This window comes from Anopheles gambiae, chromosome 2, assembly GCF_943734735.2.
Source record: "Anopheles gambiae chromosome 2, idAnoGambNW_F1_1, whole genome shotgun sequence".
Classification (NCBI taxonomy): domain Eukaryota; kingdom Metazoa; phylum Arthropoda; class Insecta; order Diptera; family Culicidae; genus Anopheles; species Anopheles gambiae.
The window spans coordinates 6,321,814-6,883,596 of NC_064601.1; the positions used below are offsets into that span (position 1 = coordinate 6,321,814).

At 48.0% G+C, this 561,783-nt stretch overlaps 39 protein-coding genes, 1 long non-coding RNA gene and 1 other non-coding gene across 119 annotated transcripts in view; 17 read left to right on the top strand and 24 right to left on the bottom strand.

Moving 5' to 3' along the window:
* Positions 1-2,677: 2,677 nt before the first annotated feature.
* Positions 2,678-26,263, top strand: LOC1281591 (uncharacterized). Of its 12 annotated transcripts, XM_061643652.1 has the most exons (9): positions 2,833-2,967; positions 4,547-4,653; positions 14,819-15,292; positions 17,634-17,651; positions 17,898-17,975; positions 18,050-18,231; positions 18,300-18,498; positions 18,569-18,675; positions 18,751-26,263. In XM_061643652.1, exons 3-9 carry the CDS (start codon positions 15,238-15,240, stop codon positions 18,871-18,873), a joined length of 762 nt encoding a protein of 253 aa, XP_061499636.1. In that variant the 5' UTR covers positions 2,833-2,967; positions 4,547-4,653; positions 14,819-15,237; the 3' UTR covers positions 18,874-26,263. The 12 variants fall into 12 exon arrangements, 5 of the variants coding, with proteins under 5 accessions (XP_061499636.1, XP_061499637.1, XP_061499639.1 ...); XM_061643653.1 differs by lacking the exon at positions 14,819-15,292; XM_061643655.1 differs by lacking the exon at positions 14,819-15,292 and having other exon boundaries at positions 2,873-2,888.
* Positions 26,264-31,020: 4,757 nt separating this feature from the next.
* LOC1281589 (mucin-19) lies at positions 31,021-46,257 on the top strand. Its single transcript, XM_061647831.1, has 6 exons — positions 31,021-32,024; positions 36,878-37,158; positions 38,630-38,949; positions 39,051-39,287; positions 39,713-42,414; positions 43,416-46,257. The coding sequence occupies exons 1-6, from the start codon at positions 31,721-31,723 to the stop codon at positions 44,753-44,755; spliced, it is 5,184 nt and encodes a 1,727-aa protein (XP_061503815.1). The 5' UTR covers positions 31,021-31,720; the 3' UTR covers positions 44,756-46,257.
* A 115-nt stretch (positions 46,258-46,372) lies between these two features.
* LOC1281588 (U1 small nuclear ribonucleoprotein C) lies at positions 46,373-47,428 on the bottom strand. The gene is made up of 2 exons (XM_321527.4): positions 47,299-47,428; positions 46,373-47,120 (listed from the first exon to the last, which is right to left on the bottom strand). The coding sequence occupies exon 2, from the start codon at positions 47,074-47,076 to the stop codon at positions 46,525-46,527; it is 552 nt and encodes a 183-aa protein (XP_321527.3). The 5' UTR covers positions 47,077-47,120; positions 47,299-47,428; the 3' UTR covers positions 46,373-46,524.
* Positions 47,382-50,196, top strand: LOC1281587 (deoxynucleoside kinase). Of its 3 annotated transcripts, none has more exons than XM_003435835.2 (5): positions 47,382-47,523; positions 48,808-49,144; positions 49,215-49,333; positions 49,401-49,552; positions 49,654-50,196. In XM_003435835.2, the coding sequence occupies exons 1-5, from the start codon at positions 47,460-47,462 to the stop codon at positions 49,804-49,806; spliced, it is 825 nt and encodes a 274-aa protein (XP_003435883.1). In that variant the 5' UTR covers positions 47,382-47,459; the 3' UTR covers positions 49,807-50,196. The 3 variants fall into 3 exon arrangements, with proteins under 3 accessions (XP_003435883.1, XP_003435885.1, XP_321524.1); XM_003435837.2 differs by lacking the exon at positions 47,382-47,523 and adding an exon at positions 47,662-47,784; XM_321524.5 differs by lacking the exon at positions 47,382-47,523 and adding an exon at positions 48,196-48,675.
* Positions 50,197-50,556: 360 nt separating this feature from the next.
* Positions 50,557-53,151, top strand: LOC1281586 (CUE domain-containing protein 2). Its single transcript, XM_321523.4, has 6 exons — positions 50,557-50,808; positions 50,973-51,155; positions 51,274-51,418; positions 51,504-51,717; positions 51,793-51,965; positions 52,053-53,151. Exons 2-6 carry the CDS (start codon positions 50,990-50,992, stop codon positions 52,249-52,251), a joined length of 897 nt encoding a protein of 298 aa, XP_321523.2. The 5' UTR covers positions 50,557-50,808; positions 50,973-50,989; the 3' UTR covers positions 52,252-53,151.
* A 74-nt stretch (positions 53,152-53,225) lies between these two features.
* Positions 53,226-59,337, bottom strand: LOC3290488 (V-type proton ATPase 116 kDa subunit a 1). Of its 5 annotated transcripts, none has more exons than XM_321521.5 (7): positions 56,801-59,337; positions 56,306-56,467; positions 55,698-56,222; positions 54,146-55,522; positions 53,862-54,069; positions 53,599-53,770; positions 53,226-53,524 (listed from the first exon to the last, which is right to left on the bottom strand). In XM_321521.5, exons 2-7 carry the CDS (start codon positions 56,420-56,422, stop codon positions 53,428-53,430), a joined length of 2,496 nt encoding a protein of 831 aa, XP_321521.3. In that variant the 5' UTR covers positions 56,423-56,467; positions 56,801-59,337; the 3' UTR covers positions 53,226-53,427. The 5 variants fall into 5 exon arrangements, with proteins under 5 accessions (XP_321521.3, XP_061503819.1, XP_061503821.1 ...); XM_061647835.1 differs by having other exon boundaries at positions 57,410-58,098; XM_061647837.1 differs by having other exon boundaries at positions 57,884-57,986.
* Positions 59,338-59,346: 9 nt separating this feature from the next.
* Positions 59,347-62,915, bottom strand: LOC1281585 (V-type proton ATPase 116 kDa subunit a 1). Its single transcript, XM_321519.5, has 7 exons — positions 62,601-62,915; positions 62,223-62,516; positions 61,951-62,157; positions 61,378-61,460; positions 59,846-61,305; positions 59,606-59,777; positions 59,347-59,528 (listed from the first exon to the last, which is right to left on the bottom strand). Exons 1-7 carry the CDS (start codon positions 62,715-62,717, stop codon positions 59,435-59,437), a joined length of 2,427 nt encoding a protein of 808 aa, XP_321519.1. The 5' UTR covers positions 62,718-62,915; the 3' UTR covers positions 59,347-59,434.
* Positions 62,916-64,256: 1,341 nt separating this feature from the next.
* LOC1281584 (methylthioribose-1-phosphate isomerase) lies at positions 64,257-65,770 on the bottom strand. The gene is made up of 5 exons (XM_321518.5): positions 65,511-65,770; positions 65,206-65,441; positions 64,991-65,140; positions 64,880-64,932; positions 64,257-64,813 (listed from the first exon to the last, which is right to left on the bottom strand). The coding sequence occupies exons 1-5, from the start codon at positions 65,640-65,642 to the stop codon at positions 64,329-64,331; spliced, it is 1,056 nt and encodes a 351-aa protein (XP_321518.2). The 5' UTR covers positions 65,643-65,770; the 3' UTR covers positions 64,257-64,328.
* Positions 65,771-66,631: 861 nt separating this feature from the next.
* Positions 66,632-72,377, bottom strand: LOC133391756 (uncharacterized). Of its 2 annotated transcripts, none has more exons than XM_061647841.1 (8): positions 72,123-72,377; positions 71,137-71,524; positions 70,739-71,046; positions 70,379-70,657; positions 67,749-67,824; positions 67,149-67,678; positions 67,002-67,084; positions 66,632-66,931 (listed from the first exon to the last, which is right to left on the bottom strand). In XM_061647841.1, the coding sequence occupies exons 1-6, from the start codon at positions 72,265-72,267 to the stop codon at positions 67,669-67,671; spliced, it is 1,206 nt and encodes a 401-aa protein (XP_061503825.1). In that variant the 5' UTR covers positions 72,268-72,377; the 3' UTR covers positions 66,632-66,931; positions 67,002-67,084; positions 67,149-67,668. The 2 variants fall into 2 exon arrangements, with proteins under 2 accessions (XP_061503825.1, XP_061503824.1); XM_061647840.1 differs by having other exon boundaries at positions 67,749-67,908.
* Positions 72,378-72,655: 278 nt separating this feature from the next.
* Positions 72,656-78,582, bottom strand: LOC133391755 (uncharacterized). 2 transcript variants are annotated; one of them, XM_061647839.1, is made up of 8 exons: positions 78,270-78,582; positions 77,283-77,670; positions 76,885-77,192; positions 76,525-76,803; positions 73,893-73,969; positions 73,173-73,822; positions 73,026-73,108; positions 72,656-72,955 (listed from the first exon to the last, which is right to left on the bottom strand). In XM_061647839.1, the coding sequence occupies exons 1-6, from the start codon at positions 78,412-78,414 to the stop codon at positions 73,736-73,738; spliced, it is 1,284 nt and encodes a 427-aa protein (XP_061503823.1). In that variant the 5' UTR covers positions 78,415-78,582; the 3' UTR covers positions 72,656-72,955; positions 73,026-73,108; positions 73,173-73,735. The 2 variants fall into 2 exon arrangements, with proteins under 2 accessions (XP_061503823.1, XP_061503822.1); XM_061647838.1 differs by having other exon boundaries at positions 73,893-74,053; positions 78,270-78,536.
* Positions 78,583-79,741: 1,159 nt separating this feature from the next.
* On the top strand, positions 79,742-88,163 carry LOC1281583 (uncharacterized). Of its 2 annotated transcripts, XM_061647832.1 has the most exons (9): positions 79,742-80,885; positions 81,071-81,419; positions 81,528-81,687; positions 81,938-81,998; positions 83,304-83,436; positions 84,533-85,188; positions 85,370-85,666; positions 85,740-85,930; positions 86,007-88,163. In XM_061647832.1, exons 1-9 carry the CDS (start codon positions 80,858-80,860, stop codon positions 87,858-87,860), a joined length of 3,729 nt encoding a protein of 1,242 aa, XP_061503816.1. In that variant the 5' UTR covers positions 79,742-80,857; the 3' UTR covers positions 87,861-88,163. The 2 variants fall into 2 exon arrangements, with proteins under 2 accessions (XP_061503816.1, XP_061503817.1); XM_061647833.1 differs by lacking the exons at positions 79,742-80,885; positions 81,071-81,419; positions 81,528-81,687; positions 81,938-81,998 and adding an exon at positions 82,066-83,221.
* Positions 88,164-93,238: 5,075 nt separating this feature from the next.
* LOC1281582 (cadherin-23) lies at positions 93,239-105,556 on the top strand. The gene is made up of 14 exons (XM_061644656.1): positions 93,239-94,851; positions 98,892-99,701; positions 99,778-99,913; positions 99,982-100,181; positions 100,255-101,919; positions 101,989-102,582; positions 102,641-102,798; positions 102,871-103,270; positions 103,337-103,822; positions 103,896-104,132; positions 104,199-104,521; positions 104,589-104,787; positions 104,865-105,060; positions 105,123-105,556. The coding sequence occupies exons 2-14, from the start codon at positions 98,967-98,969 to the stop codon at positions 105,452-105,454; spliced, it is 5,661 nt and encodes a 1,886-aa protein (XP_061500640.1). The 5' UTR covers positions 93,239-94,851; positions 98,892-98,966; the 3' UTR covers positions 105,455-105,556.
* A 10-nt stretch (positions 105,557-105,566) lies between these two features.
* LOC1281581 (tachykinin-like peptides receptor 99D) lies at positions 105,567-125,497 on the bottom strand. Of its 4 annotated transcripts, none has more exons than XM_061644660.1 (10): positions 124,404-125,497; positions 118,977-119,221; positions 114,211-114,371; positions 113,803-113,977; positions 108,648-108,848; positions 108,401-108,551; positions 107,726-107,922; positions 107,500-107,632; positions 107,315-107,380; positions 105,567-107,190 (listed from the first exon to the last, which is right to left on the bottom strand). In XM_061644660.1, exons 2-10 carry the CDS (start codon positions 119,195-119,197, stop codon positions 107,173-107,175), a joined length of 1,323 nt encoding a protein of 440 aa, XP_061500644.1. In that variant the 5' UTR covers positions 119,198-119,221; positions 124,404-125,497; the 3' UTR covers positions 105,567-107,172. The 4 variants fall into 4 exon arrangements, with proteins under 4 accessions (XP_061500644.1, XP_061500643.1, XP_061500641.1 ...); XM_061644659.1 differs by having other exon boundaries at positions 107,547-107,632; positions 124,404-125,496; XM_061644657.1 differs by having other exon boundaries at positions 107,490-107,632; positions 124,404-125,496.
* Positions 125,498-133,685: 8,188 nt separating this feature from the next.
* LOC1281580 (homeobox protein goosecoid) lies at positions 133,686-136,491 on the bottom strand. Of its 2 annotated transcripts, none has more exons than XM_061641165.1 (3): positions 135,747-136,491; positions 135,395-135,672; positions 133,686-135,148 (listed from the first exon to the last, which is right to left on the bottom strand). In XM_061641165.1, exons 1-3 carry the CDS (start codon positions 136,159-136,161, stop codon positions 134,885-134,887), a joined length of 957 nt encoding a protein of 318 aa, XP_061497149.1. In that variant the 5' UTR covers positions 136,162-136,491; the 3' UTR covers positions 133,686-134,884. The 2 variants fall into 2 exon arrangements, with proteins under 2 accessions (XP_061497149.1, XP_321511.3); XM_321511.4 differs by having other exon boundaries at positions 135,395-135,675.
* A 121-nt stretch (positions 136,492-136,612) lies between these two features.
* On the bottom strand, positions 136,613-139,832 carry LOC1281576 (uncharacterized). Its single transcript, XM_321510.3, has 3 exons — positions 138,739-139,832; positions 137,498-138,097; positions 136,613-137,424 (listed from the first exon to the last, which is right to left on the bottom strand). Exons 1-3 carry the CDS (start codon positions 138,820-138,822, stop codon positions 136,693-136,695), a joined length of 1,416 nt encoding a protein of 471 aa, XP_321510.1. The 5' UTR covers positions 138,823-139,832; the 3' UTR covers positions 136,613-136,692.
* A 125-nt stretch (positions 139,833-139,957) lies between these two features.
* LOC1281578 (small ribosomal subunit protein uS14) lies at positions 139,958-140,893 on the bottom strand. The gene is made up of 3 exons (XM_321509.6): positions 140,572-140,893; positions 140,303-140,402; positions 139,958-140,089 (listed from the first exon to the last, which is right to left on the bottom strand). The coding sequence occupies exons 1-3, from the start codon at positions 140,631-140,633 to the stop codon at positions 140,081-140,083; spliced, it is 171 nt and encodes a 56-aa protein (XP_321509.4). The 5' UTR covers positions 140,634-140,893; the 3' UTR covers positions 139,958-140,080.
* Positions 140,894-146,735: 5,842 nt separating this feature from the next.
* Positions 146,736-147,636, bottom strand: LOC1281577 (uncharacterized). Its single transcript, XM_321508.2, has 2 exons — positions 147,532-147,636; positions 146,736-147,462 (listed from the first exon to the last, which is right to left on the bottom strand). Exons 1-2 carry the CDS (start codon positions 147,541-147,543, stop codon positions 146,929-146,931), a joined length of 546 nt encoding a protein of 181 aa, XP_321508.2. The 5' UTR covers positions 147,544-147,636; the 3' UTR covers positions 146,736-146,928.
* A 2,884-nt stretch (positions 147,637-150,520) lies between these two features.
* Positions 150,521-214,964, bottom strand: LOC5667484 (proteoglycan 4). 3 transcript variants are annotated; one of them, XM_061641167.1, is made up of 8 exons: positions 214,746-214,964; positions 186,392-186,915; positions 162,578-162,709; positions 157,260-157,387; positions 154,846-155,103; positions 154,198-154,770; positions 153,968-154,123; positions 150,521-152,955 (listed from the first exon to the last, which is right to left on the bottom strand). In XM_061641167.1, exons 2-8 carry the CDS (start codon positions 186,441-186,443, stop codon positions 152,473-152,475), a joined length of 1,782 nt encoding a protein of 593 aa, XP_061497151.1. In that variant the 5' UTR covers positions 186,444-186,915; positions 214,746-214,964; the 3' UTR covers positions 150,521-152,472. The 3 variants fall into 3 exon arrangements, with proteins under 3 accessions (XP_061497151.1, XP_061497150.1, XP_061497152.1); XM_061641166.1 differs by having other exon boundaries at positions 154,198-155,103; XM_061641168.1 differs by lacking the exon at positions 162,578-162,709 and having other exon boundaries at positions 154,198-155,103.
* A 1,555-nt stretch (positions 214,965-216,519) lies between these two features.
* On the bottom strand, positions 216,520-218,261 carry LOC1281573 (apyrase). The gene has a single exon (XM_321503.4). The coding sequence runs from the start codon at positions 218,259-218,261 to the stop codon at positions 216,555-216,557; it is 1,707 nt and encodes a 568-aa protein (XP_321503.3). The 3' UTR covers positions 216,520-216,554.
* A 976-nt stretch (positions 218,262-219,237) lies between these two features.
* On the top strand, positions 219,238-221,132 carry LOC3290489 (apyrase). Its single transcript, XM_321497.4, has one exon. It carries the CDS (start codon positions 219,297-219,299, stop codon positions 220,995-220,997), a length of 1,701 nt encoding a protein of 566 aa, XP_321497.2. The 5' UTR covers positions 219,238-219,296; the 3' UTR covers positions 220,998-221,132.
* Positions 221,133-221,284: 152 nt separating this feature from the next.
* LOC1281572 (pickpocket protein 28) lies at positions 221,285-229,195 on the top strand. 2 transcript variants are annotated; one of them, XM_061643553.1, is made up of 7 exons: positions 221,285-226,763; positions 226,885-227,014; positions 227,209-227,518; positions 227,592-228,454; positions 228,533-228,624; positions 228,700-228,878; positions 228,935-229,195. In XM_061643553.1, the coding sequence occupies exons 1-7, from the start codon at positions 226,712-226,714 to the stop codon at positions 229,193-229,195; spliced, it is 1,887 nt and encodes a 628-aa protein (XP_061499537.1). In that variant the 5' UTR covers positions 221,285-226,711. The 2 variants fall into 2 exon arrangements, with proteins under 2 accessions (XP_061499537.1, XP_061499536.1); XM_061643552.1 differs by having other exon boundaries at positions 228,533-228,878.
* Positions 229,196-229,211: 16 nt separating this feature from the next.
* LOC1281571 (mitochondrial fission process protein 1) lies at positions 229,212-230,853 on the bottom strand. Its single transcript, XM_321500.5, has 4 exons — positions 230,448-230,853; positions 230,196-230,323; positions 230,009-230,118; positions 229,212-229,932 (listed from the first exon to the last, which is right to left on the bottom strand). The coding sequence occupies exons 1-4, from the start codon at positions 230,497-230,499 to the stop codon at positions 229,764-229,766; spliced, it is 459 nt and encodes a 152-aa protein (XP_321500.2). The 5' UTR covers positions 230,500-230,853; the 3' UTR covers positions 229,212-229,763.
* Positions 230,854-232,219: 1,366 nt separating this feature from the next.
* On the top strand, positions 232,220-266,392 carry LOC1281570 (myotubularin-related protein 3). 16 transcript variants are annotated; one of them, XM_061643537.1, is made up of 14 exons: positions 232,220-232,595; positions 238,602-239,043; positions 254,768-254,891; positions 254,965-255,154; positions 255,248-256,078; positions 256,168-256,549; positions 256,630-257,195; positions 257,267-258,159; positions 259,646-260,187; positions 260,281-260,789; positions 260,869-261,055; positions 261,130-261,246; positions 262,086-263,012; positions 263,605-266,392. In XM_061643537.1, exons 3-14 carry the CDS (start codon positions 254,771-254,773, stop codon positions 264,274-264,276), a joined length of 5,937 nt encoding a protein of 1,978 aa, XP_061499521.1. In that variant the 5' UTR covers positions 232,220-232,595; positions 238,602-239,043; positions 254,768-254,770; the 3' UTR covers positions 264,277-266,392. The 16 variants fall into 16 exon arrangements, with proteins under 16 accessions (XP_061499521.1, XP_061499522.1, XP_061499523.1 ...); XM_061643538.1 differs by having other exon boundaries at positions 232,220-232,586; XM_061643539.1 differs by having other exon boundaries at positions 232,220-232,582.
* On the bottom strand, positions 244,216-244,990 carry LOC133391261 (uncharacterized). Its single transcript, XR_009764734.1, has 2 exons — positions 244,765-244,990; positions 244,216-244,639 (listed from the first exon to the last, which is right to left on the bottom strand). It is a non-coding gene; the product is annotated as an uncharacterized LOC133391261 (long non-coding RNA).
* On the bottom strand, positions 263,267-263,339 carry Trnam-cau (transfer RNA methionine (anticodon CAU)). Its single transcript has one exon. It is a non-coding gene; the product is annotated as a tRNA-Met (tRNA).
* A 924-nt stretch (positions 266,393-267,316) lies between the features above and the next one.
* Positions 267,317-273,196, top strand: LOC1281569 (5-oxoprolinase). Of its 2 annotated transcripts, none has more exons than XM_061643551.1 (4): positions 267,317-267,532; positions 267,613-267,882; positions 267,938-268,426; positions 268,859-273,196. In XM_061643551.1, exons 3-4 carry the CDS (start codon positions 268,070-268,072, stop codon positions 272,534-272,536), a joined length of 4,035 nt encoding a protein of 1,344 aa, XP_061499535.1. In that variant the 5' UTR covers positions 267,317-267,532; positions 267,613-267,882; positions 267,938-268,069; the 3' UTR covers positions 272,537-273,196. The 2 variants fall into 2 exon arrangements, with proteins under 2 accessions (XP_061499535.1, XP_321495.3); XM_321495.5 differs by having other exon boundaries at positions 267,339-267,532; positions 267,951-268,426.
* Positions 273,197-274,580: 1,384 nt separating this feature from the next.
* LOC1281566 (uncharacterized) lies at positions 274,581-361,005 on the bottom strand. Of its 8 annotated transcripts, XM_061643534.1 has the most exons (16): positions 360,662-361,005; positions 356,360-358,211; positions 337,778-339,552; positions 337,614-337,707; positions 319,283-319,502; positions 319,059-319,198; positions 318,859-318,983; positions 317,734-318,142; positions 317,523-317,650; positions 317,229-317,444; positions 317,001-317,151; positions 316,841-316,916; positions 280,329-281,116; positions 280,077-280,242; positions 277,567-280,005; positions 274,581-275,029 (listed from the first exon to the last, which is right to left on the bottom strand). In XM_061643534.1, the coding sequence occupies exons 3-16, from the start codon at positions 339,544-339,546 to the stop codon at positions 274,905-274,907; spliced, it is 6,846 nt and encodes a 2,281-aa protein (XP_061499518.1). In that variant the 5' UTR covers positions 339,547-339,552; positions 356,360-358,211; positions 360,662-361,005; the 3' UTR covers positions 274,581-274,904. The 8 variants fall into 8 exon arrangements, with proteins under 8 accessions (XP_061499518.1, XP_061499513.1, XP_061499511.1 ...); XM_061643529.1 differs by lacking the exon at positions 274,581-275,029 and having other exon boundaries at positions 275,274-280,005; positions 337,778-339,547; XM_061643527.1 differs by lacking the exon at positions 274,581-275,029 and having other exon boundaries at positions 275,274-280,005.
* Positions 361,006-361,424: 419 nt separating this feature from the next.
* Positions 361,425-382,097, bottom strand: LOC1281563 (E3 ubiquitin-protein ligase MYLIP). Its single transcript, XM_551203.5, has 4 exons — positions 381,117-382,097; positions 363,388-364,334; positions 362,738-363,301; positions 361,425-362,644 (listed from the first exon to the last, which is right to left on the bottom strand). The coding sequence occupies exons 1-4, from the start codon at positions 381,201-381,203 to the stop codon at positions 362,431-362,433; spliced, it is 1,812 nt and encodes a 603-aa protein (XP_551203.5). The 5' UTR covers positions 381,204-382,097; the 3' UTR covers positions 361,425-362,430.
* Positions 382,098-389,373: 7,276 nt separating this feature from the next.
* Positions 389,374-394,401, top strand: LOC4577422 (uncharacterized). Its single transcript, XM_001238496.4, has 3 exons — positions 389,374-390,444; positions 393,366-393,620; positions 393,704-394,401. The coding sequence occupies exons 1-3, from the start codon at positions 390,421-390,423 to the stop codon at positions 393,836-393,838; spliced, it is 414 nt and encodes a 137-aa protein (XP_001238497.3). The 5' UTR covers positions 389,374-390,420; the 3' UTR covers positions 393,839-394,401.
* A 1,479-nt stretch (positions 394,402-395,880) lies between these two features.
* Positions 395,881-397,719, top strand: LOC1281561 (diphosphomevalonate decarboxylase). Its single transcript, XM_321487.4, has 6 exons — positions 395,881-396,092; positions 396,178-396,248; positions 396,342-396,456; positions 396,516-396,650; positions 396,723-397,048; positions 397,112-397,719. Exons 1-6 carry the CDS (start codon positions 396,038-396,040, stop codon positions 397,556-397,558), a joined length of 1,149 nt encoding a protein of 382 aa, XP_321487.3. The 5' UTR covers positions 395,881-396,037; the 3' UTR covers positions 397,559-397,719.
* Positions 397,720-397,798: 79 nt separating this feature from the next.
* LOC1281560 (peroxisomal ATPase PEX6) lies at positions 397,799-400,662 on the top strand. Its single transcript, XM_321486.6, has 2 exons — positions 397,799-400,339; positions 400,412-400,662. The coding sequence occupies exons 1-2, from the start codon at positions 397,975-397,977 to the stop codon at positions 400,552-400,554; spliced, it is 2,508 nt and encodes an 835-aa protein (XP_321486.5). The 5' UTR covers positions 397,799-397,974; the 3' UTR covers positions 400,555-400,662.
* Positions 400,663-400,772: 110 nt separating this feature from the next.
* Positions 400,773-403,602, bottom strand: LOC1281559 (thioredoxin-related transmembrane protein 1). Of its 2 annotated transcripts, none has more exons than XM_321485.6 (3): positions 402,992-403,602; positions 402,445-402,781; positions 400,773-402,278 (listed from the first exon to the last, which is right to left on the bottom strand). In XM_321485.6, the coding sequence occupies exons 1-3, from the start codon at positions 403,138-403,140 to the stop codon at positions 401,733-401,735; spliced, it is 1,032 nt and encodes a 343-aa protein (XP_321485.5). In that variant the 5' UTR covers positions 403,141-403,602; the 3' UTR covers positions 400,773-401,732. The 2 variants fall into 2 exon arrangements, with proteins under 2 accessions (XP_321485.5, XP_061503429.1); XM_061647445.1 differs by having other exon boundaries at positions 402,424-402,781; positions 402,992-403,377.
* Positions 403,603-403,785: 183 nt separating this feature from the next.
* Positions 403,786-405,983, top strand: LOC5667482 (uncharacterized protein C2orf42). Its single transcript, XM_001689284.3, has one exon. It carries the CDS (start codon positions 403,786-403,788, stop codon positions 405,643-405,645), a length of 1,860 nt encoding a protein of 619 aa, XP_001689336.3. The 3' UTR covers positions 405,646-405,983.
* A 21-nt stretch (positions 405,984-406,004) lies between these two features.
* On the bottom strand, positions 406,005-410,046 carry LOC1281558 (uncharacterized). The gene is made up of 3 exons (XM_321483.6): positions 409,654-410,046; positions 408,652-409,504; positions 406,005-408,576 (listed from the first exon to the last, which is right to left on the bottom strand). The coding sequence occupies exons 1-3, from the start codon at positions 409,900-409,902 to the stop codon at positions 406,316-406,318; spliced, it is 3,363 nt and encodes a 1,120-aa protein (XP_321483.6). The 5' UTR covers positions 409,903-410,046; the 3' UTR covers positions 406,005-406,315.
* Positions 410,047-410,412: 366 nt separating this feature from the next.
* On the bottom strand, positions 410,413-416,962 carry LOC1281557 (ras-related protein Rab-7a). 25 transcript variants are annotated; one of them, XM_061647447.1, is made up of 6 exons: positions 416,562-416,723; positions 416,006-416,250; positions 413,687-413,941; positions 413,401-413,619; positions 413,188-413,325; positions 410,413-413,097 (listed from the first exon to the last, which is right to left on the bottom strand). In XM_061647447.1, the coding sequence occupies exons 3-6, from the start codon at positions 413,864-413,866 to the stop codon at positions 413,011-413,013; spliced, it is 624 nt and encodes a 207-aa protein (XP_061503431.1). In that variant the 5' UTR covers positions 413,867-413,941; positions 416,006-416,250; positions 416,562-416,723; the 3' UTR covers positions 410,413-413,010. The 25 variants fall into 25 exon arrangements, with proteins under 25 accessions (XP_061503431.1, XP_061503442.1, XP_061503444.1 ...); XM_061647458.1 differs by having other exon boundaries at positions 416,368-416,566; XM_061647460.1 differs by having other exon boundaries at positions 416,166-416,250; positions 416,368-416,564.
* Positions 416,963-422,630: 5,668 nt separating this feature from the next.
* On the bottom strand, positions 422,631-432,792 carry LOC1281556 (homeotic protein empty spiracles). The gene is made up of 3 exons (XM_061644029.1): positions 431,289-432,792; positions 424,382-424,536; positions 422,631-423,720 (listed from the first exon to the last, which is right to left on the bottom strand). The coding sequence occupies exons 1-3, from the start codon at positions 432,220-432,222 to the stop codon at positions 423,508-423,510; spliced, it is 1,302 nt and encodes a 433-aa protein (XP_061500013.1). The 5' UTR covers positions 432,223-432,792; the 3' UTR covers positions 422,631-423,507.
* An 11,988-nt stretch (positions 432,793-444,780) lies between these two features.
* LOC1281555 (homeotic protein empty spiracles) lies at positions 444,781-461,756 on the top strand. The gene is made up of 3 exons (XM_061644030.1): positions 444,781-446,577; positions 459,246-459,400; positions 460,911-461,756. Exons 1-3 carry the CDS (start codon positions 445,665-445,667, stop codon positions 461,112-461,114), a joined length of 1,272 nt encoding a protein of 423 aa, XP_061500014.1. The 5' UTR covers positions 444,781-445,664; the 3' UTR covers positions 461,115-461,756.
* An 89,542-nt stretch (positions 461,757-551,298) lies between these two features.
* On the bottom strand, positions 551,299-552,335 carry LOC1281554 (protein CIMAP1D). Its single transcript, XM_321479.3, has 2 exons — positions 551,842-552,335; positions 551,299-551,778 (listed from the first exon to the last, which is right to left on the bottom strand). The coding sequence occupies exons 1-2, from the start codon at positions 552,264-552,266 to the stop codon at positions 551,511-551,513; spliced, it is 693 nt and encodes a 230-aa protein (XP_321479.1). The 5' UTR covers positions 552,267-552,335; the 3' UTR covers positions 551,299-551,510.
* Positions 552,336-552,584: 249 nt separating this feature from the next.
* On the top strand, positions 552,585-554,705 carry LOC1281553 (pyridoxal phosphate homeostasis protein). 4 transcript variants are annotated; one of them, XM_321478.6, is made up of 6 exons: positions 552,585-552,677; positions 552,748-552,887; positions 553,369-553,581; positions 553,651-553,807; positions 553,890-554,131; positions 554,258-554,705. In XM_321478.6, exons 2-6 carry the CDS (start codon positions 552,795-552,797, stop codon positions 554,333-554,335), a joined length of 783 nt encoding a protein of 260 aa, XP_321478.6. In that variant the 5' UTR covers positions 552,585-552,677; positions 552,748-552,794; the 3' UTR covers positions 554,336-554,705. The 4 variants fall into 4 exon arrangements, with proteins under 4 accessions (XP_321478.6, XP_061506964.1, XP_003435889.2 ...); XM_061650980.1 differs by having other exon boundaries at positions 552,586-552,677; positions 553,890-554,705; XM_003435841.2 differs by lacking the exon at positions 552,585-552,677 and having other exon boundaries at positions 552,684-552,887.
* A 2,543-nt stretch (positions 554,706-557,248) lies between these two features.
* LOC1281552 (myosin regulatory light chain 2) lies at positions 557,249-559,602 on the top strand. The gene is made up of 3 exons (XM_321477.6): positions 557,249-558,136; positions 558,777-558,998; positions 559,103-559,602. Exons 1-3 carry the CDS (start codon positions 558,134-558,136, stop codon positions 559,514-559,516), a joined length of 639 nt encoding a protein of 212 aa, XP_321477.2. The 5' UTR covers positions 557,249-558,133; the 3' UTR covers positions 559,517-559,602.
* Positions 559,603-559,702: 100 nt separating this feature from the next.
* The window catches only part of LOC1281551 (uncharacterized), a 5,012-nt gene continuing 2,931 nt past the window's right edge, over positions 559,703-561,783 (bottom strand). Inside the window, exons 4-5 of the mRNA XM_061650978.1 lie at positions 561,360-561,783; positions 559,703-561,287 (exon numbers count right to left, since the gene is read on the bottom strand). The exon at positions 561,360-561,783 is cut by the window's right edge and continues 182 nt beyond it. Coding sequence (XP_061506962.1) covers positions 560,622-561,287; positions 561,360-561,783 — 1,090 coding nt within the window. The 3' untranslated portion in view covers positions 559,703-560,621. The remainder of the gene's footprint in view (positions 561,288-561,359) is intronic.

Here is a 561,783-nt window from a genome sequence, read left to right on the forward strand (position 1 = left end):
ACGAACATCCGTAAATGGTAGTCCCAGTTGTGTGATCAAAACTCTCGGGACACTAGTGGTACGGCTTTAGGCTTTAGGGGAGACACAAGTGAAATAAGCGTAACATAATTTCTTGCATAGATAAGGCGAGTGTGTATGGGCGCGTGTCCGTTTGTGTGTGTGTGTGTGTGAGAGAGAGAGAGAGTGTTCTAGAGTTAATAAATCTAAATTCAAATCATACTTAGGCTGAATGGCGGGGGAGGGAGCGTAGAAGATCAACAAAAATCTGCAACATAAATATCTAACACACTGTAATGTAAGAGAAATAATCGCGTGTGTGTCGTTTCACGCGTGTATGTGTATTGAAAGCACACAAAAAATTGCGAGAAAATCCTGTTTGGAAAATTTCAAGAAAACAACACCATTAAGATTCCTTTTGGTTTTGTTTCCTTTGCTCATTCTGATTGGAAAACCGATTTTTGTAAAACACTACCCCCCCTCCCCTCCCCCTCCTTCTCCCCCACAGTATCTATGATAAGTGATTGTGGTGTACGCTTACGAGCTGCAACGAGGAGGAGCAAGCAAGCAAGAAGAAGGTAGTGATGTGTACAGTAATTAGTAATATTTCGTTTGGTAGCTTTAACGCGTGCTGCAGCGTTAAACAAACATTGTTAGAAACAAGAATTAAAGCAGTAAAGTAAAGCAAATTGTGTAAAGAATCGTCAGTTAGTGAGCTAAGAGGCATCTAAAAGAGTAGGACAACACAAGCGCTTATAACGGGAATAAGGAAGCTGTAGGGAGGAACTGGTCGTGAAGGGCGCGCACTCTTATTATCAACATCCGTTAAAACCATCCATGCCACTTTTCTTCAAGCCTTCAAGGGCTATATTTTTGGTTTATTTTCGACTTTTTGTTTAATGCTGCAATTATTACACTGAAATGCAAAAAAGAAAAACAACATCAATGTGCAATTTAGTTAATGTAAACACACGCAAGTGTAAAGAACCGACAGCTAAGTACGCAGAGAAGCAGTAGAGCGTAAGCAACACACAAAGAAGAGAAAAATTACACTAAAAACTAATAAGCAATGCTATGAGTGAATGCAAAAAAAAAAAAAAACAGACAAATGGAAAAGTAAAAAAGGGGAAAAACAAAGCATCGGAGAACGTTGAATAGAAGGATAGAAAAGAAAAAAAGAGCGCTTCATGAAACGAAACATAAAAACCACAAAACAAGCAAGCAAAACAAGATGGAGCTGTGAGCAAATGAATGTCGCAAAGTAGCAAACAAACAAACAAAAAGCCGTATGTGTTCAGGAAAGCTTCCCCCGAGAGAGAGCGAGAGAGACGATACACGGTGGAAAACTAGCACTTTAACTGCTGTTCTGTTCTGGTACTGTTCAGCTATTGGGAGGGGTAGTGAATTGACTTGATGGCAACAGAGACAAAAAAAAAACAGCAACAACTTTGAAACATCAACAATACTAGCTAAGTCCTTTATACTCCTGTTATATTTCAGTTTTGGCTTCTATCGTTCCACATACTCATTTCGGTTCTTTTTTTAAGTGCTGTTTGTACGTGTGTGTGTGGATGTTAATTTTTCATTCATCTTTAATACTTCATTAGCTTAACTTTTTTTTTAGTTTTGCTTCTTTCCTCCCCCTTTTCCCCCATTTCTTTTTGTGTTTAGTTACTTTTTATCGCCATTTTGTACAAATTAAGTTAGGTTTGGAATGTTCGTACATTGCGACACATGCGCTGCAAATTAGTTCGGTAAGGATAATAAACTAGCGCGAATGTTATCGGAAGGGAAGGAAAGGAAGAAAAGCTATCGGAAGCGTTTGTAGCAAATAGGTGTGCGTATTGCTGTAGGGAAAGTGAATTTGGATTGTGCGGCGGATTGTCAGTAGAACAAAACAAGAATGAGTTTGTTGGCGTGTGTGTGTGTGTGTGAGAGAGAGAGAGAGAAAGAGAGAGAGAGAGAGAGAGAGAGAGAGCGAGAAACGAATGTTGAAATAAACTAGAAATACTTATTACTTTAAAAAAGAGGGTTGAGTTTTTTTCAGTTTTCTTTGTAAATCTTAAAATGTTCGAAATTTGTGTGAAAATGTTGTGTAAATTAAAAAAGCACAAATTAAAAATCACATTTACACTAAGCTTGCTTATATTAATGCAGCATCGAATGAACCCGCGGTTTCATTTAAACCCCCAACCGTCAACGTTCAAAATTCAAACATTCTCACATTCGAACATGGTAACTATCACGCAAGCTTGCATGCCAGTTTTCAACCGACCCGTTCAAACTTGGGAGCTTTCATACGTAGCTTTCAAGTTTAACGGAGCTTTAGCATCATCCTTGGCTGTAGCGAAACATGTCCTTTTTACACACAAAATACTACAAGGACACGGTTATCCTTTTATTTTAAACATATTTGAGCTATTTTTGATTTAAATGTTGAGCCTCGCTTACCTTTCTACACTTCAAAAGGGCGGTCTTGCAGCTACCACACAGTACCGGTCTGGCAACACTGCCCTCTCGAAAGCTCGCCGGCTGCTCCATCAAGGATGCTGTGCAAATGAGCCAGCGAGGCGGCGGGAGTACGCGCAAAGTACAATCTCTTCCGCTTTCGCTCCGGGAGCAGAGATTCATCCCGCTCGGTCTGCCGACTACTACTGCTACTCGCGAGAGAATTCGGACCGGTGGAGGCCCGCTCGCCACTGCTGCACGGGCAAAGCGTTTGCTAACCCGGTGGTAACCCGGTGCTCGGTCGACCCCAACCACACACCACTCCAAAGCGTCAGAGGGCGCCCAAGGATCGGCTTTTTCCATCACGCGAGTTCGTACGCTCGCTCGCTTGCTCATCCGTTCGCTCGCTCGCTCGCGATAGTACGGCACGCGCGTGCAAAAACGTGAGCAGATCCCATTTCCAGTTCAGTCAGTCACCACGGTCGACTAACAGGACGTGTGTCGTGTGCTTTTTCTAGCGTCGTATGTGTGCTTTCCCTCGGGGTTTCTTTTCCTCTATATTGCTTGCTATTGCTATTGCACGGTGCGTGAACGTGCGTGTGTGTGTATGTGTGAGTTTGTGTGTGTGTGTACCTGGTATGTGTGATTGTGTGTGCGGGAGTTTGCAAGCAATTTGAAGACATCAGGCTCTGTTCCGTACGTGTGTGTGTATGTGTGCACAATTTAAAACGGATATTTATGCGAGAAAAAAACCCACCCCATTGCTGCAGGAGAGGGCACTACGAGGGCTACCAGCATCCTCCAACAGCTAAAGGACACTTCCATCTTCCCGAAACGGTCGTAATTTGTACCATCCCTCTCCCCACCTTCCCCCCTCCCCCAGCACAGTCCTTTCCGGCAGGCAGCACACAAAAAAAACGCGAGAAGAAAATCCTTTGTGCTGTCAAGGGGGCCGACACGGGCGCGTATCGCAGCAATCGGAGGAAAATTCTATCCCATAGTTGCCATAGCCGCAGACTCCCGTTGTGTTGTAGTAGGCTTGCCTTCCCCCCGAACACCTTCTCAGTAGTACACTAAACGTGTAGTGAACCACACAGACACACACACACACACAGACACAGAAGAGTTTGGGTGGTGGTTCCTTTCTTTGTAGCATCTCTTCACTGCCCCCGTGTGTAGCACACCCTGAACGTGTAAACGTCGCCTCCCCGCCACTCCCTTGAGCATCCTCTCCCCCCTCCCCCACCACCTTTTCAAACAGACTTTGGACTCTTCAACCGCGGCGGTGTAAACGCGAACAGATAAAGAAGTGAACAGAACAGAAGAGACCGAGTGCCGCCGAGGTTAGTTTGCCGTCCGTGCGCTTTTGCAATTGTTTCCGTTGTGTTGAGAGCAGGTGTTGAACTGCTGTGGGCGTGTGAAATTTGTGTGCGATTTGTGAGTGTATGTGTGTGTCTGTGTGTGCGCGGAGTGCGTGTGCGTCTCTGAATGCGTATGCGTGCACCGAAACGTGGTGAAAGATTTGCTAGACTCGCCTCGGCCTTTTACATAACAACCGCACTGGTTGAAGTGACTACCAGCCTACCCCCGCGTGCCTCCCCACTCATTTCCACGATTTCCATCTCGTTCCGCATGTTCGCAGCGAATTTTGACAAATTTTCACCTAACTGCACCTAAACAGAGCTGTCAAGTGCTCAAGTTCAAGATAAACGCGTGCGTGTCTGTGAGTGTGTGTGTGTGTGTGTGCGTTGTGACCGAAAAGTGTGCTCGCGGTTCGTCGAACCAAGATTATCCGGGGAGATTATTTTTTTCTATCACTTTACGGAACATACCATACAAAAAAGATAAACTACAAAGAAAGGTGTAAGTTAGTGTGAGAGGCTGAGCGAAAGAGAGAGAGAGAGAGAGAGTGTGTGTGAGAGAGAAAGAGAGAGTGTGTGTGAGAGAGAAAGATTGTGAGTGTGTGTATGCGTTTTTAAGGTAAAAAAAGGGGAGACTATTTCCACTACTCTATTATTATTACTATTTCTACTATTAATATTACTACTACTACCATTACTACTACTACTACTATTTCAACTACTACAACCATTACTACCAGTACTAGTACTACTACCACGCACGCAACCTTCTTCCGTAGTCGAGCGCGTACCAACACGAGTGGCAGCGTACGAAGACATTTGACAAGCGCCTTCACCATAATGATTAGTAAGTCCTCAGTGGCCCGCGTTGCCGCGCGACGCCGTGCACTGTGTGTACCTCTATGTGTGTGTGTGTGTGTGTCTGTATGTGTGTTGCCCCTTGTGTCACTCCGTCACTCAGTCGGAGGGACCGTGCTGTACACTAAGCGTCCATATAATATCTGTTATGTGTGTGTGTGCGTCTCTCTTGTATCGCTCCGTATGTGTTTTTGGTTGCTTTTCCTTCATTTTCAAGTTCGCCATTTTTTCTCATCCCATCACTACTTTCACATCAACCACACACTCTTTGTAAAGTCGGTTTTAAAGCTGTCTAAAACTAAAACGGGTTGGGGGGGTCTTAATTGATTGTCTCCTGACGCAGTTTGAAATGGAAGTGCGTCCTCCATTCTCGATTTCTCAGCTTTCTGTCTCTGACGCATCGCAGCGAAGTAAGAATAAGGTTTATGGTTTTTATGGTCATCTGGACCCTAGACCGGCCCCGACAGAAAAAAGGGTTACGCGCGATAACTCTCAACACTCATAAGGATGATGCTGATGCCGACCGTGATGATGATGATGATGATGATGATGATTGTACACATGAACTGAAAAGATCTAAAGAGGGACGACGTTTTGCACAAAGGCCATCAAATCCAGACAGAACGGGCCCAAAATCCCGCATCCACCCCAAAAGAACGGTGGCAAGCTTACGCTATCGCCACCCTTATACCCCGGCTGTAGCGAGAGGGGAAAAAGAACCCGAAGCGGGCAAAGAGGCAAACCCCCGGAACGGAGGCAACCTTCTGATCTCTTTATCCTCCCCCCTTTTTTTTTTTGCTTTGGCTGGGTGTGGGCGCACTTTCGCGTGAACCACAGGGCCATGCCATGCTGCTTCATAATGCATGCGTTTTCAGGCCCCGAGCGCCTTGGGCCATTCGTACCCGCCGAATTTAGCGCCACACACGCACAAAAAATGAAAGCGCCGAAGTAGTTTCACGTGAGTTTTACCGGTTGTGTGTGTTTGTGTGTGTGTGTGTGTGTGTGTGTGTGCCGGTTAATACCGACTGGCCCACTCGTTCCACCTACACCGTGGAGCCGTCCGAAAGATAAGCCGGAAGGCAGCAGGCAAGATCCTTGGTGCTTAAGCTTATCTGTAGCAGTTGTGCAAGTGCGTACACTATCCTTGAAGCGGCGTGGTACCGTTGTACCGCGACGATACGCAGATCTCGTGGGTGCAAAATATGAAATAAGAGAGAAGCACACCGAAGGCAGGGAAGAACAACCTCGGTATATGCGGCGGCTGGGGTTTTAAGAGGAAAATCTAGTCCTTTTACGATAGATGTTGAAAAGTCAATATTTGAGTTTATAACTCAGCGGAATCCGTGGTTCACCGCTAATATAAAAGCTCTTCCAAACTATTGGAAGTTGCAGCTTTAAGTATAATCTTGATGTAGACAAAATTATCATCCAAACTGTAGTCGAAAGTAGGCTCTAAATCTCTTGACATTCCAAGATATATCAGGAGTGTATATTATGAGTCATTGGGACTGTTGAAGGATTTGAATTGGTTGTTTTAAATCCACATTACTATCCTTCTACAGTACGTACCTAAAGTGGTGTTACCTTAATGTTGAAAGCCTCAAATTGTCTCAAATTGAACAGCTCCTTACAGTACTTATTGGATTGTTATTGATTGCTTATTGGATACTCGCCAGCTATGCTTCTGCAAACAATCACGTTGATATCTTTAACAATGTAGGAATATCAATAGTGTGAAGTTTGTGAGGTCCACTGACCAAATTGGACATTCTCCACTCGTTTTTAATGTCCTCTTTCTTGATATTGATCTATATGGGGCTGACATTAGATAATTATAGTGACTGGTCATTCGTGATAGCGAATAGGTTGTAGTAGTAGTTCTAGTGCATGTTAAATAACCTTAAATTTCAGGTCTTCAAAATGACTAGAATGGCTACAGTTTGTTTGCCAAGCGTTTCTTTGATACTGGTCTCATTGTTTGCATCAGCATAGTGAAAGAGTCTCTTGTGTGTGGATGTGTGAATCTCAACAACTGTATCGAGATCTAGATGTATCGAGACACAGAATAAATGTCAAGGTCTTTTTCTTTGCTTAACTCATGTGTCCGTTAGTTGTTTCTAGAGATAATGTAGATGTAGTTTTTAATGTTTTGTGTGTGTTTGTAGTATCAGTAATACTTATACATCTTCTAGAATTCAACTCTTGAAGTCTCCGTTAATGTTTCAAATTCCACAGTAGCTCTGTATGCTAGAAGCGATTATAGCGAAAAGAAGTTGTGCACCCCTGGTGCAAAACCCTCAAACCGACAGCAACCCAAACGGCTAGCAACAACAACAAAAAAGTCGAGTCGAGAAATCCCACAAAGACAACCCACGGGTGTACGGGTGTCGAAATTGAATGACGAAAGCCTACCAACCCTAATGGTTCCCCCGGGGAAGCGGCTGTGGCAAGACGGGGAAAAGGTGAACGGGGGAAAAAAGTGAAATAGGCCGAGGCGAAAAATCTCACATCCCCATGGGAACGGCGTGCCAGGGCGGAGTGTAGCGCTTCCACCGCCCATTTCGATGGAAATGAATACATGAATATGCTACCCCGAAAACCCTTTTTGCGAGCGATGGAGCACTTGGAGCAAGGAGTTTCGTTCCCGATTTCGTGTTCGTACCTGGGGGCACCTGGTTGCAATTTGTCTGCCTCCTCCCACACACACGCACGCACGCAATGAAAGAGCTTGCACGAGCTTTCATTCAATTTGCCCAGATCGCTCTCTTGGTTGCTCGCCTCCCCCAGTGTCTGATCAAAATTCATTTCCCAGCCCTGTGTGCTGCGGTTTCCTTTCTTTTACTTGCCTTCGTCTGTGTGCCTGCTCCATCGTCCTAGATTCCCTTGCCCCCAGTTCGTCGCTTCCTTATCTCTCACTGCTCAACCGAAGCCGACTTCATCTGCCAAACCCCATCTGATGATTAGTCCGCTCTGGGTCCGCGCGCGTAAGGTAACGAAGTTATTACACCGAGCCGACTTGATAGTCACCATGGCGACCATCACCACCTCGCCTCGCCATTCCGGTGCTTCCGGCGCTTCCCAAATGGGCGTCGTCTAAAAGTTGGAGCGCACGGACGGACATCGAGATAGCGCAGCGCCCGAGTCCGGGACTGACACTTCCGCAATAAAAGGCAAGCTCCAGCTCCGGTCCATGGTTACACCGCGCGGGAAAAAAGGGTTGCTCCCGAGGCAGGTAGTGGGAACGCCTGGGAACTTGTGCGTTCATTAAACTGTTGCTCCTAGCCAACCTGTCCTGTCCATTAACGGTGTCATCGGCCTTTGGAGTTTGGCGTTCGAAACGCAGGACACTGGACAGTGAGAGCGAGGCTCCCGGGCACAAAATTGCTGTCCCCACTGGTCTGTTCGGTTGGTTGCTGTCGACAACGGTCGGTTACGATCAGAATTTTAAACGAATTTTTCCCCCGTTTCAACCACCTCCTCCCTCCTTTGGCGCAACGGCTCCAACCTACATTGCGCGGTTAATTTTGTTTCGACGCCCATCGGCGGTCACTCTAACTGGTTCCGCTTCAATTCGTTATCGATTCGCAGTGCCCACCTCCCCTCCCTCCCCCCCATCCGCACCAAAAATCCAAAAAGAAGGGGTTGAGCGAGGTAACTCATCCTGTCATCCCATTAGCCTGTCATCAACGTGCTTGACCGGCGCCGGGTGGTTGGACGGGAAATTCGTGTTTATAATTTTCACACCTTGCCAATTTTCATCATCGGCTGCTGCGATTGTCCCTTGTTTTCCCCCTTTCGCTAAACCCCAGCGGAGCAAAATCCACCTGCCATAAAGAGAGTGTGTGTGAGAGAGATACAGAGAGAGAGAGAGAGAGAGAGAGAGAGAGAGAGAGAGAGAGAGTGAGAAAATGCCCAATGGGTGGAAAGTGTTCGTCGTGCGGCCCGCGAATTTTCCGTAATTAGCCCGGAAATGAGTTTATCATAGCTTCTTTTTTTCTTTTCTTTTTTTGACACACACAAACACTCACCGAAAGAAGGCCAAAGACCCCTTGAAGAACTGCACCCAAGGAAGACGAGCTTGGTGCTGGGTGCTTGGTTGATATCGATTTTTTGTTTGCACGTTTTTTTCATCCATTTTCCACAATTGCAAAGCTTTCGGTGGGTGATGGGAGGAGGTATGGTGGGGGAGGGGGGGGGGTACATCCGGTCCCCGATGGTTGCTTCTCATCTCTTCGTTTTATGCGAGCGACAATGAAAAAAAAACAACCCCCCCCCCCCCTCCAGCTCGCCAACCTCAAAATGCACCCCTCCCCCTCCTTCCCAGAGCCAAGTGTCATTTGTCGCGCGCGCCCCGGGAAGCGTGTTTTGCGCGAGAGTAATGAGCCGTAGCTGCTGCCAGGATGGAAAGCATAAATGTAATGGGGGTGGGGTGGGGGGGGGGAGAAGAGGAGGAAACGGCCATATTAAAACGGATCGAATATTACATAACCTCTAAATGGGGGGTTTTGTGTGTGCTTTTTTTTTGGGAGTAGGAGGTCCCTTTATGCCACCATCTTCCCGCCCCGGAAGGCGTCGTTACACTCGGTGGGTCGGGATTTTCTTGAAGGGCCGGGTTGACATTCCATTTTTCTCCACCCCACTCCTGTCCCTTGCCGCACGGTTCCAGTCGATAAAGTTCATTAGTTCCGGCGGCGCAAACAGATGCAGAAAATAGAGCCAGAGAGAGAGAGAGAGAGATTGCGGTGACAGCCTATCCCCACCATGTTTCATGCCACACAGCACACACATGAATGTGGGTGACAAATAGGACCGATCAGCAAAAAAGGGCTGCCGCTGCTGTCCTTGCCAGGGACTGTAAGCTCGCTCGTGATTTGACGACTGACTGACCGGACGGGCAGTAAATCGTCCTACTTGTCCAGTGTGACGGGGCCCAAAGCACCATCATAATCGTACATGCAACGAGGCAGTGCGAGGGAGCTGTTTTTTTTTTTGCTCTCAGGCCACTACCGACCCGGAAGGACATCAATAAAAGTTGATCCGTTCCTTTGCCGCAATGGGCCACAGCCGCCGCTGGCTTTGATCTCGACGAATTGTAATATTTTAATGCCTAGTTCGGGCGCTATTTATATCTCTTCGCTCCCTTTCGCTGGCGCCGCAACGCAACGGATTTATGAGCAAATCCTTGCTTCCCCACACACGAATTGGGAAGCCGAAACCGTGCTATCGACCGCTAATATAAAAACGGAATTATATTTCTATATTTCTTCACGCGAAAGGCTTGTTGGGGCCACACGACGCCGCCCACCAAACGCCGAAACCTTTCGCATGCCACTGGCGGGATCCCTTTTTTTTTGGGCCGGCCTGTCTCTAGGGATGGATAGAGGGTTCATCCGCGTTGGAAAAAGGGACACAAAGCCGCAGCAAACGCACGCAGTCGGGCGGCTGGAAAAGGTGTGAGATTTAATTAATTTAATCCGCTTTCCTCCGCCTCCCCGAGGCCTCCGACCGGTCCTCGGCTGCGTGTTGAATTTGCATCATGACGATACCGAGCACAATCACTGTTGCGAAAAAGCGACGCTGCACAATATGGTTCGCGCGGTTCGTGTGCTGCACCAACCGAAATAATTATAACCAGGCGGAAAGCTGCTGCTGCTGCTGCATTTGCCACTTCCAGGACGGAACACACCCGGTGCTTCTTATCGGCTCTCTTGACGAGGGTGTGGGGCTTTTGTCATTCTCGGCACACGGGGTTTATTATTACGTGCGCCGGCACAGCCACCGTGTGAGTGTCTTTGATAATTCTTTAATCATACACCGCACTCCTCCCCCGTTCTAGCAACACCTCAGCATCCAGGAGCACCGGGGACAGCGCATGTGAGCGCGTGCTGTATCGCTTCCGGTGAAGGAATTTATGAAATATATTGACACCTGCCCGCCCTTCCTGCCAACATGCCACTGCAGCTGATGAAGGATGCAAGGACGAAGAGGGTTGCGGGGTCGTCCTGGACAGGCACACAGCGTTTAATATCCTCGCACACACTTCACTTCGTGTCAGTGTGTAGTAGTAGTGATGTGCTATCTGGAGTACACCCAAGACTCCGGGAACCACTAGTTTCGCCCGGAATCGAAGTCGTCTAGAGTCGTAGCCATTGGGGTCGGAGTCTTCCGGAGTCGTCTGACTCTGGACGACTCCAGACGACTCCGACTCCTAACGACTCGTGACGACTCTGGACGACTCCGGACGACTTCGGGTGACTACAGATAATTCCGGACGATATCGAAAGACTTCAAACGACTCTGGACGACTTCGAAAGACTCCAGACGACTCCGGGCGAATTCGGGCGACTTCAAACGACTCTGGACGACTTCAACTTCGAATGACTCCAGACGACTCCGGACGACTCCGACTCCGAACGTCCCGGACGACTCCAGACGACTCCGACTCCTAATGACGCCGGACGTCTCTGAACGACTCCGGACGACATCGGGTGACTTCAGATGATTCCAGACGACTTCCAATAACTTCAAACGACTCTGGACGACTTCGAATGACTCCAGACGACTCCGGGCGACTTCGGGCGACTTCAAACGACTCTGGACGACATCAACTCCTAATGACTGCCGACGACTCCGGACGACTCCGCACGACTCCGGATGACTCCAACTTCGAACGTCTCCGGACGACTCTGGGCGACTCCAACCCCGAACAGCTCCGGACGACTCTGGACGACTCCGGACGACTTCGGGTGACTTTAACCGATTCTGGACGACTTCGAATTTCTCCAGACGACTCCGGGCGAATTCAGGCGACTTCAAAGGACTCTGGAAGACTTCAACTCCGAATGACTCCAGACGACTCCGGACGCCTCCGACTCCGATCGACTCCGCACGAATCCGGACGACTCAAACTCAGAACGTCTCCGGATGACTCCGAGCGACTCCAACCCCGATAAACTCCGACTCCGAACGACTCCAGACGACTCCAGACGACTCCACACAACTCCGGATAATGGCTGGGCTTCCAGAATTGGTTCCGAAATTATAGACTCGCGATTTTTGCCAACCTTACCCATCACTAGTGTGTACATTGTGTGTCCATTACCAGAAGCATGTCCTCCGTGTTGTCTCCACGTGATGCGATCCGGAAGCGTTTGCTCATTGCGCGACCGGCGCGCAGGACATCGAGGACAGACAAACGAGTTGCCCCCTTTGTTGCTTGCTTTGCCATTTTCCAGGCCGTATTTTTCCCCTCTGCCCCCTATCTTGCTTTCCATGTTCACTTCCATATCGCAGCAGCAGAGTGGACAAAAATGTACATCTGCTTTTCCTAATTGGCGCAGCAAAAGGAACTCTCCACTGCTCTGTTGTGGCCTTGTTCGCTCGCGTGCAATTTGACGAAAGCATGGCAAGCTTTGCTGTGAAGCACATACAGCACAGAAACATAAAGGGAGAGAGAGATAGAGCGAGACACACTCTCGTATAATACAGACAAGGAGCCAGAACACAGAAGGATGAACGTTCGTGTCGACGGACGGACGAACGACTAACGTGTGCACGTTCGAGGACGAAAATCCCAAACAAGAAACGATGCCCTTTCCCACTTGCCTTGCCTCTGTGTGTGTGTGTTCTTTCCCGGCTCTTTCACGAGCTTGGGTGAGTTTTTCCAGGATTTTTTTGCTCATTTTTGCTCCTCACTATCATCGTCGGCGGACGAGCAGCAAATCCAAAGCATCAGACGAGACACGGTCTCTGTTGGTGAGCCAGCGCCTCTGAGAGCTTGAAGAAATGGCTGTCAATGGCATTTGTGTTAGCCGTTTAGTGTGTGTCTGTGTGTGTGTGTGTGTATGTGTGTGTGTGCTGTTGTACCATTGCTTTTGTTTTATCCGTACCGAGAGCTGATATACAGGTCCTATAGACTAAACTCCCATTACTCCCGCGTCTTTTCCAGCGTCCATGGTTCGTCTTTTTCGCGGCTGGCCGTTTTTTCCTCTGTTTTTTTTTCTGTGCACTCACTTCAGTTCGTTTGTGGACCTTCTTTTCCCGGCCTTGTGAGAGGGCGCGGGGAGGTGTACGGCAATCGAATTGTCCTCGCCCTCTCACTTTTCCCAATCAACCCTTGTTCCCTTGCTTTTTCCCGCCCGGCCGGATGAAAGTGCCGGTCGTGCAGTGACGACGAGATGAGAAACGGCCGAACGGCTCCGGGGATGGGAGTGGATGAGTTGTGGCACACGTACACCGCACCGGTTCGCCAAAGCACCATATTGCGCTGTGTGTGTGTGTGTGTGTGTGTGTGTGTGTGTGTCCAGGCTTTCGTTCATTTTGCAGAACGAACGCTTTCCGCAAGGGGTTGACATTCCAGACAGCCCTTTTTGGCCCAATCCGGCAGCTTGCCGACCGGCAGGCCTATGGCATATTGCTTGGAAATGCTTTTTGACAGGTCGGTGAGCGTGTCGGTTGGTGGTGCTGTCCCACCAAAGGGACCCTCTGGAGGATCAGATCGGCTCACAGAGGAAGGGCCACACACAGGCCCGTCAGATAAGTTTGCGGAGCAGTTTGCGGAGCGTAATCGAGCGAGCTGCAGAAAATCGAACCTCGGGACGGAACAAGTCGTGGAACAAACTTGTCCCAGTGCACCCCGAGAGAGGAGAGAGAGAGAGAGAGAGAGAGAGAGAGAGAAGGGAGTGGAGAGGAAAAGCTTGTTACTGCTTTAAATTTCCTGGACCCTTCTCCCCTCCTTTCCAGCAGTACAATGGGAGGGCAAACTTTCAACCAAATGACATCACACCATTAACAACGGCAGAAACGTGGCTTCCCCCTGGCGGCCTACTTTGGTTGTTGCTCTGTGTGTCTGTAGAGGATACAGCATCGTTTTCCTTTGCCTTTGTAGGTCACTTCTTGAACACGACAAAGACCAACTCATCTGGCAAACAGCACCCTCTCTTGCAACTACTATTTATAAATACACACGGCCCGTTGTTGCACACCCATTATGACTTAAGAGTACTTTTACTCTCTCCCCGGCGCAAAGTCCAACAAACGGGGGGGGGGAGGAAAAGTGCAGTGGAGGGGGTAGGGGTGCAAAATTGTTAGCCGTGGTTTTTGTGGCTTTCACCCCTTCCCCCCCCCCCCCCCCCCAATCAGTAACAGGCCTTTGGGTAGGCCACTCAACAAAAGCGAGTTTGCCGCGAGAACGACGTCCTTCGCTGTCAACAACCCTTATATTGATCAGGCACAAGTGGACATCAAATCAAGTGGAAAGGTGGCTCGTGCTTCCATCGGGAGAGAAAGGGATAGAGATAGCAGGAAGGGAGGGAAGAGGAGAGCGGGGCAGGATGTTGGTTATTAGTGTTAGTGTTAATATTATTGTTTGCCTTTGGAACTTCGGTAGGACAACAAGGTGGCCTGTAACGCCCGACGACAAAAAGCTTCCGCAAAAATAGTGTCCCTCAACGTGTGTCTCTCTCTTTCGCTCTCTCTGTCTCTGTGTGTTTGTTCTAGTGTTTTTGTTCTGCCTTGTTTGTGCTTTAAATGTTTGATGAAGCGGCAGTAATAGGAAAAGTTTTCTTTTCTACCCATGCTGGGAGGCGTTTGGATCACACTCTCGAACGCAAATCTTGTGTTGATGGGAAGCCTCACTCATACCAGCATTTGCATGACAGGAAGTTACTAGAGGGAACGAGAGAGAGAGAGAGAGCGAGCGAGTGATAGAGAAGAATGTTGAATTTAGAGCAACTTTAGCAGTAGCAGCAGCATCCTGAAGTACGCAAGATTTCTCGGATAGCAACTTGTTTGCTCCCTTTAGACAACAGCCAACTGGGATGGGAGAATATTGATTTGGTGTGGTAGCCGGTGGTAGAGGTTTAGCAGTAGAAGAAGCGCTCTAGACGCCAGTCGATACCGGTTGGTTGAACGCTCGCGGCGTTACTGTTAGCGTTACTTTCTGCATGCTTTTAGCATCATCTCACACCTTCATCCCATACGTACGCACTTAGCTGTTTAGTTGTTTAGTATCTACTACCTTAACTACGTTTTACCTTCCAGGCTCCCGACCAGGCATGCTAAGTAACCGTATTCTTCCCCTCTTTTTTCACCCCCAACCCCTCGACCCTTCCTATCAACCCTTCCCCCTGCGTTTCTCACCATCCCACCTGCAGGCATCTGGTACAACAATGAGTCTAACCTAGATTGGGTCCGCAAAGCTAACCGATAGTATAGAACCTACCCTAATAAAGGGTTCGGCAGAAAATTACGCTATCCGAGAAAAGTTAGCAAACCGCAACAGCCGCCACACTGTCCACAGCAACAACCAACAGCATCATCCTCCACCAGCAGCAGCAGCAGCAGCAGCAAACCCTCACCGCAACAGCAGCAGCAGCTTCATTCCGCCGACGTACCGCATTCCAGTACATCGCAGTCCTCGCGCCGTCCGCAGCACTCTTCTACGTCCGCTTCCTCGTCGTCGGTACCGACCCTTCCCACCACCTCGGGCGAGCCACGGGCCGCTGGCAGCAGCAGCAGCAGCAACAGTCGACGCAACTCGAAGCAACTGCAACGCGACGAGCTGGCCGCCAAGATGGGCAAGCACGACATGAAGCGCGGCATCTCCCAGCGATCCTCGGATGCCGGCGGTGAGTGATCCTCCATCATCTTCATCGTGTCTTGCGCGTGTGTGTGTCTGTGTGTGTACTAGAAGAGGAGGAGAATGGAAGGAGGATGGCTTTTTACTCTCACATATGTTTTTATTGATTTCATTTCTTCTGTTTTTTTTTCTTCTTTGTTGATCGCGCATAACCTCCAAATATGGCGATTGCGTTCAAGCGCGCGCGCGCGTCTGTGTCTGTTTATTCCCCGTTTCTTGATCACACTTTTCGTTTCTTTTCCTTATCCAATTCACCTACCCCCCAACGGCTGGTTATGGAACATGCTATTACACCTTTTGCGCACCAACAAAACACAACAAAAACACAACAAAACACACACACATACACACATGGTTAGGTGAGCCATCGCGCCGTTGGACTCGTTCTGGAGCAACAGGACGCCGGCAGCCGCATCCATATAGGGCTGGCCGGGTTGGCCAAACATGGCAGCGACTGCTTTCGGTCACCACCTGTGGCCTGCTACTGCTGCTTCTCGGAGCCACCGTTTGTCGTGGCGCGAACGGGGCCACAGCAGCCAGCGACGCCTGCCTGGAGTGCTTTCTGGCGGTGGAGGAGCACGAGCAGCCGTACGAGCTAACGGTAGAAGCGAGCAGCGACCGTGGCCTTTCCGTGCACGGTCCAACCGAGCTGGGCGTGCTGGTGCGCCCGATGCATCCACCGAACGTGACCTGCGCCTGGGACCATGCCGGCGAGCTGGCGAGCGATCTGTACGCACTGTACGACGAGCAGCTGGACCGGCGCTGTATGCGCACCGGCACTACGCACCACGAGGCGGACGCAATCGAGCAAACGTTCTACTGCTTCGATCCGAACGTGCTGCTGGAGCTGTGCAAGCTGCGCAAGGAGACGGAGCTGCGCCGGCTGGAGCGACTCTCCACCCAGCGCACCAAGCGTGACTTTCACCCGACGGGCTGCAGCCTGAACAATCTGCTCTCCACCAACCGGAAGGTGTACGAGTTCGGGCTGGAGCACGAAGGGCTTAAACCACCGTCCCAGATCATTCTCAGCACCATCTTCCTGGTGACGGACGTGCTGTCCGAGTTTTACAACCGTCGTATCGCTGCCAACGCCAATGGGCTGTTCTACGATCGGGCCGGCAGTGTGCCGGGAGGATCCGATTCAGCGCCCCCCAAAAGCAATCCCCCGCTCGAGGTGATTCTGCTGCAAACGATCAAACATCAGATCCTGCACAAGCTGGGGCTGCGAGAGCGGCCGCGCCTTACCAAGCACCTGAACAACGAGCACGTGTTCGAAGCGTTCGATCGGATCTACGGCAACAAGATCAACATTGGGAACACGTACGCGGAGGAGCACTACTACCGGCGCTACCTGACCGCTAACCTGTCGTCCGACCTGTCGGGGGATTTTGTGGATGCGTTCTTCCGCGGCCCAGACTCGGGCACGGATCGGCACAGCGAGAAGCAGCAGCAACAGTCGCAGCACCAGCAGCAACACCAACACCAGCCAGGGGGAGGCCCACTGCCTGCCCAGAGTGCTAAGCAGCGCACGAAAAGCAAACCAGCTGAACATGCCGGTGGCAGCACGACCGGCGACAAGCACAATCTCTTTGCCGGCACGAAAATTCTTTCCTACGCCGAAAAAGGTTCGATATATTAGGTCACACGGCACGAGCTTGCGTCGTGTCGGGGCATCCGATTTCCTTTCCATAAAGATGTGATATGTCGGTCGTTGGTGGCGGTCGTTTTGTTCTGCTGCAATTGAATGCCACACCACCGAAGAAATGCCATTTACATACGTGATCGTTTGACACGATTTTTATACATAATTTTAACCTTAAAATGAAGGAAACATGGGGGAATCTATTTCCGTCTCAAATGAGGGAAGGGACACAAAGGGACGTAACTTTTCTACTTCCAGCAGCTTGTAGTTTCGTTCACAGAGCAAGGTTTCGCTCCGTTCGTCAGGCCGAACCGAAAAACACCCACACTCTCTTATCCACCCAACAAGACACACCACTCACGATCACGACCACCACCACTACTACTACTACTACTACTATTGCTACCTTTACCCATCCACGTCTGTCTGTCTGTGTAATGAGACAACACGATACACACTGTTCCGACCAACCACACAAACCCCAGCCAACACTGTAAGTTGCTCTCCCCGCTGTAGGCATGCGTTTAGTATCATTTCTAGTAGTACTACTGCTGCTGCTTCCATGTAAATGTCATCACAAGAGTGTCAGTAGCTCGCTTAGTAGCGGTTTTACGTCAGACGGCGATCTGACGTACTGCGGTGGCAAAGACTAGTTCATTAATCGATTCTCCGCTTACTATCTTTACAGAATCTCCCAAGCATTATGGTGAGTAATGAGCTTGAACCAGGGTTGGTCTGTTTGAGTTAGGTAGAGGTAGAATAGTAAAATAGTAATCTAAACCTTCTTAGAACAAACAAGAGAGTGATTGTAGTCAGTAGGTTTTAGCAAAAGGCCTGTGTTTTAGAGTAGCAGTAGATGTACTTTTGTAGCAAAATAGGATCCCTATCTGCGTGTGTGTGTGTGTTTAGAATTCCAATTGATAGCGCAATACTATTCATTGATCCTTCGTAGCTTCAACAAATTTAGTTGGCAAATTTACACAAAGCGTCCGACGAATAGTGCAAGACGTTAAGGATGAAGGTTCGCCGAGTGAGTACCGATCGGAAGGAGCGCTGGGTAGCGGATCATTAAGGCTGACTAACTGTGTCCTCCCAAACTTTCAGGTGGTATGAGCCGCGAGGAGCTGCTCGAGACAAACGAACGGCTGCGGGCGGTCCGGCTCCGGTTGGAGGAATCGTACGATACCGCCAAGAAGGCGCTGGTCAACCTGATGAACAAATACGGCGACTCCAAGAGCCAGCGCAACATCTTCAATCGCTACCCGATGCTGAAGCTCATGATCAAGGTAAGTTGTGGCGTGGATAGCATGGCCTTAGTCCACTCATATATATCCTAAACCCGTGTGCTCTTAAGGATGTGATCCGGCTGGAAACGCAGTACTGGACGCTGGTCGAGATCCCGAAGCAGGAGAAGCTAGAAACGGTGCCGGCGTTCGTACTGCGTGCCTGCAGCATTATGGAGAAGTCGCAAAAGTCGGGCGAGGGCGTGAAGACGTCCGCCAAGCTTGCGGAGGAAGCCGCCGAACGGCGCGAACGGATGGAGCGACTGGAAAGTAAGCCACCGTAGAGTGTGGGAGCTGTCAACGATGTCAATAATAACATGGCCATCTCTTTCCATTCCAGCAATGACCACGGCACAGATCGAGCAGGAAAACACGCAGATGATCAACGATCTGTACCGTCTGCTCAAGAAGTACACCGGTCTAAGGAACTTGATTCGAGAGCTGAAGGTAAGGGATCGAGCACATCGAGCATGAGAAAATGGTACTGATAATTCCTCCAACTTCTTCTCCTCCTCCTCCAAGTCCGAGTACGGTAACTCCAAAATCTATCCCATCTTCCCGCGGTACACGATGCTGAAGGACATGATCAAGGACATCATGCACGACCCGGACTACATGGAGGTTTGTCACGAGGTGGACAACTGAAATCACCAGAAATAAAACCCGCTCGTCATCGCATCGAACGTCTAGCAGGGCTGCACCCGACCGGCAGCACGGACCTAGACACTCTGGTATGATGAAGGGCGAGTTTTATATAGTTGCTGGAACTGTGCGACGATCGTGCGCATATGTTTTTTTGTGTTGTTTTCGCTTCGTTTCGCACCATCTTCTGGCGATGATGCGTTGTGGACCCCATTTTTGAGACTGGACTGGACCGGGTGGGACGGACGGTAGGTGGGCGTGTGTAACGCGGCACCTAATATCAGGCTGTTAAACAAACAAAAGAAAAGATCACAGAAGCGGAAGCCACCACGACCTACGCCATATCTTCAACGCGCGCCTACAATACACGCTCGCATATCATATTAGTTCGCTTGTGCTGGATACTGCTGTCCGCGGAAAACCCAGCCAACCCAACAGCCCAACAGCAGGAACACCATCATCATCATCACTCTTCATTGGTGCTGTGGAGAATGAAGCTCTGGAATTGGTGCTCTCCTCTGAGTAGGTAACACGGTGAGGATGGATTTGGTGGGGAGCAAAAACGGAGGACAAAATGTGAATCTACAATCAACAAGGGCCTTATAGTGAAGGGGGGAGGATGAGGGAGAAGGAACAAATTCGCAACACCACGATTAGTATACTACTCCACTCCCTCCTTCCTCCCTTTCCCTCCTGTAGGGATTGTCCTTACGATGCGAGAAAGAGAGTTTTGGATTTATGTCTTTGGCCCCAACACCACCATCATCACCACCATCATCACCATTACCAGTACCAGTACCTGGACAAGGCTGGACGGTTAGTTAAGGGGATTGGGATACACTTACATTCGTTGACCACCGTTCGCCGCTTGTTCGGTCCCCAGGCCGGAGGGGAGAGGAGTCAGGCGTCTACAAGACGATGCTCCTAAGTACCGCGCATTGGTTATTTTAAGAAACGTCACAATGCTTTATCACATCTTTATTCGAAGACAAGTAAGTGCAGCTTCGACACAATCGCTATAAGCATCATAAGCAAAACCGAGGAGCAGTTTGGAGGAGTTTTTGGTTTTGGTTTGTTGTTTTAGTCGCAAATATCTTACCTATCCAAAAAACCAAAAACGTACTTCCCGGGCTGGAACAGAGCATGGAGATGGATGAGCGTGGAGTGAAGCACCGTGAAAGCAGAATCAGAAATGAGAAGTAAAACTTACAAAACACAAAAGTTATTAACAAAAAAAACAAAACGTTGATGAAATGACCCACCTATCTCTACATGAATAATGTATTCAATACAAAATGAAAAAAGCGGGAAAAGCGGAAAGCAAAGGGATGACAGAGGAACACAACTATTTTTGCACAGATAGTATTTACATATTCAATCGAGTTTTGGTTTGTGTTGTACCTTTGGATCAAAAAAGAAACTAGATACACGTACATACATACACACCCACATATGAAAATTTTTTCGCACACGTACACTACCTTCACCCACCAATGGAAAACACACACAATCAACTCAACGTAGGACAAAAACAAACAAACAAAAACACCCGAACACAATCGATACACACACGTAGGACATACGCACGAACCACGCAGGAACCAACAATTGTGGCACAAACAAAACAAGGTAAAAACAAACAAGAAAAAAAAACATAGTGCAAGCGAACTCTACATTAGAAAAAAACACACTAAATGCTAAACATTTAGCAACTAAAAGCCAAAAGACCAATTCAATAAAAGGAAACAAAAGAGAAGAAAAAGGAAGAAACAAAAAACTCATCACTCTATACACGAGAACGTTAGGCGACACGAGAGAAGGCGACAGGCCAAAAAGAACAAACAAACATTTTTAACCTATGCCTTAGGCATCGGACTTGACATATTGCAAGAGCAACATACACACACAAAAACAAGAGTGAACGAAAGAAGCAGAAGAAGCAAAAAAAAACATAGGGAAACAACTACCAGAATAAATTTAACAAATATCATTAACGGAAAACAAAACTATTTGCGAAACAAGAAAATACACACACACGCACAGACAACACTACCAGAATTCAACACAGAGAGGACAGAAAGGTGGCGCACCGGAAGATATCCGTTTGATTTCTGTTCGATTTTAAGTGTAAGTGTGTGTGTGTGTGTGTATGTGGGAGTGCTCTAAGCCCGTTTCCTTCCGGTCGCCCCAAGGACGATGGACGAAGTGGCCTCTCTCTTTAGAAGACGCGTAACAAATTTGATACAAAAAATGACTAAAGTAACCAAAAAAAAACAACTCTAACAAAGTACACGTCGTAACGAAACAAAAAAAGATATTAGAAAGATAAAAAAGGAAGAATAGAAAAGCCACACCAAGACAAAAACATTAAACTACATACAACACAACACAAAAACAAAAAGAAAACAAACAAACACACACACAACCGCTACTCATCCATATTGGAGCTTCTCGCCTTTTTTTACACATGTTTAATGCAGAGAAAAGGAAAGAGAAAGTAAGAGAGAAGGAGAATGAGTAGTTGCAGAACATAACAAATAGCAAGTGAACAAGCGGTAGTGATGAAATTAGAAATAATGGTAATATGTGACAAAAGAAAACAGAAGAAAAAACAAACAAACAAACAAACAAACAAACAAAACTAGCACAACCAAACGAACAAAGACAAACCAAACCAAACTAAACAAACAAACACAAAAAAACAAAGCTGGCAAAAAGGCAGCACAAACTGGAGTAAGAATATATTCAATATTAGCTGTGAAAACAAGCTGAATAAAACAACCACAACAAGAACACAAACAAACGCACACAAAAAGAGGAGGAAGAAAAAAACAACATATTCGTGGATAACAATAACGTAGATAGAAATCAATAATAGTGATGTAAACGTACGGTATGGCAAAGAGGAAAATTGCAGCAACAACAGATGTAAGAACCACCCTTAAAAAGGGAGAAGGGAGGGAAGGATACCAAGTAGGCGACTTAGAAAGAAGCTAGTAGACGCAAAACCGGAACGGTATACAGACAGAACCGAAAAAAACCAAAACCTCACAGCACATTTGGTCCCTCCTACTGAGTTGCCGCTAGTTTCTTATCCGTATATGTAACCAACAGCAGCTCAGCCAACAGTTTAGTAGTTATGCGAAAGACATCGTGCTTATGCCATTTGTCCCAAACCAAGGTGTGTTTGTGTGTGTGTGTATGTGTGTAAGTTGGTGTGTCTGTTTCGTCTTTAACTCACTATAGTATAGTGACTAGTATAGTGAGATTTGCATAAGTGGTCGTTTATCACCACGGTTTGTACTAAATACACTTAATGAAGGCTTGTTTGAAGTTCACCATTTTCTAAATTATATCTTTTACTGACACTTCTTCTTCGTCTACTACCAGTTCCAAGGGTTTAGGATTACCTTCTTTATTATAGTTTTAGTTCTTACTTGCTCATTCTTCATTCTTCCTGTGTACTAATTTCTAGCTGTACTAATTACTAATTCTATGCCTACTTGAAAATTGCATACTTTAAGGCGTTAACATCCAGTACATCGGATCTTGATTTTGAAAGATGTATTTTTCTTCTTTTTCCAACTTTTTTCTTTCCCTTGAGATGACTCATTGTTACCAACCTTTATGTTTTGCCTCGCTACTAAAGGCAACGGTAACATGAGCTGACGGCCTGTTCTGCCGACTAATAGTGGCGACCTATTTGCAGGTTATGCTTTGCCCAGCAGTCGTACGGCATCGCGCATCAAAACAGCCCCTGCATTTATGCAACCATGCGTCGAGGTCAAACGAAACCGTAAGTTCATTTAGTGCAAGGGCATGAAAGTGAAGATACTATGACGAAACAGATACACACATACACACACACACCCACAGCCACACATGTAAACACATACGAGTGCATGTGACGCAGCTCACCCCATGTTAGTAGTCGTTTTAGCTTGCTTGCGCGCTTTACGTTTGTAGACATTTTAAAGGCCCACCCTCACGCTCACGAACGAAAGCGAACGAGTCGGACCGTTGTGGCAGTATTTTAGTATAAAAAATAATATTAACATAGTATTTGTGGTTCCACATTCTGTTCTACCGTTAGAGCCGGGCTTCGTCCTATGACCGCTAAAGGATTCGTTGCAAGTTAAAACAAAAGCAGGCTCCAAAATCCCATCCAATACACGCACACACACAGACGCACACATCCACAAAAGCACACAAACACACGCACAAATTTAACTGATAATCCAATCCTTAATCACTAATACTCTCCCCCATTTGCCCACCATTTAAAAACAATCGGGGCTTTACGCTTCACTTAGGTTTTCTCCTACGGGTGGGAAATATAAAAAAGAGCAAGAAAGCAAGAGAGAGAGAGAGAGAGAAAGAAAGATAGAGGAGCATTAGAGTGTTGCGCATTCAGAACATTGTACATAACGCCGCATTGTTGTATAGTTGTGCTTAAGTTTGGCTTATTGTGAAGAAGCAAGCAAAAGAAGAAAAAAAAACAAAACAAAACAAATAACACACGAGACGATGAATCTACAGCGCGAACAAAAACCAAATGAAATGAGTACAGAAGTAGGTGGTGAAATTAACAAAAAAGAAAGAAGAAAGAAAGCAAGTAAAAACACCGTATTAAAAGGGCACCGGAATGCACTAGAACAGAAGCAGCAGCAGAAAAAAACGAACAAACAGCAAATCAACCAATATTATATTATACATCGCGCGCGCATCGGCATCGGCATGGGCAGACGTGAAAAAGTAGCAGAACAGCAGAAAAAACAGAAAAAGACATACTCACACACACACATATGACGAGTAATGTGACGATTAGTAAACACGCATAGGAAAGCTATTCAAAAAAGAAAACAAGGCAAGTAACCAACAAAGCAAACAAACAGAAGAAAAAAAAAATGGGAGAAAATCAGAAACAGAAGAGAATGATAGGCAAAAAGGAAGATAAAAAAACCGTGTGCTTCATATTATAAAACATTGTCGTAGCAATTGTCAATGCCGCCGAAGAGGCCGGAGGGGCATATTTATATATATACACAATACAATATACATATACATATACATATTCTTAGTTGATATATATATATATATATATTGATTACGATATTGGCACTGGCGCACTACGAGCATCCGGCAGCAAACAACAACAACAACAACAAAACGGCGCACACAATGACGTACATCCGCTTTCGCCTATTTTATGTTTGGTTTTATGTTACCACAGTACAGTGTATTTGGCGTTGTTTTTGCTTTATCCATTTTGTTTAGTTTTTGGTTGCCAAAAAAAAAACGATCACCCCACTTGCGAAAAGAAGGACGAGCACCCCACGCACCGTTCGGCAACGGACTACCCCATATCATGCTCATACCCACCGAAAACAAATTGTGTGCTCGATTGGTGTGGTCGCGTTCGTCGTCTTAGGACGGTGGAGTAAATCTGGTAATACCTAGCTGCAGCCCTGTGTGTCACCTTACGACTCAGCACACCTTGGGAGGGTGGTGGGAAGGAGTGACCGCGAGTGTTTTAGTACAAGAAATCAGTTGAAAACATGCGCAAAATGCGTTTCTTTTCTGCTTACATGCTGTGGTCTTTTTTACTGTTTAAATTCGACAAAACAAAGCGAAAAAAAAGAAATACATATTAAAATGTGATACATTTGCATGAAGCATCAATTGGAACACGCACACGCACTATTGATTGGAACGGTGGAAGGTGGACTAAGACGATCAAATACCGACAAACTGAAACAAAAACAAAAAAAAAACACGAAAATGAGATACACACACACACGGAGCAAAGAAGCTAGAAACGTGAAAATTATGTGACCGTGAAATCAGCTTTACGTCGAAGGATCTTATCGATCGGTGTACGGGTGTTACTGCTACTACTGCTACTGCTTGCACAACATCACTCCGAACTGAAGAAGAGGAAGCAATACAAAAGAAAAGGGAACGACAGTAGAGAAGAGAGTAGAAATGCAGTAGGATGAACACACTTGAACAGGATGACACACGACGGCACAGGGCGAACGTAAAGGGACACACAACGGCACGACTAATCACTTGACACGATGATACGCCCCACGGAAGAGAAGAAAAACACACCGGAAGGAAGCAGTTCAAAAGCAGTGGAACAGAATGAACCTTATTTTTACAGAATGATTCGGATGCTTTTGCTCTTTCGGATGCACGGTCCCCTTGTTTTGATACATTCCAGACACATTCATGTGCACCGTTCACTTTTACGCGCTTTAAATACAATCACAAACTATTTCTTTTTGGATTTGATCCTTACTAGAACTACAAACATTCCTTCCACGAGCGTTCCTTCCGCTATGTTAGCTCACCCTGACCCATCTTTATCATCATTCCCACCTGCAGAACGATTTTCACTTAAAATGGGTGGAAAATAAGACTAAAAAAAGAAGAATGACATACAATCTCAGATCTGCTCAGTACAATCATACCAAGAAATCAGAAACAAACGACAACAGAACAACTTTTAGGAAAACAAAACTTTCCTAACAAAGCAATTACGAAAGGTACGAACACGTACACGTACGATCACGATCATAGAAGGAGAGAAACAAATTTAAAAAAAAGAAAAAAGCAAGAAAAAGCTCAAATTTGCTTGTCTGCTCCTGTTCGTAAAAGCTCAAAACATACACACAAAACAAAAAAGGCGCCAAAATACCTTTCCAACGCCACGAACCCTCCTCCAATTTGAAGGGGGTTGAGAAGAGAACATGAAACAGAGAAGCAGTGTAAACATAAAAATGCCGCCCAATTCACATTCCTATCATCATCAAATACTAATAATATTACACAATTATGATAACAAATAATAATAATAATATTAATAATACTGATCTATCCCGCACAACACACCAAACCGGAAGAAAGGAGAAAGGAAAAAACGCCCAAGAACCCCAGAAACAGACAAGCAAACAAGCAAACAGTTAAGAATACGGAACAGGTAACAACAAACCCATATGGAAAGAGAGAGAGAGAGAGAGAGCACGGAAAGGCACAAACACAAACAAGAGAAGGAAAGTCCAAAAAAGGATAAGATGAGACAAAACAGACAAGGACAAGATAAGCAAAACGGAAAGACCATGCCGTTCAAGGTGTTTCAATCCAAACGCCCCGCGGGTGTGTGTGTGTGTGTGTTTATTACAACAATCGGACTCGTTGCGATCGGTGTTTTACGTTGTGTATGTTTTTAATGCAGTGTTTTCTTCTTTCGTTCATCACTAATACAATCATCACGCAAATTGTATACACACACAAACAGACACACAAACAGACACACAACACGTACATCGTCTTTGTAATGATGCGTATTTACAATATTTAGCTGAATAAACATGTTTGCTTGGTTGAAGCTTTCGGTGGTGTTGGTGTGTATATCCTTTTTTTATTGTTTTTTTCTTTCTTTTTGCTTTTGTTGTTCGTTAAGGATCCCAAACGATGACGGGTGATGACCGATGTACAGGGGTTGCCAGGAGCTCTCATAGCAGTGAGACACTTTATTGACTCTTTCCAACACGAATTGGACTCTTCAGCACCATTGGTGGACAAATCCAATTGGAAGTTCTACGCAGCCGGTCCAAGAAGGCTGCCATAGAGTCTAATTTCCATCGTATGAAGTTCACTTCCTATAGGAAAGAGTCAAGCTAGTGTCCCACTCATAGTTGTGGCCCCTGGAAAACCCTGCTGTAAGGATGACGGTACAAAGCATCCGCCCCGTTGCGCTTAGGTGCACAACACAAAGCGGATATCCGGCAGTGTGAAATATTACAAAATGGTCATAAAACAGTTCCAGACACCTCCAGCTAGCAAAGGTAAAGCTTTTCCCAAGGTCAACACTGGATGCGGGGTTTTCCCCGCGTGTCTCGGCAGGTCGTCCCAAAGCAAAACGGTGGTCCCTTTTATCGGCTTGTGTGAAACCGGACACCTGACAGCAAGGTTAGTGCCCAGACCTAGACAAATCTCTTCCCACAGGGACATTAAAATGCTGATTTTGCTGTGCCTTCTTAGGGCGTCCGAAGGTTAAACGGGTAGAGACTCGACTTCGAAGGGCCAAATCTGCCTCATCTTGTGTGGCTTAGCTTTGAGTTTTTGAATTTGAAGAAGCAAAGCGACGGGCAAGCCTGATTAGGAGGGCCCAACGTCTTATCAGCATCCCAATTTTCCTATCCGTAATATAGCGGGTAAACACACTTTCCCTAAGAGTCTACTGACCCACAAAAAACACACACCAAATCCCGTAATCGGAGTGTTCAGAGTGTTTATGAGTGTGAGGCACCCGAAAACCCCGGCTTATCTTAAAGCGAACCCGACCCGACCAAGTCCACCCCATGCATGATTCCACGATTCCGCTGTGGTGTGTATGTTTAGATTTGGAGGCACAAGGTTCGTGAGCTGCGTGAAAGCATTAGCACAAGTGCCTTCCCTCCGGGTCCGGGTTGTCGGGCTGTGGACATTGGTTGTTTAAGCTGCCGATGGAGACGGAATACTCAGCAGAGTATAATGCTTACGGGGTGTAACTTTACAACGGCGCGACTACTACTACTACTACTGCTGCTGCTGGTGGTGCCTCGTGAAGTCTCTCCGGTGTTTGTCAGCTTCATCATAAGCGGCTCAAATGACGGCTGACTGGGATTGTGTATACATGCGAGCGTGAGAAAATGTCCGTCCGAGTACTTTGAAATGAGTCAACCGTGCAGAGTTGGTTGGCTCTTTTTTGCTGTAAAATTCATAATAAATGAAGCAAGTATCAATATCCATACATATATCACTAACAAGGGCGGGTTTGTCGTCTGCTGTCTTTTGAGCATCTTTTCAACACGTTTGTTTGCGTTTACTGTTTGCGACAAACAAGTGCGTTAACCTTTAAACAAGAGCTGTAAAGCGTCGCCCCAAACGGGCAAGAAGTCACTCTAAAGCAATTACCCCCTATCGAACAACCGAACCATTCCATTTACACTGTCCACCATCCACCGTTCTCCTACCCCATTAACCCCTGCACAGTTCGAGGCCTACTCTAATCTAAAATGCCGACATACATGCCCCGGTGCGCGGGGTCGAGCAGAGCAGACGCGTTGTTTTAAATTACCAGTCCGACCGTTAGAGCATGCATGCATGCGGGTGCATACGGTGTGCCGTTGAGGGCTTTCCTTTTCAATTTGCCTAGCCTCCTCCTCCTACACAGCCTCATCTTGCTTTGTGCCAACTATTTTTTTTGTGGGCGGAAAGGGCCAACCTAGACACTCGGAGCTCGCCTCCCAATCCCTCGCGAGTTAGACTTCCTAGACGACCGCCCGACTCAAAATTGGCGCCGACTGCTCTCTCTCTCGCGTGTGTTTCGATCGTGTTTTGTGGTAATAAAAATTGGAAAACTTTAAAGCAAATTTCTACCTCCCCCAAATGCAAGTAGCCGTTACTTCAGGTGGTTTTGAATGCAGACACCGGCACAAACACACATGCAAACGAGAGGGAGAACAACAAAAAACAGGGAGCGGTTACTCGCAGCTGAGAGCCTACTACGATGGATTGGTAAGGGCCCCAGCAGTCAGCGGGCGTAAAACAAAACAGATGAATTAAATGCGCCCGCCATGCGACCAACCTAACCCCTCCCTTTCCCGCCTCCATGCAACTGCAGTTGCAGCAGTCACTGGGGGGGAGCGATAGTTCGGTAGAAAATGAGGGCGTAGCGGAATCGAAACATGACAACAGAGAGAAAGAAGAAGTAACAAACACTTTGACCTGCCCTTGCGCATGAATGGACACACACACACAGTGTGTCCGGCCGTCCCGTTCGGCGGTCAAGTGGTTTTCGCTGTAGCAAGACGACAAATAAATGGAAGGAAGGAAAAAGGAAACAGAGAAAACAGAACGAACAAGACCCCCTTTCATTCCAGCAGAAGGAGGAAAGCTTGCACCCATACACAGGTACGCCACAAGGTACCGAGTGTGCTCCCTTTCCACCCTACCCAACCCTACCCATGCAGAAGGAGGGGCTCGGCCATCAGTGAGGGGGGGTTTGTTGCGTGGGTAGGTGTGTAGGTTGGTGTGCCTCCAAACACAGCCACAAATCAACCTTCGAGCCCGAACGGGTCGAAGCAGTAAGCCGCACCGAGGGCGCATTATGCTGGCTTCAGCAGTTGGTGACGTCGTGCACCGGTTGTGGGTAGTGTGTGGCTTCAGCAAAAACCCTCCCGAAAACTCGTCGGTGCGCTAGTTTGCCTCCTCTCCGCCTCCCCCTCCCTCGGGTCGGGCTGTGTCGGGAATGGAAGATTGTTGCGACACTGAAGTGTCAACGGCAACACACAGTCAGTTGCAGGCACAAAACCGGCTCTTACCCCTTTGTGCTTTGCCTCTCAGCTCCCAATCCCTTCCGCGTGATCGTTTCGCGGTCGGGGAATCGACCGTATTTATGGCACCGCGAGCACCGCTTCCCTGCGGGTACACCGGGTAAGCCGCCCGGCAAATGTAACGGCACGTACACACGACGGCGACAGCGGCGCCCGCTGTACTCACCAACACACACGCACACGAGCGCATAAGCATAGTTCGGGAGAGTGCCCACAGCATAGCAGGCGGTGCAGCATAAACTTACATCGCCACAGTGGTATGGGTTCAGGCCCCATCCAGCGGGAAGGGAATTCCAACGTTGCAACTTTTGCGGTCACCGGTGGACCAGCGAATGGAAACATCTGCTGCAATTGGTGCGGTTTTCTGTGCCGATAGGGTCGTTTCCGGTGTCCTAGCGACGGTGTGGATGTGGCCCGGTGCGGAAGGACACACCTATTTCGGGTTGCACGATCTTCGGTGCCACTTCCGGCCGTTACAGCGGATGGGCTTGGGAAAAGTGCCGCACGGCGTACATGCACGCCTACGGGGCTGTGCGATCTTCAGCGGCTGAGTGGCTGAGTGGCTGACACTCAGCACGCGCACGATCGCAACGGAATGCGTGCCGGGGTTGATGATGTGTGTGTGTTTGTGTGAGAAAATGCATGTGCGGCTTGGTGGTATAGGTGTGCACGGGTTTAGTTTCAGGTGTCTCTTTCTCTCGCTTTCTCTTCCTGTCCTGCTCATTCGGTTGCGCTTCATCCCTTACGATTTTAAGCGGTAACTCGCACTAGGGTAAATGGGGTGGAAAGAAATTAGCCTTTCACTATGAAATTGTAAAACTAGTCAATTTGACCCGGTACCAGGGCTTTACAAAAAAAGTTGTGGAAAAGTATAATAATACCTAGAAACGGTATTGTTTGTAACAACTGAATGTACTATTTGAAATACAAGAGATACAGCAAGTGCGATTCTGAACTATTTAGGCAACTGAAATTGATCCTAAACTCACACCGGTTCAGTGATAAAAACAACAGTCTAAAACTTTATTGATCCTGTAACCCGTTGGTTGATCCGTTTAACCCATACAATTTCTGGAATTGATCCCCAACCAATACTAATCCCGAAACAGATCCTAAACCCATACCGTTTCAGAAACTGATCCTTAACCCTTAATGGCCCTAGAAGAGATTATCAACATATACAGGTCCTGAATCCTGAACATCTGTTCAGGAAAAGATTCTAAACCCGTACCGAATATGGGACGTATCTTGAGCCTATTGAAACTGATACCATACTAAGACCATTTCTGGAACATGTACAGAACCCATGTTCGTCCTTAAACTGATACATTCAGTTTAAAAACTGTACCTAAATCCCACCCATTCATGGAACGGATCACGAACCTGTTCCAATTTAGAAATCGACACAGTACCTACTCCGATCCAGTAACTGATTCCGATACCATACTGCTACCAATAAACCTTTCCCTACAGCAGATTTTGTTTTTAGCGGAATGATTTGGAAGAAAAAAAGCTAAATTTTTAACACTTAAAAAACGTTTTATGATCCTTTGTTTCTACTCTTTTACATCCAAATGCTAATAAACTTTCAATGTTTTTTTTTTGATAAATTAAGCCATTATATTTATCGTTAAAACACCCATTTTCAAAATCAATTCGCCCATCCTTTAAGCCCTTCAACGCTCCCACTGTGCACGGGGTGTAATTAACAAAAAAAAGAGCACCGCGAGTTCCCAATCGCACGACCGAAGCCACGTGAGTGCTCGCCGTTCGCTCAGTTTCTCCGAAAAGAGCAAGCGTGCAGGATGTGGTCGCCGTGTCGCTCCGTCCGAAAACCGTTCTAAGCTTGCGCGTAGCATGCAATTTCCGGTAAAGTTTGGCCAATGGTTTTTTGGGAGTGATGGTTTCTAGCAACAAATCAACCACCCAGGCATGCCAGTGTTAGTAGTTGCAGCGTAGCAGAGAAAACCAGGAGAGAGGAAAAGCAAATCTTCCCACGCCTGCACGAATGTGTTTCTGAAAGTGTAGCGCGCGTGTGTGTGTGTGTGATGAAAGGTGTCCAGCATCCAGTAAGGCCAGTTTGCCCGTTGCCCATTCTCGTTCGCATTCCAATGTGCTGGGCGCTAAGTGATGCTGTGTGCAAGAAGAAGCCGATGATGATGATGCTGATGATGTTTCGGTGGTGAAGTGGTGTTGGTTTCTCCTTTTGTTTTATGCTGAGAAAAGTGCCTACTGAGAAAAAAGCAAAAGATCGTGTGCAGAAGAAAATTAATTGAAGCAGCACACCCAAACCAAACCTGTGCGCGTACAAAAAGTCATTGACGAGCAGGTCACTGCTCGTGTGTGTGTGTGTCTGTGTTTGATTGGTATTGGTCAGCAAGATACGTGTGCGTGTGTGTGTGTTGATTGTTCCCTCAAACCCCCAAACCCGACCACCCAGGTGTTGCAGCACAACATGAGGCAAAATGCCGTTCGTGAAGCGTGTCGTAACCCCCAAGTACATCGCCCGCTCGTCCAAGTTGGCGCTGCAGCCGTACGCGGCCGCCCCGACCATCCCGGTGGCGGACAATGAGTTCGAGGCGCTGACCAACGTGACGCTCAGCAATGCGCTGCGCCAGCTCGCGTCGCTCGTCTACATCTCGAACCAGATCTTCACCGAGCTGCACCAGGAGCTGTCCAGCGTGAATGAGCGGTCGCTCGGCATCAAGCAGCGGATCGACCGGCTGTCCGCGAAGGTGGACCAGTGCGATCCGAAGCAGGTCACCGTGCGTAAGTATTATTTCGGGGCGGATCGATCGAGCAAACAACAACCGTCGTTTTCTGTAGGGTCATTTTGCTTACAACGCACATTGCCGCCCCTTTCTTGGAACGCCCTTTCCTCCAGCAATCCCCGGGCCACCCACTCTCTCATTTTCGGGGTCGTATGGTTTAAATCAATGGCCCATTAACTCCATCTGTGTGAAGCAATCAACGCAAACCAGATCTCCCCAACAACAGCAGCAGCAGCAGCAGGCGAGCGGTTGTCGGTGCCTACTAAGACCACAATGCTTTTTTCTGCTAGCCCGGCTGTTCTATCAATTCCTCCCATTTGATTCCAAGGAGGGAAATTTACATGGTGGTGAAAGAAAAACTCCAACTCCAACAGCATTAGCCTTACGTGAAGATTACGTGACGTAATGTGTGTTTGTAGGGGCCCGAGATTCCGGGATCTTCCAGCACTCCACATTACCGAGAAAGAGACAGAGAGACAGAGAACAAGATGAAGTTCCATTACCCCGAGCAAATAGCATTAAAAGTGCCGGAAGAGCAGCAGCAGCAGGCCGATCTCCGAATCGAAGTGCGGCTTCCTTCTTCTTCCGCAGCACCGTGCCCAGGGACGAGCCCCTTCTATTCTTCTAGGGCCTACTGTCAAGGGAAGCGTCGTCGTGTGCGCATCGTTGGCATCTTAAAATGCCCTCCCGTCCGTGTGTGTCGGGCACAACGGACGGGCGTAGCAGCTGCTGCCGCTTGTTGGGTGTGTGTGTGTGTGTGTGTGTGTGTGTGTGTGTGTGTGTGTGTGTGTGTGTGTGTGTGTGTGTGTGTGTGTGTGTGTGTGTGTGTGTGTGTGTGTGTGTGTGTGTGTGTGTGTGTGTGTGTGTGTGTGTGTGTGTGTGTGTGTGTGTGTGTGTGTGTGTGTGTGTGTGTGTGTGTGTGTGTGTGTGTGTGTGTGTGTGTGTGTGTGTGTGTGTGTGTGTGTGTGTGTGTGTGTGTGTGTGTGTGTGTGTGTGTGTGTGTGTGTGTGTGTGTGTGTGTGTGTGTGTGTGTGTGTGTTTGCAGCATCTTTACGAGCGCCTGCTGCTGCTGCTGCTGCGCCCCAGAGGGTTGTCACCAGACGACGCTTGCATTCCCATTTGCGCGACCGTACTTCGGCGGCGCCCTTCTCCCTAGGTCCAGCAAATCACTGCCAGCAGCAGCAGCAGCAGCGAATGTTTGTCACAGCGCGTCGCCGTCTTGGCAGACGCCGCATGCCCTTTCGGATGTGTTTTAAGCCCCGAAAAGGGAGGAAACGATCGTGTTTTTCGAGTCATTTTGGAATGCTTTCTCGGGGCTTGCCGTTTGGAGAGAGAGAGAGAGAGAGGGGACCGTGGGCGGTAAGGGACCAGCAGAAGTGCTCCGACCGCCAAGTAATGATGCTTAAGTTGGAGGGGTGAATGGGGTGGGCACAAGCAACATGGATCGGTGCGCGCAACTCGTTCTGCCCTTCTGCGCTCTCGGCTGCGCACAGCACTCACCTGTAGTGGTGGTGTGTATGGATGTTCGGCGTGGCGCAAACACACCTTTACGGCCGCGAGCGACGCTGGATCAGCGGCCGCGCGATCGCATGATTGTGCATGATTGTGTGTGTGTGTGTGTGTGTGTACACCAACACGACGGACGAAGCGAAACCACGCGCGTGTTTGGGTTCGCGCAAAGCAAAGCAAAGCAAAAAAAAACCCGTCCATCACACACAACTCTCCTCGGGCAGCGGCGCTAAATCTTTCGACCAAGCGCAACTGGCGGCCTCTGCAGGGTTGTAGAAACCTGTTTAGTGGACAAACGGTTCAACACAGTTTTTGCGATACTTTTTTGTTGTTGTGCAAACTGGCGTTTTGGTGCATTTTAAGTCAACGTAACGTGGGTTTTTACGCAAGAAATGCATTATCTATTATGAACTCTTGATAGTTTTTGTGAAGGTTTGTCACTGCGAAGCAAAAAGGCGTAAGCTATCAATTAGACAGAACGGACAACTCTGCACATTATGACGAATTCTTCTTTTTCGAAAGCTTATGGCAATCTTTATGTAATCAGTTCCTATTTGAATCCAATGACATGCTTTGCCGCATGAATGAACTGTTCAGATGAGTATAAAACGTTTCCGATTTGACTCTTAATTAAGAAGAACTGAAAGCAGTTCTAAAAGGATAAAATTAACCTTTTTTAGGGCAGCAATATGAAACTATTTCGTTTTGATTATTTGTGATATGATGATCTCAAACAACAATTTGGATTAAGTTGCGGCTTAATGTCAGCAAACTCTCATTAAAGTGTGTCTATTTTCGTTATTATCACTATTATTATTCTTTTTATTTGGCTCTACAACATTAGTAGGTGTAGTCATACCTAATTCTCTAATGAGCTTTGCTTTTTGAGACTTTTTGGTGTACTCATAGCTGAATATTCAGTCCTGCGTATGAAGGTTCGCTTCAAACAATTCTAGAACCCCTGACGGGCATGTTATTAAGTCATATGAGTTGACGATTCTGGACGAAACAGTAACTTCGCCCTTATTACTAGAAAAAGTGAAGCATAAAATGGAAATAAAATAAATATAATATATCTCATTGTAGTATCGCCTTCTTCTTCTTCTTCTTCTATTTAGCGTAACCGTCCTACGCGGACATGCTGCTGGCCTAATATAGGCTTTCGAGGCTCATTCAGATACCACACGCAGGCTTGCTATTGGGGGACGCGGGACGGTTAATATGAGGCTTGAACCCACGACGGGCATATTGTTAAGTCGTACGAGCTGGCGACTGTACCACGGGACCGCCTCAAATCGTCTACATCAGGGGTATTTAATTTGGAGCACCCGATGAAATGATAATATTGCCTATTGTGAGCAATGTTTATATTTTTTTACATTTCAAGACGAAATCTAAGATTCAGTAAGAGACATCTGCAAAAGATTTAATATCTGTAACGTTGTGCAGAACTCTGTTCTAGATCAATATCTATTTATGATTGGTTTATACAAAAAGATAAATGTTTAGCGATGTATTTCATATTCAAAAAGAGCTCTCTCTCTCTCTCTCTCTCTCTCTCTCTCTCTCTCTCTCTCTCTCTCTTGTGAGTTATCTTTTGTATAACTGTGCCTTCGTGTACGTTTAAGAGTATTCAACGCAAAAATGCGAAACACGCTCCCTATAGGACATTGCAGGTGCTACAGCACACAACCGGTGTTCTCTATTTTACCTTAATAAACTAAACGTGAACTGCTTGGAAATGTGTTCAAATTTCGTTTTGTTCAGCACGCAACTGCCCCGCACTCATTAGACGCATTGTGTATGCCCTGGAACACGATTTGATTAATTAACCGTTTTGACATCCCTGTATGTGGTGCCTTCCACATTCACCGTCCCTCCGGTTGCCTTCTCTCGAGGTCGCCCGACACAACACCTAGAGCGCGCTCTACCTGCAATCATCATCATCATCGTGCACGGTTCGTTCTCATGCTTCTCATAAACCTCACCGCACAGCCACAGCCATTTGAACAAAAAAGCCATAGCAACCCCACAAAACCATACCGGCCTACCCTTCCCAACTGCCTCCTGACAGATGGTACGCGCTCGCTTGCTTGCTTGCCGCGCATACAATAGCACTGCGCTAGCGCTCTCTCATGCTTTATGCGCACCGTGTACCGTACCGTTTCCACCGTGCAGCACCCTTCCCTGCCCGCTGGCGCCCTTCCTCCAAAACCCGGTGTTTTTAGGTTGGAAAAGAAATCTTCCGTTTGTTATTTAAATCGAGAGCAGGCAAACATGACCACCGGCGAAACCGGCTGTCAAAAACCCCCCCTTGCCTTCCGTCTGTGGCGGGCAGGACTTCCTGCGCAAGCTACGACGACAACTGAGCGCAAGCGTTTGAGATGCTCCGCATGCGTATGCGTGCGTGTGTTTGTGTGCGCTTCTCATCTCTTTCGTTCTCCTTTTTTCATTCGGTCATTCGTACGCTCGGCATGCTTGCGGGGCGGAAGTGAAATTAAATTTGACATTCCCATTTGCCATTTTGACGAGACAACAATGGATGCCGGGGCTGCCCGTTTGCAACAATGCGTTGCGAAAACACACACACCGGGTTGGTGTAGAGACGCGCACGACACGACACGACACGTTGCCGGTGTGAACCTCTACACCACCAAGGTGTGAGCTAGGTGGCCGAGTGGTGGTGGTGGTGGTGCTTGTTGCACTAATTTTCAATTATGCCGTTCGTATCAGCCCTGTTTTCGGGGACGTCTAAGCTTATCGCCACCAAAAACCGGCAAAAGCGACGCTTGCCGCTTAATTTACACACATTGTTGAAATTTGAATTTCGTTGCCGCCTCTATCTAATCAAGTGCCACCGGTTTCCGTGTCACCGGGCTGTCGGTGAAGCAGGGGGAGAGGTAAAACAAGAGAGGGAAGGGAGCGCCAAAACCAGCATGTAAGCTACATTTAGAGCAGTGTGCGCCGGGGCTCGGGCGCATTAATTATCAGTCCGCCGTAAAACAATTCACGACACCCTCGGACAAAAGTAAAAGCCCGTCCATCCACGTCCCATGGGTGGCAAAGGGGTGGCAGGGGAGCAAGACAAATGTCTCAGTTTCAGCGGTTATGTGAGAAATGCCTTGCCCATCTCGGGTGGAGTACGTTTCGTTCGGGTGTATCATTTGTCCCTCCTGACAACAAAAGAGCCACCTTACACACCGCTAATTTGCTTTCGCTCTCTTGCCGCTTCGATTGTTTTTGCCCTCCCCCCCCCCCCCCCTTCTTCCTCGTCACACGTTCACGCCTTTTAATTATGCACCCTCTCCTTCTTCTTCTTCTTCTTCTTGCTCTTCTCCCCAGCCGAGAGTGACCTCGATACGTTCGTGCAAATTAAGCAGCACTACACGACCAAGTACCATGTCGACACGGGGCTGTTCACCGTGGCCACGCGGTCCGAGACGGTGCAGGAGCTGTACGAGGCGGCGGCCAAAACGCCCGTCGCCACGATCGCCGAGATGGACCGGATCATGGGCAACATTGCCGGCAACAGTACGGAGGCGTTCATCTGCACGCCGGTCCTCAGCCGGCAGCGGCGCAACGCGCGCACCAACAACGTCGACCTGGACATCGAAGTCAGTCTGGTATGTATCACGTTACCGAACGCGCACTCTCAACTATTCTCCCATTACACGGCAGTCTATGTGAGGAACTGCTCCGCTTCCTTCCGAAGGTCTTCATTAGTGTGTGCCCGGGTAATGAGGGCCGGAATCAGGGTCATGTCCGGAGACCCCTTTTCGGTTGACCACAAAGCCCGTATTTACTTACGGCGGTTTCCTTTGGACCATTCTTGCCGCATTTGGGAGGTTTTCTTAGTTCCCGCGCAACCCGATAGTCATCTACCTTTTTTCCCCCCTCCCTTAGCGCGGCACCTGCGAGGAGTCGCTTTTGCGTGCTGGCCCAGCTGCTGGTCCCAGGCCACAATCTAATCAGAGCTGTTGATTGATGTCACTTCGCCTTCGCGCTCCGATTGTGGTGTAGTGGTGCGGTGTGCCCAGGGAGTCGCTATCGATAGACAAACATGCTTGACCAAGTGCTGTGCAAACACAGATCGGATGGTCGATTGGAGGGATGACGTTTTGTTTGATTTGCCATTGACTGTGGCTGTGGTTATCTCTGCGCATCTCTTGAAGTGTGTAAAGCTGTGTGCACCCTTTCGCAGGTCACACTTGATTGGGCACTTTAAACGAAATGACAGGCAGAAAGCTCCATTACTTCGTGTACTACAATGTTTTGGAGAATTACTGTTGACCCAAGCTAATCGGTTTAATACATCTGTTATTGTCTATCTGTCCAGGCTGATGCCTTAATGTCTGAGCATCATCAGGTTGTATTGAATATTGATAGGCCAAATGAATCATCAATGTGTGGACTGTAATGCGCTATTTCTGAGGACTTTTTGAACAAAGAAGTCTAAAGAGCTATTAAACTATTACGATTATTGAGCAATCTCCAGGGATTTTTTGAATGATCTCTAAACTAGAAACAGTGATATTGTCTATAGAGCGCATCTTCAGAATTCAGAATTGTGTTTAGACGCTAAACTTCAAGGTGTGACGTTTCTTCAATCGTCTGAGAGAACTCTTCTTGGGGTTTTGAACAAATGTATCACCGAATGCATCACCCGAAACCTAGAATTGGGGAGAATTGTGGGGTAGTTTGGGCTCTTCAATTTGGGACTTTTCTTAGATTGTCAGAGGGACCATCTGCTTGGGAGTTTTGAACTAAATTATCTCTGAAACATTCTCTGAATTGAACAATCTATATAATCTATAAAACTTCAGTATTATACTTCAACTTCAGAATATTTTGAAGATGTTAGGAGCTTTGGGTGTTGAAACTTTAATTTGCGATATTTCTTAGGTCATCAGAAGGAAGAGGAAGCTCTTGAAAGTTTTGAACAAATTTTAACACTGAACCTGATTCAAAGTTGTTATCTATGTAATACATAACCAGAATTCAGAATTTTGAAGAGTCACGATAGTTTAGTTATGAAATCATCTACATGTCACAATTTCTTCATTCTCAACAATTCCAACACATTCCTATTTCCAGCCAACGGCCGTTCAGGATCTACGCAAATGGACATCCACCGAGGCCATCGGCGACGTTACGACCGGCATCGCGTGCTCCGCCAAGATCGCATCCCACAGTTCCACCAACAATTCCGTCCTACCGTACATTACCGAATCGCCCACCGATCTGACCGACGCACCGACCACCTCCAACATGGCGGCGTCCGGTGACGAAACGGACCTCGATGCAATCACGACCCTAGCGGAATCGGGTATCCCAAGCACCAACACTAGCGGCGATGATCGTGTCGATCATCTGCTGCCCTCCCCGGCCGAGCAATGCCGCATTTTGGCCTCCAAGTGAGTTTGGCTTTTTGTTTACTCTGCACAGACGTCGCACAGAGGGACACCACCGTCTAATTCGCTGTTTACATTACTCCCCCACCAATCCGTGTGTACAGGTTCCCCGCGGAAACGATCAAGATCGACACCTCGGGCCGGGCGTTCGACCGCATGTCGTCGACGCGCAAGTCGCTGGTGTGCTACACGACGACCCGGCAGAAGAAGGAGGGTGACGCGGCCAAACCGGAAGAGGATACGGTCAGGCGGAGGTCCCGGTTGAGGCGCCCGCGAGGCAAGCGGCGCAACACGATCGCCAGCTCGGACCAGCGGGAAATTGCGGAAGTCATCAACAAGGGGTATGTCAATGGGGGCGCGAAGGGGGCAATACCGTACTCAATCATCGCTTTTTGATCGCTGCATCATCATCATCATCGTACACAGTATGGTTCTGCACTGGACCCGGGCTGCGCTCGTGCCGCTGTACAGTTTTTGCGCGCTGTTCGTTTGTGTGTGTGGTGTTTGATAATTTTGATGTTGTTTGTTTCTGTTTTTTTTTTTGTTACGTGTTGCCCATTTTAACTAAACAATGTGCAGTCTAACAGCGCTCTATTAGCTTCTCTTCAGCATTATGGGTTCGGAAATCGGAAGACTAGGAAGAGGATGGTTGTAGATAGAGAGGCTTTTTCTGTTCTGATAGGACACCCGACAACGAACCCGTAATGCTGAAGCATCGCCGCTTGTCTAAACGATTTCGTCTCTGTCTCTCTCACCTCCCCCACAGAGAACCCGAGAGCGGTACGGTGGACGAGCATCCGGTGTGCGATTTCGGCGAGCTAATGCCTGCGATACGCAGCAAGTCGGGCGATCTGCTGCGCAAGGAACCGTCCTTCTCGGCCGAGTGGGCCAAGAGCTTCAACAAGATGTCTCACTTCAACTCGCTCAAGCAGTGGGGCATGAACCGGCTGCGCATGATGAACCGCGACTCATCGTCGGCGAGCCAGCGCGACAAGGATCAGGACATTGACGACTTCAATATCCACGATGCCACGCTCGCGCGGCAGCCCAGCGTTGGGGGGAGCCGGCGCCGGGGCGGCAGCACCACCGACAGGGAGAAGCGCCTTTCGCACGATCGAAAGCCGTCTTACTCGTCGTCGGAGCGCAGCTCGACCGGCATTCTTGGGGGAACGGCGGCGTACCTGCCCGCCTCGATCAATCCGGTGAAGCTGCGGGAAACGTCCACGATACGGCGCCAGCGTCGCACGGCACTGGGCAACAGGGATGAGCCGCACTCGTCCAGCGGCAATTGGAGCGCGAGTTCCGAATCGGGCCGCACGTCGATCGGTAGCGAGATCACGACGACCAACACGCACCCGAAATCGAGCGCATCCAGCACGTCGTTGAACCACAGCAATCCGATCAGTTCGAGCGCTCCGCCGAGTTCGATCGTGAGCCGGCGTCGGTTCTTCAACACGTCCGCGTCGAGCAGTGTGACGAGCGAGGGAACGATCACGCCGGATCTGCAGACGTTTGACTACCACGATGAGGGCGGTGAGACGAGCTCGGTGTATTCGTGCGATACGGAGGGGTACTACACCTCGTTCCACGTGGACTCGGGACTGAAAACGCTGAAGGAGGAAGAACCCATGACGCCGCTACAGTCGACGACGGCTCTATCAAGCATTACATCGTTTTCGAGCTCGGGCAATACGACCGTGGTGTCGGATTACGACGTGTACGGCAAGGGCTCGACGTCCACGACGACCAGCTCGGCTGGCACGATCTGCACGGTGCTGGCGGAGGGTGACAAGAGTGTCAGTGCCAGTGCCTCCAACCTGCCCAAAATCCCCGAGCGCAAGAGCTCGCTGACGAAGCTGAACCGCAGCAACAGCACGGCCAGCAATGGCACGCTGGAGCGCAGCTATTCGAGCAGCACGCTCGGCAGCACGCTGGACAGTACCGGCACGATCAAGCGCAACGGCGTGCTGATCCAGAAGGAGGTGCTGAAGATCCTGCGGCAGGAGAACAACAACCGCCTCGACGTGGCGGACGGCAATGCGCCCAAGGTAGCCGGGACGCCGGGAGCAGTGCAACCGTCCAGCAGTGAGGCGGTCAGCAGCAAGCTTCCGCCCACGGCCGAGCCGGAACACTCCGAATCGTCCGACGTGGAGTGCGTGGAGCGTACCGAAAGACTGAAAGTGAAGACAACGATCAACACGAGCCGCATTCCTTCCATGTGCATCATCACCCCGACGAACAGTGACGATGAGCAGCAACCGGCTGGCACGGCAACGGCGAAGTCGGCCACGCAGAGGGATAATAAATCGACCGACAAGGCAGGTATTGGTGCCGGCAAGCGCCGGCCCTCCCTCGCCGAGTCGACCTCCTTCGAGCTGAAGAAACCGAAAGACTTCCGCAAGCACTCGCTGCTCCCGCTGAATAACGTGTTCGATCGGATCAAGGGCGCGCTGCCACATTTGAAGAAATCGCCCACCAAGGAGGACGCGACGGGTGGCTTTTCCACCACCACCACCAGCCCCAAGGATCCCGAGGAGGCGGCCGTTGGTGGTGGTGAGTATGTGGAGATTTCCAAGGGACGCAAAACACCGAACGAGCTGACCGTGCGGCGCAATCTGGCCACCGTGCTGTCGGGCAATCTGAACGAGGAGACGGAGTACGTCTCGCTGAACGAGCTGCCCTGCAACATCAAGTGTGAGGGCGCCAACTTCCTGGCGCTGGATGAGGGCAAAGGTGTCGGAGTGGAAGGGTCGCCCGCTGCTGCCACCGAACTCAGCGAGGATGCGCTCCAACAATCGGGTCAAGATGGCGGAAGCGATGGGCCGGGCCTGGGCGGCATCGGACGGCAGGCTGCGCTGAAGGGTGCTGCGCGCGTGAAGCTGGATGCGAACGGGCGAGCCATTTTCTCATCTGACAGCTTGAAGCGACGGAAGGGTGCCCACACGACGTTCGCTCCCGGCCCATGCGTAAAGGATGTGTCGTCGCGCGAAGCGCAATGTAAACAACAGCATCCTCCTGGGCAGCAGCAGCAGCAGCAGCAGCAGCAACAGTACGCAGGAAGCAATGCTGGCGGCACAGTGAGTACAACGAACCCAGTCATTGGTGGAGCGCCCGCACTACTGCCCACAACGCGAACACTACTGCTGAAGCGGCCGCTCGTGTCGGCCCGTTACGGTACACCGCGCATCGGACCAGCTCCGGCAGTGGAGCCAGCGAAGAAAACGCTCGTGGCCACGATTCTCCCCAACAGTGCCAAACCCGCACAGCAGCCCCCGCCCCTTCGCAGAGACGCCCGCGAACTAGCCAGCATGCGTTCGTTCTCGCCGTACGGAGCGGACGTGAGCAGGGGCGACCACCGTGGTGCCGCGTTCTACGCTGGTGCTGCACCGATTGCAGGGTATCAGGCGCCCTCGGTCGCGGGAACGGCAGCAGCAGCAGCAGTAGGCCATGCGAAACTGTACCCCGAAGGTAAGCAGAACGAGCGCTTCCGCGTGCACGCACTCTATGCACCCGCCGAGTAGCGTAATTTTAGGTTAGCGAGCACAATCACCCCTCTCGTCGAGCACGACGTAGTAGCAGTAGTGGTAGTCTCTGTTGCCAGGGGAGACGGAGCAGAAGATTACAAAAAGAAGGACGTAGAGTGAGAACGGGGGAAGAGAGTAACACGCGCGCAGAATCGTGTGTGTGTATCGCCATGTTTTGTTTTCGTGTAACATAATTTCATTATTTGCTGTCCTGTATGGCCTTTTACTATTTGCTTGAGTTGTTTTCTGTTTTGTGACAATGTGGCCAACTAACAACAAAAAAGCACCCCCCGCCACACACACACCAATCTCACCGCGGACATGAAAGTGTACATAATCTTCAGCGAGGGGAAAAGTATTAACACGCCGCCACACTGCTTTAAAGACGTTTTTTGGCCGACATTTGCGCGCTTATTTACTTAGAGTATTCTGTTAACTACAAAAGTACAAAACAAAACGATTAGCTACTTATTTATACCCACCCGGGCGACAGATTTTACTTACACCTACACACGTACATTAATATATTGCTTCTTCTTTTTCTTTTTTTTACTTAATAAAACTTTGATGAAAAACTGTTTCCGTCTTTCGTGTGTTGTCTCGACAGCTTCCCTAACACATTGTGCCGTTTAGCGCGTTTGTTGTGCTGTGTGTGTGTGTTCATTGAATGTCTTTTTTTTACTAAAAATGTAATTAAACTTTGTAGTAGAAATAACAAAACTCCGGACACATTTCTACACATGTTAAAAGCCGCTTTGCAATCATCTTTCACGCGCCTTTTGCACCTCTTTTGCACCTTAGAATCTGGGTATAGAGTGTTAGTTCCGCCATCTGCACACTACATTCGCACACATACACACAAACACACACACTCCACAGTAGACACATGTTTCGGATTGGCATCACCATCCCATGGATCTGACCTTTAACGCTGCTTCTTTGCAGGTGCACACTCGCTTGACCGTTCTAGCATACGGAACTGGTATCCGGACAAGCTAACCGTTCAGCGCAATCCCAGCGCCGCCACCACGCTGCCCACGCGACCCGACTACGCGCGAACGTACCGGGCGGCGGCCGGCCAAGACTACGCACCGCCCCGTGCGCTAATGTCGGCCGGCGGGTTTGCCAGTCCGCCGGCCAGCCCGCTCGTACCGGACACCGCCGTGCCCGATCCGCACAGTCTGTACGCGATTCCGAACAAGGTGAAGCCTTCCCCGCTTGCCGCCGCCGCCGTGCCGAAGCCAATGGACCGTAGTCTCCGCTCGATACTGGCCGAGCAGAGCGAGCTGTCGCCGATCAAACCCTGCCAAACGAACCCATTCCGGACGTCCACCCCGTCGAAGGAGGACGAGGCGCTGGGAGCGTTGGGACCGCTGCACCACCGTCTCCTGTCGTCGAACGTGCGGTCGCTGGGCAACTCGCCGGTACATTCGGGCCGGTCGACACCGCGCGAACTGCTCGAACCGTCGCAGCCGGCCGGTGGTGGAACGCCGCGCGGCCGGCACAGCTGGGCCTCGAACAGCGTCGAGGTGCCGAACACGTGCTCGGACCGGCTCGGCACACCCAAGACCAGCCTGATGGACTTCAAGAAGCTGCTGCTAGCGCACGGCACCAAGACGCACGCCAGCCCGGGCTCCAAGATGTCCGCGGTGGAGATGCTGAAGAAGAGCAAGGAGACGGCCGCCACACGGCCGAAGGATCAGCCGGGTGGTGGCTCGCCTGCCTCGTCCAGCGGGATGGCCATACTGGACATGTCCGCTTCGCCGAAGATGTACAGCTTCCGGCGGATAGCGCAGCAGGGCGGATATGGTGGATCGCCCACGAAGGGTGCAGGGGGTGGCGGCGGCAGTGGTGGCAAAGGTGCTGCCGGACGTTCCAACTGGCGCTACAACAATATGCGCACGGGCGTCATCTCCACCGCCATCCCGGAAGCGAACAGTGAGGAAGACATTGTTCCACCGGCGCCGGCGACGGCGACGACAAAGAGCGTCGAGCGGGAGGAAACCGTTCGTGCGTCCGGGAAGGCACCGGAAAGCGAGAGCGGTGGTGGTGGTGGAGTGGTCGAGGAAACGATCAGCAGCTTTAAGGAGAACATTTTCCTCAAAGAGGACGAAAACAATTTCATGCGCGGCGAGGTACCGCGCATGACGAAATCGTTCGCCGGCTTCTCGACCGTGGACGGGCGGAAGGATATGGCGGGCGGAAGGTTGTCGCAGGCCGCACGGGACCAGGAAGCGGCGGATGAGGCCGCTTCCAAGCAGGCAGCACTCGAGACGGCACTATAGAAGGGGGTGTGGGAAATAAGCGGTGGCATTCGAGCCACGACTTTCAAGACTTAAGCTACTTCTATTAAGCCTTCAAACTTAATCCGCCCCAACAAGAGGACTTTACGCGCGTGTGTTTATGTGTGCGTGTGTGTGTGTCTGTGTGCGCATTTGCGTGTCTATCCAGAGCTGAGCGATGGGTGTATTCCCCCGTTTGTGTGGCTCTTGTATTTATCCTTATTTATTCTAATTTATTTCCTGTGGTTTTTTTTTTGTTTTGTTCAACTGTTGTTTAGATATTTATGAAGCAATCACACTCAAGCGGCTTCCCATTCGGGAGCGGTTCCCTTCGCTGGCGCTCCCTTTCTCGCTTTTACTCTTGCCTTTAGTTGCTTTAAGAAAAATTGTTAATTTAAAACAAAAAAAAATCATCCCCTTTCTTTCGCCTTTTAGCTTCCCCCCCTCCCCTTTCCTTCTATTTCCGATACTACCCACCCACCCGCGGCGGTGTGTTGGCAATGCATTAGGCAAAACGGTACAAGTGACTTTGCCGCGTGGCGATGCGCTATACTATTGCGCAAAGCGAATTAAGGAATGGAATGATTTCGTTAGTAATAGAAAAAGGCCAAAATTCTTCCGATCGATTAGACACAGAGAGGCTCTCGCTGAACGTGAAAAGTGTGCTATTTTGGCAAGATTTCAATAGGGAATTCCAGTGCCGAAGGAGATTCGCCAAAAAACGAAAAACGGAGAAAAAAAAAACAATCAATACGCTAGCAATGCAAGCCAATTACAGGGTTTCCCACGATTTATTGGTTGGATCCCATAAATTTTTGGTGTATTCCCATATTTTTTTGGTGCGTTCCCACGATTTTTTGGCCGTTTCCCAGAATTTTTTGGTCCAATTGTATTGATATCCAATCGGAAAATACCAATAAATTATGGAAAAGAACCAAAAATCTATGGGAACCCACCAAAAATTGATGGGAACCAACCAAAAATTCACGGGAACTGACCAATAAATCGTGGGAAACCCTGTAATGGTAATATTTAAAATTTAAGAGGACTCAAAAACGACTCAAAACCCCTTTACTAATTCGATCGCTGTACTAGACAAGAAACACATACAAAGTATTATCATGCAAAAGATGAGGCGGCCCCAATACGCGTGTGGCGCACTACTCTAGGAGCACATATTCGACGTAGTTTCATATCAAGGCTAGTAGCATTTAAGGCTTTATCTTCGTATGCATTTACAGCTAAATTGCCCATGCAGCTGCAGCCGAGCTCGGTTAGCATTTTTTTTATTATTATTTTCCTATTTTGGTTTGATGAACGGTGTTGTGTGAGCCGCCGCTGCGTTTCGGCAGCAGCCAGCTGGTGTGTGGCACAGGCAGCTAATAGGACTAAACGATTGCGAAGAGCGAGGACGTGTTCAGAGCATTATTGTTGCATTATTGAATGGAGACATATTTAATGGAAGCAATTTAAGAGAATAAAGCATTAAAATATTTAGCGGTTAAGCGGCAAGGTTTCTTTTTCGGTGCGTTCGTTGCTCATGGAACTAGGTGGCTGATACTTACATTCGACAAATTACAGCGCAAACAGGTGATATACAGCAAATAAACCTCGACGCCATTTGTTTTTACTTGTAGCTTATCCGATACACTAGGTAGTAGTATATATTTTTCCGTAATTCCGTGATTACCGCCCTATCGTTCCATACTGAGTAGAGGTGAAATGAATGAAGAAAGAAAAACAGACGGACGTACCATGCCTGTCCGGCAGCCTTAGCTTTTCGGGTTGAGCTGTGGCGGTGCCGCACTCATGACCGGTGGCCGCATCCCCAGACCCATCGGTGGCATGCCCATCGTCGGTACCATCATCGGCGGGGGTCGCATGCCCATCATCGGCGGCGGGAGCGGACCGTTCGGGCCCATCAGCAGCGGCGGTGCGCCAGCCGGCATGCCCGGTATCATGCCCGGCCTAGGCGGCATGTTCATCGTCGGCGGTGGGATGGAAATGTTCGGCTTCGGTGGTCCCGCGGTGAACGGATTCGGGGCAATCTTGCCCGCCTTGTACGCTGCGGTCGTCGCGTCGATCAGATGCTGCGCCTGCTCCTCCATCCATTTCTGGTAGTAAAATTTCACATTGTCCTTGTGCTTCCGGCCGGTGCAGTGCGTCTTCCGGACGCTCGGCGAATCGTGCGTCAGGTAGGTGTCACAGTAATCACAGTAATATTTCGGCATCGTGCTAAATTTCGTTTCCCCGCAAACGAAGCTGCAAACAATTGTTGTGGCTTGTTCGGATGGTGGACAACAACAAACTTGCTGCTTGGCCATTGACAGCTGTCAACGAGTTGGTCAAGGTGTGTATGATGTGGATGCTGCAATTGGAAGGAATTATCTGGCTTTTTATGAGAAATGGGAGCAATGTATGTTTCATTTCATTGAAGATTAAAGCATTGAATTTGCTTGATTTTCTGCAAAACAAAAATCAGCATTTTAAACAATTTTACATCATCATTTGAGCAACGTACAAACTGATCTAGATCAATATCTTACCATACATTTGCTAACCTTGGCCGTTGTTAACCAAATGTTGACATTGGAATTGTTTACGATGTGCGCCGTATTGTTTTATCGTGTTCTTTTCGCAAAAACTATCGTACCCGCTTGATAAACGACTGTTTCATGAATCTTCCTGTAATTGACCGCATCCTAAGATGTTGCTTAAAACAGTCCGCCTAATGCTAAGACCGGCTAAATCAATCAGCTGCAGTCAGTTGGGTAAGAGAAGTTGTTGATCTGCATGACCTTCCTCCATGTGCTTCGGATTGTTCTGGACTGCGGGTGTAGCTAAATTCGATGTGTAGAATAACCGCGTGTTGTGTTAATTGGAAATTTGCCTAAATTTATCCCTTGTAGTTACTGTGGCAGGCGCATTGGCGGTTAACCGCGCAATAGTGAGCTGAATAGGGCGAGTTTGGGCCGTCTGTGCACACAGTGTTGTGACGAAACAATTGGCTGCTCATGAGAAAGTTGTACCAGGTGAAACTTATGCTAACATTATTAATATGAATAGTTAATGTTGTATGTTGAGCAGCATTGCTGCCACCTTTGTTAAGCGACTTGTATTGTTGTTCTGTTGTATTTTGCATCCATATCATAATTTCCCTAAAAATTACATCATTTTACAAACATTCAATCGTACAAAGATGAACGATCGAAAGGGTTAATCCTATTGTGGCCCACATATACTCTGCTTGTTTGCTGGTGGGAAAATAAATCACTTTCTATCTAGAAGATACATTTTTCTGAACAATTACAAAGAAAATCGATTTGTTTACATTTCAAGCTAGACAAACCTTGAAATTATCTTCACCTCTTTCTACCTTGGGCAGCTAGCTGCACTGTGGCGAATCGAACCATCCCATGTAAACGTGGTAATATTTGTAAACAACAATTTTTACAAACAAATAGCCCACATTTCGTTACATTCAACAGTTTCTGCAACTCAGCGTTTTTTAATTGAACAAAAATCGTCCCATACCCTCAAATCATCAAAGAAGTGTGCTGTTGGGCAGAATAAAATAGCAGCCCTGCACTGCGCAGCGTAATTAGCTTTCCTCTGGCCGGATTACGCATGTGACATTGCTTTTGGCGCGGTTCTCGCAGCTGCCGCGCGCACACTTTGACACACGCCACCCTGTGGGGTCGGGATTTTCGCGCTCAAAAGTCGATTTTCTTCTCATTTACGGTTTTCTGCTGCCTGCGTGTCGACGCGTTTCGTATCGTTTGTCCGTGGCGTGTGTGTGTCCCCCGTTTTTACCTTTGTTTGACTTAGCCTACTTGTAAAGTGTGGTGCTTGTAAAGAGTGTATTTGTTTCAGTTTCACTTGTACCATTGGTTTGGTACAATTTCATTATATTCACCAAATTTGTAAGTGAAGAAACGAACGTGTAATAGCGCGTGTGTTTGCCCTATTGCGTGGAAAATTCTAACGTGTTTGTGTGTGCGTGTGTGTGTTTTTTTCTCTCTCCTCCCTCTTCCGGTTGCACGATGTTCACGTAGGACGACGCAACATTCACAACATGCCTCCGATAGCGAGCGAAAAGTTAGGCGCCAGCGGCAAGAAGCCGTTCACCGTGTTCGTCGAGGGCAACATCGGCAGTGGCAAGACGACGTTCCTGAACCACTTCCAGAAGTTTAACGACATCTGTCTGCTGACGGAGCCAGTGGAGAAGTGGCGCAACTGTGGCGGCGTCAATCTGCTCGATCTGATGTACAAGGAGTCGCACCGATGGGCGATGCCATTTCAGACCTACGTTACGCTCACGATGCTCGACATGCACACCTGCCAGACGGACAAATCGGTCAAGCTGATGGAACGGTCGCTGTTCAGTGCAAGGTGAGTGCCGGAAGTGGTACGGGTTGATTATGTTCAATTGTGTGTAAATGGCTCAATTTGCTGCCAACAGAAACTGCTTCGTGGAGAGCATGCTGGCCTCCGGGTCGCTGCATCAAGGCATGTACAATGTGCTGCAGGAATGGTACGACTTCATCTGCTGCAACATTCACATACAGGCGGACCTAATCGGTAAGCATTGCGTGGAGGAGGGCGTCGAAAATAGATAAACTGTAAATAACCGGTGTTGCTTCTGCAGTGTACCTTCAAACGAGCCCCGAAGTGGTGTACGAACGGATGAAGCAGCGGGCCCGCTCGGAAGAGAGTTGCGTTCCGCTCGAGTACCTCAAGGAGCTGCATGAGCTGCACGAAAACTGGCTCATCCATGGCGCCTCACCTCGTCCCGCTCCGGTAAGCAAAGCATGTCTATCACTCTATATTCTTTCTTTCTCTATTATCATACTAACCCGCACACACGTGATGCCATCTACCCCTCCTTCTGCACATCCCAGGTGTTGGTGTTGAATGCAGACCTGGACCTGAACACGATCGGGGCGGAGTACGAACGATCGGAGACGAGTATATTAAAGCCGATCCTGATAGAAAACACCAACCAGCATGCGATACTTACGTCCCCAGCGAAGCGAGCCAAGACGGACTTCTGAAACATTTCCGCTCGCGTCAGGGCCATTAGCTTGTACGGTTTTCCCTTTATATATATTATTATTATTATGATTACCATTCGAATTGGATATACATTAACAATAACATAACCGAGGGCCAACACAACACAACTGTGTTTTTTCCTGGCAGCAAGGAGGAGCTGTGTGGGGAAGAAAATCACGTAAATTAAGAGACGACGATCCTAGTGACGAACAAAGCATGCCGTGATTCGATGCAGCAATGTTGGTATGTTGGCCTTCCCGCTAGCTTAGTGTAGTAAAGATTGAACGTTATAATACTGCTACCGTGTTTGTGTTTTTACAACATTATATTTAGTGTACGAATAATGGAAAAGGAATAAATGTTTGTGTCTGAAACTTGTAACCTTTTAACCATTTCTGGAGTGAAAAGTATTAATAATATTATGGAAATCGAACGAATACGGTGAAGAACGCCGCTTAGATGGTAATTTGTTGGTTTTGCTGCATCATTACAATTTGTTATGCTACTTCAAGTCTTCTCAAGATCACGTAACAAGTAATTACTTGGTTCTAAACTGTATAAATCAATTAGAAACCCACTTGCCGCGCACAAAGCATAACAAATGCCACGCTCCAACGGTTCAATGGTACAACAACAAATCTGCTCGAAATCGAGTCGTTTGAAAACGTCTGCTCGACGTCTGACAGCGCCCGGCCCCACACACACACACACACTCACACATGCGCACACAGCCCAGCTGTCAACGGGCGCTTTTCCACCAGCTGGCTGGGAGCACTGGCTTTGTTTGGATGTTTGGGATTAACAAAAAATAACAAATCTGCAGAATCTGCTGTCCACCTCCCCTCTGTTGAAATCTGGTTCTGGAAATATCGGTGAATTCTGGTCCGCATTAGTGTGTAATTAGGCGTGTAATTGTCCGCTTGCGTAGTCAATTTTCCAACCACAGTGTTTGTGCGATCAGTTCGACCAAATCTCAAACAACAAAACATAACCGGGGGACGGTAAGGAATATCGATTTTTTCCTAGCCCCATATGCAGCGGGGCCAGGGTCTCATCGGCGTTTTTTCTTCTTCCATCTCTCTCTCGCTGCCTGGCTGCGCTCGGGTGGGTGTGGGGACGCGTTCGGTGCATTGTTGTGTGGTGTTGTTTGCCGCCGTGAGCACAGGAACTCTTAGCACCCAAATGACCAACATCGAGCAGCACCATGACGTGGTTAAGGAAAGCTTTTTTCACTTCATCCGCAAACATATACCGAAAGCGGACCTGAGCATCGTCGACGAGATCGTGCTGTCGTACGTAATATCCATCCTCGAGGAAGCCTCCCAGGATCCGTGCTTCGATGTGGAAGGTAAGGGCGAGCGAAGGGAAGAAGACCGTCTTCAAACCCCCTTGACGAACAATTTTCCACGATCCAATGGCTATTGATTGTGTGCGTGCGTGTGTTTGTGTGTCCTTTTTCGCTACAGGCTTTATTGAGATGATGTCGGCGTACTTTAACGACTTTGCGAACATCGAACCGGAAACGGTGTGCGCCTGGATATTCGAGCTGGAAAATCAAATCTCCAACAAGAACCCGAACTCGAAGTCGGAATCGAACAATCTGTCGCTCAAGTATGTGTCCCGGGGATGATGGGCTTTTACAAACAAAACTCACTTATTGTTTCCTCTCTCTCTCTTTTCCTCTCTCTACCTCCAGCTCGCTGTCCCTGGTCGATATGATACCGGAGGAGAAGCTGCGGGGACGCCATTCGTCCGAATCGGACCGGGAGGGGATGGGACACGACTCGCACAAACGTACCCATCGCCTTTCGGACAGCGATGGCGGCTCGACCGAGGGCTGCAACTACGACCTTTTTGCGGAGCAGTGCGACATTCTGCAGGAAATGTTTCCCGACAGTTCATTTATCGAGGTATGTATGGGGGTGGAAGGTCGGTTTACGGAACGAGAATGTTAACGTATCTCAACTCAACTCACTCACTCGCAGGTCAAGCATTGCACTCTGATCGCGAATGGAGACGTCGATCGGGCGACACAAATACTGCTCCATCGGCAGGAGGCGGGCCAAAGCCTGAAGGGCCCATCGAACAATATGCTGCAGGCGAACAAACCCCACCAGCAGGTGGACGAACACGAGCTTAAAAATCGCATCATCTCCAAGTACGTATTAAAAGCACCTTTCGAAACACAATTCTATGGTTCTACTCCCGAATCTCTCTCTCTCTCTCTCACACACACCTCCGACAGATATTCGTACGTGGATAAGGACCGGGAGGACAGCCGGGAGTACAAACCGGTCGCCCCGAAGGTGGAGCCGAAGAAGATGATCCGATACCGCGACAACAAGATCGTCTCGTTCAAGGGCGAACGGTACACGGAGGTGTCGCGCCGCGGCGGCGAGGAAGAGACTGAACTCAAAAAACCTAAGAAACCTATCTGTCCGTAACTAATGATACTCATCAGCCCCACACTCACTAGTTCATAGCGAAACGTTAAACGCTTCATCGAAGCTGCTGTAGTGCAACCAATCCCCGCTGGACGTGTAACGTGTTCCACGATCGCCCCCCTCAAAGACCGCCACGATTGGTGGGACTTTGGGTGATCGTAATCATCCCCCCCCCCTTCCCACTGTGCAAAAGGGCATGCTGCTGATTTTAGCTGCCCGTTAATCTCAAGACTTATAGTCATTCTTCTCGCAGTAACACAAAAACAAAACCCATAACCCATCATCACCTGGCAGGGTGCGCCCAATGGTCGCACACGCACAGTTGTGGTTGGTGTAACATCGATCTGACGAACCGAAAGGCGAAGAGTTCAGCAATGAGATAGTAGTAGTTTATCACCCCTCCCCACCCCCCTCACTCCCCCCCAGGAAATGTGGCAATTTTCAGCTACCTAATTTGAACGTATTTTATAGTTGTACAAAATGAGCGGATGTGTTCTCGTAGGCGTAACGGAATAGTCAAGTTGCGGGACGGCATGTGGAGGACGATGATTCGATTTTGTGGTAGGCAAAAACATCTCCTGTGTACTTAATTTATATTATGTGTGTGTGTGTGCAATTACACAGACAGTTTTCCTCATACCGAAAAGGGGTTTGCGAGAAAAGAGAAGAGTTTTTCTTGATGCGCCAACCCTGCTCTAAGTGGATGGAAGAGAGCCGGTGAGCATCGATATTCTAATGGGTTCCGTTACTACTTAGTTCCTTTGCAAGGGAAACCAGTGCCGCTTCCTCCTGCATTCCTTCCCTTTCCTTTGTATTATTAATTAGGTAATCGTAATATATACGTGTATAATAATATTAACAGAAATAAAAAGAAAACAACAACATGACAGTCAACCTTAAGCACGGTGCCCGATTCTGCGGTTGATTTGGTCATCATGGTTTGGGAGAAATTAAACGCGACACGCATGATGCAGTTATGCCGTGCAGATAGTACTTGCATTTACGATTGCACTACTATTACTACTACTACCACCGCTATTTTTGCTTGGGGTATGGATCGACGGAACCGGGCGAGAACCGTACAGAACCGTGCATACCCTCCAATACTACAAGGGTGTATTAATCATCATTTTTTCCATTTAATAAAGTTGTAGGACGGATAGGTCGGACACTCCACTACTCCAAGTCGTCATCGCTGTCGATGATCAGCTTGAACGAGAATGGTTGGAAACCGTAGCCCAAGCCTTCGTAGAACTTGCTCATGAACTCGACCCTGCGAAGGAAGGAAGAAGGAAAGCGATTTGAAATGACGAAACGTTTAAAGGGAGAAATGGGCCCATTGCTTACCAGTGCAAACGAAGCGTATGCAGGAAGGCGGACAGTCCTTCCATCATGACGAGAATGGCGAGCGTAAACAGGGACCAGGCGCCAAAGACAAAGTACAGCATGATGGCACCCTTGTAGGAGGTTTGCTTCAGCCCCATCGACAGCACCATGTTCCACAGCACCTCGGACAGTTCTGGTGAAAAGAAGGAGAGGGATGATAAATGGAAAACGATGCTGAGAGAAGGCGCGTGCCCAGTGTGATGCTACTAGGAAGTGATGCTTACGGGCATGGGCAAGGGACAGAGCCCACAGACGCAGGTAGGACGCAGTGTGCGACACGGTGCTGAGCACGTACTCGATCGTGTGAATGGCCTGATGGATGAAGATTTCCGCCATCGGCTCATCGTCATGCGAATCGTGTGGTTTCGGGCTGGAGGAAGTGTGGTTCGCGTCACCGCCCTGGTGTACGTCGCCATTGTTCGGGATTGGTGTCTGTAAGCAACAAAGAAAGTAATGAATTGTCTTCTTTCAAGGACACAGAAATTGAACCCGAACTCTTCCAACTCACCGGCGAAGCGTTCTTGCGCTTGAACATCAAATAGAACGGCTTGCCGAGCAGCATCCAGGGAATGCAGAGCAGCGCAATGAACACGAACGTGCGCTGCAGCTCGTTCTGGCCCTCGAACATGAACTCGTCGCAGCCGTGGAAGGGTTCGGAGTTTTTAAACAGCATCATGTTGATGAACATAATCAGCACGGACGGGGCGCAGCCGGGCGTGCGGGGCTGGTAGTCGGTTTTGGCCGTGTAAGCGATCCACTTCATGAACATCATGAACACCATGTAGGCGAACAGCAGCACCAGGAAGATGATTTGCGGCAGAAACTCGAGCACGATGCTGATGCGCTTCTTGAAAAAGTTATGGTTGACCACGCTCATGCACACGCCGAAGATCATGTGCACCACGCCGAAGATGATGGACAGCTTCATCTTGTACGAGTTGAGGAAGATGATCTTGTTCGAAGCGAGCTGCCACACCGGATCCAGCCCGATCGGGTAGATCTCGGTGTCGTAATCCGTGGAGCCAGGGTTGAGCGTAAGATCCTTGTTCGTCATCACCGTCGACGTGTTGTAGTTGATGCTCCAGGCCGAACCGAAGATGTTCATCGACTTGGAGAAGATGTCATTGTACACGAACCCGGTATACATGGAGAACAGTCCCATCAGCAGGATGATGTACCGTCCGCCGAAGAAAATGTTCCAAATTTCGTTGGTCGACTTCTTCGCACCGAGCTTCTTCTCACCCGTTACCATCCACAGCCCGAACAGTGCCATGATCATACCGTGCCCCAGATCACCGAACATAATACCGAACAGGAACGGGAAGGTGATGATCGTGTACAGGGCCGGATTTGCCTCCCGGTACGAGGCGATACCGTACGCGTCGATCAGATTCTGGAAGCCGCGCGTAAACTTGTTCGTCCGATTGTACGTCGGCGGTGCCTCGTTCGTGTCGATCACGTTCAGGAAGGACGGGATGGTGCTGCCCACCGCAGCCGACCCATCGGACAGCGCTTTCTGCACCTTGGGCAGGTCCGGCACCGGCACCCAGCACTCCCCGATCAGACACTTCTTCGTGACGTCCATGTTGAACAGGTTCAGCGTGTGGTAGATCGCCTTCATCTTCTTCACCATGATGCGCCAGCTGAACAGCTCCTTCGCCACGCTGGCCAGCACGATCGCCCGGTGGTCCTGCGTTTGGTTCAGCACCATCCGCAGGTCCTCGAGCCGGGTGCAGACGCCCTTGACCATGTCGGTGCGCTCCGAGCCCGAGCTGGGGCACGGGTACAGCGACACGTGGTATCCGGTGCACACCTTCTTGATGCGCGCCTTCAGCTGCTCACCTTGGAAGAACGCCACGAACACGGTTTTGAAGATTTCATTGCCCTGCGCGTTCGGAGAGAAAGAACGGGAGGAAAGCGTATCAACCAGGAGCGCTCTCGCTCTCTCTTTCCTTTGCTATTTTTGTACGCTAGTGGCCCATTGCTATTTTCGGTACCACTATTGTTATAGATAATTTTAGGAAACCCTTTTCCTCCCTTCAACCGCACCGCTATCTTACCGTGGCCGGATCTTCCAACGGTTCCTCCAGCTCGACCTGGCGCAGAAAGATGTTACCGCGCGAGATGCGCCACAGCATCCGCTCGAAACCGGGCATCTTTTCGCGCTGGATGACGCCCGCCACGAAACCCAACCGGCCGCGGCTCTGGGCCGCGGTCGGGTCCTCCGCGATCAGGTTGCTTTTCGCCGCGTCCGTGCTCACGATCACCTCCTGCTCGAAGAAGAACGATTGCGTCCGCTCGAGCACGTGCTTCAGCTCGGTCAGCTCGAGATAGTTCGACTTCAGGTTGACCGCGTTCTGCGACAGCTCCAGTATTTCGTTCTCCGTCTTCTCGAGCCGCGCCTCGAGATCGATAATTTCGCGCGGGTTCGGCGCCCGCGGCCAATCGTCCACCGAGCACTCCGGTATCTGCACGCTGTCCTTCTTCACCTCGCCCTCGACGTAGCGCAGCTTGCGCTCCATCTCGTCGCAGCGGCGCACCTCGCTGACAAACTTGCGCTGGAACGCGTTCACGTCGGCATTCAGCTAGAAGAGATGCGCAGAGGAGGAGAAGTTGTAGTGTTTGTAGGGGAGTTCGAATTCGACAGTTACATGCGCCATCGACTTACGTCACGAAACTGGACGGCGCCCGTTTCACCCAGCTCGGAGACGGACGTGTAGGCCGCTTCCGGTTGAATAAACATCTGGCACAGGGCCATCTCCTCGCTCCGGAACATCATCGCCATGGTGGTGGCGGGGGCTGGGGGGTTCTCCTACAAGCTGAAATCAAGCTGCGGGGAGGGCCAACAAACCAACAAAAACGAGCCAGTGAAAGTAATTGTTCATCAATTAGTTTAACGAGCTAACAAAAAACGAGGCACCGAGAGCTGCTCTAAACGACCCCCGAAAGCGGTGTTCCTCGCCTCGCCGACTGTGTCGAGAGGAGCATGAGATCGAGTAGGCAGAACAACTCGTGATGCCTATCACGTGACTGCCTTGCGCTTGCGATCGTTTGCACACAAAGCCTGTTTGAAAAATCAATCACCTGACAGCGGTGGTCGAGCAGCACGGAATTCGCCAAATCTGCCTGCCTACGGTTCTACTACACGCTTCCACACACTTACTTTCACCCTCCGGTACGCAATGCCTCTCTCTCTCTCTCTCTCTCTCTCTCTCTTCACACAACTCCTCGGTGACCCTGGTGATCCGGTAGTCGCGCTTTAGTTGGTTTTGCGGATACTTTTAAAGTTCAAGGACGGCAACGGCGCCCGATCGAGCGTGGAGCTTGCTGATCGGGTGTAGAGTCTTCCGGTCGAGTGTCACTGAACGACTGAATCGAAGCAGCGCAGCGCGGCGCGGCACCACAACGGCCGGATCGCTTTCGGGCTAACCGAGCAATCGATCGCGATCTTGTGATGCTTTCGGGCACGCGCTCGCTGTCTCTTTCTCTCTCTCTCGTGGTCGCCCCACCAACAGCAAAGCAGTACGCGTCACACGACGCGTTCTAATTGCAACGGCCAACTAGACGAGAGATGGTGGCTGCGGGCAGCTGGTTGTTTTTGTTTGTCCGCCACTGTGCGTGTGCGTGTGTGTTCGAGCGCGCCTAACACTGGGTTTGTTTTATTAGATCTAGCTTGCTGGTTGGTACTGTCCCAGCGCCACACAGCGGTATCAATGTAGCACACTTGTACTGTTTTCACTGTTGGCTGGAAGATCGGAAATGCGATGCTTACGCTTACGCCGATTGCGAGCCCCGTTCCGGATCACGTGGTGTTGCTAACGTTTTTGATGATGACGATCGCACATGGAACTGACCAGTCGTGGCTTTGTAGGATGGGTTGCTCGCCCCTTCTCCCCCAGGGCTGGTGTCACTTATTTGCAGATCCGCACTAATTTGCACCACAAACAGCTAGCACCTCTCCCGAACAAACTCTCTCACACACAAACTCACACACACGGAGCGCGCGATCATGTGATGAAGAATGATGACTCTGTATCCGCTGTATGCACACACGGCGATGCAACCTTTAGCGTGGTGTGCTTATCACTAAACGAAGCACGATCAACCAATACTTCGCAGCAGCAGCAGCATGATGTTCGTGAACGACGCCACGCTATAACCCTCCTCTCCCCTCCGCCCCGGACACACCCAACACAGCGCAAACACGCACTAACTAACTCTCTGAGCGCCTTTTTTTATTTCTTACAATGGGGTTGGAAGGTCACGCGCACTCGAAGGGCGGCACAGCGCGACAACGATGCTCGACACGACGGGGCCTTTGCTGGGCGGATCAGGTGCGCGTTCCATTTCGATTGATCTAGCCATTTTCGATCGTGTATGTCGATCGATCATGGTAGTGGTGGTACGCACGTATCGCGATTGCATCCGGAGTGTGCTAGACGGCCGGACGGAACGGACACAGTGACACAGAGAGGTTGCGGAGAGTGATACGGTAGGTTTGGCTACACATTTTTGGGAATGTAATTGTGTGTGTGTTTGTGCTGGATGCAGCGGCGATGTGTGGCCGGTTGAGTAAACATTTGCTCTTCGGGGAAGACGAGTCGGTTGTGGAGCGAATTTCTCGTTAAAGGGACAGTGCAGTACAGTGCAGTGACTAGACCCGCGACCAGAGCGCCGTACGTTACACACCTCTGTGCCGGAGGGCTTGTGCGAAGCTAAATGTTTGTTGTTACGAACGTTGTAACATTTCGTAGCTAGTATTACGATGATGCAAGATGATTGAGTTACAGAACACCGTTTGTTATCAGATTGAAATCCATTCCGACAAGCGGTCTTGGTTTGATGACTGTATTGCTTCCTTCGTACTTGTTTTTCGCTTTAGCTGTGATCATACCAGATATATCTCATGGGGGAAAAAGACTTCGTACAAAGCGATTGATTGACGACATCATCCCCCAAAGCCGTTGAGTAACGTTTTCCACATGTTTCTCACTCAAACTACGATTGGTTTGACGTGAAAGACGACAATGGTCCCACAAGTCACAGCTTATCATCTACCGGTAGCTATCCAACGGAACACTGCTAGTTACAACACTGTTCAGGTTCCGGTATATTTCTCGGGAAATTCTCCTCCTATCCCTAGATTCTATTGTTTCAAAAGAGCTCCGTAAACCGTTCGTAAGGTCACCTTCCTCCATACAGCCACAATAAGCAAAAGGTGATGGCAATTAAGGTTTATTCTTCCCACGATGTACTGATATCTGATGCAAATATGTCTTCGTTTGGATATGAATGTTGAAATAATTGGAGAAAATTCCTGATCAATTCTTTGAATTTTCTACCTTTGCATAATTTCTTTTTCATAAATAAAGTAATAACTGTAATAAGCCATGTAGAGCTGAGCTATTTTGACTTGCGGAGATAATGGAAGATAACGACATCTTGCTCTGAAAGAAACCGGAGCGTCTAGTGATGATGATGATGATGATGATAATGATACTCATGATAATGATGATAACTCCAACCCAACAGTGGTTTGAGATTAACAGAAGTGTCTTTGCGATACTTATCTAATGGTAAGTACGAGCATCGTCTAGCACAACTCACTGGATACAAACACCCAAAACGTCCAACATAGTTACATCCACGAATAAAGATATTTTGTGATATAAATCAGAGCTAAAAATAAATCCTCTACTCAAGCATAACTTTAAGTTGCATTCTATACCATCGTTTATTTAGTCAGTGGCATCTACAGGTTGGTAGCATACATGCACCTCTCCCTAAACTGATCGGTTTAGTCAGCTTCTTCTTCCTCCAGTATAGCCTTGAACGAGAAAGGCTTGAAGGCGTAGCCCAAACCTTCGTAGAATTTGCTCATGAACTCGACCCTGTTTTAAGAAGGAGAAATAGTAGTAGATAGAATCAATTATTCACTTTTCGATTGCAGTTTCACCCCTTTTCATACCAGTGCAGACGAAGAGTGTGCAGGAAGGCGGAAAGTCCCTCCATGCCCACCAGGATGCCAATGGTCAGCACGGACCACGGCCAGAACACCAGCCAAATCATGATGGCACCAACGTACGAGTCATTTCGCAACCCGATCGTGAACACCATGTTGTACAGCACCTCCGATAGCTCTGAAAACAAACAGAGATTTAAAGAAAGAACCAAAAGGCAGTCCAACGATTCGTCCATCCAAACTTACGGGCGTGAGCCAGCGACAAAGCCCACAGTCGCAGGTAGGACGCAGTGTGCGAGATGGTACTGAGGATGTACTCGATCGTGTGGATCGCCTGATGGATGAAGATTTCGCTCATCGGCTCATCGTCATGATGGTTGGAGGAGGAGGAGGATTGATGTGCCACCTCCGAACCGTGCTCGGTGCTCTTGCCCTTGCGCTTGAACATGATGTAGAACGGCTTGGCCAGCAGCAACCAGGGGATGCAGATCAGCCCCAGCACGATGAAGATCACCTGCAGCGTGTCCTGTCCTTCGAACATAAACTCCTTGCACGTATCGAGCGGCTCCTGGTTCTTGAACAGCATCATGTTGATGAACATGATCAGCACGGACGGTGCGCAGCCCGGCTTCAGGTGATCCTCATCGGTGACCGCGCTGTACATGATCCACTTGAAGAACATCATGAAGCACATGTAGGCGAACAGCAGCACCAGGAACATCATCTGCGGGATAAACTCCAGCAGAATGTTTACCCGTCGGTTGAAGTGATTGTGGTTGACCAGGCTCATGCACACACCGAAGATCATGTGCACCACGCCGAAGATGATCGACAGCTTCATCTTGAAGGAGTTCAGGAAGATGATCTTGTTGGTGGCCAACATCCAGAGCGGATCCAACCCGTACCAGTACACCGTTTCCGAGTAGTCGGTTGTTGGGTTGAGCTGCAGCTCCTTGTTCGTCATCACCGTCGACGTGTTGTAGTTGACGCTCCAGGCCGAACCGAAGATGTTCATGCCCTTCGAGAAGACGTCGTTGTAGACGAAACCGGTGTACATGGAGAAGATACCCATCAGCAGGATGATGTACCGACCGCCGAAGAATAGCTGCCAGATTTCCTCCTTGTTCTTGTCCAGCGTCTTCTCCCACAGCACCATCCACATACCGAGCAGGAACAGGATCAACCCGTGCCCCAGATCACCGAACATGATCGCGAACAGGAACGGGAAAGTGATGATCGTGTACAGAGCCGGGTTAGCCTCACGGTACGTCGCAATACCGTACGATTCGATCAGGTTCTGGAAGCCACGCGTAAACTTGTTCGTCTTGTTGTACGTCGGTGGATCCTCGTCGGTGGCGATGATGTTCAGGAACGACGGCACAGCGCTACCCACCGCAGCCGAACCGTTCACCAGGGCCGTCTTGACGTCCTGCAGACCGGCCGTCGGTACCCAGGCCTCACCGAACAGACACTTCTTGGAGACGTCCACGTTGAACATGTTCAGCGTGTGGTAGATGGCTTTCACCTTCTTCACGATGATCTCCCAGTTCGGCACCTCCTTGGCCACGTTCAGCAGCACACGCTGGCGTTGGTCCTGCGTCTGGCCGAGCACCATCTTCAGATCCTCGATGCGGGTACGCACCCCACGCAGCATCTCCTCCCGCTCGTTGTACTCGTTCGGGCACGGATACAGCGACGCATGGTAACTGTGAAGGAAAGGATTGGAACATATTCACCGTTGGAAGACGAACAGTTTGATGCTGGATGTTGGCACTTACCCAGCGCACACCTTCTTGACGCGAGCCTTCAGCTGTTCGCCTTGGAAGAACGCAACGAACACAATCTTGTGAACCGAATCACCCTGGAGCACGAATGGACAAGATAAAATGAACACGTCAGCAAACAGATGGTAATGCACGGTAAACAGAGATATGGATCTTAAAACAACCCAAAAAATGAGGCCAAATATCTCGCTATCTACAGCAGGAGGTCTAATAATGTTGTTATATCATCATCCGTTTCATAACTTCTGCACGATCACGGAACCACCAGAGAGAGAGCGAGCATTTTTAGCCCAAAATTTCACTAATCTTTCTTAATTGCACGAACAAAACGGTGTTTTTTTCTTCTTTACTCGCTTCCCATCAGTACGCCACTTATACCTCGTGACCTTATCTGCTCAACAAAAAGCTGAACAACTGCCCCATGTGACCAGCTGCGCCAATCGAAGTTGTTACGCTTGTGAAACACGCACCGCAACAACCACTCGATCTCGTCTGACGTCTGATAAAACACACGTACCGCACAATGACCCGCACACGGGAACAGACACACGGGCTCACTAAACTTACCGTTTTCGGATCCACCAGCGACTCCTCCAGCGTGGCCTGGCGCAAGAAAATGTTACCACGTGACACGCGCCACAGCATGCGCTCGAAGCCGATGATGCGTTCGCGCGAAATCACGCCCGCCACAAAGCCGAGCGGTTTGCCATCGTTGGCCGCCTCGCCGCCAGTCGCCTCCAGGTTCTGGACGTTCGATTTGTCCGAGAAGAACACCTGCAGGGGAGAGGGCGTTTGTAAAAGTGACCCCGATCGGGCGAACGAGCGACGATGGCGCTTACTTGAGTCTTCTCCAGCACATGCTTCAGCTCGGTCAGCTCCATAAAGTTCTGCAGCAGCGCATTGTTGTTCTCCGACAGCTCCACGATCTCGTTCTCCGTCTTCTCGAGCTGCGCCTCGAGGTCGATGATTTCGCGCGAGTTCGGCGTGCGCGGAATCACCTCCGGCATGTCCGGGATGGCGACCGAATCCTTCACGATCTCGCGCCGGATGTAGCCGATCTTGCGCTCCATCTCCTCGCAGCGCCGGATCTCGCTCGTGTACTTCCGCTGGAACATGTTGATGTCCGTGTTCAGCTGTGAAGATATGGGAGGGAGAAAAGGTGGTTTTGCAAGGACTTATTGGAGGCAAGGGGCGAGTAACTTGCTGGTGGTTCTTACGTCACGGAACTGCGCAATGCCCAGCTCGCCCAGCTCGGCCACCGATTGGTAGGCAGCTTCCGGTTGGATGAGCAGCTGGACCATGCTCATCTCCTCGCTACGGAACATCGCACCCATGGTTGGTGTCGTTCGGAGGAAGTTACACTTCCTGCACTATTCACTGTATAGACCACTTCAAGTACTGCACCAAGAGCACCGATATGAATGCCTGCCTTTCGTTTTTGGGGCCGCTGTTTCACGACTGTTCCGTTCCACTGCTGAACGGCATCTGCTCTCCACGTCCAGAGAGTGACGCGAGCCAATGCTGGGGTCGGTTTTACCTGTGATAGCGGTATCTTACATTTAGCATGTCGTGTACAGCGCCCCGCGATAAGAACGTCACGTGAGACTTTGAGGTAAGTTGCAGAACTACGGGCCATCATATGATGATTGGGCATTGGGCGGTTTTGTGAGCGACATTCCAGGGTCTTGGCGTCGCCTATTTGCCTATTACAGCTAAGCTTAGGAATCAATATCAATCAGATAAGTAACCATAGGACCAACCAACTGCTTGACTCCAAGACACCTAAAAACTTCTATCGAAACCCTTGAATGCATTCCATACTTCATAGTTATCTCATTTAAATAGAGCACTACAACCCTATTCCCATAACTCCATAAATCTTCGCCGGCGGCACTACGGTTCATCACTAATCCGTTGCCCTCGTTGTCGCCTTCCCTTCCTTTGTAGGCCTGGTGTCGCCGTGCTTAGGCCGGCTTAAAGCAAATAGGGTTGTTGAAGGGCTTTTTCGGAACGCTCCAGGTGACTCCAGCGGGCTGCGATAACGATTGTGCGATAAGAAGGAAACAACCTCCACAACGCGGTACGCCGTCACACGCTGACGCGCACAGACATTGCCAATGCCGTGGTAATTAAACACACAGACAAGTTTATCTGCCCTGCAGCAACTGTCGCTGCACAGAAGCCTTTACCCGGGGGTTGTTATGATAATTGGAAAACAACCGTGTCTAACATCGGGCGAAAGGGCTAAACAGTGTAGTATTTGCAAACGATGGTGCTATCTTGCCACAATTAGCATTATCGGGGTGGGTGGGGTTCGAGAAGGATATTTATAGCAGTGCGTTTGCATGGTCACAAAGTGGAGTTAAGTTATAAGCAATGTAGTGATTTGATTCCAACATCTTTAGTATTTTATCAAACGGATGACGATAAAGGAGTGTCTTTTGAATGTATCGTTGATCAATTATCGTATATTTTGGGAAGATTTTCTAATAACAAACATTACGCAGGTAACACACTATCAGAAAAATTTAACAACACATGCCAAACGAAACAATCTGAGACACTTTTGCGTTAGCTCTATGTACTCTGTACTTTTCAAAAATAACCGTCAGTTTGAATACGCAGCCATTCGAAGCACGCAGCCACTTTTTTAAGCAACGCGTGCTGGCACGTGGTTTGATTTGATTGATTCGCGTATCTACAGAAAAGTTCTGTAAGTTATTTTATTGTTGATGTAAAGAACTTATTTGCATAAAACAGTTCTTCGGTTCCTCTTTCTATCCATAAGCCCTTCGGTTCCCCACTATGCGCTACGTTCGTTCTACACGAATCAATTCTTTCTTTCATCAGATTAGAAGTGACAACACATACCATTTTAAAACATTACACAGTTTCAGCGCATCATACTTTACTCGTTCGCTTCACAATCCATTTCGCCTCCGAATTCACTTCTGTCTGACCTTTTCGGCCAGCTCGCACGGCTTCAGCACACCGCGCTCGGTGATAATGCCCGTTATCAGCTCGGCCGGCGTAACGTCAAAGGCCGGATTCCAGCAGCCAATGCCCGGCGCCGCAATCCTTTGCCCGCCGATGTGCGTCAGCTCGTGTTCGGGCCGTTCCTCGATTTTGATGTGCGAACCATCCTCGATCGCCACGTCGATCGAGGTGAACGGGGCGGCTACGTAAAACGGCACACCGTGATGCTTTGCCACGACAGCCATCTGGTAGGTGCCGATTTTGTTGGCCGTATCACCGTTCGCCGCGACACGGTCCGCTCCCACGATGATGGCATCGATTATGCGGCTGCTTAGGAGGGCCGCTACCATGCTGTCGGTGACCAGCGTGGCCGGCAGCTTGTCGTGCACGAGTTCGTACGCGGTCAGGCGTGCGCCTTGATTGTATGGGCGCGTCTCCGTGCAGTACACGTGATCTGGAATGGTGAGAATGTGAGGGTTACAAATCGAATGGATATTTCTGGCTATTTCTATGTACAAACCTAAGAGATTCCTTTCGTTGACACTGCGTATCACTCCCAGAGCAGTGCCGTACCTACAATATTGAGAATATTAATCGAAATTCTTTGAATTTGAAAGAGCTACCCGCTTACCCCGCTGTGGCAAGGGATCCAGTGTTGCAGTGGGTTAGCAATTTCAACGGTCGATCCACTCCCTTCACCAAAACATTGGCACCATTGTCACCTATGGCACGATTGTCGCTAATATCCTTCTCCAGCATATATTCTATCGCCTTAATCACCCTGAAAGAAATGAATAAATATTGTAAAAGCTGTTGTTTATGTAAATCATTGCCCCTGTAGCTCACTCTTGCTTCATCCCATCGACAGTAACGGTCTCGTTGGCCAAAAGACTCTCCACCTGACCCTTCACGTCATCCGCTGCCAGCTTCAGATTCACGGCCGTCGGTCGGGAGGTGACGAGATACTGCAGATGCTCACCGATTTCGTTCGCCAGGGCCGCTTTCGTCTCGTACTGCTTGTCGTAGATCTCCACCACGAGCGATAAACATCCAACGATGGCAATTGCTGGCGCACCTCTCACCTGAAAAAAGGGATTGTGGAAGTATTTACAGCACAGTCCCACAGTTGGCAGTCCACGTCCACAGCCTACCTGCATCTTGTGTATCGCACTCCAGCCATCCTTAACACCGGCGACGGGAATGTACTTCGATTCTGCCGGCAGCAGCAGCTGGTCCAGTATTTGCAGCTGGCCGGATTTGTACTTGATTGCTTCTAGGGTCATTTTGCTACAAATATTAGCTACAACTGGGGGAAACTTTTCCGTAAATGGAATGCAAGCACGAGTACGAAGCGTACGAAGGCGCTCTTATCACGAGTGTTTGTTTACACCAACGCGCGGCCTTTTTGACGTTCGGCGATTTGACAGCTGATCCAGTGGCTCCCAACCAGTCGCAACGGAGCACTGGCATATATTTTGTAATTACAGTCTTTCCCCGAGTTACGCGACACTCGAGTTACGCGAATTCGAGTTACGCGAATTTTTATTTTTGACAGTTCAGATGTCAAATCAGTACAATTTTCTCCATAAATTGTCAAATGAAAAATAATTACCGATAAATAACCAAATTTTCTACACCAATTGCATCAAATAAGCATTAAATTGCATAGATTAATTAAATTCAATCAAAAATTATGATAAATAAAGTATATTTTTGCTGTAACATGTGATATTCGACTTACGCGAAAATCCGAGTTACGCGAATGTCTCCGGAACGCATTATTCGCGTAACTCGGGGAAAGACTGTATTGTAATAGGGGTGAAAAAATGCTATAAAATGTAAAACAAGTAAAAGGGTGTTCTTATATTTACATTTCACCCATAGTAATCATCCTATATCAAATGAAATTAGCTTCATTCACACTTATCAAATATCTTCTTGCACAAAGTGTTGTATACAACCAACCCATCCACAATACAGCTTGTATGCTAACGCTGCAGCATACCCAATTGACATTTTCGAGCACGAATAATCGGGAATTCGAGCAAATTCCCTTAAACTGGAGCCTTCCCAATTGACATTTTCGAGCACGAATAATCGGGAATTCGAGCAAATTCCCTTAAACTGGAGCCTTAAACTTACCTTAAACTGAACCAGTTTAAGGGAAATTTTAGTACAATTTCATGAAAACCGACCACTGTGCTTTGCTCTCTCCTGTCATTTCCAATTGTCATCATCGAAACGTCAAATGAAAAAACAAAACAAACCCAAATTGTTCGGTGATGCTTCATAAGCTGAAATCTAAAATTTGTTTTATTATTTCTGTCGGATTTTCTGCAAAACATAAAAAGGTACCTATTAATTAGGATAAATTGAAATCAAATGGTTCACTAAATAAACAAAATGTTCATTAATGATACGTTTAGCGAAATGGCTTCAAACAACGTGTATAAAACGATAACGGCACCGATGGCATCATTTCCAGATCTCAGCGTAAAAGCGCAGGCATCGGTAGTACCAGCGACCCTCGTACCATTAAAGACATCCATATCTACATCACCATTATTCCTTCCTGAAAATGTACAACAAACCAATAACCCGGTGATTATCAAAACCGAACAAATGTGCCGGCCAGTACTTACCGTGAATGCCCCTGTGAAGCTCGTGCAATGGTCAAAAAAATCATCCTGCGTCCTTTCGGCATCTCCATTATCGGCTCCTGGCACTGTGAATCAAAACAACAAGCCAGTGGTTATAAAATCGGGACAAATGGGCCGACCACTCCTCACCGTGAATGCCCCTGTGAACCTGGTTCAATCGTCAGCCATCGCATCCTCGCCCCGCGTCCTTTCGGCATCACCGTCATCAGCTCCTTGCACTGCGAAACAGGCAAATAGACCAGTGATTATTAAATCTGAACGAATTTGCCGACCAGTCCTTCACGTGAATGCCCCAGCGAAGCTCGTGCAATCATCAGCATCCTCGCCCCGCGTCCTTTCGGCATCACCGTCATCAGCTCCTGAAAGTGCAAAACAGGCAAATAGACCAGTGATTATTAAATCTGAACGAATTTGCCGACCAGTCCTTCACGTGAATGCCCCAGCGAAGCTCGTGCAATCATCAGCATCCTCGCCCCGCGTCCTTTCGGCATCACCGTCATCAGCTCCTGAAAGTGCAAAACAGGCAAATAGACCAGTAATTATCAAAACTGAACAAATTTGCCGACCAGTCCTCAACGTAAATGCCCCAGCAAAACTGGTACAGTTGTCAACATCAGCATCATCATCTCGCATCCTCTCGGCATCATCATCAATACTTCCTAAAAATATCAAACCAACCAATAAGCCAATGATTATTAAAACCGAACAAATGTGTCGGCCAGTTCTCACCGTGAACACTCCAGTGAAGCTCGTCCGACCACCAACATCCTCATCAGCATCATTTCGGCATCATCCTTATTGCTTCCTGGAACATTAAAGAAAACCAAATCATCAGGACCGCAAAACTCAACTTCGTCCAGTATCCATGTCGCAAGCCTTGCTGCAGATCCTGAAAATGAAAATGCCAAAAAACAACCAGTGATTATCTCAGCAGTACAACAACACCTGGCCCAGTCTTCAACCGGGAAACCAAGATATACGTATAGCCCTCCAATACCATCTGTTGCTTCTGAAGCTCTGCAACAAACACCATTCGGCGAAATTGAAATTTCGGCACGGCATGGATCTTCAGCAATGGAGATAAGTGATGCAGAGTTTAAGAGAACAACCCTTAAAAAATTGTCCAACATTAACACGTCTATAGCAGGTGTTTGGGCCGAAATGGAGTATCGCACAGACCATCGAAGAAAATTCACCGAAGCAATGGATCAGGAAAATATACCAATTCAAATACCTCGCCTTACAACCGCTGCAGAACTGAAATCTTTTAATGATCAGTTGGCTGAAGACACATATTTTCAAAATATTTGTTACCAGTTAACACAAAGAATTCAAACCAAAACAAATGATGCCAAAGGTCGAATGCACAATAGTTTTATATTATTATTTGCTAAAGAATTAGTTGTGCAGTGCAGCTGGCGTGGCGGGGGCAAAAATGGACCAAAGATTCCAATGAATCAAAATGTTAATGTAATTAAATTATTTAAGAGAATAGGAGAGGACGATATTTTTGCTGTTAATATTGACGACGTAGAACGTTTTCTTAAAAAAAAGTTAGATAACGCTCAAAGCAGCTTGCAAAACTGCAAAGGAAAAATCAAGAGCTCTAGTAAAATTTATCATACACGCAATAATAGAATTAATAAATAAGTTATTATTATTATTTATTTAAATCTAAACCCTTCCTTATCTTTTACACTCACTAGCAATATGTAGACTCTACTTTGACGAAATATTTAAGATAATTTTTTTAACAAACTGATCAAATCAGATATAACATAATCAAATTTATCTATAAACAAGCTTATGTAATAAATTAAATGTGAAAATTAGGACTATTTTTATTTCTTGTTGGTTTGATTCACTCAAAAATAAAACGTTTTAATCATATCAAGCAACGGAACTACAAAATGGTTTTGAAATCATAAATAAGTCTAAGATAACATTCCACCCAATACAGACGTATAAACTATGTGAAGTTTATTGAAGAGAAAAATCGCAAAAATAAAATTTCAAAACATGAGACATGCAGTAAATTAATTAAATTAATGAAACAAGCATTACCATGTAGTTTTTTTACAAGTAAGAATTTTAATTGCTACAAACAACATCTACCATGCATCAGGAATAATATGATATTAAATAATTACGATGATAAGACCCACCGCTTTCCCATGCAAAAGCGTTTGAAAATAGTTCATGAAGAATTTCCTAGGCAATACTTAAACAGCATTGCACTAAAAATAACACGTTTTATGAACACAAATGGTTTCAAACGCTTTTGCATACACATTCTATTATTTATCATCATAACTAAAAATACCAACAAAACTACAAACAAACTACAACTACGAGCAAATAAGTGGTTAGCTACAGAATGATTCTTAAAGTATAATGTTAGTGAATACGTGTTAATGAATTTTAATCCAACTGGAGGGTATGCAAAAGAGGGGAAAAAACAACTGTGCCAGGTTTTGATGGAGGATAGACAGCTACAAGTTTACATCTAATATCTAACAGAGAAATGTTTACGTCACACGTCTGAACATTTGCATCAACTTTATGAATAAGAATGTCTAAAGATGAAAATACCGATTCAGGATCATCCGCACGCAAAGCAAATGAAAATAAGCTGGAGCTGCATTCAAATTGTTTTCCAGATACTATAAAACATCCATTACTCTTTTCAACTCCTAAAAATTGAATAATACCATTACCCTTTGTTAGAAGCCATTGGTCTCTTGGCAAAGGGCTTAAAAGAAAGTTTGACTCTAAAAAGATACCTTTACCATTTCTAGTTAAATGGGGAAATTTGCGTTTTTTGCTTGCAGCAGCTACTTCGGTTGCGGAACGTTCTTCATAACGTGCTGCAACTTGGACGCTACATCTAAAGCCTGAACGGGACGAGCGTTTTAAAATTTGCAAATAATTCTCGTAGTCATAAGTAGAATGCTTATGCAACGGTCCGTAATTAAAACAGTCTCGTGCTATATGCTGAATATTATGGACATTGCTTGTCAGCTCGCCACGGCCATAAATCTTTCCGTAATCCTTGACAAAACTGTTAAGGAATTCAGCGGCACGTTCCCAATGACGTCGATGGAATGAGGAGGAAAATATTGTTACTCCGCAGAAATACAGCAGAAAATGGCAATAGGCTTTTTCAGGCAAAACATCTTCCATTAACACGGGACTTACATATAGCAAGTAAGATCTGAATTCCGTACCCTTCCAATATCGAATTACATTCAGCCCTCTGAGTTTGCGATGAATCTCAGAGGGAAGTTGTACGCTGATAAGAAATTCAGATATCGCTTGCTTTTGACCCTTGGACCAGGTAGGAATATTTTCATACTTACCACCTATAAGACCGCACAAGTGTCGGCGAGTCGCACCCTCATCGCATAAGTGCAACCCACAACTAGTCGGTAATTTATCCACCATATCAAAATTATCAAGGTCTTCCAGGGGTGAACGCCATTCCTGGTGATGACCCGGACAATCCCTAGATTTAAATCCATGGTGCGTTCGTAGAGGAGCGCCAACGGAGTCGAAAATAATTTTTTTTCCAGGTTTATAGTATTCCCCAACACAGGTACACCTCATACAACCGTGATATCCATTGAAGTAGGTTGTTGCTGCAAAACACAAACATAATTAGCGTTACACAAGCTCCAGATAATTGTGTACATATAAGCAATAGTTGTATGTTTACCTACCTTTAAGGAAAGCCCGCGCAGGAGAATCTGCAATAATAGCTTGGATCGAGAATTTTATCATTTTATCTCCGATCCGCAATCCCCTTCGATGAATGTCATTTGCCTCCTCTACAAACTGTCTTAAAAATACTTCCAGACTGGTTGGTTTTGCTGGTCCACAAAACACTGCGATCATCATAATTGGGGCTGAGGGCAGTTCTACAATCTTCATAAGGATGGGCCAGAGCTGTGTAGGTCCACCTCTATGAAGAGGGAGTCCGTCGGTGGATACCTGTATCGACAATTCGTCGATTGATGGAACAGTTGACCTAAATGAATGAGAATGAAAAAATCCAAATACAATTAAAATACACACATTTACCAGACACTGTTTAGGCTAAATTATTTTCAAAACTTACTTAAAATAATTGACGAGATTATTTTCTATCCCTTTGTACCAAAATTCGCCGCCTGCTATCGATTGTATCTCTTCCCCGATGGTTTTTGGCGTTTTCAATAGCGTGCGAGAATCCTTGGGAAGAAGTAAATCTGTCCATATTCCCAAAATAGCTAAAATTTCATTTACCGACGAGCGTGGCTGATTACGTACAACTGCCCAAGTTCGCAAACATTCACCAATATCGCTATGGTTGTTGCAGTTGTGAGCAGTTGTGGACCCTTCAGCCACGGCGTCGGTTTCGCTTTCAGAAGAACGATCACTGATGTAATCGGTATCGCTGTTGTGAGACGATGTTCCCATAAGCACTTCTGCATCGTATTCTGGATCATCGTACTGGGATGTTAAACCTGCAAGATAAAATAAAGTATAAATGGCAAATTATTTTCATTGTGTTCATCGTTGTTGCTGCTGGTGAAATGTTTCGTTTTTTTTTCGAATAGAACAATCCGAATGAGTTCGATTGACCAAATGTTATCATAGTATTTTCATAGTCCTGGACCATACTACAGCAAAGAAAATATAAACACTTTATCGTTGTTATTTAAGAACACATCACACACATTGATACGATAAAATCCAAGGCATCGTGTCAATCGTGTAATCAACAATCTACGACACTTTTTGTTTACAAAATAATAATGAAATTGTCGCACACACGAATGGTAAATACACATTTATTCTTTAAAATAACACAGATGGAACATTATCTGTAGAATATTTCTGCAACAAAATACATTGGTACATTCGGTACCGGCCGGTACACTTCGGTCGTCATTTTGCTACCATTATAATAACATTAGGAATCGGAAATATTATTTGTCATTTTAGATAACTAGAACAAAGAAGCACTTGGAAATTTCACTCACTCACTCACTCACTGCTCCTAACAAACAACATACCCAAACGAATACGTAATATATTAATAATTAATGTAGTTAAACTCACCGATATTACGGTGCACCACTCCGCTTGTTCCCGCATCATCATCACCCAACATATTCTGCCGATCATACTCCGTCGACATAGCTGCAAGCTTTTTGTTTCGTCGAGAAATAACTTTTCTGCTCCTCTTCATTGGTTGTGTAGCCATTTTACTGAAAAAATCCAACAAATTTTCACAAAACAATAGAGCACAAAATTTATTTTGTTCTTTCGTCAAACACCAAAGCCAAATAAATGACAGCTGGAAATGATGCCATCGTCGTTCGCTACAAGAAGATCACACGCACACAATCATACTTGCCACTTCCTACACGCGTGATCACACACACATCCATACTTTTGGACGGTTCGAGCACCAATCGAGCAAATTTAGAACAAAATTTTAGTACCAATGTCAATTGGGTACCTTAAACTGAACCAGTTTAAGGGAAATTTTAGTACAATTTCATGAAAACCGACCACTGTGCTTTGCTCTCTCCTGTCATTTCCAATTGTCATCATCGAAACGTCAAATGAAAAAACAAAACAAAACCAAATTGTTCGGTGATGCTTCATAAGCTGAAATCTAAAATTTGTTTTATTATTTCTGTCGGATTTTCTGCAAAACATAAAAAGGTACCTATTAATTAGGATAAATTGAAATCAAATGGTTCACTAAATAAACAAAATGTTCATTTAGGATACGTTTAGCGAAATGGCTTCAAACAACGTGTATAAAACGATAACGGCACCGATGGCATCATTTCCAGATCTCAGCGTAAAAGCGCAGGCATCGGTAGTACCAGCGACCCTCGTACCATTAAAGACATCCATATCTACATCACCATTATTCCTTCCTGAAAATGTACAACAAACCAATAACCCGGTGATTATCAAAACCGAACAAATGTGCCGGCCAGTACTTACCGTGAATGCCCCTGTGAAGCTCGTGCAATGGTCAAAAAAATCATCCTGCGTCCTTTCGGCATCTCCATTATCGGCTCCTGGCACTGTGAATCAAAACAACAAGCCAGTGGTTATAAAATCGGGACAAATGGGCCGACCACTCCTCACCGTGAATGCCCCTGTGAACCTGGTTCAATCGTCAGCCATCGCATCCTCGCCCCGCGTCCTTTCGGCATCACCGTCATCAGCTCCTTGCACTGCGAAACAGGCAAAGAGACCAGTGATTATTAAATCTGAACGAATTTGCCGACCAGTCCTTAACGTGAATGCCCCAGCGAAGCTCGTGCTATCATCAGCATCCTCGCCCCGCGTTCTTTCGGCATCACCGTCATCAGCTCCTGTGATTATTAAATCTGAACGAATTTGCCGACCAGTTCTTCACGTGAATGCCCCAGCGAAGCTCGTGCAATCATCAGCATCCTCGCCCCGCGTCCTTTCGGCATCACCGTCATCAACTCCTGAAAGTGCAAAACAGGCAAATAGACCAGTGATTATTAAATCTGAACGAATTTGCCGACCAGTCCTTCACGTGAATGCCCCAGCGAAGCTCGTGCAATCATCAGCATCCTCGCTCCGCGTCCTTTCGGCATCACCGTCATCAGCTCCTGAAAGTGCAAAACAGGCAAATAGACCAGTGATTATTAAATCTGAACGAATTTGCCGACCAGTCCTCAACGTAAATGCCCCAGCAAAACTGGTACAGTTGTCAACATCAGCATCATCATCTCGCATCCTCTCGGCATCATCATCAATACTTCCTAAAAATATCAAAGCAACCAATAAGCCAATGATTATTAAAACCGAACAAATGTGTCGGCCAGTCCTCACCGTGAACACTCCAGTGAAGCTCGTCCGACCACCAACATCCTCATCCAGCATCATTTCGGCATCATCCTTATTGCTTCCTGGAACATCAAAGAAAACCAAATCATCAGGACCGCAAAACTCAACTTCGTCCAGTATCCATGTCGCAAGCCTTGCTGCAGATCCTGAAAATGAAAATGCCAAAAAACAACCAGTGATTATCTCAGCAGTACAACAACACCTGGCCCAGTCTTCAACCGGGAAACCAAGATATACGTATAGCCCTCCAATACCATCTGTTGCTTCTGAAGCTCTGCAACAAACACCATTCGGCGAAATTGAAATTTCGGCACGGCATGGATCTTCAGCAATGGAGATAAGTGATGCAGAGTTTAAGAGAACAACCCTTAAAAAATTGTCCAACATTAACACGTCTATAGCAGGTGTTTGGGCCGAAATGGAGTATCGCACAGACCATCGAAGAAAATTCACCGAAGCAATGGATCAGGAAAATATACCAATTCAAATACCTCGCCTTACAACCGCTGCAGAACTGAAATCTTTTAATGATCAGTTGGCTGAAGACACATATTTTCAAAATATTTGTTACCAGTTAACACAAAGAATTCAAACCAAAACAAATGATGCCAAAGGTCGAATGCACAATAGTTTTATATTATTATTTGCTAAAGAATTAGTTGTGCAGTGCAGCTGGCGTGGCGGGGGCAAAAATGGACCAAAGATTCCAATGAATCAAAATGTTAATGTAATTAAATTATTTAAGAGAATAGGAGAGGACGATATTTTTGCTGTTAATATTGACGACGTAGAACGTTTTCTTAAAAAAAAGTTAGATAACGCTCAAAGCAGCTTGCAAAACTGCAAAGGAAAAATCAAGAGCTCTAGTAAAATTTATCATACACGCAATAATAGAATTAATAAATAAGTTATTATTATTATTTATTTAAATCTAAACCCTTCCTTATCTTTTACACTCACTAGCAATATGTAGACTCTACTTTGACGAAATATTTAAGATAATTTTTTTTAACAAACTGATCAAATCAGATATAACATAATCAAATTTATCTATAAACAAGCTTATGTAATAAATTAAATGTGAAAATTAGGACTATTTTTATTTCTAGTTGGTTTGATTCACTCAAAAATAAAACGTTTTAATCATATCAAGCAACGGAACTACAAAATGGTTTTGAAATCATAAATAAGTCTAAGATAACATTCCACCCAATACAGACGTATAAACTATGTGAAGTTTATTGAAGAGAAAAATCGCAAAAATAAAATTTCAAAACATGAGACATGCAGTAAATTAATTAAATTAATGAAACAAGCATTACCATGTAGTTTTTTTACAAGTAAGAATTTTAATTGCTACAAACAACATCTACCATGCATCAGGAATAATATGATATTAAATAATTACGATGATAAGACCCACCGCTTTCCCATGCAAAAGCGTTTGAAAATAGTTCATGAAGAATTTCCTAGGCAATACTTAAACAGCATTGCACTAAAAATAACACGTTTTATGAACACAAATGGTTTCAAACGCTTTTGCATACACATTCTATTTTTTATCATCATAACTAAAAATACCAACAAAACTACAAACAAACTACAACTACGAGCAAATAAGTGGTTAGCTACAGAATGGTTCTTAAAGTATAATGTTAGTGAATACGTGTTAATGAATTTTAATCCAACTGGAGGGTATGCAAAAGAGGGGAAAAAACAACTGTGCCAGGTTTTGATGGAGGATAGACAGCTACAAGTTTACATCTAATATCTAACAGAGAAATGTTTACGTCACACGTCTGAACATTTGCATCAACTTTATGAATAAGAATGTCTAAAGATGAAAATACCGATTCAGGATCATCCGCACGCAAAGCAAATGAAAATAAGCTGGAGCTGCATTCAAATTGTTTTCCAGATACTATAAAACATCCATTACTCTTTTCAACTCCTAAAAATTGAATAATACCATTACCCTTTGTTAGAAGCCATTGGTCTCTTGGCAAAGGGCTTAAAAGAAAGTTTGACTCTAAAAAGATACCTTTACCATTTCTAGTTAAATGGGGAAATTTGCGTTTTTTGCTTGCAGCAGCTACTTCGGTTGCGGAACGTTCTTCATAACGTGCTGCAACTTGGACGCTACATCTAAAGCCTGAACGGGACGAGCGTTTTAAAATTTGCAAATAATTCTCGTAGTCATAAGTAGAATGCTTATGCAACGGTCCGTAATTAAAACAGTCTCGTGCTATATGCTGAATATTATGGACATTGCTTGTCAGCTCGCCACGGCCATAAATCTTTCCGTAATCCTTGACAAAACTGTTAAGGAATTCAGCGGCACGTTCCCAATGACGTCGATGGAATGAGGAGGAAAATATTGTTACTCCGCAGAAATACAGCAGAAAATGGCAATAGGCTTTTTCAGGCAAAACATTTTCCATTAACACGGGACTTACATATAGCAAGTAAGATCTGAATTCCGTACCCTTCCAATATCGAATTACATTCAGCCCTCTGAGTTTGCGATGAATCTCAGAGGGAAGTTGTACGCTGATAAGAAATTCAGATATCGCTTGCTTTTGACCCTTGGACCAGGTAGGAATATTTTCATACTTACCACCTATAAGACCGCACAAGTGTCGGCGAGTCGCACCCTCATCGCATAAGTGCAACCCACAACTAGTCGGTAATTTATCCACCATATCAAAATTATCAAGGCCTTCCAGGGGTGAACGCCATTCCTGGTGATGACCCGGACAATCCCTAGATTTAAATCCATGGTGCGTTCGTAGAGGAGCGCCAACGGAGTCGAAAATAATTTTTTTTCCAGGTTTATAGTATTCCCCAACACAGGTACACCTCATACAACCGTGATATCCATTGAAGTAGGTTGTTGCTGCAAAACACAAACATAATTAGCGTTACACAAGCTCCAGATAATTGTGTACATATAAGCAATAGTTGTATGTTTACCTACCTTTAAGGAAAGCCCGCGCAGGAGAATCTGCAATAATAGCTTGGATCGAGAATTTTATCATTTTATCTCCGATCCGCAATCCCCTTCGATGAATGTCATTTGCCTCCTCTACAAACTGTCTTAAAAATACTTCCAGACTGGTTGGTTTTGCTGGTCCACAAAACACTGCGATCATCATAATTGGGGCTGAGGGCAGTTCTACAATCTTCATAAGGATGGGCCAGAGCTGTGTAGGTCCACCTCTATGAAGAGGGAGTCCGTCGGTGGATACCTGTATCGACAATTCGTCGATTGATGGAACAGTTGACCTAAATGAATGAGAATGAAAAAATCCAAATACAATTAAAATACACACATTTACCAGACACTGTTTAGGCTAAATTATTTTCAAAACTTACTTAAAATAATTGACGAGATTATTTTCTATCCCTTTGCACCAAAATTCGCCGCCCGCTATCGATTGTATCTCTTCCCCGATGGTTTTTGGCGTTTTCAATAGCGTGCGAGAATCCTTCGGAAGAAGTAAATCTGTCCATATTCCCAAAATAGCTAAAATTTCATTTACCGACGAGCGTGGCTGATTACGTACAACTGCCCAAGTTCGCAAACATTCACCAATATCGCTATGGTTGTTGCAGTTGTGAGCAGTTGTGGACCCTTCAGCCACGGCGTCGGTTTCGCTTTCAGAAGAACGATCACTGATGTAATCGGTATCGCTGTTGTGAGACGATGTTCCCATAAGCACTTCTGCATCGTATTCTGGATCATCGTACTGGGATGTTAAACCTGCAAGATAAAATAAAGTATAAATGGCAAATTATTTTCATTGTGTTCATCGTTGTTGCTGCTGGTGAAAAGTTTCGTTTTTTTTTTCGAATAGAACAATCCGAATGAGTTCGATTGACCAAATGTTATCATAGTATTTTCATAGTCCTGGACCATACTACAGCAAAGAAAATATAAACACTTTATCGTTGTTATTTAAGAACACATCACACAAATTGATACGATAAAATCCAAGGCATCGTGTCAATCGTGTAATCAACAATCTACGACACTTTTTGTTTACAAAATAATAATGAAATTGTCGCACACACGAATGGTAAATACACATTTATTCTTTAAAATAACACAGATGGAACATTATCTGTAGAATATTTCTGCAACAAAATACATTGGTACATTCGGTACCGGCCGGTACACTTCGGCCGTCATTTTGCTACCATTATAATAACATTAGGAATCGGAAATATTATTTGTCATTTTAGATAACTAGAACAAAGAAGCACTTGGAAATTTCACTCACTCACTCACTCACTGCTCCTAACAAACAACATACCCAAACGAATACGTAATATATTAATAATTAATGTAGTTAAACTCACCGATATTACGGTGCACCACTCCGCTTGTTCCCGCATCATCATCACCCAACATATTCTGCCGATCATACTCCGTCGACATAGCTGCAAGCTTTTTGTTCCGTCGAGAAATAACTTTTCTGCTCCTCTTCATTGGTTGTGTAGCCATTTTACTGAAAAAATCCAACAAATTTTCACAAAACAATAGAGCACAAAATTTATTTTGTTCTTTCGTCAAACACCAAAGCCAAATAAATGACAGCTGGAAATGATGCCATCGTCGTTCGCTACAAGAAGATCACACGCACACAATCATACTTGCCACTTCCTACACGCGTGATCACACACACATCCATACTTTTGGACGGTTCGAGCACCAATCGAGCAAATTTAGAACAAAATTTTAGTACCAATGTCAATTGGGTAACGACTTTGATTCAAACCCTTCCCCAGCTACAGAGCGCCGTTGATCCGTTCAAAAGGAACGACACGCTAAGCAGGGTATCACGTAAACCTTTTAGTTGTCCCTTCCGACCGATCGTTATCTTGCATAAACACAAACAGAAATAAAGAAGGGTGCTACACTTCCGGTCCACAATCTCCACAACAGTGCGTGGTGTGAATATTGAACGATTTAATTCTTCCAACTGCGATAAAACCATCCCTCCGCGCTTAAGCATACTCACGACCGGGGTTCCACCCGCTTCCACCGTCCCAAGCTCAAGAGGCACGGAGCCACAATCATCCATCAGGGATGCGCAACATGTAGAGGATCGACCGTACCGTGCCTTATGTGTCCCTTTTTCCCAGCACTCCTTCCCTTTCGCCTGCAGCGGATAAGCCACATGCGCTCCAGACGCGCAAAGGGCTGTACTGCCTACACTTCCTACGCGTCCTCGGCGCGTCAGGCATCGACGGTTCGACAAACTCTGCGTAGCCTCGGAAGCAGCAGCAGCTAGAGCAGCAAACGGAGCACCAGCCCAAAACGAAAACCAAAAAAACAAAAAAACAAAAACCATACGCTCACAATATGCGTATGCGCATATATGTGGGATGTGCAGCATGAGGGCGATGCGGTGCGCATGTCAATAAAAACACACACACACACGCTTTCGTTCGCAGCACGCAGCGAAGGCGGAAGAGCGGAGAAGCGGCGCAAACCAAAAACCATCCGCAGCGCAACGCGCACGGCGTAGGGATGAGCGAAAGGGAAGACAGAAACGCCGCGCAGCGTGTTTTGCGTTAGGGCGAGCAAAAAGGGAGCGCAAGCCGAAAGCGGGCGCGTGAAAAACATGCTCGAAAATATAACCAAATGCCAAAACCCGCACATGAACGGTATGACGGAAAGAGAACGAAAGAGCTAGAGAACTAGAGTGGGAGAGTGTGCGAGATTGAGAGAGATAGGACAGCAACGATCGGGCGCGCGCGCTCGGGCCCTGCGTGCGAGCGAGACCGAGCGATGTAAACATTACAAGCGCAATGTAAAAACGCATTGCGCGCGCGGTACACGCTGAACGAGGATGATGAACGACGAGAGGGTCCGTGGGCACGTCGTTTGCAAGCGAGATGTCTTCTCTTCGCGGTCGTTCATACGGGATGAGACGGCAACGGTGTCACGGGCCTGCCGTGAGGACGAGTTTAGTTTAGATTAGATAATTCGATCAGATGCTCTTGTGCGTCGTCTCGGACGTTCGGTGCGGACTAGCGTTGGTAGTGCGTAGTGGTGGTGGCGGCGGGGGTTTATGTCCGTCTCTTCTCGCCGCTTCGAACGGGGTGGCACATTAGTCGAGTGCGGCCAGACGATCGAGAACGACACGACCTTTTTGTTTGGGCGGTTGTGTGTGCGCGCGCGCCCTCGCCTGTAGCTCCCCTTGGAAGGGCTGGAGCATCCGGAAATTCTACCGTGCGTGTGTGCGTTCCTGTGAGTGTTGGGGGTGGCTGGAAAACTCCCTTCCCTGTGAAGACAGTGTGTTTCAGTGAATTTGGTGATGAAAATCCATTCCATATGCTCATCCGTGTGAAGAAACCCGGAAAAAGTAAAGTACCAAGAAGAGTGTGTGTTTGTGAGAGAGAGAGAAAGAGATCCCGGTAGCGGAAAGAACGGAAAAGCAAATAAACAAATGGTCTGGGACACAGTCTAAAACCTCGGGGCCTGCTTTGATGCCAACCAGTTAAAGTGCCAGTCGTAGTTTCCCTCCGGCGCGTGAGATCAATAGCAGAGGAGGCCCAGGCATCGTCCGGAACGTTCGCCTTCCTTCCGAGAGTCGCATTCCGGCAGTGAGCGTTTGTGTGTGTGTGTGCCCTTGTCTCTGTGTGTGTGTGTGTGTGCGTGTTTAAATGCAATATGCAAATTGTAGCAATGCATCTTGCCATACCGGGGAAGGCACGGGTGTCTGATCTCAGATAACAACAGCGTGTGTCTAGTGTCTCACTGCTTTCGTTTCGTAGCAACGAACTTTTACGACAAAGGATGCTGCGGAACTGTGTGCCTCTGTGTGATTGTGTGACTGTAGTTTGTATCTTTCTTTAGCTTGTTTCTGTTAAAGAGGTGGTGGGAAGTAGTAGTATACCTACGCACACACACACCCCCACAAGCCGTCTAAAAACAAACCATGGATTCACCACACCCGCTGTGTTCAGGTGAGTCGGTGAGTCGGTCTCACATCCGCCACGGGCGTCGTTCGTCGTCGCCGCCTGGCAGAGAGTTCTTCATCGCGGAACAGCAGATCACATCTTCTCCGCCATGATTGCATGATTATCCTCCGAGTCCGATTTTTCAATTGATTCCCCCCCTCCCATTCCCCCCATTTTCCCAAATGGAACAGATAATCCCAACTACTTTAACGAAGATGCCGCCGCGTCCGGTCCGTCCGGCGAATCGGCCGCGGACGCGGTGGAGCACAAGAAGCCGGCCCGCTTCTACCATTTAAAGCGCCTGGTGACCTACTCGAAGCTGAAGCGAGCCGCCACCACTGCTACGATCGTGGACGGGCGCGGGGGGGACTACGCCGACTCGGCGCCGTCCCCGCCGACGCCGCCCACCCGCAACGGCGCGATCTTTCGCTACCGGAGCAACAGCGCATCGTGCACGGGCGGCGCTGCACCGATCCTGGAGGACGATGGAGCGTCACGGGCGGCCCCGCTGGCGGTTCCGCTGTCACCGCCACCGTTTGCGTAAGTTGTTCGCGCGCGCCCGTTCGCCTGCGTTTTCGTTCCACTTTGCGCTAATCGAAAGCACTTTGTAAACATTCCACAACAACACATCCAACAACACTGGCGCAGTGTCGGACGGTCGGGGACGCTGCCGGAACGGCGCAGACATTCCTTCGGGACGTCGACTCATCGCCATCATCTACCGCAGCAGTACCAGCAGCAGCAGCATCAGTTGGAGCACAATGGCGGCCGTGAGCTGATGATGAAAAATGAAACCTCCATCGATGAGGTAAGCTGGTGTGTGTATGCCCGTGGTGCGTGTGGTGTCTTATTCCTCGCCCTGTGTATTTCCTTCTTCCCTCCCTTAGCTCCTCTTCCCACATCCTCCTCTACCACAAATACGCAAATGGTTTACATCAATTCGTGCTAATGTCCTTCTACGCTTTGTTTCCGCCTTTCCATCAACGCCGTTTGCGCAACAACAACCGCAACAAAAAACCGTTTATAAAACGCTACTTTTGGCTGTGTGTCTGTTGCAGGTGCCGAACGCTCCCGCCCCGAAAGCCCCCTTTCAACCCGCCGGCAGCACATCCGATTCCGGTAAGTGCGATGCTCCCGCGCGCAAGCGAAAGCGGAAACAGAGCCGCTCAAGAACCATACGCAAACACACAAACCCTGGGAGCTGGGAGGGAAAGGGTACAGGGCACGCAAAGAACGCACCAGAGGAAAGAGCAGGCACCGCAAAACGCCAAAGTAGTAGTGCCATTCGCGTCAGTTCCGTTTATGGTTTGTGGGGGTTCTTGTGCTCGCAAGCCCCCGGTTGCTTGCGCCGCCTTTATGGAGGATTGGTTGATGTGTATTTCCGCCTAGGGCCATATTGAACCATTGGAGCCGGGCCGGCAGCTCGACAACAAACCCATTTCCAGCGATAGCGAAGAAGAGAGCGAGAGAGACAGAGAGAAAGCGCGGAAGAGAGTGTCGAAAGGCATTGTGGTGTCACTATCATTTTTTTGAAATTTGCCATCTAAGCTCCAGCAAACGTTCTAATGCTTCCACTTCCATTCTAATTACCCACACCCAACCGCAACTCTCACTCTCTCTCTCTCTTCCCTTTCTGATTCTGTTGCTTATGATGGGGGACACCTTTCCTTCCTGCTCTTGAGAGGCACTCCCTCCCCCCTGTGTGTGTGTGTGACGAGAACATCCACCACAACATCACGCACCATGCATTCAAATTCAGTGGCCGCCCTATCCGCTTGGCCGTCACAGTCACTGCGATGCTGTCCAAATGAGTCGCTGCCTGTTTTTTTTTTGCTTCCTCTTCTACTTTTCATTGCTGTCCCTTCCATTTCTTTCTTCGTTCCTTTATTTTGATCACGTTCCTTTTTCCCCGCCGCACGGATGGCGGAACGGACGCGCTCGTGTTACCGTCCCATCCCCTCCGGGTGACGGGCGTACGCGCGCGCGCGCTCATTGTACACACAAAACGACCGGAAAACAAACACATTAAACAAAACCCATCTGCGCGTCCTCCTCTCTCGCGCGACCATGATGATGGAGCGAAGACGTGATCGTGACTGTTTTTTCGCCGCGAGTTGTCCGCGCTGAGCGATCGCTGCCATGCCCGCGGGCAGCACTCTTTCCGGCGTGCTGCACATTTTGCTGGCGGATCGCGTTGCAGTGACAGTGGGCTTGTTGGCTTTTAGCAGTGCTGTGCGCTTCCGCGGAGGAGGTTATTCTGCTTCCAGATTCCACACTGAAACACAACCGATCTCTCTCTCTCTCATTACATCGTGTGTGGGAGTGGGTGGATGTGTTCTCTGGTGCGATAGTGTTTCCTCTGCGTAAAAAAAAAAATCCTCCAGTAATAGTGTGGCGATCGCGGGGACTCATCTCATTCCGCAGGAACGTTACGGGCGGCTGCAATGGACGTGCTGTTCGTGACGGCACGCCACAGCGAGCACGGCATGCTGTGGGTCAACCATCTGAAGGTGTGCTTCGACAAGATCACCAAGCAACGCGGACGGCTTCCCTTCAAGTGAGTATCAAGTGTTTAGTGTGTGTGTGTGTATGTGTGTGTATGTCAGTCGGCTTCTGTAGTGAAATTGATAGTGATGATGATTAATATGTACGGGATCAGTTTCAGAAGTGTTTTTGTGTGGTAATAGTGTCATAAACAAGACGTCACCGGGAATCAGACAGTCTGTGACCGTAATATACCTGTTCCGCATCACTTCACAGTGACCCAGTCCTTGCTCTTGACCCATATGTCTGGCCACTAATGTACGATGACGAAGTGAAGCGCTAAACCCTTCCAGTTCCTTCCGTTGTGATCGGGATCTGCTCTTACTAACGGTTGACGTTTATGTCGTTTTCAAGGTCCAAAAGTCTGATAAAATTGAAGTACAAAATCGCCAATAGTTTGCTGTGGAAAAGATTTAGGCATATGACGGACATCGAGTCAATCGAGACAATCGGGAAGCTTTTCAGAATCACGTAGGAATGTTGCAGTCCACATCTGCATATAAAAGATTAGATTGTTTCTTAGTCCGGGCAGGTTTTAGCATACGTTGGTTTTAGCATTGCTTGGCGTCTTTCAGCTCGCTGTCTTGGACTCAGCATGTTGAGGCAATTCAATAAAAAGCAACGCGATTTGCTACAAGGTTCATTCTCCATGGAGATTTGGTGACATACGTTCAGATTACGTGAGTCGGTACCTACGGGTTAGGTCTGCAGTCACTCTCTATTAGACAAATGTCTCTTTGTGGCAGGTGTGCTGTAACATTTTCTGTTTCACTTTCAGTCAGATGCATACGATACAGCGTTTTTCATGTTTTGTTTTGTTGCTTCTCAATTTTTGTTTGTATTCCTCCCACGAATTATTTCTCCGATATTTTTGAATCATTTGTATTGATTTTCAATGGAATGATGCCCATAAATCGTTGGGAACGATAAAAAACGAACCAAAACACCTTGGGAAACCCTGCAATAGTGATGGAAGTCGCCTTGGATGGAAGTATACAGTCTGTAAAATTTAGTGTGTCCAGGCCGTGTTCCGTAATTGAAGAACTTCCGAGTCCTGCATTTAGTTCCTCATGACAATAACATCCCTTCCCTTTCGATCTCCTGCTCAGATTCCTCCACATCAAGCTGGACGAGGATGTGGTACAGCAAACCCCGCACATCATACAGCAGTGCGAATCCACCAAACTGCAGATCGTGGTCGTCTGTCCAGCCCTGCTAGGACTTTCGCCCTCCCTGCTTCACACGAAACTCAACGCCCTGCTCACACCGAACCGCGTCCTCGGCATGCTGCTGGACGTGTCCGAGTGTGCGGTGAACGAGTTTGCCAAAACCTCCCTGCCCGGTTACTCCCGCTGGCGAACGTGTTCCGTGCGCGAAAAGGACACCGCCTTCGTAAGCGAGCTGCTCGGCATTGCGACCGACATCCTTGGCAAGGCGCTACGCCAGCAAACCGTCCTGCAGCGCACACCATCCGGCACGGAACCGAAAACACCGACCTCACCAACAGGCCCGTCCGGCACAGGTACAGCGGGCCATCTTCCCGGTGCGGCAGCGAGCGGTACAGGTAGCGGGCACCGTTCCCACGACTCGTTCGTGCTGTTCCCGCGCAAGGTGAAGGTGGGCCAGAGCAAGATCCTGCTGATCCTGCACGAACCGCTCACCAAGGAGGACTGGATAAAGATCAAGGTGGAGAAGGCGGACCAAACGATCGAGATAACGAACATCAAGCGGCGCAATCCCTACACCATACAGTTCAGCGTGCCAGGTAGGTTGATGTGATCGGGGCTTATCCCAATGTTTCTCACCTTCGCGGAACCCCGGGTGGAGGGTGTAACGCGAAACGGAAGTTGCCATATGGTGGGTTTTCGATGAATGGATGGATGGGAAGAACTGACGGTCTCGGGGATTTTTCTTCTTCTGTTTTTTCTTGGGAATCGATCACGCAGAGGTTTGTATGGAGATCTCGATGATGATCAAGATACGGCTGGAGAAGAACAGTATCGATCTCGGCAGTCGGCCGTTAAAGTGTGAGAGCCAGATGCGCGAGCTCGAGCAGATCCTGTCCTCGAAGGATGCACCGATGGAGTTGATCTGTCAGTCGGTCGGTCTGTCGACGAACGATCGGGACAAGCTGGATCTGCTGCTGCTGAAGGCGTTCCTGCGAAACGTTCCACCGAACTACAACCTGCTGAACTACGGCAGCGGTGGTGGTGGTGCTGAGATGGGCTGCCATCGTGACATCTGTACGTATTTCCCACCGATGGAAGAACTGAACGCGCATTTTCTCACGGTGGTTCTTTCTTTTCTCCGGAACAGATCCTGAAGAGTATCCGACACTGCTGCACTTTGCCGCCCGCTGGGGCCTGGAGCGACTCTGCATGCAGCTGATCGAATCACCGGGCGGTGAGATTGCGTGCGAAATGCGCAACATCAACGGTCGAACGCCGTCGGACATTGCGGAGCTGGCGGGACACTACAAGATCGCGAGTGCACTGAAGAACTTCTCGGTAAGTTTCGCGTCAGCAGACGACAAACCGCTGGGTGGAGTTGATTGGAACGCATTTGCATTTTTCTTCTTTGCAGCAAATGAACGAACTCACCACGATGTACCACTACTTCAAGGGCGTGAGTGGCGCCAGCTCGGACCAGGTGATGATACAGCCGAAGCAGCAGCAGCACGGGACCGGTCTGCCCCTTCGTACGCAGAACAAAACCGACGCGGAGAAGATACTGTCGCACGTGCACGCTTTAAAGCAGGCGGAGGGCTACATCGACATGAGCTGTGCGAATGGGTCGGACCAGGTGGACGGAAGCAGTGGAGCGAGCGCCATCAACATGCACTACCTCAACGACCGTCCGGCGGGGAGTGAGTTGACACCGCCCGGACCCCCGGACGAGAAGGACGTCTGCGGGGAGAACGAGGATAACTTTGATGTGGTGCGCGATACCGACCGGCGCTGCAACAACGGGTCGCTGCGTTCGGTGGAATCCGCCGAGCGGGCCGCCAAGTACGACATTTTCAGCAACGAATGCTCCGACCTGCTGGAAAACTGTGAAGCCGGCTCAACCGCATCGGCCGAATGCGTCACGAACGGTGACTACATGCTGCAGCCCTCCAATGCACCCTTCACACCGCCGACCGAGCGCACTCCCACCCCACCCCCACTGCCCGCGACGGCCGAACCGATGGGCGATTACATGATTCAACCGTCCAACATTCCGGTCCACCCGTACTGCAACGTGCCGGAGGTGGTGCCCGAAACCCAGCCGACCACCGAGGCGGCCTCCCACGTGCGGTTAAGCTTCCGCAAGGAGGACCCGGCGAGCGAGGACACGTACGGCACGACCACGGCCGGGCTGCCCCGGTGCCGGCGCAACACCGGCAGCTCCGCCGAGGGCCGCACCGTCGACGACGAGCTGCTCGAGATCATTTCCGACTTCAAGAACAACGTGTTCTCGATCCAGGAGGTGGAGCAGCTCGTGACGCTGTGGAAAAACCGAAACGATGTGCAGAAGAGCTTCCGGGAGAAGCAGGACCAGCTGGCCCGGATGCGCGAACACTACGAGCAGATACAGCGCGAGCTGAAGGACAAGCTGAAGCGGCCGACACCGTTCGAGCGGATGCGGAGCTTCTTCTCGCGCACCAAAGCCTCCCCGGCGGGCGGGAAGGCGGCCGCGGCGAAGCAGCGGGCAGGGAATGGGTCGGCCGGTGGTGCGAGCGACCCGCCCGGTGCGGACGTGTGCGATGAGATTAAGTTCTCGATGGCGGGCGGCGGCGGTTCGAACGGTGGGTACGCCGTGGTACGACCGCAAAGCCTCTCGCTCAGCATGAACAGCATGGGTAGCGATAATTCCGAGCAGAGCAGCGGCGGTCGACTATCATCGGGCGGGGGGCCTCCGGCTAGCACACCCACGGACGGTGCGCCCAGTGAGGGCCGCCGTCTGTCGCACAGCAAATCGTGGCCGAAAGGGACCGAGAACGAGAACTACATGGTGCCGCCATCGCCCCGTCCAATCAGCGAAGAGCTGCACCTGGTGCGGGGCGTGCGGCTGGGCAGTGGGACGCTCGTCGGTGCGCTTAACCGCTGCAGCAACGGTAGCTGCTCCAGCACTGCCAGCAGCCACAGCAACCACAGCAGCCACAGCAGCAGCAGCAGCAGCAACAGTGCCGGCTCGTGGGCCGGCATGGGAAAGCAGGAATCGCACTACGTAATGTATCCCTCGAATGTGCCGGTGTTTGCGGGCGGTGCAGAGTACATGAACGTGCCGGCGGCGGCGGCGGTGACGCACCACACCAAAGAGGATGAGCGGATGACGGCGCGACCGAAGCTGGGCCGTACGCCGAGCGACACCGGCGGCCCGACACCGCACCTTGTCACCTTCCAGTCGATAATGGAGTGCAATGAAAGTGCCGACAGTGTCGACAGTGTCACCTAGGGCTGGTGCGAGGCTCTAATGCCCTTCTTCCGGGAAACGCTCTCGTGCTCTCGGGATGGGGGGGGGGATTTTTTGTGTTGTTTTTTTTTCTCGGGGAGGGTTTAAGAGGCGACGTTCCAGCAACGACCGTTCTCATCGTATTATCCAAAGGTTAATTGAAATGATACCATATCCGCATGTAAGTGTGTGTGCGTGAGCGTGTGTTGGTGTAGTACGCACATCAGTCTATAGGAGGAAGCTGTATACAAAGCGAAAACCAACGAAATAAAGATATGTTTCTGTGTGTGCGTGTGTGTAGCAAAATAGCATTAGTTGGCGTAAGCTTTTCGATTTATCCCCCTCAAAAGACTTACAGTTACAGCGCCCTTCAACCACACAATGTGAAGCGGGTGGGTTGGTACAGTTTAACGACGTTTAAAGACACCGGTGTCGGTGTCGATGTTGTCGTCGTCGTCGTCGTCGTCGCGTGTCACACACGTCTTGTGCGGTGGGTGGCTGCGGGTGCGTGCGTGTGTGTCAGCATGCGTGGGTGGTACATGTGAAAGCTTAGCTAATATCCGTTTGATGGAAGATTGTCATGCATGCCACCAACCGACACCGTCACAAAAAGGGGAAGAGGCGCATTGGAAGTGACACCGGCGCAAAAAGGGAACCATCTGCGGCGCAACGACGCAAAGTGCGAGAAAATCAATTACTTCTACGAAAGTTGTCCCAGGGAACAGCAACATGGGGAAGGTGGTGGAGGAAGTGCGTGCTGGGTGGCATACGGTGGCGCTTGATGTCTTCATTCAATGATGGTGCCGTATTTAGATTACATTTTGCAGCAGTGGAAGTGGATGGTTGTATTTAAATAAACGCACGGCGGCGCATGGAAGCGCTTGGAATGCACATCGGCAGCGGGGTGGGTTTGGTGGGCGCTCCACGTGGGTGGGTGTACCTCGTAATGACACGGCCAAGGCACTAACTATGGAGCAATATTATTGCACTCAAAGCACTGCTTTGGCGAGCGTAATTGAATTAATTACCATCAGGTGCTGGTGGTAGCTAGCATGTCCCATTCATGGAATATTATAGCTCTGTTTTGGAGCGGCTCCAGCTACCGATGAGATTTATTATTAATGTTATTTTCCAGTCCCCTTTTTCCAGTGATTGAACGTTGTTTCGTAGGCTGACATTGGACATTTTTGCATGACAATTTTCGATTATCTGTCAAGCGCATTTTTTTTATTTTGACTGACAGTTTGCCCCCTGATCAAATAGGGGTTTTTGGTGGAGCTATTTTTGAACTCCTTGATGGGCGATTGTCGCTTCGGTACATATTTCCAGCTTTCGCGAGAAAAAGGTTCCAATCGCAAACAAAAAGAAAAGGTCCCCTCGTTCGTTCGCTTGTCTGTGTTGTGTGCGCAGATGGTTGGAATTAATTTCTTGATGATTTTTGCAAATACGATTTTTGAACCGAATCCATCTCTCCCTCGTTTTTTCCAGTTGGATTCGAGACATCTGATTCGATTCCACGAAATTTTAATGCTGAATTGTTAATTAAAATCATTGCTAAATTCATTTCGGAAAGGATGCTTGTTTTTTTTTTGGTGCGATTAGACCCAAACAAAAACTCCCCGACAGGCGGTCTACCAATCTAACCTTGAAACGTCGGCACAGAGCGAAAAAGTTGTACTCGGTGCTCAAAACTGATAACGAAACTTCGCATCGAATGTTCGCTTGGAAGAGTTTTGCGTGAAAGAGAGCGAAAAAAGCAAATAAAAAGAAGGTTAATTACTACTTGCAGCAGATTGCAGAGGCTGGAGTGCAAATTCAGCCAGTATGGTTTATGCCGATCGCTTCATTTGCACCAGCTTTGTGTAGCATTCGCCATGAAAAGGTGGGAAAACTTTTGGAAGATTTTTCGTACACTTTCAATCCTTTTCCGTTTCGATTGTTTCGATCGATTGAGCGGTGGAAATCGCTCGCAGCAGAATGATTGACTGGAGAGAAGTTCGAATGGAGGGGCAAAATTAATTATTTTGTTTCAGACAACTGTGATAAGGATAATTTTGTTTGCGGACCGATCGAGCGAAGTGATCATACAGGGACACGTGTTAATCTGTGTGCGAACCATCAGCCAATCAGTCGTACATTGTAGCACGTTATGGGGAAGAGCTGACCATTAATCTTACCATTAGCGGTGGAACACCGTTCCAGGAAGGCAGGTTCCAACTCTCTCCCTCCTACAAAAAAAAAATGGGAAAACTCATTTCAGCACTCTCCCCCGGAGCACGGTTCACAGGCAAACAGCCTCTCTCCTCGTCGGTAACGGGTTCAGTGATCCGTTTCAGGTCGAAAAAAGACGGGGACCAACGGGTGCAAAACAATCCGCGGCACAATCATAAAACCGGCACAACAGCCTGTCCGCTAACTCTATTAAACTTTTCCAAACACTCACCCCCCCCCCACCATTGGAGGAAGCACACAGCACAATATTGGTGGTGAGCCGGCAGGTGAGCAGTCAACTCGGAACCCACTGGACCATTTCTTCGGCGGGGTCCTGGGGTTCGAACTAGTGATGTGTTCTCTGGAGCAATCGTTCGTTGGAGTCGGACTCGTCCGGAGTCGTTCAGAGTCGTCTGCAGTCATCCGGAGTTGTACGGAGTCGGCAGGTACAATGTGATTGTGATTAGGCATTTCATTTCGTTGTGTGTGTGTTTTTGTTTTGTCTTATGCTTTGCGCGGGTAATTTTTGTACCGGCCTTTGTTTCGAACACAGACACTGGACGACTCCGACTTTGGATGACTTTGGATGACTCCGAACGACTACGGACGGCACCGGACAACTTCGGATGACAACGGACGACTTCGATTTTGGACAACTCTGGACGACTACGGACGACTTTGGATGCACCGGACGACTACGGATGACTCCGGACGACTCTGGACAACTACGGACGACTCCTGACGACTACCGACGACTACAGACGGCTGAGGACGACTACGATCGCCTCCGGATGGATTCGGACGACTACGGACGACTTTGACTTTGGAGAATTCTGGACGACTACGGACGACTCCAGACGACTACGGAAGACTACAGACAACTCTGGACGGCTACGAACGACTTTGGATGACTCCGGACGACTCAAGATGACTCTGGACAACTCCGGATGACTACGGACAACTTCGATTTTGGAAGACTCCGGACAACTCGGGACGACTTTGGATGACTTCGGACGACTACGAACGGCTCCGAACGACTACGAACGACTACGGACAACTCCGAACGACTACAGACAGATCTGGACCACTACGAACGACTTTGGATGACTACGGACGATAGCTCCGGACGACTACGAACGACTACGGACAACTCCGAACGACTACAGACGACTTCGTCTTAGGAAAACTCTTGACGACTACGGACGACTACAGATAACTCTGGACGACTTCGGACGACTTCGACTTTGGACAACTCTGGACGACTACGGACGACTACAGTCGGCTCCAGATGACTACAAAAGACTGCAGACGACCCCGGACGACTCCGGACGACTCCATACGATTCCGGCAGCTCCAGACGATACTGAACGGCTCCGGTACAGGCGAACCTACCTTCTGGAGTCGGATCCGAAATTTTCGGAGTCGCATCGGAACCAACTTTACCCATCACTAGTCCAAAACGTTCCCCCCTCAACCACCCGCAACGGGAACGAGAAGCAACACGAGGACTCAGAAACGCTTGAAGACGCAACCGATTTGTCGTGCGTCCGAAACACACACACACACACACACACACACTGCACAAAAGCACAAACAGCCCCCGTAAGGGAAATTGGGCTCTGGATTGGACCAGACGGAAAAACAATCTGCAACCGGACCGGACAGTGCTCGTGCCATACCACCGGGGACCGTGGGCCGTCCGGGCATCCAGTCAATTAGCAGGCGGAAGCGCACACCAAAAACACAAACAAAGGCGGAAAATCCGGCCACTCGAGGAGGTGGTGGAGAAGGCAAAGTTTTCTCTCCCGCACTACGCGGAAGTCTTTTGGAGTAAGCACAATTAGAACTGGAACGGCCGCGTTGGACCCGCATGACAATGTTTACATGTTTATGTAACGGTGGCAGAGGGGGAAGGAGGTGGGGAGTGTTGGGTGTCGCCCAACAGTGCCAAGAATATCGTAAAACCGGCCTCCGTTAGGTTTACGGTTTACGGCACGGTTATGATACCCACACACACACACACACCTGCCCACTTGGGGTGGCTTTATGGGAGGGGAGATGTTGCAATGCAACTTCGAAAGCGCTGAAAAGGTAAAACAATCCACCCGTCCCACCACCATCAACAAAAAGCCCTTTCACCCTACCCTGGATGTTGGTTGTGGGACGGTACATAATTGTTGTTGGGCTTTGGGGTTTGGGTCATGTTTTCATTTTTGCATTAACTTGTTCGCCGTACGCGCGCGCGTCGTAGCGTCGATAACATGTGTTCTTCTATCTTTTTTTTTGTTGCTTTGCCTGGGAGACGGTTTTTGGAAAGCCCCATAAACCACCAAGGATGGAGTGGAATTATTCCTCCCGCCGGGTAATCCTGTTGCCGACGGGCGGGTGTCACTTTTGTCCAAAATTGCCCTCACGGAACGGTTGGCATTGAATTAATTAGCATCGAAAATGGTGCGCGATGCGCCTCCGGTTCAAGAACATCTGCACTTACACACACACACGCATATACATACACACATGCACATTGGCAGTCTTGTGGTTGATTTGCATTTTTGGCCCACCATACGGCGAGATAATTGCGTTCCTCTCTATGTCTCTCTCTCTCTGCGTGTAAGGTTGGGATGACTCCCGCACCTAACCTGATGGGACGTCCCTTTCCTTGTTCCATATGGTACGCATCGGGTTTTTCGAGGGGTCATGGCACATACATACAGCCATACAGACACCTTATGCTGCTAGAACGGTGTAGAATCGTGTGTGGAAGAGAGGGGGGGGACTTAATTCATGCGGCGTGCCATTTGTGCTCGGATGCCGATGCCGTGGCGCGTTACGCATTGTTGACTCTCGCCTTGCATGCCTGTACGTTTTTCCCACTAGCGATGGGGTGAAGAAGTACGGTGGGGAGGGGGGAGGAGAGAAGGTGCGCACTGAAGCATTCCAACTCTTGGGTGCGCGCACCAATGTGCTGAATCGTGCTGGAAATTAAAGTAAGCAACGGATGGCGCGTTGCCAGGGGCAGCATCAGCTGTACTATTGGAAGTGTTTCCCTCTTTTTGTACCTTCAAGGGTTAACCCGGCAGAGTGGTAGAAAGGGAACCACGCCGATCGGGGGGAGGGGAGCGGTGGAGCGAGAAAAGCGTTTGGAAATGAAGTTGGAAAATAATGGAAACGGTCCCCGGGACCGGACGAGCGTTTCCAACGAGTCGCTGAGCTGACTCAGTCGAATCGGTGGTGTCGAATCTGCCGGATGCTCCAGAAGTCACACTGTCGGGCAGGAGCTACCCCGTGGGCCCCGTGGAGTTTGTGTTACATCGTTCGAAGGGTTCGGCCCTCCCCCTGCGTTGCCGTTGCTGGTGATTACCGGAAGGGGGCTTACCTGTCCAGTTGATGCTGTTATTGCTGTCTGTGACATCTGACTGGTCTGTGTTTAGTCTTCCCTCGTTTTGTTGTTGCTGGAGTGCTTCAATCCTGTCAAAACCATCATCAAGCGGCGTTACCATCGCAACCAGCCAAGTGTGGTCCAGTGGTGTGGTGAACAGTATCTCGCTGTGCAGTGGCGGTGTATGCTGGCTGTTGTGTAGGAAACAAACAAAGAAAAAACCTTCCTTCCTTCCTAACGACCGAATCAGTTACAACCTGGTGGCAAAAAGCCCAAAACCCTGGTGCCGGAACCGAGTGACCTAAACGCGGTGAACCGGAGCGAGTGTTCGCGTGCGTGTGTGTGTGTGCCTTCGTAAAACATCCAAGCTTTCTCGGAGCAGATTCACGGCCACGCTGGTGCGCTCTGGAGCGGTTGCTTTCTTCTTGGTTGCTTGTTTTTTCCCCCTTCAGCGTGTTGCTGTCTGCTACACAGTCAGTCCGCGCGAATCTGTTCCTGTTTGCGCAGTCAGCGTTACAGGTGAAGCAAGTGCCGAAAAAAAAACAACAACTCTTTCTTGTGCCGGTGGCAGAAGACTGCACTGGCCACTGCGGGGTGATGCAGTGCAGTTTGGTGAGTTCTACGCCGACTGCAGACCAGAACGGATCGGAGGCATCTGAAGCAGAACGGAAGCGAGGCGGTGTAACACGCGTCACTGACCCGGTGGTGGTGCGTTCGTGTGCGGGAGCGCGTATTATGTGATCTTCCGTGGGGTTCGTGTCTTGCGTCCAAAAATTGGCGCAAAGTGGTTGAGTAAAAAAAACGAGCCAACGAGAGAAGCAAAAACGTGGAAGTGCATTCCAAACCGGTGCACTAGAAAGGCGGAACGAAAAGGGCTACCTCTCTCTTGTGTGTGTGTGTGGGATGAGTGCACTTTAGTGCTGGCCCGGTGCTGCTACTGCTGCTGCTGCCATCATCTTGCGTTCGTGTGGAAGTGTGGAGGATAGCAAAACAAAAACATCCCGACCGGGGCCGAGTTTCTCACCCTTTTGCAGTGTGAAGGTGGAGGAAAGGTGAATTAAAATTATGTTTTTGATAAGCCATTTTGCGGCCGCACCACTATGTTGTGACTTTCACCACTTCCCATCAGCCGGTCGGTGTGTGGGATGCTCGTTAAAGGGCTCTTGTTGATGTTGTGAGGCGAAGTGGTAAAGAATGAGGTAGTGTAATCGGTTTAAAGTGAAGTGTAAGAAGTGTACACGTGTGTGTGTGTGTGTGTGTTTGTGTTTTATAGCCAAAAACAGAAGCAAAAGCGAATGAAAGCTTGCTGACTGAGGGAGTGATTGCGAGAAAGTTTGTGCTAAACAACAACGTGCTTGTGGAGCTGAAAGCGTCGGACGGGCGTAAAAGGGGAAGCATCTTCAGGTGGGTGAAATGCATTTAGTTGCAATTTTGCAGCTGTCTCACGCAAACGGAGAGCGGGCATGATGAGCATGATTAAATGATATTTTATGTTGAGATGTAACGTGTGGGTGTAGGAAAGCATTCCTCAAGTGTTGAAGTACGACAATTTTCGTGGAATTTTCCGGTTAAAGAGAGAAAGAAAGGTTCCTGCAGGTCAAACTAATTTCGAGCAAATTATGGTTCAAATTAGCATCAATTCGGTACCTTGGACATGTCCTGAAAATAACACCGAACAGCCAAAAAGAAGCATTAACAACTCATTCCAAGAAATTAACGTTTCATTCAAAGGAAGACATTTTTATTGAGTTCTCAACAGCCACTCTATAAAATACCTGGTGAAGCTTCTTGTTTTCCGCCTGTTTTAAAATTAACACAAACCAACGATAAGAGCACTGCAGTTGACGGCTCTGTTTGCATACGCAAACCATGTGGTACCCTTTGCAAGATTGTAGCAGTAAGATATGCGCACCGAACATCCACTTCACCCGGCACACCGTTTGCTGCGACGCAAAGACGTAAAACGCAACCTAGCGCAACATTTTCCCACGTATCCGGCACGCACCCGTCATCCGTCCTCTCCGAAGGCGTGCGGGAAATGAAGTGCGGTTGACCAGTCTTTTAATTTTCCCACGCATTTTCATCACCCTGTGTGGCAGCCCCTGTGTGGCTTGCTGGCGGTGAAGGTGGAGAGTTCATATCGCATAATGTACCTCGACCGGCGGGTGGCTCGAGCAATGCTGTAATGTGCTCATGTAAACACGAGCGCGTTTGTGCGACGTCGACTCGGCGTGGTGTAGCATTTTTCCGCCAAGCGCGTACGACACGGCCGTCGGGCCAACGATTTCGTCACCGACCTTCCACCCGGTGGTGTGCGGTTGCCGTGTGCGGGGAAGCAGGGAGCGGAGCGGAAACGGTTGGGTTGGGAAAGCAGCGACCATTCCTTTCGGGCAAAAATTGGAACGCAGTAGGCGAAGTTACGTGAGCGCTCGTCGGTGGCTCGCTGTCATTTGTGGTGCTGCTGCTGTTGCTGCCGTTGGCGCAGTGTTTATTTTCCGCGGAAAATTAGGAATTAGGGCAGTCGGTGGAATTAGCAATGGCTTGAGTTGGTTTGGTTTGGGGGCGGTGGTTAGGCTTACCGGCTTTGTGGTCCAATTTGGAGGTGGTTACCGTTGATTGATGCGATTAAATGGTTCGTTTGGAGCTCGATTTAGGGGGAGGGAAAAGGCACATACATACACCGTAAAAGGGTTTCGCCCGCGTGAAGAAGAATTGCTACGAGGGATCAATTAAATGGGTAGTGATTTGTCTCTGTTTGGAGAGAATGGAGAGGACGTAAATTATCAGCATCAGGGATGGGATTGGTGTGTTTGTTGTTTCCCCCCTCTGATAGCAGCCGTTCACAAATTGGAACACATTTTTCGTCGCGCTGGTTTCGGTGGGCGACATTTCGGTGTAAAACATTGCCGGGAATGGAGCAGTTAACTTGCAACATCTTTAATTTACAGTGAGAATGGTCAGCAGCAGGTAATTTAATTTATAACGATCTATGTTGCTTTAGAGTTGCTTAAACGCGGTAGGTAAGACATTGAAGTTATGAATCAATCTTGCAGCATCGTTTCTTCAAAACATTGCGACTTAATGGGGGAGGTCTTTTGTCGTTGTTACTGTTTATCATTATCCCCAGTAAACGGTTTAACAAAGATCTTAAGTTTAAGTTGAAGTCTAGATACAAACACATTTCACATCTGCAGACGATGCAGTGATGAATATATGAGGGATTTTTCAAATTACGTTTTTCACAGAGAGTTTTAGAAGATGGGCATGGACATGGTAAAGTCAAACTGACTGGAATGTTGAATAAATCTACATCGAATCATAGCGTTGAGTGATGTCTTACTGCCATACAGAGTGTTGACACGTGCTTCGTTTAAATTTTGAAGATTCTTGGACTACAAAACGTACATTAGCACAGATCATCAATCGTTCCTAACAATAACACTCCTATGAAGCAAACTTGAGCCCTACAATGTCTATTAGTTTCTAAGGATTCTAGGCCCAAAAGTAGACAGCCTAATCTAACCTAATTTTCTGATAGCGAATCATGATCTTGTCTGTTTTATTCAATTTTGGGGCGACAATATGAAACAAGCAAGACTTCTGCTTCGTCTCCAAAATAGACTCCAACAAGCTGCATGGTTTAGCGACGAAAGCAACCTCACGAATTAAAGTCACTTTAATTTTTTATCAAAAAACGGGTTGAATGGCAGTTTCTTCAAACCTGAGAATTTCCTCAATAATCTTATTTGCTGCATATAAGGCTTTCTTTAAATTCGGATCTTTGCGGTAGCTCTGATAGCTCATATTCATAATGAAATCTCTTTAAGCATGATAATGACCGTTTCTAGTTATTGGTAGCCATACACGATAAAACGCTCTTTTATCAGGATAAAATGTACAAAAATAGTTATTTTTAGCGAGATTAATGCCATAACAACATTTGTTGCTGATATATCACCATCACCATGCAAACAGATAGAACTCATGTGACGTTTTTTTCTAGGTTGTAATCATTGATATTTTCTCTATCACATCGTGTAATTATATCCCTCAGGCAGTCCACTAGCCCACACAAGAAGAGGCGTGTATCATTCATTTGAGTTGATTACGAAAGACGGTAAAAGGAACTGCAGTAATTACAGTGTGCGAAAATTAGAAAGATGACGATAACGCTGAAATAGATCGCGCCATGATCCTCTTTCATCTTGCTCGTCCAAAACCGCTGCACAGTATCACCAATTAAAGTACCCTCAAAACAAATATGCAGTTTAATCAACGTTTGCTCCGCTCATCTGTAATGGGCCAAGGTGGGGCCAATGCGGCTTATGCGTCTAAGTCGCCAAAGCGATTGAGTCGAGCATGGGCATCACATGGGGTTTTCCGTGGGAAATGTTAGCCAAATAGCCATTACCTCATTTGATGAAAATACAGTGAAGAATCTTTAAGAATAGTGCTTTTCACATCGACGTAGACAATTGCACGATTCTTATCGTCCACAACTCACTCAGGCCGCTTCTCATCGACGCGCACGTACGTTCACGGTTCACCTCATTGTCTGTGACCGTGAAGTGTATGTGTGGTTGTGTGTGTGCGAATTCCACGGCGAAAAGTAATTACGCGCCGTTGCACCACCCCCTATCCAGGGGGCGCTCTATGCTCACCCGTTGGGAAAGGGAAGAGCGAGAAGATGAAGATTTATTTACACCAAGGCCCGAGCTGGAAGCCTCGAGAAAGATAAGCAAACATGAACTATCGCACCCGATCTTGAACTACATTTCTACTACCGGGCCGATGTGGGAGGGAGTGGAAACCATAGCCCGTAGTTGGTAACAGACCTTTCCTTCCCTGACCAGTTTGGCCAAAGTTTGGCCGGCCAGAGTACCGCAACACACAAAAACCCCGAGCGGCGAAAAGTTTTCGCGTGCTGAGGGGGGGGGGGGGGGTTTGAGTTTTTCTGTAAAGTGTATCATGTTTCATGATGCCTTACATGTAAGAGAGTTTTCAATCGTACCAGTACACAGTTCCGGGAATCAATAAGCAACGGCAAAGAATATTGTTCTTGTGTGCCTGTGTGTGTTTGTTGTGCTGGTCGTGCCGGGTCGAAAGCAATTTCCAGGGAATTGTTTTTACAGCTTCATCCGTAGCACTAACTCCGCACCATCCGAGGCCGTGCTGTGTACTTGTGGGGAGCTGTTGGGGCGGGCTTTCGCCTGGAACTTTTCAGAAGGCGTAATTAAAACTATTCGGTAGCAAAGCACGATTCTTTTGCTCAAACTTTCCCCAAGGATGCAATTAGTTATAGCTCTGCGAATCATTTGCAGAGGTTTGAAGAAATCAATTTAGGTGCATTTAAGAACAGGGCAAAACGGCAGCTCAACATGATGATCACTTTACACGAAAGTAGTTTGAAAGCGTTTGAGCGTTTCTTTTCTTGCTACTTTCAGACACCTGTAAATGCTCATTGATGTGCGGAAAGCCGCTCGAACCTGGAACAGAATCGCTCAACCGATAAGCTACAGATGGAAATACTCAAGCGAACCGTCTGCCGGCTCAAACCGTCGGCCCACCGGTTAGACTCAACTGCCGGATCTCATTCCCTCACGCAGCTAGTGCTCTGCCTCATCCTAAGCGCCACCCTGGTCAGCTGCAACCGTGCGCCAGTGTTTCTGATCGACGATCATGCGGAAATAGTTATACGATTGAGGGAGTTCCCCGAGACGCCCGTGGGGACGCTGATCTACCGGCTGCGTGGGTACGATGCGGATGGCGATCCGCTTACCTTTGGCGTGCAGAAGAGTGCCGACAGCCACATCATAAGACTGAAACAGAACACTTCCAGCGAAGCGTTCGTCTACCTCAACCACGAGCTCGACCGGGAGGCACGCGAAGAGTACACGCTCATCCTCACGCTCACCGATGGGCGGCTCGGTGAGGGTAACTTCGTGACGCAGAGCTTCCTGCTGCTGGTGGAAGATATCAACGATAATGAGCCGATCTTTAAACCGTTCGCCTCTGTGCTGGAGGTGGCGGAGGACAGTCCGCCGGGGATTTTGACCACGCTGGAGGCCGTCGATAAGGACGAGGGTGCGTACGGGCAGGTCGTGTACTACATCCAAGGGTTGAGCGAGGAGAACAACGTGTTTTCGATCTCCACTTCCAATGGGAAGGGTGTGGTACGGCTGGCCCGAGCGCTGGACTACGAGCGGCAACATTTCTATCACATCAATGTGCTGGCAGTTGACCGAGCGATACAGGTATGAGGACATGGGGATTTAGGAGATGAATGTTGAAGACATAGAGGTAATATAATCTGCTTCTATCATACAAAAGGGAAGGATCAACACTGGAACTGCAGCACTGCTCGTGAGAGTGAAGGACGTGGAGGACCAGCCGCCCGAGTTTCTGGTAACGCAACCGGTGGTACGAATATCCGAGGATGCTCCAATTGGAACGGAAGTGATGCGAGGTAATTGGAATGAATTAGGTCATCACAATCCTGATCACACTAAAGCATGATCTATTCTCTTTCAACAGTCAAAGCTGTGGATGGTGATCGAGGAATCAACAATCGAATTATTTACGGGATTTCAAACAACGGCAGTGAGCTGTTTGAGATTGATCGGTTGAAGGGTTCACTGCGAACGAAACAGAAGCTCGACAGAGAGGACTCCAAGAATCCGATCAACGGTGCATTCATACTGGAAGTGGTTGCGATTGAAGAGAGCAAGCTACAGGTAAGCAATTGTGATATCTAATACTATATTCAACCTTAGTAACATTAACGTCTTGCTGCTCTTCTATTGTCAGCCTGCGCCTTCCTCGACGATGGAGATCACCGTGATCGTGACGGATGTGAACGATGAAATTCCACGCTTCCGAAGCGACGGCTATGAGTGTGAGATTGGCGAGAACGCACAGGAGAACACGCTGGCCCGGTTCATCGACGGCAGCATCAACGAGGTGTTTGACTACGATCAGGGTAAAAATGGCACGTTTCGACTGTCGCTCCATCCGCCGAGTGACATCTTCGAGGTGATTCCAAAGCGAGCGATCAACGAGGCCACATTCGGGTTGCGTGTCAAGGATCCGTCCATGCTCGATTACGAGCGGGTTCGGGAGCTTTCCCTCACAGTGGTGGCGAGTGAGGTTGAGTCCGCTGGTCGTACCAGTACCGCCCAGATACGGGTGGTCGTGCTGGATCAGAACGATAACTTTCCCGAGTTTTCACAGCCCGTCTACGAAATTGATGTACCGGAGAATGTGACAGCCGGTACGGTGTTGGTGCAGCTGCAAGCAACGGATAGTGATTCGGGCCTGTTCGGCACGGAGGGTGTACGGTACACGAACCTGACTGGTAGTATCTCGAGCTTTCTCCATTTGGATCCACACGCTGGCACGGTGACGCTTATGGCATCGGAAAGTCCCGTGTTTGATCGTGAAATCATCCAAAAGCACTACCTCTCGGTGGAGGCCCGTGATAATGGCGGTCGGGGCAATCGGAACACAGTGCCACTGATACTGAACGTGCTCGATGTGAACGACAATGCCCCAGTGTTTGTGCAGAAGCGGTACGAGGTGAGACTGAAGGAGAATGCGTTTGAGTTTGAGTCCCCGATCGTGGTGGAAGCGCGCGATAGCGACCTAGAAGGCTCGCCGAACAGTGCGGTAGAGTATCGGTTGATTGGTGCTCACCATTCCGACTACTTCCATGTGGATAGGCGCACGGGAAGACTCTCAGTGCGTGAAGCAGTTGATTTTGAACGGTTGGAAAGCAGTGGCGGTAGTGGTGACACGCGAACCATTGCACTTACCATTGAGGCGGCGGATGGTGGGGAGCCACCGCTGACTGCCCAGGTCGAGGTGACGGTGTACGTGCAGGACGTGAACGATTATGCGCCCGTTTTTCTCGAGTCACAGTACGCGATCGTCATACCAGAGGACACACCGAGCGGGTTGCCCGTGCTGCGCGTGACCGCGATGGATGGAGATGGTTCTTTTCCCAACAACCACGTCACGTACCGGATACAGCAGGGTGGTGATGGTAGGTTCGTAATAGGAGCTAGTACAGGCGAGATATCGATCACGCACGGTGCCTCGCTGGATCCGAATCTGCTCGCGCCCGATGCGCTGGGTTCGGGGTCAACGTACGTGCTGGAGGTGTTCGCTACCGATGGTGGCAATGGAGATCAGCAGCTGCAAGGATCCTGTCTGGTGAACGTAACGATCACTGATGTTAACAATAAGCCACCGTACTTTGTCGGCCCTACGGCGGTGGCTGTGCGCGAGAATACGCCCGTCGGCACCGAGGTGTACCGGCTGATGGCCACCGATCCGGACGAGGGTGCAATGCTGCGGTACTACATCGATCGAAGCCTATCGGAGGGCAAGACTGAGGAGGGTGCACTGGTGAAGCTGGACGATTATGACTTTGCGGCGGCCTTCATACTGAACGAAACGAATGGACTGCTCAAGGTAAGCAAGATTTTTCTCAATATTTCCACATAAAGCTCAACTATTGCTTATTCGCGGCTCATTCAACAGATAGCAAAGCTGCTGGATCGCGAGAAGATTGCCGAAATCAAGCTGGCCTGTGTGGTGGAGGACGTAGCGGCCGAGCGGGGAGACCAGATGGCAAACACTTTCCTCAAGATCACCGTGCTCGACGAGAACGACAACAATCCCAAGTTCCGCAAACCGTTCTACAAGCACTCCATTGCGGAAAACAGTCAGTACGGTGTGGCGGTATGTACGGTGGTGGCTGAAGATGCCGATCAGAACAAAACGGTCAAGTACAGCTTGGAAGGGGAGAAGGGTGTGCTGGAGCTGCTGCACGTTGATGACGAGACGGGGGAGATTGTGGTGCGCAATCGGATCGATCACGAGGAGTACAGTTGGTTGAACTTCTCGGTACGGGCGGCTGATACGGGCACGCCGCCGAGAGCGTCCTTTGTGGAGGTGTTCGTGCAGGTGCTGGATGAGAACGACAACAATCCTTACTTTGTGGACAGCGTGAACGATTACTACGTGTCGGAGAATGCAAGCGTGGGAGCGGAGATAGCGATCATACTGGCGAAGGATCTAGATTATGGGGATTTCGGACGCATCACGTACATACTGGATCGTGTTAGCTCCAAGGTAGGATTGGGAAATTAGGAATCTTGATGTTTGATTAACACATGAACTGTAATTGCAGGAAAAGTTTAGCATTGATCCGGAGAAAGGAATACTACGAGTAGCGGGAGCATTGGATCGGGAAGAGACAGCTGAGTATATGTTGGCAGTAGAGGCATGGGATAACTATCCTTACGGCTATCTCAATGGGGAAAGTCGCAATGCTTTTAAGCACATACTGTAAGTCCAATCAAGGTACAGTGCGTTGGTTCAAGATTTTTAACTAATTTTCTTTCTTTTCCGTCGTACAAGGATACACGTGTTGGACGACAATGACAATGTTCCCGTGATCCAGAAACCTTCCGGGTGTAGTATGATCACCGAGTATCACAACATCAACGATCCGATCGTGAAGCTGCGGGCAACCGATGCGGACGATCCAACCAATGGAAACGGTCAACTGAGCTTCGACATTGTGGACCCCTCGGGGATATTCTACATCCAGCAGGTGTCGGCCCAGTACGCAGAAATATATTCCCGCGGTCCGCTGAAGAATCTGCACGGCAACTACACGCTGGAGCTGATAGTGAGCGATCTGGGAGGCGTACCGAACACGGCCCGAGAGTCGGTGGACATCTGTGTGACAGATTTCAACGACCATGCGCCAGTGTTTGTGGTCCCCAGTGGAAATACAACCGTGAAGGTGTTTGAGGTATGATAGGACATAACGGAATGCCTTCTTTGTATGGTGAGATTAATTGTATTTTTTTTCCTTCAGAACACAACGCTCGGTAAACCATTTTTCCAAGTGCACGCGTACGATGAAGATGTCGGCGAAAATGCGATTGTGCGCTACCGACTGAAGATGGACACGATGGGCAACTTTCGCAAGTTTTCCCTCGACATGGAGACGGGCGAGCTTAGCCTCGCTGCGCCTCTCGATCGCGAGCAGCAGATGATGTACGATTTGCGCATCGAAGCGTACGATCAGGGCATACCGACACCGCTCAGCAGTACGGTCGATCTGATCGTGTACGTGCGGGACGTCAACGACAATCTACCTCAGTTTTTGCTCAAGGAAATCAGTCTTAACTTTACGGAGCACACGACACCGGGCACGGAACGAATACGCCTGCCCGACACGGTCGACCAGGACTATCTGGACCCGCTGGACGGTCCGGCGGCGAGTGTGGTTTGCTACTACATCGTGCACGGCAACGAGGATGGACACTTTGGACTGGATCCAGTGACACACGATCTAACGGTATGTGTGGAAGAGGGATGGGGTTCAAAAAGGAGCGAAGTGTAGTAACCATTCTTTGAAATCATCGTTTTAGGTGGAGAAAGAGCTCGATCGGGAGAAAAAATCTCTGTACAAGCTGCACATTAAGGCGACGGAGGAGTGCACGAACGCGAATCTATCGTTGGACACTACAGGTCACTCGGGTAATATCTTAAAGGCTACTGTGTACATAAACGACATCAACGACAACTCGCCTTTGTTTGAGTCGAAAATATTCACCGGCGGAATCTCAACGTCGTCGCTGTTCGGTGCCACCATTCTGCAACTGCAGGTGAGCCCGAAGAAATGAGACAGATAAAACAGTCCCCAGTATACACTTACGACAATTTCTCAACAGGCCACGGACGAAGACGATGGATTGAACGGATTGGTTCGGTACTATCGGCACGGTGAGGTGCGGAAAACGCTTGCCGAGGGGTTGGACGATTTGCGCAGCGATCCGTTCCTGGTCGAGGCGGACACGGGCAAAGTGTTGCTGAACTTTTTCCCCCAGAAGTCGATGCGTGGCTACTTTGACTTTTCCGTGCTGGCGAACGATTCGTACGGCTGCCACGATCGGGCGCACGTGTTCATCTATCTGATACGGGAGGATCAGCGGGTAAAGTTCATACTGCGCCAACGGCCGTCCGAGATTCGCCACAACATTCAAAGTTTTCGCGAGTAAGTGGGGCTTGGTAGGTAGGGGTGTTTGCAGGGTTAGTACTCACTCTGGATGTGATTGTTGCAGGATCTTGAGCAATGTCAGTGGATGCATCGTGAACATTGACGATATACGGGTGCACGAGAATCCGGACGGTTCGGTTGATAGGACCAAGAGCGACATGTTTATGCATCTGGTTGATCAGAAGAACAACTCCGTGCTGGAGGTACATCAGGTGCTGCAGTTGCTGGATACGCACGTGGAGAAGCTTGATCGACTGTTTAAGGTGAGTTGGAGGTGGCGAGGTAAAATCTACACTGCCTACAATCATTTCGGATTTCGGAACTGATGCTCTCGTTGCAGGAATTCAATGTCCTAGACACTCAAGCGTCGGAGTTGGTCCAAACGGCAGAGATGGACGAACTGTCGGTCAACATAATATGGCTGTTTGTGACCAACATTTTGCTTGGCGCGCTGCTGATCGTTGTAATAGGACTGTCGATCTCACAGCGTTTATCCTACCGCAGACAGCTACGGGCAGCGAAGATAGCTGCCTTTGGTAAGTGCTTCTCATTGAAGTCTTCTCAGAACACCCTCCTAACACTCGATTCCTCGTCACAGGCTCCACGGGCCCTAGTCGCATGTACCAGGAGGTGCTCGGCGCCGTACCGAACACGAACAAACACAGCATGAAGGGTAGCAACCCGATCTGGATCGGCAGCGGCACACCGGAGGGCGAATGGGCGAAGGACGAGTTCGACAAGTGCAAGGATGCGATCGACGCACAGTACGAACGATCGCTCAGCTCGGGCTTCTTCATCGACAACTGTCTGCAGTACGAGGCCCGGAAGGGTCTCGCCGGGGCCGAAGCGAACAACGCCGCCAACTATCAGCTCAAGCGGGACAGCGAGACGACACTGTGCGCCCGGAACTTGGAAACGACCGAACTGTAAATATAGCATTATCTGTGTACATACGTTACCTTTTTCTTCCACTCCATCTCCATCGCAGTATCGCGTATCAATAAAGTAGAACGAAATGAAAAACAAAAGAAACATCACAGGCTAGTTTATCGACATTCACTGTGGAGGGGCCACAAATAAGATTTATTACCACGCTGTATCGCGAATACTTGCTCGCAGGTCTACTCTACCCAGGAATAAGGGGAGCTGGGGGCAAAGGGAGTTATTGTTCACAGTTGATCCAAAAATTAACACACTCCATTCACTGCCTTTGCTTACAGGGCTACCTACTACTCTTTCTATATGAACCTCCTCCATTCGCGCGGATTTTATGCTTTCGTAACGCTTAACGGTTAAATTGGTCCTTTGACTCGTGTGTCTATTGTTTGTGGCTTACACAGCCCCAGGTTTTTCATTGTGCTACCACAAAGGGGGAGGGGGTAAGAGAAAGAGAAAAAACAGCTTTGCTAGCGGGTGGGTCGTTAGCGGACCTCAGCCACACTCCCTGCTTCTTCCCCTACTACAGTAACGGTATTGTACACCGTTTCGCACTTATCGTGATTAATGGAGTCAAATCTAAATCTTCGTCGATTAAATCGCTCTCGATTTACGGTCGTCCATTTAATTTTCTATGGTGGATAGGGAGGGGAGGCTAAACCGCTCGTACTATTATCGCGAGGGGGGGGGGGAGAACGGCGAGACTAATCTTCCCGGGCATCTCCCGAAATACGAACACTCACCGGAGAAAGACCCACTTCAAAGTGGAAGATTGGGAACCATTTCATCTTCTACAAAACAACGTGCGGGCGGAACAAAACGAAGGAAAAGAGTTATAAAACAACAGGATTCCATTTTTGCTTCAGTTCCTCTTCGTCCAGTTCACCAACGTCAGGAGAACCGAGGGAAAAGATAACCCGACCGCGGGTTGCAAGATTTGCTGTGCGGAGAGGGAGGAGCTATAAATAAAGCGCTTGGGCGAAGGTTGTTAATCAGCTTAACACTCTTTGCCGAGGCGCGGTGGCTCCGTGTGGTCGGCCGAATGTAACTTACGTATACTTGTAGGGAGGGGTGGGGCACCACAAAAAACGAGAACATCCATATCTTGCCTCAGTGCCTCTGCCGCTCGGTGAGGGGTTTTTTGTTTGTGGCAGGCCCGCCCGAGATGAAGTCGTGGAATGACACACCTTCGGTCAGCGGTTCAGCTACTGCTGCTGCTACGCACACGGTGCACGGTGGGCAAATTAATTTACGAGATTTGCAATCTCCACTTCATAAAAACACACACACACACACACACACACGCACACTGACAGAGCGATAGAGCGAGTAGACGGTGAAAACACACAGCGTGAGGTTTTTCCAATTTCCCTATCAACCTCGCTGTACCTCGCACTAATCTAGGCTAGGAGCTTAAAAGACTTCATTTCCCATTTCCAGCGTCTTTTCGCTGGAGCACACTTTTGCCCCCCATCGTTCTCGTATGTGTGTTTTTGTGCCTCCTATTTACAGTTCCTCTACCGATTGGCACGATCGGACCGATGGTCGGTGGTGGCGCGACGCACGATTCGATCCACCGAGCCCGCGACCGAGCTCGTGCAGCTGCTGCTAATCCTTCGGCCGACCCGGTCCGCCCGGTGGGTTGCTGTCCGCCGGGGACGCACAGCACAGGCTGGTGGTTTGATTCAGCATCTGGCTCGTCAGCATCGTGTTCACCCGTCGCATGGGACCTGCAACGAAACGAAAGAGCAACCACCGACACAGCGTGGTTGAATGGTTGAAACCCGAGATTACGATCGTTGCCTCTGCCGCATCGAGTGTGGTATGGAAATGAATCGATTAGGCAGTGCTTACCGGTTTGCCATTTCCGCTGTCCGGTGGGCGACTGGGAACCGTTGTACAGAAACGACCGCTCCGTATCTGTCGTGGAAAGCGAACAACAGTAACAACAAAAAAAAAACGCGTGTTAAGAGTGTGATTAGCCCCAAAAGACATTCGCCCCATTTGAAAAAAGCCGCAAAATGCACACCATTTCTTACTATTCGCAGGTGGTCCGGCGAGCCGGAGCACGAGTAGCGGGACGTACCGGTGCGCCGGTGGCTGCTGGCACTGTCCGGGGTGACGCGCACGAACGGGCAGCAGCGGAAAAACTGCTGAAAACCACGCCGGAACCTATGCGGACCGAGACAGACAGACAAACAGACAGACAAGGCGTGTAATTGTAAACCAGAAATCTAGCATCAGGATCCAGGTGCATCCTCTTACCGTAAGTTCATCCAGCAGTAGATGATGGGATTGTACATGGAGTTGCTCATCGCGAGCCAGTAGATCGCCAGGTACACCTCCTGGATGTACGGTTTCTTCGTCAGCTCCGGATAGTAGGACGTGAGGATGAAGTAGATTTGAAACGGTAGCCAGCAGACGGCAAAGATTATCACCACAATCATCATCATCTTAACGACCTGTCGCGGCGTCGCGGTTGCATTCGGTTGCGTGTGGTGGAAGGCCGGATGGGAATGGAAAATGGGAAATAAAATACGACATTAGTTACGTCCTTTAGCTAATGAGTGTGTCTGCCGCGCCCGAGGGAAAGCGAGTCGTGAGAGTCGGTAAGATAAATAGGACAGAGCGGGACCATTGCCCAGGCCCAACCAACATCAAGAATGACGAGATGGGGAGTCAAAACTTCGTTCCCTTCGGTCTTTCGGTTGTAACTGTCCCGTGTTTTGTCGGATGTAATGCTCAAACGTGCTCATTTTGATGATGGAAAGTTCAATCATTAGATGCTGAAGTTTCGTACCGCCCTTCCTTCTCCTCCTCCCCCCTCGCCCCCCCACAAAAAAACCGTTCAAAACTCGGAAAAACTTTGTCCATTTCGAAGCGACCGGGCGAACGGGCCATAGTTCCCGGGGAAATGAAACGGCCGTACTTGCTACGTACCCGCCGTTTGCTTTTGATGTTGTCCAGCTGCCTCTGCGTGCATTCGCCGATGCTCTTCGAGCCCCACAGCTCCAGCCCGACCCGGGCGTACGTGTACGTCATCGAGCCGATCGGTAGGAAGTAGGTGAGCAGCATGAACACGATGTTGTACCTGCCAAAAATGCCGCACAAAACCAAACCAAAGCTCTGTTTAGATGCACTCAACCACACACACACACACACACACACACGCACGAACACTACTTACACATACTCCTGTCGCGAGTGGTTCGAGGGACCGTCGGGCCATTCGGCGTAGCACAGGATGTGGTCCTTCATCGGGTAGGTGGTGAAGAAGAGCAGCGACGGGCAGGAGATGATCGTGCCGACGATCCAGATGCTGGCCGCCACGCACAGCGTTGCCTTCTTGCCCATGCGAGGCTTCAGCGGGTTCATGATGGCAACATACCTTGTTGGTTTTGGAGCGAGGGAGATTGAAGATAGAGAGAGAGAGAGAAAGAGAGAAGGTGTATGCATGTTTGTTGGGTTAGGTTTCTGGTTTTGACTTCAAACAAGAAGCTGAGGCCCAAACTTCTGCAACGGACGGGTTGCAGAAAACCCGCAGTTAAGGGTATTGGGTGCACGGAATACCTCAACAGCTCAATACACTCTTGCACCCTTGCGCAGAAATAAACACAGACACACGAACCATTCCAGCGGGAAAGCTGGAAGTCCAGACCAAGTCCAAGTATTAAATTAGTACAATTGCATTACGGCCCCGGCAGCCCGGCAGGTTTAGCGAATGATTTAATCATCCGCATGGAGTTAGGATTCTCTGCCATGTGGACCTACGTACAACGCTTCCGGGCCATTGGAGAGATTGGTTTCTTGTTGAAATTAGTTTTGGGCCACAGCCCCAAACCCCTAAACCGGCAGCACCAAGCACTGAAACCGAATCTATGAGGCTGCATACCCACTCCTTCCCCCAAACAAAAAACAGGACGATAAGCGAAATGAACATGTTTGGTGAATAGGACAGCAAACACAAAAAAAGGCAGCACAACCCCATGGCAAAGGAACATGGAAAACTAATAATTGTGCATTCTGCTTAAAAGCATCGTTGCACCGGCTGGCTGGGCCGGGCTGGCGATGGGAGATGGTTTCATCTAATTGTCCTAATTAAATATTCATCACTTGAGCTGTGCGAGGCGAAAAGGAGCTAGGGAGAGAGAGAGAGAGAGAGAGAGAGAGAGAGAGCGAGCGCGCACTTCAACATTTCCGCCATTCAAGAGCATTCGACGCAGAAAGGAGTAGAAAGCAGTAGACGACACTCCGCTCTTTTGCAAGGATGAGTTGTCCGTCGGAAATGCGCTGCACTCTCGAGCGCTTTTGAATAATTTATTACTTTGCGCATAGTTTTGCCGGGAAACGGGGCGCATTAAATGGTTTCGGGATGTTGATGATGATGATGATCGTTTGGCCGCCTTGGGGAAGGGCTTGCAGGCTCACCACGCGCGAGTGTTCGTAGAAGAGGCTGGCAAATACTAGCGCCCAAACAAACTAGCGCAACAAAAAGGCAGACAAACCAAAGTAGAGGAGGAAGTCGTGCGCTAGGACATCGAAAATATCCGACATCCTGTGCTGTGGGGAGCCAGTGGTAGGGTGTAAATGGGAGAGGTGCTTGTGATAATTTATTTGAAGTACCCTTCGGTAACCTTTAATTCGGGATGTCAAGGGGGGAGGTGATGATGCTGGAAGGTGTTCTCTCCCACTCTTTGCTTTTTTTCCACCCGAAACCGGTGCGATAAAGATAAGATTTATGAAGCGTAAGGGGATGCCTGTTTCGTCCTCCTCCGTCCCTGTGGGCGCCCGCCTGCCCGTCCGTGGGGAAATGCGTGTTTGCGTCGGCTTAGGTTAATGATCAATTAGTAGATAGTTTGCATATTAGTCTTCGGTGTACGGGCTTTCGTATGCAGACACACACACACACACTTTGAATGGTGCTCGTACGGTGCTTGGCATGATTGAATGGGATTTGAATATGTTACTTTTACTGTTTAATTTGTTTAAAAGCGATGGGGCGGTTGTTTGGGAGTTTAGGCTTCATGCTGGCTTTCCTGGAGACGGTCCTATCTCTCTCTGTCTCTGTGCGGCGAGTTAGCCGTAAAGGGAATGTGGTACTCTCTCCAGTCGTGCTTCTAAAATTGAGCATTGATCAAAAAGGTGCTGAATAGCAGCTCTTCAAGCACTCACAGAAACCCTTTCCAAAGCTTTCCAGCCATTGAGTCAATTACTTTAATGATGCTCAAATAGTTTTGTTAGAAATTGATCGAAACAGTTCATTAATACGAAACTCTTGCCTATCTTGCTCATCCTAACTTTAGTTGCTGCAAACTATTTGGGGCTTATGCTCTTGAACTTTAGACTTCATTAATGATTTGACTTGTTCGTGACACAGTCTTCATATTATCTGCTGCTTGAATAACAACTCGCTAGCGTTGAATGATGTTGGTAGCGTTGGAAACTTCCTTGGAAAACAGTATATAGTACCTAAGGCTGTTGAAGCAGATCGCCAAAACGTCTGCAGTCTATTAAGATGGTAGGTTGGTAGGTTACGCTCTTTACCACTTGGGGTGCAATTTAAAGTTAACTGCCCTTTATGAGTACAATTGAAAGGAGTGTTGATGTAAATAAAATTGTTATGGACTTATTAGAATAATGATAATCTGTTTCTAAGTATTCCTTCAATAAAATGCAATAAAAGCTTCGCGTCTTTTCCAAGCATTCACAACGCTTTTCAAAGAGCTTCATACACACTTACATAAGCCTCTTCAACTAGCATTACAGCCTGAGCGATTTTCTGAAATAAAAGGAAGAAAACAAACTCTAGACTGCTGCCGTTCTACGAAACGTGACTGAGTCTAATATTGAACCGTAGTCATATTGGCATAAAACCGATATTAACCTCAACTGAGACGTAGTAACGCTGAATGAAATTTGTAATAGACAAAGTTGAGCCTCTTAAAAAACTTTTCATAAACTTGCAAACGCTTTTTAGCTATTCATTATCTACTGCCAAGTACTGATACTCATCTTGCGCTATGAAGTTCGTTCAGTCTATGAGGTTCGATACCTATTTTCCTCACAAGGAGTCAGTGTATGAAGTTTCATACCACCGAGTAGTGCTAAAAGTTCGCCCAACTCAAAGACAGCGTAATGATGCATTGGTTTTCGGTAACAAGAAACAGAAAAAAAGCGCAGAGAATGGATTGGAAAGTAACGAAGGTAAAATAAGTAAACTCTTATCTGACGCACATCATTAAAAACCGATGCACTCCACGAGTACGGATAGCATTTGCAATGGTGCGAAACTTGAAATTGGAGAAAGAGTCGTCTTTGTTTTTTGGGCTTGCATTTACTCATCTGGGATATTTTTAAACGTACGTATCATATGAGCAGCTTGAAGACAAAGCAACTTCTGAAGCATCATTAAACTCCTTGTCATTGACTGGGCGGCTCCATGGTGTCGATGAAAAGTTTCGACAGCGTTTAACACACTTCGTCACCCATAAAAGCTTGCGTTTAAAGCTCCCATAAGATGTGTCAAGACAATGTACTGTGCGACATGAAAGACCAATAAAGCAAGCTTTTCTGAGTGTTAATAGAATTCGGCCCACTGTCACAACACTTAACAATAAACCATAATGAATGATAAAAATAGAAAAGAACAAAAACACCAAGATGACAACCACAATTCATTGCCTACGCGGCCCTTGTGCCCTGTACATCACGCTTTTCCGGCTTTTCCAATTACCGGATGTGTCAGAACGGTGTAAAGTTAACAGGGCGGCCCACGCACACCGGCAGGCTGCCATCAAATGCTACTCAAAACGCCAACTCTAATCACCGCGTCACCACCAGCGTGATTTGTGGACCATAAACGAGAAGGAAAGAATCAAATCCCGAAGTGCGTGTTACAAGGAAGCAGAGAAAGAGAGAGAGAGACAAAAAGAAGCAGCAATCGTGTGCAGGACATTCGCATGAAAAATGCGAAACAATAGATCGCTGACAAAAATATACCCAAAAAAAATAAGAAAAAGTGCTAAGCACGCGTCTAACAACCGCTAAGCTAAGCGGCCTTTCCCCAGACACAGATTGCTTTCTTGGCATTGCTTTTGAGTGTGTGTGAGTGCCCCGCGAGTTGGAATGTTTATTGCTGACCCTGAAACAACGAACGCATCGCCCGGGGGGGGCAGGGAGCGAAGTACGAATGGAAGGCAAATCCTTCTTCCACTGTCACCTCGTCGCGTGACAACGTGACATCGTGGCCCGAGAAACGCACGGGGCGAGTGAGCTGACGTGAGCAGCGATGCGAACCATTTTCCCGTCGACGTATGCAAAATCGCTTTTAAAGCTCAACTTTAAGCACTTAACCGAGTGACGGTGGGAAAGGGCAACAAGCAGGCAAAGCGGTCGTCGTCCCGCCAGGTCTCCGCCTCGCTGCTTAAGACACCACTTTAGAAGTAAATTTTTCAGAAACGGATAAATACAGTCGTCATCGTTCGCGTGTTTCGCTGCGCTGGTGCTAGGCGCTTGCTGTGGACGTGTCCTGGATGCCTATTATACTCTGCCGTCTGCCCTTTCCGAATGTCCTTTCGGCCTGCTTTCCCTCTTCCCTCAGCCCCAGCCTACAGACCAATCCGTCATGCCAACTGCGTCCCGGGCTTCACTCCACTCGCTAGAAAACACAGCCGTTTGTTTTCTCGTTCCGCAAACATACGCCACGCGGAGCGAGCGCATTCCTGCATGGATGGGTAGCGTGAGCGCTTTGGCACCCAGCCCCCCCACCGGAGGACATACATACGGAGGTGGAGGGAAGAGGGTGATAGGGTAGAGAAGACGAGCCCGCGCGCGCTCTCTCGTAAGAGTAATGAAGATAAAATGATGAAGTCAAGCGAAACGTTTGCACACACAGCAACAAAACGACAACAAGACAACGCCTGGGCTGGTGGCTCGCACGCATGAGGAGGGAGACGGCACGCACGGCGGGGACGGGCGAGAGTGGCATGATGGAATCGGTTTGTTTTGCAAAAATTAAATAAAATGCGAAAAGGGCCCTTTCCGGGTCCAGCCGGATGTTTTTTCCGTTTCGTCCTGTTTGTTTGAGTTTTGCCATTTTTATTTTCTGCCCGCCCATCCTGGTCGTTCACTCTGGTGGCGTTGCGTTTCGAAGGGAGAGATAACGGTTCGCTGGCTTCCCCTTACTCCATACCGCGTTGCGCTCTTTGCCACCCGATATAGGAACAGCAGCATACAAATATATATTTTTGCTCCAATGCCTTCGCGTTTACGTCACCGTGTCCATCGCATGGTTTTGACCGACCGGCAAACCCTCCCAGCATCACAGCCCCGCATATGCTTACCTATCGATCGCGATGGCCATCAGCGTGAACACGGAAGCGCAGATGCTGAGAATGGCAACGAACTGTGATATTTTGCAGTACATTGTCCCGAACGGCCAGTCCAGGTAGAGCATGTACGTGTAGTTGAAGGTGACGTTCAGCGTCGACACCATCGCGTCCGCTATCGATAAATTAACTGCAGCCGGCAAGTGCACACCGTTTCCCGGAAGTGTGTGAGTAACGAGAGAGAGAGGGAGCATGTGGGAGGGAAATAAAGAGAAGGAAATGCAAATTAAAAGCTTCCACACCGGTTGCGTTTCGGGCGGGCGGCGAGCGCCAAACTGCGCAAGCGGAAAGACTATTTCCACCTGCCCCGATGGTGACCACCACGGGTGGGTTTTGTGTTCCGAAACCGATCGCATTACCTACCGAGAAAGTAGTTGGTGACCGTGCGCATCCGCTTGTGGGAGAGGACGATCCACACCACGATCAGATTACCGACGGTGGCCGTAATGACGATGCCGGCGAACAGCACGTTCCACACGATCAGCCGCCAGAGCGGCAGTATCGAGAAAAAGTCCATCGTTTGTCTGTAAAGAGAGAGAGAGAGAGAGAGAGAGAGATGGAAGAGAAGAAGAGAATAAAACAGGCAAGTCAGCGTACGTAACTGATGGCAGCGAATGGTCAGCGAATGGGGCGCGAGGCTTTACCGGTGCGCTTCAAGTAAATGTTTGCGAATTGAATTCATTAAGCTTGCATTGAGTCGACTGACTTGCGAACGAGTGGCTGGGTGAGTGGTGCGGGAAGATGATACACATGGACACAGTGCAAACAGGTCGCCATTAAATGTTGCAAACATGAGGCCGTATTTGGGGCCGGGATGTTTGGAACGTTTAATGTGTATCGACGTGTTTGGGGCAAAAGGACGTTCACCGGGATATTAATTAGATTAATAAAACTTGGGAAGTGAAGCACGAAGAGAGCTTGTTTTGCATTTTTTGTAAAAATGTAAATTTATTCTGCTTCCCGGGCAAGATCTTATTGGGGATTCACCAGGAGTGGGATGCTTATTGGTAGCTTATTTTATGGTAGTCGTGCGCTGAGCATTAATTTCTAAAAAAGACTCTGATCAATATTTCACATCCTTTTTTTAAACGCTTTGGAGAGTTCTACTAAATTAACAGACATTTATTTATCATAGGAGAGCTATTAGTTTTGTACAATTTATAAAAATAAAATAGAAATATGTGGGTTTGCAATAATCTCCTGTTTTATGAAATTGAACATTAGATACAGGGTTTTCCAGGAGTTCTCATAGCTGTGGGACACTTTACAGGGTTTCCCACGATTTATTGGTCGGTTCACATCAATTTTTGGTGGGTTCCCATATTTTTTTGGTGCGTTCCCACGATTTTTTGGTCTTTTTTTCAGAATGTTTTGGTCCAATTGTATTGATATCCAAAAGGAAAATATCAATAAATTATGAGAACGAACCTAAAATCTATGGGATACGACCAAAAAATCGTGAAAACGTACCAAAAAGTCATGGGAACTGACCAATAAATCGTGGGAAACCCTGTATTGACTTCTTCTTACGTGAAATGAACTTAATGTAATGGGATCTGGACTCTATAGCACACTTGTTGGACAAACAAAAAATAGCACACTTGTTGGACAAAAGGAATTTCCAAGCAGTCTGTCCAAAAAGGATCACATAGAGTCCAATTTCCATCATATGAAGTTCACTTCACATAGGAAAGAGTCAAGGAAGTGTCCTACTCCAGGAAAACCCTCTAATGAGGGCAACATAATTGAAGTGTATGTATTGTTAGCTGTAGCCGCATTTAAAACAATATTTATTTTATATAATTTTTAAATTCTTTTCAAAATGCTTTGAATGCTTCAACAGTTAACATTGCAGCCTAAATCAAGAGGAGGTAACTGTACACTCAACAAGCAAACCGACACTTTTTACCACGCTTCACACCATCGGCTAAAGCACTCGACAAAAGTTTGAAGAGCGGTAAACCCACGAAAAACAAACCTGTCAAAATTCAATCGAAAAAAAACAACACCCAACCAGCGCTTACGTGTGCGTGTGTGTGTGTGACTTTGTGTGTGTATGGTTTTAAACATAATAATCGACGTAACGTGCTATCCTTTCTTCTCCCCAAAAAGAGAATCATTTTCCACGCTTTCCAGTTTGTATGTTTTTGTACGGTTGAAGCCCTGGAAAAAAAAAGCTGGATGGAAAACTTTTCCCTATGATGTGGTGATACACCACCAAGTCCAAGTCAACACTCGCTTTTGTTCAGGCTCAACGCACGAGGTCCTTGAACATGTGCGACGGTTGCTGCTGCCGCCGCCGTGTGAAGTTGATTCCCGCGCCAGCAGCACAAGCACACGCACATTCAGCACATAAAGCACAGCGGTTTGATCGAAACTGGTGCTTTTTATGGCCTCGTGCGCTACACAATGCAAGCTGAGTGTTACTGAGCGTGTGCCGGTGGTAAGAAGCTGCTTGAAGCACGAATCGTGTACACATTTAATCGCAAATCGGCGGCACAGAAAGGGCTTGAGTGAAATCAAAACCAAATCGCACCGCTGCCAAACAACGCGTTGTAAGTTTCCCTATCAACACAGTGAACAAATCGCTGATTGGATTAGTTGCCCATGCCCCTCCCCCCCAATCCAAACCCACCCCATTTTCCTCTGCTAAGTACAATCGCTTTATGGAAAGCACTCGGGGACTGCTCCTGCACGGTGCAAACATTTCAGCAATCGTTTCACTGCCAAACAGTCTGGATGACTACTGGGAAGCAGCCAGCACCGTCCCTCCGCCCAACCCCTTTCAGCACGATAAAACTGGAACCATCTCGATGCGGAAAAACGCACATAAAATGTGGCAGAAGTTGTTGTACGTTGCTGTGCGATTAATTACGCTACATTAATTTGTTCCCCTGGGTTTTTGGGGGGGAGGAGGGTGAGATCGGGCAGAGCGGGTGTGTGTGCATGTGTGCTTAATTGAATAAATTCCAAAATTTCCACTTATGGTTTGCAGCCCCATCCCATCCACCTTGCCGCTACTATTAGCCAACCGCACGTCCGAAAAGTGAAGGTAAAACCGCAACAGTAACAGCGAACCGATTACGATTTCCGTGCGGGATTTTCGAGCACATTCGGGCGTTTGTAGCATGCACACATATGTACGTACACATTTGCGAACCATTTGCTGATAAGCTAGATGCACAACTCAACACACTTCACGCTGACCAATTATTTCAATCTGAACGGTTGCGCAAAGTCTGTTGTTGCAGCTGGGAGGATGATGCCGTTTGCTGCTGTTCGAGCTGTCAGAACCAGACGAAGCAAAGGTAAACTTCTCTCCCCATGTATGGCTCTGTGTGTGTGTGTGTGGGTGTGTGCGTGTGCTCTCGACCCATTTAGTATCGAGTCATTTCGTAAATGGGGTAATCGCAAATGAAATAGTTTGCAGCATCATAAAGACTCGACTAGTGCGACTGTGTAGCAATTCCAACCATTTCGTGTACGTGTGCAGCCGCTTCGTTTCACCAACCACGACACACGAATGCCCTCGAGATACTCCTTCCCCCTTGGGCCTGGATGTTGTATGCATCTTAGAAACAGGTTGTTTCGAATAGTGCTCGAATTGCTGGCACACCAACTCAACCCAACCTCCTGCTCCCGGTGCAATTTCCATTGAAGGGCGACGGGACGCTGCACATACACGGAATTCTCCAGTTGCAGCAATGCATGTGCAGTATGCGCTCGTTCGACTGCATCTTATCCGGTGCTCGGGCTGTGCTGTTTTGATGTTTTTCTTCTTGCTGTCGCCCTGTGACCTCGGCCAACTCCCGGCACAGTATGTGAGCTGGGGATTCCAATCTTTTTTTCTATTTTTTTTGTTGCTTTTCTTCTAATTTGTTTGTTTGCTTCGTTTTGCATGCCGGCTTGGCTGACCTTCTCGGGGCGCTTCCGTTCGTTCACACGCTGGCATTATAACGCTTCCCATCGACGCTTGGCGCTTGACGCAACCCGCGCATCGCGTAGAACAATGTGCACGTGGCCCACAAGAGGGATGGAGCCGCCCGGTAGCTCACCGTTCACAACTGGCTGCGTACTTTCCCACAGCAGCAGCAGCGGGAGCAGCAACTACGGTGCTTCCATTCTTAATGCTTTCACTCTTGTACGGGGAACACCACACCGTTGCTCGGCCCAGCGGACGGGGCGCTTTTGTTTGCGCTGTTGCACCGTGAAGAACGTACTCCAGAGCGGGGATACCCATTCAGCTGCATCCTTCTGGCCTGGAATGTGGACGCTTCTCATAGCGCCCCAACGAAGGATGCTACACCATTTAAGCTGGTGCTGCTGGTGCTGCTGGGAAGTCGTTGTAAAATAATAATACCCGTTGAAATTCAACTCACAAACTGGATGTATGTGTGTCTGTGTGTGTGTGTGTGTGTGTACCTTGTGTGTATTTGTGTGTGGTACCGTTACCGGCAGCAGGATATCCGACCATTTTCGAAACGAAGAATGGCAAGGCTAGCAACAACAAGACGAAAAAATAAGTTGAGCTTCCCGGTTTGCACCATTTCCCTGTGGAATCGGAGCAGGATTTTAGTTATGTGCAGTTTTATTTCGTGCAGACCCGTCCCCATACGGCATTCCGTACAGAAAATGCATCGTTTAGTATCCATTTTTTATCGAAAAACTCTACAACAGACACACACACACACACGCGCATACACGAAACGTTGTACGGATGTACATTAGCCCGGAAGGACGAAAAGAATCCGGGCTAATCTAATCCAGCCTTACACTTGCCTGCACATGCAAACAGGCGACTCAGGCTTGGTGGGTTGGAGTGGGAAATGCGGCTTCGGGCGGCAGCTTTGGTGAAAAGTTGTCCATCGCTTACACGCCTGTAAATCCACACAAAACCACTTAACAACGGATGCTTCCATGGATTAAGGAGGAATGAAATAGGGCGAGTGGATGGGACGCCAACCAGTGAAACCGAATCGCGTGCCACCGTTTACCAGCCAGCCAGCATTTAATTCACCAACTTTGCAGCGAGCAGGGAAAGGGCGGAAATGCAAGTTTTATGCACTGTGTATGTGTGTGGGTGTGTGCTTTTTTTGTTTCCTCACTCAACAAGAAGCGCTTATACGTACATGCTTTCGGCGGTTCCGTTCGGCTCGGGGTACGGTCCGGCGACGAGCGTTGGCGGGGAACTTTCCCTCCAGGCGATCTCCAGCTCGGCGGATGTCGCACTCCAGCCCGGCTCGGCGCCGCTTCCGTTGAGGCCAGTGCCGGCAGGGCAGCAGCTGCTGGTTCCGGCGGTCGATTTATTTCCACCCGTCAGCAGGGTTACCGCAAGCTCCTCCAGGTCCATCGTTCGGTCGGGCACTGTAACTCTCTGCTGGGGAGGGGGCGAGAGAAACAATGGAATAGCGTTTAATAGCGTTGTTGACTCGCTCTTTTTTTACATTTTCAATCTCTTCTTTAGGACCCCGCACTGCGTTGATTAACGAAATGTGGGGAGGGACATTAAATGAGTCGTTTTACTCGAACCCACAGTGTTGATTGTTTGAGTAAAACTATCTCCGATTATGTTGTAATAAACTCCTGCCAAACCCAAATCGTCCCTCCCCAACAAACAAAAAAAGACACGCCAAGGGACAAACAAACACCACGATAAGCGTGGAAAAGTGGAAAAGCAAACAGACGCAGCAGCGGCAATCCGGGGACGACACGATTGTCATTTGCCATTAAAAGTTTAACACTAATTTGGAACGCCCGACGCCCGAGTGCCATGCCACCTCGAGCAAAAGTGGGCGGAAATGGGTTGGCCGGTAGGAGTGCGGGGGAAGGTTTTGCAATTTCCTTCCCAAAAACCCCGTGCAACAAATTGCTTGTAAAACAAGGACCGATTTTTCCGGCTTCCGTTTCGTGCGGCTGCCGTTATTATCATTATTATTATTATTGTTGTTGTTATTATGCTCATGAGGATTGGTGGCCGTTTGCGGCGGCTGCTGCTGCTGCTGCTGACACATTTTCCGAGTCCGAGTTCCGTCACGATAGAGCATCATCATCCCGTGTGCGTCGTCCTCTTGTGGGCAAAGGAGCAAACAGTAAAAAAATAAAAACAAAAACCACAAGCCACGAGCCACGATAAACCAATGGGAAAAGGCGCACACGGAAAACCGTCGTACGCCTGGCGCACGGTGCTTCGGTAATAAACTGGAGTGATAGTGATTCCTAACAACTTTAATCATCGTTCGGTTTGGAGTGGTTTAGGATGGATTGAAACTGCACGCAGGACAGAACGAGGTGGAATACGAGTGGGGCAGGCAACGTCCTGCACCATTATGAGCTGGAATCGCTGGAAATACGTTCGCCGTCGGTCGATTTCATTCAATGAGCTGGATCTTCAAGCAGGCAGGAAATGGTAATTAGCAAACATTTCGTCTCGTATTAGCTGGATGATTGTACTGGTTGTAGCGTTACAGTAACGCAGCAGTTAATTAGGCTGTGGTTGATGGGTGGTTCGAGCAGCTGACCGACTTACATGTATAGAGTGGCTCACAGGATGTACAGAGCAGGCAAGTAAATGATGAATTTGTACAAGCTGTTTGTAAAAAGCGTGTTTGTACAAGTGTGATACAATCTTTCCCCGAGTTAGGCAAGTAATGTGTTGCGTAGTTTGGAGTTGCTAGCGTTTTTTTTAGTTAAAACAGTTGTTGATAAATATAAATTTTTGATTAAATGCATTGTTTTAATGTGTTTAACTACTAATATAATAGTATACTAATTATAATAGTATAATTAGTGTAGGAAATTCGGTAATCCTTTCTTCGGTTCGGTTTTTAGCGATTTTAAACTTTTAGCAAAAATGCAATTTATGTGTTCATTTAACAATGGTTTGAGAAAATGTACCGATTTGAAATAACGAAATAAAACTGAACTGGACTTTTTGAATTGTATGCGCCTAAAAGTATGCAATTGGAATTTCGCTTTTGCAAAGGATAATTATTTAAATTGTTTCGTAGTATGAAAATAGTAGTAACAAAGTTTACAGTCTTTCCCTGAGTTACGCGAAACTGAGCTACGCGAATGTTTAGATTTGACGATTCATACGTCAAATTGGCACAATTATCTTGCAATTTTGCTAAATGTTTAAAATTGTTTAGTAACGTTAAGTATAAAAAAATCTATTATTATCCATATTTTGGCACTTACGACTTACGCAAAAATCCGAGACACGCGAATATCCCAGCAATGCGTAACATTAATATTATCATCGTCGTCATTACATTAATACATTGTACGCGTAACTCGGAGAAAGACTTTATTAATTAAAAGCTCTTAACTGTATAAAAATGATGAAAAAAAAAATTCACAAAAACTCCATCATTTTGCAAATATATTGTACAGAATAGTTAAGGAATTGATGATCCAATTGATTTACTTTTACTGAGTGTAGTGAAAATGTTTGTATGTCACAAGTTTGTCCAAGTGATTGCATACTTTTATCTATTTTTCCTGCAGAGCAACTAAAACTCGCCCACATACATGTCGCCTAGATGTATGCAATTTGTAAAACAATACTTTAGTTTTAGCGTGCTTTAGCAGCGGAAATCAAAGCTTTAATGTGAATCAATAAATCCATATCAATGTGCGCGTATCTACCCCAATCCCATCCCAAACGAGTATAAATCATACAAAAGAGCAACTTTTGTTCCGGCCTGCACGAGCGATCCCGCACAGCTTGTTGCTCCGAACCAGCACCGAATGTCGTCGATAAGATCTACGACTTTACGACGACGTTCGATCTAAAGATCAGCTAACCGTCACCAAAAACAGTAAACTTTTCTTTTTATGATCCAAAGCCGAAGCAAAACATATCAGCAGCAGCAGAAGCAGCAGCAAAAAGGCAAATGCGAAAGATGACGGAAGCACGATACCGACGACCTGCTCGAAATGCCATACCGCCGCGCACATACCCTAATGGACGTCACCGCTCCCCCCCCCTTGCACCCGGCAAAACGTCAAATCAACCGTGGACGATTAATATCGAGATTGAAACGAACGGCACAAAAAGCAGCAAATACGTAAGAGCCCTGCTGGCGACATTGCTAAACGCATATAGATCGAACATATAAGAACTGGAGAGAGCAAAAAACTGTCACACGACATGTGGGAACAAAACCGTCGAGTGGCGAAAAAATGGCCGAAAAACCGTCCGCAAGATCAAATTTGCTGCAACCGACGACCGCCGAGATGAATCAATTCATTAGTTCTGGATGCCCGACACGGCGCTCCCTTCCCCCCCCCCCCTCCCCCCCTCCCTCCCTCGGTCTGACGAGTTCACCGTCATGGAAAAGCAAAACTCCTGTTGCTAGCAATTTGTAAAAGTGTGTCCTTGGCTTCCTGGTTCGTCCGTTCGTCGCTTCCGCTCTCTGTTTGCCGATAGTTTCGGCTGTCAATCTACGGACACATCGCACCATTACCCACGGCTTCGGGGTTCGGTTCCTTCCGGGGAGAGTTTTTTCCTCCCACTTTCTCCCCCCAGCCACCACATCCGGTGCCGGGGTATCACTTTTGCGAAATCGAATTCAATTCCGTTCCGGAGGCAATTTGCTAGACAGGTCATATGTAACACAATTTGTTATTTTTGTTTGGCAAGCGCCCACTTTCGATTTTCGGTTCAATCAACTTGCCTGCACTATTGGCGGCAGCGCGCTGGCATGGTGGTGGTGGTGGTGGTGGGAGGAAGGGGAGGTTTAGGGACAAAAGGGCAAAAGCACGCCCGGTCCCTCCTTCATTGGTTGGAATGCCGGTTTTTGCCTCATAAACCAGGTCAGCGGGAAAAATCGGTCGGCGGGCGAGCAAAAGTTTAAGAAATCTGCCAACAGGGGGAGGGTGGGGAAAGTTGGAAGGCAGTTCAATATCATGGCGAAAAGTCCCACCACCACCACCAGCACGACACACGGCGGTTGTGCTGGAAGGGCTCAGCGTATCGTGAAGTTAGCAGCAATCTAGGCGCCACCGGAGTCGCTTGCCACGGGGGCGCAAAAGGCGAAACCTGAGTATCGCGGTGTGCGGTACGGGCCGTTTGAGGTAAGGGTCCCTCCCACTCGCCACACCGCTCTGAAACCACTTCTCGGCAACACCATATGGCCACGCGGGCCTCCTCAGGATCCGAAGTGATGCACGGTAGCACCACCATAACCAAACACGGGCCCTGCTGTCATTTGGATGAAAATTTATGCGATCTAATGGAATAGAAAAGGAGGTGTTGTTTCAGGAGCAGCCCAAGGGGGCCGCCCAAGGGCCGGGGATGACGTGCAGCAGGCGGCTCAAAGGACACACCGCACAAAACGCTCGAAGACAAATCGCCTCCGCTGACGTCACCGGGCTGGAGTTCCATCTCGCCTCCCTACCGTGTGTGTGTGTGTGCGGGGGGGAGGACTCAAACCCAAACAAAAGCCTCCCGTAAAGCCTCCCAGGATGTGACGATGATTGATGGATATCGATGGGAAAACGTGGCGGACCGACCGATCGGACGGGCTGTCCCACCTTTTGCCTTTGCTTCTTGCGCTCCGTGGCGCGTTTTCGTCTCATTTGTCTTCGACTGGGGTTCGACGGCACGGTTTTGGGGCGGTTGTTGGTTGGTGGCTGGAATTGAAAATGCAAAGCAGCAACAGCATTCCGATCGAACCTCGGTGCCATGCCCCCGAAAACGAAACCCCCCCTCCCCTGGCCCACAGTTTCATTGTCCGGTCGGACGCGCAACCGAAACACCGAGCGCGAGCGCGTGCGTGCTCCCCCTGGTGGTGGTGGGCGGTTTTGAGGAGTTTTACTTTAAGTGAAATGTTGTTTCGCATTTGTTTTCCCGAGCCGTTCTGGGCTGTCCTGGGATTTCGTTTGCCTTGTTGCGCCACAAACCGCTCGCACGGGACATCCCCTTGAGTTGCGCAACTTCATAGTTGAAAGTTTTGCACGACACGACAAACAATTGAGTGGAGGATGTTCGAAAAAGGGACAGAACCATCTGTTGGGATTTGTCGTGCTGTGGGGTTCACCCTTGCTACAACGAGAAGGAAAAGATTCCCGTTCACCTTCTTCTTCTTCTTCTTCTTCTTCTTCCTTCTCAAGCCAACGAGCAACGAGGTTATGAGCTCGAACGAGCGGACAGATCACACATTTGCTTTTGCTGCGGTCTGCCGAACAGTCGTTCTCGATTGGTTCTCGATAATGGGTTTTTCGGGGGGGCCAATTTGTTCGGCAAACTATTTCCACCGAAGGAGGGAAATTTTGAGTAGAGGAACAGCTGGGGTCACCACCATCCTCCCGCAAGCAAACAGCACGGAAAACGCCACTAAAGGGCTGCAAAGGTTAAGGATGATGATGCTGACACCGACCGACCTGGACCGAACCAGAAACCCAACAGGTTGGAGGTTTTGCTCCTGGCATCCTCTCACCCACAACAATATGGTCAGCTTAAACTGTCCCTGTGTGTTTGGGATTCGTTTACGGTTTGGTGGTCTGTAAGTGTGTGCGGCTAGAGAGGCGACAAAACTGGCATTACGACCCACCTTTAAGTCCAGTTTATGTCCGATCGAGGGCAGCGTGGAAAGGATTTGCCCGAGTCCTTTTTTTATGGATATTGTGCACAGTCACAGTCACACGGCCGCCGCTGGAGTGCAATAAATCAACCTGGAAAGATGAAAGCGGCGTCCGACCTCCGTCTCCACCGCGCACTATTTTCCACGATTTGGGTCCAGCTTCTTTTTGCTTTCGCTTGCTTTCTCCTCCCACTTTCACACAACACACTTTCACGATGTAATTATGATAATATCTTAACACATGTTGCATGCGCTTCGTGCACTTTCACTAGCCACACTCACTGGGTCGTTGGGAGGGGAACAATAAAAACATAGAAACACAGAGGAGCGCGCGCGCCTCGAACAACTTCATCAAAGTAAACGGGGTCATGCAGCAGCAAATCATCCGTCGTCGGCATTACTACCACTGCCCTAGCAACGAGCACATCCTTCTAGCGCTTCTTTTATGACGGCAAAGCAGATATGACACGGCTGAGGCTGGCCGATGCTCCCGATGCCCGACGGAGGTGGAATATTCGAAGGTACCACGGAACAGGAGACGATCATTGTTGCCATTTTCTGCTTCCCGAGCCAAGGTGGGTACGCGGTGCTCTTCAAGGGCCACCACCCTCCCCCCTCCACCTACTCGAGTGATGAAAATGGCGATACGGGTTGGAGTGGTCGTGGCGATGCCATCATCGCTCAATGGCACCTTTTCTTTTTTGCTGCTGCTTTCTTGGAGGACACACAGCACACAAGGATCGCCTTTTTGTAATCGTCTCCTTTGTTCGCGGCCCCAACAAGGATGATGCTTGTCTTCTGCTCTGTGTCTGTGTGCAGGACCTTTTTTGTGTTTTCCGTTTTCCGGCTCCCTTTACAGCTTGTTCAACGGAAGTGTTTAACAGAATGGGAGCGAAACCGGCCTTTTTTTCACACGACCCCGCCACTCGACGGGCTGAACAACACTCTTCGCGACGGGCATGCGACGGACTCAACGCTCACACACACACGCGCGCGCACACACGCGACGAGAGCGACTCGCTCGAGCGTCCGATTCGTTCCGTGGCTGAAGCGAAACTGACGCTCGTGACGGTTCGCCGTCTGCTGAGTTCTCCGGCAAAGGGCAAAGTCACTCAGCGGAAAACCCGATCGGTTGAGCGCTCGCTGTGGTGTTGTTGCTAGTGCTTTTCGTTGACTGCTTGTAAACATCGCGATGATCCCGAGAAACAATGCATGGAGCAACCGGCGGGACAAGCGCCATCGTAAGAGCGAAAGAAAAAGAGAGCGCGCTTCTTCTTCGAGACGTCCGGTTGAAAGCAGGAGGGTGATGCTGGCCAAACCATCGGCACGCGTACGACGCTTGGACCGGAAGACGTTAACAGGGGAAAGGGGGGTGATGCTGGTGGTGGTAATTAATCGCTTTGCGCGCGTAATGTGCGCTTTTCTCCGCCTGCTCTTGCTGCTCATCGGGCACATGGGGGGAGGGAAGTGGAAGGTACGAACGAGGTGGCCGTCCTGTAAACACTTACTCATCACATTTATCAATTACGCATAATAGGGGGACCGGTTGTTGCAAACCATGCGCCTCCATCTGTCGTTTGGACGAGTTTTCTTTCGATTTTTTGCGTCTTACCTTTTTGCGCTAAACTTTGCGTCAGTCGCTCCTCTATCTCTCCCACACGATTTCTTGCTCCTTCTTGCACTTGTCTTTCGTTCGAGTTTCCTGGCAAGATAGTGGCAAATAGTTGCAAATTGAATTGCGGCTGGGAATGTCTGGGACGCGAATGCCAGTGTGCGAGATGTAAGGAAAGTTTTGCCAGTGATTTCATGGGACAGATTGACGAAGCGAAAGAGAGAGCGAGAGAAAAAAACAGTAACATAGGGAGCATTAATTGGAGTGGGATGTGTGGGGCTGGAAAAGTTTTGATTTTATTCGCTTGCATTATACATTGAGAGCAGTCTGGTAATGGAATGTGTTGGTAGACATGCAACAGTTAGTTGGATTTATGTTAAACTTTATTCGCACGTACAAGGATGAGAATTAGTTGGTTCGAAGTCTATCAAGAGATGACAAAGCACCAGGAAAATTACTTTTAATATTACCAGGAAAATACCAATTACCTGCGCTAAGGTCAGTAAAAGGATGTTTTCTCATACTTATTGCATACATTTAGGCGTTTGTTTTTTTGCATAGTTTCGGGCGTTGTTATTCGTTTTTTCTTTGTAGTTTTTAAAGGGTCCTGTAACGACATTTTTACGGATATTAAAGCTCCTTCCCGATTTAATTATGTGTCTGTAAAGGTCTTTAAAGATCAACCTCAAATTATCTGCTCCTGTGTTTTTCGGCAACATAATAATCTACCAACAACCAAATACCATCCCACCCTCTAAAAGACTCCAGATGTACACCTAATTAGGTGATTAATTCGTATGCCTTTACAAATTACGAAAAAATGAATTAAAAAGCTCTCACTAAATTAGTCAACTGACCAGAGCAACGCGTCCAGCGTAGAGATAGGCGCACAGCCATCCCTAAAACCCCAACTCCACTCAACGCGAACGGTAACTCACCGACCGAGAAAAGGACACCCAGCACAACCCGCCACATGGCTGTGGATCGTTCTGTGGGAGCCAAAACGAAACGAGCAAAAGAGAGAGATGGAGAGAGCAAAAAAAAGGAAAAAAATAGGAAATGGCAAATCACACAGATGCTTTTTCCGTCAAAGCGACAAAGCGACAAGCAGAGCACAGGAACTGGCCGCCCCAAACACTACACGTCCTCCAAAAACTCGATCTCGGACTAAAGCTTTATGGGCTACAGTTGTTTGTGTGTGTTGCTGTTGTGCATACACGGAAGCTGTATGAATGAGTGTGATGTGGAGGGAGAGAGAGAGAGAGAGGGAGAGGTGAGGGCAAGTGTTGGTCCGTTTGTCTTGTTTCGGTTTGTTCGAATGTGATGCGATGGGGGGAAACAGACATTGGGGAAAGGCCAAAGGGAAGCTCGTTAGCGGATTACGGCCACACCAATAATATGGCTTCCCAGGATGTTTCTTCTTTTTTTGTTACCGGGACCAACACAGCACGTGCCCCGCTCGATGTGTGTGTGTGTGTGTGTGTGTGTGTTTTTGTGTGGCAAAAAGTCGACTCACACACTGTTTGACGGTTTGTCGCCTCCGCAGGGAAGCTTGTTCACGGTTGACGGACGGCGCACAATGCGGACACAGGAAATTGATCACGGCCCAAACAATGAGGAGCGGATGCGTAAAGGGCGCGCAAAAGGATGGCGTAAAGGCGTTGGATGAGAAGCAAAAAAGAAAAAAAGAAATAGAAAAGTGTACGTGCGCTTGTACCGGAAGAACACACGAGCCAGAAGAATGGATGAAAGGGAGTGGAGGCATGCGTTTCCAATAAGTAGAGCGATGGCAAGGGGTAAAGCCATCACTATTATCGTCAAACCCGCGTATTATAATCATTATTATCATCGTCATCATCGTCATCATTTATTTGAGTTGGTGAAAAGCAGTGCTCGTTGCGTTGCCCGCTAAGTATGCGAACGTAAAACCAGGACCAAACGGCCATACCGAGAGAAAGAGAGAGAGAAAGAGAGTGCGGGAAATTTTTCAAATTATAAATGGGCCTTACGGGCCTTACCCCTTCCCCCCCCCCTCCCCCCGATCGTACCGTAGCCATCCCTCTGTACGAGTTATTTCGAGTTTTCTAATTTTCGCACAAAAGCAGCTTCCCCCCTTTTGCCCGAAACTTGCCCGAACCGCCCCTGCAGCGACTTGTGCAGAGAGGGTGGTGGTGGCGGCCTACGTCTTGCTGTTTATTTTCTTTAGTTCTTGCCCCGCCACCCCACAAACCCTTGCTTACCAGCAACCGATCGGTGAACAGGAAAACCTTTATTTGCAAGCAAAGAAGAAAAATCTGTGGAAAGTATGCGCTACTCCATTCCTTACCGTGTGCCTCTTGGTTTTGTTGTCTTTTTTTGCGTTGTTTCTCATCACTTACAGTGGAGCAGAAGCACACACACACACACACACACACACACACACACAAAACTAAGATTAAAGAGGAGGAAAACATTGATGGTTCCTATCCCCTGGCGCCCACCGCCGGCGCTGAGCAGGAGCAGGAGGGTGGAAGGTGCAGGACGAGTGGCGAAATGAAAAGAAAACTTGGACAGAAACCACAACCCTTGTTGAAAAACTTTCTCCCGTAAGAACACTTTCGTTCCCGTTCTACACACACAAACGCGCACGCGGCAGTATGGCGGCACGCCTCGTCATACTGAAATTGGCTCCCTCGGGGCCGGACGAAAGAAAGAAGACAAAAAAAGCGATCAGTACCAATGTCCCCCTCCTTCCCGGAACCTGTGTGCCGAAGCAACACATTCCAGCGACGACGAGACTTTGCGTGCGTGTTCCTATTCCACTTCCCAGTCTCTCTCCCCTCCTTACACCGTGACGTAAAGATCGATGAGTTTTGTTTCCCTGCTGTGTGTACGGCGGCGGTGGCGGTGGCGGCGGCGGCAAGCAGCGACTCCCAGTGTGTGCCCGGCCGCCCAAAGTGTCCAAATATGAGGTAATATTTGACCGAGAACCTAACCCTTCCAGTTGGTGTGGGATGAGGAGTGCGGAGGTGAGCTGGTGGCCTTTCCTCTCTCCCATTTCGGGAGTTTGTTTGTTTGCCGCTGGCAAATAGATCGTTCCATTTATTTTTAGGCCGGTTTTGGGTTTGGCGAAACGAGCCGCTTGGGGAAACACTGGGAAGCGTAACTTACCGGAGTCCGGACCACATCCAGCAAGTGGACATGGACGCTCGCATTATCGAGGGAGGACGGGATGGGTTATGTCAATAGATAGTGTTCGTTTGTCTTCTTCTTCTTCGCAATAGCTTTTAACGGCAATGGCGCACAATAACTACAACAACAGCAACAACAAAAACTGGACAGACAGACAGAGGGAAATACATCAAACGAGTGCAAACTTCCTAACGATCAAGGTTCGGTCCAACGGCAACGGACTTCTTTCGCAGTGGCCGCGTGACGGTGAGTAATGGCACCTGACCGGCGAAGCCACCAACCAATAACCTTTCGCATTTGGAGGGTTACACTTGCGCTCTCTTTAAACCCTTGGGTGTAATTCAAACAAACACACACACGCATATTGCGCCGTGTGTTGCGTTGCGTGTGTCTCAGCTCCATTCTTGGAAACACTGTTTTTCAATTTGTGCGTTTGTGCGTTGCTTGCGCCAGAAGTTGCTGGCGTACACGAGATCAAGCACGGGGGGGCAGCGCATTTCTCTTTGATGCTTTGTTAGTCGGGGCGAGACGGACTGCGACTGGGGCTTGGGACTGGGGGGCATCGCACCAGCATCCCTTCATTATTCGGCCGGTTGCGGTTGGCAGGCACGATCGACTGCCAACTGACCCGAAAAACCGTGCAACGCAACGCAATGGGTGTATGTGATTTTGACAACCCACCCACAGGTTTCGCCCGGTATTGCAGAAACGTATGTTAGAAAACCCTTTTGTTTTTTTTTTTTTGCTTTGTCGGCGTGTTACACGCGTGGATAGTACTTATTTTCGTTTAAAATGATAAAAAATTGTGCTTACAATCGCAAGCAAGGTAGGTTGAACCGATGTTTCTCTTTTTTCTTTAGTATTTTTCTAAAAATAACATTGAAATTACACAAATTACGTGGTTTTGTGATGCAAATTGCATACTTTGCGGGCAGTGGCAGGATTCAACACATTTCGGATGAGGCACCTATGCCTCATACTATGCCATTTTCGTAATGCAATTAACCTAATGGATCGTAACGTGTTCGAACTCCAACACTAAGTTTAATTGCTGTACTATTATATACAATTTGAAAATGTGGGGTTTTGGTTTAAAAAAAAATCAGGACATTTTACTACCCACAACGATTGACGCCTAAAGGTAGGCAAGGTATCAATTAACCGTAGTTACCGTCTGATATGCAGCCTTTCAGCCTGCTGATGTGCAACATGTATGCGTGATCGTTGGCAAAGGAGAAAATGAAAAAAAAAACCTTTAAAAAAGTATAATAATTGATATCAAATTATGCTTTAAAAAATCAATCAATTGGGAGAGAAATGAATAAAAAATCGATAAAGTAAATATATTGTTCAGTTTCTCTTAAAACAATTCAGGACAAATAGGCATTATTTTATCCTAAATTTTGAAATAAAATACAATATCTGTCACTTTTGAAGTCGTCCCAGAATTCACCTATCTGGGATCAAAGGTCAGCAACGACAATAGCATGGAAGCTGAGTTGCGCGCAAGGATGCTGGCTGCCAACCGGTCTTTCTACAGCCTGAAAAAGCAGTTCACCTCAAAGAACCTGTCGCGACGGACGAAGCTGGGACTATATAGTACCTATATAGTACCAGTACTCACATACGCCTCTGAGACATGGACACTGTCCAAATCTGACGAAGCCCTCTTAGCCGCGTTCGAGAGGAAGATGCTCAGAAGGATACTTGGCCCCGTATGTGTGGAAGGACAATGGAGGAGCCGCTATAATGACGAGCTATACGAGATGTACGGCGACCTCACTGTCGTACAGCGTATTAAGCTCGCCAGGCTCCGGTGGGCTGGCCATGTTGTACGCATGGAAACGGACGACCCAGCCCGTAAAGTCTTTTTAGGCCGTCCACAAGGACAGAGGAGGCGTGGTAGGCCCAAATTGAGGTGGCAAGATGGCGTGGAGGCGTCCGCCATTAAGGCCGGGATAACGGACTGGCAGACGAAGGCGCGAGACCGTGAGCGGTTTCGGACACTCCTGAGGCAGGCCAAGACCGCAAAGCGGTTGTAGCGCCGGATAAGTAAGTAAGTAATCTGTCAAGTTTCAGGTTCTAAGACGTACAAGAATCAAGCAATTGTCAGTAAACAGTTGAAATGTAAGATGTTTCTAGAATTAACAGTCCAATCTAGAGCCCTATTATGGTAAATTTGTCACACGAATTGCATACTTTTAGGGGAGTTATTTCATATACAAACAGTTTCTTTTAATGCATTTTTAATTTGCATTTGCATTTGATATGTGTAAAAAAACTCATAATTCCTTTCAAACTGTCTCGCGCTCGCCTTAAGCGTCCAATCAGCCAAAGGTTTACTGCTCAATTTAAATCAACAAACACCGTAAACAACAATGCGGTGTCAAACCGGGCCGGGGTCCCAGTTAGCGTCTCGTTCGGCCCATACTTTGCCTACGTACGTCCGGCTCGCCTGTGTGTCGCGCATTATTGTGCCGAATTACTTCGATACCATCGGGCAGCGGACCCGAGCGGACTGTTTGATCAAAATTTAATGGATGGTAAAGAAAAAACAACAATCTACGTGTTTATTTCCGAGCTCCATGTGCTCTCGGAAAATCGGTGATCGAAGCAAGCGGAGGCAAGAGGGGGGAAGCGGTGGGGAACATATTTATCGACATTCAATCATCGTTCTCGACTCTACTCGATCGACGATAGACGCGAGCTGTCGTCAATCGGTCGGCCCACGGTGGGCCGTGGGGGAGGGGGGGAAGGGGGGGGGGGGGGGGGTTCATGTTTAAGTTTGCCAGATTCGAATCGCCGAAAGCGAACATCGGCACATTTTGATGGATAAATACGATGATGCATGTTAGCGTAGCGTACCGGCGATGATGATGATGATGTGCGCCGCACAAGAAGGATTATGCTCCACACACACACACACACACACACACACACACACACACACACACACACACACCAACCAAATACAACACGATACTGATTTTCCGCGAGCTGATTCGGTCTGTCGGCAAATCGTCTCATCCGGCGATGGTGAACATCTCCACCCTTCCCTCCCATTTGCCATAATTGAATTCCGAAAACGCCCCTTTGGCAATAGACATGGGCTGGAGTGGAAGAGAGAGAGAGAGTGCGGGGGATTGAGATCGAAGAAAAAGAACTTCTCCAAAAAACAGACTTGCGATATTTCATTATCACCCTTTGCGCTCGACCTCGAGCCTCGATGGTCGATGGTGCCCCGCAGGGATATTATTTCACTGCCACGTGGTACGGTGCCCGGTCATTGCGGAGAGCGCGGTTTTATCACAACACGCCGACCGCTGTGTAGCTGTAGTGTTTTTGTCGATCGCGCCCACCCGAACCCAAGGACACACAAAAACGAGCATCGGCGGCGGTGCTAGAGCGAGTGGAAAAATCAAATTAAATACCATCGTAAAGAAAATCGGTCCTTCGGTCGTCAATTTGCTTGCAATATGCTGTTGGGCCCGTGCTGTACCCTTCTTCCGGGGAATCTGAGCCTGAGACCGGGAGGTAGCTCTCAGGAAATCTCAGCAAATCACCAAACGGCCCCACGCCCCCAATGACGGAGCGATGACGGGCCCCCGCTTTCAGAGCCAATTCCCACTGCGACTTACGGGCGCATTAAACATTTAGTAGTTTGGGTAGTAGACAGGCGGTTGAGAACGGTTTCGAAACTGTCATCGTGCTGATACGAGTACGAAAGGGAGAGAATCAAAAAGGGGCCAAGGGACTGTAGGGACCTGGGACTGGTCATCTGTTGCTGATTGTTCTGTTCTGTTTGATGAGTTTGAGGTTTGAGGCCGGGGAGGATGAGGCGCTCGTTAAGGAAGGATGAAGCACAAAACTCCAACACACAAACAAGCAGAGAGTGTTACTATTATATTGTTAGACGGTTTATTAAACTCGGGATTCGCACAGTTAGGGGTTGTTTTGTTTTTTTTGCACAACAGGGAAGATTATTTGCGTTCGGATATTGGTTTTAGTACGTTTGCGTTACTACTACTACTACTACTGCTGCTGCTGTGTTTTAGTGGCCACAAGAGGAACAGCCCACGCACGTACACACGGGCACACACAAACAGACACACTCACACATATACATATACAGATACATGCTAGACATAAGCTGCGCACGGCAGGCAAGGTATTATGTTACAATCCCCAAACACGGAAAAACGAATCATTATCCCGCTCCAGCTAGTGGTGAACGTAAATAAGCTTCATTTGTTGCACCGCATTGCATACATTTGGGCGTTTGTGCTGTGCATCATAGGGCGTCTTAGCGATATGGCGCTGCAACGCTCGCCTAAATGTATGCAATGCGTAGAACATTGCTATCCTATTTCATTCCTTTCACCCGGAACACCTTTCTATAACCGAAATTGTGAGAGGGAGGTGGCGAATTAAGAAGAAGTTTCATTTAAGCCTGCAAACTTTCTGCTTCGTTTGTGTTGATAATTTTATAATTTTATACACTAGCTCCTCTACACACACGCACTTGCACACACAAACACACTGTCGCGATATCTATTAGGTAAGTATTAATTATTGCACGATAGAAGCATTGCCCGCATTCCCCCCATTGCTCGCAGTCTCTCGCGGTAGTATGCATGTGTGCGTGTGTATGTGAGTGTGCGTGAATTATGCAGCTCCTAAACTAAACATTGACGCCCGTAATTTAATCTTTTCCCAATCCGTGGCACGCTGAAAGAAAGATGGCGTTACCGGCGCAGGCCCCATTAGCTAATTGCGATTGGTTTATGATGGTGGTGCGTTGTAGTGTTTCGGTTAAGCGCGGCCACAAAACGTGCCCGAAATGGACTTCCTGTATCGGGCACGTGTGTGTTTGCTACTGTTTTCCCCGCTCGTTTTTGAAGTTTACGGGCTGCACGGGAAGTAGAATTTATGCCTGCCTGGATTTGTGAGGGGGGAGATTTTGATTTAGCTTCGCATGGGTTGAGGTTGAGTAGTACTCGGTGCTAGGTAGGTAGCTCTGAGATGATTCACTCCCTTTGCAAATGTGAGTAAAATGCTTTGATTTCCATTTACAATCTACAACAGCTCTACGGGAGCAACAAATCTACACTAGAGACGGGGAAATGTATTACTTATTGCCTGCTACGACTACTTCAATGTGTGCTTAAGTACTAAGATTAGAAAAAACTGACACTTGCTGTCATTGCTACTGCACTGTCCAATCGTTCTCTCACTCTCTCTTGCTCTCTCTTGCTTCAGACGGACTGACTATTACCATCTGAATTGAATAGAAACAAGCAAAAAAACAACATCAAACACCGATGCGTCCATGTACAGGGGGGGCTTTGCTGTGATTTGCGGTACGATTAAATCCCGGAGCTTTCACAAGCTTCAAATTGCTTTGCCGTGTTGTCGTCTCGTGCACCACAGGTGTGGTTTTGCATTTAATTTAAATTGTTACTCTACCGTATCTAGTCTTAAAATTTAATATTCCCCGTTTTTTGCCACCCTTGCCCCACAATGAAAAGCACCGTTCCTTCCAGGACCTCCCTGTCTCTCTCTTTCTCTCTCTTTCTGTCTTCTCCTTCATCTGTCTCTCTCGATCGTCTTACCAGTTTTTTTGGTTAGTGTTTTGGTTGTTTGTGCCCTCCGCCGCTGTCCCACTTTATCATACCACCTCCACGTCCGACGCGTCGCTGTTGCTGTTGCTGTTGCTCAGCAGCTCGTCACACTTCGGCAGCACCAGCTGCTGCTGCTGCTGCTGTTTGTCCTTGGCAAAGATGCCGGTCTGCAGCTGGCGCAGCTTCTCCTGCGCCGACACCGGGATGTTGATGAGCTTTCGAATTTTGCTATTGATTTCGTAGTTGGAGAACTGTTCCTGCTCCTCCCGCTTCTGCTTGCGCCATTTGGCGCGCCGATTCTTGAACCAAACCTGCGGGGGGAAGAGAGAGAGAGACAGAAAGCATCGTTCAAAGTATAGTCGATTGGTTTTTTAGCTTCCGGCGGCGTATTTTGGCCGGAAATTACAGCGCCGGGGTAACTCAATTTGTCGAATTCATTATCGCTCCGAGCGACACGGGCGACACAAAATCAACAAGTGAGTTCCGGGAAAATTAAAGCACCGTCGCCACGCCGTCTGCTAAATGGCGGGGGTGGCGATGGCAAACCCCTCTCCTACCTCGACGCGCTCCTCCTTCAGGTCCACCTTGATTGCCAGCTTCTCCCGCAGCAGCACGTCCGGGTAGTGCGTCTTGTCGAAGGTGGCCTCCAGCTGCTCCAGCTGCTCCTCGGTGAAGATGGTCCGGTGGCGCCGCTTCCGCTTGATGTGCGAGTCCGCATTCAGAAATGGGTACCGGGGCCGGAAGTTACCGTTGCAGGCGACCAGGCCCACCTGCTGGTGCAGATGGGCGGCGAACAGGTCCGGCTGCAGATAGTTGTGGCAGGACGAGGGGTATGCTACTGGAAAGGGGGACAAAAGAAAAGGTCATTAATCATCTCCATTAAAGTCTGGGCACCATAGAAGTACTCACTGCCAAGTATGTTCGTGGGCAGCATGTTCGCGTCGGACTGGTGGCTGGCGGGAAGGTGCAGCGTACCGGCCCCGGCACAGCGGAAATAGTTGGACAGGCTCTGCTTGGTGTGCTGCTCCAGCTCGTACGCCGCACCGCCGTCCAGCCGCTGCGGCACCGGCGACAGCAGCTTGTCGTGCAGTGGGCCAGCTCCCGCCTTGTGTGCGATCGAGTCCTGATTGAGCCCGAGGATGCTTTCGATCGTAAAGACGGACGCGAACGAAGGTCTCGCATCGGTCGGCAGGGTCGTCCCGGTGGATCCGGCAGAGGAGCAGCCCATGTCCTCGTGCTGCTGCTGCTGCTGCTGGTGGTGGTCGGTGGAGCTTTCCTTCTTGGTGGTAGGGCTGGTGCCGTTCAGCCGTTCGTTGCCAAACATTGTTTGCTGTTGTGCAGGAGCAGGCAACCACACAGCAACGAGCAGTAGGCGTGCAGCAATGTGTTTTATTTATACACTTCGAGCACACCAAACAGTGGCAAAGTTTAATTTAACGTTCGTTTTCGGGACGCGTGGCACAAACGTAGCGCAAAATCACTTGCAAGCGAGGCTTTAAATCTTTCCTTTTCAAGCCGTTTTAAAACCCTCTGCACCAATTGTTCGACGCCACACGGGGTTTTCCTTTTTCTGTTGCGAATGAAAATTTTACCTCAAACGTTTTAATCCAACCGCTTTCTGTGCTTTTTTTTCTTTCTTTCTTCTCATCCCTCGCATCCCTCGTTTCCCCTCGTTTCTGTCTGCAGGCGCACGATTTGAATTGCGTTTGACGTTTTGGGGCGAAACCGGTGAGCGGTTGGATTAAGTATGCGGCGGCGAAAAGATGGCGGGTAGGTTGTGTTTCAGGACGATTCTTTAATAATTCTCCGCATGCAAATACAACAACTCCCAGCGCTTTTAACTAACCCCCCCCCCCTAAATGGCATGCATTTTCAGCAGCAAATCGTACACGATCTCATCGCCCTTGTACGCCGCCTTGTGCTTCCGGAGCGTCACGCTCGTCTGGTTGTACACGATGTTGCGAATGTTCCAGATGAGCTGGTCGACGCACAGCTTCTCCGGTGGCGGTCCGGTCTCCACCTCGAGCGTGCTACCGACCGGATCGCTCGGCACCTCGTCCCCGTACCCCATCGGGTACGGTTCCCAGTCGGACAGCACCTTGCGCATCCAGTGCTTCTTGCTGACCGTGTTGCGCGTCGACCGCGTGCCGAAGATGTTGATCGCCTTGCAGAAGATGTAGCCCAGCTTGGCGTAGAACACCTCCTGCCCGTCCGTCGCGATGTACATGTGGTTGATGTTCATCATCACCTTGCAGTACTTCTCGACCTCCTCCATCAGATGGGTGCCGATGCCCCGTCCCCGATAGCGATAGTCCACCACGACCGATTCCACGTAGGCGGAGGTGTCGTCGGCCGGCACGGGCGACACTTTCGCATGCCCCAGCACGGTCACCGTTTCGTCGATTAGCTGCGTCAGCACGAGCGTGATCGGCAGCATGTCGGTGGATGTTTCGAAGCTCCAGAACCGGGCCATGCGCGACCGGGGCCACTCGGTGTTTATTAGCCGGACGCACTGCTCCTTCAGCTCCGGATGCCGGTGGATCGGTACCACCAGGTACGGTTCATTCGAGGTCGGTGGTGGTGGACCCTTTTCGGGAAAAAGAAAAAGAAAAAAAACGTTAATAATGAACCCGAGACATTACAAACACACATGCACTTACATCGTACGCGATCCGCTTCTTGCAGCTATAGTAATCCTGATACGTGTCGTCGTCTTCCTCCTCGTTGTAGTAGTAGTAGTAGTAGCAGTTTTGTCGCCGCGCGTACAGCTCCTCCTCCGACGATTCGTACCGCTGCACCACGTACCGGTGCGGTTCGCTCGCGAGGATAAATTTGGACACGCCGCGCGGCTCGTTACGCTCCAGTATCGCACCGTACGCCCGGGCGCGCGTAAAGCTGAACCGGAACTTGGCCCGAAACACGTGCTGATCGCGCAGCGCCACAAAGATGTGCTCGATGTTCAGGTAGTACAGGTACTCCTGCGTTGCGATCACCTCGAGCAGGCAGCGCCGGGCGCAGGATGGAATTTTCGAGATGGAACACAGGGCAATGACCTGTACGCGATCGTTCTCGCCGCTGGCAATGATGAGGCTCGGTGGCATTTCCGGCGAGTGTTCGAGCGTCTTCAGCCGCTCGGTTCGGATGCGCTTCCACTGCTGGTTGATCTGCCGGTTGCAGGTGCGGTACCATTTGTCCTTGTTGTTGATCGGAAGCACAAAGTAGTGCTTGTCGTAGTGCTCGAAATCGATGGTGTAAGGAGACTGGCGACCAAGATTGTAAAAGAAGAATTCAAAATTAATGCAATTGTCCAAAATAGATGTCCCCGTAGTACCAGCCAAGAACATCCAGATGAGTTCGATGGACTGATCATTCATCAAAAACGCTCATCGAAAAACGATCGAACGCGGTTCCGTGGTTCAATTACATCGCTCAGAATCGACAGATCAGCAGTTCGATTTCGTAACGTGCTTGGCACTCGTCGCCCTTTTGTAGCACTTTCGATTACGTTACACAAACACGCTAGAACTAGCACCGCAATCTATCATCAGCTGACGCGCGCTGTTGCTTCTCTGCGAGAACCACATTCTTACGATGTAAATATGCTCGCCACTCGCCGTTCTTTGTTCTTTGTCTGCTGCTGTTTATCCGAACCGACATACAATTAAATGTGTGTCTTCAAATCACTTCACAGCGGGAATGCTGCCACCCCCCTGCGAAGCTCTGTAGCTCACAAACGCCCCTTCTTCGTTGCGTGCGTTGTTTATTTATCCACGCCCAGCAGGAGACTGGACATAGACAGCGAGAGCTTTTAAATTTCACCCGGAAAGATTTATGCTTCGGAGCATTTTTCGGAGCGGGTTTAACGGAACTGGCCACACAGACACACAGATCGATTTATTACCTTCCGCTGTTTACACCTTCGACCGGTCGCCGTGCAGTTTACGGCTTGACGCGTACGTTTCCGCTGCCGATGCTCGTGCAGCATGGTGGTGGTGATCGTAAGTCAGACGGGGATCGACTGATCGATCAGCTGGCAGAGATTGAAGCCGCGGGCCTCCCATCGGTATCACCAGGAAGCTAATACGTTTAAAAAGGTTAGCGAGAAGGAGTGAGAGAGAACACAGAATAGCTACGAGCAGGTGCGGCAGCACCCTCCTTGTGAAACCGTTCGCCGTTTGGACCGTGGCCAACAGACACTGAAAGTCATGTGCAGCGGTGGTTTATGAGCACGGTTATTGCATCATACCCGCTGCTCTCGGCGATGGCAACTGTGATGCATCGGACTCATGCTGTGTGCTTTCCACAGTTTTAGACTTGTGGCAGTCGTACACAATTAGGTGTCTGGAATGTTGCAAAAATGTTTACCCTTTGATACAAATCCTTGGAAGGATAAATGTTTCAAGACACCGTCCAACTAAAAAAAGCCCCTACCACCACCACGCAATTAAGGGATTGTTTGCTTTCGCGTGAGAGGACGCATCGGCCAGATGCCATCGGCGATTAAATTACTTTGCCTGCTCGTATTGAACCGTTGCCAGCGAGTGGCGTCTACGCCGAGCGACGACAGTACAAATTAATGGAAGGTCCGACCGACGAGACCCGTTTGTTTTGTTGACACGCTCGCACGTACTAATTATTGACCCGGGCAAAAGCACACGGGGCTCGTGGGTATCGAGCGGCGACGATTTATCGCTTCGAATGTAACTAATGTAAATAAACACGACCTAGAAAATCGTGCAGCGAATGTCGGACAGCCGTTCGCTGTCTCCCCCACACACGCGAGTGCGTAGGATGAACGTGGCCGTCCTCGTCGCTGCGGATCAGCTGTTTAAACATGGGCAGTTAAACAAAACGGTCTAAAATTAAACCTCTCCCCCACTTCCTCCCCTCCAACTAGCAGATTGATTCCACTTGTGTCCAGTGCTCTTGAGAATGCTTTGATTCCATTGAACTCGGAACAGCGCCCGTGCGAGGGTGTTTGGCAAACGATGAGCAAGCAGAGGGATATAGCTCAAGCGGCAAAGGGAAGACGTTTCTCCACACAACAAGGCAGACACACGCACGGTTCACGTTTGTTTCGGCATAAGCGAGAAGAAGAAGGGCAACTCCAACGCCGGATGTTGATTTTTACGTTATTTATTTGCCGATTTCATTCCAACGCACGTTCACTGCCAGCAAGCTGCAAATATCCCGATCTTGATGTCATGTGCGATGAAATGTGGAGAAAATATGTGTTCTCACATTTAATCCAGCTGCAAGAGTAAAAAGAGAGAGAAAAAAACATATTGATATTAGAATTTACAATCAAATGCTGCCGCCGGAAGTTGCGTTCGGGGTTGACGGGCGGGTTGAGAAACACTGACCAACAACAACACAACACACCACTACACCGGCACAGATCGTACGTCGAGCAGAACGCTCCCTATACCGTACGCACGCACACACACGCACTCAGTTGAACTTACCTTCCTGAAGCCAATATCCTTGGCGTACTCGCGGAAGCACTGTCGGCAAATGTTCAGACCGTACTTTCGGATCATTCCGTGGTTGTTGGAGCAGGCACGGCTGAAACGAACGGAAACAGAATTTTGGTTACAATCCTGCTACATCGCGGCCTCGCTCTCCACCGCCTCACTCAACATGGCGAAGCGGCAGTACACGTGCACAGGAATGGGAACCGGTCGGAAACACCCGTTTCGCCGCCGGAACCGGCCCAAAAACGGTTTCCACTCACCAGAAACGCGAGCCCTGTCCGTATTTACGCGGATGCGAGTACCACAAGTTGGCGAAACCCATTTTTTCGATTAAATTCTGTACGCACAAAACGCGAACGTGCTGAACACGGAAAAATGTGGAGGCAAAAGAGTTTGACAGCTATCAGCGGCTTGACAGCTGGCCAACAACGAGCCGACGATCAGAGTGGCCAGATTATTTTTGCGGTTTTCGGTAGGCGCATCAAAATTTTATCGGTAGTTTTCGGTAGGAGTTTCAGATTTTTCGGTAGTTTTCGGTAGGCTTTGAAGTGTTGAGCGGGGTGGGGGGGGGGGGGGGGGTTGGTTGTCGGAGATGGAAGCTAATCTGTCCCATGAAGAGCAGCACGAGAAAATGTTGTATCGTTGTACTTTCACTCTTTATTTTTAACTTATCCGTACAATTACAATTACTATGTCTTCGCAATACCAGCAACGTCCGTACTCCGTCACGGTTCGTAGGAGAGAGCCCCGAACGCTCTCTTCCTTGCACCCACGATGCTATGCCTTCCACCCGAGCGGCACTCATCTCTTCGTTCCCAGGGGCCGGCAACCTATCTTGTACTCTACAACATCTCCCCCTATTTAGTACCGGCGGTATTGCTCAATCCACTGAGGCGGTTTACGAATCCTCGTAGAACGTCGTAGAGGCTGTACCGGCGTTGATGAACCGCTATCTGCTGTAGCGAACCCCGGAGATGTTGCCGATCTTAGCTCTTCTGAGGACGATGACGAGGGACTCTCGGATTGCACCGCTGACGACGACAGTAGCGGTGAAGACGATGAGGATGATGGGGGTGATGACGATATAGCCAACGATGGCGATTCCGTATATTGTGCCCTAGCTATATCCGTGTTCATTTCAGCGTTTCCCTGCCTGCTAGCTCCCGGTTCATTCGAGTTCATACCCCAAGCATCCAACAACACGTCTAACATACGGTACGAACGTGACTCATCAACGTTAAACGGACTTGATTGTTTATCACTCACTCGAGAACGCAACTGATTAATGTGGGATCGTAAATGTCTATTTTCTGTGGTAACAATCTCGTACATAACCGAGCCTAAACGCTTCCTGACTGTTCCGGATACCCATTTCCATTTGTTTCTAATATACTGTTTTGCGTAAACGAGATCATTACATTCATATTTTCTTAATCGCATCCTATGTTTAACGTCTGTGCCATAATCCATAGACGGTCGCAAAAGCTCCATGCATGTACGCATTTTACGCCCTATCATCACTTCTGCTGGCGATTGATTCCGTTCCAAAAGCTTATGCGGTATGCTTCGATACGTCATTAAGAAAATATCTATTGCTTCTTGCACTGTACCACCTTCCCCCTCCATTTTCTTAAGTGCCCGTTTAAATGTATCCACAAATCTTTCCGCTTGCCCGTTGGATTGCGGATGGAAGGGGGCTGTTCGCAAATGCTCAATGCCGTTTAACGTACAAAATAGCTCAAACTCCGTGCTTACAAACTGCGACCCGTTGTCGCTTACTAAAACATTAGGCATTCCAAAACGGCTAAAAATTTCACGTAAAATCCTAATTGTTGCTCTTGCTGAAATCGTTGCTGTTGCCACTATCTCCGGCCATTTAGAATAAGAATCGATGACTAGCAAATAATACATTCCATCGATAGGGCCAGCATAATCAACATGTATTCGCTGCCACGGAGCAGTCGATTCTGGCCACGAGATGGGTGTGCTATGCGCTGGTGACCTTGCAACCGCTGCACACCGGTGGCACCTTCTAACTTTTTCCTCTATCTCTCGATCTATTCCGGGCCAATATACATAGCTCCTTGCCAGCGCTTTCATCTTATCCATACCAGGATGGCCTCTATGTAGTTGTTGTAAACATCTTTCTCTCTGTGGCCCTGGTATTACCAACCGCTCACCAAAAAGTAAACATCCGTTTACGATGGACAGGGATTCACTCCTGCTTTGGAAATTTCGCAACTCTTGGTTCTCTATTTTCTTACTAGGCCATCCTTTGATCACATAATCTCTAACATTTCTTAATACCGGGTCTTTGTTGGTTTCATTCAGCACTTCTTCTAATGTCAATGGCATTATTTGCGTTACGCAGCGAATCATGGCTTGCAAATCCCTCTCTGTTTCGATGCTAGCAATAACATATTCTGCATCCGGTTTCTCATGATTTGCAATCAAGCGCGACAACACGTCAGCATTACCAAATTTCTCCGTAGATACGTATTCAATGCTGAAATCATACAGCAGCAGCGTCAACGCCCAGCGTTGCAATCTATTCGCGGTATACACTGGTATTCCAGTGCGCGAGCCAAAAATACGCAGCAAGGGTGCATGATCCGTTTGGAGCGTGAAACGTCGCCCAAAGATCATTCGATGAAACTTAGTCACCGCATAAATTATTGCTAATCCTTCACGATCTGGCTGACTATAGTTTGTTTCAGTTTTAGTAAGAGCGCGTGATGCATGCTGAACTATTTTTATCGTGCCATCTGGCATTCTGTGGCTAATAGTGGCTCCTACTCCCACTGACGACGCATCAGCTGCCACTATTATCGGTTTCTTTGGGTCATAATAAGTCAGAAGGAGGTCTGAGCTTAACAACCGCTTAAACGTGTCAAATGCAATCTGACATTCTGGACTCCAATACCATTGCCCATCTTTTTTTAATAGCTCATCAAGCGGGTAACGAAGATTTCTCATTTGCGGCACAAACTTCCCATAATAGTTTATCGCTCCTAGGAATGAGCGTACTTCAGCAGGATTCTTCGGGGAAGGCATCTTCACAATCGCTTCAATCTTGGCAGGATCCGGGCGTTGTCCATCACGATCTAAAATATGACCAAGATATTTAATTTGCTTTTGGAAAAAGTTACACTTTTCAGGCTTTATTTTGAACCCATATTCCTGCAACTTCGCGAGCACCGCGCGAAGGTTTCCCATGTGGGTGTGTTCATCCGTTCCGCCAATCACGATGTCATCTAGGTACACCGCCACATCCTTTAACCCAGCTAGCATGGTCTCCATTAACTGCTGAAAGGCTCCTGGTGCGACCTTCACCCCAGGCGGAAGTCGGTTATAAGCATATAACCCTCTGTGTGTGTTAACCGTTAGCAGCTCTCTGCACTCTTGTTCCACTTCAACCTGTAGGAACGCATCGGTGAGGTCTATCTGGCTAAACATGGCCGAATTTGCCAACGTTGAAAAAATATCCTCCGGCAGCGGGATCGGATACTGGTGAGGCTGGAGTGCATCATTCAACCCCGTTGAGTAGTCGCCACATATACGAATGCTTCCACTCGCCTTGCGCACTACCACTATAGGCGCAGCCCAAGCTGAAAAATTAACACGGGTTATTATACCTTCTTTTTCCAGCCGGTCTAGCTCCTCGTCTACAGCGGGGCGCATCGCATATGAAACAGGACGCTTTGGACGAAATACAGGGGCTGCATCCTTTTTCAGCTCCATCCTCACTTTTGCTTTCATGCAGTGCCCCAACTCGTGGGAAAATAATCCTTCAAAATCCCTTTTTACTGCCTCTAGACTAACCGTTGCTACACACACACGATTGCACACCGACGCCAATGGAACATCCCACAATCCAAAAACTTCCATCAAATCAGCACCTAGTAACATCAGCGGCTCCTCAGTGACTCTCATCGTACATCGTTTAACTTGCTGCTTCAAAGCCACATGAGCACAAAATTCTCCTAGGATTTTCAGTTGGCTACCCGAAGCCGTTTTTGCCTTCACGGATGGCGGGCACAATGGAGGCTGTCCTATGGTCCTCCATTGCTCGATTGATATAATCGAAATATCAGCGCCCGTGTCCACCATCATTTTCATTGGCTCACCATTCAATATCACGTTCACGTGACCTTTGCCCTTACTGTTGACCATGTTCACGAGGACTGTTCTCACTTTGCTGTGGGTTTTCGATGCGATAAAACGTGCCGCTGCCCCACAGTGCCCTTCCTTATGACCATATTTTTGACACTGCCTGCACTTGTAATTTCTATACGTGCACTTTTGAGCATAGTGCCCCTCACCACAAAGCCAACATTTTGTAGTGGACTTAGCCGGTTGCATATCACGTTGCGCTCCTCCGTTACCGCGGTTCATTTGCCACTTTGGACCGTTGCGATTATACTTTCCGTCAGTCACGACGTTTATTTGTTTCTCGCTCTCTATCATCACGGTGTCCTTTTTCAATGTCACCATCTTTTGGCACATTTCGACTAACTGCGTTAGTGTGGTAACTTCGTTGTCCTCTATTCTGCTGAGCAACCGCAACCTTACATCGGCGTCTCTGTCGTCCTTCAGCCCGCACACAAATAAAAAACATTTAAACTGCTCCTCTGTCAGCCCCGCAAGCTCTGCTTCAACGACACTCTTATTTACGCGGCAACCGAACGTCAGGTAATCTTCCAAGCCACTTTTCTGCAACTGCAAGCACTTAAACCGCTTGCTGACCTCTGACTCACGAGAACCAAACAGCGATTTCAGCGTACTTACAGTTTCCGCGAATTTGAAGTCTTTCGGCTTACGTGGCAGTACGTAGCTCGTGTACCGCTCATGCTCTGATTGCCCCAGCTTCCTCAGCAGCAGCCGCACCTTCGCGTCATCCTCCAGCTTACTGGCGTCCCTCTCGAACAGATCCTCATAACGCGAGAACCATCCGGCGAACGTCGTGCTCTCCGGATCGAAGTGAAAATCTTTCACCTGGCCCGCCAGCACATCGCTAAGCTGCTCTGACCCATTCACGGTCTGCTTAAGCTGCGCTGTCTGCCAAATCTCGCCTATCAGCTTTTCCTGCTGCTTCATAAATGCTTGTTGCTGCTCCAGCATCATCTTGTGCTGTTGGCGAAACAGCTCGTGAATCCAGCCGGGGCCAGATTCTGTTGGATCGACGCTTTCCGTGTCACCGCGATGGCCGCTGCGCGATGGCCTCTCCCCCTCACCATTGTTCGTATGCTGATTCTCTGCACCACTGGTATTCATTGTGCGTTTTCACTTTCGACGTTTGCACAGGTTCTTCTAACTCTCGTCGCCAATGTTGTATCGTTGTACTTTCACTCTTTATTTTTAACTTATCCGTACAATTACAATTACTATGTCTTCGCAATACCAGCAACGTCCGTACTCCGTCACGGTTCGTAGGAGAGAGCCCCGAACGCTCTCTTCCTTGCACCCACGATGCTATGCCTTCCACCCGAGCGGCACTCATCTCTTCGTTCCCAGGGGCCGGCAACCTATCTTGTACTCTACAACAGAAAATAATAATCTTTCATTTATTTAAAGGAGATAGTTTAGATATGGTTCATAGCGGTCACATGAGGCCTTTCTGAAGTGTCGATCTGAAAATTGTACTAGGGAATTCAAACCAACAAATGATTGGGACGCTCTGGCAGCAATCGAACATGACAAATATATGGGATTTTACATGTTCGCTGTGATAACCCACAAATCGAACATGTGAAGTCCTGTACATTTTTCATGTTCGATGTCGTGTTCTATTGCTGCTAGAGCGCCGGGTTACATTATCTGTCAAATTGCATATAAAATTTTATCAGCGCGTTCGACTTCATGAGGTGCAGACACGGGCCTTAGTTGTCTCTGTTGAACTTCTGGTTCTGGTTGCTAGTGATTTCCATATAGAGTTTTATATATTAAGTGATTTGAGAAATGGTTATATGGCTTTTTGGTTAGTATTACGAAAAAAATCTGTGATTTTCGGTAGGATAAATGAAAAATCGGTAGTTTTAGGGGGCTTATCTGTGAATCGGTAGGCATATCAAAAATCGGTAGGAATACAGATAAATCGGTATTTCTGGTCACTCTGCCGACGATGTTCGAACCCGTCCCGCCGATGCGGGCACGAAGTTTGACGTTTGGAACCAGATGTTCGAACGGTAATGCTTCTTTTATTTGTTTTATGGAATTAAAACCTGCAGTAAACTGATAAAAATAGATATTTTGCATACTGATTTTATTTAAATGTATGTGGAAGTTTTCTAAATGCTTTAAATTGCTTCAAATTTATCATAAAGCATGAAGCGTTTCGATTCGAAGATGTCAAGCGTTTTCGAACCCTTTTCGGAGGTTCAAATTGACGGTTGGCTCACAATTGCCAGTAGGATTCAAACGGCAATTCAACAAAACAACAAACAAAATAACTTTATTCATGCGCTTTCAATGTATAAATACGGGTTGTGCATTAAGCAAATGTTGCTCATACTTGGTTCCCAGGTCCAAATGAATGAACCAACGAGTAGGGTCACCCATCCAGCCGCGCCCAACACACGCGCAATGATCGACCCTCATCGCGATCATCGCGCTCCTGCTCAATAGTGCCAGTTACGGTGCGTTTTCTCGTTCTGCATAATGTGCTTGTAGACGGTGACCGGCACGGGGTACGGTTTCGGGACGGGCACCTCGAACTTCTTCAGCACCTCCACCGGGAACGGTTTCTCCACCTCGATCGGGTACGGCTTTTCCACCGTGTACGGGACGGGCTTTTCGATCACCTTCGGGATCACCTTGTAGATCGGGATCTTGATCGGCTGCTCGACGTTCACCTGCAGCGGGTAGGGCTGGGGAATGTACACCTTGACGTAGTGCGGGACGGCAATCGGTACGGGGTGCGGTACCGGGACACCGACCTTCTGGAACACGGGCACGGGAACGGTTTTCGACTTTTCCGACACGCTCGAGTGAAGGTGGCCGGCTGCCTGGGCTTCCTTTAGGCCTTCGAGCACCTCGAGATACCGTTCATCGAGCAGACCGTCGTCCTGATCGTGGTAGACGTACTTCCCGTTCGCTGGCACGACGTTGGCCTGAAGAAGGAGTAACACCATTGCCAGCGATGAACAAAACATCTACAAAAAAGGGGAAAATTATATTGTTATTAGGACTATTTTGTACGTGTTATGTCTCCGGCAACTCACTAAAGGACTCATGTTTCCGATCTGTTTGATGTACCAAGATGACCTGAACGTTGGGAAGGCAATCGAAGGAATAAACTACCATTCCGTGACGATGTGGCTTTTTATACATCCACCACCATTTCTGTTCATTTCCCAGCTCGAGCACTCCCGGTAATCATCGGTTTGGCTTCGTTCGCTCGATCGAAACACACTCTTCCTTTCAACGGAATCGAACGGGGAGGAGCACGAGTGAGAGAGCGCGACAGAGTGAGTGGGGCGCGATGCATCCGGGTGTGGAAAAGTGCAGCTGGTGCAGTGCACACCTACACCAACGAACGTGTTGCAGCTGGTCGATAGGGGGTATCTGGGTACGCGGGGTTTGCTTTTCCTTTCACCGAGTTTCCCTTTCCTTCTTAGGGCCGGATCGCCCGTACGGAAACGGGCAGTGCAATACCGTCGCGGAAGCAGCCCCATTGGGGAAATGAAATGGAAAACCCGACGAAACGATCGACCGGCAATAACGGCGCCGAAGCGTTTTTGGTTTTGCTCGTCCCGTAAACGTGCCTTTGATGCGTGCGATTTGATATCGTCCGCAACCGAAACTCGATCGCACCGATACTCGACTTCTGGTAGCGCCACGATCGGTCCTGCTTTTGCGCCATTTGCGTTGCGTAAATTTGGGTCAGTTGGAGGGAACGCGCAGCACACGCGTCGGGCAGTGGGTTAGCGGAACTCGTGCGATCGCGCGGGCACAAAGAACATTCCTGCACGGAACATTAGCACGGCCACGCGGGGGGTCATTATTTGATAATGCCTAGATAAGGGGAAATGATCGCTTGAAAGCAATAATTTATCGTTAGTTGGATAAGCTTGGGGCTGCACGAAAGGAAATGGGCCATCGAACTATGCGAATGCATTTTATAAGACGTCAGCCAACTTGAGTATATGTTACGAATCATTAGGCAATTTAAATTCTAAAGTAGTTGAAGTAAATTAGGTCGGGCTTTTAGTTTATAAGATTTTTATCTAATTATAAATTTATAAAATACTGGCGAACAGGTGACAAGAAATAATTAGACTTAGTACATTGTTTCCATCAAGTAAAGACACCAGTATGTCATTTACTCTTCATCACACCGTTACGCACCTTGGTTAATATAAAAAAATAAACAATCCCATTAAGCGTTTGAACTTGAAAACATGAAAATCGAAAGAGCGACAAAAGTGTACTGTAAATGCTTAATAAATTTGCTACGCTACGTTAATTTTTAATCTGTTTTTGGGTGAACGAAACGGCCCAAAATCGATGTCGATGCTCCTGGCAAGCTGTCGAGTGCTTGACTGTTTAATTAAATTGCTTAAGCTCAATTTACTGGCTAATGAGATGAAAGGTGTGTTTCGTGAAGCGTTGGTGATTGATGAAGCCAGTTAGCCAGAGCCAGTCGCCTCAAAGGGGGTAAGCAAACTTTCGACTGGCATAGGAGACGGCAGCCCGTTTTGCCTGGAACACTGCGACACGCCGTCCCGTACCAGTGGGATCGCTCAAGATGGATATGATATGGAGCGAGTTCACTGGAATGTTGCTTGGTAACTTATGGGATATTTTAATTAAATTAAATTCGTGGCTTTGGCCAGCTCTGGGGAGAGTTTCAGACTGTCAGCCTCGGCCTATTACGATTTTGTTTTTTAAGTAGATGAAGCTTTTGCTCGTAAAACAAGAAACATGGAACGACTCATTTGATGAAATACAGGATTTCCCACGATTTATTGGTATCGTCCCATTGGACCAACAAATCTACTGCGAAACAACCAAAAGATAGTGAGAACACGCAACAAAAAATGAAGCAACCAAAAAACCTTGAGGAACCTGGTGATAATCTAGCCTTAACTGCTATGCGCCTAAGGGTATGCAAGAAGCAGCTCTACACGTACAAAATACATTTTGAACCATTATGAAGTCTACATTTAGGCGCTAAATTATTATTGCTCTATCAAAGAATTTGCACTGTACGCCTAAAGTAATGCGATAGCAAAACCCGACAATCAAATACCGTCTTTACTACGAATAACAGTGGCGGATTAAGGGTATCGGGGGCCCTAGGCGGTAAGACGAGTTGAGGCCCCTATAAATGGTAACTGATGACCGGGAGGAGGGGGTACTGGCACACAGCAGTTGGGAGATTGAACTTAAATTGCCGACGGGTGGAGAAGATGGGGAGTGGTGGCCATTGGACCCCAACGATCATTGGTCACAGGCCCTAAAATTGTTGCCGGCAGGGGGGGGGGGGGGGGTGTGGGCAAATGGTTCTCCAGCCAGGGGGCCCCAACGACCATCTTTCTGGGGGCTCTTATCGCTAATACTCTGTCCACTTGTAGACATACGGCATACTACAGACTAGAGACCTTCGGGGCCCGTAAATCGGCGAGTCCTCAGGCGACCGCCTAGTCCGCCTACCGCTAGATCCGCCGTTATATTGCTGTCCTTTTCTTGCAATGTGTGTCGACAAGCTTCATCTCATCATGCCCTATATAGAATTCTAAATTTCTGAGCAAAAATCTATATAAATGGTCGAGTGATCAGATACGTGGGTATCAACACCAACGACCATTACTCAAATCTCATTTGCTTTAATGCTGGTGGTTTCCATTGGAGCTTACTATTTAAACAATCGTATCGCCGTTCTAGCGATGTATAACTTCAATGCGAAACCATACAACAGTACAGAGGGAATGAGAAAGCTCTCCAAGCAATGCAATTTTTTTTGTTGCTATTTTTAGAACGCATGAGTCGTTTGCCGTCTGCTAAACGAAGTCTTTCTATATTCCGTTTAGGTTGAGAGCTCGAGTCGTTTAAAACCCGTTTAGTGGTCGTTTAGTGGATTTGTGCCACTTGGGTAATAGCGTTGACCAATATACCTTAAAAAGAACAGATAACTTACCGTTCAGGATACAAACTTCCAAAAACATTTTTCGGATATTTCACAGACGCAAAAAAAGAACATCAAAAAACTTTAAATTTGAAATTAATGTGTTGTTTTACTTGATCAGTAATAGTTCAACTGGATTGAGTAGAGTGTTTGCCCTGGATCCGGCAACTGTTGGCATAGTTCTGTGCGGTTTGGCGCACCTCATTTCACAACGAGAAGATTACAATTACGGTTTCGTACTCGCGCTAGTTGTGTTTTTTGTTGTTGTTCGGTTTATCTGAATAATTTCGGGCCCCACGCGGTAAACCCGAAGTTTGTAACCCATCTTACCATACCTATAACCATGATTCTAAGTGAGCAATTTGTAGGTGTGTCTAGGAGAGTTTGCGTCTCGTACAAATGGTTGCGCGCGTTCGCAGATGTGCTGCACATCTATGAGCCAAAACGGACTGTGTAATGTGTAATGCTGCACACAGTACTAGTAGTAGTAGTAGCACAACATACATATAACGATACTAGCCAATAGTTTGTGTCCTACGAAACGTGTATATCTGCCTCATCGAAGAGCGTTATTACATCAACCGGAACCGAGCTAACTGGTTGTAAGAAGCACTGTTGCTGCTATTGCTATGTTTTAACTACCGGAACGCTAAGTAAGTAGATACTAGGAGCTCTACACCGCATGCACCTTACGCCGCTATTTAAATAAATATGAGGCTACTCTCGCGTTAAAAACAAACAAAAAAACAATGGAATCTACTGCTAAGCTACCTTACTGCCCGACTCTTGCTGCCGCAAAGAGAGACGGGTTTGCCAATATACCCCGAGAAACAGTCACTAGATGTCAAACTTAATTCCATAAATAATCTAAGAGGTCTCTGCTAGCACAGTAACAGTTAAACGTAAAACCACCCCATCTTCCGCTACCACTTTAAAAAGCATCCGCCAGCCGCCCCTTCGGATGCCACTGTGCCACGCTGTACCACCTTCAATTACCTCTAACACACTAACGTCTAACAAAAGTCTTCTAATACTCCGACACACACCACAAACACTCACGTTCAGACCCAATCTCCGAATCATCCACCGGCACACACTCTCACGTGAATGGCAATCGCTTTGTGAGCGCTTTGTGACGGGACGGGATGGGAGTTAAGTTCGTGCCGCATCCGCCTTGTTTAATAAATACTTATGCTACCTTGTTGCACCGAACTTTTCTCCCCTTCCCTCCATGCGGTTGAACAGTTGAAAATCTATCCGCACAGGACAGCGGGGCCAAGCGGGGTAAGGTGATTAAGCACCCACAAACCCTCAGCACGCCGGGTTTGTGCGTTGCACTGGCTGAAGTGGAATGAGGTTGATGCAATTCCGGCAGCTGCTTGGCTCGCTACCAGGTACCCGACGGAATGCTATTCAAGCGATCGCACACTCTATTCAGGCTCGAGAGTTTCCCGCTTGATTTAATTTGTTGTAAATTGTAAACACTTGCAAACTTCGTATGAAAGCCGGCGTTTTGGAAAGAAAAAAGAGCTGCCAGTATACAGTGGGAACGCAACACGGGGCTTCCGTGCCTTTGCGAAAAGGTAATTACGCTGCACAGATTGCGTACCTTTCAGGGGCAAAAAAGGTTTGCCGAAGCGAGTGCGCCAAAATGTATGCAATCTCGCAGGCGCTATGGAAATAATCATAATGGCCAGTGTAACGCACGCCCGCGTGTGTTACCATCCACCCCCAGCCCCTCCGTCACTAGCACCGTTGAAGGGGGGAAGGGTGAGGGCAGGTTTCTGTTTTCACTTAAATCACTCCCCTCCCATCAAATTGTACATTTAAAAAAAAAACAGAACCGCCACTTACGCTGTGGGTGATGCCCGGAGCCGCTTTGCCGAAGGTGACACAACCATTACGCCTTACTTGCTATAGAGTTCGTTCGCATACACACGCACACACACAAACACGCACACACTTACAGTTTTCACACCATGGGCCACACCATGGGGCAGTGTGGAGGAAATCGGTGAAATCAAATCATTTCCATTTACGTCGATGTCGTTGTTTTGCTGCTGCTGCTCGTGGTGCTACTGCTGCTGCTGCTTGGTGTAGAGACGACCGTTGTGTTGTTGCTTTGGCTCCGTACACTCTCCGACGCGGCCGGTGCCAGGTCCTGGAAGCGTTCGCCGGTCGAGCCGGCGATGGTGTTGCTGCTCAGGCTGTCGAGCGAGCGGGCAGACCCACCGACGGCGACCGCCGTCGCGACGCTGTTCTTGAGCGCCTCCACGTCGACGCCCTCGGACGAGTCACCCGGGTTTTTGTAGTTGGAGGAGAAGAACGATAGCGCCTTCATCAGCTGGTAGCTCTTCGACACCGGCAGGTTCGAGTCGTACAGGTTCTTGCTGCTCTTGCAGTCGACGTAGAACCACCAGTTGCACTTCAGCACCGTCTGGTCGAACAGGGTGCTTTCCGGGCAGAGGAACGATTTCATGATCAGTCCATCGTCCGTCAGGGCACATACGTGGAAGACCTGCGGGTTTTGGAGGGTGGATAAGAGAAGAGGGGTGTAAGGGAGGAGAGAAAAAACAGATTAGTTGAGGAAGGGCAACCATGCAGCAGCGAGTAATAATGCAGCAATTCATAAAACCGTAGCGTTGTAAGGATGCGATAAAAAACAGCAAACATGTTGGTTGATGCACGAACAGAGCTTTTTTTCCGTTGTGTAATTAATACCATCTGCCAGTGTGTTTGTGTTGCCTTTTTATGATGCATTTAATGCGTATCAGTAGTCATGGAAGTAAGCTCCCTTAAACTCAGTCATGAAAGTAATCTCCTTGTTGAACTTTCAGTCAAAAAGTGGACCGAAAATGTTCACATGAAAGTCTGAATGTAGGTCAAACACGCTTATGGCAAATGGCATGCATTTCAATATCCCTTTTTATGCGTTTTATACCAAAAAAGGCAAACACATAGTTAACAATACGCTTATAAGGCAATTCGTTCGGGTGAACTGCGTATTTCTGGGCGTCCTTTCGCTTGGATAATACGCATTGCACACAAAAAACGCCCGAAGCTATGCAACCGTTTTGTTGAAACTTGTTCGCTCACAGTTTTCTTTTTTGCAATTTTACAGCAATCACTATTGTTACCATTGCGCGCATGAAACATGCAGAAACATGTGCCAAATGAACCCTTCTACCTACGCTGCAGTTCATGTAACTGTATCGAGTACGCATTCACATTCCGGCTCATTGTGATTTGCAGAATGTGCAGCATTCATTGCATACCCTGCAGGCGCACAAACTATTGCACCATGTGTGTATCCGATCCGTTTGCAATCGGGCAACGATTGGAGTGGAGCATTTTGGCGCAACGAGCGCCATAAGTGGGCATTCCCCCGTTCAATCGATGCAAATGGGGAACAAAAATGCCCGCAAAACCCAGGGCTACATTCGCTTTACGTCTGCTGTCCCGGTACACTGGTGAAAGCCGAAACGGAAGTGGTTTGTTTGCTCAACCGCTTGCGAAAACCCAGTACGCACCATACAACCAAGGTCCTCGTCGCCGTACAGCCCCGGGAAGTGCTTCTGTTCGCCGCAGTTGAACGTCGTGTACGGCAGGTCCACCTTGGACGTGAAGTTGTCATCGAAGTTCTTGTCGTAGCCGACCGGGTAGTACTCTTTCGGTGCGTTCATGACCTGTAAAAACCCGAGAAAAAGAGCGTGTAATGATGGTTTCTAGACACGACCCTGGAAAAGCACACCCTCCTTACCTTGTGCCCTGCGTTGGTCGGGTAGCGGCGCGGTCGTGGCGTCGTCGTGGTGGTGGTCGTCGTCGCCGGTGTCGTCTGCTGCGCCAGGAACTGGGCCTGTGCGAAGGCGGCCTGCTGCTTCTCGTACTGCTTCTGGGCCCGCAGCTCCTGCTGCCGCACGCGGATGGCCTCCTTGATCACCTCCACGCTGACGTTGGCCGCCGCTGCCAGCTCCTCCACCGTGTGGCCCATCAGGTCGATCTCTTCCGCGGCGTCTCCGGTGCTCGCACCGCCCGTCGCAATCGTTGGCCCCGGCTTCCCGGTCATCTGGCGCCGGGGTGGAATGCTCATGATGGAGTTCTTGATCGCGGACGGCTGCAGCTTGTTGTCGACCTGCACGACCGGGCCGGTCGAGATGCGGGACACCGATTCGGGCATGGCCTGGAAGGCGGGTACCTTCTGCACCTGCAGGTTCGCCGTCTGCTCCTTGTAGATGATCTGCTGATTGGGAGCGGAGGGGAAGGGGGAGGCGGGAGCAGTGCGGATCGCGGCACCGCCCCGATGGAAGGAGGAGGTCTGATTCATCAGCTGGCTCTGGAAGGAGGGATCGGGAGTTTGGGCGGTTTTGAGGGCAAAGTTGCGGCGCAGCACGGACGGGTCGAATCTCACCGGCTCCGCTTCCGGCGTCGGCTTGGGAATGGGACGGAAGGGGGGCACCCCGAGGGGCAGGGAGGTGGCCTTCGTCATCAGGCTGGACGCGGGCGACATGTACACGGGCGAGGCGGACGAGGGAACGCCCTTCGGCGGCAGACCGCCCTTGGGGAGCATCGGGGCGGACGAACGGACCGTTACCGCCTGGGGCCGGCTCTGCTGGATGGGAGCGCCCGGGGATGGGACGATCGGGGCCGGTAAGGATGGGTAGGATGTCTGCGCGGAGGCAGCGGGGGCGAAAGAAAGGCAAGAACGATATGAAAGAATAAAGAGCGAAAGAGTAAGAATAAGCCAATGGGCAAGACACCGGCAACGGCACGAACAGAAGTTCATTATTATTGGAACTGAAGTGGATTAATTTGTCATCGGAAATGGAGTGCCTGGGCGGCACACAGCCTGCGAGTGGTTTCCGGCGACCACAAAGCTTCCGGTGTACGTGTACGGCACGTCCGGCTGTACGACTGACTTGCCGAAAAGAGTGTTGACTCGAAATTACATTTCGTTAGCTCGACCAGTATTAAATTAAGCGAATGAGATTAACCTCGTTCCGACCGGCAATGGGCAATGAATGCGAACAAGAAGGAAGTGTTTCAAGATGAGAGAGTCGCCTCCGGTTCGGTCGTGTGCACATTCTATAAATAGCGAATTACTCCGTAAATATTTTCTTCCCATTCAGCGCAGCTTTTCTTTGCGAACCACTCACACGACGTTCGTGGCTGGCGGCATAATTGGTCTTTTTACCTGGCAGCTTCTAGCTCATTACAGCCGCCCTTATCCACACTGCTGTTCCATCCGCACAAAGTAGCCCTTTTAAGACGCACGCAAAAGGATATAAGCTACCTTGTATGTCTGTGTGTGTTGAGTGCATCCACCTAACGACCTCACCGGAATGGCGATGCCTGGTAGCTTCATTTCACGCCCGACTACTCCCGCCAGCGCCAGTTGGAAGGTAATTTCCATCGTGCGCGCTTCTATGCACACATCCCCTCTGGTTTAATAACTTTGTCACCTACACTCGAGAAGCGTTCAAGAAAGGCACTACAGGAAAAAAGGGAAAACCTGCTGCATACTAGCACAGGAAAGCCTTTGCATACTGATGAAACTGTGTGTAGAGTGTGCGCATCCTGCACGGGTTGGTGGCAGTGCCATGGAAATCTAGCGGAAAAATGGTTAGCTCATCAACGCGATCCGTCATTCCAAGCGGGGACTCGTTCCTCGTGCGGTCGCGTTCGTTTCGAAGCGATATTTTATCATCAAACTGTTTTTTTTTTTCACCTTCACCCCGTTAAAGCCACTCAAAGCTTTAAAGTGGTTTCTGACACACACACACAAAAAAACATGTTCCTCGCTACAGATGCACAGCTCGTCCCGGGCCCAACTGTGGAGCTCGGTAGACTCGGTTCGCATAACTCCCCATTGGATAATTTAACCCTGCGAAGCCTAAACGACCAACTTTTTCGACTGCTTTACGATCGCTAACAGCTATTGGAAACTTTTCCAGCAAATTCTCGGAAGCTGCACCGCGAGTGGTTGGGATGGAGGGGTTTTTTTTGTTGGGAGAACGACTAGCAAACTATTCGCTCTGCTAGCGTACGCAGTGTACTATTTTTGGGGAAAGTTTTGTATTTTTCTCTGCACCGCATAATGCCACTTCAAAGCGAGGCATGATGATCAAAAACAGTGTTTCATGTGGAGTTTTGGGCCTTTTTTTTGCTCCCCGCATTATGCTGAATTTCAAACGATTCGCGTAGGATCAGCCCTTGTGACTGTACGATAAAATTGGTATCATTTTTGGGAGAGGGTTTTTTGGCACTCTTCTGTTGTAAAGAAGTGTAAAAACAAATATTACTATTTAATGAAACTAAAAACAGGCCAATTACTGGCAAAGCTAACTTTATGGACTAATCAAACTGCACTACGACACTTTTAAATGGCTTTGAAATGATGTTGCATACCTTTGGGGCGTTTCTGTGATGTACTTTAAAGGAATTGCATACTTTTAGGCGCATCGATTGCTTTTTGCTTCGATTTTGACTAAAATTTGTCTATGACTGAATGATTTCAATGGCTGAATGCTATTAGAAAATGACTCTTCTTTAACAAAACACAAATAATCAATATTAGATGGATGCACACAAAATTAAGTAACAAATTGATCCCTATTTGCATCTAATTGTTTGGCAAACCTGTTCATCATTTTCTCAAAACCACCGGGCAGCTCAAAGCTCAAACAAATGTCCCCTCATTACATCCTACTGTGTGTGTGGTCTCAGCCCGGAATACCCTTTACCCGGAGCGGTGGCCACACACAGACATTTGAACTTGCCGTCGTCTTATTCGGTGCAAGCCCACCCACCCCCAAAGACACTTACCGGCATTTTGGACGCAGGCAGAACGCCTATATTGTTGGCACCGGTGCGAATGTTGAGGGCACGCCGCTTGTTTGCCTCGACGTTGCCGAGCGATTCGGCCAGTCCCAGCTCATCTCCAACGCTGAAGCCTACAAAATAGAGGGAATCGAATGCATGGGGATGGGGTGGAGGGTAAACAAGCAAAGGTCATTATTGTGTGTGTGTGCTTTTTTGTGTGTGTGCTTTTCGCAGTTTTTCGTTTTGGGCGACTACGGTACAGTGGATATAGGTTAGGATGATATAGGAAGCGATAGAAAGAGACCCGATAAAGTACTGAGCGAATCCAAATGAAACTAAAAAACATCATCGAGCCACCATCGAAGGCAACGAGTAGAAAAAGGGTATTGATATGTGAGCCCAAGATGTTGTTGATATTCCTAGGCGAGTTTTGCTTGAGCTTTGCTGGGTGAATATTTGCGTTCGATGGTACACACGCGACCTATCCGGAAACCTAAACAAACATAGCTCTATCGAGGGCTCAGGTTCGTGTTCTGCACAGAGTTAGTAGCTTACTGCCGAGAGGGCTCAATGCAAGGGATTCATATTTATTTCTAGCACCGCGCAGAAAATACATCAAGAAGCCATAATGTTGTACCAAGGAGCAGCATTGACTTCTATCTTCGCTGGCTGCTCCAAGCAATGTTCCGTCATTGCCACCGATGCGGGCGTTCTGCAAGCGGTAGGATTTCTTCATTGCTATTTACCATTCCGGACTATTAATATACCATAGGAGGAGCGGCCATCTGCCACCGGCACAACCTTTGATTAAATCAACATTGAATAAAACAACATTAGCGCGTCTTCGTTCGAAGTCCCCCAGCGGATGACAGTGATAAACGAGAAGCGATTGCAAATGGCTATCAGTCATCGTAGCCGCGTTGCGTTCAGCCAACCCCTTGGCTGATTAATTTTTCATCACAGACGGATTCCAATTTCGTACATTAATTTTTTACGCGCACACGCACGAACCCGACCGACAGGATTGGAAGGAGTCCTTCCAGCTGCACTCAAGTGATTAAACGCCTTGAGCAATGATTGTGCAGCCAGAAGTGGGTGGCATTTTTGGCTTACAGCGAACCATCACCATTTATCTGCCTTTATCTGGAACTGGCAAACGTTTTGAAAAACGATTTAGTATGTTCAGCAGCTGTTCAAACAAGCCGGATTGGTATCTCTAAGTGTGTGTGTGCGAGAGTGAAGATTGGTTCCCTTTTTTGCGTTACGACACTCGCTACTAAACAGCTAACAAGCGTTGCGCCAACTGTGACACACGGGCTTACACGACGCCGAACGATTCCCACCCTCGACGCGACCACATGCCCACCCTTCCCCGCGAGCATAATTCCACGATTGAGGTACTTAAGAAAGCGCTTAACAGTAAACCACACTCCTTGACGAAAGCTCGCCGGAAAAAGCCGCGCTCGGTTGCGCGTTCTGCTGGCAGCAAGTTTGCAACCAGAGGGGGTTATTCCACCTCAGCAAATACAAATGCGTGTGTGCAGCCTCACACATACACACACACACATGCGGCAAAGCTTTTACAGGCTGACAAACATGGAGAATCTACTTTTGGAATGTTGCGCGCGAGTTGAGAGAGAGCGAGAGAGAGAAACAAAACAAAAAACGCCTCAACAAACATCAACAAGTTTACGATGGTGATGTGGCACACATAAAACATATCCGAAGATAAGCGTACCGCCACAACAAAAAGCTGTGCTACTCGATAGCCACTGTTGCATGGGGTGAAGCTTTAAGAAAATGTCGTAAAATTAGCCCCGATACACAAATAGAACAAAAAAAAGGAAAACAACAACGTGGTAAACAAAAGAATAAACATAGCCAGGACTTTCTTTTTCCCGCACGGACCCCGGGGAGGGGAGGTACGGGAAAGCGTTCCGGTTTCACAGGGGTCATAAAATGCAAACCCATTTCATTTCCGTTAAACGATTACGATTATTGCACGACCGCCATTTGAAAGCGGAACGCGCGGCAGCATGTCCGTTTTGATGAGAATTGCGTTCGGAGCTGGTCTTTTAGCGGCTGTTATGGTTTTATGGGTGTAAAAAGCTTCTGTACCATTCAATTGCTACCATCGACATTGGCTGTCCAAAGGGGTAGATCACTTTTTTTGCCCTATCTGTACAATAAAACCCTGTGCTTGGACTAGAACATCGCGCTGCAGAGTTGGCTTTGGAGCAGTTTGTCATGCAAATTGCATACTTTTCGGCTGTTGGTCAATAAACGTCAGTAACATGGAGCAGAACGAGCAATGAAGCTCCTGAATCTATATAAATACCCTCTAAATAGCTCAAATTCATACCTTTTTCGAAAGCAATCCACAAAAAAACCATATTAAATATTGCAAATCGTTTCATTTCACAACCGCTGATTATGCTGACCCATCTCCGCAACCGACGAGGGTAAACTAATCATGTAAAACGCGGGCGAACGAGAACCCTTTATCTAGCCACAATAAAGGAACCGGCGCGCGGTTCCTGCCCAGAACCGGAGATGAAAATCGCGAAACCGATATGTTGAATTTGCATCGTTCGCAAATGCATGCAAATAAGCGCTACCGAAACGGTGCACGTTTAGTTTGCGAGCGGATCGGCGCTCGGATCGTCATATGTTTGCTAATTAAATTGCTTTGCATTACCCGAGCGGGTCGAGGGGTAATATTACGCACCGCTGCCTTTCGAATACGCATAGCCATACAAACACACACACACATGCGCGCGGTTTAGAGTAAACACGAAACCGTGAAAACGGGCCTTATTTTCCAGCTGGATGGTTTGATGCCAGTTTGAGGTGGTGGTCGCGGGAAGCTGCATCGATGGGAGCAGTGCAGTGCATCAGCATCAGCAGCAGCAGCAATCCTGCACTGCTGCTGTTGTTGGGCCGATGCAATGCGAACAATTGCGCGTGTACGCAAAGCGGCGACCAGCGACACACATCGGAGGCTGCATCGCACAGCTAAATTGGCAGGATCCCGGGGCCCGGATTGTCGTCTTTCGGTTGGCGCTGCAATCGACGTGTGTCGTAAGCTGGGCTTAGCTAGTTATTGTGTCAAGATAAATCCCGCACTGAGGGCACACACACACACAGTCAGTGTTGGTGGAGCGATAATTTATATGCATTAGCTTCGTTGTCGTTTGTGTGTGATGGGCCCGTGGCGCTGCATAAATCATGCTTCGACGGGAGGAAGGTGCAGTGTTTATGTACCATGGGGGTGAGATTTGTTTATAGGAGATTGTGCAACATTGCAGCCAGATTGAACGCCGAGTTTCGAACAATGTAACCGTTGGAATCGATTTACCTAAGCAGTTGTGAAGCTAATGAAATGGGTTTAGCTAAACCGTTTCCCTCAGCCGCATGGGCATGGGCAAACGCCTGAAAGGTAGGCAATACGTATTTCAAAACCTGGGATTTTAGGACAGAACGTTCAGCTTAAAACATCACAAAAATATATTTATTATAATATTGTATGCTTCAGCAAAATTCCCCCTAAAGCCTAATGCCAGTTCAACGACGACCGATTTACGACTCTCTAAAATGGCACTTGCTCTCTCCATAATGATTCCACACCCCGCCAGTGCGATGCTACGGCCCATAGCAAACGCTGTCTTGAAATTACTGTTCATATTGGATTTAAATTGTTGATTGCAATGTATAATAGAGGTTCGCCAGACGGGGTCAGTGGTGATTAGCCATTAGTCATATCGCCGTATCACCGTGGCAAGGGTGAGGACCCCGTCGAGACCCGGCTAACCCGGCACTGCGCAACTCCAGCCGACGTCCAGCCGGGGGAGAAAATAGAGTTGCTTCGCAAGTATCTTTCACCTCGCAACACCCCGGGGGTTGGCGTTAGCTTAGCCCATCTGCGATGGGATGCGTTACAAAATTTGGTGTCCATTTTAAAGCGGGCTGATGATTGTGATACCCTACATGGGGCGAGATGATCCTCGGGCGGCGGTTGATCGAAAGTACACACGGTTCAATGAGCAGGTAAGTACGGTGTATGGCAACAACACAACATTTTCGCTGCACGATGATGCAGTGAAAGCGAAAATCGACGAAAGGAGACAGGTCGGAATGTTGGGCTGGATTGGTCACGACCCACGGGAGATTGAGCTCGTCGATTTTGCCAAAAGGGTAAGTTTCGCTAGCTGTCTAGCACCGTGATAGCTCAAACGGTGATGCCATAGGGCCGGCTGGGATCAGATTTCTATTTTGAATGAGAGTCTTGTTGTTGTTCAGGGACAACAAAGACGAATTGATGGTCAAGTATTACAACTACGTCTTCATCGTCTGAGGAAAGGTCTCAATCGATGCTTTTGCGACGAGATTTGCATACAAGTTATTATTTATTCCAGTATGTTCCCTATTATGTGATCCAATGAATGCAAATTAAACTGAAATGATATGGCACCATCGCATTACAGCATTCACATAAAACACAATGCTTCCAATTGTTCCACCACTAAAATAAATTGGAAATTGTTATCCTCTTTGGTCGCATTTGAAAACGATACCATATTGCATTCTCCATTCCATTGAATGAAAGCGGAGAGTGCAAGTGATTTAATTTACTACTTCTACCTGATCCATTAGGCGCGCTCGACTGTTTTGCAACAGATGCCATTCTAATAGAGCTGTATTCCAATACGAACCCACTTGGAAGGATGTAAAAATAGTTCATCGGTTGGCAGTAATTCCAATAAGGGCCGTACAGGTGATATTGAAAATTGAGACGAAACATTCCGCTGCACTGCTAAACCCTTGCCATTTGAAACACGTGCCTCATGCGTTGGAATTGAGGAATGAAAAACAAACCCGTCCCGAAGCAATATCTATTAGCAACAGGTACTGGCCTTTTGCTCTTAGCTTTTACAACTTTTCCTATCCGCTTATGAGCTTTGATTATATTTCTCAGAACGCTCCGATTGCTTTTAACAGCTAATAGGATAGAATTGCCTGCACCGATTCAAAAGGGGGGAAAAACACCGGAGCCACCCAATTGTAGGTTGTTAGGAAGGAAGAAGTATCAGGAAAAAAGGGAACGAGTTAGAAAAGAACCATTTCCGGGTGAAAGCAAAAGGATCAGAAGATCGGGTTGAGAAGAAAAAATAAACAAACGGAAAAAGAAAATGCACGCTAGCAAAACCCTTCCGAGACGCAGAGTGTAAGGAAACAAATTAAAGAAAGTAGTAGCAAACAGAACAAATAACCAAAATAAACAAAAAAAAACACACACACAACCTGAACGAAACGAAACATACCTAACCCGAAGTGGGCCTTGATGCCGCCCAAATTCCGCACCCGAAACAGGCCGGACTTTTTGAAGGCACAGTTCAGGATGAGACCGAAATCGGAATCAAAAACACAGGTACTCTCTAACTGTTCGATTGTGCCTAGAAAAAGGGGATAAAAAAAGAAGAAAAGAAGAAAAGATAGAAAGCGGAAAGAAAAGAAAAGAAAGAAAGAAGAGAGAAAAGGAAATAAGTCGAGGGAAAATTTACAAAAGCAGCAAAAAAATATCAAAGAATAAAGATAAAGAAAAGGATAGAGATGGAAATGGTTTAGTTTGGTCGGTTTCGGCGTATTATCGGCAAACAGAGGAAACAGGCGAATAAAAAAACAAACAAATCAAACATCCACGAAACAGACGACCGATTGGAATTGCCAGCCTCCTTCTCCCCTCGAAGGAAGGGAAACGCATGAATACATTTTGGAAAATCGGAAGCACATTTTCTACCGCCACCGTCGGGAAAGCCATTTGCTCTGTGGAAGCACAACAATTTCCCTACCCTTGGCGTTATCGCTAGCTGGGTGGAGGAAAAAACAGGCAACTTTGCAAACAAAAAAAAGGGATCAAATGGCTACCGGTTCGGTTTTCCTGTGCCCGAGGAAAAGTTTTTTCCCGGTCCAATTGTGCAGGACACCAGGGTGGTGGGAGGGGTGGTTGGTGTATGTGCTTTTTATGTTCCCGTTACCAGGGTGGTGAGCACAGTGGTGTGTAAAAATGTGCGTTCTGTGCGAGGATCGAAATAAAAGATTTCCGGTTTTTGCTCGAAACTTTATTCCGTTGAATGCATTTCCTTCCATCGCCCTGTCTGATTAACACATTGGGAGGGTGGTGGGAGCGTATGTGTGTAGGTCGGTTGATGCATTTGGATAGTGCTTTTGTGTGTGCGTGTGCGCGTGCTGTAAAGGTGCATGTTTCCACCAGTGTTCCCAAAACACCCACCCACCCGCCCAGCCCGAGCTGCAACCTGAAGTGTGTGCGTATCGATTGTTAAAGGGTCCCTTAATGCTAAACACCACCACATAAATACACACATGTGTGCACACCGACGCAGTAACTAAGGCAATTAGAATCAACCAGCAAACAAACCCAAAACATCATCGTACCACACCGGCTGTAAACCGGCTTGTATGCGTGTGTTTATGTATGTGTGTGTGTGTGTGTGTGTGCGTCTGTGTATCAACAAGTTTAGAAGTAGAAGTTTGCCCGAGCCTTTGTGTCTTCAAAGTGTTACTTGATACTTGTTTCAACCATCGGTTTACAGTCTGGCTCGAATTGTTGCTGATAGTTCTGGGAGTTTGCAGATGTTTGCTGCAAGATAAGGAGTAAATTGGGAGTAAGCAGTCTGGACTGGGAGTACACATTCGGTATCGCAATGCAATCGATTGGAAGGTGTCGGTAAATGTTATATCGATTCAGTAACTGCATGGGACCAAATCGTGCGGTGACAATAATGAGGATAATTATTCTCTAGAACAGACTAACTGTAACTGTGTGGTTAGGTGACTCTATCAACAAACTAAAGGGTTGTGTAGAATACATGAACCATTTTCTTTTTTGAGGAATTATAACGACTAACATGATGTTTTGTGAATTGTTGTTAATTTTGAGATTAAAATGCATTTTTGTCATTCAGATTGCATACATCTAGGCGTTTTTAATCCTAATGGCATTTTAATTAGACATGGAAATTACACAATTTGTAACAAAGCAAATCACAACTGTAGTAACAAGCTTTAAAACATGCAATGGAATTTAGAAATTAAACACAACTGTCAGCCAGCTTAACCTTTACATTAAATCACACACTCGTTCGGTTCATTCCCATGAAAATGCAACTTAATTCGTTACATCTAACATCTGCCCTCCGATTATGTCGGTTGATCGGGTTCGTACGTTGTGCGCATCATTTCAACGAACCCAAAGCATGTAATTTAATATGTTAATCCTCGCACAAACGCCTCCCCACCCCACAAAATCCTGCAAACATTCGCCCGGGGCGGGGCACGAAGGGATTAACGAGTTCGCAGGAAAATGTTGTGCCACTCGTGCCAGCCAGCGGCTCCGTTTTTGCTTGCATCGGGAAGCTGAACCAACAATCGAACAAACGCCCCCTCCGCACCCGAGAAAGGATACACATTCTTACCGTGCACGATAAACGATGTTCGCAGCGCATTGAAAGTGAGAGCCATGCAAATTCTGCGGAAAAGCAAAAGCCCGCAGCAGCCTGGCAACACAAAACGTACCGCGGATTATTCCAATAATATTCCAAAAACTTGCGCATTCAGCTCCGTTATCCAGCAAATCATAAATGGTCTCGGGTGAAATTGAAAGAAAGTGTGCTCTCGTCGTACTTTTAGGTTTTATGCCGAAGCGGCACGAAATGGCAATCCGACGATTGGTTTTGATTGCCGCGCGCGCTGCGCCCAATGCGGATTAAATGGTTTAAAAAGCATAGATTCAATTATTGCTGCTGAACCGCCGCTTCCAATCAGATGTCAGCTCAGCCACGGGGGCATGCGGGAAGGCGATTGCGGATTGCGGATGCTCAATTAAACGGGCTGCAAAATTATTCATCGCAACGGAGACGGATGAAATTAATTACAATCCATCGACAGTCTTCCATCGAGCACTTCCCGTGCTGCCCCTGCGTTCTGGACACGCTTGCAGCAAATTGGAATGATTTAGCAATTGTGTCGCAAAAGAAAAGAAAGAACAACTACCGCCGCATTGCATTCATTTGCATCGAAATCGCCTCCGATCGAAAGGCTTTTGAAAAGCCGAAAGCTAAAAGCACAAAAGCATTCACCGTCCACCAGCAGACCAAAGCGAAAAAAGGAAGGGCGGAAATGTACCATCGAGGAAAGGGGCGATTACGACCGAGAATGTAAAGTTTCCCATGTGCAAATCTGTGTAGATTCGTTCGCTTTTTTTGGGGGAGGATTCTAGGAAACAAAAGCTACAGAGAGAAAAGTTGTCCAGCACAAAAAGAAAAAGCTTTGGCGTAACTTTGTTTTTCCTCCCAATTCTTGTTCCCATTCCCTCTTTCCATGCCTTTTATTTCGCTGATTCGTTCGTAATTGAGTTTGTAATTGAAATTAAACATAATGACCTGTCCGCATTGTCACCATCATCATCATCATCATCGTCATCATCAAACGGTGCCATGTAGCATACCCAAAACGGGAACGTCATCGGCCTGTTCGGTTGCATTTGAAAGCATCATTCTTATCGTCCTCATCGCTCTCTTTGCTCCTCAAACGATTGTTTTCTTCTCATTTCGTTCATTTCACATTGGGTGCCGCACGTTCATCAAAAATCAATCAAATCCCGCTGTACTTACGTGAGCGAAACCGAGAGAAAGAGAGAAAGATTGAGTTCATCAGTAGGCTCAGGGCTTTTTCCCTAACCATTTCCCATCTCTACCTATGTCATGTGCCATGTTCGTTTGTTAAAATAATACGCCTCCAGGTTGGGTTGGGCGTACTGTGGGGCACAACGTGCGTCGCTTCTGATGAAAGCTTCTTCCGACTCGTGTCCGGACTGGTGGACCGTCCAAATGACACGCACCCCAACCAAACACACAGTGGCTTTCCTTTTGTGACGCGCTCTTTGCTCTTCGGTCTCTGATTGTCGGAATCGATGGATAATTGTGTGCGTATGTGTATGTGTATGTGTGTGACAGACCGGTGAGATTGGGAACATGGGGCAAGTTTTTCCGTACCACCTACCCACTCCCGCCGCAAGGGGAATCAACTCTCCCCCAAATGTAAACATTCGTCACGGAGCAAATTAGTTTGGGACAGCGTGTGGGCGCGTACAATCTTACTTTTGGCTGCGAGAAACAGCTAAAAAAAACAACAAAAACCTACTCCCCTCTCGTCCGTAGATCCCCTCAGAAAAGCTACAAACCCGCAAACTTTGGTAACGAAGCTATACCTCCCCCCAAGGGGACGGCCGGCGGCCGGCGCGTGCTCATCAAACGCCACAAACGGTCATTGTCACGAAATGAGCGCGATGAGACTCCGAGTGGAAGCCTCCGGGGCTGAATGTCCGTTTTGATGATTTGCGGTGTAGTGCTGATGATGGGAACGCATGTGACCGGAATCGGTAATGATGGTGTTGTTGTTGTTGGTGCGGTTTCTTTGCGCGCGGTGCTGGACCCAATTCCCGGTTTCCCCCCGGAGCGGCTGGCTGGCGTGCTATGGCCAAATCCGTCGAGATCGTTTTGGAGGTGATTTTCGGGCGAGCAATTTGTTGTGTGTGTGTGTGTGTGTGCCACCCGGGGCCAACAGCACACAAACTGGGCTGACCTTTAACCTCCAAGCCAGTGGATTTAAGATGAAGATAAAGCAGAGCGTTCGTATCCAGCTGGAAGCAAACATTCGCTCAGAATGTTCACCGTTCTGATTGAATTTTATTATTTCGAACGATGCGGATTCGGGATAAGAAACAGTTGTTCATTCTCTTGAGCAAATATCTTGTGTGAATTTTTGCTTGGATTTAAATAAGTGCATAAAGAAGCAATTTTTAACTGAATTTGCATAACTTTAGGCGTTCTCATTGATTCTTTGCCTAAACGTATGCAATAGGCACCACAAAACGCCCAAATTTATGTACAGTATTCAATAAAACTAACGTTTTAAGCTCAAAATCAGGCTTTGTTGGCGCTTCAATGGGGGAATCTCATGATCTTCCAACAGTTGTAGCTCCTTCTATCTCGTATCTCGATAAATATGATTTTGCTTGTCGATTTCGAATGCATACGAGCCGCCATCCACAACACAGATTTGATTAGTTCTTCACTGGCGATTGCCACACAGTATTCCCACTCCTCCCCACGTCACAGCAGCAGCAAAAAAAGAGAAACCCGCTCTCCCTAAACCATTCCATCCTACATCTCCACGGCAATTTAATTAAGGTACGGCGAACATTTTGACCGGATCTAATAACCATTTTCCGACTAAGACAAGACCTGTGAAAAGAGGCAGCCGCTTTCCGGGGGTTTTCCGTCCCATTTGGCGCTAAAGCACAGCATTTTTAGCACCGGCTCTCCCAGCAGTTGCGCCGTCCCCCACTGTCCCACACCATCGGTTGAACGGTTGTGAAGATCGCAATCAGGAATTCGGCACGATTGCTATGGCAATTTTCCGGCGAATCTGCCTTTGCAGCCCGAATCTCGGCATTGCAAAATTGTTTCGCTTCCTGAGCAAAAGTGTGCTTTAATCGGAGACGCTTGCGGGGTGTTTGCTTTCCCCTGGGAAAGCAGAGCGCGCGATAAAAAAAGTACAAAAATGTATTTAAAGCTTTGTTTCGCGACACTTTCTCTCCGCCGGCGATTATGATGATGATGATGATGGCTGACGGCAGATGGACGCAAATCACGGCCCTTTATACGAACGCGAACGAGCGTCGGAAACATCTGTCGAGGTGGCGAAAAGAGTCGGTGGCGTTAAACTCTAATCACAGCGTCTATTTTAATTATCCAATTTTGCAAGTAGTCAACTGTCAAATGCGAAAACCCGACGCCACCACAACAGCGAGCAGGAAGTTTATCCTTTGTGCTAGGGGTGGGGAAGGGTGGGTGTTGAATTTGGCACCGAGAGCTAATTTGCGGTGAAGGAATGAGGTTTTCCTCACCTCACCGCACCTTGCCCAGCGTCATGAATTTCGAAAATGTCCTCCCAATTGTTTCTTCACTCGGCGAATTGTTTCCGACGGAGCAGCGCGCTGCTAAGAGAAAAGCTAAATGGCAGGGCGGACAGGGTTTGCTATTTCCTTTATTTGTTTTGTACCTCAATTCCACCAACCTCTCTCCCTCTTACTCTATCACTCTTTTTCCCTTTCTTTAAGGACCTTCCGAGTGGTTGTGACTTTAGCCCATCGTTTTCGTTTTTTCTCCTCGAAAAAGTTCGTAAAATGATTTTCGGCACGCCCAATCAACTGCTTTTACGCCCCCCTCTGCTCAGACCGCGGAGGCTTCGAACGAGGCACCACAACAGCATCTCGTTATTTTTCCGAAACTGGTCGTTGGAATGTTTTGTGGAAATTTTCATCCCACCTCCACCCTTGGTTCCCTCTTGTCAAGGGTGCTAAGCGATTGGAAACGAAATGCTGTTAATATTGTAGGGATGTGTTTTTTTGTTTTGTTTTCGTTGCGGTGCTATTACTTTGTTCGCTTCCCCCGTTTGGTGGCCTGTGGTGGTGTGATGTTGTTTCCCTTTTTTTCAACCATCCACCCCCGGCCACCTCATCTCACCGAAAAGCATCTCAATTTTCTCCATTTCACTTTCCGATACGTAGTAACACACTGAACGGAATTGACGGGTTCTGGGCGAAGAGGAACGTCGTCGTCGTTGGGAGTGTTTTGGGGGTGGCACGGGTGGCATTCGGTTTTTCGATTGCTAGGCGGCGAAAAGTAAACTCCATCCGTATCCATTACAAGTGGCCTGAAGCAGGGACGGCGCGGTGCTTTTGTTTCTCTTCACGGGTGCTTCCAATGTAATCCTCACGTCTTTGGAATCGCTTTTCTTTACGCTTTCCTTCGCTGCTGAAGCCCCTTTTTTCTAAGGTAAGCAATGGCAGGAACAACCAGCAAATTGAGTTCCATCAACATACAAAAACAACGATCTTTTGTAGCAAGTCTTCCAAATAAGCAGCGAAACTGTCAAAAGAACGGCTGCCGGCATGCTTGCTTTGCGTCATTGGCAGTTGTGTCCGCAAGAACGCGCCCCTACCCCTTCGCTTCCCTCCTAGTACAAGGTAAATAAATGATGGGCCAGTTGCAGGCGCATGCAGACCCCGAACCGAGGATATTCCTTTCACCTTGTGCGCTACACTTCTTGATGCAGCTTACAGCTCGGTTGCATTATGAATGCACTGCTGCTGCTGCTGCATCGTGACAACCACGGCCAACACACACACACACACTGATGCCGCCAATTTGAAACGAGTTTTCTTAAGCAGTTTGCTCGGGTGCCGTTTGTGGCGTACGGTCCTCGAAAAAGTGGCCGAAAGCGCAGACAGAGAACAAAAAAACGACTAAGATATAATAAAACAGCTGCTTCCCGGACAGAAGCGGCCTTGGGGGAAGTTTCATTTGGAAACGTGCGTCCACGAATCACAACCCGTCCCGACAAGGGCATGGGGAGGCAATTGGGGGAAGGGTTAAACAAGCCAAAAACACAACTTTGGCGAGTGCAATTGGACGTCCGCAGCGTTTTGTTTGCCGATCACCGTTTGCCTGAGTGCTGCGACCCGCGGCTGCGAAGTTCTGCTTACCACTGCCGGGGCGAATTTGGGCGAACCGTTTCGGCTGCACTTCCGGCTGCAGCACACTTCACACAACATCCACACACACACACCGAAATTCCTTCGGTCTAAAGGATTTGCAAGGACAATGAAACGCAGGCCCCGAAATTGTACATCCAGGCAGCAAAGCGCCAACGAAACCATGCTGGTACCTCCGAAAACTGAACTTTTCTTTCCTGCTGCACCAAGCGGTGTGGACCAAGCTGCCGCAAACAATCTAACGGGCAAACGTTTCAGAAAGGAAGCAAAAGAACAGTGCAATGAAAAGTTGTGCTTTCTCCAAAAATCCTACCCCCAGCGCAGCACCAGCGAGTGCACCAAAAGTAAGCTGCATGCGCGGGAAAATGGTCGAACAAAGCAAATGGGCGTCCCGGAAAAAGGAACTTTTCGGTGCAGGACCGTTGTTGGCAGCGAGAGGGCGTCTCTGTGTGTGCATTATTTAAAGTTTTAATTATACGTAATTATTTTCCTACTTTGGTTGGTGAGCATTGTGGGGAAGTTGGCTGTGAGAAGGGGGGAAGAAACCGCGGGCACTTATCCTTTCGGTAGCCGCTGGCCGGGGAACCAATGAGCCAGAAAAGGGATGGAGTTTTGTGGCCGGAGGGAGGGATTGGGGATTTCACTGTTTGTTTGCCGATGGCGTAGAACAAAGTTTGCCGTTTTATGGGCGAAAATCGAATCAGAGATTTATTGCTAATAGTGTTGATTATGAAAAGAAAGGGCGAGTAAAACGAGTGTTTCTCTTTCAACAATAGATTTTGATTAGTATTTAACGCCATTAATGTCTAGCTATGTTGTTTATTGCTTTAAGGTTAGACAGAGCAAGTGTAACACAGCTTAAAGTATTTCAGTTCAGCAACCACACAAGCACAAATCTGTTTAACAACCGATACATTCTGCTTAAAGCATCATTAACACAATGTCTGCATTGTATTTCGCAGCCCTTAGCGTGACCTTTAATCCAAGAAAGCATCGTTCATCGCGTCATGTGACAGAAGCCATCATCCATCATCAATAAAATCATCCCCTGGGTTTCGGAAAATGCCATCGGTGGACCTGCAAAAGCACTCTGGTAAGAGCTTTATTTAAATTCATACCCGTTTTCCGGTTGCACTGAAATCGATCAAACGCCCTCAAAGTGTGAACTTTTGTATCGCTCTCTGTGTAACCATTTGCCCACAAAAAAAGGGTAACAACCAAAAGATTCAAACCCTCTTCAAACACTGCACCCTTTTTGGTAGGGTCGTTGGACCACACTGGTGTCCGGAAGTGCCAATCTTTCCGCACCGGGAATCACAGGCGAACAGGCGAACCGTTGAAAAACCGTTGCCACCGAAGATACTAATACTACAAGACGGTGCTCAAAAACTGCCAATCATAATTCCTTTTCCATTCCGTGAGCCGCCGGGCCGGCCTTCTCCCCCGGTACCGATTAAAGCGTCGTGCTCCGTCAAACCCCTTTCCGCACTTTCACTTGTCCAGTGCTCGGTGTCCGCGGGCTGCTTCCGGCCCGGCTAGCGCAACCAGAGCATCCAGCAGTTCCATCCATCATCTGCAGCGTCTTATCGAACGACGCACTCGGGCGTGTGCACTCGGGAAAGAAATGGGGAAAAGCGGGAAAGCACTACCACACACAGCTCTTCTCGCACTTCCCCATTTCCGTTTTCCAATGAACCGGAAGGAAAGCACTGGCGCGCATGTTTTCATTGCACACACACAAAAAGGGCCCGACCATTTGATGATATTTTTGGCCGCTCGTGCACACTCGAACGATATAAACACACTCCGCCCAGTGGGATGATACGCGCTGGTTCATAATGACGTTGTTTGCATATCATATTTCTTGCCGAGCATAATCATTAATAACACGCTTTTTTTCGCATCGCTGCTAAATGCACAAACGGGGGCCAGTGAAACAAAAAACACAAATCAAGCAAATCCCTCCTCATCCGCAGTCGGTCCGCATCATCAGTCAGTGAGCAAATCGAAGTAATTGGATCAACTCCACCCACGGCACGATGCTGCCGTCGGATCAAAGCTGCCAGCCGGGTTCTCTTTCAATAACGCTAAGGATAGCTTTTAATCTTGATCGTCCGGCCCCAAACCTCCGGCCCCGCCCTCCCCACGATGGTTGCGGGTAGTTTATTAACATGATTTGTTTATCTTCGCCTTTTTATGCTTGCCATGTTCGCACACACTTCCCGACGGTTTAGGACGGGCAGAAGAGGGCTCGCGAGTTGCAACAATCTTTTGCCGTTCCTTTCTCTATTCCCTTTGCGCGCGCGAATCCAGTGAAAAGGGAGGTCGGAATGGTCCGAAAAAAAAAGAAAGCAAAACCATCCATCCATCACGGTCATCGAAAATTATTGAGTGGCTCGTGAAGGCCACACTGCCGGCTTCGGGAGACTCGCCGTCACGGTCAACGGTTTTTGCACCATTCAACTCGTGTTTCGCGGCAGTGCCTCTGGCTTCGGTTTCAGTTGGGGATATTGTGGCAAAATGTGAATTCCCTGCGCATGCTGTTGTAATGCGGAGGAGCTTATCACTCGCTATGCAAGCATAATACATAAATAATCGAGCAGGAGTATCGTGCGAATGTTTGACCTCTCGTATCAGGAGTATCAACGATCAAAATTAATGTAACACACCCACTTGCTGGGAGGGGGAGCCATCCCATTTTGCAAGTCAAAACTATAATTTGCCCTTTCACCTCCCCGATGGTTCGTTAATCCTTGACACGTTCACTCCGCTATAAAAACCTTGATCCTTTCATCCTTTCCTTGCGCCGGGCACAAAACGCCGCCACCGGAAACCGTGTTTGCCGTCCGTCCAGTGATTTACTTCCCGATTGCGCACCTTCACCGCGATTGACCGCGAAACTTTCGATCGAAAGGTGGACAAAAAGGGGGTAAGTGTGTCAAAGAAGAACAGCTGCATCGGTGCCCATGGGAAGTGTGCCCAAGTTGCAAGCTCATGGCCAGCTCCTCCCTCCCTCTCTCTTTTCAGCCGGCAGTTTCACTTTTACTGCTTTCATTGCGTTCCTTTCGCTTTTATTGTGTGTCTCTCTATCTCTCCCATGCACTGTGACCGCATGCTGAGCGTGACTGTAATTTCGATTGCATCTCGCCTGGTGGGATGGAATAATGCAATTGACAGTAGCATTGACGCATTGTCACTGGATGCATGGTGGTGTTGCACGAATGCGGTAAACAAGTTGCCACGATACATCATTGCATGTGCATTCGACTGCAAAAGATTTATGACTCGATCTGTTCCGAGCGGAGCGCTGGGTGGGCGCCGTTTTGCACTTTGACACGCGTGTATGAACACATACAAACACACACACGCACATACAGTGCATCTTAAATTACACGCCAAGGGTGTAGGCAATGTTCCGTGTGTGCGCAACTTCTGGCCCGAGCCGACTACTGCAAGATGTACGCAATCTAAGTCTGGCAAAGTGCAACTGTAACCATAACACGAAGGCGAGGTCTCTCGGTGTCACCGAAATTACCCAATTTCTTCCTCTAACCTCCTCCACCCCTCCCCTGTGTATGTGTCTGTAATTGAGTGATTTCACAACCCGTGCCCACAGTGACCCACCCTTGGGAGGTCGGGCTAGACCACAAATGAGACCGTTGCTGATGCTGTGCTGCGATCCCTCGCTCTCTCTCTCTCACTTGATGGGTCATTTCGAACGAAACCCCGGGAGGCGGCCCGGGCACTAAACTCTGACACCGAAAAAGGGTCCTGTGCGAGGCGGATGGTCATAACTCTTTTTTACGCCTCATCAGGACATTACGCACTTACTGGGTTGAAGCAATCGTAATAGATCGTTACGGCACTGGGTGTTTCTTTTATTGCTGTGTTTTTCTTCCCCATCATCTCTAACGCCTTTTGGGGAGCGACAACAACACCGAGATAAACGCACACACTCACACAGACGGCAGGCTTTCTGCTTCAACACAAGGAAGCAGAAGCTTTCGCAACTCAACTCGAGTTGAGGTAATTAATCAAATTAGCGTGATGTCCGGGGACAGGGCAGAGTGAGAAAGGTTTTGCACCGTAAACTTTCGCCTTTTCCCCCCCAAAACATTGGCAACATTCACGGAGCGCTGAGAAGTTCCTGGGTCTGGAAGAAAAGGGACAAGAGCGCTCATAAAACTGCTCGTCTTCGGGATGGGAATGGTAAAGTCCCGCACCGCTTTGCCAATGTCATTAGGGACGGAAATTGCGAACCATTTTTCCATCGCGTTCGTCTTTGGGCGGGAAAACAATTTCATCTTACGATCGAAACCAGTGTGACAGTAATTAAAAAATTACCAGCCACTCACAAACAGCGGGTTGACGAGCCTGACATTTGCAATCCGTTCGGGAGCTGAGGCTTTACTAGAAAGACACTCCTCCAAAGCTGGCCAGCCCGATCGAGCGCAGCCCGCCCGATGTTTTGCTTGCTGGCTAATGAGATAAATGAAACCCCCGGGAACACACCATGCGAAAGGACGTTAAATTTGAAATGCCTGAAGGCGTTGGCCCGAAAATGTTACCTCATGTCATAGACGGTTACAGCTAGCGTTGAGGGAGAAGCACAGAGATAGAGAGAGAGAGCGTAGTGAGTTAATTACGTATCCAAATCATGGTACATGTGTCAAGAAGCGATTTTAAAGGCGTTTTGCAAGCGCTAGAAGGCACCGGGTGGCGTCCGATATGAGTTTATGTCTTCCTAAATCATGCTTAATCTGGTTTGAAATGGTACACGGAGGAGTAAATGGTTCACAAGATAATGAAATCTACGTACTACGGTGCTATAAACGGTGCCTTTTGAAGAAGTGAAAGATGTCAAAGCGGGACAATCACCTCTGTTCTCACATTAGAAGAGGGTTCATTGGGGAGTGTCCTCTTTGGGAAAATGAATGTTGTAATAGATCTTTCCATGGCATTTGAACAACCAAATGGGACAATCATCACTATAGGCTCCTTCAAGTACATGCCATTATCAAACAGTCAAAACTTTCCGGCCCTTTATTGTCACCATCGTAGAACGTAAATCATCCGGTATCCATTTGCCCGCTTAACGGTACCCGTGAGGCATCATGTGTTGCAACAGTTGAGATTCTATCAAAAATTCAAAAGCCGCCCAATTTACGCCACACCGCTACACGCCTATGTACGGACCTTGCCTAATGTGCAGTTCTCGCCAAACTTCAAAGTTACGCCATAAACTGGAACATGAACAGGCAGCCAAGTTCATTAAAAATGGCCTGCCATGGGGAATGTAGTTCACTTTACGAGTAGCAGCAAAATAAAAAAAAATGCTAACGATCCACATCTCTTGGTCCACACGAGATGGCTAACAGTAGCGGCAACGGTCATCATAATTGCAATGTTATCAAAAGCGGTGCACGAATAAGATGCAGGGGAAGGATAGGGGACAGGGAAGGAAGGTGTATGAAGCCATGTCTAATTTGAATACATGGCAGCATACACACGGGCGTGTAAGCCAACGATTCTACGATTACACATGTGTTGCAGACTGTGCTGGAAGACCGTCCGGCCGGCGTACCGTTAGATATGTGGTCTAGTTCGGTTCCGGAGGAGACCAACTACATACAGACACACACGCACACACAAGATGCCCTAACGGTAAACTCGTGCCGAGCAGGCATATGCCTCCTGCTCCTAGAAGCTCTTCGCGATTTCCAGCGCCTAAGGCTTGTAGAACGTATCGGTCAGTTTCCTTGGAAGAATGGAGCTAAACAATGCAGACTATAGTGGTTCGGTGTAAAACTCGGCCTTACAGCCTTTCAGAGAACTCAGTCCATTGGTGTTTTGCCTCCCTTCCGTAGTAGTCCCAGTTGAATATGTTCGCTAATAAATTCAATCAATATTATTACCACACAGGAAGATTGGTTGGTTTCCTGAAGATGGGCTCATGAATACCGACGAACAGGTGGATGCAAAGCGCTAAGCTTCCCTTGGAGTGGTGGAAATGGGGGCGTTGTGAAATATTGCCCCCGGTATTTGTGACTTACTTTGGTAGGTTACACGTTGTTCCACATATATGCAAAGTACGTCTCACCCCAGAACCGTACTAATCCTTGGAACATTGATGAGAAGCATTCGAAAATGAAGCTCTTCGGAGCTGTGGGATAACAGCGGTCTTTTCGTGACCGGACGCTTTATGGAATGTTTTATTTGAGTAGATGCTCCATGCTCTTGTCCCATCAACAAGCATCCCCTGACCTGACCTGACAAATCCTTGAATAGACGGCCCCGGGAGAAATATGACTCCATAGTTCGTCGCAAAGTTACCGTAGTAGCAGAGCTGTACGAGGAGACAGTCTATTATTGAGAGAACGGTGTCTGTTTCCCAATGAGGAGGTTGCGCGTTTCACCTGCTCATCACATTTCACAATAATGAGATTATCTTCCGGCGCAATGCCGGTGGGCTGAGGTGCGAATGCTTGCAACAGGATTATTTGCAGTGTACCGTTTGATAGTGGTGTATCCATATCAACATATTTGCTCAGTGTTGAAGCATTTTCGTCTTAGTAGAACTAATATTTACCAAGCTGTTCAGGAGCGCATACCTGCAAGCGGTACTTTGTAAAGCTACGCTGCTTATTTTGCCAACTCCCGATGAACTCGAGCACTGGAAAACGAGCTCGTAGCTTACCCCGCTTTTCAGCGGTATCGTGCAACCCGCACTCCGCCAAACGTCCAGAATTAAAGTTTGCCGCCGGCAACTGGAGAAAGCAAACATAATCAATGTGCGGACACGGACACAAAACCGCTATGTTGATGAATTGTGAGCGACACACAAACTTATGCTTCACATCCACCGTCGGAGTGGAAGCATGGTGGACAGAGTTAACGCACGTCAAAGACATCGCATCGTCCAACGGGTCGATTGTACAGCGGTTCTAGCGGTTGAGCTTTCCTTCCATTAAGCCATTGACAGTTGTGTTGAGTGGAAAGTAATTATCCAAGATTGAATAGAACTTCTTCTGCCTTTCGCCAGCGAGCCAATCAGTGAATCATTTTTAACCACCATCCTTTTACCGGGCGGTGTTTTTCTTTGGTGTGTAACTTTCCTGATGAAGGTGGTGGTGCTGTACTTTGCTACAACTGTAATTAGTTGCAGAAGTATTAATTGTTTTGAGTAGTTGAGTTTTATTAAGGTGATAATGGTTATGACTTTATGTCAATTTGGCTTTGACACGCCTTGGCTTCGAGAATTGGACAACTTTGTCGAGGCACAGACGCTCAGAACGCTTCTCAGACCAGAATGTGACGTGTTGAAATTAAGCATTACACCTCTAATTAATCAGATTTATCACCCGTCACTCAGCTATCTGTCATCTTCGCATCTCTCCGTCCCAAGAGACTCCTTACGCTGTAACATCCAAACAACAATTGCGCTCTCATAAAGCAATCTACCCTTTAACATACATAGACATACACATACACCAACACTTCTCCGATAGCTATCCATTTTATCGTAGGTGATTTGTTACTGGATAGCTCTTTTTTTCTTTTCGTAGTGTGGCACCTACAAAGAAGCACGTCACCGTGCGGTAGTTGATAGTGGGCAATTAGTTACCATTCAAGGCACCATTACACGTGCGCGCCGTCCCATCGTCCCACACACGTGTCGGCACAATGGTTTTTTTATGTGTGTTTTATTACACAAAACGGATTGCTTCACGTCATTGGCGCTCACCGATCCGATACATCCTTCGCCAAATCCTTCGCCGACGTAGCGGGAGCGAAATAAGGCAGGGAGAATGTATCAAAATGTGTGCTTTGTTGCTGTTGTGGTTGCTATTGCTCGAATTTGCGGCACGCACCAAACTTTGGCGGCACCGTTCGATTGCGATGGCTGTTTTTTTCGCCTTTGTTGTTGTACGGGTGATTGATCGCTTTCTATCCAGCGCGGACGGTGCGTTGTGAGTGGCCCTAATGGAGCACCTGTCAGGGCAACGCACCGTCCGATGAAGCAGAGCAGCAGTAGCCTGACCAGCTCAGGAAGGCTAGAAAGGATTGCTGTGCGGCAGATTATTGGTCCATTGTTCGACCCCGCAGGGAAAGGTTGTAATGAAAATGGGATTTTTTGTGTGTGTGCGTACGTGTGTATGTCACAGCTGCCTACAGCAAATAACAATTTTGTATGACAAACGATGAGCAATTGTATCGGGCCATCGGGGCCATGCGGTGCCTGTCCGAACGATCGCTTTCGGAAGCGTTCGGTAATGATCATGATCAAGCCCACGTAGTACGATCGCACATCACGCCGCACGGAAAGCTTGACCAATTATCCTCGATTCCCGCACGGGTTGCACGGACGTTCACTTTCGGGGATTCATTCGCAGACAATCGCCGTACCGAGTGACCGAGATACGGGTGTGCGAAAATGAGGTTAAAATGCGTACGAAATTATTAAAGCAAATAAAAAAACGCACACACCCAATAAAATCAGCAACGCAATAACTTGCAAACAGTACGGTACAGTTTCTAAGCCCACCGACTGACCAATGCCGCATTTATCACAAGCTCTCATATCTGCAGGTGTGTACAGTAAGTCGATCTTCAAACTTCTGCAATTAGAGCCTGCAAACACACCGAGGTAAAACAGTAAGGGGGCAAACCTGAGTTATGCATTTAATTACACCACGGGCAATGTATCGAGCAAGCCTTCACCCTCCCCTCTCCCCCCTGATACCAGTTCCCGCTGCTCACAGAAGTGATGCGAGATGAGAACGGCACACACTTGTTAAGATAATTGTGGACTCTCGAGCAACCCGGAGAACCAGTTTGCAAACCCCACAGACCCGGCAATCAGCACCATCACCATCGCACCGTTGAGGCGGTGGTAACCTCGCCTGATAAATCATCAGTTTTGTAAAATCTCACCTCACGCGTCTAAATAGCTCTTGATGGTCGGCATTATCCGGCATACTCCCCTAACGCTTACGTGAACGTGGTCTTTTAAATAGAGACATAAATTGGAAATTCGAGCGAACATTATAGATAGGCCATCATCTCCATGGGGAATGCTGTTGCACGTACTGTTTTATAATGGTTGATAATTGCGCTCAATGGCTAAGCAGCGGCAAGGGGCCTAGGAGGCTTCCGTCTCCGTATCGTTCGATAGCAGACGAATCTGCACCACATTCCATCATGCTGCGTTCAATATTCAATGTACCGCTCCAATCAGTTTGGTGTGTGTGTGTGATTGGAGCATCCAAACTGCCGGCGGGTATTCGTATCTCGGTGCTTCTATGATTCCCGGTGCCGTCTGCACACTTAGACCCAGCCACCGGATGCCGATTACTCAAGCCAACCTAAACGAACAGCGCAACGAGCAGGATTACGCCCGAAAGTCTCTACGGGAATCTCCGTTAGAAGATATTTCGAGACGTTCCCATTTCCTCAGCAGCAGACACACGGAGCCCCCCAACTCTCTAGGGTGAAAGCGACAATATGACGTGTTTGAGTTCGATTAACTACCACATCATCTTCCGGCCACGGCTCCGGAGACCGCAACTGCACTGAGATAGGAAGACGTGCTGCTTCCTTCGCCGTTCAAGTGCAATCGCTGATGATTCAAGATCCCGCAGCTCGGGAAGGAACTGGGACTTGAGAGAGGATCGAAAGCTGTTTAAGCAAAGCCGTCGGAGCCCACCGGGGAGGAGAGGTTTTACGACTTTCACATTTTACGTTTCACCCGGCAGTATCCGGCATCTTACCAGGGACCAGTGCTTTTCCAGTGTGAGTGTGTTGTGGTCATCCCATACACCCTCCCCAGACCACGGGACGTGTTGTAATGCTTGCAATGACGCGCACATCGAAAGCATAACAAAAACGAAAACACAAAATCCCACCCCGCATGACTAAACTAATCGCAGAATGCGTGTCTCGGTAGCGGCCTGCACGCTGCTACTGCTGCTGCTACTGCCCTTCGTATGACACCCGAAGGTCTCGTTCGCTCGCGGTGATCTATTGTGTTTGGTAGCGAGCCGTCGTCATCAAGGCTTTCCAGTCCGCTCGACTGTGCTCCAATTAAAATCCTATTAAGATAGCATCGGGTTTTCAAACCGGGAGAAATTCATTGAGGCGCGTTCAAAGCGGCCCAAGCGGAATTGTACTAATGGCTCACGGGTGTACTGCTGCATCGACTCGATTCCTTCGATTTCCGCGGAACGATGGCTCGTGCGTGCATTGGAAACACTTTACCGCCGGCACTTTTAACCTTCCCGGCCGTCGATTTCCATCACCATCATCACCATCGTCATCGTCAGTCAAGTTCACAAGTGAGCTAACCAGCGACACTAGATCAGGTGTCGGTCATGGATGAAATCGAATCGTATTGGAACGATGATTCAGCCCATTTCTGGGGCATCTTTCATCGAAAGTCGAGCGAGGGGGAAGCTCGGCCTACTCAAAATGTTTAGTGAAAATCAATTTTTGGAGTCTCCTCCAACGATCAAATTACCAACCGTTTTGGAATGTTTTTGTTTTGTTTCTCTGGTTTGCCTCTCTACCTCAACCCTGCGCTGATCGGCATCGACACGCTCCAACGCTACTGCGGAGGCATTGGAATGTTTGGCACTTTATGAAAATTATACCCTCCCTCGATTATGAGCCAGATCGATTTGTTTGGTGAGCTTGGCACTGGAACTGGAGCAGCCGAGGAGTCTGGGAAGAACTTCCAATTAGATACAGTTACCCAAAATCAACAAACAATGTTGATCAAGATTCAAACTTTTCCCGGGGAGAGTAGAATGTAGCTGGAATGTGATCATAACGGGAGGGCACGTAAATTGGTTGCTTCACGCTAATCTCAACCCGAAAAGGGCCCTTGTCCATCGATACGCATCTATTTCCTCCTGTGGCTCGCTTTACTGCTTCAGGGTTTTGTTTGGTGGAAAATCAAACTCTTGTCACTATCAACCATTCCCATCGACACAATTTAAACACAGAAACACCGATGGAAGTACGGCTCAATTAAGTAAGTAGCACACAGGCCGCCACTGCGCTGTGAAGGAACAAAAAAGTGAATGTTGTTTTCTCCGCCCAGCTCAGCCAAGTGCAATGCGCGGCAATTGTGCAACGCTTCCAAGTTAGTGTGTCTCTACCCAATGGGGATGACCGGGCTATAAAAACCGTGCCTCAACTGCCAGCGATCAGCTTCCAACTCCTCCCGTCCGGAGGTCGAAGCGACGAACGAATTAAACCACACTCACTGTAACGGGCGCGGAAAATTGAAAGGGAAATGAGTGCACTTACCTTTCCCATCAATCCTGGATAATATGGTTTTTGTTTTTGCTTTTCATAATCAGCGCAGACTCCGCTGCACGATCGCCGTATCAAACGACAGGCGGGGCGACGAGTAGTGAAAGGCCACCAGCGCGAGTACAATCACACCTGACCGTATCTGGGGCATCACTTTCATTGGCGGCCAGGCTCACACGTGCCCGCCACTCAAGTGACTTTCATTTCATCCGGTCGATGTACGGCCACGGAAGACACTGTGCGCGCGTATACAGAGGATCTTGACGCGAAATTCATAACAATCGCATTGCCATACCACACCAAAGCTATGGCCCCAACCGCCCGCCATGCGTGTACAAGCTCAATAGATATGTGTATAATGCCTGCGAGCTTCATCAGCAAACATAGCGAAAAGAAAGAAGAGGGAAAAAAATCCACAAAGCAAAACGAGCTTGCGTTAAATAATTTCGTTTTCCCTTTCGTTACATTGCACGCACGCGGTGATAGAGATCTTCAATAAAAACCCACCCCAACGGGTGGTGAACTTGCAGCATTGCACATACGGCAACAGCATTGTGCGGCGGTGTAGTTACACCAGCAACAGTCAGTTGATCTCTCACCCAGTTCCCAATAGTACGCGAGTTGGTAATGAAAGTAAAACCAGCTGAAGGTCTCGCTCGCGCACAACGCACCACACTCGTGAACGATCGTATGAGGCGCTTAGTATACGCTTAGTATACGTATGGCGTGCGTAGCTATCGCACACACACACATTGTAAGCTGCGAGCGTATACACTGTTGCATTCAAGATGGTGGACTGTATGATAACCTCTGACTCTGGCAGGACCGGACTAACCTCTCGGGTCGGATCGAATGTGTAAGTAGCCTCGTGATGTGCGCACGTAACAAGCTGTCTGTGTGTGATCTACTAAACAGAAAGGAAATACATTATTAGAGTAATGTACATGCTAATTACTTCTAGGTAACCATTTCATTGGCCTTGACACTACACCCGGATTCTAGTACCATCACTAGTGGTACTAGACATTATCCGCCATCGTATCGAATGCATCCCGATTGGAGGAACGTTGGGTCCACCTGGTACGAGAAACTTGTAATGGGATGAAACCGCCAATCTGGTGGCCTGTTGTCACCAAGGCTTTTACCCTTCTCCAATCTACACATCTCCTTCACTTAGCCATCAATGATTGCCGCTTATTGGCACACTTAGAGCTCCCCGTTCTGGCGCCATAGAGAGACTCAACTCGTAGCGCACCGCAAACTCGACTGCGGAGGGATCCACTCGACGGAGCGCTCTCGTATGACACCGGAGCGTTTGATGCAACAGCAACATGAAGCTCGTGTGGTCGTATCGCGGATTGTTCCGTTTTCGGAAGCACCCAACTATAACCTACCCCCGGATCGGGTGGGAAGCAAACGTTTGAGAAACTGTTTCTACTTTCGCAACTCAAGCGCCAACCGAAGCGCTGGTAGCCATGGTGACCTTCAAGCCAGCGAAATAATGCCTGTTTGGATTAGGATCAGTCCCATAAAAGCACCGCCGCAAGGTGTCACAGCCAAAAGGACGCGAAAGTGAATCCCGCGCCCGTTTCTACCGAACGTCAAATGGATGTAAATTTAAGTTTATCGATTTTCAACCCGCCCCTCCCCCCCCCACCGCCACGTTCTCAACTGCCAAGACACGTCGCATTCGCTGCCCAGTGACCACAGCAAAGCAGCAGGACCGATCGTAAATGGTGAGGTAATTTATGCTCGATAGCAAAGCCATGGGAAAATCATTCGTAAAACCAATCAAGCAAGCAATCCTCGGGGCGGGTGGTCCCCCCATCCGCTGGTGGTGGACGGAATGCGCTCCGCATTGTGTTTGTTTTTGTTCCTTTTTTGCTCTCGAACGGATTTCCAGCCATTTGTCTTCATGTGTAGCGCTCCACTGACCGCTCCAATGAAGCACACGAGCTGCAGAAGCAGTAAACGGAAAAATAGAATCAATTCACATCCGCCGGGATGGGTTTCAAAACGAACACACACATACATGCGCTCTATTACTCTTGGTTGCGAGTGAACACGAGCTTCTAGTCGCGAATGTAATGAAAATGTTATTTTATGGAATTGAGCCCACAAAGCAAGGCTATAGAAAAGTCACACCGGGCGAGGGAAGCGGGGAAAAAAGCACCAACACAACCAGAACCGACCGACCGGTGACCACTGTGATGTCGTAACGAGCGTAAGGATGGGGAGCCGTTGGGTTGAGTTGGAGTTTAAAGGGAAGAATGAAAGAAAAACGTTCCTTTCGCGTAACGCTTCCAAGCCAACGGTGCTTAGTCGATCTCGGTTTAATGGCTATGCAAATGGTTATTGCGAATCGCTCTCCCGCTTCTCCCGATCACTATCATACATTGCAATGCGCGCACTGGGTGAAGCTGAAATATGGAACTGCAAAGCAGCGCCGCTTTACGCTCGATAAAGCGCCCAAGTAGCAGGCAGCAGCAACTAAAGCGTGATTTAAGGTTCGGGTGTCGTGCTCCAGCAATACCGTGAGGCACAGGGCTCATTTCAATGGTTCATTCGCTCCGGTTGGATGGAACCGATAAAACCCTCTACATCGCAATAGACAATAAAACAACAAACTTTACCGTCCAATGATTTAATGCACCTTTTGTAAAATGGGTTTTAAATCGTTAAAGTTTCCTCCGGTGCGTTTGCCCGTTCCTTGTCAATGATTGAGATAGTCCAAAGCTACTCGTTTCATCACTCTCCGATTGCTCTCTAATTCCCAATTCCGACTGTATTGCATCCCAGCATCACATGAACAGTTTTGCGTGCTCTTGGTCTCAAAGCCAGCCACAGCCACAGGTCAGCCAGTCTTAATTAATCTTACATTAGGGGAGATGGAAGCGGTACGAATCGCACAAGGCTGCCGAAGGTTAGCGCCGATGCACTTTGCGCGTGACGGTGACCACACATCATGCGGGTGGGAACGGAATTCGACGGAAAACCGCGCAACCGTTTGCCCGACTTTGCGTAGGCTGCCGGGTGCATCGGCAAAGGGCATCGGTATGGTTCATTATTGCCTACGTGTGTGTGTGTTTGAGTGTGCCTTGTTGCAATGTGCCCGGCTGTACTTGAAAACAACACGCAGCACATGAGTGGGAGTGGGTGGTTTGGGTGGTGCCGCTTTCTAGTTAGTGTGTTTGTGTGAGCCTCTCGGTAAGAGAATTTGTTAGACAGCTTGTGAACAATATCATACCGCATTCAAATAGGAAATTTATGTGTGATTATTGTGATTAGAGCAACAATCATTAACAAAAACGGTAGCTAATATCGAGAAGCCAATAAAAGGAATACATGGAGTTCGAAGTGACTGGCAACGGCAGCACATGAATGCTTTCAAACACTTCTAGTAATATATTGTAATCAATTTAATAAAAATATAATAAAAACCTCTGGGTTTAAACACCCAGAATAACAATTTAAACAAAAACGTTCTCTTCTGGAGTAGCATTTTTCATCTAGAAAAAGCTCTATTTTTCATCCCAAGCAAACGTATAACGCTAACAGCAGGCAGCATTCGAGAGCTGGAGGAGTTGCATTACGGGAAATGTCAGAAAGTCTTGCTTTTCCCATTTTTTCCCCTTTCAAGATAAGTCACTGCCAAGACGTAAACGGGCCGGACGAGCACGATGAAAGAATCAACCGAGCGAAACAGAACAAATGGCCAATCTTTATTCCATTCCACGCCAGATGTCACGCCAAACCAAGTGAGTGGAAAACACAAAACAGTGAGAAGACGCCGCACAAAAGGCGTAAGGCTACGGAAAATGCATACACCAAAAGAAGGGGCTTTGCTAGGGAGCCGGCATAAAACGGCAATGACGTCGGTTGGTGCGGAATCCCTGCCTGTTTGATGATGAAATCGGGAAGGGGGAGGGGGGGGGTGAAGAGAAGGGTAACGAATCAGTGCGGGATGCTGCGAAACAACATCACAGAGAAGAAGAAAGAAAAAACACCATGCGCGTCACATTTTGGGCCCTTCTGCAATGTTTTCCTCTTGCAGTGCAGCTGTCTGAAGCTGTGAAACATCGCAAACAATGTGCGGGACGAACACAAAACCTCCCCCCCCCCAAAATGTGAAGTGTAAGCGAACACACACGCGACATTTTGCAAATTCGAAAGGCATGGTAAATCGGCGTAAGTGCAAAGTGCAGCGAAAGTGCAGTTAGTTTCCTGGAGCGGTGTGTGGGAGAAAGAGGTGAGCACACACACGCTGGGCGGTCACGCGTCTCACTGCGGCCGCCAGAGTGCTGTAATGTGTTACAGTGCTATAGAATGTGTGTGTGTGTGTGTGTGTGTGTGGGTGTGTAAGTACACAAAATCAGACAGCAAACGTAAAATGAAAACCGGAAAGCTTACTGGTTAGTGGAACTGAAAGCCCTTTCTCCTTTTGCCAGGCCTCGTAAAGGATTAAGGTTAGAAAAGCACAGACTAAATCAAGTGCACAGGAACACCAGATTCGCTGCGGTGGCAAAAAAGCAAAACCCGTCCCATTGTTAGCGCATAGCCCCTCGGGTCCGTTGGTGCAGGTAGAAGCAGTGTGGAGTGGAATGCAATGGTGGTGCAGGAAGCAATGGTTCAACAGGAAGCAGGAAGACGGTGAGTTTGTATGTGTGTGTGTGAGTGCTGGTGCGGAACGTCACTGCTTCCGAAGACAATACTTCACACGCAACATTCTCGAGCAGCAAGGCAGCAGTGTGCAATCCACCCAGCATTGGGCCCCACACAACCAGTACACACAAAAACCATCACCGACGGCCAAAACTGTCCCAACCGCTCGTGAGGTGGGATGTTGCAAGGGAGGAAAAGGGAAGGATCGCTGCAGCACACTCTACTGTAACCGAGAGGGAAGAAGGAAGGACTCAAATCCGGATCGGATCCAGCGGGAACCAGCGGGCCACAGCTGCAAGCGAGGATGTTCTGTTGGCGAGGATTTGTGCTTCACAAAACCAAGTCAAACCAAGCCTCGCAGGCGGTCTGGAACAGCTCTCTGTGTGGACAACTTTCCAGTGTCCAGGAATTTTGGGGATAGACCTCCCTCCTCGCAGAATTACACAGGAACAGGGGTACCCGTAGGAGAGGGTAAAAGGGGAGGGGAGAAGGAAGAAATAAAATTGGTCCGTTTACTCACAGAGAAAGCAGAACGCGAACAGTGCAAAATTGAGCACTCGGAAACCATTCATCTTGGATGTGCTGGTAGGTTTCTGTCGGGGATGGTTGGTTGGGACGGTTCCCGGCCGGTGCTGATGACAACCGGATGTTGGGTTGTTTCGGCGTACAACTCCTACTCCACCACGCGCTGGGCACTGGAATTTGTTTGATGTCAAATGCCTTTTTTTCCTGCTAGAAGCTTTTATGAATGGGGCCTAGTGCCTCCAACAACAAATTTTCTGCTGTAAGACGAACACCACTCAAAGATTCACACTCGTCAGGTGTCGGAATGTGAAGCGTTTTTTTTGTCGGTTTTATACCACACACTATGACGTTTCACGCACGGAAACACTTATCATATCACTTGCTTGACACTGCTTCTTGGTTGTGGTACTGGCACAGGAACCAATACAATACACTGCACTGAATTACTTGTCGACACCTATTTCATCACTTTCGGGAATAACGCATTAACTATAGATTTTCCTCCAATATTTCTGTAGACTGCAAAATGTAAAGGAAAGGAAACAAAATTTCACCAAACTGTTTTGCTCAAACGTTCACACACACGCTCTTTCTCTTTCAATCTTTTGCAGAAACGTTTGTGCGCGCGTATACAATTTGCATAGATATTCTTCCAGGCCGGAACCCCAAGCACGATGGCGCTGCACAGTGTTTTCACTTTTCACACTTCTCTCTCTCTTTTGTGCCTCAAGACTCAACTCACGGAAGAAACTGAAAGGATACGAAGAAAACATAACAAGATTCATATTAGTTGAAGCGTCAACAATTACAACTCTTCTGTTGAAAAAGCATATCAGTTTCATGAAAGCCGAGGATTTTACAAGCAAAACTAGGTCACAACCTTTACTCGTTGACGTTGGTATTCTATCCCGATTCCCGATTTCGTCACTACGTACACTTGTACATCAGTTGACAGTTGCGACACTGCACGATCAACAGCACACACTAAAAAGCACACTACGATCGATCCGATGCGTACGAGCGCTCACTGACGACTGGCGAGGTCGCCGCCAATGGCGATTACTCAACATGGCGGATAGAGACGCACCGGCACAGCGGCGTTTGCTAACGAATCCGGTCTGCACATCGGGGTTCATCGTCTCGTGGTCTCGTAAAACCGGTGCGGTAGATCCGGCTGTAATATTACCGGACTTTCGTTTAGGATGCAGTAATCCACCGGAACACGGGTAACATATCTCCAAGCTGCATTTTCAGCTGTTTCAAGTGATGCCACACTCCTGTTGAAGCTCAGAGTGCTCGGGTGACTCGGACCCGATAGTTACCTTTTTGTTGGGAGGGAGAGCCTAGTCAAGTGGCAAATTATAGTCACAGAAAATTGCAGCATACAATAATCGTACTTTTGAATGTGTGATTCAACCTGCAGACTCCATCATCTTTCCCGATCATCTAATGGGGCGTCGTGTGCTCGTATGATGACTACGTTTTCGCATCTCCCCGAGCTCGTTTTGTGCCGGGTTGTGAAAGTTCCTGATAGGAGCCCCAGGACAGGAAATGATTGATTAGACCGCCACACAGCCAGAAACTTGTTTGCCTCTTCTTTGTTTTACTTCTTGAGCGGTACTTCAGGCTCACCCTCGGAGAGCTTTCATCGTAGCAGGGAAATATATGCTTGAGCTGAAGTGCTTAATGTACCTCTGCATCAAGTAACCCCTCTCTCTCTCTCTCACTCGAGAGCTTTCTTCAAGTGCATACGAAAATTGTAGGATCGACAAAAAATCGATAGTTTCTGATACTTTGAACCGGCCGGATGTTTCTTTTGCCGGCCTGTCATAGCTCTTGCCGATGATGATTGCTACGCCGGAAGTTTATCATTATTCCCCCGAGTATGTCAAAAAGCAGTCCCCCCCCCCCGTCTCAACACTTAGAAGTAAGCTTAACAGAGTGTTCTCCAAAGAAGTGCTCCCCGAAACAGTCGAGTGGCTAAGGGAAGCAGTAAAAAAACGTGCAAAAACCCATCGATTCTACCCAGACGCGGACAGACCTAACGGTGTGGTGCTTGGACGCGTACGATTACCGTTACAGAAAAGCCTCCCCTGTCCATCTTCCCAAGCCGTTCGAGAGTGGTAAGAATAGTAAGAACTGTCGAGGCTGGCGAAAAAAAAATCAAAAATAATAAATGGCCTATTTCGGCCTGTGTGCTTGTGCCTGGAGGCGCTTCTATTTTCTAACACCGGAAAAAGGCACTTCAAACCGATGACCGGCGGCCCTTGGACACACACACACTGTGTCAAAAACTGTGGCAGGGCAGAAGCGGGAGGCCAAACAACCCAAACTAATAGAAAAAGACCATTTTTTAGGCAATTGATTGCTGAATAATACCAACCAAGCGGAGGCCTCACTCCGAGCAATGGGCGTATGGACCGTTTTTTATCTTTCTTTTCCGATTCGTTGATGTTGTTGTTTGCTAGCCGGAGAGTCGGGGAGCACCGGAAATGGTGACGATGATACTGCCGACACGGAAGCAAAAGAACGTGTGAAAACCACCATCATCATGCGGACTACTCGCTCTCTCTCTCTCTCCATCTCTCTATGGTTTCTCGGTAGAGCGTGAGGTGAAGAAAGCAGATTTGCAGATCGGTTCACAATCCCTAACCTCAAAGCTTTCGAAAGCGCTTTGCCTCCCGGGGTTTCCGGCTCCGGTGTCGAACGGATGACACATTTTTATCGGGCCGCTCTTATCGGACGGGTATGAGAAGAAGCACACACACAACGAAAAAAAAACAACCACCCATTCTAGCTCTAGCAACACTTCATCGTGGAATTGGGGACTTGCTTCAGGGCATTCTTTGGTCAGTTCTTTTTCCACCCATTCAGAGGGCTAGTAAGGAAGGAACGAGCACAATCGGATGGAAACGATGAGCATGAAATGGTCAACTGGAGATGTTAATCGCTCTCGGAATGGAGCGGAAAAATCCAGTGCCGTTTCGAAAGAAAAAAAAACCCTATTTTGTGATGATTATCACAATTCCGCTGCAGTTGGGGTAAAAATACATTTCCAGGATAATCAACGTCAGTCAATTGAAGATGCTGATTCTTGGTACGAATGATAAGAGCAAATTTGTTTCAATTCATTTGAAACATTGCCATTTTATTGTTAGAAGAGCAAGGTCTTTTCCCTTTCGGAGAAACTTTCGTTGGAAGAATAAAGCAAATTTTCCATGAAAATGTCTCGTGCAGCAATCGATAAACATTGTTCAGAATTGTTCGAAGAGATTCACTTGAAATTCTGCTTGAAATTGAATGTTTTAGTTTTAGAATCGTATGTCTACTAACATCATTTTTTATGTTTTAATTCTCCTTATGCAAGTGATTTGCAAAATACCATCATAAAACCGTTCCACAACTCGTAAACCACCAACTGTCGTAGGAATCATAATAAGCTCAATTCATCTTCCACCGGGGTCCATTTTTATCCTTTATTTGACCACATTTTTACTACAATATGATCCCTTACTCCAATCCTCCCTCATGCAGAACCATTCTTCCTTTCTTCCATTACAAAAAACCTTCCACAAGCCGTTACTCTGCTAAAGGGCACCACACCGTTTATTGAATTAGAGATAAAACAGAATGGGTCGGTTCTAATATTTGCTTCCCACTGTTGTAGCCCCCCGTGCGCAAGATCCTTCCCTTCTTTTCTCCACTAAATGAAGTGAATTTGTTTAGCAAAAAAAATAAAAAATAGTTTACACAAAAACAAAACCAACCATCCCAAAAAGGCCAGCCTCGCAGGAAAACGGGGCTTTTTTGGCGGATGTAAATTTATAAAGCCCACCGAATCAACCGGCGTTTGGTCAGGTTCGCTTTTGTTTCTCGTTCGCAGCAAAACAAGACAAAAAAAAAGCCGGCAAAGTTCACGCAGCCGACGGTGCGTGACGGTCAAGTTGAACATTTTCCCATTTCCACACTCTGCGCTCAGCGTTTGCTCTCTTTTTTTCCCCGGAGCGCTGTATCGGCGGTGTGTGGGTGAAGTTGCGCTTTTTTTTGTAATTTGAATGTCTTTTTTTGCCTTTTTCGCTCTTTATCCTTCAGCGCACATTCCGGTCGCAAATTATTTAAATTAGAAGAAAATTTCCTAATCGAAAAAAAATGAAAAAAGACAAAAAACTCCCTTCCACTCCCTTCAACGAAAACCATTTCAAAATTGTGTCAAAAGTCAGGATCGAGAGCGAGAAAATTTTGGACCGCCGGTGGTTGCAGGCAGACAAAATAAAAGTCTCCTTCAACTCAACCTGAAAAAGGTGAAAGGACGCGCCACACCAGTGTCCTAATGATAAAATGGTTAACGCCGTACCGCGTCGCACAGAGTTTTCCATTTGTATTTTCCGCATTTGGCAGACAAAATAAAGGGAAAATAAAAATGGGGAAAAACGTAACAAAAAAAACTCCCCCTTCTCAAAGCCATTTTCGCCCTCGAACCGGTGATCTAGAACGGTCGGGTAGGTTTAATATTAGAAAGCCATTTCCTTGGTTCGATCATCAAAGCAAACGATGTGCTTCCGGATCGATAAATAACTTCTCAGCACCCAAAATTGGGTGCACGAAAATGGATGCTGCCGGGGAAGACGTTCTGGTGGTACATTTCATTTAATGATGTCCATTTCTGGCGCTGGACATTTTGGCCAGGATCTTTTACGATGAATATTTAGATAAAAACGTAACAACAAACAGCTAACTTAAAAAAAACTGATGCATAAAACTGTGCTAGATGTTTTACACCTGCTCATATTGTCATTTTCCCGATCGAATCGCTCCTTGAAGAAGTTGCAAAATTAACTCCCCTGAGATGAAATATTTATTACAATTACGCGTCCTTCCTTCCCCAGGAAGCTTCGAAAGCATTTTTTTTTTTTTGATAGAATTAAATTTTCCCTTACACCGCTAAATTCACAATACGCGATCGTGGTGCGCGCCTTCCGTGGGCGATAATGCTACACAGTGGGGAGGGAAGACACACTGCTGACACGGCGCAGCATTATTCAAATGGATCAACCTACGGTCCAGGCCTCAATATGCAAAATGTTATCAAAATAAAAAGGGAAATGGAACAGCGCCAAGAATGCTGTTGCGAGCGATTGCCATAGTTGCTGGTAGCTGATTCCTCTCGGAGGGTGGTTTTAAAAATTGGCTTCTGGTGTGATTTTTGCGTGTTTTTTGCATTTTTATTTTTCCGTAGCAAAATGAAATAATGAAAAAAAGCCTACCAGTTATATCGCTTCAGCACCTGGGCAATAAGAATGCTCCGAACAAACGGGAGCTAAATATAGACGCTTCTCCCCTTGCAAATGCAATATCGTACCAGGGGGGAGCGTCTGACAAAAGGCTCTGGCCCTAGGTTCCTTTTTTTCATCTTGAAGTAATTTTTTATTCAAAAGCGAACTGGAATAAGCACAACCGCTCAAAGCTGCTTTCTTCAATTCCTATCATCGCCGAGACTACGTCAATTTTGAGTCCACGTGCGTGTGTATGTATGCGTGTGTGTGCACACAAAAAGTACAAATTTAAACCAGGATTATGATGAAACAGCACTCTGCTGTGGCGGTACTAAAGACTGCCGGTTTCTCCAAGGCATTAGGCATCCTACATCTTCCTGCACACGTGCACACGCAGGAAGAAAAGGGCTTCAACCCCCGGCGCTGAATACTATTATGATAACATTCCAGGCTCTCACTGCTCCTTGCTCCGGCTTCTAAGCAGAAATATCTTTTCTAACCCCCATCTCCCTGCAAGACGACAAACTTTCTTCCCATGGACCATCCAACCTTGAACGGAGCAGCTGCCCTGCAGGCAGCGAGATTCTTTGCCCACAAAAACATAACCGCACAACAGGGAAAAAATAGAAGCACCGATCACACCGCTGTCGCCCTTTACAGAAAGAAGACCGGTAACACACAAAATGTACACACATACATACACCACTCCCTGAACCCCATCCTCATTCCCGAATGGGGTAAACTTTCGCGTGTAGTATGTATATTTTACTTCAAATGCATGAACCAACAAAAAAAAAACAGCTCCCTCTTCACTTTCTCTCCTTCTCTCTCGCGACCTTCTTTTTGCTGTATTTGCATTTGCGTTGTCGCGTTTCGGACGTGAGCTTTTTCGCTGCCGGCGCTCTCTCGCAGTTGCTCGAATGATAATCACATGCAAATTAGTTTAAGACCCAGGGCCCCAGCTTTTGGGGAGCCGTAGCAGTTTGTCCGCCGCAGTCACCGACGCCAGCGGGAAACGGGATGGGCTTGGGAAGCGATGATGCAGTGGACTTTTTCTATTGCTGTCTTACACGTTACGCCGTGAGGTATAGTAAAGCAGGATCAGTGCGCAAAGAGAGCGATGAGAGGGCAAAAAGTCCTGCCAGCTTTATCATTCTTAGCATTATTCATCGCAGCAACGTTACGAGGACGCCAAATGGGGCGCATTTTTGACTTTTGGGAACTGTTGTGGATGTGTCGAACATCGAACGCTGACCAGCGGAGTAGATAAGTGGAGCAAACGGAGGAAGGATGCTTTAGGGTCGTTGCGATACCGAGTGGATACCAATTAGTATGGTGGGTCTGTTTTGGGTCATGATAAAGTGTTTTTCGGTTTTGGGTTGTGGAGGTTCGGTCTACTTAGCATTGTCACGGGATGATAGATACGAACCGGGTACAGTCGGAGTATGCAGATAAAGCTATTTCACTGAACACTGAGCTCGGAATAGGCCGCATTTCTTTAACATATAAAACAGTTCAGCTGGAAACTAATACTTCAAGCACAAAATTGAGCATAAATTTTCGAACAGCTTCAACCGCACGAAATGCCACACGCTCGCTATTATTTAAAATGCGTTTCAAATACCGTGACAAATGCTAACAATATCCCCGTCTGCATCGGTTCACAAACAGTGCAGAATTCACCGCCAGCCATTCCAGCAGTCTATCAATTATACATTACCACACCGCTACACTTCACGATGCTACACTTCAACTCCAACCACTCCAAACATCGCAATTCCAAACAGGAACATACCCCGAAACCGATTCGATCCCTTTTGCCATTGTTCGCAATGCAATTGTATTCTGACTTCTGGTCTCGCCATCGCCGAAATGTGTCGATCCGAGCACGAGCGCCACAGCGTCCGGGTACATTAATATGCCCCGTGCGCAAAACGGGAAACTCCAGCGCGCGGAGTGCATCGGGACACCCGGAACGCTGCGTGGTCCCGCAGCAAGAAGAGAGAAATAAATAAACTATTTCCCGTTGAAATGCTACTTACGGTGGAGAGGGCACTCAAGCGATCCCGTGATACCGTGCACCCAGCCGGTACGCTAAGCCTTCTTCTTCGCCCGGAAGTGCAGCATAAACTGACGACGTGTATGTGTGCCATGTGAACATTGCAAAACGATTGCAGCATCGCGTGCCGCGCTACCAGGATAGCAAGCCAGGGGGAAACTCTCCCGTGAGGACCTCTTCACAGCACCGAACCGTCAAAGATTGGTGAACTCCACCTTCACCGGAGCCGGAAACGGACGGAAACGGTTTCGTTCGCCGGCAGAATACGGAACAGCTTCATGCAGCCCCATTGAGCTTCCGGGCGCTGTATAGCTGTGTATGGGTCCTTGTTCTTTTTTGTTTCCATTTTCCGCTCTTCTTGTCTAACTCGATACCTCGCGGGATGGGATGCATTGAATTGAGATTGACAGCCAAACTCAATTACATCCCACTCACGACCCGGACGGCGTACCGGACGGGGCGAATGCGTTTTAAAAATAACGATCCCGATAACACGCTCCATCACGAGTCAGCGGAGCGAGCACAGCCCGGACAGCGGCGTCAAGTATAATCCAATTCTGGAGCGAAAAGAATTCATCATTAGAATGTGCCTGCCACCCACGGTGCGAACACCACTTCCCGGTGCTGCCGTCATGATTCATTAAAATGTCGCCCTGTGACAAGCGTCAGCGCGGAGCAGGGCGGACTTCAACACAAGAGCGCCATCTTGTCCTGAAACGATAGAAGTGAAAGCTCATTTCCAATCAAACACCTTCAAACACTGCCTCCGTACCGTACGTGCTGTCGTGCGTGTGTGTATGCGTTTGGTATCGAGCTCGTCACGATCCAGGACCCCGAATTTGTTGTCCCGAATTTGTTAACGCCTGTTGAGCGCACGGTGCACACAACAGCGGCGAAATTATCATCGGACGTGACATTTCGCTTATTTTTGGGAAGCGATTGCCTCGCCCGAATAGCCGCACGCCACGCCACGCCACTCAGGACGCGTCTAATGACACTGACAAGTGATATGCAAACGTCAGTGCATCACTGACCGGGCTACTCACATACGCAAACAAAGTGCGGCGACCCAGGCGAAGCTTTCGAGACACACAAATTGATAGTGAAACGCCACACCGATCGGATCGGATCTCGCATTAACCTGCTGTGTGCGGTCTCACTCGCACACCTACTCTCTGAGCAGACAGGAGAGGCAGATGACCGCGGCTCATCCGCCACTCAGCGACCAGCGAGCGCGCGCGTGTGTGCTCTTGACAATGAACTCCAAGGTGGCTTCGTACCACAAGCTGACCGACCGCCATCGAGTGATCGAAATACAGTGTGAGATGCCTCGAACACACGCAGCCAGGTCGAACACACAGCGTTCCGCGCCGTCCATGACCGGTTCGGTTTCGGTCCGTTTGCTCGGTCCGGTGCTGTACGAGCAGTAGTAGCAGTTCCTCGCCCCATCCAACCCCCGGCGTTTGCTGACGTTGCTTTGCGGACCCATTCGCTCCCTGCGGCCGCTGTGTGGCACACAGCGCGCACACAAGGGAAGAAGCGGTGAAAGTGTCGATCGGTTTCACTCGATACCGGTGGAATTTTTGGGGATTTTTCGAATATTTGTCATCGTACTCCGGGCGGAGCATGGGAAAAATGGTCCGAACGAGGTGCGTCAGAAGAAAGTGGCCGGCTTTTTACACACACACACACACACTTTAGATTTGCCTATTAGCACGTCGATGGCTGATAATGTTTATGTTAAATACGGTAGACTCTCGATCAATCTTTGCACTGGACTTTGATTTGTCGGCGAAAGTTGCAGGGCCTTTGTGAGATACTTTCTCGATGTGGTAGATACTATCTGGAGATAACTGACTCGGGGTAAACCTACATTACTCCAGACACCTGCCAGGTCAGTAACTTCTCAAGCTATTGCGCGATGAAGCAGTATCGGATGTTACATAAATTGGTGCATCCTTCAACTCGCACTCGAAACATTGTTTCAAAATAGTTACATTACCAAGTCTTGGTACTTCTTGGGACGCAATAGTCAATGCGTATCCATCCAATCGCATATCCATTGTACCGTAACGGTTGCACCAGTGGACGACGGGTGCAATCCGAATGCAGTTGTCCGGAAATGCGTAAGGAAGCGGTGTGCAAATCCCGTGCAAGGTTAACACAGTCACCTTCCACCTCATTAAAGCCGTGTTTTGCCCAATGTTTTAGCGCGATTAGCAACGCCAAATCGTTACCAATCTTTAACCTGACCCTGAAGACAGGCGCACAAACGAGGCACAAAAGCCGAAGGTACGAAACTATACGGTCATGCATCATCGCCGCACAGAATGGTGGAGAAACAATCTGGCCTTTATTTCAGAACCAGGATCCCCGCTTACCACCACCGACACCGTCATCCCAAAATCCACCAAAATCCTGGAATTGCCCTCGCGCTACTAGGCGACGCGTAAATCCTATCCATATACCAAGGATATCTTAATTTATTGCAGCAATTTAATGAAAACGAATAGGCACCCCGAACACCCGAGCACGGCAATCCTTCGCCACTGGCTCGTTTGGGCGACGGGCGACGCCATCTCTATTGATTAGGACAAATGGTCGGCGATGGCAGCACCGTGAGGGAACGAAATCGGGACAAGATCGACGACCGCTGGGAGTGTAATAAAACGTCAGAAGCAGTCAGCAGCAGTAGGGATGAAGTGCTTCTGGCGAACGAACGATTGCCCGTTTTATTACCTCAACAAACAAGGGCTTTGCTATGGTTCTGGAATTTGGGGAATGATCTACGGCCAACGCTCGAGGACATCCCGCTTCCTCGCACTTCTAGCGGTGAGTGTTTGGGTATTGTGTGTTGTGTGCTGAGCATAGTTTCGTTCAATGTTCCTACTTGAGCGGGTGGTCTCATTCAGACAGGCTAACAGCAAACTTTGTCAGGTGTACGGTCGCCCAAGAAGTTGCCCATCGCCTTCCCTCCTCCCCAAGAAGCCAATCTTGTCGAATGGAACGGATATAACGAGATCCACGCAAGAATGCAAACCTGAACTGCTGCACAAAGAAAACTATCCCGTTCAATTTGCGATACCATCCGGTAGCAGTTCATACACACACACACATAAAAAAACCAGAAAAGCTCCGGGCCAAGCGACCAGCAACTTTGCCGTATGCATCGCATCCGTGGAAAGTTGTCTGGAAGTTGTCCGGAAGTGCTTTCAATGACAATTCTATACCGGGTTCTTTTTGTTGTTGGAGCTTCCTTTTCTCATTCCATCGGCGGATCGTTAGTCGTGTACGTGGACGGAGCAACTTTTTGTCGCCCTCCCCCCTTCCCAACACTAAAGGAACAGAAACTCCCATTATTCCCGGGGAGTGCAATTCCAGCACCTCCGGCAAGGCTGTCCTTCGCGGGTGAAAATTCAATTAAACCCAACCAACCCCCGGTCGGTCAATCACCATTACCCGGTCGGAAAGTGGAGCAGACGGACGCGCAACGGACGGACCGCCGGTACGTGTGATGACGCCACAAATGAACTATTTCCTGGTCGTCCCCATCGACACACACACACGCTGCCAACTTCCGAAGATCCAGCGAAAGAACGGCATCATCTCCGTCTAGACGTAAAGCGACAGATTGAATTTAAACTTGTGCGACAACTTGTCCACGCTCTGCCTCGCCTGACACCGCGGTAGCACCCCGACGACCCCGAGCAAAAAAGCTCAATGCAAACGATTGTCGAGGATTTTCTCACTAGCTCGCACCGAAGACACCACCCACAGACCGGGATCCGAACAAAAGCAGGGGAAAAACAACGTGACTCAATACCGAGCTTCTCCGGAAGGGATGATCAAACGCCCAGTGCCGGAGAGGCAGCTCGGGACCAACGGGAGCTCGGGAGCAGATCTGAAGACACGCACGTACACCTTTTCGGAAAAGCTGGATCGCCGGTTCACATGTGTCAAAGCTTCTCTGGATCGATGTAAACAGAATGGCTTCACGAACTCGCTCGCCCTTCCATCGAAACGGTGTCATCACTGCCGGAAATGAAGCTGCCCGATCCGACGGCGCGGCAGGTCGGGCTGCGAGGAGCCGTTCCATGCAAATCGCTTCCCTCCTACTGCTTTCCTGCTAACTGGTGCCGGTGGTGTGGATTGGAACTTTGCTTCGAGCTGAAATGCAAATAGAAATTTCCAGCGCACACGCTTTCCCTCGCTCGCATCAAGAAGATTGACGGAAGGAAGAAAGCTTCTCCTTTTTGCCGATGCTATTCTTTGTTCCACTTTTGTATCAATCTCGCATCCTCTTCCCCGTGCATTGGCTTGACTCGCTTGCGGTTCTTATCAAACGATTTTTGCCACCATTATTTCTTCTTCCTCTGTGATGTCACCTTCTCGCTTATCACCTCACGTGCCGTGGCTTTTGCTGCTGGGAAGGGTGAGGGGACAGCAGGAAAATGATTGAAAATATCAAAAAGTTGATAATGCGAAAACGGCAAATCAAGAGACACGGGGGCCTGCTCTGCAAGACATCGAAACATCTTCAAGTACGGAAGTCATCTTATCGCAAGAAACGAAACCGCCCGGGAATGCTGAACAGATGAAATCAGGCTCGAATCAGTACCGAAGGAGCTGTAGCTGTGCCTGCGCTATTGATGGAATCGATGTTCTATACGGAAGATCGAATTTTAAATAGCAATTTTCTTCCCACTCCCCAACATTAGTGACAAACGCTTCAATGCACGCTCAGTACTGAGGCGGTGGAAAACTTTTACCCGCTTACAGTGCGCTGCCGAGTGTCCACAATTCGAGAGCGCGAGTGTCCGAAATTCAGTGCAAAAAAACGGGAACAAAAAGGGAAATAGTTCAAGTTAGTCAACCGGAAGGGCGCACAAGATTCCAATAACTTGTCGGTCGGTGGGTCTCGGATCAGAAATTTTCCAACCCAGTGCAAAACTTTACACGAATGATTCGCTGATAAAAACCGTGCTATAAATCCCACGGCTAGCTCGGTGAAAGGCTCTCTTCCGAGCGAAGAAAAGGGCGGAAAACACTTTTTCCGTTAGAAGATCTGCTCTGCCCACTGGATGGAAAATGGTGCCGAAAGCAAAAGATGTGGCGAACAGTTTTCCACACAATAAACGCTTATTAAGTGTAGATGGGAAGCCGGCGGCAGCTGCCGGCTTATGGTTGGTGTCCGGCCGGACCGGAGATGATGTAATGTTGGTTGACATTTTCCGGCCAGACCAGAGTGCTCGAAAGGAGACGCGCATAAAGGCATCAATTAAAGTATCGTTTAAAGTGTCACTTCCCTCGGTGAGATGACAGGAAAGAGACAGTTGTGCCTGAGTGCATTGGAGCGTACACTTCTCTACATTTGAGTGCAATCAGGTCGAGCTGTTTGCTTCACAACTTCATTATAAATACATAATTTGCAATAGAAAAAAAAATGCCACAGCAAAAATGCAAACAAATTCAATTTCACAGTTGCAACGAACGCAAACTCGCATCTCGCTGTTGGAAACATTCACTTTACCCCGTACATTTGACCTTCAGCACAAACCTTAAATTTCATCCCTCGTTCCCACCACCTAGCACAAAAGCGACGCTGGCAGTCCCACCTGTCACGGGGGTGTGAAAGTATTTTCACCTCTTCGTGCATATCGCATAAATAAATAAGTCATAAATTTTTATGCACCAACAGCACTCAAACTCGCTGCTACGAACGCCACGCCATTTCCAGTACGTAGTTGTTGTTATTTTTTGTATATGCTACACATTTTCCCCGGGGAAAAAAAAAACATTCAATTCGAGAGCTTTTGAGGTGATGCGCGAAACGGAACTCGCTCTTAACCCGGGTACGCCGGGCGAGCCAGTCCTAGGAGTTAAGGCCCGAGCCCGATCCCGAGAATTCAATTCATGGGTTTTCACGTTCAGCGAACACAATAAGCGCCCAAAAGTGAACAAACGTACAGCAGCAGCAGCAGAATCATGCACGAGAGCATAATTCACGGTGGAGGGAAAAACCAAACCAATTTTTAAGGGCGGGTTGCTGCTGCTCATCTCGGTACACTAAATAACGGGTGCACAGGAGGGGGTGAGTGAGGTTTTTTTCCTCTCTCTCTCCCTCTTAAACTCAGCACTTTCCGATGAAAAGCTCCCGCTGGGTGGGATAAGCTACCGAAGGGAAGGGTGTGCTTTATTTTATTTCCCAAGTACTTTATCATCGCAAAACCACAGCTTCCCCCGCTTTCCTCTGGCTTCACCTTCCTTCACCTTCCCGCTACCGATCAGCAACAGTGGCTGCTGCAAGTGTTCATTTGTTTATTTTATTTTACGTTTTATTTATCTATATTCGGTTTGACGTGCTTTTCGCTCCATTGCTGGGCATTGCTGTGCACGTGGCCACACTGCTCGAGAAGACTTTTCCCCGGGACTTAAGCACATTGGGGTGAGGAAGAGGGGTTTGAGGCAGTGGATGGCTTGTTTTTCCGCTCGTGTGGAAAACCGTAAGAATAACAGCAGCTCCAGTAGATGAACACACATGAAAGAAGATCGACAATCTCGCTCTCTTTTTTTAACACTCCGCTTTTTTGTATCGTTCGAAGGCAGTCGAAGGCGGTGCTGTAGCCGTGCGACTGTTCTTTTTTGTTTCTCAACACCACATCCTTCTCCTTCCCTTTCACCAACACCAAATATAAAGCTTCATTCAAGTGGAAGTGGTTGTTTGTTTGTGCATTATTTTACTCACACCCTCTCTCGCGTTAGCAGTTAGCCCTGCACAGCCGAATATGTGAATATGTGTCTTCCCGCTCAAAAAAAAAGGAAAACATGCGAATTATTAATTATGGCTCGTTGTTGAAAACGAACCAGGACGGGACAGAAATAAACGACAACAACTTCTCCCCATCATCCCAACACGTAAGAGAAAGTGTGCACACACATCCCATCGCGAGTGTTTGTGTGTGGCCCATAGGTTTTATTTTAGCACCAAAGCCTTAACCCTTCGCACGCTGGTTTAGATTCGCGCTACGGCGGTGCTGTATTGCTGTGGTGTCATTAAATTAATGGACAAATTTTGCACCTAGAAAGGCCAACCCAAAAAATAAAAGGGGCACAGAAAGGAACGGCATGTGTTTGTCCCCCCCAGCTTCCCCCCGGGTGCGTGGATTCAGAATTCATTTGTTTTATTTTGTTCCCTTTTCGATGCTTGTCGAGGCGGTTCGTTTGCCACTTTACAGTACGCGGAAGCAGGATAAGGGCACCAATGTGGTTTTTTTTCACAATCATTTTTATCCTTTCATGCAGCACGCCCCAATGAAAAAACAAAAACAAAAATAAAATATCTCACACACTTCCGCCGAGATTTACAGTGAACGCTTTTTCCCCGCGCTAACCGAGTTTGTTTTGCTGTTGGTAATATTTTTCTAAATTAGTAAGCTCAGCAATTTTTTTTTCGACTCCCAACGAACGTTGGAGCATGTGTGTGTCCACACACACACACACGAACGGTGCTGCGAGTACGATAAAGCAGAAATAAATGATCGTCCTTCGGTGCGAAGGATGAATGATGAAAAATGGGATACACTTTTCCATGCGTGCTCGGTTTTACACGTGACCGAGCGCATTTGCGCTTTTATTTTATTAGCCCCAGCAACATACGGCAGCATGTTCCGTCTCATAAAATAGTCCATTAGTTTTAGGGTGGGTTTAGGAAGTACGGCAAGCAAGGAAAAAACAATACTGGCTGCCAATAAGCTTCAATAAAGCTTCAGATAAATGAGCAACAGTCCACATTTTCCAACGATCGTTAAGCTGGTAACTGGTACGATTTTTCACCGAACCTTTCAACAGCGAGCAATGAGTCGTTGAGAAATGGTGGAAAAAATAGTGTAGTAAAAAGCAAATCCTTCACAAATCCCTTCCATAGTGGAAGGGAATTAGGAGAACAAAAAAACCGAGGAAAACTAAATTCCACATCCACATGCTTCCCCCTTGCTCCAGAAGCTTAAACTCGAACAAGAATGTAATCACGGCTGGGCAGCCACATGAAGTAGTAAACTTACTCCTTTTTTTGTAGCTTACGCTATCTACCTGGAACCCTCTTTTCACTGCAATTTATGTTGCATTTTTCTCGCGGCTATTTACTCATTACGAGACTTTATGCAATTTTGAAACTTGATTATCCTTCGCCCCCCCCCCCCCCCCCCCCCCCGAGTCGGTTGCATTAGACTCCTTGAAGCAGTTGCATGAAAGCAACTGCATTTTTGTGTTAAACCCTTGCAGTGTGCGTGTCCTCTCGGGTGTACAAATTAAACGTCCTACAAGCTCCACAACGAATGGCCCGCGTCGCCTCGAGCGCTGTGTAGTGTAAACAGCTCGAAAAAGCTCATTAGCTCTCGGTAGCCATCTGTTTGGTTTGTAGCTGTTGTGCTTTTATACACTCTCGTTTCACTAACACTGTTCCATTCCAGGTCCGAAATAGAGGCAAGTAAAACAAGTTTTTAAAGTCGATTTAAACTTTAGCAAACAGTGCAAGCGACCAAGATTGAAAAGTACTGAACGGCAAGGAGAAAGCGAAGAGAGAAAGAAGTTTTGTCCCTTCAAAGCGGGAGCTTTTTTCCCGCTCCTTTTAGTTCACGCACTGAACTAAACCATCTTGCAGCAGAGCTCACTGTTCCAGACGTAATGGGATTTTATGTCGCTCCTTCCCTCCCGTCGGGTTGTTTCAACTTCCAACTCTACTACTGAGAATGGTAGTTTATTAGCGAAAAAAAAAACCTTTGATGCAACCGAAGATGTGTAACGCTGCACTGCAGTTTGGTCCTGTGATGCAACTGAAAAATAACTGTCCCGTTCTAAGCATTCCGGCTGCTTGTAAAGAATGCGACTAGACTGCTGGAGCACAGAGAACACAGAGTTTTTTGGGATCTCTTTCCTTTCTCTCTCTCTCTCGTCTGCAAGAGTACGTGCCGTCGTGTCGACCAAATTCGCCTACTAGCTTACGCTGATCTCATGACAGCATCGTGTGTCTGGCACGGCGAGAAGACATCCACTCCCCCTCGGGGGGGTGGTTAGAGCGGATTGTTGGCTTGTAGCCGGGACACGCTTGTCGCTTGTTTCGTGCCAAATATTAGCCGTGTAAGCGAAAGATGCCGACCAGGAGCAAGGAGTGTATCCTCTGTCAGTAGCAGCGCCTGTTTGAGCTGTCTTTGTTTTAGCTGTTTTTGGACGATTTTTTGTTGTACATTTCCATCCATTCTATCACACACCCTGAAAGGTTAAAAATAGTAAAAAGGCAAACGAGTGAACGGCAGACGGCGGGCGGCTCAAACCGCAAAACGCGAACGTGTCGGGCTGTGTGACGTAGACTAGAAATTATTCATAAATAATTTATGCCAACTTCACGCGATACTTTCCCGCCAGTTAAACGAGTCGGCCAGGCTTCGCAGCGAGCTTTAAAGCGTCATGCAGGAAGAGAGCCTGACAGCTTGCTGCAGTCTGCATGCCAGAAGAGCTCATTCCGCACACGGATGGGGAATTGGGAATAGGCAGACGAGGCGAATGCTGGGAGCATAGCCTGGTACCTGATGCCGTCATGTTCACATCCCGCTGTCAAAAGTTTCCCGCTATCACTGTTCACTGCCAGACGTCACCCCGACGCATAACGCACACACACACACACACACGCGCGCAGACTTTTCCGGGCCACCCCGTTTTTATGCTACGGTTTGGCATTTCGTATTCACACGTTTTTGCCGTTCGGTTGCATGTGATAGGTGCAGCAAAAAGCAAACAAAACCACGAGCTAACCAGGGCCGGTAGTGTTTTTCGCGTGCGGGGAGGGAGTAGAATGGGATGAACCATCTTTTTCCCTCCATTCAGTTCGTCCCTGTGCACATGGAACGGGGGAGTTCTGGGTGAAGTGTAAGCCACCGGATTGCGGTTTTCGGGCGACAGATGCAGTTAGTTGGCACGATGTGTCGTCTGCATAATTTCCGGCGCATTGTAATGAATTTGCACATCGTACACGCAATAAAAGGAAATGCTTTTATGACGCACACACGGGGTTAGCACTGTTTGTTTTCATTAGTAGTTTTTTTCGTGCTTTAGAGGGGCAAAACGATTGCAAACTTCCACTTCCAGACACATAAAATGCTTCATTGGCGAATTCTTATCCCTTCATGATAGCTCATTGCCTCCACGAAAGCGGGAATAACTTCGGGCGGCAAGTCGTGGAAAGTTTAATTAAAGTCCCCCAAGCAGTAAAGCACCCGTCAAACTCAGCTTAAAACGTCAATACTCTGGGAGTGGGAGTCCCCAAAAGCACCCCAACTACGCCAACATTTTACCACACACACACACACACAGCGTTACGAAGATGAAACATCGACGCACATTCACATGTACCCTGTGGACCCCATTCGGTTGGCGCTAGCATTCGTTGTCAAACATTCTTTGCATCCGCGCGACAGAATAGAAAGCGTGTGGGAGGGTACAAGTGGTAATGCTCCTGGTATGCGGTAAACAGTCGCTGCATACCTACATGTTGCCGTACACCACCCTTTTTCGGTGGGAGGATTTGTACGCCTCACCCCAGTGTAAGCATCGCCGACTCCCGGTGTGTGCCGGCGGCTACGTTTGACACGACGATGGGGTCTGTTTTTAGTCGACCTCCAGCGCAACTCCCGAGCGGTGAGTGCTTTCCGCGGGGGAGGATCCACCCGTCAGCGCAACATCCCTGCAATGGCATCATGGAGCTCGTTCGTTTTATATCCATACTGTTGGGTTCTGCCCTGCCACCGGGACCTATTGGGCTCCCGGGTTTCCCAGCAGGATCAAACCCCCCGTACTGTCGCTTTTGATCCTCGCTTACGCTTCCCAGCGTTGGGAAGGTTGAAAAAGGCAGGAACTCGCGCTCCAGGATGGACGCTTTTTTCCCCTCCCCACTAGTGAATTCCACAAAAAAACATTCCAAGGACCACAGTTCCACAGGCACCGGAATTATGAGCCAAATGTTGTTGCAAACTGCGCCCTACAGCCCATGTGTGCATGTGTAGTCGCCCGAAAGTGTGATGAAAATTGGATTCCACCCCGTTGCGCTTCCGTTGTACGCTTTTTTTTTGCTCTCCCGGGACATTGAAAGTGTGTCGTTGTCCTGCTGATGTGGTGTTTGGGCAGTTTCTTTTTCCGTTGCTTTCGTCTAGCCATCCAATTGGTAGGATAGACCCCAAAACCCGGCACACGCACACGCTCGCTCGCTTCCTTTAAGGACGGTTTTATGTGCGTTTTTGCTTATGTCTTGTTGTGGGTGGCTTTTTTATTACTTTTCCCCCTTTTTTCCGTAACATATCGGAAGGGAGCGAGGAAGAGCATCTATTTATCCAGTTCCAGGCATTGTGTGTGTGTGTGTGCTTTCAACAACATAGACACATAGATACACTTTCTCGCGAAGTACACGGGCGCGCCGGCTGCACAAATAATCACGCTCATGAGAATCATAAATTATGCAACCACAACACCCTGCTGAAACACCTCCCAAAATATTACCATTTTCTATGGCCTATGGTGGTAGTCTTTCATGTCTTTCCGGGCCAGGCGCACCGAACCGGAGCGTGGTACCAACCAATGGGGTAAGATATAAATAAGTGGATAAATATGACACTCTTGGGGGAAGGATGGAGAAAATCAGAAGTTCTGTTGAAAATATTGCTCCGAAAAAATGCATTTCCAAATAAAAAAAAACCCTTACTATAATCCCTCAAAACTCGTATTTTTCCCACCCCAAAAAGCTCACCGTGCTACTGCATACTAGTCCGCCAATTTATGACCCCTTTTTTTACAGGCGCTGCAAAGCAAACGACGATTTGATAATCCAACCCAGTCAGAAATCTTCACACCCGACCAGTGAACCACTGGTCCACCCATCCGAGACTATCCTATTCCGTTTGACTTATCCATTTGCTGAAGATGATAAATACCACAGCCTGAACCGGCCCCGGGAGGAGGAGGGCAAATTTCGGCCAACTGTGCAGTGGCACGTACCGGATGCCATCGTCATCATCCTTTCTACCGAAAACTCCCTGCCCGCTTCTTCGTTTATCGCCAACGCACATTCGGAAGTGGATTAGAGCTAATTTATTACATTCGCTTCTCGGGGAGTGGGTCCTTTCGGTGCTTGCTGGCGTTCGTGGAAATTCGTGGAAAATAAAAAGCTGGACAGATGCGATCATCACCACCCCCGTCGACGCGCGCTCCACTTCTGTGGCTGATGATGTACATTGGCGGATCCGGGAACGTAAATCCAGAGCAGCAAAAAAACCCCTCCGAAGATAAGCGGATGGATTTGGGTGGTATCCGCTTTAGACAGGCCACACCGGCGGTCGGTTATATCGGATTTGCGCTTGAAAGTTGTCAGAAAAAAACGTGGCTCACTAGCTGATTAGATGTCACTTTTCACGGCTGTCAGCAAAAGCAGGCGTGTTTCGAATGGATCGCAGGCGTAATGAGGATAACGATCAAACAATCGTAATGGGAAGGATTATCCCACTGTAAGCCGACGAGTTAAAAAGTCGAAACCTTCGGCTTTGGTTTTCATTCCCCAACTCACCAAATGCGATTGTAATGGGAAAAATGCGAACTAACCCTAAATCGTGCCACTTCAACCGTGGGTTGCTGTAAATTTCTACCCATAACTCACAATGTCCTCCCCAAACGACTACTAAGCGCTCATCAACCTCGAGTCTTGGACTGTGTATGACAATTCGTTACAACTCGCACTCCAGAGAGAAAGAGAGAGAGAGAAAAATCACAGCAACAAGCGCAACTCACTTAATTAGATCGGAGTTTTGTGGTAGATTTTTTAGGAGCTGCTTTTTTCAGCTGCTTTCCATCAACTTCCACCAGCAAACGATCATCATCGGCAACGCCATCAAGCGTCTGCAAGGGGGCACTGCTAATTTGTGCTGACCTACAGAAGACAGACGCCTAATGTGCGTGCAACTCGACTACTTCAACCATTTACTACACCGGATGGATGTCCTTCCCGTTCCGGTGAGGGTCAGAGTGGCCCTGCAGCAGGTTCCTTTTTTACGTCACCCAAAGACTTCTTACAGACGCAATAGAAAAAGGTTGATTCCTCTTCCGACACCCGGCAAGTACCAGTGTAATAAAACATTAATTCTTCAAATTTTGAATTGCTCAACTGCTATCACCCTGGTTCTACAAACAGAGCGAAGGTTTACGGTGGTAATTGGTTATGAAAAACTGGAACAATTTAACACATGGCTATCGTGGCTAATATGTGTGTAGTACAACTCACATCATTACACCGCCACTGTGTACGCCTGTTGGTGCAAAAGTCATAAAGCGTGTCATCAGAGTAATCGCACACGTGGTCTCTACGGCACGAACCGGGGTCAGCCAGCACATCTTAACCTCACAATTCGCTAGGTAAACAAACGACGGGCCGAAACGGATTGACAGATGTCGTCAGAGCTCCCGGTTGTACTACACAGGCTGAGCACCGAGAGCACCTGCACGAGAGTGGCTTCGTTCGTCGCCAAGGTTCTCATGCCAAGTCTTCTGTACACAAACTTTGCCACGCGAAAAACACGACACGACCGCGTACCCGGTGGTACGGTACACATCACAAGCAATTACACAATTGGATCCACCGCACCGGACTCTCGCGTGAAACTGGACCCACTGGACTGTCACGGAGGCTCCTTCACGCCATCCTACCGTGCCTAAAGGTATCGCTGGTTACTGGCTAGGAAACGATTCTGAAGTGGTGTTGCTTTCGCGAATCACAGGGCCCACGATCTCTCCTTCACTCTCGCCGACTATCTGTCTCGCTTTTGTATTCACGATCGTGCCTTAGCTACACCACCACCACCACCATAGCGCAACTAAACCAATCGACCTTGCACAGCCTTAGTTATTCCATTAATAAACAACACGAAACGCTGCTGCAGCAGCAGCAGCAAAAACGCAGACCACGCTCTTAAAAAACGACCACATATAATCCAACAGCAAAGCGAAACCGCTCTAAACAACGTACGTACGGGTTTAAGTTTTAAGCGCTCGAATCGCTACGACACTCTCCCCACAACACCTGAGACCTAAGGACCTAGCGCTGCTGGCAAGGCAAGGTTGTGTCTCTTTTTACCGGTCTCCGGCCTCATGGCAGTGGTTCCCCGTCCCCTTCAAAGTGGTTTGAAAAACTCGTTTTACGCCCTCCCTCCAGGGGCAGGCGCTGAAACATTCTAGTAAAGCGCTCCTAGCAGCAGTGCCTTACGTGAGGGAACGTTCAACTCCAAAACAAAAACATTGGCACCCGGAGTTTGCATAATCCTTCGATAGTGTGGATCTTCCTATCGACCCTATCCTTCATAAATATAGGACAACTTGCATCAACACAGCAATAACACCCTTATTTCTAATTGCTTCACACTCTCTTTAATGCACTTTATCGATCGGCGATACATCCGGCAAGGAGATGCAACCTTGGGGCATACGACCAGCACAAAGCAAGTGGACAGAGCCCAGAGTGTTCTGAGTGTTTGCAACACAGCATTTGCCTGGACATCGTTAAAGTCAGCCAACGTTCACTGACCAATGGGTCACATTTCATCAGCTGCAAGGGCTGGGCGCTGCATGGCTGGGTACTGCGAGATACCAGAATTGCTGGATAGGATTTCTCCAACACAAAGCCGTTGCCTCCGTGATGTCTTATCTCTATCGCTTCCCCAGTCCAACTCAATTGTTTCTCTCTATGAGTACGTGTGTGTGTGTGTGTGCATGTATCTCAAAAACATCTCTGCAGCGTATATCGTACAGGAACACTAAAAGCCAACCGCTTGGATTACTGCATGGTAGTGCTGCCCGACTTCGGTCGGTCGCCCCAATATCCCATCCCACCGGCTAGGTGGTCTAGCTCGGTCGGTCAACAAAGAAGGAAGTAATCCCCTGTTTGGTGCCATGTGAAACCATATTACCACGAGGGGCGAAACAGGGGGCTTCGGGGAACGTTTGAAGTGGTCCTTTTTGGCCGAAGTCCCTTTGAATGGACTTCGATATCACTCCTTTCGCAGGAATATCTTGTGTATGTTTATCCTAATGGCACCTTGTGCTTGCCATTTCACGTAATGCTCGTTTCGTTTATCTGCCGGTTGTCGTCGCTAGTGAAGTGCACCGAATTATATCCCTCACACACACACACATATACACACTCACACTTGGATCTTGCTGCTCTCCCTCTCTCTCTCACTCTTAGTACACGAGATTGCCCCAATCGACACACAAAGACGGACAGTCTGTTTATGGGGGAGAGGAAAAGGTCAAATGCATGAAAGGGGCGGGAAAAAAGGACCGAAAACCACCTCACCCAGAGCCCCAGATGGAAGCAATTTGCTTTCCATGTTAGCAGTTTGTTTGTCCTTAGGTATATCCCTGCTTTCTTTGCCGCCCACCCAACGGATCGGACCGGCTGCCCGACCGATCCGGATGGCTGGAGGCTTGATTATCGGGTAAGGATTTTCCCCGTCCCACTGCTGTGGAACGGTTCATCGAGCTGTCGAGCGAACAAGCTCACAGAATCGGGCCCAACCAAAATACCGAGAAGCCGATCGAATTCTAATGCGCGAAATGACAAACGGCTCCCACGGGGGAGTGTCAGGGTGGTGGCCAATCGAAATGGCTTTTTTGTGGGAGAGCATTCGTTAAAATTCATGAGCAAGTAAATCAAACTCAATGTGTTTGTCAGTATCATCCTCTTGATGGGCCTTTTTTTGCTGATGCACTTTATTGGTTGCTGATGTTGGGGAATGGGGAGAGTTCAATCCGATTCCCTCAAACACAACGAACCGTGCAGCGGCAGCAGCAGCAGCAGCGTCGAGATACTGCTGGAAGCTGTGTGATTAATTAAGCGGCAGTAAGTGATTACGCCTGCTCGAATCGGACCAGCGGTATGATTAATTGATAAATAATGAGCCGTTGGCGATGATTGCCAATGCCATCGAGCATTTAGGGTGATGAGCCTGTGATTGCAGCCCTCGGCAAATGGAGATGGAGGAACGCTTAGCTGGCCAGGCTTTAATCAGTCCCGAGCACACTTCAGTTTTATTAATCATTTTATGATGTTTCTCCTGGGATGGGACGAGTGCCACCCGTGCTGATGGGGTGATATAAAATCACCCGGAAATGCACCCGTGCTCCGAAAGCTCCACACTGGCCAGCTAGGGCCCAAACGCGTTTGAAATGCTCTACCCGGGAGCTATTCATTTTAATTTAATTTATTCAATTAATTCTACCCATTTTCCACCCAAAACCAAAGGTAACCAGGGCCTGATGCTATCCGCGATGCGTCGCGTGATTTATGACGTGAATTATTCAGGCCTTATTTGATTTTTTTAAAGCTTTCCGAGCGCGTGAACTAAATTGATTGCATATCGGTGTGTTTATATAGCCTTAAACAGTCCCGATTAAGCTGACCGAGGGCTTGATTTTGTCGGAGATTTATGGTTCAGCGGCTGGTGGTGCAATGGATACCTGCAAACAGGTTAGCCGCATAATGACCCAGCAGATGAAGCGGCAATCAAGATCGTCTGCACCAATATGATTTGAATGTAGTCCACTTTTGGCATGTAATCCATGTCATTGTAACAAAAAAAAGAATAACAAGGCCTGTTAGCCATTTCGGTTCACTTTAAATTGCTCGGCATCGGAAAACGGTCCACCGTGCTGGAATTGAATGTCAAACAGTGTCGTTTCCTTTGATCGATCGTTTCTCCCGAGGCGGCGTTCAACTGGACCGAACAACCAACGTCCATGTATTTTTACGAGTTTAATTAACTGAAACCATTTACGTTCTATCCGACACAAAACCTCCACCGGCTGTCCAAATTGTTCAAATGTCCAGGCTCTGTAATGTGCGACCTTCAAACAATCGTCCAACGGTGGGCACGGTGATTAATCAAGACCGGTGTGGTTAAATAAAATTAGTTTCTTGACAAAACGTTCCGCATTCTAGAGCGCGGATGAATACGCATTGTGTTCCGAAAATAAAGCAACAGAAACCTTGCCCGGAATCTGCCTGAAGTCTTGTGGAACTTGAGCGACAGTTAACCAGGCGGGGAGCGTGACTGCAGGCTGCGTATGAAGCATTTCTTGGATAACATTCATCCAACACCCCCAAACCATGCTTGTCACGTACGTAATTGATGCATTACTATATGTCGCGATCTTACTGCATAGTTTGGGGTAGGAGAAGTTTAGACATATTATAAACCAGCTTGTCCATGCTTACGGCAAAACCTTCGGTTCACTTGTGGAACATTCACGCTGCGGGTCATGTTCGTGTGTTCACCGCTAACCACTCTAGCTCTGCTTTGGACGAAACAGACATTCCAATACAAACGTCCAAGTCTCTCCAGTTACAACCACCGACCACTTGGAGCAGTCTCACTGAGTAGTAGCTCTAGATCTTACGTGGAATTTCCGGAACCGGCACACTAGGCCGTTCATTGGCCCAATCGCTCCGGGTCGAAGGACCACGCTTAGCTTGGGTTATAGTTTGTGACCTAGCGCCCAGTGTGTCAAATGCCCCCGACGGGCATTTCGAAGGTACGTCGTACCCTACATTGTGGTCCAGTTTTTTTATTTTGTTTCTTCTTTCCTTTGTTATGACGATGGACACCTCCTAAAACGATATTCCCCGTCACTCGTTTTCACCGAACCGTTTTCGATAGCCTTCGATGTGGTTGTGTTTGAATTTCGCGGTTTCAAATTTGTGGATTGACCAGCGGCAATAAACGCACCTGCCTTTTACGGGTGCGAGAACCGCGACGCTTGTCGGAAGGTCGGAGACGGTTTCCATTGCTTTTGCCGGCCCCAGTTTGGCACACAAAAACACACACACACAACGCATCACACGCCGCCGGGCTCTACATTAGCTTGTTGATCGTTAATGGTGCTAATGTGTCCGAACGGTTAAATCTACTCCACCAGTCCACACTAGTTTGAATTTCTCTCTTTCCCTATCGCTAGCTTAAAACACACACACACACGCGAAACTGCACCGCATAGCGGAATGCGAATTTCGCAAACAACTTCCGTCGATCGATTGCGTTCAATTGGGTGTGCATCGCGAAATCTTGTCACTTTCACTTGCCGGCCCACTGTAGAGGATCGTGATCGTCGCTCGATTAGCCATCGGAAGCGGCAAGGGAAAGGCTAGCACAAACAAACAACAAAGCCATTGAATCATAAGAAGCCCAAGATGCGCCTCGAAGCGGGGTCTTTTTTTTTTGGGAAAGTGATTTATTGGCACTGCGCGGTTCGCAATTCCATCGCAACCGGTGTGTTCGAATGATCTTACCGAGTGGTAAGTGCGAAAAAGGGGGAATTGAAGAAAGCTTCAAGTCCGATCGTTATTGCAGTTCTTTCAATGCAAGCCAATTCTCGTGAAAATACGTTCGTTACTCCACTCCCGAACGACGCTTTCTACACATTAGCAAAGAGTAGCTCAGCACACCGATGCTTGCGATCTACAGTGAGGATCATAATTTAAGCTACAGTGGTTTCGGTGTGAGAAAAACTTTACTTTCAAATTAATCTGAAACCAGTCCCAGCATGTACAAAAGCTGCTTCCATAAACTCTACGACACGATATGAAAAAAGTTTCCATCCAAACAAATTGTTTGCGGAAGTGTAGCAAACAAACGACCTTCTTTTCTAAATTGCAAGCTCTCACTCCCCGTGTTGCTAACTCGATCCCGTGCTTCTACTACTGCTACGGCTGTTGCTGCTGCTGATACTACTACTATTACTGCCGACTATTTATGAGGATTTGAAATTGTATCTTTTCCGACGCCGAGTCGCCCCGAACATGGGCCGGGCGCTCGATTAAGGGATGGGAAAACTTTTTCCATCGCTACCGTCACAGGGATACACATGTGGCGAGGCCGAGAAGCCAGCGCTGATGAAGCAGCAGCAAAGCAAACCATCCCACACGGGTTTGCGGTTTTAACTTTACACCAAACCCCGTCGGGAGTAACTTAAGTCTTTTGCTTTGGTCCCTTTTTCCACGGGGTGCGACTTGGAGACCAGGAGGTACGATCAAACATCCTCCTGCCGAGGAAGTCGTCCCACAGAGAAGTGCGTTGTTATAATTTGTACCTTGCTAACTTTTTCGCTCAGCTATCGTTAATTCGACCCCGTAGGAGGTTCAGGATGTCGTGATAAAGTTGGCGCTGCTTTGGCTTTGCTTAGACTACTCTTAGAATTGAAGATGACAAGCTGTATCATTACTGGTACTACCAGAGTATCAGCACTCCTACCCAAATAAGTAGTCAACAATCTTCTCCGATATGAGCAGTGCGTTTGAAAACTTTCCGTCGAAGAATTCATCAGCAGCGCTTCCAACAAGGCCTCATTATAGCATTCGCGTACTTGGCAGTACTTACCGCGTGATCTAGATCTAGGCTCTCCGTTGTAAGCACCATTGCGTTCTGCCGACTTCCGGGTTACGCTGGGCTGTTCTAACATAACGGGCCGTCGGGTTTGCTGCGAGACAATCTCTGCTACGATACACGTTGGCCAATCTCAGTAACGGAGCAACGGCGAAGACGTCCGCAGGTCGAACGGACGAATGAACGGTGTTTCATTTCTTTGTTGTTATGTTTTTTTTTTCTCTCTGTGTCGTAAATTCCTGCCCCTTTTCACACTGCAAGCAGCTCCGAGCAACGTATCGCAGACCTATCGCCGGTTGTGTTGTGTGTTATCCATTTCGTTTTCTTCCATCTGATTTTCCATGCTACGGATAAGCTTTTTTTTGCGCGCTCTTGCGTCTTTGCGGCATACGGCGTTGACTTTCTTCTGGCAATCGGTGCACTGGTACGTACCAGCCCGTACGTAAACAGACACTGCATGGGTATGCAGGGCCACGCAGGGCCGCCGGATACGTTGGCGAACACGTAAATCACTGCATTTTCTGCACTCGTCGGAATGCCCTCCAAAGGGGGGTGCAAGCGCCCAGTTTCGCTGAGCCGATCGACGACCCACCCAAAGCTGAGACTTCCCTCGTTCCCCCACTTTGGAAAGCTTGGTTGGTTCGAAACTAATTTGCATCAGAACGTTCGAGCATTCCGTGGAAACTAATTTCGAACCAAATCCCTTTACTGTACGAGCAGCCGATTCGTGGACGCCCATGCAGGAAGGAGACCAGCTTTGCCAACAAAAATAAATCACATACACACATACACGCAGGCACGCACACAAAACATATACACAATGGGAAAGAGAAAGAGAGAGTGGTGGCAAGGGCACGCACAACCATAAACGACCACGCGGAGGGAAAAGTTCAATATCCGGTTTGGCTCCGGTCGGTACTAGGTTAGTGACACGCGCGAAGTTGGAAGTTTTGGCGCGCGCGAAACATCATTCACAAGCGAATTGGAAACACGTGCACCGCTTCGTTAAGGATGGGGGAGCCATTCAATGGGGAAAGCTATTATCGTACGCTCGAATAAAGCGTATATCGTGTTTTGGAATGTTTCGCAAATGCACGAAAAGCAATTTCGAAACAATTCCATCAGTGACACTAACTAACGCACCCGCCCCAAAACACTCAAATCGTTTGCAGTGGGATCCATATCCCGTTAGCATGTCAGCGTTTATTGACGTTCCCATCGGCCGTTCTTGAGTCCAGGGTTCCAGCATCACCACCACCACCACCAGCACATGTCACTCGCACTTGCTTCCTTCCCTCGCTATAACCGGATTGTCGATCGGCAGCAGCAACAGTAGGTTGGTTTTCGTACAGAAAAAGGGCGAAGCCTGTCACTACCAAAACACACACCCGAAATCGCACAATCGGTCCACCTTTTTTGTTTCGCTTCTACCATCATCTCAGCTTCCTTCGACAGTTTGGTCCACAGTTCACGGGCACAAATCGACCACAAAACTGGTTCTACAGCCGCAACAACAACAACAACAACAACAACGAGCACCACAACACTTACAACGCTCGGCTTTCTAAACTAATGCAGGAGAAAACTCGAAACGCACCTCCCGAACGCGGCCACCGTTGCGGTCGTACTGAAAGCGACAATGCGAAGACGAGACGACGCACCAGACACAACACCAGAACCAAGAAAGCTGCTGAAGCCTGCTGAACGAACCACCGTGTAGCGCTTTTCAAACCTGCCACCGATGACGGTTGGCTAAAGACGAACTGCTTTCGCGCCGCGTGTAGCCATCGGGCCCTGGTCGCGGTCGAGTTTGGAGTTGGAAATCGAATCGAGAGAGCGAATGGAGAGAACCGATTACCGCGTGAGCATTTTGTTGGTGTGATGTTTCTCTCGCGCGTACTGCACATTTGATTGCAACGGATGAAATAGATACCTTTCTGCGACGAAGATATTTGGAAACATATAAAGTGATTTAAGGATATTAATTTTGGGTTTGGAAGACTGTTCTGATGCCTTCTTTTCATAATAATAATGGGGTTTAATTAAATTATAAATAAGCAAAACGATATTCAAAATTTACGAGGAATAAAGTATGTACAGCACTGTATTGCTCCATCGAGAGCGATTTACTTTGCTGAGAGATACACAAACAGAGAGAGAGTAAAGGGAGAGCTGAATAGATTCGTGGCAGGGTTGTCAAACTACGCAACGTTGCATTACTCGTTTCGATTTGTTTGCTAGTTTGTCAAAAAACAAATTAATTTATTTATTATTTTTGTTGCAACTTTTCAAATATTTGTACTATTTACGATGTCTAAAAGGTGATATTGCCACATCAATATTTTGTGATTAGCCATTACCACAGTGTAAATCCTACACACAGCACTCTCAACAAAGCCTTAAAACATTCCTCAAGCTATTTCTGCCCCTGTTCCAAACCATGCCTCGAACAACTTCGAAACAAATTTGAAAGCTAAAACAAAAGTAACCCAGCGGGACGTCGTGGCGCGACAAAACGGCTCCGAAACACGTACAATCCGTTGCAAAAATTGAAACCAAACGAGTGGAAATTTTTAATACCCAGCAAGGAACTTTATCATCAACCAACGGTGAAGCTGTTAGCAGCTCCCAAACTCTATATCTCGCTCTCCCTCCCCCCCTTCATCTTCACATTGTTCCTTGTCAGCGCGAAGCGACTGAAACTTATGTTTATGTTTCATAACCAAGAAAACATCCCAATGGCTTGAGCCGGCTGGCTGTTGATCTAGTGGGGGAACTTTTCCCCAAAAGCTGTCGAACACAACGAACCGCCTGTCTGGACTGGGTGAAGCGGAAGGACGTATGATGCCGACGTCGAACCGAACCGTTAGGGCACGAAATCACTGTTCAATTCAATAAAGTTATCGGGTGCGGTACGAGACCCAAATCCCCCGAGCACATTTCCAGCTACAGCATCAAGAGATTCTTCCCAAAGAATGGTTCCGCTCCGGTCCGTAATGAGATGGTTGGGAAAAGTTTGGCGAAGAAAGTTCACGCCATGGCATGAATGTGTAGTTGGCAGCGGTGTGACGTGTTGATTGACGCACATGCTATTCGTTCGGATTTAACAGCCGCTGGGAACGCTTCATGGTCAAGGCTGTTGGATAGTAGGCTGCCACAAAATTAATTACCGGTTGCATTAAAATGTAATGTCCCTTTTTTTACATACCACAACCATCGTCGTGACATTGTAAATTTCCTTCCACGTTTCAAGCCAACATTCACTATCCAATCGAACGCGACCTAAAAGTTACAGTATACAGCTAAATAAAAGTTCTCATAACAATGCGCTTTTGAACCCACAATCGAGTTGCGTTTTATTCACTCTGCAATAACGGTAATGCGTCCCTCAGTTCCGCTTACGATGGGAGTCATCTTTCGTACGTAATGCTCCAGCACGGCAATATCCACCGGACCGATCAACAGATTTGTAGCCCTCGCAGGAATCATCGTGTACCCGCTGCCACCCTTCCGTATGTACGCACCGGTCGCTACCCGATACACATGCTCCGGATCTAGTGGTTCGTAGTGAGGCACCGAACAGTAGCGACACCGTAAGCTCACCGACACTACCCGGCTCCCGGCAGGGCGGCGCAAATCGTACGTCACCTTCATGCCAGACATCTGCATCGTGTCCGATGTGCCGTACCGGCTTGCACTATGCTCCAGCACATCGAGCAGATCCCGACCGAGCAGATCAAAGCTATCGATCGTATCCTCAAACGGTACCGCCGTCACAAGATCATCGAACGTGAGATTCCCAGCAAACAGTGACGTTCGCATGCCACCACCGGTATTGAACGCGATCGCCACCTCCGTCCACTGGTCGGGCTTCGGAGCCTTCTGGCCCTCCGTTGCGAAGTAGTCGATGTACCCGTCCGTAATGAAGTTACCAAAGTTACACTCTCCCCGAGCGCAGTCGGGTTTTGCGAGCATTACCGCCGAATAACCGATCTGCCGGTTGGCCTGCACGTTGACCTGCTCCCGCCATGGAGCTAGCTGTGCGAGAACTTCTTCATCCTGCGGTACCGAGCTGTCCAGGAATTCTGGATTTCCTTCCCATTCACGGATGTTACCTTCCTCATCGAAGTAGAGCGTGATGCGTCCAACGTACTTCGCGTACGACGCCGCCTGCACAATCAGTGTCGTGCGCCCCTCGGGATGCTCTACCACGATCGGGTACGTATCTTCTGGGTCATCCGGAAACCCATCGGCAGTACCGTTGTATAGGAAGGTGTGTGAATGTCCTCCGACGACCACATCAACATCGGGAAGTTCACGAGCAATGATACGATCGATCTCCAAACCACAGTGTGAAAGCACCACAATGTGTTGAATTCCTTCCTCCTTCAGCCGACCGATCTCCATCCGTAGCTGCTCTACTTCGCCCAGAAACCGGAGTCGCTCCGTCATGCCCATCGTGTTTGTGAGATGATGGATAACACCAACCACACCGATTTTACGCCCACCACGCTCCAGCACTACGCTTTTCGTGTACTTCCCCTGTAGAGTCGGTTCTTCCCGATCGTCGATATTAGTCACTACCACCGGGCTATCGATCACGTCCAGGAAGGGCACCAGCCCACCAATACCATGTTCAAACTCGTGGTTCCCGAGTGTCATCACGTCCGCCGGGAGAAGATTCAGAAAGTGTGCGGTCACATTCCAGCGCAGCAGCGAGTACCACAGTGTGCCTTGGAAATTATCACCAGCGTTCAGGTATATCGGATTGCGATCGGCGTACTCGCGCTGTAGGGATTTGACGCGGGAGACAACCCGAGCGTATCCTCCGATACATCGTTCACCCTCATCCGGTTTGCAGCGCGTCGAAACTGTGTTCGTTTCTTCGAACCGAGCATGAAAGTCGTTCAGATGGATGATCGTCAGAGGAAACAGCTGCTCACTCACTGAGGGCTGCTTCGCTATAAGCACACCGGAAGCAGAATCTACCGATTGATGCAACACTGTACACCTGCCAACTACGGCCAGAGCGCAGCAGACAGTCAACAACCACGGCAACGAGATCATCGCTCGCACGATTCTCCCGTCCACAACTGACACAACTCGACGATTCCACACAAACAAGTGGACGCGCAGCGTTCGGCAATGTGGTAGGTGATAAGCTCCAATCCCTAGCAATCGCCGCGGGGGAGAAGCAACAAAAAATGAGACTCTCATCAACACGCAGATAACCCGTTTGGGCATACATACTTACACACGAGCGAGCGCACGGGACGCGTCGCGATGCGTCGTTGTTAAGGGGAAGCAGCAAAGACGCGTGTAAACTGTGCGCGGTGTACAGCTCAACTGAGGCCCACTTAGTGCGGAAGAGAAGATTAACTAACGAGTCGCGCTTGGAAGATACAGCTCTTTATTACCTATCTTCCGTGCGAGAGAATTGCCCTGGAGAAGCTTCCCTGCTGGTCGTTGAGTTGAAGAGGAGCACTGAATACGATTCGGCGACTGGTAGAATAATTTATACGCAGGCCCAAACCCATTTTAAGGATAGTTTCGGAGTAATCGATTCATATTTTGTCCATCAATTATAGGTTTGATAACATCCAAGGCGAAATGAATGCAAATTTCCTAACTGAATGTATGTGGACTTTAATCACCTTCTCTAGACATGGGACAAGTTAGGCTCATCCATCTCCAAAGCGATTCCGACCCCGTTCAACCGTTCCACCACCGGTGTTGCATCAATCTGCATTGAAATCGACGTTCACAGCTTATCAGCAACCACATGCAGCCAAAGCGTCTGATACTGAAGAGTTATTAACGTCAGTCACGCTGCTATCACACCTTCTTTTTTGTTCACCAAACCCCCACTATTTAGGTCGTGAGAATGGGGAAACAAACCCCCATTCCTTGAAGTCCCGACGGCATCCAACGTCGGAGAGTGCTGGATGGTTACATTTCATCGTCTCTAATACCTCCACAGGCCCCTTTCTCGACGGTCAATGTTTTTGATTTGCTCTTATCAACACAATTGCCCGCACCAGCTCAACCAACACAGACAGAACGAGTCCAGCAGAGTGTCAGTAGTCGTTCGACGCTGGCAAGATGTGGACCGTCCCAGCTCTGTTACGCTTTGGGATCTGTTTGACAGTTACGGCCGTGTGTGGTGTGTGTTGTGCGGCCGCCTCCGAGCAAGGTGTTCTGATTAGCAAAACGTGGAGGGCGGAGAAAAGTGACGATCCGCTCTACCCACTGACCATCATCCATCTGAACGACTTTCATGCCCGGTTCGAGGAGACGAACACAGTTTCGACGCGCTGCAAACCGGACGAGGGTGAACGATGTATCGGAGGATACGCTCGGGTTGTCTCCCGTGTCAAATCGCTGCAGCAGGAGTACGCCGATCGGAACCCAATCTACCTGAACGCGGGCGATAGCTTCCAGGGCACGATCTGGTACACGCTGCTGCGGTGGAATGTGACTGCCTACTTTCTGAACCTGCTGCCCGCCGACGCAATGACACTCGGCAACCACGAGTTCGATCACGGTGTGGAGGGACTGGTACCGTTTCTGGGAGCTATCGACAGCCCCATGCTGGTTGCCAACATCGACGATCGTGAGGAGCCGACGCTACAGGGGAAGTACCAGCGAAGTGTCGTGCTGGAGCGTGGTGGTCGCAAGATCGGAATCATTGGTGTGATACACCACGCGACCGATACGCTCAGCATGACGGACCGGGTCCGCTTCCTGGATGAGGTGCAGTGCATCAATCAGGAGGCGACGGCCCTGAAGCAGCTCGGCGTGGACATTATCGTAGTGCTGTCGCACTGTGGCTTTACCATCGATCAGCAGATTGCGCGGGAGTGCCCGGATGTGGACGTCGTTGTCGGAGGTCATTCGCACACCCTGCTGCACACGGGCACTGTGGCCGATTGGCCGGACGTACCGGCGGGCAGCTATCCGTTCGTGGTGGAGCAAGCTGCCGGCCGCCGGGTGTTGATCGTACAGGCCGGCTCGTTCACCAAGTACCTGGGCCATCTGGTGGTGTACTTTGACGAGCGTGGCGAAGCGGTCCGCTGGGAAGGTAACACCGAGTATCTGGACGAATCATTCCCCAAGGATGAACAGATCGAGCGAGAGCTGGTGCCGTGGCGCACTCAGGTCGATGCGCTCGCCGTACGCCCGGTAGGAGTGTCCAGGGTGTTCCTGTCCAAGCCGGCCTGCCGGACGGGGGAGTGTAACTTCGGCAGCTTCGTTGCGGACGCGTTCGTCGACTACTACGTCGGCCGGGGAGAGGCCGAGCACGAGTGGACGTACGCGGCTATCGGCATCACCAACGACGGTGGCCTCCGGACCTCGCTCGCACCCGGAACACTGACGTACGAGGATCTGGTGACGGCCATCCCGTACGAAAACACGGTCGATACGTTCGAGCTGCGCGGCCAGTATCTGCTCGACGCGCTCGAGTACAGTGCCAGCCGGTACGATACGGCCGACGTGCTGCAGTTCGCGGGGCTGCGTGTCGTCTTCAACCTGACGCGCCCTGCCCTGCAGCGCGTCCAGCGTGTGGATGTGCGGTGCCGGGTGTGCCGGATTCCGCGCTACGAGCCGCTGGACGTGAACGCTACCTATCGGATTGCGATTGCGGCGTGGATTGGCAGCGGTGGCAACGGGTACACTATGTTCGGCCAGCATCGCACCAACGTGCGCGTTGGCCCACTGGACATTGACGTGTTCGAGCGGTACGTGGCCAAGATGTCGCCCATTATGCAGGGAACGGATGGGCGAATGGTTTTTGTCCGGTGAGTGGCTAAAGACTCTGCTCTAAACGGGGTTAAGCGCTAAGCGACGAACTCGGTTAAACGATTTGTTTTCACTTTTAGCAAGAAAATATGAAGGAGATTAATTTAAATAAACTACACGATGCGTCATAACAATAAACCATCTACCCGGCATAATGGCAGGTTTCAGTTCTGGGAAATTTTCTCTCACCAGGCAAACGGGCACTATGCTGCTGTACGCAAATTTGTTTCGCAATTTTCTTCCCTCACCTTTTGTCAGCGGACAGTTCTTTCATTAATTTCACACCCAGCCCACAACAAGTAGTTTGCACTTTCCCCACCATCATCTCTAGCACACGATGTGGCTTATGCACATCGCATCACCGACACCGCGCTCCGGATCACACCGTGACAAACCCCGGCGGCGGCGTTAGTGCAAGCAACACCACGCTTAACTGATTAGTGCTCGTTAATTTGTGCCGCTTTTCCCTCCGGGTGCTACGCCACTTACTCCACACACACACACACACACCGCCAGCAAATTACGATGCAAATACTAGACAGCGGGTAGCATCCGTACACAATGCGCCCCTTCTTGCTTGCTCCTCCAAAGTCCAATGTGTCAATATTTACAACAGTGAATAGAAGAGCGCGCTGAGGCTACAGAAAGAAGGAATAGAAGAAAAAAAACCCTACTGAAAATCTGTTCCTAGCACATGGCACTAAAAACCTGCCTGCGCCACCGTTGACCTAAAACGGCGTAGGGAGGCGTTTAATGACGAAAGTAAACGACGGGATCCGGGCAGGGCGGCGGCACTTCAAGCACCTGCTTCAAGAACCTGCGCCCAACGGAATGAAACGGTCACGCGGAACGACGCCTGTGCTGTGTTGGCGCGGCCCATGTGGTTGCGCTAAATGCGGGAAAGCGTGTCGCGGAATTTTCACTCCCATCCCGGACCGGCCGACCGAACAGGAGCAGTGCATACACATGCATTTCCATATTTACATACGCGGTGGTGGTGACGGTTTAGAAACTGCTGGAACCAACATTCTCGGTCACACTGTCCCATCGTCACACCGGTGGTGCTTTGTCACAGTAACCAACACTGGGTGTGTGTGTTCTGGTATGTCCGGACAGGACGACCACTTTTGCCTGTTGAACAAGCTGCCATGCTTACTTGTGGTACGGGCAGGTCTCTTGTTGGAAATTAGGCTAAAATGGGCAACACGGCATAAAAGCATTCCCACAGAGACAGACGTCCTTCTCATCTCATCCAGTCCAGTGACCATGTGGTAGAGTTTCTCGCAATGCATTTCCCCACGCTTGGATGCTCCAAATGAAATGAAAATCCAGTGCACACATTTCCAAACAACCATCCGAACGATCCTCTGATGTCCAATCCAGCAATGGGAGGTTCAAAAATCGCAAACAAACGTCACGCCACGATGATATTGATAAATATCGGGCAAACCGGGTCCTTACAGCAAAGTCCTGTTACATCGTTCGCTCCACAAATGAAGTAGAAGCATTAAATGTCCGGTTCGCCCATTGCGAACGGAGCCGCAGGTGGCGAAACTGTCTCTGCCCAACACTTTGGCGGGCTTGCGGAAAAGTGCATATCCGCATCGTTATGACTACATGGGGTCGCATCAATTCGTTCCCGATAGATGGACAGATGGATAGGGTTGACCCCCCCTTCAGTGCCGTGTTTATGCAAACATAAGCAAAGATAAACTTTGTGTCACACGCCATCCGGACGGACACTGTTGGGAAATGGGCATCGAAAAACGGACAAGTTTGGAATGGAGGTAGAATTTTAGGATTTTCAAAAAAGCTCGATTGATGTGTCCTTGAAGAATGTAAAAGAGAAATATATAGAAGAGTTCGTGTAGTTGTTTTGTCTTACAGTTTTAAATATAATTTCATTATTTGACCACCAACAGGAACTGCTGTGAGTTTCTCCCCCGTTGGTTCAAATCGGTTTGATTTGTTTTTCCACCCTTCCCCCCTTCAGTGCGGATTGTTCCTCTCCACTGTCCGTGTCCACTATTTGCAACAAAACCAGTCAAAGGGCACGCGATCAGCCTCAGTAGCTGACCGGTTCCGGTTCCGGTTAGAAGGCTCGAATTGAAAGAAAACGCGAAGCTCTTTAGCTTTTAGTTGGTTTATTCGCGGATCTAGTGCTTAAAATTCCGTTTATCAGCTTACTACCAGCCAAAAAGGTGCTTGAAAAACGGATTTTATCCCATTTTCCGTGGTTCACCGTTTCATCGTTTTCTGCTTTCTTTTTGAATTGTTCGTTTATTCTATCCTCCCCCGGCGCACGTTTCCAGAATCGCAATTCAAGAGGCTTAACCGCAGGCTGGAATGTTTATATTCGACCAGTAAAGTACGAAAGCAGTGGAACTCTCCCGTGTTGTTTCATTAATTCCATGTGCAAGAGGAGACACAGATGACTCCCGTCGTTTTTAATCCCGCTACATTGTTCCAAGTAGCTGCCCAAATTATAACAGTGCAAAAGCTCTCTTATGTGTGAGGATGTGTGCTGGACAGTTGCGTTTCGCCGCATAATTGAATCATAATTCCATGTCCTGCTGTTTCCAGGATGGCAGCAGCGTTCGACACGTTTTGCAGCGGATTGTTAGGTTTATTTTAATTATTTTTTAAGTCTTTTCCATTGCTTCGTTGGACATGAAAGCGAGCAAATTTCCCCCCTTTTTTGTTGCTTTATTCCTCGACTTTTACACGCCTCCAACCAGTACGCAATGTGAGCTGGAGTGTAAATCTTCTGCATTCTTGTTCAATTAACGCAACTCTTCCACTCCTGTTAAGCTGTTAAACTTGTGCTGCATACGAAGCGTTCATTATTGGCAGGATTGGATGCTGTTTTTTTGTTTGCATTCGGCTCGTTTTAATATTAAATTTTAATAACGAGTCAGAATCGTGTGTGCGCGAGTGAGCGTCTAGCGTTTCTGCGAAGGCGAGAGACCCTTTTGATGCATTTTCCCAGGCGGCACATGTCGTTATTTGCCATTACTGACCGCCCCCGTTGAAAGGGGGTAATTGGAAGTCGGAATCACCACCGAAGGGATATCGATATCCTCCTCCCCAAGCACGTGGCGCGTGAGAGTAAATTCGATCCAAAACAGCTTCAAAGGGATAAGAGTTCAAACGCTGCCTCGGTTCGTTACACGGTTGATGGGTGAACAAAAAAGGTGCACAGACACAAACACACGCGCTCTAAATGGTTTAAAGCTACTTAACCTGGGCACTGGAATTTGGAATTCTCGGTTAAAGCCCAAGAGCATGCAAAACTTCCAACCCATACCGTAAACTTTAATTATCCAAATGTCCCACACAGCAGCAGAAGCATGCGAACCAGGTGGAAAATACATGTTTGTGGATAAGCACAAATAGAGCACCCTTCGTCTCTCCACCTTTCCCCCAGATTACACATACCTTGTACCAACGGAAAGGACCAGCAAAACGGGTGTTCTCAATGTTCCAAAAAACCGTCCAAACCCTATCATAACCCAACGCCCAGGCACACACACGCACCGGACCAGATGGTGCCATACCGATATTTTCGATAAAATTTGCCAAAAAATTGGCTCGGCCCGCCACTAAGCACACATGCCGGGGCCGAGGTTTTCATGCTAAGGAGATGCAAAAAAAAGAAGGACAGTATCATCCCATTACCTTCCGACCCGGGTGTCCGCACATGGATTATGGCACGGGCAACCCAGTGAGCTGAAAAATTGGAAAATGATGACTTTAAAGCCCGATTCTTTGGGGATTGGGGAAAGATTCCATTGCCAGAGCTGGGCCAAGTGACAAAATTGTAAATTAAACTTTAATGAAAGGTCGTTCGGGAAACTGGGGTTCGATCGATTAAACTGCGGCATTTTGTGGCGTACCAGCAGTGCCCTGGCGCTCGAAGAGGGTATAAAGTATTTGCTGCTGTAAAAGCAACCACATGTGGATAGTACAACTGAACCAAAGTTGCGTTTACTGGCAAACAGTTGCTTAGAAATTAGGAAGGTTTTTTTACGATTTTCTTCCAACCGTCAGTCACACGTTCACAACTCCAATCTATGCGGAAAACCCCACTAAAACTCGATTCCACGTACATCCACAGCGTGGAGCTTCTTAGACATTCTCCCTCGTCCCTCGAATCACACCAAAGGATTAATGGTACCTTCGTGGTCTACACTAGTGATGTGCTGTATGGAGCGCACCCACGACTCCGATCCGACTGCGGCTATTGTTAGTCCGATTCTGACTCCGGCAAAATGGAACCACTAGATCCAACCGGAGTAGGAGTCGTCCGGAGTCGTTCGGAGTCGTCTGAAGTCGCTCAGGGTCGTTAGGAGTCGGAGTCATCCGGAGTCGTCCAGAGTCGTCTGGAGTCGTTCGGAGTCGTTTGGAGTCGCCCGGAGTCGTTTGGAGTCGTTTGGAGTTGTCCGGAGTTGGAGTCGTTCGGAGTCGTCGGAGTCGTCCAGAGTCGTCCGGAGTCGTTCGAGATCGAAGTTGGTCGGGATCGGAGTTGGTCGGATGACTCCGGATGACTACGACTCCGGACAACTCCGATGACTCCGAACGACTCCAAATCCGGGTGATTCCGAACGACTCCGACTCCGACCAACTCCGGGCGACTCCAGACGACTTCGGACGACTCCGGACGACTCCTGACGACTCCGGGCGACTCCGGATGACTCCGAATCCGGGCGACTCCGGACGACTCTGGACGACTCTGGGCCTTTTCGGACGATTACGAACGACTCCGGATATTGCAGCGCGGACCTACTTTCCGGAGTCGGATCGGAGTCGACTCCGGATTTTTGCCAACTTTACCCATCACTAGTCTACACATCTCGCCAGCACCCGGAGCACACAAAAGCGTCCTTCATGGCTGGGCAGGATATATCGGAAGGACGCCGGCGGAGTGGTTGATTGATTGTCGATACATGCAAATAATTTCCTTCCGTTGTTACCGGGCTGGCAATTGATGGGGGGAGGCCGCCGTCAACATCATAGGTTAGAGCGCGCGCGCGTATGTGGTCTCAGCAGGGGGGAAGCCAAGACAAATTTGGAAACTTTGGTGGCAGGAGCAATGCCGCATTCTTCTTGAACAAAAGACACACACATACCACACACTCATAATGTTACACTCACTACGTGCTCCATAAACTCGCTGCAAGTAGGACGGTTATTGCACTGAGGCGGAAGCCACCAATTTCACACGCCTTACATTGGGAGGGACTTCCCTTCGAAGGAGCATTGTTCGGCGCCAAAATCGATGTTCAAGGTGTTTTCCCCGCACAGCAGAACAACCTTTGGTAGGGGGAAAATTACCCTCCAATGTCTGTATGTGTGCCCGTACGTGAGAAATGTGATGCTGCGATATTGATCGAAAGGGCTTCAACGGCAATGCCCTTACAAGAGAAATTGCCCTCACAGTAGCTGCCAAACACGTTTTCCAATATTATGTTGATGGTAGCATCAAATTAATCGATAGTGTCCGCGCGTATGTGTGTGTGTATGTGGTCTCCCCACTCCCCAAAAAGCTATTTCAAGCCACAATCCATTTCCATTACGGTTCGCGGTGGGTTCTGCATAAAAGATCAAAGCATGCTTTACAAACCCACTCGGTGAATGGTTTTGTTGTGGTTTGCAGTGGTAAAGTGGTCACGGCAGAGAGGAAAAAATCAACCGACGCATCATCAGTTTACACCATCATGGCTCCCGTTTTCCCATTGCACCGCCTGCCGCACGTGGCGTTCGATAAGGGTAAGTGCGATTGAAATCCGTGCTTTAATCCGTTACTTTAAACGATGTTAAAGTAACGCCCCTCCTCATTACCTGAGCTGCTATGAACTTTGCTTCCAAATATGCATCCTCCGCTCCGCAGAGCAACGCATCAAAGCGGCAATCAACAGGGAGCGTGTCTCGTTTACGGAGAATCTTCGCGAGTACTGCCTCAACACCACCATCCACGGGCTGAAGTACATCGGGACGGTATCGCTGACGCTCTGCGAAAGGTAGATTAGTGATTTATTAATTAAAAACAAACACACACACAGACACTTAGGACGATCGATCAATTAAGGACGGACACTTGATTTTGTCCACCATCAAAATCCTAACCTCACCACAAACGTTTAATGCCCACTCGAGCACTCCGAAGCTCCACACTGCCGCACACTAATAGGACGCCATTTTGTTGCTGCTTCAGGGCCTACTTTTTCCTGACCTTTCTCGTCGTCACCGCCTGCTCGATCTACTTCATCTCGAATGTGTACATCAAGTGGCAATCGTCGCCGATCATCATCGGCCTCAACCCGATCGCGACCCACATTCGGAACATTCCGTTTCCGGCCGTGACGATCTGTAACATGAACCAGCTGCGGCGCGAGGCCGCCGAGCGCATCGAGCAGAACACGCTCGAGCAGACGGTGCTGCAAAGCATCTGCTCGATCGATGGCGACTTCAACGACACACAGTACGAGGGGAAGTGGTCCGCGGTGAAGCGGATGCTGCTGAGTGTACGTTTGCCCCCGGAGGATGGTGCTGAGTGTGTAAGTTAAGCTTCCTCTATTCCTTCCAACCACAACGCAGGCAACGCAACCCTGCTCGGCGCTACTGAAAGCCTGCCGGTACGCGAAGCAGCCGGAACGCTGCTCGGAAATATTCCAGTCCATCTTCACCGACGAGGGCCTCTGCTGCACGTTCAACACGCTCGACACGGTGTACATGTTTCGGAATGCGACCGCACCGAGCATCTTTCCCACTGAGGTGGGCAGCAGCAGTGGCCGGTTCCGCCCGATCCTGTGGACGCCGGAAAACGGGTACGCCGAGGAGCCGTCCAATGCGTCCTATCCGCGCTTCATTGCCGGGCCGGGCGTAGCTATGGGCCTGGCGATGGTGCTGGATGCGAATGCGAGCGATTACTTCTGCTCCTCCACGTCGTCGGTTGGGTTTAAGATCATCTTTCACAGCCCGTCGGAAACGCCCAAGATTACGGACTACGCGCAGTACATCCCGGTCGGTACGGAGAATCGGATCATCATCACGCCGAAGATTAACGACGCAGCCGACCAGATACGGAAGGTGGCCCAGGCGCAGCGGCAGTGCGTGTTTGCGAGCGAAGCCAACCTGTCCTACTACAGCGTGTACTCGCGCAACAACTGCGAGCTGGAGTGCGAGGCGAAGCTGATACTGGAGAACTGTGGCTGCGTGCTGTACTATCTGCCGAAGCTGTACGAGGACACGAAGATCTGCAGCCGGGCGAATGCGCGCTGTTACGAGCAGATCCGCAGCTCGATTGCGTTCACTGCCAACACGAGCATTTCCTGCTCCTGTTTGCCCGGGTGCTTCGAGATTAGCTATGTGCCGGATTTGACCACGGCCGAGCTGCAGGTTGGTCGATTCGGCATACGCGAGACGCTGCTGGACAACGTGAAGGACGAGGTGTATGCAAAGTGAGAGTGGGGAAAGAGGGAATGCTTCGAAAATGAGGAATCTCGGATGTGTCTTTTCCATTTAATGTGTGCTTGCAGGGAGAACTTGGCGCTGGTCTACATCTTTGTGAAGGATACGTACTATCGCAGCTTTACCAAGGGCGAGCTGGTGGGCTTTACCGACTTTCTATGTAACTTCTATTCCTCGCTGGTATCACTTTTAGCGCTTTTAATCTGTTTTCTCTCACTCTTACCGCTCTTTCAAGCGAACGTTGGTGGCTTACTCGGCCTCTTCTTGGGCTTTTCCATCATCTCACTCATCGAGGTAATCTACTTCGTCACACTGCGCCCATACTGTGCAAAGCGAAAGCAGCAATGCATCAATCGAAAGGAGCAAAACGTGGAAGCGAACCATTTGACCGCTGCTCGAAACGAACTACTTTGGGTATGGTAACGCTCTTTACATTCTCATTTTCAATTCTAACCAATTGCTTCCAACAGTTTGGCTCCAAACCATCCACCACAACAGCGATACAGTTTCTTGGCCGCCCAACGTACGCCGATCGCTATGATGCAAACGACTATCACCTACATGCCGGACGCAATGCAATGGTAAAAGAATTTGCCGCTAAGCTTAAGCATCTTGTACATTCTCGACTGCAACAGGCAAACGGTTGGGTGCGGAACACGTTCCGTTCGCGACGGACTCAGCTCGGCTTCGGCCAGGAGCGCACTGGAACGTCCTATCCTTTCTACGACTGAAAACGGGCTGCACAGCTTCTGAGGCAAGACGTTGGCATTTTATTTACTGTTGTGACATTCAAATAGCACCATTTTGTGAGGAGGGGGAGAGGGGGACCATCCCAACCACCCTACATGTAAGCTTATCTGTCCTGTCCCCTGTGCCTAAACGAACGAAAACTCAGCTGCTACTGTTCCTTGCTGTTCCTATCACAGTTAAGTGTAACAAACATTGGTGTGTGTGTCTGGTAGTAGCGCCTTATATCGTGTAGTAGTAGTACAATAGTATGAGCAAAATACTGGCTTAGGTGTAGTTCACTCCTTCCTATAATTAACTCGTTGCTTGGCAAAGCAGAAAATAGTAACCCGCACCACGTGTTGCAACGTCTGGCACTGTCGTAATTTAAAATTATTGTGCGAAATTCCCTTTCTCCCTTCCCTTCCCGTCTGTGCTGTGTTGTTCCGCTTTGTTCTGTGTCTATCGGTAGTTTGGCTATTGTCCATATCGATCCGTTTTTTTTGTGGATCGCATCGTGTTCGAAAGAACCGTTCGAGCGTCATCGTTTGGCATTTGCGCTACAAGGCGATATTATTTAACATACTTTCGGTAGGTGTTATCCATCGCATAATCAACCGCACTATCGATCGGATGGATGATGAACGGAATGGCCAGCAGCCCGAGCAGCGTCGGTCCCCACTTGCCGACCGGTCCCTTGACCTTGTTCGCTTTCAAGGCCGCTTTCGACAGCCAGCAGATCCTGCGGCGAGGGCAAAGACGAAAAAAAGTGTGTTAAATGTCAAAATAAATATGCTTTTGCTTGTTCCTATGCTAACCGATTGATGGTAAATCCGGGTATGATGACGGAGGCAAACATTTGCCACAACAGCGTGTCGCCGGATGCAACGGCCGCTCCACGGAATCCTCCACCCAGTATTTCCGGTTTCTGTGAAGCAGGAAGAGATGGAGAAGCATTAAGGATTAATTTCGCCCCAATAAAGGCACAAGGTTTAGACGGCGTACATCGTACTGCTTCTTGGACTTGTCGGCCGTATCCGCTAGCACGTAGCTGATCGCCACCGCGTAGCTCGCATGCACAAAGATCTTCTTGATGACCGGTCGGAAGGCTTCTCCAATCTCGTTCGCGTATCCTTCAATGCACCAAAAGCAGAAAAACGGGGTCAAGGAAAACGGCTCTCCGATTGGCTCCGATCATGATGTAACAAAGCAAACCCGTCGCGTGTGCCCCTCCCCCCCCCCCCCCTCGTATCATACCTAGATAACGCACCGGAGTGTCCCGGTACAGATCCTTCTCGGTAATTGACATCGTGCCGATTGAGGTTGACCTATCTTTCCTAACCGTTTCAGCACACCCCTATTAGTCAGCGGATCAGTGACGTGAGAGGCGGCAAAGGCAAAAGAAAACACGTTAATTAACCACTCGACAAAACCTCTTATCACCTGCCCGCGATAATCAGCTGCACCACAAGCACACAGAACTGCAGCACCCGTCACTCGACACTTTGTTTACATAACATTGGACCCGCCGTTCGGATCTGCACGTGACAAAAGTGCCGCGCTAGATTTTCCTGCGAGCGTTTCTTGCGGGCAGCTTCGGTTTTCCCTTGCCAAACGGTTTTCTGTTTGTTTGTGTCAGCTGTGCCATGTCGGACGACACAGTGTGTCAAAAAGGCAGTTTCCCACAGGGCAGCAGCCCGCAGGCCGGTTTTCGTAAGCTCGCCAACGCACCATATCGGTGCGATTTTCGATCGCTGGCGAGCCTTTTTGTAAGTCATTGTGAGGGTTTTTGAGGGTCCATTCAAAGAAGAAAGAGACAGAACATTTAGTATGCAGCCTTAACTGTTGCTATAGGAAACTGCGAACAGGATTGCCAATTTGAGCATACATCATTCAATAACCATGGCAACACCATAAACAAATAAGAGGGACACAGATTTCAGAGGTTTTCCAAATTAGAGGAACAAAAATGTTCTGGAAATCAAGGGACTGTGCAAAATGTTCAAATAAGAGAGGTTTTTCAAATTGGAGAGGTGTCAAATAAGAGAGGGTTCACTGTAGTAGGTTCCGGATTTCTTTCCGTACCAAGGTTCCGGAAGATTTTCCCATTTCAGCCTGTTATTATTTTTGCTCTTCCAAGACAACAGGCAACACTGTCATGACATCCACGTCCGATGGCATCACTGTTTTCTGAGCCGTATAGCTATCAGACAAAAACTGCCTAATTTCATCAAGTTCATTTTAATTTTCTCAAATCTATCAATTTCTGTAAGTGACACAGACTTTAAGAAAGTTTTTAATTTTATTTAATTTTTTATTTTATAATATTCTTTTTAAAATACAAGCACAATAACAGAGGAAAGGATCAAGAGTAAAGAGCATAGACAAATTTTCTACTTTTTTCTATTCTTTGGCAAACTTAGCAAACTTACCTGTCGCCAGATGTTTTGCCTGATCATTTCTCGCTCAGCAGCGGGCGTACGAGCACTTTGAACGGCGATCCTATCCGTTGCTCATAAATCTTAAACCTTGCAGCTATTGAAAAAATAACACGTCTACCCATATTTTGTCGATTTTCATAAAAAATAATCAACCAACTTGAGCACTTCTAATTCACTTCAGTTACACGGTTTGTTTACGTTTTTCATTTGCCGATGTGTGCGAAAGAGATGGCATGATACAACGAGCGAGAACATACACATCTTGGTATATGATGCGCGTAAATTGCCACCAACACAACGAAACCCAAATGGCACAGGTTGAAGAAGTGATCAGAGTGAAGTGGGGGATGGGAGCACAGAAGCTCACCTCGAAACAAGCACTGTAGGCAAGAAAAGGAAGGGTAGAGAAAATGAGCGTGATGCAGCGAAAAATATTCGAACGTCAAAAAGCCTCGCCCTGTTGTACGGGATCGCCGTGTGTATGTGTGCGTTTGCTCTCGAGTTGTTTTGCACTGCACATCGCACCACTACCACTACCACGGTATAGTGCTGATTTGCAGCAGTAGGGGAAAGAAAGAAGAAGAAAAAAAATCAACAATACACTCTCGCCACACAGCGCTCTGGGCACTGAAATGACGCGTTTGTTCGACAAAACGGATCGAAGTGGGCTGTCAAGGCTGTGGCTCTGTAGCGCGTCGCGTGAAAATCGGTCGAAAGCAAAGTGTCTCTCGCGTGCGTGAAAAGCGTTTTCGTCGTGATTGTCGCACATTTGAGTTTGTTTTCCGTGCCGTGGTTCGTGCATTCACATTTCCACAGTGGCACATACGGCAAAGGTGTGGGCCATCGTTTCTGTGCAGCGCTCCAAAGTGCAGCGCGCGCGCGTGTGTGTGTGTGCGTTTTTCCCACCCTTGCGCTCGTTCGTGTTCCTCGCGCTGATTGCGTAAAGCCAGTGTGTGTAAGCCAAGTGTGTTCTTCTTCCATCTTTTCTTTTGCAGCTGGTAAACGGGAAGGGCGAGCGAAACAAGAAGAAAAACGGCAAAACACACATTCATGTGCAGTGGTCCGTCCGGAAGGCCAACGGCGGGTGTAGTGAAATCTCTCGTTGCTTTGACTCGCTCGTCGGCGGCAGTGTGCTGTCCGTAGGAACACAAGGAAGTGGGTGCGGGTGGATGGGAGTGTATGTGTTTGTGACGGAGAGGGGGGGTTGTGCTCATCCAAACGTCTGGTGTTTTTTTTTGCTTCACACAATTCGGAAGAGGTTGCACTCGAAAGTCAGTTCGATTCGTTTCTATGAAACGCTCAGTGCGTGCTGCGTTTTTCCTTTCTGGTGGTGGTGTTAGTGGTACATAGTATGTGTAGTAGTAAACAGTTCTTCACGGCTTCCTTGCACAAAGGGACGGAAAATGTGTGACGTTACGGCTTCGGTTAATTGTATTATAATTTTCAACAATTTTATTAGTCGCTCGTACGAAATTCACAAGCGTTTGTAAATATGTGTGTTTGTGTGTGTGTGTGTGTGGGTTAACGAACTGTGTTTTGTGTGTGCACTGTAGTAAGACGTGCGACGAAATAGTGCGCAGTGCGTTTGTTTATGTGTGTGTGTGTGCATTGTGATGTTGAAAAAAAGTGACTAAAATTACGTCTTCCTAGTGTTCTTCGTGATTTTACTAGCGCGCCGTGTGTTATTGCTGCTCACTTGCACTGACGAATGTGTTTATTGCTGTATTTTGATTTGCACAATGTTTATAATTTCCATGACGCATAAATCAATCTGTAAAAAGCATAACAAAGCAGGGATCGATAACACCCCGTTACAGTTTGGTTTATCATTTTCCCAAGCATTGTTCATTTTTTGCAATGCTTTTTCCGCTCCATCACAGTAGGCGATTTCTCACCCCCCAATAATGTACATACCTGGCATGGTCGTCCGTGGCCTGCTGGTGTGGTGTGTTCCTTTGTTTTCAATTTTTGATTGGTCACCCTCGGGGCGAAGAAGACGTACCCCGCACCAATACACCAACCAGCAGCTCTAGGCGAAACAAAACCAACACACAACACACCTCGCTATTATTAGGTGCGATGGAGGTTAATGTATGTGTGTGTGCAGCAGTGTGAAGGTAAAAAAAAAACAATCGAACCTGGCAAAAAGAAAACTGCAACGCGCACTGTTTTAGTACCTTTTTCCGTTCGTGTCGTGCAAAATTTCCCCCAGGAAAAGCAGCCGCAACCCCCCCCCCCCCCCCATTGCCTGTGTGGGAAAGTTAAAACAAAGCCCAATACGGAGAAAATTCATTCGGTGTTCTTTTGTAAGCCATCGGAAGGTGATTTTTGGCCTCCTTTTTTCAGTGTGACGTGTGTGTTCAGGGGCTCAGAAAGGGCATATGGTAATGACGTTTAAGTTCACTACCAAACGAAGCAGAAAAAGAGGAAGAAAAACCCCTAGCAGCGAGCAATGTACCGAATGGCGAAAAGAAGGGAATACGTTTGTTTATTTTTCCCCGTCTCAAATGCTGACGTTTCGCCGTTTTCAAACGGTGCAAACCCCTCCATTTGACGTGTAAGTGAGCGATGATCAATTTACATTTCGCTACCATACCATTTGATTAGAAAACGCTTGATTGTGTGAGTGTGTTTGAGTGTTTGAAATGTTGCAAATTTATCATCTGTGATGAAGCTTGCCGAGGGAAAACTATTATCATCACCTGACTGACCGCACACACACACACAGCTCTACAAATGCACATCAAAATCCCCGTCATGCACACAAGCCAGCTGCACAGCGGTACAAAGTGTATTGGCGAGATCATTTACGCCGTCTCCTTTGATATAAGGGATAGTGTGGTTGGGGGAATGGGGGTTGGGGGTTGTTGAATAGTGACGCGCGGGTGTGCGCGTCTGCGTGTGTGTATTGGTGGAACATCGGGGCCGTTGAATGTTTATTTTCTTGGGCCGTTTCTGAGTGTGTGTGTGTGTGTGAGAGTGTGGGGCTGGGAGGGTAGAGCTTGACGATGGCGCCCATAATAAGAAAGGTGAACAAAGTAAGATAACCTTTTGGCGCACCAACTACTAGCCTAGCCCCAGCCAGTGGCGGGTGAATGTGAAAAATAGTTCGAGGGAAAAGTTCCAGCAGGAGGGAATTACCCTTCTTCACTTTGCTCCAACTTTGTTGTTAAAAAAGTGCGTTGCTGTGCTGTGTTTGTTATCGTTATCCAGTCCCGACCCGTCGGCCGACTTTTCGAGGTCAATGTTTCAATAAGCCTTAAGTAATATGTTTACACCTTTCCGTTTGTTAGCAGCGTTTGCAGAGCGTTGCAGCTTAAATGTGTGTGTGTTGTTGTTGTTGTTGTGTGTATTGTGTCGCTCTGTGTGTTCGTACACGCTCTGGTGCTCACAGCAGAGAGAGAAGAAGAAGAAAAAAAGGAGAAATAGCCGTCTTATCTTATGTGTACGCACACTGCAAGCGGTTTGATGCCCCAGAGCAGCAGCAACAACGACCTTGGCTTGCAATGAAAACAACGCAAATCAACTGTCTGAATGTGTCTTGTCTTGTGGGGTGGGGGAGGGGGGGGGGTGTTGTAGGGCAAGGAAGGAGGAACCTTTTAAGGGGTGATGGAGAGCACGATACACTTGCTAGCCGCACTCTCCTTGAGCCCACTGCGATGTTGTGTCTGTGTATCCTAGATACCAACACACACAGTCACTACCACACGCACACAGCCATTAGTGCGAACAAGGCTGTGTGTGATACGGGGATGCCCTTAGCAGACGGAGCGGTCAGCGTGTAATCGAACTTGTGTGTTTTTCTCCAAACTTGTTCCTTGTGCTGTTATGGTGCTGGAGGTGGGATTCGAGTGAACACCGAAAAAATCAACACAAAATAACACACAAAGCCCTATTTCATACTTACCCACGCACACACGCTACCAGTACAAAGAAAATTGAGGAGAAATTCCTTTGCCGTTTCTTTCCTTATCGTTTTGTGCTTTTGATAATTGCATTGTGGTTAAAATTATCGGTGCATGAAGAAAATGATGCATTCCTTGCTGATATTGTTACCGCAGCTATACATCCCCCCCAGATGGACCCACTTTAGTTTGTAGATTGTTTTCATTCCTTTTTTTTCTTCTTTTATGGCGTTTCTCTTCGAAGGCGTGTGGTTAATCAAACGCTCTATCAAAAGTAGAATTTTTACGCCAACCATTTACCCCGTTATCGCCGGTCCATTCTTACCCCTTTCAGTACCGCAAACTTGTGTGTGAGGGAGAGCGCGCGTGTGTGTAAGAAAGCAAGAGAAAAGAAAATTAACATTCCACAAAAGCAGAAACACACCACCAGCAAGCATTCCTCCGTTGGCAAGTGTGTGTGTACATTTAGGCGTAAGTGTCGCTGCAGGGCACAAAGCAAATGCCTTGCCTCCTCTGCTCCCCATCATCATCCTCTCCGTAAAAGCGTAATAAGCTTGTTTTGTAAAGAAAAATAAGGAAATTGTCTTTATATGGTTTTTTTGTTCCTCTTTTTGGGGGGTGATACTGTCTCTCGTTGAACTTGCTTCATCTTGCCTTTTTTACGAACGCCTTTTGCAACGGATAGTGTTCTTTGCGCCTCTCGAACCGTTTCCTTTGCACATCAGCTCGTTCAACCTTTTTTTTTAGTAATTTGTTGTTTGTGGGTTTTGTTTTACTTTTAATTTTACACTTTTCTTCGCACGTGTATGTGTGTGTATGTTGCTTTGGTTTACGTGTGCGTGTGTGTGTTACTTGACGATGCAAAAAAGAAGGAAAAGCAGCACCTGTCTGACTGAAGCAAATCGCTTGCAATTTATCGCAAACACACCAACAACATTCTGTTCGCTTTTCACCCCTCGCCTCGTTCTACATTCGCTCTGTTTTGCACTTTTTGCGTGTGCGTGTGTGTGTGGTGCTGTGTTGTTTAGCGCCTCATTTTGGTGCTGCTTCGTTTTTCGCGGATGGATTGCTTCAGAGCGCGTAGTGCGTTCAAAGTCCAGCCAAGGTGGTGGGTTGGTGTTCGACGGTCGAGCGTAACAACAAAAGTCCATCTAGAATTGCGCGTTGTTGTTTGGGTTTGTTAAAGTTTTATAGATTCAGCAGGCCATGGACAAAACAAACAACCAAGAACCGATGCGTTGGTTGGGGCGCGCTTGGGTGATAATTTATACGGAATAATTAAACGCATTCTTATCACGTGTCGTTATGTAACAGCAAGAGGGGCAAAAGGAGGTGGTGGTGGTGGTGGTATGAAATCGGCAAGTAGTAGACTAGTCTAGGTTACTAACGGTGTGCCGGCCAAGGATGTTCGTATGATACGATAGTAGTGATATTGTACCACTAGAGCACACGGGGTCGGTGTCTACCGTATCCGAGTGTGGAGAAAGGGCCCATGACGATCTGTCACGATGGAGGTGTTTTGGAGGACATTGTTTTTCCAAGATGCCGGGCTGCCCTCACCCATCCCCACCCGCTCGAGTTCTTCAGCTAGTTCAAGTGGCTTTTCCCTGTGAGTAACTGTGTCTTGCCGTTCTTGCAGAATGTGTGTGTCAAGGTAAAACGACACAGTTCACAGTTTGGAGAAGAAAACGCTCTCAGATGCTTCTACTTTGTGCTGCTGATGCAAATAAGCATTCAAATCGATTCTCCTGTCTCCTTTGTCTTTGATTCGTCATTGAAGGAGCAGCACACCACAGGGCAGAAGATATGGATGGTTCTTATGTGCGTGTGTGTATGTGTATTCTTTGTGTTTTTACCACGGCTGGGTAAATGGGAAACCGTTGATGGCGCTTGTTCTCGCGAGTTTTCAGCGCCGTTGGTAGGGCGCTTTGCTGCTTTATGTGTGGTGGCGTTTCCTTTTTGTTTCCTCCGCCGTGCGTAGGTGTGTACTACGCTTTGGCTGCATTTTTCTCATACTCCCACACACACACACACACGCGCGCGGCGCCCACGCACAGACCACTGTGGTAGTGTTGTGTGAGTGCTCGAATTTTCCCCGTATTTTTCCATTACACGCCTTCTCTATCGCCGCTGCCGCCGCCGCTATGGCATCGAGTGCGTCCAGCTGATGCACACGCTATACCACCAACACATGTACACGCACACACCAAGTAGGAGGAGAGTGTTGGTTTTTATCTGTTGCAATTTTGAGAGCCATTTTTCTAGAATTCTTTTTTACAAAACATATTTGTATACAGCGAAATGAGGGAAAATGTAAAAATATAATAATAATGTGTGTTTGAGGGTTATTTTCTACCAAACGCTCATAATTTAAGCCAGTCATGCTCTATTACGTCACCTGTGTACTGGTGGCGCCATCGAAAAATGTCACCAAACGTGTATGGCGAGTGAAGAGGTGTGGGTTGATGTGGAAATTGTTTTTTTTTTTATACGCTTTCCCTTCGATTTTCCATGGTGTATGGTGTATTGTGTGCAGGAAATGAAAATGGAGTCAAGGGAAAGCCCTTATACCATTTCCATCTCACTTGTTTATTCGTTTCAAATAACTCTTTTCTATGTCACAAATTGCTTATGTTCACTCTTAATTTTCCGGTGGAAAAATCGGACAAGCGAACACTCACACCAGTGTGTGTGTGAATATGTCCTTTCGGTGCTGTCACGTTTAAGAATGACAAATGTCAGATGTCTGTAGTACAAACACACACACACACACACCAACAAACGCACCTCGAGAGCTGTCAGACAGCAGCCGAAGAACACCATGTGTTGGAAGGATTCTGCAGCATTGCAGCAGTGTGTGAGTGTGTGTCTGTGCTTGCGTGTCCTTTTACGATAGTTTGGTCGCTTTTTCCGTGTGCAGTCTGTGCGGTGTGATGCAAGTGATTAAATAGATTTCCCAACGCCATAGAGCTAGTTATACTTGATAAAGCAATGCGTAACTGCAGCGTTAATTTACGTGACGCAATCGTTATAATGAAAATGTGAAATTTCCATCCATTTTGCAGTTCGTCGAGCGTGAAGCGTCGAATCTTTACCCTGTGTGTGCTTTGATGAATTGGTGGTAGTATCTCGATGGATCTGTAAATCAGTGCAAACCGCTCCAGCGTCTTGTGGTGAAGAGCGTCTGTGTACACGTGTGTTAAGTGAAAAGTGGAAAAACAGTGAAAAAAAAAACAGTGAAAAAAGGAATAAACCAACGTTGTCTTTGTTGAGGGCAAAGACACAGTCGTGTGTGGAATTTGGTGTGGTTCAGCGAGTAATTATCTGGCGACTACTGTTCTATAGCCGATGGCAATGCCTTCGTTCGGCAACCGTTAGAGTTTCGTCAACAAAGACAACAAGGCAGAAAATATGCGAAGAAATGCTCAAAGGATTATTGTTGGTGAATTTTAGCTGCTCTTATACGTTGAAGCTTTGCCACCGGAGAATCTACAGCTATTGACGAAGGTAAGTGAAAAGAATGTCAGAATGGGAGGAAACACTCACTATAAACTACTAAATTGTAGCAAACATCAAATACAAGTGCAACTCCAAAACACATTTCCTCTATGATGTTGCAATAATAGTTTCGGGAAAATTATTCCATCATCGATCGTGTAGCAAAAAAAGTAGCACCGAGCGGAGAGGAAAAGCCTAATGTGCGTTGTGTGTATGTTCTACGCCCGCCCGGGAGAGCTAGGTTTTAATTATCCCGGAACACGCTCGACCACGGGGCAGGTGGAGGGACGACCGGGAGGAGAGGACCGATTAAAATCGAATCAACCAATTAACGAAGCATTCTTTACGCGCGCTCTAGAGGCTGCGATTCTCGTCGACGCCACGCCGGCAGCGCTAATTTAGCTGAAATTCAATCAAACTCCCAAGCGAAACGAAACTTCACATTTTCGAGCCTTTTTCGCTGCTCTCCATCGTAGCTAGACGAAAAAAGGGGTATAAAGGCACAGAAATTTGCAAAATCGAAAGAAGAAAACATTACACGCCTTCTGGTGGTAGTGTTTTTTTTTTGGTGCGCGCTACTGCCTGCCACAATTTGAAATGAGTTCCGGGAACGAACTCTAATGCTGATGCGATTTCCCGTTCTCGTACGATCGACCCTCCGGAAGCGGTACGCCAAAACTGGCATCCGATCTGTGGATACGTTTTGGCAAATAATGCGAAATAGACAAACTGAGGCAACAGCGAAAATAAAAAAATTGCACATCCTCACCTCACCCTCTCTTCCTTCTAAAAAAAAAACCCTCAACGATCAGTCCCATTTCGTCACGCAATGTGGTTCAATGGTGCATACGTTTTTTTTCGTTTTCTCCCCTTGTATCTGTGTGAGTTTGTATGTTCAATCACACCACTCCAAGGCCATCCATCTATCGCGTTGCTGCGGCTTGCGGACACTTCAAAAAGAGGTTCATCGTTCGGTATGAACGATTTAATAGAAGGAACGAGGGAGGGAAGGAAGAAATCGGTAAACGTTTGAATGTCTCCATCCTAACGTGGTTCGATTTTTTAGGCGTCGTTTTGCATGATCGATTATGTGAAAATGACTGTTCTTTGATGATGATATATTCGATGAGAAGTACAAATAAGATGATTCTGATTAATATTCTAATAGAAGCGGCTAAGTTAAACAAGTCCTATTGTTCTTTTGAAACTCTGCTCTGGGCTCATAGTTTTGGGACAGTTTTGATAATCAAGTTGGCAAAAGCATGTGTTCAATAACATAACGGAACTTAGGCCTTCAAACTTTCATTAGATTCTCCAGCACGCCAAAATGAACTAGCCTCTGCTTAATGTGTCAATCAAAACCATGAAGAATTAAGGCTTAAAAACGACAAATACTTTGTACAAAACAACGTCTTACGCAGCACAAGCTTCCTGTGACAAATAATACGTTGGAGCCATAGAAAATGGAAATGAACAAACAAATCTAACATCGTTTTTCGCAAGGCCTTACAGAGATACAGGCCATCGCCACTATCGTCAGGTAATTAAGCCATATCTTTTTGCGCTTTATCGGTTTGCCATCAGTACCGCACTGACGACTACTCGGCTGTCGGTTGCTCTACCAGATGCCACGATCTGTCTCGTCTTTCGTCTCCAAAAAGCCTCTCGCCTCTTTGGTGACGCGAGTGATTGATTGATGTGTTTCATTGATCGTATCAGGTCGCGTACACATCAACACAGGGTGACTCGTTCCAAGGTCCACAGACTAGCATGCTGCTGTGGAGGAGGGAGTGTTGGGGCTAACAACTGTTTCTACCTGCAATGGGGCTACATTTCCCAAGACACGACGCGCTCTCTGTGTGCCGTGTTTGTCGCCGTCTTCATAATGATATCCTTTTTGGTGGCGTTCCACAAGAGAGATCTTTCCGATCAAGTCGTCGAGCAGGTGGGTTGGTGGAGAGGAAAGCATTGGAGCGAGTGCACATAAATGGATTTTCTCCTAATGACGGTCTGCCCTTGTTTGGTTACCTCATTGGAATTAGAGTTCATGTTACCTCTGAAACGACGCTGCACGAGGCAATGAGTTCTACCATCGTTTTCTGTTTTATGCCCGTGTCGATTAAGGATTTTGGGCAGTTAGTGTCTAGGTCCATCATCGAGCCCCAGTGAGAGCAAGTGAGGACGGCCGGACGATGTCGCATTGCAGCGGCAACGTGAGAAGGAAAAACACTAACCGACAGAGACTGTTTGTTTTTAGGTTTTGAAGGCAGTTTCAATGATGTTATTATGTACTGAGGACTTCACACAAAAACTGGGTCATCCGGTAAAAGCCACCGAAAAAAAGGGCCATCTATTTTGGTTGGAATTGAATTTTCTCCAAACTCGGTTGCGTTGTTTCTCTCCACCGTGTCTTGCAGGAGCTTTGGACTGTCTTGGTGTGGAGCCTTATTTTTTTTTTCCTGATTTCCCTTTTTTCAGTCTACTGACCTCAATTCGACCGCTAGAGCAAAAAAAGGGAAGGCAGCAGTTGCTTTGGCCTTGTGCCGACGTTGAAATCAGAACATTGCACCGCCGTGTGCCCTCGAGTCTGTGGACATACTGGCCCCGCCATTAGTAGCTGCAAGTCAGGAAGTCAGTCGGACCTAACGTGTAACTCTCAAGCACCTGTGTTCCTGCTTCTAGTGGCGCGGGGGTACTTCTCGGCACGTGTGGAAGTGCTCCAACTTCTTGGAAGTACTTGGAGAGACATTTCGTAGTTCGTGTTGGTTGTGCTGTATGCCCGATGGTGCGCCCCGAGAGCACGACTGTGTCACGACTATCGGAACAGTTTATCAAATGAAGGTATTGCGTGATGAATAGTTAATGTATGTAATGTTGGTCGTTTTATGATCGGTCAAACCTTCCTTACACTGCTGCCGGCGGGGGTTTGCTTGGGGGCGTAATGCTGGAGCCGTTTACAAGCCACCGTCTCCTTGTAGGGGAAATTCTTGGTTCTTTTGAGATCGCTCTTGCTGAATTGCTTCATACTAAACCTGCTTTTACCGCGGTTTGGAGGTCGACATTTTGAGTTAATCTTTTGGTAATGTTTTATTAAAAGTCATTTAGAAATAAAGTGTTGTTAACGATGTTAGCTCCTTCCTTTTATTGCTTCCTTGGTGGTTTGGTATTCTGGAGGTAATGTCGTAACAATATTCATTAAAAGCTGCAACCGCCTACAACACTTGCTGATATATTGTTGCTTCTGTAATAACGTCTAGTATAGTGTTTTGTCGTTTGTTATATGTCATGTATTACATGTCATAAAGAATAAAAGATTCTGAGTAGTAAAATGTATTTGTTGATCAACTTCGTAATTGCTTTTCAGAATTTCGCAACAATCCATCCTCCTTCCAGAAACTGATTCGTAACGAATTCAAAAGCACATCCCTCCGTTCGTGTACACAGTTGAAATCTGTACTTAGTATTGCAAAGTGTACACTATTTAGATTGCGTTGCATTTCAGGTACACGTCACGTGTATAGTTTGTGCACCACTCGAGGGCGGCCCCTTCCTGCCCCTGTAGTTCGCGTTAGCGCGGCAAGACACTTACTGCTCGCTTGCTGGACTGGATTGCACCGGTTCGGCGGGACGTGAGATGATCGATCGAAAGACGCTCAGCTTGCTTATCGGGTGGTGCTAAATAGGGGAGTTCATCGACACGGCTAAAGTGTTTGATGGGCTGATGAGCATGTGTGGTGCAGCTGATAAGTGCAAAAACTATTGCATCTTGTGTGCACAGCAGCAGTAGCGAGATGATGACCATGGCAGTGCTTGTGTAATCGATAAACAGAGTTGAAGCAATTATTGAGGATGTAATGGAAGGTGCTGGGCAACAAAAAATCGTAGTGTTTTTATCAACATTCGTTTTTTCCACATTACACGTTTGAACTATTTTTTGACTTACGAAATTGAAGACATTTGCACGACGAGTCGCAATTCATTCTGCCTCGTGTGCTCTCGATTAGGTTCGAACTCATTATCGTTGGTGTACCATACCGAGCGCTTACCCAAAGCTCCATTGTGCTGTCTCTCGAACGATGAATCAATTAGCGATTACTATTCGTAACACAGCTTGGCGTGTACTTATTTTGACCAACAGTCTAGCTGCAAAATCTTAAACTGCTGCTTGCTCAACTGCAAACAACAATGTTTGACGTGATTTGTTACGAGTTTCCATTGCTTTCAACGATTTATTTTCGTGTTCGCGATAACATTAGCGCTGCTGTAGCGTATACACGAAAAGAGCAAGATCAACACAAACATTTTACCATTCTCTGAGCTGGGCGATTGATGTATTGCCGTGCTACCCGCGAGGATAAGCAAATAATTAGGTCATGGGAAGCAGACACACATTGCATCGCGCAGCGTTCGTTCTTGGGCTGCAGCAGCTGACTTTCGCTCTCGATCCACCCACCCACAGGGCAACATCTGCCCGAGAAGGTAATCGGAAAAGACTACCAAGATGGGGACGACCACTCCGCTGTACCGTTCTCTCGGGACCGGAAGCGTGGGAAGCCGGATGCCCGTGGATGAATTACTGTGAACCATTACCCATTCCACGAACAAGACATGCCACTGTGTCAGCGCATTGGTTTGCGGAGGAACCGTTGGTACAGCCGCGGGAAAGCGTTTGTTTGCTCAAGTGTTTGTCTGGAAAGCTTTATTTATTTACTACAGTTTTAAACTCCGTCCTGGAAATTCCAGCAAGGGTGTTTTATTTTCCTCAAACCGAACTAAGACAGAATGAAAAAGTGAAATCAGAGCTATATTTGTCGGAGTGACTAACATCTTTGTTCTAAAAAGTATGCTTAAAAAGAATCTCATTCTTCAATGTTGTAACTTTATAAACTTATTGAAAAAAAAAACAAAACAACTGTAAAGTAAATCATTTCCGAACCTATTTAGTTAGCAATTGGACTGGCTCAAGGTCTAGCACAATTCGCAACAGAACCCCCCAGAAGCACAAACACGGCGTACGGTGGCCATCAAAGAGGTCAAAATAAATAAATAATTTTACCGTCGATTAAAGTGTGCTGCTTGCAAATCAAATTGTACCGCAGCTTGCCTGCCGATCAGGAGGGCGGTTTTAATTCCTAGCAAATTTTCAAGGTTCTCCTACCGACTTTGATTTACTCGATCGCGTGTTGATGGATTATTTTTTTTTTATTTTTCTCAAGGAAACAGTTTTCGTTAAGTTGTTCACACAATTGTCTTTCGATCGCCATGGTACAGTGATACAGATTTTACTACACAATGGTTGTTTGATCGTACTAAATTAAACTACTTCGCAATTGGAGGTACATTGCTTGTGCACGAAATAGCCGTCGATCGATTATTCATGAGCCTGGGCAATGGCAATTGCTGCAGCAGCAGCGGTGAGTTGAACTTACTTTCTCCAGCTTTCCGGGCTGTTCGGTTCTGCTTCCAAGTGGTAGCTTTTGTTGCCTGGTCCATTTTGTTGCGTGGGATGTGCTGAGCTTGTTTTGATTTTCTCCCGGAGTTAAAGTGCTTGTTTTTTTTTAAATAAACTGTGCTTGTTTGTTGAAGAAGAGTGTTCGTGGAATGCCTGTAGGTTCGAATTTCATGCAAATAGAAATAATTTATAAATATAAATTGAACAAATGGCCTTTCTTGCGATACTCCATTTATAAGCAATAGATTCTACTTCTTTCAATAGATACATCTCCTTACAATGTTGCTCGGCTGGCGCTTAACTATTCCTCAGTGCGGCAGTGTTTAGCAAGCTTATAGCAAGCTTCACCACTTGGGCTGGACCGTGATAAGCAAACGGTGCACACTGCACAAACGTTTTGCCCCTGGGAGCCCCGGGTTGGTTTGTTATTTCCGAGCGGATTTGACCATCAGCAGGGCGCAGCTCGGTGTTTTGCTGGTTCTGTCTGTACGGGAGAAAGAACACGATTAGATTCATAGCAGTCATCGGTGACCGTATCTGGTTAGATCTGGATGCTGAAGCGATAGTGATTGCAGTTGTGCTTGAAATGACGTAGTTTTGTTGTTTGAATAAGATTAAGCAACACTCCAAAGGAGTGATTACTAAACAGCAAAAGTGTTTGTAAATATGGAAAATGGTGTTACCTTCATGAAATAATTTTCCTAGTACTATTAAAAGAGCGCCAATAAATAATATAAAGGTTCAAAACTTCAGCTTCCGTCACGGTTTAAAAGAGCTGCATTCTGTTAGTTGCCCGTGCACCAGGTTGCGCACCAGGAATTCATTGAAGGTGGTGGCAAGCAGCTAGTTTTCCTTTCACCCAAGCGCACTTCACATTCCCACATTCCGTGGAGACCGGCAATTCAACTTTTATGAATGAAAGTCTCTGTGTACTGCCTCCACCTGGGTGGAGATGACGAGCAAAATAGAAGAAAAAAATGCACCAAGTTCCGATTTCCGCTTCGCTTCTCAATCTCAAGAAGCAAACATTCGAAGCGAAAGTCCATCGAAGAGAGTCTCCTTCCCCGTACGTGAGCACCACCACCATCAGCCCCCCGTTTCGCCCTGCTTTCGCTGACGGTATCTGCAGTGCGTCCACGAGAAAGAGAGGCCGTCATCACACTGCTGCAACACCCCGGCGATGCAGTCACTCTGCGCACTTCGTGTCATGCCTGAGACATTCGAACTTTTTTAAGCGTCGAGCAGGATTGATGTTGTTTGATGCCCATCCCCTATCGAAAGCACACGCGCGCGCCCTCCTTTTTAGCTCTTCATTAATAGACCTCTATAAACAAAAAACGTCTGCTGCTGCTGCTCTTCAACTCAATCACGTACGTACATGGTTTGGAAATTGTGCAGTTGTGCCGTCGATTGATATGGATTGATATTAGGGCCATGTTTCTTGTAGCTCCTCACGCCACTGTTTCCTTTTGGGCTTTTATTTTGCTCCCTCTTGATGCGCTATCGACCATCTTTCTTCGTTTTGAAATGTAGATGGCATATTTGTGCAAAAACTGTCTGAATACAAAACGCTTCCCAATGCACTCGGATTGTGCGTGTGTATGATCACTTTCACGATTGCTGTGGTAGTTGGCATTCTTTTCTAGCACGGCATTGGATAACAAGGTCCTCATACGCCAATTGAAAGGGGTACTACTGTTTTGCGTGTGTGTGTACAGAAGCTTTATTTCTTGCTTTATTTCCCATTGCGAGGGTTAATTGGTGCAACGAACACCATTTGCACTCTCCCTCGGGGCACACCTTAACCCCCGCCGCATGTGATTAATTAGTATTAATGGCCGGTGGGTGTTTGATGGATTGGGAATTCCTTTACAGCGTTCCACACACGCTATTAGCTTGAAAAGTAACAAAATGTACATAGTAAGCCGCTAATCATGAGGGGGAAGGGTCTTCGACGCAGTAAGCACAAAGTGCATGTGCTTTCAGACATTGATTGACAGTAATTGGTGGTAAGTTATTATCAACAGTAACAAGGGATAATTTTGGAGAAAGAGCTTATGAATATCAACATGTTTTACGCTAAATTTGAGTAGAAGAAAAGCATGTGTTTTTACCTCAAAGATCACCGGGAATTTGATGTAATCCAGCACGGGAGTAGATATGTGGTTGGCTCTGTTGCAGCCTGCATGTCCTATCGATTAGACCACCGCGGCACGTTTCATAATTCGAGTGCTTTCTCCATAAAACATGGCACCTCATGCGGACTGTGAACGATTCAAAGATTCTAGTTGCATGTTTTCAACAAGTCAGATTATTAGATAAGCCTGCAAACGAACACGACTTCTGCCTAACGTGGTACAAACTTTCCCAAGGAAATGGAACTTGCACATACACACACACACACACCTCTCATCTTCTCCTTCACGACCTACGCGTGTCGTCATGAATGATTAATGGAATCGCGACAGAAACTGGAATGCTGTACCTTCGGCTGAACGGGACACCACCGATCGAGAAAGCTCGATCATCTCAGGGTGATCTTGTCTCTTTTGCTCGAGCCTGCAGAGGACGGTACCATGAGGATAGTAAGCCTTTCGCCAATCTTTTCTCCGGGTTTGCTCTTGGCTGGGCGGAAGAGCTGCCGGCCAGGCAGGTATCGACCGACGATGGCGACCCCTTCTCTAGCCAAATCGTTGGAATGTCTGAAAACGGAACAGATCATCGACCCGCCGCAATAATGCCCCGAACCAATTTCTGCCCGTTGCGCGTTTTTCCATCCATCCGCGGGCGGCCGTTTGTGCAAACTTTTCTCTCTCCACGGCGTGTTTTTTTTTCGCACACCACCCATACATTCATCGGCGTAACCAATGTTGTGTGGGGTGGGGTGTTTGCTCCACCATTGCTTTCGTATTGGTGTCGCGGAACTCCGCACACACACACAGACTCAGATTTCAGAAAGGGTTGACTGTGGGTGGGGACGCCCGGTAGGAGGAACGTTCGGCCGTGACCAAACATGGCCAGCACGCACCTCTTCTTCCCATGCGCGTCCAGCGAGCGAGCGAGCGAGCGAGCGGGGTCCCCATGCGGATTGCAGTGTGTGCAGTCTGGGTTCCCACCTCGATCACGCATTCGCTTCCTCCTCCTTCTCCAATCTCCCACTCAGGTGCGAGATCTTTGGGGACGGAGGTTCGGTTTGTGCGCGCCGACAGCCGGTCAAGACCGGTGTGTGTGTCGCAAGGCCGCGGACGACGCTATTCGTGGCGTGTCGTCGTCGTCGTCATCCCTTGCTGCTGTACATGCTTCGCTCACTGCGTTCGTGTGTACGTGCGGTTTTTGGTGCGGTCGGTACCCCTCCGCATGTCACCGTACCCTGGGACGGTTGTTGGTCTGGTCGGTTGTTGGCATTGGTTTGGGTACCGTCCGTCCGTCCGTCGACTTTTCGCCGGCGAACGGCACGAAAGAGATCGTGCATCTTGTGCGCGGCGCTGGTCGTCATCGTCGTCGTCGTGGTGGTGAACGGACCCGTTTCGGGTACCGGATATTGTGGTGTGTGCCGGTCGATCTGTAGCAGTGCTTCGCGCAGCGCAGTGTTTGTCCACGTGTGCTCAATTCGCTGTGCTTTTTTAAGACTCGCCCTGGTCTGTCGTGTGCATCTTGTGAAGTATTTGGGGACATTCTTGCTCCTCGGAGATATTTTGTGTCTTGGCGTTTTCTATATCCGGCCTTGTAGAAAGAAGATTCAAGGATTCAAATAATGTGATGTCGAAAATGCCCAATTTCGTGAAATATAGTATGTTGGATAGTTAAAGAAATTCGCTGTGAGTGATCTTAAAACCGTGCCTTAAATTGTGTCTTGTCCATGATGGTGTGGTGTCTAATGTTCGGCCATTCCCTTTTAACCAATGTGGTGTGGTGAAAGGAATTCGCAAGAAAAGTGCCTAGTAGTAGTGGCTTTGAAAGGTCACCGGACGACACATCAACCAGAGCCATTATTTATCCGTACTTCCAGGACCGACCACATTTTTGTAACAGAATCAGTTATTGTCCTGAAGAGCTTTACTTGTGCTTAAGATGTCGCTGTGTAACCTTGTTGAACGTTGGTAACTTTGCATAACCATTTATGTCGTGGCGCTCCGGCGACGAAGAGATGATCGTTCGAACGGATTCGTCCTCCAGCTGTAGGTTGGAGCAGGAGTTTGAAGAAGACTGGGATCTGATGCAGTTTTACCTTTCATCCGATCAAACCTTGGATCAGACAACGCCCTACGTAGAAACCAATGAGGTAATGTGTGTTTACTGCTAAATGTGCATTCTCAGAAATCTTGTTGAAAATCCTTCCAAAAATTCCTGTCTGATTTCGGAGACTTAATTTTTATAATCCTTTTTCTTCGGAACTCAAATGACTCTTGCCGAAAGTGCATAGGAACAGGTAAGAGATAACGTAATTGCAAGAACTGCAACTGCAATCCATCTTTTTTTCCATATCTCACCGTATCTATGCACGATGCAAGCAATTTTGAGCCGTATCTAAGTGGCGGGTTCCACCCCAAAGTCTGGCAGGATTTGCAGAAAAGGGGACAAGCTTTAAAAAAACGAGGTATTTCTTTGTGATAAGACTGTGTGCTGATAGAGAGGTGTACACTACTGGGGCAGGTCGATTTTGGTTGAACTAATCTTTGCCCTCCAGTTTGTTGTAACGCTTGTCTGACATTCACCATTTACACAGTTCACGATTGGGAGTTGAGCGTGCTGAATCGCTTGCGCTTGCTTTAGTGTGTCCGCTTTGTGGAAGGAATGTGAATAGTTACAGGCAAAATGTGGAATGTGAGCATTTTAACCAAATGGATAACGTCGGTATGTTGGGGGACGGAGGAGGGAGGGAGGGGTTTTAGTTTAATTTGCAGATTCCGATTTGCAGTGGTTGTTGTGTGCGAGGAATGGTAATATAGTAGAGCAATCATGTGTGAAATTAAAATCGCTCTCTGTGACTATTACGGAGTTTTCCACGTGTACCAAAGCCACACTTCTAACCACCGGAAGAGCTGTCCGGAGCAAATTACATTATTGTTTTCAAAACCGAACAAATACTAACAGAAGCACGCGAAACACAACACCAACACAAACAGAAGCAATTATTGTGATTGTCCGGGGCAGATTATGTGTCTAATTCTGGCGCCAGACGACTTTTTCGGGTCTCGTGACAAACGGTTAGCCGAATGCAGTTTTAAACCCCTTGCTCCGATTGCCTTATCGGCTGCATGACGTGCGTGATTGTACCCAAATAAAAAGGCTTCACACATACTAACAGAGTGCGCATCAAGTGTCATAAAAATCCCCCTTTTTCGCTTCAAAAAGTGTTGATGCTTCAAACCAAAACAAATGCTAATTGACCACAATACAAGCTGTTATCACTGTTTCGCTTACCAAAATACACACGCACACACTGGCGTGTGCCGTCTTATCGTTCAGGTTTATATTTGTCCCTATTTGACCGCCACCAAACTGCTGATAACGACACATCTGAGTCTGCTCGCAACGGTTTGGGGTGGTACAATTTGGTGACAGAAAACGGCAAAAAAAACCAAAACACTAACGTTCGCCAAAGAAATTGCGCATCTTCTTGTCCTACCAAACAACGAGAGGACGTCCTTGATCTTGGCTTGGCGACTGGAGCCAAACAATCAGCGTGCAGGGGAAATTCTCTGCCCGTGCAGAGAAAGTTGGCGTCTTGTTGGTATGGTCCACTGGAGCTGAATCTTCCAAGCGATGTGATACTGGTTGAAGAGGAGCTACAGAACGTGTCAAAGCTCCTAATGGGAGATAGTTGATAAGTAATTGGGGCTGTATTACGCATTGGAAGCAAAAATCTGCTATTAACCGGATAAGGTATTAAGACGGCCTTCTAAGCGAGATTTGATGCCAGGTTATGGTTCTTGTCTGTTTGAATTCATTTCAATATGTCTCAGGATTGCAGGTTAGTAAACGAGTCTGTTTTGGTTAAAGGTTTGAGGGGACATTATGCAGCATTGTCTGATAATTGTTGTTCAAGATATTAAAGTCTTAACTGAAGTATCGTATATCCTGGATATTGAAAAAATGGAACAGCTTATCATGTGGAGTAAAAGTGAGTGGTTAAAGTGCTACGAACAAAAGAGCACATATGCACTATAACCCTCCCCATCCCATCCACTCAAGGAAAATATCTTAAAATCCAGTCGGACCCCATTCCAAGCCGTTTAGATAAATTCCTAGGCCCCATAGCACTTATATGCACCCTCTATTGCGTCCGGTTTTCTTTCCTTCTGGGAAAATTCCATTCGCTGCTACACTATTCCCCAATTTCACCACGACGTTGGGCACCCCCAAGCAGTAACTCTCGGACTGGGAATGTGACCCAAGTCACGCACTCCTCGCAAACGCCTCGAAAAGGGAGTATGCATGCAGCGGGAGCGAAAGAGAACGCTACTTTCTCCCTAAACAATGTCAATTTTCGGCATCTCGTTTTGTTTGCTTTGAAGGTTGCTGCACACGCCGAAGTCTGCTGCCGCCGTGGAATTTGTCACGTAATCACACGATATGATGCATAAGTAAGTCTCTTGTCGTCGTCTCTTAAAGAAAGTGGAAACACAGCTTCACGCTGCTTCCGCCCCGTGCGGATTCTTGTTTGCCTAGAATTGTATGTACGGTTTTTTCATAAACGATAAGCAACAATCATTATTTTACCCATGATTGATTGTACCGAGAATTGATTTCTTCACTGCATCGGACAGCTGGGGTTGCAATTGATTAACACACTCTCCTTTTTCCCCCCACTGCGGTTGGTGGCGGCCTGTGATTTATCTCTCACTTGTACATTGTTTTGACATGTAGTAGAGAGGCGATCACAGTCGTATTTGCATGGGGCAAACTGCAGTGGCAGCACTGCATCTTGCACGATTTACGAAGTGCTGCACAATCGCACGATGAGATAAGAAGGGGATGCTAATAAACTCTAACTAAACAACAACAACCACAACTACTCCCCCTTTTAAACCAAGTCAGAATCTAACGAGCATGGTTGTGTGAGCCCACCACATTTACGACGCTTTTCTTTCCCCTCGTGCCACCCATGCACGATCTCCATCTTCTACGTTTACACCTTCAGGTGTGATTAAGTGCAGTCAGCAAGCAAGTGCTTATTTGCGAAACGCAACCGGTCACACCTCCAGCGGTCGGGAGAAAAGATACAAGATAAGCAGTCCGGCAGCCCATAGGGAGGACCCTAGCTATCGTTTCAGGGAAGATGTTTTCCGTTTATGACGCCGTACGATTTTCTCCGCCGGGTTATAGGCACACCGGTTCTGACTGGTTCGTAATGGGACTTACGCGGAACTTCGGTAGCTAACCGGAATTGCATTTCTCTGGGTGATTGTGTTTACTCACTACACTACTTCCTGACGGTGAAGGTCCACGATAAGCTGTGGATGTGTTTTACTATGCTGAGTGAAATTCTCAGGAACTGCTAGGTATAAATGCGTAAGCAAACGATGCACCGGCTGTGCTTCCATTGTGCGTATTCCAATGGTCGAGAGAATAAGAGAGACACTTGGTTTGGTACACAAATCATGATTCCTTCACTGCCTTCACGTGACCTAATCTCTGCTACTAATCTAAGGCGATCCCGTTTGCGATCCCGAACAACAAACGAAAGGATACGTCTGACTAACGCCACCGCACGTTTCTGGTCATTATTAAAAACTGATAAGACAGCTTCGTTCAGCACGTGTGTTCTGATGTACAAGTCACACAGGGTTGAAGATTGATCACGTTTCCCAAGCACACTCATTGTGTACCTATTTGGCTGTCCTGTGGTTCTAATCATACCGTCGAATCTTATGACTGGTTTGGATTAAATGAGATGTACACCTTTAGAGGTGCCCACTCTGCATGATGCTGGTCGTAAACGTGGTCGTTTCATTAAGCTCTAAACTCTGTACGAAGGGCGGACAACACAACGTTTCTGCGTGCTGCAGCTCCTAACGGTCTAGACTTTGATGTGAGGTACGTGGATGCACCTCTATCTCTTCTGTTCTTCGACCGGCTCAAGACGTGTACGTGTGTGTTTACCCGTAACCAACACACACTCTACGGCAAGATGACGCACTTTCTGCTGTCTATTGTTGATTTTGCTTGATCCAGAACGAACAAGCTTCTAAGGTATCAACTTTTTCATTGATGCAATGTAGGCATTGAGGGAAAATTCCAATCGATGGCATTTAAGATTGGATGGAAGTTTCCACTATCTACTAAAATAAGAGCTCAAACTCATGCTAGTTGTTTAGGTTTTTGGGAAGACCCATGGGAAGAGTCTCCACTTGTTCTACCCACGATAAACGACTACTACCTCTGGGTGCGTTGGGGACGATGTGAGAATAGTCACGTTTACCATTCTCGTCCACTGCTTTCCACACGCCCTTCGCAGAACTGTTTTGTTCTCAATTGACAGCTTAGACGCGGCTGGTGTCCACCTCTCTGTCCGCCTCTGTTTCATCCGCCATCATCCTTTCGGGGACGAGCGGGACAGCCTGCGAGAAGAGAATCGCCCATATTCTAATCAGCAACCCTCGGGCTTTATTGTTGTGTGTATACCCAATGATTGTGACTGTGCGGGGTGTGTGCGTGTGTAAATAATACACGGGGTACCTCCCTATCATGCTCTCTCACTCTCCTGTCCTGTGTCTCTGTTTCGCTTCATCTCTTCCTTGCGACTGCGGGTCATATTTTACCGCGAGCAGCACGGTCCCGGGAACTCAAACGTAAGTCAGCCTCCGAAGCGAGCGTACCTCGCTCTCCCGTCTGTGAAGATCAAGCCGAGTCGTATTCATTCATAAGTTATAAAGACGACCGGGAAGATTGCTGCGCTGCTACTGGAAGTACAAGAACGCCGCGGCCTATCAAAAAGCGATCAGAAGAAGGCAAAAAACAGACGCAGAATTATCTCGCCCCCGGAACGTTCTGGTCTGGTGGGAAGCATTGGAGCGCAGCCAGTGCCAAAAATATAGAGGGTCTATTTGGTCGTGAAAAAGCCTACCGGCAGAGCGATAAGAAGAGGAGCAGAGGAGTTTTTCCCCACTGCTGGAGGACAAGCAAAATACGTCAGCAGGAACAATCTAGAGCACACCAGGAGTCAACGATGGGTCTGAAGTTCCTGCTATTTAATAGTCAACAGAGTCAAAATCTCCATGGACGTGGTAGAAAAGTAATTATCAGCCATCTTCTCAATCATTGAATCTTTCAGAAAGGGTCATACCTTAGGGCTTGGTATAAACAAATGCTGGAAACATGCATCGTCATGTTTTGTTGCATCTGTCCCAATTCGGTCTGAATTCCTTAGTTGGGGTAGTTAACTTCCTCTGGGCCATTGGCACTATCTCGCCCAAACAAGGATGATCGTGCGATCGTATCAAGTAGCCACGGAGGAGAGGAACGTCATGAGTACTAGCACCAACTCTCTGTAGTGCCTCGCGGTACAGTCTCCGTGCCAGATGTCCTATCAAGTGCGTGCGACCAGTGCAAAACCCTATCTACAATCCGCCGAGGGCCTGTTTCGGGGCAGCTGGTGCGATCGTAGGTCAGTGAGAACCTTCGCACTACCGCGCCGGGTGCAGGATTATTATCTGTTTGCGCCAACCTCTGGCCACCTTCAGACGCATTAATTGCAGATGGCAAAGAACAGCGCATCGTGCTAATCGCAAACAAACCCTGGGATAGAAACTTTCCACACTATAGCGCGCTACTACTACTGCTACGACGGTGTCGATGCACGGAGTGCGTTCCACATCTGGAGCACATTGTTTGCGTATGTTTACCTAACAGCTGATCGGTTGATAGGCGCTGAGATAAGGGCAGCTGGTCCACTTCCTAACACATCCGCCCTCTGCAACTGCGCGCTGTTGTTGGTGGGGGGTTTCGTGGCCTGTGCTGGCAATAGTTGCAGCTGCTGCTGTTGCCGTACGCACGCGATGTTCATGGTCCATTTGGTCCACGGCCCGCCTGTTATCGAGTCGGGGCGGTTGCATCGACCTTTTCCTTTAACGGGGAGGGGTACTAGCCTCCGGGGTGCATTACACACAGTGCATTATGCGTATGCGTATGCTAGAAGATGAGGTTTGAATGGGCGTTAGCAACAGTACGCAAGTGAAGATAAGCATTTCGTTGTGGACATTATATGATCCTCCTCATAGAAGATAGCACGTTAATTACACGACTAACTAAAGCATCTCTACCTTCTCTCGTCTACAGATCATGGAGGGTTCGGGCGACGGTTCCCCGCAATCGTCGATGTGCATGGTGAAGGCGGCTGAGCTCTTCCCGAAGCCGATCCTCGAGAAGGAGGAAGAAAAGCTCACCGTACGATTTACCGAGCGTAAGTGTAGTCCGGTCGGTGTGACACGCAACCGGTGTGACACATTGTAACTAATCTTGTATCTTGTTTGCAGTTGCCGGTGAATCCGTACGTTATCTCGGTCAGACAGATGAAGGCATACTGGCACTGTCCAACTATCGGCTGTTCCTGCAGAAGAACACCACCGGTGCCGAAGTGTCCGTCCCGCTTGGCCTGATCGAATCGACGCAAGTGCGTGACCTGTTCCATCTGATCGTGAACTGCAAAGATGCCAGCACCGTACGGTAAATATCGCTCGGAGTTACGGCTACAGAGTGTGTGTGAAATAGCACACAATATGTAATTTCTTCCCCCCAATTCCCCCAATTCGTTCGCAGATGTTCGTTTGCCACGTCGGAGCAGTGCAGCGAATGGCACCGGCGGATAACGCTATCGATCGGTGTGCCCGAAACGCTGGAGGCCCTGTTTGCGTTTCCGTTTCACGCGTGGGCCTCCGAGTCGCCCACGCTCAACCAGGACAACGAATGGGCCGGCCGTCTGCAGCGCGTCGGCTCGTTCGACGACGAGTTCCGGCGGGAGGCCGAACGGTTACAGTTCGATCTGCAGGGTGCGTGGCGCATCAGCCAGGCGAATGCGGAGTTTAAGCTGTGCCCATCGTACCCGCGGCTGCTGCTGGTGCCGGCCTGCATCTCGGACGATACGCTGCAGAATGTGGCCAGCTTTCGCAGCTCGCGGCGCATACCGGCGGTCGTGTGGCGCCATCAGCGTACCGGCGCGGTCATCGCGCGCTGCAGTCAGCCCGAGGTCGGGTGGCTCGGGTGGCGCAACTCGAAGGATGAGCAGCTGCTGAAGGCGCTGTCCGATGCGTGCTCGTTCGATCGGGGCACGCAGGATAAGGCCGGCGATGGTACGAGACGGACGCGCACGCAAACCGACTGCTCGGAAGCGTCCAGCGACGGCAGCCCACCGCGCAGCCCCGAGGGCAGCCACGAGGAGGTGGAAATGGACGAGCCGAAGAAGATACTGATCGTGGACGCACGGTCGTACACGTCCGCGGTCACGAATCGGGCCCGGGGCGGTGGCTGCGAATGCGCCGAGTACTACCCGAGTGCGGAGATACAGTTCATGAGCCTCGGCAACATACACGTAATCAGGAAAAGCTTTCATGCGCTGCGGCAGCTCTGCGCCTCGCAAGCGGACATTCCAAAGTAAGTGGCGTGGACCGGCGCAGGTTGCCGGTTGTTTTGCTCTGTCAGTGTATTAACAGCGAGATTGTTCTTTCTTTTCCCCCCGTCAGTTGGCTTGGATTGCTGGAGCGAACGCTTTGGTTGCAGCATCTGTCCGGCTTGCTGGCGGCCTCGATGGTGGTGTGCCACGCGATCGAGCGCAACGGTCGGCCGGTGCTGGTACACTGTTCCGATGGGTGGGACCGCACGCCGCAGATCGTGGCCACGGCGCAGCTCTGCCTCGATCCGTACTACCGCACGATCGAGGGCTTCCGCGTGCTGGTCGAGCGGGAGTGGCTGAGCTTCGGGCATAAGTTTGCCGACCGGTGCGGCCACGGTCCGGGATCGGACGAGACGAACGAGCGCTGTCCCGTGTTTCTGCAGTGGCTCGACTGCGTCCATCAGATTCATCGCCAGTTTCCCTGCAGCTTTGAGTTTGATATGGGCTATCTGGTAAGTGGTGTGGCGTCCGAGGTCACCGAATGGACGCCGCTTTTAACACACTTTTTGCTTGCTTTTCGCCCCTTTCTTAGATCAAACTAGCGCAACATTCGCACTCGTGCCTGTTTGGAACGTTCCTGTGCAACACGGTGAAGGAGCGGCAGGAAAACAGCGTCCCCGATCGTACGTTCTCCGTGTGGCCTTTCCTATCCGGTCCGATCTACAAGAACCACCTGTACATGCCGAACCGCGAACGCGTCCTGTGGCCGGCGCACAACGTGCGCGATCTGCGCCTCTGGACGGAAGTGTACCTGGGCAGCTGGGGAGGCCACAATCAACCGTCGGCCTCCGAGGTGGCCGACTATCCAACGGCAAGCGTGCCGACCGGCGGTGCGGATGTCGTCGTACCCGGTGCGGTCGGTGTGAGAAGTATCGGGCCCGGTGTGGTGGAATCGACTGCTAGTATCGCCGTCGGCATTGGATCGACCTCTGTGGATGCTGTAGGCGATGCGATGGCCAGCTCATCGCCGGCCAGCTGCAGCCCGGAGCAGAACGGATCGATGACGAAGACGCGCTCGTACAGCGATATCAAGGAGGCGACCTCAGGTGGCGTCATGGCGCGTCGCTCAAGCGATCCAAGCATGACCCTAGATCCAAGGTAAGTCGCGCGCAGCATTGGCGCCGGTGGAAAAGATTTGACTGCAGCAGCATTGATTTTCCCCTTTGCAGCATTATCAATAGAACGGGCGGTCCAGCGACGCTCAACCTCTCGCAGGAGGAAAGTTCAATCGACTCCAACCTCTCGTCCGACCGCGAGACCTCGCCCGATCTGCCCTCCATCGACGATCGCCTGTTGCATCGTGGCGTAACGGCCAGTTCCTTTATACAGCACGCCACCGAAAAGCTGCAAAGCCTCACGCAGGAGCTGAACCAATCGGACGAGGAGCTGGAGCAAGCCATCAAGAACCAGCGCAACCTACTAGCAGCTGGGCGCAGTCCTGCGCGCTGCCCTGCCGATACGAACGGCGACGCCGGGACTCCGGGCAACCCTCTCTCTTCCTCAACCTCCTCTAGTCTCTACCCTAACGGAAGCATTGGTGGCGTCAACAGTTTAGCGGCCGCCGCAGCAGCCACACTAATTCCAACCGCCACCACCAATGTTCGACCCTCCTTTACGACCACCAGCATCAGCAATGGTGCGACGACGCTGCAGCAGCAGCACGCTGGTAGCGAAGCAGGACACCCTTACCGCTTTCAACCCATCGTTCCGGAACTGCCAACGACGACGACGACGATGGATGTGTCGCGATGCTCGCCCAAGCTCGAGTGCCGGGAGTCGAGCAGCAGTCCAACGGCCAGGCAGCAGCAAAACGTTGTACTATGGCCGGACACGATCGACGAAAATACGGCTCGCATTATCAAAATCGAGTCGTACCACTCGTCCACGGTCGGTGGAAATAAGGACGTGCTGGACGGTGGTGGTGGTGGCGGTGGCGGTGGCGGTTTCCTGCACGGCTCAAATCGTACCGTCATCGGGCGGCCCGTCATGGCCGGCGACGACATGATGATGGAAAGCGTCGATCTGACCATCGGTGGATCCGACGACGGCAGCTTCGCTGGTGGTAAATACGATAAACTGTTCAAACTGATCAAACACTTTCTGCGGCGACACATATGAGATGAGCCGGCTGCTTTCGATTGCTGGAGAAATACAGACAGTGGCAGACAGCGTTGCTTCTGCCACGGAACATGCAGGGGTGCAATCGGCTGGTAAACTGACGCATGCGTTGGTTGTGTTTGATTGCACTTCAAAACAGTTTCCAATTTAAAGAGAACGAGCCCCTGAACTCCGGACGTTACGTTACCTTGCCATAAAGGGATAACTGAATCTCCGATTTTTCGTATCGTACGTCTGATATTTATGACAAAATCTTCAGGCACGATGGTGCGGACTCTTTCTTCGATTCGAGGTTTCGCTCTCGTTTTCTGCTCTCTTGCTCGAACGTGTGTTCATGACGAAGGATACATAGCAAACGGACCAAACGGTTTCAATGTGCGCAAAAATGTGTATATAAAAAAGAATTAGTCTTGCCTCGTAGTTGCGCACTGAAACATTAACAATTCGGTCGGGCGGTATAGTTAAGCAAAAATAAAACGAAAATCACTACACTCTTATCATAGGGAAAAATGTTAATCATGGGGAGAGAATGAAAGAAGGCAAATGGTCAAAGTTTGCAAACAAATGATCGCATCCCAATGCCAGACACTGGCGGTACTGACCAGGGGGACTATCTACTAATATTTGACCGCGTTTTTATTACCTTACCCTTATCACCGTGGGATGCCATCAATCCAGTAGTTAGTAGTACAAAAAAGAGGAGGGTACCGACACACGAATTGTATACATGCGAAATAAAACACAAAAAGAAAAACCAACAGCGACGAGCACAAAATTACACATACACGGATTAATCAAAGGCAAACATACAGTCCAAAGCATTTGGTGCGATTCCATGTTACCGATCTGGGTTTTTTTTTTAATTAGCATTCTTGGACAAGAGAACGTATTATACGTACAGAAGCAGCATTTTTTTTCTGCTCACTGATAATACATAAAAGAACGTGATTATGCGGAATGGGGGAAAAAATACAAGAGCTTTATTGATAAGTCAAATGGTTTTTTGTTTCAATTTCGCACATTACAATGAATTTCTAAATATTGATTGTAGCGGGATTGCTATAAAAAAGATTTGCTCAAATTGTGTAATTGTGGATTTACGACTACAATTATTGCACCACTTTCTTTTTCATACAAAAAGTGTATTGTGAGTAAATCTGCGCTGAGTTTTCGTTAGTGTCTGTTATGTTTCCTTAAAGGAATAGGATTTTTTTTATATTGACCAGTTATCTAGCATATAGTTTAAAATATGTGATTTATTAGACTGAATGAAAACATCAAAGGCCAGAATAATTATTTAAGATTTTGATCAACAATATCTGTACAGCAATCGAAAGCACAACTCGTTTTTTGTAAATGTTTATATAAGAAATTTGAAAAATCACATCGAAATGTATGTAACACATTCGTTTTTTTTTCTATCTTTTTAGACAAAACACACTCCGCCTCGCCAAACCGCCTAGAATCGCCCGGTCTGAACGAGAGCTCGCTTAGTCCCAATCTGTGGCACGGATCGATAGAAACCAGTACGGACACACTGGTGCCAGTCGATCAATATCCTCCACCGTTGGGACCGATCGATACAAGCGCTCTAAGCACGCACCACGAGCAAAATCTGCTGCCTACCTCTCATTCGTTAGCGGGAGGCAAGGCAACGCAAGGCACCGGTACGGCAGATGGCGGTGACGCGGCCCGGGACGTACGTGAGCGACGGAAGTCATCACTACTATCAACGCAAGAGCGGGAGGGAAGTCACTGCGGTGTCAGCGGTGGCGGTAGTATTAGTTTAGCCGTAGGAAACAGTGATAGCAGTCAGCTGAGTCTTGTTAATGGTAAAGGATCGGAAGCGACGACGGCGCCAAGCGACAACGCAGGCGGGGCCGAGGTCACGGGCGATAGCTGTGCCGCCAAAGCTCAGACTGGTGATAGTAATGGATGTGATTTTACTAGTGATAGTCATGATTACGATAGGGTAAGTGGACGATTTCGCACCGTGCATGGTGTGTGGTGTGGTGCTTAGAGAAGATGCCTTTTATTAATAGACCACGATTAACTTGGCTTGCAGAAATTATCAAATCAATCAACGCTGGCGTTGACCGGCGATACGCTACCAAAAGATCAACCTGATTATGGCAACCAGCAGCAGCAGCCTCAGGACTCTACATTGGGAAATGATCGTGGGGGAGGAGAAGGTGGAGGAAGTCGATCAGTTCCGCCATCAACCTTCGCCCAGAACAGCAATTCCAGCAACTGCAGTAGCGTTAACTACAATAAACTAAAAGCAAACAATGGCTTGTCGACGACGACGGTACCCCCGCCGCTGTCCGGGACGGGACAAACCACCACTAACAGCAACCTGCTCACCTCGATGATGCTGATGGACGAAAGCATCATCATCCAGCCACAGTTCCAGCAGCTTGAAATCAATGGCAAACAGCCGCCGAACGACGGTGGCGGTGCTGCTGCTGCTGCTGCAGGCGGCGGATACCCTCCATTAATGCCACAGCGACGAAGAAGAAACTCGTCCAACTCGAAGCACGACCTGATGAGTCCCTGCAAACCAACCAATGGAAGGTAAAAGGAGGGGAAATAACTAAAAGAGAAAGTCCATCGGAGTAAGGATGTTAATCGACGCTCTCTTCCATTCTTCCAGTTTATCCCCAAGTGCCACACATTCCCGGTTCTCGACGCCGGGCGCCCGGTCACTGCCACTAACACCACCGAGTGTACCGTACGCGTCGGATAGGCCACCGGTAGCGACCTTCTCCTGTCCGGACGGGTTGGCCCACGCCCTCTCCGAGCAGAACCTACGCCTCCAGCAGATCGTTTACGAACATCGGGTAAGCGAGGGTGTAGCAGAAGAATAGTTGTGTGAATCAAGCTAATAACAACAACTCCTTCACGTGTCTTCCAGCTGCGCGAGGAAGCGTTACAGCGCGAGCTGTACGCGACGCGGTTAGCATTGCTGAAGAAAACCTGCCAGAACTGTTGTAGCAGCAGCGCCCAGCCACAGTACGGCAATGACGATCCGGTGAGTAACATTATCCGGGGGAATGTGGGCCACGAGGACCCACGCAATCAACCATTTACTGGCAATCTCCTCGTAAAATTGGGAAACAATATAAAAATGGGTCATTTCTTTCGGTGTCCTGCGTTTGGAACTGTGCTTTTGGACGACAGCTGCTGCGTGCAAACGAGAAGAGAGAGAGAGAGGCATGACGCTTTTGTTTTTTTTAGTTGCTTTAACAGCTTACCAAAATTACCATCTGAACGAAAAGAACCATTCTTTTGGGACGAAGCCTTCCGCACATAAGGCTTAATAAGTCCGTTCATGCGCGCTATCGCCACAGCTTGCTTGCTTCTGTGAACCATCATCCCTGCTGGACTGCTTCTTTTGGAATGCTCTGTTAATGAACACACGAGGGACGACCATAAAAGGAGGGACGCGGCCTGATCCCGTCGAGGAGTGAAATTTTAACACCCGCTTTCGTTTCCCATCTCTTTTCATGGATCTCTGTTGTTCCACGAAAAACAAGCCACCTTCACCCTGCTGCTGTTGGCTTTGCGAGCGACAAAATTTACGCTAAATGACTACTACTACTACTACTACTACTACCACCACAAGCGTGTAAACTTGTCATGGTCCTGGCTGCGCTACTACCACTACTTACCTTGCCACCTTCTCCACCTACCACTTTCTTCTCTCCTGTTGCCGACTGTGCCTAACTGTTGTTGCAAGTCCATATTCACCATTAACTGGCATGAGTCAGCCAGCCGCCCTCGTGCCCTCTGTTTGTACTACAAACCGTTTCTCACAGTGTACCAAATCCTATTCAATACCCACAAACCCCCCCCACCCCTCACATCTAGGTGCCGGTGAGCATTTCCATTACCAGTGTTGCTGCTTTCACTACTACCGCAACTGCCACGTCCGCGATAGAAGACCGCGTCGCCATGGTCGACGGCACACGCAGCAGCAACCACAGTATCGACAACAGCCAACGCGCCGGAAGTGATTGTATGGGCACTATCACCTCCATTAGTACCACTGCCACCACGACCGTCACGGCCACCACTGCTGAAGGTGTCGTCACTGGCATGTCCGCAGCCGGCAGTGCCTGGTTGGGAGCTTCCGTCTACGGTCTGCTGTCCGAGGCGGCCCCAGAACCAGACAGCGGTAACCATATTTTGCTATTTTCCGATGAGGAGAACGAAGTAGAAAAGGACAAGGAGAAAGAGAGCATGGCTGGTAGTAGCGTAACGGCCGCGAAGGAACGTTGCCTGTATGAAGCCGTACTGAAGCACAATCATCGCTTGGCGCACAACGTGCGAATGTGGCGTACCGTGCGCCAGTTCCTGGAGCGTACAAGACAGAAGCGAATGGCTGTCTGTCCTCCGTCGGTGGTTCTAGCAAGGGAAGCGTTCAAGCATCCGTCCGAGTCCTTCTCCCTGGAGGATCCTATCAGCGAGTACTACGCCGATAGTAGTGATGTTGAGGGCGAAAGCGAGTGTAGTAGCAGTCGTAGTAGTATCATAGAGGAAACTGCTAGCCAAGTTGACATGAGAGGCCGGAAAGGCACAAACAGCAGCCCGTATGATGGGACTACTACTATCATCATCCATGACTCCGAAGATGAAAAAGATGTTGACATTATAGTTAGTGGCAGTGGTGGTGGTGGTGGTGGTGGTGGTGGTGGCGGCGAAGAAGATGGCAGTGATAAAGAGGAAGACGATGATGATGATGATGGTGAAGAGGATGATGTTGAGAATGATGATCCGGAACTATCCTCCCAACTGGTCAGTGATGGATTTTGCATAGACTTTTTATACTGTTTTTACTGCCTGCTTCGTTGCATGTTGACTAACATCTTTCACTCCGCCATCAACTAATACGGGTCTTCTAACCCCGTCCTTTGAATTGGTCCAAAAATGCTCTCTCATCCCTTCAAAAACCTAACCCTTGTTGAAATCAAAATTATTGTTTCGATTGAAGGGAGGTGTGTGTGCAAAATTGTGGGAGAAAATTGATGGGAATGAGAAAAAAAGTTTGCTGCCCCGAGTGAGGATCGAACTCACGACCTTAAGATTATGAGACTTACGCGCTACCGACTGCGCTATCGAGGCTGTGTGTGAGAGGAGGGGATAGAACGTAAACAGGTTCTCCAGAACATACGCATTCGGCGCTGAACTTCAGAATGAATCGAAATGAACCTAAATTCGGATGAACGTTGGTCATGTTCATTTGTTGTGAATTTGTGCTATTTAGAACGTTCGCGCATTTATACTAATACATTTTGATATCTCTGTCTCTGTTTAGTGGGATTTCGATACGTTTTCGCACCAAATACTAATCATGTTTCGTCGCTTCGCCTTCCCTATTTCTTTCAAGATGGTAGATTCGATGAACGAAAACGCGTCCAACTGCTCGTGGGAAGCGGTCGACGACCGTAGCGCACCGTCGTCGGGCGCCAACTCCTCGCAGCAGATGCAGTACAGCAGCAGCGGTGTCGGGGGCAGCACCAGCGTGCTGTGGGTGCCGGACCACGCGGTCACCCGGTGCACCACGTGCCAGACGGTGTTTTGGATCGGGCTGCGCAAGCATCACTGCCGCTCGTGCGGCCAGATCTTTTGTGCGGAGTGTTCCGACTATACGGCCCACCTGCCCGAGGAGCGGCTGTACCAACCGGTTCGACTGTGTGGCCCCTGCTACCAGCGGATCTCATCCATGACGGTTCCTGCTACCAGTTCCGTTTCCACCACCGGTGGCAGCAGTAGTACGATGGTGTCCTCCGCCGTGAGCAACAGTGTCGTAGCAACCGGCCAGGCAGTGAACAACGGCACAAGCAACAATAACAACGCACTGGGCGAAGATGGCGGCAATGCGTCGTTTCTGCAGCACCGAACGAACGTGACGGCGGCCGCGGCAGCCAGCATGATGATGCGCGATCGGATCACTAGCATGAGCCAGATCCAGTCGTTGCTGGCGACCGAATGCAGCTCGGAAGCATCGCGCGCTAGTGAGAGCTGCTGCAAGCAGAATGTTACCGCCGCGACGAACTAATTTGCATTCTTCCCGTGTCGAATCTGACCTGCGTGTCTGCCTCCCCACCCAGAAGGGGAGTGTACGTGTGTGTGTGTTTTTATTAGGAGCAGGGGATGGATTAAAGAAGAAGTAGGAAGCGTTTTAAAAAAAAGGTTACGAGTGCCAACACGCAACAGCTGACTCACACACACATACATTAATTGTTACTTTTTGTATAATCACAACAATTACCGCCACCTCGTTTGTTTTATCATTTATGCTTTCCATGTTTTGTACACATCATCACACACGTAGACAGACACACTTATCTTACCTCTAATAACTTATCATACGTTTTACCTGTTTGTTTGACTTGTTTTACAGATTCTTTACACGGTCGTCGGATAAGTGTTAGTCACTTTATTTCCTTAAGTAAATAATTGTTCCCCTTATTTAAACGTTGAACAACAAGCTTTCTTGCTGCATCCGTTTGTTAAGCTATTTCAAAGAATATGTTTACCAAGCAGCGTGCGTGGAGTTTTTTGTTTCGAAAAGCGGGATTAATGCTTTGTGATTGATTTGTGACCTTTCTATTGCTCTAAACAAAACAAAAACGCGAAGACGCAAGGGGATAAGGGAGAGAAGAGAGAGAAAGAGAGGGAAAAAACATATAAATAATCAAACGGAAGAATTAGGTTTGGTAGGATGTAACAGGGGGAAAAGGGGCGTGAAGCAAAACGGTGTAAGGAAAATCAATGCTATATATCTTATTGTAAAATATACATATAATGAACATTTCTATCTGCGATAGAGGTGTGGGTGGGAAAAAAACAATTGGACTGGAGGAGGAGGAGGGAGTGGTAGTGTAGTAGCGGACTGAGACACGAGCGAAGGTGGAATGAGAAATCGGATCCATCACACACCGTTTAGGGACTTGTGTTGATTCGGAAGCAACCAATATAAAATAGAGATGAAAAATGTAGTTTCACTGAAATCAATGCCCAAGCATGAGACTCTAAGCCGCCCCCTCCCAAGCCAAGCCAAGCAAAGCCTCTAGGAAAAGAAAAGTTAGGCAGTTAGAGAAGCAATTAATACGGACATTGATGAAACATTGCCTCCTTATGCTCCGAGATACGGTAGAAAAGTTTATCAGCAACACAAGCATACATACATATTATCCATAAACGCCCTCAACAATAATGAAAATCCGCATGGCAAAAGCAACACAAAGTGTATGGAAAATACGATTCGATCGAGCAGGAACATATATATAAAGAGAGAAAAAGAGAGAGCAGAAGAACAATATACACAAATAATTAATTAAGCATTAAGCAATGCAAACCATTTAAGAAAGATTATATGTATACATGTATATGAAGACAAGCATAGCTAACAAAACAAAGGGTAGATGTAAACATTTGCAACCACAATAACAAAAAAAAGCAAAACGGCATACGAAAGGGAAAAATGCAACACAGGACATCGGAAGAGAGTAGAGATTTTAAAAACAATAACAATGCAAACTCTGCAGCTGCACGTGGGGACACGCGCGCCCCCGCATCCTTGCAGCATAAGAGGAGGAAGAGAGCAGAACGAATGCATACGTAGTTAAAGCGTGGTGTAGTGTGTAGCTGACTAAAATCTAACCTCAAACGAAAGTGGACTAGCAAGTAGCAGCAACGATGAGGCGCGATGCCCGTCCTCCCCCACACTCACACTCTATTGCGCACGAAATGCGGAGGCTACGCAAACGCAAACACACATCACTTTGCTTCCCTTGTCGGAGAGTGAGAATTGTTCAGTCGGTTTGGTTTTGTTTCAGTTTCCGGTTTGTTTAATTTTACCCACCAACCAACCAGCAACCAGCAAATGTGTAATCTCGCGACATTGATGTATCCGTATCATTTTAGTATACACTACTACCCACCAGCCAAACTAACCAACTCATGCAATTGTTCAGACAGCAAAATACTAAAATTCACCAAACCATCACAATATAATTCCCCACACAAGCAACGGCATCACTGAAGAGAGAGAGAGAGAGAGAGAGTCTACCTTAAAACCTAGCGGCGCAGCGTAAATTGTAGTACCTATCGTATGTGCAAACAAAAACAGAATATTGAAATACAAACTGCAAACGAATAATTATATGCGATGCCGCTGGATTTGTTTTTTTTTTTAGCTTTTACAGCGCTAATTTTTGGTCTAAATTCATGATGACAAAGCTGTAGTGGAATTGTGCAGGTTTACTTATCAGATGCAGATCAGAAAAAGCAGTTCACCTCAAAGAACCTGTCGCGACGGACGAAGCTGGGACTATATAGTACCTATATAGTACCAGTGCTCACATACGCCTCTGAGACATGGACACTGTCCAAATCTGACGAAACCCTCTTAGCCGCGTTCGAGAGGAAGATGCTCAGAAGGATACTTGGCCCCGTATGTGTGGAAGGACAATGGATGAGCCGCTATAATGACGAGCTATACGAGATGTACGGCGACCTCACTGTCGTACAGCGTATAAAGCTCGCCAGGCTCCGGTGGGCTGGCCATGTTATACGCATGGAAACGGACGACCCAGCCCGTAAAGTCTTTTTAGGCCGTCCACAAGGACAGAGGAGGCGTGGTAGGCCCAAATTGAGGTGGCAAGATGGCGTGGAGGCGTCCGCCATTAAGGCCGGGATAACGGACTGGCAGACGAAGGCGCGAGACCGTGAGCGGTTTCGGACACTCCTGAGGCAGGCCAAGACCGCAAAGCGGTTGTAGCGCCGGATAAGTAGGTAAGTAAGTACTTATCAGATGCACATAATAATGTAGCTTCATTCTAGTAGGTTTCATTAGTATTTATTGTATTATTTGGTTCAATATAAAATTTAATTCAATTTGCTCGAAATTATTATTTTTTTTTATAATTACAACACCCTAATTCATGATCTAATACAATATAATGAGTATTAGTGTAGACATTTTCATTTTTAAAGCAATAAGGATGAAGGACAAAAATACTTTCCCGCACATGGCGCTGCCGAATGTTTGTCGCGTACTGTACAAACCCAAACAAAAACATCTTTGACAGAACGATAGATAACACACACACACAGACACACACTCGCACACACAAGCTTCTTCGCATCAAAATAGACAGCAACAGAGAGAGAGTGCAGAAACACTGTTGCTTGGAAGGAGATCAAACCCGGTCAAAGGGTGACGAAAAAGGGTAGACGCGAAAACGCTCACTCTTCCATCAAGTGTGTCCCTGTGCAAACAACTGTATCGAAGCCGCAGCTACGCAAAGGTAAGAAATTGTGTGAAGAAAAAACAGTGTGCAACAGTAAAGTGATGTGTTTTCTTCTCTCTTTGCATACTCCTCCACAGGGACTATTGATTGTGTAGGCAAGAGCTGTAGCGCTACAGACGAAGAAGGTCCAGTGTCCGCCGTGATGATGATTCCCTTTGCATAATAATCATCCACACACACACACACACACTATCAAAAGGGGAGGGAACTGTGCTGATACTGGCGTTGGTGTGTATTCCGACATTCCCGGACGTGTCGTTTTTTCATTCCAATCCCAGCGCATCCTCTCGTCTGCCTCCGTGGTTGCTTCGTCTTGCTTGGGAGCCGCCTGAAGTACATATATCGAGGTAGGCTTTGTTTTGCTTGTCTTATCTCGTTTGACACACCGTCTAATGTGTGTAGTGCTCTGTTTCAGATTGTGTGTCCCGGCTGGTCGCTTTGTGCCTGCGCGTCTAATCAGTCCTCTTAGTGCGCTCTGCCGGGGCTGAACAGAACGTGCGAAGAAAACAACACTAGTGCCAAAAACACAGCGAAATGGAGGCTGGAAAGTACAACTTTGCCATCGACCGTGGCGGCACCTTCACGGATGTGCTGTGCATTACGCCCGACCGTACGGTGCGCACGCTGAAGCTGCTGTCCGTCGATCCGGCCAACTATCCGGACGCACCGACCGAGGGCATCCGGCGCATACTGCAGCAGGAGACGGGTCGTGCGCTGACGGTGGACGGGCTGATCGACACCGGGCTGATCGGGTGGGTGCGGATGGGCACTACCGTGGCCACGAACGCGCTGCTCGAGCGGGCCGGCGATCCGGTGGCACTGATCGTGAACCGGGGCTTCCGGGATTTGCTGCAGATTGGCAATCAGGCGAGACCGAACATTTTCCAGCTGGTGAGTATGGGGAGGGGGGCCGTTTCAGTCCGCATAGTCATACATATATTTGTATGCATTATTATGCATTTTTCTTGGACCGCATCCATGGCCCGAATTGAAAGCATTTAGCGTTTAGAGCTGGGGGAGAGAAGAGGCGTGACTCTTCTGACACCTTCTTGTCAGCTCGCCAAAAGTCGTTGATGAGAAGCGGCTGCTTATCTGCCTGTGTCTCTGTTTGACAAAGTGTTTGCTTCTGCTGCTGTCGGAAGCCAAGATGATATCGCAATCCGGCCCGTTGCTATAAATTAAATCTATCAGTCTGTTCTGTCTGCCATTGGCTCTAATCTTGGATCTTCCATCCTCCTACAACGTGCTTTGTTTCCACAAGAGTGCACGACAACGGCAGTTCCTGTTTCACTTACCACCACCGTTCTTTCCCTTCCATTTCAGAACATCCAAAAACCGGCCAACCTGTATCGGGAGGTGATTGAGATTGATGCCCGCCTTGTGCCGGCCCAGGAAGCATCCTGTCAGCTCGGGGAAGCCTCCGCCGGCTGGCGGCGGCTCACAGGTGCGGCCGATTCCACCTACCTGGAAATGGTGCCGCTGGACGAGCAGGATCTGCGGTCCAAGCTGGAGGAGGTACGGGCCGCCGGCATCAACTCGCTCGCCATCGTGCTCGCGCACAGCTACGCCTGCCCCGAGCACGAGCTGTGCGTCGGCCGGATCGCCCAAGAGCTCGGCTTCCAGCACGTCACGCTGTCGCATCAGGCGATGCCCATGTGCCGGCTCGTTGCCCGCGGGTTCACTGCCTGCGCGGAAGCGTACCTAACGCCCCACGTCGAGCGCTATCTGGACGGATTCCGGAGCGGGTTTCGGGATCAGCTGCGCGGCGCCGACGTGCTGTTTATGCAGAGCGACGGTGGCCTCACGAGGATGGAACACTTCCGTGGCGCTCGTGCCATTCTAAGCGGTCCGGCCGGTGGTGTCGTGGGGTACGCAGTGACCGGGATGCGCGATGCCGGGGACGATGACCCAGCAGCCGGTCCGCCACCACCGCTGATCGGGTTCGATATGGGCGGCACGTCGACGGACGTGTCGCGGTACGCGGGAACGTACGAGCACGTGATCGAGAGTACGACGGCAGGCGTTACGATACAGGCGCCCCAGCTCGACATCAACACGGTGGCGGCGGGCGGCGGCTCGAGACTGTTCTTCCGCTCCGGGCTGTTTGTCGTTGGGCCAGAGTCGGCCGGCGCCCACCCGGGACCCACCTGCTATCGCAAGGGTGGCCCGCTGACCGTGACCGATGCGAACCTCATCCTCGGTCGGCTGCTGCCCGAGTACTTCCCGGCCATTTTCGGCCCGAACGAGAACGAACCGCTCGATTACGAGGCGACGCGGGCCGCGTTCGAGGAGCTGCGCATGGAAATCAACGAACATTTGGCGTCGGCCGGGGAGGAGGCCGGCGGTGGTCCACTGTCGCTCGAGCAAGTGGCGATGGGTTTCGTGCGCGTCGCCAACGAAGCCATGTGCCGGCCGATCCGGGCGCTGACGCAGGCCCGCGGGTACGACACGTCGCGCCACGTGCTGGCCTGCTTCGGTGGGGCGGGCGGTCAGCACGCGTGCAGCATTGCCCGCCAGCTCGGCATGGCGCGTGTGGTGATGCACAAGTACGCCGGCATACTGTCCGCGTACGGGATGGCGCTGGCGGACGTGGTGTACGAGACGCAGGAGCCCTGCGGGCTGGAACTCTGCCCCGACAATCGAGCGGCGCTGAAGGAGCGGCTCCACGCGCTGTCGGCGCGCTGCGTGGAGCAGCTGGAAGCGCAAGGGTTCGCGCTGGCGGACGAAGGATCGATCAGCCTCGAGCCGTACCTGCACCTGCGCTACGAGGGCACGGACTGTGCGCTGATGTGCGCTCCGGACCGGGTCGTCGAGAATGCGGACCACACCGTGTACGGGTTCGGCGACTTTGGGCGCACGTTCCGCGACCGCTACCGGAGCGAGTTTGGCTTCGTGCTGGAGGGCCGACGCATCCTGGTGGACGATATTCGCGTGCGCGGCTGTGGCCGGGCGTCCCTCTTCACCGAGCCGGACATCGCGGAGGCGACGGGACCGATCTATCCGGAGAAGACGACCGTGGCGTACTTCGAGGAGGGCAGTGGACAGGCGCCGCCCGGTCGACTCGTCACGCCCGTGTACGACTGTGCCAAGCTGCGGTACGGCCATCGGGTGGATGGGCCGGCCATCCTCATCGACCGCCTATCCACGATCGTGATCGAGCCGGGATCGCGGGCGCTCGTTACCCGGCGCGGCGATTTGACGATCGAAATCGGCACCGGCGCTGCAGCACGGCCGCGGGTCGACGAACGGCTGGACGCGGTGCAGCTGAGCATCTTCAACCATCGGTTCATGAGCATTGCCGAGCAGATGGGGCGCGTGCTGCAGCGCACCTCCATCTCGACCAACATCAAGGAGCGGCTCGACTTCTCCTGCGCCCTGTTCGGCCCGGACGGTGGGCTCGTCTCGAACGCTCCGCACATCCCGGTCCATCTCGGCGCGATGCAGGAAACGGTCCAGTATCAGTTGCGCCGGCGCGGTGGCACCCTGAAGCCGGGCGACGTGCTGCTTTCGAACCATCCGCAGGCCGGCGGGTCCCATCTGCCCGACCTGACCGTCATTACGCCCGTGTTTGCGCCCGGTGAAGCGCTGCCGGTGTTTTTCGTCGCGTCGCGTGGCCACCATGCCGACATTGGCGGGATAACGCCCGGCTCGATGCCGCCGCACTCGACGTCACTCGCCCAGGAGGGAGCCGCCTTCAAGTCGTTCCTGCTCGTGGACGGCGGCGTGTTCCAGGAGGAAGCGATCGTGGCCCGGCTGACGCGCCCCGCGCCCGGTGTCCCCGGGGCGGCCGGCACGCGCAACCTCTCCGACAATCTGTCCGACCTGCGCGCCCAGATTGCGGCCAACCAGAAGGGCATCCAGCTCGTGTCGGAGCTGATCGACGCGTACGGGCTGTCGGTGGTGCAGGCGTACATGGGCCACATGCAGCAGAACGCCGAGCTGGCGGTGCGCGACATGCTGCGCACGATCGCGCAGGAAGCGCGCGAACGCACCGGGTCGGCCGTGCTCGAGGCGGAGCAGCAGATGGACGACGGGACGCCGATCCGGCTGGTGGTGCGCATCGACGAGCGGCACGGTTCGGCGGTGTGCGATTTCACCGGCACCGGGCCGGAGGTGAGCGGCAACTGTAACGCCCCGCGCGCCATCACCCTCTCCGCGCTGATCTACTGTCTGCGGTGCATGGTCGGGCACGATGTGCCGCTCAACCAGGGCTGTCTGGCGCCGATCGAGGTGATCATACCGCCCGGCTCCATCCTCGACCCGTCGGACGGGGCCGCCGTCGTCGGGGGCAATGTGCTGACGTCGCAGCGCGTCGTCGACACGGTGCTGGCCGCGTTCGGCACGTGCGCCGCGTCGCAGGGCTGCATGAACAACGTCACGATCGGGGACGAGGGCTGGGGCTACTACGAGACGGTCGCGGGTGGCAGTGGCGCCGGCCCGGGCTGGCACGGCACGGGCGGTGTGCACACGCACATGACCAACACGCGCATCACCGATCCGGAGATACTGGAGCTGCGCTATCCGATCGTGCTGCGCCGGTTTACGCTGCGCGAGGATGGTAGTGGTGGGGCGGGCCAGTTCCGCGGCGGGGAAGGCGTCCACCGGGAGCTGCTCTTCCGCAAACCGATGACGCTGTCTGTGCTGACCGAGCGGCGCACGCTGCGCCCGTACGGCATGGCGGGCGGCATGCCCGGCAAGCCGGGGCTGAATTTGCTGATCCGGGCCGGGCCGCGCGGGCAGCCGGGCCATCGGGCGGTCAACATCGGCGGCAAGACGGCGGTACAGGTCGGGCCGGGCGACATCTTCTCGATGAAGACGCCGGGCGGCGGCGGGTACGGCGTGCCGCTGGACGACGACGACGGACCGCGGCCGACGCTGAGCGACCAGCAGCAGCAGCGGCAGCTGGCGGCGGCGGCCGCCATCGTGTCGGTCGGCTCGTCCAAGGCGTTCATGGAGCGCGGCAGCGTGTATGAGTACCGGATGGCGCAGGAGTCGGTGTGATGGCACGAGATCGGCTTCAACTTTAACTTCTATCTCGTGCTGATCGTCGTGCTGCTGGTGATTGTGATCGTGATGTTTAAATAGCCTCCGGATACTGGTGGTGGTGGTGGTGGTGATGGATTGTTCGGACGACGTTCGGGCTTTCTACTGTCGTTCGACGCAGCCGACGGTGGTGTGTGGATGGAGCCAAGCCAAGGACAGCAGCAGCAGCAGGACGAGCAGCAAGAGGACGCCATTTAGCTGCGGCTGTAGTGTATGTGTTCGTAGAAGGAGAAGGCGCATCACATATTAACCCTTCTTTCCCTTCTCTCACTCTCTCGTTCTCTTACAATCTACCTATCTCTTTCACTCTTTCTCACATATACACACTTCGTCTCTTTCGTGTCAATTCCGTGTTCTTCCATAGTAGGCAGGCGTTGGTTGGGCCCAAAAGCGTGAGCCAAAGTAGTAGTAGTAGTAGTAGTGATAGAGAGAGAACGATTGGTGCAACTGCAATTATACTATTTACATACAAGCAAGCAGGGCGCGCGCGCGCGTGTGTGTGTTGTGTTTAGATAGAACTTTGTCCATTTTTCTGAAAAAAAAAACAAGCAAAAAAACAGAAAACAGACCAAACAGTGGTTGGGGTAGCTTTATTAGGGTTAGAATTTAGACGATTTTTCAACACAGACACAGACACATTTTCGCTCACGTCGTCACCTAGGATAACACAAGGTTTTCTTAGAAAACTCGGTAGCCAAATTTTATATACCTTCGCGTCCGTCGTGGTGTGTGTGTGTGTGCGTCAGTGTAGGTGCAACACCACACGCCTAATGCCTTTGTGAAAGTTAAACCCGAAACCGAAATATACGCACACAAAAAAACGTTTTTCTCATGTAGCTCAAATTCGATAACCAAAACCGACTACAACAAAAAACCAGTGCCATTGTGTGTGTGTGTTTTTTTAAATCCGATTTTTTTTTCGTTTCGTGTTTGTGTGTTAGTAGAACTTCTTTTACTTCACCGTTGAGTTTATTTGCCGATTTTAAACATTACCCTTTCTCTTATCCTGTAAACAAAGGTTTTTCTTGCGCGTGAAAATATAAAACTAAACACTGTTGAATAGACGAAAAAAAAAACAAATTAGTGAACTTCTCTGGGGAGAGATTGTAATTTACTAACGTTTGTTGAGCAACGACGCAGGAGGCCATTTTCATTCCGAGTGCTTCCCCGTTTTTGCCCGGCCTTGCCTGCTGCGATCGAAAACGTAAACTCACTCCTGGTAAATGTCCTGAAAAAACCCATTTTTTTCCTTCTTTCTTTTGCTCCTTCCTATCAATCTTTCATTCTCTCCCCGTTTTCCCCGCAACGTTTTAAGCCTTTCTCCTGTCACTCGCTCTTACTGTCAGTCTCTCTTCTTGTCTGTATTTCTAGCTATCTTTTTCGATCTATGTTTCTTTCACTTCCCTGTCCTCCTTGTTGTTTTGTTTTCTCGTTTTATTACAGCACAAATCATTGTTTCGCTTTGTTTCACTCGCATCTACTACTACTTTTATCTGCTCTGTTTATCTCACTCGCGCGTTTCGAGTTCTGGCTAGCTAATCTCTCTTCTCGACTTAAATTGCTTCCTGCTATGGGTTTTTTTTCCTTTCTTCCCTTTTTTCACTTTGTTTACACTTTTATTTGTTTGCGTTGACTTGTTTTGTAGACTTAGCTAGTTAGTTTTGTGCAATAATTCGATAATGATTCTACGTTCCCCCTTTCCCCCGACACACACTTGACAAATTACGTGTTTTAGTTAATTTTTGTTTTCTTTCTGCTGTTTTTGTGCTCTCTCTCTCTTTTAATGGTCTACTTTTCTCAACCGTACCTCACCACCACCCAGTTGGTGGCTGGCATGTGAACAAACAGAACAGAAACCCAAGACGCAAGCATGTGTACAAAGCCTCAGTGTCTTTGTGCCTGTAACTACTTGAAACACAAATCGTTTCTTCGGCATGGCGCCCAAGCACGTGCCGCCCCACGCCCCATGTGTGTGTGTGTGTGCATTTGTTTGTTACTCACATTGTTATTGTATCACAATTTTATTTGCCCTTTTATTTATTTTTTACACGCACCGACATCAAATGGGTTCGTTTCCCCCGTGTATGTGTGTCTGTGGGTCTGTGTTACACAAATGATAATGCTTTTGCTTTTTCTCCATTGCCCCCCTTCCTTTACACGCTGTTTACTAGCCTAGAGCGGTCCAACGCGCATTTGTCCAGCGCGATCCACCTTTTTATACAGTACAGTGTAGTTTTCCAGTAGTAAATCGAGTTAATCCTATTAGACACTGAACCTTCGAACCTTCGCCATCCTCTGTTGGCCTCCGTTTGCTGGCCATACCGAATTACTGCAATGCTAGCGGGGTTGCGGGTGCGGCACTGGCGCCTCCACCACCACCACTTCCGTTACTGTTTCCGTTCATCGTTTCCACTCCAGCCGGTGGTGAGGATTTGCTTGCTATCGTGTCGTCTGGAAGATGAAGAAGATGAAATGGAAATTTTAGCAACAAAAACACTAAAACACGAGACAAAAAAAACCCCAAACGAGAATGAGAGGAGCAGCACAGCAGTAGAGAGAAGGAAGAAAAAAGCAAACAAAAAAATTCAAAACAAATAACATCAATCAACAAAATGGAGAAAAAAACGACCCTAACACTTTCCGAACAGTTTCTCAAAAAAAAAAGAACAAAAAAAAAACAAAAAACAAAACAATATCTGCTGGTATGCTTTTTTGATTATTGTGTGTGTGTTCTTTCGTAACTGTCTGTCTGTCTGTCCCTTTGTTGTTTCCTCCTATCATTTACTTTTTATCCTTTTCTTTTTATCTTTCTTTCTTTCTCCCTACTCCTGTTGCTCTCTTTTTCTTGCTTTCATAATGCAATTTATTAGTTTTAATTAATTCATTGCTCTATCTACTACTTCTTGACGCTTCATTGCCCTTCTTTCTTTACTAAATTTGACCTTATCTTTTCCATTTCTTATTACACAGTCTACTGCGTGGTCCTTAACTACATACATTTTGCTGCTCTTTTGCTTCTCTTTTCCTTTCTCACTGGTCCTATCTATGCATGTATGCCTCTCTCTCTCTCTCTCTCTCTCTCTCTCTCTCTCTCTCTCTCTCTTCATTTTCCGCATTACTTCCCAATGTGCGCAGACAACCGTGTACTAATTGTAATTTATATATTTTAGAACTGACTTAATTTAACCAAAAAGAAAGGAAAAAAAGCAACAAAACAAAACGAAAAAAAACCTCTGTAAGGAAATGTGTTTGCGCTGTACTGTTTATTTTTGCTTTCCCTTTGTTTCCTGCCTGTTTCGCCTGTCTCTCTCTCTTTAATTTATTTTTTTTTAGAAAAGAATTAAAGCAACATTTCTTATCCTAACATGCCCTAGGTGTCCTCCCTTAGGTCAAGTGAATGTACATATCCTGATGCTTAAATTGTATTCGCATGTGCTTGTAGTTTCCTTTCATATTTCTCCCTTTTCTCTCAGCACATACAAACATGTGTAGATCTTTTTACAAGCATTAGCGATTAGCGATAGAGTAAACCATATAGAAGAAATAAAATAATATTATAATAGCGCTCATAATAAATGTAATGGAGGTGGTAGTGATAATAATCGTACAAGTTGCTCCCTAAACACACACTGTTTACATTCATCTCTAACAGTAGCCTTCCTCTCACTCTCGCTCTCTTCATCTTCTGAGAGGTTGAAAGAGAGGCAAAGTAAGAGAAGAAGCGAAAAAGTACGAATCGATCTAGTAGGATAGGGATATATTTGTGGTTCGGTTAACAGAGACACGCATAGCGTCGTATATTATATTGTCAGGTTCGTCCTTTCGTCGAGATGAAGCAACAAAGAGAGAGAGAGAGAAAGATTGAGTGAGTGAGTGAGCAATCGAGCAGTGTAAACACAGATAGAGAAAGGGTATCATTGTACTACTGTTTTCTCTCACTTCGTTTTCCCTTTCTTTCGCTCTTCTCTTCTTTGCATGGTTGCGTGTTTTCTTATTCTTTCTCTCTTTCCTAATTGCGCTTTACTTTCCTAGCCTACTTTTATCAACCTTATTTCTAAACCTCCAACTACTACTTTACCTAAATGTTGCCTTTCTTGTGTTGCCGTCCCTACCACGTTCTACTACCACGTGGTGTAGATGGATGGGAGAGATGGTGTGTTTGTGTGTATGTATGTGTGACACAGTTTTAAGAACACATCCTAAGATACACACGTTCACCACACAGGATGATGAATCGTTTGTCGTTGCATTAAACAAAAAAAGCGGACGAAGACAATCCAACAACGAAAGCGAGAAAGGATTCTACTCGTTATTGGGAGGGTATGTACAAACATATCTATTTTGCCGCTAAAAGTTTGTGCTCACAACTACTGCAAGGAAGCGCGTCTGATCGTTTTCCTTTTCTTTCCATCATATCATATCTCGCTCTACTCGTGTTAAGTCGTGTATGCCCCCTTTCTGTGAAGGTGTTTTGCTTGTCTCCTTCGTTCTCGCAAGAACTGCATGCAATTTAGTACAATTTCTGTTTTAAAAAGGACCTTTCCCTGTGCCTTTTTCTCTGTTTTTGCGTCAAAAGTTACAGATCCACCACTAAATGCAAGAGAGAGGGAGTTAGAGATAAAACCTCTTTTTTTGTTAGTAGACGCCGTCGGCCGTCCTTGTCCTGTCCTTCGTTTCGGGACCCCTACACTACACTATACTACACTATCTACTATCGCCTCCGGCTGCTCCCCGGGCACCATTGTTTAGTACGCTTTCGGCTTCCCCCTTCCGCTCGCTGGCACCGTGCAGCAGCGTGCCTTTCTTCCCATTTTCGGCACCAGCAGCAGCACCACCAGCACCTTCCGTCGCTGCGTCCGACACTGCGGGTCCGGACGTTCGTCTGTCGCGCTTGGACGTGGGTGGTGCTGGTGGTGCTGGGAGTGCCACTTCATCCAGTGCTGTTGCTGTGTCACCCTGTACTACACCGCCTCCACCCTTGCTATTACCTGTCGTCGGCGCCAGCGGGGCTGCGGTGGTGGCTGTTGGTGTGACCGCTCCGGCGTTGCTGTTCGGGATGGACGGTGATCGTCGCTCACGATTCCCGCTCAGTTCTGCCGGGCTGCCCGCACCACCGTCCGATCCGGCAGCCGCTTGATTGGCCTGTCCACCTCCACTGCCCGCATTGCCATTGCTGTTGACTGTCGAAGCCTTCTCGTGGTGCTGCTTGTCGAGCGTTCCGTTGTTCTCGCTCGGTCCATTATCGTTGGAAATAACGGACGCCGGTTCCTTGCCGTCGTCCTTCACCACATCAGACCGTTCCTCTTTCGACGTCACCATACCATCCTTGGAGGCTTCATCGCTGGCACTGCGTGAGACGGGGCGCGAGTCTGACAGTGGTGCCGTCGTGCTGCCTCCACCGCCGTTTGTTGTTTCGTGTGCTTCGGCACCTCCGGCTACCACGACCGGTGTTGCTACGCGCATCGCAGGACTGCCGCCGGTGCCCCCGGGTGAAGAGGATCCGGATCGCTTAATCACACCACCCGTCTCGTCCGCGCTGCTGGTCGACTTGATGACGTTCGTGCTGTTGTGCCCGTCGGCGACGACGGGTGAGCGCGATTTTGTGTCACCGTTCCGGTCCGCGGTGCTGCTGCTGTTGCTGCTGTTAATACTAGTGACGTTTGTACTATTTACACTGTGTTCCGTGGGTTGCACCCCGGCAGATGAGGCCGCCGCGGGCGCCGGTGGCAATGGTTGCTGCTGGGTGGGAGCAGCAGCCACCACTTGTGGCGGTTGCTCTAGACGATGCGTTGGTGGTGGTGGTCCCGTCGCCGCCGATGCCGCCCCCGGTCCTCGATGTTGCTGGGAGGAGGAGGACCGCTGCTGCTGCTCCTGGGATGCAGCGGCGGCCGCCGCCGCCGCCACCATCGCCGCATGATGCTGCAGATGGTGATGGTGGGCTGCGACCGCGGCCGCCTGATGGTGCGTGCTGGGCGGCGTTATGACCGCACTGCTACGCCCGCTCGCGCCGGGCGGATGCTGCGAGAGCTGGGGTTGCGTTTGGGCGCCCGGATGCGACCCGGGCGGCGGCTGTTGCGCCGCATGATGGTGCAGATGGTGCAGATGGTGACTGCCCGCACCGACGGGCGAGTGCGAGGACAGGGCCGAATGGGGATGGGGCGGCGCTTTGCTGCTGAGCGACAGTGGCGAAGCGGCGGCCATCGCGGCGGCAGTGTAGTACGGGTGCGGGGCGGCCGCACTGTTCGGGGTGTTGCTGCCGCCGCCGCCGCCGCCACTGCTGCTCGTGGCAACGATGGGCGAGGACGGGGAAGCACGGGTGGCCGGGTGCGGCGACGGATGGGTGGACGCGGATTTGCTCGACGTGAGGGCGAGCGGGGCGCCGTGCGGTGAGGTAAGATGATGGTGGGGCGAGGGCGACGCCAGATGGTGGCCGCCCGTCGGGGAGGACGACACGACCGCCACCGGCGACCCGCCCGCGGACAGATTGAGCGAACCGTGGGCGGGCGGTGGAATGTGACCGGCCAGGCTGAGGTTCTGCGCGTTGGCCAGCGCTGCCGTGTGGGACAGATTGAGCCCGCCGATGTGCGCCATCGACGAGTGGTACGAGCTCATCGTGGAGGCGATGCTGTGGCTGTAGGCGGCGGCCGCCGCCGCCAGGCTGGTCGGTATCGACGGGTGGCCCAGCGCACTGCCGGGCGGGGGCGGCTGCGGCACCATGCCCGCCGACGGGTGCGACAGATTGAGCGACGAGCCGGCCGGTGGCTGCGGCACCTGTGGCAGCCCCAGTCCCATGCTCAGCCCGAGCGACGGATGCAGGGGGTGGTGCGAGGGCAGCCCGAGCGGACCGCCCTGGGGCCGCATGCCCAGCCCGAGCGGTGCGGACAGACCGGGCGGCAGGCCGGGAATGGAGAAGAACGGCCGGGGCAGCGAGTGCGGCATCATGTGCATCATGCGCTCTCGCTCGCGCTCCCGCTCCCGCTCCCGTTCGCGCTCGCGGGCCGCTTCCCGTTCGCGTTCCTTCTCGCGCTGCTCGCGCTCCCGCTGCTCCTTCTCCCGCTGCTGCCGCTCGCGCTCCTCCTTCTCCCGCTGCTCCTTTTCGCGCTGCTCCTTCTCGCGCTGCTCCCGCTCGCGCTGCTCGCGCAGCTCGCGCTCCTTCTCGCGCTCGATCGCCGCCTCGCGCGCTTCCCGGGCCCGCTCCTCCTCGCGCAACCGAGCGGCCCGGTGCTCCTCCTCCAGCTTCATGCGCTCGTGTATGCTCTGCATGCCCATGCCGGGCAGCATGCCGTACAGGTTGGGCGGGTAGGGTAGCGACGGGTAGAGCGGGTGCCCTGCGGCCGAATGGTGGCTGGCCCGCAGCATCTGGTAGCGCGGATCGAGATAGATGGCCGGATCGTGGTACGCCAGTGCGGCCGGGTTGAAGAGATTTGCTGCAAATTGGAGGTAAAGATAAGGTTAAGTTTACGCTCTGTATCTGTGTGTGTGATTTAGGGCCACTTACCTGGTGGCATGCCGGGAATGGAGCCGAACGCCGAGTACGCATCGATCGGAAACGCACCGGCCGGATGGGCTAGCCGTTCGTCAACCGGTCTGTACGGTTGAAATCCGCTTCGTGCCAGCAGTTCCGACTGGATCGTATTCGAGCTGGGCGGATTGAGGCGCGGCATCTGCAAAAAGGAAAACAATCGGAAACATTTCGATTAGCAACTCTCCCCCTCTCTCTCTCTTTCTCTTTCCCACTCTCTACACAAACCTTCTCCGGTGGTTGGGGCGAGGAGCGTTGCTGCTGCTGATGCTGCTTCTTGGCCGCATCGACGCCGCCACCCCGACTGTCCCGCCCCCCGTCGCCGCTTCGTATCCTGCCGCCGTCGCTAATAATGTTCCCCCGCGCGTCCTCCCCGCGCCTGTCCACCACCATCGATGGTATCGCGTTGCCCCGACCGTCCAGCTGCATTCCTCCTCCTCCTCCTCCTCCGTTGCCACCTCCTTCTCGTTCCCGGTCTCGATCACGATGATCTCTGTCTCGACCGCCTCCTCCTCCACCACCGCCCGGTCCGGGACCTCCACTCGATCCGCCTCCTCCCCCTGGTGCACCACTGCCGCCTCCACCACCACCACCACCTGCACCCGGTTCGTCTTCCTTGACGTCCGCCTGCTTGGCGAGATTACGCAGCGCGGCAGCAAACGATCCTGCTCCACCACCTCCGCCTCCTCCACCTCCCCCACCACCCCCACTACTGCTACGTCCACCGGACGAAGGGTTTTGGGCGTTGGGTGACGCGTGGATGGCGCCCGATCCGCCCCCGTGCGCCACCGACGGCACACCGAGCGGGGCCTGCTGCTGCTGCGGGGGCGGCACCAAACCGGGCGAGGCGCCCGGCGGCAGATGGTGGTTCGGGCCGCCAAGCAGATGGTTCGAGTGTGGCGAGGAAGACGGATGGTGCAGCAGCTGCTGCTGCTGCTGCTGCTGCTGGGCGGAGGAGGACAGGACGGGCGGTGCTGGGCTAGTGACGGGACGCTTCTGTGCTAGTTTCGATTGTACTGTAAACAAAAAAAGAGGAAAAGCATGATGGTTTTGATTAGTTAAAGTGCGTAAGAAACAGGTTAAAGAGCAGGAAAGATGTTCTAATATGTAAATAACAGAAGTTTCCATTTATCCCAAGAGACGCCTTAGAGTTCGACGAGCTTTTGCGTAACATTTACGCTACATTGCAAGAGCAATTGCGCAACCAGTCGTAAACGCACACACACACACACACACACCAAAGTGAGAGGCAGCACCAAATTCAACAAGTATTGATTTTGGGCTCTTGCTTGCTGTGCAGCTGAATTGCATCCTGGGCAATATGCATGCACATACACAAAGGGAATTCTCCGTTTGTTCGCTAGAATTTCATCAGCCGCCGGCGATTCCACACAGGAGCATCGTAAAATGAATTGAAATTTGCATCGATCCCATCTCGCCCCATGGTTCGGTCGGTGTCGTGACCAAGCAACCAACTGTGCTGGGATTTCCCTTACTCCTTTCGCTTCCTGCTGCTTCTAACCACCGTCCTCAGGAACAGTGTAATGGTATGTGCCAAGAAGTGCTTGGCCTCCATATTCCTCTCAGTGCGATCATGGCGCAAAACTGAAACCAATCTAACGTGGTTCACAATTTCCCTTCGATGCTTTGGGTGGGTTGTGGGTTTTGCTCTTCCAACAGACCGGGATTGGGAATCATACAGAAAAGGCTGCCTCTACTGTGGGAGCGTACACAGCTGGTAGGTAGGGTGGTACACTACGCCCAATTTGCAACCAATACAACGGCAACTACTACCACGAATTCATCGGCAAAAGTCATCCAAAGAGACCCTCGTCGGTTCGGTTCCAAAAATCCATTTCCAAGCACTCCCGCGGTGCTACCGTGCAGCTGCCGAGTTGTACGATCGATGTAATTTGATTTAGCGGAACTCTGAGCACACGGATAATTAAACGTTTCGGGGTGTCCAGAGTGTTTCTGACTTTTCCGGCTAAAAGTGGTTGGTGTGTTGGAGCCTGAACCTCAATAATTGGATAGCGAGTAGTCGATTTCGGGAACAGTATATTGGAGCTAGAGTAGGTGGTCTTTTACTTCCCTATAAGGTGCTTTCGGGGCAATTTAGGGAGACACATAGATGATTCTTTTAATTTAAACAATTTTATAAAATATGCCACATTGTTGTGCTCTTTGCTTTCAGCATCAAAATTACACAAACTGGCAAAAGTAAATCGCACAGTTCGCACAGTTGGTTTGAGAAGCTTTTAGAATAATCCTGAGCTACACTTCGAAGGCTTCTCTCTCTCTCACCGAGGTCATTGACGAAATCATTCAGTACACAAACAAAGGCTTTTGCCGTGTCCAAGATTACGTGCAGACAGCCAACCCAATCCAAAAAGAAACACAAACAGCAAGCTCGATAATACCCTCCCGAGCCGAGCGTTGTAAGCGAAACGGTGTAATAACATTTAAGCGAAATTTCACGCCCCATTAAAGAAGCTTTTGTCGGGCAGCAACTGCTGGCGGTACAACACCAAAGCAGTCAGTGTGTGTATCAGTCTGTGTGTAAGCGGCTTAAAAATTGGACCAAAACTATTGGCTGTTTGCCTGGGTTCGATTCCTTTCCCTTCCATTTTAACCTCCAAATAAAGCACACCAAGAACCAAGGCCTGCTGCTCCGTGGATACGCGCTAAACCACGAACACCGCCACCGGGGTGAACACGTGTCTCGTCGTTTGGCAAGCGGCGATATGACGGCGATGTACCAGTTCCCTCGGAGTCCTCTTTTTCCCCTTCTCTACACTGTGCTTTGAGGACACCCATGGAGGCACACAAAAACGCACATCTTTGCGCGTATCGAATGAATTCAAGATGCGGGTTCGAAACACATGCGGCGAGAACCGGGTTGTTGATCCGGTAAACCGGGTGAAACCGGCACTTTCGTTGAAGGGTAGGTGCTACAAACCCCGCTCGTTTGAGGTCGAAGGTGTTTTTGAGCTAGCTACCCAAGAAGGGGAGTTGTCCCGAACCTAAACTGGCCCTCAACCAACCAACCAAAGCACATGTACCCAATCTGTCAATGATCCTTTTAAATACGCAATTTTAGCCCGGCTTCTTTTGGCGTCCTTTGTCTGGCCCCTTGGGACTGGTTGAGAAACCACTTCTCAACAGTTGCTTCTTCCTTGTGGCAACTTTGGGTGCAAAGGACACACGCTGCTGCTGCTGCTGCTGCTGGGTGCGAAGGATTAATAGAATTATACCCTTGGGCGGTGTGTGTGTGTCTGTAAGGACCTCTGCCTGCTGCTGGCGCTGTTTTCTCGGGAAAGCATATTACGGTGCGAACAAGGACACGGACAGAGGGGACAACAGCCGTTTACAGAGTGTGGAAAAATCACTTAAGGATAATTGTTCTCGGATACACACAGCGAGCCCAAAACCGGATGCAAACTTTAGCCCTGCGCGCTCGGTCCCTTTATTTGGGTCATGTGTCTGGTTCTGGCCGAGGTTTTCGGGAACCCAAAAGGAACGATATGTGTGACAGAAACCATAATTTCCATACTGTGTTGTGCCAGACATCAAAATCGGCGGGAAGGGGACGCAGAGCAATTTCTAAAGAAAACTTATTACGCATTCAATGCGACCGGAACACCCGGTGTGGCAAAATAGAGGGAGATCAGGGTTGTGTGTAACAACACAGTCTCTTGCCGACTCTTACGACCCTCCCTAGTTCCCACTATTGCATCAAAGTTCTCACAGTAATCGATCCGTAGCACTTCTCTCTCACTCTTTCACTCACTCACTCTTCCAAAAGATCCTGCTTTATTGATGTGTTCATTTTCCGGCGAGATCAATGCACCCGTTTGGCTTACTTTTAGTTCTCTTTGGACCCCCCTTCAATTACAACTCAATCAAACCCGTTTTTTTTTTTGGAAATGGGGGAAAGATTCCAGAACCAGCAGTCTGTCGGAACTGTGTGAGAGTGTAACAGTTGCTTTTAAAAAGTAAGACGAGGCTTCACTATCGATTTTGCGCTCAAAACACACCCTCCTTGAGTCCCTGCCTTCCTTTCAGCCGCTACGTTCTGCTCGTATAATTTAAACTCGACCATCACCATACCATGCACAACCCCCAATGGTTAACAATTAAACCAATTGTCAATTGAGTTCGATTATCGTAATCAATTTCACCGGCATGATGATGATGATGCTGATGTGAAGGAGGAGAAAGTGTTCGTTAAGTGTGCCCCCATCCCGTGTGTCTGTCTGGTTGAACTTGGCATGCCGCTGATCCAATAAATTGATTACGCGACTCTTCTTCCTGGGTTGACACCACCGTTGTTTATTATTGTTTCTCTGTCCCTTAATCATTTAAACCAGCAAACATAAAGATTGTCTGTGTTTGCTTTTGCTTTCTTTACGGAGGAGCATTCTGCTCGATTGGAACATGTAGCCACTTTTTACATCCATTCACTGGAGTGGCACGGTGGTCGAATGGATAAACGCACGCCCTTTTGTGTATGGTTTGTTACTGTTATCGATTCCCGTCCAAACGGGGACCTGTAATAGGACTACTTGAGACGACGACGATATTAAACACTTCAAAATCTACATCATCTCGATCATTCAACAACAATTCAACTTAGGCTACTAATATTATGTACTACTTAAACACCCTCTCTCTCTCTCGTCCTCTCGCTCTCGCCTTCACAACCAAGCCACATTGGCTTTTTCCTAGTCGGCGCAGCAATTTGGGAAGAATTTTTATTTGAAATGCTCATGCAATATTGCTGAATCCTACACCGTTATGAGCCTCAACCCCTGGGGCGCAACAAAAAAAAGAACAGACACAAAGATATACACATGCTGAACACATCCTCTTCTAAAACAAAACAAAAAACTGCCCGATCAAAACCCGTCTTTTAAACACACAAATAATAATAAAGCATCTGTTGTAGGGAGCTGGGCGCGCGTGTGGAGAGGGATGCAGGGTAAGAAAACGATATATATCCCATTCAACAAGATAAATATAGGCACTTAAGTGAGTGGCGTGTGTGTGCGTGTTTACAAAACTCGGCGAAGATGGTAATAAAAATAAAAACGCACATTCTACAACCCACACACTACACTCTCGGCGGGTTTATCGATTCTCTTCGGTCATGTGTCTAGAGCGGTTCTAAGCTGAAGGCCGCGAGCAGGGGTGCGAGAATCCTCTGCCCAGAGCACGTCGCATGTCGTCGCTGTTCCATCATAACATCGGCCCCTCATCTCTAGCCCCCTTTCCAATGTGTTTAGCGCACGCAAAGCCCGCATCTTCTGGTCTGCTCCCTTAGGGACAGACACTAACACCGAACTAACCAGTCCCAGGGCGGACAAGAGGAGGCTGAGCAGAAACCTCACCCCATATCTCTGGCCTCTTGGTGGAAGAAAACTCAACTCAAATTTAAAGCGAGAGAGAGAGGGTGAAACGAGCGGGAAAGGAAGAATAAAATTCTCGTTTCCCAACTTAACATTATTGACCGAGAATCGAGCATTGTGTGTGTGTGTGTTTTGTATTGGGAGAAGCAGTAGTAGTAGCAGTAGCAAATAGTCCCCCTCTGTCCCTGTCTGTCCCTATAGCCATCTTCAGTTGAGATGTATCCGATTACATCAACAACAAAGCGTGTTGCCATTTGCAGGAATGGGATAAAGCGATAAAGTTGATTGGCTTACAGACAACCCGAGAGAGAGGGAGAGAGAGCTAAGGAACGGGGGAAGAGTTTTGCCTATTTAAGTAAAGTTGATCATCTGTGATTTTGTGGAAATGATTTGCCAATTTCACGCCCGGCTAGAGTTTTGAGGACGGTAACAAATTGTTTCTGATGTGCTCGGGCAAATCTCCGCCCTTTTGTTGGTACATTTTTTTTTCTTCAAATGCGATAAGCACTCTTCACTAGTCCCCTCTCGAGGAGGACTTGTGCAAGAACTACTTCATAAGTCAATGGAAGAAACACATTTCCACGCGCGCGCACATACACAGTGGCGTGCAACACGTATCGCCGCTGTTCGTTTGGTGAACCTACTGGTGAAAACTACACCACGAAACACAGTCGTTTATTTAAACCCGTTAAATAGCGGTGGCTGTTGGAAAACTAGCTTTTCGTGGTGACTCGTTTACGACAGCCACAAAACACCCCTTTTAACACGCAACCGAGCCGGTAGTGTTTGAATGCCATTTTGGTCGAACAAATCCAATCACAAAAATATGCTCTGCAGTTCCCTCCATTAGCCAACCAATTCCATTTCGGCTGGTGGTGGTGTACGCGTGTGTACGTCGTTGAAATGGCTGAAAGTCAATAATAATGGTGTGGAATGTTTGATGAGGTTAGTTCCTAAATTCCAATGTGCCTCCAAATGAATGCGTTGGCATGCAGAATCGTCATGGCGTGCCAGGGAGTTCACACGCTTATACCAAACACCATGTTGTACACACACATAGTCACTTTTTCCTCATAGCAGAGCTGAGTTTGTCCATCATCACCCACACACATTCTTCCTCTGTTGTACGGGGAGGCAAACACCCACAAGAATACACGCCACGAAGCGAACTGTCAACTTGAAAATGTCAAAATAATTGCTACCCTCACTCGAACATCAGTCATCGCGCCATTTAAATACTCAAGGAAAGAGGACTTTTTACAGAATTTGTGTAAAATTTGTGCAGAATACGTATCGAGGAGAAGTCGTTGCTCGAGAAGTATCCGCTATTAAAGGAACAACATTAAGTATTGAAAACATTCCAAAACTGGATTCGAACACTGGAGCGATCTAAGTCTCTGTAATATCTCCACGATCATGACTTACGGCTATGGAGACTGTCACGCTGATGGTCAGTAGCAAGCACGTTTTATTGCTTCATTAACAAGCACAATCAATTTTGCTATGCAAAATGACATAACAAACGTTACGCTACCATTTGTATTGTGTAAGGCAGATGGTATCCATCATATTTCATTTTCAGCAAAACATTTCAAGCGAAATAACGCATTTAGCTTCTTTCACTGTGATTCTTGACTGTAATTAATCACTCCACTATAACACGATAATGCACCATTTCCGCGACTGCAGCAGATTTTCATAATGAGCAGCGAAAAACGTCGTGTGAGACCATTGTAAAAGACCACACACACCAAACCCCATCCATGTAACGAAAGAGGAACTTCATAAAATTTCGTACTATTTTTCGCAACAGCCCACACAAGCAAGGTTTCACACCCGGTTCCTTCCTCCCGATTCCGTGTACCTAGCACCCGGTGGGTGAAAAATTATCTTCCCTGCGTCAAACATGTGTAAATTTGAATCGACCACAAACGAGCGCCGCCTGTACAGCAAACGAACGAAGGGGAGAGTGTGGTGATCGGAAAAATGTGAAACACGCAACACACAGGAGGGTGCACACACACGAATGACTAAAATACCATGAAAATTGAGAACGGCAATAAACAAACAATCATTTAACGCGCCCCGGCCGCCTGGGGTGAAATGGTTTTAACTTTGTCCTCCCCCCCCCCTCTCCTCCCCCCTCTGCCCGTCGGTGTCGGCGTCGTGTTCCCAAAGCGCGCCATGCCGTTCTATCTATTTTATGACAGATGAGTGGTGTGATCAAAGCTGTCACGGAGTTAATGAAGGCTGTGAAAAACGTCCGACAAACGATGTGACACCAAGCAGCGCTGGGGGAGCGCTACGGAACCACACCAACCACCTTTCCACTCCGGCTGCAAACCACAGCACGCGCGCTTGTGATGTGTCACGACACGAACCGAGGATTGGGGTGTGAATGCGCTGCTTGGACATGATGAATGCGCCATTTCGCTTCGCTTCTTTTACTCGAAATGGCCGCCGTTCGTGACACTATATATGGGCGACCGGCAACCACAATTTGTCGTCGGCTGGTACTACAACCTTTCTCCTCATTTAGCTTGTGACCAGCTGTGACTAGTGGTAAAAGCTGGATTCGCGCCAAGGGGCCGAAGACGACGAAGAAACACCACCAACGGACGTTTTTGCATCGCATGGCTGGCCCATCCGTTTTCCTTTCTGCGAGCTGGGCGGTGATCTTTTGACGATGAAAAGTGCAATAAAATTTGCAAACCCAACCAACCGCACACAACGAAACGAATTCCCAACAACTGTGTCCGACAAGGAAGTGTAGAAGGTAGCATCATCGCCAGCAGTGGCAGGCGGAGAACAGGAATCCATGCCATGTCAACCGGAAACCGACGACTATATCCGACCGTAATGTGCCCCCGCTTAGCGATACACAGACACACACACACACATGATTCCGAAATGTTACCAAGAAAACGTTACCCAACAACAACATTCCCGCTGGGTGTAGGTAAGTAAGCGGTTAATCTCTCTCTTTCACTTTCTCTCTCTCCGGGTGATTCCGGGTGGTACAACACAGCTTCGTTCTGATCCGATACCCGTCACTGCCCGTCATGAACTTTGTTGATTTGTTTGTGTTTTCCCGTATCCTTTGAAATGCAGAACTCCGCGGCGAAGGAAGGCAAAAGCGAGTGGGTGGTGCACGACCGTAAAGGTAATTTTAGACTACGATTTCAATCGATTGATCTTCTTTTTCGTTCCACTGTGAGCGTGATTTTCCTACACGGTGCGAAAGATTGTGTGGGAATGTTGCGTAGAAGTAAAAGAATTTAAGGAACGAATTGGGTTAAAAAACTGCTGTTGTATTATTTGGGTGTAATTATTCAACTAATCAATACCTAATGGAAGACTACAAAGCAGTCAAAGCAAAAGCGATATCTTTCCTCTCTACAAGAGCTACAAACGGAGTTGGGTTGACCAATTGACGGATGTTCCAATTTAATACTCGATCGAAGTTTACCATTCCGCATCGCAATAAGTCAAATCAAATTCTTCCACAAAACGTGCTCAGCAAACTAAAACAAACAACAACAAAAGGTCCTCCTCCCCCAACGATGGCTATTACCGTGAGCAGAGGAAGAATAAAACGTCTGTGTTTGGTTGGTTGGTGTTTGTGTTTAGTATGTAGAAACAGTGAGGCGTTGTTGTTGGCTGGATGCTCAAACTTTGTCCACCTCTCTCTCTTTCTCGGTGACACGGACAGTGTCAAAAACATGGAAAAAGAAAAACTCAACCCCAACCGACGCTGGAAAATGAGCAACAGCAGGGGCGGATCAGTTTCCTTCCCACGCGGCATAGCATCATGGCATGACGTGGCATGGGTGTGTAGGAGTGGCGGGCTGTGATTTCTAAGAAGTTTCGTTTGGACTATTGAGAAGAAAACAAACCAAAACACACACACAAATCGGTAGCGATCGGGAAAACATCACACCCTTGCGAGGGTGAGAACGATAAAAGAGAGCAAACGGAAATAAAACGAAAAAAACATACACACACCGAAAAGGAAAATCGGTAGGTAAACATAATAAAGCAAATAAAAAAAGCCCTCCGTGAACAGGGGGCAACGGGAAAAGGGGAAATTACTTCCCAGCTTGTAATAAAAATGAAATAAAATGTTAACACCACGATGAACCGGAGGAGCGAACGAGAGAAAAAAAAAATCGAAATGAAGGGACAAAAACAAAAACACACATCGACACATAAAACAAAAACATGACGACAAATGACGATTACAAATCGTAGCACAAAAAAAGAACAAAGAACGAACAAAACAACGCACCGCCCGAAATGGTCCCTGACGACGTCGTCGTCGTCGTGTCAATCCGGGCTGAAATATGGTCGCAAATAAAAACCACACCCACCCACCAGTCCCGTCGGCACAAACCCTACACACATCTTGATCCGGTCGTATTTCTTTCTATTCACCCACACACACCCACCCACACCCGACCGCACGACACGCCCGAGAAGGTGGCGATGGAATGCGGCAACAAGGGGAGAAGGTTTTTTGGCCGACCAGCGTGAAACATTCTGTTCGGGGGCACGCAAAGTGCAAAACCAAAACATGGCTGAAAGTTGAAGGGAGCATGACACCCGACCTGCCAACCACCATCCACCCAACCACCCCCACGGTTTGGGAAGTATTTTATCAGCCCACTAATTAGATAAATCCGTATCATCTCGCCGTATCCACCCGTGTCTCGCTATCATCCCCGTGCTCGGAACGATTATTTGCTGGTTCGAGGTTAAACTGTATGTACAGAGCCGGTGGTGGCGTGGTGGTGGCGTGGGAGGCGGCAAAAAGAGACATGAAACGATCCGCCTTTCCCGACCGGATGCGAAGATGAAAAAGAAGCACCCCCTTCCTCTTCCCCTCCCTCCCCCCCTTGTGGCTTTCTTCCTCAACAGTTTGCGCCACACCAAGCATTTTCATTTTTCATCAAACATCCTTCCCCCATTTCCACACTCAGTCTCATCGTCCACACAAAAACGCCCATCCGGTTTCCGCAGCGTAAATCAATTTCTCGTACCATCTCGCTCGTGCCCCCGCCCCGGTGAGCACGCGAGCACGAAAAGCACCATGCGCATCCATCGACCCCCAGCCACGCCACCACACCGAGAGAAAGGAGCGCCGTGTACCGGGCGTCTCCATCGAATAGCGCACGCGGCGAGGCGATACACGGCAGAGCACAACCAGAAAGCGGGCAAATTTTCCCCAACTCACCCAAAAACGGGAGGGAGGAAACAGAAGGGGACAGCGGGGGGTGGCAGCGCGTATTTACCACCCACTTAGTGAACCGAAGTGACTCGCTCGCTTTAATGGTGATGGTGTCGATGTCAAATTAAATATGAACTCAAGTGGATAATAAACAGCAGGCGGGGGACGACGACGACACACACAACGGCGAACTTCGTACGTACCCGGAGCAACCGGGTTTGCAGCTAGAGTGTCGAGTTTTCTCTCCTCCCTGCAACCCCAGCCCATAAGTCCTTCGGCCGTATACCGCGTTACTGCTTCGCCGTCTGAGAGTGTGTGTTGGGTGAGGAAGAAGTTTTTAATGGGAAGAAAACGGAAAGCGACCGAGCGTTCGAGAGGGATGAACATTTGCTTGAAACAAGGAAGCGAGAGAGAGAGAGCGTATTTACTCAAGCAACGAGAGAATGTAGATAAACGAAAAGGAGCCACAGCGTTTTTCCCCTACAAAATCCACTTCTCTCCCTAACCCAACCAGTCAGTGTGTGAGTGAGTATGTCTCACAGAACAAGGACTACTCTCTCTCGCTCTCTCTCTTTCTCTCTCTCTAGCTCGTTTCCCCTTTGGTAAAGCCCTGTTTTTGCAGTACTTAGCTACAGTTTTTCCACTTACAAAACCTCCGTTTGCCCACTTGACAGCCCTCTAATCATTATTGTCTCACCTATACATAAATACACTCCCACACAAACACACACACGAATACACCACTCGCACGCAATTTACCAATCGTTCAACAACAACAACAACAACAGCAGAACAAAAAGTGAACACATACCGGAACGTGCTGATTTGCTGCTCACAGTGTTTCCTCACAGCAATTTTCCGGACGCGTAACAAGGAAATAGGCTACACGAGTGGAGCAGCGGCGGGGCAATGGTGTGATGTGATTTGTGTGTATGTGTGTGTGTGTGTGTGTGTGGTGAGGATTTTGTAACCATAATTCAGCGCCACACTGCTCTGCGCACAGCACTACACTACACCTTCGTGCCGTCTGCCGTTCGGAATGCGGTCAATCTTTTGGCTTATTAGCACAGAGTATTAAGGCGTACAATTATGGTGGCTTAGAAATGGAGCTTTATGTGTATGTGTGTGTGTGTGTGGAACAAAGGCACGTGCGTGACGTGTTTCGAAGGGTAGATTGCTCATTTAATTGAAATGAATATTCGGGACCAATAACCTGACGAGGAACCATTTTTGTTGGGATTTTTTTTCCTTCAAAATATTTCTCATTTTTGCTGAATCGAAATTTGAATGCAAAAATAGTCAAGCAAACAAAGCATTGCTTAGAGCTTCTGAGTCGTTCAAACATCCCCTCAAATGCCATATTACACACTTTCTTCGCAATTTCTATCATTTTGATTGCAAACATTGTACAAAAGGAGTATGAAATATGGCGAAGAAAGTCAAACTTTTTTTGCCCCCACGTGGAAGGAATTTTCTAGGATTTACCCATTTTCTTTCCACTCTCTCCACGCGCAGCCATCATAATAATAGGGAAAAAAAAAACGCTCGTCGGAAAAGTTGAACGTTTTGCCACAGAAATTCAGACTCCCTCTCTCTCTCTCTCTCTCTCTCTGTATTTCCTTCTTCCCGACCAACAGTAGTGGGTTGACATTAAGACCGATAGAAAAAAGAAGCCCAGAGTCAGTGCGAAAAGGGCACCACCAGCAAACGGGTCCCGACATCTTATTTTGCCAACATTTTTGCCCTCTCCAAAGCCCCCGGCGGTTCAACCTTCACTTGAGGAGCTTTACCTTTGCTCGCGCAAAAGAATGGAATGGAAGGAAGAATAAAAGAAAACCATCCCTAGCAAACTTCACAACAGTCGCGGGCGTCTACTATTGCGCTTCACAGTGTAACTTTCTTTTTCTGGTTTCTGGTTGATACTCTCTTTCTCTCTCCCCCTCCGGGAGTGAAGTGGAAAATGCTTTGAAAAACATAAAATGGAACGCGACAAAGTGAACAAATCTCTAACCGTCTTCAAGTGTCGGATGCTTTTCTCTCCCCCTCCCCCCCTGGAAAGGCGTTTTTTGCCGTTTCCTTCAAACACACACACACACAAAAAGATACACTGTTTTCTTCACTTCCCACCGACAAAAAAACGAGCAAGTTTGCACTTGAGCACTGCTGCTGATGCTGCTGCTCCTTGGGCAAACATTTTGTCGAGTGTAATGGGAGAAAAAAGCACGCGCGCGCACACACACACAAGAGCTCATGATTTGCATAATAACACGGAGCAGCAGAAGGTAGGATAGAGACTTCCTCCACTTGGCAGCGATTGACTTTTGGGTCAAAAATCGGGCGCTTCGTTTCTTTTCCTTTGCCAACGCACGCAGCAACAAACCCTTCCCAAGAACGTTCAGCAAAAGCAGCTTAGAGAGCCGTACAATGTAGATATTTTACATTCCAAGCTTTTCCAGGGAATTTATTCCCTTTCATACGTTGGCTGTACACGGACGAGCAAGTCGTCTTTATCCCTTTTCGGATGCAATGTTTTTTTTGTTTTTTTGCTCGTAAAAGCTTTGAAAAGCATCGATGTAAGTAGCAAATCTGTTACTCTTCACCATTACACGCGAACACACACACACCCACAACTCTAACCGACGGTTGTTAATCCGCTTTAGAGCTGATGACTGTCATGTTGCGCCATTCGTCAGCCATACCTCGTCGTACTGTATTCAAAACCTGTTGTAGCTGCTGCTACTGCTGCTGGTGGCGGTGTCTCTTACCGGGTAGTGGTATTGGAGCATGAATGTTTGCCAATCCTCGTGGTATCCATTCCATGTTGATTGGATTCGGTTAAGCGGGTGGCTGGCGATAACAAGCAGCAGGAACAGCAGCAGGAACGACCGACACAAATAATTGCCGCAGACGATGGGACGATGATAATGATGTGTGCCCCTCCCCCGTCGGCTCTGCCGCCCACTCTTCTGTCTACTGGGCCAGACGGGCGAGCCTGTTTTTTTTTGTTTTATTTCAGGCAAAATTGATCCGGTGTCGTCGGTGGACCGCGATATCACAACACCACCATCATCGTGTGTTTTAAGCGAAGGAGAGCGAGAGTCCGTTAAAATGCCGACGGTAAAACACAGTTAGGCAGCAGGTTCAATCGTGTATTGTTTTGTATGCACACACACTAACAGAATGCGAAGAAGATTTAATATTGTGTTTTAAAACCGGCTAAAGGTTGTTGACTATTTCACAAACATTATTATGCACAGATATTCACACTTCACACACTGGAAAGGGAAATTGATTACAATCACGGACACTCTTTTAGAACAGATCAAACTCTACAGCATTATTGTGCATTATTGAGTACAAAACAGTTTACAAAGACTAAATAAGATATTACACATCACATGTTTGCCCTTCATCAAGACAATACATTTAATATTTCGTTATCAAGTATCAAATCGCAATAGAATCATTAAACGTTCAATCGTAACCCTCCACAAAGCGGTTCTAAAAATTAGAAAAAATACTCTAATCTCTTTTCAAAAGTTGACACCCAATCAAATCAATTTTTAAGACAGTTTATGTACATAAGTATATCATTTCATTGGAAAACTTGTCATTGCGTACAGCACGCGCAATCCATTCCACCCCATCCCAGCCTAACTGCATCCATCGTGCGAACCCCACCCACAGTGTGTGCCATTCAAAGTTTTTGCATACGATAGGAGGTGGCAAAATCAACATGGCCACTACCACTACCCCCCCAAGCATCGGTAGTAGCGGTTCCGTGTGCTCCGTGTGCAGACACGACCACCGTCAGCGAGTTGCAGCACCCGTGTGCGCGCTATGTGTAGTGCAATCTAGTTACTGGCAACACTGTAGGGGCCGGCCATGATGCCACACGGGGGATGAATGCTGGGTTTTTTTTGTGCGGTGGTGGTGGCTAGTGGCAAAGGTTCCATTTTTCTCTGCGCTTGACTTGACGGGTTTTTCACCGCGCTGAATAATTTAGCAGCACGGATTTACATGATTTGTTTTTCCCTGCTGCCGCTGCTGCTGCTTTTGTTGCCTTTGATTACTCAACTGGTGTATATTATCCGTTTCATCTACGTGTTTTTTTTTTTTGTTTGCTTCTTCTGTTGCTTCTCCCAAACACACTCTCTCAAACGCACGTCGTGGCATCACACGGTTCACTCCTTCTCACTCACTCACGGGTGGGCTTCTCTCGTTCTCTCCCTCTCTCTCTCTCTTTTTACCCACTTCTGTACACAGGAACGAAACCAAAACTCCAGTGTCGGACGACGCGACGAGGCACACACACACCAATCGAGGTGGCATTGAGAAAGAGAGAAAGAGATGCCGATAGCGAGCCTGCTGTTATTTTGCCGCCTCTGCGTGCCACTATTTGTTTACAGCAGTTGTGCATACACACTCTCTCAAAAACTGGCCGCCTCCCCTTTTCAGCAAACACATACAAACAAACACACACAGACAGAAAGACACTTATGCACACAGAAACACCACCCTGTGCCTCGAGAGTGTTTAGGACACGCAGGCGCATTACAGCACGCAGCGATACAACTTCTTGGCCTTCGTTCTTGGAAATTTTGGGGAAATTTGGAGAAAAAAGACAACGTTGCCAGAGAGTTACAGTGGGAAAAATACTGTACAGAAATCGCTTTTTGGGGAGAGTTTAGTAGACTTCTTGTGTATGTTAAAATCAGTATAGTTGAGTCGATACGACTTCATTCACGTCACTGTGGGCGAATCTGTTTCACATGTTGCATATACCGTCGTGTGTGTCTTCATTGATGCCAAGATGCGCACACAGCAAGCATAAGGATGCATCTGGCTCACGCCCCCACACACACAGGCCTATCCTTCTTCCCAGAGAGCACCAGCACCACACAAACGCACATTCCGCCACACCAGGCATGAGCGCGATAAGGAAGGGACGAATGCATCAGGTTTGCTTGTGCTCACTGCATTTCGAAACTGCATTTCGACGCAGGTGTACACGCCGCCGCTGCAACGATGCTGTTGGTGTGCATCTGCCGATATCCTTTTGCTCTCTCTCTCTCTTTTCAATACCCACACACACACACCCCTTAAACCGAAACACCAACACAACCGACCATTATTGTACACGCACTCACACAAAATCATTCTATTTCTTTCACTTTGTTTTCTCCTTTCTTCGCGTGGAGAGGTTTTACACAGCAGAACCTTTCTCTCTTGAACGGATTTGGCCGTTTTTTCTACCCAAATCCCATTGTGGCCCCTTTTTTCCCCTTTTCCGAAAGGATCATCATCATCGCCCAACCTTCACTATCTTCCCCCGCTTTACCATCATCTTCCACACGCGGTAAAGGGGACAAGCGAGTAGCCAAACGCAAACACAGCAAAAAAGCGCGACGCGCCACGGCACCGGGACAGAGAATCCGCACAGCACTACACCCGCGTACACGGCACACACAGCGACGGACTGCTGCTACTCTCGGTCGTTGCTGTTGCGACAGCTGCTGCTGAGAAACTGCCGGCCAACTTGAGGGACCGGACGACTTGAAGTTCCATTTTCCCCGTGCCAAAAGGAAACGCGCAACCGAACACCGCCGTCGAAGGGTCGCGCTATTGCAACCGGAGAGAGAGAGAGAATGAACTGAGTGTAAGACAGAGAAACAGAGTGTGCGAGCGGAGACCGAGACCTAAGAAGACGCGGAGGGCGCGTTCGTATGTGTGAGAGAGCTGTGAGCTGTGCACACCGCCGAGGGAGGTGGTGGCTGTGGTTGCTGGGTTTTCCCGGCTTACGGGTACATTACTTTTCCTTTGCAGAATACGGAATATACACTCATCGACGGCAGTGTGCGTGATTCATTTCATAGAGAGAATGAGAGTGAGAGCGAAAAGGTGAAAGATTTGTACGGGAGCCGAAGCCGCGCCGTATGTGTGTGCGGCCGTCTTCTATATACGCCGCGGGAAAGAAGAGGACAGACACGGAAGGAGAAGATGCAGACGGAGCTACCACACTTGGAAGGTGGTACGTGGTGATGCTGCTGCCTGCTGACGACGACCATGTGGCGCGCAGATCTGAGAGCAGCAGAGTGCATGTGCCGGGTTCGGGGCCGTCGGGTGCGAGCCCGAAAACCATATGCTACACGTCGACCGGTCCCATATACCCCGGCGGTGCCTCACCAGAGGGGAAGAGAGGGCTAAAGTCCTTGCACACAGCGCGCATTGTGGAGGTAGCAAAAGGATCTGCTGCTGCTGCTTGGTGCAGCAGTTGAGAAAATAGAGAGACCAGCACACCAATACACCCTCCGGTCATACAACATGGCCGCATATTACTGACGTACGATAATGCAGCAACAGTGACCACATAACCCCGGCTCGCGCCCACACACATGTGCATCGGTGCGTTTTGGGGTGTCGGAGGTGTTGCCAAGTGTGTGTGTTTGTGTGCGCTCGCTTGCAGAAAAGTGCACGAAAACGGGATGAGATGCTGGAACAGCGCCATCTGGTGGTAGAGTTATTTTTTGGAAGAGAAGAAAGAGGGATGCAGCTTCAGTTCACGGTGCAGGCCGCGCTCCTGCAGCACTGGCTCGTGGTCGTTTTCTTGCAGCCGAAGCGAAGAAGACGTTGACGGGAAGAGCGTGAGATAGTGATCACTTTTCAATGTTTCTCTTCCGTAATAGGGAAGCGTTTGTAAGCAGGAGATAAGGATGCTGCTGCAGTGCACTGTAATTCAGTTCGTAATCGCTTTAGCTTTCTCAAAACTTTTGTGATGGTTTTTTTTGTTGTTGCGTCTTTCACCAGCAACGACTACTTGCGTTCGCTACTTTTGTTGCCAGCCAAACGTAAAAGAGGAACGAATGAAGAATGTTTGATTGCATCACTTTTGTAAAAAGTTCAGGAAAGTAAAAGTTCTCCATTCTGCATGTTTGCACTTGAAATGGCATTTATTGCAAATACTTAATTAATTGTCCTCAGTATAGGGCAAATGTATGTAAGAACAAGAAATAGAGCACAAGGTTACATGAACATATGACAGAATAGGGTATTTCCGAAGATCCATCTCCTTAAATACTGCCTCTTCATGCCATATCAGCTGAATGAAGTGTTTCTCCAAGCAAGACACTAACCATTGAAGTATTCAACAACAAAATAAATACTTCGCAACAGATCCATCTTGTTAAACTGACACGTTGAATGACATCTTTGCTCCCCCAACAGGTCTCTATAAGCGCTCTAAAGCGATAACTTTACTGGGGGAAGAAAAAAACCTAATATAGTGCACAAAGTCCCTTGCGAGTGCACACCGAGAGCTCGTTAGTGAATGTGGTCCTCGGCGAAGAGAGCAGGACACTCGTACCATTGAGACTTACGTACAAAAAGACGACACACGGACGAACCAGACATAACACGACCAGTTCGGAGTGTCGCCTTCGTACTTCAGAAATATCCACTCCAGAACCTAACACCAAACGATGACGGCCAACTGATTCTGGCTGGAAATTGGAAAGACAAACAAGCTGCACACAACACCACGGAGAGCTGCTGCACTTCCATTTTTCTGGCACGTCAGAGCGGGCGAATGATGGAAGGAAACAATTTAATAAACTCTTGCTTGAGGTTCGTTCCTTACCGGTCCTTCCTTTAAAATGTACCACAGGGAGCAGCAGCAGCAAAGGCACATGAAACACAAAACGCAGTAGCGTAGTAGCGACACGGGCCAAGAGCTACCCCATATCCGGTGTAGCTCTCATGATCATATTGGTAGGAAGGAAAAGTATCCCATCCTCCATTCTGACGCGCGGAAAAACACAACACCGAATCATTGGGCGATACAAGTTCAAGTTGTTGTGAGTATGCGTTTTTTCTTCGTACTCCCCATTATTTCTCCATAGCACAACGACCGTCAGGAATCTCCAATTGGAAAGCTAACCGGGGGTTGAAAAAGAATGCCACTCCATTTCCGGTGAAAATGTACGCTTCCGAACGGAAAACGGGGCAGACACACTCCTTCTTTTGCCTGGTTACCCGTCGCCCAATTCATTGGAAAATGTGGGCAAAAGGGCACACGAACACATACACAAACGCACAAGAACTCCTCTGTTCGCATGTGCCTTCATCTCGTTGTGTGGTATTTTCCCTCACTTGCTCGTTAGCTGGCACACAATAGAGAAGATGCATCGCGAAAAATGAAAGAACCCGAGAAGTGTGCACAGCGTATGCTCTACTCCCAGTTCAGAAGAAGAGGTGATGCTGGCACAAAAAAACAATCTACTACTAGCTTACAGAACCATCCAGCCATGCACTGACTCCCGCGTACGCCAAGACTGACACCATCCAGGTTGCTCAATCGATCCAGCGCACAGCATAGACAGCACACAATCAAACGAACGAAAAAAATCGCATCGTTCACCCCATCATACCATCATCTGGCTCCCGTTGGAAAAAGGAAGTGCACAGCAACGGACATAACAATAAGCGGATACACACGGCGAAAGCAACGGCAGCAGTCTATTCGAGACATTCAGCTGCCTCACAATGATGTGCTTTGTGTGTGCGCATATCACAGTTTCCGACAGGGATCTCTAGCAGAACCGTATTCCGACACACACACACACACACACACACACACATGTTGCTGTCGAACAAGTTGATTCGCAAAAACGGGTTGCCAACGACCCAAAACCACAGGACCGCCGCTTGGGATGTTGGGAGCCATCACCCTACGTTCTATAGATAAAAGCGCGTAGAATGCGAGCGAAGGTTAACTAACGAACTTGTTCAGGTTTTTTTGTTTGGGAGATCACTCCTCGTCTCCTAGACTACGCAGCAACAGCGAGGCTGAAAAGGCGGCTCTGGATCAAGCAAGAGCTCATGTGCTCATCATGTGCTTGGTGTAGCCGCAACCGAAGGCACTAATATCTGTGATCAAACTTCAAGCATGATGCAATAGCAGGTCCGTTATAACAAAAAGAGCATCGAGATTTCTGATCCATCCATTCCACATTGAGAAGTTCGAACAATGAAAAAACAACGTGGTAACTGTTAAGTTTAAAGCAATGTTACGGAAATTAATATAGAAAGAGAAAATCGAAGTGCAAAATCTTAAATTAGTAAACAAAAGAAGCAAAAGAAAGAAAGCGAATCAAACAAGAAACTATTAAACTAACAACAAAAGAGTACTTAAAAACAATGCAAAAGATAACAGGAAAAACAGGAAACGCTACATGCAACAAGCACACTAACGCAACGACAAAAGAGAAGAACAAAAACAAACAAAACAGCAAAGTCTGGCAACACTGTGTATGCCCCCCCCCCCCCCTCAATCAACGTCATATCTCGCACCGACAGAAAACGGTGGCCAGTGTTCACGCCGATTTTCCCACCCACACAAAACTCGGAAGGAAACTGACAAAAACAACAAAACTCTTCCGGAACAAGGTGAGCGCGGCAAAGGCCAGGAGAAGAAGCGCGACCAGCAAATCGACTTACAACTGTTGGCACCATGTTCACGGCGTATTTATTCTACTTTTCACCACCGATAGCGTTTCGTTTACCGTGCTAAACTTACAACCCTTCTTCCGGTGCCCTAGGCCCTCCCCCAACCGGTCTTCTTCTTGAACGTCCCTCTCTCTCTCTCTCTCTGGTGGACAATTCATTCCACAAGCTCAAGCGCACGAGCGCTCAACACCACGAGTTCTTTGTTGCGTCAAGCGTCATCACCAAAGCATCGTCATCGTCGTCGTGACTACTAGGCTATAGGTAAGTGTCACATAGAGACACATGCTCACACACGGACACCGAGCTGACAAGGTGGAGTAATACTCTCCCCCTCCGCAGGCTCTTGGCCCCCCTATAAACGCGGAGAAGGAAGCACTGTCACGGTGAGTGTGTCCCTTAAACCGTTGCGCATTTGTTGCAGCACAACCGTCCGTTCGGAACCATTGCCATCGCCCACATCCCAAGAATCGCGGGATCGAGCAGTGCACCAGCAGCGGTATCGCCGGTTTGTGTGTTGAAATATGTACACATAAACACACACACACACTACCCACAGACGAGACGAGTCCGCGGTTTTTCTCCTAAGCCCGGGGAGAGTCAACCCGCAGAAAATGGCCAGCTTAACGGTGTATTAGTAGTTGGATCTCCTTCTCTCTCCCACTCACTCTCTTTCCAACTGCACTACTATATGTACTGGCGGGGGAGTTGCTTATTGCTCCAACAGTGCGCGACTCACGGATTATCGGGCGTAAGCTACCAAAGCACGAGGCAACATATTCGGGCAATCATCATTCGTAGCTCGTTCCAACGGGGCGTACATCACCGCCATCCGACCGAAGCTCCGGCGATTTTCCACTTGAAAAGGATACACCACACACAACGTCGGGCTCGGTTGGTTTGGGCCACCGCTCCTGCCACACAGGCCAGCCAGGCAGCGATGTCTCACACCTGCGATGAGGCCCCACACCGAGAGTACACACCGCCGCCAAGCAAGAACAAAAAATCCTTTAGCAACTCTGCACTGTACATTGGAACGAGTCCCTATGTGTGTATGCACACAGCAAATATGCACACCCAGAGAAGTGGAAAATCTACTCACCATGCTCTGGCTTGCATGTCGGTAGTGTGTGTGTGTCCGTGTGTTTTCCCTCCGGAACAGCGAAAGGAAACAAACATGACAGCAGCAATCTTGTCTTCTTTTTTTGTGTGGGCCCTCCACATGTACCACCGCTCATGGTATTGCTTCAGCATTTCAATTACGTTTTTGCTCCCCTTTCCCTGGTGGTTCCACTACCGAAACCCTCCATAAACCCCCTCCCCACCTTCCCCACCCCTCCAGTGACAAAGCATGATGTTCGTGCTGCGGAAATGATTTGAAAACGATCTTGCCTGCGGTTGACTTTTATGGGACCCCCCTCGCACAATGTGACCCTTTTGTGATGCCACCTTGCCAATTGCGCGCACCTCCTTTGTTGCACCCTTTTCCCAAGCCCCCCTTGCACTCTGAGTCTCTCTCTCTCTCTCTGTCTCTCGTCAAACAACAAGCAGGCAGTTTTCCTGTTCGCTATCGCACAGAACACACTCCAGTACTGCTCTGACTCTGACGAGGGGGAAAAGCCATTCCCGACAGTGCGGAACTCCCCCCCCCCCCTTTCCATCAGCAGCAAGTACTACTTCAACAAGCGGAAAAAGGATAATATACGAACACTCAACAGCAAAAGGGGTAGTAGCGAGTCCGTGTGTCTGTGTGTCGTTCAAAAAAGCAACCACGACGAGATTGGGAAACTGCTCATTGTATTTGGGAAAGCAAGAGCATATGTGTGTGCGTGTGTGTGTGTGCAATGAGCGAGAAAGAATGTGTCTGAAAAAGCTATGGCGCTATCTCTGTTTTCGCGTCGCTCCCCCCCCCCCCCCACCACACGCTCTCTTGTTTTTGTACATAAGAACCAAGACGGAAAACACGACTTCGCTATACCGCCCGGCGGGGAAAATTTGACCGTGTCTGGAGTGCAGAATAAATAAAACAAAACCCCACCGATGGAACGAGAGAGAACGGGAGAGAAAGAAAGACAAAGAGAGCAAGTGTGTGTGTGTGTGTGAATGTATGGATAGTGGAGTAGGAGTCGTAAAACCATACATGGCGGACACGGCGGCCGTGACGATGGGAGATGTTGCGGTACCGTTGATTGAGTTGAAAGGTGTCAAGTACCTCACGGTCACCTCTTCCTCTACCTTCCTACACGGTGCTCTTCCTTACCGCACCACTATACACCATTTTTCTTCGGGCATTACAGGTTGGAAAATCGAAGCAACACATACACACACACAAAAAACGGCTCGCTTTTGCTGCAAACGAACCGAAACGAACCGAAAACTAACCTGTCGCAGGGCGCGCGGTCGTTACACACCTCTTTCTTGCTCCTTGTTTTTGGTGGGTCCACACCTTCCTCCTCTCCCTCCCACACTGGTACACCAGGGGTACCAGGGGCGGCGATGGGGACCGGAAGTCGAGCCGTACGGGAAGCGGATGCGGGTCGTGAAAATGTGGCAACACAAATTCTCGGATGGAAGATTTATTTAATGGTCTTTTAAGTTACTGGCACACAGAAAGACACTGACACCCAGTCGGAAGTAGCATGGCAATGGGAATCAGAATGGGGAGGGTGGTATTGTGAGGGGTATGTTTTACCAGCACCGAAAACGAACCCAGGGGGAGAAAACTAATCTACCACAATGCCAACCAAGTGTGCAATAAGTGACAAAGCGACAAGTTGTTGACCGTACGTACTCACACATACGTACTCCATATCCCATACACCCATACATCACACTGTGTGCAAATTATGTTTCGCCACCTTTGCTGTGGGGGGCCATTTGGCCAATTTTCACACTCCCTGACCGAACGAACACCAACCTTCCTTTGCCCACGAAAAACCACTAACTGGACGCACTGCTGGTGGGTTTTGTTGGGTTAGTTTCGCTTACACTACACACTTGTGGGGGACGGCACCATTGCTAGCCGAAGGGGATGGTAGTGGTTTTCCATCCCCATATCTGTGTGTGTGTGTGTGTGTGTGTGTGTGTGTGTGTGTGTGTGTGTGTGTGTGTGTGTGTGTGTGTGTGTGTGAGTGTGTATGTACAACCGAGTTTCTCTTTCACTATTGCCAGGACCTTCATTAGCAGTGTCAATGGTGAAAACACGACATATTCATGTTGGCACATGAAAGTGAGGGAAGCGACAAGCGAAGGAAATGACGCCGTGCAGTAGCATAATTCTTTTCCCTTTCGGTCAGTACATTACAGTGTCCATACTAGTGATGGGTAAAGTTGGCAAAACCTGGAGTCCACTCCAGATTCGACTCCGATAATTTCTTAACCAACTCCGCAAGGGAGTTCCACCCAGCATTATTCGGAGTCGTTCGGGATCGCTCGGAGTCGAAGTCGTCCGGAGTCGTCCGGAGTCGTCCGAAGTCGTCCGGAGTCTTCCGGAGTCGTCCGGAGTCGTCCGGAGTCGGCTATCGAAACAGAAGCCTGTATAGAAAATGCTCAGGCAAAGTGAAAGACAAAAAAACATAACGAAAAGAAATGCTTGATCACAAGAACATTGCACTGAACGGGGCTCCAGGTGATTCTGATCGACGCTGGACGACTCCGAATGATTCCGGACAACTTCGGACGCCTCCAGATGACTTCGGACGCTTACCGACTACTCCAGACAACTCCGAACGAATCTGAACGACTCCGAACGACTCCGGATGACTCCAGACGACTCTGGACGATTTCGAACGACTTCGAACGATTCCGGACGACTGCGGGCGACTTCTATCAGAACTAGTGGTTCCAATTTTGTAGGAGTTGGAATCGGACTAACAACAGCCGGAGTCGGATCGGAATCGTGGGTATACTAAAGACAGCACATCACTAGTCCATACTGCTCAAGCAGGAGGTACGCACGATGGTAGAACGAACTGTTTGAGAAGCAATTACTGCGGGTTTCTGTTAGGTTCGCCCACAGACGAAAGTTTAATAGTGTGTTTTCAATTTCACTAACAAATTTAACAACGTTTTACTGATGTTGTTTCTTTGCGTTAGAGTTAATTTATAGACAGAATTATGTTGAGTTACATAATTTTCCTCCCAACTATCAAGAGTCTAATTATTATATGTAAATATATCAATTATAATTCGCAACAGTATTAGCTAAAATGTATTTGCTGAGTGTACGGTTCGCTGGGAGTATTGATTCAAATTAGTATCATCACAGCACGTTAACAAGCTTCTCCACTTCTCACAACCACTCTCCCAACCAACCAGCAACAGCAACACCGTGAACTTCAACGACCTTTTTACCGGATTATATTGCCACCTTCCAACCACTTGCTGTTTGCCATTTGAACCCTATTTATGCACCCGAAAGTTGCTCACCATTTAACCCAATCGACGAAACAGCGCAGTCAACCCTCACTCCCTCCCCCAACAGACCCGAAGCCCTGGGAGTTATTGACTCGTTTTTACTGCCCTGTCTCCTACAGCTTTGCACGAACGACCTGACCAATTTCATCGCCAAAAACACACCTTCACCCTCTGCTTCCTCACGCACCGAACACATTCCTGGAGTAATAATAATGACATTCCAGTTAAAAGTGCAACCCGATCCCCCCATGAGCGGTTTTGCTGCTGCTGCTGCTGGGCAAAGTGTTGTGACATTCGGGCGACGACAGGAAAGGCGACAGGCAGGTGCGCAATATGAGCATTTTCTCACCCCCATCCCATCGCCAGGCAGCATAAATGCAGACTAATTGGAATATTCATCCATACACCAAATGATGTAGGGAGCAGGGGCGGAGCGGCTACGTACTACGATTATTTTATGACCACAACGACACAGTCAACACAGGCAACGGAGGAGACTTACCCCACCCTACACCATTCATTTCGGGAGTCAGGATATTAATACTTCAACATATATGTGTGTAAGTGGACAATAAGTTAGCCGAAGGACACCACAACGCCGTACGGGGTTTCGGGAAATCTGTTGCTGCATTTCGCACCAAAAATGGGCTTTTTTCCCTTGCAGGAGAAAGCCCACACTGGCTTATTATTATTGCTGAGAGCCAATTAAGTAGTTGGAGGAGATTATGCATACATTTGCACACAGCGGAGGGCTGTGCGTCGATGCATTGATTTGAGTGTCGCTTCGGGGTGTGGAGTGCGGTCAGAATCGCAACAATTGTGAAGCGTTCCTCGCTTTCATATGACACGGTAATTACTATGCGTGATTGTGCTGCTGTAAACGAGAGCAGCCATCGGCATACTAAGAGAATTGAGTATCGATTGATAGTATGAATGTTTTAAAATTGTTTTCATAATACTTATCACAATATATTAACAACAATGCTTCATTTTCATGATGAGTGAAAGAGGCGATAATCCTCATTTGTTTCGATTTTGCCATACGATCACCACCCGGATCATCAATCGAAGACAACAATCCGCAACTCAACCACAATTCAATCAGTATGATAAATAGTACCCTTTTCTCATTATTAATGCGATACATCGTACACATTACTACATTCAATAAACAGCTGAAAATTCAATTCTGTCGAACGAAGCATTTCACAAATTACCGGTATTATCGCTTAATGGACTCTGATCTGCTTATCCTTTTGTCTACTTTCAACTACACGCGGCATTTGGGCAAGTGAAATGTAAACCGACAGTATTATCATTCGCCTCCGCTCTGTTAGATACGTCTTACAACAAGCCACCATCCATATCAACATGCTTCCCCCAACGACACTCTGGGGGATAATTTTTACCTCCTGCCAGTCCAGCCGGCACTCAAGCGGAGACACAACAGTAAGGCAAACTTTGTCCCGGAGTGTCTCTCTTAAACACTGCTTCGTCGTAATGGGGCGTAGCGCAACTATACTCGGTAATCTCGATGTAAACAGTACCCCCTGCGGGAAGAACCGGAAGCACGGCGGCAAATGCAAACTTCTAACAACAATGCAGCACAACACAACTCCCCCGGTCTCACACTTTTTTGTTTCTATGGAAAGACGTATGGACAACACAGGCTCCAGCAGACGAGGTAGCAACTTTGCCGGACAATGTTTCAATTTAGTCAGCAGCCGCATTACACACTGTCACATATTTTTCCACCTTCCGGCTTCGTACCAGCACACACACACACCCACCCATAGAGACGTTGCTTCTCGTTGAATCCCTCCCTGCCAATAAGTGGACAAATGGAGTTTGTTCGTGTTGGCAAAATTACTTCCTTCAACAACAGGGATAAAGAAAGCGTGCAGAACGATAAAGAAGGATAAGGTGGCGCAATCATAGCTCGTAAAGTGAATAAAATAGGGTAAGAATAATAGATAGCGACAAAATGGAAATGTTGAACGCTTCTTCACGGCACGCCAACTAGCGATGTGGGCAATGCGATGAATGTGAGAAACGAAGTAGATATGGCTCTACTTAAATAAAATCATTAAAATATGTCGGTATTATTATGTCTTCCTCTCTCAATGAAGAGTATGTATTTGTCCCTGAGCATATGTTCTATACATCTATACAATAATGAGTCTGTGATACTCATTATAAGATATATTGAATCTGTAATAAGAGGAGATGTTCTACAGCAATTAAAAGATATCCTCTCAATCAAGAATCAAACTCACGCCGTGCTGATTACAAACCGGAGACGCTGGCCAGGAACCAAAATAACCACTGGAAAACAATACGCTAACAGTCAATAAGAAACAAAAGCGTGCCAGGTAATCTAATCCATGTGTCCGAAAGAATATCATATGAATTGAAACGATTGCAGTAATATAAATAATACCATCTCAATATTGTAAAACAAATCCGATCCAATTCTATATTGATTCATTCAATGTAATCAACACTTCAGCATTATAGCCGCTCCCCTGCGTTCTGCTATGGTAGCTATTGATCATTTTGCTGCCTCGTCAGCCCGTCGTTTGCGTCGGGATATAAAGAGACCACAAGGACACAAAGTCTTCACACGCAAAACGAGCGTCGGTCAAAAGCTCGTTTCCCTTCTTTGCACCAGCAGCTAGCTTTCGAGTGTTACTGCTGTGTTCGCTTATCGATTCTCTCGCATTAGAGCTCGTTCGGTCAAATGGTCCCCCCATCTCTTGCTCTGCTCCACCGTATGTATGGATACGTTTTTCTCTTTGTTGAACTTTTGCCCCAAAGGACCTGCCTCTCTGTTCACCGAACCAAACTCTTCCCTTGCCCACACTCTCTTATAGCACCGTGTACGTGTATGGTTGTGTCTCTTTGCTATTGCGTCGCCTAATTGAATCGCCGACGATTGTTTCCTCCCTGCCTCCAGTACCCGGACGTGTACCGGTCACACGTTACCACCAGAGCTTGCATGTTCAGTTCGGGTTCTCCCCTCGCGCTCTGTTGGTCTTTGAGCTTATCACCTTAAGCTCCCCTCGGCAGTACGCCAAAGCGCAAATCACTTCCTTCTCCACCTACGTGTTGTGCTCGTCGAACAGAAATGGCTCATTGGCAAGATTGAGGTTACTGGTTACGTGTACCGTTTCCCAGCACACACACACACACACACATGCTATCACTTCGGTGTATGGCTGCTACAAAACACTTGCCCAGAATGTTTGCCCAAGGATAAAGTGGCGTACGAAACATGAACGATAACGACATCGTCTGCTCGTTGCGGTGTAGAGCACAGTGTGCACGAGAACCTTTCGCTGGACGAGCGATTGAGCCCCATCGGAAGAAGCCCGTGTGAAAGTCCCCAAGCATCGGGGTTGTCTATAAGAGCTCCTGCCACTCACTCCTCCATCGGAAAACAGCAGCAATGCACATACATGGATCGAAAGCCGGTGATCCGAGACGGAAAAACGGTCGAGCGCAGCACAGTGGACACAATGGTGCTATTGGACGCCGGACGCCAGGGACGAAGCGGTACCAGCGAATGGTGCTGCGAGGGGACCGAAAGAGAGTATTGTCGTTCTCGATAGCATCTTTGGTCGCTGATCCTGGTCAACACTTGGCCAAAAGGACACACGCTCTTATCGCACGTTTAGCCTTTCACTTGATTGGAACACGTCCGGTTTTGCTGTTCGGGTGGTGCTGGGGGAGGGCGCTTCTCTTCCTCGCTGCTCTCGCCCTTGAGCGCACCCGGTGTGGTCAAATTGAGTTAAATGTTTCAGTTCATAAGCCAGTCGCATTATGTCGGATCAAATCAAGCGCAAATGACTCCCGCAACCTACCCCGTAGCACTTGGGTCGATATTGATGTTGCCCGGCCAAGGATGGATCAATACCTCTTTTGGAACGATCATACGCCACTAGGGGTGAGGGATAGAGAGCCTCTTCCTGGCGGATGAATGTTACAGGATTGGGTACATCAATTTATATCGATTTTGGAACGATAAGCATCATTAGAATGTGCATGCATGCCCATCTGGAGAGGGCATGCATCATAACAAAGCATGTCGAACATAAACCTTAAGAAAGCATGTTGCCACCAGGCATCGATAGTACATTGAGCGCTAAATTATTCCGTAAACAATACTATCAAAATAGTTGCAAATGTAAATTGAACCCGATGAGTATTGCTTTAGAAAAGGCACTTCTCGTGTAGCCTGATGCGTAGGCATCGTTGTCTCGTACACACTAGAGCACGTTTTGACTACCACACTAACACACCAACTATTCCCCATAAATCATCCGTAACCATAACAGCAAGAACCGTATATCCTAAAATTTGCAAAATATTTCCCCTTGCATGAGGTAATCAAGATCAATCCCACAGAATGCTTGCGTAACATCGGCCTAACTCCAAAAATTTACATGAATGGTCCAAAAAAAGAAAACAGGTTGATAAAAAATGCACGCACTTTGTCCGCATCCTATTTCAGGGGCACACCACTTCTCGGCAATCGATACGCATCGAGAGAGCGGGCACAACAGCAGAACAAACTTCCCATTTGTGTTGAAGAAGCATTCAGTCTACCGACACACTGTTTCTGCTAGCTGTGCAGTGATGTGCGCTGCTCTACTCTGCACACTTTCATGCTGCCTCTCTTCTTTTTTACGCTTCCCAACTTTTAACAATCCAAAGGTCGCGTTACCAAGTGGAGACGCATTTTTTCCCTGTTTGATAGGATTTTTGGATATCGAATGACTTTCTCTCGCACTGCGCTACTCGACGCACAGCTTTCCCAGCGTCGTCTGTATAGTGTAACCCATCGTCATCAGCAGAACGCGCAGTGTAGCTCTGAGTTATCATTAACCAACGTACAGATTCTCGGTACATACACCATGCGCGTACGCCATGGCAACCGAATTCTGCGTACTGCTGTGAACTGCAATGGTGTTGCACTGGATTGTACCAAGTATGTCCCGGAATTCCAGGGGCAACTGCAACCACCGATGCGATGACGACTTCCGGAAAATGGTCAAATTGGTTACGGGTATAGAGGCGTGTGGATACAGGCCTCCATTCCAGCGCAGTACGCTGGTGAACAGGTCTGACACCAGCGTGATTGACAAGTTTTGAGAATTATTCGTCTAGTGAAATCACTGTTTACATGTATTTTGTTTTGCATGCATTTCATTTGCGAAGAAATACTAATTACTTTCTCCAAAAATCCTTATTTAATGTTTTATCAATTATTTTAGATATAATGTTCATGTGTGCAATGTTCGTCCTCTGCCAAAACTAATGCCATGTTTTCCGTGTTCTGAAGATGAGATGATCTGCTAGGGACGAACGCTAAACCCGCCAGTTCTCAGCACTGAACGCGCGGGCAATGTGTGTTGTCTTTCATCTTTTTTGTGCATCGACACCCGGGATGCTGCTGCCAACGTGTGTCGTTCGAAACAGTTTTCCTAGGCAAGCTTAAGCACTTGGACAGCTCTCTAGGCGCGTACACGACCGACGATGGATGGATGAGATATGTCAACCATCCACCATTGTTGTCCGCTCGCACCGGGTCGGGGTCTCTTTTTTGTCCTGCTCTGGTTTAGAAACGGGTTTGCAAAAGCATTGATATTGGCTTTTAAAATGGTGAAATAACATTGCACCGAAAACATTAAACATATTTTTCGGAAGAAAACACTACAACGTATAGCAATGTTTAGCATGTTAATCAATTCAATTGCAAATTTAAGCAATACAGTCACCACAAGCATTGATGGACCACATGTAGGCGAGTGATATACAACCGTCACCCCAAGCCGAATCGGTTGAGTTGGAAACCGGGCCAGAGCTACACACTGAATACTTTCATTCATACAGAAAGATTTATCTAGCTTTCATGCAACTATGGTAACAATTTTTACCACATTCATATCCTTCCCATGACTGAGACCAATATCGACCGTTTCATTCGGTCGAACCGGTCCTCCTACAGCACATATTTCGCATATTCCTGTATACATGTACATCAGAAGCCTTTTTCACTTGTGCGCGTGCTGCTGCAAGCAAATGAAAACTAATTAAATCCCTTGATTTGATTAGCTATTGTTACGATTGTGATGCTATGCCTCTACGCTGCTTGCTGTCTTGTTGCGCCCAACGAAGTTTGCTACGGGAAGAAGCGCACTGCCGCACTCGGTGTGCCAGATGTTTGGGTTTTATTGGAATTATTTCTTACCCGGAACTATCCGCCAACTATGGTTGGGTAATTGATGTTTTGTGTCTAGTTTCACAGTAAAACATAATTGAATGGAATTTATAAAATTGGTTTGCTGAGTAAGTAGACTACTATTATAATTTCCACAAATTGAACAGCATTCCATCTGCAACAGCAAAAGGTACACAACTGTACAGCAGTACAGTTTTATAGCACCTTCGCTTCGTGAAATTACGACGCCCGCACGGAAACCGCTGGCAGAGAGTGCCAACATTTTTGAAGTTTCTCAAAAACATTCTGTTGCCATCCCATCAGCCCACAAGCCTTGCCATTCTCAATGAGAGGGGAAAAGGAATTTCCAGCAAACGCCTTGCAATACACCTCGACGTCGGGCGGGCGTAGCAGTAGTATGTAGTATCTGCCAACCTACGACCCCTGCTTTACCTCCGGCAGGTTCGGGAAGTCCGGTGGTCGAAGAAGAATTCCGGCCTATGTTTCAAAGGTTTTCACACCTAGCCCCGGACACGCCCGTGTGCTACACCAACACGGAAAGCGTGGTGGCGGAAAATATTTCTTACCAGCGTCTCAAGCATCCAAACACACACACAGTCTATACGCCCACAAAAGGGGGAAAAGAGCGGTGATGAGGTACGGTGGTGGTCGTTTACACATTCTTAGCGAAAATGAGATTGTTTGTCGGAGGCAGATTCTAACGCTCTGCCACTTGCCGCAAATGTTTTAAACCCCGTTCTCAGCCTTTACCCCTTACGAGGGAAGAGACAGCGGGGAGAAAAACGGAATTCCTGCCATGTTTGAGGCGCCAAAGCTTGGATAGTGTAGTCTATCCGGAGGGATCCCGAGGGTGAGACCGAGACACGGGGAGATAATCATCGGCAATTAAATGCCCAGCTGTGTCGGGGATGAAGACACTACCGGTTAAAATTGCTGAAACCATTGTCGGTTGATGAACTTTCCCTAAGATTTGTCTTATCTAGGGTTAGGAGCTGTTAAGATGATATGACACGATATGGACACTACGAGACCAGATGCGGCCACAAATCCTTCAGATGATATGAGCATGCTGCTAAAACTCCACAAATCCACAATCCAGCCAGATTAAACAATAAACCCGTCGGTAATAAATGCGCATAACATTGCTCATATTGCACTTAATCAAACCAATGTAAACATGCATTATCGGACTGTCTTGCAGTGTTGCGTTGATCCTTTTCGTTTGATCATCATTATCTGACGCTTCCTAATATCCAACATTGGCACCACATAAAGGTGCCACCAGGTGCCTCTGCTTGCCAGGCGAATGTAGCAGCACCGTCAGCACAAAACGTCTGAATCGCGTGTACGGGGAACCTTCTGAAAATCCCCCAAGAGAGAGCGAGAGAGTGACGGAGAGCCCATGGTAAGCCCGGTTGGATCAGCATGCCTAATGCCTGCCCTGCTTCCCGGTACGCTAAAGTGATTACTGCCGCGTGAACGGTAATCAAAGCCAATAAAATACACCAAAGCGCAGATAATCACAAACACGACGAAAGCGCTAACAACAGGCTCTGGTGGTACGCGGCGTACGACTGCCGCCTCCTCGCGTATCCTTACCCCATGAGGAAGGGGGGGAAATTGATCCCGTAAAAAGCGGGAAATCACTTTCCAGGGACAAAGAACGGAAACCCTCAAATATCATACACTGACGGTGCCGGCGGTGAGCGCAGTTCATTCCACCGCAAGGTAGGGCGCGCTGAAAGCTGGGTAGAGCCGGGTTTATCGGTAAGACCACCTACCGGTTGGGGCACTTGGGTACGATTTTCAGCCCGCACACGAACGCGGAATGATTTTTGGACGAACAACATTTGTGCGTTTGAAGAGGCACAAATCCGAGAGTGGCAAGCGAACCGTACCTAACTCATCAAGTGTACGAGAGCGCGCGTGTGTGTGTGTGCGTTTTGAGGGTTGACGTGAGCAGCGTGTATAATGGGACGGCTCTAATAAGGATACTCTCGGGTGGGTTTGATTTCATTAGCCACGGTGCAGCCAATTCGAGCAAAAATCAATGTTAATTTCATTCCGATGATGCTCTGTGTGGCATCCATTTTTAGTGCCTTTTGCTACCGCAATCGTATAGGCTGGGTATAGGTTGATTGAAGAACTTTGAAGGATAATAAGGACATACGAATAAGGTGTTCCTTATATTACGGTTGACACAAACTCTTGAGGAAGAAAGCTCTGACGCGTCGAAAAATGAAGACGTTAATTCTAAATCACTCCGGTAGAATATCTAAAGTGACTCAGCGCACTGACAAACCACATGTGGTCACATTAGGTTTTATGCTTTTATGTCAACCCCCACCAGCAAAACTCGTGCACATTGAGAGGGTGTATGAAATCTTCCCGCTACTACATTTTCGATTACATACCCACTCGTCCCTTAAATTATAACACACACACACAGACATACGCACACACACACACACACCCACTCCATCCAAAAATTTTCACCCTCCAACAGCAGCTGCTCGGATTTTTCGAGTTGCTACACCACGCGAAATGGCCAAGTTGTTTGCCTTTTTTCATGCAATCCCCTTTTTACCAGCCCCAAATGGGTCGTGCAGTTAGGCGGAAACACCATGCAATACTACACACAACACACACACACACAGTGACACGAAAGACGCCTACCCTACGGACAAAAGAGAGAACAAAGTGAAAATAAACGCACGCCTAATAACCACCACCGGGGGCCTTTCGGTACACGCGGCTACTACAAAACCATCCGACTTTTCACGCCCGTATCTTCGCCTGCGTTTCTAGTTTCCCTTCGGCAGCAACATCTCACGCAAAGATGGATTGGGTGGTAAGTGACTCAAACGACCACAAACGGTTGGAAACGGCTTCGGGCACCACAGAGGGAGGCGGCGGCGGCGACGCATCCATCTTAAATGGTCAACTCAGAAAGTGGAGTCTTCTGCCAGCAGTTCCAGTCCCTGGCAGCGAATCAACCCAGGCAAACCCACCTCTACACACATACAAAGCGTAACAAATTATTCACTAAACATCGCTACCCTCGTTCCCTAAACATTACCTTTTTAACACATTTACAGCATCACCTCACCACCACCACCGCCGCCGAAGGGAGATAGGAGGCAAAGTTTTCTGCAACAATCTCCGTAGTCGTACCTCGCCCTTGCGCGCTTCCCAGCGGGCATACTTTTAGAAGGAAGGGGAGACAATTCCGGTGAAATATTTATCCCAAACACACTAAACTTCTTCCTGCCTGCTGCTGCCGCCGCCGCCTTTTTCCGGAACTCTCTTTCGGCACTGTTTGGCCCTGCATGGTTCTGTGTCTTCTTGCGGTGATGCCTGCCAAAAGACTACATTTTATGGCTTCGCTTTGCGAGAAGATTTGTGAACCCATACGTTCAGCCCACATCGCTCCTTTTGGCTACGGAGCGTGGCAAAACATGTCGTCGGAGATGTTGTGTGTTTTGCCCCGTTCTTGATGCAGAGGCTGGTGGTTGGTGTAGCTGTGAAGGCGAAGAATGCTGCCGTTTGCCGAATAGCGCTGAGAGCAGTTGTAACGTGTCCGCCGCCACTATATCTACCCCTAATCCTTTCTGATCGCAATTCAGGAAGTGTCCGGCTTCGGAAATAGCTTGTCATAATCCGATAAGATGATTGCTGCGATGATTGCATAATTCCGGATGGTGGAGGAACAGCTCCACACTGCCCCAACGGGGCTGGTGGTTCTCATTTTAACCACATTTATCAAACGAGACTATTATCATAAGCTGCAATTCATTCACATCACGGTACATTCCACAGAACAGTATCTCTGATTCTGCTGATTTATGGAACGATTTTTCAAAGCACTGTAAGGACATGTAGAAAATGATTATCTTGTTTTGAGTCTGCTTTTGACTACCCACAGTGCAGCCACACGGAATTGACTGTATTGGTCGCAAATTAATACGCAGCTATTTCATCCACCCCACGTAACACAAGGACGGCGGAAATTTTAATTCCCATTTGTCGAATCAACACCCTTCTTCGCATATCGCCCCTGTTGAGGTGTGGCAGTGTTTCCCATGAATTATAAACTTCACCCACCCGAGCGAGCAATGGCGCAGGGGGCGATTGTGCGCGCACAATCTGCACAAATTAGTTCATGTTTTTCCTTCCAGTCTAAACCATGTCGGTAATCGATCTTTCTTTTCCAAGGCGAAAAAAAGGTGAATACGAAATAAACGCGCACCAAACACTCCGCTCCCTGTGTACTGCGTGGAAAGCCACAACCATCCTCATTCAGTTCATCCCCCTGCTTCCTCCACGAGCTTATGGGCTGGCAGAAGGTTGAAAATCCGAAAAGTTATACAGCGTTTTTGCTATTGCCATTTGTGGGTTGTTGTTGTAGCAAACCAACAAAGACAACCTTAGCCTTCTGCTCGTTCCTTTTCTTTCTCTTTCTCTCTCCGCTTCTCTTTGTTCCCTCTCAACGCGTTTGGTGGGTTCATTTCCACTTGCATCTTTTCCTCCATTGATTGTGTACATGGCGCTTTGTATATGTGTGTGTGTGTGCTTCTGACCACGAGCACCAAAGCGCTATGTTTATGCTTTGTTTGTTTAGCTCCAAGAAACCATCAAACGGATACGGTGTCGACGATATGGCTACTCTCGCCTTCCCTCTACTCTCTCTCTCTCTCTCTTTCTATTTATTGCTCCCTCTCTCATCCGATACGGGTATCACGGGTATAACCAAGCAAGCGACACCTCACACACCGTCCCACACACACACACACACACACACCAAATGCGCTAAAGCGTCCCCCCGTTTATCCGATTTCGTGTTGTGGTTTTTCTTACCAATTTATGGTAATTTGTACACTCTTTTCGGAGTAATTTGCGCAGACTCTTGTCTTTCCCCTAAATGTTGCACGGACGCGGGCGACAAGGGAGGGCGTAGAAGAAAAGGGCAGAGAAAATTGATGGAGATGACGACACATAAACACATCGACACGCACACAGCGCTAGATGATGGCACGTGTGCACACAACGTTTTCCAATTTGCCATCACTGCTCGTCGCACCACAAGAGAAAGCGAGAGAGAGAGAGAGAGAGGGAGAGCATCGAGAACAAGTATCCTTACGAAAGGATAAATGAATACCATAACAGGGCGGGGTGTTGGCAGAAGAAGACGGTGGGAAGAAGGTGTAATAAACCGTCGTGCGGACACATGCGCATTTCAAAGGTGAGCCAACGGCAACGGCACCGCGTTCGAGAAAGGATACTTGGCCGACTGGCAGCGGATATCACCCCATCGAGTGCAGTGCAAACGGGATTGGAACAAAAACAAACAATGCTGCTACCGTCGCTCCGTTCGCAGGGCCACTGCGAACGGATGCCACTAACGCGCACGCTTGCACTTGCGTGTAGTTTCCTTTCCTCCCTCTCTATGCTTCCGCTATCGCTTGCCACCGGCAGGATGGGTACTGCTCGTACCGCTGCACAACACAAAGGATTTCGCTTGCCTCGCACAGCGCTAAACGGAGTCCCGTTTGACGTGGTGAAAGGGCGGCAAGAACAAGATGCGTTCTCGTTGGTTGCAGCGAACCATCGAACCTGTAAGCAACACTGTAAGGATAAAACCGGTGGCGCCCTCACGTGTGGCAGCGGGTTTTGCGTTCATGCCGCTTATTTCGGACACGATCCATATCCGCCCTGCGAGCTTTCCGGAGTGTGTATTGCACACAAATTAGTATACAACTGTCAGGGAAAAGCTTTCGGGATCGTTTCCAAAGCTGAAAGTTCAAATCAGCGCCACCAAATTTCAGTCGAAATAAAATTGGAAAATATTGACAAAAATTGATAAGGCCCCACAATCCATACAAATTCTTTTTAATTTTTAGCGAATACTAAAACGACCCTACAATGCAATACAAAATCTACTCACGTGCATCTCGTTTGTCGTTCGTGACCTTCGGCGAACAGTTCTTCTTATTTGGTGCCGAGCGAAGTCCACCCTGAGACTGAAAGATGCCCATAAAAAGAAACGAATTGCTCCGTTAGATTTCAACCGTCCACCAACCAACGTTACCGACTCGTTGTCTTACATTTTTGATCGCCTTGTCGGACCGTTCGCCGCTCGGTAGGCGTGCTACCGACACCTCCGGACTGTCCTCTGGCGGTGGCGGCTGAGCAACCCAGTTGTACTCTCGCTTTTCAATCGCCACACCAAACCGATCGTACTCGGCCGATTGTTGCCTGTGGGGTTGAAACAAACAACATCATTCCTGCCATTCTATTCGCCGCACGAATGTTTCATTTCGCGTTAAACGTACCTTAAACTTTCGTAACAATCCAGGCATACCACTGCATAGTCACCGTTTTCCAGCAGTATGCCATCACACTTTCGATTGGCGACGAACGGATACTCCCGTATTGGAAGTGCCCGTACGCGCTTCCGGTACGTCGTAATGCCGCAAAGATGGCAGCAGTAATCGTGAAAGTTGTACTCCCGCTCGCTCGGTGGAGGGTTGCTACTTTGTGCCTCGTATCTAAAAAGAAGAAAGGGAATGTTGAAGTGAATTTTCGACACAATCCCACTCAATAGAAACAGTAAAATGAATACTTACTTTCGCCATTGGTTCAGCAGCGAGTGGTAACAGAAGGTACACACCAGCGCCGAACTGTCACCGCGCAATTGCTCCGCATTCGGTGGCGATTTGTGCTTCAACAGGAACGGGAAGTAAGGCCGAGATCCCTATAGACAATGCGAAATGTAATGCAAAAATCACAAAACAATGTTACAATAATCTCCACGTAAATCTCCACGCGAATCATTACCTCCTTGTTAGCATACAGCAAACGGGCGAAGCTCAGCTCCGAATGCAACCCGCAGATGAAACAGTACACCGAGGTGCTCGGCACGGTGGATGCCGGTGTGGACGGGGGCGTACCGCCGACACTAGACTGCGGCCGAACTAGGCTGCCGCCGCCCGGCGATATCGAGGCAGAGTTGGGAGTTGGCGAAGGGATGATGTACTTCCTGTGCTCGAGCGGTACGCGCTGAGCGTCCATCGTTTCCCACTGGACCGTGAGCTTCTCGACACAGTTCTTGCACGCCAGCACCCGGCTCTGGTCGTTGCTCCCTTTCAGACAGGGAAAATGCATCGCGTGCGAGTTCATGTGCTCGGCACTGGTGGACAGATACTCCATCGATGTGGCAGGAAACGTATTCTTACAAATGGTACATCTAAAAAAAAGGTACGCGAAGAGGTAGGTTACATTAATTGTCTTTCATATTATTGATACGTTGCAATGCAACAATATACCAAACGGATATACTACGATATCTCTGTATCTGCACTATCACCCTGTACTCTTAAGCAATGTCACGCAAAGGGACACGACAATGTCGCTATTTTGTAAAACATTCTTGCCATTCCCTAATGACGTTCATCTTTTTGTCTCGATTGCTAACCTTGGAAACATACAAAAAAATCTAAAGCTGCTTGGCGCGACTTGTACCACAAAGCATCTGTTGAAACTAACTTCTTGTTTTCGCTACATAAGCATCTTTACACAGATGCTGTTTTCAGACAAGACTGTGTTTCGCATCTGTCCAAATGTTTTAGCACGCCAATCTGTGAGAATTCTACGGCAACGGCCATGAGAAAATGAAGTATCGAACACGTGGGTACAAGTTGCAAAAAAGGAAGCGAATAGAACTCGCAAATACGCTCAATCTAACACTAAATTGGCTTTTATTTGCCTACTGTGCCTAACAATGCCATTTTGAACTTTTTTGGAACATGAAGCTTAACATTTTTTATCTACAGTGCGACTCAATTTCCTAACATATCAATATTATTCCATTATTCACTATACTATTCATCTTTCTCCTTCTATCTCCTACTGCCACTACATCTTCACTTTCTGGGGCGCAGATTGCTTAACGTCACTACTTACTGATGACCGTGGCCATTTTCCACTGGCCCTTGCAGGTGAGGTGGTGTATTTGGTCTTGAATCCCTTCGATTACCCTTCTGGTCCCGCAGCGGTCCACCGGGCAGTGCGGAGGCAAATTCATAAGGCTGAAATAAACAAAACCACAATCCACATTAGTAACAACATTTCGCCCAAGTTTGCTCCGGCAGCGTGGCACATACCTTATATCGTACAACCTCATTTATCACACTAGACGTCATTTTCGTCGGCGACGGATAACGTTCGTCCACATTGCTAACCGTGCCCCCCTCAGCTCGGTGGGCATTCTTCTTATTGCACGTGGAACATATTTGCACCATCCCTGAAACACAGATGAAAGACACCAGCGTTAGTCGAACGGTCGGAGCAAGCAGGCAGGTAGTTGCTGCCTCTTTGTTACGCTTACCTTGTGGACTTATTGGACTAGCATTGGTCGGTGCTTTCAGGGATTTGATAAACGGGTAGTACGGTTCCCGCTCCGCGTTCGGGCAGCAGTACACTAAGCGTAGTTGCGAGGACGGCGTATCGGCCCCGCACGTGTAGCACACGAACGTGGCCGACCGTTCCTGAGTGTTTTGGCGTTTCCGGATTTGATATTTCCGCTGAGCCTCGGGTATTGAACGAATCTGTGGGGGGATGGGAAAAAAAGAAAGAAAAAGACATGTGTTAAACATGCGTTTCAAATGCTTTAGCGAGACAAAACGGTTGGAGTGCAAATATCATTTCATTACTACAATTGGCACGCGATGATGACCCATTGCTCATAATTAAAATTTCTTAGGCACACGATTTTATCAACCCTGTATTGATTGGATCAAAATTACAGCGAATCAAAATTGAACCAAACGTAAACCTCGTGCGTCTCTCGCGATGTGACGAAGTGAACACGTTGGTTCACCATCTACCGCTGTTAGCGAGAGAGTACGTCATCCGATACAGGAGAACTGGAAACCAAATTCCCGCTGTAAAGCGGTGGAATTTCCTCTCCCACTCCCCATATCGACCATAAATTCGAGATAATGTAACTTGATTTACAATTTAATTACATGCAATCAGGCATGTAAGTGCTCCCACTGTTATCGCGATCACTGGGCAAGTGGCAGACACAAACACATCAAACTAAAAACAAATCGACCAGATATGATACACAGCACACGTCACACCCCGCGACATCGACCCAGGGAGGTCTATGAATTATGGAAGGGAAAGCCACGAAATAACTGTTAAATAACTCTTTTAACAACGCTTTGGCAGCATATTAATGCATTCAATTCAACCTATGGTCGTTGTCTACTAAAAACGAATTGCATGGCGAAAATAAAAATAAAAAAAACTCTTCACACATCACGGAACAATTCGCAATCGAAGCGAATCAGCTTCCTACACAGTTGACTGGACCCGACCGACCCGCTTCCTACAACTTATCGTGGATTATAAAAAAAACGATTATAAATTAATTATATTGCCTCTGCTCGTTATTCGTCATGATAACGGTGCTTTCGTATGGGCAGGAAGAAGCGAAGAAAACGTAAAAAACGCTCTGACATTGGAATGAGATACACCTGTTACTGGGGGGTTCGAGGTTTTTTGCACCTTTTTTGTGATCAATCAACCGATATGTGTACCTTTCGCAAATGTGTCATCATCATCACCGTCACCCGTCGGCGTGACACCACCCAAGAGCCAACTTAACTACACCGCGTCATTTAGATGGACAAATATAGAAAAATCCACCCAGCGCGCTAGAGTGCAATAAAAATACAAAGGTAAACCAATGCGTTTTTTTTGTTATCAGCTTCAACCGACCACCAAACGCGAATCCGGTGGCAAATGTGTAAACTCATCGGGTGGTGCTGCCCGGCACGATGGTTGGGCAATCTCAAATACTGTCTCTCCTCCCAGTTGCGCGCAGCTGTGGTTAGATTTTGCCAATTTAAACCGGCTCAGTAAAGCCCTTACCCCCACAACCGTTGCAGAAGAGTGAGTGGTGGATCCTGGATTTATGGAAGGTTTGGGAGGGGGGGGGGCGCAGAGTAGGACAGAGAAGAAGAGAAAGAGAGAAAATCAAACAAACCACCTAGTTTGATTAAGGCAAGCTGGCGAGCGATATCACGCTGATAAGAACGGAACACCTCAAGCAAATCACGAAATCAAACCGGACGTAGCCGGACACACGGAATGTGTTTATCAGCGGTGTTAACGGGGTGGTCGTCGGTTTTGGAGAATAAGGGTTTAACCCTTCGATACACCGACCAACTGCTTATGGCAGCAATGATAAAGAGGAACGGATACCGCCGCACGAGTTGGGAAATAACCTCGCCAATGATGTCACAACGACGATGCAATCGATCAATTGGATGCGATGTTTATGAGTAATGCCAGGTAGCACAAAATGAAAAAAATATAATATTATTTAATTTTTTTTAAATGTTTAATTAAATAAAATAAAAATAATATTACAATTTTTAACAAAATGAAGTAACAAACGTTTTCTTAGCTCTTGACCACTTGAGGGTTAGGCAATTCCCACCGTAAATAAGCGACATCACGCGACAAATATTATACGCGCATACGCCAGAAATACGCCAAACGAATAAACGGTTTCGGGTGAAGGGGGGGTCCAAGGGAGGTTTCGTGAGTGGAATCAGTTTGCGACGGTTTTGCGAGCGGCATCATTCGTCGTGTGGTGCCGCCGCCGCCGCGGCGTTTGAGACTTTATCACTTCGCCACCATCGCCACACTCGACACATTTATTACGCCCATCTTGGGCCCACCACCACCACCACCACCACCCCTTTGGATCATTTCAGTGGACCTCCCCGAAAGCCAGCACACCCACACACGACCCGACAACCCTCGCAACAGTATGATATGCGATCTTTGTGTTTTTATGGCGTGCAGTTAGAACAACACAACACCCTTGGGGTGTGTGTATCTGGATTTATGCTGTGTCTCACTTCCTCCTATAACCTGTGACGTCCCATTTCGTTTGGACGACAAGAGGGGTGGAAGCATGTGGAGTAGCATGGGGTGTACAACGTCCGTCTTGTAGCGCAGTTTTTTTTATAGCAACAAACACAATCGCCAAGCCGCGGTAGCGCGGCACCATCATGGCAGCAGCAGCACTCATTCATTTAATAAGCTTGTCCATGAAAGCAATTCCGCTTCTCCCGTCGCGTCCCGCGGAAGATGTCGAGGGTGAGCCGCGCGCCCCTCGAACAGGCCAGAACCAGTTCCATTTCACACCCTCGAGCGGGGAGGGGGGGGGGACAGACGGCTGTGGGAGGCCATTTTCTTGACCACTTTGGTTAATGGCGTTTTGCTTCGGTCAGCGTTTTCGTGAAGCGGGGCCAGAGCGCTCCGGCGCAAACCGTTTTAAAACCTTTGATTAATTGCTAATTGTGCTGATTGACGGGCAGGAAGACGTGCGATGACTCGAAACAGACACACGGAAGGATCGGCACACAACACCTCTCGCTCGCTAGATCGGCCGTCTAAGATCTTGCATGCTTGACGGCACTCCTCGTAGCGCCGTGTGGTTTGGGAAGTGTGTGGAGTGCCAGCCAAGACGAGGTTTAGTTCTGTGATTTTAACCCAAAACGGTCTAAACGAACATGATTTATATCTCACACATGTGCTGCTGCTGCTGGGCGATAGAGTGTGTGATATTTTCACACACAAACGCTTATTTTATGAATCATGAACACGAAACGAATCATTTCCTTGAATGGTGGGCGCCATTACGTGCGCGAAACGTGATATTTTGTCTTCAGTGAGAGTTACGATTTAAATTACAGCATTGAAAACTACAAAGAGTGTGATTGGGCAGGTTTTAACGTACAGCAACTCTATTCTCTGAATCTTTGGGTAATAATATTCATTGGCACAAAAGCAACTAGTCGACTTCAAACACCACAAATATAGCACGGCTTGATGGTGCCATGTCAAGCAATCGGTTATGCGTACATCAGGATCAGAGTTCAAATCTATTCGACACCGACCACACACATATGATTGATTAAAAAAGACAAATAATCATTTTTATAAGGTAAATTAAATTACTTGTACCAGCTCAAAATCCAGTTTTGATTATTAAACTCTAATTTAACCACCCACATCGATGGACACCACCAACACCACACATACTACGTCAAACAACTGATCCCTCCCTAGTGGCTAAACCGCGTCTATCCCGCGCTTCCATGCCTGTGTGGTGTCGGTGATGCCCTCCAAAATGGTCGACATTTTAGGTATTAAATCAACCATATTAATAATGCATCTGAATCTTTAATCAACAACACACAAAACGATTGCGTGTTTACCACAATCCATTCTCCGCTCCTCTCTCTTCTCTACCTTCCGCCACCAAACCAGAGCTGTCAGAGCAACGTAGTCTCAGCGACGACCACGCCGAGCACAGAAGACGACGCACACGCTTGTTTTCCAATTAAAATCGGTAGCATTTCATCTCTGTGTCTCTCGCCCTGTCATGCTGGACGGGAAGAAGCATAGGCGCGGGTGGGAGGAGGAGGGGACTTAATATGCATGAACAAACGTTGCCGTCTTTGGTGTTGTTGTCTTTAGCCCCCCAGTACAACCATCGCCGCAGCCGCCATGGTGACCATCACCTTGCCGAACCCGGTGGGGAAACACGACCAGCCGTTGGGTGTGTGTGTGTGTGCGCGAGAGAAGGTGGTCCAGAGCGTTTAGTGTCTTAATCCGACCCCAAACAATATCTCCCTCTTCATTCGAGCTGGCCGCGCTCCGCGCGCCCCAAAATCCAAACCACCTTCACCTTCGACTGCACCCGCAAGGCCTCCCCACTCATACTCCCGCACTCCCACCCCTTCCTCAAACGAGCTTCATCGGGCTCATAAATAATGTAAACTCTTCGGCGCTTAATCAATTCCCATCGCGCCGCCCCCACCCCCCATGGTTGTCTTGTTCTGCGACCCTCACCCACCCAATCCTCCCCAACTGCCTCGCCTCAGCCACCTAAAATGGTTAGCGCGCGGCTGGACCCAATCAGTTCACAAGCCAGTCGGCAAGAGACCCTTAATGGGTGGTTGTGCGCGAGTTTCTGACCCGCGGAAGGAGAGAGAGGCTAGAGGCAAGCGGACAGCAAACGTCTTGCACGAGCGCCGCATTCCCGTCGTTTGCTTTAAAACACTCAACCATTCGCCTTCTCCTGCACCACTCCCCGCCAACCCCTTACTTCCATTTAAAGATGTCGCGGAAAAACGCATGTCGACGAAGCCAAACGGGATTGTTGGTTGGACGGTGGTGGAGGATGCAAGGAGGTGGCGATGATGATGATGGCGTTGCGGTAGTAGTTCGCTGACAAGCAAGAGCATGACACCCAGACGTGAAGGCTGGGAGTGAAAGAGTGAGAGAGAGAGAGAGAGAGAGAGAGAGAGAGAGAGAGAGAGAGCTGTGCCACCGCCACGCTGTCTAAAAATAGATACTTGCTGGTCCGCCCACCCTCACCAGCCGCTTCCCGTGCATCAAATAATGTTTGACTATCCGCGCACACGCCCCGGTCGCTCTAATGACACATCGTTTGATGAACCACCACGGTTGCAATATTGCAGAAACGGAAGGAAAGGGCACCGACGATGGGAAGGGGGGACCCATCATCATCACCGCTGCGCAAACGAAGTGGTTTTGGAAGTGGGAATGTTGGCCATAGAGAGAAAAGGCAAGTTAGTGAGCAGGAAGGAAGTTGCGGAATTGTTGCTAGTTCACCTTCTGCCAAATCCCATTTCCCTTCTCTGCCCGGGTGCACTATTGGAGCTACTAGCTGCGCCTCGATGTCAGTGGGTTTGCACTTTAAAGCGCGCAAAACCGATTCTCGCTTTAGTTCCCTCGGGCAGCGATGGAATGGAGGAGCAGCAAAAACCATAAAGCAAGGGGGAGTAAATGTCCCCCTCTCTCCCACCGGCTGTTGCCGATGTTGCACATGATCAAACACACCCAACCGACAAAGCCGGCTGGGGGAGACGAGATGTTAAGGACTGTCTACACAGTGCGGTGCAGCCTTTTTGACAGCAGGCTCCTCTCTGTCTTACTCAAAGTGTATGTAAACCAGGTGGTATTCATAGTCTCTTTTTAATAGCCAAATTTAAAATTCACTTTTTTGACAGGACGAGGAAAAGTTTTGCCCGAACAGGCTTTCTGGGAACTTGACGAGTACATAAAACACTCTTAAAATCTTCATTCTATTCTATAAAAGTTTTTCAAAACACATGAAATTGTAAGCAAAATCAAATCTGAACAAATTAAGATACATTTTTGAATCGATACAATATCTTCGATGAGGAGACTATTGTCTACTTCGTAGCATAGCATCACTATGAAATACGACCCATTCCTATCGATACTCATTGCACCCGTTCTGTCAAATGAAGTTTTTGTTTAATTCAGAAATTAGTTGTAAAATTATATGGGACGAGACCACCTAGTCTACATACACTTTGATCTACACCAAGATGTATTTATTTACAAGGTCTAATCGCATACAATGTTCTATACTCCTTTCCAGCCCTCCCCGATTTGAATACCAGAACCCCCAGTATTGTTATGTCAAGTCGTGAAATGTCAATTTGCTCTGAAGCACTTCACCTACTACTATACATACCTACTACTATATATACAGTTGGCGCCCGGAAAACGCGCTAACAATTCACCTCCTTAATAAACACACCTTGCTCTCTGTCTTACTAAACAGTTTGACAGTAGCCACACAGTTGACACAGCTGTCAAAATACAAGTAAACATGCTACATTGTTCGTCACCGTACAAAGAGTGCTTTAATATCCTACTTGCTTGCTTGAAACCTAAAATAAGAATGTAAAATGCTTTAAAATAATAATTAATCAAGCACCTGTCAAACCCGCTGACGTTAGCACACTCCGCATGATGCAGCCGCGCCACAAACATACCCGACACAGGCATTTGCGCGGTTTTGGGCAACGCAAATGATCTTTCCCAGAGTACTGTGTGAGTGTGTGTGTGTGTGTGTGTGTGTGTGTGTGTGTGTGTGTGTGTGTGTGTGTGTGTGTGTGTGTGTGTGTGTGTGTGTGTGTGTGTGTGTGTGTGTGTGTGTGTGTTGACGATGCTGCTTTGGGTGAGTGGGTGGTGGGCAGCTGTGTGCTCGGCGGCAATGCAGCACCACACAGCACACGATACAACATTCCGGATTCATTTAAATTGGTTCCACTTCAAACCGGCTCAAACGCGCGAGGACCACCCGACCGACCCTGTGGCGCTTGATGCGGGTGTGTCTCGGCGGATGCGAGAGCAGGGGCAGGGGATGGGAAAGGGGACAGCAGCGCACTCAGAGCGACTGTAAAACAACGCACAGCCCGAAACGATACGCCCCAGGGGACAGGGGATGGGATCGGTAGTGGAGGAATGAGGAAGGACGGGTGGAAGATACGAAACATCGAGGCGAACGCTTTGCCAAGCGCTGCTTCAGGGCAGAGAGAGAGAGAGAGGGCACAACCGCTGCCGCCGTCGCCATGTTGGACGGGGAGGGGGCAAACAAGTGTTGCAAAAGGGGAGGAGATGAAGAAGGGGTTGTGTTGTTGGACGATATTTGCGGTCTGCCATCGTTTGTGTGTGCACTTGCCGCGTCAGTTGTCTAACTACTGAAGGACGTGTAGAGAAAGTTTTAGAAGGCGGCGGCGGTAGTCGTCGAGGATATTGGAGCTGCTGTTGCTGGTGGTGGTGGTAGTGAAACACTCAGTGAGTAAGTCGAGTCAGCGGGCGGGGTAAAGATACGGCCCCACGGTCCCAACCGTCCAATTACATCACCTCCCGCGCGTACACAGCAGCAAAAGGCTTGTGTGTTTGCAGCGGCAATAGTAGTAGCAGAAGGGTGTCTCGTTGTATAATGTAAATGAAAGGACTACGGATATTGGTGCTCAAGACACCCGCGGGCAGGGGGGGAGGGGGATTTTGCACGGACAACATCTACCAGGACATACCTTCAACATTTTCACCCATCCGTTCAGTTTGATTCAAGCGACTCTTCAACATCTACTTCAAGGATTGGGTTGAGGTTTGGTGGTGTAAAAATGTAATAAAACTATCTCGACACACAGGAAGATACACGCACGCACTGTCGGGGAGATATGCATTACGTACAATCTCCCCCCGGTACAAATCTCTCACCAACATCACACCGGAGCCACATCATTAGCCCGCTGCACAATGGAACATCAGCAAAGATAACGTGAGGGAAGACGTTTGATGAAACTTCCACTGGGGGGACGATACGATGTAACTGGTTCATCTGGTTCAGCAGCCTTCCTTATCCTCGTCTTTAAGCACCACGAAACGCGATGCGGATGGGAGAGGCGCGTTTGGCGCATAAAACGTGATAGATAAGATACAACGAGGTTACGTCGGGTCGCCTGTTTTACACTTACATTATGAAAGATGCACACAAAATATCTACAAACATGCAAATCTTCATTTAATCAAAAATGGTAACAAAAGGTTGGGGACACAAAGAATCAATTCTTCTGAAAAAGGAAGACCTTCAATACGACATCTGATGAATTTAAGTAAATGATAACGTTACCAAAAACATTGAAATAAGTTGAAGATATTGTAACGCATCATAGCCATGACGTCGCATAACCCGCTTTTGGGATTTTCCCATCACATGTTTTGTTTCCGTGTAATGCCCATTATCCCTTCCCAATCCGTAATCACGCTGATAAGCCGTCGCATGTGGCACCAAAACCTCAAACACATTGACATGGAGGAATGGTTGCTCTCCTCCGCTTATCTTTGCATCAATAATAATGAAAACTTAAATCCCCAACGGATCGTCACAATCGTTGCTAACAATTGTCCGCCCAGATTAGTCCCCGTACCCCACAAAGGCAGTGCATCTAGTGACGTAACATCTTCTTCCCGGTCCAACTTGCGGTGTGCGGTCGTGTACGCAAATAGAGGGTGTCCCTTTCATCAACTGAACGAACGTGTTGGAGACACACTTCTAATTTTAACAGACACAGTCCTCCTACTCCAATGCCTGAAGCTCCCCAATGCCACGAGGTTTCTATCGTTCTTTAACACACATTTTATTATTTCCGCAAAACATAAATAAAACCCAGAAAAATAAAACTAAGCACAAAGCACCCAATGCCTTTCTGTTGCACTGCTCTGCTCTCGGGCACAACATGCCTCTCTACGAGTGTCATCACTTAAATACCCATAAATAACTGCAAATTTGCCACCGGGAATAAGCGCCTGAGCGCAAGACCTCCGTGACCTCAGCTAGATGGCGCGGCAGGCAGGCAGTAAAACAATACAAACGAAACAAATGAAGCGCTCTCCCCACCTAATATTGTTTGTGTGTGTGTGTTCGAAAAAGATATATGCTAAATTAGTCATCCGTCCAAATAATCGTGAGGAAAGGCGAACAAAGTTGGTTGAACCTAAGACCCACACGCGTGCGTTTGGCGATAAATTTGGCCACCACCAACCATAGCTACTGCAAACGTAGTGGTGGAGAGTGGGTGAACTCTTAGAAAGTTGAAACACGACAAGCGGGAAGGGCACAAGAAGATTGCACCCCACCACACCCACTCCGGGTGTCATTTAGGTTGCTGGCTGTCAGTTTAAATAACCCAAAAAATTAAGCAAAGGTGCGTTACAGTGCTCTTTCTCTCTCTCTCTCTCTTTTACTCTCCTACTAACAACACCCACCTTACACCGAAATGTGTTAAATAATGAGCAACGAAATTCCCGGCGAACAATGGCATTGACCGAGCGGTCCCGAGCGGCCGCCGTGTGAAGCTAGGGGGGGGAAGCTATTTCAGGGATGACAAAAACTTGCGTACAACATTTATTTCCTGCCGTCGGCACCAGCGAAACATTCGGAAGCAACCAGACCAGAAGGGGAGCAAAAGCGGAGCGACTAAAACAAATAGCACACGGCTGGCCGCGGCTCGCAACGCAACACAATCCGTGTGTCGTGGGTTGTTGCGCTGGGCGAAAACACTACGCCACACCGCCAACATGACAATGAAAAGTCGTAACGAAAGCAACAATAAAAAAAAGGAAAGCAAACAATACACACAGCAAACAAATACGAAAAAACCCGGTTCAATGCAGACCGAAGGCGTCCATGGTACACCAGGGGGTTGGTGAGCAATCACACATAATTACCGAGCGATCTGACAAGATTCATTTGGATGGACGGAAGAGGTCGCGAGGTGTGGGATGTAGAGGCTCAACCAACGGCAAGAAATGAAGGGTTAAAACGTTACAGTAATGTAACAAACAATGTTTGGGCATTTACACACCTTTAACAAGTGTTAGTTTGGTATAATCAATGTTTTTTGACATAATGTAATATGTTCTTTAAAGGGTTTAAATTTATTATTTAGACAAGGTATATTTAACAATATAAAAAAGCTCCAACTAGTCACTGCTTTTTTAATTTTACTACAAAAAATCCATTTAACAAATTCTTAAAAACAAAACATCTTCTCCCCACAAACCATTCAAGGGTTAAACGATCGTTCACCAACATTAACCCATCATCATAATCGACTCGAAAATTTCCCACCATTCTACTCACCACACACACACACTTCATCAAGCAACCCACCACCACTCGTTACAGACGATGAGCGTCGGAATTTCAGTTCGCAGCGACTTCCGCCATTCCATCGAAAACGAAGATGAAAATGGACCGTGGTGGTGGTGGTTATAGTGGGGATGGCGGCGACGGCTTCAACACACGCACGCACACGCGATCCCATCATCGCCAGCTGAAGACGTTTGCTTCATTAATGATATTCGCGCTGCTTCAAGCAGCACGGACCTGCGCACGGAGAAGTACAGCTAGCTCATCATCATTACCACCATCATCATCATCATCATCATCATCATCATCATCATGAGCTTGTCGTCACCTCCAGCAGCAGCAGCAACACTACAGTAACGGGTGTGTTTATACAATGATCAGTGGCAGGTGCGATAAAAACCACAAGATCACTGGCGAACTACACACACGCACACCACAACACATCCCCAACCGGTCTCGTCTGCCTCGCCTTGACACTCGGCAGAGCCACCGAAACGCGCCATTATGCGCGCCGTAAATGGCGCCTACCGGCCGTTCCCCGTTACAAGGAAGCGTTACGGACGCGTTACGCGATGGCGGCGACATGGCGGCTGAACACGAAAGCGATCAAAAACTGGTTTCTTTTTTTGCCAATTTTGGTTCACGAGGGGAGGGGGGGGGGGGGGGTGGCAGCAAAGAAGAAAGCAAAGCTGCTCAAAATTAAACACCGCGCATACGTTATGGATCTGGTGCAAATTAAAGGAGGAGGAAATAACAACGCGATCACCATTCGGCATCTGGTGCACAATTTTGTTGAACGGTTATGGGCGCGAATGAGAATACCGTTCAATGGACGCGTCCTCCAAATTGGACAACGTAAAAGATTGTTTTGCTTTTATAAAAACCGACGGATCGATTGAAAAACCCAGAACGGCATGTGTCCGCATAACGTCGATGAAAGGTAACAGAATCTTATCATAAACTCGTGTTACAGCTACTCAAAACTGGAGGTCCAGTACCCGTTCACTACGCTTAAATGTTGCTTATTATCAATGTAGCTTTCTATTTATTTTGTTTAATTGCCTTCGCAAAGCGAGAATTTTAACGAATGCCTGATTGCTTTATTTATTGCCACGTGCCAAACGATCATGGCCAACGAGACAAAATTAAAAAAAAAGACATTTATTTCACAGCGCTCAGCAGCTGAAGCAGCACAAGAAAGACACCTTTTTTCTCATTAATTAACCCGTTTTGAAAAGTTTCGTTTGCTACCTTTGCGACGCGCTACGTTCCGCTGCTCCGGCGATGCTTAATTTTATGCAAACGACAAAAAAAAACAACCTTACATGCAAGCTTACAACCGTCACCCGTGCGGAAGCGCTGTGCGTAAAAGGTTAACCTTTGACAAGGTGTGCTTGGCGGCAGGTGCAGCGCGCAACCAACAAGATGGCATCATATGCAGGTGAGCTAACGTAAAAACGCCAACCTTAAAAAAAGCATATCTGCACGTCAGCAGCTCCATCAGATAACGAAAAAAACGGCATTCTGGGACAACCGATTGATTCCTATCCCATCCCTCTTCACTTGATCCGCAGCAGTGCACAGATACATTGTGTACGGCCTACTGCTGCTGCTGCTGCTCTGTCCCCGTGCACGGGAGCTCCTACCAACTGCACTTGCGCACAAAATTCCAAACCCATCTTCGCAATCCGTTCCCCGATGCGATAACCTCTCCGCGGACAGGGGTCGACCTCCGCGTCACCTTCTGCCACCCAGGCCAATGTCGCCCTTTGGATGCTTCAGGGCACGACGCAGGTCACTTCACGTGCCATTGCGATCGCCGATACAGATAAGCCGGAGGAGCAGCAGCGAGGAGATGAGCAGCCCCACAGCCGCTGATCAGCCAATCGGACAACCAATACACACAGACTAACAACAACAACAACACTGGAGAGAGAGGAGAAGCAGCAACCAATCATCGAATGTTTGGACGACCTCCGCCGCTTGGGGTCAGCGGCGCGACCACAACCCCCAGGAAGAAGGACAGCACTTCCAGGCAAAAACACAAACACTACTCTTCCTCTCCCTTCGCTAAACGCTCCGAGCTTCACGCTTCTCTTTGATGTCATTAACGATTAGAATGCGAAAGAGAGTACTTGGTCGGATTCGAAACCCTGTACACGGGGGTCGAGGAAATTCCTCTCCAATTGCGCGCCGCTAGAAGCTAAACCTCCGAACGTTCCCGGCAGCTGATAAGAGCGGCATCATGGGAATTAAGCACAGCAAATAACAAAAAACCCAAAGAACACTAACTACTTCCCGCAGGCAAGCAAAAAAAAAAAAGAACGTAGCGAAAACATGCAAGATGGCCAGCAGGCTGACCTCACAAGGTTACACCAGCTCCGCCGTGGAGGCTCTCTCGCTCGAACTGGGAATTTCTTCTACCGCGGTGCCTGCTTTGCACGAGCCGAAACGCAAATAAACAAAATAATGGTACTACGTGCGCCACAGCATTGCCGATGCTTGTATAAACCTCCTCCCTGGATGCTGTTTTGTATTCGTATGTAGCTAGGCACGGATCCAACACAAAAAACACCACCAAGAATTGGGGGGTGAAAGTCCACCGAACTCATTTGCAATCCACGTACACACGTATACCTTCATAATCAGTCGCAAAGTTAGTGACCGTGTCCGGGATTGGCAGAGGCTTGCTAATTGCGCTTCTCCTCTTCCGTCCCCAGCCAGATGAACCAGCCGATGGCACACACGTGGTGATGTGTATCCGCCGCACCAATGAGGATGAGGAATGGGGAGGGCAAGTTGCGAAAAGCTGTGCTCCCTTTTTGTTGCGTATTGCGTCTTATCAGCTTAGCTGTTTATTCTGCTTCTTTTTTCTCCTATTGAAACCCTACTTCCGGTCGTTCTGCTAAGCAAACGTAGCGCAAGCGAGTAAAGCGTCTGACTCAATGTTAGATAAGGGGGCTGTTTGACATGGTGACAAGTGGTATCACACATCATTGAAACAAAAAAGGGCAATTGATGACACGCGTGTTTCGATCCATGGCAGGAAAATTTGATCCTACATAAAGGATTCGTTCCGTAAAAAAGGAAATCTTTGGCTTGTTGATTTGTTGACAACATCTCAAAAAAATCAAAATGTGCTCAGCACGTAGATGGAAAAACAAAACCTAAATCAAACGCTGATACATAAGATCGGTACGATAGTATCACATGAGACGGATGGACTGCAACAGTACAGGACGCGGGTTCAAATCTGATTACGACCTTTATAAGACAAATGGTTTAAATCGTTTTATTCTTACAAATTCTGTTCAATGCTCTATTCCTCTCTTCTTCTCGTGCTTTAATTTCGATGTCCACCGTTCGATAACACACGAGAGACTGATATAACAATTTTACCTATCACTCTTAACCTAAATGCTCAATGTGCTGGTTTTTGCTGCAAGTGCTTTTAGCTGCCTCAGGTTGCGTGTGTTGCCAGCGAATAATAATGGGTAACCCGATACCATAAAGCACGTGTAAACGGAATCGATCGATAGCGCCACCATCACTACCCTTTCCAACACACACACACACACACCCTTTGCTGTGCCACTCTTTCCCACCCCAGAGTTAATCACATTTCTCACGCTGCAGCAACACCGGTGGTATCGGTTTGATGGATGAACGTCCCTGTGCCCACCGGCTCAGCCCATGCCAACCAACACACCACCGATCCCCGACCGAAGGATGGGTGATTCGGTTGCTCCACCATCGCCGCCCCCCATGTTTCGCGCACCGGTTTGGCAAGCGACGAACCGGCTCGCACCGGTCCCCGCTGGGTGCGTTTGAACTGTTTGAAGGGGACAATGGGGTATGTTGTGGTTGTGTGTGGGGGGAGGGGGATTTCCCCCCCACACCACAAAATGCCGCCTCGCACACAACACAACATTCAATCTAAGCGACGAACGACAGCACACACACACACACACACACACAGACGGTTGCGCGCACACTCACAGCGAACAAGAGAAAATGGTATTAGTTCACGGCCACGCGGTACGGCCGATAACGGGTGGAAGCTAATAGGCACCACCACCCAACCCAACTCAGTGCACCACTTCTGCTCCACCATTTTGCCGGGTGGTGGTGGTGGCTTCGTGAAGATTTTCGGTCGCCCAAACAACGGACGTGAACCGCGGTTGATAAGGGAAATGGGAGCGCAATCACCGCTTCCCACAAGAAGAAGAAGTAGAAGAAGAAACATTTACCCATCCCTTCCCCTCCCCAACCCATCTCTCCTTCACCCATCCCACACAGGCTGAGCCACCTGAGAAAAGCTGAGCGGTTCGAAAATGCCGAAATTCATTGGCGCGTGTTATCGCGTGGCGGGTCCTTTTCCCATGTCCTTTTGCCCCGTTCCCCCCCCCCCCCCCCCCTCATTTGGGCTATCCCGCCACTTGGCTTGTCACAGCGTGAGAGTGTTGAACGGGGAGATAAGCCAACGATGATGAGACTGGCGCGGAGTCTTTTTTGCTTCATTTATTCATTGGCAAAGCAAACACAAACCAAAAACAAAACGGTCACAATGACTAACATCGCACGCCGTCATGAGCGCAACCGTTTGATGGCAATAATAATGATTAGAAAATTGTAACGATTCTTTTTTGATTTTTTACATTTTTTGTGCCAATCTTTGACACTCTCCAGAAGTTGTTGATGCAGCCAAATCAAAGAAAAAACTCCAAAACAATATTACCAACGCGCACTAAATGATTATTTACGTACCAGCGTCATCATGAAGCACCTTCTTAGTGATGTAACACAGGCTTCAATTTAAGTCTTTTAGAATTTAACTAACAGCTCAATTCAACAAATAAACACACACTGCAGGCAGCATAATGTTATGTGCCACTAATTGCAAAACCGTTTCATCAACAACACAAAACACACACCACAAAAAGAGGGGTCAATATCGCGGTCTATATTCCGCGCGCTTCGAGCCCGCGCAGCCGTGTTTGCACCCCACAATTGGCAGGGAGATACTGAAGCGCCAGCCAGCTGACGCCGCTGTCCTAAGCATCCGCCGGGGTCGCATCGCCCCACATCGCATCGTGTCGGCGTGGAACGGAAAGGTGGTCCCGTTCGCGGCTGGCTGTGCGCGTCTCACACCGTCGTGGTAACAGTGTAAAGTCGACGAGATCTCCCAGAGTGTCCCTCTGTGTGTGTGTGTGTTGGTGTGTGGGTGCGAGAATGATTCGACCCGCGAGAAGCGCCCATCGAATGGAGCGAAAAAACACAAACACACGTCCATTACCAGTTGCTGCGCCATATGGAAGGGCACGCGGATTCGGTGCAAGTAAGATTGCACACACTGCTGCTCTTCGTTCGTTATCACATCTTTCCAACACAAGCACAAGGCACCACTCACGGGTACGCTGGCTGGAAGGGTTTTGGGGCGGTGTTTACGGCAAACATGATTATTATCGCCATGGACGCATCTCATGGGGTTGGCCTTAAAAATTGGACTTCAAAGGCAAGTGTATCCGAAAAGGTTCGTCGCCAACCAATAAAATCCGGAATTTTGGGAATCGATTGGGTTTGGTCGTACAATTAGCTTGGGGTTTTTGGTATTTGGTTATATTAATATCTTATTTAATCTTGTTAGCTGGTCTCATGGTGCAATCGTCAACTCGTACGACATAACAACATGCCCGTCATGTGTTCAAGCCCTAAATAGACCGTGCCACCGACAAACGTAGGACTTGACTATCTTGCTATGGGGGGTAATCCAATAGTCATTAAAAGCCAACCCCACAAGTGGTACAGGCAGCTCTTCATTGACAACCGTTGTTGAGCCAAAAGAAGAAGAAGATAAATTATTTAATCTTATTAATTTTAATAAATAAGCTTGTACTGAACAAGTTACCGAAATGACTACAACAATATCTCCCGCTGACTACAAGAGTTCTTCTATTTGGCGTAGCGTCCTACGGTCGGACATGCCGGCCTATACAGGCTTTCGAGACTTAATTCATTACCACGCAACCGGATAGTCAATCCTCCATTCTATGCTTGAACCCATGACAGGCATGTTATTGAGTCGTTCGAGTTGACGACTGTACCACGGGACCGCCCCTACAAGACTACAAGAGTAAAAAGAGTGAATAATGCATCTTAAAAACGTAGTCACTCTCCAAAACTTGATGATGAGTGCAGACCTCAAGAAAGTGAGGAAAGATACGTACGCACGGTAACCATAGAAAGGTCAAAGATGTGTTGTGCCAATTGATGAGTCACGCTCGATCGTGAACCTCACACGTTCAAGCAATAACGAGGGAGAGGGAAAGAAGTTCGCGAGAGCTTATCGTTCGTTCGGTACAGTTCGATTGCATTCTTCGTTCATGCTTGTTCCTTCTTGATAGAGCTGCAATCACACGGCCCGTATCGTTTAGCGCACGAGAAACAGAGTATTCCCCCCAAACACACACACAATCACACGCCGGTGCTTCTTCTAATCACACTCAAACCAGTTTCAACGCTAGCTCATCTGACATCCTCTTGGCCAAACACAACCGACCGACCGAATCCAACCCAATCCGGATCCGGGGAGGTTTTGTACCGAACCGAACACAACCCCACACACTTGCCAGCGCCCGTCGCCCGCCAACCCGCCGCTAATTGACAGTGTAAATTGACAACAACCCCAGACACCACCACAGCTTCTTGTGTTTGACGCGAAAGCTCACGTACAAACGCGTACAGAGCCAACCGCGCAACACACAATGAACCGGTCTCATCGCATGGAACCGGAACCGAAGTGGGGTGACGCGACATGCTGTTTGCAGTTGATCACGCGTCACAAGTGGCTTAGGTTGCGCGAGGCAGCATTAGTTGCTAATGAGCATCAGCACCCAACAGCGGAAGGGGGGTGGGAGAGTTGGAAAGATGTGAAAATTATGGCAACCCATATCATTTTCCAGCGCAAACCACGACCAACAGTTTAGCACATTTTTGTCTTTCTGGTTTGTTGCGGACAGCGTGCTACGCCCAAAGCACAGCTCAAACTCGCTACAATTAGCAAGCGGGGGCTATCGTTATTACAATGTAACGCTTCTGAGCTACACGCTGCAAACTAATGATAAACTATCAGAAGAAGCAACCCCTGTAATAACACACTTAATGTCCCGCTCCTTCATGACTGCCCCTGAAACAGAGTGTCATCCATAAGTGCAACGTCATCCTTCTCGACAGGACAGGCACAAAAAGTTCACGTTAAAAAAAAAAGCATTCCTCTCCCATCCCAAATCGGCTGCTAATGAGTTGTAAAAATAGCTTACCAACCTTCGGATAAGAGGGGGGGTTTTCCCCACCCATTGTTTGCAGCTATACTTTTCATCGAAGGTTGTGAACAGTCTTGCGTAGGATGGTAAGCGCACGTAAAAAATAGATAAACACAGGGGCGGAAGGCGAAGGAAGTACACTTCACGGGAGTAGCAAAACAAACCCGAACAAGCCCCGTCGAAGCCAAATATAATGCCGATTGATTTGACCCCAAAAATAAATATCTTTTCTGCACCGTCAGGTTTCAGGTGCAGAAACGAGCAATGATTCATTATGTTCGCGCAATCAATGACTTTTTTTGTGTGGTTATGCAATTATTTATAGCCCAAAACTGCCCCCAGGACAAGAGCGAGAATACTGACCAGTCACGGATGGACACACACACACACACACACGGCATGACTGTTGTGTTTGGTTGCCATGCGCTATTTGCTACCAACGAGAGGTTGTTTTTTGTGCGTGTGTGTGTTTTACAAATCAAGAAACTCATCCTCTACAATATTGGAGGCAAATAAAGCTGCAGGAGTGGTAGCGGCCAGTACTTGTGCTTAGCCATCACACAGCAAAGCAAACATTCGTGGCTTTGGCAAACGGAACGCCAAACAAAACCTTTCCACGACGAGAGAAGGTTCTACAAACTTGTCAACCGGTTAGTTAATTGATGCTAAACAACAAGCAAAACTAACACACAGCACTCGTAGTCATTGGCGAACGGACAAAATCGGATGGGCTTTACAGTTTCCGGGAAGTCTTCGAAGTTCATTAATCCTGGTACGGTTCTGGTACATTTACCAACAGTACTTACGTTGAACGATTGCCACTGGTTGAGCAGATACTGGTGGCACGCCTTGCACGCCTGCACCATTCCTTTCGGATCCTTCGGACGCGATCGTGCCGGTCTAAAAAAGCAAAAAAACCCTGTTAAAACCAATCTAAAAACACTAAAAAGCTCAAAACTACGCAACCTACCGAGCGTGCGTTTCGTCGAAAATCGGAAAGTACGGCTTCTCCTGGTCCTTCACGTCCTTCGGCTTGACGGTCGCGATCTCCATCAGGCTCCCCCGCCGATGCTCGTCGCCGCACACGTAGCACACCTCCGTCATCGAGTTCTTGTCCGGCATGGAGAGGTCCAGTATGTCCGTGCCGGTGCTGCCGGTGCTACCGTTGCTGTTGCTGCCACTGCCCCGCAGACTGCTCTCCTCCGCCAGCATGCCGCCCACCGACGAGCCACCGAGCATGCTGCCGGTGGCCGAGTTCCTTAGATCCAGTGCGCCTTCCTCCTCGAGCCTTAATTGATGTTGCTGCTGCTGCTGTTGCTGCTGCTGCTGTTGCTGTTGCTGTGCCGAATGGGAGGAGGTGGACGAGGACGACAGCGGGCCACCACCGCCGCCCGCGCCCAGATGGTTCCGATGGTGGTCCGCCGCGCCCGCATTGTTGTAGTTCACCATCTTGAGCTTGTGGTGCGCAAAGGAGGACATCTTGCGTCCATCGTAGCGCAGGCTGGCACCGGCCGGCGAGGGCACCGGCGACGGGCTGTCGTGCGTGCTGGGCCGTGGCGTCGTCGACTTTTCGTTCCGGCTCGACGGACGTGACGTCGGTGCTGGCGCCGTAGCCCCCGTTGCCGCCCCCGGTGGTTGCGATTGGACGGTGTTGTTGCTGGTGGCGGGTGCGTTCGTAGTGGCGCCCGCCTGCTGCTGGCTGGCGAGATGATTCTCCAAGAAGCGCTTCGCCGGATGGTACGGGGGAGCGGTCGAGGTTGTGCTGGAACCTCCCTCCCCTCCGCCCTTCGACTGTGGCGAATCGTTCCGCTGCGGAGCGCTGCTGCCACGCAGCGGACTGTCGTTGCGCGGCACCGTCGGCAGTGGGGAGGAGTACGCCGGCCCGGGCAGTGGTGGTCCCGCTGGCGGACGGCCATCCGACCCCATCCCCCGTCCAGTGGCTGGTGGGCCGGGCGGTGGTGGTGGCTGGCCCGCTGCTCCGTAGCCGGCGGGAATGCCGCCGCCGAGATGGTCCGCGCTCAGCCCGAGCACCTGGGCCGCGTACTCGCCCTGGCTGCTCATCTCCGCCCCGATGTAGTTCTTGTCGTCGGTGCGCTTCAGCCAGTAGAGCCGCTGGGCCAGGGGTTTGCCCTCCCGCTCGTGGTAGTCCCACTGCTGGGCGAAGGTCGTGAAGCACAGGTAGCAGGAGCGGACGCCCACCTTGGCCGGCGTCCAGGCCGGCACGCCGGCCGGCGGTGTGTGCGACTCGAGCAGCGGGAAGTGCGGTTCGGCCGGGTTGTCCGGGTTCTGGCGCACCCGCAGATAGTACTTGTCCTGGGCGCCGTGCGCACCGCACACGTAGCAAATGTTGGCCGGATCGTCCATTGAGACGACCGAGGGCGACCGGGCGCCGGTGACCGGCGGATGGTGGGGATGGTAGGCCGCCGCCGACACCGGCGTACTGTGCTGGGGTACGGCCGGCAGCAGGTGGGCCGGATGGGACGCTGGCCCGTGACCATGCTGCAGATGAGGATGCTGCTGCTGCGGCTGCTGCTGCTGGGCGTGCGGATGGTACGGATGGGCGGAGGCGTTCGGGATGGGCGGCTGGTGGTGGTGGTGGTGCTGTGGAGGCAGTTGCGGATGCTGCTGCTGCTGTTGTTGCTGGTGGTGTTGATGGTGCGGCGGTGGTGGCGGGGGCTCCGGCTGCGCTAGGGAGCCCCCACGTAATTCGTTCTTGATGTACGCCTTTGCCTTTTCCATGCTAATCTGCGACGATGGAGGGGAAGGAAGAGAAAGAGAGGAAAAAGGGGAAAATTAGTAATGTGTGGGAAACGTCACAAAAACTCCCAAAAATGAGGTCATGAGTGTCATAATCAAAAGCATGTGCGAGCTGTCACAACTTGCCATTTGATTGTGTTTGATGTCCTCATGATGTCCTCAATTGATGCAATAAAGGAACAGAAAATGTCATAAAGACGATGTGTTATGAAATTCTTACAAGTGAATTACCGGAGGAGGAACCGAAAGGAACAAATTCACACAACAGTGAAGAGTCTAAATCGCAATGCGGGGAAGAATCGACACAAAAAAGCATTGAAAACCAACGGAATCACGCACCATGACAGGCACAAAATGCGTCTGGGAAGATTCGTCTGGTAAGAAGCATTCTGTTACACCATCAATGAGCAACGGGGGTCAAACGGGGGATAAGGTTATCAAGCGGCCGGACCACCACTGCCAGGGTCGAGCAGTTGATCCGTGTGAGGCATATGCGGCTGCTTCCAGCGCCCATCATCGCACAGAAAAGGTTTGACCCCAGTGTTAAACCACACACATAAACACACACACGTACGCCCACAGCAGAGAAAGAGAGAGACGGACATTGGCGCAGTGTGTGCGTGTGTGTGTGTGATCGTCGGCAAAAATGGAAGCCGCCCGAAAAAAGGTTATCAGTGTTGGACGCGCGCCATTGGCATCGATTTGTTTTTTTGTTTCTATCGCTTCGCCTCTACATTGCCCAGAAAGAAAGAGAAGAGAAGCGACCAGGGAGGGGATGATGGTTGGGATGAAATCAGTGCGCGGATGCTGATCGTTTGGTGTCCCTCCACCCGGACACCACCTACTCAAATCGGACAGAACTGTGTACAAACGCGAGCAAACACACACACACGCAGGCATTCGTTAAAGTGACCTATGATCGGATGCTTCGTTTTGCCGATTCTTCACGTCCCACACGAAGGAACGGCGTTCCTTCATCTAGATCAGTATTACGCATCGAAAATGGCAGGGTTTCTCCGAATGGTAACGCAAAAATCATGCAAATTATGGTTTATTATCATTACATTGTTAATTCCCCTTTGCTCAACCACGACCAACGAGTTAAAAGAGTCATGTAAAAAGTATATTATGTTTAAGTACCAAAAATTTTACTTCTTCTATACTTCTAGCATTCAGACAGATGTGAAATTTAAGATTCCTGCATGATGAGTGCAGTCGGGGCGGTCCCGTGGTACAGTCGTCAACTCGAACGACTCAATAACATGCCCGTCAATGGGTTCAAGCCTAGAATGGACCGTCCCCCGATAGCAAGGATTGACTATCCGGCTGCGTGGTAATGAATTAAGTCTCGAAAGCCTGTATAGGCCAACAACATGTATGTCCGCGAAGGACGTTACGCCAACTATAGGAGAAGAAGAAGCATGATGAGTGGAATATTGTTATTCCTAATTTAATTATTCCAAAAATAAAAAAGACATGGTCATCAACTTTTAAAATAAGTCGGTAAACCCTGTGTAAGTCTCGAGCTGAAGCGCGGCGGCCAGAATAAATCACGCAGAAAGGACCGTAATGATTGAGTCGGTATTCGATTCGAATGTTAGGATGTAACTCCCACACTCTCCCTTGTATCTCTCTATCTCTCTCTCTCTCTCTCTCTCTCCTACTCTCACACTGATGTGTGATTTCGAGAAGGGAAAAAACTCCCTCTTCACCACACCGCGTTCGTCCCACAAATCCGCACGAAACGTTAATAACGAGATTCCGCGGCGACGCGAACCAGAGCCACGCCGCGAACTTGTGTGCTAATGAACTGTGAGGTCATTCCGTGTGTCTGCATGTGTTTGTTTGTTTGTTTGTTTGTTTTGCAACGTTTGCTTTGCATTCCCCCGCTGCTGCTGTGCTTGTTGTTGCGCTGCTGGTTGATCTCGCTAGAGTTTTGGCAGGCAGTGGGTTTTGGTCCGCGCTGTTTGTTTTTGTTGTGTCTTGATGGTGGCGGAGAGGGGAACAGGGAGCGGAGGAGGGACTTTAGCGGTGCTTTCATGTTGAGAATTCGTACTGCGCGTCGTCCCGTCGGTTTCCGTTGGTGGTCGTCGTCCCACCGTGTTGGTTGTCACAAAACATATGTGGCAACTTTTTCGATGTGTGGCAACCACGGTCAGACACAAAGACACATAAAACACGGACACACAAACAATTCATATCAAATTATGTTGATGTAAATGGCATAAAAAAAAGAAATGCAAAAAAGTTGAACCACGGAAGAGGAAATGTGTTTTGTGTTACAATCAAATCGGTTGAAATGATTTATGCTATGCAACACACATTTATACATTGCAAAAAAGGAAATGAAAATGAAACATTATTTAACGCCGTGCACATTTCATTGAAGCAACAAGTTGAATGGGGGAGAGGCAAAGCATTTCAAGCTTTCCAAGCGATGGAAGAAGGAACAGCAAGTCTACATAGCCTGTCTCGCAGCAAATCACGCTCAACCAAACCAAACAAATACACGCCGCGCGCTAGTGCCGAAAGATCGCACCAGATATTTGCGATATTTGTGGCCCCGCCTGGCCCCCGGGGGTGCGATTGAATGAAATTCGCATTTAAACACAGCTCCCATGGCAAAAGATGCAGATCAAGAGGAAAGCAAGGCGCAGTGCAGCGGACACGTCCGGGGGATAAAATGTTGTACTCTCCCTGCACCTTCAACAAGTGCCCGCCGCCCACCCAGGGCCAGACACTGAAGAGAATGTTTTAATTGAACGCAGCTGCAGAGAGCGAAACGAGGGCGAAACAGGGAGGGAAACAAAAACAATGGAACACACAAAACAGTGGCGGTAGTACTTTTTAAATGCGTTCCGTGTACCGATTATTTTGTTTCATTTAAAGCCCAGCGTGCTTCAATCACGCAAGCATGAGTTTTCCTGGGGATGATTTTATTGCTTTATTTTTTGTGTAGAAATGTTGTGGACCCGAGTCACACGGGTCTTGTCATGCAAAGAAAACTGAGAAACAACAAAAGGAGTAAAGTAGGTTTGATAAAGTATTATCAAAGATGTACATCACAAAATATTTATTTCCATATAAAATTACATATCGAAAAGAAGAAAGTTTTTTCCTAGTTAAATGTACACATAAAAAAAGTGTATTTGGTCGCCTAATCAGTTGGCTTTTATACCTCTGCTGCATGCTACAACGAAGGAGTACAAATGGTGCCGGGAACAAGGGCACTGTTCTGCACGCAACAGATCGAAGGTTCAATTCCAACCATGAGCAAGTTAGAGAGAGTTCACTAAGAAGCATCCCGCTACAGAACTAATGCTAGAAAAACTTAATCTGAAGAATCATGTACACTAGTGATGTGCTGTATGGAGCGCACCCACGACTCCGATCCGACTCCGACTATTGTTAGTTCGATTCCGACTCCGGCAAAATGGAACCACTAGATCCGCCCGGAGTCATTCGGAGTCGTTCGGAGTCGTTCGGAGTCGTCCGGAGTCAACGAGTTGGAGTCAGAGTCGTCCGTTGTCGTCTGGAGTCGAACGACTCCGAACGACTCCAAACGACTCCGGACGACTCCGGACGACTCCGACTCCGGACGACTCCGACTCCGAACGACTCCGAACAACTCCGGGCCTTTTTGGACGATTCCTAACGACTCCGGATATTGCTGCGCGGACCTACCTTCCGGAGTCGATTCCGAATTGATCGGAGTCGGATCGGAGTCTACTCCGGATTTTTGCCAACTTTACCCATCACTAATGTACACACCATTACAACCCTGAAAATAATTGGGTCAGTCAATAACCATAATTTGGGTGGACCGGACCAACAGAAAAATTTTGGATTTAATATTGCGGCAGCAATGATACATTCAACTCATTGCGCCGTCATGCAATAATTGAATGCCTTGACACATGAGAGATATTTTAAAATCCAATCAATATGCATATCCCAAACGATACACCCAACATTCGATATGGAGGCTCTCTCTGGTTTGTCGACAATCCTGGCTGCAAAACACGAATATCCGGGGAAAGTCTCCAGGACCAGCCTATCAGCATCTACAAGCTCTCAAGGCGGTGTCCCACTACGCCTCGAGCATTATTATAATAATAACGATAATAAAAACAAACAATTCCCAGAGCTTGCCTGGGCCATATTCGGGTAAACAAGTCCTTCCTCCACGTTTTTCTCTCTTTTCCTGGTCGAGAGCATTTTGATCGGCAAATCCTTTCTACTACTAGCTGTGGCTCACAACACGACGCCAGTAAACAAGCAACATCCAATCATGTTCTGCTGTGGCGGCGGCGGTGATGGTGGTTGTTATATGCAGAGCAATTCCAATCTCTTTTCCTTACGGCGAAATTGCGAAGTTGCTTCGCAACGGGCACCCACACGTGGCCCTCAATCATAAGGGCTTTTTTATTTTGGTGCACTCTCACACACACACACATACACACACACATACACACACACTTACATACCATATGCCCATGCAAATACAATCCCTGTGTGGTTTGTTTCGGCTTGGGCCTTCATTTCCCCCCCCGATCGCCCGGGATGTTGTTTGATCCGTCGCAGAATTCAATCGAAAGTATTTCACCCCCTCCTAGACGCTGGGGAATGGTTGAAATATCTCGCAATAATAAAGCGAATCGAAAAGCAGACGCAACCTTTACGTGGTACATTTGCCAGCCCACCACCACCACCGACCGATGGGCGATTTACACGGCGTCTTTCATTTTGTAACCCCAACCAGACCGTTCGTTTCTTCAAACCCTTTTGGCTACACCACCATACACATTCCAGGGTAAGGAATTTAAGATATTTTCATATGGGTGCTTCTTTGTAGTCTCTTTGGAGGATTGTCGGTTTACATTTACACCCACCTCTACAAACAATTCAGCAACAAACTTAGGGGAATATTGAATTTTAAACCAATTTTTAAATCAAACTATTACAACCCAATGAAGATAGTCGCTCTAATATATCGACCTAATATATCGATTCTCTCTTTTTGTGCAGCATGGAGTAGGAGAAAGGACAATACCCAAAGGACGTACAACATTTCCGCCATTGCCATCGTATGTCAGAAGCATAACAAATTGCATCCATTGGTTATGATTCCATCACATTCGAACTATTGCTTCTCCCTGTTGTCCCCTCTCGCCACCACCTTATAGTTGTACCATAAGCCCCGACAACTTCGATGAAGCACGGAGCAGCGCGGAGCCGTGGTTTGAGCTCCAGCGGTAAACCAGAAACATGTTCTTGCCCCACGGCACAACACGAACCAATTTAGGCAACATTCAACGGCGGACAGCGCTGGAAATGGATGGGAAACACATCATGTCTCGGCTGTGAGTGGGTGAAGCATCCTTACCGTTCAACTGCAACCCCCGAGGACTAGATAAGTGCATACACAATATGTAAATGTCACTCAACAGTTTTTGTACTGCACTGTTGCAAACGCAGAAATGAATTGTGTGTTTCTCCACCGTTGCTGTATCAGAATTAGCTAAACTAACAATATATAAGGGAAACGCACGCGCAGCTTATCATCCGCAACTTATCAATTCCTTCGCGCAATAATTTCCTCCCAACACGTTTGCAATCGCAAAAGGTGGGTAAAAAGGCGGCCCATTATAAGGGAAAGGAGATGCTTTTTCTTCCTCTCCCATGCTCCAACATCTATTGTTGCCAGTCCATGACCCGTAACCTCAAAAAGACATGTGCGAGTGCAATGTGAGCGGGTGGGGAGACTTGTCGCTGCTGCCATCTTTCAATGCTCGCTCTATTACATCTTTATGCTCTTAGCGTCTGCGTTTTCCGTTTTCACACCTGTACGCACCACACCTTCCACACCCGGTAAGATTAGGCGGGAATGGATGCCTGCTCTTGCTGCCCTGCTGCTACCAACATCGTGTTGTTAGCCCAATCGTTGCTCTTGCCAGTCTTTTGCACAATTTCCTTTTTCCGCTCGCCCGCAATTATGTTACCGTTGGCCAATTTCAATAGCTTTGCGGTAACATTTCCTTCTGATACCACGCTGATTTGATGCGGGATTGTTATTTTTTATATTTTTGTTGCGCATACTTTTGCTCTCATTTTCTTTCTTCTTATCAACTCTTTAGTCTGCTCTTGAGAAATAGTCTTTAAAAAATGGATGCTTAAGATATTTCTATTGAAAACGAACGGAGGGGATTATAGAGGACGAAAATGGAAATTTAAAGACAAATACATCCATAGAATCAATTACAAAATATCTTATAATCCAACGCACAGAGAAAAAAATTCAATTCCTTTCCCCAGAGCTGGTTGAAATTCAATGTTGTAACTCAAAAGGACACCATTCCCAGGGTAATGTTATCGTATGGAAAGTTTCTCCTTGGCGACTGTCATCACAGTTCCCCCTTCCTTCTCCCACTCCGCTTGCCACACTCAAAACAAAGCACACACACATACCAATAGTCGCCAACGTGTCTATGCCATTGCGTTCAATTTTATGTGTTCTCCCCTACCAAAACACTCTCTCTCTCTCTCTCTCTCTCTCTCTCTCTCTCTCTCTCTCTCTCACTCTCTCTCTCTGTCACACTCCCGGTAGTGTATTTCGCATAGTTTATGGTGACGCCGGCCTGTGTTCTACATGTATAAACTGTGTCCCTGCGTGGTCTCCTGTGTGTCTGTGCCTATGTGTGACTGGAAAGGAAAGAATAAAACGGTTCATCACACTCTTATCCTTCCCATTTCAGCAACCCTTGAACCCCTGGGCGGCGTTCACACCCCCGGGATGGGTTGATGGGAGGGCAAGCGGGAAAGGCACTACATAATTGGATGAGTAAACGAGCTACACAATGTCAAATACTACGCCAACGCCGGCGGAATGGATCCTCTCGTGTTCGTGCGGCAGCACCGTAGGAATTCTTCGCCACTTTCAACAGTTCGTTGTTCGCCGACTCCCATCACTTGGTGACTTCCCACGAGCAGCCCCCCACTCTTCAAAGAGCTTTTAGGCCACCCCATCGACGTTGCTTGTTCCCTTCCCCTTTCCTCCTTCTGCTTCTCCTCCGGGAAGAATAACAACCGACAGCGGCCACTTGGGCGATATAAATTGAGTTACGGGAAAAGTTTGCTTGTTTTACACACACACACCCAGGCCTCGATGGAGCAGCGGCTAGGAAGCAAAGAACCAAAGCACAAACCAAGCAAAAAGTAACCCCAGTGGCTCCCAACTAAACACACGCACACTTGGATAGAGAATATCAAACAATGTAATATGGAAATGGGTACGCTTTTCTCCATGGCTTTTCTCCAACGGTTTCTGCCGGAGCTGGAAATGCTGCGCGACTGCGTCCGCGGAAGGAGAATGGGAGCAGCGATGACAGAGAAGGGGGGGAAAGTGTGTAACGGGACGCGGCGGAGAGGGCTTTTCATTTTGCTTCGAATGACTTTAAACCGTATTTATGCCATTTTTTTGTTGTTGTTGTACAAGAGCTTCAATAGCAAGCTGCTGCTAGACTTGGCCCCAAAACGTTGGTGGCGCCGTCTCTTGGTGCTCGGGGGACAAAGGGCCAGTCAGTTATGATCTTTTATGATTGAAAGTTAGGTGGCTGGCATATGGATTAGCAATCCCCAGTAGATGGCAATGGATGGCTGTGTTGACTACTACTGCATTGAAGTTTGGTTAGAGCAGATTGGATGTGTTATGAAATATGTTGATTTTGGCGAGCAAAGTTTCATGAAATATTGTAAAGTGGAATTCTTCATAAACTTAGTTTATAAAGAAACTATTTATGAAGAATTTCTATTCTATGTTACAGTTTTGTTACCGAAGGTAATATGTATCTTATTTTTCGAACTAATGGAAGAAAAAAGCTTTGTTGCCATTGTGATGTGTTTACATTTACAAAATGCTTCATAATGCTACCTTCACCATTACCGAAACATTTGGTGCTCACATTTTGCACAACTCGGCTCGTTGCAATAAGTGATGAGCTCTCTGGAGCGCACCCACAGCTCCTATATAGTTATAGTTAGTCCGATTTCGACGCCAGCCAAAGCTGAGTTGTTCTGAGTATACATCGTCGGAGTCGTTGCAAATGTTCACAAAAACATTACACCGGCCGTCTCCTGCAGACTCCGAACGACTCCGGACGACTCCAGATGACTCTGGATGGCTCCGGCTCACTCCGGACCGCTCCGACTTTGATGTTCTGGTCAACTTCGAACGACTCCGAACGACTCCAGACGACTCCGGACAACTCCGGACAGCTCCAGACATCTCCGGACGACTACGGACCCCAATGATTGCGGATGGCTCCGGATAACTCCGGAAAGCTCCAGACAACTCTGGATGACTCCGGATAACTCAGGATAGCTCCAGACCACTCCGGATGATTCCGGATAACTCCGGATAGCTCCAGACAACTCTGGATGACTCTGGATAACTCCGGATAGCACCAGACAACTCCGGATGACTCCAGACGACTCCGGACGACTACGGATAACTCCGGACGACTACGGACGACTCCGGACGTCTACGGACGACTCCGGACGACTCCGTATGACTCCGACACCAGCGATTTCGACGGCGGGCGATTTCGAACCGCTCCAAACAATTCCAAACAGCTCCGTATAATGTTAGGCGACCTACCAGACTCGGTCCCGAAATTTTTGGAGTCGAATCGTAGTCGATTCAGGTTTTATGCCAACTTTACCCATCACTAATCGTAACCAGCCGACATTTCCTGTCTCATCAAGGGAAAACCAATACGCCCTCTACAAAAAGTCTGCGAACTGATGATATGCTGCTTTAAGGGCCAAGAAATAACTGTACATTTGCCGCCCTCTTCAACCCCGCTTGTTCTATCATTGTTCTCTGCTTGTCAAGCAAAATCATTGAAGCGGGTGGGGCGAAGCAAAAAAAATGAAAAGTATCACAGCATAAATGTCTATTATTCATTTCATTTAATGCTGATCGCAGCAGCAACACACAACAGCAAAGGCGTGTGAGCTGCGCTAGCGCATTAAAAACGTTCCATGTCCATGACCCTCGTAAGGGTGGGTGCAGAATTTCAACAGTACTTAATTTACAAGAAAACACTGTGACCACATCAAATGTAAGCAAAACCAAAACGCAAAAAAAAAACAACTTGAAGCAAGTTCCACCCTTCTGCTCGTATCCTCTTCGTCCTCGTGGAGTGGCGTTACGAAGTGAAGAAGCCAAAAGCGATTAGTGTAAAAAGCGCAAGCACAAGCACCACACACACGCAGCAAAACATGATAAGCGAACACGCTTCGGATGGCCCCCTCCTGCAGCCCAACATAACGCCCGGGAGCGGGGCCTGCTCCTTTTTCCCATTTTGCACGATCGATGAAAGAGGGAGCGCGAAGGCGCAGCAAACGAGGATGCCGTACATAAATTGGCCGCGTGGAAACGATTTTAAAACCATGTGCCCCGCCAGTTGCGAAACCCCACCGGGAAAGGGACAGCAGGGCTCCTCCCCCCCCCCCCCCCCATCTACCGCAACACGATCAAATGGAATGGCGTTGGAAAAGGGACGGACGTAATAAACTTCCATTCGGCTCCAGCTTTCCCAAGCCGACCGTGTGTGCCGGCCTGCTTATGATGAACGATCGGGCTGGCCCTTCCAGAAGCCCTACACACACACACACTCTCTTTGCGCTAGAATAAATCGCCAAACACATGAAGCAAGAGAGAGAGAAAGAGAGAGAGCGAATGCAAGAGAAAACGGAAAGAGAAGAGCACAGAACCGAACCAATAAGAGCAAAAGGAAAAGCTCACTGACCTGGGCACGGTAAAAGGGTTGCCCTCCCTCCCCAATGGCTTGATGGAGAGTCAGAGAGGGGGAAGTAAACGGAGTAGGCAAGGGAGGGGAAGGTAACGAGCGAAATGGATATGGATCCATCCCAAGGTTTGGATCCCCGTGCGTTTAAGCCGCGTTTCCCATCGCGGCGGCTTCGATCCGTTTTCATTTTCATCACCCGGCACTCAACGTGAGCTCAAGGGTTGCAATCGCTCCATCGACCATGTGTGTGTGTGTGTATGTGTGTGCAAATTTAAACAGAGGCCTCGGGAGGAAGTTGGGGCAGGAAGAATCAGTAGCAGTAGCACCAGCAGCAGCTGTAATCGCATCGGTTCCGCTCTGTGGTCATCCCGATTTAGCTCTCCACACACTCACATACACAGACACACTCTATCAAGGTGTGTGGTTGTGAGTGCGTGTGTAAACGTGATCTAAATGTTAAATTTGTTCCCGTTTCCTTCACCCATGGCTCCCGTGCGCCCATTGCAAACCTCGCCCCCCATCCAACACGCGCAGGGCCAATGGGCTGCTCGAGAGGTCATCCCCCGGAGCCCGGAGCGGATGGGGAGCAGCAGCAAGAGGATGAGAAACATCACTCATCTCAATGTAAGCGTGTGTGTGCGTGGCTTTGGTAACCGGCACCGGAAAAGGGTGATCGAGGCGGCGGCCGGCGCGGGAACGAAGGAAATTGTTTGCAAATTTATTGGAACACATTTGCGAAATGGGTATCACACGTCCGATGGTGGAAGAAGAGGGAAAGACACACATACTCTTAACGCATTCACACACGACGGGGAGCGAACAGCAAAAAAAGCTTTTTGAAGGAAAAAGGGGAGTACAATGAGCGGAAATTCGGAACTCTTTTTGATGACGTCTAAAGCAAACAATTTCTAATGGATTATGAGAGAGTTATCGTTTCGATTCGCAAAGCAGAATGAATAGTAGTGTATAACTACCAACTAACAAAGTCGCTCCACAACCGGACCCCGGGAGGAGCTCGGTACACACATTCTCCTCCTAAACCCCCCCCCCCCCCAGCCGACCCCTGGCAAACACACTTCACGCCGACGCCCGAAGTCACACAAAGGCGCTGATTCTTCTAACATTTACCCCGGGCGGGTGAAGGGGTGTTCTCTCCCTTTGTCAGTGTGCCCCTTGCCCGGGCGCATCCGTGTGTTCAATCATCAATATTTACCTGTCCTCAATTCGTGTTTATTTGCGCAGCGGTCACGCATACATTTCCAAGTGGAGTTACAACACCGAAAATGGGAATGAGGGAGAGGGGAGGGGGTAGAGATGTTACCCCCTTCACCGAGGAGCTGATATCATGGGAAGCCGACAGGACTGCAATCGATTGGAAGCATTTTATCACACATCGAAACAGTGCTTTGGCATTCTGGAGATGGCATAACGAAATGGTTGCCTGGTGCCGTGACCAGGATAACATTCATAGTAAGTGCAGTTTACATCTGGAAATGATTTTGTTTGGAGCAAGCGGTAGGAGATTATTTCGAGAAAATATTCCACGTTCAAACACAGCTTTATGTTCGACGAAAAAATTATTAAAATTCAATGAATATTGGTGCCATGACCAGGAAATAATGTCATAGAGGAGCGGGATGCAAATCCTGTACTAAAATAAGATTGAATTTATTTGGATATCTATCACATTTAACACATAAACTGTCATTCAACTGTGAATAACAGGAACTGGTTCTGGAAAGTCCGATAAATATTTTTATTGCCTTTTCGACCAAAAAAAACAACAAATAAACACCAATCCAACGCTCCTCCTATGACGATTATAGATCAATAAAAATCAACACTTTACTCATTCCGACTGTGATGGATCGAAACGAAAGGACTGATTACTTCACAATTTCGGCAGAAACCACCCCACACACCGGCATCAGCCTTGATGAAAGAGGATACCCTCAAAAAAAAAAAGACACAATTATATTCTACTCCACCGGGACACCCCGACCGATCGAGTTGGCGCGCTCTGTGATCATTTCCCCATCCCTTCACGATCATCGGTCCGCGCGCGGTGAGCTTTTTATATCGACGCGATGTGCTGGGGTTCGTCTCTTTCGCCTCTTCTCATCCTTCGCTGCAGCAGCAGCATCTCATAACCGACCGACGTTCCAAGCGGCAGCAAGAAAACATGGACGACGACCCTGAAAAGCCACCGTGCCGCTGCCGCCGGCAGCAGAGGGAGAGAGATGAATTTCAAGATCTCCAGGAATCTGTTTTTGTTGCTTTTCTTTTCCTCGTTCGCTGGGTCCACACACCAGCATCGCTGGAGGGTCAATTACAGGGACTCGGGCCGAACCGAAAGCGCGCCTTTTCATCGCTCTTTAGCTGCCTTTTTTTTGCTGTGGAGTGTTACTTTCGTTCGGCGCCCTTCTATTATTGGGGCCTAGCCGTTGGATTATCTATCGCGCGCCCTCGTCTTCTCGAAGCTGCCTGCGGGTTGCTTGATCCTCGCGATCCGGTTATAAAATAGAGGGAGCAGTGGCGGTTTAACAATTTTATGTTCTTTGAGCTAGCACGTTACGGCTAGTTGGCCGTGTGGAGGATGGTTTTCACCTTCCCTTTGGCTTCTCCCTTCCCGACGGCTAATGATCTTTACCATCATCTTCCAACCAACCCAGCATACTGTGCCCGCGCGTGAGCGATCGTAGAACAAAACGCGGGCAAAATAGTGGAGATCAATTTCAATCCGATCATATGCTGGGGGGCGCTCGCAACCGCATCGTTATGGAGGGGAGGGGATGGAGATGATGATGAAGATGAATAATCGGCGCTTAGCAACCATGCCGTGTGGGCAGGGGTTCATCTTCATGTTAGACCACTCTTTCCGGCAACTATCGTACGTCCACACATTGGTCTGTCTTCTTGCCGCACACACACACTCGCGTTATAAGACGTAGCAGCTCCAGAGACAGACGTGTGTGTCAAGAAAGTATAACACCTAACACTGTTCTGTTTATTAAAAAAAAACATTTAATACTCTCTGCTTCAGGTTCTACTCCAACAAGACAATGTACCGAGAACAATAGCCCAACGACGTGATGCGCGCACACACACACAGAGTCACCAAGCCGGAAAAGCTACCCCCCGTTGCGTCCCTTGGTCTATTGCATTATTCATCAGCAGTGTTCTTCCCGGCATTGGAGCTGCACCCGGGGACAATGTCTGCGACAGTCAGCAGCGAACCTCAAGACACCACCCCCCTCGGAGCGCACCTATAATGATGCAGGTATTTTGCTGCTTCCACCCACAGAGCTCCCACCCCACCCGGGGGCATGGATAATCGCATAGGCCCATCGCCTCATCCGCCCACTACTGTGGCCCTGCAGCCCTGCAGCCCTTTTGCAGATCCGTCAATAAATCAACCGCCACAGACGTCATAAAGCGCCACACAACAGTGTGCAGGGAGAAACCGAGCCCAGCGCCCTTTTATAGGGAAATGCCACAAAGGAACGCTTTTGAAGGCGCGTGTGTGTGTGTGTGTTAGTGTCTATTTTCTTTGCAATTCCACCAGCATCCGCCAATGGGAAATGTTACATTCGAGAAAGCATGGGGCTGCCCTTTTTGTCCCCCCTCCTCGGTGACCCTTAGAGGTGGCTCGAGCAGAGGAGGAATAAGAGAAAAACATTGCGATACGCCCATGAAGCTGAAATGAAGATGCAAGCAGCACGAGCTTCGCAGAAAAAGGTTCTAAACGAAGCGAAAACATTCCACTGTTAGTATAAACTCCCACACACACACATGCAGTGTTTCGTACCTTTCGTACCGCAGCGCATCGTGGGCACTAGCGAGGGGAGTCAGAGAGCATAGAGGACACAAAGGTCTTTGATGCCTACACGCTGTGCGATTCTCCTTCGTGGAAAGGAACGATCCTCTCGCTGTGGGTGGGTGTGGGTGCAAAATACGCAGGGAATACAGCAGCATGTTCGGTGTAGTGATGGGTAAAGATCTGGTGTCAACTGCGGTACTACTCCGTGAATTTCTCAGTCGACGCCGAAAGGTAGATCCGTCTAGCATTAGCCGGAGCTTTTTAGAATCCTCTGTAGCTGTCGGGAATTGCCCGGAACCGTCTGGAAGTCTTCCGGAGTCGTAGTTGTCCGAAGTCGTAGTCGTCCGGAGGAGACCGGAGTTTTTTGGAGTCACACTCAGGACAACTCCCGACAACTCCGGTTGACTCCAGACAACTCCGGACGACTGTAGACGACTCCGGACGACTTCGGTAAGACTCCAGACGACTCCAGACAACTGCTCTGGACTTTGGACGTCTCCGGACGACTCCAGACGACTTCAGACAACTCCGGATGACTCCAGATGACTCCCGATGACTCCGGACAACTCCGGACAACTCAAGACGACTCAAGACGACTTCAGACACCTCCGGACGACTCTGGACAACTCCAAACGATTCTGAACCCGGGCGGAACTGATGATTCCGATTTTTAGGAGAGTCGGCTGGAATTGGATCAGAGTCATAAGGGCGCTCCAGAGAGCACACCACTCCTTCTTATTCTTCTTGGTGTATTTCTTAGAGGAACATCGTGGAGTAGAAGATGAATTAACAAATGTAGGGGTTCGAATCTCATTTCGATTCGACTTATTTGTTATTAGAAAAGCTTAAGTTGGTAAAACATGCCTAGCTACTGTGCTGTGTCTCGCCAAGAGGAATATTCTAAGCCCACCAATCGTGTAAAGAAGGAAAAGGCAACAATCTTCCCTCAATTCCACACCTGAAAAGCAAACCCGTTGTTTAAATTCACCATCGCGCTTTTCAATCCCGTCATCCAGCACATAGTCCTTCTTCCCTATCACCCTCTGTTGTGAAACTTTTAGAAACATGTCTTACATAAAGCCTTCCCCGGGGTCGATATTGATTGTTGAGATTCGACAGCAAATCATCCACTTTTCCTCTTGTGCTAGCAACAGCAACAAAGTTGCAGCTCGTGTATGTCAAACCAAGTGACAGCCAGGGCAGCGGTGCTGAGTATGTGAAGTACGGAACTCTTATGCTGGCAAAGTTTTCACGACTCGCATACCCTTGCAGGAATACTTTAAAGGTTCGATATCAAGGTATGTTGATAGTTTGAATTTAAAATCAAGCGATAACAAGTAAACCTCACCGAGGAGTAATTTTATGGACGCCCACTCCCTATCTAAACGCTCTGGGTCTTTTACAGGGTTTTCCAATTGAGTTTAGACTAGCCGCATACTTTTTTTGAATAGTCGCAATAGATTCTTGACTAGCATCCTCTATTTTTGATTACGAGCAGTGGATTATTGACTAGAAGCAATTGATTTCAGCAGGTCCCTGCATGACAGCCTAAGAGCGTCGTGTTTATAACACCCGGTGTGACAGATCGACTTGAATAATAATCTGTGGATAATATTTAATTTCATCCGCTCATTAGTTTAAAGCGTTTGTTTTACTGTTATATATCATCCACAAAATAAGATATATTTTATCTGATAGGTTTTTGGTGCTATTGTTTTGATTTTACGAATGCACAATACAACACAAAAGCACTTAACGGCTGAATTGAAATATGCCGTAGTGAACCCACAGGCATAACCTAACCAAAAGCTAGATTGGGCAAGTTTTTCAGAGTGACCATATGTAGTTCTATCGATTTTTGATCGAATATCGGTTTACAATTGAACACACTGAAACTCAGTTTTTAACCAAAAATCAACTATTTTTCTAAGTATTGACCGTTCAACCAAAAAATTGAAATTTAATAAAATTTATGAGTGAATAAAAAGTTGTTTTTACTGAAAATTACCGAATTTGCTTTAGATTGCCTACCGATAACCTCTAAAAACAATCTGGTCACTCCGCGCCAGCAACCAGTCTGCTGAAATCAATTGCTCCTAGTCAATAATCCACTGCTCGTAATCAAAAATAGAGGATGCTAGTCAAGAATCTATTGCGACTATTCAAAAAAAGTATGCTGCTAGTCTAAACTCAATTGGAAAACCCTGTAAGGCAATTGTCAATCCAATTTCACGCACAGCATACACGTGAGCAGGCGCTTCCGACAGACAGAGTCGCACAAGCTTGAATTAATGGGACCACTTTGAAAAGTAAAATGGTTTCGTCACAAATTTGTTCCGCGGAGCATTTTCATTTTGCCGAAAAAAAAACTGCCACCATCTAATAGTTTGGAGGATTTGCATTAGCAAAACGGGAGGGCAGATCTTTCGCTACGATTACCAAAAGCACGTGTTCGGCCTAGACGTGTCACGTGGAATTGTTGTGCCGTTTTGAAAAGAGTGGCACAAAATTGATACAGAGGACCTTCTCTTTTCTTTGTTCTTTTCTGTTCTGTTTTGAATATAAGTAAATCACACGAGTTGCCGCACGTGCGAGGTCAATTATTGATGATGTGGGAGTAATCACGCCATTATACAGTGGACAAAGGCGGGAAGAAGAGTCTCCAGGGGGTGTGTGGCACCATCAGTCCAGGTGAATGTACCGTACATAAGTTGCCTTCTGTTCCGTTTGCTGCTTGAACCCGTTACAAGAATGAAACGGAACTGTGCGCGTATCAACAACGCTTTGGCGGTTTGAGCATAACCTATTGAAAGCGGATTATTATGTACCACACACACACACAAAATGCTCCTCCTTCACGAGCCATGAGTGATATCCATTATTGTCCTCCAATTCAACTTTGCTTCCTCAGCGCACAAACACCACTGTTGTGAGATGTGATTATGACTAACGAACAAAAACAAGCTGGAAAAACAATCACCCCCATTCGATTCCGGCTCGAACCGCACCCCAGGGCGGGGGGGGAGGTAGTTCATCTCTGCAGGCCGGATTATGTGTACATGGCAACCTCCCTCCGACCCCGACCCCAACCCGAAAACCTCGAGCTTAACCACCCAGCCCACAAACCAATGACGTAGAAAAGGGAACTTCTGAAAATGCTTACTTTGTTGCTATCCTAATGCTGGGTATGCGCGTGCGGCCGTTTTCGAAAGGTGGCGTCGTGTCGTTTGCACCAAAGCAAAACCGTGCCCCACACACACGCACACACCTCGGTCGGTTCCGGGAGTTTGGACGAGGAAATGGTGCTTTCGCACTTCCTGCTTCCCCGGATGTGTGTGTGTTGATGGTTTGGCGCTGGCTTGTAAGCAATATTCGTTGCACCGATGGGGAGTTGTTGTTGCTGCTGCTGTTTCTGCTACTGTTGTATGCGAATCCACCTTAATCACACACACAATACACTCACACAATCACACAGGGGCGCCTTTCAGCCCACCGACTCACAAAGAGGCCGTTCTCCTCCGGCCGTTACGGCACAGACACACACAGGCAAATACACGCACACTAATGCGCGAACGCAAGCGCGCGCACACGCTCCACTAAGCCGCCGACGAGACGCGAAGGGATTTGGTATAAATTGGATGACTTTGGCACCCGCGCGCACACACTACCACACACGAAGGGTGGTGGCTGATGACGAAGCTGTTGCTGATGATAAAGCTGCTGCTGCTGCTGCTGTTGTTGCTGTTGCTTGTGCTGATGATGACGACGATGCGGACGGTCGCACAACATTCTTATCAATCATCGCATTCGCAACCGCCATCATTATCGTGGCATACATACATTTCGCTGCGCACACACAACCCGCCCCCCCATACACACAAACACACACGCGCGCGCGTTGACACACACTCACACGCTCTATCGGCTCTTTGCTGGGGAGAGAGATAGGAGGCGAGAGGGAACGACAGAAGAAAAAAAAAACAACACACACTCACTAAGTTTTTCTTCCCGTATTCTTCCCGTGCACGCTGGCCCTTTCACTGACACAAACATACACTGGTACACAAACGATCTTTTTGGGGTAAACAATACTCTCTCCTGCTCTTTCTTTCTCTTTCTTTTTCTTTTTCACTCTTTGTGAATTGATCCGCGATTTATCCGTCGCGAATCAGCAGTATGGTACGCCCGGTGGTGCACATACAAATTCACTACACTCTCTATACACATACACGCTGCTGCACAGACACACACACACACACTCACACACACGTGATGCTCTACAACGCGAGGCGAGGTTTCCGAGGCGTGTGTAACACCACTGCGGGCTTTTTTCCTTCTTCTTTTTCTTCTTCTTCTTATTCTATTGCTTCTTCTATTCACTGCTTATTTTCCGAACTTTTCCGCACTACTACTAGTTGCGCAGGCTGGCTAGCTCGTGGGGGGAGGCAGAGAAGAGGCGTGGACAGACACAGGCGCTATCGCAAACACTAAACTTTTCTTGTCGGCCCATGCGGCAATCACAAGCACACACACACATATACACACACATATGTAGGGACGCACGCACACTACTCAATCAATTCCACCACTATCACGACACTAGCAGCTTGCTGCCGCGTACGATGACGACGTTGCTGTTGTTGTTGCCTCGGCTACGGCTGCTGCTGCTGCTGCTGCTGCTACTACGATGTTGATTGCACACCAGCATCGCCGCCATCGTTTGCCAGGCCGCCCGGGAGAGACAAAGATGTGTGTGGCGTCGTCACACACTCGCTTCGAACGCTTCTTCGCGGCGCGGCGACTCCACTTCGACCGACGGAGCGGGGCCAACTGCGGCAAACTGCGACGATAATTCTTGCTGCTGCTGCTGCTGCTGGTACACCTTCACTCCGCAACACCACCACACTTCCTACAGCACCGCGCTCTAGGGAGCCACACTTTTGCGCGCTACACTGTTTGCACCAGACCGAATAGAAAAGGGCCGGATCGATGAAGCTGCTGCTGCTGCTGCCGAACTGAAAGCAGCAAAAGCACATGTAAACAATTGTCTTTGAAGGAGGGGATGATGGGATGCGGTGGTTGTGGTGTGGTGATGGTCGAAGATCGATCGGCACAACGCAAGGACCTTTGCCACTTCCCGCAACAGTACGTCATGCGGCGTAGTAGCCCCGCTTGCTCCGGCGTATCTCTTTCGCTTTGCGTTTCTCCTACTTCCCTCCCGGACGACAAACAAAAACAACTAAAAGCTACAACCAATCGGTCAGGTGGGTTCCACAATGAAGCAAACGTCAATCAATCAGAACAATTCAACCGCCCAAGTGCGTATCCACTGTCGGTGAAACAATAGCAGATGAGTGCAACAGTACGCACAATTACTATGGCAAGTGTCTAGAAGTTTAAACCACCTTAACCTAAGCTCAGTATGCTTAAGAGCATCTCTTTGGACAAACGAATGTTAATTGCTTTTCCAATGCGGAAATTTTCGTTTCAGGTCAAAATCGCTGCCCACCATGCAGCAAAATCCCACCACCCAAACAATCAATCACCGTCCTATGGGCCTAGTGCAGAAAGGCATCGTGGGTAATTTCGCAATCTTGTTGATTCGTATTTGTTGAACTAAAAATAAAAGAAAATTAAAAACGGCCCGTTTAAAAAACACCGCTGGGACGCTTGATTATTCTCACCTTCTGCTTACCGCTTCAATATGTCCCACACACACACATACACACACAAATAAACCAACAACGAATCTCCAGTCGCAGTGCAAACAAGAAGAGAGAGGAAAAAACACACAACAAAGGAACAAAGTTTCGTGTTGTTTGCCGCTGACAGTTCCGCAACGCACAAAAGACCAAACGCCGACAAACGGCGAGCTGTCAAACAGGATGACAGTTCTAAGCGCACCCGCGCGCCGCTTACCTCGTTCCCCGCATCCTTCCTTTTGGAGGGGGGGACGAACACAACACCAGCAACAACAACAACCACAACAACAAGAGCAATCGGGAGCAAGGACACTGCGCGCGGCCCAACACGTCCGGCTTTTCGTGCTGCTCCATTGCACACACACACACACTTGCACACCAAGCATACGGTGTAGTTCCCCTTTCCCCCTCACGCATTAGACAACTTTCCCCACCCGCCGTTTGGTTCGGGCGGAAGGAGGATGCTGATCGTCGAGAGCGGCCGGAGTTTGCAGTGTTGGTGTGTTGTGAAAAATGTCCATGCGCTGCATCCCCCTGTCTCCCTGCCTTTCCTGCCCATCTTTGCACAAAACCTATCCAGTTGCCTTTTCAACATACACACACACATACAAGCATGACGCACATGATGAAATGGAGAGACAGAGGAAGGGTTCGATTCACCTCCGGGGAGGTGGATTAACGATTGACAAAATGTCATTCGACCGACTCCCGTCTGTTTCATTTGCAAAACATAACCCCCCCTCCCCCTTTGGACCAGAGTTCCCATCCACCAGTTCCAGTCCAGTTCCGACAGGGGTCTGTTGCGCGTTTTGGATTATTTCCCTTGTTTGCTTCTTTCCTGCTCAACTAGGATCCCAACCCTTGCTTCACCCCCTTACTGCACCCTGATCCACGACGTGTGCTTCTTACTATTTTCTATTCCTCTCATCATCAACCACCCCTCAGCCTAGCCGTTCCCACTTCTATACGCATCGCCATCTACGTTACACGTCGTACTGCGCCCCCCCTCCCCATCCCCTGCAGCAGCAGCAGGCTGTGAATCGAGCGAACCGCTTGGCACGGAACGATGGCGTTCAGATGGCGACACACCACCACACCAATGTATGCGTGTGAACTTGGCCGACCGCGGTCGAGCGCTGGGCAATGTGGACGACTACCACCACCACTACCACCCTTTTGCGAACCAGCACATCACACACTTCCGGATGTCGCGGCGATGTGCGGCCCTTTCCCAGCGATCACACTGTCCCGATCGGTCCCCTTATTGGTTGCGGATTCCGACACTGCGGCCCAATTCCGGCCACAAACACACCACCACCCCGAGCGCCATGTCACAAACACACACACACATACTCCAAACACCTTGGCGAGTAGAGAGAATATCCTGCAGTTTGCCACACACAATCTCGTGCTGTTTCGTCACCTTCTTCTATGCCCTGCTGGGGTAATCACACGGCCTGACCGTCACACCTTGCCCTCGGTCGTTTTTCACTACACCACCCCCTCAGAGAGGCGAACAGAAAGAAGCTGGGACAGGCAACTCTGGGTGTCTTCGCGGATCTTACGGAATCGCGAAATCCGCATCTGTGTGTTACGTTGCGCGTTACGATCTTCGATGGTGTGTGCGCGCCCCCTACGGCACACACGGCTTGTCAAAAAGGTTCGACCAGCACCAGCACTACCACCACCGCTCCATCGCTTTTCCTGTTGCGGGATAGCGATTCGTCGATCGCTTTTTTCACGGGTTTGCCCCGCCTGCTCACCTTTCACCCGCACGCTCACGAACGATGCACCACGTCCGCTGCACCGTGCACTGTCTATTTGTTAGGTTATTGCACGATTTTGCTGGGAAAAAACGGGAAATAATGCGGACGAACAAACCGAAACCGCGACGAAACGATTCCTTTGCTCTTTCTGTCGTGTTCCACCGCGGACAGCGACACGCACACACCCGTACGGCTCGAGGGCATTGCTGTGCGGAAACCGCATGTACGCGGACGGAGCGAGACGGCACCAGGTGAGTGGGGTTCGTTCCGGGGCCGACCGTGACGCGTGCGAGAGCAGCACAGCGCGATGTAGTTGCTACAGGCGTCCGCAAGATGGCGAAACTGTACGGGCAAACCGTGTGTCGATGTGTGCGTGCCAGCGGGCTCCCTTTTCGCCCTGAAGTTTTTGAAGCGTCGGGCGAAATGTGATCGAATCTGACAGCTGTCAGTTGATGTTCGAAACGAGTTGCGTTTGAATATTTACGATTAGGCCGTTATTTTTTAATTCTCCTTCAAACCGTTGATGAATGCTAAACTGTTGAAATAATTTCCACTAACATTTTGTTTGTAAGGTTAACAAATAAACGTATTTCTTCTTATGATAAAGTAAAAAAGTTTAACCGAAAAATAGTAGACGACATTTGCAACCATGAAACAAATACTCACAGCTTTCACAGCGTATGTGTAAAAACAATGGCTCAAAAAACATTGTCATCATTATAAAATAAACTACAAGCAAATAAATTAACACACACACACATATCAAATATCATTTTCATTTGGACAAGTTTGGATAACATTTAATTCCATTATTGTTGTGGTTTGTTTGTTTGTTTGTTTGTTTTTATTGCGTTAACGTAAGCTGGAGAATGCCATCAATTATTGTATGCGCCCTGGCACTTCTTGGAAGGACCTGGCCACTAACGACTACTAATATCTTACACATGGTAATCAACTTGGTGCTTGATGCAATCGACAGGAAATATATGCATTTAAGATATGTGGTTAGCACACAACGTAATCGAGCAGGGTACGAAAGGGGATTTCTGAAGTGCTGCTGCATTACTTCTGTTTAAAGGGGTAAAATGGCTACCAGGTAGGGGTTAATTTAGAGAAGGGGAAATTAAAATACTTAAAATCAATACTACGACATTGAATCGTTAACTGGTCTGCTGAATATAAAACCTGATACGCGAGTGCGATTTTAGCACGCTGATTCTTTTCTTCCCCTACATGCCACGAAACGGTAGTCCTGACTATTGGATGTTTTCTTTTTTTGGATTCCTAAAACAAGGTACATAGCAAAAAAAAAACGGTAAAAGTATCACTGATTTTAAAACTAACCAATATTACGATCAATAAACTTAACAGCTTACGTGCTAAAACCTAGGCGTGTGCCACCATGCGCTCGCACAAGTGCACAGAGCACGCACACTAGTGGTAATAATAAAGATTTGCATTGATTCATTGACTATATATCTTTTCCTGATGTCGTACTTCGTACTTCTATCATTTCTTTTCCTCCTGTATCTCACTGCTAACTCTAACTCCCTTCATCCAGCACGAAACCGTCCATCCTCACCCCCGGAGAGCAGGGCCCCCTCCTCCTCATCCGCAACAGAGTACGATTAACAAATAATATCACCAATTCGCTTATCTTCTAAACATTATCTTGCTACTCCCCTCGCAAAAACGAGGCGATATGATGCGCGCTCGCTGGCGCTAAGGGATACTGCCTGCTCTTAATGCGCTGTTTCGACCTCGTTTTATTGTACCAAAGGTGCGGCGGCTGGTGCCTTGGAAGCAACGGCACCAGCCAGCTCAGTACCACCACCGCCTGCGCCACCAACAACACCTGCTGCAGCCGTTTCCGATGGTCGCCGGCTCGCAATCGTACCCTTGCGGGACTGCAACAGTGGAGGCAGAAAGATTTTGCTGGTACTTTCGATGTTAGCCCTACACAACGGGCAGCGGTCGCATCTGCGGAAAGGAAAGAAACAGAACGCTTTGGTTAGTGGCCATTCTTCCAGGTTAACAATCAACACCGAACTCCTCCCTCTCCACGATACTTACTGTACGGCGCAGGCTCGGCAGGCGGTCATGTGCCCGCACGGCAGGAAGGTAGTATCGATCTCGCCGTCCGCACAGATCGGACACGTGATCGCCTCCCGTATCCGCTCGTCCAGCAGCTTCTCGAGCTGGCCGGACGCGTCCTGCCGACTGCGGAGCGTTTCCTCCAGCCGGCCGAGGGCAGCTGCCGGCGTCTCCGCGTGCTCCACGGCACTCGGCGCGATCTCGATGCCGCGGGCGTGCAGTGTCCGCCGGGCGGCATCGTACACCTCGCGGCAGGTGCGCTGTATGTCGAACACGTACCGCTTGCCGAGCTCGGTGTCCTCGTTGAACATCGACACGATCGTGCCTTTGAGATCGCGTATGAACTGCGTCGTCACGATGGGCCGCACCGTTTCGCACGAGTAGAAGACGTGCTTCTCGGTAATTGCTCGGTAGAGCGAGGCCGCCGTCCGGTGGTTCGGCAGCTTCAGCTCCACGTACGTCTCCTCGTGGCTCTCGTTCATGTACGTCAGCCGGAAGGAGCGCTTAATCGATTTGGCCGCCTTCACTGCGGTGAATGGAACGCTGCAAACGGGGAGAGGAGAGCAAACGGGAGAACACTTTCCGGTTAGGCCATGCACGCTGTCGGAATGAATATGCTCCCAACTTACCTATACTTTTCGTCGTCCTTCACGATCGTTAGCCCGTGGGGGCTAACGCCGATTTTGCACACAACCACCGGTTCGGCGATCGTGACGCCCTCGAAGATCTCCTCCCCATATCCGGCCAGGCTGCAGATTTCCTCCAGCAGCCAGTACTGGGCCGACGTGGCCGTCATGCGGATGCGCGACAGCTTCTCGTGCTCCTGAGCAATCAGCTGGTAAAAGTTCGCCGGCTGCGGAACCGGCTCAACCGTGCCCTCCTCCTGCTCCTCCTCCTCGTCCGCATCACCAAATGCAGGTCGAAGCGCACCGTACCGATGGTAGATATTCTTTGGTGCATTGCCGTTGGCTCCATCGCCACCCAACTGAGACCCCGCGGCAGTATAGCCGCCCGCCGCTGGCGCTCCTTCGTCCAGCTGTGGCCCCCCGTGCGGCACGGAACTGCCGCCACTGGTTTGCGAGCTAACGCTGCCCCGCTTACACTCCAGCTCGGAGCATTTGCGCTTCGAGGGACGCCTCAGTCCTTGCGCCGCTGGTCGTCGCTCCAGTGATGACGTCACCGAGGCTGCACCGTTGGGCAGCATCTCGCTCGTGCTGGGCACTTTGGCCGGATCGTACTTGTAGCCGTCGGCTTGCAGAAGCAGCGCCGCCAGGTAGGCCGCATTCGCCCAGCTCGACGGCCGCAGATGACCGTCGAACAGCTCCTGGCGGGCCTGCATGAAGAACAGCGACCGCACACTGCCCTGCAGGATCAGGTGGGCCGGTACCCAGAACTTGACGCGCAGCGAGAACACGATCGGATGAGTACGATCGTTCGTGTACAGGTGCAGCGGGTTGCGCAGATTGATCCACTGCTTTGCCGTGCCTTCGTCCACATCGGCCACACTGTCGCCGTCCCGGACCGGGATCAGGCCGAAGTAGTCGGTCTCGCAGATGATTCCCAGATCGGCACACACCTGCAAGAGGAGAAGGAAAGATACACGGATTAGTGTTGTTATTCGATGACTCCCAATGCCATGTTCATATTTCCTTGAGCCTGTTTTTAAATGAAATAAACAGTTCTCGCAGGTTCCCAGAGCAAAACGATCGTCTTCAAATTGATCACCACCAAGGGAGGGGGGAGGAACAGGGAGCCTATGTCGCCTTTATCATACATTCACCCCTAGGAGGTTTGATAACAGACTCAAACCAGCTGCACACCACGACGCAATAGAGACATTGCTTTGTTCTTCATTTCACCATGGGGATGGGGCTTACAAAACAGACCCGGATACCCGGCCAGGGCTAGGTCTCTCTCATCGAAATTCCCCACCCAACAACAGACACGATCGTTTGTTCATCTGCTGCTGTTAGCACACAGAGACATATATCCCAAGGAAAGGAGGGCGCGTAGCTCTTTCCACGGTTGCAACAGCTTGTGTTCGTGTTCTAAGTCAACGCTGTGCCTCCGTCTTTCAAAACAGCTTCAAGCATTACATTTGGAGCACTCCCAGACACTCTGTCCGATTGCTTATCAGCAGCAAACTCGAGGTAATTAATACCGTCCGGTCGGTTCCGTCTTATCAGGAGCACCCTGGGCCTAAAAACTACCTTCCCTCTACCGATCACTCAACAGCGTATCAGTCGCGTAAACAAGCGCGCACAGACACGATATGAGGGCATGGGTTGGCGGCGGTCGAGGATCAATATTTACCTTGCCAGTTCGCCATCTTGAAACAGGGTTCGATTGGCTATTGATGAAGATTACACCCCCGGGCGTCCCGGGAGAAGAGTGCAGTGTAAAGAAACGCTTTTATTTGAGGATCCTCGACTGTTGTCTCGAGTGGGGAATTATTATTTAAATTACATAAACGGGCTCGTCGCTGCGCAGATGATATTCGATGCATCGCGGCTTGGTTCAAAACGCGAGAGCTTTCGTTTCTCTTTAAACTTTGCTCCTCTGTGTGTGCTTGAGGAACTCCTCTCCGTTGAATGAGCGTAAATTGCAATCAATGAAGCAGAGAAGGGTCCTAAAGATCATCTTCAGCGTACTACTGAAAGCAGGATGATATTTTTTACGCAACCGTATAAGACAACAAAAGCGAAACCGTTACAACACAAACACTTTCACGCTACTAGGGGGGAGAGAAAGAACTTTCAATGTAAACGCATGTTGGGGTGTGTCGCAGGCGGGATATTAAGCCCCATTCGGGAGGGTTGGCTCTAAATCATCCTTCCCTGCGTGACTTTACTGCTTCGTTAGTTTACGTTTTCATTCAAAATACAATCCCCAAAAGCGGTTGCGGCTTCGTGCTCCCCACGGAAGACCGAAAGAGAGGATATATTGCTAAAATCCCCCGTTTTGAGCGGACGGACGTGGAGGATGTTTACGAAATATCAACCTCGTATTTTGCTTTTCAAATTTCACCAAAAAAAAGAACATACAACGGATACAAATAAGAGTCGATTTAAATAAATAAAAGACGCACTAAAACCAGTTCTGCTGCTGCTGCTGCTGCCAGAGGGCACGTACCGGTTTTGGTGTAGAACCGCGCCGAAACAACCGTAAGTCGTCGACACCCACAGCTCACACTTCGACGACCCCCGACGGCTGCGCTTATGGAACAGGGATAGGAAGAGTCTGTGTGTGTGTGTGTGTGTGTGTGTGTGTTTGTGCACAGTTGGAGTTGGAGTTGGTGAGGCAAAATTAAGTTTCACCTTCTCGGATGGCGCAGCAAAACAACAAAAACGGCTGCTGCTGCTCTGCTCTGGCAAGTTCCACCACCGAGATCCGTAATCGAAAAGTAACACATCCCAACAAGCCATCGTAAAAGTGTCTTCTCGCTGCTCAAGGTGCGAAGAGAGCGGGAGAGTGAGAAACTACAACTGCAACATACAACAAACACTGCTGGAGAACGTTGGTGGTAGCTAACCTTCCCAATGATGTTTATGGCCCTTTCGTGTGCCACAACAACCGAGAGCACATCGCGTGGGATAACCCACATTTGGTCCGGGAGCGCCAAGAAAGTGCTGTCTCCGCTACTACTACTACTAGTGCCCATTTGCCGTTTGTAGAGTAAGTGGCCCCGGGATGAGATTAATGGTAATTTATGCTTCCTCCATTAGACATCGTTACGATGCTGCTGCTGCTGCTGCTGCTGGGTCACGTCGTTTCTGCTCCACAAGCGTTTCGGGGAGGCAATTGCTCTTAATGCGAACAAGAACTCGGAATACTACCGTAAAACAGGCAATATCCTTTGTCCTTAAGCTGGTTTGATAATGGCGGACAGTAACGAAAGAAATACATTTTTGAACTACCCGCTGCGCGACAAAGAAAGTTTACATTTGACGACAGAGTTGGAGTACATGGATAGAAAAGAAACCAAATCCCTCCACAGCCTACTTCGCAGCAGTACCAACACTCGACTCCAACGTTACGAGCGAGTGAGCCGCAGTACACACCACGCTAAAATATGCCGGCTGGACTTTGGACCTTTGTTTGTTTTCACAATGTGCTGGAGAGGGGGAAGAGGAGGCCCACTGTCTTCTTTCCGCCTGGGTTTGCATATTAAAAGCAATCGTTTCGGTTTTTTTATTACATTTTCCGTACGGGCATAAGTACGTGCGTTGTCTTCCATATTAAACAAAATGGCCCACGCACTTCTTGGACATAGGGGGAGGTGGGAGTGAGCGCACTTGTGATTCTTTGTTTCTGTACACGGCGACCAGAGCTCTAGTATCTGCGGGTAGGCATGGGAGACGTGCACACACACCGTTTGTTTGCCTTAATTGAACGAAATGAGCTTATCAGTCGATAACACAGTAACAGAGTCAACGATGGTGAGGCACCTTCTTTACCACCTCCATAGAAGACGGCGGGGGAAATCACCGACCTTAGTGGGAGGAATTTAATTGGCCCTCGACAATAGCAGCCACAGCTATTGGAGAGGAGATAGCCCCGTGTGCCCGTGCTCTGTCAAGTGTTTGTTTTAATGGCCGAGGAAATAGAAAGAAAAACAAAACAACAGGTTTCCAATACCCGCTATGCGTCATAACAGGGCGTAAAGACGGTCTTCTAGAGGGAATCTAACGAATCCATAAACTCGCAACAAATTAGGGCCACAGAGAGCTGTAAAACGTTGCCACGAGTCGTTTTCTTTAGTACCAAAGAAAAAAATACCTCGCTGCCCGTTGCTGCACCATATGGTTCGGTTATTTCGTTTCAGCCCGCAGATAAATGTCTGGTCGAACGTTTCCCGTGCATTAATGCCGTCATTGACATTGAGCGGGGACCATCTTGCGTAAGAATCGATGGGTGTCCTTCAAACACCGAATGACACAGTGCCACGAGAAGACGTCTTCAATCTGGCTCACTCACAGTTGCTGTTCTCGCTTTCTGTCAAGTGTCTGAAAGATCATTTGCAGATAAAGGTTTCGTGTACTGTAAAATGCAAAAGACCCTTTAGAATCTGCACAAAAAAACAAGATAAATATGTGTCAAATTTTCTCATCCTTCAAGCTTGCCCGTTCACGCACACATTTCTCATAGTTTCGCCGTCTCGTTCACCTCGTACCGGTTGCTCATCATCGCTTCGTTCGCACTTTATCCGCCGCCCGGTAGTAGTGTGGTGCTGCTGGTGCTGCTTCTGCTGCTGCTACACTTCTCCAAAACTATGAAAACTTTGGACTTTGTACACGCGGTTGTACGGTCGCACACGGCGAACGGTGTTTTGGACTTTGGACCCACTCAAGCAGCGAACCGAATGGCAACGCGGCGCGTTGTTTTGTTTCACTGTGTGTCGCATACACACACACCACGTTCGCGTTCGTGTGTGCGGCACCTGTACACAGCGCCGCAATCGGCGACCGTATTTGGAGATGTGTAAGCCTTCCCTTCTCTTTCCTGCTGCGAATGGGCACCGCCGGCAGTGTTCGTTCGGATAAAATAGGAAGGAACTAATCGCCAAGGCATAAAAAGAAGCCACATTGGGGCCCTCGTGCTGCTGCGTTCAAACGCCACGGACTAGAGAGCTGCTAAGGGAAGTTGGAGGCAATCTGCACACACAAAGAGAAACAAATAGAGGCGAAAAAACGGCGCTGGTCCAGCGCAAGTCTCCGCCGGCTGGTGGCACATATCCATGTACGATCGCGATCGTACAAAGATCTTCAACCGGCTTTTACGCATACACATGTTAACATCCGAAAAAACGGCCATAAGCTACGGTGTGGATTAAGCACCGGGGCAACAGGGGAACGGGGTAGGACGTAGTGGACATCACGTTTTCAACCCATGGACCCCGAAACCGAACACAGTGCAACGAACAGAGTTTTTGCACTCATGTATCGACGCTTTTGTGCCGGTGAAGCTGCCCTGTTGCTAGGCGACCGCAAATGGAGGCGAGACACACAGCTGAACGAGTCGAAAAAGAAAGAAAGAGAAAATCGATCAAAGTCCATCACAGCCGTCCAAGTCCACACGCGGAGCACACAGCGATCGATCAAGCACGATCGGTGCTGCTCTGTCGATGACATCATCGTTGGAATTCACACTGTACACACTCACCGTGCACGTCAGATGCTGCGAGTCACGCTGCGATCATATGGAGCAGCACGTGCTCTCGCCGTACACCGATCACCAATTAGTGGCGATGTCTCACTATCCCGATATCGATCAACGCTGGACGCAGAGCGATCCAGTCGGAGATGGAATCATTTGATAAGTAGAGTGCAAGACTTCCCGGCCCTCTTTGCCTTTGCTAAGTGGGGCACAAAGTCCAATCTCTCTGGTCCAACGATATTTTCGTTACACAGTTGGCCTGTTGGGCCAACCAGTGATTTGTTAGCACCATGGGGAATGGCGGCACGGTTCATCCCGCTGCCGTTGACATCGTCCTAATTGAAGGTTAAACACGCCGGTTATTCCACCGGAATATGGCAGCTGTTCCGCTGATTTCACAATGTCATCATCATCATCATCCTCAACAGCAGCTTGTGGGCGGTGGGTGGATGGTGTAAACGTGCAGGATAAATTCGAAACTTCTGGCAAAACATCATGTTCATATTCAGTGGTGTTCCTTTCCTTTCTTTTTGTTTGTCAATCGTTTCTGCAAGCATCCACTACTGCCAATATAGCACCCCGCTGTCGCTGGTGGAAGTATTTATTTTACCGTGACAAATCACTTGATTCGTTCAAATATTCGTTTGCCCTCTTTGCCCGAACAGTTTGACCATTCGCGGTCGTTTGGCGGGAATAAAGGACAGAATTGATGTAATTATCGCTCACCCCACCAACCAGGCAGGATAACACAAACCCGAAGCAACTCTTCTCTACTGACGCAACGAGTTGTTCGCGTGTTACCACAACTTAGTTGAGGACGATTATTATGTTGCTGCTAGAACAAACGTCATATGCGATGGATTGCTGGTAGCGTTTGTCCGACAGCTTAATGGAGCTAGAGCAACTGGAGAGTTAGAAAATAAATGTTCGTTTGTTTGTTTCACGCGTAGTACGACCCAAACCTGTGCTGACGAATCTAACGATTTAACAATACCATTAGAAATGCAAATCTTCCTCCCTGCATTGGTATGGTTTGTTTTCCGTTGCTACTACTGCTCTACAAAAACCTTGTGTTTGTCTTAATGCCGAGCCGTACGGTGTATATGGCCGTGGCTTGAATAATCGATACCCAGCGAACCGGTTAAATTGAACCGAACAACCACTGCGAATCTTGGCCGGCCAAATGAAACACATCGCAACCGCCATGAACCTGCCAAGATGCCCTGGTTCACAAAATAGAAGGTGAAAAGGCCAGAAGAAGGTAAAGTTGAACATTTGAGCTAAGCAACTGCAAATAAAACGTGCCATGTTTTTGCTTCAAGTGTTCAATCATGTACCACTCTCACTGAATCATTGCTCCAACATTTGATATTACAAAGAAAAATTATTTGTCAACTTACTTAATCATTTGAAGTTAGAGGGAGTCATAAATTGCCAAGTAATCATAATTAAAATTGCACTTATTTCTTATCAGCCTGTAATGAACGTTCTGCTAAACGCGACGTGTGTGACCGGCTTAATGATGCACGTTTCCCTCAGCATGACGAACGCCAACACGTGTAGAGCGCGCGAGTCACGCCTAAGACCACGGCGTTCGTCGTCTTCACCAACTACACACAAGGGGAAGACCGGGTAGTTCATCGGATCCAAAGTTCAACGTAGATATGAAGGTGTGAAAATGTTGCCTAAATTTACGAAATAAAGCGCTAACGACTTCATACGAATGATTGATTCACGACCCATCAATCCTGAAAGCCAGTATTCCGGATTAACCAGAGACAACCCAGCACATCTGCCACCACAAACCGACTCGCGTTTTAGGCCCCGCAAAGATAAGTCCGGAAGGAAGCTCTAACCTTCCCCCTCGCAGAATGGATGGATCAATTTCCACACAAAAGCCCGAGGATTATGCAGAGGGAAATGTCCCCATTATCATCCGGTGTACTCCGGTACGACACTCCGAAACCCCGACGAACCGTCTGTGTGTGTGTTTGTCTGTGCCACCTAATCAACGCTCAATAATCTTATCAACCAGGTGACTAAGTACTTTGGCCAAAATCGGGTGAAGGTGAGCGGTGCATAATATGTAGGCACGGACACCGGATTAGTGCAAGTCTCGTGCCGCCCCGTACCACGGGTCACGATTGTGTGTACATGGGGGTCACCGCGTAAAGTACCCAAATCTGCAACAGGATAACTGTTTTGTGTGGGCACGTCTGATTAAGCTGTTGTTTTTATAGAAGCAGCAGCAAAAAATGGCGCTTGAAATCGAAAATTCCTGCTCCCACCACACATGGAGCGGGATTACGAGATACGGGATTAGTGAGCTAATTTACCCGATGACACCACGTTTTTTTTTGGAATACGGGACAACACGCGGGTTTGTATTGAGCGAATTTGTTCAATTTTGTCGTGCCCAATTAGGCGGGTTTTCCGCGGGAATGCAATGATTCGTGTAATTATCGATAAGCAACCAAGATGACAAGCAGGAGAGGCAGGCACTAATTGTAAATTAAGCTTGGGATTTAGATTTCAAAGAGTACACATCGCTCATGTTTGCGGGGTTTTTTCGGCTTTTTTCAACATTGAGCGTGAACACACAGGTAATGTTTGAACATCGGAAAGGAGAACGGCGCAAAACTATTCGCCGTACGCCACCACTCAGAACGCTCGTGCCGATAGTCACGTAACGCGCGCAATACAACAGCCGCGTATACCTTCCCGTAACCTTGTGCGAATGCATGGCCCCGCACGGGGCTGCAATTGCAATCCTCTACTCGAATTAATCTCCACCAACCAAGGGGGGAATTCTCTCGAGCGAGATCGTTAGGCCCACCAGGCACGTCTCATCTTACTGACCTTTTTTTGCGGTGGAAGGTCTCTCAGGACGGAACCTTCAGCCCCTCCTGCAGTACATATATCCATCCAGGAATATTGACGAGCCGACGCAAGGAGCAAAACAAAAAAAACGCTAACCTCACTTTTCAAACAAACCGGTTCCCGGTACCCAAGGGAACTCAATGCTGACATCACGATCGATACGGCTTTTGTTGTTCGTAATAAAAAGTTGGTGGATCAATGTTTGAGTGCCAACATTTTTTGATTGTTTTTTTTTTGTTTCGTACACTTTCCATCGTACAGGAGGTAAAAAATAAAGTTTTTCGTCCATAGGCAAATCACAGGCAAGAGCATTTAATCGCTGCGCTTGCAGGCCATGCAACTGCTTGCCAATGTAGGTGTGGTAAGCACAAAAACTTTTTGTGCCATTTTTTCTCTTTTCATTTTAGCAAAATTTGTTTGCTTCAGCAGCCAGTGGCAGATCCGCGTGTGTGTGCAAATAATCACCCAATTGGGGTTGCAATTGGAAACTGACAGTTTTTGGTTTGGGCTTTGCCAAGTTCTCCTGGTACAATGGGGGAGGATATTTTTTGCAAGGTTCAACTTTTTTCCAATGTTTGTAAATGAGGTCAGGCGCCAACCAAAAGGTTCGCTTTCTGCTAGCCAATAGGGAGCTTGTTTGTTGTTAAAAGCGGATGCTTTTAAAAGCGATATTAAACCACTTTAAATCCTGCTGGCGTACGAGCTAATGCCTTTAAAAATGCAGTAAGTAAACATTGGAAAGTGAACCCCATTTCCCGATGCAACGTCGGGAGTTCGGGCGCTGTGTGAGTGTTAATGCATCCCAATAAACGATCTTGCTTGCTGGGCGCTTAATGGATGCTATCAAAAAAACAGCATCTTCTGGTTCAAGTGAAAGATCCCCTTTCTTTCTCTCCTGCTCAATCTCTCTCTCTCTTTCTCTATCTTTCTTTCTAAGCATCCACAGCAACGGCCGGTTGCTTTTTTGGTTTAGTATGCGTGTGGGCTTTGTTTTGTTTGCTCTCGGTTTTGCTACGGGCCATGCGCGGGTATCCACATACTGAAATGCCACATACTTTTTTGCACGTTTTCTACTCACACAAAGAGGCGCCCCAATCGACCGACAGAGCGGGAGAGAGAGAGCGAGAGCGAGAGCGAGTGAGAGAGAGCGCGCACTCGCACCTATCTGACTGTGTATATCTTGTGTTGGCTGAGCGCGCTGTTGTGGTGTGTTGCCCTGTGTGTTTTGCTATCTTGTCCCGTACGAGGAGAGACGCGGCAAACCAGCCGTACACAGGCCGTCCCTGTCAAGCGTTCGTGCACGCCGCATTTCCCTTCTCATCGCCCAGCTCGAGCACATGGTCGGCGAGTGATCTCCGTGCCGGGTCCAAAGTCCGCATGCGGCGGCCTCCTCTTCAACCGCGCACGCTTCTCCACCACCACCATCAACCCCCGTACATTTGTGCACACACCGAGCAGCAGTAACAGAGCAGCCCCTGCATGCATCAACCGGCGTTTGTACGCGAATGTATATATTTTAGCCTTTTAGCAGTTGCGTACGATTCGGACGGAGAGTGCGCGTGAGAAGAGGCACGCGTTGCGGTTTGGGGTGAATAAAATGCATAATCCACATGAATTGTGCATTCTCCTGTGTGGCGCAACAAAGTCTGAATTAATTTCATTTTTTTTCTTCTTCCAGTGGCAATAAAAGATGATCGCGATCTGCCATTTTCGTACGTAGAACGCGTATGATGTTTAACTCTCATTCAGCTCGCACAGCCCGAGAGCCCCGGGATTGTCAAAGTCTGAAAATTGATGTCGAGAAAAAACACACACATTTCATGAGACGGCTTTCCTTTTACTCCCCTCCCGACACCAGTCAGGCGCGCCCACCACCACCGCGAGGTCGTGGAGATAAAAATAAAGTTTTATTTTTACGACATTTTACACCAAAGGAAACACACACACAGCGGCGCACAGTAGAGAAAGATCAACCTCCGTAGAGCCTTCCTCCTTCGGGGAAGGATAGGGGTCGGGGTTGCAGTCGATGCTGTGTGTTTGTGTTTTCCGTCGAATGAAAAGTACACGACAGCAGCAGTCTGTCCCTGTTTGGGGCAAGATCGAGAGCAGCATCACAACCACACACACACGCAAGGCGAGGGAATGATTTCGGATTCGATTTTGTATTGTGCCAAGACGGGTTGTTTTAAGCGCCACTACCCGAGCGCGAACTGCGAGCGCTGACACAGAGCTACAATATTGAAGGAATTTTGTTTTCAGGTTACAACGCGTTTGCGTCTTCAGCTGCAGCGAAAGTAAAACATTATCCCACTCTCTGCACACAAACACCATGCAGAATGTTGTGCAGTTTGCAGTCGTCAACGGGGCTTTTCTATGTCATCGCTAAAATCGCATGCAGTTTGCACACAGAGCCGCACAGTTACAGGCGTAATACATACACCACAATGGCCAGTGCGGTCAGTCAACCCACGGAAGAGGGGGGGCAGGACGGACGACATGACGCGCGCGCAAACGCTAACGTCCACAATCCGATCGCCATCATAACCATCACAAGCCAGCGCCCAGCGACAGTGTATTAAGAGCAGCGAGTTGATGATTACGGTGGTTCTCAATCGTTTGTACACAGATGCAACCTTAGAAGGTAACCAATAATCAGCAGCCTCAATTACATTGGTAGCCTATATATCAGCTGGGCCTCGGACTGATCGATCAATGGAGGATTGCGATCTTTTACACCCCACCACAACGGTAGCAACACAAAGCACTCCCTCCCTCTCGCTGGTTCTGGATTTCTTTTCCTCTTCCGGGCTGTGGAAGGGTTTGTTTACCGTTAGTGGAATCAAACCGTGTGTGTGTTTGTGTGTGTGTGGGAAGGCAGGGCAGGGGAAAAATGGGATTATTCAACTACATTTCCTGTGAGACACACTGAGCGTCGAGTGTGCCAGATGATGCCTCTGCGTACTGCTGCAATCGAAGTACGAATGGAACGGCCGACAGACAGAAGCGGACAAGCTGGAATGGCTTTTCCCCAACGGAAGGATTTTAGGTTTCTTTTTTGTGCCCATTATAATATCTTCTTCCCACACCATAAGCTCATTGTACAAAGCATGTGGTGGTGATGGTTTTGGGGTAGAAGTTGCCCAAAAACTTACGCAACCTTCAGACCCCTCCAACAGACTGCAGGGCGTGCTTTAATTCCACCTTGAAACGTTCCGTGGAAGGTTATTCCATTATGATGGGTGTGTGGGTGTGATAACGTCCCCGAGCTACAAAAAAACCCAACCGTTAACTAACAACAGAGACAGAGAAAAGTGAAGCTTATGCAAGTGAAGAACCAACCATTTTGGTTGCTGACATTTTTTGCAAAAACATTTTCGGTTGCAAACGCCAGACATTACATTGGAGCTCAAACAACAAAGAATTTGCTAACATTCCTGTGCTTGCGGCCGGCTACATTCGAGGCAATCAATTGCTTTACTCCAGGGCATTGGAAAATATTCTTCCAAATGCCAACCCCGTGAGCCACCTGTAGCTGACGGGCCTTCCGATGACCTTTCGGTGTAGAACGTCTTGTAATTTCTGCTCGTAACACAGTAAAGCGGGGAGTTTGTATGACTTTGTGAGGTTTTGAGTAAACAAATTCCTGCCATCGTTATAATAGGTAGGTGAGGTACTATTCCGAGCAGTTGAATGCAGCGACGACGTTGAGCTGTCCATATTGTAATGAATTCCTCAATGTGTGGTGAACTCATTAGCCAGTTAAATGAGCATTGCTATATGCTTGGCCCTGCCGCGTGTGCCTACCTAACTAACAGCAGTTTAGTTAGGCATACAGCAACAACAACAGCACAAAAACTCGTATCCAATGGCAAGAGCTTCGGTTTTACATTAGCTAATCAATTCTAGCCGGTCGCCGGTGCTGTACAGGTGAGATGGCGTTCACTTCCTACTGCCAACCACCATTAGGTTAAAAACTAAAGGATACCGTGGAGTTCATGGAAGCGGGTCGTGATAGACCGTGGGGTTTGGTCGACTGGTTGAGCTCAAGGCCGCACAAAGCTCTACCTCATTATCTTCACACTGGTTCTGCTGTGCCGTGCGGGTCCTTTCGTTAATAGGGGGCCTAAAGCACGCTTCCCTACAAAGCGCGCAATAGACGACGAACCCTACTGCCTAATGAACCTGGTTCTGTTTTGCGTTGGATAAACGCCTCGCACAAAAAAAGAAAAGTCTCGCCAATTACTCAAGCAAACACCGAAACTGACCCGCCGCCGCCGCCGACACTCTCTATGCCTAAATGGTGAGTTTCTCCGCTCAAAAAAACAACACGCAGCAAATGAAGGTGTGTCTCAAGAACTCTGTTCTGTAGGTGGCTGGTAATTCAAATGCGTTTTTTTCGCTTCTTATTCTGTCCGCTTGCCGTTCTCGTATAACCACATTCCTGCGAGTATTGGTGTCATTTTCGGACGGTCAACTCGCGGCGCCGCACGTGAAGTAACAACTCGTACCCGCATAGATGGCCCACCATCAAGCGACGGAGCTGGGGCGAGGTGTGTTTTATTTTGTTGTTATTGCCGGATTTGTTACCCTGCCGGTTGTGTGTATGTGTGTGTTTGGTTGTTTGTCTGTGCTTGTCACCAAATAGCTGCTACTACTCCCAATCGGCGTGCCAATTGCGCTACCGGCAAAGCCGAAGGGCGATTTAATGCGCAGTATAGAGTCGCGACAAACGACAAACCCCGCCGCGCGGCAATCACCTTTGCGAACCGATAACGCATTTTTTTCATTACCTTCCTTCCCTCAAGAACCTACCAGCCTTGCCTTTTGTGGCAACCAAATCGCCGGTCGTCGTCTATCAGGCCTCCCTCTACCGCTGCCGATGATTTAGATGTTGAGCCTGTTGAGGTGAAGTGTAGGACGTGTCGTTGCTGCCGTCTTGGTATGGGGGTCTTGATATGGGCGTTGAACTGGTGCTCAACATCCCGATAGAGATTTAGTGCTCCATCTTCAGTGACAGCTCTTGTAGAAGACGCAACGACTGCGGCGCAATTACACACCAACCCGACACCCCAGCAACGTCTTCGCGCACGTTTCTTACACTCAATGCGAAAAAAAAAGCCACACACAAGATTCGCGTCCCCACATCAAGGACAGCCGAACAAATAAAGGGATAAAGATAGCACACGCAATTTTTGAGTTCCCCACCTCCCCCCGCCCATTTCACACCAAACAGAGGAAAACAAATTGGACATCTTACGCATTTTGGAGGTGTCGGCAATCAGATTGTGACCCCTACAACACAGAAGAAGAAGCCGATAACAATATTTGCCAACCCCCCGGGCCAGGGAGAACTAGGGCGATATGATCATGTTTTCGCCAATTTGCAGCTACCGGTGTTGTGGCTGTTGGTAGTAGATGTGCGACAAACAACACTTTGTTTGGCGTAGCGCGATGATCGAGCGCGTAGAGCCGGCCCCGCGAGTAGTGTTGTGTGCTCCAGAGAAAAGGGGAAGTTCGCAATTGACATAATCAATTCACCGCGGGCCCGCGGTGAACGTTGTGACGATCATCTGCGCGCGATCTGCGTTTGTCTATAAAGCGGAGCGGCGGAGGAGAGCAGCATGTTTTTCATTCGTTAGACTCAATTTATCACTTACACAATTCGGTTGATTAAGGTAAAAAGCTCGTAGCGAGAAAGCACGACACGCTAACATTGATTCATTCATTCAGCACTATTTGATGCCGTGTCTATCGGTCCCATCATTAGGCTAATATCATTAGGCGGATTTGTTTTTGCTGTTTGCCCAAAACGACTCTCTCTGTCGCCTTCGTTCGTTAAACAAACGACACATAGTACTTAGCACTACTGCGGCCACGGGAAGGTGCCAATTGCAGATCTAATTGGAAAGTCTACACCTACGGCGGGAACTGCGCAAAACGCTCTGGATGGATCGAAATGTTTGCAAAAATTTGACCGTTCCCAAAAAGACGACGTCTCGCACCGGTTAATTTTAGCAGCAACACTCTAATACACTCCAATGATGTCGATCCATTTGCGTACGCGTCCGAAAGGAATGCCTGGTGGTCTGCCACAACACATTTTGGTGGTGATGTTTCCGTAAATTACACCCCTTTTTTGCAAGTACCTTCTTTCCCATGCTCTTATCACCAAAAACAGTGCCTCCATTGAATACAGTTTCGCTCGATCCGGAGGTCCCTGGAGGTTACACCAACGTGCACTCTGGCTGCTGATAGTAACGACCCAGTGCCTGAGTGAGAGGGCCTGCCAATTCTGGATGAACCCCGTACCGAGCAACCCTCTCTCCACAGAACAAGCCGACAAAGAGGGAAAGTGCGATAACTTTCACCCCAGAAGCGTGCCGTCGGCTGCACGTTCTTGCTTGGAGATGCAGTTGTAGCTTTTCTTTTTTTAATGGAAGGAAGTGGTTCAGCTGTAGAATGCTTCCCAGTGATAACCTTTCAGTGATGTCATACAGTCGTGGGGCGGTTATCAACCAAGTGGTGTACCACGGGCATGGGTGGTCGTTACGGGATGAAGAAAGTGTCTGCTGATAGCGACGCAACAAGACGCATCCAGACCTCTGTGACAAAGTTTTAATTTCTCTTTGTCCTATACAGCTGAAGTAATGAAAGTTAATGACATCTCTTATCGCGTTTTAGGGCTTGCCTCGGGTCGTCTGTCGGAACGGTTTGCAGCTAATGGACGAGGTCACATCGGTGCTGACTGGGGGAATTAAGCTCCATATATTCCTCCGATGACACGACCATTTTCAGAGCTTTATTCCCCAGTTCCTACGCTTATCAACCCTAATTTCCATCATTCTCTCTCCCCGGTACTAATTGCCCAGGCCATCATCGTTGCGAGAATCACCGATCGTACGTCACGAGAATCGACTTACGGCATTCCCCCCCTGGTAACCCACTGTCAGAAGGCAAAGCTGATAGAGCGCGATGTCATAAATGCCACCCACCCAACGGGTTGCTCGCGGTCAACGATAAGCCTTCGGTCATCTACAGTCCATAGCCTACGCCTTTGAACTGTACGTGCGTGTGTGTGTGTGTATTTTTCGCCCCATAACCAATCCTTTTTTATTGCCGCCTTTAATCGCAGCTCCAAGATTGAGTCGAGGATAAATGCGTCCAACTACTGCTGGTGAGTGACCGCGGCGGGGGCAACAGTCTACAGACTTGTTGCTAAGTTCGGTTCAGTTAGAAGCGTGAGGTTACCACCACTGCCACCACCACCACCACGGACAACCAGTTGATAAGAGTGACATTGAACTGGTTGTTGCATTCTAACTTCCCTCCCGGGCCGATCGGGTTGTGTGGCTTCGTCTCCAGGACCGCTTATTGGAATAGTTACGCAAGAAACCGGGAATGTACACGCCGTTCGTTCTAGAACGTGTACCATCATCATCCCACTCAGGCTCTGGCTGGTTGCGTCCTCGTGATAGTTTATCACTGTCAACGGCGCACCGAGAATGCCATTACATTGCGCAATGTTTGTACAATGGTGTACACACCTTAGATATTAATGCATCCATCATGTACAAAAGATTAGGGCTGTCGTCCTCCCACACCCTATACACACTGGTTTAAGTTAACTATTACCTTGAGATGTTGCACTATTTTGCAACGGTAATACAACGGAGCGCGCCGCTAAATCCTCCCCTGTCGTATGACAGGTTTATTGGTGGGGTTGTGCCCACCCCCATCCGGATGATAATCCCCATCCGCCAGGGAGAAAACGACATACATTAAACACCTTCAACCCGTGCGGATGTTTGATTGGGGCGCCGGTACACAAACGGTGCAGCAAACGGAGCAAATATAATTACAAAGGCCAGGTCGGTTAGGTCGTTACCGAGCGATAAGGGTATTTTGTAGGCGGAGAAGCGTTTATTATCCTTTAATGCAAATTGTCGCTGCTTGATAGTGGCATAAAGGCGTCTGGTGGGATTGTTGGTGGGCTGTGGGGTACATTGGATGCTCGAAGGGGACAATTAACAATTATCAAGCGATCTTGGCTATTTTAGTTTAAAATCAATTAGCCATTTTATGCGAGCATTTCGGAGTTTCTTAACGTCGTCTTAATGTGGATTATTAACGAACTAGGAAATGAGTTGAGTTGAGCTAAGCTGATCTTGAAGGATCTTGAAGATGTTCTAAGTTTCATCAATTAATATCAAAAATTTTCATTTTCAGGTTTAAAGACGCTACGTTATAAGTTTAAACAGCTCATCTCACACCCTTCTGCAGTCATCAAACAATGGTTGAGTTACAAAAATAAACGACCGCGTGTGTGCGTGCGTGCGTGTTCTCACGCAGCCCGATCTTCGGGTTGCATCATGCACCGCGAGGAAGCGCACCGGGCTCTCTCGTCCGCTAATGAGGTTTCGCCAAATCGAACCTTTGTACCCAGGCCCAAGATTACATTGGACCCCCCCCCCCCTCCCTTGCCCTTCCCCTCAAATTCTGTCAGCACGTCTCAATTTGCTCGTACCGAGAGGCGCAGGCAGAGAAGGTAGTAGCATCAAATCGGCAAATACCGTAACCATTACCCCCATTTCACTCGCTTCACAACTAGTGAACACAAGTACTCACAAAACAAAAACAACAAAAAAGGTCCCCGACTACACACACACACACATACACATCCTTCGGTGACTAATTTTAGTGACCTCCGGTGAGTTGAAGGGACATGAAGGGATGGGGCACGGCGATAGGTGCAATGCACCCCAACACAACAGGCTAAAGTTGTGCTAAAGTTCACTCAGCGGTTGGAGATACAGAGAGACAGAGGAAAGAGTGCAGTGCATTGTGGTTGGGAGAGGTGGAGGAGGTTATTGCACCGCCCCGCTTTGTTGCGGCACCCGCCCGCCCAGCATTAGTAAGCGTTGCAAGCCCGGAGCGCTCTAACTCACTGCGTCTTCTGTGCCGAGGGTGCGTTGTGGTGAGGCGAGTGTGTCTGTGTGTGCCCTTCGCCGTTGTTTTACTTGCAGCAGCAGCAGCAGCAGCAGCGGGAGGAGAGACCGCGCACAACAACAGAAAAAGTAAGTAATCTCTCGGGCCACGACGGCCAGACTGGCAGGCGCCGCCGCCAATCAGCTGTGTGGGGTTTCTTTCTTTTTTTTTTGCACAGGAGATGCATGGGGATGCAACTCGCTGACTTCTTGCTTCAGCCATCGGAAGACTAAGGGAAGTTCTGTGGTAATGCGAGTCCATTTATGGGACAGTTGGATGGTGAAATGGATGGTGTCTTTCGTTTCAATTTACTGAACCCTCCCGGCATTCTACCTACCTTCTCCAGACACTCCTGGCTGATCCTTTTCGGGTCACACTGAACGCCGGACGTTGTCCCGTTCGGGAGATTCACCAGGCACCACATTTCCGTTCCGCTTGCTATTTCGTGCTCTCTCGTGCCAACTAACTTCCTCTTGCTCCACAAGGTCACTTGGATCCTGCGAGGATAATCAAACGCATCGATTTTCACAACCACATTCACACCGATACACACACACACACTGAACGCACTGCACGATTGTTTTGCTCTTCTGTTTATGCTCTACGCAAACAGCTGTCTTTTGCTTTCGCTGGCTAGCGGTGCAAGCTGTCGATTATTCTTTGCGGAAAAGTATTATAAAAGGGAATGCGCTCCGTGGGGCAGTGCTGCTACTAGTGCCTTTTTCCCATCTATTCAGTAACGAATTGCCGTTTTATTATGTCACCACCATTCGTACGCACACGGCAGTCAATCGCTGCATCCCATATGATTGCTGCAGTTTGTTGCACGGGCAGCACTCTGGTGCATTGAGGCGTTCGCTTTCCAGCGCACTGTATTCGTACCGCACCATATCCCGGAGCTGGCAGGCAAACGTGCTTCCTGGCTTGTAAATGTTTTCCTTTTTCCTTTTCAAGACCACAAAACCGCACACAACTTTTCTGTCACCAGTTTAAAAATGGTTGCCCACTTAACCCGTACAGCGCACTCGGGTTGTTACAGAGCGAAGGACGGCTTCACATTTACCTCTTCTCCACAAGCGCACAATTTAACACTTTATTCTTCCACTGTTTGCACACATCTGTTCCTTCGTTTCGATGAAGATGTCCGTCAACGAACCAAAACCTTTTGGTTGGGTGAGTTGAGATTGAAGCGAGCGTACTGTTTTCAGCGCCCGCAGTGCAGCAAAGGTTGTAAGCGAATACGCGCTGAAACAAAACGATTTAAATAAAGCGAATGAATGTTTATTCATTTCACGACCCTCCACAGTCGTCGTCGTCGTCGTCGGGGGGGAGATTCGTATTTTGAGCCGGTCGTGCGGATCCCATAGTTCATTATCGACGAACTGGTTTCCCATAGTGCAGCGCCACTGCCCAAAGAGCATTCGAACATGGGTTCCAATTCGAACTGGGAATTTTAAAAAATCCGTTATCACTCTGAGCGCTGATTGGTTTTCTGCGGAGAGCAAAATACACAATATGGGAGCGGATAGAGCGTTTCATTGGCTTACGATCGTTCACTCTCTTTCTGATCCTCTGACGATCAATCCCGCTTCTGCAATATGCGCTCTCTCTTTATTCCCGCTGCTATACTTTCTACTGATAGTTGCTGAGCGAACAATCACACGAAAGGAGAGTGAAAAAAACCGTGGATCGAAAACGATCCACGTAGCGCCAAGAGTGTTAAACTTTGGAGACGACGCTACAAAATATTGCATGTTCTCTTGCGTAAAACTAAGCACGCTCAAATTTTTTTCACAATTATTTAAACTCATGTAAGTAGATGTCTTGCGTTGAGCCTATTTATTCCAAATATTTTTCACGCAACGACCTACACGAGGCACGAGTTTTGATATGATATTTTTTTACAATTTGCAGATAGCTGTTTTGTGTTTTTTTTAACCAAAAATGATAAAAAATTCGACTGCCGGATGATTATGCTGTCATGTTTTACAAATTAACTATTATTACTTCCTATATTTTGTTTAACAAAAATAGTTAGCGGAATTTGTGAAGGCGATTTTCTTAACAACACAAAAGCGCTCTAGGTACTGACAAAATACTCAATATGATTTTGATCCTATATGTACAATAAAAATGCTTCAATCTCAGCGACCGACAGACTTTACAATTAAAAGAGCCAATTTTTACAAAAATGTTCAAAATTTCCAAGTGAAGCGCCCAATAGATAAACCGAGAGTGAAAATGTGTGAAAGTTATATGAAATATATGAAACGTTACCGCGCGGCCACATGAGGTGAAATATCCCAAGCGCCACAGATTAAGCTTAAACGACTGGAAAATTGAATATCCATAGAAAAAAATGAAAGCTCCACAGCTTCATTGGTTTGATCAATAGATGGCGTATTAAAACTAATCATTATATTGCTATCCTTTTCTTGCAAAGTGTTTCGACAAGTTTCTTCTTATCATGACCTATATAGCCTTCTAACTTTCTGAGCAAAAATCTGTATAAATGGACGTGTGGTCAGATACGTGGGTATCAACACCAACGACCATTACTCAAATCTCACTTGCTTCAGTGCTGGTGGTTTCCATTGGAGTTTAGTATTTAAACAATCGTATCGCCATTCTAGTTCTAGCGATGCATAACTTCAATGCGAAACCATACAACAGTACAGAGGAAATGAGAAAGCTCTCCTTTAAGCGATGAAGCTCCACTGGTTGGAGTATCCCACCAATAGATAGCGCCATCAGCTTTTTTGCTATTTTTAGAATGCATGAGTCGTTTGCCGTCTGCTAAACGAAGTCTTTATATATTCCATTTAGGTAGAGAGCTTGAGTCGTTTAGAAGGCGTTTAGTGGTCGTTTAGTGGATTTGTGGCACTTGGGAGTTGCTGAGAGAACAATCACAGGAAATGAGAGTGAAAAAACCGTTGATTGAAAACGATCCACGCAGTGACCAGACTGTTTAACTGTGGAGAAGACGCTACAATATATTGCATGTTCTCTTGCGTAAAACAAAGCACGCTCTATTTTTTTTCACAATTGTTTAAACTCGTGTAAGTAGATGTCTTGCGTTGAGCCTATTTATTCCAAATATTTTTCATGCAACGACCTATACGAGGCACGAGCTTTGATATGATATTTTTTTACAATTTTCAGATAGCTGTTTTGTGTTTTTTTAAGCCAAAAATGATAAAAACTCGACTGCATTGAATGAAATGTTATGCATTATACCATTGTTTTGCCATATAAGCCGGATGATTATGCTGTTAATTTTTTACAATTTAACTATCATTACTTTCTGTATTTTCTTTAAACAAAAATAGTTAGCGTAACAATTTGTGAAGGCGATTTTCTTAACAACACAAAAGCGCTCTAGGTACTGACAAAATACTTAATATGAATTCGATCATATATCATATATCATAGATCATATATGTACAATAAAAACGCTTCAATCTCAGCGACCGACAAACTTTATGATTGAAAGAGCCAATTTTTACAAAATATTCCAAAGGAAGCGCCCAATAGATAAACCGAGTGTAAAAATGTGTGAAAGCTATATGAAATATATTAAACGTTAGGATTCGCCATCTCTAAATCAAAGAGCCGCATGCGGCTCGCGAGCCGTACTTTGTCGATTGCCGTTCTATCCCTATTCATCAGACTATTGTTCATTATGAAAACCTTGCATAGGTTGTAAAAAGGGCCAACATTTTATTAAGCTTAAGTATTTTAATATGCATTTTGTTTTGTTTGTATTTTGTTTTTAGAGTAAAACGGTGTGAAAAATATAATCATTTATATTTTTTGTTGTTGTGCTGCTAGAGAAAGAACATTTGCCCATAGTTGATGCACAACAGATCGAGCAGGAAGGAAGCTTAAGTTGAAAGAGAACGCTAAAACATGAAAGAGAGAAGAGATACGTGAAAACATCGCTTAGTTAGGAAGACTCGATTGACCGTGCCCACGAAAAATCCAAATAATCTTAGCTAAAGGCACCTATACACTGTTGGTTCACACGATCGTTTCTTTCATAAATGTCGTTATAAATATGGTAATCCGTTAGAATAATTTTCAACGCACATTCATATTTCACCAACGTCTTACACGAGCAGTTCTGTGAGTATTATTCGTGAATGTGATTATTATTAAGGCTTCTGTAGATTAACGATTTGATGGCGTACTTGCAATAAAAAAGTATTAATACAAATAAATCGATCAAATTAAAATAATTAAACACATCGCACATAATTGATTCGACCATGCATGTGGGCCGTGCTTATACAAAAAAACCAACTCTCTCTATCAAAACTCGGTCAAACAACATAGGTCTATCTGTAATAAATGAAACAAAAAAAACTAAACAACACTACAGATAAGCAGCATGAGAATTAAGCATAAGGTTATCTGCCTGAAATACCTCGAAGCGCATAGTAGATAAGCGCCTTTGTACCTTCCGCATTCTCTGATATTAAGCACGAACTGTCCCAAAAGGGGCTCCATTACATGAGGCATTCCCCCTTTTTTCCTGCCTGTCATCGTCATCGTGGTTCCGATCGTGTGCGATAGTGCAAAATCACGATGACCTTCCGTGGGCATGGCTCACATCAAGCAGCCCGTTACAGCTGTCCATTTTGGGTGGTGTTTGCTTTTGGCGCCTATCAGCTAGAGGTTTCCCCGAACATGTCATAATCAGTCATATAGTTTTTTTGTTGTTGTTGGTTACATTCATGGACAACCGCATCTATTACAATGTTGTGTGCACTGATGTACAGTAAAATGCAATAATGCTAGTGATTTGCCGAATATCTCATAGAATTGTTTAAATATTACAGTTTTTACATTATGTCTTTTTTCCTATCCACATGTTGCTTCCTAGGTAAACAAATGTAAATAAAAAATCTATCGATAAAACAGGATTCCTACTACGTATTCTTTGCCAGGAACTCTAATTATCGTTTAATTAATCTATCTACACGATAGTCTAAGTTAAATCTTCTTAAAACCTCGTAAGGCAGCTGCATACTGTAATAAACTATCATAAAATTCCATATACAAGATGTTCAAGGGAATCTAAAGCTATTCCCTAAGACTGACGCTGTTATACGATCGTCGTATGAATACACACGCCCTCAGATATTGCGAAATAAGTGTCATTCTACTGCCAGATGTTCACCTTCATTCATTTGCACAGCAAGCTTGTTAGTCACGCTTCCGATCTTCCTCAGAATGCTATCATAAAATTGAAACCGAAAATCGCCGTTCACGTCACACACACCGCACAGTCCACATCCTGTTTGCACAACCGGCTTCCCAAATACCCCACCGACATGTTAAAACGTGTCCCATAAAACATGTGCTCGGCCAACGTCACACTGGCGCAATGCGAGAGGCCCGAGAAGGGGGCAGATCGCCTTCACTTTGTTCGGATGCCGCCACGATGACGCCGGAAGCATGCGACGTCATTACCCAAGCCGAACGCTGCTGCCGCGGCTACCCGTCTGCCGGCCAAAGCAGGTCCCTTAGCAACACCGCTGCCAAAATGATCCTCCGCAAAAGGCCATCATCTCTGCGCAAGTGAGTTGATCACCGAGGCGTATCTTCTACGTGGTGTTCTTCCTCGCGTCGACCAGAAGTCGTCGACCACTGGTCAGTGGCGCGGTTGATCATAGCAAGTGGTCTCGTCAAATTGTGTCAATGGCAGCTACGAACTCCAAACAGACATACAACGGGTCCAACGATCGCCGGCGGACCATCTCGCCTTCTCTTTCATTGCGATCTTCGATCTTGCGCTGGTCGCGTACGGTCAGCTGTTGCAAATTCGTTAGCCGTCTGACGGTTGCCGTCGGCAAAGGACCACAGCATTACTCATCACCATCATCATCAGCTGTGGCCGGGCTGAATCGGGCAGCCGGACACGCCTCAGCGTGCCGCGAACATTCCATTCCGTTGCGGTCCGCATCGTAACGATCGCCCTTCTTCACATCTCGTTCGCTTGCGGCCGGGAGCCGGCGCTGGCGGCCGGGGCGATAAGATCCGCGTGGCCGAAACACTCATACACGAAATAACTTGTAAATGGTTTCGAAGAATTCTATTTACCTTTTTTTTGTTGCTGTGTGTTTGAGGGTATGTTTCGCACGTTGATCTGCTTATCCCCGTGTTGTGCGAACGTGCGAACGTGCCACGATGGGGCTCGAGCATGCGCCTGGTCGTTGGTATGATTTTTTCCCCCCCACTTGGTCGATTGTTGGACAGTGGAAGGTGGGGCTGGTTGCGAATTTCTCGTTCAAACATGTTTTCTGCTGTCTCATCATGAGAAATCGTTCAGCATTGAACATGACCATGCGGACTACCTGCCGCTCCACTTTCTTTCACCGCACCGGTGTGGGTAGGCTAGCAACGGACCAGCCGTATTGCATCAGATTGCAAAGGTGATCACGTGAGAAAACGCTGCACCATGGCACATGCTCGCCAGCTTGCGGAAATGCCACAAAATCCGGAGAAGGTTTGGTGGTTCGTGGGCATTCCTTCGATGCTGCCTTTTGCGGCAGGGTTAGCGGCGTTCGATCGTTTTTAGCGAGAGACGTGGTGATCCTCACGTAGACAGGAACGATCAACCCTTGGGGGTTTGATTTTAAATAGGCTTGTATTGTTTCAGCAGCATTATTTTTAATAAGTTGAGCACACTATATAACAATACCTCGCAACTGTTTCAGGTTTACTGCGATTAATATAATTAAAAGGAAAAAAAACAGATGTTAACATTAAATTTGTTTGTCACTGTAAGGTTGCTCGTGCTCACGTGAAGATCGTGCTTTTTTGTATTGGATTTATCTCTTCTTTTTTGTAACCAAATTCCGTTTTGCTCAAATATTCAGACAGTTTCCTGTCTGCCTTCGATACGTTTCCAAAGATATTTCAATTTCAATGAAATCCACTCTGCAGAGCAAACAACCAGCGAAAATTTCCTCTCATCATGCTATCAATTACACAATTACCAGTAATCGCTAATCGCGGTATTGTTCCGCTTAAACTTACTACAATTACTTAATCCCAGCCACTGACTAATTGATTGCGCCTTCTGGGATATTTACACAATACTTTATGCAATGGAGATAATCAACCCACCGCGGACGGAAAATAACCGACGACACCGACGGGACGAATGACATAAGTCAGGAGGTAAGTCATACACACACCGCCCTCACTGATAACGGAAGCAGCGAATTCCAAAGAAGTGATCAATCGTGGGTATCCCCCAAAACAATCCCTTAAAAGGGCTTACAGGTCGCATTAGCTTTCGCAAAGCTTCACATGGGCAGTCCCCTGGAGTTATCAATATGACTGACGCAAACTTAAGCCGACGGGGGTGGGAAAGGCCATGCAATTTTATCGATCACGACCGACATTTATTGGCAAGCTTATAGGTCGCAGACATGCGCGTACAGAGAGACACAGATTAAAATGGGTGATTTGATGGGGGGAAATTTATAAAATTAATGCACTTTTTTGTTGATGTTACGACGTAAAACACGTCAGAGGTTTGGTGGATTTCCCCAGCAAAAGAAAGGCACCATGCGCCATATATCCATCCACCTTTGCAGAGATATTATCAGATATGAAGTGGGGCAAAACTGTGCTCCCAACACCTAAACCGTGACTAGGCAGTCGGGTCACGAGGACGCCCTTTTTCCCAAATGGCAGCGTCTAGCCGCGCGTTCAAACATTTCCTTCCGCCGTGCGTCACTCGTCACACCGACGTCATCGTAGAAAACCCATGACTTCGATAACGAATTGTTAGCTTATCAGTGCGCTATCGTGATGTGATTCTGTGCGCCCTGTTATGAATACCTTGCGGCATCATCATCACCATCATCACCGGTCGTCTCCGATCAGCCACCCGTCAAATGCTGGAAGGATCGCCCACTTGAGCGCCGTACAATGATAAGACAGTGAAGAGACATCTCTTTGCATCACTGTCTATCTCATCCATCAAACCCCGGGGGGAGTTGGGGTGTGAACTCATGTGCCCAAGTGTCTTATATCTGAGTTGGTGCATTGTTTTCAATTCTCAACTAGGACAGATGCAGCATAGTGGCCACTGTCGAGCGTAATTCTTGTACTGCACGACAACTTTCATCATGTGACCGAGACCCGGGGGGGAATTTCCGGGTTTCCCCCAGGTACTCAGAAATCGTGGGGGAATGTCCACAGTCCAAGGTAATTAAACTGTTGTGACACCCTCACGTGTTCGAACCTTTCCCAATCGATCATGGCATGGTTGTTCCCATCGCGCGGTGTTGCAATAATTGTTCCAGCTTCTGCCCGTCAATCAGCAGGGCCAAACCCTGCAGCATAGCATAACAGCGCTAACGACTATTCAAATGCTTGACCTTGTGCACAGAGAGTCTGTCAACGTACAATTTAATGCTTCTACGATCGTATCCCGCGCAAATAGGCACGATCGTACGCGATGAATTGAAGTGCGAGTAAAAGCAGCAGCGAGTAGTAGTAATTCGATTGTACTTGACGCCCGTCCAAAGGTTGAGCCGTGTGTTGCATTATCGCCGGACCGAAGATTATAACGCAAAATAAACTGCGCAACATTGTTTGGCGACGAGCCGTAGTACTCCGTGTAGTAAAAGCTGGCTGGCCTGGCCTGGCTGTTCTCTCCAACAATCAGGGAAAGGAATTCCATTCATCTTCTCGATTAACCAGCGCCATCGTTTGCCCGTTTGCCGTGCCGCGTCCCTGTGTTGTGGCGCCTCGTGATGCAATGGAGTGAAATTGTTGAGCGATGCGAAAAAGGGAGTTCCCTTGCGCGCTAATCAGTGCGCACAGATCAGTGCCCGCCACTGCAACGTGATCCGAATCAGTCGCGCAATATTTAGGGCTACTCGTGGCGGTTGTAGGGGGGGCGGGGGGACCATCACATCAAGTGTCGTGCAGTGGGACGCGTCTCAGAAAAAGGGTGCGATTCACCCCACGAGCGAACGGTGCTATTGATCACGATTCTCTCACGAGACCTCGCGATGAGGATGCAAAAGCTGCGAAGGGGCGCACGCGGTCGGTACTCCTCAAAAACAAAATTGAGCTACACTTACTTCTCCACGGCTACGATAAGCGCGGGGAGCCAGCGGGTGCCAGCGAAAGACTCCCAAGCAGCCAATCACAGGCCCGGACCGAGTGCGCTCCTTCGTACGCACACACATACACACCCAGCAGGCGAACGAGATAGCGCGAACCGAGCTAATGCGCGAGCAACGGACGGCAAGGTGCCCAAGGAGCGCGTGGAAGTAGCTATGGGCGGTATTTTCCGGTTGTGTATAAATAAATAGTACTGCCGGTTACCGTCAACGAGCAGCCTCACTTCATTGATAGCATTCGATCGGGACGGTACTCGGCGTCGGTCTTGGGAAAAAGTGTGACGCGAGCGCCTGGTGGAAAGCAATAGCGTGTGTCAAAAGGATTCGCAAAACCCGTGTGACTCGGTGGACTCAAGTGTGACTCAAGTGTGCTAGTGGACATTGTTTGCAAGAGGAGAAGGAGACATTTTCGCTTACAAACGAAGTGCGTTCAATAAGGACATTTTGCAGTTGAAAGATAAAACAGTGCAGAAGAGTACACATTCAGCGATGGAGTTCAAAAGCAGCAAAAAGGTATGCATTGCTAGTAGAATTCGCAGCAAAGTATTGTATAGATAGCTTGATCAAAAGTGACCAAGAAAGGAACGAACAATTACGATCATGTGGGGAGAATAATTAACAATGAAGAGCACTTTAACAGAGATATCAACATTATCAAATGTTGAACAATTTAATAGGGTGATCGGTGATCACGTTTTGACTTGGAATTTTGTTCTTAAAAATATCCTGGAAGACGTTAAACAAATTGAAACTTAAGCTTAAAACAAGCACTAGCGATCGTTCTGGATTGTTCCATCGGTGGGATTGGGAGAGATTGCAAGAGTTCCCAGGAAAGATGGTTATCATCTGTCTAGGGAATTCAAGGAATCTTGCTTTGATTAGCTGTTTGTCTTTTTCCTCCCTTTTGCTGTTAACCACCAGCAGGTCTTAGTGACTCTAAGCGCAGATGATTAGTAATCAGTGACTTGTTGATCAGTAAATTACCACTGAATGTAGTCGATCAACCCATACCGACCCAAGACGTCAAGCTGTCTTTGGTACAAAAATACCCAGATCGTAAATATATCTCACAAAACATGTTCACGTGCAAAACCAAACAAATCTGCGTGCGTAATTCGCTTATCTACGCGCACGCGAAAAAGAAATGCAACGAGTAAGGAGGCTCGTACCTTTTCTAGTCATCAAAGCTAGACAAGTGGAACGGTGTGTCATCCCATCAGTTTGGCCACCCCACCCGTCTGACGAAAGGGTGGTCACGAGCAGCGACGTAACGACCGTCGCTGTGTATTATCGACCCGTGGTTCATGATATCGACGAGTGGTTTGACATGAGTCAACCCTTCTGTGCGACTTACAACGGTGAGACTCAGATTTCTTTTATCCTGCCTCCAGCTCACCTGACAAGCGTTCAATTGTATGAGCAAACACCTGAGCGCTAATTGCAGCCAGACTGAGTCATTATTATTGTTTTGCCGTTCAAATTTAGCCCAGGCGGGCCCAGTTGATGGTGCGGTGTCCTTATCAGGGTCAGGCCTGCACAGAAGCCAAAACGGGCGCGATTGATAATTGTATTGCAATGTGATGAAATAGTGTTGCAATTCGCACACACACACACACACCTCGCTCGATCGTGATTACCGGGCCGGGCTGTTTATCGTCGAGTGCTGATCTTCTTCCTTATCAGCGCAGTGATCTCATCGCGGGCGGCATCCGAGCGCCACCATATCACGTGAGGACCGCAGCACAGAATGTGTTTAGTTGTTTACCGTGTCACATCGCACCGTATCACCGAGTTGTTTAGAGAAATGGCCTCCGGGCAGGCGCTCGACCCCGTGCCCGGTGACAGTGTCACTAAACGCAACCAATGGCGGTCAACGGCCCGTGAGGGGGGCACCCCGAGATGCACTTGGCCGGCTATGGCGCCCTTGGCTGATTGATTGTTTTGATCGTTGGATCAGTGTGTCAGCGTGGCCCGTTATCATGACCGCGTGCCCGACACCACGCCCAAGATGATGATAGTTCCGGATCCGCTCGTTGATAAGCCTCCAATGTCGCATTGTGTGTGTGACGTAGTGTCGCAGCTGGTGCGTTCTACACAATGCCTGGTCCAATACCGCCCTTCTTACCCGAGACGTCATGAAAGCAGGAGCAGATTTCGGCACCGCTTTGGTACCAAATTGAAAGATTGGGCTTGATCATGGGTACACCAAATTTAATCCCACGAAGATCACAACAAGCTCTCCGCGGTGCCCTTAGCAACTGGTTGGTGGTTGGGGGCTTTTTTCGGGATCTTGCTGCGGATCGTCTTCGAGATCACCGGAGAGAGTGTGTGTGAGTGTGAGAGAAAGAAAGAGAAAGAAAGAGAGAGTGATGTAATTTGTGCTCGTTTAGCTTGAACGATAACCTACGGAAGGAGCAAGAAGTGATGTCATGAATAAATCCCGTACCACATCACTCACAGCTGATGTGGCTCTGATGCTGGCGTGTACAAGGTTTGGACAAATCGAGCGAACCCACTCGGAGACAGCGCGTGCGCGCATGTGTTGAGTCTGCGATCCTGCCGGGAATCGAGTTGTTTACCAGCACAACGTGTCGAAGAAAAAGGGGAAAACTGTGTCACGGCCTGTCGGTCGCATGGTGCTTATCTGCATGGTGCTCTCACGGGTAGTGCATCGGGGGGATGCTAGTAGCCATGTCACCAGCGCAAAACATGCCCCACGCGGTGTGATCACAGTGGATCGCTGTCGTCATGCTGCCGGATTCTTCGCTACTTTTCGCCACCTTCTATGGGAGTGTCTGTCAGTGGGACCCCCCCCCCCCCCACCCTCTTGTTGTGGGTCTAAGATTGGGAATCTCCACCGACTACGACCACGAACCGATCACGATCCGTCTAGCATGGTGACGAACCCCTGTCGATCACACCGGTGACGGATGGGGAAGTTTTTTAACGGCCATCGATCCTCACACCCCTTATCAACCGACGCGGATGTGGGAGTGTTGCAATCACCATCTCGCCATGCTGCACGTTGAAAGACGTGCAAATGTCAGTGCGAGGGTGGGATTTCGAACTGGCCGCCGGCCTCGGTGGGTGGCATTTTGTGCATAGTGCCAGGGTCAAAGACTCCCACCCATCCCGAACAGATGATTCAGAACTCACCAGTAGATTGCCAGCAGCACAAGGAACAAAACCAGCTTATCAAAATGGTTTGTTGCACGAAAGCAACAAAAGTGACCAACCATGGCGTTGTTTTGTTTACTCACAAAGTGACCCCCGAGTTTGACATGCCCGGTGCGATTGGTGTGTGCGTGACACTGGACTTTGGTTCCCACAACCTTCGGACTGATCATCCGCATCGTTGGATGATTTGCATCTTTCTCCATCCCATCCCGTACAAAGACTGATCGTTTCCTTTTTTCTATCTCTCTCCCCTATAGATGGTGATTTCCCTCCGGGTAGTGTTGGTGCTGGTGTGCCTGGTTAGCCTTATTTCACACGCCTCGGCAAGACCGTCGAGCGTGCGGCACAGCAAACAACTGCGTCTTATAGATCATCTGCTTCGCAGCAGGACAGCAGCCGAGAGCAGGAAGCCTCACCATCACAATGCCGACCATCAGCATCGCCGGAGATCGGCAGATTATGAAGATTTCTACGACGCGGATTACAAACGTGTGCAGCAGTGTTACGAAGACGTAAGTTGTCCCTACGCAGCACTTCCAGCAAAGATGCAGCTGATTAATGTCTTTGTTTCCACTTTTTCCGTAATCACCAACAGGAGGACATAAACGAGCTTTGCCAGCGCTGTTCGAAGGTGACCAAGTCGTCGCTAGTGTTCCCGATGTGCTGCAACAATGAGGATCACACGATGACCTGGTGCAAAGAGTACGTTTACTATGGGATACAGACGTAACCCGGCGAGATGGGTTCACTCTTCCCGGGGGGAATTCCGGGCATATTTCTCTCGTTCCAAGTTTAGCAGCCACAAGCGCAAAACCTGCACTGTATGACACCCTAGGGGAAAACTTACATCCACGATAGTATTTATTATTGATAGTGTTTGCATCATCTCATCGCCATCGGTTATTTATTCACTAGAAGAAGAAGAAGAAAAAAAGCGAATTGTTTAGCGTTCGTCTCACCCCATCTCGTCTGATATCTCATAGCAAAAAAGGAAACTGCACGCGTCTTATATAGTCCTTCAAGCCAGAGCCATCCCCTCCCAATTATTGGAGCTGTGATTGTACATAAGTTATATTGATGTCTTAGTAAATGTGTGTTTCGCACCTAAGGGAAGCAAAAACTGAGGGAGAGAAATTCGAAGGGCGAAGATACTTACCTAGCAGAAGTCACATAGTATTGCAAGAGCAACGGTCACACGCGTTTGGTAGCTAGCTGCAAGGCACGCTGTGGGCCACGAATAGTTAGAATAATTGTCTTAAAAATAAAGCTTTTTTATGTATGTGTACAAGCAGATTTCACTAGCGGAAAGGTTAGTGTTCCTAATTGCATCCGAAAAAAAAGGTTCTCGGGTTCGCTAGTCAGCGTACGTAATTAGTGGATTTGGTTTTTTGTTGATGTTATTGGCAGGAGAAAAAAAAAAACCTCCGTCCTTCATCTGTCTAATTATGATTAATGCCAATCGAATATGGCACACTAATGGATTCCAGTTCCTTAAAAATGTAAAAATACTACACTAAACAACTAAAACGAAAGAAAACATTTAGAAACGATTTCTGCAATACCAAACCAGGGTAACTGTACCAGTTTTCGGCAGGCTAGTGCAGCAGTTTCACAAAAATTGCTCACACATCAATATTTTTCATTATTTTTCTTGAAAGTGTTGTTGTTCTGGTTGATAAACTATCATAGTATGTTACAATATTTTTTATTTGCCGGTTCAAATCCTTTTTTCATAAATATTCGCGAAAATGCAAACATTGATTTTGCTCCTATTTTCGGCAGTTTGTTCCTATTTTCGGCAGGTTGTGTTCCTATTTTCGGCAGCCCGAATACGGGTCAGAAAATGTTTGTACCAATGTGAATATGTACAAAAAAATGTTTAAAGCAATTTAACACTCTTACTTTCCTAAGATTGGTGTTAAAAAGCACTTTAATTATTAATTTTATGTTGCTTATTTTGGCCCGTTTTGACAGCCATTTTGATGCGACGTTTAAACAGAGCAGCCATTGACAGTTTGATGGTTATAGCGTACGGTGCGAATTGGCTTACAAATATTTATTTTTCTCTTAAGTTAGTGCATTGTTTGTCGTAAAATTGGTGATATTTGGTACAAGAAAGGTCATATTATGTGTCGATATACGAATTGTAGTGTTCTGATCAATTTTTAAAGAAATATTCAGCCAAATTCAAAGTGTGTTATTGTTCCGAGTTTCGGCAGGAGCCCACAACATTGAGCTGTCAAAAATGAACATTTACTGTGTACCTATTTTCGGCAGCATTTAAAGTGAAAAATAACCTGTTAATCGTGATTTTAAAATTCCGAACAAGCTAGAATAAATTAAATAAGCATAAAATCTTTAATATACATCACTTTTTCATTGTTTTACTGTTCTGATTCTCTTAATCACAAAACCTGCCGAACGATTGGCTGACAGCAAAGCTGCCGAAAAAAAGTACAATTTATTTGATATTTTGGAAAATACGTAATGAAATGGTGTGAAACTTCGTATGTGAATATCAAATAAGTACACTTTCACTACAAAATTGTATTTTGTGAAATTTTTTACCGCATTTGTGCAGAATTTCACGTTTTTAGCTACCCTGCCGAAAATAGGTACACTGCCGAAAACTGGTACAGTTACCCCACGTGGCAAAAGACGACAAATCAACACAATCTTAGCGCGCATTTAAAATCACCGCGGGAGAGCGAGAGAATGTGGAACAGCAAACGTGCTCTCTTTTCTCGGAAACGTCACCCGTTTGTTTACCTCCGTGACAGCTGTTCCACGAACTGAACTCACCACGCTAAACGCTCAGTTCCGGACCACAAATACAAACCGAAGTGCAAGCTTGCTCACTCGCAGTGTAGGGGATTTCTGTGTTATTTCTTAGTTTTTTGAGTTTTTAACGTGCTGCATTGGGTTCATCATGTCCACCTCGGTCACGTGCATCGCCCCGGTCAACATTGCCATCATAAAATACTGTACGTATAGCCGATTCTCGGTCCGATCTCGGTCGGTCGGTCCGTACGGAGCTGCTCATCTTTTTTCTCCTGTACACATTTCTAGGGGGAAAGCGTGACGATGACCTGATTTTGCCGATAAACGATTCCATCAGCGTCACCCTTTCGACGGACCACGTAAGAGAGGCGTACTGGGATGCTGAATAATGCATGGAGCAGTCCTAGCGCTTACCATATCCATGCTTATTGGTTTTGTTGTTTATGTTCTAGCTACGCACGAAAACGACGATCACTGCCGGGCCCGAGATCAGCAAGAATGTGCTGCGCCTGAATGGTGTTGAGGAGTCGTTCGAAAATCCACGCATTCAACGATGCCTTCAGGAGGGTAAGGGGATATACCTTTTTTTGTGTGACCTTGTTAACAACATACTTTTGTTGTTGTAGTGAAACGGATCGCCAAAGCGTCCGGAAAGTGTTCGAAGCCGGAGATGCTGGAGTGGAACGTGCACGTCGAATCGGAGAACAACTTCCCGACAGCGGCAGGGCTAGCGTCAAGTGCGGCCGGGTATGCCTGTTTCGGTCAGTAGCGAGTCTCTTTTGTCGTTGTTTTTCTTGCTTTCTTCATGCAAATGTTTCCTTTTCCCCTTGCAGTGTACACGCTGGCCACACTGTACGGTGTCGAGAGCGAAGAGTTGAGTGGAATAGCACGCATGGGAAGTGGTTCCGCCTGTCGCAGCCTTCATTCGGGGTACGTACAGTGGGCGCGCGGGGAACGCGCCGACGGTTCCGACTCGCTGGCAGTCCAGCTGGCACCGGCATCGGCCTGGCCGGATATGCATGTACTGATACTGGTGGTTAGTGATCGCAAGAAAGCTACCGCTTCCACGCACGGTATGGCGACCAGCGTCAAAACCTCGGACTTGCTGAAGCATCGTGCTTCCGTGTGCGTCCCAGAGCGGGTAAAGTTGGTGCAAAAGGTAGAGTGGCAAGGTTTGCGTCCTGAATGAAGCAAATAACTCATTTGTTCTTGAATTTTACAGGCTATCGCAGAGAAAGACTTTGACACATTCGGCCGCATCGCCATGAAGGACAGCAATCAGTTCCACGCGATCTGTCTGGACACGTATCCGCCGTGCTTCTACCTGAACGATGTGTCACGCTCCATCATCCGCATGGTGGATCAGATCAACAATCTCGCCGAACCGAATCTCGCACCGGTAAAGGTGGCTTACAGCTTCGATGCCGGTCCGAATGCGTGCCTGTTTCTGCTGGAAAAGGATGTGGCGGAGGTGTCGGCTATCGTACGGCGTGTTTTCCCCTTCACCGGCACCTCGGCGGAAGAGTATTACAAAGGCATTCCGAACGATGAGGCGGCGATGGCAGCCATTCCACCGACTGTGCTGGACTCGTTCGCACCGGAGGAACCGAATCTGTTGCGTTACATTATTCACACCAAGGTTGGAGAAGGGCCGAAGCGCGTTGATTAGGTGTGGCATTGTAACTTTGCTGATTGTTGATCGAATATTACTCTCTTCCATTTTTATTATTTGCTTCCAAGGGCATTTTTCTCAGGTGCTTTATTTATTTGTCAAAATGGGAACGGTTTAATGTGGGTTTTGTAATAAAATGACGAAAAAAATGCATAAAATCTGCTTCGCCTTGCATATTGAAACGGTCAAAATGTGCAAAAAATTCAAAAACAAATCCATGTTTTGACAGCTCAAATGACAGCTATCAGCTGTGCCGGCCCCGTGCATTGTTTTTATTCCGTTTATGGAATCGTTTGCGTGCGAAAAATCGCAATAGTTTTCCGGCAACGATGATAGTTTCCTAGCCTAGCTCTAGTATCCGACTGAAGTGAAACCCAAACTACGTTCCGGTGGCATAATTGAGCTCTTGAAAAATGGCCGAAACACTTGGTAAACGATGGCGCTTGCTGCTGTACATCGCCCGGTTACGGTACCCCCGTTATCCGGCCTACTACTTCCCGGTGTTTGTGCTACTGCAGGGACTGAAAAAGCTTCGCTCCGACCTGAAACTGCGCCTGCTGGACTTTTACCTTCAGCCCATACCGAACGTGCTGTTCGAGCAGCTTCAATCCGACCAGTTGGTCGCCTCGGAACACACCCTCTTCGTATCGCCCACCGTCTTCCGGGAGTACGTGGTGGAGCGGGAAATCAACTGGATCAATCTCGTCCTGAAGGTGGCCAAATGCTCGGAGCAAGTGGAACCAACGCCACAAGACAAAAGCCTTGTCTCGATCATCCTCAACAAGCAGGACGTGTCGCTGCTCTGCCAGGTAGCACCGCACGCGGACGTCCCGCTCAACGCACTCTGGGTCAAGGAGAATCTGGTCGAGAACCTGAACGAACGGTACACGCGCCACACCGGTGAACGGTACTGGGCCCGGCTGCAGCGCATCACCGAGGGCCAACATTTGCCCGCCATCGTGGCGAAAGCGAACATCTTCCTCTACCAAACGCCGTACGATCTTAGCTCCGACATGGTGGATTTTATCCTCGGCCGGTACTTTGAAACGCCGCGGCTACTCTACCGCAACCACACCTACCAGGTGCCCCTGACGGAGCGCTTTCTGGGCAACACCTTCTACACGAAGCACTTTGCCGTCCTCGTGCACATGCGGTCGCTGTGGTTCAAGTGCCTAAACCTGGACTCGACGGCGGGTGCCTTCGAGATGAGCGGAATCGCGCAGAAAAGCCTTACCACGCTGCAGCAAACGACGACGTACAACAATTTCCTGCTGCCGGAACGGTTCGACGGACCCTACATGCGACCGAGCTGTCCGTTTGGGTTGCGTAAATACTTCCACTCGCTGCGCTCTTCGCTGCAGGCGTACCTGAAGATGGAAAACAATGGCCTGGTGCGGAACGGCATCTATCCGGTGTTTATGCTGCGCGGTGAGCGTGGCATCGGCAAGATGGCCGTACTCCGGTCCGTGGCCAGCGCGCTCGGCATACCGATCTACTATGCCGATTGTAGCGAAATCATGACCTCGATCAGCTCGCAAACGGAGACGAAGCTTAGCACCGCCTTCAACAAGGCGAAGGTGTGCGAACCGTTGATCATCTGTCTGGAGAACTTCGAAGTGTTCGGTGTGGACAACGAAGGCCACGAGGATCAGCGCATTACGGGTTCGTTCCAGGCGGAACTGATGACGCTCTTCGGGCGCCAGTACTCCCACCCGGTCGTGGTGGTGGCAGTGGCAAACCAGAAGGAATCCAACACACCCAAACTGACCTCCCTCTTTCTCGAGGTGATACAGCTGCATGCACCTACCACGGCCGAACGGTTGGAGCTGCTGCGCTGGATCTCCCTTGGCCATCGGTATCGGCTTCCGGTCGGCCAGCTGCAGAAGATTGCCGAGCAAAGCCAAGGCTTCACGCTGGCCGACCTGGAGCTGCTGTACGGCAATGCGCTGGAAGCGTGGCGCCGTTCGCAAGACACCGGCCGGGTAGGGTTGAACCACTTTCTCGCATTGCTCGACCACATGCAGTCCACCTTTTCGGACAGTCTCGGTGCGCCGAAGGTGCCGAAGGTGCTGTGGTCGGAGATTGGCGGACTGGCCAAGCTAAAGTCGGAGATACAAAACTCGATCGGGCTGCCGCTGCGCCACAAACACCTGATGGGGAAGAACATGCGCCGGTCGGGCATTCTGCTGTACGGGCCACCGGGCACGGGCAAGACGCTGATCGCGAAAGCCGTCGCGACCGAGTGCAACCTAAGCTTCCTGTCCGTGCAAGGGCCCGAGCTGCTGAACATGTACGTCGGCCAGAGCGAGCAGAACGTGCGGGAAGTGTTTGCCCGGGCCCGGACCGCTTCGCCCTGCGTGCTGTTTCTGGACGAGCTGGACTCGCTGGCACCGAATCGGGGCGTAAGCGGCGACTCGGGCGGCGTTATGGATCGCGTTGTGTCGCAGATGCTGAGCGAGATGGACGGCATATCGAAGGACCCGGGACAGCAGATTTTCATACTCGCAGCCACCAATCGGCCCGACCTGATCGATCCGGCACTGTTGCGACCGGGGCGGTTCGACAAGCTGCTGTACGTGGGCCCGAGCTGTACGGTGGAGGACAAGGAAAGTGTGCTGCGGGCCGTGACGGGACGGTTCCGGCTGGCGGAGACGCTTACGCTGCGCAAGATCGCGGAAAGCCTCAAACAAGACATGACCGGTGCGGACATGTACTCGATCTGTTCGAACGCATGGTTAAGTGCGGTCCGCCGAACGGTAAAGGAAGCGATCGCAGGTGGTAAGTGTTGATGAAGGCGGCGTGGTTTGAGGGGGAAACTGGTACATGAGATTTGTCCTGCTTTTTTTACAGACTCCATCGACGAAGGGCTGAATGCGGATCAAGTGATCGTGACGGAGGATGATTTCAAAGAATCGGTCAAAAAATTCATCCCCTCCATCAGTCCCGCCGATATGGCGTACTTTAATCAACTAAAAGGGAACTTTAGCGCGTGAGCGATAAATGGGGGGGGATAAGTCAAACAGGTAACGGGTTATTGTCGGGACAGGAGTAGTTAATTAGTTCTACGTACGGATTAAACTCGGTAAATGGTAAAGCTTTCATCAATTCGGTTCGGACTTCTCTTTGCAACACACCTCGATGACAACATACGATATATTATCCGGCTTATCAATCCGGCTAATCAGCTACCGAGTTCCAACGCATTTCTCTCTTTTGGTTTCTCTTATCACTAGCGATTCGTGACTTTATTTCGAAAAAAACAATCTCGTGATGATTTTTAAGTTACATTTTCTTTCGTGCGCTTTTCGTGACTCATGCTGTTTCAGCTCTCCCAGGTTGGGTTGGGGGCTGAAAGGTTAACGACCGCTCGTGGTGTAGACCATTTGCTTTAATAATGAAGAATTCACTGATCACATTAAAAAAATAAAGCAACTAATTGAAAAGTTCATAAGAAAAACTGTTAAATATCGCAAAAAACAAGGACTTTTGCCAACATTGCTCACTATCTGAATACGAATCGTGACGGGGTTAAATGTATGAGATTTTCGCCTGTTTCTTCTCCATTCGTTGAATCCACGTGTAGTTGAATCCACGCAAGTAGTCTACCGAGCATTTTCAGTGGCTTTTCACGTTTTCCTTTAGATAAGCTAAACACAAAAATACAAAGACTACCGAAAAACGTAGAACAAAAAGGCGGCGGAGCTTATCGTTACCGTTAAGTAGAAACAACTATATTAAATGTACACCGAACACTTACGTTACAAGCAAACATCGTAAACGGGGCAAAAAAGAGCGAGAGCAAAAAAAAGGATGCTATTAACGAATGTAGAAAGTATTGGAAAGTATTATTAAAGATAGAAAAAGGTGCAAAATTAAATGCAATTAACGTTTACACAAACACGCTCTCCTCGCTCTTCCCCCTTGTTTCCGTGTGCAGCCAATCGAATGAGAGGAGCGTTTGCTTGCGCTGCACAGTTGTGAACAGAAACACACAAGTGCAAGCAAGATTTGCCTTAACATATAGCAAAACATGCCATCCATTCCGTCCGCCGCGCGAGCTGCAATGAATCTTTTCTGTTTAGATGGAAGAATGGAAAGGGAATTCCATTCTCATCTCAATATATCCCGCTCGTCAACCGGTACTTTCTTCCTCAATTAAGAAACCCCCTTTCTAGTCAGCCTTTCTTGGCTTACGTTTCCTTACGTCCGGGCTGGTGGTGGTCTTTTCCTTCTTCTCCTCCACCACCGGTTCTGCCGGCTGCTCGGCGGCGGGCTTTTTGTCCTCCGGCTTCTTCTTCTCGACGGCGGCTGCCGGTGGCTGTTGTTGCTCATCGTCCGAATCGTCACTGCCGGAGTACTTTTCGCCCTCGGAAGTTTCCTTCTCCTCCGCTTCACCGACTTCCTCGTCCTCTTCCACGTCCTCCTCCTCCTCCTCCTCCTCGTCGTACTCGCCATCATCGTCGGCGGTTCGCTTTTCCTCGTCCTCATCCACCAGCTCGTCGCCGCGCAGCTCTTCCGGTACCTTTTCCGCCCGCACCTTCTGCTTGTGCTCGGAGAAGCTTTGCCGCTGGCCCGACTTTGGCGGGAACAGGCAGTCGATGATGCAGACCAGTATCAGCCCGAAGATCGCACCGAGCAGTACCGTGCCGATGCCGAACAGTGTGTACGAGCCCCAGACGGGCAGACCGTACTCCTTCAGCAGCATCGTGTTCAGTTCCTGTAGCAGAGAAGGCGAGAAGGAGGACGTTCACAAACAAACAGAGGAACAGGGTAAGATAAATGAAAAAAGGGCGAGGGAAATTCATGCAGAGCGTTCACACAAAAACCGAGGAAAGTATTGACCCCACTCCACGGACACTTACCCGCCAGCGGGTTCTACTTACTTTCAGGAAGTGTGAAAGCTTGAAGAACAGCGACACGAGCGACATTTGGATCGAGTCCGGGTTGCGCCAGGCCGACACCTGCTCGAGCGATTCCCACTTCTTCTCCTCGATGAACGACATGAACGAGTTCATGTCGCGCGGTCCCTTGTATTGCCGGAACTCCCCATTAATTACGTGGAAAATCGTGGGTAGCGCGGTGACGAAGAATCTGCCACTCAGGCCGGGCGATGACGTCACGTCCACCTTTGCCGTCTTGATGTTCAAATCGTCCGACCACGTCGAAAGGTCGTCCCAGATCGGGGCCAGGCTTTTGCACGCCGGACACCATGGTGCGTAGCTGTGCGGCGGGAATGAGAGGGAGAGAGAGTGTGTGAGGGGAAAGAATGCAACGATTACCAGATGGGGTGAATAACTTCAAGTGTGCGCATCTGCTACGTAGCTGCCGCCCCAGACACATACACACGCACCACGCGGGGAGTCTGCGATGCGATTTGCGACGGTGCGTCCACACGCGGAAAGGAGGGGGTTGCTGGTGGGGGATACTTACAACTCGACCAACCACTCGTCGGTCAGCATTCGGTCCCAGTTCGATTCATCCAGCTCGATGACCTGCGACTTGGAACCTGGGTGCGACTGTACCAGGTGCACGCCAAGGCCACACAGCACTGCCGCCACTAGGGCCGCACGGAACATCATTTTAGCGTCGTAGAAGCGATTGCACACGGTGCGCTTGCACTGCTAGTCCTTGCGAAGCACCTTTCCGGGGTGTATTTCCGACGGCAAAACCGGCGGCCGGGCGATAAAACGGAAAGAAAAACAAAAGCGAGGCGTTGCGGCGTGTAATTTTTGGTCCGGTTGTGGCGTTTTTCTTTTTTTCTTTCAGTGCTTCTTCTTGCCGTTGCAGACGTCAGATTCCCGAGAACGACAGCTATTGTTCCAGAGTTCGTTGTTCTGGATTCGAACAACGGGCAGGGTTGGCTCAACGCATCATTTGAAAACTGCTTGTTTTGACAGTTGCATGATTTAGATGGTTTTGCAAAGTTTTGATGAAATTTTGAGGTAAATCACCATTTTGAAGGTAAAAACTATGTTAAGCTGTATAAAAATATCATTTTTACATTTTATAATAGCACAAGTTTACAAAATCATGACGCGTTTCCGAACCCCATGTGCCTACCCGTTTCGAAATTCATCTTCGAAATTCGTATCAACTGTCATTGCGCTTTGACAGACCAAATCTATTCAAAACAAACCATGTAAACAAACATCCGGACGTCCGGAAGTAAATTTAAAATCTTCGCAGTTTGGCGTAAATCTACACAAATTTCTTTCCCTTTAAAGATGTCTCTAACATTTGACCATCGAGCGAATATGCGCGGCATAAGGAAATGTCCCCAGTGTGGAACGTTCAACGGGCATCGTGCTACGAAATGTAAAAATCGATCCTGCCAGCAAAAGCTAAAGGAAACGCCGAGTACTTCCGCTAAAAGCAGCCCATCATCCACTCACTTTGCGGTACAGTTGGACCATTCCAACGGCCATCTGTACAGTGTTGGCCTTGCCGATGGGACGAGACACATTGTCCAGTGCTGTAAAGATGCGGATGGCACTATCACTTCCCTGTCTCACCTCGATGGTCGCCAAATTGCTCATCAGGATAGGATTAAGCAGCTCATTTTGGGCTGTAAAGCTACAGCCGAAGCCTTACCGTTGCTAAAAGAAGCGATCGATTCACTGAGCGTGCCGGAAGATGTGAAGCTTTCCCTGTGGGAAAAACAATCCCAACCCGCTGCACCCCCATTGGTGCAGCGTGTGGTAAATGATTTGTTTGCCGTTGGACGCGGCGGTACGGTGTACGGTGTGCATCATGTAACGGCACTGAAAAAGAACCAAAAATATTCCCACTTTCACTGTGATTGTTGCAAGTCGTCCGAGGGACAGCAAACGACTCCGCCGGTATGCTGGCACGTGGCGGCCGTTGCAGCCGGATTGCTGAGCGCACCGGCCAAGCATGGATGGGCGAACCTGTTGCAACAATTTATCGCCAAAACGATAAACCCTCCACAATGTCCGAGCGTGCTGGATGTGCGGGAGGATAAGCCGCCCCTTTCCTACGAGTTCCTTCTCGAGCAGGACCATGGACCGATGCAGTCGATGCTGGACTCGACGATAATGGAATTTTTGAACGAGCAGCAGGACCACGGTACCGACCCAGGGCTCGGCAGCATCTTTGCCGGGGGCGATGAAATCCTCGAGCTGCTGGACTGTCAGATCGAGCTGATGGACGAGCTGGATCCGACGGATCGGATCGACTTTTGCCCTTCGTACATCGAGTGTGCACCGGAGGAGGAATCGGAGGAGAGGCGAGAGGAGCTGCCGGGAAAGGCGGTACAAATTACGACCAAAAAGGCGGCCCTCAAGCGGTGCGCCCGGATGGACGGGGCGAAGCTAACACGGGGCAGTTATAGCGCCCGCAAGCTGATGAAGGTGCTCGAATCGAACGGAGTCATCTTCAATCGGCTGCGGCGTCCGGCAAAGGGGGATCACCTCGAGGGCGCCTCCATTCCCCCCTACGAAGCAACCGCCTGCAGTTTGTCCTTTACCCGTTGGCTTGGGTCGGTGATTGAGCAGCTCAACTCGAGCATCGATTACGCCGCGGACGGCCGACCGGATGTGCAAACGTTTCGCATCCAGGAGGATTTCTTCCGCTGCCTGCGTGCCCGCTTTTCCACTGGCCATGGATTGCGGCAACCCGAACCGGTGGAGGGGGAAGCCAGGCAGGGCGAGGTAAACAATCACCCTCAGGTGTACAGGTTTACTCACCACCAAACGCTGCGGCACACGTTTCGCACGGATGAGATAGAGCTTTGCTTCGAAAAAAGCTTCCACCGGAGCGCGGACGGTCGTTACACTGCTGCCGCGGACGATCTGGCCGACGAGCAGGATGATTCCTCGTCTGGAGAAGGTGCGGGTGCTTCGAGCCGGACAATTGCTATTCGGCCGCAACGGTACAGCACGTACATTAAGCTGGGTCGCTACAAGCACGAGCAGGATCCGGACCGCGTGTACCACTTTACGATCGAATGGTTTGGGGGCGTTCTGCCGCGCAGTGGGTTCGGTGATTTGCGCATTTCGTTCGAGTATGGGCATCGGATAAACAACCGGTACGTTCCGCCTCCTCCGGTAGGTAGTAAAGAGTAACGGCTTTTTTTTTGCTGATTTTTCCATAACATTCAAATAGAGTGAAGGAAGGTGTATTATTCATTGTGATAGTTTTTGTTCGTAATTACACGCACGTGTCCTTCCAATGTTGCGAGGACTCGATTTTTTTTTGGGGATAACAAACAAACAACGCATACGCTACTAGATGACCGTCCGGTCGTTCATTGATAGGAGAGGGTAAGATATTTGAGAGAGAGAGAGAAAAAACGTAAAAGGGCAGTGTGTTATTATGTCTGCTTTCAATTGAAATTATAACACAAGTAAAAGTTGTTTATAAAACAAACTAACTTCGCAAAGAAATAAAGAACAAACAAAAAGAAGGTAGGAAAAAGTCGGAATGTTTACAAAATCCCCCGTTTCGCACTCAACGTGATGCCTGGTGTTAAGAACGATTACTGGGATGGCAGTGTACTTTGCTGTTACACAAGGAGTAAAGAACTATAAAATAGAGCCGGAGGAGGGCAAGTGACCAAACTAAAGCTAGCGTACGTTTAACGTTTTCAACCGGCAAACTATGCCTATGCGCGTATACAGGGTGATAAGGGAGGGAAGGGGCACGATGGCAGCGACCACCGAAGCTTCGATCACAGTACAAAAGAAAACGGGTGATGACGGTGAGAGAGAGAGAGAGAGAGAGACAAACCAAGGTTTAAAGCTCCGCGTTCGGCTGCACCCGGTACAGGATGGTCTCGGTAAGTAGCCGTCGCCATTCGTCCCGATAGCAGGACCGGTTGGCCGCCCGGTAAAGCTTGCACTTTGCCGCCCCGCTAATGTCCGAGTAGAGGAAGTAGTAGGTCGAGGCGACCAGCAGCTCCTGGTTGTAGTTTTTCAGCGACCACTCGAACACGTTCAGCACGCAGTCATCGTTCAGCAGCGTCTTGATGATGTTCATCACCGGTTTCTCCACCGTCGGCAGCAGGTACTTCTGCGCGAGGCTGAGCGCGTCCAGGCTGGCCTCGATCACCTTCGGCGGCGGCGCCATCCCGGTCAGCTTGTTGAGCGTTTGCAGCCGCACGAGGTAGAAAAAGTACCGCAGCCCATCGGCACTGATCGGTTCGTGCAGGTGCACCTCGTTGTTTTTCGACTCGATGAAGTGGTCCGCCTCGAACATGCGGCGAAACACTTCGCTGCCCTCGACCAGCAGCGCTTTGCTGACCAGCACCGCTTCCGGCGGCGCAGTCGGGCTGCTGCGCACCCGGAACGTTACCTTCTCGTCCACGCTGGTGGCCGACTCGTCGCAGATCGTGACCGTGTTGTCGAACTCTTTCTCCTCCAGCTTCTCGCTCGGCGTGCCGGTGTCCTCCTCCTCGCCCACGATCGACAGGTTTTGTGCCAGCCGCGTTATAGCGCTGCAGGCAATGCCATTTAACCTGTGCTGCTGCTGCTGCTGCTGCTGCTGCCCGTTGGTACCTTCGTCCAGTATAAAGTCCATCACCATCTCGAGCACCTTCATGTCGAACAGCAGCTTGTGCAGCAGGCGCGTATCGCGCACCACAAACAGCACGATGATCGCGACGCGCAGCTTCAGGTCGCGCTCGCCCGTCCGCAGGATGTGCGCAATCTCGCCCTGCCCGTACCCGGTCTCGCCGACCGAACCGAACAGCGCCATCAGATCGTTGCAGGCCGTGCGCATCTCGTCGCAGCTCCAGCACCGCGCACCGTGCGCCGGGTACGGCGTTTTCATCTCGTGCAGCCTAAACACAAAGTCCTGCTTCAGCAGCGGCAGAAAGTGGTTCACGTGCTTCAGTATGTTGGCCAGCGTTTGGAACGCGCGACCGCGCGGCTTCTTCGCGTGCTTGCATATCTTCAGCAGCGTTTCGAGCGTGTCCGCCTGCACGAACTCCATCGCGGGAAAGGACTTCGAGACGGACCAGAGCAGCGTGAGCGTCGGCTGCATCGGGTACCGTTCGAACGTTTTGGCCGTGGCGATTTCGAGCTCGATCTTGAACATTTCATTATCATCGATGCAGTCCTCCGCGTGGTGGCTGGTGGTGGTTTTCGTCGCCCTCAATCCCGTACTGTCGTCCTCCAGCTCTTCGGCCGCATCCAGCCACTTGGCGTTCGAGCTGTCCTCGATGAGGTACGCGACCATGTCGAAATCGTTCATCTCTTCCGCACCGTCCACCACGGGGTCAGCTTCCTCTTCCTCCTCCGCTTGTTCGTTTTGCTCCCTTGCCTCGCTGGCAGCCATTTGTTCACCCGTTGGCTCGCCACTGCCCCCACTCGACTCATCCTCCTGCTCGTGATCGCTGCACACGGGCGAGTAAACTTCCGTATCGTCCTCGAACGCTTCATCTTCCGGCAGGCGCGGCGGGCTAGATCCAACGCTCGTGGAAGGACTTCGCACGGTTCCGTAGCTGGTGCTCGCATACCCACTGCTGCCACTGTCGGGCGATTCCGGTGCTGAGCAGTACGGATCCAGCTTCGATTGCTTCGCTGCCGTGTGATGTGGTTGCTGCAGCAGCAACAGCTGCTGCTGCTGCTGCTGTTGCTGCTTCTGATGGTACCCATTTCCCGACTTGTAGTGGAACAGCAAATCACTGCGACGCATTTTGCCTGCCTTGGCGAAGGTCGCACGGCGCTTGCTGAACACGCTCGCGTGCGAGACCCGCTCGCTTTCCTCCTCGTCGTGGCGTATGTGTGCGACCTCCCTGTCCGCAATGATACCGTTCAGGATGCGCACGAGAAAGCTCACCAGCCCGTTGCTGAGCAGTATCTCGTTGCTCAAACTGTCGAACCGGTACTGGTAGAGGGCGTACAGTATCATCGCCTGCTCGCGCTTTTCGTGCGACTGCTTGGCGATCTTCATGAACGACTGCAGTGCGCCGCTGCGCCGGATGTGCCCCCGGTTGCAGGCTTCCTTCGTGAGCAGACACATCATGTTGATGCAGTACCGCTTCTCCGACTCATCTGCAATGGGAGGGAAAGGAAAGCACTAATTGTACTAAATCCAAAGCGTTTACAGCTCAGCTTCCTCTCACTTACCCAGATTCGCGTACATGATCAGATCGGCGGCCATTTTGATTACACCACACTCCGTCAGCCGATCGATTGCGTCCGGATTGGCGGCCAGGTTGGAGACCACCTTCAGCGACAGTGCCCGGAACGGGCTCGTCTCGCCGCACAGGTACACGAGACAGTGCAGCCCGGCCCCGGCCTCCCCGTAGATCTCCTCAATGACCTGCTGCACGACCGTGGTCGTGATCATCTGCAAGCACTTGAGCGCACTCTCGAACAGCTTGCCCGTTTCGTCCGACTCGGGCAGCCGGAAGTCGGGCCGATCCTTCCAGCGATAGTTCTGTATCACCTGGTAGCCCACGATATCGCACAGCTGGCTGTGCTCCATGTTGCGCACGATGTTGTTGAACTTTTCCTTCGTCACCATCCGGTCCGGGGCGTGCCAGTGCTTCAGGACGACCTTCTCCTCGTCGTGGTTGCAGCTGCTGCTGCTGCCGCCGCTGCTGCTCCCGGTGGGCGAGAGCTTTATGTCCGGCGCCGGGGGCGATTCCGTTTCCGAATCGATCTGTGCATAGCGCACCAGCAGGTACGCTATCTTCCCGATGCATCCCTGCTCCATCAGCGTGGTGCGGAGCGACTTTTCACGCCACAGCTGCCGAATGGCACGGATCACCATTATCAGCACCGCCTTGTTGTCCGACTCGTTCAGGATGGTGCTGAGCGCGTACGCCGTGTTCCCATTGTCCCGGGCAATCTTGTAGCTGATGGGTTCGTGCTGAGCCAAATTGCCCAGCAGCCGGCAGCCCCGGCACTGGATGCTCGGGTTCGGAATGTTGGAAATGATCGATATCAACGGTTTCAGTATTCCGCATTCGAACGCCTGACACATGGAAGTAACGGATCGGTCAGTATAAACGCACCCACTTTTTCACATGCACCCTCCCTGCTAGCGCACCACCGCATTCCTCCCCCGTGCAATGCACAATCGAAAACATGAAATAAAATCTCCATTTTCACGCGAAAACTTACCTGCTTGCAGCATTCCTTCTTGGTGCAGCAGTTCCCCAGTATGCTCAGCACCACCTCGATCACCTTTTCGTACGGTTTGCTGAGCAGCTCGACCAGCACGTTGATGCCGTCCTGGGCCGTGAACAGCTTGATTCCCCCATCGCTCGTCACAAAGTTCGCCCGAATCGCGACCAAATTGCGGTAGATTGCGCCCTTGTCGTTCGACTTTCGTACGTTGCTCAGCAAGCTGGCCAGTTTGGCTTCCTCCATCGCGGCAGTGGCACCGGGTTGGTCGGCGAAACCATGAAATAAAACGATTATTTGCACGCACCGTCGATGTGTTCGCGACTTTTTTTTCTCCAAAACGTCACCGACCCAGGCGACAAACGCGTACGGGCGCACGAAGAGGGCGCCCCTTAATAGCGCGAGCGCTGTCAGTGCTTGTTAAGAGGTGCTTGTAGAGGCGTTGCAGCTATGTATTGGTGCTCACCGTGCAGGGCAGGGGGTTTGAATCGGTTTTAATCGTTTTAGCAAAGTAAATTAAATATAAAAAAGCTAGTAAAAAATGCTGAATACGAAACAAAGCATTGTTCTTTGTCAATAATGCTTACTAAGATTAAGTTTGCAATTGGAAATCAAGTCAAGTCAAGTCAAGTCAAAGTCAAGTAAGTTTCTGTTACTCTTCTTCTTCTTCTATTTGGCGTAACGCCCTTCGCGGACATGCCGGATTACATACAGAGGCTTTCAAAAGGTACTCAAAGGTACAAAAGATTGACACCATTTTACCATAATCAGTTATCATAAAGGTTTATTGTTTGTTTTGTTCAGCTACACTCTTCCATTGTTTATCGCCCTCCATTAATCATTCTAACGATCACGTTTAGTTCTCATAGCTAAAATGTTACGAATGTGTGTATGTGTTCCGGGTGGTGGAACCGTGCTCGGTATCCGATTTATACACCCTATACCGTCTGTCCGCGCTCTAAACCCTCCTCTCTCCGGCTTCTGCAGCGTAATCAAAATTCTTGCTTCACAATCTGCCGCACATCCTGTTACAAATGTTACGCTAATGCAATTTTGGAACTTACAGCATACCGTTCGTTTATCTAATTGCCGTGGGTGCACTTCGAATTTTGAAAGCATGTGTGGTTGTGTGGCGTTTCTATTCTCCCATTACCGTAATTCCCACGTCCCGAGCTGTGCAAATCTTCAAAGTTATGCAAACACACGGGAAGGACCAGCACTGGGACTGGGGTTGCACTTTCGCATCGAATTAGGCTTAACGAACGAAACAAAGATTTAAACACCGCGCAACAAAATAACGGGCAACACGCGCTAGAACAGATGGCGAAGCAATTTCTTCAGCAATTCTAACAACCTTGGTTCGTGATGCTGGAAGTGAGGTTGCGAGAAGCAAAAGACGCAACACAGTTGCTCTTTTACCTCCGCTAGATTGTGATAGTACACATACACACGCACACGCACACATAAAACATGGAATGAATGGGGAGCACTTGCATCGGATGCACATTCTCTGTTTGCTCTCTATCGTGTGCAGGGAGCAAACAACACCATTTCATTACCAGTTTCTTTTCCTTCCCAGAGCAAGCCTGTATGCGGGGTGGGGTACGTTGTTTTCAAAGAGGATCGAGGTCGAGAAATTATACTTCCACTTACAACGTAGCTGGGGTTAATAGAGGGGGGGCGGGGGTTTTCTCTATGAGATATAATTTTCATTCTTTACTATATAATGTAATATGTATAAGGTTCGATAGAATTATCAATTACGGCATTACTATTTCTACACCTTTTTTCACCCCCATTCTTCCGTGTTCGTTCCCTTGCACCACATCACACTCGCTGCTGCGTCGTCGTCGTCGTCGTCTGTCTGCGCACGACTTACTGGGGATCCGCAAAGGGATCCACATCGGGTTTGTCGTCTAACGTTTCCTGGAGTGAGGTTAGCCGCTCCGTTCTCCACATTCCGTCCTTCTTTCATCCTGTTGCCGACACGCCATCTGTCTATGGGGATGGTATCGTAGTTTCGTGCTGGAGCGGTTCGATTTCTACGTGTACATGGCGTCGTCGTCGTGTGCAGCGATTTCATGCATGCAATTTAGCTAGCTTGTAACAATGCCTTTGCCAAAACACCAGACGGCAGTTTGGTGACACACTTCTTTAACATCCATTTACCAGGGCGGGGGAAATATAAACAACACGCTAAAAATACACACGCACATAGAACACTTATCGCCCGATATGCTTCTTTGCTGCCACGTAGAGCGCGTCTAAGAAAGCGAAGCTAGATCGACCATTGGGTTGGGGGGTTAGGCTGCGTCTACTCTCTCATGTGTGTTGAAGCCCTTCTTTTCGTGGGCAAATTTGCACAACTGATCATTCAGTATGTGTGTTTTCATTGTGTGTGTGTTGATACAAATCCACCCATCATCATTCATGGGAAAAGCTCTTGGTACGCCCAACAGCTCGCACAAAAGCTGGAGTCTCTCTTCTTTGCACTTTTGCATCTTTCAAGCTTTCAAGCGTTTGCTGCGGCAAATCTAGTACATGTAGAGTATAACCTTTTTGAATACCGGAGTACGGAAAAGAAAAAATGGAACACAATCATCGCAATCACGGTTTGTAATGCTTATTGCGATCTTCGCAGCCTCTCGTCGTAAATTCCTTCCTTATATGTGTGTGTATGTGTTTTTTACCTCTACCATTCTTGCCTATTGCCCTGTATCGAAGATTCGATCATTTGTTTTTGTTTTTTTTTTAAATAGCTAAAATTGCATCTCAAGTCCAAATCCCAGCCAGTTAGAGGGCGACACGAATGCACGAGTGCATGCTAATGCTGCACAGATACAGCGAAATAGCGCCCGAACCATTATGCTCGCACCCGTTGGGTGAACATAATATTAAGGGGTTGCAGCAGGGGGGGGGGGGGGGGGGGATTTGGTTACTTGAGAACCTTCCGCCTTCTGAGAGGATGTGTGTTTGTAAGCTGGAAGAGGATTGTTTTTGTTTGTTTGTTTATGCATGCTCTTCTTTTCATCTGGGAAGGATTGCGTCTATTGCGGTAGTAGCACAACCGTTACCACTACCACCATCGTGCTCCGCTTCGTGTCTATTGCTATTGTTGCTGTCGTCACTGTTGGTGCTGTCGCTATCGTTATCGCTGCTGCTGGTGTGGCTTATACTGTCGCTACTGGTGCTGCCGTTGCAGCTGCTTATGCTCAAGCTGCTGCTACTGCTGTGGTTGCTGTGATTATTGTGGTTGAGGGCGGCACCGAAAGTGTCACCGTTTGTTTCGTGCAGTGTTGTTGCTGCTGCTATTGGGTCAGAAGGAGGGCGGTCAATTTTACTAGTTCGATAATATTAGCACGAGCAGTTGTCCCCATTTCGTGGCCGGCTGTCCCGTGTGTTCAGTTTGATCTGATCGGGGAAATCGTTGTACAGGTCAACCTGTGGTTGTGATAGAAAAAAAGGGATAAACAAACACAATTTGGTGATGAGTATGAGCAACGATTGACGTTTGTGTACAACACCCCGTACCTCCGTTTCTTGGGCTATTGCATTTTTGGCAATGGTTTGGAAAGCTAGATCAACGTTAATGCCCTCCTTGGCGGATGTCTCAAAGTACGGTATGTCGTTCTTCGTCTGGCACCACTGCTGAGCACGCTTTGTCGACACCTACCGGGTGCGGGAAGAAATAGGTAAGATCGTCCTTAACTTTTAAGTTGCACAAAGCGTTTTTTTTCTACTCACAGCTCGGTTTTCCAAATCAATTTTGTTACCCAGCACCACGAACGGGAAGTGGTCCGGATCGCGCGGGCTCGCTTGGATTAAAAACTCATCCCTCCACGATTCGAGATTTTTGAACGTGTTGGGCGCGGTCGTATCGTACACTAGCACACAGCAATCCGCCCCACGGTAGAACGCTACGCCGAGCGATTGGAACCGCTCCTGGCCAGCCGTATCCCAGATCTGGAATGCAAGCGGAATCAGCGGTTAGTGGACAGTACGTTAGGGGGATTGTTTCCGAACGCCATACCTGCATCGTTACCACCCGCTCATCGATCACGACCTCCTTCGTGAGGAAGTCGGCCCCGATCGTCGCCTTGTACTGGTTCGAGAAGCGCTTGTTAACGTACTGGTTCATCAGTGACGTCTTGCCTACGCTGCTGTCGCCGAGCACGATCACCTTCAGAAGCGCTTTTTTCCTGGTTGCCATCTTAAAATGCACACTTTTCACTCACTTTCTGTTTCTTACTGTTGGGTTGGTACGGTAAGTTTGCACACAGTCTGTCTAAAAAGAAGAACAATGTCGTAGAAAGTATTAACATTAGAACAAGGTCTCGCGCGATTGGAGCAGCAGATAAGAGGAGATTATACCGCCAACGCTAAAGCAGCGATTAAATACGACCATTTAAGATAACTTTTGCATCAGCTGAACGCGCTTTTGTCGGCTGCAATGCAAAGACTTCAAGTATGTCCCATTCAGATCAAGGAAAGGAAACAACCGAATTTCGACCGTCTTCTGTACTGTTCGGTTGCGTAATTTGATAAAGTATCTCATAAAAAGGGAGGAAAAAAAGTCGAACAAAGCGCCTTTTTTGTGTGTGTGTCGCGTTGCGATAGTAGGGTAGTGGTATCAGTAATGAATCATTATTCTTTTTTTTCGTCGTATTGTGTATACGATTGGATTTAATCGGTCCCAAAATCCGAGGCGTTCATTGAACCACAGGGAGAGCCCGCATTATTATTAGAACCAATACTTTTCACAGCCCCGTCAATGAATGGTGGTCGTGCACGGAAGTAGATTAAGGGAGAAAAAACCACACACACACACAAAAGTATCAACATCCTGGTAGGCTGGATGATCTTTCGCGGGTGGACATCGCAGACGAACAAACAAACGATAACGTCCGTGGTGGCGTGTGTGCTTGGCACTGCAGTTTGCTCGTTTGTTTTACTACACCTCTCCGTGGCTACTTTGTTGCGATGATTTCGTCGTCATGGAGGATTTAGGTGAAGCGGTCGTTTTCCAATCAGCCAGCATGTTTGATGAATCAACCGTCCCTCTTTCTATGGTGTGTATGTGTTCTTTCCTACATTAATTATGATGAGCTGTGCTTGTGTTTGTGTGCATTGTTGCCTATCGCCTCCCCTTCGTGGCTGTGGCGTGTGACACATTGATTCCGTCGGCTGGGTCGGTTGTTATCGCCTCTAGAGCTGTGCTGCAAGCGAAACATTCCACCATCATCATCCATTCCATGCTAAATGCGACTGCTTGTTTGCGAATATTTCCTTCTTGTGGTTGTTTGTGCTGAGCTGAGCTGTTGTTAGTCACTTGAAGGCCCTTAATAAACCCCAACAGCACCTAACCTCCACCGCCTCCCTCCCCCTCATCCACATCCAATTCCATAACAAAGAGCGCATGGTGGTGGTGGTGGTGGTCTTGAGGTGCACATATTGACACATAAAGAACTACGGACCATTGCGTAGCAGCAGCCCTTGGAGGAGCTGTGGGTACACCATGCACGCCTTGCACACATACTCTCACATACCCAACAAACAACAGTTGTCTGTGCCTGCAGACGGAGCCAGCAAACAAAAAGAAATAACCCCTTCTGCGACGTACTTTGATTTGTGACGATTTCCAATTGGAAACGCAATTGGAATGCACTGCACTTTCTTGTACTACCTATAGGATTTTTCTTTTTTCTTCGTGTAATACTTATAGGATTTTTTCACTGTCGCTAGCTGCAAAAGACCGTAGAACCGCAGGACTAAGAGATATTCGATATCGATGGTTATTCCTCCCTCTCTCCTTCTTATTCTTCTTATTCTTAGCCCAGGCCAGGCTTTGTTTTCATCGAAACCACCCCACTCGTCACACTCGTTAGTGAGTCACGGGCGAGCCGTTTGTTAGTGTTGTGCGCCTCCATTCCTTCCAGCAGGTTCCGCATATTGCAAAAAACACACATGCAACAATGGGCCAGCAACAGCAGCAGCAGCAGCCATGCAAATGCTGTTTACGAGTGCGTGTGCCTCCTCTTCTGCACTGTGCTTCGTGTGCTTTGACTTCTGAAGGTAGCGGATCTTTACGTCATCAGTAGATTGGGACAGGAAGAGAGACTTTTGCGTTTCTCCAACGCCCTTTCCACAACGAGTTTGTCTCTGGCGCTAAGAACCGAATCTTGCGAATGATATGCAACAATGATCACACTACGGCGACACACAAAGCAAAACACACACACACGTCATTTCTTGTTGTCACGGAACCAAAAAAAAAGATTATTTAAACAGAACGCAATAAACCTTTATTGCTCTCTCTCTCTCACTCCATCTCTACTTCTCTATTGCTCACCAACAAACTCACACACACACACACGGATACTCAGCACCAACAAAAGTATACGCACACAGTCAGGTACACACAGGTACACGCACTGGTTAGCTGGTTTGGTTGTAAAACTCGCGAAATAAAACAGAACTTCCTTGACCTGAGATGGAACACACATACATACATGCACACATACACACACACACAGCGCGAGGTTACAGCGAAGTTTGGGGCAGGAAAAGTGACCGCACCGTGTCTAAGCTGCTCTTCTAATGCACAGACAAGTGGCGTAGTGACGAACACAACGGAGAAGAAGAAGAAGCAGAAGAAGGAAAAAAACAGGTCATTAGCTATGAGGGAACGACGTAGAAAACCAACACACACACTGCGCTTATCTGCGTCTTTCCGCCCGTCCCAACAGTACCACTGCCACTGACGGATGACTGTGTGACTGTGTATGTGTGTGTATGTGTGTGTACGTCATGGACGGAAGAAAGCAGTCGATAGAAAAATGCAATCTCTTTGATTTTCGACTCGGACGCCACCCAAACTGAACCACCCGTGTACGTGGAAAACGCACTCTGTGGGATGTGGCACAGGCCGTCCGCGATAAGTGCGCGTTCAGGGCGTTAAAGGGCATCCCCCAATGGGCCTGAAGAAGACAAATGGGCCCGTGCTGGAATGCCTTTGGCACCACAGCGACGACGAACGAACGAACAACGATGGACGGAAACACCACACACGATTACGGAAGCATGTTTAGCTTACAATTACAACACCCTTTTCGCACTACGCGATCAATACGCGCACTGTTTTAATACCTGCAATTTCACGAATTCACTCTGCGGGAGCTCCGAGATTGCTCGTTGTTTGCGTTTTTGTTTTCTGACTAGTTTTTTTCTGTCCTTCTCTCCTCTGCTGCGTGAAAGACGGATTTCGCTCGAGCATTAAGTCAGCGCCTTAGCAACCGTATGACAGTGCACGCAAACAGCAAACACATCGCGCAAGAATGTTTGCTCAATCGATCAGGTAGAGTGGTTTTTAATCGATGTTTTAACCGACATAATTTCGCAAAATCACAAATTATTTAATAAAAAAATAAACAGATATCGAAACTTGATGATTAAGAATAATAAATATCACAAACGGTTGAAACATGTAAAGAAATGTAGAATAAATGCGGACGTACCAAACAATTGCTAGAGCGCGGTCTAAGCTTACAAAATGCGTTTCGCTCTGCACAGTGGGAAGCCGTTGGGGAATTGATAATTGGTTATTTTTGCTTTCTTTTTAGCTTTTGAAGAGATGCGCCCTTACAACATAAATTATTTGTTTTCAAAAGGCATATAAAAAAGCTATCGAAATTATTTAATAACATTTTAAACATTTTTGATAATTTTCGCGGTTGTGAGCGTTTAAGTACGAGAGTTGAGTTCTTGCTAAAGGCAAACTTCAAAACGGCAGTTGACGGCAATTTCCGTGTTATATCTTCTTGTAAATCAATTGCTTGAGGTTATTAATGAGTATGGTTTAAGTAGTTTCTTCTTATTCTTCTTCTTCTTCTTATTTTTTTTTTGGCATACTTTGGCATACCACTAATGAGCTTGACTATTAGTGACTTATTACTTTACTTATTACTTATTACTCATTAGGGACGCAGTCAGTCCTACGTATGGTAGGCATAGCCCATTCGGGGCTTGAACCCATCACGGGGATGCTGTTAGGTCGTGATTCTTTCCCTTGATTTTGAAAAAAATTTTGCACACAAAAAAAACCTGCTTTATTCATCTTTATGAGAATGTTGTTCTTTAAATTAATATTTTCTTTAGTTACTTAATGTTGAAAACCTTAAAAACTGTCCTACCCTTCTCAGCTTTCTTAATCCATTCCACTAAGAGTCAAGCGGATTAATGTAGCTTCACAGTTATACCTCACTGATCGTCAGTTAAAAAGTCATAAATCAAGTCCACAGCACAGGCGTTTTGAGGGAAAGCGACCGTAAAGAAATGCAGTGATGCTTACAGCAAAAATCATCCCTATGTACGCTCAGCCTTACTGGATCGATACCCTGTGAGCGGTAGCAGAGCCTTTTGAATCTAATCCTATCTCTGCACAATTGCTCAGTTGAGAAAATCCTACAAAATCTTATTAAATGCAGCAGCAGCAGAAGCAGCAGCATCGAACAGCCACAGCAAAAAGGTGCATGGCTTTCGACGCCTGCCGACCATCACAATGCACAACCTGCCACCCCGACCAGTCAGTCAGTAGGTCCATTCGGTCGGTCCGCTGTGGGTGAAAGGATACATCTCTCTAATCTACTTTTGCTAATTGCATTAAAAATTCGAAGCTGAAGCGTAAAATCGACAAACATTGACAAAAGGTTTGTGCCCGGCAGCCCCCGGGGCCTGTAGCAAGGGTGGAAAGAAGAAAGGAGTTAAGGAGTGACCTCAACCGTGTGAGTATACGAGAAAAAAGGGATAAGACAATGCGAGGGACATAATCGTGTGCGGGGATCCTCCCACCGGTGCCCTTTTTCGCAGCATGCGGCAAGCCGCGGGAAGATCGAACGACTTCAGCCAGAGCGCAACAGAGCACCCTGCCTGAGCGGTAGAGTGCGCGGGTAAGAGCGAGAGCGTTAGAGGGTGTCGTCGTCGCTTTGTAGGTGGATGTAAAACGATTATGATAATTGTACGGAGCCATAATAAAATCATCATAATTGTGGTTTTACGCAGATATGCGAGCGGTGGGCTTTTCCCGGGGATTGATTGCAGAGGATCGTTAGCTTCCGACTGGCAGCGTGTTTATCATACAGCAGGTACGCCATGCCAATCTTCAGCCCAAAAACCAGAGAGAGATTGTGGAGAGAAAATTTGAAAGAAAAAAAATAGCATCAACAGGAAGATGTTTTACGACTTCTTGGGAGATGTTTAACATCAGCAGTCAAGTTCGCATTTTTACACTCATTCCCACCATTTGTTGTAGCAGTACCTCAGCCCGTAGGTTACGATATCAAACCATTCAACGCACAATGGATCTTTAAAATGGGACATTTTTGGTAAATACCCTCACCATTTCTGCAACAATTGACAAGACGTACGCATTGAACGCATCGCAACGGGACGCCCAGAGCGGGGACACCTCATCAGCGTTCCCATAACGCTCGAAAGCCCGCCGGACAGGTTTCCATTACCGCTGCACACGCTGCAACCTGACGGAAAAGTCATTTTACCGTCCGTAACTGACCGGGACTGGCCGACCAGGAGGAGGGAGCGGAGGAAAAAAAAGGTCAATAAGTGACCGCTTTGTACGGCCTGCACAAGAAGGGACATGCGCAGTGGCAATGCGAAACAATCGCACAGCGCTCATGCTGATGATGATGATGATGAGCCCGGGTGACACGGCTGGACAATTGGATCAACTTTCCCGGATCGGTTTCGGACCCTGTGGCTGCCAGCGTCTGCGTCACACTCAAGCGATAATGAGCAAGTAATTAAGTGCGCTATGAATGCGCGCTTGTCCATCGATACACCTTCGAGTTTGATACTCCCTCCGGCCAAACCGACCGAGACCGTTTGGTACTCGATCGGGATGGAAGCGTTCGATTTCACTCGATCAAGGTGACATTGGTGCTGGAGGAGGAGAAGGAGGGCCCAATTTAGGGCCGCATTGTCTAACGGGAAGTGAGCTGCAGCTACCAACATGAGCACAATCATGTGCTCGCCGTGCACAATATCGACCTTAATTAGGTTAAATAGACTGCACACGGCCCGTTGCCAGGTACGGGGCAGTGTGATTGCAGTAGAATGATGTTGTTCACAAGCTACATAATGAACATGGCCACGTGGACACACACACGCGCGCACTTGAGGAATGATCGATCGATCTGTTTGTTTGGTAGCAGGGCGCACCTAGACGCCAGTGGTGAGGACTGTGAGGCCGTCCGTTGCATGATGCACGGCCGACCCCGAAAAGGACCCCAGATCGGGACCAATCCATCATCTTCGCCAAACGGTGGCTCTACACACAACTCTCACATGCGTTGAAATGTGCGTGTGTGTGTGTCGTTAATTAAAACGAGTCCCGAAAACAAATCATACCAACTGGAGTGCAGTTTGTCAACGGAGAAAATGGCACCATTGCGCACGGGGCTTTGTGGACGCTTCCGACGTGACGACGGATTGACTGTAACCGAGGGTCTGCGTGGATAAGAAGAACCCTTCTGCAAGGAGATAAAGAAGGACCACGCCACACGGAGAGTGAGTTTTGGGGGGGGAGGTAGAGGGAGCCAAACGCCAAACGAAACACGCCAAACAAAAGGGAATGCGGCAAAGATATGATTATCACTTGTATATTACGTATAATCTAAAATACTTTATAACGTATAATTATGTTATTTGAGCTTGGTTGCACCAACGGCACCGGTCGGAACCGTGCAGTGAGGGTGGCGGGTGGAGGGTGGAGAAGTTCAGGCAGGGAGGTTTTCTGCAAATGCAGCTCTCGGTTTGGCGTTGATCCGGTAGGCACGGTGATACGCGGGACTGAACCGTTGGTCAAAAATGCAATTATTCCGATGGCCAGGATACTTCATCATGAGCCAAGATTTAGCTTTTCGGTTTAGGAAAGGATTGATGATTAAATTGTTCAGACAAAAATATTAAAAAAAAATAAATAAATAAAATAAACAAAACCACTAATTAATTGTATAAAATTGATATAATATCTGTTAAACTAAATTAAATAAAATTAAATAAAAGGACACTTTCATCAACTTTTATACACCACGATAAGATGACAAGATATAACAAAAAAAGATTGCATACAAAGTTTTGGACAAAAAGCTGTTCAACAGTCCCAAAAAAATGGCCAACAATTGTGCTGAAATTCCACAACCTGTTCGTATCCTTTCGGTACACTTGCAATAGTACCAAGCAAAAAACCAACGCAACTAATCCTTCTCCTCAACAGCACCCCCCCACTCTAGCTACGAGTTTCCCGGGCACGATTTGTTGGCCACGGCGCTCTCCACCCGCCCCGAGGGCACATTTGCTTTCGTCGAACCACCAGCCAAACTTCCAAGCGGTCCAAGCGGCAAGTGATTTCTGTTGTTGGTTGTTCAATTTTCGAACATTTCGTTCAACAACTGCCACCCTTGTCCCCCACCTTGTTCTCCCCACATCCTCTCTCTCTCACACGCGCACACACACACACACACAGAGCGCATGGGCTAACGAAGGGTGCTTAAGGTTTTTTTTTCTCTCGCACAAATTACAAACAAGTGTGGATAATGAACGAAAATAAGCTCAAATAGTTTCCCTCACATCGCGGAGAGTGCGTACATGTATGTGTGTATGTAACTGTGTGTGTGTGTTAGTTTTCGCTCCCTTTTGCGATGCGATTTTTGCGCAAACCTCCGCAAGCATCCTTTTTCGCGCGGCCTAAACGGTGCCGGCCGAGCAGGCAACAGTACAAAAATCTTTAAAACGGCGGCTCGTCTCTCTCTCTCTCTCTCTCGCTCTCTCTGAGTGTCGATGATTAGAGATACTTAAAAAAGGGAACACTCCCTTCCCGCTACCTCCCTCGCCTACCGGCACACGGTGTGCGTGTTGGTAATCGTTCTTTGCGTACTTGACGATAATCGGGCATCAGCAAAATGGGATCAGTTTAGGTGTGCTCGAGGCGCAAAAGCAACAAGCACCATCGAACGCAACGGAAAGAGGGAAGGTGGGACGAAAGCATTCCTGCTGCAAAAAGGCGCAAGTTTTGTAGCCACCCAACCACCCCAGCTCCCTCCCCGCTGGGGCCGAGAACTCGCGATGATGCGTGTAAGTGTAAGTGGGGACGCATTGTGCCACGCCACGCAGTTGTCTCCGCAAGTAGTGGTGAAACGATGGATGATTTCTTTACACTACCAAATTGAACCAAAACGGTAGCCCCTTAGGTAGGTCTCGTTCGGTAGGGTCCGAAAAGGGGTGGGGGGATGGGAGAGTGCGTTGTAAAACGATGAAGAAGGCAAAGGGAATTATCAGGCTCGTTTGCTGATGAAATGTGCTTTTAAACGCACAAAATGATGTTCAGGCCCGAATGGCCGCCAGGGCTCAGGTCCTCTCCGCCCCACCACACACCCCGGGGGGAGCAGTGCAGTGCAGCACTGTCCTGGAGCCGGCTCGCTAAACGAAACGAAGTGAAACGGTGTCGATCGGTACTAATGACTTGGTGGTTTCGTGCTGCATTTGAGCCGTTTTGAGCTGATCGACGTTGATTGTTGGGAACAGAGGAGTGCAAAAAACGAAACAAGACGACAACAAGGAATGGCAGAAAACAGAACATCCTTAAGTGAAAATTGAAAGACAACAAAAGAAGAGGAGAGATGTGAAATTCAATTGAATGTTTCCGGTTGTTAATCGCGGGTGCATTTGGGTGTAGAAATAGAAAAGTGGCAAAACGAGAGAAGATAAGAAGGGGAAATTGAGTCGAAAACATTAAAAAGTGAGCTGCGAAACTGTAGAAAGCGAAAATGGACACATTATAAATTGATGTACAACATAAAAGCCCCCTTTATAGCGAAAGAGATGTCAAAAGAGTAGAAAATAGACTATGCAAAAATGCATGTTTTTGTCCTACAAAATCCAATAAACTGACAAACGGAATGTTATGCTTTGTTTAATATTTATTACGATCGATTACAATTGGGTGTATTGTGTTCGGGTATCTCGGGTATCAGCTTTGCACTACAGCCTTATAGTACTCGTTTTTTATAGCTACATTTATTAAATATTTCCGATAATTTACAGGATACTCAACCATCGGCTCTGCCACCTTCTGCTGGCATGATTGTGTGGCAGATCGGCGTTTGTCTGAGCTGCATGGAACTCTAGTGCTAATCGTAATCAATGTACACCAAACGCCCTAATTCTCTCTCTTACTTCTTCTCGTTTCACGCATCGTTAGCCTCGTATGAAGTGTTTTGCTACGTCTTCTCAGTTAGCAACACAAATAGTAGTAGTAGTAATAGTAGTAGTAGTAGCAGTACACGGTAAAGGGCATGGATCCCCCAAAACTATATATGACTAATAAAACTCTCTGCTCTCGCAACACGCTTTGCACTATCCTACAGCCTGCCCTATGTACAAGAGATAAAGGTTAGCATCTAAAAAAAACAAATAAATCCCTAATGGTAATGCGGGTGTGGGTTGATGTCCCCTGTTTTCCGTTCTGTAGTGCCAGCCGCCTCCAGGCAATTCTAACTCACAAATGTACAAAGAAAAAAAAACACAATAATAATACTTTCAATACTTTCGCTGCAATGCAATGGAGCGGGTATCTGCTCCACCGTTTGCTCCGGTTGCGTTGGCTTGGCGCGGGGTTTGGTGATCTCGCACTAACTTTGCGCCACCAAAAGTGGGGGAGCCAAAGCTAGTGGAAACACGTGAATCACTGGTACACTGGTTTTGCAAGCCGCTTTACTCTGCGACACGGCTGTGACGCCATTTTGGCACTGAAACGGGCGCGCACAGTGGCGTGCGGGCTTAGCCATTGTGGTGCATGTTTTCCTCATCGCTCGGACAGTCGTCCATGTCGATGAACTCGTCCTCGTCGTCCTCCTCGTCGCAGCTGCCGGTCGGGCTGGAGGCGGACCGATTCTGGTGGTCGCCGTCGGTGGACTTGCCCGAGCCGGAACCGCCCTCCTCCTGCTGCATGCGCTTGTGCTTGGTGCGCCGGTTCTGGAACCACACTTTCACCTGGAAGCAAACGAAGGAAGGACAACCATTAAAACCAGAAAATAAAATTGCAGAAAGAGAGAGACTTTTTTGTTCAAGGATAAGTTAAATCTACTAGTTAAAATGCTTGCTCTGTGAGTGTTGCTATAAAAAGATGGCGGCCAGTTCAAACGCTGTCAATCAATGGTGCAGTCAGCAAGGCGCGTTGGTTGGTGCGTAATATGACACAATTGAACACCCGAACAAGGTGACAATCGTGTATGGCGTCGGTGTTTTCACGCTCCGCTAAGGAGGGGGAGGAAATTACAAGCCAACCAAATGATCACGCACCAACCACGGTTGGCCAGCGCCGGCAAGCGAGCGTGCGAGCGTTGTAGTAATTATGCACTGAAGTAGGGATATAAATGTAATTTAATCTAATTTACACTGGCTGAGCGACCTGCTTAGCGCGCGGGAGAATGGCGGCGGCCCCCTAATAAGCTCCCTTATAAATGACTCTAGTAAGGCTCTAGTTTGTGCCCTGCCTCTGCTGAGCCACATATAAAGCTTTATCCAATATTTCCCTAATCCCCAGCACCCATTGGTGGGGCTTCCCGGGACAGGACGACATCAAAGGACCTTTCGCTAGTTTGGATTTATGGGAAAATCCCCCCCCCCCACACCGTGGCTGTGCCATGCTTACCTGCGTCTCGGAGAGGTTGAGGTTCTGGGCGAGCTGCTTGCGTTCGGCCCCGACGACGTAGTGGTTGCTCTCGAACGCATGCTCCAGCTTGAGTAGTTGCGAGGGCGAGAATGCGGTCCGGACGCGCTTCGACTTGCGGAACGGTATGAGGTAGTCTGTCGGTAGAAGGGAGAGAGAGAGAAGAAAAGAGATTATCAGTATGCAGGTTTGAAGAGGTGACACGTGACACTCGGTCGGAGAAGCGTTAGCGAAAGTGCCGCTGCCGCGTAAGTAGCCTAGATGAGGCGGCTAATGTTTTCGCGCGGGTAGAAGGTAGATTCCAGGACCCAAGGGAAAAACAAGGGGCGATCGGAATGGAAATGGAAACGCACACTGGAACAGACACACACACACACACGAACATGGTTTCGGTGTGTAGGTGCAATCAGTGTGAAACATTTGTGCCAACAGCTGCTTTGTGTGCCCCAACGGCCGCGCTCTTGTACGTTTAACACACAAACTAGTGTTCACGGTACGTGTAATTAAATAATTATATATCATTACGAGTAAATATATTGCACTTGCACACACTCACTGGCTGTTGTTTTTGAGGTAGGGGGGGGGTAGGGGTGTTGGTGCCGCTCCCGCAACCTTATTGAGTTGTGTGCATGTGTGCGCCGTGGAGCATAAATAGACGCGAAAAAGGACTTTTGCAAAGGGTGGAGGGGTTCGCTCACAGCCCGTGGGACCGTTGGGCTGGGGAACAGCCAGAGCGCTACAGCAAGCGTGCGTTTGTTTTCCGCCTTGCATGTGTAAATGAGTTTTTAATGGAAGTACCGTCTTGGAAAGAGGCGTTCAATTTATAGAGAGCCGGCTGGTCGAAGTTGTTTAACAGGCTTTGCGCGCTGTGTTTGGGTGAGTTTAAACGCTGCAAATGAGGCATCTGCTAGCCGCTTTTCCCCCCTATTCAGTAAGGTTGAACTTAACATACCTTTATGGTCAGTTAGTGGAGCATTTAGTGGAAGGCGTTGTAGAAAACAGGTGAGATGGCAATTTGTTGTCACAACAAGCGATAAAAATTAAGTTTTGGTCCTTCGAGCCGGATTACGCGTAACGCTTCTTTTAGTGGCGCGTAGATGCGCACTCCATTTGCATTAAAATGCACCATTTTCTCTACCCTAAACTGTCGGATTTCTCCCCCTTCTTTCTCAGTGTCATGGGAGGTTAAAATTGTTCGCTCAATTAAAATGCAATCAACACGACTCGATTTACGTGTGTTCGCATTTTCCTTCCTTCCCCCGCTATGGCGGAGGTTGACAGCCGCAACGCTTGCAAAGTGTAACACACACACACCCACCGACCGGGAGAGCGTAATTACCTTTTAATCAACTCGCAGCACACACTAATTAATACATTTTCCACCCGCGATACGAAACACACAGCAACGTGTCCCCCAGCAAGCAGTTGTAGCAGTAAAGCCGTTTGGTTGGCAGCGGGCAGCGTCAACACCGATAAAAAAACGCCACGGCCACTATACACTAAAACCCAAGCAATGGCGCTGGTGAAGGCAAGTCGTAGCCGTAGCCAGTCGTAGTGCAGTAGTGGTAGCCAATAAACAACAAAACAACGGTGGAAAAATAACAGAAACCAACCGCCCCGTTTACTGGTGCGCGCGACTGTCGACGCCATTGAGCGGCTGGAACCTGCTGAAACTGCTGCGTGTAATTCAATTAAAATAATCGTATCACTGTGACGCGATCGCGACCACCTTTCCGGAACCGCCGGCTCTCTGTGACTTTGTGTGTGTGTGTGTGTGTGTGTGTGTGTGTGTGTGTGTGTGTGTGTGTGTCACGGTCTGTCACTCGATACAACAGGGGCACCCCTTGTTCTCTCCGTTCGCCACAGCACAACGGCAACAGAAAGAGACCGAAAGCCGATCGCTCGATCGCTTGCTGGTGGGCACGAAAGCCGCCGCAGGAGGTGTTTTTTTGTACATATCAAAAAGGGTTCGCGATCGCTGCCCTCCGCCCCGCTGGTTGGCCGATGTCGATGTCGGGCTGGGCGACTAGGCGAGAAGTTGAAAATTAAGTTAATTTAGATAATTCAATTCCACCGCCACCACCAGCACCGTGGGCCATTCGGTTGGAACCGCTTGAAATGGTCGTTTTTTTTCTGCCCGCCTTCCGTCAATTGTGCTGTGTTGTTACAGGGGGGCCATTAGTTGTGTAGGGTGTTTGCGTTAAATCTACCACCCATTTTGAACTCCCACTTCCATCGCCATCGATATTGTTAGTGCAGTGCAACATTCGAGCACGGTTGATTTGAGTGCGATCATTAGGCAAGTTTGTTTTTCCTCCCCCCCAACTCGAGCTTCCTGTGCAGTGTAGTTTGATCGCAATTACCATGATATATGTTTAAGTGTGTGGAGTCGATTTCTGGTAGCAAGTTTTGTCACTTGCACAAACAAAACAGAAGAGGAAAAAAGCAAACACATTGTACCGATATGTCATGCACGATCACGCGTGGCCACTGGAGGGTTCGTCGTCACATTCTAGTGCGCATATACATGTCACTTTAATTAGGCTCGATCCAGCGCAGGGGGGGAAATGATTGATTTCCGAAGCCGTACAGCCACGCCGGTTATCCGTGTGATCTAATGATTGGTTTCACTTTTTCTTGCGTCTTTTCTTCATGCCTGCGTTCGCAAGCGGTTTCAGCACGCGTTGATTTGCTTGGTCCCGTGCCCATGAGCCCCCGTAGTGAGTGCTAAGAACAATGAGTCCGGTGCTCGATAAGATCTTGTTCATTTCAAATTCATATTTTTTTCTTCTGCTTCTTCTTCTACCTCACCTCTACCGCAACGTTTCGCATCCTTGGCTTTGCTGCTTGTTTGCTGCTGCTGCTCAGTTTCATACACTTGCTGCTTGGTTATGTTACTTTTTTGTTTTTTTTTGTGGTTCAACCGCTTTTCTGATGTCTTGAAGTATGAAGCCGTCCTTATCATGCATCGCGTTTTTTTCTTCTCTACAATATTTTGGTACGTTTTTTCTCCGCTTCTTTGCTGCTCTCCTCTATCTGCTACTTCTGCTTGGCCTGTTTATGAGTTTATTATTGTCTTTTTTTTTGTTTCTCTACTCTCAGTCCTCCATCCAGGTTCACCACTTTAAAGGCACTCCACGCAGTGCTTGATGTACTTGCGGCACTGCACGCTGCACAAATGAATATTTCATCATCATCGGGGTGTTCTTTTTACTACCCCCCTATCCGATGCATGCCATTTTCTGCGTGTTGCTGTTGTTGTCTTCTAATGTCTTGTTTTTTTTTTTCGTTGGGCGCCACCGGATGTGCACTTCACGTTTGCACAATCTCACAATGCGCAAACGTTTCAAACGGACAGGCACCGGCACACGTAAACACCTTCCAAAAAACAAGCAATTAAGAGCACCAGAACCGGTGCGTCAAGGGGGGGGGGGGGGAGGGTGGTGCACATTGCGGTTCGATGTTCGTTGTGCAGCATAAACCCGAGGAACTAAATTAGTGCATAATTAATTAACGAGCGTTTGCGAGCGATCGGGCGCGACACAGCAGGCGAGGCGCAGCCGCAGCCGAAAACGCGCCGAGCCGTGGGGTAGATCAATTTGTTAGTCAACCATACACGATCGCGGTGACGGGCGGCAATGATGATGGTGATGATGATGGTTTCGAGCTTGCCCAACGGATTATCCAACCGATCAAGCTTGCACCGTAAAAGCCTCGCGCAAAATGATTCGTTTTTTCTGGGTGCGTTTTCTGCTTGCTGCGTGATCGAGTGAGAAGAAGCTGTTTGATTTCTCCAATTTATCCCGCATCTTTTTCGGCCCGTTGCGTGTTCGTTCGTTCGCTGTGCTGTGCTGCGCCGTGTGGTGTGTAATTTTGAATGAAGAGAAGCTGCGCGAAAGATTGGGATCGTTGGGCCTCCCTCCCTGGTTTTTTGTTGTTGTTCGAGGCTGTCGTTTGTGGCGTTAGCAGACGAGATCCGAGCTTGGGATCTCATGTTTCCACCCAACCGGCCAGGTGGTGCGGGGTTCGTTTCTCTTGCCGGGCAAAGCACATGGGGCCTGGAGAACAATTGGGAACGAAGAACCACACCGATCGGGTAGAGGAGGAATAGTAGAAAAAGGGTGTCGCGCTCGTCGTGGAACCCTGAACGATATCGGTATTAAATATCTCATTAATTTATTTTCATCGCCATAAATTAATGGCTTGATTTAAGGCGCAGGCATGCAGACGCAGGACCCGTCTCTCCGGCTAAAGGTCTCGTCATTTGTGGTGATGATTTTTTTTTGTATTTTTTTGATATTTTGAATGCTCGATAAAGAAGGGAATGGAGATAGTCTTTTTTTTCGAGGGGGGTGTTCTGAAACACTTTCGTTTGGTAGCTGCCACTACAGCTCATTAAACAGTGCAGAAACAAGCAGTGGGTAAATGAGGATAATTATAAATGCATGGAAAAGTTTTATTGTCCCATTCTTCCGAAAAAGTGGATGCATAATAATTGCTTTTTTTTGGAAGCTGGGAGTTGCCACCAAAAACACCAAAAGTGGCATCCCGGGTGGGTCCTTTTTTCCAATTCTTTTTGCAATAATATTTGCACGGCTGGTTTTTCCCTTTCCCCTCCGGGCTGGGCTTGCCGTCCTTTATGTCCTAACTGTTTATGAGTTTGCTTTGCAAACCGGAGAAAAAAAAGGGCGGAAGAAGTGATGTGATAATTTAGCAACAAGAAACATTGCACATTCCAACACACTCACACACACTGACCCGGTCGTTTTGCGCAACAGTGGTTACATGTTTTGCACTTCATGAATTTTGTAAACAACTTGCCACGCATGTGTCCTTCCCTGTGTGTGTCGGTTGCTGTTGTTTGGTTTAATGTGCGAGTAATTGGTGGGGAGTGTTTCCGCTGCGTTGAGTGTAATTTTGTACTTAAAATTCCACCGGAGCAGCCGGAGCAAAAATTTCCCTACCCCAAGCGAAAAGGAGAGCAGTTTTTGGGAGTTGTTGTTTTGGGGAGTCCGGCTAAGATTTTATGCCAGGTTTTGGAGGATGCAGCGAGCGAGAGTGGAGAAAAAAAGAGCAGAAAATCATGCAAGGCAGACGCACACACACACAAAACTAACAAGCGCCTGCGGGGAGAGATGTTTGGGTGGTGCAAAAAGGCAGTGTAAGACAGACGAAGAGAGGGAAGAAAAAAAGCGTGCAAAAGCAAAACCGTGGTAAGCTTGAGCTACCCCTTTGAGCACCCCAGTCGCGGTCCGGGACGGAAGGTGTGTGTATGTGTGTAACAAAAGGTGGCATAAATTATCCAAAACCCCTCGGACGTAGTCGTTAAAATGCGTATAAATTGTGGAATTCGATTTATTGCACCAGCATCCGATGAAATTATGAGGAACGAGCGAACGTTGTGGGCGCGATCGCGCTGTGGGACAGGGGAAAAAGGGAACTGAGAGGGGGTGAAGTGCATTGAAGACCGGACCGGAACGGTCGGACGTATCGATACATTGGCAACTTCGTTGAGTGTTAATCCTCGTGCACAGTGAGAGAGAGAGGTGATAAATTAGTGATAAATGAGCTTTTATTAACAGCTCGTGGAAGCCAATGGATAGCAAATCCCGATCGGAAGCTGCTTGTCGAATCATGCACACGACATCGATAACACATTGAAAGTGTTTCGGTTTTCCTCCCCTTTGCGTCTCACTTTCACATTTGCAGCTATCTTCGCACTCCCAAGCTGGTTGGTTAGCTTGTTGAAACGGCAGCCATCGCTGCGTTTTCCTTTTTAATTAGTTGATTTATTATTTATTTTATAAGGAAGCTAGAACAGAGCATGCAAGCTGTCCCCGCTGCTAAACCGGGATGGATGGGTTTGTTCACAATATTTATAACCTTCTCCCCACTCCTGCTTCGCCGCATGTACTTGTGTAGCTCAATAAAAGTGTAAAATAAAATAAAAAAAACCTTGAAATGGTCACAGTTTTACGAGCGCATCAATTTTCCGGAACAAACGAATGATGTAAAGCATTGCTTGCAGCACGACCATTTGCGAGGACATTCTGTTGCAGCACGGTAGGTTTTTTTATTGCTAGAAGGGTAGAGTTGTGGTCATAAAACCATCGGCCCCCAGCTTCATCTATTCATCCCGAAGGCAGGCAGGTAAGAAAGTATCTTAATTAGATCAGAATCAACTTTCCAACAATCATTCCGATACACAACGGCACAACACCAAAACGAGTCGAAAGAGAGAAAGGTGCATTGTTTTGCTTTGGCTTGAAACGATCGTGTGAAGCGGCACACGTTGGAAATTGGGTTTTTTTTTGAAAAAAAGGGAAACCAAAACGAACTCGAGATAAGTGGCCAAACCTCAGAACCGTTCTGGGAGTTCCTGGAAGCCTGGCAAGAGGTTAAGGGAGTTGAGGGTTTTCAACAACATCCTTTTCAGCACACACACACACACACACACACACACACACACACACACACACACACACACATCTTCCACGGGTCATCAGAAATAGATTCCCCCCGCGGGTGGGATTCCAATTAAAGTCCCTTTTTTCCCCTCTGTAGCGAATGTTAGGAAAAGGTTTGTCGAGAAAAGAAGGAGCGAGAGAGAGGGAGAGAGAGAGAGAGAGAGTCAACAAAAATAGGCTACTTAAACAAAGCCAAAACAACGGTTTGAGCCGTTCCAGTTCCGATAAGGAGGATCGCAATCGAGATGTTTGTAACACGCGTCGGTAGAAAATGCCGACGGGGATGTATTAAACGGCCATCAAACTAAGCCCTAGACACTGGACAAAGAAAGTACCTTAAAGGACGCGCTTTTCCTCCGATGTGGATGCATTTTTGTGCACTTTTGAGAGCGATTGTAAATACTTAAAAAACAAACACTTACTTCCTGGGAAGCCGATCGGGAAGACGCCGCGTCCGTGGCGGCTCAGCAGCCACGGGTAGAGCGGGTAGCTGTCGCGCGGGGGCATATTTGGATTGTGCAGATGGGCGGCGGCGGGATGCGGCGGGAACGGCTGACCCGCCTGGGCGTGGGCAAGGGCGGCCGCCTGGAACTGGGCCGCCAGAAAGTGCTGATTATGGGCCGCCTGCACCATCTCGGGCGTGTGCAGGAACGGGGGCAACGATTTCAGCTCCGGCTGGGGACCGCCGGGCTGGGCAGGGTGTGCACCGGGCGCGTGCTGCGAGGGGCTGACGGGGAACGGGCGCACCAGACCGGGCGGCAGACCGGGCACCACGATCGGGCCGGCCGGGTGGGCCGGCGGGACCGGACCACCACCGCCCTGCGGACCACCACCCAGCCCAACGACGCCCGTTGCGGGCGGCGGCGGCGGTGGCGATACCGGTGGCGAGGAGCTCCGTGGCCGTTTGAGGGAGAGTGGCACCGCGCCCGGGCTAACCGTGTGGCTGACGGGGGGTGAGAGGCGCGACTGCAGCGCCTCCAGCGAGCGGACACTGGCGTGACTGCCTTCCAGGCTCTGGGGGCTCTCGGGCAGCCGGGTGATGCTGTAGTTGTGCGGCGGCGACAGACTCTGCAGCCGGTTCAACCGCACCGAGTAGCTCTCGGACGCGAGCGGGCTGGGCGTCCGTACGCCCGGGCCACTGCCGGGCGGGACAGCACCACCAGCACCACCAACGCCACCGCCGATCGTCGTGTCGCCCTGCTTGGTGATGGTGTGGGGCGGCGAGGGCGGCGATTTCGGCGTGGTGTTGCCCACTATCGAGTCGATGCTGAAACCGATGCGGGGCTGCAGCGTCGGCATCTTGTAGTTGGTGGCAATCTTGAACACCTTCTCCTCCGTGCGGCACGTGTCGATCATGAAGGGGGCGGTCGGGGGGCAGCTGGCACGCTTGTTCGACTCAATTTTGTCGGGTAGTTTTGGTTGTTTCTTTTTGTTTTGTTTCTTTGTGGGCACTGTTACGCGACTTTTCAAACGCTCATCACCGCACGGAACACGCGCACACCGACATTAAGACAGCTGCAATCGGGTGGGCTCTACTCTAGTTCCACTTGTGTTATAGATTTTTTAAAGCAATCACTCGTTTTCTTTTCGAAACTCACTGAAACGTCACAGGAAAATCTTCAGTTGATGTTGCATCCCAAACAGTATTGCTAGATGCAATTAGCGCACACACTTGCTGAAGCACAATTGCTGCTTTCACAAAATTACATAAACACACACACGCATACATACGTCACACATACACCTACGCACGAATGATGCACCTTGCTTTGATTGACACTAAACGCAACAAAAAAAACCCCTCAAGACTCAGGGCTCACACGAAATGGATCACAACCAGGCGCACGCGGCCAAAGACGGAATGACGATCGGTCGGTCTGCGCACAGCGAACGCATAACTCGGAATGAGTACAGGCAGGGCGAGTTTTTCTCCGCAAAGCTCTCGGGGGCTCTTTGTTTCGGGCTGCTCGCACCCATACACACACGCATGCGCCATATTGTTGCGATACGGGCTCGGCGGCGTTGCAGCAAATGGGCGGAGCTACAGCGTTGGTTGCGTGCGCCGTTATGTATTGCTCTTCCCTGCTCAGGTTGAGGAAAAGTGTTGCCGATCGTGCTGGTGTGCTACTCCTGGCTGCGTGTTTGACACTTTTCTCGTCTAGTAGTCCAGTTGTCCGGGGTTTGAAGGTATATAATGGTTCGCTTTTCCTTGAAAGAGTGAAAAAGAGAGAGAGAGGGAGAGAGCGCATGCTTTCCTTACGGTCGATGCGGATGCTGCGGATGTTTCATTTCGTCTGCAGCGCGAGATCGACCGGTAGCTGGAGTGAATTTATCGATCGAAACGAATTAAGCTTCAAAACTGGTGAGGTGAGAGCTTTGTTGGCTCGTTTCGCAAATGGTGTTTTTGTGTGTGTTTCTGTGTTTGCTTGAAGGTTTGCGATCCCTTTTTCTTCTGTTTGTTCACCTTTTTTCTCTTTCCCTTTTACTCTCTCTCTCTATCTCTCTCTCTTTTTACCCCACCATTGCTGCTCGCGCAATGCTGTATACATTCGCTTTATTTATGATGCTGCTATTAAGCGCTTGTTATAAGTCCATTCTTTAATTGGTCTAGTTCATTTGTGTTTATTTTCCTTCGGTGAACTCTGTCTGCCGGCCGCGCGTTCTTCAGGGCCCCATCGACCGCTTTGCTGCTATTTTAATTGGTACAATTGTTGTGCGTTTTTTCTTTTCTTCTCTGCTGCTGTTACTGATGTTGTTTCACCCCCTCCTCCCCTCCCCCCCGCCTTTCATTCGCATTCCCTTTTCGCCCAGGTGGTGGTTGTGTTTTACATCGTCGCAAAGTGTCACCCGTTTTGCTGTAATCCGCACGCTGTCGATGTGTCAGTTCGATTACAGCGATAACGAAATTCTTTTCACTTTTGTCGCGCTTGGGTGTTGTTGGACTGTGGGTTTTTAGGCTACCCCCCCCGGTTGGATAATGATTAACAGTTGTGCTAACATGGAGTTGTGCTGTCGCGAGAGGGAAGCGAGAGTGGTTGAGCTTGGCTGAAGGTCGTGACACTTCCAACCTTTGAGTTTAGTATTTTTTGTACCTTTTCCACTTCCAGCAAATGCCAACAACACAGGGCAGACAATTTCATTACTGTTAGTAACCAAGCTGGGCTGTTAGTCTGTTTTTTTTTGTGGGGAGGCGAATTAAATCACCACACAAAAACGCGATTGTCAAGATTGATTTAGATGATAATTGTCTTTATTTGTTTAATTAATGTATGTTTTCGCCTTCGTTGCTGCTCTCCCTCTCTTTTGCGTTCCCTCTCAACGCTCACAATGCTGTCAGCAGCAACGGTTGCGGACGGGAATGAAACCGACAGGGAAATTAACCTTCGGGCTGTTGGGGTGGATTGCGATTGCGATTCACTGATAAGCGCAATTAATTAGCCCTACTTCATCAAGGCTCTCTCGCTCGCTCTCTCGGCTGTCCCCGGCTGGCCCGGCCCCGGACGGTTCGCCTCAGTGCGGTGGGAGGTGTGTTAATGTGCGTGACAAAAAATCTCAGACCGAATCGGGTCGTATGTTGGATGGGCAAGGGTGGGTGTGTTAGATAGATGGGCACTAATTTTAGGTTGAGTGATGTAAATTGACGGAAATAAAGTGTGTGAGGAGTAATAAGAGGTTGCGCTTGATCGTATGGTATGGGGAATAGTGTACAGAGTGCTTCAGAAATTGTGGTAAAATGTCTTGTCGCAAACATTATTTGTTGTTTTGGGTATTCCTAAAATATCCGTACCAAAAACAACCCCAAAATCAATAAAAATCTCATCACGAAAACTAAGTTGGGAATTATTTAAAAAAAGATTGAAAATTATTATAAAAAAACTGAATCAACAAAACACTAATTATCAATTTGCGTAAACCGAAAATAAAACAAACACAAATGAGCTTACAAGACAGAGCGCAGCACGATTCGTTCCTAACCTCAAACTTCAAAGTGATCGTTAATTGCTTGCTCGAAAACGCTCCTCAAGTGCAAATATAATCTATTTTGGACCAACAAAAAAAAGCTCCACAGAGTAACATTCGGCCATTGGTTATGGAGGTTCATAATTTTAATCTTGTTGAATAATACTACAAACGTTGCCCTCCTGGTGACCAGCAATGGATCGGCTTAATGTTTTTTTGCCGGCCGTTTGTCTGCTTGAGAACACAACAAACACACAACAATATCAGCAATATTACACAACGCACTAAGCTAACAAGTGGGGATTGAATTTTACGACTGCTGCTGGAGGATCTGTCTGATGTTGTTGATGTTTCACAAAAAAAAAGAACTAGAACCTACTACTTCACCCCCACCCCGAAACCTATCAAGCACAAGTGGATCGGGTGGAATTAACCAGCAAAGCGCCATGCGCCGGATTCTAGTCGGATCTTCTTGCTTTTCCTCAGTCGAAATGTTACCTCCTCCAACAGCAAATGATGTTAGTGGGCTGCAATGTATGGTAATGCCACGCGGGGCCACGCGAGACGGTGTCAGTGATTATCATTGCGATGTGTGACGCCACGAGAGATTGTAAATCATTATCACTGCTTTCCTTTTTCACCCCGCACAAACCTTCCTCACCTCGCCGGGGGGAAGGTTCCACCCAGTACAACCGTATCGGATGTCAATCGGGAACCTAGTCCTTGGGACCTCGTCGCCCACAACGGCCACAAAGCCGAGCCAAAGTTGTAGTTTAATCGTCGAACCTTAACCAACAATTACCGAACCGTTGTGAGTGTTCGCCACCAACCTGCGTGTCTGTTTGTGACATATTCAGCTACAATACTGTCCAAAGTTGAAGGCACAAAGCTCGGAGCCCTCGGTGAGACTGTAATTCCCACAGCCCTCGGTACGCTCTCGTGAGGTTTCACTCAGCGTCTTCCGCGTTCGAGTGGGGCTTCTCGCGTCGTGAGGGTCTGGACGGTTACCACGGCCAGCAAAAGGGGAGTGGAGGGATGATCTGTCTGCCAGGCGGGAGTGGAAAGGTGAGAAAAATTTGAAGACGATGAGTGTGGCCGTTTGAAAGTAATTGGATAAATGATGTCAAAGTGGCGCCAGGGTAATAAACTTATTTTAAGCTAGGCGCCCCGTTCTTCTTCCTGTTTTGAAGCGGCTTACGGGTAGGGACTTATGTGATGAAATTGTACAGTGAACAAGCAAAACCAGAGGACGGAATGTTAACAATCACGATTGCACGGTGAGTATGATTTAAAGAAGAAACAAAACTTCGAAAACAAACATTCGTGATAGTGTCGTCGCAATTGACAACACGGCCGCTGCCCGCGAGGTTGTCTTAAAGTTATGACCACAATCGATCGATCCGGTAATGGAGGATGTTTTTGTTAGCATTGCGTGACCGTTTATTGCTTTTTCTCTGTCTCTGCTTCCCCTTCCCGCGGCACTCCGAATGGGAGGGTGTTTACACTGACGCATTTACTCATTTATTTCCTGATTTTCATCTCTCCTTCCCGTTTCCAAGGGTTCGGTACGGCCGCTCACGACCGCTCACGAGAATAAAATTACACAAATTTACCACTTATTAATTAAAACATCATGGGCATAAACTTTGCCTTATTTACAAATAAATCAACACGTTAAACATGAAATATTTATGAGGCGATACGGTGGAGCCGCGGAAATCGAAACGGCGAAGAACCCAGACGTGCTCCGTACGGACGACGAATGGGGACGAAAAGTCAGCGTGACGCCTGCGAGGCGAACGAACGATTCTTGCAAAGATCCAGGACCGGTCCAGGAACATGGGGAAGGGCCATTCTGTTTTTTTTGCGCGCCAAGTGGGTAGAATTGATCGTGAGCTGGCTGTTGGCGTGTACGGTGTACGAGAGCTTGTGTATCATTCCCCATTGGATATTGAGCCTGAGAAAGCGAAGCGAAGGAGGCTTGTGAAGGCTGTGAAAAGGATCTGCTGGAGCACTTTCCAATTGGGTCGAAACACTTCTCAATCTCTCTCTCTCTCTATCTCTCTTTGTCCGTACTTTAGGGAATGATTGTGGTCATCTTGAACGATCCCTTTAACAACAGCCGTGTCTTGTCAAAATCGCACTGCCCTGGTGTAACCTTCGCACCAGAGATTGTTAATGTTTCCTGTGCTCATCAAGTTTCACTTCAGCTTGATAATGGTGATGATGATGATGATGATGATGGTGACGAGGATGGTGATTTTATGGGTTACGCTGTTGAGCAGTGGCCAGAAAGCTAAACCAAAAAACGCCATCCTTTTTCATTGTGATGCGCTGACTGGAGCTAAAATTTGCCGCAAAAAAGAGGTGTGCGATGAGCGATACCTTTCGGGGCAAATATTTGTTTATTCATGCCTGTGTGCTTCCGTAATTTAGCCATGCAAGTAGTGCTTTCATTGACGAAGAGATTTTAATTGAATGAGAACAAATGACAACCACAGTCTTCAAGATGACTTGTGATGAGCGTTACCGTTTTCTCAAAACGGACAACGATCTAAAGCCGAAGGTAATTGTTCGAATAATACAAAACTTTTTGATGAGAGCACTGCCAGGATGATGTTGAGATGTTGACGGAAAAACAAAGATAATTTGCTTTAACAAACCATAAGAGCAAGCTGTCTCGATGTTATTAAAATGGTCATCGAATTCCGACGAAAAGGGTGAAATATTTTCCCACGCATCCGTTTGATGGTGAAACTGCTAAAAGAAAATGCTTAAATCCACTCCAAAAAAGCCCCGTTTCATACGCCTTTTCCCACCTTTCCGAGCAAGCGATCGATCGAGCCCCAATTCCCAATACCACCGCGTGCTTACCGCGCTGCGGCAAATGTGAGGAAAATAGTGTTCCCAAAAGCCATGAAGCGATCGAAAATCTTTTAATCGATTGTGATGCCTGGTACCACCTGTACTCCGGGACCAATTTACAAAACTCCTTGCAGAAGAAAATGAAGAAATAAAAAAGTAGTTTCCCATGGTACTCAATTAACTCCACGCAGCAAGGTAGTACGCGAGCAGCAATTTAGCCATTGGCGTGAATTCCACGTGTGAGAGTCTCCTCACCTTCACCGAAGCCACCAAACGCTTCATCTGCCTAATTAGAAACTCATTCGACTCCGCGCAGTGGAGATTGAGTCTTGAGTCAAGCTAAGTCGTCAAGTCGGAAGCATTTCGGGACAACGCGTACCACCACCACTCGTACGCCGGCTAGTTGCAATTACTCACCGCGTTCGCGTTCTATCAACGCCGCACACCGATGTCCAAAACGGGCACCCTAAACTGCTGGGCCACGGTGAGTTGTGGGGTGTCCGGTGGCTCACACTTTACCGCACCTAATTGAGCGAGAGAGTGGTTGTGATGGCCACTCCGGAGGGTTCCGGAGCGCGGCAAATAATTAGTGGAAGCGTTACCGGTTTTGTGCTTAAATTAAGCCATTTTTTCTGTCCCCCGTGTGCACTCGGCAATTGCTCGGTGAAAAAGGTGAGGCTACGGTGAGCTGAAGCCGGACGGACGGCCATTTCTTATCAGCGCCGGTTGGATCGGGTTTCTGCGAAGACAGAGACATTAAACTCACGGTTAATTATGTCGATTCTCATGATCGCGCCCGCAAACAGCCGGCGCAAACGCAGCACAAACCTTGCCCTTTTCGGAGGGGCCAACTCCAACTTCCACGAACTGCGCGAGCTGCTTCCTGAGCTGCCGCGGGCCCGAACTGGGCGTCCCCGCTCGCCGGCCTAATTAACTAATGACGGGGTTTGGGCACTGCAGAGTACACATTTTCCATACGGTTTGCTCGCGGGAACCAGGCGGTGATGACGGAGATGAAGGGGCCGAGGCGTGTGTACACACAAGAAATTGATAAAAATGCCATAAAATCCCGCGAGCGGAAGAGTCTTCGAATCGGCTGTAAACAGGGTTGAATGGGCCTGAAGCGAGAGGAAAAAAGACACGCACAACCATCAAACCATCTCGGGGCGAAATCATCTCCAAACGTCGCGCAAGCCGACGCACAACAAGCCATAAACGCGGTACACCCAAAGTTTTTACGACCCGCGGCCGCGGCCACATCCGGGCACATGTGGACTGCAAGCGGGGACGGGGGGTGAAGACTGATCACAGCCACTTATCAGGAGCCGCATTGGCTCGATCCACGCACTTGTCCACTGATCGGGGACAGCAAACAAAAGGACAAAGCCGATGGGACGATGGGACATGCAGTGGCTTTGGGGGGTTTTCAGTATTGATCCGCTCGATCGCGTGTTGAATGTGTGTCTGTGACCAGGGTGTGCTAATGTGCGCACATGTGTTTTTGTATCAGCTTTATATGCCCCCGCCGGATGCTCCGGTGCAAAGATTAAGTAGAATAACGGACGGAGAGCGACAGAAATAAAAAATGAATGATGCCGTGAAGGTTTCACTGGCGATGAACGTAAACGCAGTGCACACAATACATCGGCCAGAGCGAAAGAGTTGACCGGAAAAGAGCGGAGGGCGCAGCCAAAGAGTCTGACACCGAGAGTGGTAATAAAATAGCAATAAAATTATTATCAAATTTAGATAAGAAAATCCGACACATGAAACTTAATGAGTGACTAAATTATGCTGATTATACTGTGCGCAAGCTGAGCTGCGCTCGCTTGCAGGCTGATGGATTCCGGTGCTGTGGTCGAGTGCTGATCGGGCTAGTGTCTCCCCTTAAAAACAGGAACTGATCCGGGAGGGTCTGCGGAGTCCAGCGTGGAGGGAATGGCAACGCAAGCCGGCCAGAAAGACATAAAGATCACTCATTGTGGACATTTAATTTTAATAACGTTGTGTGTTGTGGCACTTAATGGTTGGGTTACGAGCCGGGGGGAATTTTTTCGTTGTTTTCATAGCCAGGTTCAGTGCAAAGCCTTTACAGCAAGTAACATTTTTCGCTCGTTAAAGATTAATAAACGGTGCGCGTTTGGGGGTTGGTGCTGTTTGTGACCATGCTAGTTCGTGTTGCGAGCTACATTCTTGCTACTTAATTTTAGCCAAGGTTGATGGCGGGGCCCCTAGTTTCAAATGAACTGTAGCGAGCTGCCGTGACAAGACAGATAGGCGTAAAAGGGTTGATATTATGCCTCTTTTTTGTAGATGTTGTTGACTAAAAAAATAACATCAATGAAGGTTTAATTAACAAGACATGGTTCGCGCATAGCGAGCTATTTCGTACGCAGAGTAGTGGACCAGATTGTATCCTGGTCACGGCACCAAAATGATTTCTGAGTATAACAACACTTCCAAAGCGAGGGATTGATACCGCGTTTTTGCACCTCTTCCCATTTAACCGACACGATGACATACTGAACAAACGTGGCCAAAAACCCACTCGGATTTGCGGAGCCATAAAAGCGCAAAAGGTTAAAGTGGCAAGCGGTCCGGGCGAAAGCCCATAATGTTTGCGTTAAGATCTCCCAAAAAATTAAATTTCCTCCACCGACGTGGACGTGGGCCAAATTCGGTAAACAAAAAAAAAAAAAAAAGGTTCGCGCTACCATTTTGCAGCCGAAGGTGGCTCCATTTATTGTTGTTTGCACAGCGTTGCGAGAAACGTGACCGCAAGCAAATAAATAAGCCGGTGCCCGGTGGATTTGTAAAATCAGATTTCCAGCTGTCACGACCTCGGGACTGTTTTTTGCTGCTGCTGCTGCATCGAGCAGTGGAAGTGAGGCAAAATGGGCAAACGCAGCATGGCAAATAAAACAAATGTGGCAAGATGAAGCGTTTGAACGTCTCAATTATGAACGGCAAAGTTTTATGACGTCGGTGAACAGAGTGACTTACCCAACAGGCCTCTTCCACACCGCACCGTACCTGTGCAAGGGTCTCGTCTCGTGTCCGCGCGCGCACACATACCCACCGGAGACTCGTTGGCGCGTGAAGGGCGACTGTGAAAATTTCCCTTCACGTTTTCGCAGCATGCTGATGGAGATGATGGGGCGAATTTAATTTTTAGTGTGTGTGTGTGTGCGTGGAATCAGGTCCGAGCGCTCCCTCTAATGCTAATGTTCCAGTGCAAGGGGGGGGGGGGGGGGGTGACCTCCCTTGAAGTTAAACAAATATTTGCACCACATGGTGAGGTTGCGTTGTGCCCGCCTTCCCTGCGAATGTTGGGACCAGCGGGTGTGCCCGCGGGTTGGAGTAAATCATCATTCGTGAAGCACCCGGTGTGTGTGTTTTTTTTCTTCTTGCTCTTCTTTCGGTCATTTTGGCATTCCTCCAGGACCCCATGACCTGTTGGCAGTGTAACAGTGCCCTCCACCGTCGCAATGCTCTCGTTAACCAGCCCCGAAAGTGATAATGTGTTGTTGTTCGTGCGCTGACCATGCTGGTCACTGCGGGGCCTCCGGTCCGCCTTGTGCCGTTCCGTGCTGTTCCCATTGTCCGGCCAATCATACATATTTCATTTAAGTTCTCCCTCGCGTTGCCCTGCCTGCTTTCTCCCGTCCATATCCGTTGCGGGGCCGATGTTTCGGGCGTTGATTTATTCGAGCAAACACCGTTCCATTCCATTCCGTCCCGAAAACAAAGCGTGTAAAGCGAGGTGCCGGGGAGTTGCGTATCCCGCGGTCAGCGTTGCGATGGTGGTGATGATGATGATGATGAGGATGGCCTGCTAGGATCGGTCGAACGAAATGTCTGATCGTGTGATGTTTTAATTATCGTTTTGTACGCCACTGCACCAGCACGAAGGAAGCGAGCACTGCAGGGGATGCAGGAAGGTATGGGACAAGGGGGAAAGGACGCACCCGAACACCAAACCTCCAATGCTCAGACTGGATGAGAGCATTGATATCATAGCTTAGAATGGTATTGAGTGGGAAGAAATGACCTATTTATGTGGAACGTACCGTTGCGATGAAATTAAATTGCACCCAATTAACGTTTGGAATATGCACGAGAAAATGGGAACCATCTTTATTTTCATGAGAAATGAATAACTTTAACCATAATTTAAAATCAGAATGATAGATTGTGTTTCTATTTTTCTATTCAATGACGAATATCATCTTACCGTGGATAATTAATTGACGCTATTAAACGAAACGTTTCCATTTGATGATACATCAAAACACATTCTTTGGCAAGAAGAGTTCGAATATTTCAATCCCAAATTTGTATGCCTTTTACTAAAGCTATGCTGTCGAACTGTGCTGTCACGGGCAGACGGGCTAATCTTACATTCCTTCGCATGAGCTCTTTTCCACAAATTCCACCACTGCCATTGTCCGCTGGTCGATTAATTGTCCAGACGTGGTTGGATGTAGCAAAAGGATGTATTAATTCCAAAAAGAAATAAAGGCAAGCGCTCATCCCACCGCACCGCAGGGTGTGCCTTCCGTCCTTAAACGCATGGCGCTAGCGCGTCTTTCGCCTCTGAGGAGTATCTCAATAAATAAAGCGGCCATGTGTTAGCCGTAGACTTAGCGGGATGTATTTTCATTTCTTTTTTTTTCGAAATAATATACACGTTTCCTTCAGCAGCGTCATAATTTCATCCCAAAACAGAAAACACAGAAAGCACACCCCACCGTGGTCCGTTTTGCTTTATTGTTACGATTGTTTGCAGCGTGTTACATGTGCTGGCTCTTCTGGTCAATGTTTCGTCCCGCTGTGTTCGTCCCGGGGCCGCGGGACATTTGCTGGGTTGCAACAAGGGGTACGGCAGAGCAGAGCAACAGGTTGTCGATTAATAAAATAATTGATCAAATCGCACGGAATGAAGGCACAGGTACCGTGCGACGAGAGGCGAGAATAGTGTGTGTTTCGGTGTTGAAACACTGCCCCGGGTCACCTTACGCCCCGAATCGATCGTTTTTCACGGAAGGACATTGGACCGGGTCGTAGGCGTTCGACCTTTTCTGCTTGTTGTGTTAAGGAATTCCGAAGAAAAGGACATCGGCGCTCAGCTGGAGGACGCACTTTGTTTGTTATTCATTATGGAGAAAGGTGTGAAACGGGCTCTAATGAGATAGAGGAGAGGATAGTGTGTTCTGTGAAGGTGAGGGCAGTAGGAGGAGAGTACAAAAAAAAAAAACTATACCTGGACGTTTTGGGAGGATTTTTGTCGCAGGAGACAAGGAAGGTGCTTCGCTTTGCTCTAGGGGTTTGAAATGGTGCGGTCGGTACCTGTCAGTGTCCTGGGAGACTTGGTGGGCTCTGGCGTAGCAGACAGTGTGACTGTGGCGTTAGCAGCACCCGTAGTTGACAATGGTACAGCACGAGGTGGGAAAATTGCGTGTGAACCCTCTCGCTGAACAGGGAACTGTTGTTCATAAAGCGAAATGAGATCTCTGCGGGTATTTGAATTGTTTATTTTATGATTGTTAAATGTTGATTCATTGGTGTAGCTTTAATTGCTGTTTTTCAACATAAAAGTCAAAGTTCAAAATTTTTATATTAAATTTTTACTTAGTTGCTATCAATCACTCTTTATACTTTATACTTATCTCTTTAGTGATACTAAAACACAAAGTTCCTAATGAAATTGCTCAAATCTTTTAATAACTAATCGACCCAAGCATCAGCATGCTTCACGTACATCGAAATAATGACTGTACACTAAAGCTGAGTGAGGATAAAAATGTAATACTAATCAACTCCCTAATTGCGTCACTTAATTTCCACGCTGCTCGTTCGTTTACTCAACAATTATATTTTACCTCGCTTCATTGCTAGGCTCCACCGGTGGCGATATGCGCCATCGCTGGGAATAGAAAAGCGACTAAGAAAGAGACAAAAAAAGCGCAACGGAATCAAAATGGCTTGCGCAATCAGTGGAAATGGTTTTGCACTGGAGAATTAATGGGGAGCAAAGCGACTCCGGCAGGACAACCGTGGCAGGGAAATATCCGTTTGTTTCGCTAGTAGATGCCCGCCAGACATCGCCTCATTCCGGTTCGGTGTAGTGTTTTTGCTCCAGCAAAACAATCCGCCATTTGAGTGAAGATACAGATACACGCACACACACAGGCCAATGGGGAAAGGCGTGCGAAGGCTGCAGAACGTAAGGGGATGCTCACTAGTTTGCCGATGTCCTGTTTCGGTGCGGGAGAACAAACACAGCTTCGAGTTGCAGTCGATGAGCGATGCGAAGGATGCGGTGCGAAAGAGCAAATGGCGATAATAACGAAAATAAAACACTCCAAACGCACCCATAGCACGGTCGCAGCAATTATAGAATGAACTTTTAACAAGCTTCTAATAATATATAATAAATAAAGTAAATATATGCCATTATGGCGAGGCGCAAAAAGGAGGAAAAAAAACACATCCTCCCATTTGTTAAGCGCGAGAGCGTCCTGCCCGCGCAAACCGCCGCGCTAGTCGCCGCGAACAGAAGGTACACACTTTCGCGTACCACCAGCATCCAACGGGCTAAATTGATCGCTCATCCCAGCAACGCAATGGAGTACATATCAGCCCTTCGCGAAAGGCAAACACGCGTACACAGGCATACATACACAGGGCAGCAGCGGTAGTACTATCAACCAACCGGGCCAACCAATGGCGGATTTGTGTGGAAGCTTTCCCCCCTTTCCGAGAAATCGGTCCCGTTTTAGCTCCGCCTTTTTTGCGCTCTCGTGCGCTCTCCGCTCAGCAAGAGGCGACCCGTTGGGGGAGAGTAAGTCTTTATTTTCAATACCACCCTACCGGTAGGGGTGTGTGTGTGTGTGTGTTCGCGCAATAATCATGCGCTTTATGTGTGCGAAGCAACGCAACAAAAACAGGGCAACAGAACGCGCAAAAAAAACACTTTGAGCAAGCGCTAATGACACTGTTTTATGGTGTGCAGGACGGACGGTGTTGGTTTTGGCAGCCACCCCTGGTTGCCGTAGCAACCGCACGTGAACGGGGGGGGGGGGGGGGGTTCAATCGCATGTTCGATTGTTTGCGTGAGCTAACGACCAACGCGCAACAACGGCACGGCCGATATTATTGGGGGCTGCCGGTGTAGCAAAGGAGCCGCATTTTTATTATGTGTTGAGCGTTCGTGGAATATGGAGCGCCACATTCGTGCGTGCGTGCGTGCGAGTGAAAAAGCGAGTGTGTTGTGAGTGTGTATGTGTGTGAGAGAGGAAAATAGAGAGAGAGAGCGAGAGCGAGAGCATTAAAATCATCCTTTTACTATGGATTGAAGGATTGAAGATACAGATGCTGATGAGGTTATAATGGTTCGAATTGCGAACGTAACTGCGCTCTCTCACAGTAATGGCAAGTAGTGGCCAGGCATTTTTGTGGTTTTTGCTGTTCTAGTGCCTGCGCTGGTAGGCGCACTATCGGCAAGGAAAAGCCCTCATCCCCCTCCGCCTTCTCCCACAAGCCATAAAGACGCGCGAATGGTCGCGGTTCGTTGCGTGCCCCGTGGCTAGAGCGTGGCCGTGTGGAAATGTAATGTTTAAAGTGAATTCATGGACACTGGAATGTGGCATTGTTCATTTGCCTCCAGCTGGGACACACAGGGAGCGTTTATTAGTGTGTGTCGAGTCCCTGTGGAACGTTTGCATAATGAGTTTCACGTGTAGTTTGTGAGTTGCGTCGATACAGTGCTCTGTATCGACATAATACAGTGTTTTGGCAGCAGTTTAGTATGGTGTAGTGAAACATTTAGGAACACAAAAACATGGCGCGATAGTTGAACATGTAATCTTCAAGTGATAGCAATAAGTTTGAAAGTGTGTTACAGTTTTAGGACAGCCGCAGACAGTATTGAGAGTGCTCCAAGAAGGCGTTGACACTGCACGGGTACACCTATGGCAGCGGCACTCATAATGGCGCTGCCCACACATAAGCCTCGCATCGGTTTCAGCATCGAGTCGATCGTCGGAAGCCAGAAGCGGCAGTCACAATCGCCTCCACCGCCATCGCACTGTTCGCCGCGCAGCGAGTCGTCCGAGCGGCCCCTGAGTCCACCCGGCGATGGCAGTCACTTGCCACCGGAAGCGCATCCCGCGCTGTTCCGAGCGTATCCGGCGGGATGTCATCAGCCTTTACCTCACCAGCGGGCCTATCTGTTGCAGCGGCAGCAGGAGCAGCAGGCCCGTGAGCTGTTTGCACTGAGGGAAAGAATAGCGCAAGGATCGACCGGAACACCACCGCTGGAGTTCCGCGGCGAGCCGGACCGCGCGCGTTGCCAGGACTCCCCGTCAAGCCTTCCCGGCGAGGGAACTCCGAATCGGTCCGGCTCGTTGCGAATGATTGATTTGAGCAGCAATTCTAGTCGCAGTTCACCACCACCCGCTACACGGTTGTCTCCCGAGTGTGAAGCGAGGAATGCTCATCCGCGATCACCCCACCACTCTCCAGCGCCCTGCGCCGCGAGTCCAGCGACGAACAAAGGCCCCATCATGGTGCCGGGCATACCGGCCGGCTTGGTACGCCCGTTTCCGATGGCACCGAACGGTGACCCGTTGAAGCCGATGCCCCCGTTTATGGGCGGAAACAGTGCGGCCGAGCTGGCAGTTCAGGCGGCCCACAACCAGCAGTTTCTGGCCGCCCAGTTCCAGGCGGCGTTGGCCCACGTGCACGGCCAGCACGGTGGGTTCGGCGGTCATCCGGCCCATCTGCACAACCATCCTGCCAACATGCCGCGCGAAAGTTACCCGCTCTATCCGTGGCTGCTAAGCCGGCACGGTAGAAATGTGTTTCCACCCCGGTTTCCAGGCAGTAAGTATGAAGTTTGGTGCCTAAACCTATCGATTCTGAACATTAAACGTGAAACTAAATGCATGGTCACCGTACGTGGTGTGAGATTAAAAATAAATATTATTCTTATTTCGCACCCGATACGATCAGCTTAAAGTCACGCGAAACAACAGAAACGGGGAAAACCTCGTCCGTCAAAATCTCAGTGGGTCGTTTTCGTTTTTGATCGTTGTTGCCAGATAGGGCGTTAAACTCACACCGAAGCGGGGAAAACAGAGCCCAAACGCGGAGGTTTGTTTATTAACAAGGATTAACACGGAGCGGGCGCAGAGTTTATGGCATCAAGTCAGTGTACCCGACTTTAAAGTGTGCTCGATTTTAATTGAGTGATAGATTCGAATGCACTCCCAACTCGTGAGGGGTTTGCAGGGATAGGGACAAACAACAGCGACAACAGCGTGATCGCGTTCCACCGCAGCAGATCGTTAGAGTCCCGGGCAACTACCGCGTACTTCGGCGTTTAATGTGAGAACCTTCAACAGGGGCCGAGTCAGAGCGGCTAGCGGACTGAAGTTCCCGGGACAGATGTCGCGATTGGTGGAACCCAGGAGAGGGAACCCAGGGACACACATCCGCACAGGACCGAATGCGGCATCTGATGGTCTCATTTTGATTGACACCATGGGCACATTGTTTGTCATACGGCTGTGTGTTGTGCAGGCAGTTGACAGTACGAACGATTGCGTGCGCTGCCGGGTTTGCTAGTGCTAGGGCAGACACCAAGGGGAGGCGAAGGTTTTGTAACGAAAGAGAGAAACGGATAAAGTAGCTGCGGGTATAATGATGCGCTATTGTTGAATGCGGCTGATTGAGCATTGAGGGGTAGGTTGCTGAGAGTACCTCAATGAATGGTTTTAGAATTTAATTAGCTGAAAAATGAACCATTCTTGCGCGAGTATATGAGAGTTGCTCCATTTCTGGAGTCAAAATTGGCATTTAAATGGTTTCAATAGTTCATTTGGCCATTTGTGCCGATCCTTTGTGCTAAGCTGCGTACGGATATGGCTCACCTTCTTAGAGAATAATTGTGTGTTATATAGCCTCATGGGAAATTTAGCTATTTCTATTCACAGCAGTTTGTTTTCAACTTTTCTACACATGATATTGGTATTGATAAAGAAACTTCACAAAGACTTTTTTGAAACTTCACAAAGACTTTAGAATGTATGAGCAACAGTTGAAAATCTTAAGCAACACCAATACTCCTTTGTAATAAGACTCGAATTGCGCAACCGGAAGTGCTCAGGGCTCTGATTAGTCATGCCCGAACCGAAAAGGCAACAATTTCGTTCCACTTTTTCCTTCGCCAGACATCCGGACGCCCGGGCGAAAAGCGCAAGGTTCTTTCTTTCTTTTTCGTATCATTCCAATTTGACGCCATTTAGCCTCGTCTCGTTGCGAGAGGGCTCAAGTGGCGAGGACACCGAAAACAAACCCTGATCGCTGATGGTGGTCGCCACGGGCCAGTTTTTTTGGCGGTGGCCGTGTAGTTTGGCGGTCCATATCAAAGAAAGCCGTTCCGGTAGCACCGAAAGAAAGCCGAAAGAAAGGGAGGAAAAACCCGACTGATGAAACGTTTAATATTGCAGGGATCATCTGCAAGGGGGCTGGTGGGAAGAATTGCGCCACACGCGAAGAAGGTTTGCGGAGAAGGTTTGAATAACTAATTGGTATAACAAGGAAGTATTTTCAAGTGACAGTGAAAAAAACCAAACGCAAGAACACTGATACATATTTAGACCCATCGGAACATCTGCAGACGGACCACCGTGTGATAGCGGCCAAAGAAAGTGTACGAAGTGTACGTGCGTGTGTAGGAAATGAAGAAGAAAAAAGGGACATGTTGCTTTTCTTCACTTTAAACAAATGCTGACACGGTCGACGCAGGCGTAAGTAGAGCAGCGAGGCCGTTGGCTCACACGCAACATTGCCTGCAATGGGACATAATTTACTGTTTCAGGGGGGAACAATGTCAACCGTCGGTGGCGTCGGTTGTCGACGAAGTCCCAAACAAGCTAACGCACCGGTGAAGGCGATGGTGAAAGATGAAGATGATTCGGGCAACAGATAGTGAAGGGTCGTTGGTTTTGGCCGAGGGATGCAGATTTTGAGGCCGCTCAAAAGTTCAATAATTGAGCGTGTAACGAGTCACCGAGCCGGGGCTGACGGTTTGTACTCATTTCGTCCCATTTAAAATTCCATAAATCTTGCCGGCCGAAACATTGCGAACAGAACAGGGGGCGTTGATGACAGGGCCGGGAGTCACATTACCCATTGGAGGGTCGCACCAAATGAAGTGGCTAGCAGAACAGTGGAGTGAATATAGGATGGGAATCAGACTGTCTAAGCTGACTGACACATTGGGTGATAATCTTTAGGTTCATTTTATTCTGTTTTTTTTTTTTTGGAAAATCTTAATGCTACTGTGTAAAAGTGATTGATTTTTGGTGTGCGCATTGAATCACTTTCACATTGATAAAATCAGCTCGACATAATCGCAAACACTGCTGCAAAGTTGGTCGCTAGCGATGAACCTGACCTGTTCGCTGGTTTGTTTGTTGTTCGCTGCTCGGTGTCGATATGGTGATGACATTGGTTAAGTACAATATTGGCGCATTTCGTTGTCCCATTTTTTTGTTTCGCATGCCAAAGTGTCGGCGAACGATGGCTGGGTTCGCAAAAATAATAAATCAATATTTATGGCTCAACGGAATCGAGCAGGCGAGTCTGGGTAGGAATGCCAATAGAAGTGTGAAGTAGGATAGTTTGCATGTTCTGCTTTGTAGTGCCTTGAAGTTGTAGGTTTAGGCAGTTTTAGTGAACGAGGTATGTTGAGGAGTACGTTAATGATTGAAGTAATTTGAATGCTGAAGAAGGTGGGTTTGTACTCTCTGGAACAGTTCTTTATGTTTTTATAATTTATAAATTGGTATTCCTTATAAATTTGGAGATTCTTAAGTAAATTCTTCCTCCTCATTTAAAGGAGGACGCTCCTCAATTGACTTTTGACATTAAGTTGTGGTAATTACCTCCACAAATTGTTCCTCCAAAAATCTCAACAACTTTACATAAAACCGGACCGGAACCTTGACTTTTCGCCAGCTTAAAAAGTCATTTCCTTAGCCGCATTAGTCGGGCACCCGCGCACCAGTGCGAGCGAAGGTGTTATCGACACGTCTCTACCATCACCAAGCCTATTATTGTGCACAAAACCAGTGTCCACCGAGCCGGGATTCCTGGGATGAGGGGAAGCATGGAAAGCTAACGAATTAGCAAACCGCTCAGCCTTTCGCCCGGGCTAAACGCTCCCTGTTCCGCCCCGAAAGAGTGTTGTAAGGCGAAAGCGCGCGGTGCGTATGAGAATTCCAATTAGTCGACCATCAATTCCCGGGCCGGTGAGACGCTGGCGGTAAAGTTAAGATCACCGTCCCAACTCTTGCATGTTTTGATGTCGTCTGCCACCATCGACACACAGGCACACACACACACGGTCAGTCTCGGCACAGCCCAATGAAGCAAAGGACGCAAACCAAGAGCGCTAAAAGACGATGTCGTCTTCGCCGACCATGTAGGAGGTGTTCGGTGTGCGTGCGTGCGTGTGTGTGTGCGACATGCATAATTGACAGTAGCTATTAACGCGCGACGAAATGCTGCTGTCCTGGCTGGCGTGTCTTAAGGTGGCGCACAGGGTTGGCGAGCCAGGACCGGAGCGGAGCGCGCACGAGCGTGTGTAAAGGCCAGCGTAAACGAAGCAATTTGCCTTCCGGGCGAGAGCGCAGAAGAAAAAATGATGCATTTTTCGCCAGATTTAACAAGGTAGGGTGTGGCAGGGAGTCGGCAATAGTAGTAGTAGTAGTTTCAGTAGAAGCTTGGCCCCGAAACCTTCAACAAGCTAATTACTCATCGAAAAGTGAGAAATATAAATTTTCTGTTCTGTGGCCACACTCCTTGGGGAAGCATCGTTCTTTGCGGGCGGAGTGTCGGTGGAAAGCAAAGGCAGACAGGGGAGAGAAGGCCTACTGGCCTGCCCGAGAGCATAGAGAGCATAAAGGCAAACAAAAAAAAACAATAAAAGAAACACAGCCACACAAACGAGCGGCGATGAACGAGCAAACGGACAATAATTAATTAGTTTACATCGGTACGGTGAGGCACGCCAGGGACGACGACACGACGACAAACGGGAACTGAGGGAGAGTGGGGGTCGGGCAGCCCGCGAAAAGGTGTTTTCATATATCAGTGCGTATATAAATAAAGATAATCTACACGCCACACGTTCCGTTGTGGACAACTGCACCGCGAACTGGCTGCGAGCATCTTTGGACCATCGCTTTCGACTATTTACGTCGCTCCGTCGTTCGTTGTTGTTTTTCTTTGCCTGGTCAGTTTACCACCTCGTTAGGCTTCGGGATGGGTCCAGAAGATCGGACAGGCTGTTGGACGGAGCATGTTCCCTTTCATTTCTCTTTGTCGCTCTCTCCTCACCAGAGAGAGAGCAAAAAAAAGGTGAACGTTCCCTCCCCTTACTTAAGCGGGGGCGTTTAAAATCCATAACACATTTATCGCGCGCTCACCCTGCTCATAATAAAAATGATTAGTGAGATCTTATTTTGCTGAGGACTCGGAAGCCATCGGGAGAAGGCCTATGCATTGCGTGCCGAGGCTGAGGTGTTGTTGCCGAGGTTGCTGAGCATGAAGGCCAGGAGGGCCTGGAGTCGGTTGACGTTGGCAGCTGGAGCTGGACCCAAGGAGTTTCATCCGAAAAAAACAGACGGCAGAAAAGAGTACCGAGTGAACACGCAATGCTTATGTCCACCTTGCTTCCCCACCCCCTTCCGTCGACCGTATAATGCACCGAACTTGTTGCCGGTCCGGTTGCTCGCTTGTCGGAGATTTGTTTTGTGATGCGTTCGTGTTTTGCGTGCATCTTCCAGCGCGTGTTGAAAGATGACTTCTCCTCCTCCCTGCCGGACGGTTTGGCGTGTGAAGACACCCCGAACACGTGTCATTTGAGGAAACGAGGTTCGATCCGTGAACGCCCGCTAGTGTGGAATGCAAGGTGATCGTCTAGCGGATCCTGGGTAAATAAAACAAATTTATGGAGCGCGATTAATGTGGGTAAAGTTTTATTATTTGCCTTTTAATCCACCTCCAAACCCTGCCAGCTGGTAACAGTTATGGTCATTAGATAGGGATAGAGATGCTGTGCAAGTGTGCGCGGTTTCCTAGGATCAATCGAAGTACGGGCAGATGAGGAACAGTTTGTGTTTTTATGTCGGCAGTACAATAACAGTCGAGCCTTTCTAATCGTTAGCTTGTTTGTTTGCTTCTTCGGGGCTTTTTTTCGATCTCTCGCTCTCATGTGTTACTTCATCGTTCCATACCTTAATACGATATCCGTATCGTTTGATTGGTAATTTATGACGTCTGATTGCATCGATCGATGCTCTCTGTGCAGGTCTGGAGCGGGCAGACCATTTCAGCAATCAGTCGTTCCAACGTCCCGACCTTTTTCGGTACGATCGTAATTGATCCGCATCTGACTGGCTGGCTGACCGGCCGGTATCTTGATATCGTAATTAGGAAATCAGGTCGAACCAGTTCAGTACGATACGTATCATTGAGCTAACACTGATCTCGGATCGCGGATAAGAACAATAAACATTAATAAAGTGCCTCGTTGGATGCACTTGCGTCGCTAATTAGGGATTGCACGAACGATCTCGACCACTGCTTGTTAGCTCTGTTTTGCTTGAGCGTTTCTGTGTGTGTCTTTGCGCATGCTGTAAGGCACACAGCATGATGATTGCACAACTTTGCACTGGCGGGGACGGTGTGCCGGACCGAAATCAGCAAGACACACACACACACCGGCTGCCAACGGGTGCCCGGTAATGACGCGTTCCCTTCCGCGCAGCTAATCAAATCAATTTGCAACCCAAACGAGCCACGAGCGTCGTTTGTGCGGCCAAAGCCGCGCGCGTTTGGGGGGGAGTTTGTTTGCTTTAGATGCAGTGTGAAAAACGCAAATCTCCCGAAATGGGGTTGGACAAGTAGCGCAAGTATGCTGCAGCTGCTGCTCTAAGCCGCCAACAATCCAAGCAGTCCCCCGATGTGCGGGGAGCGTCTCGAGGGGCCCGTTCCAAACCGGCGAAAGGGAAAACGGTCCCTCATTGGAACACGGCCGGCCGTGCCGTGATCGTGACGCACTCGAATGGGGTCAACGATTGTGTGCATATTATTATTAAATCAATTTTCTGCGAAATTCTACCGGCAGCAAATGGTCGCCCGCGTGGTCCTGGGCTAGCGGGTGTGCAACTGGTGATGGTGTTGAGCAAAGCCAGCAACCACACGCGCAATTGCAAACGGCGGGAGTACAGGGGTACCAGTGAGACAACAAATTCATTAGTATCATAATTAAGCCGGAGCTGGTCAGCCACTGCCAGTCGGCGGGCATGATTGCGCGAGCCTGGGCTGGGGTTAGGGGCGATTTTCGCGAGCAATTGATCGTGATCTGGTCGTGATCGGAGACGAGATTCCATCTTGGTGCTGCGGCCGGCATGGGGCGACGTGGTTGCTGCCGCGTCTGCTCAAGCGAACTCATGTGGGCACAATTATTTCCTCTTATCTTCATTGCTCTTAATTGCTACCAAATTAGAGATAATTTAATTAAACGCTGGCCGTTTTGCGATATCGTGCGGATTGCAACTGCTGCGAGCGGCGATTACTTGAGCGTTCGATTACGTGCAAGTTGGGGCTAAGCGTAGGAAGCGTTTTATTACTTTCCACTAGGACTCAATGAAGGTTGATAGAATATTAAGAAAATTCAAATGATGTAGTAGGGGTTTTTCTACACTCAACGTTATGAAATACTTTTTGCCTTGCGTGAGAATAATATTTCTATTGAAAGGATGTTCTAAGACATCATGAATCGATCTCTTCATCCCATAGAATGATATATAATTCTGCTCGATTGTTATATTTTCAATCATCAAATCTTGATTGGAAAAATGCAATCCCTGCTGCCCGCTCGGCACACATGTATATTGCACTATTTACACTAACCCATTCGCGGGTTGATAAGATAATAAAAAATACAACAACCCTGTTACAAATCTATTAACCCACCGCAAGAGGCAAGCAGCACGCGGGTTAAACGAAATGAGCAGGCAAGCGAAACAAAGGCCCGCGGAACAGTAGAATGAAAATGGAAATTATCATGTTTGCACTTACCGCGTACCCGCGCACCGCGGTTGCACTGGCTGCATACCGGGCCGGCAAGGTTGGCAGTTAATTTAAGCGTTGCGTTATTTGAGGCTCCACTCTTTTCGGTCCCTGCACCAAGGAATCGGGGAGGGAAGATGAAAGAGAAAACACACGACACGTAAAGGCAAAGCACGTCGTTCGCGTCCTGCGTCCTGTGTGTGTGTGTACGTGCATGTAATGTGCATCACGATTAGTGCACATTATGCACCGAAATCAATCAAATTAAGCATCGTTAAGCGAGCTCCGGTACCCACCATGGGCACCTGAACGTCGCTGTGTGTGTGTGTGTGTGCGGGATCGATCGATGCCCTTGCTCGCCCTCCTTGCCTTACCACGGGGCATTTACCAAGCAGAACACGCACCGCACTCATTAAAATCGGGCCCTTGCCCGAAGAGCACTGGCTCGCAAACCCCGTCCGTACCCGATTCAAGGGCTGTAAAGGGAGAGAGAGACGGGTGGTGCGGGTGGAGGACCGGCAACGGACCGGCCGAAGTAACGCACGTCAGCGCGCCGTGGAAAGGAAACACCATTATCAAAATGATGGACAATCGAAGTAAAATGATCGCCTTCGGGTCGGCACGGATGTTGATGGGCCGGTACCTCACATGCTATAATTACACCGCCATTAATGCGATGCGATCGAGTCGCCATTTCGCTCTGTCGTGCTGCTCTCTCTCTCTCTTTCTCTCTCTCTCTCTGTCCGTTTCTCCTTCATCCTCTGCCACCCCTTTGGCGGTCAATTTGAAGCCTTTGCAGTGAAACGACAAAAAGGGTTGCTTGTTAAAACGGTGGGCAAATGGGGTGCGAAAGGGGGGGGGGGGGGGAGAACAGGGAAGCATACCGACCCGGGCCAGGTTGTTTGCACTAGCTGGAATTGCAGTTGTTGTTGGTAATTTCTTGAGCACTCTTCCTGCACACACACACACACCCGGCGACCAGACTCACATTCCATTTTCGCGCGCTGCTTTGTGCTTGTTCAATTTGTGCGAATATTTGCGAATTAATTCCTTCGCCGTGGTGGCAAGGTCTCGCCCTCTGGTACACTGCAGTGTTTTCTGCAAAAAAGGGAGTTTCTGTTTTCGCAGCTTTTAACCGCGGCGCTGCGAAACAGGCGCGGTGAGCGGCAGATTTTCGTCGTTCCCTTATTTCGTGCGGTGGTAGAAGGAAATAATTGGAATCAATTGCTGAACACTTTACACCGACCTCGGGTGAGAGAGAGAGAGAGAGAGAGAGAGAGAGAAAGAGAGAGAGAGAAAGAGAAAAACAGAGAGAGGGAGAGCTGCAAATGATGGGAATAATCAACCGCAATGTCCTGTTGTTGCGTCCGGTGTCATGCACTTGCAAACACAGACACACAGTCATTTGCGATCGATTATTATGCACCCAGGGTTTTGCAGACGCTGGTTATGTGTGATGTGACGATCAGCTAATGCGATATTAATCACTGAGAGGTTCGCTTTGTTTCGGGCGGACGTGCGGACGGGCCAGCATCTCACCCGACGGCTGCGGTGTTGTTGGTCGAGCGCCAAGCAGACAATGTTGCGACCTCGCCAATGGCTCATTAGAGCGTTGCGGCAGCGGGGACAGCTGTCAGGATGACATTTACGTGCGCACCATCCATCAACATCTGGCACCCTAGGAATGGCCGTTGCTGATTTTAGGAACCGGCCGTCCGGCAGACGGTTCCGGGCAGCGGAAATTAGCATCAATTGAACGGTTAACCTCGATCTGTCACAGAGCCGTCGGCGATCGATCGAGCGGTGTCCTGTTTTTGTGCTTCAACAAAACAAAAACACAAAAAAAGTATTTCCAGTGCACTATGGAGTGGCGCACGGTTTGCAATACGGGGTCATGGATAAAGTGAAGAGGCCCTCGAACGAACAAACAACGGCCAAAACGCCTTCCATTTGGCCTTTTAGTGTTCAATTATAAAGCCATTAATCAAAAGCTAGTGAAGTTCTGTCAGGTTCGAATTTGTTTGCGCTTCGCCCGGGGGGGTCGGGAAGGGTGCCCCAAGACTTCCTGCAATCCTGCAAATAGCTTCCAGTGGGGCAGGATTTGTTTTGCTGCAGGTTTTGTGCCTGTTTTTTTGTTGTGTGTGGAATGATTCAAACATTTGTTTGGAAACGGACTGAAACGATGGAACGTACAACCCGATTTGGCATTTCAATTGGAATGTTTCGTAGGACCCTCCTGTGCGAACAGGCGGTGACAGGCTGCATGGTTTGAGCCACGGGCAATTGAAGCACTCTTGCAGTGCTAGAATTTTGGGTTGGAGGTGGCGTTTTGCGTGCTCGATTTGTGTACATTTATGTCGGAATTATGGATTTTTGCTAATGCGCCTGCTGGCATAGTTTGATCGGGCGTTTCTGGGGGTCGCAAGCTATCCCGATACACAATGTTTTTGCAGGCGACGACTTTGAGTTGATCGTGCAGGCGACGATCTTTTGTTTGAGACAAAAGATGCTCCAGAATGTTGATAGTTTCCAACTTTAGGTCCAAATATCGAGGAAGTGTGACAACTGTACTCTTCACACTGGCAAGCAGTAGATCTCACAGTTTGATAAAAATAAAATCACTCTCTTCGGTAACCCCACCATTCCAAAACCCACAATTACGCTTCGCGCAAGCCGATAGCATCTTGCGATTGAATGACTTCATTAAATAACGTACTTAATCCGATGCCATGCAAATTGTGTGTTTGCATCGCCCGGGCTCAACATCTGCAAACACCGATCGTCTCGCACTTTCCCATCACGAAACGTGCGCAATCGGTACGGGACGACGGTTTTGCTTGCGCTTATCGTTCGTTTGATCGTTCCCCGCTCGGAGTCCTGCTCGGAGTGATCGATCGGTGGGAAACCGGTTGCCTTGGGTTGCCGTCGCAGCAGTGCCACTTGCCATTGATTAGGGGCGTGCGTAATCAGCCACCGGTTGCGGGTTTGCTTACATTAACCCAACAGCGTAACACAAACACTCACACACACACGGACACACTCAGACGCTCAGATCGATTTTTCCTTAACGCTTGCGTTTAGTGCCAATTAGTAGATTAACTATTTATTAAAACTCATTAGGCATGACAAGCAAAGTGACAAGTTTATAAAATATTGCACATAAAACGCAGCATGTGATTGCCATGTGTGTATGTGTATGTGTGTGTGTATGTATGTGTGTGCAAGGAGGTATGGGTACGGTGTGTAATGATACCACTACACCCAGAGCGATCACAATCATCCTTGACTGGTGGCTGTGGCGTCAGCGTGCCGGCTCCCGATGATGGCCCGATGGTCGCTCGGTAATGTGCCGCACGTATGGAGTCGCTCCGGGTGACACATCGGACGATTGGCTGCCGTTTTCTGCCCGGCCCGGCGAGATGCAACGTGCAACAGCCATATAATGGCGGGCAAGGAGGGAAACTGCACCCGGGCCCGAGCCCGAGTCGGTCTGCTGCGATCATTAACGGTTTTGCGATAAATTAGTCCCCTCGCACTTCTCTCCTTCCCTTTCGCCCTCGCTGTGATAGGAAACCGATTAAGAAACTGTTTATTAAAGACCAATTCTTTTCTCGTTTTCATCATCTCACTGTACCGCCCCACCATTGGGGACCGTGGGCAGAGCTCCGAAGCGTAAACCGGACGAACGAGCGGCGGTGCGCGCATGATGGCCCGCGATGGTCAGCTCACGGCGCTGCACGTGGTGGAGCCTTGGTTGCATGGGCTGCATTGGGTGAGCGACGTGGTAGCCTCGTTTAAAGATACGTTTTTTTTTACCGTGCTGCATCTCATTCGTCTCCCCCTTTCAGTCTCCCCCCCTCCCTTCCCCTTATCGATGCAAATGTATGCATCATAATGATGTGTAATTATTTAATTATATTGTATTTTATAGAGAACAACCGATGGGGTAGCTTTGGTTGCGCACTCGGCCGCGGACCGGTGGCAGCATTGTTGAGCGGCTTTTGTGCACAGGGAGCGAAGGGAGCGGAAGGTAGCGGCGTGACGAGGGACAGGAAAACCCAAATACCAAACATGGAGCGAAACCGCAGATGCAAATCGAGCCTGTTGGGCTGTTGATTGCCTTCCGATTGATGCTGATGTAGGTGGGGCTTGGATTTAGATTGGTTGTGTACGCTCTAGTGATTGAAGGGTAGCATTGAAAGCATTTCAATATCTGCTTTAAGCGCAAAAAGAGAAATAGCGTTTCCAATAAGCACTCTCTCCGGAGTTTGGAAGCTTTAAAAACACATACGCCTATCAACTATTTAGCCATCCATTTAGCCGCACGATTGGCACGCATTCAATTGGTTTTGTCAGAAATTAGATCATCAAACAAATCAACTAGACACGTTTTGGGGGCATTTGTAGGCAGGTTCGGTTCGAATGCAGTTTTTTTTGTTTCGTTTTCCTTTATTTTCTTCAAACCTCGTGCTAGCCTCAAAATTACGGCGTACACTTTCCTGGATTGCTTTCTTCGCTGCTCGCCGGAATCACCTTTAGGCGAGCACGAACCGCTTTTTCCGCTACTCGAAATCAAATCTTGCACGCAACTCGCCAACACAGCAGAACCCCTAAACGGAATAGGCTAAGCAGCCAATACACACACATACACATACAAACACGTACACACCAGCTCGTCCACACAGTTCTCGTCCTGACGTCCATCAAATCGGCTTGTTAGTAAATTATCACATCGCAGCCAAAGTAAACTCCTCATAAACATTAGGACATAATGGAGGCAAGCGTAGAAAATCGTGAAAACGTTATTATCGTGGCACGCAGTTTTTTTCCACCCCTTTCTTTTCTTCTGTTTGTGCCCCAATCTACCCTGCCCTCGCGCTCACGTGACGCAGCCAGAACGAGGGATAAACGGGGGTTGAAAGAGAAGCGTTTCGAATTTCGATGCTCAGCTCGCATTCCCCGGGACAGCTGACAGTGCCCTCCGGGCGTCGTCGCTTGGTTCGTTCGGTCCGGTCCGGTCGGTGGGAATTATCAGGCAAATTACCTTCCTGTCAGTGTTCGTCCCGTTCGTGGCCGTGGTTTGCGCCCGGTTGGCGACGCAGTGCCCTGCTGGTGTATTTGGAGTTCTGGTTGAAGGTTCTGGTCAGCAAGGGTAAGTCTTCTAACGAGAATGGCCTCCCATTGGAATGCCATCATCGCAGAATGCCCTCGAGAAGATGGAGCCTCTTTTGGTGGGGTTTGGGACTCTAAGGAAGCTGATTGAAAGTTGCCTTTTTTGGAGCAGAGAGAAAGAAAGATTAGCTTAAGAGGTAGAATTGAAACTATGAGTAATGCGTCCAAGTAAATACCGAGTCTGAAGATGTCTAATGTCCAGCTCTGCTCTGTTTCTTCCCTTTCCTCGGCAGGCTATTTGCTACCATTTCGCAAACCCAAGCGAGTCCGGACGGCCTTCTCGCCATCGCAGCTACTGAAGCTGGAGCATGCCTTCGAGAACAACCACTACGTGGTTGGAGCGGAACGGAAATCGTTGGCGCAGTCTCTAAGCCTCACGGAAACGCAGGTAAGCTAAGCGGCATGATTTGAAAGATTGCATATAAAAGAGTTATTTCTAATATTCCATTTTATGGAAGAGAGTAAGAATACTGCGACGAAGACATGATTATTTTGGTTTTAAACATAGAGTTGCCTTCCAAAATAGGGTTAAAGTAGATGTCTGCAAATGTTAACCCAGAAATGAGTTCTTCTCACTTACAGCCTAACAGAACAGGAGTAACTTAATACAGAACATCTTTCCGTTACGTCTATTGTCATTTATTACGTTTTTATCCCTTGCTGCAAAATGAACTGCCACAGTTGTCACTGCCACAAAACAGATTACCCCCTAGCCGAAACTTGGAACGTGCACCGCTTTGCGAAACGAGCGTGCTAAAGGGCAGAGCTAGGAAGCCCGTTGCGCGACCTCGCTCCCTGCAGCCAAGCAGCCGAGGATGATGATGGCAATTTTCCCTCCATTTTATTGGATTGGTTCAAAATTTGATCACGTCCCGGTGACGACTTCCTTCCCTGTTCGCCCTCGTTTTTCCCCTGTTTTTGTGTCCCCCTTTTTTCCCATCCCTGCTGCACGCAGAGATAAAATAAATTGTTAGCACTTTGTTGAACAAATATTCGCAATCTGCCAGCCATGGGGTATCACGCTTAGGGGCAAAAGTGTGCCAGTAAATAAGGACGATTTGCTGCCGGGGTCGGCGGAAAGGCGAATCGTTACTTTATCTTTCACTCGCTCTGCCGCTCTCACTCTCCTGCTCTGGTACTAGTTCGCTTTCTCACTCTTTCTCTAGAGAATTACCGAGCCACTTGCGGGAGGAAAATATGAAAAACCGCGTCAAACTCCCCCATAATAAACGGCGATGGCGGTGAACGGCATGGAACGGTTGGCGGTGCCGAAAAGGGATGCTGAAATAACATTGAGTTTGGCAAGTTGTTGTCGGTTCCACTTTCCTCTGCGCATTTATCGTTTGTGGTTGGTTGATTATGAACCGTCCCGTCCTTCCGGCATGGTATATCCTGCGCTGGGAGGGTTGCCATAATTGGAGTAGTAATAAAATGGAGGATAAGGTAGTTAGCAGTTAATGAAATGCGTATCAATTCCCCTAGTGGCGTAGGATCGGTGTTTTGTTGCGAAGGGTGAAAGCGATAATTTCCAGCAGGGAGAGGAGAAGCTAAGGATTCGCTTAAAGGTTTGATTGAGGAGAGAGTTGCTAAAACAGAGTTTTAGTTTACTTTTTGAACGCTGGTGGTGTATTTACCCAACGTAGTCCTAAAACAGCAATAATATGTAAAACATAAGAATACAATATCAATTCTTATATTGTGAGATAAATGCTTTCAACGCGTCCAATTCCTCCCTCCAAACTGCTACTGATAATCGTTTACGGACACGTGGCACACATACAAATTTAATGATCCATGCAGGAAATGAAGTGATTTATCGAGGTTAAGCATCCATTTCTCGGGTAGTCGCTCACGTTCTGATCAGGAGCTCTGGTTTACTCTTCCTTTTTTCTTTGTAGGTCAAAGTATGGTTCCAGAACAGGCGCACCAAACACAAAAGGATGCAGCAGGAAGAGGACGCCAAATCGAACGGAGGCAGCGGTGAGGGTGGCCGAGATGGGCGCCACAGCCCGGGCTATGAGGAGGACGATGAGGACGAGCTTATCGATATGGAAATGGACGATGAGTGTGGCAGTGATGAGGACGAGCAGGAGCATGGATGATGGAGTGGAGTATAGTGAAGCAAATATTACTGCGTGTTGACAATTAATAGAGCCCGCTCAGCCGAAGATGGTTGCTGCTGATAACTGTGTGAGTGTGAGTGCTCTTGGTGAGCACGCTTGTACGTCAGGATAATCAACTAATCCGATTGTCGAAATGACTGGTGGTCACAGTTGTAATGAAAGTTCCTCCCTGTTGTATTTCGTTGGTAGCTTAGCTTAATGGATTTAATTGAATTGACTCGTATGCAGAAGACAAAGGACCTGTAGCGCGTGTCCTACTCAAGGAGTAAATGTAAACGGATTTCATTTGGAACAGTAAATGGAAGTCTAACAATAAGTTTGTGTGTAATTTAGCTGTCATCTGCAACTCGTTCGTTGAGTCACACAACAAGTATGTGCCAAACGATAAGATTTTTGTAAAGTTATCTAACGAAGCGTTTAGCGATTTAAGATGAGGTAGATAGATAACAAAGTAACATAAATAAAATATTATTTATTACCATGATCTGTTTCGTTGCTCTGCTAGTTTGTTTGTTGTACTACACTGTGTTCTCATAATTAAACAAAAGTTCGTCCATTTAAAACAAATACTCTGTACAAACTGTAACATAAATAAAACACATTCCTGATAGTGAATTGAAAGGATATAAGTTTCAGCATAAAATGGCTTCAAATATCACAAACGGCATTGTGTGAGTGTATTGATTCTTACCCGTTTGCAATGAACTGAACCACAAGCTTCGCCCAAACTATCATACAAACTGCAGACTCCAGCGAGGGTCCAGGTGTGCAGTTACAAATAACAACTGAAGGTGGCGTTTAATGGCAAAGAAACATGAAAAGAAGTGTAGATAGATGTATGGCTCAAACACCTATAATTAGCCCTGCACCGGACGACGCTTTTCAAAGTCAAAACACTCGAATTAGTGCAGAATATGCTCAACACTCGGTGTTTTTGGGGCAGGATAGTCTTGTTTCTGTTATTACCGTTTGGCATGAAGTTTGGTGAAGGAAAACAAAAAAAAAAACAAAGGGAAACAAAAATCGCTCCACACGAAGTTACTGTGTGGGGAGTTCCATCAGGAGGAAAACGGTCGAAATCAATTTCGGGCTCCATCCCGGATCCCGACGAGCGTGAAGCTGTGGCACCAAACAAAAAAAAAAAAACAAAACAGAGCTTAAGAGGAAGCAGTCTTTGCTGGCGGAGGGTAACGGGTCAGGAAGAACACGACTGGCTGAAGAAAAAACAAAAACAGCAAGCGAACGGAACGCTGTTTTCGAAAATTACCCCACTAAGAGCCTGTAATTTAGAATCGAAAATTGATGCTCTTGTTATAATTAATTCGCCCAATAAGGCAATTTACACCAACCCCTAACCGACTTGGGTGCTTATGTTGCGAAAATAACAAAGACGATCGCAACACATCGGAGCGGCTGTGGCTGTATGCGTGTGTGTGTGTACTTGCGTTCGTAGCTTAAATACCACACTCTCATCTCACGGACCTCGAAAGCCCCGAAGCAGCATCATGCTGGCCGTATGCGAAAATAACACACAAACAGATGAACGAGAGAAAAAAAAACAACCGAAAAGTGCCTCGAAAAGTGTAAGAAACGAAACAGTAACAACTCGATGGGTACCATGCGTTTTTTTGGAGCTTCGATGGCCAGATGCCTTGCCAGTATTGGGGCTCTCCTCACCTGCAGGTGACGAACACGGAACCCGGTGGAGAGGGAAATTATTTCACCCGCTTGTTTTCCTGAGTACTTCAGGGTTTTGGGTTTCATTTTCGATCATCTAAAATTTACTACTTCCCCTCAGCAGCAGCGATGGGCGAGGGAGTGAAATTGGTTAGTAAATATGAAAAGAAAGAAACAAGCCAAAAAATGGCCCCCACAACCCCCGGCCCTCATCCGCCAAAACCGACACCTTGTCCGCGTCCAAACTGGGAGTCACGATCGATCGATCGAGCTGGATGTGTAAATTAGGGTAGAGTGGAGAAAAGAAATAAACTAGTTACCGGGTTGCAAACGGACGCAGCCCGCGACAGCCCGGTGTGGTCGCCGAAGTGCCGCAGATGGAGGAAATATTAATAACATTTCCAATAAATAAATATTGGTGATTTAATGTGAAACTTAAATATTTTTCTTGCCACGCACTTCGGCACTACCGTCGACGCAGGACCGGGACCGGAACGACCAGCACTGGCCGCACGAAACGGACGGGGGTGATAAACGGTTGTGTTGAAACATGAAGTGAAAAACCTTCCACCCTTCGGTCGAAGCGTTTAAGTTGGTGGGGTGGGTTGGGATCAGGGAGAAAAGAGTCAAGCAACCAGAGAGAAGAAAAGTCAATTATAATACGTTGTATAATCAACACTTCATAACTCATCGCTTCATGGAAAAAAAGGAAAACAGCACGAAAGTGTACGAAAGCGGAGAAACAGATGAGTGCACGGCGCGCACTGCAAATCTGGACTGCACTTCTCGTGCACAATGTGTAACAACAGGCAGCGTAAGGATGGAAAGCCGTAGGAAACAAAATTGCCCATCCGATATCCGGTTCGGTGGTACCAGGCTGCGCGACTGTTAGTGGAGGTGTTAAATCGAAGATTAAAGTATTTTCATCAACACTGGAACTTGCGGTGGTGTCGTTGGGCAGCGAGGCAGGGTGGCGGAGTGACCTGCTTGAATGGGGAAAGACGATTTGTAGCCAGTTCACATGCGCCTACGGACGCATCGGATGGCTCATTGACTATTTAATGGAGGATTTTAGGGGCGGTATACGCCAAATACCAACCCCAAGCTGTAGTTGGCGTGGTGCAAGTGTGCTTGTGTGTGTGTTTTCTGTTCATCGTATACCATTGCCAGGGTTCCCGGAAAAGCTATAAACTAATGTGAATTCATAGTTTCGGTGCCACCGACTGTGTTGCGTCTAGCATGTGCAAAGTCACGCGCATAGGCGAGGCTTTTACAGTGCGTGCAGATAAAATTAGAGTTAAAGTTTGCACCATTTTTGTGGAAATTTTACGCTTTATTATCCGAGTTAGATGAAAGAAGATGCTTAGTTATCAATGCGTCAGTAAAGGTTTTTAAAATTTATTTTATTTAATTTCTCAATCGATCACCAAACCTCCGGGATCTACTGCCATCTAAGCCAACACTATTTAACACATTTGGTGCCGTGACTAGGAGAGGCTCCTCAAGTTGCGTTACATTTCAAACCAGTAACAAACAGTGTTTTGTGCACCTCACTGTGACCATATTTAGCATTTTGCAGTCACACCCGGTTGAGCTAAAATAGAGTTGGTCTTATCATTTGACACCATCAAAAAAAAGCAACGTAGGAGTTTCATTTATTCACCGGAGGTCGCCTCTTACTGGTGGCCGTTCCCGGAACGAAGGTTTCGAGCGAACGTACTGCGATGCGCGTGTTACCTGGCAAAACCAACGGCAAAGCAAGCAGATTAGCTTTATTGCCCAAGCCTCAATCGACTTCCAGGAACAATAATTATATTTAAACAACACAAGCTACTCCCAAACACTCCTGTTTCACCGATATTTGAATGCCATGCCGTCACAGGCTGTCAGTGGGGAGGGGATGAAGAATTGAGGCGAATAGAGGACTGAATGACTGAATAGAGCAATTTAAATTCCATTACTTCCATGGTGCCAACTTTTGGACCTGTTGGCTTTGGGTGTGACTCATCTAGGCGATGACGTTACGCTTTTCTTGCTTCTGCCCGGTCCCAGGGATGGTACGGTTTAAAGACACTTGGGGTTACAATTTTCCACTTTATTTACACACACACACACACACACACACACACACACACACACACACACACAAATGCACACTCTAAGGCAATCAATTACGGCGAAATACAGAAAATTATATTGATTTAATCATAAACGATGAGGTCCATTTCTTCTAACGTTTGGTGTTTCGAAAGTAACACAGTCGGATTCGCTGCAGAGCGTGTGGAACTCGTTTGCAGGTCGAAAAACGAGGCAAACTGTTCACTGGCAGGCTAGTCGTGCGAGGTTTCGGGATCTCCGGTGTTTCTGTGCACAAAATTGAAGGTTATTTTTCTCGTGCAAACGGTGCCTGGAAGGCGTTTCGCTAACTAAGGGTTAGCTCCGGTTAGATTGGCCGTTGTTCCTTCCCTACCCAAATTGAGTGCCAGCAACAGCAGCAGCAGCAGCAGCAGGGTGTATTAGGATCAATTCCAGGAAGAGCAGAGAAGAAATATCTAATTTGCTCTAATTTGTATCATTTCCATCGGAGAAACGATGAATGCGTTCACGCATAGACGCCGTTTTAGGGTGAGGTATTAGCCGCAAGAGTTATAGGCCGTATCGACGACGTTTGAATGACATTCGAATGCTTTTGGGAGCCTTCGGTCCGGGGGTTTTGTTTTTTTTTCTTTGCTTTAAATTTATTAAAAATTTACTCGGTTCGCTATTCTCAAATTCAACATAAAACACCTCAGCCGTGTGAACCCTTCCGTATGGGGTTCCAGTTTGATTTATTCGCCAGTCGCGTCGTCGGACAACCAGCCTTGGTCCCAGATGGTCACCGAAAAGGGAACACAGAGAGGATCCAAATAATAACTAATCGATTAGCATCTTAAAGTTTGCCTGTTTACCTCCTGCGTCTCGAAACACGAACCATAACACGGCCATAACACATAATGCGACTGACTACGGCAAACACGACCAAGACTATGCTTTTTTTTTTGGGGTCACATCGAAGGAGCTGAGAAAAGGATTGTGGAGAGACTGCTAGGCGGGAGAGGAGTTCGAACAAATAAATTAATACAAACCAGCCTCCCCCGGACTATGGAGAGAGCGTAAAGGAGCGGAAGGTTAACCGATGGCGACACGGCGCAAGCGGAAACGGGTTAACTAACCTATCGGAACCCGAACGATCTTCAGCTCATTTATCATATTACAAAGCAGACTGTCATTATTAAGAAATAAGCTGGACCGAGAACAACTTTATTTTATCTGGTTGGCCGTGTCGTGGTCGCACCTCCGCACTGCCTGGCCCACGGCCCCCGGGATCTTGCCTGCTGCCTTCGGAGGGTATTTGTTAATGTTTTGTTTGGTCCTGTGGTACGATCAATTTCATGGTGTGATTCTTTGCGTTCAGCATCTTTCCCCTGCAGCAGCAGCAGCAGCAGTGAGTCCAGTGTACATTTGGAGATGGTTCAAAGAAGCCTGAGCATAACCGAGATATAGCAAGAGCGTAATTCGTATTGACGTTTGATCATTATCCTTCAGCTACGATAAGGGTGCAAGGGCTAAGGTGTAAGTTGTAAATCAATGTATGCTTTACTTGTGCGGCTGTACCGGAAGAATCCTTCTCCTTTGGGCTCCGGTAGCTCCTACATCAAAGAATGCTGGGCTTTTGGACTGGAATGCAAATTTGTGGTTGAGGATTCATTATCTGTTTATAGCACCACCGAGAACTATCGGGGTTTTCCACATCGGGGCAGAAGCTGCCAAATATTAAAGGCCCAGCGTGACTCCTAGGATGCATATTCTGACGTATCGACAGGTACGCATCCTGTCCGTACAGGTTCTGTTGGTCGAGTAGGACCGATCGGATCGGCGTGTAGGGTCATCTGGTGTATCCTCCTAGTAAAGAAGGGCGGAGTCAGTAGATTATCTATTCTTATTGTCAGCTTGATTGTGGCGAGGGAATGCCTGGGGAACTTTGTGACAATCGTGTTTTGTGTTTTACTGGTGTTTGTTCCTTCATTTGCAACCATTCGCCCAACGTGCCCAACGATGGCCGAGGTAATTTGTTTGCTTCTTTGGCCAAGATCAATGGTGTGGTAGGCATTTTTTGTGTGTCTTCCACTGCCAATGGCCCGAACAAACATTAATACAATTATGCTAATCGGCTTAGCCAAGTGGCCTCCGGATCGGTGCGTCGTACTGCACCCATTGGCCACCCGTTGCTAATGGGATTTGGCTGACAGTTTGTGCTTTTCCGGGTGGTTTGTATTGGTTGGGCACGGGATCGGGACGCAAGGATACGATCGAGGGATCGGTTACATGTAATCCTCATTAAAAATTGAACAAAAAGGCTAGCTCGTCAGAACAAGCTTTCTGTGTGCGCTGGGTCTGTGCACCGTTGATGACCATGGGAAAGCATTGGCGTAAAAGTTAAAATTATTATCGAATCCTCGAAGTACTAACTGAATTCCAACATCGATACGGCATCGGCGAGCCTTCCCAGCGTTCTGCCTTCGCTCGGCGATTTTCGTCGGTTGCCAAATATTTATTCGTTTAGCTAAATACCATTTAATCGCGTTTCGGTTTGGTGTGTAATTATTAATGATTTATGACTGGTAAGTATATAGCCATCATACAAGGAGGCAAAGCGGGAGAAACGAGTTTAAATAACACTCAGCACAACCAAACTGAGCCGTCTGTCTGGAGCAAATCGTTTTCATCTGCAAACGATGCACGCCTCCTTCCCGATGGTTCGCCAGTCTTGGCGCACTATTTATGAGGTTCATTCATACCGTTGGTTATGTTTTTTTTCTTGGTTTCGATTTTTGTAGTGTGCTTGGTTTTATTCTTTCATCAAAGGATTGTTTAAGTGTTTCGATGGTATGAGTTTCTTATGTTCTTGAAATGGTATTAATACGTCCTTAACATTAATTGTGCACGGCTAGAGTTTGAGTAAATATCATATTACATATATGTGCTACACAAATGACACATTTAAAGGGCTTTAACAGCAGCTTTATATTGAGTATAACTCAAAAGCAATTACACTTTTTCATACACTCATGACAAAAAAAGAGAACTAAAGTTCATTTCCCAACACGGCCAGATGATCAATCATGATTAACGCTCACGTGATTGGTATCGCGTAGAAAGCTTACGCTGGCTGTCGATATTAAGCTCACGACAGCTCGGTTCGGCTGCACCGTGCTGGTGTATGAATAGGAACGAAAACGCACGAAACGAAGGCGAAGCGCAGATAAAATGTTTCAAAACTTTAAATAATAAAATTAATTGAATGATTTGTCACGGGACATAATGGTTGGGCTGTGTTGCTCTTGTATGTGTGTCGTATACTCCCGAAAACGAGCCCCGTGGCCACACCTCCGGGGCCCGTGGTTGCGTACGCGTAATTTGAATAACCGAGCCAATTTCCATCAATCGAAATTCGAAGCGTAAAGTCACATGTCATCCCAATCAGTGGGATAATAAATCAATCGAGCGCGCACAAGTGGAACCATTCCAGGTAGACGAAGTTGCCGGCTGATGGGTTTGGGGAAGTGAGAGCTCCCCATAGCCGAATGGGTGAACGTTGGGGAAGTGAAGGTGTATTATAAATTTGACACATTAATCTAGTGTATGGGAGCACACATTTTTGGTATCTGTGTTGCTCGTTCCTTCTTGTGGTTGTTTTGACACTGGCTAAGAATGGTTAAACCCCCAGAAAAAAAGCTAGCTCACCGTCGTCGTCTATCCGTATTTAATGAGATTTGTGTTTGACATTATTTACAACTTCAGCATGAATCAATCAGTGAGACAATCTCGTTGCTCAGGAGTCAATCAGCGCTGCCCCGCTAAAACGATGTCGAAACGAATGTTTTTCGCCTCATGGAAATGGAAATGATTCGGCGATAATTCGGGAACCTGTTGTGCTTTATTTACACAGAACAAGGCATCAAAAAATGAATGAAGCTGGAAGGTGTAGTAAGCGTGGTAAGCTTTTTGTGGCCTATATATAGTTTGAAATATTTCCCAGCGTTGCTAGCTAGATTTCATTCACCAAAAAAGCCTGCCCATCCGGCGATGGGGAACCCGGAAAACCCCGGAATGTGTAGTTGCGTTCACAGGCCTTTGCACATAATTTGTGTAATTCACCTAATCGCCGATAAACATCTATAATCGAGGATGGTGTACGTAATGGTTTTCCGCTTCGCACGCACGCTCCACCTTCTCGCGAAGACACTTTTTTCCCCATTCGGAATTGTTGCTTGGTGGCTGGCGTGGGGGAATAACCCCGGGCAAGCGCCTTTAAATGCACGGCAGTAGCATTAAACCGGCCGCAACTATATATCGATATAAATCAAGCCCAAGCCAAAGCTAATAATCACCTGTACCTAGGGTGTATTTCGTATCGGGAGGCTTCGCCCCAAAACAGCCCACAAATACAGAAGTTGGTAGTGAGCCAAGTGAACGTCTACGACCAATTCCGGACGCACACGAGTTCTATGACTGCCATTCGTGAGGTTTGTATTTTTTTGCCCAGCCTCACCCGTTTCTCCATCTGCCAGAAGACTCGTACGCGCACATCCATTTGGGCTGGAGGTAATGGGTTTACGAAAACTATCCGGCGCCAACGTTTTGGAATGGATTAGAATCATCAGCCTGGTGCCTGGTCCGTCCGCCCGGTTCTCCCGCGTGATCCCGTGCCTACGCCTGGGCGTCTTTAAAGTTAGAAGTTGTTCTCCACGCTCCACGATCGCTAGAAACGGTTGCAAACAGCGTACGGCAAAAAGGCAGGCTCGCACCAATAAACAGCAAATTACACTTAATGATGTCTAATTTGAAATGTTTAACGTTAATCTTCCGGCTAATTGAGTGGGCTGTTATTAGATTTTCTAATCTTTTATTATAATTAGATTTATCAAAGATTGGAAATTATAGGTGCAAGGATCGTTTCGGTGTGTGCATCATGCTCGCTGTCCATCCTCCACCGTCCGCAGTTCCACGCAGAGGTGGATGAGATTTGGTTTTTTCGCTGTTCGCCGTATCTTCCTACTGAAGACTCGAACCTTACCATGACGATGATGAACGGCCGTCACCGTTGCCTGCCAAAACGTCCGCACCAACAAACAAGCAGACACACTGAAATTCCCAACACACTACGGTCATACGTTTGCGCCACCAGGCACTGGAAGCATATAATTTCCCACTTTTATGACACATTTTACAACGGCTGGACGGCTGGACGACGGTCCGATGGAACGCCGCCTAGTAGACGGGTGGCCCCGGAGACAACGAGCGACACAGGGTGACAATTTGCGAGCTGAAAATGTCCCATAATCAGGACAGTTTCAACGCTTCGTAACAACCATTCTCCGGTGTTGGTTATTTTCTCGCGCACCGGAGCGGACGCCCCGATCAATCCATGGCAATGGTGGACGAACAATTAATAACGCTTTACGACCCGGTCATCATTCTCCATTACGGGGCCGTTTTGCTTCGTTTCGGTCGCGAACCGTGTGTGTGTGTGTGCGCATGCACGCTGGCTGTAGATGTGTGAAAGCCACTCAGCGAGCGACGTACGATTCAATCTCCCGGAGGCGCCCGCGAGCGTTCGCGAGCTGGTCTTGATCAAACATTGCGGTCGCGTTCGCAAAATAGTTAATAGTAATGCGTCGCGGCGAGAAACGATTCGCACAGCATTGGCGCACATGTTTAGGTCGGAAATGGTTTATTAAGTTTCGATCGAAAAGGAAACTAGATTGGTTACGGATGCGAGCGGGGGGGAAGCTGATTAATGTGCAGCGCGGGTCACCCGTCGTTGAATGTTGAAATCATAATCGTTCTAGGAAGGTTGCTTCTCGCACTGATCACATCAATAAAGCCGGATGGTTGATTGAAATGGACACACCGCATGGCCGTCGTATGATTAATGATCGCGGGGAAAGCGTTTCGGAGAAGCATTACTTTATTGGTGCGTTATTTAAATGAGTGCTAAGCTTTGGTGCAACCGGTTTGAGGTTCTTTGAAATTGAATTAATGAAGCTGAGCATTGTTTTGTTTGGACGGGTAAATTAGTTACTATTATGTTTCGAAGGTCTTTTTGTCGCGGGGAAAGATGGGCTAGTGTCCAAGATTTATATGGGCGTGAAAGATAGGAGCGAATGAACACGTATCTCAATAAAAAAAAACAACAGTTCCATAAACTCCCTGTGGTATGCAAATGATCGACAAGTTTTTCATCAAAAGAAAGCTAAAATCACCCCAATCGTGTTGTCGACCATATTTCGCATCTCGAGCTGCCATTGCTGTGTCGCTGTCAATCGGTCCATCAAAACTGTGGGAAAGCATGTTCGCCTTGATTATGTCCTCCCCATCATCATAATCATCATCATCATCAACATCAACAGCATCGGCATTATCATTAACCGGAGGTTGCTGAGGCTAATTTGAATCATCCACCACCCCTGGACCCTTCTCCGTCCACCACATAGCTTCGATCGATTCAATCACCTTTTAAGAAGAGAACGTTCCAATCATTTATCGGCGCTCTTTAATGAGCGATTCATTTTGAGCAAATTAAAATAAGCTTATATAAAAATGTTCACCAAGTCTTCCCATTCCCCCTCCCCCCCTATCTCCCGGTGTCGGGCGACAGGTTTGGGGCAATTGGGTTACCTGTACGGGTGCGCCTACTACCGGGACCGGACCGACCGGAGCCTGGCTGGACTGCATGCGCAGGCGATAGGGTGTAATGAAAACATCGATGACTGCGGGATCGGGTCCGACGGCTCGTTAAGACCTGCTGTTCTCATATTAAACATGTTCGGAAGAGGTAAAAACAACACTTCTAGTTTGTTTTGGGTTCTCCACACCCTGTGGGACGGTTCGTTTGGTTCGTGCGGGTTTCGTGTTGCTGCTGCCCCACGGACCCGGGCCAGGTTGAAAATGTCCGAGGCCTTTCTCACGGAAGCAACACACACACACCGTCCGGTGGAACTGGACCGTGTGTCAGCAGGAGCTGCTCCCAAAAAAGGCTGTAAATGCTTGCACTCCTAAGCACTCCCTAGCAGCAGTCGTGTGGCGTAAGGCAGCACAGGGCACACACACACAAAGGCAAATAATAAAGGAAATCGACCAAAAACACCAAAAAGCATGAACAATAAATTTGTATAAATTCGACCATAAAACAGTGTGATATCTCGAACGTTTTGGGCCCACGATTGCACCGCACGGTTTGCTAACGGGCAGGGTCGGGACTCGGAGCGGGGAAAACGGTTTGAAAATCCTGTTCGCGTTGTTACAGTTAGTGCATTCTTTTGCTTTGCTGCTCGGAGTGTTTTTTTTTCTCTTGTTGGTGTTTGATCTCCAAAAAAGATGTCTTCACACCGCGCGATCCAGTTGTTGCGATCCGGGGTATTTTCTAAGAACTGGGGGATGTTAATATAATTGGCCATGCTTATTAGATTTCAGGTGTGCTGCGTTCGTTTCGTGTTGGGAATTTGTCACATAGCTGAAGCGTGGCATTATTTTGTTTTTCTCTCTCTCTCTCGAAAGGATAAGGTGTGAAGAGAGAGAAGTGTAACAGCTTAATTAGTGGCTGGAATCCTTGTATAAGTGAGATGTAGAATGAGGATTAAACAGATGAAACTAATGGAAAGTGGTGGTTTGAAAAGGAGAATGAAACTAATCTTTTATTATACAAATATAAACTTATCTTTATCTTTTGTAGAATCATTCGGTAAAGTAAAATAGTAAAAACGTTTTCCTTTATTACAAGAACACTAGCTTAAGTTTACAAAACACAATAAAAACCATTCCATTTCCATGTCCATCATACATTTAGAACATATTTCATCCTCTTTATAGCTCTATTACTTTTCTGTTACTCGCCCTCCCCACCTGTTTTTCTGTGCCATTGGCGCTTTCTCACGGATCGAAACCATTCCACACGCCCATCAGCAGGTGTAATCGATAGCCGTGTTTGTGTTTAAAGTCACATGAAATAAACCATGTGCGGGGCAGGTTTACGGGGGTACACTTTGCTCCACCACAGCTCGCAGTGCCGGTCATGGCGGTTCGGCGTGTTGACAGTTCACCGCTGCATAATCAATTCAAAACGATGTGAATTTGAATAGCCAGCCAGTAGGAAGAGACCAAGGCTTTTGGCTGTGCCCGAGTACGAGTACGAGTCGCTGGAAACGTCCGCACGAATTTATGTTCATTCATGTTTGTGTTTTACAATATTTCCACATAATTTAGTACGTTTTTTGATTTTATTACACACGGGGCAGAAAACATTTATCGTTCGGGCGCAGCGATTTTGGTGCATCATCGATGTGTTTTTTATGGGCGCGTTTAGGTCAGTGACTTTGGCAGCATATGAATGATTTAATTAAAACAACTTCTACCAATCCGATCTTTGATTACGGAGAGGGAGAGAGAGAGCGCGTTTGGAAGTCGTTTTGAGTCATCCGTTTGCACGGGTTGACTGAGCTACTGCAACAAAATGTTGCAAACTATGTGCGTTGCCGTTTCTGTCACGATGCAACAACGATCGTTCGATTTACGATGGGAATGAACATTCTGCCCGAAATTGTCGGGAACCCTTTTGTCCTTCACGCACGCCACTTCCTCAAAACGGGAGTGGAGTGCTTTAAATTTTACGAGCCCAACTGTTACAACCCTAGCGGCATCCTTGCGGGTGAATATTTTTGGCCATAAAAAAGAGTGTAAGCCGACAGCCGACCACCAGCTCTGTCGCGGTAGTGAAGGATATTGAAAAGTTTACGACCGTTGCATCTGCTTTCCGGTGGCTTGCATTATTGCGTTTGATGCATAATAATTGTGTGACACGATTAGAAAGCACTTTTCGTACGCGTTGTGATAAACAAAGGCCTGCATGAGGGTGACATGGGGTGGCCAACTATTTATGAGACATGCGGGTCCTGATGGTAGGATCATTTTTGTACTCAAAAGTATTGGCTAGAATACACAATTGGGACGCGATCAAACCATTGAAGAGCATATGGTAATTAGAATGGAAAACAGAGCTGTTTACATAAAAGAGCAATGTCTTGAGTAATTCCCGCTGCAACCAATTGAACAGTTGGCGAGAAACCCGGCGAGCAATGCAACATCAAACAGAGCGCATACAAATTGCATCTTACTATGGATGATCATTCCGATACGTGTAGTTCGGGCTGAAAGCTGGAGCGAACGGATCGCAATCTAGTGCAAACTTTATCTTGTTGCCCAAAATTGATGCCCAAGCAATAGATACCCAATGCTCTCCGGGCTCACCGGTTGATTGCCCCGTACAAAGCGCACTGTAATTTATTGATCGTGCCTTGCTCTGCCTCGAGATGGATGAAGGGGGGGCAGAGCATTTTCCCGGGCCCGGAACCACGCTCACTGCAGACGACGATGACGAGGACGTGACGCCGAGTGCCGCAAGTGACGAAGGAAAACTTGTTATTTACAAATTGATTTTAACAAACATGATTGTTTTCTGCACCATTTGTGGCTGTTGTGCTGCTTCCAACTAACTAACGGATTCCTGCTAACGCTGCAGGGAGGTTTTAGTGAACAATGGGAGCATTTCGCTCGGTTTGATCGATAGTTTTGGTTTATAATAATTAGTGAATGTTTGACAGTTTGATCCGCAATAGTTTGGAGACGGAATTGATGCGAAGGGAAAGTTATAATTTTAAATATATTTTTTAGTAGTTTCTCCCTAAGCGATAAGTTGTCCATTACATGTGAGAAGCGTGGAACATAGTGCAGATCACGAGTTAAAAACCGTTTGGCGCTGGCAGAGATGAAATGCGAGGACATAGGGCACTGAGCTTCTCTCCTGTACCGACAAGGCCTGTACTTAGCTAGTTGGGAGTAATTTACGAAACCGTTTCCACCTATCTCTGGAGGGTTGATTTGCCAGCCGCTTCCCCGGACTTGCAGTCTACCAAACGTGTTGGCGTTTGATGTCTCTTTCTCTCTCCCTCTCACTCCCTCTCTATCTCTGCCCGGGTGTCTCTCGTTCTCGGCCCTTGCAGCTCGATCAGAGAGCAACCGGGAAGTGTAATAAAAATTTAAATTAGTACATAAAGCAGCGATACAAAATTGCATCCACCGTTTGCAGACGATCGATCACCAGGGGAAAAGTGCATCGTGATTCGGTAGGCTAAATTGAGCCCGTGTGCTATTTAACCGTCGCGCAGTGATTGAAGTGCTGTGTAATGTCTTGCAGCCGACGGCAAAGTAAACGATACGATTCGCGTACAAAAGGCATGGGGGAAAACAAAACGGGGAAATAAAGGGCAGAGATGGTAATGAGGTGAAAATTGTGTTAACATTTCACACAATCATTTACAACGGGCGTCTCGCGTTTATGTACAGTGTGTGTGCTGAATGGTTTGGGGAATTGATTCTGATGCAAGATTTGTAAACTCTTGATGTTTTGGTATGATTAAGTATTCTTTCTATAGTTTAGAACTAAAGATATGATGTGCACGGGCATATTATAAAGATCCAACCATGTTCATCCCTGTTTCTTTAAATTGGCCCATCACACGTAATTACCAACAGGGAGGAATAAAATCATCTCGGCATGTGGACCGTTTCATGCTGCATCCTCGCGGGCGTTCTGTCCGTGCGTCAGTAATTTGAGGTTGATTTGCTTTACTCATGACATTAAAGCAGTTCCATTTGTAAACGCTCGTCTTCCCGCTCGGGGCCATTACTGATGTTGCAGCAGGAGCATCGCAACATTGTAGCCTTTGTGGACTTTGTTTTGGGACAGGAAATGAAGTCCAAGGCCCTAACTGCCTGGGCACGAGAAGCTCGTTTTTTGCAGTCGGTACATGTGCCGTGTGTCTTAGGCGATTCGGTAGCATTCTACTGCTCCCCTTTCGTTCCCAAAACGACTCCAGCCGGGAGAAGGGCGGGCGACTGTCCCTTTCCCGGTGGGATGAGGCGTTGGGCACCGATTACCGGACACATCGAGCACATCATGGCCAACACCAGTGCACGGCAATTGCACTGCAGTGCTGGGAAATGTGTACAATTAACATTAAATCGGACTGCAGATCGTTGGAAAGATGGAAGATTTATGGAAATTATAGCCAACGCGCCGAAGCGAGCGGCTGAGGAATGTGGATGAAGGTGAGCTGGCAGGGCCGGGTAATAGCGAACGGTGTGGCTCAAGATCAGCTGCCCGGTGTAGAATTATGCCAGCCAAGGGCCCTTGAGCGTAGCTTCCAGAAGTCAGCTTCTGCCCGGGACTGGCCACGACCACTGGGACCCTCGCTCGGCATCGGTTCGGGCTCATCATATGTGGTTCAAGGATTTTCCCCCGCTCGCACGGGAGGGCACGGGAGGTTTTGTTGATTTGAAAGCTGAACGCAAATTGATGATCGCGTGATCGCACGCTAGTCATGATCGTGGAGCGCAGGGAGAAAACAACAACCGTTTACGATTAAAGTAAAATTAATCTCATTTTGTTGTCCGGGATCCTTTCCGGAATTACGGCGCTATTTTAGCCGTCTGCCCTGTAGCGACCGTTCTGCAATCAGGTCAACAATGGCGGGCTGGCGGTGGTTTACTGGGTGGAGTGTCAGGAAGGAGGGATTGCGCGCTTGCGCGATGGTTCATGGACATTATTAATGAATTAGTAATGATAGGATGTATGGCGTGTAAAAGCTTAGTAGTGAATGTGTTTTTATGTTAATTGCGTAGGTCAGTAACGTGTACATTGTATCGTTGCACTTTTTATGTAGATTGCAAATGGTAGTAAGACATTGTAGAGTCCAGTATTTAGACTTAAACTTGAAGATCCAATAGACATTGATAGAAATTATTCAAATAAAAATATATACCATACATGAAAAAATGAGAGCTTACTAAATCTCATATTACATCTCATTAGTTGTAAGTAAATTGTTATATTCTTAAGATCACTTTACAAGATTATAAGAAACGTTGAATTTCATGTAAAAAAATCCTCTCCTCATTACGCCAGCACTATACTACCTGAAAAGATGTAATGAATTGTATAACAATAAGCAGACAAGAAAGGGTATATCCCATAATTTACGATCAATCATCGCTCGGAACGATCCTCATCCTTTAATGGAATTTCCAGCGATCTGGCGAGGGAGACATGTATGATCCTTTTGTTTTACAATTATCGTGATAAGTAAATCCTCACCAAATAAGGTGCATTTAAGCGTCGCACGGCATTGCCCTGGGTGCAACGATGAGCTTTAGCTAATCTTAAGACTTTTGCCAAGCTTACGGCGGTAATCTAATCAAGAAAACTAGCGTATGACGCCCGCTGGCAGATTGATCCGTTCAAAGTCCAGAAAAACCGCCCATACACGTTACCATACGGCCTTTCTCCTCCCGGATTGTTTCCAAAATCCTTCCTAATCACAAGAGCCAATTTCTTAGGGCTGTAAGCTAGCAAAAGGCAGATAAAACAAATCACGCTGCGCCGTCCGATCGTCGAAGACGCTGAACAGCTTCGGCAAGGATGCATTCGGCAAGGGCGGCCATCTAGGCTTTTCCTATCGAGGTGGTCCGGTGGTGGTGTTGGTGGTGGTGTGCTACCGGTGAAAGAAAACACGATCCTTCCGAAGGCACTTTGTCGCATTTGCTACTGGATCGGTAGGGGCGTGGGCACGAAACGGGACACTCGTTCCCTTGACTTTTAGCCTTCTGCCGGGCCCGGGCACGGGATTATCGCAAGCGAAGATAATGATATACTTTAAGCCTCGGTCGAAGGAAAACGCCCAAAAACGCTAAGCATCCCGGGAACGCAGAGCCCAGCCCGGCAAACGCCATTTAACGTGGTGCGGTGGAGTGGTGGTGGTGGTGGTGATGAGATGCTGATGCTGTGCACAAAAAAGTCAATCCCAAGTTTGGCCTGTTTCGGACGGTCCGTTGCAAGCAATCTCGGGAAAGAAAGCACCTATTGCACGCATCGGTTGTTTCTTGGGAAGCTCCGGTAGCTTCGAAAAGGGACGATTCATACACACACACACACTCCTACACTCTCTCGAAGGCGCAAAAAGGCTGAATACACGGCAGAGAAAGAAAGCGAAAGAGTGTTGGAGGAGGAGAATGCATCTTATGTTTTATGTTTCTAGGTTCGTTTTTTTTGGTTTACTTGAGCCTCTCTATCTTTTTGTTCAGTTCACTCCTTCACCGCACGCATTGTCCGGTGCAAGTCAAGTGTTGACTTTCAATTTCTTAAAACTCACTCGAGAAGGGCCGTTGCGTTTGCTCATTAAATGCCACTCAACGCTCCCGTACGGACACATGCATCTTTTTGGTGCATCCGAGACAAAAGGAGACTTAAATTCAAGAAGCTAATCTCATCACTAGAGCTGTTGTTTTTTATGTTTTACGTTATTTTTACGAGTAGTTTTTTTCTACTGCTGCTTCGCTTCGATCGGGGACCACCTCATCGATTTTGTGTGTGTGTGTTCGTTTTTGGCCCAGGGCAAAGTGGCGTGGCGTGCCCTGGAAAGGCAGACGCTCGTTCCGCGAGGCGTTTACGATGACGGTAGTAATTAGAAAATTGCACAATTTTCTTCGAGCCGTTACATGAAGCTTTCTGAAGGCCAGGGTGAGGATGAGGAGTATGGGGTAGTTTGTTGCTACCGAACGAAGGGAGGGTTGCATTCCTGAGGGTTGTTTTTTATATCGTGTCATGGTGTGGAAGGGCTTTTGGAACACACACACACACAAGAGTGCTGCTACCTGTGTGCACAAAGTCAACAAGTTAGATTTGTGTTGAATGATGTGAATACCACAATTATGTGGTGCACTTAATTCTTAATATTTTTTAAGGTTCTTTTTCATTTAAGCATGGAGAGGTGAAGCTTTACGAATTGTCATTGCTTCATTTTGAGATAAGGTTGTTAATAACCTGAGCAATTAAATTATTCATTTTTATAGATAATCATCATTTCATTGTTCATTTAAAAATATTAAAATAATTTTCAGCTGCAAGATTTGTATTTTCTTTTTTTAACATAACAAAAATGAAATAAAGCAGCAACTCCAAAGAAACCCCTTTTCATCGTCACCACGTTCAAACGTAGTCTTTCAGGCATGGCTTACAAGCCTCGTACAAATCATCAGACAATGCGGAGTCGAAACCCGAAGCACCCCAACGGCCACAAGAAGAAGCGTTTATCATCGGAGCTGATCTTAATTGTCACCGTGTTATATGCCACCTTTTTGTCCCCGGGCTCGCTAAATGGTTGCGGGCGTACATTTTCAGGGGCCCCAGGGCTGCCGTCCGGGCGGGGTGAGGTAGTGATGGTGGTGCATAATTTTATTGTTTGTCACACTTGGAGCTTCTTGGAAGAAGAGAGAAAAAAAAACGGTAAAACGCATGAAGGCATAATTTTAACTGCGCTTCAACATCGGTGTGTGTTTGTACCCTATGCGTCCTCTTGCCTCTTCTGTGATGCCTCTGCGGGATATCTTTTCTTCCGCGAAGTTAGTGTCATCTTCAGACGGGCGGAGAAAGAAAGCTTGGTGGACTTCGTTTGTAATTCAAATCACTTCTTCGAAAGCTAAACGGGCGTAAGATAAAGCTAAAAGCGCCCCTTTCACGGGTAACATATCATCCGCCGTGGACGTGCTGGTTTGTGTGCAGGGACGTTCCAGCAGAAGAGGGGAAAGAAAGATCACTGGGCGCTGATATCGTAGGTGAGATGATAATAATTTCAAATTTCGAACAACGAAGCTTAACGGGCAGGGGACAGTTGCACATTAGGGAAAAGGGCAAGAATACTAAACTAGGAAATGGAATTGGGATCATTGCCACACCTTGATCGCTTAAGACGGGGTAAGACGATGAATGAAATCTAACAAGAAAGGGTAAAGTCGTTCAAAACACATTCAAATGTCACAAGACACATTGGAGCCGAGGAGGATTAGCCGTAACGCGTGTTGTTCGATGGTCGTTATTGTTATTATTATCGCGGGTGCTTACGATCGTAGGACACTCCAAACATGATCGTCTTTGTTGTTGTTGTTGGTGGTGGTGCTGCTGCTACCGTGGTATTAATGACCAAAAAGTATCATGTATTACAATGCGTCCGAGAACGCTCCCTCTTGCAGTCTCGTCTTTCGGCAATTGAATGAAAATTAATTTATTATTCGTTCCGTGTGCTTCGGGAGTAGCGCCCGGTCGAGCCATGAATGAAGTTGTGTCCGAGATAAGGATCATCTCGAGATTGATGCTTCCTGGATGAATGGAATAATTGATTCATGCCCCCCGGATCCTCGGGGGATTACGCCGGGAGTCTGTGTCGCAGGCTGCGTAGGAGCAAAGCCTGAACTCTGAATGGATTGGAGGTGTGTGAGCGCACTGGAAATTCGTAGAATTAGGGTTTTTACGTTCGAGTGGTGTGATTTCTAGCGAAGCGATATTGTAACGACTTCCTGTCTAGTACGGCGGAGATATGGTCTCGTTCTTATTGTTTTCATAAAACCAACAAATAAATCTTGCACAGGTCTTTTGTCTGTGTTGGGCATGCTTCAACCATTTAGTACCTTCCATCGGATAAACGATCCAACGGAAAATATGAAGCTCTGCTGCACGCCGAGCCCAAATGCCTGGATCGGGTATGAAGCGTGAACGGCTCGCGATCCTGCCAGCGCATGAAACATGAGCTTAATTACTTGGAGCCGTTCTGCCAAAGCTACCCACCGTTGGGGGAGGGCTCGTACAACGACGCCATCAAATGGGGCTGTCCCAAAACAAAACTCGTTCCACCGCGCTTCGCACCGTAGTGGACGTAGTGTGATGCGCGGTGACTGAGCGCTGATGGATTTCAGCGGTTGATTAAGACATTAAAAACTACGCCTCACGCCTTCCTCGTTACGGGGTCCGAAGCCGTACGGACAATTTACGGTACCGTCCAATGCCGGAGCTTCACCGGGGAGATGAAAAAGACAAATGATCTGCACTTAAGTGGGTCTTAGGAAGAAGCGGAATAGTCCGAATGGTCCGGCGATGGGATTGAGACATTCAGCGTGAAAGCGCACAGTCTTGGCGAGGGGACCGAGTCGGCGGTGGATTTAAGCAGCTGATGAGGATGGTTTTTCGGATGATTTTGTAGGGTCATTATAGCTGTAAATCGGTGCTGGTTGCAGTGGTTAGTTTTGAGTTCATTTGTTTAAGTGAAGTAAAAGGCTTTAGATTGAATCGGTTAAAAACTGAACAAACAAAAACAAAACGTTCTATTTTGTGGTTTTAAAGTGATGCTTAACAACAGTGATCATGGCCTATGAATAAATGAATTTGCCAATCAAACAACTCAAAGCGATACAAGCTGACACAGCAATGCTACAAATAATGATCCCGAGTTTTTCGATTCAAGAATCTCAAAATCAGCCATCTCTGATCAGCGATATGTAATAAAATGTATTATATGTATGTTGAATCTTGGATCCATTCTCACCTGCAGAGTCCATGAAATTTCTCACCCAAAGATTCTCACAACATCAAAATTTAGGCCATAATTGATTTAATAGTTTTTAATATCGGCAAACAACATCTTCATTTCTCCTGCTCGAAAACCTCACAAACGAACATTCTACAAAAATCATCCTCCTTAGTTCACACGGTCCCGCTTGCTGTGAACTTACAGAGAGAGAGAGAGAGGGTTTCGTCTGCGAGCTCGTCTCCAGCAGAAAGCCACCCATCGATACCCGCACCTGACATGATGGGGACCGTTTAGCTCGATCTGTGCTCAGAATTTATAAGCACACAGCACACAACTACAGAATGCCGCGCTAAAGCCGCCACAAACGGAGGCCGAAATAGTGTGCGCGATGGTTGTGGCAAGAATATGCAATATCTGCGATTCGAAAGTAATTAAAGCATGTCGGTTGCGTCCGTTCGGTTCCCGGTTGGAGGGAAAGCTTTGCTGCGAAACGGTTCAACAACCGGCCCACTTTTGAGTGTGTGGGGAAGATTCGCGCGTGGGAAAACGGGCTGCACCGTGGATCAAGCTAATGGTTCGATATGGTTTGTTTGTTTGATTGCTTACATTTTCCATCTGTTTCGATGTTGAACCATGTTGGAAAGGGGAGCTCTGATGGCAACGATTAAATTGAGTCATCATTCGTTATTTTCAAGATGAAGCGACAGAGCACGTAAAAGGCTCTCCCGGACCGTTGCGCACCTTAAGGAAACGCTACCAGCACGTCACTTGGTCGCAGCAGAAATTGGCGGCGAAAGGTTGTGAAAGCAAATCGTCGATAGTTTTATGATATGCAAACAAGCTCATGCTTCTCATCAAAATGATCATCAAAACTTTCTCACTATAACACGGCACACAGGGCGCACCAGGGTCGAGCGGAACGGAACGGGAAGTGAAAGAAGTGCAACTGAGCTCGAGCTTTATTCTGACCGGACAGGGACGCTTATTTGTGGCCAAGTGCAGCTCGGAGCGCGAAATGGAATCGAATGTCGGAGACTGGGACGACGGGCACGCTCTGGCGCGCGGAGTAGGGAAAACACAGAAACACACGAAGAAGAAAACTAAAAAACATCATCCAGCATGCCTGGAAGGTGTCCCGAGGTGAGAATCGACAAAATATATTCATTTATTTATATTAACTCGCTCCGGGGTGTAAGTAAACATTTTCTTCTCGTTTCGCGCTTAGCCTCACCAATAATCATCATATTAATTTTGTATTATGCCTCGCTTCTGCTTGTCTCCACATTATGCCTCTCGCTCTCTCTCTCTCTCTCTCTCTCTTTTGCTCTCTGTCTTCCTTACCGCGATCACAACTGGAGTTCGTGTGCGTTTGCTTTATAGTGGAGTTTATTTCCATTTCGTACCTATTTAGGATAGATATTTTATATCTTATTATGAATGCATTCCGGAGTGTGCGCCCCGAGCACATCGATTCGACCCGGCTGGAAAGAGAGAAGAGAGAAGAGACAGAAACACTGTAAATGGTGCAGTGTAAATTGAAGTCAGTAAGGATACAGTGCAGTACAGGAATGTAAGCTTTAACAAGGCGCTGATTGGGTCCGCTGAGGAATGGTTTGTTTAACCAGCGCTGGAAATGAGCGTCGTTAATCCCGGTACGGCATTATTCGTCGTTAGGAAGCGATAATTTACGTTTCCGGAAATGAGACAAGAAAGACAAGGAGAAGATGAGCTTTTTGATGGATTCTTTCATGGAAGTCCTAAACGGTTGAAATGAAATTAATAATAATAATTTGTACAGCACCATGATAACTGAATATTTTATTGGAAAGTAAAGCTATGCATTGAAGAAAATATTATATTTAAACAATTTTTGTAATAAACTGCTTCTCTATAATTAAAACAAATCGCACCAAACTTGAAATGCCTTGTTTGCCATTTGTTTTATGCGTTGCTTGTACGCTTGTACCCATGAACACATTTATTGAATCATCAATTTGGCATGATCCGTCCGCACATCAAGTGACCAGGAGGTCAAGCGCTCGCCTAGCGCACACCCTGGCGACCCGGAGCGAATTTATTGGTTGGTGTATTTGCTTAACGAACCTTCGCTATCAAATAACACCATTTAGGTGCAATAAAAAAGCGGACCCATCCTCCCATCCCATGTACCGGTGCAATGGGGTGCACACAAGCACAAGCACACGTATTGTGCATTTCCCTCCCGGGTCCGTTATCAGAGAGTACGGAGAATTCCATCCCCAGCGTCCGGCCTGCTGTGGTCTAGCTTTAGGATATATTGGAAGGAATTATAAATTACCGCTCATCGAACCGGGAGCAATCGATGCTCGGGCTGAGCATGTGAAGTGTGCAAACATTTCAACACTTTTTCTTCTTCTTCCGGACAGCCACGCTGGCAGATGTACCGGTAGAAGACATGAGTCCGGTGAAACAGCGAAACGATACGCGGGCGAGGATGTAAATCGAGGCAATCGCAAAAGGAAACTTCAATGTGCGCGCACATTGGTGGCTCGTAAAAACGCCACAAACACGACAAGACAGCCCGTTCCGGTTACGATTGCAGTGCGCGCTGCTCATACTCCTACTACTGCTCCCCGAAAGGAAAACCATCTCCCTTGGCTCGTGATCACTGGACTGGTGGAGCCGCTGGAGGGTGGTTGCTGGCAATAAATGCACTCCCAGCAAAACCACGCTGGCAGGCCACGAACGAAAAGGCGATAATTTATTACACGTGTAATATCTGTTTTATCCAAAACGGCGCAAAACGGGGCTGTACGGGGGTACGCACACCACGCGTTTTGGTGCGCCTACGAGAATGCACAATACGAGAAAGCCATCGATCGATGCTGGTTTGTTTATAATATTAGGTGCAGATTATTTGCGCACGGCGTTACATGGAGCGTGGGGAGGGGGAGATTACGTCCTTCTTCTTCCCAGCTCCTCCAAGTGCGCGGATCCAAGAAGCCCTGTCAGCAAAGGGTGTGCTTGTGCATGTATCCTCCGGACGGTGCTGCACCGCGGGCGAGCACAAACGCACTGTGAGCAACGCTGTGTACATATTGATGAAATTCGCTTTAAATGAATGGACGTGATAATGGGTATAAAATTTATTACATTGAAAATTAGAGATGATTAAATTGTTTCCCTCCACTCGGTCCGGGGCAGCTAGCGCACACCTTCCCTCACTGCACATCACACGCTTACACCAAACGCTCCGTTGGAGCTTTCAAGCACAAAGGTGCACACATTGCAGCGGCTGAGGTGTTGCAGTTGTTGCATCGAGCTGTGTGCCGTTGTGCAGCACTGGCTCTTGTGTTTGGCCCGCTTCTGCCGTTTGTTGCTTCTGCCATTCCGAGCTGCACCATGCTGCCCCATGCTTCGTGAGAAGTATTTTTATGAGCGTTGTTCCACCGGCTTACATCCACCGAGTTGCAAATTTATCGACACCGTACGGCACGACGCACAAATGTGTCACCGTACCGTGGAGTGGCGTGTGATACGATCTGAGGGTAAGAAAAAAGGTATGAAAAAACAGCGCTACACACAGACGCGAAACTTGAACCGCACCGAAAATGGTGATCATTTTAATGCGATTAAGCCATTACGATAAGAAAACATAACAATTAAGCTAACAAAACATACGGTACCGTGAAGGGGGGAAGCGGAGCCGGGTTTTGTGCGAAGGAGCAGAGCATCGGATCGGTTGACAAATTTTGCGGACAACTTCATTCCAGTAGGTACGGTTACGGTGGTGTGCGCAAAGACGCAAAGAGGCACGCTGCCGACGGAGGGAATGTTTAGCGAACGGTGCATTATGGTCACGGATGTTGCAGTTTTTCTGCACCGAAGCTGTAAGGGCCGTTTCCGCAACGCGGCAATGCGAATGTCTTCATTTAGCGCGTGAGTTATGGGCCACTATGGGTTAGATTGATGTCGTTAGTGGGAAATAATAAGCACATCTGGTAGGACATACTGCTCTCCCGGGAAGACGATGATTTGGAAATGATTTGAAGTTCGTCGTAGCAGAAAAGGATCTTGTTGAATTTGCGTTAGTGGCAAAACATTTTGGACTCAATTGATATGGCCTAATATAAAAATGATATACTTTATTTAGAGATATATAAATCTTTAAAAGATTCTTTGCCTTTTTTGTTCATAAGATCAAGTTCTCATATCCTGCAAAACTGTTTATAAACTGTATAGTTACTTTCATCAAATACTCAGAAATACAAGACCATAATTGGCATCGTTCATTAGCAGCAATTAATTAATATCACCATGTATTGAGTTTCAAATTTATTTGCGCCAATCCCTTACAAATAATGCCCTCAATTATTCACCGACCACTCGCAGTCCCACTGTTGGCTGAGAGATGAATTTGTTCCGCGCGTCTCCGGTCGCCCAGTTATCTGATGCTAGATTAGCAGGAATTTCGTCATGCGAACCCGTCTTTCGCGGCGAAGAATTTGGCATAATTTATATCCGTGGCTTTTGTGTCTACCGCATAAAAGACACACCAAAATCGTCGAGGTAAGGTTGAGGAACGTATGGCTGTGGGTATCTGTACTTGGCTCGAACAGATATCTAAACCAGTGAATGCTGGGCATCTTAAATGAAACATCGACAACATCCTTTCTTAAAAACAGTTTAAAGTCACAGATTTAATACACACATAAGCACGTCACGCACACGCACTTGCGCATGGTGGACTAAATGGTGTGAAATGCAATGTTCGGGGTGTATTTTAATGGCTTCGGAACAATTATGCATGTTGACACAGTGCGCACTGATGATGTGTGTGGAGCAAGCTTAATTCCTTTTAATTACTAGCTGGAATTGTTTCGAACCAGCAGCACGCTGGCATTTCGAGACATTCAAGCATTCAAGCAAGGCTGCATGTTGTTGTTTTTTTCTTCGTCTCTCTCTCGAAGGGGTAAGGTAAATGACGTATGCAATTATCTATTCCGACACCGTCCAGGACGAAACAAGCGGCGTCCAGCCGTGTAGTGTAGTGCGTGTTTCAAACTGTTCCAACACCGGGACAACATCGCTCGGACACATACGTGAGGAAAGCGTTTATGAGCGTTCTTTTTCGTGTATGATGAAAGCGTTTCTGCGCTGTTTTGCTTTTTAAGATCGTTTTTTTTGTTGTTGTTTTGGTTTGTGTTTCGCTCCTTCCTTTGGCTAGGGCTCGAAATAAAGACGCAGCACAAATATTCTGTTCGCGTTCGGAATTTGTACCACAATTACCTTTGTTGGTGCGTAGTCTTTTGGGCCGGGTTAACACGGCTGCACGGCCGTACAGTAATGTGCAGGCACACAAGCGCGAAATAAACATAAACAAACAATTAAGCGATTGTAAAACAACTGTATGAGCCTGCAAGATTTATGGTCGGTGGTTTTAATGGGGCTTTACCTCATTGTAGCCTCCACGGGACAGGTGGCAACCGTACCGGGCGGTTGGCCTGACGAGTGAAAACTAACAAACTTCAATTGTCGCCTGGCTGTATGTAAAGTGCCCGTCCATTGCTCGTCCATCAACGGAAGAAGGGGAGGAAGAAACAAACGCGAGGCAATATTTTTAATTCTCACGGCATCCGTGTTGGACGGGCAGGACCGTCGATACCTGATTTAAAGTGGACATTAGATGGCATTTAAAATATGACACTTTTTTCTTCAAATTTCCCTTGACGAGCCTGTACGAGCGTGTCGTCAACTATCTCACGTACCGAGTGTGCGGTTTGGGGTGGGTTTCAGTGCACGTACATTAATGTGAAGCTGTCCCCGGGCAATGAGAATGGGGGACCATTGCTGAGGCCGTCTCCTATCATGAATTCTTAATAACGACATTAAACGGGGGTATGATGATGTGAGTTCGATAGGTTCCGAGACGCATCCCGACAGTGACGTTTCGTCGAGACGTTGATTTCAAACGGCGATGAATATTAAACTCAGCAGCAGTGCTCTCCGGTCTCCGGTCCGGTCCGGTAGGCAAGCGGGAGACATGTTGTGTTTGATATGTTTAACACACATCACTGTGCGGGTTAGCTTTCTTCATCCCGTGCCCCGTACGCAGCCGGCTAGGTAGGGCGCATTTCTTTGAAATTTCGCCCCGCACCGTTGGTGGAGGTGTTTGCTCATTCCAGACGGGCTCGATCGTTTATAATTTAATGCACCGTAATTATTCCACATTGTGACCGGTTGCCGATGGAGCCTTTAACGGAACCGAAGCGAGCGGTGGGGTTTTGGGAATGTGGGATGAAAACGAAAACGTTTCGCACGTTTTGTCGCAAATCGACAATTGAGGGCAATTTTTGCATCTAGGAAAAGATGGATTGGAAATCACTCGCTTGCCATATTTGATGCGAAGGTGAAATAGAAAACCGACACACTGGACTGATTTGAATACGCTTGAAAGTAAATAAATTTAGCTTTAGCTGGTGAATATATTAGAGGAGTCGTTGGAAATCAAGAGAAATAGTGTTGTAATCCATTATTTACTAGAAAATGTTATTTACGCTCTTGTCAAGGCTCAGATAAATTTACAATTAAGGAAATGCCTCAAGGCTTGCTAACACTGAAACAAAACGTTCCATTCCGCACACCACACATCATCGCTGGTTAGATGCAGGAATATTGGCTTGTAAACGGTTCCACCATTCTAATCAGCCCATCATTCAATTAATTTGATTTTCTTAATCCCTTGTCCGCTACGTTCCCTCGCCATCACGACACGATCGGTGGAGCTTGCGGTGAGTAATGGGAATGGCCTGCAAGCGGTACGTTTTCGTGCTAGAAGTGTGGCAGATTTCCGTCTTCCCATGTGTCTCCGTCCGCAATCGCGTGTGACTATAAAATAGTGGAAATAATTTATTCAATTATAAACCTATTAATTTTCCCATAGACATTAGTTATGATGTTTCCTTCGTTTCAGGCTGTGATCGTTTTGCTATTTTCTGTTTGTTAGTGGTTAGTGGTAGCTGTGGGTAGATTTCGTTCGAATGTGGCTGAATCATGGCAAAGGCAGCAGATGAACTGGTGAGCTGGACGGGATAGAGGCAGACACTCAGCGACAACAATAATCATACACATAACAAAAAACCTTCCCCAAGCACCTCGACGAGTTAAAGATCGTGTCGTTGGTTTCCGTGTGTGTGTTGTGTTATTTCTTTATTATGCTTCATTTCGGAAACGGTTTCGAGCTCGCAGCGTGAAGAGGTCCTGCGCGCGACTCATCTAATTTATGTGCATTATTATAATTCGACATTTATGTGTTGTCACTGATTAGGCGAGATCAGCTCGCCGGTGTCGAACGGAGGTTTTTTTTTCCCCCGCGGAGGTTTCGGGGGCCACCCTACCTCCCACATCTCTCCCTTCCCGAGCACCAAAGGGATCTCTGTTTGTTTGTATGTGTTTGTGTGCGCTAGTGTGTATTTTATGGGTCATTTTCGATGAGTGTCCGAGAGCAAAAAGGTACAAATGGTCAATATGGTCTTTTGCGTGACAACGTTTTCCCACCGCAGAGTAGCCCCAGCCGATGCGCCCGGGACGTACGGGAAAAGTGATACTTATTGGGGCACGGAACCCCATCACGATCACCGTGATCGAATCGGCTCGTGGAGAGGACATTTGTTTTGTGTGTTATTTAGGTCCCATAATTGATTGGAATTAGGAGAAGATGACTTAATTACGGTGTACGTATGGGGGTATCTGGACCCGTTCGCTGGTTAGCCCCGGCAAACGATCGAGATGACGCCTCGTGGATTGGACGGTGTGGAATGGGGACGACAGCCAAAGCCCCCAATGCTGGTCGATTTTAATCGCAACGCATGCTGGGTATGTTTTCTTGTTGTTGTCTTTATCGCTGAAGAGTTATTGTGATGTATTGGGAAGGGTTGGAAAAAGTAGGTCTCAATCCTGTTCCTTCCCGCGATGTTCCATCAACGATAATGAGGCGAATGACACAATGTGTTTTAATTGGGGCTTTAGAAATTAATTTATGCCCCAGGGGCAACCGAGGGAGGGAGACAGACAGAGGGAGATAGAGAGAGGGCGATGGAAACCTAGTGGTTCGAAAGCTGTTGTATTAGTGGCAAGCTCCGAAGATATGGAACCGGATGAGTTGGTTACAAATTTATGGCTACAAATTTGGTACAGATTTTTCTCTTTCACACGTTTCGTTAGCTGGCCGTTTGCTGGTTAGTGAGTGAAATTAATGTGATATCTAGCGAGCTGATCATATGTCTGTTTCCACCCGTTGCTTCACCACGGATCAGGTGGTAGTAATGGTAACGTTAACGAATTAAGCTCTGGTTTTGGTGTGTTTCGATTGCACTTCACGCTGACTGCTGATGGCTGTTCAGAAGTTCTAAGGAGCTAGAAGTTCCAGCAGAGATTTGGAAGAGCGAAGGAGAGGAACAAACAATAATATGTCTAACATGGGCCTAGTCCAGTGATTGATGTCATAAATCAGCCCAGTTTGAAGCGCACTGGACTTCGGGACGCGTCCCGAAATTCCATCCTGAAGACGCGCAAAGAACACAATCAAAATCCGGGGAGGGTTGCGTTACTGCGTTAGCTGAGACGGGGTGCGTTCAACCAAAGGAACGAAGCCAATTATGAGGTTCATCAGTGCAAAAGAAGGGACACAGGATTATTAGAGGATCATTTCGCTGGCTCCTTCTGGGAAGCACCGCACAGGTAGAGAGGAACACTTGGGCTAAGCTCCTAACGATTGCACTTCTGTTTTCGATCCATTGCCCATGTTTCCGATCCCTTAGCACACACGTCAGTCAGCGTCCAGGATTTGGGCCCCGCTGCTCTCCACGATCGTATCGTACGTCCGAAAGGGGCAAGGGTCGGCAAGAAACGTACGCATTGTTTTTTTGTTTTCCTCTGCAACGCTTTTCGTTGCTTCATCGACGGCTCTTCGAACCGTTGTCAACACCGGATCCGTCAACGCAGTAAGCGTATCCATTTCTAATCCTTTGTTATGAAATTGGATTAGCCGTGATGACATTTCTCGTGGCAGCTTTCGGGAGGACATCGGCGTAAGGACATCGGGACATCGGGCGAGCTGGTGCCATCAGCTGTCACAATATTTCTCATCACGGCGATTATGATGACGATGCTTGTAGGCCGTTCAGGTTCGTTCATTAAATCGATTTGAAGTGAAATTAGGGAACGAAAGCATCGGGCGCATCAGCCGTGGAAACCTCCCATGACGGGAGGAAGTGTTGACAGTGCTTTTCGAAATGGGAGCGAGATTGTGTAGTTCTACTTCAAGCATTGTTTGGAAGAAAAAGGGAAGACTATCCTTGTTAAAGATCAACGATTGGGTTTATTATTTTTTATTGTTAACGGATTGATAATATAAAAGTTGTTTTTTCAAGGTTTTGTTAGGGAATGAAAAACCAAAAACGGGAATGTAGTAAGCCTTCTAAAACATTCCTTTTAGATATAAAATTAAATAATATCATGGTTTCCACAGGGAGCTTCAGTGTTAAATAAAGCTATAATAAAGCTTTTAAAGTGGACGTGCTGAAATGTATCGCTTTACAAAACCCACCGTGCAATAATACCAACATCACACGATGGAAATGGATAGCTTCCAAACTTTTGACCCTTCAAATTCCCTCCCCTCACTTCAAAGTCTGCTCGGTGGGGGATGCGCGTGCTTACACCCTCCCCGGGATAATAAGCTCGCCTCAACAAAACCGCCAAATCGATCGCGCACCAACCGTCGAGCAAGGCGTGCTTTCCTTCACTTTTGTGAACATTCCGTTGAAACGATTTAGTACCTGGGGCGTGCGGGTTACCCCCTTGCATTCGCTGTCGCCGACGTTGCTTCCCCGCGTTTGTGTGTGAGGAGCTCAATCACCACTCACGACTCATCATTCTCGCGATCATCAGCAACAACGGCAGACGTGTGGCGGTAAGCTAACAGGGCGGGGGGAAGGTCAGCTAACACCGAAATGGAAGAAATTGGCCCCGGTCAACACTGCCGGGGTTTTATTCAGGAATCGGAGCACTCGGAAAGCGATCTGTCAAAATTAATAATAGACTTCAAAAGAGAAAATTATGATGGTGTACATTTCACAGAAGAAAGAAAGAAAAAAAAAACAACAACACAACCCACCAACCATCCGATCAACACAACTTCTTCTCGTAATAAAACGGAGGGCAGAAACACGCGAAGACAAGCGCGTATATCGTACGTACAGGCGTGTACGAAACCTATCGAAAGACTTAAGCGACCGGCAAGCCACGAACCCGAACCCGTGGTAGACAGACAATTCGTAGCAGGCTGGGCCCACCGGTGCAAGGGTTCGTTGGTTTTTTTTCGGGTAAAGCAAGCAGGCTAACGATCTTCTCGTTATTAATTTGATACGTGCCCTCGATTGCATCGGCCAAAGGGTGTGGGGTGGCTTCGGTGCTCGGGTCAGCATAGCGCGCGCGCTCGACGGTTGTGTGTTGGCAGGCCGGGTTTTATTTTGGCAAGGCGATTGAGATCGGGGATTAGTCCGGACTGTGCGGTTTGTTTGTTTGGTTTTTGGGTAGCTTATGGTTCGATTGAGGCAGCAACGCAAGGGGCTTTGCAGGGTGGAATTCGCGTGATTGATTGTAAAAATAAAGCTCCTTTATGCGGTGTTGTGGTGATACGCGTGGAGCCGGAATGCGATTACTGAAGTAAACCATAGTCCACTTGTTTGCAAGGATAGCAAAGTAACACAGTTTGCGCTATGAGTGGAAATATGTTTTGCGAAAAGAAATTGAAAATAATGTTTGATTGGGAGAAATTTCACGGTCGTTGCATATACTTTAGCCAGTCAAAAAAAAAGTTTATCTAATTATAATTAGCTAAACGGGGCTGATTGCTCCATTCAGCTAGCATTATTGGAGTGTTCCGTTTTTGCAAGGAATTTCCAGCTCATTTACGTTTATTATTTCTCCCTACGCTCTGCTCCTCTGATCACCTTCGCCAAATGGCTTCAGCATAATGAATTCAAATGGATCATTAGCTCGATTTTACCATGGCTGGGAAATGCCTTCCAGCTTCTCCCAAAACAGCGCTCACAATCGATTTCGATTATTTTGGAGTTGTTTGTTTTATTATTATTACTGGAACTGGCTTCACCACCCTCTCGCTGGCAGCCTGTCGAACGTAACAACTTCATTTTCACTCCGAATTATACCACTTCACTGCATCCCCAATGTTGTGCCCGAACCGTGCAAATCTTTCCCTTCCCGTCCGGGTTACAGTGTGCTGAGCCGGTGAAACGAATTCAACACCACGAATCAAAGTCGACTTACGTCCGACCGTAGGGTACGTAGCGTTTCAGTTGATGGGAGAAAATTAATAAAAAATGTTGGAAGATTAGTTCAGCGCCATTCCGGAATTAATAAAAATTAATGATCGCACAGGATGGATGGAAGCTATTGCGAAGCTATTTGCACGGCCACAGAGTGCAGCACGGCCGCGGGGTGAAGGGGGAATTCCGGCTGAACTGGAAAACAGGCATACCGTCTTTCCTTCCTTTCGGTCTATGGGCGCAGCGCGCTGGGCTACACCTTTTGCCCCGTTTCGTTTCCTTTTGCGCTCAATTAAATCGAGTTTAACGCGATCAGCGGGCGTAAAATCGATAGGAAATTAATAACAATAAATAAATAAACGATCATCAATCAAACGATCATTAGGGTGAGAAAACATTGAGCAAAATGAGTGTAGTGCCTGCGCAGCGGACGAAGACGTTAGAAAACGAGCCTGGGGGCGATCCGGGCCGAGCACTATTTCGGAGCAGCGTGATTTGGGCGGTGGAATAGACAACGAACCTGGTGCGCGAGCGATCATTAATCTCTTGCCTAGTTTGCCGAGCAGCGGGTAGACCTGGTGGTGTTATTTCTTCACGTCTTGTGAATGTAAAGATCGTGGAGAGGAGGGCCGGGCTGAACAAGCTTTGTTTTAACCATTTTGTTTCGGCCCCGATGGTCTGCGGGTGTGCGGCGGAGTAGATTTGGGTATTTTTTTTCGGGGAGAGTATCTTCATTACCGATTCCTTCCACTGCTGTCCACATTCGGTTGGGCACCTTCTTCTCGCCCTCCTGCGAGTTCCATCGAGGTTCTACCAGAGGGAAAGGAAATTATGTTGTTAAATGTTGCGTTCCGTTCCTGCCGTTGGATGCCGGGCTTTGGATCGTTTGGCCCGGACCGTAAGGTCTTTACCTAAGTCTCACGTTCAATATTAATGATTGTTCAATTTTTCTCCCGCACTGCCGTGGGCTGACTGGCCGTGGCAGGGACCCGTCCAGGGGTTCGCGTTGATGCGGCTCGGTATTTAAGCTAATTTTTATGCCTTCATCCAGTGTGCGCCACGGGTTTTGACGGTGCTGACGCGGCCGCTAAATGGTTGAACACAGACAGCAACAACAACAAAAAAGGTAAGGGCTGATACGCTCTGACCAATTGCCGTGGGTTCGTGTGTTTGTTTCTCCATTCAATCAGCTCTTCATACCGCCCCGCCACCCCCTCGGGCCCGTTTCGTTTGCAAGTCGTTTGCAGTGGTTCGCCCGGTCTCGGATTTCGATACTGGCCGTCTAGAACGTGGACCCTGGCGAGGGGTCTGCCGGTAATTAATTATGCTCGGGTCAAATTAGCCACGGTTTTCGATTATGACCGTGGCAAAGGCAGGGAGCAGCCACACGAGCAAACATCGCAATTGAGCTGTTTGGGCTAAAGAATGTGGCGTTCTGTGGCGTTCCCTCCGTGCCATCGCTTAATTTGAACTTTCTTCTCCTCTTTCGCTGGGTAGGTTGGAGAGAGAAGAGACAGGGTAGAGAAGGAGAGTCCTAATTGCGTAATCAACGCAAGCAGTGGGCTGAGTTTGTTTTGAGTGCCTGGAGGGCCAAGCGAGGCTAAGAGCGTACGGGTGACTTCGTGCAGTGCTCAGTCACTGATCGGAATCCGGCACCGATGATCGATTGCTGTTTTGGTGCTGTTTGATTTCCTTCCCGGTACGGTTAACGCATCTCGATCGATCGTTCTTGGCACTGCATTCACCGCAGGACGAAGCAACATGCGCTCCGGTAGGACACTCAGCAATGTACAATGGAGATAATGCGACTCACGCGAAGCCTAACGCTGATCGTTCGACACGGTCGTTGATACGATCCGCTGGCGAGGCAGTGCCAAACGTTTCGAGTCCAAAATATTTTGATTAACCGGTGCGGAAACGTCACCCCCTGAAAAAGGGATTCAGCTGAGTGGCTGGTATAATAAAGATCGAAAGCCACCTGATAAGCCGTTAAACGAAATTGATGAACAAATACACACACTTCCAGACTGATTTAAATGTTCCAGAGAAGAGAAAAGAGAGAGAGAGAGAGAGAGAGAAAAAAAAGGGTCACAGAGCAATTTTCGACACTATCAATGGCAGCATCAACTGGAAATCGTGTCGTCCACTGGCTGCTGCGTCTAGGGCTCGGGAAGCAGCAAAAGTTATGAGGTGCCCGAAATGGTACACCGGAAATTACACGCTCGATTACATCTGTTTCGAGTGGTGCGAGTGGTGCGGGCGGTTGCGGGATGGGCAGCTTTAATTTCCAACCGATCATAGGATGTGGGGATGGCTCTTTTTTCTCAGCCCCGAACCCGCAGCGGCGTCCTACGATCGTACGAGGTGAGAAAGAGCAGCCATTTCAGGTGATTGGGAAGTGACCGGAGCGGATGGATGGAATATGCTAATGAATCGATGCGATCGGACAGATTGATTGTGAGCAGCAACACCGTTCATTCATTCATTCATTCGAAAGCGTTTCGGTTGCGTGCTGCCGTGCACGTGTGCAGTAAGGCAAAAGGGCAGAGGAAGCGAATAAATGTTACAGTAAACTTTATGATCCCTGTTTTGGGGCGTTTCGATATGGCAGGGTCGTGATGCTGGAAGTGTGATGTAAAGTTATGATAGGCAGAGAGGAGCGAGTGTCTTCGCCTTTATTTGAAGCTATACATGCAAACGGAATAAAGTATTTGGGCCTTTTTGAAGGCATACGATGGTTAGTGAATAGTGTATGAAAATTGTAAAATTTAAGAGTTTCGATTCCTACAGCATGTAATAATGACCTGAGGGCATCACGAATCATTGGTATGATATTTTGAAAATCTTATCTTCAGTTAAGGGTAAGAGATAAGGAAGTTTGTTTTGTTTAACACAGTTTACTATGTTATTGGATTGATGTTTGTTAAGATATGAAAGAGTTTTTTATAGCTACGAAGACAACGTTTGATCACAATAAATAAGGATCTAGAAAAAAAACACACACATTCTTGCAGAGAATCACTCCCTAGAGATCGATTTCAAACTGACCTGATAGTTTAAAATAGACACCAAGCAGAAAATCAATCTAAAGGCCCCTCTATAAAAATACAATAATCCTCTAACCGTGTACCCAAACTGTGCCGATTTCATAATACGAGACAACCATTTCTGGCCAGTAGGGAAAACTAACTAACATTGGACAAGTGCTGAAAATGAAGCACCATCGTCACCAGCAGGCAATTGATAAGCCTACAAGTAATCGGTAGCAATCGTTTGGTTGGGTCGAAATTGTGGAAGAAAACCGTCGAAATTGGAGGCCGTTTCGGTATTGGTCTCTTTGGAATAGGTATGGCACTATAAATTGAACGAATCCAATTCGATTTGCTGCTCCGTCCCAGATGAGCCCTTGCAATCTGGGGAGCTTAATCTAGACCAAAAAAAGACAAAACAAAAAAGGAGTAGAATATTGAAAACCCAACCTCATGGACTGGGAATTGAGGTTGAACAGCGGAAGCATAATCGAAACATTTCGAATTCAAATACGAAGCCATGTGTATGATTCTAAACGATGGTGTTGTAGTCTGTTTGTAGTGTGTTGTGCATTCACAGGAAAAAAAGGACTCACCATTGCAATGAAGCTCATGTAATTTGATACCAAATTGATTCTTCGTTATCGGTCCGCTGTGGATTGGTTCAAATCGATCAGTACTGCCTAGATATTACTCCCGCCTTTGTGAGGCGACAATAAAAAATAGAAGATTATTTACATAGGCCCCCATCACACCATCGAACAACGCCGTACACACATTCCGCAGCAGTGGAATGCAACGATTATCGACATTCGGGCACGATTATTAAGTTGTGTCCGTTCGTGTCAACATCCACATTTTTCTGAGTCTAATCTGTGTCGATTAAAGCAAATACCATACGCATTAATACGAAAGCCCAACGCAAACGGCTTAATCGTGTCTCGTGGCGAGGTCTCGCCCGTGTGCGGCGGGGGAAAGTGGGAGGGAAAAAGAGTAACCAAAAAGACCTCCAAATGGATTGGATATAATTAGAAAATGGCGATGATTAACCGTCATGATAAATGAAGGCAATCAGGCACAGCGGCGTACGCCGGCCATGTACCAGCCCAGGAGGTGTCTTAATAGCACCGAACAATGATAATGGTAGAGCTGAAGCCGTTTTGGAAAATATTTGGAAATCGTTAAACCCAAAGCCTTGCCAGCGTCCCCCGTCTGTCCCCCTCCCGCCCTTGAACTCTTGTACATCGCCAATATATCCCTCGCCATCGATATAATCCTTCCTGTGCGCGTGTGTGTATATATTGAGCTGAAATTAAGGAATATAAATGAGCGGTTTAGGCGAGAGAATCAACCCGAAATGAGAAGGAAAAAGGTTCCAATCTTTAGCGTGTTGAGACATTCGGGGTGGCTGCTCGGAGGGTCATTTTGAAAGGCTGCATAAGGCATCATTTGCTATGGGGCTAGCTTAACTGCCGGATGATAGATATAGTTCATTAAAATTATTTGACTCATCGGCCGTGTGCTGCCCCGTTGGGTTGTTGACGCAATGCGAGCCGGAGCTTGGAGCTGGGTAATGTGTGAATAAAACGATGATTAGGAACAGATTCAATGGTATGCAGGGGAATTTTCTTTGCCGTTGATGCTGTTGTTCGCGGAGCACCATTTGCTTTAGAAATGGTTGGCGATCAACCGATGACGAGCGATCGGGGCTAGTTGCCCGATCCGTCTCGAGGACGGCATGCATTTGACACTATCATGTCGGGAGCGTGCGTTGATACACCAATCGAGGAAGCATCTTGACGTGTTGTAGGCTTTTTTCTTTCCCTCTTGTCCTGTGTGTGTGTTTATCTTTTCTTAGCACATCGTGCTGCAAAATGGGATGCGATTTTCACATTGAATAATTCACAGTCCCGCGCGTAGGCTCGGTATCGCGTTGCCGACCCGCTAGTTGACGTGATCATCAACGCTTCAACCCGGGCAGTGAGACCGGAGGGCGGGGTGGATAAATCTATTGCCAATCGGCTGACGCTGATCGTCACCATGATGCTCCTCCAGCAGCCAAAGCAGACGGCAGCGCGGCGATGCACGGGCAGGATTTCGATCGCGGATGATCCGTTTATGGTATCCGAGACCGGGACCGCTGATCAAGTTGCACTTAATGGTGTTGATGATGACGCCCGGACGCTCCGGACACCTTGAGTGCGCGAAGATGGGCAAAACGTTGGTGCAAAATGCTCGCTGCCTGGCTCGGTTTAGCATAATTCGTTCCATTAGGACGATTAACATCTGCTCGCGGGCTGATCCGTGTACGGTGTCTAGCTGTCCTGCTAGTGTGCGATTGTCGGTTGACGTGCTGTTTGTACGGGGTGGTTGAAGAGAGAATGGATGCAGCCTTCCGTTGTGCAGCTCAAGCTCAAGGGGGCTTGGCAGTGCAGTTGATGTTTTAAATCGCTCTGCTGGTTGCTTTGTGCATCATAAAGCTCGGTTTGAATGGGTTATTTAACGAGACGTTTACACGACATCACGCAGAACATTACAGTAAAGCTTTATTGTAACAACCAACTCGCCTTTTGTAATGGGACTTTTAACTGATGCACATGAAAAATGGGCCTTAAGTTATTGTGTAGGGCTTTATAATGAATGAATTCATAATTCTTAGAAAGGTGAACATTAATAGTAAATCTTTTAGTAGTTTTGTCATGTATATTTTCTACAAAAACCGTTTAGTTCTTGGACCGTTCAAAACTTCACCACTTATATTTATGAGCGCGGATCGCCCTGTTTGCTAAATATAATACATTTTAGTGTCTGCTAAGCCAGACGTGGTTCGATTCCCACCTTGATGAAGGAATATTGAAGTCAAAGATCGCAAGCTCACCCAAGGAAATAATAAAGGTTAGAATATAATTACAATAGCTCTCCAAATCGAGAGTTAAATTGTGCATGTCTTCTCGTGAAACAAATGCAAAAAGAAATGCCAAACCTTACACCTTCGAAGTGTTTCTTCCTCCACCAGTAAGTGCGCGGAGAAAATAGCAGCGAACGGAATTGGGTCCTCCTTGCTCAAAATACCTTCAATACAACAATTTAACAAGCAACGAGCCACAAATCCTCACAAATGTTTTGCCACATCCGGTGCAATCCTTCAACCCGGTTGACGGGCTGCCAAAGCTGACGGTGATGAAGCGTACCGCGGCGGCTTCGTTGATCGTTGATTCGCTTCGGACAGAAGCATAAATTTGGGAAATGCACTCACAAAAACCGCTGCTCCTTTGCGCGACAAGAAACAAAGGCAGTACCAACAACAAAAAAAAGTCCAAACCAAAGCGTTAAGCTGATCGGGCCAGAAACGAGAAAAACGGCACAAAATACCCGTAGGGTAATGAAAAAATCAATAATTTTGAATCCATTAGTACGAGAACAATAGAATTAATGTAAAGAATTTGTTAAACATTTGTTTTTGTGTCGTCCGCAGCGGAGCCCACAAAACGGGCCACGAGTGTTCCGCCGGACAAAGCGAAACCAACCCCACGGTCTTGCAAATCACGATTTTCGACGTGATGCGTGATAGTGACTGATGTTCTGCTGATGATGTAGACAGCGCGGGCCCTTTGTTTTGTGCTGTACGTATACACACGCGCACATACACACACACACACAGCTGGACATCCTTGGTGACAAACGTGGGTTGCAGTGACAGGGGAATTGTAGTGGGATGTAGGATCACACTCGGTTGATCGATATATCGCGATCTGTCGGTGTTTCGTGGCTGCATCAAGAAGCGTTTGAATTTATGGCCTCCGATGGAAGAGCACGAATGAGAGGAAAGCAGTATGCGAGGAAAGGAGGGGAAAACAGAATCTTGTTGGTTGCAGATTTCGTTGCATAAATGTGAACACAATCAATTACCGTTTTAGGTTTGTAGCTTGGATGGATATTGTGCGGGAGATCCAAATAATAGCAGATTGGTGACAGTAAATCAGAATCGTATTTGTGAGAGTTTTGAAAAGAAATAGCCTATTTCTTCTTGTTGAGCTGTTTAGTTTATTTGGAACAATATAGAAATGATGGTGTTTACAAGGTGTCCATACTTCAGGATTTCACGCTGCTGTGATATGCCAATCAACGCCTCCAAATCCATTCCATTATCTTGAATTTCAGGATTTCTACGAATTGAGTCTCCAAAACAAGACATAATAAACTACACCAGAAATGAGAACGGAAGCGGTCATGAAAATTTGACTACCAACCTCTCAAAACATCGCAATGATATCCACTCAATCAGTGTGCAAAGGGGTGGGAGTTGCAACAAATGCATTTTGACAGCAGGCTGGCTACCGAAACGGCACTGCAATCCTATTCTACCCTGGAACATCTGGAGCTAATGCGCTCTAATTAGTTCAATTTAAACGCATCGTCCGAAAGATGGTGCCACAGAATGAGGTTGCGCTCATTCGCACCCAACACACCCGGGGGGGAACGTTGGCCGTTGCGGGGCAGGTTTAACAATTGTTCATCGCACAATTCCACTGTATCCGGAGTTGTCGGAAGTAGTGTTCTTTCCCACTGTTTGCTGCTTGCTGGCTGCCATATCCGAGAGCGATCCATCATGTCGTCGAAATGATACATCTTCATTTTAAAAACATCCCTTCGCCACAAAACCGAAATCCATCACACATGGAGGCTTTCGAATCACGGCTAACAAGGATGCATTGTAGAGGCTCCGGTCGGAAGCTGAAAAGTTAATTTCTTTCCCACTGGGATGGGATAATGTAGGGGTTTGTGTTGTGTAGTGTCCATAGGAGTATGTGTGTGTGTGTGGGTTTGTCTGTTGAAGAGGGTGGTGGGAAACCCTCGCAGTACAAAAACCACAAGGACAAAACATCACCGAAAACGAATCATTACATAAACACAGGTAACGATTCCCACCAGCAAATGATGGGAGGGCGAAAAGAAAACATGTAAGATGTCTTTCTTTGTTTCCGCAGAGAAAGAAAACGTTGCTGCTACAACACAAAAAAAAACAACAACAAGAGGTAAGAACACCGTGAACACCGTAGCGCCAAACAACGGTTGTCGTGTTGTCCGAAATGAGCTTGTTGGTGGTTTCAAAGGGGCAAAATGGAAGAACAATCAAGGCACAGGCCAGCCAGCCAGCGGTCTGGGAGGTCCGAGAGGATTCAATTTCCAATCGAGCAACATGTGTCCGCTGGCTGGGTGCAGGAGTAAAGGGGCCCCGGAGCGGAATCGAAGATCCTTGTAGCTGCCTGCCAAGCGAACCGTATCCTTCGACTGTCTGAAAGCGTGTTTGTACAGTTTTACGGCACTGCACAGGCGACAGCTCAACGACAGCGACGTCTACCAGGAGGGAAATTTATCGTGTTTGTTCGACTGCGGTCTGTGGGTCGTCGTGAATGCGCTAGGTGGGCGTGTGGCCGCTGGCAGAAGGATGACCTTCCACTTGCCCGCTGATGACCCGTGGGAACGATGCACCACGTATCGGGGCATTGAGGAGACACGCCAAAAGGAAGGGAATTTAGGCGAGTTCCAAAAACCAAATCCACTGTTCGCCCTGATGTGTGTGTTATTAGTACCTTAATGCACGGGCGTGATGTGATGTGTTTATGTGAGTCTGGAATGAATTAATCGCTTTCGTGTTTGCGCAACGATGCGCGTTGCTGGATGTCGCGCGAAATAATTTGAATACATTATACGCAGCGACGGTGGGATGTGCGAGAAGATTTATGCAATGGTGCGGTTTTACTCGACAACATTGATTGGATAATTTGTGTCATTTGCTGGCGGGTATTTTACTGATGTCGAGGTAGCTTGTTACAATATTGAAGAAAAGCATGAAGATACAGAAGTAAGTATGAACTTACTTAGACACCTTCTTTCGCTCGATTTGTTCGCAGATTTTGCAACAAAACCTGAAGACATGGCTCAGTGTTATCTAGAAAGATCTAGGAAAGACTGCATGGAAGATTTTTTGAGCAGCTGCAATAAGCCGTGAATAGAACACAATTCCATGAATTAAGGTCAACATTTAAAGTCCCTTTTCACCGCCTCACTTTTATTTGAACAAATAAACCAAATTGCAAAATAATCAACGTCCGTCACAAGCATTAAACACAGCGCGTTGTGCAGGTCGAAAGCAGAGTCAACACGCTTCAACAATGCACGATCAACTACACACCAATCAACCGATCAGAAGCAAACATGACGAACGCGTCTTGCTGTCAACATGACAAGTCGGTGTGTGCGAAGATGTTCCTACCTTTCATCTCGAGGGGTTTTTTTGTTGTTATTCTTTGTAAACATCTTCTCTTTCTGCGTGCACGCGAACCAAAAAGCAAACTGAAAAGGTGCGAAGCAAAACTGTCGCAAGAACAACAACAACAACAACAAAGAGACATTCCTCGCACAAAAACGATGCCCCCAAAAACGTAGCCGTAGTGGCGGAATCGATGCGACCATGCGTCCATTTAAATGATTTTACGGATTCCACCGAACAAAAGCATTCCACGCATCCTTGCGGTCCACCCCTCACCGACCGCGCCGAAATCGGCCAGCGCGATCGGAAGTTCGTACCGCCTGGCAAAAGGTCGCTCGTTCCGATAGCTCGTTTACAGTTATGGGAGGCCCGGTTTGCTTCCTGCGCGCCCGTGAAGAACAATAAAAGTTTTTATTCAATTATGGTGCTTCCTCCGATGCATCCAATTCCATTCACCGATTGCCCCACGAGGGCTCGCTGCCTCGAGGAGGGGAGACGCTGCGGGCTGCGTGGTGTGTAATCCTTCATGCCACCGACGGCCGGTCGGATCGGAAATCGCGCCCGGACAGCAGACACGGTTTGATGAGCGAATTTGAAAGTCTATTTGGCAGGGGACATTAGTGCGAAAGAACACATGTCCGACGGATTTTGTGCTTCCTCCGTGAAGGCCCACCTGCCCTCTTCGACACACAAAAAAAAAAAAAAAAAACGGAACAGCGATCGTTCAGCCCACGTATGGATCGGGTTCAGGAGTTGGCAAGGTTTGTAACGTATTCAGCGCACCCGATCGCAAGATCGAGCTATCGAACCGGGCGGATCTTGGCTCTTTGAGCAATGGCAGCGGAACTGGGCGCGTAGGGCCTACTGAAGCGAGCCGTAAAGAACAACAAAAAATAATCTCCTCCCCTCAAAGCCCCCTCTATCTTTCCACCTCTCAGGTAACAACCGATCGTTTCGACTTAATTCGGTGAGTTTTGAGCAGACGGAGGGGCTGCACAAAATATACAGATTTGTCGCTTCCTTTGAAAGGCAAATTAAGAGTGTGTGTTTTTGTTTTTCTTCCACAGCGATCATTGATGATCTTTGAACGAAAGGGTGTGTAGATTTAAAATGCTCGCTGCTGTACGTGAGCTGGCTGAAATTTCAATACAAATTTGGAGCGATTTAATTTGTAGTTAACAAGTCGATTAGTGGGACAAATGTTGTGTCGTTGAAATTCAAATAGAATGTTACAGAAGCCTGAAAAACAAAACTAAGTCTTCTACGGAATTTTAACGCTGAACTTAAAAAAAACATTAGATGAATCATTCTACTGGGAAAAGACAAGATATGATTACCCTTATACAAATTGTACTCCGAATTAGTCTAATCAAAAATGCTATGGATTGCTCCAGTCATCTCTTCCCCTCGAAAAATAAAACCCTACTCTTATGATCGATTATAGCAACCAACTATCACATCCGAGCCGTGATTAGCAACCATCTGGCCAATATTAAACCACTCTATTACAGCAAAATTTGATCCCTTCCACCAGGAACGACCGGTAAAGGCCGACGCTTTCATTCTCCTGACGCTTATCCACACCGATTAGGAATCAGGACGACATTTCCCCCAAGGACATGTTTGCTGCCGTTTAGTTCAAATAGGCATGAATAATGCAAATCATCCCTTGTATCACGGTGCAAAGGCTCCCGTGGTGGAAGTAGTCTGGCAGCAAATTTAGTTGATTGTTCGTACCACCACACCCAAAATGTTTCTATTCCCTCGGGTTCGTTTGCGTGCACGGCCAAACGAAACTAGGGTGACAAAACTGGCAGCAGAAAACCGGTGTGGAAAGCAGGCTACTTTAACGCTACAACCATTTTCCTTTTCCATCCATCCTTTAGCGACGCAATCACGGTTTGGAAACGACGCAAAGATTGAGGTTGTGCAACGGATGCTGGCAAAAAAAAAACACACACACACAGGGACAAGGGGAAGGTTATAAAAGAGCATCCCCGTTAAATGGTGTGCGGGAAAGTGGATGAAACAGGGATTGTAAAAATTGCCCTCCCCGCTATATCTGCCGGATAAAAGAAGATGGCAGCCAGGAAATTTGAATTTTACTGCACTACGTGTTCCGGTGCCGGCAGCCACCGGCACCCCGGCCGGGCGTTTGGGCGCCTCTTCCTTGCGTTCTATTAATACTTGGCGGAAGTTTTCTTTCGCTTGCGGCCCTCTTTTGCATCGGCGCTTGTGCGTTGTTTGCTTTTATATTAAGACGGAAAAAATCGATCAATCGGCAGGATGAATCTAGCTAGCGAGACAGTTAACGCGCGTTGTTCATCATTACCATCATTCCAACGCCAAACCGTATCGATCGTGGGGCGGCAAGAAATTGAGGTCAGAAGGTGTAATAAAATAAACACCCATCGTTTTATGAGGCTCGAATGCAAATGGAAATGATTATGCGTTGAAACGGCGATGTGTATCAGCGGCCCGTAAAAGCTGTCGACGAATCTCCTGGCTCCCGGTAACCCTGGCTGGCTGGTAAGTGGCATAGTGGTGCTGTTTATTGCGTCGAATTTATGATATTTAAATAGAATAGAGATATTTGTGTATACGAGAAACTTGAAAAGAAGTTTTAGCTTTATTTTCAGCAATAATAAACTATGCAATTTTTGAACTAGTTATGCAAAAAAAACCTCAAAATATTGCACTGCTGAAAAACAAGTATTATTATATCAAAAGTCTTTCCATAAATTCTTAAAATAGCGCAATTGATCTCCCTTTTCAACATCAACTCCATTTTTTTCAACCACTACATCATAAAAACGTATGTCAAACAGTAAATCTGCTCCGCACTTGAACAAAATCCCTAAATCATAACCATTGCACACGTTTTGCGTCAGACCTTCGAGCAACCATTTTGAGCACGAAACTGAACCGTGGCTCCGTCCCTAAGCTGTACCCAAATTTGTTCGAGATGGTGTGCAAATATAAATATAAATTACATTTTTAGCTACATATTTGTTTTTGCATGATGGATGACAGTTTCCACCGTGCTTCGCTAGGTGCAGCCCTTCCCGCGTCGATTCAGCTGTCAGCGTTCCCTCACCTTGGGCTGGACGTTTACGATTATGAAGGAAAAAAGTAATTTATTTTCTACTTAAGCGTAATGCGGTAAGCTTCATCCCGGCCGGCTGGATGATATTTGTCTGCACGTCTGAGTGTCTGTGTCTGTGTGTGTGTGTGAGCGCTTTTGCAAATGTGAGATGGGACCGAAGGGTGGTTGTATTTATCAGCGCACACGGTACATAGTCGGAAGGGTGCGCGTGCGAGATGCCCCTCGCATTGTATCGTACGCGAGCGACGCAGGACGAAGGACTCTCGGTGGCACTTCATTATACGCGTGCGTACAACGTCGACATGCCGAAATCGACCCCAGGAGAAATGAAAATGGTGATTCGTCAATCAGGATAACGGTCGGCCGCTGGTTGGCCATCTTTCTTTTTCCCCCTCTGGTCGGTCCGGGTTGGTTGCGTTGCGTTGGGAGGTTTTGCTTCTCGAACTTCTCTGTCACAGCGCAAAACACAGATTGCAGTCGCTTTGGTGGCTGCAAGGTAGCGGCAATAGGGGAAGAAAAACGATGAAAATTATGAGCCGTTCGATACGTTTCGCTGGTGACGGCGTAACGGCGGCACTCTCGTGTCCTTAGAGGGAGATAATCGTTCAAATTGCGCTTGACGGTTTATGACGCTACCGAGCACAGCAAAAGGGGGAGAAAAATATCATGTTTCCCGCGGTGACGATGCGCACGGTTAGGATACTGGCTGGCTGGAGATTGTACACGATTTGAATCTAAATGAATTGTAATGAATTGAGTAATGTAATAAAATGGCTGGCTGGTAGTTGTTTTTTGGTAGCGTGAGACGGTGAAAATTGCTTTTGGGGAGAGACGACGACAGCACAAGCAGTGGACAAATCGTTTTTGTTGTTTTGCGTTAATGTTTGATATGAAGAAAGCGTGAAAAACGATAAGTCTTTGCAGAATAAAAGCTAAAATAAATAGCATTCTTATTTTGGAGTCTTTTAGTTGCAATCAAAGTTAAATGATTTTGGAGTTATGTAATGTTTCAAACTTCATATCATCTAAAATTCCTTTAAAAAAAAACCTTTAAAAAGAGTCCCATAAAACAGCGTATATTTGTCCCGCATATGAATGCAATAAATGCAATTAATTGCCGAAACAAAAATCCCATTCTTTTACTGCATTGATTTCGGGGTATATAATACAAAAGGTGTTTCTTCGTAAATCGAATCGTTCCCTTTTTTTTGCTGCCGCAGACGCCAGCACTTCTGGCCGAATCGAACAAACAAAAGGACGAAGACATCATGACGCCCTCCTCAATTTATCAGCCATCATCAGAACATAAAAAAATGCACCCATACACACACACACACGCATCCGAGAGCCTTACGTTGCATATGCACAGCAATGCATTTCCATTTCGAGGAAGGACTGGAACCTGGAACTATAAAAACGGCAACGGTACCACCGGATGATCACCGGGTGTGCGCTGGCTTCCAGATAGATCCATAAAACACAGCGGGAACAGTGCTTGGAAAGCGATTCGAACGGAGGGTCAATTCGACCACAAAACAACATGATCCAGCTGAAATCCGGAGCCCAAGTTGGTACAAGCGTTCAGCCTCTCGCTGACGCTTTGTCCGGGCAGAGAGCTTCCAAATAAACGTGACAATAAAAGTTTGTTTGCTGCGTGGCAATGTCAAGATGAGCTGGAAAGGTAAATACAAATTAATTTGTGACCTTTCTGTAACTGTTGCTTCCTTGTTTGCGATTTCTAGAGCCTCCGCCGCCAGATGATACGGCTCTCAAGTGTGTGTGTGTTCAGGGACCTCATTTAATCCCGTCCCATCCTTACCTGCTCGGCAGTGGAAGCTAAGAAGCCGTAAAATCGAATGATAAATAGATCTCAACTCAATGATTCCGCTACGCCATGTTTTGCACGGCACTATTTGTCACGTTCCTTTCTATTGCATCTGTTGCTGGAGGTTGAACAGTTGCGATTGTTAGCGCGCTAACTACAATACAATCGACACAATAGACAAACAGGCAACCCTCCTCTTGAAAGCGCTAACATTTCTATGGTCAGCCGACGATCGGTGCGGATCGCTGTGTCGTGTTTCTTCGTTTCGCATAAAATCGGCAACAATAAATTAATAAATGATTTTTTGATGTTTCGATTCTCGTTAGCCTTTTTTTCTGTTGTTGTTGGTCTTCCTTGGAATCGATTTGCACGCCGGATCAGGATGATGCTTATTGGGCTGGGCTTCGAGTGGCCTGCTGGAAGCAGATCCACCCGACCCGATCGGTCATTTGGAACGGTGCTGTTGGTCTGGGCATAATAATAAAACACATTGCTCGAGGAAAAGGACAATTTTGGGAATGGTTTTATTGAAAGTAAGCAAACCGAAAAAACGGATCATCATGCTTGGGAGGGTTCGGAAAATTGGTTTATTGTTTGACCATTGTTTGGTAGAAGCCACCGCACCCAAAAGCTCCCGAAGCCTGCCAGTTTTTGGGTCTAGTCGAGTCGAGTGCTTTGATTGTTCGCACCAATAGGCTCAATTGTGTTTGGCAGCGCAAAAATGGCAGCGTAACAAAGAGGGGGAAAACAAAGCGCACGGATGATGCGGTAGGGGCAATGTTAGAAAAAAAAACACACTTAAAAGGCTAACGGGGATACAAAAACAAAACTAAACCTGCTAGCATAATGAAAGTCAGATGAAAGGTGTGAAAAATGCGCTTGAGTCTACCGACGGATTGCCTCCTATCCCCCTAAAAAGGCAATCGATTCCAATTGGCCAGAACACAAGGATTAGTGTGCAGCGCGGAATTGAACGGCGAAGGGTCGTGCCTAACAACTCATCACGTGGCCCAGAGTAGAGCTGGCTTTCGTTTCGAAATACCGAGGGAAAGGCACGGGAAGCGATAATAGAACAAAGAGAGTTATTGAGACTTAATCATGAAATTATTATTAGGTACGATACGAGATCGCACAATCCGGCATCGTTTCCCAGCGCTGGAGGGTTGGAAAATCCCAACCAGGCAATTAAACACTGCCTATAAGATGGTTAACAATTATTGTCCGTGCAGCAACTGCAACTGTACAAGCGCGGTGGGTCATCAAAACGACATCGTTTGAACAGCAGTCCCCTCTGAGCTGGCGAGGGTTTTGAAAATTAGCGACGCTATTCTTCGTTAAATTCAGAAGTAATGAACCAACGTTCTCTCTCTCTCTGACAGTGGCACTTGAGCAGAAGGTAGTGGAAAAGTGGTTGAAAATGTAGCCGATTAGATAAATGCATTACACTGTCTGTAGTGGGGGTTGGAGTAAAACCAAGCCATTCAAGCCAGCCATTGGGTAGGGAAAATCGATACGGAAATAAAGCCAACTGTCTGGCCAACTGGCTCAATTGTCGCGCTCATCCGGAGGATAGTAAAATAATTGCTGCCTTTTAAGATTTTATTGTATCGCGTCATCCCGTCCCCGGGATAGGATGGGACGCTATCGCTCATTTGTTCGCCGAAACCGCTTTGGGAGTGTTGTACGTACATGGGAAAAACGGATTTTAACGAGAATAAATGATGACATGTTCATCGTGTGACGCACTGTACGGAAATTGCCCTTTCAGCAGTGTAATGGTTAAGGAGGAGGGCTCGTCTGGCTTGTTGATTTCGTAGGGCGAATAATGGTTGGATGGTTTGATTACTGAATATTGGAGCGTGTGTGTTGACGCATCAATTGCAGGCAGTAGATTATAAGTACAGAAAAGCAGGAGAATTAAGTAGATACACAGTTAATTATTCTGGTATTTTTGAACGCTTTTAAGTTGAAACAGCAGTTCCACAAGGATAGTTTCCAGGACCAAAAAGCCTTTACAACACAGGATTTGGTTTGAATATATTTCTTTTCTTGTCGCTAGTTTTTAAACAAGTCCTTAAAATATATTCGAATTACGATTGGCTATCGAACGTTTTCGACAACAAACTTTCGCAAACCGGATCCATTTAATGTTGCCGTAGCATTCGCACGAGACAATGGTGTACGTATCACTTTCACGGTGGTCCGAACCCAAAACGCGCCTCTTCATTTGATAATAATCATCAAAAAATTATCATCAACTCAATGTGCGCGGCAGCACGGCCGCGACACATGTGCATTCGTTGAACGAAAGCAGAAACACCCATTACATTACAAAACCCACCACCGAACGCACACACTCGCTATAAAGCAACTTAGGCGAAAGAGTAGAAGCAACAAACCGAAGCAAAATCGTGACAAAAAGAGCGAAAAAAAAAGAAACACATATACAAAAACAATTTACTGTCGAAAATTTATTAACACCCGTACATTTAACACCCTCGAGTCCACGGGTCGGGCCGGGGACTGCTTGGAAAGTGCATTAAAATTTCAAACACATTTTATCAATAATTTTACACCCGCCCTTACCCCTATCTTTCGGTGGCGATATTTTCGGTGCGGGTCCGTCCGAAACCCATCAACACCGAACTCGGTGGTTCCGGGCGGCGCAATGGAGTCGGTGGTTGACGGACAGGGCAACAGTTAACAGGCCGCCTGTTTGGCCGTTGTTAGAAGTGGTGCTTAATATATTTTTTGGTTTTACTTACAGTACCCTCCGCCCGGTAGCGTACATCAAAATTGGGATGGCGAAGGAGGGCGAGAAAGCAGGGAATGCATTTGAGTGGGCTTGTTGGGTACAAATTGAAATGTGTTTTCAAATTAAGTAAGCAATTATTATTCATGATGGCTTTCGGGGGACGCGCGAGATCGCGGTGAAAAGTGCATCTTGTTAGGAGAAATTTAACGAAGAAAGAGCGATAACTAGAGGAAAAAGAGCGTGTACCAGCAAAGTGTTGACGATCATCGTCTAACGGATCCGTTGCAGCAGCAGATGCGGTTGATTGAGCGGGCTGGAGTGTGATTTGGTGTGTAGCATCTTCGCACTCGATTCGGGGTGTCTGGTTTTGCGCTCCAGACGGTGAGCCACTTGGAAATGACTGTCGTTAAGGCTTTCTCTCGGGGCAATTTAACTTTCTTTCGGGTGGTCTGGGGCCGGGGTAAAGTGCCCTTGCGAGATATTACTCCCGAGTGCCGGGGGTATCTTTGGTGGAATCGGGCGCGTCTGTGGCCCACCGCCGGCGGGACAGCAGAAGGTGACAGCAGAAGGTGAGCGCTTTTATCGCGAGGTGACGATGACATGCTTTGACTGCAGATGAGTGCCGCAGCCGCAGGATGATGACGATGATGATGGTGGTGGTGATGCGGTGTGATTCTGCGGAATCGTTAGAAGTTGCCCCCGGGGCGGTCTGCAGTAAGCGCAGCAACTGCCGCAAGAATGTTTAATTGCTCACCAGCAGTCACTGGTACATCGGCAATCATAATTTGGAACGGTGGTTTTAGGAAAATGGTGCATAGATGATCCTCGCGTGCAGAGACGATTGACGCATAGCGGGGCGAGTGACTTTGCAGCTGAGCGAGAGAGAGAGAGAGACAGGAAGAAGCTGCAGCTGCCTTTGACATGGAATGCATCGCCTCTGTGCCAAAGTGAGCCGATAAATATACAAATTAACGCAGGTGATGACAGCCATAATGATGAGTTTTCGAGCGGGAGCGGGTGAAAAGATGCTTGAAATGGATGGAAAATCGATTTCAGTCTCGTGTTAAGTGTTAATCTCGCTGTGCTATTTACGGTAGTAGTAAAAAATCAATTAAAGCGATCGTGTCGGTATGATGTGGAGCGCAAAAATATTAATAAAGGCATTGGAAAGAAAGCACTGGTCGGGCTTAATGCACTCGGGAAAGCGGTTGATTACTGTAATGTGACGCTAAAAATATCATCTGAGCAAGTGAAGCTGTGAAGTGAATTGATGCGCGAAATGATGGAGTTATGGGTTGGTTCAATTAATTCGCTTTTAGTTATGAAAACCTTTTTATGAGGGCCTACTAAGAGGAACGAAAACTTTTGATCGAATTTTCAGAATATTTATTCTTGAGTTATTATATTGATTCTGGTATTCATCCTCATTTTGATTATGATTTCATGCATACAATACGGTATGAGCCATCGTATTTAACATGATCGATTGTATCCATGAGAATTAGACCTACAACGGTTTCGAACCAACAGAAATAAAACCCACCCTGGTAGATCCCGGAATCGTTTGCTCAATTCTTCCAGAAAATTTCCAACCGAAAAAAAGCATAATTGACGAAAACCTGTCAAACAAGCATTATCTGACCGGCATTGAAGAGCACACTTGAAGCCTTTCTAAACCCCGCTTTTGTCCGGCCGTTGGATTATACAAGGAAAAAAAGGGATATTCAGCTTAGAAACGAGCCCAGGTTCAAAAGGTTACCTCCAGGGAGTTGGTATTCCCGGGGCCCGCACAACGCCATATCATACCGCCGCAGCACCGGGGAGGTTTTGAAGATAAATGAGAAATTCTTCAATCTTTGGGTGTATTGAACAACACTGTAACGATCATTAATATGAAGTGTTACCGGTGCTGGTTTGGCGATTCTAAAGAATTAACCACTCCAAACAACGGACCATGATCTCTTGGGAGCAACCTTGGAGGAAGCTCGGGAGTTTTTGTTCGTTTGTTGCTGTGTGTTCTCGGCGTACTCCCAAAAGGCAGGCTCTGCTGAAGAAGGACACAAATATTTACCTTTCAAGCTTTGTTTCGGTTTGCTTTCCATGAGTCGGCGCAGTGATGCCGCTTTCTTGGCGGCATCTACTCCCGAAATCAGCTGAAGCATCGTAATGATAATTAATGAAGGTTTAAACGATCGCTTGAATTGATTCTCTTGTGCGATGGCACCTCCGTGCTTTCCGTTCCCAAAACCCAGAGTAGCAATCGAACGATCGTCTGGAGCGAATAAAAGGATGTTTCAGTTGATGGCTGTTGGAGGGCGGGTTAATCCTGCGGAAGAAGGGTTGCTTAACTGAAACGCAGCAAACGGATTGAAACGGCCGAAGGAAGGCTTCTTGCGGTGTTGGATACCGCACTTTTAATTAGCCTTCGCGAAATGCTTTATTACACCGAACTAATGTCAGCGGCGGATGCGGTGCACGGGCTGTGTTAAATGATGTGTTGAAGCTGCAAGAGAGGCTTCTGTGCAATGGTTGTTTAGTGTGTCTGGTTGTGCAATTGCACTGTGGGCTAAAATGGTTTCAAGTGTAGTGAAAGATCGAGTACGATTAGTGGAGTAAGAAAAGACAAAAATGGCCGAAATAGAGGAAAACATTATTTGTTTTGTTTAATCAGTTATGAAGAATACTTTTTGGCAATACTTTTTTTCAAATTATAATTTCTGAACCTCATAATTTTAGTCTTTTAGTACACGTAAATGGAAAAAGACACAGATTTACATCGTACATTGTTGGGAGCTAAATGCAGTATAGTGCTTAAACATGTATGGTATATTAAAATTTCATCATCATAATTTCTGTCCCTACACTGAGCGTAGTGCTCAGTGTTCAACGCACGAACAGCGCCTCTTTCATCCTCTGTTTCAAAAGGAGCTACCACAAACGAACGTGATGAAAAACGACTGCAACTGCAACTGTGACCCGAGCGAAATCGTTTATCCAGCCGGTGCGTTGAGAAAATAATTACCCCATAGAAGACAGGCAGTCTGGGAACGAGGACACAGGCTCGATCCGATTCCGCTCCTTCCGTCCAAACCGCTGGCACGGTGAAAGCCAGGAAAGGGAAGAATTCATAACCAACCCCGTTTGGAGCCCGAAATCCACCGCATCCCGCCACCGAGTGAATCATTTGCGAAGAATGTGCAAATGTTCTACCGTCTTGGCAGATATTCTTCCACGTGAGAGAGAGAGAGAGAGAGAGAAAGAGAAACACAAACAGGCCCCGCTTTAGTACCATTTTGCGATCTGTTTTGACACATCACCGTGAAGACCATTCTCCCACGAATGGCGTGGCGTTGCGTCTTGTCATCGTGCAGCAGGCCCCAGTGGTAAAAGGTGCCGCGCTTTTTATCGCGAAACAGCGATAAACGGTGACGGCCGGCGTTTTAATCAAATGTCACAAAACGGTGGGCAAAACCGTCCGAAACACACAAACAAAAAAAACGAGAGGAAAAGTATCTAATTAGACCGGCGGTCAATTTCGTGCAAATTGAGTCGCGTCAGCTATGTCGGCACGGGGACGGCATGGCTCTTTGCGCAAAGTTTTGGAAAGAAGCAGCAAAAGGTTATCGCGACAAGTTAATCTCGGCGTACCGCGCTCGGTCTGGCGTGGCGAGCAAATGTAAATAAGCCAAACCCGGCTACAACAGGGATGTTGGAACTAAATGTTAGGTTGTTGGGGGGAAAACACAAACGTCTCGAAGCAGCGTGTTTGGGATATTCTGTTTTACGGCAGGTATGTGTTTAGGTGACAGTTTAGAAGAAGCGAACGGATGTAAATGGTGCGTGATAGCATGTGTTGAGAAGCGTTTATGAGAATGCTTACTGGTTGCGACAAATAAAGGCACAAATAAAGTTGCATGAACAAATTCATTGCTCATGTCAGCTAAAATGTGAAGTTAACGAGAAGCATAAAAATGCAGTACGGAGTTAAAATTCATCTTTATCCACATTATTTCACTACAAAATAAATACTCTTTCCCAACCAAGAGTGTTTAGTTTATTACAGTTTTCCAGAACCTGTCGGTATCCATTTCACGGAAAGATTACCAACGATAACCCCTACTTCCCTCTTTCATCTGCTCCCCGTCCGCTTCCCCAAACACGCACACGTAATGAGATATATGCTACATCATTAAAATAATTTTTCATCTTTTTATGTCCTCATCTGGAAGCCTAGCTTCTGGGGATAGCAAAGCGTTCGCCGACAAGGGCCGAAGTCGAGTCCGTTTTTAATTATGATACCTGAGTGAGTAATAAATGAGCGCCGAGGAGCGGCTCGTAAAGTAGACCGTCCTGTTCGCCAAAAACAAAACAAAAAAACCCCAACGACTCGTTACGAATGTTTTATATCGTTTTCAAAATCAAGCAGCCTTTCGGCACAGACGCAAACATCCCCTTTTCGCCTTTAAATCAGATTTTAAGCAATGGCTTTTGTTTTTGTGCTGCTGCTGCTGCTGCTGCTGGTTGTCTGAATATCAAGGAACAATCTACCGACAATGGGTTTGTTTATTTATGAAGAAAGGATTTAAGATTGATCGAGATCACAGAAGAGGATTAAATTTGGGAATTTTGAAATAGACAAGCAAGCGTGAGTCATGAAACAGCACGGTCAATAAGCAAAGTTTCAGTTTTAAGATGCGTCAAAAGAAGATCACGGTTATGGTAACGCAATTAATAAGCTTTACGCATTAAATTGCATCGCAAAGTAATTGCAACACAGTTGGGTTTTAGGTTGATCCATCGCTTCGCACACACAAAACACAGAACGTCGCTTCTTCGGTGTGATCAATTATTTGCTTCCGGTGTGCAAAGGCGCATCGTACGCTTTCCAACCTTTTCGTCCTGCGCTCGACAGCTCTTGCCTCTCAAGCCCGTTTCAAAGTTGCGGCTCAAGTTCCGGCACGAAACAAAAAAAAAAAACAAAAACAAAAACAAAAAACAACGCCCCGAAGGCGGTTGGTGATTATCTTTTCCGCACTTCTTAAATTATTAGTCGCGCAGTTTTTCTGCACTAATTTCGCACGGCTGAGCGACTCGCGCTCGCGCTGATCCGCGTCCTCTGGAAGGTAGTGCTGTAGCGGCCACCGCTCTCGTAGCTCCCCCCTCCCTGCTTCCCTGTTTGGTTAAAGCCAGCTATCTTCATTCAATTCAAATCGAAAATAAGGATAAACATGCCATTATTTGTACGAAGAAAAACGGCACAAAACTGTCCAACGTCCCCGGTTCCCGATTCCGTACAGTACTGCAAGAGCTGTAGTAGAATCTTTCGGGCAGGGGGAAACCACCGTCGCGGTTTGCATTGAACCTTGGAGGACTTGCTTCTTGGGGGCACGTAAAAAGTAAATAAAATTTATGCAATTAATTTCTGTTATTGGGAAACACACGTTTCACCGCGCGCGCTCTGTTTCGCGGTTCGGCGCGGCTCTTGGCAGTTGCGGGGTGGGCGGGTTGCGGTCGGTGTGTGTGTATAGTTTGGATCGTCGAGATCGATTGGCAACAGCAAGCCCGCGTGCATCCATTCATTCGGATTCATTCACGAACCGTTCGCGCAAACGGCAACGGCTGCTGGGACAGACGAGATTGTATTGTGAAGAGCACACAAGAATGAGCAGTGGAAGGGATGGAGACACAGCACAGCACAAGAGTGTAACAGAATACAGAGGCTGGCAAGAACCAAAGAAATGGGGAGAAACAAAAAAAGCATACAAGAGGAGCGAAATAAAACACAATCCGCGCATATATCGATTATGATATCTCTCTTGCGCAATCTTCGACATTCGGCCGACGGATACCGCAGCATAAAAAAACCCTCCTCCCTCACCGGTGCTACAGCCAATACACAAACATGTAGCACACACAAACACACCCGACTAGTGCGAAGGAACACAACGGTCCCGACCGTCTGCCGTGTGCTCTGAGCCGGAAGGTTCAGCCTCACCGTTCGCTTTTAATAGGCTACCTTCGTCCGTGATTGGAACGCATCCCAACCGTTGCATCGGGTGGTCAACATGGGCTATTTGTTTTAAAAATCCCCATTCGCCCTAACCCGTCCCAATCACTCTCCCCGGGGGCGGTGTACTGGCGAAAACATAATTGCAAACCGGAATTCGATCGTGTATGATCGTTACGAGTAAAGGATGGAAGAGGGAAGGAAGCATCCTACCAAACACTAATGCTTCGACCGACCGGCGTAGACAGACCGTCTGTTGCTGTTGTGGAATCGCGATCGCTCGGATACGTACACGGCTGCGCTGGCCACAAACCTTCCGGTACCAATCCTCTTTATTAGCGCGTGTGTGAGCGTTTGTCTGTGCTTTTATTTCTTGCACGATCCCATTGCACCATCCCCGAGCAGAGTACTCTGGGAGCGGGTTTAATTAATAAATGAACTCCTATAAAACTCCAATCAATTAGCCATCGAGACAAAGTTTGGTTTGGTCCAATGGGATCGAAACCATCATCATCCGCTTCGCTCGCTCGGTTTCGCTGATTTATTCAAACTATTCTCATTTTCTCACATTTAAAGCTTGTTAAATTAAGATAAATTCCGATAAAAGTAAAAACATTTGACGAGGGCATTCCACCGATTGGCCGCGTGGTTTGGATCCGGGGATGCCGTTGCGATTAAGAGCACCGGTGGGGCTGGTAAACAAAAAAAGCGGGCCACGATCGGGAATAAATCAAGTAAAATGAGAAACGAAACACACAAATTCTCACCCGATTGCTTCATGCTATCCAAGGCTATCCAAACTGGGGGAAAAAGGGGGAAAGAAAAACGCACTCCTTCAACAAAACGACATGCTACAAAATGACTCCTCATCCTCGTCTCGTGGCCGTCCCAGGTCCGAATCGAATTCGTCCAAAAAAGGTGTCGAAACAACATTTCAATTCAACACCAAATAGCGATCTTCACACACACACACGGGTGCGGATATCGGGAGAGCAGTATCGAGAAACACACATTCCTTCTTCCTGCTGGACGTGTTGGACCGGCTCGGAGGGAAGGGAGTTGGTAAGAAAAAACAAACAAAAAACAAGGGCAAAGGATGCTCGGATTCAGATTCCAATTAGCACCCCGACTGTGCGCTGTGGACCGAAAGCAACAGGCCTGGAAGCCCGGGAGGGAAATTTTAGGGACGGGAATCGATTTTTGTCCACACACGTTGGTGTTGTGTTGTCGCTTTTAATGGAGTGCAATTTTTTTTCTTTCTCCAGCAACCTCTGTTTTTTTGTGCTGTGCTCGGTTTCTTCTTTGGTTTGAGCGTCAAAGAGGAATGAAAACCCGGCGCATTCGTACTGTCCCGGGCCGAGCGCGAGGACTTATCGATCACTTTCTCGATTTGCTCATTTGAATATTTGTGGCATTATAAAGAATGGGGCGAGAAGGAATAGGCAATGGAGTGGTGCAAGATGGTGTGAAAATAAAACAAAAATATGCTGCACGCGAGTCGGCGTAGAGCCAGAGATAAGGAACCGCTTCGATCATACCCAAAGCGTTCAGCTTGACAGGAAATTAAATATTTTAATCGAGCGATAAAACCCGTGTCCGCAGTACCCGCACGGCTTTACATGTTGTGTGCTTGGGTTTATCGCGAAACATGACTTAAATCTTTCATAAACATAAGCCTAAACGTGAACGCGCGCAAGATATCTCAATCCGGGCCCCGTGCACGCCGTGCTTCTAAGCTAGCCTCGTTATCAGGTGAAAAATTTGTTTCCCCCTCAGCCATCAAAACCATTATGTTAATTCATCGCTCCGTAATCAAATAATCAACTTAATTTAATGAGATTTTTATTTGTTTGCGTTCGCCCCGCGTTCCTTTCGTGGTTCGTTTGCGCCGGCGCGCTCACCTCACATCGCACATTCCAGCATGGAAAGAAAAAGAGTGAGAGAAAGAGAAAAGCTAAGGCTTTGAATTGATCAATCATGATCAAAAAATGAGCAACCCAAAAGCATCATTATCGAAATGGAAGACAAACAAACAAAAAAAGCTCACCCCGAAATAGTTAGGAACATGCTGACCGCAGGGAAGGAAACACGATAGCTCACGGCTTGCCAGCCTGCGCTGCGTGTCAGTGGTGGGGAATGTTTCATCCTCCCCCCTTTTCAAAAGGAAGCTCAAACCTTTCCAACCAATTGTCACGCCGTAGAATAATCGATTGCCGAGCGGGTGTGCAGCCAAGGATGGTGGTGGAACAAACGGAAATGGTTTCATTCGAGGCATCATCTTCCACGATTGGAATGTGCTTTTGCGGCTGGTAGAGGGGCAGGAAGATGATTCGATCAATAGTCAAAATGTTGACCAAACAAACATACACACACTCGCCGGGTCGGTTTCAATTTTTAATATGACATAACATGTCAACAAGCGTAAAACGTCGACAACAACCACAACAAGCAAGCAAGCAAGCATGGGCGGGTGAAATGGCTCAAGCGATGGTGCTCATCAATCGATCATCAGCTTCAGGCAGAAGATAGGCAGAAGATGAGGTATGAGGGATATGGAAGGAAGACAGAGAATACAGAACAGAAGGATTTTGAAGGTTTCGTTCCGGAGAGGTTTGACGGTCCTAACTCGGACACGTCGTTAGGCAAGGTGAATCCAATCAAAATGCACGTACCTCCGTGTGTCCGTGTGTTTGTGTGGTTAACCATGGCCGACAAAATGTGATTCCCTGTTTGATGATAGATTTTCGTCCGGGGTTGATCGCGAGCATGCGCAGCGAAACCGATACGGATCGTATTACAGGATCGAGCTGCGAGGTGGAATGATGGAATCACGGCGGGAAAGTGATACCGTACCTCCTGGCACGGCTTGTTACTGGCACTTCTCACCCCGCACACTCTACACACATCCACTCCACCACCTCGCCAGTGTATCCACTCCACCTACACGCTTCACAAGATGGAGTAATCAGCATCAATCACATGGTGGGAGCTTGTCCAATTTCCAAGTTTGATTTGGTGCCGAACCCGTGGCTCGCAGTTGGAAAAAAGTGCTGTCTTCATTAGGGCACCATAAACGGGAAATGCAACTTTTACGTTTATGATCTGTGCCGGTGGAAAGTGGCGCAAATAAGAAAGGGGAGAAAAAGGCCGGAGCACCAACAAAACAAAAAATAAGCTACCCCAAACGAACAGCTACGAAGAATACATATTTGCCTGCGTACGGCACGCTGGCAATCGGCGCGATGTAGTAATTAGCGAGGTACATTTAGCGGAGTCGGCTTACCGCAGGGGGGGAAGGATCAACCATGTGCAACACTGTTGTAAAGTGTGTGTTTTTCTCTTGTTGATGTTGGTTGCGTTTTGTTGCGGCAGTAAAACAATCATATAATTTACTCGTTTATTTAAATAAGAGCTTCTGCCCTGCTACGCTCGAAGCGTATTGGTACATTGTTTGCGCAGCGGAATCGTGCAGCAGGACGCAACTTTACGCGATTTCAGGAAGCTCACGGATCGGCAATTAGAAGGTTTCTAGGAAGGGTTTGCTCCGCCTGGTAGCGCTAATTTGATGCTTTTTATGGCATTGGAAAATATTAAAATCAATTTGCTGCTTCCAAGAAACACTTTTTCTTTTGTTCCAATGGCTTGTCATCCAGAAAATGTATAAAAATAACAAGATATATCGCAGTTATTTCTCAAAAGATTTCAGTATGTTTAAAATTCCCTTTTGCAATTACTCAAAAGAGTCAATCATGGCAATACGCTGAAAGCTGTCTAAACTATCACAGCGTGCCACGATTGGACGATGGACAGAAGCGCTTACTTTGTGTACGCTTCCCTCCACTATCTAGCAGAAATTGCTAGCAGCACTTTCGTAATAACAACACTCCAGCCAACGATGGAAAAGGATGCGTTAAGCGAGTGCCGACCATTTTGTCCCATTCCCAACCGTTTAACCAAAGTCCGCAGCCAAAGTCGTGAGGTCAGTTTCGTTTGCGCAAAATCAGCACCCAGGCACCCAGGAGGAAAACCGCCTGAGAAAGCTGGCAGCAGCAGCAGCAGAAAGCAGCAGGCTGTGAAATGGCGAATTACATGGTGCGATTAGTAGATCGGTTTAATTGAGGCACTGCAAAAACAAAGTAGCCAAAGCGCGATTGCGGCCGCCAGATCGTGAGCGCCGTGAACAATGTTGCAAACCGCACGGTTTCGGAATCGGCCCGAACCGTTTTTTTTGTTGCAAGCCGAAACTGCAACCGTCTGTACTGCGGCGGTGCACACATTTCCTCCCCCACTTTGCTTTGTTCTTGTGCCGGATGCAAATCGTGCACGGTGCACGGTCGCGGCCACTATCCCGGCGGCACCGTTGCGCTAGTGTGCGGCGCGTTTCCCGCGGGACGATGCACCCACAAGCTCGACACGAACTGCACTGTCGGCACCGTGCACGGGTGCAAGTTGCAAAACCGGGCATGCGGTGAAAAATGATCGACAAACGATGATCGGGCAGAGCGTGAACGTTTAATAATGTGATAATTGAATGGTTCGATGGTGATCGATGATCGGGTTCGCGTTCCCGGGCATCGGATTGTGTGCATGGGCAGCTTACGGGATCGCGAAATGGGGGCAAAGCCCGTTCTGTGGCCGGTGGTTGCGGCAAGCTGCGGCAGCGAAAACCGTGACCGTTGCCGTGGATAGAGTGCGGTCCACAGCGACAGCAAGCGAACTGGGGGGAGAAGAAAATGCTCGCCTGCCCAGCCAGGGGGATATCTTTATCATGACTTCAAATTATGCTTGTAATAGCACGAAAAGCTATTAATCTATTACCTAGAGCCTGCATTAATGTGCATAAATAAATAAAGTAAGCACTAGGCGCGGACGGGCTGCACGGACCCCGAGCTGGAGTTTTGCCGTTTGCCGTAATGCTATACAGCGGCCTCAGTGGAAGCAGACGGAAGCGGTCAGTGTTTGTGGTTGGCGGGGCAAAGAATAGGATTTCTCGGTACGTTTGACCGGGCGGGCGAACGGTTCGGTCTAGGGATTGTGGTTCGGTTTGGAATAGAAAAGGTATTGTAACGAGTGTATTTATGTAACAATAAGAGGCATTTGCGATCTGCTTCTCTGGAAGTAGAATTTATGGACAAGTCTTACTACAAATTGTCATAGTCATTGTACAAATCTCGGAGGAATATCTTGACAAACTTCAGAACAAAGGGATATAGAAATATAACAACATTGCAAAATGAATATGACGTCATATTTAATGGTCCTTCGAGCCGGATGGCTATGTTGTTTGTACGAAAAAGGAGTGATCCAGATGGAAAACTGAATGGGAGACACTTAATGTCTTTTTAAAAACATTTCGACACAAAATGCGTCAAACATAGTCAATTATTTCATAAAAAATTCTAAACCTACAATATAAAATCAAAAGTGTAATCAACGAATTCATACAACTTTAATGCCATTCCCCGTATCCGGGCAGCTCAAACATACAATGTAATGCAAGGACTAGGCTACCCTCCTAGGGGAATAGGGAAGCCGTTGCAAATTAGCACCTAGCGTCGACTTGCAACCACATCACGATTCATGATACTAGTCACCTGCGTCCCTTTCCACCCGAAGCCCACAAGCCGAACATGTGTTTTCTCGTGGTTTAGGTCCAGTAGTAGGGAGCAGCAACCACCAGGCATCCCGGCATATCCCCACCGTCAGACGTCGTAAACCCTTTGCATTATCATTAAATCGTTTCACCGACCGCGCCCGTTCGAGGGCAGGAATCACGGCCTATGAGTCGCCCGAGCCAATCCCGCCGGGACGACACAGACCGAGGCATATTTATCGGTCCATTATCACGCCGTAATCTATAGCGCTCGATCACGGGAGTGCTGTGCGCGTTCTAGGCCGCCAGTGGTATCCAGCCCGAAACCCAAAAGCGGGGGGAAAGTGAAGTGACCCACGGGAGCGAACTCATGGGTTGGATGAAGCTCTTCTCTTTTGCTCCACTTCGTGCTTCCTGCTAGATCCTGGAAAGCGTCCACATCGGAAACATCTCTATTTACGCCGGTGCGCCGTTAGGACGTGGCATTGGCGTTACGTTTTTCCCCTTCCCTCCCCCTTTGCGTAAACCATTTCCACAGCCCAGTCAGCCGTCCGCGTTGTACCTGCGAAAACTGCACTCACGGTAGAATAATTTACACTACAGCGAGGATGGAGCAGAGGCACTAATTTACCTTCACGTTTACGTCTTTCCGGATCCTGCCCGTCTCCTCCGCATGGTTCGCTTGGTTCGCATCCACACGACACAAGTACCTTCAACGTCCCTTCGAGTTGGGACGACTTTTGCGCCACGGATACGGGCTGGCGATTTTCACCACTGTATCATTTTTCAATCGCGCCCGATCGCGAATGGCTAATGGCGTGGAAAGCTACAATCGGCTGCACGACGAGCAGGCAGAGCGTCAGCAAAGGCCAATAATTTTCAATCGAGCACCATAATGGATGACAATAATAACAAACATATATCTCACTGCAGCCCTTGTGCTGCCGTTGTGCAGGAGCCCCCCGAAAGCCACGGTACACTTTGCGCGCCGTAAAAGGAGATGTTTGGAACGCTCCCTCGCTGCTCTCTCCGTGCTGGGCTCTCCCTTCGTACACACAAAACCGATCGCTCGGCTCGGTATTGGCAAGTATTGGCGTAATTGTATTGGAATTACTACGGGCAGCGCAGTATTTCTTCACCTTCTCTGGTCGCGCTCTCACGCCAGCTCTAGTCCGGGGTGCGTGTGTGTGTGTGCGCGCGTCTGGTACCAAAGTGACCAATCAGTGCGGATTTTTCTGGCCCTTACCCCGCCACACAGCACTGGACAAATATGGGAGGCAAACGGTGGGGTTTCAAAGAAGCATACACACACTTACACACGTTTTGCAACTCAACGCCTTCAAAGTGACAAAGCGCAATGGGGCTTGCATGCAGGGGTTGTGGGCAGGCAGTATGCAAGCGGGCGGTAAAGGGGTGAGCAGCTATTGATTAAATTAAATCGTGCATAAAGCTGGAAGTTATTGATTTCTGATTTCCTTTTCTGTTTCTGCAAAATAGTGGCCGAGAGGGGGGCGGGGGGGGCGAAGGAAAGCTGTTGGATTTTGCATTCACGATCGATTAAGCAGGCGGCAAACAGGCACCCGACACACACAGAGAGGGCAGAGCGCACTGTTAAAGAGCGATGGTGCCGAAAACAAATGTACTGAGCAGATTGATCGACTCCGTGTTCGTTTGTAGCCTCTCTTTCCCCACCCCCTCCTCGTAGTCCATTTCCCAACCAGCCCTCTGGTGGAGCATAGTTGGGAATAAGTGGCTGTGAAAATAAGCGGCGCAGCGGCCTGTGCGCGGGCCCATTTTGCTCGTTATGTGTGCTGTGTGCTCCATTTGGAAGTGGCGCATTAAAGAGTAGCGATTGAATAGATGAATTTGAGCAGGCAAAAACACGCAGCGTTTTACTGAGCAAAAGCGCACGGCTCAGGGTTTTTCTGGTCGGGTTTAGCTGGGTGCCTGCGAAACACACGGGGCGACATTTGTCGCTTAGCAATTACATTAAATGGAAATTTAATGTTTTGTCGTTTTTTTCCTCTGCCTTTTTCATCATGCTGTGCAGCAGAGTGGTGCATTAAGAGTGGTCGCTTGCGAATGGCAAATTGGTTTGGCAGTGTTTTGGGGAGTATAGCGTTTTTCATTTTATTTTAAATAAATTAATAGTTGAGGAGCTCATATTAATGATAGGAGTTTGTACATTTATACAATTACATAAGGATGTATATCCTTAGTTAATGAGTGTATGAAGAATCCTGTAATTGTTTAGCGTTATTCGAATTGTAAAAGGACCTAAAGGATCGATCGCTCGGAATTGGTTCTTTTTGACGACACTGCCCTCTACCGGAATTGCTCTTTATTAGCAGCAAGATAGGTCAAAAATGATGCTGAATATAATTCTAAAACTAAGGTTCAACTTAAGGACATTAAACGTTATAAGTTAAATCGTTTTTAGTGGATAAAAGTAGAGTAGAGTGGATTTAACAGTTATCTCGATGAGCATCAGGATTGTCCTTCAGTTCCAGTTATTGCAGTGCCCTCAAGCTCCAAGGAAGGTAGATTGTTTGGCTTTTGTTCGAGCTTTTAATTAGATTAGAAGCGACTAGATCGCATCGAAACAGCTTGCACGGGTTTGAGCAGTCCTGTCTCTATCGCCTATGACACTATCTCGAAAAACGCTACACTACAAATAAGGCAAACATGATCAATCATTTGCTGAGCATCGTACGATTGATTATAAAAAAACGAACTAAACAAAATGAAAGCAAAGCTTACCTGCATACATGTTCACGCCAAAATTGAATTTTTGGAAAGTGATAAACTACACCTCACCACTCTCACTTCTTGTCCCTTTTTATGTTTGTCTTTCCATTTTTGGATGTCCATCAACAGCGCCCAAAGAGCGTGACGCAATTAAAGTTTTCTAATTGATTGAATTAAATTAAAAGCTTTCAATGTCGAGGTACGTAACGAGTTATATTGCATGAAAACACACACACAGCAGCGCACATGGAGTGCGATTTTCGGCAAATTGCAGGCATTGAAATAATCAAACTGAAATGCAAAATAGTTTCAAGTGCCCCTGTGTGCAACGTGTGCCGCGATAACGATGTCCCAACGATGGTGCGATGGTGATAATGAATGATGATGAAGATGGTTCGATTATCGTTGTTGAATTAGCCCTGTAAAGCAGGGGCGAATCGGTCGGTGTGCGGTGTGTTTGCTAATGGATAATTGCAAGCAAATTTTGTCCGCTGTCCGAAAATGAAACACAATTTACGAAATTGTAGTTTTGTCGTGCAACAAAAGCATGGTGGAAGAAGAAGAGGGTGATGAGGGAGGAGTAGGCAAAACCATCAACCACTCCAAACGGATGATAGGTAGCGAAGGTAGCGAAGGTGCTGGCCTATTACAGACGGGTGAACAATGTGTGCCGTTTTGTCGCCGGGAGGACGCATCAACTAATCGCAGGCAATTGGGACGATTCAATATTTGCAATCCTTTTTCGGGCCCATGATGGCGGGGTTGATGATGGCGCTATGGGTTGGGTAGTGGACACACACACACACACACACACACACACACACACACACACACACACACACACACACACACAAACACACACACCGGGGGAAGGCAAGCATCTATCGGGCAATTGGGTAGTCGATAAACCCAATTAAAATCTTAATCACTGGGAAAATATTTACACTGCGCCGAGCTCGAATGTGGTATTGTTACATGTACGAATGTTTGCTTAAAAGCCGGGAGCTTCGAGGTGAAGCTACGAACGGGGACGGTACAATAATTGGAATTGGAAAAGCTAGAAGAACAGGGTGGGAAAGCAAAGCGGAGGGTATACATTATTTGTGGAGAGTGAGCCCTCAGACACAAATTTGATTTGAGGACCGTTGGTGGAGAAACAGTAAAGAAGTGCTCCCCGGTCCGGTACAGATCAGCATTGCATTGGGGTGTGGGGTCCTGGGAAACGCTAATCGGAATGTGTTAACTCATCACTGTTGAGGTATTTCAATTAAATGGAACGCTTTGTGGAGCGTGTGAGTCATAAGGGTTATGGCGACGGTATTTAAGGGATTTGAAAGGAATGCGTTGGAAAAAAGCAGCTTCCAGGGTAATTCGTTCAATTAAAATTATTCTCCATCTCATAAGACAATTGTTCAAACTACCAAACTACTTTACATAAACATAAGACATCTTTCGTTATTCTTTTCTCTTCCTCAATGTATGACTCAATGCTCCAATCACGGCTTCAGAAGCTAAAGAAAACAACATTATTACACTTTTCTCTCGGGCAATAAATCATAGCTTAAATAAACCCATACTTTATCCGCTCAAGAAGCACTGTCTGGTGAAAAGTTTTAACTTCTCCTTCCTATTTTTATCACATAGCCGACAACTGTACTGCTCGGTACGCAAGATGGTTTAATTTTCTGCCACGGTCTTGGGTGTGCATTTGCCTGAAATGGTTCAGTTTCGGTCGTACGGTGGGCAAAAGTTTATACCCGAACGTGTACGCTTTCTGTGTCCTTTTGTGCTGTGTCCTGTTTTATAGAGCTAAACTTTCCTTTACGTATTGTACGTAATTCTCTATCCTTCGGCCAAAACACGGATTGGAAAGATTTTATTCTATCGCTTAAAAGAGTGCTCGTAATAAAATAAAGCAAAGGAATTCTCAGCCGTAATGTCGTCGGTAAGCATCGGTGATATCATCGGTCTGATCTCTTTGAGGGATGTTTGGTTTTTTGGTTCCGAAAAAGAGATAGAAACGATTTCTGGAAAGCTGGAAGCTGCTTCGTATAAGACAGAAGCTAGAATGATAATAAAACTAAACACCTTTCACTGGGTTCGCTTTGTTTTAGGGGAAGGAAAGCAAAGGAAAGAAAAGTAGGCTACCGTCTTAAGCTACCGATTCTGTCAAAGCGATACCGAAATGGGTAATAAAATAATTGCTAGAAGAGAGTTTAATGGGAAGGTTTTACGTTGTTGTTATCTGAATGTTTGAAGGACAATCAAAAGATTTGTTTCACATAATGAGCATCTGCTTGTAGCTTTGCTTTGTTTTTATGGTTTTATTAAACAAACTAGCAACTAACCGTAATGATTGAAGCAAAAGTGTAAAAATGTATACACAACTAAACATTGTAGACTGCTCGGTTTGAAGCCACATGCAACACACAATTCCTGGAAACGCTTATCGCGGTCTAAAAATTCCACTCCAGTACCAGGCACTGCTGCCAACCACCAGTCGGAAAGAATTAGTCGACAATCAACGTCTGTTATCTAGCCTATTTCGGTGCCGCCTGGCTTGCCTGCTCGTAGGGGAGAGAGTGCAACAATTTCTCTCTATCACCCCACCACCACCGACAACAGATCGCCAGAACCCAAAGACGACCGAATCGAACCCTACCCAAAGGGGGCTTGCATGCCAGCGTCTAAAAACGTTCTGGAGTTCGCGCAGCGCAAGGAGGAAAAGCGGTACGGAAAATTCTGAACGCCAGGGTAATTGCTAAGTGCCCTCCTTAACAAGATGTTAATTTATTCGGAAAAATGAAAAAGAACATAAATAACCCTAATTATTTTGTGAAACGAAAATTGCTTCCCACAGCCGCGGGGGGGAAACACGAAGGTGCAGCGAGAACGGGAATGCACAGCCCGAACCTAGCCCGAGAGATGAGCAGTGCGCCGACGTGGAGGTCACCGGATTCGACTGCTGGAGCAGCGTGCAGTAACCCCTGGCATGAAAAGTTTCACCCGAAAAAAAAAAAACAAATGGTACCGATTTTTCGCCCGGGCTACACCCGGAGAATGCTGGTGTACAGTGCAAATGTATGTAATACGGATGCAGTGGTGCTGGTTTGGTGCTTTGGTGGTGGAAATTTATATACAGATCTGAGGTGCCCGGGATGATAGCCCCGGTTCCAGGTGGTGAATAAAATCCCGTGAAGCGTTACGGGTCTAGCTGACCGGAGTGTGCGATAACTACAATACCGGTGAACATTTTTTTGGCACGGAAAAAGGATGTCTGACGCGTGAGGAAGTGTTTGGTGAAATGATTTCAAATTGTTATGTTATTATATTCGGGCCCGAGAGCGGGGCATTGAGGCAGCGTAGAGAAGCGTTGAGGTTGTAAATGGTAGAGTTGCTTTAAGTGGCAAAAGTGGCAGAAAGTGCAGAGGAAAAGCGTGTAGAAAAGGCCGGGCTGGAAAATGGGTCTTTAATCCCATTTATCATGATGAGAATGATTACATACGGGATACGGTTGAGCAAAGCTATTATTTCTTTTGTAGACCTGAGGAGAGGTTTCGTGGAAGTAAAGCTGGTCTTAAATCAATACTTTTTTACGACTCGAGATATTGTAATCAACAAAAACTACCAGAAAACCTAGCAAAGCATATGTTTGGAGCAGTGTTGGAACTTTGCTGAAACTCGTCTCGTTTGATGATTGAAAATGCTTCGTACATCTCCTTAGTTTAGTTCTGTCTCTGAAGCAATGTATTTCGCTTTCTTCCCCCCAAAAACGATATCCAATCAAAACATCTAATCATCTCCCGGCAACAACGAACCAACGCCAGAAATCATCACGTTTCGTGTGAACTGTTTGGCGCTTTTGGGGCGCGATCTAGAGTGTCGCAAACACATCTTGCGCCAAGCAATAAAGGCAAGCATTAAGTAATGACAGATAAACGAAAGACGTCACGTTTTGAATAGCGTAGCTGCTGCTGCTGCTGCTGCTGCTGCTGCTGCCGAAGAAATATTTTCCTTTTGTAGTCTCTTTCGCTCCGCTTTTCATTCCGCGCCTGCTAGGACAGCCACTTGGTTGCAGTACATACAGCGCGTGGTTAGGGTTTTATGTTTCAATTTTCGAACCACAACGTGTTATGTACGGTGGGAGCGTTTCGTTGAGTAAGCTTTTCCTCTGTCTCTCTCTCTCTGAACCTGAACCCATCGAAACTGCGTCTGTGTTGGTGGGCTTTTCTTTTCCACGCTCGAAAAAGTAGGCGTAACCCCGTAAGACGGCAAGCACATATACATACACGTAGAGAGGGTTGCGTTCCCCTTCCAGTAGGCTTGCGAGGTAAATAAGAGCTGTCAGTACATAGCAGCCGCCGTGCCTGCCAAGGTGCAAATTGTGCTAGCACCGAGAGTGGTGTAAATGCGGTGTAAATTGATGTGCTTTTGCATGGCCACGCCTCGCCGTACGGATGCTGGGAACTCCGGGGAAATGTAACGCAAATGGGGGAAGGGGAGCGATGAGGTTAAGTAAATGCACGCATCACTAGCTGCTAAACGGGTATCAAATCCACTTTGGCAAACACACCATTTATCGGGTCGCTTCGCAATTAATTGCGCGGTTTTTGGAGCGCGGGGTGCGAAACACGCCATGCTTTCTTGCGCATTGCAATGGCCGCGTCGGTGCGGTCGGATCGATTTTGTGTGGCGAAGGTGCTGGTGAAGCTTGGCATGATTTTACTGAACAGGCAAAAAACGATTTAAACATGTACAATTTCATGTAGCGAAGAATGAGCCGAGATATAACAACAGAGAAGAAATAAAAAAAATCCATCTTTATGAAGTCCTTAAGTGGAAAAGAAAGCTTGCTGAGCGTCGAAATGAGCGCAAGCGAGAGACAACAATAATAACAACAAAACGGTGACATCAAAACCGCCAGCCAAAGAAGACTAAAGAAGCTGTGGTTCGGTTTTTATAACCATCGCATTAAAGTTTAATTGAAAAGGATTCAATGAAGAAGCAATCTCCAACTGCCAGCACCACCATCATCAGCGGGGAGGTTTTTGTGATTGTTTATGATGCGTCCTTTGCCAGCTCTTTCGCGCGGCACAAGCAAAAGCTCTGCTCGATTAATAAAACCGAACCCGCTCGGCCATTGTGTACGGTTCATTTAATGTGAAAATTGTCGCATTTTATTGATATCATTTATCGTTATTATCGATCTTGTTTCATTTCATTCACGCACACAGGGAGCACGGAGAATGCCGCCCAAGGATTCGACATTTGTTGTTGCGGGAAAGGGTTGTGTGGTTGCGTTACAACGGACGAAAGAGCAAACGAGGACGAGAAACTGGCACTCGCTATGTACTTGAACATTGAGTCTGACTGTGCGGTGCGGTGTGTGTGAGTTTGTGTCTGTGTTTTTCTGAGGTTTTGAGAGACACCGGAGACGCAATACGTGTTGCGGTGTAGATTCGTTAAGCGAAAATTGAATCACACACCAGCGTAGTATGCGGTTGTTTCAGTTTGGAAAACGGAGAAAAAGAGAAAAATGTCCCGGGTCCTGGGGTTTTTGTTGTGCGAGATGACAACGGAAACCACAATTCAATGAGAAGCACACAAAAGACACAAAGGTACGGAGTGCTGTACAGTGGTTAATGAATTTGATGTATGGTTTCGGAATCAATTTTAGCAGAGTGTTGGTGTGCGTCATAAAAAGCGGGTTGGTGGGGAAGGTAACAGATGGTTGGCAGCATGTGTTGTATTTAAATATCTAATTAAATATTGTAATGGCCGAATGTGGTTGGATTGCACTGGTGCAGGGCCACAACAACTGTGCTGTGGCTGCAAATTCAGCAAATTCCTTCGGCACAAATGATTCTGTGACGGGAAGGTTATTTTTATCTAAAATGATCTTTGTATATTTTATGCTTATTTGTCTTACTAAACGCCTTTTTAAAGACTAATTTTTAATTTACGCAGTGGAAAACTCATTAACATTCCACGTTCACAAACCATTCCCATGCCAAGAATGCTGCAAACCTTCAATTTTGAAGCAATTAGATCCGTGTGCTAGACTGTTTAAAAAGTGCCCCGCAACTCACAAACTCACACTCCGGCAAACGGTAATGGGTGAAATTTTATGTCCCTACAGCACCGTCATAAAACTGCGCATTGATCCCGGAATTTTCGGAAATTGCTTCCGAATCGTTCGCTCCGCCGTGGTTTTGAGAACGCCGCGTTCGCGTTCACTCCCCGGTACCGTGCTAAATGCAGAAGTTTGGCTTTACGATTTCCAGCAAGCGATAAAATGAAGCGAGTGGCCTTTTCTTCTCAACTTGAAAAGGTGAATTCTTCATGCTTTTGTACCTAAAACCTTAAACGCTGGAAGGCGTTCGCCGAGCCTCCGAGACGCCATCATCAGGCTCATGAGGCGGTGTGGCGTAATCAGCAGCCAGACAGGAAGTTTGCCTTGTCTCTGCACTCTCCTTCACCCGATCGATGAGATCGAGCCGGTCGAGGACTGGCTGCGGAAAGAATCGGCTCCGAAGTGACTTATCTGAAATTGCTTAGGAGCAATCTGTATCGGTTAATTAAGAAGCCTCCCATAAAAGTTCGCCATTCACGGCACTGAAGCAAGAAGCAGTGGCGAACTCGGAACGTCATAATTGCAACCCGAGCTGGTTGCAAGCTGCTGCTGCTGCTGCTGCTGACCTAAAGAAAATGTGTGGCTCACAATCATCGTCCTATCGAGGCAGCAACCGTGCGGGACGGTTGATGATTGAGAGATTAAAGAGGCAGAGTTTTGGAGTTTGTACGGCATGGTCCGGTCCGGTCTGGAGCTGAAGACGTTCGAAAGGCGATAAAATTTGTGTGTAAATTTCGTCATAAATGCATATATGTTTACTTTAAGCTTGCTTGTTGTCCGGAGATTACTTCGCGTTCGAGTAAGCCTGAATTCCTGCAGTCGAAGGGACTGGCTGGATTGGCTGAAATTTGCACATTTGCTGTAATGTGTTTCCCGAGCTGGCAGGGGGGCCACGCCAACAGCTTTTGAAAGATGTGGAGTAAAGATACACTTTATCTGGCTCCCCTAAAACTGTCAGCTGTAATTGGGCAAGAGTTATGGGCAAATGAAACACGGACCCGTGTGAAACCGTTGAAACCACCGGTGCATCGGGGGCCAACGGTGCACCGGTGGGAAGCATTACTCTGCAATATGATTGACGGTGCAGCAGATGAACATAACGAAAAAAAAAAACGGGTGCACACAATAGAATTAAGCAAAATAAAACAAACAGTAAAAAACGACCCGATTGCAACAAACTTGAGGCGAACAACTCAGCATTGAATATGAGTCATTTGACGGGTCGTTTTACGCTTTCCTGCCTGATGAGCTGCTTTACTTTTCTTGCTACCATTACTTTGTAGCTGTCGCTGGCGTCAGATCGAAAGCAGAAAGTGAACGAAACACGGCCCAACATGGCAAACATGTGTTTTGGTGAATTCTGTACGGTGTAAATTCAAATAGAATTAGCGTGGTTCCGTTTCGGAAAAACGAAGAAAGCATACGCTTCGTCCCCGCGGAGCAAAGAGCCATCACCAGCCATAATTGGCTTGCGTGAACTGCAGCACAACGCCTCACCGTCAATCAACGTGTCTATTGCGATGTCTTCAAACGGTAGGCAGCTGAACAGTGTCACCGTTTTGGTGGGGGTTTTTTGGTACTGGTGCGAGAGCTTACACATGCACGCCACCGTTAATTAGATGCTTGCGCTTGCACATTTTGAGCACATTTTCATTACCTTAAGGAAGGACACGAGGAAGGGAAACTTTCGTTCGCGTAGTATGAGATAAGATTCTATACCCACAGGCACGCACGAAGGCACCTGTAGCACGTCGGAGATGACAGCGATGACACTGTTGCACGGTTGATCGGTGTACGACACATGCGTGGTCGGGCAAATGGTAGAAAGCGGATAATTACAGGGCGTGTTTTATTAGATTGCGCTTACTTGCTAATAAGTGCGGAGTAAGTGTACTCATTTGCATTGAATACGAGAGCGCTGAGCGCTTGTCATCGCAGGGTGCGTGAATGTAACCCTTGAAGGAACAAGCGTGGAGGTTTTCCTTTTATCTGAAGATACAATCATTCGAATCGTTGTCAAATGATATGATAAGAACGAGCGCTGGTTTCCACTGTCGTTTCTTAGTCTATCTGCATCTTCAATATCAGCTGTATAAGTACTCCAATGTCTATGGATGTCAGCGTAAGAAATTCTTATTGAAAAAGACATCAAAATAGAGTTAAAATCTTTAATTGTTTCACATAAACATAATTTCATAAGAGTTTTTAGAAAAGATTTGGTAAATTCACAAGAACTTCCACCATGATCAACAGGCGAGAGAAATGTTTTCACCTTCAAGGCATCCGAATGAGTAATGCCCAAAGACACCCCTGAAGCCTGTCCTGTCACCCAGCGCTTGTCGCAACAATAATCACAATTGACAATCGGGGTGAAACAACGCGTCAACGTGCTCGCGTCGATCCTCGCCCCCAAAAACGAACACACGGCAGTACGGGTTCGAGCGGACGTGCAGCTCGAAAACCGGGAACATCAGACACCGGCAGCCGTCAAGCAAACGACACGGTTCGTACATCATGTCCCTGTCACATTCGCATCATTGCGACGCTAAATTGCTTGCAACCTGAAGAAGCTGCCCAGCCTCACAGCCCTCGGTCGCCCTCTGCGACAACTTCTGGTCACTGCGAGACACCGTGGGGACATTGTAGACATTGAGTGTGTGTGTGTGTGTGAGTTGGGGGTGATTATACGAAACGATCCCCCTGCTGCGAAGTGAATGGACAGTGAAAGAATGGTGGAAAATTATGAAACCTTTCGGCGTTATCACCGTATCAAAACTAATTTGATCATATTACGACCACGGTGCTTTGGTGCGGTGTGATTCGATGCAATGAGAATCGTACACACTGGTCCTGCACACAAAAGGCATTCATCGCATCGTTTCCTGCAGCACTGTCCGGCCAGATGATCGTTGCTGCGCGATATGCAAAGAATGAAACTCAGTCTCGAAGCGTTCTTTTCGCGCTCTCTCCCCACTGAAGGTTCACCGTGTCCAAATGACCATGTGTGGACCATGGGCAGCAGGGAGAGAGGGCGATCATAACGCCCGCGTATCGCGTGGATACCCATCATAACTAAACTATGTCCCATGGAGCTGACTGTCCCATGTATCTGTCCCGTCCCCCCAAACCAGAGTGCCCGAGGAGTCTTCTCCCAAAAGCTGACGATCACGATTTGTGGCCCTTTCCATCTGTGCGGACTCCTTCTCGGAAGATGTTATTAAGAGATTACTATCCAACATATTAATTTCCACATCATTATTAAGCATCGTGTTAAATGGAGTCTATGTTTGACTGGTTTCGCTTCCCTCTCCACCCGTTAGATCCTTATTCTCTCCTTGCAGCACAAACTTGGAAGCGACGAACGACGACGAACGACTACGTTTAGGCTTTTGTAAGCGTCCATTCGTTTGGCACCTATTAAAAGGGGTGCTATTTGTCCGCCCGTCCGCCCGGGCGAGGGACGCGGGACGGTTTGCGGGAGGTGTAAAATATGATGTCATGATATGACTACAATGTCATAAGCATGCTACAAAACGAAAATCAACATCCCGTGCCCGATTGATCGGGTGCGATGATGTTCGCGCAAAACGCTCTCCGCGGCCTCTGAGTGTGCGAGTGTCTTGCTCGGCTAGCTCCTACGGTGTGAGCATCTCGTGTGGTATCCCGCAGCGTTGGGCTGGGTGTATCATTGGTGCACAATGGAGCGACTGGGGCGATGGGGCAGATCGGTGATCATGCTGCCAAGGTAAGAGGGCGAAAGGAAAGCAGTGAAAAAGGGATGAACAAACTGCTTTATCGATATTTAATTGTTGAGTTATCATAAATAAAGTAGAAATTCATGGAAAAATCACAAAATATTCGCTATTGCATGCATAATTTAGCCAAAATGATGTTGTTTTTCGGATAAGAATTTAAGAATAAAATGTATGTAAAGTTTGATACATTGGCTGGGAATAAAATATGATCAAACATTTCACTTCGATGATTCACGGTGTGCTTCTCTCTCTCTCCCAATCGCGCACGGGATGCATGTTCAACACCCATTCGAATTTTGGCATGTTTTTTGTTCTTCTTATCTTTTAATGTACAAAAACAGTCGGGTGTTACTTGTTGCTTCGTTGCATCCATTTCCTCCGACCAGCCCTTTCCACGGTAGGTAGCTCTACAAGAGCAGAGAAAATGTATGTTTTACCACCAGCGAGCCATCGAATGGCCGTGGTGCGTGGTGTAACCGCACCGGACCAAATTGGACACGAATCGTTTGCGCGTGGAAGCGAACCCCGATGCTGATGGCCAAACGATTAGAACACATTCCAGAACCTGCGGGAGGCCGCCAGCTTTTGGAGGTTTTTTCGTTCCTCGCCTGCTTGTGCCTCCCGGAGCCCCGGACGACCGCCCCGCTCGAAGGTGGAGGCCTCCCGCTGGCTTTAAGACGTCTTTATCCTTTTAATATTTCAATAAGATAGATATTAAGATAATGTCCAAATAGGCGTCTTTATAATGGGGCCTGGTTTTACTCGCCTTTGCCGCCACCGTCGTCCCGTCCACTCCCAACCACATCCCTGCTGGAGCTGGAGCTTCAGCCCGAGTGGTTTACCCCTTAGTGAGCAGCAACCATTTCACACTTTGCCCGAACTCACCCACCCAACCTTCGCGGGGACATAGAAACGTGAGGTGCCGGGCGAATCAAGAGCGAATGACCGCGAATGCGCACACCGGACGTCGGAGGATCATGCAAGGGGAACCTGGCGGGAGAGTGAAAAAGAAACCCATAAACCGGCATTTCGTGGTTAGCCGGGCTTTATTTTCCCCCAACCGTGGTAAATGATATTTTCGTTCGGGTTTGTTTGATTTTCGATTCGATTTACCATTTTCGGGCGGATGGATGGTTGCGTTCGCTCCGGGCGGGTTTTGAGAAACGAGCCCATCCCAAGCAGCTCTCCCCCAAACCTTCCGCACCTATCGAATGGTGTGGCTCGTGGGTGAGGATCGATATTTCTTTGATTAATGATCGCTGCATCACGATCATCGAGCCCGGGCAGTGGGGCTTTGTGGCATGGGGGGGGGGGGGGGGCTGAGGTGGCCGAAGCGTGGCAAACGACGCCCGCAAACCGAAACGAGCCGTAACCTTACGGTGTCAAAGCAATAAATTGAATTGGAAAATGATTTTAAACGATTGGCCACGATTCGTTCCGTTCCGTCGTTGTTTCATCTTCTTCACCAGGCGAGTGATGTTCGTGGTTTGTTTGTTTACTTGGGCTTTACTGTACATGCTCTCGGTGTTTTGGGACTTCCCGGGCTGGGTTTAAACGATGCACTTACTTATTCATTCCTGCGCGTGCCATACGCACTTGTTCTGTCGTTTTATTTCGGCTGGACAATTAAAAGGTGCCACTAGTAAACTAACCCAACGCATCACAAAACAATGCCCGAAACGCAACGATCGAACAATGTTCGGTTGCAGGATGCACTCGCTGGGGGATGGGGATGGAATTATGGGGATGAATTTTGGGGTGTCGTTTTAATGGAGAGAAGGAAGATCCGAAAAAAACAAGGACACAATCATAAAATTGACTACCGAATGCGCTGCGTGCTGCTGTGCATTTACAAGTGCACGCATCACACACCATTACCATCCAACACCCGAACAATGGATCGTAAAATGGTGAAATTTTGTTTAAACAACTTAAGTCTTCCCCATTCTTTCCCTCGCACAACGTACGCCTTCACGCTGGAAGGGTGAGAACAAATAATTGTTGGCTCGTGCCGGCAGTAAACGGGCAGCACAGATCGTCCTCGGCAGATTGTTCAATACCCGACCCGAGCAGTGTGTGTGTGTGTGTGTGCGGGTGTGTACTTGTTGTGGTGCCCAAAAAGATCAAACCATCATAAGTGCGTACATGAAATTGTTATGAAATGATATTAAAAAGTACAACATAATGACGGTTGTGCACAATGCCCTCGCAGCGGAAACGTCGAACGAAAGGGACGTTCCAGAGCCGAAGGCTAGATTTTCGGGTGTCCGGCGGATGAGTGTTTGTTCGAATGAATCATAAAATTATTAACAGCTCTTTGTGATATGGCTAACAATCGTTAAAGAGTCCAATTATGATCCTGTCCTAATTAAGTTAATCTACTGTAAGGAAGTTGTGTGGAAAGCTGATCGGTTAAGGTCTCGCTTTAGGGAGCGTAGTTGGCCTTTTAGGACAGATATCTCTCCATCGCTCTTGAATTTTAATTAGCGGCCATTTCTGAACGATCAGTATGATGATTGAAAGATCAGTAATTTATTCTTAGGATGTTTGGTAATGATTTCAACATGATTATTCAATGAGTTTACCTGACAGCTTTAACTGAATTAAGAATTGTGAATTTGTGAGGCTCTAGATCCTGAATATTTGGTAACAATGGTCTAAAAACACAGAAATGAACTAATCGACTTACCTTTTAAGGCTTCCGAGAACACAAATTCTATCATACTGTCAAAGCTAATGATAGAATAATCCAATAATGAAAATTGGAAAAGAAATTCTATTTCGGGAAGCTGACCGCCTAAGCTCACTGCAATGTTCAAACAAAAATCAACAACGGAATGTTTGTCATTCGCGATCAACCAGTAAACTGTCCAAGGTGCTAAACGTTTGATTTCCAAACGTCAAAACGTTCCCCATATTATTGAATCAATCGGTAAAAATCATCATCAATACAGCTTATAGATTCAGCAATTAGGAATACAAGGACTCGACAATTTAACAATCAGCTCTCGTGACCGGAATATTCATAAACCACCGCCACCTTTCCCTCGGCTGCAGTTAAGCTTCCACTGATGCACATCATATCCGATCACCATAATCACACCACTGTCATAAGTACTCACACACACACACACACACACCCTGAAGTCCATTGCAACCGGTCCGAGATATTGTTAAGCTCCGTTTCCTGTCTCGAATTGCCTTTTCATCTCCCTGCTGCTCATGCTACAACATCGCGCATTAAACCTAGCCACCCATTTTACGACACATTCACAGCCGCTTAAAAGGGCTGTCCAGTGCTGAATGGGTCGGTGCCGGTGTTGGGCAAACTGGCACTGGCTTCCGCTCCGCGCGGGCTAAGGTTGCAGCTTTCCACGGTTTCGCACTTAAATTGGGGAAATCCTCTCTTCCTGCCACCAGGGTCGTAACAACGGGCTGCGCGGAAGGGTTAAACGTCGGGCGTCTAGAAGTGGTGGATGGCGCAGTAGCGTTAGCGCGGTTACCTTCGCGCCAGGGTCTGCCCCGTCGGTGGGGTATAGATTTTCAAATGCGATTATAATCACACTCATTAATCTTCCTTTGCTGATTGTATCCGTTTCGGTTTTCTCCTCCATTTTGCCACCGCTTGGCTGGCTGGCGCAGTGGTCAGTGGATCGGAAACTCGCTGGCCACTCTGCCGTCCCACAGCCGACCTGCGGCGCTGCGCACTAACAGCGCACTGCGCTTAGTGTATTTACTGTCAGCTAGTGTAGGGAGGCCATGTGTAAAGCGGGCAGTGTGAGTGTGAGAGAGATAAAGCACAGGAAAGGCAGCATGCGTGCGATTGCTAATGATCGCTTACGTCCGCTAATACATACAGCTTAATTATTGTACTTATGAAGTATAAATATTAAATTTGAATTAGCAAACCATGCACAGCTTGGGCTGGTGCCGCACACCGTAGTTCACAATCTAGCCACCAGCCATCTTTTACTGCAGCGTGCGGGGCGTTTGGGTAAGCGAGGAACGTGGTAAGTAGCAACGCGGCCTAAGCGAATGTTTTGAACATTACACATTTAATTATGACGCTAGCAGCAGCGATCAGCGAGCGTTTGCAGCGCCGTGGCAGCTGAGACCACCTCCACACGCTCCCGTATAAAGCTAATCAAGGGGAAAGAGACTCGGCGCGCGGTAAGGCACGAACCTGCACCTGCAGCCGGTTGATATTCACGCAGGGCCGCGGTGTTCGCGACTAAATGAGCAAAACCGACACCGAAACAAAACGAAACACATTAAGGAAGAATTTGCTTAAGAGCTTTATTTTGCACCATTGCCATTGGTGTGGCACGCATCAACTGGCAAACAGCGGGAATGGGTGGACGATGAAGTTAATGATGCCGAGGTGCACTGATGGAAGTGACTCTCCTCGTCCGATCGCTACCGTACCCCGTTAACGAGGTAGATTATTATGATTGTACGAATGAGCGTATGGGCGTATTGCAAAATATGAGTCATGCGGTACGGTGCTGTGGAGCACCTCCTGTTTTTATGGGCAGTTATTCAATCATCAACTTTAGTGACATCCAATTTGCTGATTAATTGTACTTGGTGAGTATGATTGCACTGTGCGAACGGCTACACAATATGCGAAACTCATCAAGCGAGAGGGAAAGCGATTGTTTATGATAGGGGTTGTTTGTGTGGCGCATCAATTATGATAAATGTGTGGAGAGATACATTTGTGAGTGATTACTGGTAGCAGTTGGCAGTTGATAATTTAGTTAAAAAAATAGTTTTATTGATTTACATATTTTTTAAGCTCTTCCTAAAGCGTTACTTAAGTTAAGATTACTTTAACTACTACTCAGTACTAACATCTCCTTTTAACAACGCTCTCTGGTGGATGTTTGTAGTACTAAATCTAAGGTTGAGTAGTTGAGTGAAGAGAGCGATGAACACGAACAGAAACGAAAAACAAAAGTTTCACATGAATTGTCACCTGGAAAGCAACAAAAAGGATTGCGAATCATGCACCTTAACGAACACAATCCTACTCCCGGCTGTTAACAGCACCTAACGACCCCTATTCTGCATCCAAAACGCTCGTAACTCGTTCGGTGCGGCATTCGGACCGCTTTCATCTTTCAGAGCCAGTCCTCATCCCGAAAGATAGCGCCAACCACCAACTTCTGACACTTTTGCTGCAAACGCAACACACACCACACATGACAGAGGAACTAGCACCCGCGCGTTCCACGCACATTTCGGGCGGCCGGTGGCGGCATCAACATCAACCGAAAAGGGCCTTCCCGGGTGCCCACCATCGGTCCCCATTTGTTCTGACTGTTAACTTGTTAAAAGACATGAAATTACACACATTTGGACGGTTATTTATGGGGAACAATAATCGCGAACGCGCCAGCGCCTTCAATGTGGCCCAATTTGGTAGTTGTCGCTGTTCGCTGTGTGTGTGCGCGCGCCCGCGCTGGAGGTCATAAATCGGCCAGGCGCGACGCGGTCGCGACGGAACGCTTTGGCGTCTTTCGGCGGTCTCGTTTAGGAGACACGAAGGGACACGGCACAAAGCGATAGCTCTGTGTGTGTGTGTGTGCTGTCTTTGCCACAAACGGGATGCCGAGTGCAGCCCGCTTCCAATTTAAGTCATAATACAATGCATAATTTGTTGCATAAATGTAATCGCTGCGCTTTAATCTTTCCTCCTGTTTTGCGATAGCGCGGTTTTGGGGTCCAAGTTTTTTGGGGGTGTTTGTTTCCCACTTTACGCTCCCGCTTGATGTAGGCAGGAAGTGAATTTAGAAAGGAAGGGCCGAAACGAGAACAATGATATGGGGGAAGTGAGCTTTTTGGAGGTTGCGTGCAAGGTTAAAGAGTTGTTTAAAACGGGAGCTCAAATCCTCAATATATGTAGCTTTATTTACAATTTATTTGCAATACTACAACTGGAAATACTTGTATTTTTCTAAAGTTTATGATAAAAGTTATTTTTATTTACACTTTTTTTTAAAGAATTCTAAAATTCCTTCTCTAAACTACGTGATCCTTTTCAATCTGAGGTTCATCTGCAAACAAACCGAGCAACCCTCCTTATCAAACCCCTCCGCCGAGTCTACCCTTTTTTGCTTAAAGCCCTTAGATCCGCTCTCTCCACCCGGATTTTCGACCGAATTTCGATTGTTCCGAATTTATGATTCCATTTCCAGGGCCGATCCAGCGCCGTCTCGTGCGGACGCCACCGGCTTCGATTTCCTTTGTTCCAATTCAATGGTGGCAGCCTCATTTATTGATATTTGTTGTAACGCGCACGGGGTCCCGGACCTCGGTCCCTTCTCTTTCGCGAGCAAAAAAGCAACAGAACCCCCCCCCCCCCCCCCCCACACACACACACACACACACACACACACCAAATCCAATTTGAAATGAATGGGCGTACAAATTTGATTGTGAAAATTCTAAATTGCCTCCGGTGGATTTGAAAGCAACCGACCCGTGCAACGGAAGGCGTTCTCGCGGCGGCTAAACGGAGGAGGGCGGCTGCAGTGCACAAACAAACGCAAAAAAACAGCGCGATAAAAAAATGGCATCTCATTTGTATTTGAAGAACGCGAAGGTTAACACAGCCGAAGGCAGACGACAGAGAGCAGTAAAAAAAGGGGAATAAAAATAAACAGCACAAAACCAAACCACACTCCTCAAGAGAACCCAAAACGCCAAAAATCAATACACATGCACACATGTTTTCTGGCTTTCGCTTCTGGCAAATCGAACGAAAACATTCAAAAACAAAAAAAAAAAAAACGGTCGAACAAGAAAGCGCATTCTCGATCGCACAAATGACGTCATAAATCATGGTATAATTTATTTGATCATGAATTTATTTCGAAATGTCCCTGTGTTAAGCGATCACACATTAGAAACGGCGAGTTTGTTTGAGTGCGCGCGAAAGCGCGATCCTCCAAACCAAGATGAAAAAACAAGGCAAGGCGAAACGATGAATTATTTTATGACATTTCGGTGTGGAGGGTTTTTTGCTGTTGTTGTTGTGCCCTTTCGCGATGGAAAGCTGAATTTGTGGCATTTTTGGGGATTGCAAAAAATGAGATCCCCGATCGATAAACGTTTGCCCGTGGAACGGATTAGTGAGCTGGGCAGGAAAGCGAAATCGACTCCATAATTTGGGGTTTACAGTTAAGGTGGTAAAACATCTTAAAATGTTTTTAAAATGTAATCCAGTTGCTTGATTTTTGTTCAGGTTTTACGATATTCACTCATTGCAACTACCATTTAATCGAAATCAAATCTTTTATGAGCTCTTAATTCTTTTCTAACTTCCTATTCCTTTTAATGAACCTCCAAATTAATAATCTAAACTCACGGTAACCACATGATGCTTCTTTACGCTTCCCTTTCCTCATTCCACCACTCCCATCTGAGCCCTAATCTGAATCAGGATCACAATTTTCATCGCGTAATTTTCATTCCCTCAAACCCGAAAAAAAACTCCCCGAAAAAAACCCCTTACTCCCCAAGTTCCGATCAGCGCCGAAGGAAAACACACAGTTTATCACATTTCCTGCGGAAAGGAGGCGTTACGAGTCGAAAACTAAAGTTCGATAATTTCAAGCTGTTGTTAGGGTAATAAATTACGCTCTGCACTACTCGGCCGCTTGCGTTCGGTCTGAAAATTTTGGTTCATTTTCACTCCTTGCTCACCTCAGGGACCTCAGGACGACGACGACGATGATGATGATGGTGGTGATGCGTGTGCACGGTTTGCGGGCGAACATTTACTTTTGCATTTAAAAACCTACTTTGGCATAAATGGACTCACCAGGGCCCGGGCCCCAAAAGGGATGGACGGTAGAAATGAGTTTTTCGAGCACCGCGTGTGCTCCGGAACCAGTTCCCTTGCTGGACGGGTGCAGCTTAAGGGCACTCGTTTGCAGACTCCCTTCAGACATGCGGTGTGTGTGTGTGTGGAAGCTTTCAGTTTTTTTGTGTAAGTGGACCCCGAGAAAAAGGGAAGCGAGGGGATCAATTTGGAAGGTTATTTATTTTTCGCTTATTGCACAATCTATATTTTGTACGTAATAAATTACGCTGGTAAATTTGTTTGAAGTTATAAATATTAAATAATTGATACGTGGCAAAAGGAGTCATATTATAATAAGTTCCTCTCGCCTGGCTATTTCGGCACCGGGATGGGGGGAGGGATTTTGTTTTCGGAACGTTAACAAGCGCTGGCGTTCGGTTTATGAAATGTTACAAAATTAGCTGTAATTTTTTTACGGTGAATATTTGGCTGGTGTGTTTATGGCCGCATCGATCGCTGCGTCCCGGTGTCCCGGTAATTTGAGCGGATTATTCATCCAATCTTGCACACATGCGTTCCTCGCCCAAGCCCGGCGGGAGTGAATAAATCTCATTTCCATCAGTAATGTTCCTCCTACGCTCCACGGATCAACCGGTGCCGTACTCGTACGCCCGGCCGTTCTGACCGACGCAACGGGGACTCCCCGAGCGGACACGACGGCACATAGCGCGATAAAGATGGGACCAAAATCAATATATTTACTTAATTATAATTTTGCACATGATGATAAATTGTGCGATGATAAAAACGCGCGATGGTCGGTGTTGTCCCGCTGGTCCGTGCAAATGGCGCAAGGAGGGTAAGGGAGCAGCGTGTAAACGAGCGAACCGATTAACGATGCATTTAGGCTGCACGAACGGGGGCGGTAACGGGAGGTGGAAGGATTTGGTGGGTTCGTTTTTTTTTAATATCGAAATGTTAAAATAATATACGAAATAAATTACCCTGCTACAAATTACCCCCGGGGTCATCGAGCGAAGGCAGCGTCATGAGCGTGCGAGCGAGTAAGCGGGGAGTGCAGCAGCAGCAGCAGCAGAGAAGCGAAAACAAAGGAGGAAAATGAGAGCCTTGTTACTGCCACCGTTGGGGTAAAAACCGGTGTATCCACCTTGATGGTTCTGGATGGTTTGTAGTGTGCTGCTTTTAAAGGTGAATTTATTAAATTAAATGTTTTATGTTGTGAAGTTTACTGTACTGAGAGATAACGCCTGAAAGTATGCAATGCGCATTGCAAATCACAACTAATAGCATACTTCACACTGATTTGTGCATTTATTTCGCAGAAAATATGAATTTTGATAGATTTGAAGAACATCTTCAAGAACACTTTTGTAGTTTCCTCCCCTTCAAACTCAACCCTGCGCTTCTCTTCAACCCCCTCCGACACACAGCCAGCCACTTAATCTACAGAACCTACAGGTGATTTCCTTCGGTCACGAAACCATTCCAGCCGATTGTAGGGGGAATCATTTCGGCAATAAACTTTCTTATTATGATTTGAGTGTAAAGTAATCACTTTGCCTTCGCGATCGGCCCGGGAACGACTGCCAGACACGCAACACGCTTCTGCTGTACGTTTTTGCAGTCAGTTTTACCACCGTTTCAGGTGTCCCAACCCATCTCTCGCCCTCTTTCTCTCTTTCGTTCACTCTACAGGCGCTAAATGATGAGCTGCACGGTGTAAGAGAACTTTCTTTCGGGCTCCCTTACCCGTGGCTGCAAAATAACCAAACAAATTAATTAACGAACCCACAACGAGCCCCAACGTGTCAGGCCCCTCGGCAGCAAGCCACACCTTCGCCGGTTTAGTGTTGCTCTTGCTGAAATTTAATCTCCTGGTGCGTGCGTGAGCGTGTGTGTGTGATAATAAGGCGATCGCGTACAGAGTCTTGTTGAGCTTTTACAGGACAATTTGCAGATCGCTGCTTCGATCGCCGTCGATAGACCCGTTGCGAAGGCGATACATTGTCACTCGGTGTTAGCGGGACGATTCAATTAGTTTCTCATATTCGCCCGCGTTGTGCGCAGGCGGGAAGGGGTAGTGGGCAAAACGCTTTCCAGCAGGGATAAACGGGTTTTTTTGCTGAACTGTTGCCTTACGCTGTCGGGATGAGCGCTGCACGATCATGTTACAGCTATCGTAAGCATCTCTTAATTACTGATATTTGAGGAAGTAATTGAAAGGGGGCGAGGGGACGGTTTTTATTGATCAATATCAGTACACATTGCACGATGCTTGGGTGAAAAAGGATGGAAAAAGGACGTGAAATTAAGTTTCTTTTTATTGATATGCTTATTAATATATTTAAATTGAAATTCCATATAATCAAGTGTCTAAAGACCAACAAGCAATATTGAAACCATTGCACTAGAACGTCTAAATTCAACATTGTTGTAATGCATAGCAAATATTTATCTATGCAGCTATTTTGCCCGCAAACTTTAAACAACGGTCACACATTTCACTGCATCTATAAATCAAACACATCCCCATACAACTCCCAGCAGCTTCTGACTAACGCATCGCTACCGGGCTTGCGATAAATCATTCTAAACACATCCGTTTACAAAATCGAACTGCTTCTGTCATTCTGGTGCACGCAAACTACCGCGCAACCCGGGCGCCATGTCGTTGCATTCCTGGTTGCACAAAATTATGCATTCCGCCCGTAAGCGATCGATGCATCACGTGACTTGGGCCCTGGGTTGCTAGGCACCGAAAACCATCCAAAACGTCCATCATCGTTCGGTTGCTGCCAGCGTCCAGCTCCGAAAGGGGAATGCTGCGCTGACCAGCGCCACTACACGCCTGAAAGTGGCTGGAATTAGGCTAAAGAGCGTCGTTTTGTTGACTTTAAGTAGTGGCTCCGGTGATGAGGTTTTTTGTTCCTGTCGAATGGTGTGCCCTGTTAGCGTACTTCTGCACCTCGTTAGCTGACACCGTTTTTTTCGGTTTTGTTTCTTGCGGCAAGAGAGCCCTTTTTGCTCTCTTGCTCTCGGCCGCCCCATGCCCCTGTCACCAGTTTTGCTTGGAGCAATTTTCCCTTCTGGTTTAACTTCTTCGGCAGTGTTAACAAACCCAAAGCCCTCCGGAGGCCTTTCGCACAGCCACTGCACTGTAAACCCGGCCGGGCCCCAAAAACTGGTGCTGCCCACCGTCCGCTCCCTGCGCCTGTCCTCTGCCCAGCGCACTTATCGCCACTTTGGTGAAAGATTTCGCCTCGAAATCGGCTCTTAAAAATAATGGCCAAACCGATTTTCGCACCGAGCGACTACGACGACGACGACGACGACGACTACTCCGACAAGCCCGACTGCTTCGACAAGCAATTTATATTTTAATTTATGCTAATTTAGTTTACTGCCCAGGGTTTTAGTGCGCTGATTCGCCGGTGCGGCGTTGCACTGGTTCACACTCTCAAGTGGCTGTTGGCCATTTTTGCCCTCCCCGTGCCGTGCTTTGCGAGCCGGGTGAGCTCGTTGTTGCGATGATCGGTTGCGTTCGCTTCTGTATTGCTGGGGTGCCCTCTTTGCGGCCTCCTTACCCGGAGGCTGTTGTTTTTAGCCGTTCGCACTTGCACCTCGTTTTGGGCATTCATCGCTCGGCCGCGGCCCGAGAGAATGCGGCTCGTTAGGGGCTCGCGTTTGGGAAATGTGATCCTTGTGGGCCGTTTGACGAGCATTGCAAAGGAGAAGTCGAGAGCGGGCACCTTTCCATGGATGCTGGGTTAATGTATTTGATGCTTATTTTAACAGCAAATCAATGGATTTAGATAAATTCAATTTCACACTCAATTAAACGTCACTGCCAGGGAGGGACGAGAGTGGCTTTGGGCTTCGCCCAAACAACACAAAATAATAAAAACTGCACAAAGTCAGCTTCTGCCACGGACCCTGCGGGCTTTGGTGAGGGATCGTGTGACACACTTTGTGCCAAAGGTGTTAAATCAACACGCTTAAGAGGGTATCGATTTCTCGCCTTGCCAAAAAGCTGGACGCAAAACAGACACAAAAAGGCGATGATTGAGTATGACTTTTGTTATGGAAATGCATCGCCAACCGCTCTTGACTGCTTAATCCCTGGGGTCCGGGGGTATGGTCTTTGTGTGTGGTGTGTGCTGCCATTTTTGCAATTTATGGCTGGTAGCGAGCCGGTAGGATTGGCAAGGTGTGAAAACGTTTCAGCACAGATTAGTCCATTTGTCCAGCTGTGTGATTGGTGAGGATGAGGATTTTGTTGTTTAAAGTGTTAAAATTGAAGAGCAATATGCGAAAGGAAGCTCATCACCGCAAAAGGCTCTTGACAAGAAGTCATCTAAACTAGTCGTGAAAAGTTAGATTTCCTCCAGAGAGCTCTCAGCTCTTGCCCATCTGAGTAAACATTCTTCAGCCTCACGCTGGCTAGTAAAATTAGCAGGAACAAATCGTGTCCAAAAAAATGGAATAAATTCCTAGACAAAAAACTGATTGGAACGTGGCCTTCTTATCTGCCCCATTCGATCACTGGCATGTGGTCCAGCAATGGTCCAGCCAACTCCACGCAACTCCACAACGGCATAGCTTCAGTGTGACTGATTTGTGGCAAATGATTGCACCATGAAAACGGTTCCGTTTGCTAGCCCATTTCCCAGCTGACAATCGTTGATTGGGCAGCCCGCAGCCCGCAGGTGAAAACGGAAACTCAGCGCCAGAGAGTCCCGGGACGCGTTGCTTCATTTACCAGCCGATGGCATAAAACATTCATCACTCATCCGCAGCAAACCCCAACAAGCCCGGACAGCCATTTAGGATTCATCTGCTTATCTGCCTATCCTTTGGCACACTGGGCTGGGCGAAAGATATCTTAATGGAGTGGTCATTTAACACGGCCGTTTGTTGTTAGCCCCTTTGAATGGGTTAGGGGCTAGTTTGTGTCTCCCAGCCAGTCTATTTGACGATTGATTTTGATGCGTACGAGTGTGACGAAAAGGTGGGGACAGATGAAGCGGACAGGGCAGGGGCACGAGGAGCTGGTGAAGAAATGGGCCTGTAATGCGATCGGTCGTATGTTATTGAGACGGTGAGAAGGACACTGGACGTGACACACTGCTTTACGATCAACTGCCCGTAGATGCCCGATTCGAGATTGTGGTAAGCTAAAGCTCAGACTAATTAGATGCTATGATTGACGGAACGACCCATTCGAAATAAAATGAGCTGAAATATGTCGTCATTGAGACCAAACAAAAAAAAAAGTGGCTGTCAGCAAATCATTCATTCGCATGATCGGTTGGACAGCAAGCTGTGTGAGCGTGAGCTTGGGGTTTTTTTTGGAAGGAAGCGTTAATATTGTATCACGTTTCTTGGTACCTAACTCGGAGAATTTGAACGAAACAACGAAATGCAGCAAAATACTAGCAGGATGTAAAATCAGAAGAGTCTAAGACGTATTGCTGAATACTGCGTTGTTCGTGTGGATTGTGGGGCATCAATCTCATGATATTACCATGCTATGAAAAATTATGCAAAAAATTATCCAGATTCTTTCATCACAACTTTACATCAATCTCTCTACTGCTCCATAATTTCATGCTAGGCCGTATGACCTCTTTCACATTGGTTTTCCTCATCCAGCTTGTTTCTATCAACACCGATCAACATCTTCCCTATCACCTTTTCCTCCCTCTGAAACCATCCCTGAATGGCAAATGATCGTTAATTAACAACCTGACGCCACAAACGAGCAAGTAACTGAGCCTTGGTTTTTTTTCGGAAGCTTAATGCTATCTCGCACGTATCCCCGCACCGATCAGGGATCGTACAGGGTGCACTGTACGCAAGGTAATGAGCGCGTACTAGCACGATTCCAGCCAGGCAGAGCCACAACGGCATCCGATTGCAGGACCGATAAGTGGCCCGATCGTTTGAATGGACCGGGTGTAAACCAGTGAAAATCGGGTTCGAATTCAACGGAAAAACCACAACGCGAAGAGGTGGCGCGAGCATAATACGCAATTCGTGATCGCAACAAAAAAAAACCCCTCGAATCATCCAACATCCGTGCAACTGCAATAAGAAAATCCATTATGCAAATGAGCCACCGGCCGGGGTGTTTTTTTGCGCTGCTGCTGCTGCTGCCGCACTGGTGGTAATTTGTTGGCGCTTAGTTCGACGGTGTTGCCCCATTGTGTTTGCGGAGTGTCTGATTGTTCATCGAGCTGATGTTACCCTTTCCTACCCCACCAGATCCGGAACACATCTAATGACCTGTGCCGAGGGAGGAAGCATTGTGCCGAAGTTAGAACCATTCAAGGTGGATCAACAATCAGCAACCAAACGGGCAGCACACATCAGCTGCTCCGTGGAACGATCGCGCCTCGGTACAGAAGCAATGGGAAGGAGTGAACGTAATTAAGATAAATATTAGTGTTTCATAAAGGCAGCCTCTGCTTCGGTAACGAGACTGCCGGGGCGAGCTCTCGAGTGGAAGGAACGTGGTGCTGAAATGAACATGCTGGTAACGAGGCAGAATGGGCCGATTGCACGACATTTACCATCAAAACAGGAGTAAGTTGTCAGATCGATGTTTTGAGCGGTGCACCAGAATCATCAGCCCCCCTTTTCCACCCCTTTTCCGACTGATAATGCCCTATCAATCGTGTAATTAATCATAATTTCGCTCATTCTCTTGTTCTGCCTATGCATTCCGCATCAGAATGGTATGTTTTGTGCTCGGAAGGGTGTCTTTGTCCAGCAAGGGGTCGTGGAGAACATTTGACGGTACTTTAATTGCATCACGGATTGGTAGTTGGGATGTGACTGGTGCCGAATCGAGTGATGATTGATTTTCGTTAACGAAGAGCGTAGGACTCAAATAAGTGGCTGTAATGTTGAAGATTCGTTACACACACAAAAAAAAAAACTGAGAAAGACACGCATTCTTTCCGCCCGTGTCCACGTAGCGCTTCAATCAAGATCAAAATCAATCAATAAAACGATAAGTATGGTCCATAAATTAACCGCACTGTTGTAGAATGTGCTGCCAAAAGAATGTGTTGCCTTAATTTAATTATCTGGTACCGTGAAATGCATGCAGCTCTTAAATAACCCTCAAGATTCCTATCATCAGCAACAGCAACCTCTCACTGCCACAAAACGGACAGCTTTCACCGGGCCGCGACTCTGTGCTGCGTCACACACCTGCGTCTCCACCCAGCTTCGACACTGACATGCAATTGTTATGCAAAACGCCTGTCTCCTGATCGCGACTCCACCTTCCGTCAGTCGTCTTATCAACGACGATAGCAAATGATGGTGTAGCATAGCAGCAAGAAGAGCAAAACACAAAAAAGAACAAACCACAAAACAGGACAACAACAAGCTCCGATCTCCACCCCTCGGCCACGGTAGGGCAATGCGAGAACAATAAAATATGAATTAATTATAAGGCCATTTAAAAAAACACAACATGCACAAAAATGCGTATAATTAAATTTGAGACACAAAAACCAACACACAAACGGCGAAGCACACGTGTACCGCAAGCTCTTCCTACTGCTTGAGGGCTGAAGCGGGGACAGTGGAGGGGGGTTCTCATTCGTGCTAAATTAGCCGTGACGGAAAGTGGCCCGAAACAACAGGTACTACCGCCGGTAATGGATGATGTAAGTACAAAACACAAGTTACAAGCAGCATGCGTCTTGGAGGATCTTTCGGAGGTCGCTTGGGTGAGCGGGCAGGGTGTTTGCGCCCGGTTTTCGTTCTTCCTGCTTTGTTCTACTTACAAGCACGAATCGATGCACACGGCCGATGTACGCTCATTACCAGTTACGAACATCGGGGCAAAACTAACTGAACGCAACGATGAGTAAACAGGTTGTAAAAGGGAGTTGGTCCGATCTTCCGTTTTGCTTTGGGGCAATTACCTTTTTGGGGCGGTTCGATGATGGCTGACCGATTGATGAGGTTGATTTGAAGGGAGTGGAGTCGTTTCCATCATTTCCAGCCGTTAAATGTTTAACAAATTCTATAAACGCTTTGATCTTGGGTTATTGGTGCAATTTTGCACTGAGTGTTGCATAACTTTAGGCGTTTTTTTAAATTCCTTTAATCGCTTCATCGCAATACGCTTCAAGCACCGATGTTCCTACAGCAACTCACAACCACATCATCACTGATGTCCACTCACGGTCCCATTTTTTACGAGCAAACACTTTAGTAAACAAATTGATCACATCCTCAGCGTCTGATGGAACTGGAATCTGAGGTCCCCACCGATCGTTAGAAGAAACCGATATCTCACCCTCGGAGTGTCATTAATTGAGACATTACTCAGGGTTTGTGTGACGTCCTCCACGGAACAGGGTCGTCCATGCCGGGCCATCATACCAGCGGCCTACGCAAGCCCGGTCCACGGGTACGAGCGCGGGCGCGCTTTTGGGACCGAAGATCTCGGCTTATATAAATATCTAATCAAATTAAGTTTTTATTGCATCTAATCGACTGCGCCTTATGCTACCCCAGCCAGGGAGGGAGCAGACGAAACGCAAGCAGGAAAAGCCATAAAGCGGTTCCATCCGCCACCACCACCCCGCTTGTGCTTGTGTGTACTAGTAGGCTCCCCGAATTCTCCCCGTGTCATGCGGCGGGGTGACGGAAATGATCGGCCATCATCATCAACAGCCGACGACTCGCAACAGCGCGGAAGGATATGGGTGGATTGAGTGAAAATGGGGTGTTTCCTTTCAATTCCTAACCTGTCTTTCCTGTCCGTGTGCGTTTGTTTTCTTCTTCTTCTTCTGCTTCGCAGCCAAACCCCAAGAGAGAGAGAGAGAGAGAGAGAGAGAGAGAGAGAGAGAGAGAGAGAAAGAGAGAGAAAGCGAACGCGCAAGAGACGAGCCGAGATTTTATTGCTTTATTGATATGCTCATGACATTTTTCATCCGGTGCGACAAGATCGATTCAGTGAATAACAAATGAGTGTGGCTTTTGGGTGAGTAATTTGATCCTCGTTATGCCGGTTAATTGGTGTAGGTCTTCTCTTTTCGCGTCTTCCCCCGTGAAAATGGTTCTCTGGCCCGTGGGCTTTGGTTTTGGAGACGGTTCGGTTTTTTTTCTTTCCTCTTTTTCGGAGGCCTCACGGCCGTTTCCGTCGCGAAGGGGGCCATTTTACGCGCAACGCTGACGGTTGAGTGTGTGGGCCCCGTGGGACGAACGGGTGTGATCTAATCGAGAAGTGAACCTGCGGGGCAGTTCGGTTATGTTTTTGGAAACGGAACGAAAGGTGTGTAAGCTCCTTCCTTCGGGAAGACATTTAAAAGGCGAGCCCAGTGCCATTTCAGCGCTCCAGGTCGGGGACGTGCCATGGGGAGCATGTTAATCGGCTGATCATTACACTGCGCAATCGTAGCACTATTGGCTTCTTTTCGCAGTTGCTTGCAGCAGGTAACTTGAGCTGATGACATTTGTGCATCCGCTTAGCCTTGGGGGTGTGCTTGTCGAGTGGGGTGCAGCTGTGTAACAAATAGGAACAAATATCAATGGAATAAGATAAATTTGAACTTTTAACGGTCAAGTTTCAGATGGGAGATTTTTATAACGATTTTTTATTGACCATCATTAACATAGGAAGGGAACGAGCCTTGGAATGTGGATGAAGTAATTTCAATGTCTTCTCTTTAATGCTGAACTCATTTGAAACTGGTTGAATTCCCTAAAAGATCCTTTCAATATTTGTATCGTCTCCTTGAAGACATAACCCTCAAGCCGGTTTACTCAGGAACCTAACAATTGTCACCCGGTATAATCATTGGATCCTTCCAGTCTGGATATCTGATGCCAAAGCTGTAGCTCGGTGCCGTGGTGTCCATGCGCAGGTTCATCAAACCGTAGCGATTCGGGCCGGGATGAGGCGTCCGCTCCGTAAGATGCTTATGGCCAGCACGCAGCGTATAGTTCGGTGCCCGTTTGTGGGTGACGTCGCGCGAGGTAGGACCGTACCTAGCCGGACCAGGTCCCTCCAGGCCGTGAATCTGCTTCGTATGCGGTCTCCTGAGGAAGATTCGATTGTTTTAATATTTGGCAAGAAAATACGTCACCACACCCATTACTTACATCGAATAGCACGGAGCTTTGGTACGGGTCATGTAAATCAGCCCATCGTATCGATTCGGCGCCGGTATGATCTCCCGGTTGGGCACATCGATTCGCTGGCCGAAGCTGTACAAGGGCGGACGTTTACATTTCATCGTCGGCACCAGATGATTGTTGTGCGCACCCGGGCCGGGAACGAGATCCGGCTTGCGCTCGTTGAGTCGGCTTGCGAGCGAATACTTCGGTTCCCGGGGTCCTCCAACGCGCGTTATCTTCTTCAGATCGTACACGGCCGGGCCGGGACCGAGCGTGTCGAAGCGGGTTTTGAACGCCGGCCGCATCGTGTACATTGGTTTGCGGTCTTTCCGGGGATCGTGTTGGTTGAAGCCGATTTCAGGCGGCAAACCGTAAGCCGCCGGCCCAGGGCCTTTGTTCTTGGCACTCATATTTTTTTGGGACGGTTTTGCTAAATAAACTTAAAAATTTAACACTTGCAATTTAGCGACCTCACACGTTCGTAGCCAATTTAGAACTGGCGTGGAAATTGTTTTTGGGATGGTTGCTGCGATTGATTCACTTAGCGTGGTTACGGAGCTACCTGGATATGACATTTTAATGAATGTTAGCGAAAATTATAAATTCACGTAACGGTAATTTCAAATCCAGCTGAAATGTTTCATAAAAAAAGAATCCGCGAAAAGTTTCCGAATCTTTTCATGAAACGAACTCTTGAATGAGGTTATATAAACTTGTCGCCACTTGTCAGTTTCAGGTTGTTGGTATTGTTGTTGTTTGTTTACAAATTGGCTTCCCAGCTGATAACAAAACACAGCTTCCATCGGCCGTGCGGTAAAAGAGTAAATATAGCACAATAATTCCGTCGAGATAGCGGTCGCAACATTGTATAGCGACTGTCCTTCTTTGCAGCAAATCTAGTAAGTGCATGTGATATTGCCGTCACTCACGGCGGTTCAATGATACGCAAAGTGATGGCGGAGGTAGACGTAAAACTGGGCATTCGGCAGACGCTGCAGAAAATCGAGGAAACGTACAACAAACGATTGGCGGTAAGTAGAGCACATTCTGGATGTTTCGAAGAAACGGAAACCCAAGGAAAACCATAACTCCCGGAAGTTTTAGAATGTAGCGAAAGCATTACATACGGCTACGGAGAAGGTCACGCGTATACAAAATGATTACAAAGTAGCGATTACTGTAGAGTGGATGATTGTGGTGAAAGGAGCGGAGTGTGGACATTTTATAATTTATATATTTGTTTCGTACAAATATGGCTAACACATAGTGGAAAGAGTACAAAAATTCTAGATTTCGGGAAATTACTTAAAATTATATTAATTTTCTTTCGTATAATCGTTGGTATTGGCCACATGCGTAATCTGAATTGACCAATGTGCTACGCTTGCATACCATCTCGGAAGCAACGATCGCGTCAAAGCTGGCGCAAGATCATGCAAGATCACTTTTGAATTCAAAAAACCAACGAACTCGACTGAACCGTTTGCTTCTGTTATCCTCCTTTCTTAACAGCTAAGCAATGCTCCCAAGCCGCTGCTGATCGCGGTCAGTAAGACCAAACCGGTCGATCTGATCCTGGACGCATATTCAGTGGGTCAGCGTGATTTCGGCGAAAACTATGTCCAGGAGCTGGTGGAGAAGGCGAACGACGCCAGAATCCTGGAACACTGTCAGGACATCCGGTGGCACTTTATCGGCCACTTGCAGAGCAACAAGATCAACAAGGTATGTATTGCCATGTACTTTGTGTGTGCTGTGTTTTATACTTCATCTCTTTCTTCTCTCGTTAAACAGGTGATAAATCTTCCAAATTTACACATGATCCAAACCGTACACAGCATCAAGCTGGCCGAAGGGCTGAACAAGGCGTGGGAAAAGGTGAAGGCTGAAAACGCCGAAAAGAAGCAGCAGCTCAACGTACTGGTTCAAATAAACACCAGCGGCGAAGATGGTATGCAACGATGATTAATCGCAACGAAATGTGGGAGAATAACTGTGTGTGTGTGGGCGATGTTTGCTTATTGTTTCTGTAGAGAAAAATGGAGTCCAACCAGAGGACGCAGTCGGCCTGTTCCGGTACGTGCTGGACAAATGTCCCAATCTGAACTGCGAGGGTGTCATGACGATTGGTCGCTTCGGACACGACTACACCACCGGACCGAATCCGGACTTTGGCACGCTGATGAAGTGCCAGCAAGATATCTGCAGTACGTTCGAGCGTGACCCAGCCGAGCTGCAGGTGTCGATGGGCATGTCGGATGATTTCGTGCAAGCGGTACGTAATGATTATGACTGCAGTTGCTTGCGAGAGGAAAAACCATACCTATGGTACATAGTGGTTGCACTATGTATTGGTGAAGTCGGTCGGCTGATACCTTTTCTTTCGACTTCTCTTTTGCAGATCGAGGCGGGCAGCACCATTGTGCGCGTGGGCAGTTCTATTTTCGGGGCCAGGGCGAAGAAACCAACTGATGCGTGAACGGCGAGCGATGCGATGGTGTCGGTGGGTGATGATGATGCGGAGCCTGGGCCTGGTTAATGTTGATTGCAAAGTGAATTTCACTCGCAGCCACATCAGAACACGCCACCATTCACAGCGCTGCGTTGCGGGTGTGTGAGTGTGTATATGTGTTTGTTAGATCAACAGATTTGCTTATTTTGTTCGCCGTACCAAATACCATACCGGCCACTGGGTGCGAGTATGTAAAAGAACCTGGTTAGTTGGTAGAATAAAGCAAACAAAACAACGACCCGCACGACATGTTATAACCGCTGCACGGATGCGACAACGAACCGGCTGTTAAGTAATATTTGCCCTGTGCATTATAAAATCTGTTGAATGACTTGTATTCGCGCATCGTTATTTATCCCAGCCCGCTATATCACAGCTGGTACAGCGGCATAACCGAACGGGGTAGAAATTATCCACACAAAATGGCGATGAATCATCATCATCGCACGAAAGCTGCACCGTGTGTTTTGCTAGCCTAGCCCACGACAACTAGTCCCGCGACGAAACACACATTCCCACAGCTCTGTGTTTGCTAGCAGAGTGGTGCACGCACGTAGGAAGAGTGCGGACCGGTCATGGGTAAAAATATTATTGGCAGTATTTTTAGCGCAGGAATGTTCTGCCCCCATCTGTGTGCACCGGTCGCTTCGCGCGAGCATCAATTTCTCGTTGGCATCAGCGGTTGGCTGTCCGTGTAGAGAAATGAATTTGCCTGCTTGGTTTTCGTTGGGTGCCAGATCGTTGATTCCGATGCGTCGATGTACGCTGCAGTACGTTCGGACGGTAGACGAACGGGCCAACAATCTGGAACTGTTTGCTGTCGAATTTTCACCAATTAATTCAACGAATTCGAGGAGCAGGAGGAGGAGGAGGGTTTGTTGGACGATTTCCAGCTGCGAAAGGGTTCGATAGTTCCGTACCGTTACCGTCTCGTTGGACACGATCCGATACAGATAAGGCTGAGAGACGATAGGCCAAACGAGCAGCAGTGTGTGTGTGTGTATGTTGTTGAGGAAAAAAAATGAATTTTGATTTAAACGTCCGTCTCCAATTGATTGCAAATCTGGCCGGTAGAGGCTGTAGTTTCGTGCCTTTAAATACATTTGCCCTGGTTGGGTTCATATTTTTGCAGCGACTTCGAATACAGTCACAATCTTTAAGACACTCGCTATATTTATACCGTACCGGGAATCTATCTCGCTCCTTCGCATCACTTTCTTGGCAAGCAGTAGTGCGCCCATTCGTTCTGGCTTAAGGGTGATGTATGTTTATTTTCTACGTTGTACAGCCAATCGCGGCATGTTGTTTACTGGCCGCTGAAATCAAATCCGAATCATTCTGGTTAATGTCCTTCTAGGACGGGATGGATGATTGCGAACAGTTTCGCAGCAATAATTGATTTTATATCAACAGATTTTTGTCTTTCTCGCCGACAATGGAGATGCTTGTTGGAACCGTTTCTGATGGCGTGCGCCTGTTTGCCGGTTTCGTTTTGTGATGTTTACGTGCTAGGCTTACACGTCATGCCAAGGTCGAAGGCAAAAATATATACCCCTGAACATGGAATACATAACATTGGTATTTTTGTGCAAATGTTTCTTCAAACACTTGAAGATTGAATCTTGAATATCGTTTGACTGAAGGCAAAGATAAAAAAAAAATGCCATCGATAGAACCTTGTTCAGTCTATTCGGAAATGTCTTATTTGTTAAATTGTTCCTTGTCCTTGGGATTATTTTGATGATTGATTCCTTCATTTCATTGTAATTCTTGGTATCAAATACAGTCTTTCCCCGAGTTACGCGACATTCGAGTTACGCGAATTCGAGTTACGCGAATTTTTATTTTTGACAGTTCAGATGTCAAATCAGTACAATTTTCTCCATCAATTGTCAAATGAAAAATAATCACCGATAAATAACCAAATTTTCTACACCAATTGCATCAAATAAGTATTAAATTACATAAATGAACTAAATTCAATCAAAAATTATGATAAATAAAGTATATTTTTGCTGTAACATGTGATATTCGACTTACGCGAAAATCCGAGTTACGCGAATGTCTCCGGAACGCATTATTCGCGTAACTCGGGGAAAGACTGTATGCAAAGGTGTAGTTTAAAATATGGATTTAATTTTCGCTTCAAGTGGGCCACTCGCGGTCCGTTGAATTTTAACTAATAAATAACAAATAACAAATAACAAATCTTTAGTATCACTCTTGCGTTTTCTTGGAAATACAATTAAGTGATCGTAGTAAAATTGAAGAACAAATCTATATCTGCTTGCTATTTCTTTAATTATTGAATAAAAGATATTTTGATACAGTTCATTATCATTCGTTTAGTGAGTATTTACTATGTTCTATAAACGATTCACCGCGAAAACTATATTTGTTCCATGCTAAACTATACTAAGAAGTCTAACAAAAACTGTAAGAAAATGCCGTTAAAAACCATTGACATAATTGGAGCAACACACAGCTAAAGAACACAAAAGAAGGCTAAAGCAAAACGAATGTAAAAAGAAAACATAAACTAGTTCAAAGAAAGTAAAAAAAAGAAACAGGTAACCTAGCTGAAGGATAAACAACAGAAAAAAGCGAAACACAGAAAACAAAAAAGAAAACACAAAATAGCTAATAATTTGTAAGGTTGTGCTATGAATAAATCACAACAGCATGTAAGAAAGAAGCAAAACTTCGCACACAAAATCCATTTGTTGCGTGTGGCTCATCCATAGAATGTTTTTTCCTAAATTGAACAGTTTTTTCACCGTTCATTGTAACTGTAACGTTTTGAATGTTCGTACACTGTTGTTGTTTTATTTTTCGTTTGCATTTTTCCTGCAAGCCGGATTGGAATGGCGGCCACAGTGAATCTAGTTCAACAATACGGTCACCGTGGGTCCGGGGAGGGTAGGGGAGAACCTACCACTCCTTTGCCCCTCCCGGGGTTGTCGCGGGTCGCTTCCTGCCACTTGGCTGGTTGGTGTAAAGCCGTGAAAATTGTTATCCCACCGCAAAATCGCCCTCGCTTACGCACATACGGTTACAGGTTACGTGTCAACCACCCGAATGCGTGCGGGTGCGGGTGGCGAGTGTGGAGGAAATGGTTTGAATGCATGAACATTCGTAGACGTAGAACGAGTCCGTCCACGCAACACCGGCACCGGTGGGAAATTTGGTTAAAAATAAATCCTCCGAAAGCCAGAGTTTGTACGTTTAAAGTGTGTCGGGTCTAGATCCAGCTCCCCAGCGCACGACCACTAAACCGTCACCTAGAGGGCAGCACTAGCGGAGTACAGCGACACAAAGACCCCCAACGTACCACACCCATACCATGAGGCGGCCGTACGTTGAATCATTGCATGAAAGGTGGCCACTGCGTTAGATGCGTATGCCGGTGTGTGTGTGTGTGTGTATGCGTATTGTGCAACTTGTGGGAAGCTGCAGAGGAGTATATCGGTAGCTAGAGGGCCTCGGTTTGCGCAAACGCACCGCAGCATACCTTACCCAGGGAAGCTGTGGCCGAAGCTGTGAGCCCGTGCACCGTGCCGCGACTGCCTAATAATAGGCCTGCGCATAACCGGCCGCGCAGGCCGAAATATAAAAAGACTGTGTTTGTCGGTCGCCGAATAAGGCGAATAAGACCCGCCTGAAGGAAGGAAGCAGCCGTAGTTATCAGCGACGGCGCTTCTTTAAAATCAGTCGCTCACGAGCTGTAATCGAGTAGAGTCGTTCTAATCTAACCAGCTAAGCACCATGGTAAGGCACCGTTCTGGCGCATCGAGCTAAGACCTGCAGCAACACTACTGTGTCGCACCAACCTGTTCATCGCACCGAAACGTGTGAAGGGATAGGCGTATCGGCGGTGATCGTTTATCCCGGCAGTAGAAGTACAGTGAAACAGTTTCCAACGTCTGAAGATCTGCTTGCAGTAGTAGCGAACAGTTGAAAGTAGTTACAAAACCAAGTGCACTTCACAGTGAAGAAAGAAGCTGAGTTGAAGCTCCCCTAAGAGCGAACGGAGCTAAAGAAGCAAAGTTTTTGAGGGATCGAGATCCTGCATTTCCAATCGCTGATGTCGTGTGTGATTTTCCATGGCTAGTTTAACTTGAACGCTAACGAGCACCTCTGTGAGCAAGATGAACCACCCAAGATAGTGCGATGAAATCTTCTTGTTGCGCAACGGCGTGTGATTCCGTTCCGCACGCCACCGTGGAGTGTGTGCATTTTCCAAGATCCAATTCTAAAAATAGTTACTGCCGAGCAGACGTTTTCGTAATTTTCCCTCAGACTGTTGGAAACTTGTTTCAAGGATGAACAGAGTGGATGTTGTTGTGCTGCTAGGTTGGCGTCGCTCTCGCATTCGATGGTTCTGATCGATTCCATTTTCCTCCCATAGTCTGAGAAGGAGAAGAAGGTCAAGAAGAAGAAGGCGTCGTCCAAGGATGACACCCCAGCAGATACCCCTGGAGCAGACACCCCGGCGGCACCGACCCCCTCGGACTCTGCGGCCGGCTCGCAGCGCGGCTCGACCCGCGGCTCGTCGTCCCGCAAGGCAAAGAAGGCCCCATCCTCGGTCTTCGTTCTCTTCTCCCAGAAGCAGATCGCCGAATTCAAAGAGGTGTGTAGGGGGAGCCCCAAATGCGATCATCTTGCACGATCACTAACGATGCGTTTCTTTCTATCCTTTCTACCACCCCTCCCCTGCTCTGCTCCTGGCTACAGGCTTTCGCGCTAATGGACAACGACAAGGATGGTGTCATTGGCAAGAACGATCTCCGCTCCACCTTCGACGCCCTCGGCAAGCTGGTGTCGGACAAGGAGCTGGACGAGATGCTCGGTGAGGCTACGGGACCGCTCAACTTCACCCAGCTGCTGACGCTGTTCGCCAACCGCATGTCGGGTGGTGGCCAGGATGACGACGATGTCGTCATCAACGCGTTCAAGGCCTTCGACACCAACGGCAAGATCGATGGCGAGAAGTTCCGCTTCGCCCTGACCCACTGGGGCCAGGACAAGTTCACCGAGGACGAGGTTGACGATGCATTCGATCAGATGGTCATTGACGATAAGGGCTACATCGACACTGCTGCTCTGATCGGCATGCTCACCGGATCCGAGGAGGGAGAGGAAGAATAAATTTTATAATTAAAAGCCAAAAACAAAACCAAAAAACTAACCTAAAAAAAATCTAAACAATGAATTCTGTTTATTTTGTATAACTACCTTCGTTTCGAAGTTCGTCTTTTTTTTTTACTATACACACACTGTCATTCGATCGTTTTTGTTTTGCGCCTATGTTTTGTGTTTGTAGTTATGTTTGTGTTCTTTTTTTTTATTGACCTCGGAGGCCCTAAGCTTGTTGTGCCGTGTGCATCACCACCGTCACTGGTCTAGGTGACGGAGGGTTGTGAGATACAATGGCCACAGTGTGTCCAGATCAAGGAAGAAAAGATACCATCAACATGAACATTGATAGCAACAACAACATCAACAACAACAACAACAGCAACAACATCATCAACAACAACACCAAATAAAGATCGCGAAGCAAACACGTTTAATGGGACAGATACTAAACCAATAGAAGCTAGCATTAAGAAGAGAGAATGTGAAGAAGAGCAATTAAAGAACATCAGGAATGAGAGCAAAAACCAAACAACCAACCAAAGGCCAGTTTATTTTATTTTGCCACAAGGTGGCTCCTGCTGCTAGCTCAATCTATTTTTAGAGATATTCGAGCTCTTGTTAGGGTGATGTCTTATTATAATTGCTTGTGAGCGATGCATTAGTGTCTGAGAATGTCAACAATTGAGGGATAATATCTTCAGTATAGAACTATCAACGTTTGATAAGAGATCTTGGAAGGGATGTGTGTAAGTAGATAGTAGATAAGTAACCAGTTTTACCAGTTATATAGTTAGGAAAATCATGTCTTGTTCTATTTTTAACCGGATTTCTAAGAACTCTCCGTCTGTTCCATAGCAGTGTACAGACAAGCTCTAAAGTTCAAAGTTCAAAAAGTTAAAATTCATAGCTACTGAAGCTTGTGCACGAGGAAGCATACATTTAGGCTAACGTCAAAGAAAGCTCTTATTTCATTTATTCGATCCCGTTGATCTTACAAACATGGAAGATGAGTGTTTGGACAGACTCAAGGAGCTATCTATTTAAAAATAATTGATTTAAGCGCAGAATCTAAAGGAACATGTACAGAGTGCGCGCAATAAGCGAGCTCCTACAACTAAACCATAGCTTGGCTATATAATCTCACAAACGCAAACGCTAACAACACCCCCAAACCTGCTGGTAAATTGCGCATCGAACCACTACTTCCGAACAGCGTTTTTGCACTCTTTTCGTTCGGATCGCGAACCCCACACGTTCGGTAGGAGAGCGTCCGCTTGCGCTTGCTATTATCGTACCCGGGGATGTAGATGCTCGGCGAATCGAGCCGCCCAACCGCGAGCAGTCGCGAAAAGTCTTGCTCTATCTTGTGCGCGGCCGGTCCCTTGAAGTGAACGATCATTTGAATGCAGGCGTCATTGTGCAGCGACTTGGTGCTGCGCGAATCGATCGCCAGCATCCATTCGGGCAGGCCCATTACGTGCCGCACGTCTTCGAGAAACTGTGCCACCACGAACCGGGGCGGTTTCTTCAGGTTAATGTACTTTACAATGTCATGATCGGGCTCGATCTTGGCACAGGCGAACCGGTGGCCCGAAAACTCGGCCCCAAAAATGACGATCGATCGGCCGAGTGCGCTGACCGTACCTTCCAGGGGGAAATTGCTGTCGGTAAATACCTGCCGCCGGCTACCGATCGAGATGGGACCAAGACGGGCGCCTACGTCGCCTACGTAACAGCGCAGTGGATTATCGGGTCCACATTCTTGCTTGTACAGCTCTTGCTATAAGAAAGAAAATGTATTTTTTGAAAAACTGTTACACTACCCAATGAAGAAAAATGCAAAGATACTTACATTTAAAGGATCTGCTAGCTGTGTGTAGTAAGGGTTCCACACATATCCCGCCGCTACACAGCGCGTTTCCACCTGCTGAACGGTTGCATCCACGCCGACTGGGTTCACCCAGATGTGCCAGTTGTGGTTGTGCGTCACATTGCGATCATGCTTACCGGGGTAGCGCAGCTTCACCTCAATGATGGTGTCACTCTGGCTGTTATCATTACCGATCAGCTGCGTGAACCGTATGTACCCGTAAGCAAAGCCGGCCGGATGATGAAACGAGGCAATTGCTCGTATCTCACGCGCCTCGTTCGGACTGTATCCACGCTCCAGTGTACTGCAGGCCCAGCGCCGGTTCTTTTCCTTTTTGTGCACCACTATCGAACGGCCGATAATGCTCTCGTACCCGAACAGTGGCAGCCGTGTGTCATTGTACGCC

What these genes read in the sequence shown, in the direction of transcription:
- LOC1281591 (XM_061643652.1), top strand. Translation starts at nt 15,238, where the DNA reads ATGGGCAAGCACGACATGAAGCGCGGCATCTCCCAGCGATCCTCGGAT. An exon ending in TAAGGATGAAGGTTCGCCGA is followed by an intron (nt 17,976 to 18,049) that starts GTGAGTACCGAT and finishes CCAAACTTTCAG; the next exon opens with GTGGTATGAGCCGCGAGGAG. An exon ending in ACTTGATTCGAGAGCTGAAG is followed by an intron (nt 18,676 to 18,750) that starts GTAAGGGATCGA and finishes TCCTCCTCCAAG; the next exon opens with TCCGAGTACGGTAACTCCAA.
- LOC1281589 (XM_061647831.1), top strand. Translation starts at nt 31,721, where the DNA reads ATGCCGTTCGTGAAGCGTGTCGTAACCCCCAAGTACATCGCCCGCTCG. An exon ending in TCCGAAGCAGGTCACCGTGC is followed by an intron (nt 32,025 to 36,877) that starts GTAAGTATTATT and finishes TCTTCTCCCCAG; the next exon opens with CCGAGAGTGACCTCGATACG. An exon ending in TGCGAAACTGTACCCCGAAG is followed by an intron (nt 42,415 to 43,415) that starts GTAAGCAGAACG and finishes GCTTCTTTGCAG; the next exon opens with GTGCACACTCGCTTGACCGT.
- LOC1281588 (XM_321527.4), bottom strand. Translation starts at nt 47,076, where the DNA reads ATGGCCAAGCAGCAAGTTTGTTGTTGTCCACCATCCGAACAAGCCACA.
- LOC1281587 (XM_003435835.2), top strand. Translation starts at nt 47,460, where the DNA reads ATGTTGCTTAAAACAGTCCGCCTAATGCTAAGACCGGCTAAATCAATC. An exon ending in AATCAGCTGCAGTCAGTTGG is followed by an intron (nt 47,524 to 48,807) that starts GTAAGAGAAGTT and finishes ATGTTCACGTAG; the next exon opens with GACGACGCAACATTCACAAC. An exon ending in CCTCACCTCGTCCCGCTCCG is followed by an intron (nt 49,553 to 49,653) that starts GTAAGCAAAGCA and finishes TGCACATCCCAG; the next exon opens with GTGTTGGTGTTGAATGCAGA.
- LOC1281586 (XM_321523.4), top strand. Translation starts at nt 50,990, where the DNA reads ATGACCAACATCGAGCAGCACCATGACGTGGTTAAGGAAAGCTTTTTT. An exon ending in TCGAACAATCTGTCGCTCAA is followed by an intron (nt 51,419 to 51,503) that starts GTATGTGTCCCG and finishes CTCTACCTCCAG; the next exon opens with CTCGCTGTCCCTGGTCGATA. An exon ending in CCGACAGTTCATTTATCGAG is followed by an intron (nt 51,718 to 51,792) that starts GTATGTATGGGG and finishes ACTCACTCGCAG; the next exon opens with GTCAAGCATTGCACTCTGAT.
- LOC3290488 (XM_321521.5), bottom strand. Translation starts at nt 56,422, where the DNA reads ATGGCGATGATGTTCCGGAGCGAGGAGATGGCCCTGTGCCAGATGTTT. An exon ending in TCTGTCCCTTGCCCATGCCC is followed by an intron (nt 53,771 to 53,861) that starts GTAAGCATCACT and finishes TCTTTTCACCAG; the next exon opens with AACTGTCCGAGGTGCTGTGG. An exon ending in CATACGCTTCGTTTGCACTG is followed by an intron (nt 53,525 to 53,598) that starts GTAAGCAATGGG and finishes CTTCCTTCGCAG; the next exon opens with GGTCGAGTTCATGAGCAAGT.
- LOC1281585 (XM_321519.5), bottom strand. Translation starts at nt 62,717, where the DNA reads ATGGGTGCGATGTTCCGTAGCGAGGAGATGAGCATGGTCCAGCTGCTC. An exon ending in GTCAAGAAGGTGTGCGCTGG is followed by an intron (nt 61,306 to 61,377) that starts GTAAGTGCCAAC and finishes TTTCCTTCACAG; the next exon opens with TTACCATGCGTCGCTGTATC. An exon ending in TTTGTCGCTGGCTCACGCCC is followed by an intron (nt 59,778 to 59,845) that starts GTAAGTTTGGAT and finishes GTTTGTTTTCAG; the next exon opens with AGCTATCGGAGGTGCTGTAC.
- LOC1281584 (XM_321518.5), bottom strand. Translation starts at nt 65,642, where the DNA reads ATGACCCTAGAAGCAATCAAGTACAAATCCGGCCAGCTGCAAATACTG. An exon ending in GGATCCCTTGCCACAGCGGG is followed by an intron (nt 64,933 to 64,990) that starts GTAAGCGGGTAG and finishes TCAATATTGTAG; the next exon opens with GTACGGCACTGCTCTGGGAG. An exon ending in CAACGAAAGGAATCTCTTAG is followed by an intron (nt 64,814 to 64,879) that starts GTTTGTACATAG and finishes TCACCATTCCAG; the next exon opens with ATCACGTGTACTGCACGGAG.
- LOC133391756 (XM_061647840.1), bottom strand. Translation starts at nt 72,267, where the DNA reads ATGGCTACACAACCAATGAAGAGGAGCAGAAAAGTTATTTCTCGACGA. An exon ending in TGCGCGGGCTTTCCTTAAAG is followed by an intron (nt 70,658 to 70,738) that starts GTAGGTAAACAT and finishes TGTGTTTTGCAG; the next exon opens with CAACAACCTACTTCAATGGA. An exon ending in CTTGTGCGGTCTTATAGGTG is followed by an intron (nt 67,909 to 70,378) that starts GTAAGTATGAAA and finishes TTTCATTTTCAG; the next exon opens with GATCTGCAGCAAGGCTTGCG.
- LOC133391755 (XM_061647838.1), bottom strand. Translation starts at nt 78,414, where the DNA reads ATGGCTACACAACCAATGAAGAGGAGCAGAAAAGTTATTTCTCGACGG. An exon ending in AGTGGTGCACCGTAATATCG is followed by an intron (nt 77,671 to 78,269) that starts GTGAGTTTAACT and finishes TTTATCTTGCAG; the next exon opens with GTTTAACATCCCAGTACGAT. An exon ending in CTTGTGCGGTCTTATAGGTG is followed by an intron (nt 74,054 to 76,524) that starts GTAAGTATGAAA and finishes TTTCATTTTCAG; the next exon opens with GATCTGCAGCAAGGCTTGCG.
- LOC1281583 (XM_061647832.1), top strand. Translation starts at nt 80,858, where the DNA reads ATGGATTCACCACACCCGCTGTGTTCAG. An exon ending in ATGAAACCTCCATCGATGAG is followed by an intron (nt 81,688 to 81,937) that starts GTAAGCTGGTGT and finishes TGTCTGTTGCAG; the next exon opens with GTGCCGAACGCTCCCGCCCC. An exon ending in CGGCAGCACATCCGATTCCG is followed by an intron (nt 81,999 to 83,303) that starts GTAAGTGCGATG and finishes CTCATTCCGCAG; the next exon opens with GAACGTTACGGGCGGCTGCA.
- LOC1281582 (XM_061644656.1), top strand. Translation starts at nt 98,967, where the DNA reads ATGGAAATACTCAAGCGAACCGTCTGCCGGCTCAAACCGTCGGCCCAC. An exon ending in TGGATCGTGTTAGCTCCAAG is followed by an intron (nt 102,583 to 102,640) that starts GTAGGATTGGGA and finishes CTGTAATTGCAG; the next exon opens with GAAAAGTTTAGCATTGATCC. An exon ending in AGCGAAGATAGCTGCCTTTG is followed by an intron (nt 105,061 to 105,122) that starts GTAAGTGCTTCT and finishes TCCTCGTCACAG; the next exon opens with GCTCCACGGGCCCTAGTCGC.
- LOC1281581 (XM_061644657.1), bottom strand. Translation starts at nt 119,197, where the DNA reads ATGGACCTGGAGGAGCTTGCGGTAACCCTGCTGACGGGTGGAAATAAA. An exon ending in GGTCACCAACTACTTTCTCG is followed by an intron (nt 113,978 to 114,210) that starts GTAGGTAATGCG and finishes TGCCGGCTGCAG; the next exon opens with TTAATTTATCGATAGCGGAC. An exon ending in ATGGCCATCGCGATCGATAG is followed by an intron (nt 108,849 to 113,802) that starts GTAAGCATATGC and finishes AAAACCAACAAG; the next exon opens with GTATGTTGCCATCATGAACC.
- LOC1281580 (XM_321511.4), bottom strand. Translation starts at nt 136,161, where the DNA reads ATGTTTGGCAACGAACGGCTGAACGGCACCAGCCCTACCACCAAGAAG. An exon ending in GCCCACGAACATACTTGGCA is followed by an intron (nt 135,676 to 135,746) that starts GTGAGTACTTCT and finishes CCCCCTTTCCAG; the next exon opens with TAGCATACCCCTCGTCCTGC. An exon ending in TGAAGGAGGAGCGCGTCGAG is followed by an intron (nt 135,149 to 135,394) that starts GTAGGAGAGGGG and finishes TTCCCCCCGCAG; the next exon opens with GTTTGGTTCAAGAATCGGCG.
- LOC1281576 (XM_321510.3), bottom strand. Translation starts at nt 138,822, where the DNA reads ATGCTGCACGAGCATCGGCAGCGGAAACGTACGCGTCAAGCCGTAAAC. An exon ending in GAAGGTGTAAACAGCGGAAG is followed by an intron (nt 138,098 to 138,738) that starts GTAATAAATCGA and finishes CTTGGTCGCCAG; the next exon opens with TCTCCTTACACCATCGATTT. An exon ending in AGAAGCGGATCGCGTACGAT is followed by an intron (nt 137,425 to 137,497) that starts GTAAGTGCATGT and finishes TTTCCCGAAAAG; the next exon opens with GGTCCACCACCACCGACCTC.
- LOC1281578 (XM_321509.6), bottom strand. Translation starts at nt 140,633, where the DNA reads ATGGGTTTCGCCAACTTGTGGTACTCGCATCCGCGTAAATACGGACAG. An exon ending in GGACAGGGCTCGCGTTTCTG is followed by an intron (nt 140,403 to 140,571) that starts GTGAGTGGAAAC and finishes CGTTCGTTTCAG; the next exon opens with CCGTGCCTGCTCCAACAACC.
- LOC5667484 (XM_061641166.1), bottom strand. Translation starts at nt 186,443, where the DNA reads ATGAATGGTTTCCGAGTGCTCAATTTTGCACTGTTCGCGTTCTGCTTT. An exon ending in GTTCGCGTTCTGCTTTCTCT is followed by an intron (nt 162,710 to 186,391) that starts GTGAGTAAACGG and finishes CCCTTTTTCTAG; the next exon opens with GCACAATCGAACAGTTAGAG. An exon ending in TGCCTGCGTCCAAAATGCCG is followed by an intron (nt 155,104 to 157,259) that starts GTAAGTGTCTTT and finishes GCCTCCGCGCAG; the next exon opens with ACATCCTACCCATCCTTACC.
- LOC1281573 (XM_321503.4), bottom strand. Translation starts at nt 218,261, where the DNA reads ATGATCTCGTTGCCGTGGTTGTTGACTGTCTGCTGCGCTCTGGCCGTA.
- LOC3290489 (XM_321497.4), top strand. Translation starts at nt 219,297, where the DNA reads ATGTGGACCGTCCCAGCTCTGTTACGCTTTGGGATCTGTTTGACAGTT.
- LOC1281572 (XM_061643552.1), top strand. Translation starts at nt 226,712, where the DNA reads ATGGCTCCCGTTTTCCCATTGCACCGCCTGCCGCACGTGGCGTTCGAT. An exon ending in GCACGTGGCGTTCGATAAGG is followed by an intron (nt 226,764 to 226,884) that starts GTAAGTGCGATT and finishes TCCGCTCCGCAG; the next exon opens with AGCAACGCATCAAAGCGGCA. An exon ending in CTCGAAACGAACTACTTTGG is followed by an intron (nt 228,879 to 228,934) that starts GTATGGTAACGC and finishes TGCTTCCAACAG; the next exon opens with TTTGGCTCCAAACCATCCAC.
- LOC1281571 (XM_321500.5), bottom strand. Translation starts at nt 230,499, where the DNA reads ATGTCAATTACCGAGAAGGATCTGTACCGGGACACTCCGGTGCGTTAT. An exon ending in CACTCCGGTGCGTTATCTAG is followed by an intron (nt 230,324 to 230,447) that starts GTATGATACGAG and finishes GGTGCATTGAAG; the next exon opens with GATACGCGAACGAGATTGGA. An exon ending in AGTCCAAGAAGCAGTACGAT is followed by an intron (nt 230,119 to 230,195) that starts GTACGCCGTCTA and finishes CCTGCTTCACAG; the next exon opens with AAACCGGAAATACTGGGTGG.
- LOC1281570 (XM_061643535.1), top strand. Translation starts at nt 248,607, where the DNA reads ATGTCGTGGCGCTCCGGCGACGAAGAGATGATCGTTCGAACGGATTCG. An exon ending in CCTACGTAGAAACCAATGAG is followed by an intron (nt 248,769 to 254,767) that starts GTAATGTGTGTT and finishes TCTCGTCTACAG; the next exon opens with ATCATGGAGGGTTCGGGCGA. An exon ending in TGCAAACCAACCAATGGAAG is followed by an intron (nt 260,790 to 260,868) that starts GTAAAAGGAGGG and finishes CCATTCTTCCAG; the next exon opens with TTTATCCCCAAGTGCCACAC.
- LOC1281569 (XM_061643551.1), top strand. Translation starts at nt 268,070, where the DNA reads ATGGAGGCTGGAAAGTACAACTTTGCCATCGACCGTGGCGGCACCTTC. An exon ending in GACCGAACATTTTCCAGCTG is followed by an intron (nt 268,427 to 268,858) that starts GTGAGTATGGGG and finishes CTTCCATTTCAG; the next exon opens with AACATCCAAAAACCGGCCAA.
- LOC1281566 (XM_061643529.1), bottom strand. Translation starts at nt 339,546, where the DNA reads ATGGAAAAGGCAAAGGCGTACATCAAGAACGAATTACGTGGGGGCTCC. An exon ending in ACCAGTGGCAATCGTTCAAC is followed by an intron (nt 319,503 to 337,613) that starts GTAAGTACTGTT and finishes ATCCCCCCACAG; the next exon opens with ATTCGTTCAATACCCGAGGC. An exon ending in TAGTCCAATAAGTCCACAAG is followed by an intron (nt 319,199 to 319,282) that starts GTAAGCGTAACA and finishes TCTGTGTTTCAG; the next exon opens with GGATGGTGCAAATATGTTCC.
- LOC1281563 (XM_551203.5), bottom strand. Translation starts at nt 381,203, where the DNA reads ATGTGGTGCCTGGTGAATCTCCCGAACGGGACAACGTCCGGCGTTCAG. An exon ending in AAGGACGACGAAAAGTATAG is followed by an intron (nt 363,302 to 363,387) that starts GTAAGTTGGGAG and finishes CCCCGTTTGCAG; the next exon opens with CGTTCCATTCACCGCAGTGA. An exon ending in TGCCGAGCCTGCGCCGTACA is followed by an intron (nt 362,645 to 362,737) that starts GTAAGTATCGTG and finishes TCCTTTCCGCAG; the next exon opens with ATGCGACCGCTGCCCGTTGT.
- LOC4577422 (XM_001238496.4), top strand. Translation starts at nt 390,421, where the DNA reads ATGGAGTTCAAAAGCAGCAAAAAG. An exon ending in AGTTCAAAAGCAGCAAAAAG is followed by an intron (nt 390,445 to 393,365) that starts GTATGCATTGCT and finishes TCTCCCCTATAG; the next exon opens with ATGGTGATTTCCCTCCGGGT. An exon ending in TGCAGCAGTGTTACGAAGAC is followed by an intron (nt 393,621 to 393,703) that starts GTAAGTTGTCCC and finishes AATCACCAACAG; the next exon opens with GAGGACATAAACGAGCTTTG.
- LOC1281561 (XM_321487.4), top strand. Translation starts at nt 396,038, where the DNA reads ATGTCCACCTCGGTCACGTGCATCGCCCCGGTCAACATTGCCATCATA. An exon ending in TCACCCTTTCGACGGACCAC is followed by an intron (nt 396,249 to 396,341) that starts GTAAGAGAGGCG and finishes TTTATGTTCTAG; the next exon opens with CTACGCACGAAAACGACGAT. An exon ending in GGCCGGGTATGCCTGTTTCG is followed by an intron (nt 396,651 to 396,722) that starts GTCAGTAGCGAG and finishes TTCCCCTTGCAG; the next exon opens with TGTACACGCTGGCCACACTG.
- LOC1281560 (XM_321486.6), top strand. Translation starts at nt 397,975, where the DNA reads ATGGCCGAAACACTTGGTAAACGATGGCGCTTGCTGCTGTACATCGCC. An exon ending in AAAGGAAGCGATCGCAGGTG is followed by an intron (nt 400,340 to 400,411) that starts GTAAGTGTTGAT and finishes CTTTTTTTACAG; the next exon opens with ACTCCATCGACGAAGGGCTG.
- LOC1281559 (XM_061647445.1), bottom strand. Translation starts at nt 403,140, where the DNA reads ATGATGTTCCGTGCGGCCCTAGTGGCGGCAGTGCTGTGTGGCCTTGGC. An exon ending in GACGAGTGGTTGGTCGAGTT is followed by an intron (nt 402,782 to 402,991) that starts GTAAGTATCCCC and finishes CCCGCCGCACAG; the next exon opens with CTACGCACCATGGTGTCCGG. An exon ending in TAAGTAGAACCCGCTGGCGG is followed by an intron (nt 402,279 to 402,423) that starts GTAAGTGTCCGT and finishes TCTCTGCTACAG; the next exon opens with GAACTGAACACGATGCTGCT.
- LOC5667482 (XM_001689284.3), top strand. Translation starts at nt 403,786, where the DNA reads ATGTCTCTAACATTTGACCATCGAGCGAATATGCGCGGCATAAGGAAA.
- LOC1281558 (XM_321483.6), bottom strand. Translation starts at nt 409,902, where the DNA reads ATGGAGGAAGCCAAACTGGCCAGCTTGCTGAGCAACGTACGAAAGTCG. An exon ending in AGAAGGAATGCTGCAAGCAG is followed by an intron (nt 409,505 to 409,653) that starts GTAAGTTTTCGC and finishes TCCATGTGTCAG; the next exon opens with GCGTTCGAATGCGGAATACT. An exon ending in GATCATGTACGCGAATCTGG is followed by an intron (nt 408,577 to 408,651) that starts GTAAGTGAGAGG and finishes CTCCCATTGCAG; the next exon opens with ATGAGTCGGAGAAGCGGTAC.
- LOC1281557 (XM_061647446.1), bottom strand. Translation starts at nt 413,866, where the DNA reads ATGGCAACCAGGAAAAAAGCGCTTCTGAAGGTGATCGTGCTCGGCGAC. An exon ending in AGCGGGTGGTAACGATGCAG is followed by an intron (nt 413,620 to 413,686) that starts GTATGGCGTTCG and finishes CTTGCATTCCAG; the next exon opens with ATCTGGGATACGGCTGGCCA. An exon ending in TTGATTTGGAAAACCGAGCT is followed by an intron (nt 413,326 to 413,400) that starts GTGAGTAGAAAA and finishes CGCACCCGGTAG; the next exon opens with GTGTCGACAAAGCGTGCTCA.
- LOC1281556 (XM_061644029.1), bottom strand. Translation starts at nt 432,222, where the DNA reads ATGATCGACACGTGCCGCACGGAGGAGAAGGTGTTCAAGATTGCCACC. An exon ending in CCCGATCGGCTTCCCAGGAA is followed by an intron (nt 424,537 to 431,288) that starts GTAAGTGTTTGT and finishes TTCTACCGACAG; the next exon opens with ACTACCTCATACCGTTCCGC. An exon ending in TCAACCTCTCCGAGACGCAG is followed by an intron (nt 423,721 to 424,381) that starts GTAAGCATGGCA and finishes GTTTGCTTCCAG; the next exon opens with GTGAAAGTGTGGTTCCAGAA.
- LOC1281555 (XM_061644030.1), top strand. Translation starts at nt 445,665, where the DNA reads ATGGCAGCGGCACTCATAATGGCGCTGCCCACACATAAGCCTCGCATC. An exon ending in TCCACCCCGGTTTCCAGGCA is followed by an intron (nt 446,578 to 459,245) that starts GTAAGTATGAAG and finishes TTTCCTCGGCAG; the next exon opens with GCTATTTGCTACCATTTCGC. An exon ending in TAAGCCTCACGGAAACGCAG is followed by an intron (nt 459,401 to 460,910) that starts GTAAGCTAAGCG and finishes TTTTCTTTGTAG; the next exon opens with GTCAAAGTATGGTTCCAGAA.
- LOC1281554 (XM_321479.3), bottom strand. Translation starts at nt 552,266, where the DNA reads ATGAGTGCCAAGAACAAAGGCCCTGGGCCGGCGGCTTACGGTTTGCCG. An exon ending in AAAGCTCCGTGCTATTCGAT is followed by an intron (nt 551,779 to 551,841) that starts GTAAGTAATGGG and finishes AATCTTCCTCAG; the next exon opens with GAGACCGCATACGAAGCAGA.
- LOC1281553 (XM_061650980.1), top strand. Translation starts at nt 552,795, where the DNA reads ATGATACGCAAAGTGATGGCGGAGGTAGACGTAAAACTGGGCATTCGG. An exon ending in CGTACAACAAACGATTGGCG is followed by an intron (nt 552,888 to 553,368) that starts GTAAGTAGAGCA and finishes CTTTCTTAACAG; the next exon opens with CTAAGCAATGCTCCCAAGCC. An exon ending in AGAGCAACAAGATCAACAAG is followed by an intron (nt 553,582 to 553,650) that starts GTATGTATTGCC and finishes CTCGTTAAACAG; the next exon opens with GTGATAAATCTTCCAAATTT.
- LOC1281552 (XM_321477.6), top strand. An exon ending in AGATCGCCGAATTCAAAGAG is followed by an intron (nt 558,999 to 559,102) that starts GTGTGTAGGGGG and finishes TCCTGGCTACAG; the next exon opens with GCTTTCGCGCTAATGGACAA.